This window comes from Pristiophorus japonicus, chromosome X, assembly GCF_044704955.1.
Source record: "Pristiophorus japonicus isolate sPriJap1 chromosome X, sPriJap1.hap1, whole genome shotgun sequence".
Taxonomy (NCBI): domain Eukaryota; kingdom Metazoa; phylum Chordata; class Chondrichthyes; family Pristiophoridae; genus Pristiophorus; species Pristiophorus japonicus.
Genome location: NC_092010.1, coordinates 24,329,365 through 24,813,854, shown reverse-complemented (window position 1 = coordinate 24,813,854; position 484,490 = coordinate 24,329,365). Strand labels below are relative to the sequence as shown.

The 484,490-nt window shown below is 48.0% G+C and overlaps 2 protein-coding genes across 6 annotated transcripts; one reads left to right on the top strand and one right to left on the bottom strand.

The window, feature by feature from the left end:
* Positions 1 to 15,523: 15,523 nt before the first annotated feature.
* Positions 15,524 to 280,198, bottom strand: LOC139240929 (integrin alpha-7-like). Of its 5 annotated transcripts, XM_070869467.1 has the most exons (27): positions 279,951 to 280,198; positions 140,638 to 140,765; positions 130,185 to 130,264; positions 124,814 to 125,069; positions 121,828 to 121,959; positions 121,025 to 121,144; positions 94,750 to 94,957; positions 92,667 to 92,860; positions 78,844 to 78,932; positions 77,127 to 77,254; positions 72,391 to 72,486; positions 65,274 to 65,335; positions 62,956 to 63,131; positions 61,595 to 61,744; positions 60,040 to 60,152; positions 57,720 to 57,903; positions 54,373 to 54,456; positions 51,543 to 51,622; positions 50,042 to 50,119; positions 48,062 to 48,164; positions 45,428 to 45,598; positions 44,448 to 44,561; positions 36,544 to 36,657; positions 35,468 to 35,566; positions 34,191 to 34,316; positions 30,851 to 30,978; positions 26,438 to 26,514 (listed from the first exon to the last, which is right to left on the bottom strand). In XM_070869467.1, the coding sequence occupies exons 1-26, from the start codon at positions 280,121 to 280,123 to the stop codon at positions 30,868 to 30,870; spliced, it is 3,369 nt and encodes a 1,122-aa protein (XP_070725568.1). In that variant the 5' UTR covers positions 280,124 to 280,198; the 3' UTR covers positions 26,438 to 26,514; positions 30,851 to 30,867. The 5 variants fall into 5 exon arrangements, with proteins under 5 accessions (XP_070725567.1, XP_070725571.1, XP_070725569.1 ...); XM_070869466.1 differs by lacking the exon at positions 30,851 to 30,978 and having other exon boundaries at positions 15,524 to 26,514; XM_070869470.1 differs by lacking the exons at positions 30,851 to 30,978; positions 45,428 to 45,598 and having other exon boundaries at positions 15,524 to 26,514.
* A 48,366-nt stretch (positions 280,199 to 328,564) lies between these two features.
* On the top strand, positions 328,565 to 450,557 carry bloc1s1 (biogenesis of lysosomal organelles complex-1, subunit 1). Its single transcript, XM_070869313.1, has 4 exons — positions 328,565 to 328,733; positions 350,775 to 350,847; positions 434,092 to 434,224; positions 449,353 to 450,557. Exons 1-4 carry the CDS (start codon positions 328,673 to 328,675, stop codon positions 449,458 to 449,460), a joined length of 375 nt encoding a protein of 124 aa, XP_070725414.1. The 5' UTR covers positions 328,565 to 328,672; the 3' UTR covers positions 449,461 to 450,557.
* Positions 450,558 to 484,490: the final 33,933 nt, after the last annotated feature.

Genomic DNA, 484,490 nt, shown 5'->3' with positions numbered 1-484,490 from the left:
TTTCCGTCTTCAGATCCTACATCGAGACCCTCCTAGGTGGCGTGCGCTGGCGACGTATTTCTTCCGCCAGCAGTACAGCCTCAATTATGACACGCAGCTCCTGTTTGTGTGCTTGGGGGGTGTCAGGACTGCCGTCCAAGAGCTGCCTGCCTTTTACCAGGAACTCATCAGGGTCTGGAACAAAGTCTCCACCAAGCGCAGCTCTCCACCGGCTGGAGTGGCGGCTGTCCGTCGGGAGCCGCTGCTCAGGAATCCGTACCTCCACGACCGAGGTTTCAGGTGGCAGTCGGATGAGAGGGCTGTGGCTGGCGAGGTGACCAGGGTCAGGGACCTGCTCGATAGCGGAGGAGCGGGCTGGATGGTGCCAGACGTGCTGGCACGGCGCCTATCCTGGGCCGACGTCCGCCGCACAGCCGATGCCATTGAGTCGCTAAAAACAGCTCTGGGCCCTGACTCCGTTAGGTGTGTCGAGGAGGCTCAAGCACGTGGGGAGATCCCGTCCGAACTGACCCCCGTCTAGACGGAATTCCTCATCAGCGCCAAACCCCGGAACCTCCCTCGGGAGCCGGCGCCTCACAACTTGAGCCGCCTCGGGGAAATCCCCTCCGTGCCTTTCAGTTCTGCGCGGAGGGGTTTCCTGTACGGGCTGCTCCTGCACACTCTCCACCTTGCGATCCTCGTCTGCCGTCCGGACACGCCATGGCGCACCATCTTGACGTCCGGAGGAGGCGGGGGTCCCCGATGGAGTGCACTCTACGCGGGAGTCCTCCCACTATTTATCGGGGACTTGGCCTGGAGGGTGGTGCACGGAGCAGTCCCGTGCAATAAATTTTTAAGCCGCTTCACGGGCTCCCAGGCCGCCTGCAATTTCTGCGGTCTGGAGGAGTCCGTGTTCCATGTTTTTATGGAGTGTGCGAGGTTGCAGCCCCTATTCCACTATTTAAAGGGGCTGCTCCTTAAATTCTGGCTGCACTTCAGTCCCACTCTCCTGATCTTTGGGCACCCTGTGCGGAGGGGAGCGGGTAGGTCCGAAGGCCTCCTCGTAGGACTGCTCCTGGGCACAGCCAAGGGGGCCATCAGCCGGTCCAGGCAGCGGGCGGTCGAGGGGGTCGTTCAGCCTGACTGCCTGCCTCTCTTCCGCGGTTACATCCGAGCCAGGGTGTCCCTGGAGATGGAGCACGCGGTGTCCACCGGTACGCTCGCGGCCTTCCGCGAGAGGTGGGCACCGGAGGGACTGGAGTGCATCATCACCCCCAGCAACCAAATTTTAATTTGATTTTATATGTTTTAAAGTAAATTTGTTTTATTGCCGGTTTTAGTGTCCCCCTCCCCTTTTATAGGGGGCACTTGTAAAATTTATGATTTTAGTGCCCAAAAAAAACCCACAAAAAAAACCACAAAAAAAGAACAAAAAAACCCCCCCAAAAAACAAAAAAGTGCATTGAGAAGTGTTTGGAGAGTCCCCCAGATCAGGGGGCACTTGATTTAATTTTGTTTTCTACAAAAGAGTTGTAGTCGCTCGCTCGGTGTTCTCCACATGCACAACAGTAATTAGTCATGGCCCAGACCTTCTGCTTTGCGATTACATCATTCCTTGTGCTTTCTATAGTAAGTAGTCAAATTCAAAGTCATACTATTATACTATGAGCATTTAAACTAAGAATTTCACTACAAACTAGTGTGATTATTCGAAGCACCACAACTATATATACATATATTTAAAAAAAAACATTGGCTCAGTGGGTTAATCCATTGCCTTGTGTAGCACTGAACTAGAAAGACCAAGAATACTGATTCTTGGTGTCTGCTGTGGCTCAGTGGGTAACACTCTCTTCTTTGGGTTAGAAGGTTGTGGGTTCAAATCCACTCCAGGAACTTGAGCACATAAATCCAGGCTGACACTCCAGTGCAGTGCTGAGGGAGCGCTGCAATCAATGTCTTTTGGATAAAACGTTAAACCGGGGCCCTGTCTGCCCTCTCGCGAGGGCGTAAAAGATCCCACGGCATTATTTTGAAGAAGAGCAGTGGAGTTCTTCCCAGTGTCCTGGCCAATATTTCATCATAGGCAGTCCCTCGGAATCGAGGAAGACTTGCTTCCACTCTGAAAGTGAGTTCTTAGGTAACTGAACCGTCCAATACAGGGATTACTGTCTCTGTTACAGGTGGGACAGATAGTCGTTGAGGGAAAGGGTGGGAGGGACAGGTTTGTCGCATGCTCCTTCCGCTGCCTGCGCTTGCTTTCTGCTTGCTCTCGGCGACGGGACTCGAGGTGCTCAGCGCCCTCCCGGATGCACTTCCTCCACTTAGGGCAGTCTTTGGCCAGGGACTAAAGTGTCGGTGGGGATGTTGCATTTTATCAAGGAGGCTTGAGGGTGTCCTTGAAACGTTTCCTCTGCCCACCTGGGGATCGCTTGCCGTGTAGGAGTTCCTAGTTTGCTTTGGGAGTCTTGTGTCAGGCATTCGAACAATGTGGCCTGCCTAGCGGAGCTGGTCGAGTGTGGTCAGTACTTCGATGCTGGGTGTTACATCTGTGGACTTGTATTTACTCTGTACAGCCACCAGAGGGCTCATCCCCTGGAGTCCCAAGGGATCCCATAATCCCTTGGGAGCACAGGTATTTAAGGAGGCTTCACAGGTTGGAGAGGCACTCTGGAGACCTGCAATAAAAGACTAAGGTCACACTTTACTTTGAGCTCACAGTGTTCCGTCTGACTCTTTCTCCATACACAACAACTGGCGACGAGATACAGATAGCGAACCCAAAGATGCAGAGAACAGTGGGCATCCTGGAGAAATTCTCGGAGGTAGATGATTGGGAAACTTTTGTGGAGCGACTTGACCAATACTTTGTGGCCAATGAGCTAGATGGGGAAGAGAGCGCTGCCAAACGAAGGGCGATCCTCCTCACCATCTGTGGGGCACCAACGTATGGCCTCATGAAGAATCTGCTCACTCCAGCGAAACCCACGGAGAAATCGTACGACGATTTGTGCACACTGGTCCGAGAGCATTTGAACCCGAAGGAAAACATTCTGATGGTGAGGTACCGGTTCTATATCTACAAAAGGTCTGAAGGCCAGGAAGTGGTGAGTTATGTCGTTGAGCTGAGATGCCTTGCAGGATATTGTGAAATTGAAGGACATTTGGAGCACATGCTCAGAGACTTTTTCGTACTTGGCATTGGCCACGAAACCATACTTCGCAAACTTTTGACTCCAATCTTGAGTAAGGCCAGAGCGATAGCCCAGGCGTTCATTGCCATCAGTGACAATACGAAGCAAATCTCTCAGTACACAAGTGCTGCTACAAGTACTGTGAACAAAGTGATGTTATTTTCGAATCGTAACGTACAGGGCAGGTCACACATACCTGCAGCTGCACGTCAGCAGATGACTCAGAGTCCACCATCAAGGGTGATGAATGCAAGGCCATTAACACCTTGTTGGCGCTGCGGGGGTGATCATTGTTTCCATTCATGCCGATTCAAAGAGTAGGTTTGCAAGGGCTGTGTAACAATGGGACACCTCCAATGAGTGTGCAGGCGAGCTGCAAAGCCTGTTAAACCTGCAAACCACCATGTTGCAGAGGAGGACAGATCCACGGAGGATCATGATGAACCAGAGCCTCAGATAGAGGAGGCAGAGGTAAATGGGGTGCACACATTCACCACGAATTGTCCCCTGATAATGCTGAATGTTGAACTAAATGGACTCCCGGTGTCAATGGAGCTGGACACGGGCGCAAGCCAGTTCATCATGGGCAAAAAGACTTTCGAAAGATTGTGGTGCAACAAGGCCTCAAGGCCAGTCTTAACTCCAGTTCTCACAAAACTAAGAACTTACACAAAAGAACTGATTCCTATAATCGGCAGTGCTACCGTAAAGGTCTCCTACGATGGAACGGTGCACAAGCTACCACTCTGGGTGGTACTGAGCGATGGTCCCACACTGCTCGGCAGGAGCTGGCTGGGAAAGATACGCTGGAACTGGGACGACGTCCGAGCGCTATTGCCCGCTGACGACACTTCGTGTGCCCAGGTCTTAAAGAAATTTCCTTCGCTGATCGAACCAGGCATCGGGAAATTCCAAGGAGCAAAAGTGCAGATCCACCTAATTCTGGGGGTGTGACCCATCCATCACAAGGCGAGAGCAGTACTGTACATGATGAGAGAAAGGGTAGAGATTGAGCTAGACCGGCTGCAAAGAGAGGGCACCATTTCACCGATCGAGTTCAGCGAGTGGGCCAGTCCTATGATCCCAGTCATCAAGGGAGATGGCACCGTCAGAATCTGTGGCGATTACAAAGTAACTATCAATCGTTTCTCCCAGCAGGACCAATACCCACTACCAAAGGCCGACAACCTCTTTGTAACGCTGGCGGGAGGAAAGACGTTCACGAAGCTGGATCTGACTTCAGCCTACATAACACAGGAACTGGAGGAATCATCGAAGGCCCTCACCTGCATCAACACGCACAAAGGTCTTTTTGTTTATAACAGATGCCCGTTTGGAATCTGATCAGCGGCGGCGATATTCCAGAGAAATATGGAAAGTTTACTGAAGTTGGTCCTGCACACGGTGGTCTTCCAGGACGACATCTTGATCACAGGTCGGAACACAGTCGAGCGCCTGCAGAACCTGGAGGAGGTTCTTAGTCGACTCAACCGCATGGGGCTCAGGTTAAAACGCTCAAAGTGTGTTTTCCTGGCGCCTGAAGTGGCGTTCTTGGGAAGGAGGATTGTGGCAGACGGCATCAGGCCCACCAACGCGAAGACGGAGGCAATCGAGAACGCACCGAGGTCACAGAACGTGACGGAGCTGCGGTCGTTTCTGGGACTCTTGAACTACTTTAGTAACTTCTTACCGGGTCTCAGCACACTGTTAGAACCACAGCGTGTCTTACTACGAAAAGGGGGCAAATGGGTTTGTGGCAAAAGCCAAGAAAATGCCTTTGTAAAAGCGAGAAAATTGTTATGCGAGAAAATTGTTTAGCTCAAACAAATTGCTTGTGTTGTATGATCCATGTAAGCGTTTGGTACTAGCATGTGATGCGTCGTCATATGGCGTCGGGTGTGTATTGCAACAAGCTAATGATTTCGGGAAACTGCAACCGGTTGCTTATGCATCCAGGAGTCTGTCTAAGGCTGAGAGAGCCTACAGCATGATTGAAAAAGAAGCGTTAGCGTGTGTCTATGAGGTAAAGCAAATGCATCAATATCTGTTTGGGCTAAAATTCGAATTGAAACTGACCATAAGCCACTTATATCCCTGTTTTCTGAGAGTAAAGGGATAAATACCAACGCATCGGCCTGCATCCAGAGATGGGCGCTCACATTGTCCGCATACAACTACGCCATCCGTCACAAGCCAGGCACAGAAAACTGCGCCGATGCTCTCAGTAGGTTGCCATTGCCCACCATGGGGGTGGAAATGGCGCAGCCCGCAGATCTAGCCATGGTTATGGAAGCATTTGAGAGTGAGCAATCACCCGTCACTGCCCGGCAGATCAAAACCTGGACAAGTCAGGACCCCTTATTATCTCTAGTCAAAAGCTGTGTGCTTCACGGGAGCTGGTCCAGTGTCCCAGTGGAAATGCAGGAAGAGATAAACCCGTTCCAACGGCGCAAAGATGAAATGTCTATACAGGCAGACTGCCTTCTGTGGGGCAATCGAGTAGTGGACCCCAAGAAGGGCAGAGACACCTTCATCAATGACCTCTACAGTACCCATCCAGGCATCGTAATGATGAAAGCGATAGCCAGATCCCACGTGTGGTGGCCCGGTATCGATGCGGACTTAGAGTCCTGTGATCACAGATGTAATACATGCTCACAGTTAAGCAATGTACCCAGGGAAGCGCCGCTAAGTTTATGGTCTTGGCTCTCCAAACCGTGGTCTAGGGTACACCTCGACTATGCAGGCCTGTTCTTGGGTAAAATGTTCCTTGTGGTTGTAGAGATGTACTCCAAGTGGATTGAATGTGAGATAATGTTGGCTAGCACGTCTGCTGCCACTACTGAAAGCCTGCGGGCCACGTTTGCCACTCACGGCTTACCCGATGTCCTGGTGAGCGACAATGGGCCATGTTTTACCAGTGCTGAGTTCAAAGAATTCATGACCTGTAACGGGATCAAATATGTCACATCTGCCCCGTTTAAACCAGCGTCCAATGGTCAGGCAGAGAGAGCAGTGCAAACCATCAAGCAAGGCTTGAAGAGGGTAACTGAAGGCTCACTGCAGACTCGTCTATCTCGAGTCCTGCTTAGCTATCGCACGAGACCCCACTCACTCACTGGGATCCCACCTGCTGAACTGCTTATGAAAAGAGCACTTAAGACAAGGCTCTCGTTAGTTCACCCTGATCTGCATGAACAGGTAGAGAGCAGGCGGCTTCAACAAAGTGCATACCATGATAGTGCAAATGTGTCACGTGAGATTGAAATCAATGATCCTGTATTTGTATTGAATTATGGACAAGGTCCCAAGTGGCTTCCCGGCACTGTCGTAGCTAAAGAGGGGAGTAGGGTGTTTCGGGTCAAACTTTCAAATGGACTCATTCACCGGAAACACTTGGACCAAATCAAACTCAGATTCACGGACTATCCTGAGCAACCCACCTTGGACCCTACCTTTTTTGATCCCCCAACATACACACCAGTGGCAACTGGCACCACGGTTGACCACAAGGCAGAAGCCATCATCCACAGCAGCCCAGCAGGGCCCAACACACCAGGCAGCCCAGCAAGGCCAGCTGCACAGCAGCCCAGCGAGGGCCCAACAAATGATTCAACAACACCAGCTTTCACATCGAGACGATCAACCAGGGCAAGAGGGGCCCCAGATCGACTCACATTGTAAATAGTTGCACTATTGACTTTGGGGGGGCGGAGGGGGGGGATGGAGCATTGTTATATATGTGGACTTGTATTTACTCTGTACAGCCACCAGAGGGCTCATCCCCTGGAGTCCCAAAGGATCCCATAATCCCTTGGGAGCACTGGTATTTAAGGAGGCTTCACAGGTTGGAGAGGCACTCTGGAGACCTGCAATAAAAGACTAAGGTCACACTTTACTTGGAGCTCACAGTGTTCAGTCTGACTCTTTCGCCATACACAACAATTTTGGCCTGATCGAGGACACTAATGTTGGTGCGTCTGTCCTCCCAGGGGATTTGCAGGATCTTGCGGCGACATCGTTGGTGGTATTTCTCCAGCGATTTAAGTACAAGCAAACATCACTAAAAACAGATGATCTGGTCATTATTGCATTGCTGTTTGTGGGAGCTTGCTGTATGCAAATTGGCTGCCGTGTTTCCTACATTACAACAGTGACTACACTTCAAAAAAAGTACTTCATTGGCTGTAATGTGCTTTGGGATGTCCTGAGGTTGTGAAAGGTGCTATACAAATGCATTTACTTTCCATTCCCTAGTCTGTGCTGATGCTACAATAGTGTTAGTGGGCAACAGCAGCCAGGGTTCCTGATGCTATTCAGTGGAAAGTCTTCGAGAAAATTAATGAAGGCTGAAAGATGATTGTTACTTAAAGATGCAGAGATGCCACCATTAAATGAAATATCAGGCTAGTTTTTGTGTGATGCAACTTAGTTCTTTAGTACTTGCAAATTATGGGTTGCTTGGCACTTGTCGAAGGTTAACTCCTGTCACACCCCACCATTGGCGATCCTGTATACTGCACCGAACTGGTCATACTGCAATGGGAATTCTGCATGAGAGAATCCTGACAGAGACATAAATGCAAGTGTTGGCCTTCGAACTATCCTTTCGACAATGAGTGGATTGGGAGGGTTGGGTCAAAAGGTTGGATTGACGAGCTGAATACCTGTTTTTCGAAGAAGCCCAAGAGATGAGCAATGTGCACACAGTAGTTTCTCCTTCAGTGACAGAGAGGCTTCCTCAGTTGCCCAGGAACTCAGACATGTGGCTACTCCAGACTGCCAGGGCCCGTGAGTTAGAAACCACAGATCACCAAGATTAGAGCAGATGGAAAGCAGCACAAAATCAACTATAAATTAATATTTTTTCACTGTTGAATCCAGTTTCAAGCAATGATTTGTTGTTACTCCGCAGACTGACCGAGTCCTCTTTCTATTGGCAATCATACCAAAATGGAGGAACATGGTGTGATCAGTCGCGACCAATAAAACTCTGCACAAATCTGAATCAGCTGAAGTCACGATCACTCTGGATCTAATACTATCTCACATCTCACCCACCATGTGTGTAGTCAATTATTCATGCTGTGTGCAAGTAACCTGGTCCTGTGTCAGCCAATAATGAGGCCTGTATGAATGTGCCAAGTCTCAGACTTGCTGTGGGACAGATATGACAAGGCAGGCTTGTGATCATGAAGGCTGTTTGCAAGCGTAGGAATCACTTGAAAGCTTTCATGTGAGGATCATTTAGATACACAGTTTCTCTGAAAGTCAAAATTGACGTAACAGGGCCCACAAAGTCTTATCAATGAAGGCAGAAATAGAACCTTCACGGTCACATACGTAACACATGCTGCCATTGAATACTCTGTACAACACTGATTCCTGTCCTGTTAAGAAACATGGAAGCGTGATCTGTGGAATGTAACTAGTGAGGGTAGATTGTAATGTTCGATGAATATCCTGCAGTTTATCTTTGGTAGGATGGGATGGGGAGGGCAGGGAAGAGAAATTTGTGGATGCTTCAACTGTGTTTATTTAACTCCTGCATGGGATGAAATAAATTAGGGAAATTCCATGACAGTATAACCAAAATCTTCACAGCCTGTTGGAAGGATGTGAAGATTGGACCAAATTGCTTATTTCTTCTTGTATATTTCCTTCTGCACCTGCACCAAATCATGCAATGGCACACTGTACCTTTGAATCTAATGCTGCAAATTCCGAACTGTGAACCCCATGGTAGATGCAAGGCAGAGATCTGTTTCATTCAGACAGCCAACAAGGACAGGAGGTGGAAGGAAGCTGGTGTGCAGTGGCAAGAGCTCTCTGGTCAATTATTGGGAGTCTTGTTATATCTTCTCTAAATATTGGGCAGGTGAAGACACACTGCAGTTCATAGTGGATACGAGGTCCACTTATGGGAGTCGTCGATGATGCTGAGCCCGAGTGGTATATTCATCGTAAAACTTAACAGTACGCATGATCTTCATAACACTGGCCTTGTCGAGAGGAATATTGTACAGGTTTCACTTTTTGACATTTTCTGGATGTTGTCAACCATGACCAGACCCAACAGAAAGACACTTTCTAACACAGATGATCTCTTAGTAATCTAGTGAAAACATTCCAACTCCCTTGTGGTCTACTGTATTCGGGCACTTCAATACTGGTGACTAAAGAACTTCGCCCTCTAGAGGATATGCTAGTCCATGGAGCAGTGAACACCACATCAGCTAAAGGGGACAAGCAAGTTTTGCCACAGTGGTGGGGTTTACATGAAAGAAACCAGTGAGTGAAGAAGCCAGTGAGTGAAGAATCCACCAGCATTCCAGTTGTTGTCTAATTTTCCTTAAGTGGTACTTAAATCGTGAGTCTTTACAAGGGGATAGTACAGTGGAGTTGATCTTTTAAACAGATGATCGTGTCAAAAACAGAGTGAAGCATTGTGAAAGCAGACACCAAACTAAACCTTCCCTCCCTCCTGCAGAGGTGGTACTGTATACATAGAGCATTACATTGCCACAGGCCCAGGGGCAGCACGGGGCCAGCCCACACTGCGATATGTGTGTGCGCACTAGGTCCGTGCAGCAGAGCAGGTCTCCAGTTGTCCTGGGTAATCCTTGCCACTGGACCAAGACCTAGCTCTGTCAAGCCCGTGTGGTGGCTGGTGTGCAACGGTCACCCCACGTTAAAAAAAGCCATGCACAGGCATCTTCCACCCTTCAGGATGTAGTTCGGGATCTGGAATTTTTGGTCCTTCATTGCAACACCGGTGAACTCATCCTTTTTTGGCGTGGAAGCAAGTCATCCTCGTTTCGAGGGACTGGCTGTGATGATGATGATAATGTAATTTAACTAATCTCCTATGCTGGGCAACAATATATTTGACTTCAATAAATGGTGTTTCTTTTTATATGGTAGATTCTTTGTTGTTTCCTTCTGCGGTGCCCATTACCTTCTCAGCGATCCCACTACTCTCTTTACTTTGCCAGTTTGTCACTGACTTCAGTGGGCAAGAAAGCAAGTGTGTCATTTATCATCGTGCAGACTAAAGCACCACTGTCACTTACATTGGCAACCAATGCAAATTATTCACTGACCTATCTTGTTTTAGCAGTCATATCAGTTGCAAAATATGATATAATCTCAGAATCACCCAATTTTGAAATTACACACCATCCAGTGCAGGGCCGGACTAAGGGCCGATAGTTATTTTGTTCATGTTCATTACATTATGTATATGATTCTGAGTATGAAAACATAGCCCAGTATATTCAACAAAATGAAAGCATATATTCTGTATCAAGTAGGTATATATTCTGGTTCTGGTAACATTGCAATACTAGATTTCTATACATATGCAAATTTCTCTCAATAACATATGAAATAAAACAGGCAAGTACATATTCTGTTCTGTATTTAGGTGCATTAGTGTATATAGGTACTTCTGTATATAGGTGCATCAGTGTATACAGGTACTTCTGTATATAGCTATAAACAAGTGAATCTATTTTTCTCATTTTTCCTCTCTTATTGTCTATTCTATTCAGCCTATTTGGGAGGCCTTATATTTTTTCTTCCTTACATTTATTTGGTGGGCCTATGTTCTTTGCTGGGCCTGGGGCTGCAGGCCCATCCGCCCCATGGTTAATCCGCCCCTGATCCAGCGTGTACATGAAGATCCCAGTGCCTAATTTATGCCCAGACCAGACAACAATTGTACATTCAGCCCCAAGGCCAAAACTCAATCAATCGCACGCACGCACACACTTTACCAATATGCTATAATTGGGATTACGGAGACATGGCTCCAGGGTGATCAAGGCTGGGAATTCAACATCCAGAGGTATTCAACATTCAGGAAGGATTGACAGAAAGGAAAAGGAGGTGGGGTAGCGTTGCTGGTTAGAGAAGAAATTAACGCAATAGTAAGGAAGGACATTAGCTTGGATGATGTGGAATCTGTATGGGTAGAGCTGCGGAATACCAAAGGGCAGAAAACGCTAGTGGGAGTTGTGTACAGACCACCAAACAGTAGTAGTGAGGTTGGGGACAGCATCAAACAAGAAATTAGGGATGCGTGCAATAAAGGTACAGCAATTATCATGGACGGCTTTAATCTACATATACGGTGTAGTGTTGAACTTCAAAAATTGTACATCCCTGTCTGGAGTAAAAATAAAACGGGGAAGGTGGCTCAACCGTGGCTTACAAGGGAAATTAGGGATAGTGTTAAATCCAAGGAAGGGGCATATAAATTGGCCAGAAAAAGCAGCAAACCTGAGGACTGGGAGAAATTTAGAATTCAGCAGAGGAGGACAAAGGGTTTAATTAGGAGGGAGAAAAAAGAGTATGAGAGGAAGCTTCCTGGGAACATAAAAACTGACTGCAAAAGCTTCTATAGATATGTGAAGAGAAAAAGATTAGTGAAGACAAACGTAGGTCCCTTGCAGTCAGAATCAGGTGAATTTATAATGGGGAACAAAGAAATGGCAGACCAATTGAACAAATACTTTGGTTCTGTCTTCACGAAGGAAGACACAAATAACGTTCTGGAAATACTAGGGGACCGAGAGTCTAGCGAGAAGGAGGAACTGAAGGAAATCCTTATTAGTCAGGAAATTGTGTTAGGAAAATTGATGGGATTGAAGGCCAATAAATCCCCAGGGCCTGATAGTCTGCATCCCAGAGTACTTAAGGAAGTGGCCCTAGAAATAGTGATGATCATTTTCCAACAGTCTATCAACTCTGGATCAGTTCCTATGGACTGGAGCGTAGCTAATGTAACACCACTTTTTAAAAAAGGAGGGAGAGAGAAAACAGGGAATTATAGACCGGTTAGCCTGACATCAGTAGTGGGGAAAATGTTGGAATCAATTATTAAAGATGAAATAGCAGTGCATTTGGAAAGCAGTGACAGGATCGGTCCAAGTCAGCATGGATTTATGAAAGGGAAATCATGCTTGACAAATCTTCTAGAATTTTTTGAGGATGTAACTAGTAGAGTGGACAAGAGAGAACCAGTGGTGTATTTGGACTTTCAAAAGGCTTTTGACAAGGTCCCGCACAAGAGATTGATGTGCAAAATTAAAGCACATGGTATTGGGGATAATGCATTGACGTGGATAGAGAACTGGTTGGCAGACAGGAAGCAGAGAGTCAGGATAAACGGGTCCTTTTCAGAATGGCAGGCAGTGACTAGTGGGGTGCCGCAGGGTTCAGTGCTGGGACCCCAGCTATTTACAATATACATCAATGATTTAGATAAAGGAATTGAGAGTAATATGTCCAAGTTTGCAGATGACATTAAGCTGGGTGGCAGTGTGAGCTGTGAGGAGGATGCTAAGAGGCTGCAGGGTGACTTGGACAGGTTAGGTGAGTGGGCAAATGCATGGCAGATGCAGTATAATGTGGATAAATGTGAGGTTATCCACTTTGGTGGCAAAAACATGAAGGCAGAATATTATCTGAATGGCGGAAGATGAGGAAAAGGGGAGGTGCAACGAGACCTGGGTGTCATGGTACATCAGTCATTGAAGGTTGGCATGTAGCTGCAGCAGGCAGTGAAGAAGGCAAATGGCATGTTGGCCTTTGTAGCTAGGGGATTTGAGTATAGCAGCAGAGAGGTCTTGCTGCAGCTGTACAGGGCCTTGGTGAGGCCTCACCTGGAATATGGGGTCCATTTTGGTCTCTTAATCTGAGGAAGAACGTTCTTGTTATTGAGGGAGTGCAGCAAAGGTTCACCAGACTGATTCCCGGGATGGCAGGACTGACATATGAGGAGAGACTGGATCAACTGGGCCTGTATTCACTGGAGTTTAGAAGAATGAGAGGGGATCTCATAGAAACATATAACATTCAGAAGGGACTGGACAGGTTAGATGCAGGAAGAATGTTCCTGATGTTGGGGAAGTCCAGAACCAGGGGTCACAGTCTAAGGATAAGGGGTGAGCCATTTAGGACCGAGATGAGGAGAAACTTCTTCACTCAGAGAGTTGTTAACCTGTGGAATTCTCTACCGCAGAGAGTTATTGATGCCAGTTCATTGGATATATTCAAGAGGGAGTTAGATATGGCCCTTACGGCTAAAGGGATCGAGGGATATGGAGAGAAAACAGGAAAGGGGTACTGAGGTGAATGATCAGCCATGATCATATTGAATGGTGGTGCAGGCTCGAAGGGCCGAATGGCCTACTTCTGCACCTATTTTCTATGTTTCTATCTCCTGCAGTGGTCTTTGTTCGTTGTTAAGTTCTACGATACATTTGAATAGCAGACTGATTACCCAGGGACTGTTATTCATTGGCGTCAAGAACTTCCAAGATCATTAGGGATAAGCTGTAGCAAAGGTCTACACATCGGATGGATGTGACATTCAGTAGAACCTCTGGCAACCTCTAGCAACCTCTAGCTGCCCGATTAGCAGCGCAACAGGTCTTTGGCAAAACACCCAGGTATGTCCAAAGACAAATACTGTGACAGTGGGGGACACACAGTCTTTGCAGTCTCCTGTTTTCTACCCCACACCCCAAGACATATCCAAGTTTGAAGGACGTTTGACTGAGTGAATCCTGCTCAAATTTGAACCCAAGAAGTTTTGGCCTCAAGTCCGGCACTGATCCATCCAATGTCCCACATAGTTGAGGGTATAGTATGAACAGCATAGCAAGAACAAATTTACACTGAAGAGAACGCAGTTTCAATGCAATTGCTGCCTCTCTTTTCTAATATTTGTACATTAATAGCTGGAATCAGTAGGTTGCATTTGGTTATATCAAACCTCAAACACATCTCTCCATTTATCTGGAAAAAGTTTTGAGAACTTATCGGACTTCAGATATCACACCTCAGAGGAAGAAAGTCAGTTGTTTTTACCTGGAGCTGAAAATGAGCAAGTAGATTCTGATTGACCTCAGGCTGTGTTGATTTATAGGAATTAGGCAATGTAGCTTTAAAGGAACACGCCTGCATAACAGAGCTCCGCCGTGGCAGTAGTGTACTACACTGAGCATTATATAGTAAGGCTCCTATCACAAAACAACAAATCATTGGGCTTGTGTGAGCAGCGCGAAGAGGGAGCTGCCAGTATTGCTTAAAGCAAACACACAGCCGGGGCCTGTGCTAAGCAGAGTACTCTCAGCCAGGGTAGTGGTCGTGGAGTTGTAATTAGTCGCAGTGCCACTGGGCTCGGGTACAAATAGCCAAGGCTCCCACTTCTGATTGCTACCCAGCGATGCTGCTAGAAAGTATAGGTGTAGATGATAGGACAGGATCAGGCTCTGCACCCCACTGTGCCTCCCCCCTCCCGCCCCAAATCAAATAGTCCCATTACATAGAATTATATAGAATGTTCAGCACAGAAACAGGCCATTCAGCCCAACAGGTCCGTGCCGGTGTTTATGCTCCACACGAGCCTCCTCCCACCCCCTCTTCATCTCACCCAATCAACATATACTTCTATTCCTTTCCCCCTCATGTCTTTATCCAGCTTCCAGCTTCCCCTTAAAGGGAGTCCATGGTAAAGGGGAGCGGACAGAGAAGTGGAGTTGAGGCCAAGATCAGATCAGCCATGATCGTATTAAATGGCAGAGTAGGCTCGGGGGCCCAAATGGCCTACTCCTGTTCCTATTTCTTATGTTCTTATGTTCTTATGTAAATGCATCGATGCTAGTCGCCTCAATTACTCCCTGTGGCAGCGAGTTCCACATTCTAACCATTCTTTGGATAAAGAAGTTTCTCCGGAATTCCCAATTGGGTTTATTATTGACTGTCTGTCATACAGAAAGGATCTCGAGATGTTGGTGATGTAACCAAGGGGAGCTCGCACTCAAACCTCGGGGTACAGTAGCATAGTGGTTATGTTACTGGACTAGTAATCCGACTAATGATTTGGAGACATGAATTTAAATCCCACCACGGCAGTTGGGGAATTTAAATTCAATAAAATATTCTGGCATAAAAAGCTAGTCGCGGTAATGGTGACCATGAACACAACCGGATTTTCATAAAAACCCATCTGGTTCACGAATATCCTTTATGGAAGAAAATTTGTCGTCCTTACCCGGTCTGGCCTAAATGTGACAGCAGACCACACAGCAATGTGGTTGACTCTGAAATGCCACTATTCAAGAAGGCGGCTCACCACCACCTTCTTGAGGGAAATTAGGGATGGCCAATAAATGCCAGCCTTGCCGACAATGCCCACATGTATGAATTTCAAAAAAACAGCACACCCAGCAAGAATCAGCCTCTTCAGGAGAGGAGGGGTGAAAACCAGAGAAACTAAAAAACAAAATACACTGAATGGCACAATAAATATTACGAGATACTGAACATTTCCAATTTTTTTTTATTATTTCCGAGAATTGTACATTAAATAAGTAAACGGTTTGACAAACATTCAAGAAAGAAATGAGACTTCTTAACAAAACGTACAAAGCAACCACACTCAAATATAGATTTATATACAACCACATCATTTTTTTTTATTTAACAAGGAGCACTTTGATTATCTGAGCTATATTATTATTTGATAGCTGTATTTGGATCTGGGTGCATCATCACTAGATGTCAAAACGTTCAGGTGAAAGGTCATGACTAGTGATCGACCAGTGCAAACACACAATCAGTATGTGCGTCATTATCTATCCCTCTGCTGCCTTGGTTTTGTAAGCCAGTGAATTTAGTTCAGGCCCCTCACTGTGGGAGGTGAGGTGAGATTGGAAAAGGCAATCCAGTCAATGGGCCAATCAATGATCATATATGTTTGGAGGTACATGGGTACTTTGATGAAATGTGCTGAGATTTCTTTAGCCCCTCCCTCGCCTCTCACCAATATTGTCTTGTGAATTGGTTATCAAGCGTGCTAGAAGTTAGTTCCTCATAGAGTGATCACCAATCCGAAGCACACCAGAACTAGGATTCAGGAGACACAGCACCATAATACGCTGGCGGCCATTTTTAAAAGACCAGGCCATTGAAAAAGTGAGAGAATCTGGGGAGTGGGAGGAGGAGGGATGGGAGGGGTGTTCTGGTGGTATTTAAGTCTCGGATTTGGCACACTTGGCAAGTCTCCAGGACAGATGACCAAGGAGCAGTGACGGTGGATGGGCGTGTGTACGGAGATGCCCATAGAACCGACCACTTCACCGAACTCAAGTTACCATGGATACAGAGTGCAAGGGTCTAATGAAGAAATCAGGTCAAAACTAGAAACTGGTCGTCACGAGACACAATAAGGTGTAATGAACACCAACAATTAGGGAAAGAATAGCTGTATTTAAACACATTAGATGCAAAGTGTACAAAAAAAGTAAAAGGAGTATTGGAAGCAGGTGAAGTAAGGCACAAAAATATAGGGCGGAACAGTTACAGACATTTGCTGTTAACCAATTGTGACATATTTTGTCAAGGGTATGCAATAACGGAGACCCAGTATGGAAATTCTATTTTTATGTAAGGTAATTTTTTTTTACACTTTACATCACCAATGTGACCTGCAGGACAAATGTTTTTCTATATTGACAGATGCAATACATAATCAGAGGAGAAACTACTGTCCTATTGAGTTTAGCATCAAACCCATTACATGCAAAGTTATTCCTAGGCGTTTCTGGTGGTTTATAAAGTGTAGCGCAATTTATACTTGGGGGTGGGGGGTTTTGTTAAGGCGGGGGAGGATTATTCCTTTAGATGAGGCATGAGGGGAATAATTTATGGCCAGTGATTTACTGTCAATGTAAACGAGTTTGTGACATCAGGAGCACAAAACTCTTATCTCCTCCTTTTGGCTTGTAACCATGAGTTACATGCTTTGATACCGTTCTGAGGGTTGGCTTCTAATTTAAGCACCTTTCTTTCGTCTCACTCTGTGGAGGTCAAGATTCATCGTGCTATCTCCAACTCCAACTCACTTTTACCCAGGACCTCAACGCTTACCTCAACACCTTACCTCTCTCAATCTTCCCTTCCTCTTACAATCTACAGGCTTTAAAAATCCAAGATTGGCCTCAATTAACCACTACTTCCCGATTCACCTCAGCTTCTCCCCAACTCCGTTCGGCCGTGCTGCTGGCCTGCACAATGAGGGGGTGACCCTTCGCCGGTGCTTCTCCAGTTGTTTTGTCTAAATTGGCACTCTTGGAACATCTATTCCCATTGGCTACTGTAATCACCCTGACTCAAAGGGACAGGTGCAGCAATGAATCTATAATTACACTTCAACAGAGCTGGGGGGGGGGTCGAAGGTCAGAGGGCAGCTGCAACTCCCTGGGCCCTCACAATTCCCACAAGCAGGTCTGGCATAGGCCTTCTCCCTGGGCTCCTGTATTCATCCATTTTCCAGGAGTGGACTAAGTAGCTGCTACACGGTGTGCTTTCTCCCATGTAATGGATGAGTACATAGCTCCGTGGATGAACCGTCTAAATAGAAAAGTCTTCAAAATGAACTCTTGATACAAAAAGACCCACCCACATCACCTAGGTCACAATCTGAGGTACTTCCCTCTCAGAGTACTTAATCTAAGAGGATCCACCTGCTCTTTTAGACAGTTTTCAAATTATTTGAAGAATCAGGGAAGCATTAAAGGGTACAGTCACTGATTATATACTGGCAGGGAGCTGTACTCAAAGGGAGCGTGGACTGGAGATAGGGCTAAAAACATAGCCCCGATTCTCTGACCGCACTCCCACCTGGCAGTGCGGGATTCGCAAATTTGACCTTAAATGCGAAAAATGATAAAAGGCACTACACCTTTCATAATTAATAGGCACGCATAAGATAAGGAAAGCTCACCAGCTAATCAGTCACAATTAATCGGTTAGGATCTGTAACTGTCAGCGCCAAGGCAGTAACAAGTGTAGCAAAGGCCGTCATGAGCAGCTATTCAAGAAGTGAGCCTTTGGTGCAGTGGTCGTGCTCCTGCTGCTGGGCCAGAAAGTGTAGGGTTCAAACCCCACTCCAGACTGTCCCAGCGAGTGGAGTTGGAGCGCTGGCTCGGAATTCTGGGTTGACATCCAGTGGGATACTCGCGTTTGTTAGGTGTGGGTGGTCGTGCCCGCCCCCCATTATATCGCTTGTGGCAGCCCATAAAACACCCCCACCATTTAGGACAGACCCTATCAGCAGCTATAGAGATGGTTACGGTTATGGAAGGAACATCAATGTGGCCAGGCAGACTGTGAATCCTTCCAATGTTTTACACTGTTCCCCAACAGGAACAGCAAGCAGACACTAAAAAATGAAGCAGCTTCCTGTATTCTGATAACTAACCAGTATCCAGGTGCAAAAATTGCTTCCGATTAAAACAATTTTGCTGATGAATTCTACAAATGTCTTTTAATGATTGATTGACAAATGTCCCATGAGGTGAGGATAGAGGGTGGTGAGAAACTGGAGCAGGGTATTTGAGCGTGGTGATACTAGTAACCACATTTTTCTAGGTACCCACCAGAATTTGGAGGCAGAACCGTCACTCGGTTGGACAGCATGAAACCGTGTCAAATGATTTGAAATATGACGTGCTCCGACTCTGATAATGCAACAAAAAGAAAAAAATGTTACTCCTGCAATCAGTTTTTAAAAAACGGCTGGCCGTTCAGCATGTGCTCAGCTGTGGCTCAGTGGGTAGCATCCTTGCCTCTGAGTCACACGGTTGTGGATTCACAGTCCCACCCCAGGATCTCCAGTGCAGTGCTGAGGGTAGTGCTGCACTGTTGGAGGTGCTGTCTTTCGGATGAGACGTTAAACCGAGGCCCCGTCTGCTCCCTCAGGTAGACGTAAAAGATCCCACGGCACTATTTTGAAGAAGAACAGGAGAGATCTACCCGGTGTCCTGGGCCAATATTTATCCCTCAATCAACATAAGAAAAACAGTTTGTTGTTTGTGGGAGCTTGCTGTGCGCAGATAAGACGCCCCCCTCCCCACCCTGACCAGCAGACATTGATGTTGATTTCATGTTCAGATGCTTTGTTCTTTCTCCCAACAGGTCATTCTTTGACAGACAAGCCATTCATAAAAATGACAAAAAGGTGGTGAGGGTGGGGGTGTTCTTTGATTTAGATTTAAGGCATTGCAAAATATCAATCATCTCCACAGTGTGCATTGCCTGTGCAAGTAGGGGGTGGGGAGGAGCGGATTGATCAGGTAATGAGTCACCCGTTTTTCCATTACACTAGCTCAGAACCCGAAGAAAGGTTCTGATGAAAGGTCACAGCCCATAAAGGTTAACTCAGGTGCTGCTGGACCTGCTGTGTGTTTCCAGCGTTTTCTGCTTTTATTATTTTTTGCAAAAGCAGATCCAGTCTTTATGGTGGGTTTGGAATTGGGGGCCGAATCACTGCCCAGAACTGTGGCCCTTCACAAAACGTTAGCGAGAGCCCTTGAGTCGAGTCAGAAGTATTCATTCAGCCATGTCCCTGTGGAGCAACACCTGTAACACTAAACAGCGGTGCACTTCCTCTGCTAAATGACTATAACTGTCTGAACATCGAAGCAGGACTCGGAGGACCTTGAACTAGTTACAGCACCCAGAAATCCGCCTCCCTGCACCTCTATTCTAGAGATAGACCTCTGTCTTCAGAATCTGCAGCCCCGGAAGTCAGTCCAAAGATTCAATTTTCCCTTGTATCTAAAACCAGACCAGGGCCAGGACAGGGAAAGTGGGTGTCGAGGGATGGGGATATCATGGCATGAGCGCTGTTGATTGAAAACTTTTAATAATAAATGCCTGCACATCATGAGTCGCAGATGTCAATGAAACAAAAACGGCTGTTGGTATAAACATAGATCTTTGGCATCCGTTTTCTTTTTTAGAAATGTCCCATTCAAAACCTGGACTGCCCAGTCCAAAACGAGACAGGTGGCAACCTCAGGTTGGCACAAGCCTGAGGGCCCAACCACCCGTCTTTGCCAGGGAACGATGCATGGTGTGGGTAGAGCTAAAGGCAAGACAAAAGAACATGGTTTACTTCTACAGTACTGTACAAAAGGGTGGTAACTTTGAGACGCAGATTAACGGGCAAGTGAAAAGGAGTGTTTCTACTGTCCAGTTTGGTATGGTCACGCTGATTGGTCCGCATTCGCAAATTGAGAAACACTGCGCACCAATCAGAAACAAGGACGACTTCAGTCTCTCTGATAATGCACACCTTGCAACTGATGCACAGGCATAATTTAACACTGTACAGTACCATACACTAAACTGTAATGAAGTCACTTCAGGTTACTTACAGTAATTGTTGCTGCACAAGACAGACTTTCCTTAAAAATTCAGTAGACAGTAATTCAGTGTCTCTACTCACGATACAGACCCATCTCGACAGGACCAGCAAGGTCAACTGGTTAAAATGATGCGAGGGGGCTCTCTGAGCTCAGAGGTGCCAACTGTGGTACCTCTGTACAGCTGGCTCCCATACAGTGTCCAGGAGCAGGAAGCCCCTCCCCCAGCCCCCAACCAATGCTGATGCAGTGCGGCCAATTCTAGCAATTCGACTGCCCTTCAAACTGAGATGAGCTATCTCAGTACAGGCCGGGATTCAACCTGGGATCGTCTGGGTCTTTATGAGATTAAAGGGGTGAAATTCGACTTGGGCGGAAGCGTTAATCGGGCGTGTCATACGGGACACCTGTTATACGCTCCGTTTGATAGTCAATTCTCTTGAAGGCGACGGAACTGATTATCAGACGGGGAGTACAAGGGGAGACCAATTTGATACATAGAATCATTGAAATTTACAGCACAGGAGACCATTTGGTCCATCGTGTCCGTGCCGGCCGGTCTGATGCTGCCCGTTTCGCGCCACCCACGCCGAATTTCTACCCCTAAGGTCTCCACATCTGGGCCCACTGGGGCACCCTTTAAAACTCTTTGAGCAGCTGCGGAACAGTTTGTGCTGCGGGGGACACAGCATCTCCCGCAGCCTGGGCCTCCCAACCGGCAACCGTGTGGCTGTGAAGCAGAGCCTTTCGAAGCTAGAAGGTGGACCGCCCAAAAACATCCTGAAATGGCGACGATTCCCCTTTAACGCTTGTTCCCCGAAATAATCGGCCAGGACATTTTTTGGCCAGTGGAGAGTTTGAAGTGGGGAAATCAGGGTATTAAAAAACGATTGCATTTCCACGGACATGACATTCTCAGCATAAGGAGGAGTAGGGAGGGAGGGGGGAGGGGGGGGAAGAGCACCCAAATTGAATTCTGAAGCATAACAATTGCTTTGCAGAAAAACTGACTAATTAAAAGCGAAAAGTCTGGTCCTGTTCGTTGGTCTGTTTCATGAATAAGTCTCCAAAACATCTTCAATGTGCCAAGGCATTCAAGTGCACAGATTAATTCAGAAAAATCAAACAAAACGCTGTGTCTCCCTAACAGGAGCCGTATTTGTATGTTTCTGATTACCACAGTGGAGCCTCTTTGAGTTTGATGCCCAGTTCAGACTGGATTGATTCTGTTTAAAGGAGCCCCAAATAAATGTTTTCAGGCTGCATTTGTACTCCACCAAGGCACAGTCAGTGGGAGGAAAGGGCTATCCACCTTACAGTTTACCTGGCAAGAAGCGGGTTTCAAATACAGCCCATTCAAAGGAATTTGAGAGCATGGATGGAGGTTTGGGGTCAATGCAATTTGTTGACACGTTCTTGACTTGAAGTCACTGCCCACAGTTCCTGGTTCGCTTTGTGATGTACTAGGGACTAGGAACTAAGGCTGGATGGATGGAAGCTTGGTGTCATTTGCCCATTTTCTGCATGGTTATTAATCCCTTCATTGCACTGAAGAAAAAGTATCAAATGAAAAGCGACACGACCAATGCCGCAACCATGAAACAGAAAGAGAAAATGCTGGACATTGCAACGGGTCTTAACGGAGAATGAGGGGATTTGGGGGAGAATGCTGATCCAGGGTCTCACCTGAAACCTTAACATGTGCCTTTCCTTTTACCCGCTGTGTATTTCCAGCATTTTCTGTTTTTAATCACGCTTGAGACAGCATTTGTCTCAATTGAGACCCACAGTGCATCCCAAAACACACATCACTTCGCGGAAAACATTCATTGTCCCGGAACGCGGACCTCGATTAAAGCAATCTCTTCTGTGGAGTGGCCATTACTTTTCAGTTTTAATTTCTGATAAAAATGACTTTCCTCTTAAAAAGAGGTTAACGGATCAGGATTCATTTGAAATGTTACAGATCTCGGCACACGAGTGTCTGTCAGTGCTCTGCCCAACACCTGGGTTGGTCCCATAGCTTCCTGTCTGTAGGTGCTTGCGACTTCCTGTGATCTGGCTGCACAACGGGCCTGGTACTGTCACCTAGGAGATGCCAACGTCACTGATGAAGTACTGAGAGTTGCCAGTTTGCTTGCTGCCGTGTTTTATGCGGTGAGGGCTGTCAGCCGGGCCTCTGTGAGTGGCCATTTTGTGTTTATATTGTCCCGAAGGGCTTCGACACAAACCGTTCAGGGTGCTGGTGCGTGCGATTCACCCGATTACACTGTGGGGCGGGAGTGGGTGCAAACACTGAAAGGACTGCGCGCGGGAGAGACTGCACATTGCTGGCCAGTGTGGGCAGGCCGAGAACGTGTTCTGTGCCAATAGGCCCAAAGCTAGAATCATTTGGTGGCCCACTGCACCCGGCATCAGCAGCCATTTCGGTTTGGCATCGATTGTGCCATCGTGTTTATATTACAGGGCTGCCAACAGGGCTGGAGTCGGCTCCAGTGGCAAAGCTGTAATATAAGGATTAGGGGGAGTTGAGGGGAACGTTTTTTTCACCCAGAGGGTGGAGGGACTCTGGAACTCACTGTCTGAAAGGCTGGTAGAGGCAGAAACCCTCACCACATTTAAAAAGTACTTGGATGTGCACCTGAAGTGCCTCGAGCTGGAAAGTGGGATTCGGCTGGATAGCTCTTTGTCGGCCGGCACGGACACGATGGGCCAACAGGGCCTCCTTCCGTGCTGTAAATTACGACTCTATGATTCTATAAAATGCAAAATTTATGCCAAATATTCTCCAGCAGTGATACAGTGAACAGGCATCTGAATTCAGAAATCTAGATCAGGACCTGGAATGAGTTGGTGGCAGCAGTTTTACAGCATTAAGCCCAAAAAGACTTGAACAAAGATTAATATCAATCACCTTTCCTAACATTTAGGTGTATCTACCAATTCTAATGATTTAAATGGTCCTTTAAGAGCAATTCTTTGCTTGACAACTCAGCTCAGTTATTTAAATCTGATGACATGCTCAGTAAATCCCTTTGTTTTTCTTTGGTGAAGTGCAGCTACTAACTCTAATAATGGATTCCATTATTTCAGTTAGCTCAATTGCAAAGCATAAGTAAGTACTTCACAGTACTAACAGAGGGTTCAGGCGCCACAATAGCAGACAATTAATAAATGTGGTCTGTTGCTCTATTATTGTTGCATTGTCTGGTTATAATCTTTGAGGCGTAGCCTGCATGCAGTAGTTGGCTGTGGTTTCCTGCCCACGACTCCTCACCGGATGCATTCCTGATCGGAGTAGGTCCTAAATAGAGGTGGGAAGCGTGAGAGAGAGAGAGAAAGGGAAAATAGAAATAGAGATAGGGAGAGGAAAGGATGAGAGAGAGAGAATCATTGAGGAAAGGTTGAGTAGGTTGGGCCTCTACTCATTGGAATTCAGAAGAATGAGAGGTGATCTTATCGAAACATATAAGATTATGAGGGGGCTTGACAAGGTGGATGCAGAGAGGATGTTTCCACTGATGGGGGAGACTAGAACTATGGGGCATGATCTTAGAATAAGGGGCCGCCCATTTAAAACTGAGATGAGGAGGAATTTCTTTTCTCAGAGGGTTGTAAATCTGTGGAATTCGCTGCATCAGAGAGCTGTGGAAGCTGGGACATTGAATAAATTTAAGACAGAGATCGACAGTTTCTTAACCGATAAGGGAATAAGGGGTTATGGGGAGCGGGCGGGGAAGTGGACCTGAGTCCATGATCGGATCAGTCATGATCGTATTAAATGTCGGAGCAGGCTCGAGGGGCCGTATGTATGGCTTACTCCTGCTCATATTTCTTATGTTCTTCTGTAGGTGTTCCACAAGGTAGCCCAGGTGATTATACTTATGGCGGGCAGATTCAAATGACAGAAATGTCGGACTCAAACAAATGACGACAAGGATATCAAGTATGGGTCTTAAAAGAAGTTCACCATCACTTTGTTTTAATTTATAAGGGATCATTTTGCAAGCCCCTACTCCAGTGTGAAGCCTCCCTTTAGTGTTAAAGCACTATCTGTGACCTCTGCTCCACTGAGTGAAGCTTCACACTGGAACCTCTCCTCACAAAATGACTCCATGGTCTGTGATTACTTGAGTTATGATGGGATGAGGATGTATTGGCTGCCAAAATGATAGCCCATCCATCCGTTGGCCTATCCCATGTTCAGGAAGTCAGTGTACAAACATTCAGTTGTGGCTACTCATTCAAATCTTAGAGCAGTTTACATGCAATGTTTCCTGTAAGCTGCGCTTTGTCCTGTGTGGCCTGTTTCTTTCAATGCGCAGTCCCTTTAAATCTCAGCGCAAGTGCGGTATTTACACTGTAAAAGCCCGTGAGCAGCCGGCATGGGATCTTTCCCATTACGGCCGCTCAGCTTAGAGGGAACATTGTTTACGGGGTAGGTTCACTGATCTCACTGTCCTAGCAGATAGCTGTGCCCAAAGGCAGCACGGGTTGGAGCTCACTGTTGTTGTCCTATCACTCACCCGCACTCCCTTCAAGCAAACTTCCCTGCTCGGGGAGCCGGATAGATTAATTTATCCTTTGATATAACTGGATTAGAAGGTTATGGTGCTCGGTGGAGATGAAGAGGAGAGGGAGGAGGCTCGTGCAGAGCATAAAGATCGCATGGCTCCGGTTGGGGTGGAGTGTAGAATGTTTCGGTGCAAGGGGTGTCACAGTTGTGTGAGGCGGACTGGTTGGGCCGGGTGCTCTTTGCCTTTCCGCCATTGTTCATAGGTTTATATGTAACCTTCAGGGCTGCTGACCGAGGGCCGTGCGACTCTTTGTCCGCCGACGCGGACACGATGGGCCAAAATGGCCTCCTTCTGCGCTGTAAATTTCTATGTTTCTATAAACACCGGCAGGGACCTGTTGGGCCAAATGGCCTGTTTCCGCGCTGTAAAATTCGATGTCAGTCACCTCATTGCTGTTTGTGGAAGCTTGCTGTGCTCAAATTGGCTGGCGCATTATATCTGCATTACAATAGCAACTACACTTCAAAAAGTAATTCATTTGGCTGCAAATTGTTTGGGAAAGTCCTGGGGATGTGAACAGCACCATATCAATGCAAGGCCACCACACCTCGCTTGACAGAGCGAGGTCTTGGTCCAGTGGCAAGGGTTAACCAGGACGACTGGAGACCAGCTCTGCTGCACGGACCTAGTGCGCACACATATCGCAGTGTGGGCTGGGCCCGTGCTGCCCCTGGGCCCTCGGCTCTTATGGGCCCCGTACCCTCATTTGCCGCACCTCCGCCACGAACTCTCGCCGCTCCTCCGCCACAAACATTCGCCGCACCTCCGCCACAATCTCTCGCCGCTCCTCAGAATAACCAGACCGCGGACTAATCAACAGTGGATCCATCAACTCAGAACATCTTTCAGCCAACCCGCTTTCATTCAAATACCCTCTGACTGAGCGCTAAGTGAGCAGTTAGGACATGCTGTTCTATAGGTTACGATCGGCAGTCGTAACTGAGCTGAATCAGGTGGAAAATGACCCTTCACAAAAGTCACATTGGACCTGGAACCCAAATTGCAAAAGATTACTTCATCAGGCTTCTGAGCCAAGGCATCACCACGGCAAAGTATTAGAAGCATTAGAAGGAGGAGTGTGGGAGGGGGGGAGGCGGTGTGGCTTATTACTTACATAAGCAACGAGTACAAATGACACCAAGTCTGCCAACCATTCAATAGCAAGCACGTTCATGATGCATGATCATGAGATCTCGGAAACATTGCAACACAAAGCGTCAGTTTTGGGTTCAGATTTAAATTTGGAGGCTCTCACTGTCTCAAAGTTCATTTTCAGTGCCGATGGTCGTTGCTGTAATCAGAAACATACGTGGAATCTTTTGGGGGTGGGTTCGGGTTGGATTTTTAGGCCGCATTATTAAAGTATATAAAAATAAATAAGGTTCATGAGTAGCCGTCACTGTCAATCCAGCGGGTCATCCATTCCTTCTGATATTGTGTCTTTTTTTCATCCATGTGTAGCTGTCGCTCCTCTTTTCCTATCCGCACGGCGTGGTATTGTGGGATGGTGTCATTGTAACGGGAACGCTTAAAGAATCCACACTGCAAAGGAGAGAAAGAAAAGGCCATTTATTTTTGCTTTCGAAAATGTGATGCGAAACAAATCACAGCCGTGGCACCAGGCCAAGGGCATCCTTCGTTTTTCTCAAGCAGTGCGTGACATCGGTGGCTTCAGAGCTGTGGCTCTCCCCTCCCCCACCGCCCCCTTACCCATTTCCTCCCTTAATTGCCGTAAAGTGCTGCCTCTTTCTCGGGTGCAATTCCACAGGCAGCGTCCAAGACTGCACCAAAAAGGCCATTCTCCATGTGCGAGCCCAAATATGGGGTGCCAGTCTGCTATTCGACTACAAGCAGCGTCACAGCAGAACCTAATCCTGTCCTCACCTGGACAATTTCCAGCTGATTTCTTTTGGCCCCTCTCCCTCCTCCCTGTCTCAGGGACAGTTGTAGTGCTCTATCATTGATCTCCACGGAGATCAACGATGTCAGCACGGATCAGCGGGAGGGGGCAGGTGGCTGAAACTGGGGTTCACCTTGCCCCAACCGTTCCGTGACCACATAATGGGGGGGGGGGCATTCGCTGACTTCTGGCCCACTCCATTTTCTGGGCTTTTGAAAATAGGCCAAGGTGCCTCTTTGTTTTTTGTGGCTTTGCGACACGCAACATCCCAGATAAATCACAAACGGACACGCCGATCACATCAGGCTACAAATCAGGCCCGGCAGTTCTTCTTGTGAGCAGCATCCTTGCTGGAAAATATGGTATGGGTATCGATTGAGGCACAGGAGACCATTGCCTAGGGACTGAGCGCATTGTCCATTCTACACCAGTTACTGCCACAATCAGAATGCATGACAAATAGGAACTGGCGCTGACACTGGGACCAATCAGGTCGTCTAAAGGGCAAAGCCCCACTTGGCACTGAGCTTGCATTATCCCTCAGCGGCCTAAGCTGACACCAGTCACAAATTCTCATTCTTCCCAAGAGACCTTGAATAGAACCCCAGTGTCTACGGTTCAGAGCAATGGCTGGGAATGAATCCTCAGCATAGCAAGGCCTAATGGATACTCAGAAACAGACAGAATCAGAGAGACTGTCAGGACGATGATTGCATCTCGTGCTCGGCTTAGAAATTCGACCGTGCCCATTTTTGGGGTGGGGGACGCAGGGTATGATCACTGCAGCCCAAATGGTAAGGCCTGAGGTGTCCCCGATATTCGGCCTCGGGCCTCAATACCAGGAAGTCGGCGAACTGCGGTGAGGTGCCGGCGATGCATAATTGATGATGGGCCACTGCGACGCTCGCACCGTCCCTCAGGTAACTCCATTGGTGAGTACAATCGGGGCGGGGTGTAAAACGAGTGTTGCACCCGGTCCCGATAGTTACCCGATCGACGGGTGAAGCTACAATTGCCTCCCAAGTGTCCGCAGTCTTGTCCACCATGGGGGCCATTAGTCAAGCCCAGTCCTGTCTGCACCCGATCTCCAGGCCCACATTTGCTAACAGGTGTCACTGGCTAGTGATCAAGAATGTGATTATTTCACACCCACCCACCACCAGCCTTCTGTACCTCCCACAATTTCTGCCCTAACTCAGCTCAGACTAGGGATCAAACTTGAGAACTACTGGTCTATTAGCTTGCTATTACACCAGGCATTGCTTTTAGCTACAAGGTCAATGGGGAGCTAAAACTTACTGCCTAAAAGTTGGTTCCATTATAGACACCAATAAAAAATACATCTTTCACCTCCACTGTTCCCCTCCTCTGTATGGCTGCTCAACTTCATCAACTAGGAGGACAGTTATGTGTCAGCTGTGGCTCAGTGGGTAGCCGCTCGCCTCTGAGTCAGATGGTTATGGGTTCAAGTCCCACTCCAGGGACTTGAGCCCATAATCGTGAAGTACTGAGGGAGTGCTGCACTGTCGGAGGTGTTGTCTTTCAGATAAAACATTAAACAGCCCTTTCTCGGGTGCAATTCCATAGGCAACGTCCAAGATCCCATGGCACTCTTTTGAAGAGAAGGGACGTTATTCCCGGTGTCCTGGCCAATAATTATCCCTCAACCAACATCACTAAAAACAGATGATCTGGTCATTATCATATTGCTGCTGTGCGCAAATTGGCTGCCGTGTTTCCTACGTTACAACAGTGACTGCAGTTAAGCGCTTTGGGACGTCCTGATATATAATCTATCTTTCTTTCTATCACAGACTCCTACCCCACCCCTGAATTATTGATGCAAATGCTGCTGCTAGTTAAGCTTGTCTGAGGTTGGGCAGATAATGCCATTCTTCCGCACAACCCCTTTTGATATCGTAATGGAGGATGCTCCACGTCCTGTTCACTAACTCTCCGAGCTGAAGGAAGTTGCACAGAGACGAAGGGTCTTGTGAGTAGAGCCAGCCTGTTCAAAGATGGTATTCAAAAGTAACCTCCTCCCTTCCCACTATCCAGGGCCCCAAACACTCCTTCCAGGTGAAACAGCGATTTACTTGTACTTCATGCAATTCAGTATACTGTATTCGCTGCTCACGATGTGGTCTCCTCTACATTGGCGAGACCGAGAGTAGATTGGGTGACCGCTTTGCGGAGCACCTCCATTCAGTCCGTAAGTATGACCCCCGAGCTTCCAGTTGTCTGTCACTTTAATTCCCTGCTCCATTCTCACTCTGACCTCTCCATCCTCGGCCTCCTGCACTGTTCCAACGAAGCTCAACGCAAGCTCGAGGAACAGCACCTCATCTTTCGTTTGGGCACTTTACAGCCTTCTGGTCTCAACATCAAGTTCAACAATTTCAGAGCATAACCGTTGCCAATCTTTGGCTCCCTCCCCCCGCCCCGCCCCCCTCAGAGCCTGTTTTTTTTCTCTCCTTGTCTCTAATGGCAGTTGGTCATTATCCCACCATTCACTCCCTATCTCGACGAATGTTTTTCTAACTCCTGGCATTACCATTTGAATTTGGCCCATCATCCCCTTTGTCTCTCTAATTTCTCCTGCCTACCACCCTATCACAGACCTTCCCTTTTGTTCTTTCTTCCCCTCCCCCTTTCAGTGTTGGTTAAGAATCTGTTCTTTCCGAACACTCTCCAGTTCTGGCGAAGGGTCATCGACCCGAAACGTTAACTCTGCTTCCTCTCCACAGATGCTGCCTGACCTGCTGAGTATTTCCAGCATTTTCTGTTTTTATTCCAGATTCCAGCATCCGCAGTATTTTGCTTTTCTACTAGGGAGACCCTTGGAAGAGAGCGAGGGAGGAGAAACAGAAACAGAGATAGTATTGAATGTTTCCTACGGTGGAAATGTTACTTTGTGGTGACCTTACTTCGTGCAACTTGAAACAATTCCCCGAGACCCCAGGCTAGCATCACCTCAGCTGACCCCAACTACTTTAAATAAGTAAAATACACACACAAGCATGTGGGGGGAACAAGTGGCTGATTCCTTGGGGATAAAACAACTCAAATAAAAGGTGTTCCATGCAGAGCATCTCGGGTATTCTTACCGTGTGCACACTGAAAACACATCCAAACTTCACAAGGGAAGAAAAACGTCACAGAAATCAACACAAGTGCATGCCTAACACACACTGCAAATCCATCCATTACTGCCATGTGATACACAAAGTGTGGGGTGGGTGGGGGCAGTGGTGTAAGGATTATCCCCTGAGCAAATCACGATGACTACTTTAAACATGTCAATTGATGCCATGTCACAGGGGATGAATGTGTATTCACTAACACTCACATTGGGCTAAAAGATTCAAACCGTCTTTGGCTATGACAATGAATTTACTATGAAGACAACACCCAGACTCGCCCCCCTCCCCAAAACTCATCAATATTATTGAGTCCAAAGACTTGTGGGCCTCCAGCGAGGGATCAGGAGGTTTTCAGAAGTCTACTGAGGTCTGCTGGCTCTGAGACTCAACACAATGTTGATCCAAGGAACCAGTTGGAGACTCGTTGGATTTGCACGGTGAACGTTTACACTTGATGAAGAAGTGAGCTGGGTTCTACTGGGTTTGGCCATCTCAGCCATGTCTCTCTGTTGGAACATGGGCTGGAACAGCTTGAATTGGGAACCAACTGTTTGAATGTGAGGCACATCCAGCTGTTCAGTGTGAATGACGCACTCCTCTTGTCAAGGGGAGATGTAAAATGATGTGTAGTTTAAGGGAAGGTAACTGGTTCTACGCCCCATCACGTGAACTATAGGTATGCTTAAATATTTGAGACTTATTTATAATCCTTACACACACCACCCCTTGGCATACAAGTGCTCAGTGCCCGTGCAAATACACACACTATACCCATTGGCACTACCACAGCAAGTCTTTCTCCTTGGACCAAGCACAGGCCTGTCACTACAATTACCGCTGCAGATGTCAGCATTATGCCTCGGTGGCCTGTTTCTCCTGGTCAGATGGCTGGGTTTGAAGATGGGCCCTGTGATATTCAGTTTCATACTGAGACTCTTTGTTCGTTCTCTTGAAGAAACCGCACTACAAGGAAGCAACGTTGGGCCAGTGTTATGACAGGTAAACCAAGCGGGCATGAGTGAGCCGGCATCCAAAGGGACATCAGAGGTGGTACAGGTGTCTGCAGGGTTTCAACCTCTCATTTCAGGCATGTGGCCAAGGGACAAGAAATCACAGCACACTTAGGCCCAGCTCGGTGCGATGTCAACGAGCAGGGGCATGATGGGTAGCATTTTCTGACTTCTAGAACATTTGTTAAATGTCTCCTGTTGGCATCCTTACTTCAATTTGACAGCAGATTCCCTGCATCCCATGAAAAATTTCTGAAACGGCAGGAATTCTGAACCCAGCAGGCACCCATAACCACCGTCTCAATCGTGCTGTTTGTTCTTTTCTTCATTCTGCGGCCGCTCATTTGACATTATACATTATTCATTTAACAGTACATCTCGAAAGCATCACATTCCTTCCTGTAGTTATTATTATAGATTTTAACCAATCTTTGGGGAAGATCTTATTGAAACGTATAAGATTCTGACAGGGTAGATGCAGAGAGGATGTTTCCCCTCGTGGGGGGAATATAGAACTAGGGAGCATAGTTTCAGAATAAGGGGTCGCCCATTTAAAACGGAGATAAGGAGGTATTTCTTCTCTGAGGGTTGTAAATCTGTGGAATTCTCTACCCCAGAGAGGTGTGGAGGCTGGGTCACTGAATATATTTAAGGTGGAGATAGACAGATTTTTGAGCAATAAGGGAGTAAAGGGTTATGGGGAGCGGGCGGGGAAGTGGAGCTCAGTCCAGGATCAGATCAGCCATGATCTTATTGAATAGCGGAGCAGGCTCGAGGGGCCGAATGGCCGACTCCTGCTCCTATTTCTTATATTCTTATTATTTCCTCTGTGTAGCAAAATCGTAATCCTGTTTGTAAAGAACATTTATGATGTAGTTGCACTGAGAAAATCTGCCCCCTCGTGATCAACGATAGGAATTACAATTGCATGCCAAATACATTTGAAACACAAGTCACACATTTGTATTTGATTGAACTGATTCCTATCATTCATATCTACCTGACTTCCAAAGCTAGCGAAAGGCCACAGCAGAGTAAAACCGTGACCAAGTCAGCACAGTATTCGCGGCTGAGGAGTGCAGTAGAGGTTTCACGGTAGGAATGGGGCAGCTGACACACACCAGGGTAAATTCACCAGTCTCGTGCCCCCAACTCAGGAAGGCCATGCAAGTTAAAGACAGGGCTACAATATCGTAGTCCCAAGTGCCCGCCCTACACTGCCTTCGAGCTCAGCCCACTGCTCGGAGCACAGGCCAACTTATACTTTGGTAGGCTACCAGGCTACTGTGACATTCAACTCTTCTTAGGACAAAATGGAAATATAATGAAGCTGCCCATGCCAACCTACAACAGGATTTAAATAACATCCAGGCTTGTGCTAACATATGACAGGTAACGTTCACACCACATAAGTGCCAGATAATGACCATCTCAAACAAGAGAAAGCCCAGCTATCACTCACTGACCACCACTGCTGGATCCCTCACCATCAACATGGCAGAGGTCACCATTGACCAGAAACGTAACTGGACCAGCCACAAGAGCAGGGCAAAGACTGGGTACTCTATGATGAGTGGCTCAGCTCCTGACCTCCCCTCACAGCACCTCCACCACCTTCGAGGCTCAAGTCAGGAGTGTGGTGGAATACTCTCCACTTGCCTGAATGGGTACGGCTGCAACAACACTCAAGAGGCTTGATTGTGGTGCTGGTGCTCAAGAGGAGCACCATCACCACACGGACTGCAGCGGTTCAAGGGGAAGGCTCACCACCCACCTTCGCAAGGCAACTGGGGATGGGCAATAAATGCTGGGACTTGCTAACGTGGCTCACAGCCCGACAACAAATAAAAAAATAAATCTTTCCTTTCACGCAGGAAGATCACTGGAAACAGATATATCTGTTGACATTGTGAAGTTGATTTTGATGAGGTTCAAAGATGCCAAAAAGTGGATTTACATGAAAGTATTGACAGCAACTGTCACACCCCAAGTGCCACACCTTGTATAAAACACCAACAAAACATAACTCAACAATCTAGTACTAATGCCTCCGACTAAAGTCAAGCTGACCAAAAACGTCCCAAGCAGGGTTAGACCAGTCGGCACCATAACTTCCACCCACAAAGACTGAAGCTTCCAGCAAGAGAGCAGCAGACATCACTTTCTGTTCAGGTCCCGGCTGCAGGTGCAACATAGGCCAAAGGTAGCATCAGACCAGTTAAATCCATCATAGAATGATAGAAATTTACAGCACAGAAGGACACCATTTCGGCCCATCGTGTCTGTGCTGGCCAACAAAGAGCTATCCAGCCTAATCCCACTTTCCAGGTCTCGGTCCATAGCCCTGCAGGTTACGGCACTTCAAGTGCACATCCAAGTACTTTTTAAATATGGTGAGGGTTTCTGCCTCTACCACCCTTTCAGGCTGCGAGTTCCAGACCCCCACCACCCTCTGGGTGAAGAAATTTCCCCTCAAATCCCCTCTAAACCTTCTACCAATCACTTTAAATCTATGCTTCTTGGTTGTTGACCCCTCTGCCAAGGGAAATAGATCCTTCCTATCCACTCTATCTAGGCCCCTCATAATTTTATACACCTCAATAAGGTCTCCCCTCAGCCTCCTCTGTTGCAAAGAAAACAACCTCAGCATCTTTCCTCATAGCTAAAATGCTCCAGTCCAGGCAACATCCTCGTAAATCTCCTCTGTACCCTCTCTAGTGCAATCACATTATTCCTGTAATGCGGTGACCAGAACTGCACGCAGTACTCCAGCTGTTGCCTAACCAGTGTTTTATACAGTTCAAGCATAACCTTCCCGTTCTTCTATTCTATGCCTCGGCTAATAAAGGCAAGTATTCCATATGCCTTCTTAACCACCTTATCTACCTTTCCTGCTACCTTCAGGGATCTGTGGACATGCACTCCAAGGTTATGATGTTTGGAATGAAAATGGAAAATTGTGCCAGACTCAAATGGGGCATCCTTTGCTTTTACTGGAATGTTACATCAGCATCTAGGAACTAATTGCCGAAAACATTTCTGCACGTGTTTGGAACCTCCAACCTCACAGGCCAAGAAACATGGAAGAATGAGGCTTCAGGTGTGAATTGGTAAACCAAAGTCACCTCATTGAAGAGTTAACTTTTGTGTCAGATCCATGCTTACCTTCCAAAGTAGGAACACAAGCAGAGCCAGCACTAGGATTCCTGCTAGGACAGCAATCAGTATGATCAACCAGGGTGCTCCACCATAACCCGCAATTGCCTTCTCTGGGTATATTGGCAAGGTGACCTGGAGAGGTGAAGGGTTGCAATGGTAATTCTAAAACATGCTCACAGAATCAGAAATCAGTTTTTTTTCCTCAAGGCTAAATAACATTTATTTTTGTGTGTGTTCAGTCCATAAAAAGATTTTCGGAAAAACTTCAAGACGACAAGGTCACAGGCCTTAAAATCACTGCAGACTTGCCATATGTCTTCCTCCACCTGACGATGGCGCTGTTGTAGGAGTGCAAAAGCGCGAGGGGAATCAAGGGATGGGGATCGGGCGGGAAAGTGGAGTTGAGGTTGCAGATCAGTCATGATCTTATTAAATGGCGGAGCAGGGCTCGAGAGGCTGAATGGCCAAGTCCTGCTCCTATTTCTTATGTGCTTCTTTCAAAGACAATTCGGTGCCTTTTTTTGGCAAGGGCCCTTTAGACATCTTCTGGGGGCGGGGGCAATGAAGGTGTGGGTCCATCTTTCACTATGCCCAAAACAAAACAGGAAGATTGGGCAGCAGCAAGGGGTGTAATCGTGGCTTGAGTTCTAAAGACCTTTACTGATGATATAAATTCATTGAAAACTTTAATAATTACTGTCTCTGTATCATAAATCATAGAAGCAAGTGAGAAAAAGAATGACATCTATTCTTAAATCTGGACTTTTCTTGTCTGGTTTACATTTTAAACCTTTCTAGGCAGCCTGGCTTAAACTTGGATGGGTAGTGGCCCTCATGAGGCAAGAGGGATGATTCCTGATGGTGGGCATTTCTAATCCTTATCAGCCTATTGATGGTGACCCTCGTGGCGGAGACAGCCAGCAGGAAGGAAGGGGAGTCCGCAGGTTGTGTCACCATGGCCAACCATGGCTGCCCAGCCCAGTGCTATCCTCAGAAAGCATCTACACGCATGCTGTTCTAACATGGGGTCATATCGCCTTGTAGTGTAGGTATGTTGATCCAGTCTCTAGTGAGGAGCATAGCCAGTCTGGGTGGGACTGTCAGGATCATGGATCATGGAAGGCAGCTCAAAATGGCAGCAGTAGACCAATACTTGCGTGTCCTCCGTGTGCCAGAAGTTGAAATAAAACCACGCATGTGCTCGACAATACCAACACTCAGCGCTGCGTTGAAATACTGGGTGAAGCCTACAGCAAAGGTTAGATTTGCAGTTACTTCTGTACCTGATCAGCCGCTTTCATCACCTTCAGGTTTCTGATGCTTGACTTCACACTGATGTCAGCACGAATGATCAGGGAAATGGCACTGAGTGAAGCATACTCCTGTAATTTCAATAACAGAGGTGAACACTTTTCATCACTTCCCCTCCCCAGGCCATTCATTTCTAACAGGGATCACCAAGCTAGGGAGCAGAAGACAGGACCAGAAGCTGCCATGCAGCTTTGACACCAACAGAGCTATGGAACGGTTTGGATGGGTTCAAGATGCAAGAAGAAACTGTTTTAGCACAAGTCGGCAGCCTTTCAAGTACCTCAACCAAGTGACCATTCTTTCACGTCTGAGCTGAGACAAGCGAGAGTCACCAGGTTATTCCACTGTGCCAGTCGTTACTCCCAAACCCAATCGTATTGTCTCCAACATCTACACACATGCAGGACGAGGTCACTAGATAGAGATCAGGTGTGGGACGTTTGGTCAATATTTTCATTTCTTGAGCCCCACAGACATGAAGAGCATTAGCAGCACCTTCCCCACCGCGTGAGCTGAGATCAGCAACTCTGCACAGACCAGGGGTGGTACATGGGGGCCTTCAGTGCTCCCTCTACCCGAGAACTCACTTTTGGAGTGGAAGCAAGTCTTCCTCGATTTCGAGGGACTGCTTATGATCACTCTACCCCAACAAGGTGCCTTAAATCCAACCTCAAAAGAACAATGCTTACCCCAACTATGTGACATTTCAGTTTCACACACCAGTAACCCTTCTGGTCTCTCAGTGAAATTGGCAATTTATTGTCAATTAGGGACAGGAGGAGGCCATTCAGCCCCTCAAACCATTCAATCAGATCATGGCTGATCTGTATCTTAATTTCATCTAGCCGCCTTGAATCCATAACCCTTAATAATAATTGGTTCTGAATTCTGACCAGTTTTAAGCCCTGGAGTTATGGCCCCAAGGAATTCGATTGAGGATGCCCCAACCTCATTTCATTGACAACCCTCAATGCCAGCAGAGCTGGAACTTTCATTCCACCAATCTGGGCTGGAATAATCTCGAAATACAATTGCTTGTAAAGCTTACCTCCAGAAAGGTGCTGTTCCACAGTCGTGCACTTATTTTCACTGTGGTTGAAGTGTCCAGGATTTGTAGAGGGCACTGGAAGACAATGCAGTTAGCCGTCCCCTGCTCACAGTCCTGTGGACAATATATAATATGCATCACTGGTTACTCTGATTGAACAACTGCGGGGTGCTTGGGATTGAACTGATGAGTGCTGGGTTAACCCGCTGACAACAGAATATCCTGCAGGCTTCTCTTCCACTGTGTAACATTTGCAGATCTGACACACAGGAAATGGAAAGAAGTTACGACCAGGGCCGATAGAAATCTACAACTCCGATATTTGGCCTGTAACTGGTGACAGTCCTCTGCAAACATCATGAAAATTCTTGATTTGCATAAATCCAGAAGGAAATGCATGAAAAAAAGGCATTTCAGACTATTGAAATTCATCCCTCCAGTACCCTAACTCTCCCATCGAAGCCCATCCCTCCAGTACCCTAACTCTCCCATCGAAGCCCATCCCTCCAGTACCCTAACTCTCCCATCGAAGCCCATCCCTCCAGTACCCGAACTCTCCCATCGAAGCCCATCCCTCCAGTACCCTAACTCTCCCATCGAAGCCCATCCCTCCAGTACCCTAACTCTCCCATCGAAGCCCATCCCTCCAGTACCCTAACCCTCCCATCGAAGCCCATCCCTCCAGTACCCTAACTCTCCCATCGAAGCCCATCCCTCCAGTACCCTAACTCTCCCATCGAAGCCCATCCCTCCAGTACCCTAACTCTCCCATTGAAGCCCATCCCTCCAGTACCCTAACTCTCCCATCGACGCCCATCCCTCCAGTACCCTAACCCTCCCATCGAAGCCCATCCCTCCAGTACCCTAACTCTCCCATCGAAGCCCACCCCTCCAGTATCCTAAATCAATTTTGGAACTCCAGCGACTGCTGTATTATAAGGGGGCAAAATTCGGTGTTGCCCTGTTTGGGGGCGGTAACCAAGGCGAGGCGGGATGTCCTGCGCCCGGTTGCGAAGTTGGGGTTACAGCTCCCGAGATGAAGTGGAGCGCAATGTCGGAAGCTATTTCCATGGACCTGTCAACAGTCTTAGGGGGAGAAATTCGCATTGTATGTGCCTCCCGTTAGCGCCCCCAGGGGGCGCCAATGATTTCATGCCCCGGGGGAGTGGGGGGCTCTGTCGGGTACATGGGTGGAATAGTTTTGTGAGTTTTTAGTTAACCCATTGTGACCCTGAAACAAACACTTATATTACAGCAATAAAATGACCCAAATGCCAGGAGTAGCTTTATTACTGTAATATAAGCTAGAAAACAAACACATAAAATACAATTTCAGTTGAAAAGTGTTATGTATGTAAACCTCACCAAAATGTAAGACTTGCCACTAGGGGGCACACCTGTGGGAGACCTAAGGGTCACCTGTGCACCCTGGGGCAAGCAGGTATAAAAGGTGACTCACCATGCTGCTTCCCCACTCTGGAGTCTGAATAAAGAGACCAAGTTTGAGCCTACGATACAGCCCTGTGGAGTTATTCTGAACATAACAAATCGGCGATGATTAACGGATCACGAACGTTCACGTGGTAATGGCTGCCATTGGTATTCTTGAGAGATTTGTTGAGGGTGATGATTGGGAAGCCTTCATTGAGCGCCTCGACCAGTACTTTGTGGCCAATGAGCTGGACAAGGCTGAGATAGCGATCAAGCGCAGGACGATTCTCCTCACCGTATGTGGGTCTTCGATATATGGCCTCCTCAAAAATCTGCTGGCATCGGTCAAACCAACGGACAGGACTTACACAGAGTTGTGCACGCTGGTTCGGGAACACCTCAAGCCAAAGGAGAGCATCCTGATGGCCAGGTATCGCTTTTACACGCACCACCGCTCCGAGGGCCAGAACGTGGCGAGCTTTGTCGCTGACCTAAGACGCCTTGCGGGACAGTGCAACTTTGCCGGATCCTTCGGGGGAAATGTTGCGGGACTTTTTCGTGCTTGGAATCAGTCACGAGGTCATCCTTCGCAAACTGCTGTCTGCCGAATCCCTAGATCTTTCATATCCACGAGCGACAACACAAAACAGATATCTTCACAGAATCGAAGCTCACCGGCAAGCACTGTGCATTAAATTACGCTTTCAGCAGGCAGGACCGACACGACCGCAGAGGCCAGACCGAGGGTGACTCAGAGTCCGCCGTGGGGCGTGAATGCGTATCCATTAACACCATGTTGGCGCTGCGGGGGCAGTCATAGAGCCCATCAATGTCGATTCAAGCCCTATGTGTGCAAGGGCTGTGGAACAATGGGGCACCTCCAGCGAATGTGCAAACACCTGTGACTCACCATGTGGCAGAGTCAGGAGAGGACGACCGATCCAGCAAGGATCACGCTGAACGAGCAGGAGAGGCAACTCAACCTGAGGATGAAGAGGAAGTATATGGGATACACACCTTCACCACCAAAAGCCTCCGATAATGTTAAAAGTTAAACTCAACGGCACTCCAGTCTCCATGGAACTAGACACGGGGGCGAGTCAATCAATAATGAGCCAGAAGGCATTCGAGAAGCTGTGGGGCGACAGAGCACAACGACCCAAGCTGATCCCGATTCAGGTAAAGCTGCGCACCTACACCAAGGAACTGATACCAGTTATTGGTAGTGTGGACATAAGAGTATCCCATGAGGGAGCAGTGCACGATTTACCACTGTGGATTGTTTCAGGTGATGGGTCAACGCTGCTTGGTAGAAGGTGGATGGGGAAGATTCGATGGAACTGGGAAGACTTCTGTGTACCTTCTCCGGCGAACGACGTCTCCCTTGCTCAAAGGCTGAGCAAGTCCCCACCTTCAGCTGAACCAGGCATCGAAGTGCAGATCCATTTGCAGATCCCCGAGGCACAGGCCACTCATCACGACCACGAGGAGGTGAAGATCAACCGAGCAGTGATACAGGCGAGGTACCCATCACTCGAAGCCGACGGCCTCTTCGCGACGATGGAAGAGGCTCAAGGTCGACCAAGCAAAATGGGATTCCGGCCAAAACGATCCGAAAGCGTCTTCCCGACGCCAGAGACAAAATCCCTGGGAGGAAGGTCGCGGCAGTCGGCATCACGGACACAGACGAGAGTACGTCCAGACCATGGAACGAAAGAGCATCCAGACCACGGGACGAGAGAGTGTCCAGACCACGGGACGAGAGAGCGTCCAGACCACAGGATGTCGCCGCAACGAAACCGAGGTATGTGTTGCCCAACAAGGAAGACGACTGGGCTTGGGGCAAAGGTAAAGGGGCGGCCGTTGAGAAGGCCGGGAACCCACCACATTCCAATAAGTTGTTTGCACAGTGTAACCCATGTGAGCGCTTTTTCGCAGCTAATGATGTAATAAGGGGATACCTTACAGCAAGCCAAAGTAGCGGGCGAGCCCCAACCGGTTGTATAGGTATCGAACAAAGTATTTGTAGCAAGTGATGTGTTATCACACGGGGTCAGGCATGTTGTACAGCAAGCCAAAGTAGCGGGCGAGCCCCAACCGGTTGTACATAGAAACATAGAAAGTAGGTGCAGGAGTAAGCCATTCGGCCCTTCGAGCCTGCACCACCATTCAATATGATCATGGCTGATCATGCAACTTCAGTACCCCATTCCTGCTTTCCCTCCATACCCCTTGATCTCTTTAGCCGTAAGGGCCACATCTAACTCCCTTTTGAATATATCTAACGGACTGGCCTCAACAACTTTCTGTGGTAGAGAACTCCACAGGTTCACAATTCTCTGAGTGAAGAAGTTTCTCCTCATCTCGGTCCTAAATGGCTTACCCCTTATCCTTAGAAGGTGACCCCTGGTCTGGACTTCCCCAACATCAGGAACATTCTTCCTGCATCTAACCTGTCCAATCCCGTCAGAATTTTATATGTTTCTATGAGATCCCCTCTCATTCTTCTAAATTCCAGTGAATATAAGCCTAGTTGATCCAGTCTTTCTTCATATGTCAGTCCTGCCATCCCAGGAATCAGTCTGGTGAACCTTTGCTGCACTCCCTCAATAGCAAGAATGTCCTTCCTCAGATTAGGAGACCAAAACTGAACACAATACTCCAGGTGTGGCCTCACCAAGGCCCTGTACAACTGCAGTAAGACCTCCCTGCTGCTATACTCAAATCCTCTAGCTATGAAGGCCAACATGCCATTTGCCTTCTTCACCGCCTGCTGTACCTGCATGCCAACCTTCAATGACTGATGTACAATGACACCCAGGTCTCGTTGCACCTCCCCTTTTACTAATCTGTCATCGTTCAGATAATAATCTGCCTTCCTGTTTTTGCAAACAAAGTGGATAACCTCACATTTATCCACATTATACTGCACCTGCCATGCATTTGCCCACTCACCTAACCTGTCCAAGTCACCCTGCAGCCTCTTAGCATCCTCCTCACAGCTCGCACTGCCACCCAACTTAGTGTCATCTGCAAACTTGGAGATATTACATTCAATTCCTTCATCTAAATCATTAATGTATATTGTAAAGAGCTGGGATCCCAGCACTGAGCCCTGCGGCACCCCACTAGTCACTGCCTGCCATTCTGAAAAGGACCCGTTTATTCCCACTCTTTATTTCCTGTCTGCCAACCAGTTCTCTATCCACATCAATACATTACCCCCAATACCATGTGCCTTAATTTTGCACACTAATCTCTTGTGTGGGACCTTGTGAAAAGCCTGTTGAAAGTCCAAATACACCACTTCCACTGGTTCTCCCTTATCCACTCCACTGGTTACATCCTCAAAAAATTCTAGAAGATTTGTCAAGCATGATTTCCCTTTCATAAATCCATGCTGACTTGAACCGATCTTGTCACTGCTTTCCAAATGCGCTGCTATTACATCTTTAATAATTGATTCCAACATTTTCCCCATTACCGATGTCAGGCTAACCGGTCTATAATTCCTTGTTTTCTCTCTCCCTCCTTTTTTAAAAAGTGGGGTTACATTAGCTATCCTCCAATCCATAGGAACTGAACCAGAGTCTATTGAATGTTGGAAAATGACTACCAATGCATCCACTATTTCTAAGGCCACTTCTTAAGTACTCTGGGATGCAGACTATCAGGCCCTGGGGATTTATCGGCCTTTAGTCCCTTCAATTTCCCTAACACCATTTCCTGACTAATAAGGGTTTGCCTCAGTTCCCCCTTCTCGCTAGACCCTCGGTCCCCTCGTATTTTCGGGAGGTTATTCATGTCTTCCTTAGTGAAGACATGTATCCAAAGAGTTAACCAAAGCAGTAGCCTGCGTTCACAGGACAAAAGAGATGTACCACAGAGTGTCCCAATGCTAACGGCGAGCCGCTAGACGGGATGTTGCCCCCTACCCTGCAACGTTGCAAAGAAAGGCAGGGTGGCTACACACAGTCGGTGGTCCCGGGCCCCCATACCATGGCCCAGGATTCACGGGGACCACAAGGCCTCCTGCCACTACTGAAAGTCTCAAGGCCATATCGGCCATCCTGGGCTTGCCAGACCTTAGGGTCAGCGACAATAGTCCGGAGCAGGCAGCCCAAATCACAAAGCCAAGCACCACACATGTCACGGTTGACACCCTACAGACCAGGTGATCCCGAGCGCGATGCAGTCACCAGACAGAATCACTCAGAACCGAGCCTTCCGTATGCTATCAGCAGAGAATGTACCATGATCGCACGGCCCCTCCACGCGACATCAGAATAAATGATGTAGACCATGATCATGGCCCCAGATGGGCTGCTAGCACTGTATTAGCCAAAGGGGGGGAATGGAATGTAAGTGATGAAAGTGGAGCGTTTGATTGTGAAACCATGTACTGGGCAAACGCATAAAGCATTTGGACTAGACCAAACTGCGAAGTACAGATAACCAGGAACTACTGTGAAAGGACCTGGCCCCCAGCAACCCACTAACACAATCGACCTCGCCGTCAACCACGAGGATGAACCCACCATGCCTGTCAGTCCGATCAGACCAGCCACGCGGCAGTGCAGCAATGATCCGACCGACTCACCCATGTCAGGACTTCAACCCAGGCGATCGACCCGGGAACACAGAGCGCCAGATCGCCTCAACTTGCCAATAACTTGTACATAAGACTTTGCGGGGCGGGGGGGGGGGGGGGGGGTGATGTTATATATGTATGTAAATCTCACCAATATGTAAGACTTGCCACCAGGGGGCGCACCTGTGGGAGATCGAAGGGTCACCTGTACATCCTGGGCAAGCAGGTATAAAAGGCAGTCTACCATGCTGCTTCCTCACTCCGGAGTTACATTAAAGAGACCAAGGTCACAACAGTTTGAGCTTACAATATACAGTCTTGTGGAGTTATTCTAAACATAACAAAAAGAAATATAAAACTGATCACCCTGTTGTTACTCTTACTACCCAGTCACTTTTTTTTTTACTGCCTTAGCTTTATTTTTTATACTTGGTCAAATCTATACCTCCTGTCCAACAATAACTACAACTTGCATTTATATAGCACCTTATTGTCGGAGGTGAGGGTGGAGACTGGGGAGAGGGATTTAAGAAGACAGTTAGCAGTGGAGAATAGAAGCCGGTGTTTGTCTTTACATTCCAGAATGATTCTGGAATAGTGAGCGATTTTGGTAGACGAGAGCAGGACCCGATAATGCTTTATATGGTCCAGCCAGATCTGGTGAATGGCTAAACCAGTTGTCCGCCACATCCATTCAAGTCTGCGTCCCTTAGACTTAAGGGAGCGAAGATCAGGGCTGTACCAGGGGAACGGCCAGGGTGAGAGAGAGTAATTGTTTGAATGGGGACTGGGGCATCAAAGGTGATGGTGAGGGTGTGATTGAGCAGATCGGTGGCTGCAGAAATGTCCTGGTGAATGGAGGGTCAAAGGATGGACAGTTGGGATTTTGAAAGTGTCGTTGAAAGTGAGTTGAGAGAGAGAGTTTTTTTTTCAGGGGCAGACACAGAAGGAAGTTGGGTTGGGAGAGGGAAGGGGGTTGTGGGTGATGCATGGTTGTCATGGTTGACACAGCTACAACACACACATGACCAGGACAGCGTCTGATGGATGTTCAGAATAGGAAGTGGTGGGGTCAATGAACTCACCAGAAACCCCCACAGCTGGAGAACAGCTGGACAAGTAAGATCCGTGTCAGAACTAGGCAATGGGTTGCGGTTAGCCCTGAACCTATGGAGGAAAATGGTTCACTCAACCGCACCTTTTTGTTCATTGCTGCCTAAATATACCAAGCCAAACCTGTTGAAAGGAAGAGCCTTGTAATGTATGCACCGGTGAAGATGCTCACAGGTTTGTAGAGCTGTTGAGCGGGCAGGTCGGAGGACCTCCTCGTGGGACTGCCAAGGTGGGCATTAACCAATCCAGGCAGCGGGTGCTCAAGGGGGTCGTTCAGCCCGACTGCCTGCCTCTCTTCCGCGGCTACGTTCGCGCCAGAGTGTCCCTGGAGATTGAGCACGCGGTGTCCACCGGGACGCTCGCAGCCTTCCGCGAGAGGTGGGCACCGGAGGGACTGGAGTGCATCATTTCAACAGGGGACAAAATTTTAATTTAATTTGATTTGACAAGGTTCCCTTTAATGTGTAATTGTTAATTTGTGGGTTTTGGTGCCCTTAAAAATAGGGGGCACTTGATTTAAAAGTTTTACCAAAATAGTTGTAGCACTGTTGAGGGGGAGTGACTTAGCCGGTCATGTGATGTTCACAAGGCTCAATAAAACCCCAGCCAGTTGGGTTCGGGGGATCCATTGGTAATGTGTAGTGTGATTGTTAAAGCTTTGTGAATAAACCAACTAGTTCTTAATAGCAATGTGTTGCTATAAATTTTTAAGCCAAGAACCCATGAAGCAAATACATTACAGGCGTGTTTAATAATTTGGGTCAGTTACCAGGGTCAGACTTTTCTTTCCTTCTGTCTGGTGAGCCACAGACTGTTGTTGGCCAGCATTGTCACTCTGTGCCCGCTCTGTGTTACGTTTTACTCGGTTATTATCACTAAGCGTCTGTCAGGGAAAAGAAAAAAAGATTAGAGCACACCCTTCCAAAACTATTTCTAAGATTCGGAAGTGTAAACTTTTATTAAAAACAAAACATTTAACTCCTCCACCCTACGAAAGAAGATACTGGTGCATTTTAACGCAAGGCAATAAAATGTTCTTCTCGGGAGGGGTGGATCGGGTGGTAGACTGGGCTGAGGTGCTGCCCTTTCATCGGCAAGTCCTGGGTCTGAGTCCAGCCCTCACTGACAGGGTGAAAATGTTTTCTCTCTGCTGGTTGGAATAGTCCAACACCAAATGAGTTTGGGCATCTTCAGTTGTTTTTAAATTCATTCACGGGATGTGGACGCAAGGCCGACATTTAGTGCCCATCCCTAATTGCCCTCAAGATTTTGGTTCTGACCCGCCTTCTTGAATACAATTGAGTGGCTTGCGAGGCCATTTCAGAGGGCAATTCAGAGGTGATCCAAAACTTGGCTGCCCGTGTTCTAACTCACACCTATCACCACCTATATTGGCTCTCTGTTAAACAACGCCTCGATTTCAAAATTCTCATCCTTGTTTATAAATCCCTCCATGGCCCTTGCCCCTCCCTATCTCTGTAATCTCCTCCAGTCCCACAAACCCCCGAGATGTCTGCGCTCCTCTAATTCTGCCCTCTTGAGTATCCCTGATTATAATCGCTCCACCATTGGTGGCTGTGCCTTCTGTTGCCCCAAGCTCTGGAACTCCCTCCCTAAATCCCTCTACCTCTCTCTCCTCCTTCAAAACGCTCCTTAAAACCTACCTCTTTGACCAGGCTTTTGGTCACCTGCGCCAATTACTCCTTATGCAGCTCGGTGTCAAATTTTTATGGTTACAAAGCTGCTTACCAGGTTAAGAGGGTTGACAGCTTGCTTAGGAGAGCACTCTATGCTCTCATTCCCTTCAAATTTGATTTTCGTTGGGTACAGCAGCCATTTGCCATTGCTGATCTCATAAGGCCATCGGATGTTCAGGAAAGCAGAGCTGAGGGTTTTCAGCACCTTGCCAGTGTTTAGCACCTGATGGATACAGAAGACGGATCATTAACTCTGGCTCTCCTCGGGCTGTGTTGAGTGATCTCCTCCTCAGGTTTTAACACAGTTGACAACAGGTGGAGCAAAGAACCCACTTTTTTTCAATCCCCTTTGTAGGCCGGACTTCAAAAAGGAAGATCAAAGTTGATAGGAACAAATATATCAATGTTCTCCTTATTATTTCCACCTCCGTAACATCGCCCGTCTCCGCCCTTGCCTCAGCTCATCCATTGCTCAAGCCCTCATCCATGCCTTTGTTGCCTATTCCAACGCACTTCTGGCTGGCCTCCCACATTCTACCCTATGTAAACTAGAGGTGATCCAAAACTCGGCTGTCCCGTGTCTTAACTCGCACCAAGTCCCGCTCACCCATCACCCCCTGTGCTCACTGCCCCGTGTCCTAACTCAGACCAAGTCCCACTCACCCATCACCCCCTGTGCTCACTGCCCCGTGTCTTAACTCGCACCAAGTCCCGCTCACCCATCACCCCCTGTGCTCACTGCCCCGTGTCCTAACTCAGACCAAGTCCCACTCACCCATCACCCCCTGTGCTCACTGCCCCATGTCTTAACTCACACCAAGTCCCACTCACCCATCATCCCTGTGCTCGCTGACCTACATTGGCTCCCGGTTAAGCAACGCCTCGATTTCAAAATTCTCATCCTTGTTTTCAAATCCCTCCATGGCCTCGCCCCTCCCTATCTCTGTAATCTGCCCCAGCCCCACAACCCCCCCGCCCCCCCCCCCGAGATGTCTGCACTCCTCCAATTCTGCCCTCCTGAGCATCCCTGATTATAATCGCTCCACCATCGGTGGCCGTGCCTTCTGTTGCTTGGACCCCAAGCTCTGGAACTCCCTCCCTAAACCTCTCTACCTCTCTACCTCTCTTTCCTCCTTCAAGATGCTCCTTAAAACCTACCTCTTTGACCAAGCCTTAATTTCTAGTTTTGCGGCTCGGTGTCAAATTTTTAGCGCATAACACTCCTGTGAAGCGCCTTGGGACGTTTCACTACGTTAAAGGCGCTATATAAATATAAGTTGTTGTTGATGTTATCTCTGTTTCTTTTTGCAAAGTTTTTGATAAACGGTCTCTACTTTTTCTTTTTGACTTTGCGTAAGATACAAGCAACAGTGCAGAACATTCGGGAACAGAAATGTGATCGTAATTCTTGCTTGCTACTAAAGACGTGGGGCTGGATTTTCTGGTCCCTTGCGCTCGGGGTTTCGCCGCGGAGCTGGGTGAAAGGCGGCGGTGAGATCTCCAGTGCCCCGCTGCGATCCTCGGTCGGGTTTTGCGGCGGCCGGGAAGAACTGCCCCGGGTGTACAACGTCTCCCGGTTGCGACACCGGCGCAGGTTAGGACCCTTGCCCGATCCGTCCGCCCGGAAGTGCGCCCGCAATGCCCCCTGGGAAACCAGAGCGGTCCAGCATAGCCGGCGGTGAGGGAGGGAAAGTACTCCCAAGGTCAGTGCGAGTGGTTGTTCTTTTAGTTTTATCAGTGATTTGTGTTGTGGTGGTGTGGGTAATGTGGGAATGTTTTTGTGGCTTTGTGTTAAGGTTCCCCCCACCCACCGCCCCTCCCCCGGCCTCTCTCAGAGCGCACTTTAGCTCGGGGAGTTTCCCATCCTTGCGCCATGAGAGGTGTACAACGCCTCCCTTAGCGCTGCGTCCCCTGAAGGAGGGCCCAGATGCCCAAACTTCCTTACCAAAGCACTAACTACTCCCGGCCGGTAACTTGCCCGCCCCGCCTCCGTTTTTGCCCCGAAAACAGAACAGCCTAAAATCCAGTCCATAGGTTTAAGAGTCATTCTCATGGAATCCTTGGTCTTCCTGGATGATGTGCGGAGGCAGTTGAAGCCAGCAGGGGCCAGTGACATTAGGGCAGTACTGAGTGAATGAGTCGGTTTGATGGGCGCAAGCAGTAAAGGAGTGGAACAGGGATCATATTCCCGTTGTAAAGGCAAAACTTATCAATGGAACCAATAAACCGAATAACCCTCAAAGTCCCTCCCAAGAATAATTGTGAATACAATCCCAATATATAATTCCAATGCACAAGGGGGTAAATTCACCAATTACACATTCAAAGGGGCCGTGAATTGGAGATAGAGCCACAATAGTTACCTCTCAGCTACACTCTTTGAGCACAACTCTTTGCTGGGGTAGTAAGATCAGTGAATTCACCCGCAAATCTCTTCTCATTCACTCCTATTTTCTAGAATTCCAATGACTGCAAACCACTTCCTGTTTTCTAGACTCCCAAAGGGCCAACCCATTTTCTATTTAATCCTTTTACAAAGAATCTCAGGTGAAATAAACCCATCCCGATGTGTCGAATCCCTACCCATTCCACTGAATTCCAATGTACCAAAAAACGCTTCCCATTCACTTTTGTTGTTTCAGGACTTCATTCCTCAATCAGTAACGATTGAAACTTTTGTACTTGCCGTTAGTTTGTAATCAACACTACTGCCCACATCCGCTTCTTCACTCATCGCGCTCTCTCCCACTATGTCACCTCCAAAAAAGACATGATAAGGTGTAACAGATCTGTGAAATGGAGAAAGAACTAGCATTAATCAGTATCCACTGATTATACAGCTCCTCTGGTAACCAACTGCAAATGAATAATCTTGTGGTCATGGGGACATAACAACATAAGAAATAGGAGCAGGAGTCGGCCATTTGACCCCTCGAGCCTGCTCCACCATTCAATACGATCGTGATCTGATCTGATCATGGACTCAGCTCCACTTCCCTGCCCGCTCCCCATAACCCTTTACTCGCTTATCGCTCAAAAATCTGTCGATCTCCACCTTAAATATATTCAATGACCCAGCCTCCACAGCTCTCTGGGGCAAAGAATTCCACAGATTTACAACCCTCTGAGAAGAAATTCCTCCTCATCTCTGTTAAATGGGCGGCCCCTTATTCTGAGACTATGCCCCCTAGTTTTAGTTTCCCCTATGAGTGGAAATATCCTCTCTGCATCCACCTTGTTGAGCCCCCTCATTATTTTATACGTTTCGATAAGATCACCTCTCATTCTTCTGAACTCCAATGAGTAGAGGCCCAACCTACTCAACCTATCGTCATAAGTCAACCCCCTCATCTCCTGAATCAACCGAGTGAACCTTCTCTGAACAGCCTCCAATGCAAGTATATCCTTCCTTAAGTAAGGTGACCAAAACTGCACGCAGTACTCTAGGTGTGGCCTCACCAATACCCTGTACAGTTGCAGCAAGATTTCTCTGTGTTTATACTCGATCCCCCTTGTAATAAAGGCCCAAAATTCCATCTGCCTTCCTGTGTTTCATGCACAAGGACCCCCCCCACCGGGTCCCTCTGTACTGCAGCACCATGAGCAGGGAAGTTCTCCCCAGGTTCCTGGCCAATATTTATCCCTTCAGCCTACACCACCAAAATCAGATTATCTGTTCGTTCATTCACCTGAGGTAGGGGAGGGGGTGAGGTGGGGAGGAAATTAGGGGAGGGAAGGGAGGGAGGGAGGAAGGAAGAAATTGGCTGCTGCATTTGTCTGTATAACAGTGATCACACTTCAAAAGTACTTCATCGGTTGTACATCATGTTCCTGAGGCCCTGAAAGACGTGCTATAAATGCAACTTCTTTCTTGTGTACTGTGGGAGCACGTTGACGGGGTGCTGGGTTGAGACTGCTCAAATTCATTGCATGTGGGTCATTTAGAGCCAGCAGTCAGAGGAGACTTTCACCCCATCACTCTCGGCTGGACTCATACCCAGGTCAAAGGTCAGTATCTAACCCACTGCACGGCCCTTTGAACTTTGACACTTGGGAGCCCAAACCTGCCGCGTCGCGCTGACGCGTAGCAACGTCCCCCCCCCCCCCCACCCCTTCAGTTAAAGGGGCGGGCCGCTGCAAGCTCTCTGCAGCCACTTCAGTGGCACCCACTGGACCACCAGGGAGGGCTTCGGCTGGGCCAGCGGCCTGGAATCCAAGAGGGGGGTGCCGGGCTGCCTGTTGGCGTTCCGGCCGAACCCGTGGCCACCATTGTCGGGCCGACTGCAGAGTCGGCCGACAATTAAAATAAAATGGCGACCGCAGCGGTGCGCCCTCCCCTTTAAGGGCAGACGCACCACCCAGCCACTGGCAGCTTCCCGCCGGGAAAAACTGTCAGGGGCACCGACCGGCGGCGCCTCCGCTCCCGTGAGGCAATTTCGACGGGGCAGGAACACGGGCTGGACGGAAACCCCTTCACGCCAACCCCGGCCCGGGGCAATTCTGCATGGGTTGGACCAATCGCCTGCCCCCGGTCGGAAAGGCCTTGCTGCCCCGTTACCGCCTCTTAGAGGGGTCAATGTCGGCCCCTCACTCTAACAGGTGACAACCTTGCAAGATAGGGAACTGAGTTCTATTAGGAATGTGTTATTTAGGAGGAAATGCTTACCCAGTGAGGGTGAGTGGCAGTACAATCATCACATGGGCACTGGCTGTGACTGGGTTCAAATCGGCCTGTTCACTGATGCTGTAAAAAGAAACAAAAATTAACATTTGCTGATTCTCATCATGATAATGATATAAATATTAGAAATAAGCAAAAATTAAAAGTAAATTCTCATGCCCCGAAACAGGGCAGGTGAGAGAGCAGCAGGTGGGGTCCTTGTACCAGTAGGTAACATGGTACTAAGTGCAACACCACCCTCAGCTGGCAGAAATACAGTACTGCCTCAATTATCAGCCTCTTGTTTATTAAAAAGGAATTGAAGGGTGGTCATACCATGGAAATCAGGGTGGCATGGCATATTACAGCACCAATATATCTTACTATGCAGTGTCGGGAGATGGGGAGGGGGTGGCGAAGGTTGCTTTAATTTAATTTCTTTACAGCAAAGATGTGATTGCACTGGAAAGGAGGAAGAGGAGTTTTGGACTGGAGCATTTTGGCTATGAGGAAAGATTGGAGATGCTGGGTCTGTTTTGTTTGGAACAGAGGAGGCTGAGAGGGACCTGATTGAGGTGTATAACATTATGAGGGGCCTGGATAGAGTGGATAGTAAGGACCTATTTCCCTTGGCAGAGAGGTCAACAACCAGGGGGCATAGATTTAAAGTAATTGGGGGGAGGTTTAGAGGGGATTTGAGGGGAAATGTCTTCACCCAGAGGGTGGGTGGGGGTCTGGAACTCACGGCCTGAAAGGGCGGTAGAGGCAGAAAACCCTCACCACATTTAAAAAGGTACTTGGATGTGCACCTGAAGTGCCGTAACCTGCAGGGCTACGGACCGAGAGCTGGAAAGTGGGATTAGGCTGGGTAGCCTCTTGGTCGGCCGGCACGGACACGGTGGGCCGAAATGGCCTCCTTCCGTGCTGTAAATTTCGATGATTGTATGAATTTCCACACTCTGCTCAGTTCTTGATCTTAGCTGCCTTGGGGAAATGCTGAGCGGGAGGAAGAAGCATACTCCGCAGGAGGGGAGAATCAGAGGCAATCTCGTTTGGAAGCCATCTCGTTTCGTGCATCTCCTGGGAAAGGTTGACGGTGGCTGAGCGAAGGCGGCAGGTTAACCATGGTCAGCACTCGAGGGATCGAAAAGCTGCAAATACACCACAGCTCAGTCAGTGACTGTAAGTAGAGAGGACAGGTGAACAGGTGAGCGTTATCCCAACAACGTGAATAAACCCCAAAAAGAGCACCGCCTGTTGCCAAAGGGAGCAATCTGTGACGGTTTGCAGCGACAAAAGTCAGTGAATTCAAACTTTCTTTACACACTTAAAAAGTTCATCTGTCTTTGCCGATTCTGTATATTTCCAGCATTTCCTATTTTTATTGCAGCCAGAGGAACTATACAGTCAGGTTAGAAATACAGGATATCGTTCCCTCACAATAAAAGGACAAAAAAGTCAGCTCCCTCGCAGGTCAGTCTGTTCTACTCCCTATCACCATACTCACGTTATTAGTTGGAGAGTAATTGGTAGAGTGGTGGTTTCAATGGTGATTCGAGAAGTGCTTAAGATCAGGTAAAAGGTGACCTGTGAAGCAAAGTATGTAGAGTCAGTACAACTGAGTGACATTGGACATCTACACCAAGCAACTCTGCAGTCTGAGCACAGCAATCGTCCAGTAAAAACTCCCTCTACACTGTCCCATCAAACACTCCCAGGGCAGGTACAGCACGGGGTTAGATACAGAGTAAAGCTCCCTCTACACTGTCCCATCACACACTCCCAGGGCAGGTACAGCACGGGGTTAGATACAGAGTAAAGCTCCCTCTACACTGTCCCATCAAACACTCCCAGGGCAGATACAGCACGGGTTAGATACAGAGTAAAGCTCCCTCTACACAGTCCCATCACACACTCCCAGGGCAGGTACAGCACGGGTTAGATACAGAGTAAAGCTCCCTCCACACCGTCCCATCAAACACTCCCAGGGCAGGTACAGCACGGGTTAGATACAGAGTAAAGCTCCCTCTACACTGTCCCATCAAACACTCCCAGGGCAGGTACAGCACGGGTTAGATACAGAGTAAAGCTCCCTCTACATTGTCCCATCAAACACTCCCAGGGCAGGTACAGCACGGGTTACATACAGAGTAAAGCTCCCTCCATACTATCACATCAAACACTCCCAGGGCAGGTACAGCACGGGGTTAGATACAGAGTAAAGCTCCCTCTACACCGTCCCATCACACACTCCCAGGGCAGGTACAGCACGGGTTAGATACACAGTAAAGTTCACTCTACACTGTCCCATCAAACACTCCCAGGGCAGGTACAGCACGGGGTTAGATACACAGTAAAGCTCCCTCTATACTGTCCCATCAAACACTCCCAGGGCAGGTACAGCACGGGTTAGATACAGAGTAAAGCTCCCTCTACACCATCCCATCAAACACTCCCAGGACAGGTACAGCACGGGTTAGATACAGAGTAAAGCTCCATCTACAACGTCCCATCAAACACTCCCAGGGCAGGTACAGCACGGGGTTAGATACAGAGTAAAGCTCCCTCTATACTATCACATCAAACACTCCCAGGGCAGGTACAGCACGGGGTTAGATACACAGTAAAGTTCCCTCTACACTGTCCCATCAAACACTCCCAGGGCAGGTACAGCACGGGTTAGATACAGAGTAAAGCTCCCTCTACACTGTCCCATCAAACACTCCCAGGGCAGGTACAGCACAGGTTAGATACAGAGTAAAGCTCCCTCTACACCGTCCCATCAAACACTCCCAGGGCAGGTACAGCATGGGGTTCGATACAGAGTAAAGCTCCCTCTGCACTATCCCATCAAACACTCCCAGAGCAGGTACAGCATGGGGTTAGATACAGAGTAAAGCTCCCTCTACACTGTCCCATCAAACACAAAATGGTGAGAATGTGGAACTCGCTACCAAAGGGAGCATAAGAACTTAAGAAATAGCAGCAGGAGTAGGCCATTCGGCCCCTTGAGCCTGCCCCGACATTCAATGAGATCATGGCTGATCTTCTACCTCAACTCCACTTTCCTGCACTATCCCCATATCCCTTGATTTCCTTAATATCGAAAAATCTGTCGATCTCGAGTGGTTGAAGCGAATAGTATCGATGCATATGGGGAAGATGGGAATAGAGGGTTATGCTGATAGATTTAGATGAGGAAAGACGGGAGGAGGCTCGAGTGGAGCATAAACGCCGGCATGGACTGGTTGGGCCGAATGGCCTGTTTCTGTGCCGTATATCTTTTGTAATCCTATGTAAAAAAGCAACTTTAGATCCAAAAAGTGATTGAAGGAAGAGGTCTGGAAACTGTGATTCACTAATCACTTGAACTAACAGAAAGCAGTTTACCTGTTAAATATACTCATGATAAACCATATTTTACTCAGGAGTGGTATGATAGACACCTGCTCAGTCGAACTCACTCTTGATACCTCAGTGTATCACACAAGTCTGCAACTTTCTGAGTAAAGATCACCACCTTATTATTCAAAGCTCTTTTAGCAATCTGAAGCTTTCATTTTAACCTCAATGGTTTTGGTAAACAAAGTGTGCTTTACAGTAAACCTTTCAATACCAGAAACTTGAGCACATAATCCAGGTCTGACACTCCAGTGCAGTGCTGAGGGAGTGCTGCACTGTCGGAAGTGCCGCCTTTCGCATGAGACGTTAAACCGAGGCCCCGTCTGCCCTCTCAGCTGGATGTAAAAGATCCCATGGCACTATTTTGAAGAAGAGCAGGGGAGTTATCCCCGGTGTCCTGGGCCAATATTTATCCCTCAACCAACATCACTAAAACAGATGATCTGGTCATTATCACTTTGCTGTTTGTGGGAGCTTGCTGTGTGCAAATTGACTGCCGTGTTTCCCACATTGCAACAGTGACTACACTCCAAAAGTACTTCATTGGCTGTTAAGCATTTTGGGATATCCTGAGGTCGTGCAAGGCGCTATATAAATGCAAGTTCTTTCATTCTATTACTACATTGAATGGTGAATTCGCCAAATCTGTGTTAGGGTTGTGGAATAATAATAAATATTAAAAGTGCATTTGGCTCCTCGTCTTCTCTCATGATGCCTCGAGTCAATAACTGGCTGCAGAATGCCAGGATCCGGTGGATTCAGAACGTGTGGAGCATAAACACCGGCACGGACCTCTTGGGCCGAATGGCCTGTTTCTGTGCCGAACATTGTGTGTAACGTGGATCTATTTCTTCTGCTCTGTGGGGGCGTGAAGGCCATGTCCGGAATGCTCCTTGATGCCTGCTGGGAGAAAACAACGGAATCCATCTGCATACCTCAGCGTTCCGTTTCATTGGATTTCCCAGTTCACATTCAGCCTGCGAACCATTGGTATTTGCCACGCAGACCAGATTCTTGTCCTGGAAGAGGAGACAGAAATGGGCCGTGAGATTTTCCTCGCTACCCGGAACTTATCTCTGTCGCATAGCGACTACACATAACAAGACTCTCAGTACATGGTTGTTGGAATCTCCTGCGGTATGTACTTTACTCAGTTGGAGTACTGTTCATGCCCATTCCTTCTCCCAGGCAAAGGGGGAGTCTGAGCCAAGATTAAAGGGGCTCGGTGATCAGGAAATAAGGTGTCAGACAAATCCTCTTGCATCCTTTTGGTGGGGGAAGAAGCAGAGGCACCTCTTTCCAATGTGATCCACATCTGTGCTTTAAACACATGAAAAGGGTCTGCCAAACACTTCAATGAGGATAATGTCTCTTTAATAAAAGGCAGGCTCTGCAATGATTTGGCTCAGTGTTAAGACATCTGAGGCCCATTATGGGTCCAGAACACCGGCAAAGGATGATACCAGAACTGAGAGGTTATAACGATGAGGAAAGGCTGAACCAGCCGGGGCTCTTTTCTCCACTGAAGGGAAGACCTGATAGGGGTCTTTAAGATTATGAAAGGGTTCGATCAGGTGTTTGTGGAGAAAATATTTCTACTTGTGGGGAGACCAAAACTAAGGGGTGGAAATTCGCTCGCGCCTCAGTTGGGACGTTAACCCGGGCGGGGCGGTAAATTTTGCGCCGGGAAATGGTCTGCATCTCCAGCCACAAAATTCAGTAGCTGGGCCCTGAGTGTGGGGCGGAGCGCTAAGGGAGGCGTTCCACACCTCTCTCAGGGCGCTCGGCCAGCTGAGCAACTGAAAGTCCCCAGCTAAACAGCCGGCCTCGGAGCGCCCGAAGAGAGGCTTCCGTGGGGACAGAAATCTGAAAAGAAATCACCACAAACATTCCCAATACTTTACTGACGCCACATCAACATTAAGAGCAAAAATAAAAAAAATAAAAACCAAGCACACTTACCTCTGGCCGACATTCCTTCCCTCACTGCGGCCGCTACAGGTCAGACCGCCCGCTTTCCAAGGCGGTCCCACTAGGGGGCGTTGCAGGGCGCTACAGATCGGGCGTGAACCAAATATTGAGCTGGTGTCGTAACCGGGGGGCGTTGCACACCGGCTCGCCTCTCCCGGGCTGTACCACTCCGGAGCGCTAACAAAATCTTCCCCACAGGGTCATCGATATAAAGTAGTCACTACTAAGTCCAATAAGAGAAACTTCTTTACCCAGAGAGTTGTGAGAGTGTGGAACTCACTACCACAGGGAGTGGTTGAGGTGAATAGCACAGATACATTTAAGGGGAGGCTAGATAAACACATGAGGGAGAAAGAAATAGAAGGATATGTTGATGGGGTGAGATGAAGAGGGGTGGGAGGGGGCTCGTGCGGAGCATAAACATCGGCACGGATATGTTGGGCCCAGTGGTCTGTTTCTGTGCTGTAGACTCGAAATGACTCATGTCAAAGGAGCTAAGAACCCAGATTCTCTTTTGCTAACTTGCTTTAAGTTTAAGGTGAGGGTTGTCTGCATTGGGCAAAGGGGCATTGATAGTGCTTTTATTTTTTCCATCTGGTCTCAGCACTTCCAGATATGGCACAAATACAGAATACAGCTCGCATTACTGAGAGGAACGCCTCTTACCGCTGGAATGGTTTGTTCTCCCTGTGTGGGACTGTGTTAGCTTCAGTCTGTGGGTCAGCCGTTTCTTTGTGACTTCTCTGAATGAGGCTGCCAATTTTGGGTGAACTGGTGCCAAATTATGGGCCGTTTGTGTGGTGAGCCTGTGCCCACGAGAAACTATGCTCCACTCTGAATCATCATTTCCCCGGGTCCTAAAACTGTGTAGCTCCTCCCCACCCTCAGTGTTTCCTTCCTCCTACAAGCTACAAGCTTGTTGTCACCCAGTCAGGTACTTCTTGGCTGATCTTCTGCTCTCTCTTCGTCCTCTTCAAACTCAGTGCTGCCCAAACCACGGGCCTTGGTTTCTCGCCTTGGTTTCTCACTTAGAAAAGAACACTTAGAATGATCCAAACATATTTTAGTTAAGACCCTTCCAGGGAGCAGAGGGGAGACTTTCATTTCTTGGGGTCGGGGATGGATTTGAACATTGATCCCAAGGATCGATGCACTAACTCTCAGTACCAGACAGTGCTCCAACCAGACGAGAAGCTTTCAAAATTTGCTGCAGGTTCCCAGAGACCATTGGAGTCTCAAATGCCAAGGACAAGATATAACAATTGCCCATCATGCCTGCTCTTGCAGGAAGCAGCCATTCATCAGATTCTTCCAATGCAAAGGCATCACAAGGAAGCCTATGATCAGCCATGATCTTATTGAATGGCGGAGCAGGCTCGCGGGGCCGCAGGGCCTACTCCTGCTCCTATTTCTTATGTTATGAGCCCAGTTTCTGGTCTCACTGGCCATCCGCACACACGCACTTTTCAGCAGGGGGCACTAGCGAGCTATCGAGACCGGCGCCACTGGCAGTTTTTTTCTTTCTTTCGCCCAGTGGTGCTGTGGCCATTTGCTGTTGACCTGGCCGAGACTCCTGCACTCAGCATAAACCAGGGATCGACTCGGTTCTGGGCTGCATGGCCCAGTTCCACACCGGTAAAAAGGACCATGCAGGCTTTGGGAGGGCGGAGGCTGTCCTCGGCACCTGCTCAGTTGAGCAGGTTAAAATTGCCGGGGGTACTCCAGGACGTGCAAGTAACCTGGACGATGTTAACTGCACATGTGGGTAGGGTTAAAATCAGCCCCCCCCTCCCCCCCACCCCTCTATTTGCAACTTAGTGTGCCCCTTCTGGCAGGAGGGAGTAATTACAACATACCAAGCTTACACAGACGGTTGCCATTATGGATTGAGAATGGAAAAAGTTGGCAGGAAGTGCGTGCATATTAATATCTTTAATATATGATTAGACAGCAAGTACACTTCTTAATAAGGTCAAAGTGTTTCATACCAAGTAATTCGCAACGTATTACTCAGCCAACGAGGATCTGTGTACATTTAACAATGGTTGTTAAATACCCACAAGTTTAGGTCACTCAGAGATCAATTGCTTTTTGGTCAGGGAACTTTCCAAATAATAAAGTGCTGGTCAGTTTCAGCTGCCGGCCAGTTTAAGACTGCTTTGCAACTGCGACAAAATGTGATGTCTGCAGAGTGACATCTGAAGAACTCCGACGGGCCAGTTTTGATCGAATACTCCAAATAACTGCTCAAAAAAAAAAGATTGTTTTTTTTTCCTGCTGAGAAAGCGTGAAACTTGGGGTTACTTTGTACCTGAGATGATCGGAAGGCAGAGTAGGGGAGTGTGTCTGGGAAGCTAGCGATCAGAACGGCCCCATGAGCGTCATCTCCGTTTTTATTTGGGTTCCTGCGGTCTGACGGAAGGTTGGTGACTGTGATCTCCAAAGCGATGTCCTTCTGGTCACTGAAGTAAAACAGTTGCCGTCCATTGTCACCTCTGCAATGATGAAGGAGCAGAATCATAACTACCCAGCAATGTCCAACCTTCCTTCAGATACTGTTACCTGCACAAATTACACTTTGGCTCGGTGCTGAATTTTTTTGCTTCATGGGTTCTTTGCTTAGGAATTCATAGCAACACTTTGCTATTAAGAACTAGTTGGTTTATTAGCAAAAGGTTTAACAATCACACGACACATTACCGTTTCATCCACCAGGCTCTCAACCACCTGCCCCATCGTGGATCCCCCGAACCCAACTGGCTGGGGTTTTATTGAGTCTTGTGAACATCACGTGACTGGCTAAGCCACTCACAACTCAACAGCTCTACGAACCGGTGAGCATACTCACACGTGTATACATTACAGATACCTTCTCTTTCAGAATATTAATATTTACGAGCATTCTGTTGGAGAGAGAGGAATAAATGTGACCCCATTTTGTCAGGGCTGGAAGAAGTGGATAAAGAAGATGGGCGACACCACAAAAAATATATAACTGACAGAGAAACTAAACCAGACAATTCATCTTCCCCTGTTTGCCTAACAAGAGAAATTCTCAGTAGGACGGAGCTGGGATGATGTGAAGTCTGCAAATACAAGACGGGAGAGTGAAAATGAATGTCTGCTATCAAAGAATGAAAAAAATATATAATTAAAAAATCCAATAGCAAATTCAGGAGAAACGTCTTTACCCCGAGAGTGATGAGAATGTGGACTTTGCTACCACAGGGAGTGGTTGAGGTGGGGTGGGGTAGGGACTAGCATGGCAGTAGGGGAGAGGGGCATCCTGGGGGCAGGTGAAAACAATGGGAGAAAGGTTTCAGATCTTGTTAGACAAAAGCGCTTGGATGGGGGTTTTTCTCGGGAGTGTGTCGGTGGTGGGGAGGGGGAGGGGGGTAAGGTACTGGTGTCCAGGATTGAGGGGGGGGGGGGGGGGGGTCGCAGGAGCTAGCAGAAGAGACTGTGAATAGAAGGGGTAGCTGGTGGGGAGGCAGTAGTTGACAGCAGGAAGGGGACAAGCAGCATTCAGCCACAGGCCCAATTTTACCAGCTCCGAGGTGGGTGGCAGTGTAGGCACCATAGTGCCAACAGGAGGGTTGAGTTGGCGACAGAGCTGGGAGGTAGTAAGCAACACCGCCATCCAGGAGGACGCAGAGCTAAGTGCGATAAATAGCCGAGCTTAACTGTGACAGAAAAGGGTGGCAGGCAGGGGTGTGATGGAATCAGCATGACTTGAATAAGGCACGACAGGAACGCGTTATGAGGAGTAAGTGTGATACTTGCCAAAAGTCCCGCTGTACATAAATGGGGTCAAAGTTCAGTTTCTACCACCGCCCATTGCCGCGCGCGGGAGGCGGCTCACGGGTGGCAAAGGCCTACCTTCGAAGGTAAGCGGCGTCCACACCTGCGCAGAAGCGCCAAGAGCCCACGCCGCGCCAGCTAGCGCCACCTGCGTGGTGATGTCATCCAGCGTGCAACGCCTCCTTGGTGCCTCTATCGCGATATTCACTTTGAACGTCGACCTACCCGGCCGGCGTTCTTGCAGCCTGGAAATAGTGGTGAGCAAACAGCGGGACTCGGGCGCAATCGCCCAGAGAGCAAGGTACGTTTTGCTCTTTATTTATTTCTTCATTTTTTTCATTCGTTGCAACAGTGGGGAACTTTGTGTGTGGGCCGGAGAAGTTTGAGGGTCTTTTTTCTTGTCTCCCCTTCCCGTTTTCCAGCTAGCGTGGTGGCAGCCTCCCGTGGGGGAAATCCAGTCGGCCTCCTGAGCTCCCGCCCGAGGGGTGAGTGTGCAACGCCACTTTTAGCGCTGCGCTCTCATCTTTGGGCGTAAAAGCTGAATTTGCCAGTTTGAGGCTGCACCTAACGCCCGGCGGCAAAAATCAGCACCCAGGCGGTAACACCGCCTCAAACACGGCGGGACCCAATTTCAACCCCAAAAACTTTAAGACATTGTTTCGAGATCTGCTGTGGCATTGCTCACAATGAGTTGGAAGAGTGAAACAGGGAGAGTGTGACAGGAAGTAAGTGTGACACCAGCAGGAGCTGTGTGCTGTACACAAGACCTTTACAATACTATAGAACACTATATAAAAGAACGTCTCCCACAAAAAAGGAATTGTACGTACAGTGGCAATGGCTTGAATACGCCATCATCAACCTTGGTGCCAAAACTAGATCTCATCTGTAGGTTGCTCTGACAAATCTTATCAGGTCCACAGCCCTCCCTGAGGAAATTCACCTGCAAGCAGACAACAGGAGACTTGTCAGTAAAGTACAATTTGACGAGAGACCATTAACATATTCGTCCAGCCTGGTAGCTGTGTCAGCCGTGGTTTCCTTGGTAGCTTTCTGGTATCAGAGTACGAAGATTGTGGGTTCAAGTCCCACTCCAGAGGCTTGAGCGCATAAATCCAGGCTGACACTCCCAGTGCAGCGCTGAGGGAGTGCTGCACTGTCGGAGGTGCTGTCTTTCGGATGAGACGTTAAACCGAGGCCCCGTCTGCTCTCTCAGGTGGACGTAAAAGATCCCATGGCACTATTTTGACAAAGAGCAGGGGAGTTATCCCCGGTGTCCTGGCCAATATTTATCTCTCAACCAACATAACAAAAAAACAGGTTATCTGATCATTATCACATTGCTGTAAGTGGGAGCTTGCTGTGTGCAAATTGTCTGCTGCGTTTCCTATATTACAACAGTGACTACACTCCAAAATTACTTCATTGTAAAGGGCTTTGGGATGTCCTGAGGTTGTGAAAGGCGCTATAGAAATGTAAGTCTTTCTTAGAGTGGTCAGTTGTCTGAAATATCCAAACCACAGCAAAAAAAGGAACAGAAAACAGCCATTCAGCTCATTGAACACCGTCATCGATTTTCCCCAAACTATTCAATCTGCCAAGGGAGGTGAACAAACACAGGGACAACAACTTGTGTTTATATAGCGCCTTTAAAGTAGTGAAACGTCCCAAGGTGCTTCACAGCAGTGTTATGAGACAAAAAAAACTGCCACCGAAACACATAAGGAGAAATTAGGGCAAGAAGAAACGTCTTGAAGAAAGAAAGAGAGGTAGAGAGCCGGAGAGGTTGAGGGAGGGAGTTCCAGAGCTTGGGGCAGCTGAAGGCACGGCCACCAATGGTTGGGTGATTATAATCAGGGATGCTCAGGAGGGCAGAATTAGAGGAGCGCAGATATCTCGGGGGGGGGTTGTGGGGCTGGAGGAGATTACAGAGATAGGGAGGGGCGAGGCCATGGAGGGATTTGAAAACAAGGATGAGAATTTTGAAATCGAGGCGTTGCTTAACCAGAAGCCAATGTAGGTCAGCGAGCACAGGGGTGGAGGGTGAGCGGGACTTGGTGCGAATTAGGACACGGGGCAGCCGAGTTTTGAATCACCTCTAGTTTACGTAGGGTAGAATGTAGGAGGCCAGCCAGGAGTGCGTTGGAATAGTCGAGTCGAGAGGTAACAAAAGCACGGATGAGGGTTTCAACAGCAGACGAGCTGAGGCAAGGGTGGAGACGGGCGATGTTACAGAGGTTGAAATAGACGGTCTTAGTGATGCTGTGGACAAACCTACAAATGAATCTAAGTTAACCTACTTCTGATTCATTTTGACTCTGAAATGACTTGAAATCTCCTTCCCGGCCTTGTGCATATTTGTGGAAAAGATCCAGGTACCCTTACCTCTTCTCTGAACATATTTGAAATTTCAGCATTTAAGACAGGCATCAGGTTAACCAGTTGTCGTTCGGCCTGCTTCTTCTTGCGCTTGACTTCCTTGATCATATAAGTTAACGTCACTGGAATGGGCCGCAGTTTGTCTCTGATGTTCTCCTGTCAAACAAAGGAATAGTAATCATCAGCTTTCATAAGAACATAATAACATAAGAAATAGGAGCAGGAGTAGGCCATTTGGCCCCTCGAGCCTGCTCCGCCATTTAATACGATCATAGCTGATCTGATCATGGACTCAGCTCCACATCCCTGCCCACTCTCCATCACCCTTTACTCCCTTATCGCTCAAAAATCTGTCTATCTCCACCTTAAATATATTCAATGACCCAGCCTCTACAGCTCTCTGGGGCAGAGAATTCCACAGATTTACAACCCTCAGAGAGAAGAAATTCCTCCTCATCTCCGTTCTAAATGGGCGACCTCTTATTCTGAAACTATGCCCCCTAGTTCTAGATTCCCCCACGAGGGGAACCATCCTCTCTGCATCCACCTTGTCGAGCACCCTCAGAATCTTGTACGTTTCAATAAGATAACCTCTCATTCTTCTAAACTCCAATGAGTAGAGGCCCAACCTGCTCAACCTTTCTTCATAAGACAATGCCTTCATCTCAGGAATTAACCTGGTGAACCTTCTCTGAACTGCCTCCAATGCAAGTATATCCTTCCTTAAATACGGAGACCAAAACGTCCGCTTCTAACTCCCTACCTTGTGCCTCACCAGCCTTCAGCCGGTACAGTAGGTGGCAGTCTATCACCAGGCCTCTACAAATTCGACACTTGAGGTGGTCATTGGACGTTGACTGCAAATTTAGTCTTCTCTCCTTCTCTGACAAAAGACTGAATGCACACTGTGCACTAATACACTAAGAAAGCCTTACCCTCCCCATCACCACCCGCCCCCCCCGCACTTTCTTGCTATATGAAGGGCCCAGATATAGTGAATAGGAAGGACCTATTTCCCTTAGCAGAGAGGTCAATAACCACCAGGGAGCATCGATTTAAATTGGTGGAAGATTTAGGAGGAGAATTGAGGAGAACATTTTACACCCAGAGTGTTGTGGGGGTCTGGAACTCACTGACTGAAAGGGTGGTGGCGGCAGAAACCCTCACTGCATTTAAAAAGTACTTGGATATGCTCTTAAAGTTCCGCAACCTACAGTTCTATGGACCTCGAGCTGGAAAGTGGGATTAGGCTGGGTTGCTCTTCCTTCGGCCGGCGCGGACACAATGGGCCAAAATGGCCACCTTCTATAAATTTCTATGATTCGCAAATTTCTGCAGCTCACACTACCTGGAGTTGTCAGCCTTACCCGTAGTTTCATTGTGGTGATGATACAGCTGGACTCAGTTTGCCGCCTCAGGACTACCTCACCCGTGTATTGGTTCTCGGGATCACTTGGCTTTCTTTTCAGAAAGGACATGCGGGGAGGTCTTCTTCTCTGCCCGTCAACCTCGACTGAGTCAGCCTCAATTGTAAAACCGAGAACTGTAAAGCACAAGGAGAAACCATTTTACAATATATCATCGTGACTCCCACAATGAACACAACTGGTCACATACTGTCCAATCAGGTATGGACTGCTTTCTTCAGAAGCACCCATTCATTAGCCTTTTTGAGATGATGGGTGATGCTGTGCTTTCCTCCTGGAGTTTTGTACACTCATTTAAGAAAACGCAATGATTATTTTGAAACCAAAACCACACAAAATGGAGTAACTATAGTTACGTTATTAAAAAAACTGCATTGAAAAGTTGTTCACCCGCAAAGAATAGGCCCCGATCAATTGTGGACCGTTCAGTGAGGCTATTTCTCATAAGAACATAAGAAATAGGAGCAGGAGTAGGCCATATGGCCCCTCGAGCCTGCTCCGCCCTTTAATACGATCATGGCTGATCTGATCTTGGCCTCAACTCCACTTCCCGGCCCGCTCCCCAGCACCCTCGACTCCCCCTCTCTCTGCTCTGCTCCAATGGAACCTGGCGAAAGAGGAGGGCGGGCCGGGGATAGGGCCGATTCAGCAACCCGCCCTCCCGTTCCCGCCGGGAGAGGAGCCCGGCAACGTCAACCCTTTAGGGCTGTCTCAAAAATTGATCCCTACCGCTGAAGCACCCTGCCAGCTTGGCTCATTCGATAGCGCCACGAGGCTGCTCCACTGGGTGAGGTGGATGGTAGCAATTCCGTGCCACCACGCATCCACGAGCAGGGAGGTCTCATTCCTCCCTCAAAGCGGCGCAGCCAAAAACTCAAGACGGTGCCCCCTTCGGTGGAATCTCACTGTGCGCAAAAATGGCTGCCGCATTTGCCTGCAGGCCTTTAGAGCATTTCGCTGCGTGTGCAGTGCTTGGAGACATTTGAGCGGCGTGATAAAGCGCAAGAGGAATGCAAAAAGGTCACCGGTTCGGAATTGCGTGTTGAAAGCACAGGCGGGAAACACTTTGAACTACTGCACGTCAGGAACCAGACGTGCAGTTACACATTGCACCATACGTGTGAGAAATGTCAATAAAAAGGTCTGCATCTTCACTTTCAATCAGTGTGAGACGTTAGTTATTTTCTAGTCACAGGTGTCAGGAGAACCCAGCAAGCCAATAACACAGTTGCTGTTCCCTCCTCAGTATGAGGAACATCCATGGCAATACACGATGCAGTTTCCAGCAGAGCAGCTCACCTCACCAGCTGTGCCCAGAATAGGTGACAATAGTCAGCCGCCGTGTCATACCCCCATAAAGCACTGCTCCTCAGTGAGATCCCATTCGCTGTATCGGGCCCGGCACTTGGGAGAGAAAGGTTTGAGGAGTCCCTTTCTGCCACTTCATCCAATCGGCTCCGTCGCCATTCCGATACCAGTCAGTGGGACCCATGGTGACACCACCAGAAATGCATGGTGGGCACGCATGCCCACTGCAAGTGCCAGCTTGGCTCAGTTGGCAGTCCTCTCAACTCAGAGTCAGAACGTTGCGAGCTCAAAGCCCCTCTACAGAACTTGAGCACGCAACCCAGGCTGGCATGCTGCTGGATGCCCCAGGAGTGCTGCACTGTTGGAGATGCCATCCTTCAAATGAGACAAAAAGCCAAGGTCTTGCCTGCCTGTTCCACTGGTTCAAGTGGATATTAAAGACATGATTCAAAAAAGGACAGTGAGTTTTTCCTCGCGTCCTGGCCAACAATTTTCCCTCACCAAAAATCGATTAACGGGTCATTCAACTTATTGCTGTTTGCGGGATCTTGCTGCGCGCAAAATGGCTGCCGCGTTTGCCGACATAATAACAGTTACAACACTTCAAAGCAATCTGTTCCACGAGAAGTATTTGGAGGCATTTTAGGAGAGGTGCTATATAGAGCTCTGTAAACGCAAGTTCTTTCGCGGTTACACTTGCTGTTGCGATCACATGCTCCTTTTATGTTGTGCACAGCAGAAATTCACAAAAGTAATTGACCTCAACAACTTGCAACAACATTTCTCTCAAAGACAACCGTTTGCCACGCAACACCAGCGGATTGCGGCAACTGCTCATTTTTCTGTCAATCCCATTTAGCGCAAGGACTTCCACACAAGTTAACGCATCATGAAACTCCCATTTCCCCCCTTTTTATGGACAATACGGGCCATTCTGTTGTTGAACTTACCAATCCTGGGGTTGTAGGATTCAGGCTTCGATCTATAAAGGAAGCAGGCCCTGACATCAATACTGTGGGATAGAAAAGACACCGTCAATTAGAACTTAAAACAACCACTGAAATATAACCATTAACACTGCGGAACCTGCCCTGCTCACAGTGCAAACAGGCAGCCTGTGGTTCAATGGCAGTAGAAATACCGAATCCAGCAGCAATTCAATGGGGCTTACTTTGAATGGTCAAGTGTGACGTGGTCAGTTGCATTGCTTCAGTTCCAATTTGTGCGACTCAGCATTGGATATTTGGAGCGGACGCCATAAATTAACAGATTTTAGAGAAAGGAAGTGTGGACGTACTTTGAAAGCTGTGCAGGCCTTTCAATGCACAAAGGGTCAAACTTGGTGGTACACGTTGCAGACATCCCTGCTTTTCAACTCACACTTTGAGTGCGTTCTGAACAAATCACTCTTTTGCACATTTGGCGGGGTGGTCGGCTGGGGGTGGTCGGCTGGGGGTAACTGCCCTAGTACAGAGTGAGGAAAGGTCCCAGTTGGCACATTCGTGATTTCCCAGCATTCACCGGCAGCACATGCGGTTACCCATCACCAACACGTGCTCGGAGAATTACCCCCAATCTCATTCCCTCGCACTCTGCTACACTCGAGCCGGGAGGTTGCTCTTTGAGCTGTGGGAGGATGAGCTGAGCGTCGCTTTCGTTCTCCCGCGCGTCAGCGGGGCGTGCTCGCTCACCTGCCACCGTAGTGTTGTCAGGAGCCGCGATGCAAGGCGCTCCGCGAGCGCCCGCACGTTGGGGCCGTCCGGTGCAGCAGCAGGGCTGACCAGCGTGAGCCACCGACGGCACGCAGCATCCATTCTGGGCCCCTGCAGCCGTGCACAGGAGCCAAGCGCGGCTGTGTACTCTGTAACTCTGCTGCGTGGTTCCAAGGCCAAAGTAATACAGGCCTGATGGTCAGGACCTGGAAGGGCTTATTGAGGGAGTCAAGACAAAGGGGGGGGGGGGGGGGAAATCAGTTACGGCAGGAATAGAGACCCCTGCCTCTCCCCCCCTCCCCTCCCCCCACCTCCCACACACCCCACTCCCACCCTCAAAAAGCAACAGGTATGGGTCGGAAATAGCTGAAAGGCTCAATGGTGTCTCCCAAACCCGCAGGACCTGGAATGGTATGAGGAAGAAGATGTCAGATGTTGATGAACTCTGCCAAAATAAGCCAAGATAGACACGACAAGCACCTGTGCAGTACTGGCATGAGCGAGCCTGGGCGATGAATGACTGATAATGATTGGGTTACCCCTGTATGTGGGAGTTACAATTGGAACCTGTGTGGGCAGCAACGACACTTCAAGCAGGTTCACCTGGCTTGCAAGTCCACTTACCAGGATGGTGCCTGTTCCATTTGCTGCCTGCTGCCCGCCCCCCGCTCCCCACCCGAAGCTGTGCAGCTGCAGGACCTTGCCAGCACTCTTTGTACGCACAACATCGCAACACTATTCTTCTACTTGCGGAACAAACTCATCATCACAGGCAGTCCCTCGGAATCGAGGAAGACTTGCTTCCACTCTAAAAGTGAGTTCTCAGGTGACTGAACAGTCCAATACGAGAAACACAGTCCCTGTCACAGGTGGGACAGACAGTGGTTGGAGGAAAGGGTGGGCGGGGAGTCTGGTTTGCCGCACGCTCCTTCCGCTGCCTGCGCTTGCTTTCTGCACGCTCTCGGCGACGAAGTGGCCTGTAACTAGTGGGAGCGGAGCTGGGGGGAGGGTCCCAAGCAGTGTGTAAGAATAAAAGTTGTTTATTAATGATCAAAACTGATTCTGTGTATGTATAAATGTTAAAAGTGCAGGTTGTATGGAAAGGCCTGTTTGTGTTGAAACAAAATGAAAGCCCACAGTTTGCCAGCGTGGGTTGAGTTTTGAAAGAAACAAAATGGAAGCCCCCAGAGCTGCCACATGGGTTGTGTGTATTGGAAAGCCATTTAAACTAATCAAGAGGCGGCTGAGCCAGGCCAGACAGCTACATGTGTGAGGAGAGCCAACAAGGAGCTGTCCTGGAACCAAGGTCCAATCCGGAAGCTTTCTGAGGACAATGGCTTTTGAGAGGTATAAAAAAACTCAGCCAAAGACTTTCCTCTCTCTCCTGAACCAGCCAGCCAAAGGGAAGTAACATATATCACTCTTTATTATAACCTCATTGTATCTGTTGTAACTAAGGTGCATGTGCATGTGTGTGTGTTTTTTTTAATAAACTGTTCCAATTGTTTTAGAAGAATTGTCTCACTGTCAAATTTAATGCCAGAGATTTAGAAATCTTACAAGTGTGAGCCCCTGATCCTGTACGAGGAGGTGGCCCTTGGTTATAAATGAGTAGAAGAGCATCGAAGGAGTGAGGGACAGCAAAGCCAGAGGCTTCATCCAATCTCACGACTAGCGTGATCATTCGCAAGTCACCTAATGTTATCTGAATCAATGGCTGTCACACAGGCTTACACTGAACCCGAGTAACATCACTCGGGCATGACGCAGCAACGTGTTTAACTGAAGGAACAGAGTGAAGACACAGCCAGTGCCCAGCTCACAGCAGCCTGTGGTCACAGCAACCTCCACCAAGCACCAGCACAGCCCCTTGGTGGGTGTAGTTCGACACGCTCAGGAGGGAAGTGCAAGGTGAGTCACAACACGCATGTGAGGAGGAGCAATTGGTGATATGGCCACTGAAGGTTAGGCCTCTGCTGGCTGGAGGTCCAACATGGTCACTGCCTGGGCTGCAGCATCTGGGGATTCATGCCTTACAGGGCCTTCTTACAAACATAGACTGCTATCCGAGCAGGGCCACCTACAAGAGTCACTTGTGTCTGTGCAGAATACATGGCAAAGGCCGGTGAGCAGTATGGAGGTTATTTGAGGCAGGGATTCACAGACCTCATTGCCATCTGTCTTTCACATGAGACGTTAAACCGAGGCCCCGTCTGCTCTCTCTGAGGTGACTGTAAAAGATCCCACAACACTATTTCGAAGAAGAGCAGCGGAGTTATCCCCGGTGTCCTGGTCAATCGACATAACAAAAAAAAAGATGATTTGGTCATCATCACGCTGCTGTTGTGAGAGCTTGCTTGTGCGCAAATTGGTTGCCGCATTTCCTGTATTATAACCGTGATTACACTTCAAAAAGTACTTCATTGGCTGTAAAGCACTTTGAGACGTCCGGTGGTCATGGAAGGTGCTATAGAAATGCAAGTCTTTCTTTCAAAGTTCGGCTCTGGGACAGATCTATGAGGGACTGGCCAACAGATGTGGCATGCCTGTAGCAGTCACGGATCAGCCGACTGGTTCTCAGGCCAATGACACATCTGAGCTATCAAGGAGCCCTGTGCAAGTGATGGTAGATGTGCCAGAAAGTGAGCAGGACCAGGAAGCCAGGACAGCACTGGGCATGACTGGCTCACACCATCACAATACACACCCCAAGAAGATCGAGGGACACTAGAATCACAGCAGTTTCTGGTGAAACCCTGCAGCCAGCACGCTACCTTCCTAAAGGGAATCACTGAGGTGAAGCAGTAGGCTAGATGTGAAATCCCATCCTCGTCGCCAATTGTTAAGTATGGAAGAACTCCACAAGACTGAGTACTGTGAGCTAAAGCTGATGTGACCTTAGTCTCTTTAATACAACTCCAGAGTGCCTAAGCAGCATGGCAGATAACCTTTTGTACTCCCTTGCACGAGGTGTGCAGGTGACCCTTGGGCCTCCAACAGTTGCGCCCTCTGGTGGCAAGTCTTACATAGTTACAATGTTTACATACATAACACAAACAGTCCACAAACAACTGCCATAAATCACACTAACAACATTCACACACCATAAAGTGGACTGAACTTGCAGCTATGAGGTTCCTGAGGCCTCCACAACGCTCCTTTTAAGACCCCGGCCTGCTGCTGGTGTTCTCACGCAGGTCGGGGCCATAAAAGGAGCGGCGTGGGGGCCCCGGGAGCAGCGTGGAGGCATACTACTTCTGGGAGCAGCGCGAGCTGGTGCAGGAGGGTGACGGCAGCGAAGAGTGACGTCCATCAAGGTCCAGGTCGGTGACTGGAGCGTGGGCAGATACAGCAGGAGCGGCGAGGACGGGGCAAAGGAGCGGCGAGAGAGTGCAGAGGGATGTGATCGGGGCCCAGGGGAGGCGTGAGTTCGGGGCCCAGGGGCAGCACAGGCCCAGCCCACACTGCGATATATGTGCGCGCACTAGGTCCGTGCAGCAGAGCAGGTCTCCAGCCGTCTTGGGTAAACCTTGCCACTGGACCGAGACCTAGCTCTGTCAAGCCCGTGTGGTGGCTGGTGTGCAACGGTCACCCCACGTTAAAAAAATCCACCCACAGGCATCTTCCACCCTTCACGATGTAGTACGGGACCTGGAATATTAGGTCCTTCATTGAAACACCTGTGAACTCATCCTTTTTTTGATGTGGAAGCAAGTCATGCTCGTTTCAAGGGACTGCCTATGATGATAATGAGGTTTGAATTCAGTTGCATTTGATTCCAAGATTGTGCTTTGGGTTGAATAACAGCCGGACCGCAGCAAAATATGGGAATAGACAGTGTTTAAGGAACTGCGCAGCACAGTGTAGCTTGGGAAAGCTCGTTTGCAGATGTGGACTGCAGCTTTAAGAGCTGGTGTCACAGTTGCAAAGCCATCTTGAAATACTGCCCAGTGCGGCAATCTTCCTTGCAGCACAGGTGGCTTGGCAGATGAATTCTCGTCACTTGTGCCCTCTAGCTCGGTCATCCTGTCCTTCTGCTTCAACAGTGAGACCTGTTTGCTGGGCACAGTTACGGTGAGGTCCGGAGGACGTCTGAAGTGCTGCACCAGGATTTCAATTGTAAGTTCATGAATCATTCTGGTTGTAGCAGGATCCTCATTTTAACAGCGCTCTGCCACTGGTAACGGTTGGCGTAGCGACGTCATGAGCCAGGGCTGCAGAAGATACCTTTGGCTTCCCACCTTCAAATAAGGGTGTTCCAGATGATTGTCTTAAAATGAGGGTCTCAGAAGAGCTTCCCAGAGATTCACTTGCATTATTCTGCGCTGGTGGTCGCCTACCAGTTGCACACTGAGGGCATGAAATCCCTCGCAGTTCACACAGGGCACCACAGTGGACACAGCAGCTCGAATGACAATGTGGGTGCAACCTGTGACCTCCCCAACCCGGAGTCTTGGAAAGCTTGCCGATCTGTAGAGCTGTGTTGCCCTCTCGTGCTGCCTTTGATGGCTGGCGGCGAAAGTGATGCCCTGCAAAAAATATGATCTCCTCGAGCCATCTCTGGGCAGCAAACTAGCTGGCATTGACAATGCCGCCAGAGATCGCCTGGAAGGACCCCATCAAATCTGAGGACTGCGTCGACTTGGACAGTGCCTTGCAGACATCTGGAGGTCCTCACTGAGGAGATGGCACAGCTCTCCTGCTTAGCCTCTGCCTCCTGTGGCACTGTTCTTCGGTCACTTCCAGGAGTGGTGCTTGATTATGGTCGACCCACTGTGTGGCACAGTCGAATTCGGTGCAGATAGGCCTTGTGCGCCACCTAGTGGCAGGCCTTTCTTGCTCCTGCACGTTCGCCTCAGTGCTGATGAACCAAACACACACTGTGCACAAAATGCTCTGGCCCAGCTTTGTAGCAGATCACCTGTCAGCGCAGCCAAGCAGCCAAAGATGCTAAAAGCACACCCATTGCGAGCGAAATGGGAGCCTTCGGAAATGGTGGCACTTGGGATTTAAAGACCTATTTTGCCAGCGATAATGACCTTAACCAGCCTAGCACATGTGTTCAGCGCTAAAGTGCCGACAAGCCACTTCCTTCAAACTGCAATCTTGGCAGTGTGTGAAAAATATGCATTAACTGCGTGCTTCTCTGTTATCACTGCTCCACAGTGCACGATTTGCGCAGGTTTTAATGGGACACCAACAGTAATTTCCAGACATCTAGACACTGGTACCGAGAAGAGGGCTGCTGTTTTCTCCCATGAGTATAAATTTGGTGCTGGGTCCTCGCGTGACGTGACTAATTTGTTTGTCTCCCTCCTTTCCTAAAGGCATTGACCTCTGCCAGAGCATGGTTCCATGGGTACTAGCCAGCCTCTGGGTACCCAACCCAAATTGCTATTCTTCATGTGCGAGACGATCGGCGAACTACTTTACTGTGGGTGGTGTCACAGCCACTATCCTAGGGATAGATTACCTGTGTGTGCTACGTGCGACGAAATCCTAAACCCAATCTTTATGGATAAGTCGACGATTTCATAACGGAAAGTGCAGAGAGGAAATGTTCTCACCCCCCCCCCTGCCTCATCTTGATCCAACAACCCCTTTCCTGCAGGGGTCACTGGATCTGACATGCACAGAAAACCTGGCTGGTTTTTACCTCGGCCCAGGGGCCGTGAGGCCAATTGCTGCGCCCCGTGAGTAGACCAAAGGTCAAAGTTGGAACTTTCCTGGTCCATGTGGCTCACCATTACAGGGCTGTGCAGTTACCCACTGGGATCTCTTCTTTACATAGAATTACATTGAATTTTACAGCACAGAAACAGGCCATTGGGCCCAACAGGTCTGTGCCGGTGTTTATGCTCCACACGAGCCTCCTCCCACCCCTCTTCATCTCACCCCATCAACATAACCTCCTATTCCTTTCTCCCTCATGTGTTTGTCCAGCTTTCCCTTAAATGCATCAATACTATTCGCCTCAACCCCTCCCTGTGGCAGAGAGTGCCACATTCTCACCACTCTGTAGGTATAGACTTTCTCCTGAATTCCCCATTGGATTTATTAGTGACGACCTTATATTGATAGCCTCTGGTTCTGATCTCCACCACAAATGGAAACATCATTTCTATATCTACCCTATCGAACCCCTTCATTATCTTAAAGACCTCTATCAGGTCACCCCTGTCTTCTCTTCGTTTTTTGTGATTCTTAAATGAAGAATCGGGAGATTTTGATCCAATTCCCTTTTAAGAAGGGCAGACTGCATGTCCCCTGTTGCAGCCTATGCAATGTCCCCTGCCGCCCTACTTCAGGGAAACATGCTTTTAGGTTCCATTGTCCTTTTTCGATTGATTCTTACCAGATCCCTGGGACATGGTCGCAGTTCTCTAATTCCAGGTCAATTTGCTGGGGTTTGATGTAAACCTGTTTTGTCACATTAATGACTGGACATGCTCTGAGGAAAAAGACAAAGATTTAGAAATGATGCAGGGATACGGACACTCTGGCTCAACCACAGTCTCAAACCTTTTTTTACTTTTGAGTCGGAATTTCTCGATCGGTTATTTTTGTGCCTAGTTTTTCCATCTCATCGGGGTAAGAATCCGCCACGGACTCGGATCCAGCGGGCGCCCGAAGCAAGAGGCCCGGGGATCAATGGAAATTGGTCCTCAAGCCTGATCTGAACAATCGGGGCGAGCTGCTGGGACTGATCACGGCTCCACAGGCAGCGGGCCCGGTAGTAGGCCTCAATGTCGGGCCTTGCTGCCTCGCCAGCAGCAGCCCTTGGGTAAGTCCCATGAGGGAAGTATTGGGATGCCTGTGGCGTTGGTGGTGGGCGGGGGGCGGGAAACACCCCTGCTCCTCAAGAAAGTGTTTTTAAAAAGAAAATGTAAAAGACTTAGGGGCTGAAATTCCCTTGATAACACCGCCCGTTACCGCCGGCGATGGGTGGAAAAGGCCTACCGTCGGTGGTGAGCGGCATCCACGCCTCTGTCGAAATTGAGTTGCTCGTTGGTGGAGACGCCAAGAGGTAACCCTGCGCCCTCTAACGCCGCCCGCGTGGTGACGTCACCCAGCGCACAACGCCCCCTTGGAGCCGCCGTCGCGATATTGCATTATTACGGTGGCCTCACCGGCAGGCGTTTGTTCAGCTGGCAAAAAGTGGTGTGAACATCGGGGATCTCAGGCGGAATCGCCCAGAGAGCAAGGCATGTATTTTTCTATATTTATTTCCACATTTATTTACTCGTTGTACCAGTGGGGAAGTGTGTGTGTGGGTCGTTTTAGTTTTTTTTGCTTCCCGTTTTTTCCCAGCTAGCATGCCGGCAGCTTCCCGTCGCGAAATTCGGTCGGCCTCCTGAGCTCCCGCCCCATTGGCGCCCGAGGACGTACGTGCAACGCCACTTTTAGCGCTGCTCTCTCATCTTTGGGCGGCAAAACTGAAATTGGCCGTTTGAGGCTGTGCCTGACGCCCGGCGTTAAAATCAGCACTCGGGCAGTGACACCGCCTCAAAAACGGCCATAACCAATTTCGACCCCTTACTTTTGGTTCACAGCCGCAGGGACCGTTGAAGAAGCCGGAGCTCATCGGTCACAAATTTTGTAAAGGGGTCCTTCAACAGGCGTTAGGCCCCTTATTAAAATAGTCAAGAGGCCAAAAGCCGGGCACGTCTGAAAAATGAGCCCCACGACTTTAGCAATGGGACCAACACCCGCAGTTTGTGCGCAGGCTGTCCCACTGCGAAAGTGGTACACCTTGCACCCGCTTTACACCTGAAAAACCGGCGTAACACAGACCAATTTCTACCGCTACAGTCTTTCTGTAGAAGCCAATAAGGCAGGCAGCTCATCGGCTCCCAGGCATCTGTCACATGCACTCAGTAACTGACTGTTTGGTTGGGTTTGAAATTGCGGTTGAAAATTATGCAGTTTGATTTACCCTATAAAGTTTTGTGTCAGCAAAGCATTGTTATCTCCTTTCACTCCCTCCCCCGATGCCCCAGCCATGTGAGGAATCGCAGGTGCCAAGCCACATGCTGTGACTCCACGCCATGCCACTTTGACGCATCAACACTCTTTGCTATTTAAGCTCTTTGTTGCTAATGAAGTATTTATAAAGTCGGCCGATGCTGTATGGCTGAACAACCACACGTCTCTCTTAAGTGACGAGGCATGATTCATTTGGACTTCAGGTTCAGATTCAAGTTGTCGAAAGGTTGGATCTTTCAAAGCTAAATCATGAATTAATAAAGCCATTAGGTGAATGGCAAGTCTCGACTAGACCATGACTAGTCTTCCAAGCATAGACTGTCAGGAAATCGAGTGCTTAGCCATTACTAGGCTGCAAGAGTGTCTGAAGAACTATGGCGTGAATGGACAAATCATCATAGAAGTTTACAACACGGAAGGAGGCCATTTCGGCCCATCGTGCCCGCGCCAACCAACAAGAGGCTATCCAGCCTAATCCCACTTTCCAGCTCGAGGTCCGTAACCCTGCAGGTTATGACAATTCAGGTACTTTTTAAATGTAGTGAGGGTTTCTGCCTCTACCACCCTTTCAGGCAGTGAGTTCCAGACCCCCACAACCCTCTGCGTGAAGACATTTCCCCTCAAATACCCTCTAAACCTTCTACCAATTACTTTAAATTTACTTTAAATTTATGCCCACTGGTTGTTGACCCCCCTGCTAAGGGAAGTAGGCCCTTTCTATCCACTATATCTATGGCCCCTCATAACCAAGGCCTCAGTGCTTTTTCTAAGGGTCTCATTATTTTGGGGTGAATTTTAACTCCCACAAATGCACTTTGGCAGAAAAAAATCAAAGAGCAAGTTATTATTTAAATGGAGAAAAATTGCAAGTGCCGCAGTACAGCAGGACCTGGGGGTCCTGGTGCATGAAACACAAAGGTTAGTATGCAGGTACAGCAAATGATCAGGAAGGCCAATGAAATGTTGGCCTTTATTGCAAAGGGGATGGAGTATAAAAGCAGGGAAGTCTTGCTACAGTTATACAGGGCATTGGTGAGGCCACACTTGGAATACTGCATACAGTTTGGGTTTCCATATTTAAGAAAGGATATACTTGCTTTGGAGGCAGTTCAGAGAAGGTTCACCAGGTTGATTCCGGAGATAAGGGGGTTGACTTATGAGGAAAGGTTGAGGAGGTTGGGTCGCTACTTATTGGAATTCAGAAGAATGAGAGGTGATCTTATCGAAACGTATAAGATTATGAGGGGGCTTGACAAGGTGGATGCAGAGAGGATGTTTCCACTGATAGGGGAGACTAGAACTAGGGGGCATGATCTTAGAATAAGGGGCCGCCCATTTAAAACAGATGAGGAGGAATTTCTTCTCTCAGAGGGTTGTAAATCTGTGGAATTCGCTGCCTCAGAGAGCTGTGGAAGCTGGGACATTGAATAAATTTAAGACAGAGATAGACAGATTTTTGAGCGATAAGGGAAGGGGTTATGGGGAGCGGACGGGGAAGTGGACCTGAGTCCATGATCAGATCAGTCATGATCATATTAAATGGCAGAGCAGGCTCGAGGGGCCTTATGGTCTACTCCTGCTCCTATTTCTTATGTTCTTATGTAAATGGGTGGATTGACGTTGGGTGAGATATATAAATGTTTAACGGAGGTGGGACAAGGGGCGGGCAGCTAAACCCGTTCCCAGGAGGCGGGTTGGCAATTTAAATACGATAATATTTAACTTCCCTCACAGGTTGAACCTTGGCCGGCCGGCTTTCCCAGGCCTCGGGAAACCCGGCAGCTGAAGGGAGACAAGGATAGCTTCAGTGAAAAGGCAAGTACCCTTACAGCACTGCTTGTGAGCTAAGAGGAGCAGGAGTGCTCCCCCCCACCCCCCGCCACCCCCAGCCCCCCAAGCTTACCTCCTTCCCTGGGATCGGACGCCCCCAACAGACCCCACCCCAACCAAACAACCCCCACTTCTCCTCCTGCCGCCGATTAGGATTCGGACCCTCCCTCAGGGCCGGGGATCAGATCCCCCACCGGGGCTGGAGATTGTCGTCCCCCCCCCCCACCCTCCACCGGCTACCCCCCCACACCCCCCACCCCCGCCGCCTGGAAAACCCGCCCCTGTCAACATCAGGGCTTTTGTCTCCAATTCTTTCTCCTTTCTGGTCTTTGTGGGCAATACTTTCAGCCAAGGCTGATCTCCTTCCAAGCTTTCACCAAAGACATTCTTAAGCCAATGACGAGATGCTGCATAAGAATGGCCTGATATCTACTTTGCTTTTTCTTCCCTTCCTTCTTTGGCTGGAGATCGGGAACTCAGCGAAGGATCAAGTCTGTTTCCCGTGCATTTGCAGCACCGCGTGTTGTTGTTCTAAAGACGACCCCCGATACCCCACTAGCCCGAAGCGAAAGATGCATCCAAATGGCCAACAGGTCCTTTTGAATATCCAAATCCTGACCCAATTTGTGCTACTTCAGACTTGATGCCCACAGCAGACCAGCATTGAACCAGCTCATATCAATTTATTTGGTGTACAAACGTACGAACAATGACGGGACAGGTAAAGGCCATTTGGTCCATCCAGCCTGTCGCACGCAATTGGGACACCTTGTGAATCTCAACATATACTGTCCACCCCACCCCAAACCATGTGATCTCCTGGGAGAGGCAAAAAAACAGATTAAAAAACTCAGGCCAATTTGAGAAAAAAAATCTGGGAAATTCCTCTCCGACCCATCTAGGCGATCAAAACTAGTCCAGATCATCACTCTGGCCATTAGTGGCAAAAGAGAGGCACCTCAGAACAAAGTGACCAACAGGGGTTATATCCCGTTACTTATAAAATCACACTTTGCTCATTTGAACAATCCAATAAACATTATTTCCCAAGAATTATTTATACCCCCCCTCCACTCTCTGGTCACCGGATTGGCTTGGACGAAGGTGGCACTCCAGCCCATTGGCTCGCCTCCTTCCAGAATCCCAACCCTACAGCCTCTCTATTACAGCATCCAGCTGTTTCTCAAATGAGTCCTGGCCTCCGCTGCTTTTCCCAACAATCCATTCCAGCTGTTGGGGACCCTGTGCGTAAAGGAATACTCCCTGAGGCCTCACCTGAACAGAACTGCAGAGTCTGAGAGCGAGCCAACCACCATATCTGGGTAAAAATTATCATCGATGTCTAGTCCTCCGGCTATGGAGTATCCGAATTTTGTCACTCCGACAGTTTCTCCTTCAATGATCTAAGAGCACGGAAACGCAGTTCAACAGTACGAAAGGATTGCTGTTCGATGAAAGGACTGAATTCTGAAACCCCTCAATTCACCCACATTCCCATTTTCTTCCAAGCAAGTGCAGCTCATCCTGGCTCAATTCACATAAAAGGTCCCTGAAACAGCTAACTCCAGAGCCAGCCTTACCTGGCTTTGGCTGATAGTGTTGATCACTCGATATTGAATCAGCCACCCGCGAGAAATGATAATCAGGAGAGGTGTATAACAGGCAGCGAATCCAATATCGCCCATTTTACACTTTTACCAAAGTAAAATTACCCCCATTCACTTCATTGAATGGAGACACCTATTGCCTCTTCCCCACAATATAGCTATTGACCAATCGGTCCCAGTGTTCCTCACGAGTGTTAACACTGGACCCCTGGCATCATGAGCCCAATGCCAAAGGCACCAATCAGTAGACATTACAGTTCCACTGTTGTACTATTATTCCCCCTTCCTCCCCGCTATCCATTTTGAAGTGAATTTTCTGCTCCTCAGAGAGAAGGATCTCCACTGGGGAAGGGACCACTTCCTCCCTCTTTGCACCGTGCACTCCATGGTCAAATATAGCACAGGCCAGGGTAAAGCACCACAGGAGCCACCAACCCCGACCTCAGAGAGCACTCTGTACCAGTAGAGTATTTCCATTTCCCATTGTAATGTATGGACCTGCGAGTATGCTCACAGATTGGTTGAGCTGTTGAGTTGGGAGTGGCTTAGCCAGTCACGTGATGTTCACAAGACTCAATAAAACCCCAGCCAGTTGGGTTCGGGGGATCCCCGATGAGGTATGCAGTTGTGAGCCTGGTGGATGAACTGGTAATGTGTCGTGTGATTGTTAAACCTTTGCGAATAAACCAACTAGTTCTTAATAGCAAAGTGTTGCTATGAATTCTTAAGCAAAGGACCCATGAAGCAAATAAAATACACCCACCCTTGTGGCCTCTGTGAGCAGGACTATGGGACAGATTTTTCTCTCTGGCACTTTCTGAGCCGATCATAGAAAGGAGAAGCAGGCAGAGGTTACTGCCCTCCCTTGTGCAGCCCACTCGACTACCGAAATGTCAGGTAGACTGTGTGACAGGTGTGCAATCCTCCCCAGCCCATTTACACCCAAGAGGAAAATCTGGCCCAGGTCTACGTTTAGTACCAAGTTACAGACAGCTTTGTGCCATGACGTCGTACTTGATTGAAACTGGTTTCGGACTACCACAAACCCATTTCGTTTGGTTCCTTACAGCGGGCAAAGAAAGCAGAATGTCATCCCCTTTATCTGGACTGAAGTCAAAGCAATAGCCCCAGAGGTGAATGGCGACTATTTTGACCTGCAGTGAACACCACCCTGGACCTGTGGAAATTCAAGTGATTCAGTAAATGATCCCATTTGGGATAATGGAATTGCCCCGGTCTCCAAAGATCTAAGTCACAAGCCTGCAAGATCAGTTGACTCAGCCAAGTTAGAAACAGTAACTAAAACCTTGTGTGTGATTCATAAAACCCTTCATAAACAGAGACTATAATTCTTTTAATTAACCGCACACATTCCCGATAGGTACCTGAGCTGGTATCACATTAAGCCCGAAGTTGTTTCCATGGTAGATGTAGACCTTCCCATGTCCATCGTAGGGGGCCCCAACAGCAATGTCTTACACAACAAGAGAAAATTGTTCTTTAATTCAGTGAGCTGAAGCAAGTACATAATATGCTGAGTAAAACACTTATAATGTTTCGGGCTGTGAGAATTAATCAGCAACATTTTGCATTTCTGAAAGTGATAGTTCATAACCAGGTTTCTCAAGCAGCTTCACTCTGCAACTTGGCAGCTCAGAAACGTTTTCTGCTGGTCGGTGTAATCTAGGACAAGGAGACACACCCTTAAAATCAGGCCGTTCAGGAGAGAAGTTTGGAAACACTTCTTCACGCAAACATAGAAACATAGAAAATAGGTGCAGGAGTAGGCCATTCTGCCCTTCGAGCCTGCACCACCATTCAATAAGATCATGGCTGATCATTCCCTCAGTTCCCCTTTCCTGCTTTCTCTCCATACCCCTTGATCCCCTTAGCCGTAAGGGCCATATCTAACTCCCTCTTGAATATATCCAATGAACTGGCATCAACAACTCTCTGCGGCAGGGAATTCCAGAGGTTAACAACTCTCTGAGTGAAGAAGTTTCTCCTCATCTCAGTCCTAAATGGCTTACCCCTTATCCTAAGACTATGTCCCCTGGTTCTGGACTTCCCCAACATCGGGAACATTCTTCCCGCATCTAACCTGTCCAGTCCCGTCAGATGTGGTGGAAGTGTGGAACTCTCTCCCACAAAATGGTGTAAATGCCAGCGCACTTAATAATTTTAAATCTGAGATTGATAGATTTTTGCTAGCCAAGGTGTAATATGGGATAAAAGAAAGACTTGCATTTCACGACCTCAAGACGTCCCAAAGCACTTTACAGCCAATGAAGTGCTTTTGAAGTGTAGTATGGTCGGAGACGTGGCAGCCAATCTGCACACAGCAAGCTCTCACAAACAGTGATGTGATAATGACCAGATAATCTGTTTTTTTTTAGTGATGCTGATTGAGGGATAAATATTGGCCCAGGATATGGAGCCAAGGCGAGTAAATGGAGTTACGTTACAGATCAGCTGTAATCTCATTGAATGGCAGAACAGTCTCGAGGGACTGAATGGGCCTCCTCCTGTTCCTATGGTAACAGGCTCGAGGGACTGAATGGGCCTCCTCCTGTTCCTATGGTAACAGGCTCGAGGGGCTGAATGGCCTCCTCCTGTTCCTATGGTAACAGGTCGAGGGACTGAATGGGCCTTCTCCTGTTCCTATGGTAACAGGCTCAAGGGGCTGAATGGTCTCCTCCTGTTCCTATGGTAACAGGCTCGAGGGGCTGAATGGCCTCCTCCTGTTCCTATGGTAACGGGCTCGAGGGGCTGAATGGCCTCCTCCTGTTCCTATGGTAACAGGCTCGAGGGACTGAATGGGCCTTCTCCTGTTCCTATGGTAACAGGCTCAAGGGGCTGAATGGTCTCCTCCTGTTCCTATGGTAACAGGCTCGAGGGGCTGAATGGCCTCCTCCTGTTCCTATGGTAACAGGCTCAAGGGGCTGAATGGTCTCCTCCTGTTCCTATGGTAACGGGCTCGAGGGGCTGAATGGCCTCCTCCTGTTCCTATGGTAACGGGCTCGAGGGGCTGAATGGCCAACTCCTGTTCCTATGTTTATTCATCATTTCAACACTGGAGATCTGAGGTTGGTGATATGTGCATTCCTTCACTCACAGCCTCTTGTGTTGGCGTCACATGATCTGCAGTTGCTTGTTTCCTGCACCTTTTATCATTCCCATTAAGGAATGCTGACTTGTGTTGCACTGCACACGATGGCAAGCAGGGGGCCTTCACAGTCGCTACTGCTTTTCCGAAAGGAGAAAGTGGTCCGCAGTTAACGATGGAGAACTGCAACAGCTGGTGGGCTCCCCCAGCCTTCGACCCCCGACCAGGAGGAAGCGCTGGAACAATTGAACGGCCAAAAAGGGAAGCAGTGGGAGGTGGGAAACGCCAGCCGCAGGTTGGCAATGAAATGTCAGTTCCTGCAGCACACATATTATCTGTCGTCACAACACATTGTGAATGCTTAAACTTATGCCTTGTCCTGAAGGCACTGTGGTCACTGTGAAGCTCACCTACCCCTGCTTACCTCTTCTGTTTCTGATTCCTGTGTCAGCCGTGGCTCAGTGGGCAGCACCCTTGCCTCTGAGTCAGAAGGTAGTGGGTTTAAGTCCCACTCCAGGAGCTGGACTGTTGGAGGTGCTGTCTTTCAGATGAAACGTTAAACCGAGGCCCCGTCTGCCCTCTCTGAGGTGACGGTAAAAGATCCCACGGCACTATTTCGAGGAAGAGCAGGGGAGGTCTCCCGGTGTCCTGGCCAATATTTATCCCTCAATCAACATAACAAAAAACAGATTATCTGGTCATTATCACATTACTGTCTGTGGGAGCTTGCTGTGCGCAAATTGGCTGCCGCGTTTCCCACATTACAACAGTGAATGCACTCCAAAAGTAATTCATTGGTTGTGAAAGGTGCTATATAAATCCGAGTCTTTCTTTCTTTCTCTAGGTGTACAAAAGCAACCAATTGAGGCACAGCACCCAGAGACCTTGCGTCACAGCTGCTCAGTGCCTCCCAGAGAATAGTGGGCCTCTGGAACAGGCCGCCGTCTCGTGAGCTCGGGGAGTCGGAGAGGCGGGAGTTCGGGCGGCAAATCGGCGAGAGGCCTATAAAGGCCAGTGAGACCAGGAGCTCGGGGAGTCGGAGAGGCGGGAGTTCGGGCGGCAGATCGGAGAGGCCGATAAAGGCCAGTGAGACCAGGAGCTCGGGGAGTCGGAGAGGCGGGAGTTCGGGCGGCAAATCGGCGAGAGGCCTATAAAGGTCAGCGAGACCAGGAGCTCGGTGAGTCGGAGAGGCGGGAGTTCGGGGGGCAAATCGGTGAGAGGCCTATAAAGGTCAGCGAGACCAGGAGCTCGGGGAGTCGGAGAGGCGGGAGTTCGGGGGGCAGATCGGCGAGAGGCCGATAAAGGCCAGGGAGACCAGGAGCTAGGGGAGTCGGAGAGGCGGGAGTTCGGGCAGCAAATCGCGCGAGGCCGATAAAGGCCAGCGAGACCAGGAGCTAGGGGAGTCGGAGAGGCGGGAGTTCGGGCGGCAGATCGGAGAGGCCGATAAAGGCCAGCGAGACCAGGAGCTAAGGGAGTCGGAGAGGCGGGAGTTCGGGCGGCAGATCGGAGAGGCCGATAAAGGCCAGCGAGACCAGGAGCTAGGGGAGTCGGAGAGGCGGGAGTTCGGGCAGCAAATCGAGCGAGGCCGATAAAGGCCAGCGAGACCAGGAGCTAGGGGAGTCGGAGAGGCGGGAGTTCGGGCGGCAGATCGGAGAGGCCGATAAAGGCCAGGGAGACCAGGAGCTAGGGGAGTCGGAGAGGCGGGAGTTCGGGGGGCAGATCGGAGAGGCCGATAAAGGCCAGCGAGACCAGGAGCTAGGGGAGTCGGAGAGGCGGGAGTTTGCGGCAGATCGGAGAGGCCGATAAAGGCCAGGGAGACCAGGAGCTCGGGGAGTCGAAGAGGCGGGAGTTCGGGCGGCAAATCGCGCGAGGCCGATAAAGGCCAGTGAGACCAGGAGCTAGGGGAGTCGGAGAGGCGGGAGTTCGGGCAGCAAATCGCGCGAGGCCGATAAAGGCCAGCGAGACCAGGAGCTAGGGGAGTCGGAGAGGCGGGAGTTCGGGCAGCAAATCGCGCGAGGCCGATAAAGGCCAGCGAGACCAGGAGCTACGGGAGTCGGAGAGGCGGGAGTTCGGGGGGCAGATCGGAGAGGCCGATAAAGGCCAGCGAGACCAGGAGCTAGGGGAGTCGGAGAGGCGGGAGTTCGGGCGGCAGATCGGTGAGGCCGATAAAGGCCAGCGAGACCAGGAGCTAGGGGAGTCGGAGAGGCGGGAGTTCGGGGGGCAGATCGGAGAGGCCGATAAAGGCCAGCGAGACCAGGAGCTAGGGGAGTCGGAGAGGCGGGAGTTCGGGCGGCAGATCGGTGAGGCCGATAAAGGCCAGGGAGACCAGGAGCTAGGGGAGTCGGAGAGGCGGGAGTTCGGGGGGCAGATCGGAGAGGCCGATAAAGGCCAGCGAGACCAGGAGCTCGGGGAGTCGGAGAGGCGGGAGTTCGGGCGGCAGATCGGAGAGGCCGATAAAGGCCAGGGAGACCAGGAGCTCGGGGAGTCTGAGAGGCGGGAGTTCGGGCGGCAGATCGGAGAGGCCGATAAAGGCCAGCGAGACCAGGAGCTAGGGGAGTCGAAGAGGCGGGAGTTCGGGCGGCAGATCGGAGAGGCCGATAAAGGCCAGGGAGACCAGGAGCTAGGGGAGTCGGAGAGGCGGGAGTTCGGGGGGCAGATCGGAAAGGCCGATAAAGGCCAGCGAGACCAGGAGCTAGGGGAGTCGGAGAGGCGGGAGTTCGGGGGGCAGATCGGAGAGGCCGATAAAGGCCAGCGAGACCAGGAGCTAGGGGAGTCGGAGAGGCGGGAGTTCGGGGGGCAGATCGGAGAGGCCGATAAAGGCCAGGGAGACCAGGAGCTCGGGGAGTCTGAGAGGCGGGAGTTCGGGGGGCAGATCGGAGAGGCCGATAAAGGCCAGGGAGACCAGGAGCTAGGGGAGTCGGAGAGGCGGGAGTTCGGGGGGCAGATCGGAGAGGCCGATAAAAGCCAGCGAGACCAGGAGCTAGGGGAGTCGGAGAGGCGGGAGTTCGGGGGGCAGATCAGAGACGCCGATAAAGGCCAGCGAGACCAGGAGCTAGGGGAGTCGGAGAGGCGGGAGTTCGGGGGGCAGATCGGAGAGGCCGATAAAGGCCAGGGAGACCAGGAGCTAGGGGAGTCGGAGAGGCGGGAGTTCGGGGGGCAGATCGGAGAGGCCGATAAAAGCCAGCGAGACCAGGAGCTAGGGGAGTCGGAGAGGCGGGAGTTCGGGGGGCAGATCGGAGAGGCCGATAAAGGCCAGCGAGACCAGGAGCTAGGGGAGTCGGAGAGGCGGGAGTTCGGGGGGCAGATCGGAGAGGCCGATAAAGGCCAGGGAGACCAGGAGCTCGGGGAGTCTGAGAGGCGGGAGTTCGGGGGGCAGATCGGAGAGGCCGATAAAGGCCAGCGAGACCAGGAGCTAGGGGAGTCGGAGAGGCGGGAGTTCGGGCGGCAGATCGGAGAGGCCGATAAAGGCCAGCGAGACCAGGAGCTAAGGGAGTCTGAGAGGCGGGAGTTCGGGGGGCAGATCGGAGAGGCCGATAAAGGCCAGCGAGACCAGGAGCTAGGGGAGTCGGAGAGGCGGGAGTTCGGGCGGCAGATCGGAGAGGCCGATAAAGGCCAGCGAGACCAGGAGCTAGGGGAGTCTGAGAGGCGGGAGCTCGGGCGGCAGATCGGAGAGGCCGATAAAGGCCAGCGAGACCAGGAGCTAGGGGAGTCTGAGAGGCGGGAGTTCGGGCGGCAGATCGGAGAGGCCGATAAAGGCCAGCGAGACCAGGAGCTAGGGGAGTCGGAGAGGCGGGAGTTCGGGCGGCAGATCGGAGAGGCCTATAAAGGCCAGTGAGACCAGGAGCTAGGGGAGTCTGAGAGGCGGGAGTTCGGGCGGCAGATCGGAGAGGCCGATAAAGGCCAGCGAGACCAGGAGCTAGGGGAGTCGGAGAGGCGGGAATTCGGGGGGCAGATCGGAGAGGCCGATAAAGGCCAGGGAGACCAGGAGCTAAGGGAGTCGGAGAGGCGGGAGTTCGGGCGGCAGATCGGAGAAGCCGATAAAGGCCAGCGAGACCAGGAGTTAGGGGAGTCGGAGAGGCGGGAGCTCGGGCGGCAGATCGGAGAGGCCGATAAAGGCCAGCGAGACCAGGAGCTAGGGGAGTCGGAGAGGCGGGAGTTCGGGCGGCAGATCGGAGAAGCCGATAAAGGCCAGCGAGACCAGGAGTTAGGGGAGTCGGAGAGGCGGGAGTTCGGGCGGCAGATCGGAGAGGCCGATAAAGGCCAGCGAGACCAGGAGCTAAGGGAGTCGGAGAGGCGGGAGTTCGGGCGGCAGATCGGAGAGGCCTATAAAGGCCAGCGAGACCAGGAGCTAGGGGAGTCGGAGAGGCGGGAGCTCGGGCGGCAGATCGGAGAGGCCGATAAAGGCCAGCGAGACCAGGAGCTAGGGGAGTCGGAGAGGCGGGAGTTCGGGCGGCAGATCGGAGAGGCCGATAAAGGCCAGCGAGACCAGGAGCTAGGGGAGTCTGAGAGGCGGGATTTCGGGCGGCAGTTCGGAGAGGCCGATAAAGGCCAGCGAGACCAGGAGCTCGGGGAGTCTGAGAGGCGGGATTTCGGGCGGCAGTTCGGAGAGGCCGATAAAGGCCAGCTGGTGCAGCTGCAGCGGGGAGAGAAGGCAAAAAAGAAATCGAAAGAAATCGAAAGGTGACGTCACAGCCAAGGGGGTAAGTGATTGGCTGGTGATTGGTAAGTAGTTTTTCTTTTTCTTTTATCAGTAAGTAACCTTTAGCACTGTTGCCAAATTAAGTGTATCTAAGGGTTAAGTCATGGCAGGAGAGCTTGGACACGTGTTATGCTCCTCCTGTACTATGTGGGAACTCAGGGACGCTTACGGTGTCCCTGACGACTACGTGTGCGGGAAGTGTATCCGCCTGCAGATCCTAACAGAGCGCATTGCAGCACTGGAGCTGCGGGTGGATTCACTCTGGAGTATCCACGATGCTGACAATGACGTGAATAGCACGTTTAGCGAGTTGGTCTTACCGCAGGAAAAGGGTACACAGCCAGATAGGGAATGGAAGACCAACAGGAAGAGCAGTGCAAGGAAGGTAGTGCAGGGGTCCCCTGCGGCCCATCCCCCTGCAAAACACCGCTTTGGGTACTGTTGGGGGGGATGACTCATCAGGGGAGAGCAGCAGCAGCCAAGTTCATGGTAACGTGGGTGGCTCTGCTGCACAGGAGGGCAGGAAAAAGAGCGGGAGAGCGATAGTGATAGGGGATGCAATTGTAAGGGGAATAGATAGGCGTTTCTGCAGCCGCAACCGAGACTCCAGGGTGGTATGTTGCCTCCCTGGTGCAAGGGTCAAGGATGTCTTGGAGCAGGTGCAGGACATTCTAAAAGGGGAGGGTGAACAGCCAGTTGTTGTGGTACATATAGGTACCAACGATATCGGTAAAAAATGGGATGAGGTCCTACGAGACGAATTTCGGGAGCTAGGAGTTAAATTAAAAAGTAGGACCTCAAAAGTAGTAATCTCAGGATTGCTACCAGTGCCACGTGCTAGTCAGAGTAGGAATCGCAGGATAGCTCAGATGAATACGTGGCTTGAGCAGTGGTGCAGAAGGGAGGGATTCAAATTCCTGGGGCATTGGAACCGGTTCTGGGGGAGGTGGGACCAGTACAAACCGGACGGTCTGCACCTAGGCAGGACCAGAACCAATGTCCTCGGGGGAGTGTTTGCTAGTGTTGTTGGGGAGGAGTTAAACTAATATGGCAGGGGGATGGGAACCTATGCAGGGAGACAGAGGGAAACAAAATGGAGACAGAAGCAAAAGATAGAAGGGAGAATAGTAAAAGTGGAGGGCAGAGAAACCCAAGGCAAAAAACAAAAAGGGCCACTTTACAGCAAAATTCTAAAGGGTTAAAAAGGAAAGCCTGAAGGCTCTGTGCCTCAATGCGAGGAGTATTCGGAATAAGGTGGACGAATTAACTGCGCAGATAACAGTTAACGGATACGATGTGATTGGCATCACGGAGACATGGCTCCAGGGTGACCAAGGCTGGGAACGCAACATCCAAGGTTATTCAACATTTAGGAAGGATAGACAGAAAGGAAAAGGAGGTGGGGTGGCGTTGCTGGTTCAAGAGGAAATTAATGCAATTGTAAGAAAGGACATTAGCTTGGATGATGTGGAATCAGTATGGGTGGAGCTACTGAATACCAAAGGGCAGAAAACGCTAGTGGGAGTTGTGTACAGGCCACCAAATAGTAGTAGTGAGGTTGGGGACAGCATCAAACAAGAAATAAGGGATGTGTGCAATAGAGGTACAGCAGTAATCATGGGCGACTTTAATCTACATATTGATTGGGCTAACCTAACTGGTAGCAATGCGGTGGAGGAGGATTTCCTGGAGTGTATTAGGGATGGTTTTCTCGACCAATATGTCGAGGAACCAACCAGAGAGCTGGCCATCCCAGACTGGGTGATGTGTAATGAGAAGGGACTAATTAGCAATTTTGTTGTGCGAGGCCCCTTCGAGAAGAGTGACCATAATATGGTAGAATTCTTTATTAAGATGGAGAGTGACAAAGTTAATTCAGAAACTAGGGTCTTGAACTTAAGGAAAGGTAACTTTGATGGTATGAGGCACGAATTAGCTAGAATAGACTGGCAAATGATACTTAAAGGATTGACGGTGGATAGACAATGGCAAACCTTTAAAGATCATATGGACGAACTTCAACAATTGTATATCCCTGTCTGGCGTAAAAATAAAACGGGGAAGGTGGCTCAACCGTGGCTAACAAAGGAAATTAAGGATAGTATTAAATCCAAGGAAGAGGCATACAAATTAGTCAGAAAAAGCAGCAAACCAGAGGACTGGGAGAAATTTAGAATTCAGCAGAGGAGGACAAAGGGTTTAATTAAGAGGGGGAAAATAGAGTGCGAGAGGAAGCTTGCCAGAAACATAAAAACTGACTGCAAAAGCTTCGATAAATATGTGAAGAGAAAAAGATTAGTGAAGACAAACTTAGGTCCCTTGCAGTCGGATTCGGGTGAATTTATAATGGGGAACAAAGAAATGGCAGACCAATTGAACAAGTACTTTGGTTCTGTCTTCACAAAGGAAGACACAAATAACCTTCCGGGGACCGAGGGTCTAGTAAGAAGGAGGAACTGAAGGAAATCCTTATTAGGCGGGAAATTGTGTTGGGGAAATTGACAGGATTGAAGGCCGATAAATCCCCAGGACCTGATAGTCTACATCCCAAAGTACTGAAGGAAGTGGCCCTAGAAATAGTGGATACATTGGTGATAATTTTCCAGCAGTCTATCGACTCTGGATCAGTTCCTATGGACTGGAGGGTTGCTAATGTAACACCACTTTTTTAAAAAGGAGGAAGAGAGAAAGCGGGTAATTATAGACTGGTTAGCCTGACATCAGTAGTGGGGAAAATGTTGGAATCAATCATTAAGGATGAAATAGCAGCGCATTTGGAAAGCAGTGATAGGATTGGTCCAAGTCAGCATGGATTTATGAAAGGGAAATCATGCTTGACAAATCTTCTGGAATTTTTTGAGGGTGTAACTAGTAGAGTGGACAAGGGAGAACCAGTGGATGTGATGTATTTGGACTTTCAAAAGGCTTTTGACAAGGTCCCACACAAGAGATTGGTGTGCAAAATCAAAGCACATGGTATTGGGGGTAATGTACTGATGTGGATAGAGAACTGGTTGGCAGACAGGAAGCAGAGAGTCAGGATAAATGGGTCCTTTTCAGAATGGCAGGCAGTGACTAGTGGGGTGCTGCAGGGCTCAGTGCTGGGACCCCAGCTCTTTACAATATATATTCATGATTTAGATGATGGAATTGAGTGTAATATCTCCAAGTTTGCAGATGACACGAAACTGGTTGGCGGTGTAAGCTGTGAGGAGGACGCTAAGAGGCTGCAGGGTGACTTGGACAGGTTAGGTGAGTGGGCAAATGCATGGCAGATGCAGTACAATGTGGATAAATGTGAGGTTATCCACTTTGGGGGCAAAAACACGAAGGCAGAATATTATCTGAATGGCGGCAGATTAGGAAAGGGGGAGGTGCAGCGAGACCTGGGTGTCATGATTCATCAGTCCTTGAAAGTTGGCATGCAGGTACAGCAGGCGGTGAAGGCGGCAAATGGTATGTTGGCCTTCATAGCTAGGGGATTTGAGTATAGGAGCAGGGAAGTCTTACTGCAGTTGTACAGGGCCTTGGTGAGGCCTCACCTGGAATATTGTGTTCAGTTTTGGTTTCTTAATCTGAGGAAGGACGTTCTTGCTCTTGAGGGAGTGCAGCGAAGGTTCACCAGACTGATTCCAGAGACGGCTGGACTGACATATGAGGAGAGACTGGATCAACTGGGCCTTTATACACTGGAGTTTAGAAGGATGAGAGGGGATCTCATAGAAACATATAAAATTCTGATGGGACTGGACAGGTTAGATGCGGGAAGAATGTTCCTGATGTTGGGGAAGTCCAGAATCAGGGGACATATTCTTAGGATAAGGAGTAGGCCATTTAGGACTGAGATGAGGAGAAACTTCTTCACTCAGAGAGTTGTTAACCTGTGGAATTCCCTGCCGCAGAGAGTTGTTGATGCCAGTTCATTGGATATATTCAAGAGGGAGTTAGATATGGCCCTTACGGCTAAAGGGATCAAGGGGTATGAAGAGAAAGCAGGAAAGGGGTACTGAAGGAATGATCAGCCATGATCTTATTGAATGATGGTGCAGGCTCGAAGGGCCGAATGGCCTATTCCTGCACCTATTTTCTGTGCTTCTATGTTACCCCTTGACGCCTTTTGTTTCTAGAAATCTATCTATCTCCCTCTTAAATATATTCCGTGACTTGGCCTCCACAGCCTTCTGTGGTAGAGAATTCCACAGGTTCACCGCCCTCTGATTGAAGAAATTTCTCCTCATCTCAGTCCTAAATTTCCTATCCCGTATCCTGAGACTGTGACCTCTTGTTCTAGCCTTCCCAGCCAAGCAAAACATCCTCCCGCATCCAGTCTGTCCAACCCCGTCAGAATTTTATACGTTTCAATGAGATCCCCTCTCAGTATATGTTGTGTATATGTTGTGATGCACAAGGCCTTGCAGTTGTGTGGGGCAGGCTGGATGGACCAGAGTATCTTTACCTGTCCGTCATTGTTTGTATGTCGCTATGGCCATTCATTCTGTCCCTACCAAGCATCAGCCCAGGGGCACCCACCTATGGACAGGCGAGGGTGAGTAATTAGTGAACATAAAGGGGAGCACACAGGGTGATGCACTGGAGGAGTTGGAGGTGCAAGGTGAGGAGGCAGTCATTGCTGGCCAGAAGGTCAGGCAACATCAGTCCTCGGGAGCTAGGGGAGCACGCCCCCAGATCTATCAAGGCCTCTTAAGCATGCTGGGGTAAGACGTCAACAGCCCTCGAGTACCTTGCTCAAGTGCCTACTGTACACTTGTGAGCCTGGAGAGTAAGTACCAACAGGCTATTCAGCTATGGAAGTTAGCACAGTTTAACCTGCTCCTTTGCTCATTTCCAGCGGTGGTCACTGGGTAGCGATCAGGGTTGGGAACTCGGTTGATTTTCTTTCCCTCCCCCCAAGCCAAGAGGCATGAAGGCTGATCGTAGCAATTCAACTGCTGCCTTGGCAGAGATCACTTAACTCAGCACTGAGCAGCAATCAAACCCGGGACATTCTGCTCCGTATAGTTCAGTATTACACCAGATGGCGCCCTTACTCCCTAAGTCACGAGTCATATGGACACTTTTGAAACACTGCTAGATATGGAAAATGCAGCACGATAAGCGGAATCATTTATTTTATCTGTAGATTTTTTTTTTAAGTTGCAAAATTACTGACTATAGAAAAACAGTGCAACTCCAATGATCTGGAACGATGCTTAATAATCTGGAGTGCTGTGCCAGTCATAACTTTCAAACTGGGAGAACATTTCAGCGCTATGGGGAAAGAGCGGGGGCGGGGTTGGGGGGCAGTGGGACTAGTTGGATAGCTCAATCAAAGAGCTGGCACAGGCATGATGGGCCAAATGGCCTCCTTCTGAGCTGTAAGAGTCTTTAATTCTCCCAGTCAGGAACGCAGTCCATTTGAAAAAGGGGAAGAACCATCAGTTTAGCAACAGAACGTCAGCTGTATATATTCAGGGTTATGAAATGTCAAAAGTAAATTTTACTTAGACACAAAAGTGGGCAGATTTACTCAGGCTGCGCTCTGTTGGAAGTGTGGTGGAGCAGAACCTCTGGATGCCAGATTGGTTCAGGGTAGGCCTTGTCCCAAAACCTGTGGTGGGGGGAGGGGGCGCGGAGGGGGCATCATCACCATTAACAGCATTCCTCGGGCATTTGCCCAGCAGAGGGGCAAGAAAATCAAAGAGCCTTGACACAAGAACATAAGAAATAGGAGCAGGAGGAGGCCCCTCGAGCCTGCTTCGCCATTCAATAAGATCATGGCTGATCTTTGCCCTCCACTCCACTTTCCCGCCCGATCCCCATATCCCATAGTGTCCAAAAATCTATCGATCCCAGTCTTGAATATACTCAACTATTAAACATGCTACACGAGGGGTATGGGCACTGTAGCCCAAAGATAAAAATGTTTCCATTCAAAAGCACCTCCATGGCACTGTTGCCACTTTGCAAATAGCAATCGACAGCTCTGACATTGATTGGCACGGAGAAACCGGCATTAAACCCCGCCCACCCACCCCATATTGGTATAGTAAGTATGCCCGCTTCACTCGGAATACTTTAAGTTGTCCGCAGTAAAGGCGGAACTGATGGGCATTTCTGGCGGGAATGTCATCCCACCAGCCCTGCCTCTATCAATGATGTCACTTTGGGAGGGGGCAGGAGCAAGCAGCACTCGCCCCTTCCCGTCAGAATCTTCGAACGTTGGCAGAAGGGGGCAGACACTCAGTGGAACTGGACCCTGCCCCATATTTCTGCCCCTCGACTTAAGTCTTTGGTTCTGGTTTCCCAGGCCCAGGAATTTGAGGGCCAATTTGTTTATATTTGTTTCCGAGTCTAACAATTGCTCCATGCTATACACCACCTGCAGGTGAGACAGCAGATAGGCAACCTGCTTCTAAGCCTATGGCAATATCACTATTAATGGTGCAAGAGGTGCCAAAGGTGGCTCTCCATCCATTTACCTATCGGAAAGCACCTGGTACTTTGGTAGCTCCCTATGGTGGTCTAGCTAGGACTGGAAGCTCAGTATGTGGAGAATCACGAGCTTATATCTTACTGCTTTATGACACAACACTGCCCATGTAGGGTCGCCAACTCTGGCTAGACGTATTCCTGGAGGTTTCATCACATGACCTCCCGGCTCCAACTGCCCCGCCCAGTCAAACAGCCTGTTTTCCTCCCCATCTCCAATATTTTTATAACTAATAAATGAAAGGGTTTAAAGAAAATGAGAGAAAAAACACAATTTCTTTTGAACGCACCAATGATTTTTCTCTTGGCTTGCTCATAGCAGCATCCAGGAGATTAACCTTTAATTCCTGGAGACTCCAGGGTAATCCTGGACGGTTGGCAACCCTAACTCAATAACTTCCTTCTTCTACAGGCGTGGTGTTTCTTAATTGCTACTTTTTGGGGACTTTCTGCCATTTTGAAACCTAGGTGGCTTCATGGCTTAGCCATTCAACTAGTTTTCTGAATTAAAAAAAAATATTTTCATAATTTAGACGGTGTAATGTATGCACCGGTGAGCATGCTCACAGGTTGGTTGAGCTGTTGAGTTGGGAGGGGCTTAGCCAGTCACGTGATGTTCACAAGACTCAATAAAACCCCAGCCAGTTGGGTTCGGGGGATCCACGATGAGGCAGGTGGTTGTGAGTCTGGTGGATGAACTGGTAATGTGTCGTGTGATTGTTAAACCTTTGCTAATAAACCAACTAGTTCTTAATAGCAATGTGTTGCTATGAATTCTTAAGCATAGAACCCATGAAGCAAATACATTACAGACGGTAAATAATTTGCTTCAAATTGTTACAAAAATGCCAAGGCCTTGTGTCCCCAGTGATACCAAACGACTTTGCACACAGACAACCCAGGTCAAGGCCTACCTCCAAACCCATCTTGATTGATGTCCCCAATGTTAGCCACAGCCAGTCCAAACAAGGAGTCTTTGGTCCCATTCAGCCGGACACTCTTCGTTCTGTTCCACTTGCCGGCCTGGTTAATGTAGACGTAGACGGCACCACCAATTTCTTCCTTTCGTTCAAAAAAGTAAGGCGCACCAACCACAAGGTCCATCCACCTGCACAACCAGGTCAACAGAATTGTAGTCATGTGGTGAAAGGTGTGTACAAGTCTGATCGATGGAAAATCCAAATGCAGCAACCGTCACTGAGGCTAGCTAAGCGTACGTCATCATATTAAGTCCTTGATTTATTGTTAATTGTTAAAGAATTACATCAAAATTACAACGTGGAACCAGTCCATGTCGGTGCTTATCCTCCACTCAATCAGTAGTTCTAATCCCGTGATCCCATCCTGTTCACATATCCTGTTATTTCCTTTTCCCTCAACCCCCTCTCTAACCTACCCTTAAATGTTGACATGGTCTCTGTTTCAATCACTAACTCGGGTCGTGCATTCTACAGCCTCACAACCCTCTGTGTAACACAGTTTCTCCTGCTCTCGGTCCTAAATTTCTTACATTTAATCTTCTATCTATGTCCCCTCATTCTCGACCCTCAATCACTGGACACAGCCTGTTTTTATCGACTTTGTCCCATCCTTTCACAATTTTAAACACCTCTATCAAACCATCCTCTTTGTTCTAATGAAACCAGCGCCAATTTTTCAAGTCTTTCTTTATACTGTGTTTCCTTTTCCCAGGCAGCATTTGAATGCGCGCGGCACGAAGTTCCTTTTCAAGGATTATTCGCTGCCACAGGGGGCATTTTTTTAAATCATCTTTTTAAAAATTCTATTCTTTACGTGGCACATAACATCCAGCTACTCTGAGGCACATGTGACTGCACTCACTGGTGTAATGTATGCACCAGTGAGCATGCTCACAGGTTTGTGAAGCTGTTGCTCACCCCCGGGAACAGAATTTGAATTTAATTTGGCAAAGTTCCCAGTTAATTTGTGGGTTCCAGTGCCCTTACAAAAAGGGGACACTTGATTTAAAGTTTAGTTTAAAATAGTTGTGGAGCTGTTGAACTGTGAGTGGCTTAGCCAGTCATGTGATGGTCACAAGACTCAATAAAACCCCGGTTAATTGAGTTCAGGTTCCCCACAATGAGGTGTGCAGTTGTGAGCCTGGTGGATGAACTGGTAGGGTTCAGTTTGATTGTTAAACCTTTGCTCATAAACCAGCTAGTTCTTCACAACAGATGTGTAGCTGTGAATTCTTAAGCAATGAACCCATGAAGCAAATACACTACAAGTGGGATGGATATTGCTTTAGTGCTGCTAATGGGCAACACTGGTGTCTGGCTGCCATTTTAACCCTGCCAGCGCCGTTCCCACCAAACGGGTGGAGTTAAAATCGGGGCTAAAGACATTGGAGATGTTCAAAATGCCAGACTTGGCGAATCAGCGTACTGGACGGATGAGATGTCTGACCTTCTGTCATCCTAGACTGCCCATATATTTGATCTGACTGTGGTAGAATCATCTCACACCCCATTTATGATAACAGCCCACAGCACAATATGTTGCCAACGCCTTTCAAGCTCCCACCCCAGGGTTTATAAGCGCTCTCCCAATTCATTTCATACTGGATTTAACGCCAAGGTCCTAAACAAACAAACAACTTGCATTTATACAGCGCCTTTAATGCAGCCAAACGTCCTGAGGCGCTTCACAGGAGTGTCATCAATAAAACAAATGTGACACCGAGCCACAGGAGGAGATGTCAGGACAGGTGACCAAAGGCTTGGTCAAAGGGGTAGGTTTTAAGGAGCATCTTAAAGGAGCGAGAGGTAGAGGGGCAGAGAGGTTTCGGGAAGGAGTTCCAGAGCTAAGGGCCCAGGCAGATGAAGGAACGGCCGTCAAAGGTGGGGCGATGAAAATCGAGGATGCACAAGCGGCCAGAATTGGAGGGGCGCAGAGTTCTCGAAGGCGTGTACAGCTAAAGCGTCGCTTAAGGCACCATTGAGTGGGAGGCAAAATGCTCAACGGATTTCATCTTACCCGTCGCTGTTGAGGTCAACGGTGGCAACAGCGTAGCCGTACGACGATCCCAGCTCCTCCCCCCACAGGATGTATTCTGGTGCCAGTCTGTTGACGCCTTCTTTCCTCAGGATCACCACCGCGCCCGTGTGGTTGGCTCGCGGTGCGCCAGAGACCACGCTCAGCTCGTTCCGCCGAGTCAGCCCTTTACCTGAATCTACAGAGAATCCTGAAAGGAGTACAGGCGGTTAAAACAACGCTGGTTTATGGAGCTGGTGGCACGGTTAGCGTGCAAGGAATTTTAGAAACAGAGAACATAAGGACTCATGCATTGGTGGGAGTGGGAGGGGGAGTACATTGTTTTAATAACCCTTGGTTAGGCATCCATCAGGACGTGTGTGTAAATCAAGTTGCGTTGAATGGTGCAGAACCTATCGGGCATGTAATTGGTTACCTGAGCCAGCACATTGAGGTTAGTACCACAGATATCAGAGTACAAAAGGACATTGGGCTAAAACATTGAGTTTAAAGCAGGTCATGGCTGTTGTACCCCAATCTTTGCCGTAAAGGAGGTTGTTCTTGAATTCCTGTATTGGTCATTTTCGGTCGACTTGGTTCCTACGGCAACCAGAACAGGCTTCGCCTTTCAACCCTTCCGCCCCCAAAACAAAATCTGTAATAGTGACTGTGCGTCACTGCTGGGGGATAGCGTGTGCTGTGTGGGGACTTAGATCTGCCGGAACACCAGTGTCTACAATCCAGGTTTCAGATCTCTTTAAATAAATTTGTTTTAAACAAATTCTGATTTAAAAAGTAACACTCAAACACAATTGGACGTCCGACACCAAGCCCAAATTACATTGTTGTGTCTGCCACTGCATTAAAACATTCTAACATGTCCTGTATGTTTACCAATGCGCTTTTAACAGTAGCCCTGTATTCAAAGGTATGGAATTCAGTCATCCACAGGCTGCAGTGTGGTACATGGTCAGCACCCCACCCTTGATCACAATGAGGCGCTGTCGGGACAAGGAGACCAACCGCGCAAACTCAATGTGGTCAACAACAAGTGTTTAAATGGCCTCATTTTCTTCTCATTCATGCGGTGCATAGGAGGGATGATCAGATCCCATGTTACTGTGCAAGAGTTTCACCCTGTCCTCATCAGGCTCTCATCAATCATAGAATCGTACAGCACAGAAGGAGGCCATTCGGCCCATCATGCCTGTGCCAGCTCTGTGAAAGAGCGATCCAACTAGTCCCACGCCCCAGCTCTTTCCCCTGCTCACTTACAGTGCTGCAGTTTACAGTAGAGTGGTAATCTGTCCTTGAGTTGGATAATGTGTTTGACCCAATTCTTTTTATGAGCAAGGAGGTGTGCATTATTAGCCAAAAGCACTTCACAAAATGTAAAACAAAATAGAAGGCTTAGTGGATAAGGTCTGTGTCGTTAGTCCTTGTGTAGTAGTGAGCCAATCCCCCTACCCTACTGGACTGTGTCTGATTTTAAATCCCCTCTCTCTGTATCAACCCTGCTTTACCATGTCTAATTTTAAATCCCCTCTCTCAGTATCAACCCTGCTTTACCATGTCTAATTTTAAATCCCCTCTCTCTGTATCTACCCTGCTTTACCATGTCTAATTTTAAATCCCCTCTCTCAGTATCAACCCTGCTTTACCATGTCTAATTTTAAATCCCCTCTCTCTGTATCTACCCTGCTTTACCATGTCTAATTTTAAATCCCCTCTCCCTGTATCTACCATGCTTTACCATGTCTAATTTTAAATCCCCTCTCTCTGTATCTACCCTGCTGGCCTGTGTCTGATTTTAAATCCCCTCTCTCTGTATCTACCCTGCTTTACCATGTCTAATTTTAAATCCCCTCTCCCTGTATCTACCATGCTTTACCATGTCTAATTTTAAATCCCCTCTCCCTGTATCTACCATGCTTTACCATGTCTAATTTTAAATCCCCTCTCTCTGTATCTACCCTGCTTTACCATGTCTAATTTTAAATCCCCTCTCCCTGTATCTACCATGCTTTACCATGTCTAATTTTAAATCCCCTCTCTCTGTATCTACCCTGCTGGCCTGTGTCTGATTTTAAGGTGCCGAAATTGCCCCTTTTTATGGCCCTGCTTGACCCTCCGAGGGCTATTTCGCCTTTTCGCCAAGGGGAGAGTGGCGTCAGCGCCTCTGGGGAAATTGCCCCACAGATTTGGGGGGCAATGTACAGGTAGCGCCGAGCCCCGCAATTAGCGTCCCGGGCCGGCGCGCAACAGCCGATGATGTCATCGCCGTGCGTGCCGACCCCTCAGCGCCCGGCGCCGACCTCTTTGCGCCTCACGGGGGGGCGAAGCTGGCGGATACCCACCGCCGGGGCGCCCCTTTATTTTGTCGGCCTACTCGTGTGTCGGCCCGACAATGGTGGCTCTCGCATCGACCGGGCCGCCATCACGCAACGCGGCACTTCCTTTTGGTTGCTGGGCCGCTGGCCCGGTCAAGGGCCCCCCCTGGTGGTATCTGCGTAGCGCCTGCCTCCTCAGTGCGGCGCTGGACGCATCGTGGCGCTGCCACCCCGGCAGCCACCCTCCAACGAGCCGGATCGCCGGAGACGGTGCTCCTCCTCTTTTCAAGGCGCATGGCCCAATTCCGTGTCGGGGGCGGGACTTCTAGGCCAGGCGCTAAAAGTCCCGCCCCCGGAAGGTTAGCGCCCCCAAGCGGGACGAGGGGCAATTTCGGCTCGTAAATCCCCTCTCTCTGTACCTACCCCACTGGGCTGTGTCTGATTTTAGTCCAGTAGGAGGGGCCTGGACTAAAGTCAGGAACTGGGAGATTTTACAACCACAGCGCTGTGGGCGGGGAGCAGAGCAAGAGCTGACAGCAGTGAACTGGAGCGAGGCCCATGTCTGTGGCGAGATTGTGGCCTGGAACCTGGGATTTGCGTATGAGAAGATCTCCCAGCTTTTAGTCCTACACAGCAACATAAGTATGTACAAGAAACCTAAGTACATACAACAAGATCCAGTAACAACAGTAGGGGGTTCTTAAAGACATGCATGTACAGCATGTTTTCACCACTTGGGACTTGTCCAGAAGGTGTATGCGTAAGAACCAGAGTAACATCTGCACACTATAACTAACATAAAAATCAGGCACGGTAAATGGTCTAATAATGCACACCACCATAATCAATCAAAGAATCATAGAATATACAGCACAGAAGGAGGCCATTCGGCCCATCAAGTCTGTGACAGTTCTTTCGATTTTTTGTGTGTGTGTGCCTCAAGGTGATGGATGTTTTGTGCTGGGAAAGTACGTCTTTTCCATTTTAGATACTCAACACCAGCGTCAACCGCTCAGATCTGGTGCAGCACAGATAGTGTCAGATTCAAGCTGTCTCTGCATTTAACAAATGACATTCTCCAAATTCACACGTTTCAAAGCTGTGCGTTCGCACAATTTCATTTGAGACTCTTCAACTATGGAGAAAAAGAGGCAAACCCCGGGTGCCTTAACAGCATCCCCTACTTCCATCCGCCCAACCCCTCCGCCAGCCACCTTTGTGCCATCTCATAATAAGATTAGGGGTATTTTTGTGCTCGAGGCTCACATCCACCAGAAACTGGGTTCAGATTGCCCAAACCCATTTAACACAGGACACTTAAAAGCCAGCGAACTGAGGAGACGTCCATCTCATCACTTTGGACTGGATTCCAACCCAAATCCCTGGGGGAAAGGATAACGTCGGCACCAGTTCCCTCAGTCAAACACATTTCCAAGTCGTTAGTGATATCTTCTGTTTGTCAAGAGCTCGAGATTGGCTCATGACCTGCGGAATACTAAGTGTGGACATTATACCTTCCTTAAATGGAGGAACGCAGTGCGTAAAAGGTGGTCTGGTAGAGCGAGTGCCCCAACATGCCATGCCACGAACATGCGTGCCAAATTTTCTCATGCCCTTGACTCACCCTGAGGGTCAACGCGTGGCCAAAGGGCTACGATTCCCCCACTGACAAATAAATGGAAGCAGAATCAAACTAGGCCTCGAGAAGTGACACAACCCCCAGTTAGCAGGGCTCAAGGGTAGGTGATGGTCCGATTCAGTAGGGCAGCTTTGGAAGGACAAAGATCATAGGCTAGATTTTCGGTTGTCTCACGCCTCAGTTAGTGCCCAGAGGGGGCGTTAATGGGAGCATAAGAGGTTACCGACCGGGAGTGCAGCGTTTAGCGCCCTGACCGAAAATCCATTCGAGGCTCACCGGGGGCACAAACCATTAGCGCCCGGCTGCTGACGATCACTCCGATCCTGACGTGTTCCTGGTGCAACGCTCACACTTGCGCCCCGGCCGGTAAATTCGTTGCGGCCGCCTCATTGAGCGCCCGCCAATAACAACGTCTGGGATAACAGTGGGTCCGGGCTTGCAGAGTCGTTAACTGGCGGCTACTTAAAGGGACGAGGAAGCACTTCCCTGGGAGGTCACAGTCAGTGCAACGTTTACACACAGCACGGTGCGTGAGCCTCCCAGTTTACAGCGGCAGACAGATACAACAGCCCAGCTTGAGAACAAGTGGTTTTGAAAACTTTAATGGGTGCATTACTATGCTGCGCCTTTAAGACTCGGCTTTTCCTGGGATCTGATTCGGAGTTCCGCGCATGCGCAGTGGGTCCGCAAAATGTACCGACCAAACTTTTGTTATCGCTGCCCCCCCCCCAACCCCCACTCCAGCTCTGGTGTGCAACGGCTGGTTTATCACCCCCTGTCAGCTCTTCGACCGATTCTGATGAATTTTTGGGCGGGAGGCGCAAACGTTTTCGAAGCGTTAAAATTACCGCCCCGCCTGGATTAACACCACAACAGAGGCCCGACCCAATTTCTCCATGTATCATATGTGGCACAGCAGTCAGCGATGATGTGCACCAATGACTGAAGGCAACAAAGGGAAACCCACTTGAAGCCTGTCACAGTTTACAGGAGATGTGGTTATTGCAGAGAGGTGGAAGGGGAGGAGACAACGGCCAATGGCTTAAACATTTAACCATCCTGTCTGGTGCCGACACGCAACATTTTCTTTGGCTGAACGAGAAGTATGTGGTACAGCACCAACGCCGGATCCTGGGAACCAGTCACGTGGGGGAAAAAAAACACTTCAAGCAATTGTGGACGTGAAATGACCATAAATACAATCATGAAACACCTTCAATTCTCAGCGTTTATAACTGCTTATGTGTGAAGATGTGTGCCAAGCAAAGTAACAGTTAACAAACTGCCCGTTAAATTGAGTTTTTGAAATGAGGAATGAACGGTAAGCGATATCCCTTGTTCAGTTTAGACAGGTTATACCAAAGCAAAATATCCACTTTTCTGGGAGAGGGATTTAACATAAAATCTCCATTCTTTTAAGTTGCATACAAATCCAAGAAAGATTGTAAAAAGTACAGATGACTCACATGCAACATCTGTCACCTCCCTCGCCCTCGTGGTTTTAGCCGATGCTGAAGCCCTTGAAAGCAGTTTGACCATCCTTCTCTCCAACGCTTGCTGGGCAAATGCACAAGCCCGCAGTGGTCCTGAGCCATACAGACTAGGAAGCTCCCAGGTTCAAATCCCCCGTCTGCCCATCTCAGCCAGGCTGGCAATTGAGGTGCCGCAATTAGTCTCAGCCCCCCTGCCTAGGGGAGTGGGGAGGGGAAACTGGTCAGGGTTCCCACTCCTGGTTGTCCATGAGTGAACCTGCCATGCGGGCAGGATCATGGTGGAATAGCATTCCAACACTTGCAACCACTTGAGTGATATCAGATTGTGCCTGTGAAACTGCATCCTAGGAGGTGGGGGCAGGGTGGGGGAGCAGGTCGGGATTTGAATGAATTATTTCCTTTTAAAATAGCCAAGAAAGAAAGATTTGCATTTATATAGCGCCTTTTATGACCGCCGGACATCTCAAAGCGCTTTACAGCCAATGAAGTACTTTTGGAGTGTAGTCACTGTTGTAATGTGGGAAACGCAGCAGCCAACTTGCGCACAGCAAGCTCCCACAAACAGCAATGTGATAATGACCAAGATAATCTGTTTGTTATGTTGATTGAGGGATAAATATTGGCCAGGACACCAGGGATAACTCCCCTGCTCTTCTTCAAAATAGTGCCATGGGATCTTTTACATCCACCTGAGCGGGCAGACGGAGCCTCGGTTTATCGTCTCAACCTAAAGACGGCACCTCCGACAGTGCAACACTCCCTCAGCACTGCACTGGGAGTGTCAGCCTGGATTTATGTGCTCAAGTCCCTGGAGTGGGACTTGAACGCACAACCTTCTGACTCAGAGGCGAGGGTGCTACCCACTGAGCCACGGCTGACACACTTAAAGGACAAGGGATCATATCTGTTCAATTTTAAGCACTTGGTCCTCAGTGCATCCCAGGTATTTTGGTGTACTGGAGCACAGAGTGAGAGACCCAGCCTCGCCAGTTAAGTCCCTTACCCGACCCCCAGCACCTCTTCGGCGTTTCCACCGTCAGCAAGGTGCAGGGGAAGAATAAAGCTCGGTCACATGCAGAGGGTGAGATGTCGAGTCGGGTTGGTGTGAAAATCAGCTGGAGCTTCCCCATAGGAAGCACTTCAGCAACCTCCCACGTCACCATTTGTGAAGGCCTTGGAGACACTTGAATTCAGGTAAGGTGCGTCAGGAGTCTGGAAAATGGCAAGATGCAACCCCCCCACCCTCCCCTCAATTTTCTCCCCTTCCTTAAGGTGCTGACCTACATTAGGGTCCAGTTTTATACATGGCAGATGCCCTCTGATGCCTCACTCAAGTGGCCACTCTTTATAGCTGAGGCTTAGATGGTGCATGCTGGCCGTGACCATGGAGAGACATTTTAGCTGATCCTCCACCAGGAGTAGCAAGAGGCTGATTTCACCCCTCCTACCTGGCCCAGGAATGCTGAAGTCAATTGGAGCTCTTTTGTCACCACCCGAGCAAGGTCTACTAACTCAGGACTGACCAGGGATTGGATCTGGGACCCTTCTGGTGTACACAGCTTAGAACAACTGTGGGGCCCAGGGATAAAAAAAACAAGTTGAGATGGACTTCATAATCCACTCTTCCCAGACCTGTCTGGCTGAGTCCTGAAGGAAACGCCAGCACAGGCATCATGGTCGGACTGCGCAGAGGTGTAAGAAGACTAAGGGAAGGAGGAGCTCTTACAGAGAATAGTCAGTTGCGGAGAAGGGAGTGATTCCAATTTGGTTAATGGGGACAGGCAAGCCTACACTCAAACCAATAGGAAATGCAGCATAGAGGCATCTGCAGGGTCCAAAATATGTTGTCTCACCAATGTTCATTGTGGTACCAGAAATTGGAACTCAACTCGGGCAAACCAGACCCGCTTGGTGCAAAATGGCACCCGCCCAGGAGTAAATAAATGGTTCCCAGTTTGTAGAAGGGAAATAAAAGAAACTTGCATCTTTCCTGTCCTCAGGATGCTCCAAAGTGCTTCACAACCAATGAGTTACTTTGGAAATGTAGTCACTGTTGCTTTTTTTAGGCAACCGCCACAGGCAATTTGCGCACCGCAAGATCCGACACATTTTAAATAAATGACGAGTTTATCAGTTTGGGTTGAGGGAGTAATGATTACCGAGACACCAGGCAGGATTCCCCTGCTCTTCTTCAAATACTGGCATGGAATATTTTACGTCCCTCCCTGAACAGGCAAGACTTGGGCCTCGGTTTGACGTCTCAACCAAAAGACGGCACCTCTGCCAACACATCACTCTCTCAGTGTTGCACCCAAGCGTCAGCAGAGACTGTGTGCTCAAATCCGGGACTGGGGCTTGAATCCGCAACCTTCTAGCGCCCAAGCAAGAGTACTGCCAACTGAGCCAAGCTGACACCCGAGAGCCTGTGCGTGGTGACCGGGAGCGAAGTTCCGGGGGCCGAAATTGCCGCTCTGAGAAAGGCCCAACGGGGGTGCTAAGGAGATTTCGCTTGGGCCAGGTCGCACCCCCCCTCCCCCCGGGATTGCCCCTGGGGCTCAGCGTGCGAAAAGGGCTTAATTGCGGCCCGGTACCAACATGGCAATGACGTCATCACCGTGTGCGCCGACCCCTTATCGCCCCACGCAGATCCCTTTGCGCCCCGTAGGGGAAATTGCCCCGCGGGATGCTAGGTTGGCGCGGGGCAATGCCAGCGACAGCTTCGTGGTGGCGAGTAGCTTCGCGGTGGCTGGGGTGCCTCGGCTGCCCTTAAAGGGGAGGTGGTAGTGCCACCACCGCCATCTTTTCTGTGTCGGCCGACGCTTCAGTCGGCCCGCCAATGGCAGCTGCTGGTGCGTTCGGGCCGCCGACATGCAGCCCGACACCCTCTCTTGGGTACCAGGCCCCTGGTCCGGCCGACACCTTCTCTGATGGCCCAATGGCCGCCACTAAAGTGGCTGCAGAGCTCGCAGCGGCCCTCCCGCTTAGAGTCGTGCCCCGCGACTGCCCCCTTACCGCCCCACACATGTTTTTTGCTCTAAGACCATTCCGCGCTAAATTTTTTTTAAATTCAAATGATGCGGCCAAAACCAGGCGCGTGATAATTTTGACCCCTCCATCTCCTCTGGCCACCATACTGAGATTCACATGGAACTCATTTGCTTCAGCTCAGTTTGGTTTCGTTTCCCTATATTCAAGGACATTTCCTCAACAACGTATCATTTGGACCCTGCGGGCACTCTCACTGCATTCTTTTATCAGTTTGGTTCAGTTTGGAGGTGGGTTCACTCAAGGCGAGTGCAGGTTACAGAGAAACGTACACCTTGTTAGAAATGCACAACACACTTAAGAAAATGGCTGACTGAACAAAGCTCAGAAACTCACTTTAGATTAAAAAAAATTGTTATATCAAAGACAAATATATGTGGCAGCAGCTGCACTGAAGTCAAAACTCAAGGCCCACCTCTCCAGAAAGGTGGATAGATTATTTATTAGTGTCAGTTAAATTAAACATCTTGCATCGTTCCAAAAATGTATAGATTTTTTTCCAAAACTGTGCATTAGTTGAATACAATGATGTAAAAATGGCAGCTTGAGCAAATTCAACTAGACAAATAAGCCTTTAATTTGGAGGATTTAATTGGCCCTGTGACCATGAATCTCTCAGAGCGCCACTGCTCGGCAGGATGGCAGAAGGGGAATGGTGAGGGAAACATTGGATTCACAGGGGCACAATCTCAGTCGATATTGCAGGTCAAATATCTGGTGAACTTTGGCATAAGAATTTTGCTGCCAATAAAGTTGAATTGTCCATATTGCTGGATCGTTATGTAGAAGCCCACTACCAGGTCAGAATACATTGAACATGGGTTGCCTCTTGTCTGATTTCTGTAGCCTCCCTACATTATTTATTTGACTTTAGCTTAAATTATATTCAAGGAAGAAGCACTATGCGGTCATAGAGGTGAGGGGGAGGTGGGAGGGGCGGTGGAGTTGGTCATGAGTTCCTGATCTCGGCCATTATGGCACAGAAAGGTGCCAAGCAAAGGCTTCCAGGAGCTTCCTGCTTTCCAGGAGTAAGGAAAGGAACAGGAAACTGGACCACAAGGGCATCCTGACATATCTCCTAGCAGCTGGATGTACAGAGCATTGGCAACGGTCGGGGACCAGGCTCCTGCACACACTCTAGTTGGAGACATGTGGGAAGACGGGAGCAAGTAAAGAAACACCTCATAAAATAATGAGCGACAAATTACATCTGATTGTAATCATTAAACTAATGACAATTTTGCTTTACGATTAATACAGGCCAGTTTCGGCAGTCACTTGCAGAACAAACCCACAGATAGGAGACTTGAATGCGTTTCTCTTTGAGCTACCGTAAAATACAAGTTAACCTTAAGGGTCATTAAATGGGGCCTAAAAGAGGCTTTCAGAAACAAATTCTCAACAAATTATCGCTACAACGTGGTCCAACATCAACGTGCATTTATATAGCGCCTTTAATGTAATAAATCCTCCCAAAGCACTTCACATGAGCGTTATCAAACAAAATTTGACACAGAGCCAGATAAGGAGTTATTAGGACAAGGTGACCAAATGCTTAGTGAAAGAGGTAGGTTTTAAGGAGCATCTTAAAGGAAGAGAGAGATAGAGAAGCAGAGAGGTTTAGGGAGGGAATTCCAGAGTTTAGGGCCTAGACAGCTAAAGGCAGGGCCGCCAATGGTGGAGCGATTAGAATCAGGGATGTGCAAGAATTGGAGGAGCGCAGAGATCTTGGGTGTAGGGCCGGAGGAGGTTACAGAGATAAGGAGGGACGAAGCCATGGAGGCGACTTGTCAGGTGCAGTCAAGTGTTTATCTTTTGCTATTTCATCACAAAACTACCTGAAAATGGCAGGCAGATTAGCAGCTTGTGTCCTGGATTGTAACACAGGGTATGGGCCTGTGTGCTAAGGGCCCGTTGCCATGGGAACAAACTGGCTTGGTTAGGCATGCAAAGCGTGCCCAAAGCTCCTAAAGCAAGCGCTCTACTCGGAACTCCTTCACGGCAAACGAGGGCAGAGAAAACGTTACAGGCACACCCTCAAAGCCTCCCTGATAAAATGCAACATTCCCACCGACACCTGGGAGTCCCTGGCCAAAGACCGCCCTAAGTGGAGGAAGAGCATCTGGGAGGGCACCAAGCACCTCGAGTCTCATCGCCGAGAGCGTGCAGAAATCAAACGCAGGCAGCGGAAAGAGCGTGCGGCAAACCTGTCCCACCCTCCCTTACCCTCAACGACTATCTGTCCCACCTGTGACAGGGACTGTGGCTCTCGTATTGGACTGTTCAGCCACTTAAGGACTCATTTTTAGAGTGGAAGCAAGTCTTCCTCGATTCCGAGGGACTGCCTATGATGATGTACCTCCCTGCCTGAAAGGTCAACAGCCGCCCCCTCGATGTGGCCTGTTCATTACCCATCATGCACAGGGCATGCGTAGCACTGATAATCAATGTACCTGCTCTCAGCAGGTGTGTCATAGCATCTGCGGTAGTGTTCAAAAAAATATTTGAGGCATCAGCCAGATAGCTGGCACACTTGTGCTGGTCCTGCAAAGAACCATCATGTCTGGCAGAGGTAGAGGAGACCACGGACTGGGCAAAGGTGGAGCGAAAGTGATAACACCCAGGCCATCACCAAACCAGTCACCGGCCGCCCTGCACGGCATGGGGGTGTCAACTGGCCTCTTGGATCTGATGTCAAAGGAGAGCCGCGGATGTGGGAGAGGTGGAGGGGGGTGGGGGTGGGGGTGGCGCTGAAGGTTCTCCTGGAGAACGTGGGGGTAGAAATTGCGACGTCCCCGGGCCTGTACGAAGTTTCTACGGACCCGGGAAGGCATCGGCACGCAATGCGCATGCGCTGAAAACCGGCTTTTCCAATCTATCAATCTGGAGCTTGACAGATCGTAGCCAGATTGGGAGCGAGGACATTTGTACGGGCAAGATTGCGATATTTACCCATATCTTGCCGAGCAAATGTCCTCAAAAATCTTGCGCCTGAAAAAGCAGGTGCATAGCCTACCTTTACAGGCGCAAGTGTTTTAAAACACACAAAAACATATTAAAATAAAGTTATGAAAATATTTTATTGTTTAAAAACCCTCCCCACTACGGTAAGTTTATTTTAAGGCATAATTAAAAAAACTTTTTTAAAAATCGGGAAAATATATTTTTTTTATAAGACATTAATAACTTTAATTTAAATGAATCTTAAATATGTAGTGTATATTTTCTATTTTTTATTCGTGTTTTGTGTGTTTTGGGGACTGTTTCTCATTCATAATAATGGGAACTCCAACTTACGGAGTTCTCATTATTATGAAAGAGAAAATACTTCCCTGTGATTGGGTGTCCAGGCACACGTGACTCCTGCGCACGTCCCTACGAGCACGCACTGCGACGCGCAGGCCTGTGGATCGTGAAATCGAGCGGGTGCAGCAGCTTCAGGTATATGCGTATTTTTTTCTCTAAATTCTAGTCGAATGCCCGCGGGAAGGAGAAAGCGGAATTTCTACGCCGTGGTCTCCTACACTAAGCATGCCAAGTGCAGGACCGTCACTGCCGAGGAAGTGGTGTACGCTCTGGAACCCCAGGGCCGCATTCCCGATATGGATTCTGCGGCTGAACGACTAACCCTAAGCCTTTCCACAAAGCACTCTTGGTGCTCAAAACAAACTCGCTGACGTGAGGACATTTCCTGAGGGGGATCCGCTGTCCATTAGTTCCATTTTTTGGGTGACAGCCAGATCACCGTATCCAGGAGACCGTTGTTACGAGGTGATGCAAGCATTGCCTGGCTTTAGTAGGGCGCACAGTGAACCTCAAACTCATGGTGCCAAAAATCCAGGCCTGGCTGGGTCCGTACGGAGTGCGCACCGACCCGGCGAGGCCTCACAAAAGCCGGTTCTCAGGGCGCGATGCGCACACGCCAAAAACCGGCTTTCCCGATCTGTCAAGATTTCTCCGTACAGATCCTCCGCATCCCCGGGACAAGGACATTGGCGCGGGAGAGATTGGGCTATTTGCCCAACTCTTGCCCAGCGAATGTCCTTCAAACTCTCACACCTGGTAAAAGCAGGTGCAGAGCTTACTGCAGAGGTTCCGGTGCCTGGACCGCTCTGGTGGCACCTTGCAGTACTCTCCTCAATGGGTCTCCATCATCGTCATGGTCTGCTGCATGCTGCACAACCTGGCCATCATGAGGGGACAGCCGCTGGAGATCGAGCCAGCAGTACCACCTCAGGAGGAGGAGGAGGAGGCGGAGCAGGAGGAGGAGGAGGATCCTCGTTGCCCCAGAGCTCGGGGGCTTCGACCTATCGCCACCCTGGAAGGGCCGGGTGCAGACTGGCCAGCACTCTCCTGGGAGGGTGCGTCCTCACATATATGGGGGTGCCTGACACCTCCCCTGCAATCTCCCCCCATGCATTATGTACTGGTGGTCTGTCAGGTCTCCCTACGTCAGGTAACAGTATTCTTCTTCTGTCCTCCACACCGTCCATCAGTGTCTCCAGCTCCATATCAGTGAACCTGTTGGCTCTCCTTGCACCTCTTACACCAGCCATCCTTCCAAACTACTGCTCATTAGAAACCCTTACCTGTAGGCTAAATTTCTCAGCGGTGATACCGCTCAAATTCAGACAGCCACACCGCTGAAAAATCAACTTTGGAAGAGTTCATTAGTGCTTGAACCCATGTGTTCACTTTTGGAGTTCAGTATGGGGTGGCTCAGCCACGAAAACATTTTGGCGCTAATAGCCCCAAAAAGGTCGGGGGAACACCAGCTTTCCAGCGGTACTGAATTTCGGGCCCAACAAATAAATTTGACACCGAGCCACCTAAGAAGAAATTACAGCAGATGATCAAAAGCTTGGTCCAAGAGGTAAGTTTTAAGGAGCGTCTTAAAAGAGGAACGAGAGGTAGAGAAGTGGAGAGGTTTAGGGAAGGAGTTCCAGAGCTTGGGGCCCAGGCAGCTGAAGGCACGGCCGCCGATGGTGGAGCGATTATAATCAGGGATGCTCAGGAGGGCAGAATTTGAGGAACACAGACATCTCAGGGGGTTGTGAGGCTGGAGGAGATTACAGAGATAGGGAGGGGCGAGGCCATGGACGGATTTGAAAACAAGGATGAGAATTTTGAAATCGAGGCGTTGCTGAACCGGGAGCCAATGTGGGTCAGCGAGCACAGGGGGTGATGGGTGAGCGGGACTCGGTGCGAGTTAGGACACGGGGCAAGTCACAAATGGGACATTCTTGCCCTGGAGATAGTGCTGAGAAGTGCCAGGAGGCTGATCCCTAGTGTTAGGCATCTATGTTATGAGGAAAGACTTGGGGAGGAAAACCAAGTGGTCGTGGGATGGCCCAGCAACTTTTGACGACCGGGCCTCATTAACCTCATTGCCCCAAACAGCAGGAAAGTCGGCAGTAGGTAGCTCAGAAGACACACACCACGCCCAATGTAAATGCGCGGATGGGAATGGGGGTTCTCCTCCTGGCCCCACAAAGGAAAGCTTAAAACCATCCTCTCAGCCTTCTTCCTGCAAGCTACAAGCCTCTAAAACTCAATCCTTGTGATCAACTAACTACTTTACTTGCAATTATCTCAACTGCTCTCCTGCACAGTTCAATCTTGGAGGTCTCCCTTACAATGGGACTTGGGCCAACACTTAGGTTTAAAGGGAGGAAAAAAAAATTCCCTCATGCCTGTGAGCCAGCAGGGATAGAAAAGGTTAGCCAAAGATTTTTTCCATGAAGATGGTGGCACTTTAAATGAACGTCCCCCAAGCTGCAGTTGAACACACTGGGCATGACCCACTCTCAGCATGTGCTGCACCTATTGATAGGAGGAGGATTCAGATGAGCAAAAATTTTAAAAAGTCACAGAACAAGGAGAAGGCAATAGATCAGGGTAGCGCTGGGGGAAATGAAAACCAGAGCGTGCCAGGAAGGGACAGAATGTATAAACATAAAGGTGAATCAGAAAGTGGGGTCAAAGCAGGTTAAAATGGTAAAAAAAAACAAATTTAAAAGCTCTTTATCTGAATACACGTAGCATTCATAACAAAATAGATGAGTTGATGGCACAAATAGATACAAATGGGTATGATCTGATAGCCATTACAGAGATGTGGTTGCAAGGTGACCAGGACTGGGAACTAAATATTCAGGGGTACTTGACATTTCGGAAGGACAGACAGAAAGGAAAAGGAGGTGGGGTAGCACTGTTAATCAAGGATGAGATCAGTGCGTTAGTGAGAAACGATATTGGCTCAGAGGATCAAGATGTTGAATCAGTTTGGGTGGAGATAAGGAATAATAAGAGGGAAAAGTCTCTGCTGGGTGTAGTCTATAGGCCTCCTAACAGTAGCTACACTGTTGGACGGAGTATAAATCAAGAAATAATGGAGGCTTGTAATAAAGGAACGGCAATAATCATGGGCGATTTTAACTTTTCATATTGATTGGACAAAGCAAATTGGCCAGGGTAGCCTTGAGGAAGAGTTCATAGAGTGTATGCAGGATAGGTTCCTTGAACAGTACATTGCGGAACCAACCAGGGAGCAGGCTATCTTAGATCTGGTCCTGTGTAATGAGACAGGATTAAGAAATTATTTCATAGTAAAGGATCCTCTAGGAATGAGTGACCATAACATGGTTGAATTTCAAATTCAGTTGGAGGATGAGAAAGTTGATTCTCAAACCAGGGTCCTAAGCTTAAATAAAGGAGACTACAAAGGTATGAAGGCAGAGTTGACTAAAGTGGACTGGGAAAATAGATTAAAGTGTGGGATGGTTGATGAGCAGTGGCAGACATTTAAGGAGATAATTCATAACTCGCAACAAAAATATATCCCAATGAAAAGGAAAGACTGTAAGAGAAGGGATAACCATCCGTGGCTAACTAAGGAAATAAGGGATGGTATCAAATTGAAAACAAAGTGGCCAAGGCTAGTGGGAGGCCAGAGGATTTGGGAAACTTTTAAAAGCCGAGGGAAGATAGTTTATGAAAGTAAACTAGCATGAAATATAAAAACAGATAGTAAGAGTTTCTACAGGTACATAAAAAGGAAAAGAGTGGCTAAAGTAAATGTTGGTCCCCTGGAGGGATGAGACTGGGGAATTAATAATGGGGAACATGGAAATGGCAGATGTTGAACAAATATTTTGTATCGGTCTTCACGGTAGAAGACACTAAAAACATCCCAATACTGGATAATCAAGGGGCTATAGGGAGGGAAGAACTTAATACAATCACTATCACTAATTAAGTAGTATTCGGTAAAATAATGGGACTAAAGGCAGACAAGTCCCCTGGACCCGATGGCTTACATCCTAGGGTCTTAAAAGAGGTGGCTGCAGAGATAGTGGATGCATTGGTTGTAATCTACCAAAATCCCCTGGATTCTAGGGCGGTTCCAGCGGATTGGAAAACCGCAAATGTAACGCCCCTGTTTAAAAAAGGAGGCAGACAAAAAGCAGGAAACTATAGACCAGTTAGCCTAACATCTGTCGTTGGAAAATGCTGGAGTCCATTATTAAGGAAGCAGTAGCAGGATATTTGGAAAAGCATAATTCAATCAAGCAGAGTCAGCATGTTTTATGAAAGGGAAATCATGTTTGACAAATTTGCTGGAGTTCTTTAAGGATGTAATGAGCAGGATGGATAAGGGGGAACCAGTGGATGTGGTGTATTCGGATTTCCAGAAGGCATTAGATAAGGTGCCACATAAAAGGTTACTGCACAAGATAAAAGTTCACGGGGTTGGGGTAATATATTAGCATGGATAGAGGATTGGCTAACTAACAGAAAACAGAGAGTCAGGATAAATGGGTCATTTTCAGGTTGGCCAACAGCGACTAGTAGCGTGCCATAGGGATCAGTGCTGGGGCCTCAACTATTTACAATTTATATTAATGACTTGGATGAAGAGACTGAGTATAATGTAACCAAGTTTGCTGATGATACAAAGATGGTTGGGAAAGCAAATTGTGAGGAGGACACAAAAAATCTGCAAAGGGATATAGACAGGCTAAGTGAGTGGGCAAAAATTTGGCAGATGGAGTAGAATGTGGGAAAATATGAGGTTATCCACTTTGGCAGAAAAAATAGAAAAGCAAATTATAATTTAAATGGAGAAAAATTGCAAAGTGCTGCACTACAGAGGGACCTGGAGGTCCTTGTGCATGAAACACAAAAAGTTAGTATGCAGGTACAGCAAGTGATCAGGAAGGCAAATGGAATGTTGGCCTTTCAGGGGGATAGAGTATAAAAGCAGAGAAGTCCTGCTACAACGGTACAGGGTATTGGTGAGGCCACACCTGGAGTACTGCGTACAGTTTTGGTCTCTGTATTTAAGGAAGGATACACTTGCATTGGAGAATGTTCAGAGAAGGTTCACCAGGTTGATTCTGGAGATGAGGAGGTTGACTTATGAAGATAGGTTGAGAAGGTTGGGCCTATACACATTGGAGTTCAGAAGAATGAGAGGTGATCTTATCGAAACATACAAGATAGGTTCATATAGGATAGTTGAGCCTATACACATTGGAGTTCAGAAGAATCTTATCGAAACATATAAGATTATGAGGGGCTTGACAAGATAGATGCAGAGAGGATATTTCCACTCATAGGGGAAACTAAAACTAGGGGGCATAGTCTCAGAATAAGGGGCCGCCCATTTAAAACTGAGATGAGGAGAAATTTCTTCTCTCAGAGGGTTGTAAATCTGTGGAATTCTCTGCCCCAGAGAGCTGTGGAGGATGGGTCATTGAATATATTTAAGGCGGAGATAGACAGATAAGGGAGTAAAGGGTTATGGGGAGTGGGCAGGCTCGAGGGGCCTCCTCAATCTTCTACTCCTGCTCCTATTTCTTATGTTCTATGTGCGCTCTCAATGCTTATTAGTCATGAATTGGTTATACGCTGTAAATGCTATAAATGTATCTGAAAGCAGCACTGGGGATCCTGTTTGCATCATGTGTAAATTTGGAACTGTTTGGTAACCTTTTAATCTAAAAATGTCAAAGGCAGCAGGAAGTTCCCCTTCCATTGCAAGATAGACACTTACGAGAGGCACTTACTCAGAACCAGCAACTTTCTGACCTGCACAGGCAAAATTTAGAGATCTGTCGAAGGTCAAGAATGTCTACCCGAGTATTTGAGGCATTAGAAAAAACAGAAAATGAGTTGGTTCGACATTTAACCCTTAGACTGATGGCAGCTCCAGGACTCGCTGTGACTCGCAGGCTGACAATTCTATTCAAAGATGTCAGCTCACACCAGAAAAGTTCCCCAATATTACAACAACACTACTTGGCTATCAAGCGTTTATCACCATCAGAAATATAGGAACAGGAGGAGGTCATTCAGGCCCTTGATCCTGCTCCGCCATTCAATCATATTATGGCTGATCTGCACCTCAAGTCCATTTAGCCGCCTTTGCTCCGTATCCTTTGATACCCTCACCCAACAAAAATCAATCCATTTCAGTCTTGAAAGCTCCAACTGACTGCCAGCATCCACAGCCTTTCAGGAGAGAGAATTCCAAGTTTCTACTATCCTTTGTGTGAAAAAGTGATTCCTGATTTAAAAAAAATTCATTCCTGGGATGTGTGCATCACTGGCAAGGCCGGCATTTATTGCCCATCCCTAATTGCCCTTGAGAAGGTGGTGGTGAGCTGCCTTCTTGAACCCTGCAGTCCGTGTGGTGAAGGTGCTCCCACAGTGCTGTTAGGAAGGGAGTTCCCGGATTGTGACCCAGCGACGATGAAGGAACGGCCGATATATTTCCAAGTCGGGATGGTGTGAGACTTGGAGGGGAGCGTGAAGGTGGTGGTGTTCCTGAATGTCCTGGCTCTAATTTTAAGATTACGTTCCTTTGTTCGTGAGAAGAAATCGTTTCTCCATATCTACCCTATCGAATCCTTTTGACATTTTAACCACCTCAATTAGATCACTCCTCAATCTACGCTCAAGGGAATACAAGTAATTTTTACGACCTGGCCTCATAATTTAATCCTCTCGGCCCCATTACTAAAATGTACACTTCTAAAAAACTTCACTTCTGCTCAGCCTCTTTTCTCTACCTTCTTCAGTCTCTTGTTTCCTTATTTTAACTTTGTTTTTGCTTATCTATGTTTAGAATGTAAACTTTCGGCAATCACAATGGCTCAGAGGTAAAGTCACCAGCCACGAAATCGGGAGCTTCAGCAGAAAAAAATGGCAGCCGCCTCGCTTCCGGCACAGAATGCAGCGGCCGCCATTTTGGGCAGGTTGGCAGCGCTGTTGTTGCCTGCGCTCGCCGCCCATATTTAAATGATGCAGATCGTGATGTCAATCGGCGTGCAGCGCCTGAATCGACGTACGATCTGTGATTTCCGATGTTGTCGCTCTTCATACCGTCTTCTCCAAACCACACACTGAGGAACGTGAGTGAGCACAGCAGTATGACATCAACACACACAACTTTCTGGTAAGTTTAGCTTTTTGCTTTTGTACTTTTTTTTACATTTTATTGGAGTAGTGGCTTGGTGCAATATATTTAAAAAGTTGTTAAAGTGTACTGCTGGATACTTGCAAGGCTTTGGCTCTTAAAGAAAGGCCTCTGAGAAGACCACTTGCTCCCAGTCCTGGGGGCTCTAGTTGCAGGCCCCCTTGGGCTGCAGCGTCACATGGAGTAGAGGCAGCAAAGGGGACAAGCTGCTCGCAGAGGGAGGAGGAAGGATGTAGCCCATACAGCCCCTTTCCGGCCGGGATATCTGGGATGGAATCATCGCCTGCGGTACCAGTGACCACAACCCCAATTCCCCTTTCAACATTAGTCCCACACCTTCCCTTCCCTCTGTCACTGGCCATCACAGCGTCCTCTTGGCCACAATGCTGAAATAAAAACCACCACAAAGCAAACTTCCCAATGCAACTTTATCCATATATGCATCCAAGATTACATCAAAAAAAATCAACCCTTTATGCATTCCCTTAGTGACTGTCTTGCATGTGCCTTTGCCTATCCTACTGATGTCACACAGTGCTACCCCATTGGCTGCAGCATGGCTGGTGGAAGGCTGTTGACTTTCAGTGGGGGACACTGCACATGGACTTGCAGGGCAACCTCAAGGAGCTGGTGGCTGGGAGTATGAAATCGAGTGGTGGCCACTCTGCTTCTTCTTCACTCGCCTCCCCCCTCTTCTTGGTCAACCACTGGCTGGGCAGGCTGGATTTCTTGGGTGTCGGAAATGAGGAAGGCACAAGGGTAGGGTTGTCATGAGGGGAGTGGGATAAAGCAAGAGATGCAAGCTTACACCGGGTGCAGCTTGTAAATCAGGAGAGATTGTGGGATGAATGGGAAGTGTGATGTGAGAAGGAGGATAATGCATGAGGATACCGGCATCTTGTATCCTTTCAACCCCGCCGCTGGCCAAGGGCTCAGCCATGCCCCTGCCAAGAATGGCCAGCACCGTCTCCTCCAAGGGGGTGAGGTGAAGCTAAGAATGGGAGGTGTGACTCGTGTTTGGTAGAGATTGTTGGTAGGTGAGTGATAGGTGGGGGGGTGGGGGGGGAGAGAGAGGGGGTCATACATTGAGCAGTGGTGCAGTTGGTAGAAGATGGGTTTTGAAGATGCATTCACTGACCTTGACCACTGGTCTGAGGTCATGAAGCTTCTTTGGACACTGGACCCAGGTCGTGGGGGCGACACTGCTGTCAATGATGGCCTCGGTGATCTGGTCCCACATCCTTCTTTCTGGAGGACCTCCTGGCCCCCGTGGGTAGAGGACCTTTCTTCCAGTGTTCACCTCTTGCACAAAGCTGGAGTGCTGCGTCCCAGACCCTGGGTGCCCTTTCCCTGGCCTGATGAGCCATTTGCGTTAGCACTGAAGCAATTTTAGCATTTTTTACGTGCAGAAGGCAGTTCAGTTTTAAGAGCTGCAGACTGCCTGAAGAGGAGCAGGTCAGCTTTAAGTAAATCCAGACTCGCTCCAGCGATGCAACCTTCGGCCCCCTGCTGAGCGCACAACCGGTCAGCAATGCATTCCCATCGTGTTAATTAGCAAGAAACACCAAATTGAGGTGCTGCCTGCGCTTTCTGAACGGGCTTGGGTATACCTCGCATCGCGGGGCCTGCGCCCATTTTTTTGCGCTATGGAATTTCACCCTCACCATCTCTGAGCCATGAAGACCAAGAAAGGCCTCTTGAGGTAATCCAGATAGCTTCGAGTTGCAAAAAGAAAATTGCCAATGAAATTCCCTTATTATATATTGATGGGCAACCGATAGGAATAGGACAAATGTACTACAAGCTGCTTTGGATATATACTTATCGATGGCTGTAGGTTTGTTCTGCAAGAGTCGGTTAAATAGGAGTTCTGATCCACTTTTCCAGTACATAGCATTTTCAAAAACAGGCTTAGCTCATTGTGTTAATCTGTTTGGTTTGGCAGGACTAAACCTTTCTGCTATTGCAAGCTGTTCTAGCCAGTGCAGAGAATACGGTGTAATACCTCTTGCTATTTAAGATCTTTGATAAATATCATTGGCAGGAGAGCACTGGAGTGCCAATTTGCTGGACCATGGGGTGGTAGGACACAAGTTCTAGCCTTTAGTTCCCCACATGGTGAGTTCTTACTCTCAGCCGTGCCATTGTAAGGGCTTGTTCATAGGAAGAGGGAAACGAGGGAGAGAAGAAGGTATACGACATTAATATAAAATATACAAGTGCTCAATCCACTAATTTTCCTACATTCAGAAGCCTTGATGGAAGTGCCTTGAAAAAGTGATTCATTTATAAACAATTTAAACAATAAAAGTGCATCAGCGATCAGATAACATTGTTTTGTTGAATGAACTTGGAGCTGCTCGAAGTGGGATGTGACAATTTTTTGCCTTCAGGTCCAATGATCTGAACCTCATCACGAGCTCCCACAAGGACAATATAGTTCCTTTAAGCAGCAAGCACAGATTTGCAACCTCTATCATTCCTCCTTGGAAACTTAACAGGATAAAGCCATACTATATAACTGATGAAGCAAATAGGATCATTCAACTTTAATCGGATGAAACGTACAGGATTAATTTGTTTCTTAAACGCAGTGGGGTTTTTTTTCTCTCCGAGAGATTGCCACAGTTACTCGAATGTGAAGCACTCTTCAAGATGCTGGTGTTGTGTTAAGTATGAAGTCAAAAACACTCACTGCTCATGTGCAGGCGCTAACCTCCCGATACCCCAACCCATGCCGAACACAAAATGGTTGGGTTTGCTGAAGCTAAAGTGGTGTGAAAGGGTGTGCGGGGAAAGGATGAAACATCACAGGTATCAAGGCCTCCCCAAGATTGATCATTAATTGACTGAAGCAGATGATTTTTTTGTCGCTGTTATGACAAGTATTTGCCCATTCAAGCAAGCTGGCAGCGGTGTGGAGAATGGAATATTTTGCTCTTTTATATCTGGCAGCAATGCAAACTGGTAGGCATTAACTGGTCAAAGTACTGGCATGGATCGATGGCAATATTAGTCATGCAATATGGTGATGGAACTGTATTGGCCAACGACAGGACTAGAGTTATTCTGATCAATCCAACCCTTTGCTTTGCAAACAAGTTATTTCAAAAGCAACATACTCAAAAGCAATCGCTCTGCACAGAATAGGAAATGGGGCTAGTTGGTTTTCTGGAGTTCATGGCCTGGACAAACCAGGGTCCCTTTGAGACAAGCTGCTATTGTCCCCCGTCTGTTGTTCTCCCTTTCTCTCCTGAAGGGGTCATGTTGGGGTGCGGTGCCCTACGTGACCTCTCCCAAGTGGCCGTTCATGTGTGAGCCTAGTCAGGGAGTAGTAGCAGGCTATTTGACCCTGCAGGGCATCCAGTCATAGTCACTAGCCAATGATCAGGAACAGCACTCCAGCTGGTTCTGTTTCCCCTCTCTAGATGGCCGAAGGGCCCTGAGGCCAATCACATCACTGCCCTGGCTTCAATGATCAACTAACTCAGCACAAGCAGGGGATCAAACCTGGGACTATCCTGGAATTCCATGACTCTTTGTGGACTGTGCCCCACAGTTGTCCCACACCCCAACATAGTGACGTATGCTAAGGATAGGAGTCGGTCAGTGCAACTGGTTTAAGCACGTGGAAGAACGGTGGAAACAAAGACTAGGAATGACATGACAAGTGTCCAGGCAACACAAAAATCCAGCAGAAACATGCAACAAGCACTAACATGCCAGAGACAGTGAATCACATGAACAGAGCACAGGGAGATTATGAATATCCACATGGACAGGGTGTACATTTGTGACTATTTCCAATTTAGACATGAAAAATTGGCCTCTTGAAATATAATCCTGGATATTTGAGAAACACACGCTGAACTGCCTCAGGAGTCTCTTATTTGGCTCTGTGATTTTTTTTTGTGCTCTTCAAAGTGAAAGATATTTGGGAAAGAAGTGGAACATTTTCCACCTTTGCATCACCGCACACCATCAGATCAGATATAGCTCAGGTTGTAGGGCAGAGCTCTCGCTACTCTGTCCAACAATGCACCTTAACTCCCACGTCAAAAGAGGCACGACTGGACCAATATGGAAGCTCTCGTCCTCAAACCAGCCATTTTGTGAAGATTTTAATCCCATATGTCTGCACTGGATTCAAACTTCGGTCTGAGGTGAAAGACCAGTGTTTTTACCTACCACATCCCTTTCCTACCCATCCTCAAGAATTCTTTTGTAAAAAAATACACAAATGAAATGCATTAAGAATATAGCCCATATTCGAGGTGGAGATCGACAGATTTTTGAGCGATAAGGGAGTAAAGGGTTATGGGGAGCGGGCAGGGAAGCTAAGCCCAAGATCAGATCAGCCATGGTCTTATTGAATGGCGGAGCAGGCTCGAGGGGCCAAATGGCCTACTCCTGCTCCTATGATGTTCTTATACTTAAGGGGTACAGTAGTGTAGTGGATATGGTACTGGACTAGCAATCTAGAATTCATGGGGTAGAAATCCATTGGCGCCTGGTTTCGGGCGCGAAGGTGGCAATGCACCCACAACACGTGCCTGAACCGAGAGGCCCAAAGCTGACCTCAGGCCTCATATAAATAATCTGGGAGAACAAGCAGCGCCTCCACAGATAGCTCGCTCTACTGCAGGAACGAAGTTCGGTCACCTGCCTCACTGACAGGTAAATGCCAGGGGCGGGGGTGGGGGCGATCAAAGCCGGCAGTGGCCCCTAAGGAGTGCTGTGGATTTGGGAGGAGCACTCCATGTGAAAATTAAAATACTTTTTCTTTTATACTTATCTTTTTGGCGGCATTCCCGATTTCCCAGAGGGGTCCTAAAACACTTATCAGACCTCTCATTAGCATATGCATGAAAAACAGCCCTCGGATGTCTTTCAGGCATCCTTGGGGCGAAGGACATTGGTTACCGAAATTGGCCCTCATTGTGCCTGATTTACTAGGCTTATATTCTCTTGGGTTTAGAAGAATGAGAGGTGATCTCATTGAAACATACAAAATTCTTACAGGGTAGATGCAGGGAGGATGTTTCCCCGGGCTGGAGAACTAAAGGGTCATAGTCTCAGGCTAAGGGGTCGGCCATTTAAGACTGAGATGAGAAGACATTTCTTCACCTAAAACTGGTGCAATGAGGTCCATTTTCTAGGCCCATAAGCTGAAATCCCACCACGACAAGTTATGAAACTGAATTCATAAATGTGGTAATTTGTGGGTCAGTGTTAGATCATTGGATTCCAGGATATCTTTGTGGAATTAAAATGATACATAGTGAATTGGGTTTCCACCTTATTCAGGCTTCAGAGGTGAAAGGAAGTTCTTCCAGCCTTACCACCTCAAGTTTGCAGCTGAAGATTTCTGAAGATGACCATTAATCCTTTTTAAGAAACATAAGAGCATACGAATTAGGAGCAGGAGTCGGTCATTCAGCCCCTCGAGTCTGCTCTGCCATTCAATGATCATGGCTGATCTTCGACCTCAACTCCACTTTCCTGCACTATCCGCATATCCCTTGTTTCCCTTAATATCCAAAAATCTATCGATCTCTGTCTTGAATATATTCAACGACTGAGCCTCCACAGCCCTCTGGGGCAGAGAATTCCAAAGATTCACCACCCTCTGATTGAAGGAGTTTCTCCTCATCTCAGTCCTAAATGGTCGACCCCTTATCCTGAGACTGTGACCCTTTAGTTCTACACTCTCCAGCCTGGGGAAAACATCCTCCCTGCATCTACCCTGTAAGAATTTTGTATGTTTCAATGAGATCACCTCTCATTCTTCTAAACTCTATAGAATATCGGCCCAGTCTACTCAATCTCTCCTCATAGGACAATCCCCCCATCCCAGGACTCAGTCTAGTGAACCTTCGTTGAACTCCCTCTATGGCAAGTATATCCTTCCTTAGGTAAGGAGACCAAAACTGTGCACAATACTCCAGGTGCGGTCTCACCAGGGCCCTGTATAATTGCAGTAAGACATCTTTACTCTTATACTCAAATCCTCTTGTCAACATACCATTTGCTTTCCTAATTGCTTATTGTACCTGCATGTTAACTTTCTGTGATTCGTGTACAAAGGCACCCAAATCCATTTTACACAAGCCATGACTACGGTGGAAACTCAATTTGTCGCATCTACTTAGGAATCTTACAAAAACATTTTCCAATATTTGGGATATATTTCAAGTGACCAACCTTGATATTCCTTAAAAACCCATTTCTTCCACCCACCCTTTCCATGTGGAGGACAGCAGAGTTTAGCACTGCGACCAGCTACTAAACTCTGGCACACTCACGTTAATTGAAACATTCTCGTGTCATTGCATGCAGAATAATCAGAAGCACTCCTTGCAAGCACAATGGCAAGCAGCCATACTCTCTGACAGCCAACTGTGTAATGGACTACCGGAATTGAGTGAAGCTGTTTTTGACTGGGCAGACTTCCAACTAATGCACAAACATTCCTTTGGTATCACCAGAGCTCAGATCGTAATAGCTTGCTTGAAGTCAATTCGGCAGTCTGTTACAGTATCACAGGCTGTGCACACAACTCACACACAACATCACTGCTTCCATATGGTCCCTTGAATAGCAATACGGTCACTTTTAACAAGACAGCTTCCTTGCAGACAATTTTCTGTGGCCTGTCAAGGAAGCTGCAACTTCAAAGTCTTTCCATTTTCCAAGCTGCTCGGAGCTGTGCCTACATATATCTATTTCCTAAATAAGACACATGAACAAATTTGACTTTGTTCAATGCGACTAAAATGGGCCTCTGATTTGAGAGACACTGTTTTCCTGTGTTCCTTAGAAACACTGGATAGCAGGAATCAGAACAGCAGTTTCGAAGAGCTCGGGATATTCGGATATGGTTGCTGTTCCAAACCTATTCTGCCGTTGTCACCTCTTGATCCACTTTGTACTCCATGTCACTCTGAAGCAAAACCAGTCTTGTTATGACAGAGAAGTTCGGTTTAACTGTCGTGGCGCACTATTGCTATTTTGACTGAGAGCAGCCATCTTCGGTTCGGATCAACATTAACCATAGGCCCAAATGATTGGCCATTATGGTACTCTCAGGAGCCTGACCAACAGGAAGCAGTGACATTCATGTGACCATCAAAGTGTGCAGAAATATGGCGACTCATAAATGAAACGCAACAACAAGATTTCTTTTTTTTTCCGGGTTTTTTTTTGCCCTCACAAAATGTTTGGACACAGATATAGACAGGAGAGGGAATGGCTGCACACTTTCCCTGCCACATGCGCAGTTACAAACCTAAGTAACTATGTTGGGCTACGTCGTGAGGATTTCGCGCTGGTTTCTCAGCAGGGTCCGGTGTCTTGTAAACCAGCTGATCAGGGTCTGAACTACTGGTAGTTGTCAGAAATATTAAACCTGTGCATTCAAGATGGATGGGGAGGGGAAGAAAGGGGGGAAAAGAAGAAGATGAGTTAGAATCAAGAAGATAGTGCACGACAGAGGGAGGTGACTGAACCAGCAGCTTAGGATGCCCCATCGTTAAATAATGGCGTCAATGACTTTCAAATCACAAGTCAGATTGTGCAATTCAGAACAATCAGGAACTCATTCGTTGCTCAAAATGGCTCCGCATTAGTTCCTGGTCCCAGGAAGTAGCCAAGTGGCATTGCTAAAGGAAGCAACCATGCTCCAAAAAGCTCCGCTGTGGAGTTGCCATGGTGGGCACTGTGCCACGCTTGGGTGGCAACTGTGCACCAGCAAGCAAGACAATGCCCTTTACTGGAAGGGTGAGATGGGGGAGGGGAACATAACCCACAGTGCAAGTGCAGGCCTTGTGTGTACACATGAGTAGCCTGGCAGTGACCCATCACATTGTGGCTTCCAGACTCCACAATGAACCTGCTCTTGTGAAGCACAGCAAAGCTTGTGCAGTGCGTCAAAATGGATATCAGGCAGCCGAAAATCGATTTTTATTTTGCTGGTGATTCTGGGTGGGGGGGGGGGGCAAAATATGGTGCCATTTAACCTAAATGGAATCCTCAGCCATCTTGGAATACCTCCAGTCACCTCTCCCCGTCTGCACTGCATAGGTATCCTACCTAAGTAACTATTGGCAGGTACAGGGACCAGCTCAGCTTCCTGCTTTCTTTCATCACCCGCTTCGTATGGTCCATCGTCATAGATGCCCAAGTGGACCAATGAATGACTGAACAGTTCTGTCCGAACATTACCTAGAAATATTGAGAGTTAAATGAAACAAAAAAAAAAGCAAACACAGAATACAAAGCTTACACCTGGATTAACCCGCAACACTGCACGTGAGCAACTGCACACTGCCCAGATTAGCGTTTGGATTAGGAGCAGAGCCTTAGCCACAGGTCAAGCGAGCCTTTGCCACCTAATCCATAGGTTTACAAACTAGACTCCCTGGACTCTGGTTCGGCCATAGGGAATCCTCAAAGTCATCAAGAATTCTGAATTTTTAAAATATCTGTTGACCAATTAGTCAGCAGTGGAGCTAGCAGGCACAGCAGGAGCACCGAGGTTGGGGTAAAGGAGCAGCGAGAGATTGTAGAGCGACGTGATCGGGACCCGGGAGAGGTGTGTGATCGGGGCCCAGAAGAGGTGAGGGCCCAGGGGAGGCATGGGCCTGCCCACACTGCGATATCTGTGCGCGCTAGGTCTGTGCAGCAGAGCAGGTCTCCAGTTAGTCTTGGGTAACCCTTGCCACTGGACCAAGACCTCACTCTGTCAAGCCCGTGTGGTGGCTGGTGTGCAACGGCCACCCCACGCTAAAAAAAATTCACACACAGGCATCTTCCACCCTTCAGGATGTAGTTCGGGATCTGGAATATTAGGTCCTTCATTGAAACACCTGTGAACCCATCCCTTTTTGGCGTGGAAGCAAGTCATCCTCGATATGAGGGACTGCCGATGATGATGATGAGTGGAACCAGGTTTGTCTGACTGGGGGTGGGCTTGAACTCGAGATTTGGTCGACTTGGCAGGAAGGGGATGGAGCTGGGAACCGGGGTAACGGCGACTGACCTGGTCCAAAGGTCGAGTCCCTGCAGGCCCGACCTGGAGGTCGAAGACAGGTGACAGGAGGCTCCTGGGATGTCTGTCAATAGTTTGAAGAGGGTCTTCAGCAATGCATCAACATTTGCAGGGGACCCCGGAAGCCTGAACCCTTCATCGATTGAAACCAACTGGCGATTCTTTGCTAGTTACATCAGCTTGTATTTTTTTTTAATAAGTCACACTTCACACAGTGGTTTTTTATCGACTTCCCTTTAAAATTCTGCCCCCACAACAAAAATGGTAACGTGTTACTTCAGAACAAAACGGGTCCGCTGTACAACATGAACAATTGTTCCCATTCAAATGTAGAACGTAAACAGCCCTTTTCCACGATTGAGGAACAAAGCTGAAGGCTTTGGGAATAAACAGTTAGAGTCCACGCGAGGTGTGTCGCCTCAGCGATGGAGTTAATGCCAACCTCCCAGGCACAACTCATGGGGAGCGGGAGTCATTCAGTTGGAACCCATAATGTCACTCACAGCTTGGTGCTTCTACGGAGCCCACTAGCATGGAAGGAAGGACTTGGAGGTCAGTCGGATAGCACAAGCTGTCGCCTGTTTCCGTGACAGGATAACGCCGGTCACTCGAGTGTGCTGGTGGGTGTCGAGCGCTCTTGAGCAGGCAGTGGGACCCCATGTGCGGGGCAGGGATAGGGAGAGCGCGAGCAGCCACACGGTCCTCACCGCATATAGCGTGCGCGCTGGTGCCAACGGCCTTTTGCCCGCCGTACGCGGCAAACGGTACGACCGTCGGAATGAGGCTGCCCAAACCCTCCCCGGCTTTCCGACTGCCTCGCAGAAGATGGAAGCGGCCTGAGGTCTCCGTCAGCTGCTCGCACCGTGTACCCACGGCGGGCACCCTCGGGCAGCTGCAGCCAGCTTTTAAAATCGCTCAGGACAGAACTGCCCGCAGGAGCGCTTAACGCGGCCGTCGTAATCGGGACCTGCGGTGATGAGGTGCAGCTGGTGCCATTCACCTGATCCGGGCGGATGCTCGGAATAAGCGCGGGGCACGGTACACGTACCAGTGCAAGCCTGCCTCGGCCCAACCAGTCGGACAACAGCGCTGACAGCAGTGGAACCCTGTCCTCCCAGCCTCAGAGCTGAACGAGACAGCATCATCATCACAGGCAGTCCCTCAGAATCGAGGAAGACTTGCTTCCACTTTAAAAGTGAGTTCTCAGACGACTGAACAGTCCAATACGGGAATTACAGTCCCTGTCGCAGGTGGGGCAGACAGTGGTTGGAGGAAGGGGTGGGTGGGACTGGTTTGCCGTACTCTCCTTCCGCTGCCTGCGCTTGTTTTCTGCATGCTGTCGGCGACGAGACTCGAGGTGCTCAGCGCCCTCCCGGATGCACTTCCTCCACTTCGGGCGGTCTTTGGCCAGGGACTCCCAGGTGTCAGTGGGGATGTTGCACTTTATCAGGGAGGCTTTGAGGATGGTCCTTGAAACGTTTCCTCTGCCCACCTTGGGCTCGCTTGCCGTGTAGGAGTTCCGAGTAGGGCGCTTGCTTTTGGGAGTCTCGTGTCAGGCATGCGAACAATGTGGCCTGCCCAGCGGAGCTGGTCGAGTGTGGTCAGTGCTTCGATGCTGGGGATGTTGGCCTGGTCGAGGACGCTAATGTTGGTGCGCCTGTCCTCCCAGGGGATTTGCAGGATCTTGCGGAGACATCGTTGGTGGTATTTCTCCAGCGACTTGAGGTGCCTGCTGTACATGATCCATGCCTCAGACTCATACAGGAGGGCGGGTATCACTACAGCCCTATAGACAATAAGCTTGGTGCCAGATTTGAGGCAGTGCTGTGCACAGAAGAGGAACTGGGATTCAGACTGTATCTATCTCTGCGAACATGAAGCTATCCTGTGATGATGCAACAGGAGTGGCTGACAGCGATGAGCACATTACTTAGCGATGTTATTATCTTGGTTGCCATAGCAAAGATGCCAGTTATTTTTTACTCTCCCCACGCCCACCCCTGCTACATAAAATTGGAAATAACTGACCTTTCCAGTTGTACGTGCCCGGGGCACCAAATAAAATGTAATGATCATCGGGGGTGAAGCCCGCCGCAATTCCCTGTTGGCAGTACCCAAAGCGCTGGTGACCCTGCGAGCGGCCTTCACAGAACTTCCAGTCCCCGCCATCCAGCTCGTCTTTGATCTTTAAGTCCTGGCTCAGCACGTAGCAGCGCCCAATCATGTCTCGGGTCTCTGCCGACTGATTCACGCGTTGCCTCACTTCATAGCGATGAGCGCAGGTCTACAACCAAAACAGAACACTTACATAGAACGTACCGGCACAGAAACAAGCCATTCGGCCCAACTGGTCCATCCTGGTGTTTATGTTCCACACAAACCTTCTCCCACCCTTTCCGTCATTGTTCGTAGGTTTATATGTAACCTTCAGGGCTGCTGACCGAGGGCCGTGCGGCTCTTTGTCGGCCGGCGCGGGCATGATGGGCCGAAATGGCCTCCTTCTGCGCTGTAAATTTCTATGTTTCTATGTTTTCATCTCACCCCATCAACATAACCCTCTATCCCTTTCTCCCTCATGTGTTTATCCAGCTTCGCCTTAAATGCATCGATACTATTCACCTCAACCCCTCCCTGTGGCAGCGAGTTCCACATTCTCACTGCTCTCTGGGTAAAGAGGTTTCTCCTGAATTCCCCATTGGATTTATTAGTGACGGTCTTATATTTATGGCCCCTAGTTCTGGTCACCACCGCCTCCCCCCCCCACAAGTGGAAACATCTCTACGTCTACCCCGTCGAACCCTTTCATAATGCTGAAGACCTCTATCAGGTCATCTCTCAGTTTCTCTTTTCTAGAGAAATATACCTCAGCCTGTTCAAACTTAGCTGATGGTTAAGATTGTTATAGTCATTGGAAAGACCATCTGGAAGCTCCCCTTGATGGCTCAGCAAGTTAGAAACATAGAAACATAGAAAATAGGTGCAGGAGTAGGCCATTCGGCCCTTCTAGCCTGCACCGCCATTCAATGAGTTCATGGCTGAACATGCAACTTCAGTACCCCATTCCTGCTTTCTCACCATACCCCTTGATCCCCCTAGTAGTAAGGACTTCATCTAACTCCTTTTTGAATATATTTAGTGAATTGGCCTCAACAACTTTCTGTGGTAGAGAATTCCACAGGTTCACCACTCTCTGGGTGAAGAAATTCCTCCTCATCTCGGTCCTAAATGGCTTACCCCTTATCCTTAGACTGTGTCCCCTGGTTCTGGACTTCCCCAACATTGGGAACATTCTTCCTGCATCTAACCTGTCTAACCCCGTCAGAATCTTATATGTTTCTATGAGGTCCCCTCTCATTCTTCTGAACTCCAGTGAATACAAGCCCAGTTGATCCAGTCTTTCTTGATATGTCAGTCCCGCCATCCCGGGAATCAGTCTAGTGAACCTTCGCTGCACTCCCTCAATAGCAAGAATGTCCTTCCTCAAGTTAGGAGACCAAAACTGTACACAATACTCCAGATGTGGCCTCACCAAGGCCCTGTACAATTGTAGCAACACCTCCCTGCCCCTGTACTCAAATCCCCTCGCTATGAAGGCCAACATGCCATTTGCTTTCTTAACCGCCTGCTGTACCTGCATGCCAACCTTCAATGACTGATGTACCATCCCAGGTTTGTTCCCCAGCCTGTGCTGAGTCAGTTGATCTCAGATGGGGGTGGCAGTAGAGGGGGACGGGTTGGCCTCAGCTCCCGCAGGTTAGCGGGACCTGGCCCAGGGCTCTGCTCCTCACTGCTAACCCGTGCCTCGTGCTGCAAATTTGTGGACGTCGGACGAGGACAGGATTAGGCTCAGCTGCAATGCCACCTGCAGTTGAACAGTTGAATAGCTTGCTCACACTCGCCATCGAGGCCCACACATGGAGAATGACCACTTGTGAGGTATCAGAAGGAGGCCAGCATCTGTGGAACTGTAACCCAGTTAAGGAAGCAATGCTTTCAGAAGAGAACATTTGGTAAGACAAAGAAAAAACCTTTATAAACCACATTTTTTTTAAATCGAGGGGAGCAGGGAATTGTGTTCATCAAGGTAAAGGATGTCAGTGTTGAGGGATATTTTTTCTGCTGTTGGTATCCAATATCAAATCAGCAACTCAACTTTGCCCTGACAATGGATCTTATCCTCAACTTCAGAATAGCATCTCCTACTGTCCATTCATGTCAACAGTCACCCTGCTTGAGTGGGGCAGCTAGTTCATCCTGTTTAGTGCCATATGTTACTAACTTATGGCCACTCGAAACTAAGCTGCAGGCCCAATTCACTTGGGATCCTTACAGCCAATGCAGCAAGGAGATATCTTCCGACTAATGGATTTAAAACCAGCAATACAGAAATTAAATAGTGTCCAAAGTCACTGCATCATCGAGTCTCGGGACTTTTCAACCTCCACTGCCATTTCCTGTCTTTGTTTTTGTACTTGAATGGCCTGACCCACCGCAACCCCCTTGATCCCAAAGTGTGGGATGGTTTCAACTGTGGCCAATTGCAGTTAATGATGCTGTGTAGCCAACCAATAAGGGGTGCCCTTGTGGCAAGGGAACGTGAGTATGTCAGCTGACTGTGCCCAGCTGAGTAAGGTTAAAAGTGGATCTCAACAAACAGCAACAAATTTAAATAATAGGCCGGAGTGGAATTTGAGCCCACAACCATCCAGTCATGGGATAAGCTTTATGCTGATTATGCGACTAGATTGCCACAAATAGTTGCGTGTGTTTTTAAAATGACATTTCCCCCATTTATTTTAACTTGACACAGTCTCATGATCAAGGCGCCTTTTCAAGTTCAAACAGTTTAAAAAGAAAATGATTAATTTGAAAATCTTTTGATTTTATTTCAGTTTGCTTATTTTGCTTAAACGGTGGGTGCTGATGACATTGTCAGGGGAAGTGGCCAGGGGTGGGGGTGACAGTGTGAGAGAGTTCAATTAATATAGGGAGAGACATGGCTTATCCATGAAGTGCCTCTGCTAACAGATCATGTTCGCTCACTTATGTTAGTCAGCTCCCTCAGGTTCAGTAACTTTTCGGGGTTGAATTTCCGTTTCTAACGCCACCCGTTACCGTTGGCGGCAAGCGTCGTCCACGCCTCCGGAGAAATTCAGGTGGGTCTTTGGTGGAGGCGCCAAGAGGTAACACTGCGCCCTCTAACGCCACCCGCGTGGTAACGACATCCAGCGTGCAACGCCCCCTTGTGGCCGCTCTCGCGATATTTGGTCTCCATGGCGGCCTTCTCAGCAGGCTTTCTCACAGCCTGAAAAAAGTGGTGTCAACATAACGGGCCTCGGGCGGAATGGCCCAGAGAGCAAGATGAGTTTTTTTCTTTATTTATTTTATTTCTGTATGTTTTCATTAGTTGTAGCAGTGGGAAAGTGTGTGCGTGAGTTGGAGAAGTTTTCGTTTTCTTCTCTTCCCGTTTTTTCAACCAACACGCCGGCAGCCTCCCATTAGGAAATTCAGTCAGCCTCCTGAGCTCCCTGATATGAGAGTGCAACGCCAATTTCAGCGCTGCTCTCTCATCTTGCTCTCTGGGCGATTCCGCCCGAGGTCCGTTATGTTGACACCACTTTTTTCAGGCTGTGAGAATGCCTGCTGAGAAGGCTGCCATGGAGACCAAATATCGCGAGAGCAGCCACAAGGGGGCGTTGCACGCTGGATGTCGTTACCACGCGGGTGGCGTTAGAGGACGCAGTGTTACCTCTTGGCGCCTCCACCAAAGACCCACCTGAGTTTCTCCGGAGATAATCAGGAAGGCGAATGGAATGTTGGCCTTCATTGCGAGAGGGATGGAGTACAAAAGCAGGGAGGTCCTGCTACAACTGTACAGGGTATTGGTGAGGCCGCACCTGGAGTACTGCATACAGTTTTGGTCACCTTACTTAAGGAAGGATATACTAGCTTTGGAGGGGGTACAGAGACGATTCACGAGGCTGATTCCGGAGATGAGGGGGTTACCTTATGATGATAGATTGAGCAGACTGGGTCTTTACTCGTTGGAGTTCAGAAGGATGAGGGGTGATCTTATAGAAACATTTAAAATCATGAAGGGGATAGACAGGATAGAGGCAGAGAGGTTGTTTCCACTGGTCGGGGAGACTAGAACTAGGGGGCACAGCCTCAAAATACGGGGGAGCCAATTTAAAACTGAGTTGAGAAGGAATTTCTTCTCCCAGAGGGTTGTGAATCTGTGGAATTCTCTGCCCAAGGAAGCAGTTGAGGCTGGCTCATTGAATATATTCAAATCAGAGATAGATAGATTTTTAACCAATAAGGGAATTAAGGGTTACGGGGAGCAGGCGGGTAAGTGGAGCTGAGTCCACGGCCAGATCAGCCATGATCTTTTTGGGTGGTGGAGCAGGCTCGAGGGGCTAGATGGCCTACTCCTGTTCCTAATTCTTATGTTCTTATGTTCTTTGGGCGTAAAAACTCAATTTGGCAGTTTGAAGCTGTGCTTAACGCCCAGCACTAAAATGAGCACTCAGGCGGTAATAACGCCTCAAACACGGCCATAACCAATTTCAATCTCTTATTCTTGTATTTTTTTTTTTTTTTAAAAGGGCTCCTGAGAGTCAAACAATTAAATAAAAAAAGGACCCTCTCATCCTTTCGATATTCTTCTCTACACTCCCCATGTCTCCTCAAGATGCTGGTTCATGTTGGGATACTGTTCCGCAGTTGGCGACAGACTCGCCATTTCCTCACCCAAGCAGCCACTCTTCACATGTGCGAGTAGGCTGTGACTTGACTGTCAACCAGGCCGGGAGCCATCGAAGCCAACCTTCCACATAGGGAACGTTCCAGTCAGAGTCACTGGAGGGACGATCAGGCATGGGAATCTTGACTGACCTTTCAACCCCTCCCTCCCACCAGGCTCGGAGGCTAATTCTAGATGGCCAACTGCTGCCACTGGGTGACCAGAGCGATTCCCCTGTCAAGTACAATTCCACCTGAACTCCTCACAGAAACACTCTGAGTTGAACATCGCCCTCATAACTGAGGTAAGTGTCAGCAAAAAGCTGAGCTATTAACTCGTGCAATTGAGTGGGGAACTTCCACTCCCACCTTTTTGTCCTTCCTAGTTGAGAACCTTTTACTTTCTCTCCTTTTTATACCTTTTTGAAAAATTCTGTAACCAGCCCTGCATCATCATTTATGATGTCACTCTTGAATAATCCCTTTCAGAAACCTTTAAGGATTAAATTGATTTTGAATTCAGTAATTTCATGAGCATGATCTGTGACCAGTTCACAGCTGTTCAAAGACATCGTTCAAGATCACTGCGCCGTCCATCGAATAATTTATTTTTATACAATCCCTCCAAACCTTTGGCTTTTCATCGTCAACTCACCACAACTTTCCCTCCAATTCCTTGGCTTTTGACCGTCACCCCCAGCCATTGGTTTTCTTTACTCTCCCTCTTCAGATCAACTGGAAAAGACAGAAGAATGTACAATGTCAGCCATTGTACCCTATTAATCTGGTTATACCAACTGATTGTCCAACATGGCTTCCCCGGTGAACACACTGCACCGCACCAAATAACGACGCTTTTGTCTTTGGAACAAAATGCCTTGTGTTTGTCGTGTACACCGAGTCACTCCCCACATCATGGCTGCAGACCCGTTCAATTCCCTTCTTCCCCTTCACTGGTTAAGTATTGAAGTCTGCGTTCTTTCATTGATTTCATTATTGACCAATCCGATTACACAAAACCGGTTGCGCCGGTAAAACAAATTCTACCCAGTCACATTGCAGCAAACAAATGTTTTCAGAGTTACAACCATCATGACAGTTCCCCACCCGCCCACTATAAAACCCCTAAAAATAACATTGTAACAGAATAATAAACCTTCGGAAACAAAATCAAGTCCGTCTTCAAACATTAACATTCGCTCCACCATCGGTGGCCGTGCCTTCAGCTGCCTGGGCCCCAAGCTCTGGAACTCCCTCCCTAAACCTCCCCGCCTCTCTACCTCTCTTCCCTCCTTCAAGACGCTCCTTAAAACCGACCTCTTTGACCAAGTCACCTGCGCTAATTTCTACTTTTGCGGCTCGGTGCAGTGGATGAACTGGTCATGTGTAGTGTGATTGTTAAACCTTTGTTAATAAACCAACTAGTTTTTAATAGCAATGTGTTGCTATGGATTCTTACGCAAAGAACCCATGAAGCAAATACAGTACAGGTGTCAAATTTTTTAATCTCATAATACTCCTGTGAAGCGCCTTGGGACGTTTCACTACGTTAAAGGCGCTATATAAATACAAGTTGTTGTTGTTATTGATAATGACCAGAACTGAATGCAAAGGCCGGGATATTCCTCAGGAGCAATTCCCACTCCACCGGTGTCACCTTCACCACTTAGACACGTCAATGGGCTTTCCACCACACTTCAGGAAGCAGTTGCGAGGAATTGCCTGCCCTCTATTTCCCATCATCCTGCTCCATTTCCTCCATTCTCTCGCCCAACTTCCGACCCAGAGTGCGCAACTGTCTTCTCAGCTCATGGCAGGTGGGATCTCGAATGGGTCATCCCACTCACAGGATTTATTTTGATCAAGAAACCCCTCCCATGCACCATCACCTAAGTGTGCGTCGCTGAGGTACACAGAAGGCATGCTTTGCAATGGATCTAACACTCGTGGGAGGGTTTCAAGATGATGAGAGGTTTTGATAGAGTAGATATAGGCTATTCCCTCGGGCGAGTGGGTCAATAACCAGAGGTCATAGAGTTAAAATCATTGGCAAAGGATCGAGAGGGGAGATGAGGAGAAATTGTTTTCACTTTGAGTAGTCGGGATCTGCAACGCTCGACCCGAGAAGGTGGTGGAAGCTGGTTCCATTAAAAGGGAGTTGGACAGGCGCTTGGGAATGAGGAACTTACAGGATTATGGACAAAGAGCGGGGGCGTGGGACCAAGCACGACTGCTCTTTCCGAGAGCCAGCACAGGCTCGACGGGCCGAATGGGCTCCTTCTGTGCTGTAAGTGCGGCACCCCCTGAGCTGCGTGAAAAACACCATCGGCGGCAGGCGAGGTATAAGTAGGAGAGCCAGCCATTGCAGGGAGCGGCGCGAGCTGGCCCAGGAGGGCAACCACCTCTAGAAGGGCGACTGGGCTGACGTCACTGGACTCTAGGAAGCCCATTGGAGCAGCGTCCGAGCCTAGCGAGGGGCTGTGATTCGGGCCCAGCGGGGGGCTGAGGGCCGGGCCCAGCGGGGGGGCTGAGGGTCGGGCCCAGCGGGGGGGCTGAGGGTCGGGCCTAGCGGGGGGGCTGAGGGTCGGGCCTAGCGGGGGGGCTGAGGGTCGGGCCTAGTGGGGGGGCTGAGGGTTGGGCCCAGTGGGGGGCTGAGGGCCGGATCCAGCGGGGGGCTGAGGATTGGGCCCAGCGGGGGGCTGAGGATCGGGCCCAGCGGGGGACTGAGATCCGAGCCCAGCGGGGGGCTGAGGATCGGGCCCAGCGGGGGACTGAGATCCGAGCCCAGCGGGGGGCTGAGGGCCGGATCCAGCGGGGGACTGAGGGCCGGGCCCAGCGGGGGGCTGAGGGCCGGGCCCAGCGGGGGGCTGAGGGCCGGGCCCAGCGGGGGGCTGAGGGCCGGGCCCAGCGGGGGGCTGAGGGCCGGGCCCAGCGGGGGGCTGAGGGCCGGGCCCAGCGGGGGACTGAGATCCGAGCCCGGGGGGGGCTGAGGGCGGGCCCAGCGGGGGACTGAGATCCGAGCCCGGGGGGGGGCTGAGGGCGGGCCCAGAGGGGGACTGAGATCCGAGCCCGGGGGGGGGCTGAGGGCGGGCCCAGCGGGGTGGGGGGGTGAGAGTCGGGCCTAGCGGGGGGCTGAGGGCCGGCGTTCGATGCCCAGCAAGGGGGCTGCGCAGCATTTAACAGCGGCGGGGCCGGGGCCCAGAGGAGGCGCAACAGAGCTGGTCTCCAGTCGTCCTGGTTAACCCTTGCCACTGGACCAAGGCCTAGCTCTGTCAAGCCCGTGTAGTGGCTGGTGTGCAACGGCCACCCCACGTTAAAAAAATCCACGCACAGGCATCTTCCACCCTTCAGGATGTAACAACTGTGAGCCCATCTTTTTTTGGTGTAAGGAGCATCATCCTCATCACGGGGGGCTGCTGAGTAGTTAGTGTCTATGATTCCATGATTCATCTTTCTCCTGTCCGAGCCCAAATGGAGGCAAAACTAGCTTCATTGCTATACCGAGTTTTCTGCACCTGAGCCCCAGTTTCTCTGGGCAGGCGAGGCAGATACAGAGTGAGACAAGCTCTCGCTGAACACGCCACAGCTGGTCGACACATGTCTCCACTCTCCCCACTGGGGTGTAGCAGCAGCTGTGGAAGGGGAAGCGAGGAAGAACAAGACAGAGAATAAGGGAAAAAGCATCTGAATGAAAGCACGGGAAATCTGCTCCCTGGGAAACTTTTAATTCGAAATAAAAGCAGCATTTCTCAATTGAACAGACATTGTGATTTGGGTAGGCTGCAGCTGGAGGGACAGAAGCAATTTCCTCTTAGTAATGCTGCATCTGTCGGATGAGGCCGTAAACCAAGATCCTCTCAGGTGGATGTAAAAGATCCCACTGCACGATTCGAAGAAGAGCAGGGGAGTTCTCCTCGTGTCCTGGCCTATCCCTCAACCAACTCCGCTAAAACAGATGATCTGGTCATTTATCACGTTACATAAGAACAGAAGAAATTGGAGCAGGAATAAGCCATACAGCCCCTCGTGCCTGCTTCGCCATTCAATAGGATCATGGCTGATCTGATCTTGGGCTCAGCTCCACTTCCCTGCCCGCTCCCCATAACCCTTCACTCCCTTAGAGCTCAAAAATCTGTCTATCTCCACCTTGAATATATTCAATGACCCAGCCTCCACAGCTCTCTGGGGCAGAGAATTCCACAGATTCATGACTCTCTAAGAGAAGAAATTCCTCCTCATCTCTGTTTTAAATGGATAATCCCGTATTCTGAGACTGTCATGTATGTAACCTCTATGTAACACCACTGCAATACTGTATATACATAAGCAATGCACACCTTGACCACAGGGGGTGAACTTGTGGGAGACACTCCTTACCTGGTCATCCAGGTATATAAAGGGAGGTCCCACGCAGGGTCATCACTTCTTGGTCCTGTGAATAAAGGTTCAGGTCATAGAATGACCTTGTCCATAGAATGTGCCTCGTGTGGGCTTTGTGCCATTGAGAAAGGACATTACATTGGCGACGAGAAACGGGAATCAACGACTCACGAGAATGGCCACCGGTAGCACAGAGGAATGGTACTGTGTTGGTGAGGACTGGGACGATTTCATTGAGAGGCTCTGGCAACGCTTTGTCACAAAAGCATGGCTGGGAGATGCAGCAGCCGACAAGCGAAGGGCCCATCTGTTGACCAGCTGCGGAGCTAAGACATACGTGCTCATGAAGGACCTACTAGCACCCGAAAAGCCGGCAGACAAAACCTTCGAAGAGCTCAGCAAACTAATCGGTGAGCACCCCAAACCAGCGAGCAGCACACACATGGCCCAACACAGATTCTATACCCACCGATGTCGTGAAGGACAGAGCATACCGGACTTCGTTGCGGACCTCCACCGTTTGGCCAGCCTCTAAGTTCACAGACGCCTGCAGGGGGGAGAAGTTAAGGGACTTCTTTATTGAGGGCATCGGTCATGCGGGGATTTTCCGAAAGTTAATTGAGACCAAGGACTTGACTTTGGAAGCGGCGGCATTGATGGCTCAGACTTTCATGGCGGGGGAGGAAGAAACCAAAATAATATACACGCGCAATTCTGCCTCCAACGCGATGGAGGATCAGGGAGTCAATATCATAAACGCGACTCAGAGCCCCGCAGGCAGGCAAGGGCAGTTCGACACATCCCAGGCAGCAATAGACCCCAGAGTAGGTTTTTAACAGAGACAATGGCAGGCTGAGCGGACATTTACGCCATCCCAGTGGACAATGCGGCCCGGGATGGGGCCATTGACACCCACTAACAGGGTACTCAAGAACAGCCAAAGGGACAATCAGCGAGGAATGCCGGGTCATAGCTCCTTTGTTCACAACAATGGGAATCTCAGCTCATGCTGGAGGTGTGGGGGCAAACACTCTGCCAGGACTTGCAGGTTTCAACAATTTGTCTGCAGAAATTGCAACCTCAGTGGCCATTTAGCTCGAATGTGCAGGAAGCCTGTAACCAGGCTAATTTATGAGGCGGATGGACCAGAAGAGGGGTCTTGAGGCAGGATGACTCTTGGAGCAAATCAATGGATGCTGAAGTTCAGCGGGTTCGTGTCGCCAGACCAGTGCACCACAAAGCCAGAGCGGTGCCGTATGTGATGCGGGAGAAAATTGAGAGCGAATTGGACCGTTTGCTGAGAGAGGGCATCATCTCGCCCATTGAATTCAGCAACTGGGCGAGCCCCATCGTTCCCGTCCTAAAAGCGGATGGTTCTGTCAGGATCTGTGGCGACTACAAGGCCACTATCAATCGGGTGTCCCAATACCCGCTCCTGAGAGCGGAGGATCTTTTCGCCACGCTGGCAGGCGGCAAGCCGTTTACCAAGTTGGACCTCACTTCAGCTTACATGACCCAAGAACTGGCCGACGAATCTAAACTACTGACCACCATCACAACGCACAAGGGACTGTTCGTTTATAACAGGTGCCCGTTTGGCATTCGATCAGCGGCCGCGATTTTTCAAAGGAACATGGAAAGCCTGCTCAAATCCATTCCTGGAACAATCGTATTTCAGGACGACATCCTCATCACGGGTCGTGACACCGAAGAACACCTCCACAACCTGGAGGAGGTGCTACGCCGACTGGACGAGGTAGGCCTGCGACTCAAGAAGTCTAAATGTGTGTTTTTGGCTCCTGAGGTTGAGTTCCTGAGCAGGAGGGTTGCTACAGATGGGATTCGGCCCACCGAATCCAAAACGAAGGCGATTCCATGAGCGCCCAGGCCTGGCAACACATCGGAGTTGCGTTTATTTCTGGGACTCTTGAATTATTTCGGGAACTTTCTGCCGAACTTAAGCACATTGTTGGAGACGCTTCACCTGCTCCTGCGTAAGAGTTGTGATTGGTTTTGGAGGGACTGTCAAGAAAGGGCTTTCAATCAGGCGCGGAACCTACTTTGTTCAACTAAGTTATTGACCCTGTACGACCCCTGTAAGAAATTGGTTCTGACATGTGATTCATCGTCCTATGGGGTTGGGTGCATGTTGCAGCAGAGTAATGCTGAGGGCCAACTACAACCTGTGGCTTATGCTTCCAGGTCGCTCTCTCAAGCAGAACGGGGATATGGGATGGTTGAGAAGGAGGCACTCGCATGTGTCTATGGTGTAAAAAAAATGCATCAGTACCTTTTTGGCAGGAGGTTCGAATTAGAAACGGACCACAAGCCATTAACATCCCTGTTGTCAGACAGCAAGGCTGTCAATGCCAACGCGTCAGCTCGCATACAGCGATGGGCTCTCATGCTGGCTGCTTATGACTACTCCATCCGGCACCGGCCTGGCACCGAAAATTGCGCTGATGTGCTCAGCAGGCTTCCACTGGCCACCACCGAGGGGGCAGCGGAACAAAGCGCTGAGATGGTCATGGCTGTCGATGCCTTTGACAGTGCAGGCTCCCCCATCACAGCCCGCCAGATCAAAATCTGGACAAACGGAGATCCTCTCCTATCTCTGATTAAGAAATGTGTCCTGACTGGGGATTGGGCGCCCGCACACGGAGCAGGCCCTGAGGAGGTCAGACCATTTCACAGGCGGATGGATGAGCTCTCCATCCAAGCTGACTGCCGACTATGGGGCAGCCGGGTAGTCATGCCCCAGAGGGGCAGGGAGGCATTCATCAGGGAACTCCACAGCGAGCATCCAGGCGTCGTGCCGATGAAGGCCATTGCCCGGTCACATGTTTGGTGGCCTGGAATTGATTCAGACCTGGAACACTGTGTTCACAGGTGCACGACGTGTGACCAGCTGGGTAATGCCCCCAGGGAGGCCCCGCTCAGCCCGTGGCCCTGGCCCACCAGGCCATGGTCACATATTCATGTAGACTACGTAGGCCCATTCATGGGAAAAATGATTCTCATTGTGGTTGATGCGTACTCGAAATGGATCGAGTGCATCATTTTGAATTCGTGCACGACATCCACCACTGTGGAGAGTCTACGTGCGGTCTTTGCAACCCACGGCTTGCCGGACATCCTTGTTAGCGATAATGGCCCATGTTTCATGAGCTACGAATTCCAGGAGTTCATGTCGGGCAATGGCATCAACCATGTCAGGACAGCGTCGTTCAAGCCGGCCTCCAATGGCCAGGCAGAACGTGCGGTCCAAATCATTAAACAAGGCATGCTCAGGATTCAAGGACCCTCCCTTCAATGCCGCCTATCGCGCCTCCTGCTGACCTATAGGTCCTGACTGCACTCGCTCACGGGGGTCCCGCCCGCTGAGCTACTTATGAAACGAACACTCAAAACTCGGTTGTCCCTCATTCACCCAGTCCTGACCGACATAGTTGAGGGCAAGCGCCAGTCCCAAAACGAGTACCATGACCGAAATTCAAGGGGGAGATGTATAGAAATAAATGACCCCGTATTTGTCCTCAATCACGCCGTGGGGCCCAAATAGCTTGAGGGTACTGTAATAGACAAAGAGGGGAACAGGGTCATCGTGGTTAAACTTAACAATGGGCAGATATGCCGTAAGCATCTGGACCAAGTAAAAAAAAGGTTCAGCATGGACACTGAGGAACCCGAGGAAGATCATGAGATGGTATTCACACCACCGCCAGTGAACGAGTAACAAGAACATTCAGCAGCATGCACAGTCCCTGCGGTCAGCCCGGACAGGCCGGAATCACCACAGGTGACAGACACTCACGCCAAGGCTCAACAACCAGAGCCCCAACTGCGGCGCTCCACGAGAGAGCGTAGACCACCTGAAAGACTTAACCTATGATCCCAATAAGACTTTAGGGGGGAGGTGATGTCATGTATGTAACCTCCATGTAACACCACTGCAATACTGTATATACTTAAGCAATGCACACCTTGACCACAGGGGGTGAACTTGTGGGAGACACTCCTTACCTGGTCATCCAGGTATATAAAGGGAGGTCCCACGCAGGGTCATCACTTCTTGGTCCTGTGAATAAAGGTTCAGGTCATCGAGTGACCTTGTCCATAGAATGTGCCTCGTGTGGGTTTTGTGCCATTTTGAGTAAGGACATTACAGAGAATATGCCCCCTAGTTCTAGATTCCCTCACGAGGGAAAACAGCCTCTCTGTATCTACCTTGTCGAGCCCCCTGAGAATCTTATATGTCACGATAAGATCACCTCTCATTCTTCTAAACTCCGATGAGCACAGGCCCAACCTGCTCAACCTTTCTTCATAAGACAACCCCTTCATCTCCGGAATCAACCGCGTGAAGCTTCTCTGAACATTTCTGTTTGTGGGAGCTTGCTGTGCACAAATTGGCTGCCATGTTTCCTACATTACAACAGCGACTACACTTCAAAAGTATTTCAGTGGCTGTAAAGCGCTTTGCGATGTCCAGAGGTCATGATAGGTGCTCTCGAAAGGCAAGACTATCTTTCTTTTGAAGCTGTGCCCAGCATCTCTTTTAAAACCTAAGCTTGGTGTCACCTAACCACCACTTATTCACTTCCTTCATCTTCTCTTCTATTCATTTCAACTGTGGAGGTGTCCTGTATTTGACCCTTCCCCCTGGGTTACTCAATTAGAAATAATCGCCATCCCTCTAGCTCTGTACAGACAGAAAGCTGAGACACCAGATAAAAGCAGACTCACTCGAGGGAAGCACAAATAAATAGCACTTTAAGGGGAAGTATATTTTAATTCTTTGAAATTCTCATCCTGGTTTTCAAATTCCTCCAGGGCCTCGCCCCTCCCTATCTCTGTAATCTCCTCCAGCCCCACAACGCCCCCCGAGATGCCTGCGCTCCTCTAATTCCGGCCTCTTAAGCATCCCTGATTATAATCGCTCAACCATTGGTGGCCGTGCCTTCAGCTGTCTGGGCCCCAAGCTCTGGAATTCCCTGCTGTCAGGTATTTGCTTCATGGGTTCTTTGCTTATGTTATTAAGAACTAGTTGGTTTATTAGCAGAGGTTTAACAATCCCACTACACATTACCAGTTCATTCACCAGGCTCACAACCACCTGCCTCATTGTGGATCCCCAAACCCAACTGGCTGGGATTTTATTGAGTCTTGTGAACATCACGTGACTGGCTAAGCTACTCACAACTCAACAGCTCTACAAACCTGTGAGCATACTCACCGGTGCATACATTACACCTGACTAAACCTCTCTACCTCTCTCTCCTCCTTTAAGACGCTCCTTAAAACCTACCTCTTTGCCCAAGCTTTTGTTCACCTGCCCTAATATCTCTTTATGTGGCCCGGTCTCAAATTTTGTTTGATGATGCTCCTGTGAAGTGCCTTGGGACACTTTACTATGGTAAAGGTGCTATATAAATGCACGTTTTTGTTGTTGTACATTGTAAAGAATTTCATAAAATCCCAACATGATGTCGGGAAATCTCTGTACACTTAAACGCAAGTTGTCTCTCGTTTCTCTGCTTTACCCTTCAAAGCCAGTTATTAAAGCTATCCAGGGAGCAGACTTGAGTCAGTGCCTTCAGATTGGAGCACTACGCGGAAAATCAGGCGAGACGGATTGCTGCCGGTAACACATCCCTCCTGATTTTCCATCCATTCTTTGTGTATGTGGGGGGGGGGAGGGGGGCGAGGGGGCATTGATATAAGAACATAAGAACATAAGAAATAGGAACAGGAATAGGCCATAAGGCCCCTCGAGCCTGCTCCGCCATTTAATAAAATCATGGCTGATCCAATCATGGACTCAGGTCCACTTCCCCGCCCGCTCCCCGTACCCCCTTATCGTTTAAGAAACTGTCTATTTCTGTCTTAAATTTATTCAATGACCCAGCTTCCACAGCTCTCTGAGGCAGCGAATTCCACAGATTTACAACCCTCTGAGAGAAGAAATTTCTTATCATCTCTGTTTTTAAATGGGCGGCCCCTTATTCTATCATGCCCTCTAGTTCTAGTCTTTTAAAAGACTAAAAGATATAAAAGTGGGGAGCTGAAAGAGAGTTGAATTTCCCGACTATCTTTTTAAAAATTTAATCACAGGACGTGGGCATCACTGGCAAGGCCGGCATTTATTGCCCATCTCTAATTGCCCTCGAGAAAGTGGTGGAGAGCCGCCATTTCAGAGGGCAGTTAAGGGTCAACTCCATTGCTGACTCTTGCTGCCAATTGCCGACTTAAAGTTCAGCATGTACCCCTTGTGACTTAACAAAAATTTTAAAGGAGCCCTAACAAATCAAATTAAAATTTTATTCCATGGGGTGATGATGCTCTCCAGTCCCACCACATATCGGCCAAGGTCTTTATCTAATTAACTGAATTTAAATTCCCCAGCTGCCGTGGTGGGATTTGAACTCGTGTCTACAGATCATTAATCCTAGTCCAGTAATATAACCACAATGCTACTGTACGCCTGGAATCTGATTGGTTCAATGTTTCTACCCTGAGTAACAACCTATCAGGAAGCTAAGACATGAGTGTACACTGACCCAATCAGAAAGCTCGAGCAGGAGGCGACGGACACAAATAAATGTACTAAATAATCTAAACGGTCTGAAGATAAATCGGTGATGTGTTCTAGAAAATGATTAAGCGTAAGAATGGGCAACGTGTACTTATACAAAATGGGCGGAAGCAACCAAGAAAAAGAGTCTGACCATCATTATCAATGTTGACTTGATCACACTCGTCGTCCTCAGTTATGATTGGGCAGGCAAAGAGTCCTCCAGTGCGGTTTGCGAGCTGATGTGATTGGGCACGGGCCTGAGGTGCTCCCACTAGAATCCTGCAAAGAAACAACAAAAAAGATTCTTAACGTGCCGCATGAACAAAGTGTAGGGCATAGCCAAGGATTAATGACGACCATAGCGAGGTCTATATGATTCTGCCACAGAGCAGCACCAGAATACAGATTAATGCTCAACTAAAGAAACATAGAAACATCGAAGATAGGTGCAGGAGTAGGCCATCCGGCCTTTCGAGCCTGCACCACCATTCAATAAGATCATGGCTAATCATTCCCTCAGTATCCCTTCCCTGCTTTCTCTCCATACCCCTTGATCCCTTTAGCTGCAAGGGCCATATCTAACTCCCTCTTGAATATATCCAATGCACTGGCATCAACAACTCGACATGCATAATGCTGCCATGAACAGGGCCGGACTAAGGGCCTGATGGGCCTGGGGCAAACTGAACCAAATGGGCCAATAGTTATGTTTGTTCATGTCCATTACATCATGTGTATAATTCTGATTCTGAGTATGGAAACATAGGCCAGTATATTCAACACTGAAAGTATATATTCTGTATCAAGTAGGTATATACTCTGGTTCTGGTAACATTGCAATACCAGATTCCGATACATATATGCAAATTTCTATCAATAACATGTGAAATAAAACAGGCAAGTACATATTCTGTTCTGTATATAGGTACATTAGTGTATATCGGTACTTCTGTATATATTTCTTCTGTATATCGGTACATTAGTGTATATAGGTCCTTCTGTATATAGGTACCTTAGTGTATATAGATACTTCTGTATATAGGTACATCAGTGTATATAGGTACTTCTATATATAGGTACAATAGTGTATATAGGGTAGTGTATATAGGTACTTCTGTCTATAGGCACATTAGTGTATATAGGTACTTCTGTCGATAGGTACATTAGTGTATATGGGTACTTCTGTATATAGGTATATCAGTGTATATAGGTACATTAGTGTATATAGGTACTTCAGTATATAGGGACTTCTGTATATAGTACTTCTGTATACAGGTACATTAGTGTATATAGGTACTTCAGTATATAGGTACATTAGTGTATATAGGTACTTCAGTATATAGGTACATTAGTGTATATAGGTACTTCAGTAAAAAGGTACACAAGTGTATATAGGGACTTCTGTATATAGGTACTTCTGTATACAGGTACATTAGTGTATATAGGTACTTCTGTATATAGGTATATCAGTGTATATAGGTACATTAGTGTATATAGGTACTTCAGTATATAGGGACTTCTGTATATAGGTACTTCTGTATACAGGTACATTAGTGTATATAGGTACTTCTGTATATAGGTACTTCTGTCGATAGGTACATTAGTGTATATGGGTGCTTCTGTATATAGGTATATCAGTGTATATAGGTACATTAGTGTATATAGGTACTTCAGTATATAGGGACTTCTGTATATAGGTACTTCTGTATACAGGTACATTAGTGTATATAGGTACTTCTGTATATAGGTACATTAGTGTATATAGGTACTTCAGTAAAAAGGTACACAAGTGTATATAGGGACTTCTGTATATAGGTACTTCTGTATACAGGTACATTAGTGTATATAGGTACTTCAGTATATAGGTACACAAGTGTATATAGATACTTCTGTATATAGGTACATTAATGTATATGGGTACTTCTGTATATGGGTATAAACAAGTGAATTTATGTTCCTCGGTCTTGTTTTTCCTCTCTTATTGTCTATTCTATTCAGTCTATTTGGGAGGCTTATATTTTTTCCCATATATTTATTTGGTGGGCCTGGGGCTGCAGGCCCATCCGCCCCGTGGTTAATCCCATGACCATGGACCAGTTGCAACTGGAATCTGGCACCCGACTCTTTCATGTACGTCTTCCAGTCTGCTTGGGGATCCCTTTCCAAGCCATCAGCCAATGTTGTACTGTAACAGGACACAGAGACCAAGGGCTGCAGAGGGGACTCAGCCACTGATTGCCCATCTATCCAGAGGGAAATCTCTCAGAGGCTCCTCTCATTCTCATCACCACCTCCCCAATCACAACCAGGCCCAGATCAGGACCTTGTCAGCCTTGGCTCAGTGGGTAGTACTCTTGCCTCTGAGTCAGAAGGTCGTGGGTTCAACTCCCACTCCAGGAACTTGAGCATATAAATCTAGGCTGACACTCCCAGTGCAGTGCTGAGGGAGCGCCGCACTGTCAGAAGTGCCGTCTTTCAGATGAGACGTTAAACCGAGGCCCCGTCTGCTCTCTCAGGTGGATGCAAAAGATCCCACTGCAATATTCTGAAGAAGAGCAGGGGAGTTCTCCCTGGTGTCCTGGTCAATATTTATCCCTCAACATCGCTTAATAAAAAGACCCACATAGTCTGGTCATTATCACATTGTTGTTTGTGGGAGCTTGCTGTGCTGTGCGCAAATTGCCTGCTGCGTTTCCCACATTACAACAGTGGCTACACTTCAAAAAGTACTTCATTGGCTGTAAAGTGCTTTGGGACGTCCGCTGGCCGTGAAAGGCGCTATATAAATGCCAGTGCTTCCTTTCTCATGAGCTTTACTATATTCTGCTCCATATTTTCTGGCGTGCACGGGGGATTGAGACAGGAAGAGTAGGGTATTAGCTCAGAACATCGTTAAAAAAAAAACACGGAGAGAGAGGTAGCGACGTGGAGAGGTTTAGGGAGGGAATTCCAGAGCTTGGGGCCCAGGCAGCCTGACGGCACGGCCACCAATAGTGGTGCCTTATAAAGCACCCTTCTCCTATCAAGACACTTATCCTGTCTCCACATCTTATCCCACACACCCTTGACATTTTATCTCCTTCTCCTTCCATTAGTGTAGAGGAGATTACTTGTGCCAGCCGTGGCTCAGTGGGTAGCACTCTCACCTCTGATTTCAGAAGGTTGAGGGTTCAAATCCCACACCAGAGACCTAAACACAAAATCTAAGCTGACACTCTAGTGCAGTGCTGAGGGAGTGCCACACTGTCGGAGATGCCATCTTTCAGATGAGACGTTAAACCGAGGCCCCGTCTCCCGTCTGCTCTCTCAGGTGGGTGTAAAAGATCCCACGGCACTATTTTGAAGAAGAGCAGGGGAGTTATCCCCGGTGTCCTGGGGTCAATATTTATCCCTCAACCAACATCACTAAAACAGATTATCTGGTCATTATCACATTGCTGTTTGTGGGAGCTTGCTGTGCACAAATTGGTTGCAGCGTTTCCCACATTATAACAGTGACTACACTCCCCCCCAAAAAAGTATTTAATTGGCTATAAAGCACTTTGGAAGTCCGGTGGTTGTGAAAGGCGCTATAGAAATGCAAGTCTTTTTTCCAATAATCTTGCCAAATGGATGACAGATCATGGCACAGTGCAAACAAACACAAGCTGTTCTGCATGACCAACAGCCTCCTCGTGTGTGCAGTCAATTCCCTGAGGCGTGATGCCAGTCACATTTTACCAACAGAAATGGAGGGAGCAGTGGGGGAGAGAGAGAGAGCAAGAAACAAAAATATCTGTTCTGTATCCATCAGGCAAACTCACAGATGGACAGGAATGAACGGCAGATCTGCGATGGACTGAATTGCTGTTTAATTTGAACACACACCACACTTATTTTATCCGGGTACTGAAATTCTCATTTGGCTCAAGTCTTATACAGGCACCGAGAGGTTCCAGCATATCATCGATTCATTTTTTTTTGCCTTCTCTGCTGAAGCCATTCAGCATCTCACCACAGTGGCCATTCTTCAGGCGTGAGCCTGGACTGGGAATGCCAACAAGTAATTTGAATGTGGCAGGTCACTCTAGCTGGGCCCACTCCTGTTGCCACCAGATGCCCAAAGACCATGCACAGTAGACACCTCAAGTCGCTGGAGAAATACCACCAACGATGTCTCCGCAAGATCCTGCAAATCCCCCGGGAGGACAGACGCACCAACGTTAGCGTCCTCGACTAGGCCAACATCCCCAGCATTGAAGCACTGACCACACTCAATCAACTCCGCTGGGCAGGCCACATTGTCCGCATGGCAGACACGAGACTCCCAAAGCAAGCGCTCTACTCGGAACTCCTTCACGGCAAACGAGCCAAAGGTGGGCAGAGGATAAAGTGCAACATCCCCACCGACACCTGGGAGTCCTTGGCCAAAGACCAGTCCGCACTAAGTGGAGGAAGTGCATCCGGGAGGGCGCTGAGCACCTCGAGTCTCATCGCCGAGAGCGTGCAGAAACCAAGCGCAGGCAGCGGAAAGAAACTAGTCCCACCCTCCCTTACCCTCAACGACTATCTATCCCACTTGTGACAGGGACTGTGGTTCTCGTATTGGACTGTTCAGTCACCTAAGGACTCATGTTAAGAGTGGAAGCAAGTCTTCCTCGATTCCGAGGGACTGCCTATGATGATGATGATGATGACACATGCACTTTCCGAGGTGGCGGGGGGTTGGGGCGTCACTGGATAGTGATGAAGAGCAGGTACCCTGGCTGAATTCCCCATCACCTCTGCCAGCCCATCATCGTGCCCTCACGAGCACCCTGCCTGAGATCAGCTGACTGAGCACAGACTGGGGATGAAGTCTGTGTTGTTCTTGGTCTGTATGGCTCAGTGGTGAGGCATTTATCCATCAGGGAAAGGGACCGATAAATTGGATCAGGATTAGACGGGTCGTGACTCCTTGATCAAACGTCATGAATGACAAGAGTGAGTGATTTAACAGTTTGGAATTCTATGCTTGGATCGGATCAGGTATGTGTTTATCTGCTGTTGACTGTACTGTAAACGCAGTTTAAGGACAAGTGTTTTGCTTCTTCTCTTTTGGCATTGCCCAGTCAGCTGTAGTACAGAGCCCCATTGTGCTGTTGGTATTTTAGGCAGTTTACTGTCCCTCGACTGTGTTAAAACTTTCTGCCTTATTTGGACAGCCTAGGGCCTTGAGCACAGTTGCTGCTATTTGAAGCACATTCCTGCAGAGTTCCTTTACCGTGACCAGGCCCTCACATTCATATCATCGTGGGCCGTGTTTTACTTTAGTGGGTGTTTGAATTGTCTTCATGTTCAATACGACAAATACAGCCCCGCTTTCCAAAGGCACAAAGCTAAACTGAACTGGTTTAACTTGACACAAAGCTGTTCCACCTGGAGTGCCCTCAGCCCCAGGTGTCGAAAAGCCCATTTTTCCCCTATCGCCATCTTTCCTGCAAAGCATTCTGGGTAGAATGATATCATGCTGGCCAACCTGTGCTCCATGGATGTCTTTCAGCTTTTTGGTGGCCCAAAAAAGTCATCGGAATCATTGATCATGATCCAAAATACTGGGCAACTTCAGCAAACAAAAATATAATGGCCCTGAAATTCCGATGTCCCGGGTCAGTAAGAAGTTCCCACGGACCCGGGAAGACATCAGCAAAGCCAGTTTCCAGTGCGCAATGCACATGCGCTGGAAACCGACATTTCCGATCTGTCAAGTTTTTGGTCTTGACAGATGACCGTATCTCGGGAGCGAGGACATTTGCAGGGTAAGATTTCCGATATTTACAAATATCTTGCCCTGCAAATGTCCTTTAAAATCCTGCGCCTGAAAAAGCAGGTGTATAGCCTGCTTTTACAGGCGCAAGTGGTTAAAAATACATATACAAATAAAAAATAAAGTTATAAAAGCACTTTTTATGTTTTAAACCCCCCCCACTACGGTAAGTTTATAAGTGTTGATAAAAAAAAAAAATTTTTAAGTCGTAAAACTTTTTTTTTATAACAACTTTAATTTAAATGCATGTTAATTGTGTACTTTATTTTCTATTTTTTATTGTTTTTTTAAGTGTTTGGAGTGGAAGTTCTCATTCATAGCAATAGGAGTTCAGTACTTACAGAACTCCTATTGCTATGAATGAGAAACTATACTGTACCTGATTGGCTGCTGTCACTGGATCGGCCTACGCACGTCCCCACGTGCATGTGTTGCGCGCGCAGTAATCTCTGGGCCTCAGGCTCGAAAGATCGGACAGTCGCAGCAGCAGCAGGTAAGTGCGTATCTTTTAGCTTTTTTTTTAGGTCGAACGGAATTTCAGGGCCATTAAAGAGCAGTCAACATGGATTTCAACCTTATTGAATTCTTTGACGAGTAACAGAAAGAGTAGACATGGGTATCGCAGTAGATGTAGTATATTTGGATTTTTAAAAGGTCTGAAATAGTGAGACAGATATTCTACTGGAGACGCCTGTGTAAACTCAAAGAACATTCTGTGGCAATCCCACCCAGAAACCCGGCTGAAATGTTTCAAAGTACGGAAGCCCATTTTTGTTCTGTGCCCTGCGGGCACACTTGAAGCTGTGATCCCCACTGGGACCACATCCCCTTTACATCAATCAGTGGCAGCACCCAATCTCACTGCCACCCCTGTCCGATTAGACACTGAAACACAACAGGATTTGGCGATCACTTGCTGGAGGATTTTGTATATGAGAAAACTATCGGAATGTTATTTTTTTTTTAATAAAAGATGTGGCTGACCCTAACCCTAACCCTGTTTTTTTTTTTTAAATCTGAATTTGAACAATTGTCAAATTATTTAAATGTAGTTATTTTTGAGCTGCAGACTTGCATCTTCTGGAGACTAAACAGGGCCCATCCAACTCCTTTTCTTTCAATCCCAAGCATTCTTTTTATGTCTGAGCAATATTTGAACTCAAGCCCCTGAGATGAAAGCAAGATATTCTCGCAGACTGTAGCTCAGGAAGGAAAATGTGTTTCAGTAAACTGGGAGACTAAAGCCTAAAATTAATGAGGCCACAGATCAGGACATACGACGTATCTTGCTGCTAACTGAGGCAGGAGAAGGGTTAAGTATCAGTTCAAGGTACTGGAACATAAAGAGCTCCGAATTTAGCAACCAGCAGCACCCTCAAGAGGTATCAGAAATAGTAACGTGTCCCCTGCTGCAACTCACTTGGTCCCAGTTACCTCTAATGTACTGTCTTAACCAAGGAGATTACCCACCTCGTCATAGTTACTGCGAACCACAGTAACTCAATGTGTCGCCGTTACATCCCCTGCGGTTCACTTATAACCCACCACTGTCTATTTGCAGAAAATAGGAAAGGAAGTAACCAGACTCAATCGGAGGCTACAGTGAAGGAGGAAAAAGGTTTCTCCAGCACTACTCATAATGGAGAGCGTGAGAGGAGAGAGAGAGAGGAGAGAGAGAGACAGATTGAGAGAGAGGAGAGAGAGAGGGAGAGAGGAGAGGGAGAGACAGACAGAGAGAGCGAGAGAGAGACAGACAGAGGAGAGAGAGGAGAGAGAAGAGGGAGAAACAGACAGAGAGCGAGGAGAGAGAGAGAGAGAGAGAGAGAGGAGAGGAAGAGACAGACAGATAGATAGGAGGGAGAGAGACAGACAGAGAGAGACATAGAGACAGAGGAGAGAGAGAGAGAGAGAGACATAGAGAGAGACATCGGGCCCAAGTTCCGAGCCATGCCTAGTACGGGCGCAGTCCCGACCTGGACGCCCGTTTTTCGCGCCACAAAGTGCGCCTAAAAAAAACCTCCAGATTCTCCACCTCCCTGCAGGTCCTCTGGCCCTTGGCGCAGCGCAGCAGGAGCTGTAGGGAGCGGAGCCAGCTCCCTGCGCTGAAAACAGTGCTGGGACCTCTGCACATGCGCGCTACAGTGGGCACGCAAGTGCAGTAGCTCCAGGCGCCCAAAACTGTGTGGGAGGGGCCCGAAGCACGCAGCCCCTAGCCCTGGCCGAATGGCCTCACTGGGGCTGCGTGAATAAGGCTCCTCCCACGGCCAGCTCCTGCTCCCCGCCCGACCAGACTCGACTCTTGCTTCCCGCCTCCGGACCGGACCCGACACCGACCTGACTCCCGCTTCCCCCCCCCCCCCCGCCCCCGGACCCGACCCGACCCCCCGGACTGGACACAACCCGACTCCCGCTCCCCCCCCCCCCCCCCGACTGGACCCGACCCGACTCCCGGTTCGCCCCCCCGCCCCCGCCTCCGGACCGGACCAGACACCGACCCCAACCCGACTCCCGCTCCCCCTCCCGCCCCTGGACTGGATCCGACCTGACCTCCCTCCCCCCGACCTGACCTCCCTCTCCCTCCCTCCCCCCGACCCGAACCGAACCGACCTCCCTCCCACCACCCCCCCCCCGACCCGACCCAATGCCACCTACCTGTAAATCTGGTGCTGGGGAGGGGCCCTGCCCGAAATCTCGGGCCCGGCCCATTCAGCCTCCCTCCCCCTTCTCCTTTCCCCGCCCCCCCAATCTCCTTCCCCCCATCTCCTTTCCCCCTCTCCCCCCCTTCTCCTCCATCCCTCCCCCTTCCCTCCCTCTGCTCCCCCCCTCTCTCCCTCTACCCTCCTCCTCCCCCTCCCCTCGCTGTCAGAAACACAGACACTGACAGACAGAGAATGAGAGACACACACAGACAGACAGACAGAGAGATAGAGACACTGACAGAGACACACTGGGGTTGGGGGGGGGCATCCCAGCACGCTGTTGGCGGGCTCCCGGTGCTGCAGTCGGTAAGTAGAAAATGTTTTATTTATTGATTTTTTAAAAAATTATTTCTTATTAATTTTTTTTGATTGATTTATTGGTTGATTTATTGATTTATTTATCATTTATTATTGATGATGGCTCTTTATTTGTAAAACTGAAGTGTTTAATGTTTGTAAACTTCCCTTTAAACCCCCCCCCCATTCCCTATGCCTGATTTGTAACCTACGCCTGATTTTCTAAAGTGTAGACAAGGTTTTTTCGAGCGTACAAAAATCTTCACTTACTCCATTCTAAGTTAGTTTGGAGTAAGTTTTCACTGACGAAACTTTGAAAACAGGCGTAAGTGGCTGGACACGACCCCTTTTGAAAAAGAAATTCTGTTCCAAAGTGAAACTGTTCTCGAACTGGAGCAAACTAAATGACGAGAATTCCGATTTTTAAGATACTCCGTTCTACACCAGTTGCTCCTAAAAATCAGGAGCAAATCATGTGGAAACTTGGGACCATAGAGAGAGGAGAGCGAGAGGGACAGAGAGAGAGCGAGAGAGAGAGAGAGAGAGGAGAGGGAGAGGGAGAGACAGAGACAGAGAGAGGAGAGAGAGACAGAGAGGAGAGAGAGGAGAGGGAGAGACAGACAGAGAGAGAGAGAACGAGAGCGAGAGGAGAGGGAGGAGGGAGAGGGGGAGAGAGAGAGACAGACAGAGAGAGAACCGCAGTCTGTGAACCGCAGCCTTGTTTGGTCCAGGTGCTTTCTGCAAATTTGTCCATTGTCTAGTTTGACAACAAACACCCTACTCCCTTCTTTAGCTATCACCGTGCCCGCGATCCACTTTGGACCATGTCCATAGTTTAGCACATACACAGGGTCATTCAGATCAATTTTCCGTGACACAGCGCCGCGACCATTGTTTACATTTTGTTGCTGCCGCCTGCTCTCTACCTGATCATGCAGGTTGGGATGAACCAGCGAGAGTCTGGTTTTAAGTGTCCTTTTCATAAGTAGCTCAGCCGGGGGCACTCCTGTGAGCGAGTGGGGTCTCGTGCAGTAGCTGAGCAGTACTCGGGACAGGCGGGTTTGGAGTGAGCCTTCTGTGACTCGTTTAAGGCTCTGTTTGATTGTTTGCACTGCCTGCTCTGCCTGCCCATTGGAGGCTGGTGTAAACGGGGCCGAGATGACATGTTTGATCCCATTGCGGGTCATGAATTCTTTAAATTCGGCACTGGTGAAACATGGCCTGTTGTCACTGACCATTATGTCAGGCAGGACGTGGGTGGCAAACATGGCCCTCAGGCTTTCAATGGTGGTGGTGCTTCCCGACATTATTTCACATTCAATCCATTTTGAAAAAGCATCCACCACCACCAGGAACATTTTACCGAGAAACGGGCCCGCATAGTCGACATGGATCCTCGACCATGGTCTGGAGGGCCAGGACCACAAACTTAGTGGTGCCTCTCTGGGCGCGTTGCTCAACTGAGCACACACGCTGCATTGCTGTACACAGGACTCTAAGTCAGAGTCGATACCGGGCCACCACACGTGGGATCTGGCTATTACTTTCATCATTACTATACCCGGGTGTGTGCTGTGGAGATCCGAGATGAACGTCTCCCTGCCCTTTTTTGGTAGCACTACGCAGTTACCCCACAACAGGCAGTCTGCCTGAATGGACAGCTCGTCCTTTCGCCGCTGGAACGGCTTGATTGACTCTTGCATTTCAACGGGGTTGTTGGCCTAGCTCCAATGCATAACAGTTTTTTTACTAGGGACAGCAGAGGATCTTGGCTGGTCCAAGTCCTAATCTGGCGGGCCGTGACAGGTGATTTATCATTTTCAAACGCTTCCATGACCATCAACAAGTCTGCGGGCTGCGCCACCATCAACAAGTTTGCAGGCTGTGCCATTTCCACCCCCGTGGTGGGCAATGGTAGCCGACTGAGAGCATCCGCACAGTTCTCGGTGCCTGGCCTGTGGCGGATGGTATAGTTATACGCTGATAGCGCGAGTGCCCACCTTTGTATGCGGGCTGAGGCATTAGTATTTATCCCCTTGTTTTCAGCGAACAGGGATGTGAGGGGCTTGTGATCGGTTTCCAACCCAAATTTGAGGCCAAACAGGTACTGATGCATTTTCTTTACCCCGAACAAACACGCTAATGCCTCTTTCTCAATCATGCTGTAGGCCCTCTCGGCCTTAGACAAGCTCCTGGAAGCATAGGCGACAGGTTGTAACTTTCCCGCAACATTAGCTTGTTGTGATACACACCCGACTCCGTACGACGACGCATCACATGCTAGGACAAGTCTTTTACACGGGTTATACAATACAAGCAGCTTGTTGGAGCATAAAATGTTTCTGGCTTTCTCAAAAGCAATTACTTGTTTGTTTTTCCCCAGACTCAGTTCTCACCTTTACGCAATAACACATTTAGGGGCTCTAAGAGGGTGCTTAACCCCGGTAGGAAGTTACCAAAATAGTTGAGGAGTCCCAGGAACGACCGCAGTTCCGTGACGTTCTGTGGCCTGGGCGCGTTCCTGATAGCCTCTGTCTTGGCGTCTGTGGGCCGAATGCCGTCCGCCGCGATCTTTCTCCCCAAAAAAGTCCACTTCTGTTGCCATGAAGACGCATTTCGACCTCTTCAGCCGCAGCCCTACGCGATCCAGTCACTGGAGGACCTCCTCCAGGTTTTGTAGGTGCTCGGCGGTGTCCCGACCCGTAACCAATATGTCGTCCTGAAAAACCACCGTGTGTGGTACCGACTTGAGTAGGCACTCCATGTTTCTCTGGAAGATCGCTGCAGCCGACCGAATTCCAAACGGGCATCTGTTGTAGATGAACAGTCCCTTGTGCATGTTGATGCAGGTGAGGCCCTTCGAAGACTCCTCCAACTCCTGCGTCATGTAGGCCGAAGTCAGGTCGAGCTTGGTGAACGTCTTGCCTCCTGCCAGCGTCGCAAATAGGTTGTCTGCCTTAGGTAGTGATATTTGGTCCTGTAGCGAGAAACGATTAATCACTTTATAATCACCGCAAATCCTGATCGTGCCATCACTTTTGAGTACTGGAACAATCGGGCTGGCCCACTCGCTGAATTTCACTGGGGAGATGATGCCCTCACGTTGCAGCCTGTCCAGCTTGATTTCCACTCTCTCCTTCATCATGTGAGGTACTGCTCGCGCCTTGTGGTGGATGGGTCGTGCCTCTGGGACCAAGTGGATTCGCACCTTCGCCCTGGAAAAGTTTCCAATGCCTGGCTCAAAAAGAGAAGGAAATTTGTTGAGAACCTGGGTACATGAGGCCTCATCGACATGTGATCGTGCTCGGATGTCATCCCAGTTCCAGCGGATTGTGCCCAGCCAGCTCCTTCCAAGCAGTGTGGGGCCATCGCCTGGGACAATCCAGAGTGGCAGTTCATGCACCGTGCCCTCGTAGGTGACCTTGACCATGGCGCTGCCCAGGACAGTGATAAACTCTTTGGTGTACGTTCTCAGTTTCGTGTGGATGGGGCTCAGGGCTGGTCTGAGTGCCTTGTTGCACCACAGTCTCTCAAACCTCTTTTTACTCATGATGGATTGGCTAGCGCCAGTGTCCAGTTCCATGGCTATGGGTAAGCCATTCAATTTTACATTTAGCATTATAGGTGGACATTTTGTCAAAAATGTGTGCACCCCGTGTACTTCAGCATCTGCCTCCTCTCTCTGAGGCTCGAAATTGCTTTGATCCACCATAGACCGGTCTTCCTCTGCCACGTGGTGGTTAGCAGGTTTTGCAGAGCTTGCAGCTCGTCTACAAGCTCGTTGGAGGTGTCCCATTGTTCCACAGCTCTTGCAAACATACCCTTTGAAGTGGTATGAATAGGCTGAATGGAAGCCTCCACAACGCCAACAAGATGTGAATTGCCTTGCATTCATCCTTTGTTGGGGACTCAGTCATCTGGGTCACCTGAGGCCTGCTGGCAGTTGCAGACTCGTGGTTTCTGCCCTGTACATTTCTGCTCGCAAACACAGTTCCAGTTAATTTATGAACGTTGCTGGCACTTGTGTGCTGAGAGATTTGTTTGGTGTTATCACTGGTGGACATAAACGCCTGTTCTATCGCAATGGCCTTACTGAGGGTCGGTGTCTCTACAGTCAAAAGTTTTCGTAGGATGGTCTCGTGGCCAATGCCCAGTACAAAAATGTCTCTGAGCTTCTGCTCCAGGTAGCCATCAAACTCACATTATCCTGCAAGTCACCTTAGCTCGGCAACGTAGCTCGCCACTTCCTGACCTTCAGATCGCTGGCACGTGTAGAACCGATACCTCGCCATCAGCACGCTCTCCCTCAGGTTAAGATGCTCCCGAACCAGTGTACACAGCTCCTCATATGACTTATCTGTGGGTTTCACCGGAGCCAGAAGATTCTTCATGAGGCTGTAGGTCAGTGCCCCGCAGACTGTGAGGAGGACCGCTCTCCTTTTTGCAGCGCTTCCTTCTCCGTCCAGCTCGTTGGCTACAAAGTACTGGTCTAGCCGTTCGACATCGGCTTCCCAGTCCTCACCCACCGAGAACTTCTCCAGGATGCCCACAGTTTGCTGCATCTTTGCATTGGATCGTATTCTCGTCGCCAGTTATTGTGTTCCTAACACAGATGAGACTGCACACAGGGAGGTTAAAGTAACAGTGACCTCAGTCTTTATTAAGACACTCCAGGGGGAGGAACAGGCCTTAGGGGATGGCTTATATACAGTGCTCCCAAGGGATGCTGGGATCCCTTGGAACTTCAGGGGATGCACTCCCTGGTGGAGGAACATGGGAGTGCATGCTTTACAGATACACAACAGAGGGGGAGAGAGGGAGAGAGAGAGGAGAGAGAGAGAGAGAGAGAGAGAGGAGAGAGAGAGAGACAGACAGACGGAGAGAGAGGAGAGACAGAGAGAGAGGGAGGAGCGAGGGAGAGACAGACAGAGAGAGGAGAGAGAGATAGAAAGAGAGAGAGAGGAGAGATTGAGAGAGCAAGACAGAGAGAGGAGAAAGAGGCAGAGAGAGAGGAGAGAGAGAGAGACAGACATAGAGAGAGGAGAGAGACAGACAGAAAGAGAGAGGGAAAGGGAGAGAGAGAGAGAGTGCGAGGAGAGAGAGAGACAGACATAGAGAGAGAGACAGAGAGAGAGACAGACAGAGAGAGGAGAGAGAGGCAGACATAGAGAGAAGAGAGAGAGAGACAGAGAGAGAGAGAGAGACAGAGAGAGAGGAGAGAGAGACAGACAGACAGAGGAGAGAGAGGCAGACATAGAGAGAGGAGAGAGACAGAGAGAGAGAGACAGAGAGAGAGAGAAGAGATAGAAAGAGAGAGGAGAGAGAGACAGAGAGAGGCAGACAGAGAGAGAGAGAGAGAGAGACAGAGAGAGAGAGACAGACAGAGAGAGGAGAGAGAGATAGAAAGAGAGAGAGGAGAGATTGAGAGAGAGAGAGAGAGAGAGACAGAGAGAGGAGAGAGAGGCAGACATACAGACAGAGAGAGGAGAGAGACAGAGAGAGACAGAGAGAGGAGAGCGAGGCAGACATAGAGAGAGGAGAGAGACAGAGAGAGGAGAGAGAGGCAGACATAGAGAGAGGAGAGAGACAGAGAGAGAGACAGAGAGACAGAGAGAGAGACAGAGCAAGGAGAGAGCGACAGACATAGAAAGAGAGACAGAGAGAGGAGAGAGAGACAGACAGAGAGAGGAGAGAGAGAGAGAGAGAGAGAGAGAGAGACAGACAGACAGAGAGAGAGAGACAGACATAGAGAGAGGAGAGAGAGAGAGACAGACTGACAGACAAAGAGAGAGAGAGAGAGCGAGAACCTCATGAAGGAGAAACCCTGGCCGATTTCCCTTCCCCCTCCCCTCCTCCCCTCCCTTTCTAGCTTGGGAGCACTGAGCCAATTGTATAGCCCTGATCAGCGAACTCAGTGTAGACTAGGGATTGAACGTGGGACTCTGCCTGATCTGTACAGCTCAGCAGCACAACATACTGAGCTATCAGGAGAGCTTTCCAATATGGATTTATGGAGAGTTTCAAATGTTCCCAAGTTATCCCACAGAACATTTGACCTGGGAATGGAGAAGGGAGCTGGGTCATTCAGGCTGACATTGTTTCACAGGGAGCTCTGTGCAATTTACAAGGTCAACATGGAGACAAGGTTTAAATTTAAGAGCTAAAGGCTAAAATATAGAAACCAGAGGAGACCTATCTGTTGTCAGGAGCCGTTTGGATATTTTGGAAGAGGGTATATCCTGGATTTTCCCTGTTGGAACTTGGAAGTATCTGATAGAAACCTTGGTCTATAGATGAAATGAACGACCTTGGATTCAGCATGTTAATGAATCTCCCCATGACATATTGTTTAACTCACACCTCTCCTCGACATCTTCAATGTTTAGTCATGTAAGGTGTTAAACCTGGTCTGCGTGCTGACAATATGCTTCTTAGAGAATGAGAAAAAAAATTGGGCAAAAAAAGGGTCACAGATCTATGAAGAACCCTCATTACCATGTGGAAATTCTTCCAAGGCATTTTGGCTCATTGCCTCATGACTTGCTAAGCTTCTGACTGGATTTCGCAGCTCGGGGAGAGAAAGATGCAAGGAGCGAGCTGAAATGTCTCAGAAGATTCTCCACTCAGCAGTGAAGACAAAAACAATGGAACGGACCAATATTGTAAGAACATTGATGAAGCTGTAAGAGAATTTCAATTCCATCAAAAAAACAAGTAGTATACAGCACTCTTGGAAAAAAAAAAGTCTTTTCAATTGCACTATCAGTTCCAGGTTGATTTATACTCCAATCCTTAGGGAATCTCCAGATTTGGTATGTCTCTCCCTAATCGCCGTCAAAATAGCTCCAAGTTTGATATCTGTGGTCACAGATATGGCTTAATCCACAGGGTGTGTCAATATACTGTGCACATCAATGGCTTCAGACCCATGTAAGGCTTCAACTTAATTTCTCCACAGAGAACTACCATCGGCATGAAGCCGAAGATGAGTCTGCAGCACCTTTAAACGCTTTGACGGCCTCCAGGCACTGAACCCTCAATGCACGGGAACGCACATATAAGGGATTATCAGGCCCTCGTCTGTTGTTCTCTAACTCAGTGAGGAACGCAGGTCTTTGGAATGCATGCTGAAGGTAAAATTAGCTTCAAAGTCAAGCTAATGCATGTGCATGCAAACACACTATAAAAGCGAGATAAACACATGCGGGAGAAACGTAATAGAAGGACTTGCTGATCAGGAGAGATGAAGTAGGGTGGGAGGAGACTCGTGTGGAACATAAACAGCGGCATGGACCCGTTGGGCCAAATGGCCGGTTTCTGTGCTGTAAATTCTACGTAATTCTCTGTAATATGTAATAATAGGCCCTTGTGCTGCGACAGAGTAGATAGAGAAGCTGGAAAGGAAAAGAAACAGTGGGCATCTCCTCACTGTTAACTGACTTTACAAATTGAGATGTAATTTTATCAGTTGGTGGAAAAAAAAATTAACGAGCAGCCTTATGACCGGCACGCAGCGAGATTTTGATTTGGCTGACAGCCACGTACCTCTGCTGGGAAAAATCTGCCGCAATTTGGAAGTTAGTATAATTTTCTGGAAAAGTGATTTATACACATGGCAGTGTTTAACTTGCTGCTGCGGGTGCGTGAGGTTGTTTAGTTAAACAAATAATAATCATCAGCCTCAGTTAAAAATCAACTGATATCCCGACTTTTGAAGCTGTCCACAGTCACTGCCTGCAAACTGGGTACAAATCTATCCCACTAAGCCTTAATGAACTGTAACTAACGACACCAATATATTTCATTCAAGCCCGATCATTTTCAAAGAAGCTTTGCTTTTCGCCACTTCTATTCCATTTGGCTTGATGATGCAGTTTCCGTTATGTTCGGCAAACACAGCAGCCAGTCTGTGCTCAGCAAAGTCCCACAAGACAACAAGGAGATAAGCACTCCCGTGAAACATCGGCTTGGATGCTCGGCTTGTTGCCGCCTCGGTTTTCGCGAAGCTCAGAGCTTTTTCGGGCGGATGGTCAGCTCCCAGCGCCCCGCCGGGGGGTGGCCGGGGCCGGGGAGTGGCCGGGGCCGGGGAGCGGAGCATTACCGCCTGGACGAGGCGAGCCGGTGTGCAACGCCCCTATTCGCGACACCGGTTGCATTTCTACCTCCCGCCCGACCCGGAGTGCGCTGTGCTGGGACTGCCTGTGAAATTGGGCACTCCGAGCTGTAGTGGCTGCAGTGAAGTAAACAATGTCGACCTTGGGTAAGTGTGATTGCTTTTTATTTTTTTTTTTTACGATTTAGTGGTGGCGTGAGGCATTTATTGGGAATGTTTTTGGTGTTTCCCCCCCTCCCAGGCCTCTCTTACAGCGCTCCCAGGCCGGCTGTTTAGATTTTCAGTTGCTTAGCCGGTCCAGCGCCCTAAGAGAGGTGTGTAACGCCTCCCTTAGCGCTCCGCCCCACACTCAGGGCCCAGCTGGTGAATTTTGCTGACTGAGGGGCAACCTTTGTCCAGGCGGTATTTTCCCTGCCGTCATTAACACCCGAAATCTTAAAAGCCGAAAATCTAGCCCGATGACTTCTGTGCTGCTGGAGATCCTGAGCATGAGGGAGAAGTCTTCTGTGACAGGAAGCCATCAAGGTTGAAGATGGAGATATTCTGCGGTTCACGTGAATACCATTGGGGATCGGCGAGTATTTATGCAGAACTGTCCCTCACATTGAATAGATGGAGTAGAATCCATGATAGCGCCCAATGAGTTGAAGGAGGACACTCGATAGGCTTCATGGTCTTTTCTTGTTCCATGCTTTATCTTCTAACACCATGGGATACATGTGTACAAATACTTTTGGGTGGAAATTCGTTACCGCCTATTTTGAGGCGTTAATCTAGGCGAAAAAGTTTGCACCTTCCCGCGAGAAAATTGTTGGAATCAGGAAAAGAGCTGACAGGGTCACTAAATCAGTCGTTACACACGTGACCTGGCGGGGTGGCGGGCGCTAACGAAAATGCTCGCGTTAACTTCTGGAATCCGTTGCGCATGCTCCGAAGTCTCATTTGAAATCCCGGGAAAAGCCGAGTCTTAACGGCGCGACACAGTAATGCACCCATTAAAGTTTTCAAACCCACTTGTTATCAAGCTGTACTGTTCTGTCTGTCTGTCTGCCGCTCTAAACTGGGAGGCTCACGCACCGTGCTGTGTGTAAACGTTGCACTGACTGTGGCCTCTGAGGGAAGCGCTTCCTCATCCCTTTAAGTGGCCGCCAGTTAACGACTCTGCAAACCTGGACCGTTTTTCCAGACGGTGTTCTTGGCGGGCACTCAATGAGGCGGCCGCACCGAATTTACCGACCGGGGCACAAGCGTGGGCGTTGCACCAGGAATGACGCCATGATCAGAGCGATCGTCAGCAGCCAGGCGCTAGCGTTTCGCGTCCTAGTTAGCCCTCAAATGAATTTTCCGGTGGGGCGCGAAAAGTTGCGCGCCCGGTCGGTAAGCTATTACGCTCGCTTTAACGCCCCTCCTGGCCACTAACTGAGACCGCTAAACAAGCGAATTTCCACCCCCTTTGTGTTTGCCCTCCAGTTATTTAATACCTCTGCTAAAATAACTGAGAGAATGTCAGCTGAATGGGCTAAGTATTTATACACTAATGTCTCACAGCATACTTTCAGGGCCTCTGTCCCTGACGGTTGTTGTTTTCTAACTTCACCCTCTTCCCTTGGGGAACGGTGTGAAGTAGCGGAAGGGTTCGGAGGCTGATTAACGGTCTGACGAGAACACTCCTTCCATGGCTGCAACTATCTTTATAACCACCTGATATTGGGGTTAGTCCGATGTAGCACAACCCACACGAGGAGAGGCGCGGGGGACACCCATAACCACCAGTATCTCGCTGGATGCCAACCTAGAATTCAGAGCTGGTACTCCGGGTTCCACTTGATGGGACTGTCTGGAGTGGGGATCAAACCCTGCACCTTCTGACTCACAGGGGGGAGTGCTACCGCTAAGCCAAAGGTAATTGTCATGTATGTACTTTTGGGATCACTAGCCGTCACTATTGGAGGCCATTGGGCTGCACGCACGTGTGTGCAGCCCAAGTATAAAAGGCCAGCCATTTTGTACATTAATCACTTTGGGCCTTAATAAAGCAGAGCCAAGGTCATACCTCTTGGAGTTAAACAGTACTCAGTCTAACAGTTATTGTATACACAACATTTGGTGACGAGACAACAATAACCTTTGTATAAAAAAATGAGCACAATTGGATTGTTGGAGCGATTTGTGGAAGGAGAAGATTGGGCAGACTTTGTGAGCCATTTGAACCAGTTCTTTGTGGCCAACAAAATGGAGGAGGTCGGGACGCAGATCGGCGCCAGGCGGTGTTCCTCACGGTTTGCGGTCCAAACATTTCTGGTCTGATAAAGAATCTACTCCTGCCTGTGAGTCCAACAGAGAAGACGTATGAAGAATTGTGTACACTGGTTCAGGACCACCTTAAGCCAGACGAAGGCATCATCATCTCGAGATACAGATTTTACACGCACGTTCGCTCAGAGGGCCAGAATGCGGCGGAATTCGTTGCCGACCTGAGACATCTAGCGGGACCGTGTAAGTTCGGGGCTGTGTTGGCAGACATGCTGCAGGACTTCTTTGTAATCAGCATCAACCACGAGGTGATCCTGCGTAAACTACTGGCGGTGGAGACATTGGACTTGAACAGGGCCATCACGATCGCTCAGTCATGCATGATGACGGATAGAAGTCTAAAGCAGATATCAGTGAAAAATCGAAACTCGGAAGTACTGTAAATATGATTGATTCGGCGTTCGGTAGAGTGGCACATGGCAGGGCCTACCCGACTGCTTACGTGAAACCTGTGGCTGCCCAAAGTCCGCCAGCGGGAATGTATCCGACTTCTCCGTGTTGGAGTTGTGGGGGAAATCACCGGCACCAGCAGTGCCGATTTAAGCAATATAGTTGCAAAGACTGTCTGAGAGTGGGGCATCTCCAGCGCAAGTGTCCGCAGATGAGCAAGCGAGCTGCGACACACCACGTGGAGGATGATGATCAGTCTAGCACAGATCCGGATACGCAATCCGAGATACCAGAGGAGGAAGTATATGGACTGTACTCGTTCCTAACTAAGAGCAAACCGATAATGATCAACGTGAAATTTAATGGGGTGCAGGTATCGATGGAACTGGACACGGGGATGAGTCAATCGATAATGAGCCAGAGGGCATTCGACAAGCTGTGTGATAATAAGACTGTGAAGCCCAGGCTGAGTCCAGTCAATGCCAAGTTGCGCACGTACACCAAAGAACTCATAGCGGTGATTAGCAGTGCCACAATTAAAGTGTCGTATGACGGTGCAGTGCACGAGTTACCGCTATGAATTGTCCCAGGCAAAGGCACAACGCTGTTCGGCAGGAACTGGCTTGAAAAAATCAGATGCGAATGGAACGACATCAAGGCGTTGTCGTCAGAAGAAGACACATGAGCCCAAGTACTGAGCAAGTTCCCCTCGCTGTTCGAACTAGGCATCAGCAACTTCACGGGAGCCAAGCTGCAGATCCACATGGACTCAGATGCAAGACCCATCCATCATAAAGCTCGGGCAGTTCCGTATATGATGAGGGAGAAGGTCGAAATCGAACTGGACAGACTCCAGCGTGAAGGGATCATATCACCGGTTGAATTTAATGAATGGGCCAGCCCCATTGTTCCCGTGTTGAAAAGTGATGGCAAAGTCAGAATCTGTGGAGACCAGGGTTTCAAAACAGAATCAGTACCCTTTACCGAAAGCCGATGACTTGTTTGCAACGCGAGCCGGGGGCAAGTCGTTCACCTAACTGGACTTGACGTCGGTCGACATGACACAGGAGCTGATCGAGATGTCGAAGAGACTTACGTGCATTAACACACATAAAGGACTGTTTATTTATCACAGGTGCTCTTTTGGAATTCGCTTGGCTGCAGCTATATTTCAGAGGAACATGGAGAGTCTACTAAAGTCCGTTCCCAGAACCGTCGTGTTCCAAGATAACATCCTGATCACAGGTCGTGACTCCGAGGAACATCTGAACAACCTGGAAGAGGTTCTACATCGTCTGGACAAAATGGGACTCAGACTGAAATGCTCGAAGTGCGTCTTCATGGCACCAGAGGTCGAATTCCTGCGGAGGAAAATTGCTGCTGACGGCATCAGGCCCACGGACGCGAAAACCAAGGCCATCAAGAATGCACCCAAGCCGCAGAATGTGACGGAGCTGCATTTGTTCCTGGGTCTACTCAACTACTTCGGTAACTTCCGACCTAAATTGAGCAACTTATTAGAACCACGGCACATGCTGCTAAGAAAAGGCGGCAACTGGGTGTGGAGTGCGTCTCAAGACAGAGCTTTTGAGAAAGCCGCTAATCTGCTTTGCTCTAACAAGCTGCTGGTACATTATGACCCATGTAAACGTTTAATATTGGCCTGTGATGCTTGGTCATATGGAATTGGTTGCGTACTCCAACAAGCTAATGAGTCGGGTAAACTTCAACCAGTCGCTTATGCTTCAAAAAGTTTGACTAAAGCGGAAAGAGCCTACAGCATGGTAGAGAAAGAAGCACTAGCCTGTGTGTATGGGGTTAAAAAGATGCATCAGTACCTGTTTGGTCTTCGGTTTGAACTGGAGACAGATCACAAGCCGCTCATTTCACTGTTTTCCGAAAACAAAGGTATCAATACCAATGCTTCATCCCGCATCCAGAGGTGGGTGCTGACATTATCCGCTTATGATTATGTCATTCGCCATCGACCTGGCACCGAGAATTGTGCCGATGCTTTGAGCCGTCTGCCGTTGCCCACACCGGAGGTGGAAACGCCACAACCGGCGGACCTATTGTTAGTTATGGATGCTTTTGAGAGTGAAGGAACCCCTGTCACGGCTCAACAAGTTAAGACCTGGACCAGCCAGGACCCGATTTTATGGTGGTGAAGAGCTGCATCCTCAAAGGTGCCATACCCAAGCAAATGTGCGAGGAGACCAAACCTTACATTCAGCACAAAGACGAATTGTCTATTCAGTTGGATTGTATACTGTGGGGCAATCGTGTTGTTATGCCCAAGAAAGGGAGAGAGAAATTTGTACGTGAGCTACATAGCACACATCCCAGCATTGTAATGATGAAAGCCATCGCCAGATCTCATGTATGGTGGCTGGGAATTGACTCTGAGCTGGAATCATGTGTGCATCAGTGCAACACTTGCATACAGCTCAGCAAAGCACCAGCGGAATCGCCGCTGAGTCTGTGGTCGTGGCCGTCCAAACCATGGTCCAGGATCCACATAGACTTTGCAGGTCCCTTCCTGGGAAAGATGATTTTAGTTGTGGTGGATGCATATTCGAAGTGGATAGAGTGAATAATGTCACCCAGTACATCCACAGCTACCATTGAGAATCTCCATGTCATGTTCGCGCCACATGGTCTGCCTGACATCATTGTTAGCGACAACGGATCGTGCTTCACCAGTCAGGAGTTTCAAGACTTCATGAAACTCAATGGTATCAAATATGTAAGGTCAGCGCCATTCAAACCTGCATCCAATGGGCAAGCAAAATGTGCTGTCCAAATCATAAAGCAGAGTATGAAGCGAGTAACCCAAGGGTCACTGCAGACCTGCCTGTCATGCATACTGCTTAGTTACAGGACAAGACCACACACACTTACTGGGGTCTTGCCTGCTGAACTAATGATGGGGAGGTCATAAGACCAAGCCATCTCTTGTACACCCTGACTTGAATAATCATGTTGAAAATAGAAGACAAATTCAGCAAGGGTATCATGATCGCGCAGCTGTCTCATGCGATATTTCTGTAAATGATCCTGTATATGTTCTGAATTATGGTCAGGGTCCCAAGTGGATCACTGGTACTGTCATGGCCAAGGACGGCAACAGAATATTTATTGTCAAGCTCAAAAATGGGCAAACATGCAGGAAACATATGGATCAGACAAAGCTGCGGCACACAGACGAACCGGAACAGTCGGAGGAAGAGACAATCGACGACCAACCAACCTACCCCCAGTCATCGGAGGACTCAGTGGTCATCAGCGAATCGGGACTTTCAATCACTAACATGTTCAATGAAAATGGACTTACAATCCCTGACATGGCCATTGCCACTCCCACCAGGTCAGCCACCCAGCCACCAGTCACAACAGTCTCTGAACACTCACCCAAGGCTGGAGTTGAACTGCGACGGTCAACCCGGGAGCGTAAAACACCGGACCGTCTCAATTTGTAAAAGACTGAGTTAATATCTCAGAGGGGAGTATTGTCATGTATGTGCTTTTGGGATCACTAGCCACTAGATGGCATCACTGTTGGAGGCCATTGGGCTGCACGCACGTGTGGGCACACAGTAATATAGGCTTAAATCATCAGCTGGCACCATCGAACTTTGTTGGGTTCGATTACCAGAATTCGGAATCAGTCAATTGAATTTGGAAAAGTGGTTTTGGGCTCCTCCAGTCGTATAGGTGGTCTTGAGAACCAGCACCTCACCGACCTTAGTTTTACCTGTCCACACAAACAAGTTTAGAAGGAAGTAGATAGAGAGAAACTATTTCTTCTGTTGGAAGAGTCCAGAACAAATAAGAACATAATCGGTGCAGAGGGACCGGGGGGGTCCTGAATCCCAAAAGGTTAGTTTGCAGGTGCAGCAGGTAATCAGGAAGGCAAATGGAATGTTGGCCTTCATTGCGAGAGAGCTGGAGTACAAAAGCAGGGAGGTCCTGCTGTAACTGTACAGGGTATTGGTGAGGCCACACCTGGAGTACTGCGTGCAGTTTTGGTCACCTTACTTAAGGAAGGATATACTAGCTTTGGAGGGGGTACAGAGACGATTCACTAGGCTGATTCCGGAGATGAGGGGGTTACCTTATGATGATAGATTGAGTAGACTGGGTCTTTACTCGTTGGAGTTCAGAAGGATGAGGGGTGATCTTATAGAAACATTTAAAATAATGAAAGGGATAGACAAGATAGAGACAGAGAGGTTTTTTCCACTGGTCGGGGAGACTAGAACTAGGGGGCACAGCCTCAAAATACGGGGGAGCCAATTTAAAACCGAGTTGAGAAGGAATTTCTTCTCCCAGAGGGTTGTGAATCTATGGAATTCTCTGCCCAAGGAAGCAGTTGAGACTAGCTCATTGAATGTATTCAAGTCACAGATAGATAGATTTTTAACCAATAAGGGAATTAAGGGTTATGGGGAGCGGGCGGGTAAGTGGAGCGGAATCCACGGCCAGATCAGCCATGATCTTGTTGAATGGCGGAGCAGGCTCGAGGGGCTAGATGGCCTACTCCTGTTCCTAATTCTTATGTTCTTATGTTGTTATGTAATAACATAAGAAATAGGAGCAGGAGTAGACCATACGGCCCCTCGAGCCTGCTCCGCCATTTAATACGATCATGGCTGATCCGATCATGGGCTCAGCTCCACTTACCCGCCCGCTCCCCATAACCCCTTATCGTTTAAGAAAGAACAAGGGGGCATAAGCTTAAGATTAGAGCCAGGCCGTTCAGGGGTGATGTCAATTAGCACTTCTTCACAAAAAGGGTAGTGGGAATCTTGAACTCTCTCTCTCAAAAAGCTGTCGAGGCTGGGGGTTAATTAAAAATGTCAAAACTGCGTTTGATGGATTTTTGTTCGGTAAGGATGTTAAGAGTTACGGAACCAAGGCAGGTAAATGAAGTTAAGATACAGATCAGCCATGATCTCATTGAATGTCGGGGCAGGCTCGAGGGGCTGAATGGCCTCCTCCTGTTTCTATGTTCCCAACACCATATTTTCTAAACTTTCATTTGCAGTGGGTGTGAACTAGATGATTCGTGGAACGGGGAGAGTCCGGCACATGGTAAAGGGCGGGGTGGCCAGAGCTCGGAAATTATCGGCCAGCAGGTTTGGAACTCACCGTAGAGAACGCCATCAGGTCACACTGGCATACGACCTCCAAAGTAGGCATTAGTTACACTGGCATAATTTCAGCACTCAAGATTCAGCTGGGTAATATTGTCCAACTATATCTGGATTGCAAATAAATTCTGAATCAACCTAACCTCCGTGCACTGGCTGTACATAAGAACATAAGAAATAGGAGCAGGAGTCGGCCATTTGGCCCCTCGAGCCTGCTCCACCATTCAATAAGATTGTGGCTGATCTGATCCTGGCCTCAACTCCACTTCCCTGCCCGCTCCCCATAACCCTTGATTCCCTTATCGCTCAAAAATCTGTATCTCCACCTTAAATATATTCAATGACCCAGCCTCCACAGCTCTCTAGGGCAGAGAAGTCCACAGATTTATGACCTTCAGAGAAGAAATTCCTCCTCATCTCCATTTTAAATGGGCGATCCCTTATTCTGAAACTATGCCCCCTAGTTCTCGATTCCCCCAGGAGGGGAAACATCCTCTCTGCATCTACCCTGTCAAGCCCCCTCAGAATCTTACACGTTTCGATAAGATCACCTCTCAGTCTTCTAAACTCCAATGAGTAGAGGCCCAACCTGCTCATAAGTCAACCCCTTCATCTCAGGAATCAACCTCGTGAACCTTCTCTGCACTGCCTCCAATGCAAGTAAATTCTTCCTTAAATAAGGAGACCAAAACTGTATGCAGTACTCCAGGTATGTTCTGCCATTCCCGTCTCTACCCAATGGAGCAAAAAGTCATTTGTTTGTTCAATACAGTGCCAAAGGGCCATGAGAGAAGGTCATGCAACTGGGAGGACGGAATGTGTCGCCTTTGATGCTTCATCCAGTGACTGAGTCTCATCGCCGAGAGCGTGCAGAAATCAAGCGCAGGCAGCGGAAAGAGTGTGCGGCAAACCAGTCCCACCCACCATTTTCCTCAACGACCATCTGTCCCACCTGTGACAGGGACTGTGGCTCTCGTATTGGACTGTTCAGCCACCTAAGGACTCACATCAGGAGTGGAAGCAAGTCTCCCTCGATTCCGAGGGACTGCCTATGATGATGATTCAGTGAACATCCATGCTGAGTAAATTATACACCACTACGGAGAAATAATGCAGGTAAGTGACATTCTCGGAAGTAGTGAGCTCAGGAAATAAATGGAGTGCTGTGGGTGTAATTGCGGAGCAGAAATGGATGCGTTAAATCAGGAACCTTGTGTGGCTGTTGTCTTGCAATTTACCACTCTTGAAGAAGTGCATGTTACGGCGAAACTTATTTCTTTACGCTTAATTTGACGGGAAAAATGTGCCATTTCAAAACAAACCCGTCTTACAGGTGGAGTTCAGGACTGGGCGACAGTGCAGCATGATAACGTCATGGTTTATTCGAGGTGGGTTTCGACGATCCAACTTACACGCGAGGGTAAATGGTACGGGCCCTTGCTCAACAGGAGCATCGATCAGACAACCAGTGCTCCTAATTTTGCGGCAATCCATTTTTAAAATGGGAACACCGCCAATCAGGTTCAGCGACCTGCCTCCCTCTCATCGTTGCACCCTTTATTTTAGTTGAAGTGCGATCACTTCTAGATCATTTCTGCGCCACCATTAGCTGTAGCAAAGGTCAGGCAAGGTGGGAGAGGGCCCATAATGAGAGTCGTGAACAAGTATCAGCTGAATCAGAACGTTGTGGAGTTCAAGTTCCAGTTCAGAGACTTGAGCACATAAATCTAGCCTTTTACATGTATTTTGGGGTTTGCTTGTGGGCCAGGAGGAGCTGAAGTGCTCTGCTGGGCCTCATAAGGAAGGCTTTGGCCTCGCTTACCCTGGGCTTCGCCCCTCATCCCTTACCTGATCACCTTTGCCCCCGACCCCCGACCCCTCACCCGTTCAGCTTTGCCCCCAGCCTCCAACCCCCCACCCCCACCCCCGCCCAAACACCCCTCACCTGACTGCGGGGACCAATCCCGCGGGTCCCTGGCCTGCAATTTTTCCACTCCCAGCCGCCGGCCAGGTACTGCATCTGGCCGGATTCGGGCGGGACTCCGACTAAATTTAAGGTAATGAGGCCCGACTGTTCCGATCGGCCAGTCCTCCTCGGCACTAGTCTCCCCGGGTGTGCCACCCACTTTAGGGCTCACACGCACCGTACCCGTCTCCCCTTTAAAATCAGGGCTGATGAGTGATAATAATAATGGACGTAGGTCTTGGTCAGCTCAGAGTACAGGCGCTGGCTGAGTCGGGTCAATTTATTTTGAAAGAGGATGGTGGAGTTAGCAAATTAGCGTGCAAATCCTTTTTCGGAAACGTAAGAACATAAGAAATAGGAGCAGGAGTAGGCCATTTGGCCCCTCGAACCTGCTCCGCCATTTAATACGATCACGGCTGATCTGATCATGGACTCAGCTCCACTTCCCTGCCCGCTCCCCATAACCCCTTATTCCCAGCTGAACTAGGGTGAAAAACAGAAAGTGTGAGCCAAAATGTCCTGAGATAATCCCACTTCGACAAGTGACAGACACAAAGAGAAACACACACACATCAATTACTGGGACAAACTATCCCAGCATGTTCAGAAAAGGGTACACTGTATGGCAACATATACAACAACAGCTTGCATTCATATAGCAGTTTTAACCTCGAAAAACGTCCCAAGGCACTCCACAGAAGCATACTCAGGCAAAAATCAACATCAAGCCAAAGAAGGAGATATTAGTAGGGGTGACTAAAAGCTTGGGCACAGAGGTGGGTTTTAAGCAGGGTCCCAAAGGAGACTCGGCGCGGACATGACAGGCTGAAATGGCCTCCTTACGTGCTATAAATTCCTAATGATTCGAAGAGAGGTGCTCCCAAATACATCTGCCAGTGAGAACGATTAGTGTTTGGACCAGGAGTTAATGATGTGACATTTTTGATTTGGTACAAATTTGGTATAAGTAGACCAGTACAGGTAAGAGTGCAGCAGCAATCCAGGGCTTTCAGGCTCGGTGCATTCTAATATGTGATAACTGAAGAGGTCAGTGATGAGGATAGGCCAACCCTGCAGAGAATTATCCTGAATCAGAGCTGAAAGTGGACAATCGGTGAGCTTGGTGCTGAGCGAGCACAGGACACGTCAGGAATCGGAGCAGAGGACACAACAACAACTTGCATTGATATAGCATCTTGAACATCCCGCAGTACTTCAACAGGAGCGTTAGGAAACAAACGTTGACACATTGCCAACCCGAGCCTCAAGAGATGCATTAGTCTAAACGGGAAAACTCATGAAGCTAAACACCAATGAAACAGGATTAGGAAGGGACAGCGCTTGGTGGCACTTATAATCTGGAAGTTAAAGATGCTTGGCCTCTATTGACAACTTAGTACTCACCAGAAAATACCACTCAGACTCGAATCAGCTGTCCTTTTCCAGTTTTTCATGTGATTAACTGAACTCATTGGAATTTCATGGTGAGCTGTCATTTTTGAAATGTTTCAAATACCGAACATTAATTTGTTTTACAGTGGGGAGCCAAACACATCACGCCACATTTTCCATGTGTAAACTAATTGGACTGCAGTGATCCATGGGGAGTAAAGGCACCCAGTCAATCGGCTGAGTGCAGGAACTGTGTCACGGTAAAGCTATTTTACCCTAGTGCCATTCACCTCGTGCAAAGAGCACAAGTGGAAGGATACGGATGGAAATGCAAAGATCTGTTAATGATAATAAGGGAGCTTCTGCTGTGCTCCAAAATGGTATCATCATCATCATAGGCAGTCCCCCAGAATCGAGGAAGACTTGCTTCCACTCCCAAAGTGAGTCCTTTGGTGGCTGAACAGTCCGATACGAGAGCCACAGACCCTGTTACAGGTGGGACAGACATTCGTCGGGGGAAGTGGGGGGTGGGGCTGGTTTGTCGCACGCTCCTTCCGCTGCCTGCGCTTGACCTTGTCACGCTCTTTGCGTTGAGACTCGAAGAGCTCAACGCCCTCCCGGATGCACTTTCTCCACCTCGGGCGGTCTTCGGCCAGGGACTCCCAGGTGTCAGTGGTGATGGCGCACTTTATCAGGGAGGCTTTGAGGGTGTCCCTGTAACGTTTCCGCTGCCCACCTTTGGCTCGTTTGCCGTGAAGGAGTTCTGCATAGAGCATTTGCTTAGGGAGTCTCGTGTCTGGCATGCGAACGATGTGGCCTGCCCAGCAAAGCTGATCGAGTGTGGTCAGTGCTTCAATACTGGGGATGTTGGCCTGGTCGAGGACACTGATGTTGGTGCGCCTGTCCTCCCAGGGGATTTGCAGGATCTTGCGGAGACATCGTTGGTGATATACCTCCAGCGAATTGAGGTGTCTTCTGTACATGGTCCATGTCTCTGAGCCATACAGGAGGGTGGGTATCACTACAGCCCTGTAGACCACAAGCTTGGTGGCAGATTTGAGGGCCTGGTCTTTGAACACTCTTTTCCTCAGACTGCACTGGCGCACTGGAGGCGATATTGAATCTCCGCATCAATGTCTGCCTTTGTTGATAAGAGGCTCCCGAGAAAATGGTAAGTGTATACAAAGAACATTTAAAGATAGATTTCATGATGGATGCACCACTATGACATGAGAATGGTGATTCCTCACTTCGAGTGGAGAGCTGTGATCACAACAAGTGAAAGTCAGAGAACCGGGGTGAGAATGTTTCAGCCCCATCTCTGGTTCATTTCCTGAGCACCGAACCGGAAGCTTACCGAGATCTCAAGGTCAAGGTGGACACTCTCAAAGGTATGGGGAGGTGGGACTTGTCCACGAGAAATATCAAGGCTGCAAGAGGGGAAATAATCAAGAGTAAGAGTAGAAAAAGTGTAACACCCCACTTAGGGAATTGCTAAGAATTGCTGAGAAGAGACAAGCACTGGCCCACAGGAACAAGGTACTCCTCTGGGCCAGTGGAAGAGCTATTCTTGGGCTGCTGATGAATGTCGCATAGCAACATTAAAGGTGGCCAGCGAGCAGGTCATCCTCTTGACTATGGGAGTGGACATCCCAGTAAAACCAATGGGGGCTGGTGAGAAAATAAATCCCATTATGGCGATTGCCAAAGTCAGAATCATAAGCTGCAAAGGCATAATCAATTTCCTGCACACACGTACCGATGAAAGTATCAAAACAAAATTGCTGTAATAATATTTAGCATTATTTCAGTGGTGCACAAAACACTTGGCACCATTTTAGGCTGCCATTTTGGAACTGGGTGGAAAACAACAGGAACCCCAAACTAACATGGTGGGTCATGCAACTCCATCGAATGTACAGCACAGAAACAAAAAATTCAGCCCAACTAGTCCGTGCCGGTGTTTATGCTCCACACGAGCCTCCTCCCACCCCATCAACATATCCTTCTATTCCTTTGTCCCTCACGTGTTCTATACGTTTCAATGAGATCCCCTCTCAATCTTCTAAGTTCTAGTGAATACAGGCCTAGTCGACCCACTCTCTCCTCATACGACAGTCCTGCCATCCCAGGAATCAGTCTGGTGAACCTTCGCTGCACTCCCTCAATAGCAAGTATATCCTTTCTTAGGTAAGGAGACCAAAACTGCACTGCCGATGATGATGATGATGATGGAGAGCCTCGCCTCGTGTTTCTTGCCTTCTCTCCCCCACCCCCCTCCACACAAACACACACACACACACACACACACAGGTATCCCTGGGGGTCGGGGGGCATTTCCCTCAGTCCAGGGGAAGGAAGGGCAGCACAGTGCTTCTGTGTCACTGGACTAGTAATCCTGCTGCCCAGGGGCAGCACGGGCCAGCCCACACCGTGCGATTATATGTGCGCGCTAGGTCCGTGCAGCAGAGCTGCTCTCCAGTCTGTAGGCACCTTTAGTAATGACTCCATGAGGCAGGGTATGGTACTTAAACTGTGCAGACCGACAGTCCTTTATTAGCAACTCCTGAGTGCTGACAACAAGCTGTGTGTTCCTTTTTATACTGGGTTACCTGCCTTGGGCAGGCAACTCCTGGGTCTCCAGCAACACCACCCTCTAGTGTACCGGTAAGGTGTGTGCAGTACAAGGGTACATTCAATGTTGCATGACAGTGTTACAGACATCACACAGTGAACAAGCATGCCCACACAACAATACTCCCCCCTGAGCATTTTTCATATCCTAGTTGTCATGACCAGGGGAGGTGATCAGTGGTGGGCTATGGGAGGTTGTGGTGTGGGTTGTGTGGTTGCCATGTGTGACCCCTGTGCTTGAGGTTGGCCTCGTACGTTTTCCCTCCCTCACACACAGACCAAGTGGGATCCCTCGGGGAGGTAGCCACGGCAGCAGTGGGTGTTGTGTATACACTGATGTGGGTAATTGTGGGGTGGTGGGCAGGGCCACAAGACTGGGTGGGCTCCTTGTCCACCAATGGGGATGAGGGTCAGGTCATCCCAGGGTTTGCCAGGGAAGGTGGAGGGTATTGGCCTCATGCTTCTGGTGTTGGCCCTGGTGGCCAGGGGTTGTAGGGCTGGTCTGGTGCAGGTTGCCATTCGTGGTGGCTGGGCTGCCCATTGACCACTGTCCCTGTAGTGGGTCTGCTCCCACTGCCTGTGTGTGTGTCCTGCAAGAACATAAGAATTAGGAACAGGAGTAGGCCATCTAGACCCTCGAGCCTGCTCCGCCATTCAAAAAGATCATGGCTGATCTGGCCGTGGACTCAGCTCCACTTACCCGCCTGCTCCCCATAACCCTTAATTCCCTGATTGGTTAAAAATCTATCTATCTGTGATTTGAATACATTCAATGAGCTAGCCTCAACTGCTTCCCTGGGCAGAGAATTCCACAGATTCACAACCCTCTGGGAGAAGAAATTCCTTCTCAACTCGGTTTTAAATTGGCTCCCCCGTATTTTGAGGCTGTGCCCCCTAGTTCTAGTCTCCCCGACCAGTGGAAACAACCTCTCTGCCTCTATCTTGTCTATCCCTTTCATTATTTTAAATGTTTCTATAAGATCACCCCTCATCCTTCTGAACTCCAACGAGTAAAGACCCAGTCTACTCAATCTATCATCATAAGGTAACCCCCTCATCTCCAGAATCAGCCTAGTGAATCGTCTCTGTACCCCCTCCAAAGCTAGTATATCCTTCCTTAAGTAAGGTGACCAAAACTGCACGCAGTACTCCAGGTGCGGCCTCACCAATACCCTGTACAGTTGCAGCAGGACCTCCCTGCTTTTGTACTCCATCCCTCTCGCCAACATTCCATTTGCCTTCCTGATTACCTGCTGCACCTGCAAACTAACTTTTTGGGATTCATGCACAAGGACCCCCAGGTCCCTCTGCACCGCAGCATGTTGTAATTTCTCCCCATTCAAATAATATTCCCTTTTACTGTTTTTTTTCCCCCAAGGTGGATGACCTCACATTTTCCGACATTGTATTCCATCTGCCAAGTCTCAGCTCATTCGCTTAACCTATCTAAATCTCTTTGCAGCCTCTCTGTGTCCTCGACACAACCCGCTTTCCTACTAATCCTTGTTATCTGCAAATTTTGTTGCACTACACTCTGTCCCCTCTTCCAGGTCATCTATGTATATTGTAAACAGTTGTGGTCCCAGCACCGATCCCTGTGGCACACCATTAACCACCGATTTCCAACCCGAAAAGGACCCATTTATCCCGACTCTCTGCTTTGTTAGCCAGCCAATTCTCGATCCATGCTAATACATTTCCTCTGACTCCGTGTACCTTTATCTTCTGCAGTAACCTTTTCTGTGCCACCTTATCGAATGCCTTTTGGAAATCTAAATACACCACATCCATCGGCACACCTCTATCCACCATGCTCGTTATATCCTCAAAGAATTCCAGTAAATTAGTTAAACATGATTTCCCTTTCATGAATCCATGTTGCGTCTGCTTGATTGCCCTATTCCTATCTCGATGTCCCGCTATTTCTTCCTTAATGATAGCTTCAAGCATTTTCCCCACTACAGATGTTAAACTAACCGGCCTATAGTTACCTGCCTTTTGTCTGCCCCCTTTTTTAAACAGAGGCGTTACATTAGCTGCTTTCCAATCCGCTGGTACCTTCCCAGAGTCCAGAGAATTTTGGTAGATTATAACGAATGCATCTGCTATAACTTCCGCCATCTCTTTTAATACCCTGGGATGCATTTCATCAGAACCAGGGGACTTGTCTACCTTGAGTCCCATTAGCCTGTCCAGCACTACCTCCCTAGTGATAGTGATTGTCTCAAGGTCCTCCTTGCCCACATTCCCGTAACCAGCAATTTTTGGCATGGTTTTTTTGTCTTCCACTGTGAAGACCGAAGCAAAATAATTGTTTAAGGTCTGAGCCATTTCCACAGTTCCCATTATTAAATCCCCCTTCTCATCTTCTCAGGCACCAACATTTACTTTAGTCACTCTCTTCCGTTTTATATATCGGTAAAAGCTTTTACTATCTGTTTTTATGTTTTGCGCAAGTTTACTTTCGTAATCTATCTTTCCTTTCTTTATTGCTTTCTTAGTCATACTTTGCTGTCGTTTAAAATTTTCCCAATCTTCCAGTTTCCCACTAACCTTGGCCACCTTATACGCAGTGGTTTTCAATTTGATACTCTCCTTTGTTTCCTTGGTTATCCATGGCTGGTTATCCTTTCTCTTACCGCCCTTCTTTTTCACTGGAATATTTTTTTTTGAGCACTATGAAAGAGCTCCTTAAAAGTCCTCCACTGTTCCTCAATTGTGCCACCATTTAGTCTGTGTTCCCAGTCTACTTTAGCCAACTCTGCCCTCATCCCATTGTAGTCCCCTTTGTTTAAGCATAGTACGCTCGTTTGAGACACTACTTCTTCACCCTCAATCTGTATTACAAATTCAACCATTCTGTGATCACTCATTCCGAGAGGATCTTTTACTGGGAGATCGTTTATTATTCCTGTCTCATCACACAGGACCAGATCTAAGATCCCTTGTAGGTTCTGTAACATACTGTTCTAAGAAACAATCCCGTATGCATTTTATGAATTCCTCCTCCAGGCTACCCCGTGCGATTTGATTTGACCAATCAATATGTAGGTTAAAATCCCCCATGATTACTGCCGTTCCTTTTTCACATGCCTCCATTATTCCCTTGATTATTGTCCGCCCCACCGTGAAGTTATTATTTGGGGGCCTATAAACTACGCCCACCAGTGACTTTTTCCCCTTACTATCTCTAATCTCCACCCACAATGATTCAACATTTTGTTCATTAGAGCCAATATCGTCTCTCACAACTGCCCTGATATCATCCTTTATTGACAGAGCTACCCAACCTCCTTTCCCTTCTTGTCTATCTTTCAGAATTGTCAGATACCCCTGTATGTTTAATTCCCAGTCTTGACCACCCTGCAACCACGTTTCTGTAATGGCCACCAAATCATACCCATTTGTAATGATTTGTGCCGTCAACTCATTTACTTTATTTCGAATGCTGCGTGCATTTAGGTAGAGTGTTTTAATACTAGTTTTTAAACCATGATTTTTAGTTTTGACCCCTCCTGCAGCCCCTTTATATTCATACATATTGTCCCTTCCTATCACCTTGTGGTTTACACTTACCCCAGTGCTACTCTGCTCTGTTGCCTCCTGCCTTTTGCATTCTTTCTTGGGGTCCTGTTCATCTGCACTCTCACCCACTCTAACTAGCTCAGAGCCCTCTCCTGGGTTCCGAATACTCCTCGCCTTGAGGCACCAAGCTTTCAGGCTTGCCTTTTTATTTCACTTTGACTCTTTAGAATTTAGTGGCCCTTTTTGTTTTTTGCCTTGGGTTTCTCTGCCCTCCACTTTTACTCATCTCCTTTCTGTCCTTTGCTTCTGTCTCCATTTTGTTTCCCTGTCTCCCTGCATTGGTTCCCATCCCCCTGCCATATTAGTTTAACTCCTCCCCAACAGCACTAGCAAACACTCCCCCGAGGACATTGGTTCCGGTCCTGCCCAGGTGCAGACCGTCCGGTTTGTACTGGTTTCACTTCCCCCAGAACCGGTTCCAATGCCCCAGGAATTTGAATCCCTCCCTGCTGCACCACTGCTCAAGCCACATATTCATCTGCGCTATCCTGCGATTCCTACTCTGACTGGCACGTGGCACTGGTAGCAATCCCGAGATTACTACTTTTGAGGTCCTACTTTTTAAATTTAGCTCCTAGCTCCTTAAATTCGTCTCGTAGGACCTCATCCCTTTTTTAATCTATATCGTTGGTACCAATGTGCACCACGACAACTGGCTGTTCACCCTCCCTTTTCAGAATGTCTTGCACCCGCTCCGAGACATCCTTGACCCTTGCACCAGGGAGGCAACATACCATCCTGGAGTCTCGGTTGCGGCCGCAGAAACGCCTATCTATTCCCCTTACCATTGAATCCCCTATCACTATCGCTCTCCCACTCTTTTTCCTGCCCTCCTGTGCAACAGAGCTAGCCATGGTGCCATGAACTTGGCTGCTGCTGCCCTCCCCTGATGAGTCATCCCCCTCAACAGTACTCAAAGCGGTGTATCTGTTTTGGAGGGGGATAACCGCAGGGGACCCCTGCACTACCTTCCTTGCACTGCTCTTCCTGCTGGTCTTCCATTCCCTATCTGGCTGTGGACCCTTCACCTGCGGTAAGACCAACTCGCTACACGTGCTACTCACATCATTCTCAGCATCGTGGATGCTCCAGAGTGAATCCACCCTCAGCTCCAATTCCGCAACACGGTCTGTCAGGAGCTGGAGGCAGATACACTTCCCGCACATGTAGCCGTCAGGGACACCGGAAGTGTCCCCGAGTTCCCACATGGTACAGGAGGAGCATAACATGTGACTGAGCTCTCCTGCCATGACTTAACCCTTAGATACACTTAATTTGGCAACAACACTGTTAACAGGTTACTTACTGATATAAAAAACTGCAAGGGGCATCACATTCGTTCCAAAGGTCCAGGCTACATGGTCAGGTAGCCTGCTGGACCTGAGGGTCTCCCACAGGTGGATTCCATTGGCATTAGCATGGCCCCTGTGGGACCCAATGTCCTTTGGCAGTGTCCTACCAGTATACATGACACCTTGCCTCTGATCACACATAGTCGAGCCTGCATTATACATTCCAGCACTTGCATCACTTTTGAGTGTCCTGGTTTCAGCAGACATGGTTACATTAGGCATTTCACAATCTCTATCATTATTGTTAAGCATAATAAACTTGTTCTTAACCTTAGTGACACCTGCATTCATCTCATTCGTCACATTAGTTAAAGCAGCATCACAATTAATGGTTACATTGCATACATTTTTATACTTGCACCTTTTAATTGCATCTTTAGCTTTAAAGTCCGTGTACTCAAATAGTTGGAACTTCCCCTTTAAATTTTTTTGGTTACCGGTCTCCTTTAAGGGAGCTTTCAAATCCGAATAGCCGCTCGATGTCACATGATGCTCCTCCATGTTGACTCGTGGCATGGAGGAGGCCATTTTGAATGCAGGTCTGCTGCTCGTGGTGCTGCAGCCATTTTGTGGTCTTGTTGCAGGCAGGCTGTGGTGCTCTTTTCTTCCACAGCACCACTTCGCCTGATGTGGACCCGGTTCATCCAATTCCTGCCCAGCAGCGTGGGACCATCGCCGGCTACAATCCACAGGGGAAGTTTGTGCAACATGCCGCCCTGGGAAACCTGGACGTCTACACTGCCAACGATTTGGATTTTTCCTTTGGTATAGGTGAGCAGCTTTGCCTGGACAGGGGACAGTTTTGGTCGAGTGGCAGGATTCCTCCAAATTTTTTCAAAGGTCATTGGCTCATCACAGACTGGCTCGCTCCAGTGTCGATCTCCATGGAGACTGGGACCCCATCGATGTCCACTTCCATCATCCACGGAGAACTACCGTTGGAGCAGGTAAAGATCCATATCTTCTCCCAGGGTTAGAGCAGCTTCATCTTCATCTGTGTCGGAGCCCCGGTGATTAGCCAACTCATCAGAGACACAGTGAGTACAGCCTTTTCTGCACATTCTCTGATGGTGTCCTTTCTCTTTGCAGCCTTTGCATGCATAGTCTTTGTAGCGGCACTGGTGGGCCCTGTGGTTTCCTCCACAGCGCCAGCACGGGGCCATCCGGTTTGCCCCATGTGGTGGACTCAGGGTTGCTGGACTCGGGGCAGCATTTCTGCCTTTAGAAGTGTCCATGCGGTGCACTGCGCTCGCCAGTTTAGAGTCCTGGGTCAGTATTCGCCTGGAGTCGCTGGCCGAAACCATGTAGGCCTGGCTCACTTGAATTGCTTTCTGCAGGGTGACCGTGATGTCAGCCGAGAGCAATTTGTGTAGGAGGCCTTCGTGGCCGAGTCCGATGACAAATATGTCCCTTAGTGCTTCATTAAGGTGGTCGCCAAACTCACACGGTGCAGCTAGTCTTCTTAAGTGTGCAGCATACTTGGCAATTTTTTGGCCCTCAGATCACCGGTAAGTGTAGAACTGGTGCCTGGCTGTGAGGATGCTTTCTTTCGGTTTTAGTTGTTCCTGTATGATTGTTACAAGTTCCTCATAGCTCTTGGTGGTTGTCTTCTCTGGGGCTAGTGAGACCCTGATGAGACCGTGGATGGTGGGCCCACAACTGCTAAGCAGGATGGCCCTGCGTTTATTCGGTAGTGTGGGCCGGTGTGTCCCCGTACAGGTCGTTGGCTATAAAGAAGTGTTCCAATCTTTCCACAAAAGCATCCCAATCTTCCCCCTCTGTAAATTGCTGAAAGTTGCTGAGGTTAGACATGTTGATTGTAGTGTATGTAGACACCTTTAGTAATGACTCTACGAGGCAGGGTATGGTACTTAAACTGTGCACAGTCGTCTTGGGTAATCCTTGCCACTGGACCAAGACCTAGCTCTGTCAAGCCCGTGTGGTGGCTGGTGTGCAACGGCCACCCCACGTGAAAAAGATCCACGTACAGGTATCTTCCACCCTTCAGGATGTAGTTCAGGATCTGGAATATTGGGTCCTTCATAGAAACACCTGTGAACTCATCCTTTTTTGGCATGGAAGCAAGTCATCCTCGATACGAGGGACCGTCTAAGAATCCCTCGTGTTTATCCAACTTCCCCTTGAATACATCGATACGATTCGCCTCAACTACTCCCTGTGGCAGTGAGTTCCACATTCTCACCACTCTCTGGGTAAAGAAGTCATCATCATCATAAGCAGTCCCGAGGAAGAATCGAGGAAGACTTGCTTCCATTCTTAAAATGAGTCCTTAGGTGGCTGAACAGTCCAATACGAGAGCCACAGTCCCTGTCACAGGTGGGACAGATAGTCGTTGCGGGAAAGGGAGGGTGGGACTGGTTTGCCGCACGCTCTTTCCGCTGCCTGCGCTTGATTTCTGCATGCTCTCGGCGACGAGACTCGAGGTGCTCAGCGCCCTCCCGGATGCACTTCCTCCGCTTAGGGCGGTCTTTGGTTAGTGGAATGCAGGGTAAAGAAGTAGTAAGATCTAGGTTCCTCATGGCCTGTTAAACAGTGGATATGGCAAATACCTGGGATTGCTCGTCTACCGAGCTGGGGGAATGAGGACAACAGAGAGAGAGAGAAGAATAGCGAGATGAAAAGAATGAAAAATAATGAATAGTTGCATTGTCGAACTACCTCACAAATCTGATTTCAATCAGTTGCTTCTAACGGGCAACGATGTTGATGCATAGGGGCACACATTATACTATTAATACAAATGTCTAAAAGATGCTGTCATCTTAAGACACGTTCTCCTTTCTCTCATCCCCCAACAGGATTGTATTCAGTTCAGGGCAGATTGTCAGAATGACAAACATAATGCAGCCCTGTCCCCCAGGCTGGAGGGTTTCTCCCAGTTGGTTTGTGTAACAGGCTGTATTAAATGTCTTGTTCGACGTGCCTGCTGATTTTGCCTTCTCAGTTGAAGCCAGCATGCGATTAGCATCTGTCCTTTATACCAAACCTGGTTTGAGCCTCACTCACTCCAGCTTCCAGCAGCTCCAGGGGGGAAAAGGTCACACACGCAAAACAAAATCCCATGATAAATACGAATGAGGAAGGTGACACAGCTCATCTCGAACAGAACTGCAAGGCCAGAGATCTTTCAGTCAGAATCGATAAGTCCCTGTTTACACAACTGGCCAAATGGCACTGTAGCTTGCAAATACCTGTGTGTCATCAGGTTCTGGGTTCAAGTAGCACTCTACTAAACGAGAAGGTATAGTCATTTACTACAGTTCTCCACCTCACCAAAACTGAACTCTAATTTTAAGGTTACGCCCCCTTGTTCTGGTCTCCCCCCACCAGAGGAAATAGTTTCTCTCGATCTACCCGATCAACTCCTTTAATCATCTTAAACACCTCAATTAGATCACCCCTTAATCTTCTATACCCGAGGGAATACAAGCCGCATCTATACAACCTGTCCTCATAATTTAACCCTTTTACTCTGGTGAATCTGCACTGCGCCCCCTCCAAGGCCAATATATCCTTCCTGAGAGGCAGTGCCCAGAACTGAACGCTGTATCCAGATGGGATCTAACCAGAGCTTTATATAACTGTACAACATGCATATACTGGGCCCACAAATTACACAACAGTTAACCTCTTTGCGAATACTGCATTGAAGACCTTCATCTTCCTCAAGTGGGAGTGACCTCAGTCAGTAGTTAAAATAAATCTTGATGGAGTCAGACACTTCGAATACTTCAGAGGATTAAACACTTCAACAACATACACTTAAAGGAAGCAGGCACCAGCCAAATATTGTCTGTCATACAATTCTTCAGATCTTTTAGACAGGCAGTACTCTTTACAAGAATACCTCATGCCATGGTTCATTAGACTTGGAAAGGCAGTGCCAGGTTCTCAGTTAGCTGGAGGGCCATGCCCATTTGCCATGACTGGGATCGGTGGAACCTATTCTGGTTGGCGGCATGGCAAGGGGAGGGGGAGGGGATAAGACAGGATTGATATTAAAGCTGAACAAAATTAAGAATCTAACTGCAACTGACCACTGTGTGTGTCAGCTGTGGCTCAGTGGGTAGCAACCTCGCCTGTGAGTCAGAAGGTTGTGGGATCAAACCCCACTCTAGGAGCTTGAGCACATAAATCTAGGCTGACACTCCCCAGTACAGTGCTGAGGGAGTGCTGCACTGTCGGAGGGGCCGTCTTTCAGATGAGACGTTAAACCGAGGCCCCGTCTGCTCTCTCAAGGGGACGTAAAAGATCCCATGGCACTATTTTGAAGAAGAGCAGGGGGAGTTCTCCCCGGTGTCCTGGCCAATATTTATCCCTCAATCAACATCACTAAAACAGATTACCTTGTCCTCGTCACATTACTGTTTGTAGGAGCTTGCTGTGCGCAAATTGGCTGCCGCGTTTCCCATGTTACGACAGTGACTACACTTCAAAAGTACTTAATTGGCTGTAAAGCGCTTTGGGACATCCGGTGGTCGCGAAAGGCGCTATAGAAATGCAAGTCTTTCTTTTCTTTTTCATCACCAATCCCTCCCCACAAATGCACAGCATCACACTTCTTTTCCACCATCCCCTATCTCCTGAAGGCAGGGAATCATTGTGGGGTACATTCCATGGATGCCAGCAGCCCTTCAGAATCGCATAGTGAATGCCAGCAAGCTATTCGACCGTGGCGGGCCCTCGCAGCCCAGACCCTGGAGTTCACTGACATACACTTCCACGCAGGGACCACTGGGCGGCAGTGAGGACTGGGAACCCGGGCTGATTTGTCTCCTCTCTCATCTCGCTGTGCTGAAGCCAATTGCAGCGGCCCAACCATCTGAACTCCCACTCAACAAATCCTTCACCACAGAGGGCAGATAATGCAGCCCGATTACAAAACTGGTGGGGACCTTCTACCAACTGAAGCAAGAGTATGACCACAGTTGGAGTACTGTGTGGGAGAGATGTTGATGCAAGAGAGAGAGGGTACATTGCAGATTCACGAGGATGCTGCTTGGTCTGAGGAAATATAAATGTGAAGACTTGGAAACAATTGGGGCTGTTTTCATCAGAACAGAGGAGATTACTAGGTGATTTTTTAAAAATTCATTCACGGGATGTGGGCGTCGCTGGCAAGGCCGGCATTTATTGCCCATCCCTAATTGCCCCTTGAGAAGGTGGTGGTGAGCCGCCTTCTTGAACCGCTGCAGTCCGTGTGGTGAAGGTGCTCCCACAGTGCTGTTAGGGAGGGACTTCCAGAATGTTGACCCAGCAACGATGAAGGAACGGCCAATGTATTTCCCAATCAGGATGGCGTGTGACTGGGAGGGGAACGTGGAGGTGGTGGTGTTCCCATGCGCCTGCTGCCCTCATCCTTCTCGGGGGTAGAGGTCGCGGGTGAAGGGATGGGACAGAGTGGATGGAAACAGACTGTTTCCAGTGGTTGAGGGGTCCAGAATGAGGTGATAATGTAAGAGATTTAGGACAGAGAGCAGGAGAAACGTTTTTCTTTTACACAGAGGGGTTGTGAGGCTGTGGTACGCACGACCCGAGTTAGTGATTGAAGCAGAGACCACAACAACATTTAAGAGTAGGTTAGAGAGGTAGCTGAAGGAAAAGCTGCATAAAGGGAGATGGGAAACAGGGCGGGTACGTGGGATTAGGACTACTGAATGAGTGGAGGGTAAACACCAACACGGACTGGTCAGGTTGAATGGCCTCTTTCCATGTTGTAATTTTTACGTCATTCAACCACCTGAAATGCTCTACTCTCCTGCTCAAAGGCAGCTGTGTTAGGCTAAGAAAAGAGTAAAGGTGGGCGGATCATAATCAACGAAAGGCACCTTCGATAAATAGCCGCGGCAACAGTAGAAAGCTCTGTGGGGTTTGAAAATGAGTGAAATGCTTATAATGGGAGCAGGTGAAGTTGAGAAAACGAACCACAAGTAACTAAGTAATAGAAAAACGCTGTAAATTGACACTGCCACTTAACAGAAATCGACTGGACTCAGTAAGTAATACTCCTGACCCCATGCTGCCACCTGGGTGATGGGAGATTCGGATTGGCAAGGAATGACATCAGATCCCTTTCAGTCATCTGCAGACCTTTGACCCTTGCCGGCTCAGTCACCTGACAGCCAGCCCCAGGACTCGGTGCAAACAGTTTGAATTTGTGGAACGTGTGTTAAGATAGCTGCGTTCCAGGAGGCACTGGGCAAAAAATACACGGTCCCGCTCGAGCCCTTTTTTTAGGTAAAGCCATGGCTGGAATACACAGCTGCTGCTTTTTTCTTGCCCAGCAGTCGGATTCTTTGTCATTTCAACAAAACAATTCTCCCCTCCTCAGCTGACTGGCTCTGGCTCGGATACAGTTCAAAGGGTGTTGGCCACCCTCCAGCAGCTGACCCGGGTGGCCAATATTGTGTGTGTGTCCATGCCAATAACCCGTCAACTGTGCCGGTCTGTACAGCTGAATCCAAGCACTTTCCTGAGGTTGGGGTAAGGATCGCCAGCTCTGGTTGGACGTATTCCTGGAGGTTTCATCACATGACCTCCCACGACCAGCCGCCCCGCCCAATCAAACAGCCTCCCCCTCCCATCTGCAATATCTAATATCTAAAAGTGCTCAAAGAAAATGGAAAAAAAAACACACACACGGTAACGTATTTGCGTCATGGGTTCTTTGCTATTAAGAACTAGTTGGTTTATTAGCAAAAGGATTAACAATCACACTACACATTATCAGTTATTTTCTGTGTTTCCATAGCAGGAATATGGTGTTGAGATAGAGGATCAGCCATGATTATATTAAATGGCGGTGCAGACTTGAAGGGCCGAATGGCCTACTCCTGCTCCTATTTTCTATCCACTCGGCTCACAACTGCATACCTCATCGTGGATCCCCCGAACCCAACTGGCTGGGGTTTTATTGAGTCTTGTGAACATCACGTGACTGGCTAAGCCACTCACAATGCAACAGCTGTACAACTATTTTAAAACTAAACTTAAAATCAAGTGCTCCCTTTTAGTAAGGGCACTAGAACCCATAGATGTACAAATCAACTGGGAACTTTGCCAATCAAATTAAAATTTGGTTGCCGGGGGTGATGATGCACTCCAGTCCCTCCGGCGCCCACCCCTCGCGGAAGGTCACGAGCGTACCGGTGGACACCGCGTGCTCCATCTCCAGGGACACCCGGGCTCGGATGTAAGCGCGGAAGAGAGGCAGGCAGTCGGGCTGAACGACCCCCTCGACCGCCTGCTGCCTTGACTGGCTGATGGCACCCTTGGCCATGCCCAGGAGCAGTCCTACAAGGAGGCCTTCCGACCTGCCCGCTCTCCTTCGCACAGTGTGCCCAAAGATCAGGAGTGTGGGACTAAAGTGCAATTTGAGGAGCAGCCCCTTTAAATAATGGAACAGGGGCTGCAACCTCGCACACTCCATAAAAACATGGAACACGGACTACTCGAGACCGCAGAAATTGCAGGCGGCCTAGGAGCCCGTGAACCGGCTTAAAAACTTATTGCACCGGATTGCTCCGTGCACCACCCTCCAGGCCAATAAATAAAGGGAGGACTCCCGCGTAGAGAGCACTCCATTGGGGACACCCGCCTCCTCCGGACGGCAAGATGGTGCGCCATCAACAGCTCTACAACTATTTTGGTGGGGGGAACAAAATAAACATTAAATCAAGTGCCCCCTGATCTGGGGGTCAACAGCTCTACAAACCTGTGAGCATACTCACAGGTGCATGCATTACACACACACACACACACACAAGTACCCAATGATATTTTTCCTGAGTTGCGTACAGCAGTGCCCAGGAGATCCATCTTTAATTCCTGGAAACTCCTGATAATCCGGGAGGTTCGGCAATCCTTGAATTTTCCAGCAGAGGTCACTGCACAGCGATCAAGACTGGGAACCCTGACTGAATTGTGTTCCCTCCCTCGCCCGGGGGGACCGACAGCGATTGTAACTCCTCTCCTGTTCTTAAAGTTGGGATCAGCTAACGCAGCAAGAGCCAAGTTGCTTCTTCCCAGTCTGAACTTTGACCTCTGAACGGTTTGGTTTCAACACTGGGCAGCCCACTAACTGAGCCATCTCGGGGAGCCCAGTAAGGTCCACTTTCAAAGCAACTCCAAGAATCAGTTTGGCAATCGGTGACTGCAGAACCGTACCAAATGCCTGGCCAGAATAGCTGAGATATGTAGAGATGTCTTGCCAAATTGATCAATGTTGGGGAGTGTTCAAGTCAATGCAAAAAGATTGAATGCAGATTGCTCAGTCAAAACCGGACATCCTATTAACTGATGTGCTGTATATACCTGCGTATGTACCAGAATCCCATGTTTGTGTTTAGGGTTAAAAGCCAGGAGATCTTCTCATATGCAAATCCCAGGTTCCAGGCCACAATCTCGCCACAGACATGGGCTTCGCTCCAGTTCACTGCTGTCAGCTCTTGCTCTGCTCCCCGCCCACAGCGCTGTGGTCGTAAAGTGGCAACTTTATCTCCAAGTTCCTGACTTCAGGTCCTTCCTACTGGACTAAAATCAGACACAGGCCAGCGGGGTAGGTACAGGGAGAGGGGATTTAAAATCAGACACAGCACGATAGGGGGGATAGATGTAGAGAACGCCTGGACTGGAGTGAGGAGGGTCAATTGCCATTTAAATGGAATTGGAGATGCAGAACAAGAGAGGACAAGAACAAGCTGGTGAAATGAGGAAGAACAGGGAGAAAATGTATTTGTGGTCAGCAGAGATTTTGGGGGAAGAAATTGACTAACTCTCAAGCCATCTTACATACAAAAATAAATACTGTGTAGAAATGCAAAATATTGCAGATGCTGGAAATCTGAAATCTAAACAGAAAATGCTGGAAATGCTCAGGTCAGGCAGCATCTGTGGGGAGAGAAACAGAGTTAACGTTTCAGGTCGGTGACCCTTCATCAGAACCGGAAAAAGTTCGAGATGTAACAGGTTTTAAGCAAGTGCAGGGGCTGGGAAAGGGGGAGGGGAGGAATGAACAATAGGGAAGGTCTGTGATAGTGTGGAAGGCAGGAGCGATTAAATGACATCCAGTTCCGATGAAGGGTCATCGACCTGAAACGTTAACTCTGTTTCTCTCTCCACAACAACAACTCGTATTTATATAGCACTGTTAACGTGGTGAAACATCCCAAGATACTTCACAGGAGTATTATGAAATAAAACAAATTGGCACCGAGCCGCATAAGTAGAAATTAGTGCAGGTGACCAAAAGCTTGGTCAAAGAGGTAGGTTTTAAGGAGCATCTTGAAGGAGGAAAGAGAGGTAGAGAGGCAAAAGAGGTTTAGGGAGGGAATTCCAGAGCTTGGAGCCTCGGCAACAGAAGGCACCAATGGTTGAGCGATTATAATCAGGGATGCTCAAGAGGGCAGAGTTAGAGGAATGCAGACATCTCTTGGGGGGGGGGGTTGTTGTGGGGCTGGAGGAGATTACAGCGATAGGGAGGGGTGAGACCATGGAGGGATTTGAAAATAAGGATGAGAATTTTGAAATCGAGGCGTTGCTTAACCAGGAGCCAACGTAGGTCAGCGAGCACAGGGGTGATGGGTGAGCGGGACTTGGTGCGAGTTAGGACATGGGCAGCCAAGTTTTGGATCACCTCTAGTGTACGTAGGGTAGAATGTGGGAGGCCAGCCAGGAGTGCGTCGGAATAGTCAAGTCTGGAGGTAACAAAGGCATGGATGAGGGCTTCAGCAGCAGATGAGCTGAGGCAAGGGCGGAGACGGGCGATGTTACGGAGGTGGAAATAGGCGGTCTTAGTTATGCTGTGGATATATGGTTGAAAGCTTACTTCAGGGTCAAATATGACACCCAGGTTGCGAACAGTCTGGTTCAGCCTCAGACAAAAGTTGGAGAGAGGGATGGAGTCAGTGGCTAGGGAATGGAGTTTGTGGCGGGGACCGAAAACAATGGCTTCGGTCTTCCCAATATTGAATACACAGATGCTGCCTGACCTGCTGAGCAATGTTCCCTTGAACTATTTTTTTTGCCTGTACGACCTCTTTAACGGGCTGTGTGGGCCACTCAAAATTCCACCCCTGTGTGGGTTTTCTGTTTAAAAGCTGGCTCACCAGCTGCACAGCCGAGGGGGGAACATTGCTGCTGAGTATTTCTAGCATTTTCCGTTCTTATACAGTATAAAATTCTGCTTTCAAACACAAAGAGGACAAATGGATCCAGACTGATTTCTAATTCTGGCTAGCCAACCCAATGTCTCACTAGGCGCATCCGTTTTATTTGTGTTCAATACAGTCTGCCTCCTGCTCCATGATCAATGAACAGTTTCCCATTTAATATTCCCCTTAATAGCTGTAATGTATTTGCTTCATGGGTTCTTTGCTTAAGAATCCATAGCAACACATTGCTATTAAGAACTAGTTAGTTTATCAGCAAAAGGTTTAACAATCACACTACACATTACCAGTTCATCCACTAGGCTCACACCACCTGTCCCATCGTGGATCCTCCGAACCCAACTGGCTGGGGTTTTATTGAGTCGTGTGAACATCACGTGACTGGCTAAGTCACTCCCAACTCAACAGCTCTACAACTATTTTGTTTGAAACGATAAATCAAGTGCCCCCCCTTATTAAAGGGGCACTAAAACCCGACAAATTTAATCAAATTAAACTTTTAACATTGAAGAATCAAATTAAAGTTTGGTTGCCAGGGGTGATGATGCACTCCAGTCCCTCCGGCGCCCACCTCTCGCGGAAGGCCACGAGCGTACCGGTGGACAACAAATTTCGCAGTAACCGAAGCCGAGGAGAGGAGTGAATCTGTGGCCCAGAAGAGGCGAGGGCCCAGGGGCAGCACGGGCCAGCCCACACTGTGAGATGTATGCACACGAGGTCCGTGCAGCAAAGCTGGTCTCCAGTTAGTCTTGGGTAACCCTTGCCACTGGACCAAGATCTAGCTCTGTCAAGCCCGTGTGGTGGCTGGTGTGAAACGGCCACCACAGGTTAAAAAAAATCCACGCACAGGCATCTTCCACCGTTCAGGATGTAGTTCGGGATCTGGAATATTAGGTCTTTCATTGAAACACCTGTGAATTCATCCCTTTTTGGCGTGGAAGCAAGTCATCCTCGCTTCGAAGGACTGCCTATGATGATGGACAACAAATCCACAAATTTGAGAGCATCCTCACAGGTACATACATTACAATGGGGAAGGTGTTTCATGTGGGGCCCATTGTGCACCGAGCCATCAGTCTCGTTTTCTCCTTCCCAAAGTGTACGCGGCACCAGCATTGCAGCAATATTGCAGGGTGACCACGACGGGATCGGAGCGAGGTACTCAAGATTCTCTGCTTCAAGCTGCCCACCATGCCCCCCTCACGGTATCTGCAACGGTGACTGACGGAGGCTGTAAATCTAAATTGCCTCAATTAATAAAATAAATACTGATGCGTTATATGAATGGAAATCAAGCTGACGGGGGTGGAGTAGAAGTGTAACGCTTCACTGCACTGTGCCGTAGATTGTACCGGTCCTGTGGCGATTTATGCCCAATTCCACAGACGGCAAGTTGCCAATTTCTACCCCCATGACGGACAACAGTATATTGCTTGTGTGGACATATATAGGGGTGGGATTGGACATGGTGGTGGGGGCAGGGGTGGAAAACAGTTATGATTGCACTTACCGACTATTGCACGGTCCACCCAAAATTCAGTTCGAGTGGAGCAGTTATAATGGGTGACTTTAATATGCACATAGATTGGGCTAACCAAACTGGAAGCAATACGGTGGAGGAGGATTTCCTGGAGTGCATAAGGGATGGTTTTCGAGACCAATATGTCGAGGAACCAACTAGGGGGGAGGCCATCTTAGACTGGGTATTGTGTAATGAGAGAGGATTAATTAGTAATCCCGTTGTGCAAGGCCCCTTGGGGAAGAGTGACCATAATATGGTGGAATTCTGCATTAGGATGGAGAATGAAACAGTTAATTCAGAGACCAAGGTCCAGAACTTAAAGAAGGGTAACTTTGAAGGTATGAGGCGTGAATTGGCTAGGATTGATTGGCGAATGATACTTAAGAGGTTGACTGTGGATGGGCAATGGCAAACATTTAGAGACTGCATGGATGAACTACAACAATTGTACATTCCTGTCTGTCGTAAAAATAAAAAAGGGAAGGTGGCTCAACCGTGGCTATCAAGGGAAATCAGGGATAGTATTAAAGCCAAGGAAGTGGCATACAAATTGGCCAGAAATAGCAGCGAACCTGGGGACTGGGAGAAATTTAGAACTCAGCAGAGGAGGACAAAGGGTTTGATTAGGGCAGGGAAAATGGAGTACGAGAAGAAACTTACAGGGAACATTAAGCCGGATTGCAAAAGTTTCTATAGATATGTAAAGAGAAAAAGGTTAGTAAAAACAAACGTAGGTCCCCTGCAGTCAGAATCAGGGGAAGTCATAACGGGGAACAAAGAAATGGCAGACCAATTAAACAAGTACTTTGGTTCGGTATTCACTAAGGAGGACATTAACAACCTTCCGGATATAAGAGGGGTCAGAGGGTCTAGTAAGGAGGAGGAACTGAGAGAAATCCTTATTAGTCGGGAAATTGTGTTGGGGAAATTAATGGGATTGAAGGCCGATAAATCCCCAGGGCCTGATGGACTGCATCCCAGAGTACTTAAGGAGGTGGCCTTGGAAATAGTGGATGCATTGACAGTCATTTTCCAACATTCCATTGACTCTGGATCAGTTCCTATCAAGTGGAGGGTAGCCAATGTAACCCCACTTTTTAAAAAAGGAGGGAGAGAGAAAACAGGGAATTATAGACCGGTCAGCCTGACATCGGTAGTGGGTAAGATGATGGAATCAATTATTAAAGATGTCATAGCAGCGCATTTGGAAAGAGGTGACATGATAGGTCCAAGTCAGCATGGATTTGTGAAAGGGAAATCATGCTTGACAAATCTTCTAGAATTTTTTGAGGATGTTTCCAGTAGAGTGGACAAGGGAGAACCAGTTGATGTGGTATATTTGGACTTTCAGAAGGCTTTCGACAAGGTCCCACACAAGAGATTAATGTGCAAAGTTAAAGCACATGGGATTGGAGGTAGTGTGCTGACATGGATTAAGAACTGGTTGTCAGACAGGAAGCAAAGAGTAGGAGTAAATGGGTACTTTTCAGAATGGCAGGTAGTGACTAGTGGGGTACCGCAAGGTTCTGTGCTGGGGCCCCAGCTGTTTACACTGTACATTAATGATTTAGACGAGGGGATTAAATGTAGTATCTCCAAATTTGCGGATGACACTAAGTTAGGTGGCAGTGTGAGCTGCAAGGAGGATGCTATGAGGCTGCAGAGTGACTTGGATAGGTTAGGTGAGTGGGCAAATGCATGGCAGATGAAGTATAATGTGGATAAATGTGAGGTTATCCACTTTGGTGGTAAAAACAGAGAGACAGACTATTATCTGAATGGTGACAGATTAGGAAAAGGGGAGGTGCAACGAGACCTGGGTGTCATGGTACATCAGTCATTGAAGGTTGGCATGCAGGTACAGCAGGCAGTTAAGAAAGCAAATGGCATGTTGGCCTTCATAGCGAGGGGATTTGAGTACAGGGGCAGGGAGGTGTTGCTACAGTTGTACAGGGCATTGATGAGGCCACACCTGGAGTATTGTGTACAGTTTTGGTCTCCTAACCTGAGGAAGGACATTCTTGCTATTGAGGGAGTGCAGCGAAGGTTCACCAGAATGATTCCCGGGATGGTGGGACTGACCTATCAAGAAAGACTGGATCAACTGGGCTTGTATTCACTGGAGTTCAGAAGAATGAGAGGGGACCTCATAGAAACGTTTAAAATTCTGATGGGTTTAGACAGGTTAGATGCAGGAAGAATGTTCCCAATGTTGGGGGAGTCCAGAACCAGGGGTCACAGTCTAAGGATAAGGGGTAAGCCATTTAGGACCGAGATGAGGAGGAACTTCTTCACCCAGAGAGTGATGAACCTGTGGAATTCTCTAGCACAGAAAGTAGTTGAGGCCAATTCACTAAATATATTCAAAAGGGAGTTAGATGAAGTCCTTACTACTAAGGGGATCAAGGGGTATGGTGAGAAAGCAGGAATGGGGTACTGAAGTTGCATGTTCAGCCATGAACTCATTGAATGGCAGTGCAGGCTAGAAGGGCCGAATGGCCTGCTCCTGCACCTATTTTCTATGTTTCTATGAATTCTGACTATGAGGCGGCAAACACCATACAGACTGTTTTGCATTCCCCTCCCACTTCCAATTTCACCCCCGAAGATTGTGTGCTTGGCTCAGCTGTGCGCTCCAAACTCATACCCTACTCTTCCTGTCTCAATCCTCCGTGCGCGCCAGAAAATATGGAGCAGAATTATAGTAAAGCTCATGAGAAAGCAAGAACTTGCATTTCTATAGCGCATTTTACAATCTCAGGATGTCCCAAAGCGCTTTACAGCCAATGAAGTACTTTTGGGGTGTAGTCACTATTGCAATGTGGGAAACGCAGCAGCCAATTTGCGCACAGCAAGCTCCCACACACAGCAACATGATAATAATCAGATAATCTGTTTTAGTGATGTTGATTGAGGGATAAATATTGGCCCCAGGACACCGGGGATAACTCCCCTGCTCTTCTTCGATATAGTGCCATGGAATCTGTTACGTCCACCTGAGGGAGCAGACAGGGCCTCGGTTTAACGTCTCATCCGAAAGGCGGCACCTCCGACAGTGCGGCACTGCACTGGAGTGTCAGCCTAGATTTAAGCACTCTTTAACCCACAACCTTCTGCCTCAGAGGCGAGAGTGCTGCCCACTGAGTCACAGCTGACAAGAGGGAAAAGGAAGGAAATAAAAAATAAGTATCATTTGAGAACATTTACATGGAGTGGGAGGTGGGAAAGGGAACGCTTCTGGCTGCTGCAAATTTAATCCTGACAAATTTGTGAAACCAAAACAGTTCGGCAGTTCGTGAGTAAGGAGGCAATTTGTGTGCGTGTCACTTGCTTTACAGGAACAGGGGTTCTTTTGAAATGAAGCAAAGCTTGGCAGGCCCCTCCCAGTTCAGTCAACACCGTTTTCAAATGAACCGTTCAAGAACGGACGATATACTTCCTCTCCAGATCAGCAGGTTTCTCTGATAAAAAGCTGAGCCTTACAGGACAGGAGGATTGCAGGGTCTGCACTTAGTCGGCTGATCACAGCTTGGGGAGCTCCAGCACTGCTACAACTGGCCTCAGGGCCCATGGCTTCGGACACAAACACGACCAATGTACCTGCTCCCGATCGCTAGCCGGTGACCCTTGCTGGAAGCACACCTATGCCAAGCAAGGACAGCACTGGGCTTGGCTGTGATGCCCCTCTGCACTCAAAATAGCCCAGAAATACTCACTCATGCACAAAGGCCATTTGGACAGGGTGCTGGAACACCAAGGGACAGTCCTCCGTGAGACAGCCATTGCATCCAGGAGAGGAGGGGAGGTAATTGGTGAGTAAAGAGCAGGGGGGGGGCGGGAAAATCTGACTAGTGTAGACAGGAGCTGAATGTGCACTTTGTTCCGCTTCCAGTCCCTAGTATACACACTGTGGGGGCGAAATTGTCCTTTTTTACAGCCCCATTAGCACCTCCGTGGGGTGCTAATGGGGCGCAATGAGGTCATCGCCTGGGGGAAGGGGTCAATAGCGCCTCCGAGGAAATTGCCCCAGATGTTTTTGGGGGGGCGGGGGGAGTGCGTTGTGTCATTAGCGCCACTTAAAGGGGAGGCCATCCTGCAGCCCGGCACTTCGTTATGAGGACGTCCCTGGTGGCCCAATGGCAGCGACCAAAGGGACTGCAGAGCACACAGTGGCCCTCCCCTTTAATTGAAGGTGGTGTGCTGTCTGCCATGTCAGCGCCATCTGCGTAGCGCTGGCGTTGCCAGCTTGGCACTGGGCTCTGGAGCACCCCTCCACGGACCCTCATCGGAGGTTCGGAAGGGCCGAATTCTACACCGGGCCCGGCCGATAAATGTTCGGGCCCCAGAAGGTTACCACCTCCAATTTCGCCCCGTGACTTTCTCTGCAGTTGTACTGTTGGGAAATCTCGGCAACACAAAATAGACCACTGATTTTCAAACTTTTAGAAACAAACATAGAAAAAAGGTGCAGGAGAAGGCCAATCCGTCCTTCGAGCCTGCACCACCATTCAATAAGATCATGGCTGATTATCACCCCAGTACCTCTTTCCTGCTTTCTCTCCATACCTCTTGATCCCTTTAGCCGTAAGGGCCATATCCAACTCCCTCTTGAATATATCCAATGATGTTATCATATGCCCAGGGACCCCCTGTAAATACTAACACACTCCCAGGGTCCCCTGTAAATACTGACACATTCCCAGGGACCCCGCTTTAAATACTGACACACTCCCAGGGACCCCGCTTTAAATACTGACACATGGGAACCCCCTGTAAATATTGATGCACTCCAGGGACCCCCTGTAAACACTGACATGCTCCCGAGGAGCCCCTGTAAATACTGACACACTCCCAGGGTCCCCTGTAAATACTGACACATTCCCAGGGACCCCGCTTTAAATACTGACACACTCCCAGGGACCCCCTGTAAATACTGACACATGGGAACCCCCTGTAAATATTGATGCACTCCAGGGACCCCCTGTAAATACTGACACGCTCCCGGGGACCCCCTGTAAATACTGTCACGCTCCCGGGGACCCCCTGTAAATACTGACACGCTCCCGGGGACCCCCCCCCCTGTAAATACTGACACGCTCCCGGGGACCCCCCCCCCCTGTAAATACTGACACACTCCCAGGGTCCCCTGTAAATACTGACACGCTCCCGGGGACCCCCTGTAAATACTGACACGCTCCCGGGGACCCCCTGTAAATACTGTCACGCTCCCGGGGACCCCCTGTAAATACTGTCACGCTCCCGGGGACCCCCTGTAAATACTGACACACTCCTGGGACCCCGTGTAAATACTGACACGCTCCCGGGGACCCCCTGTAAATACTGACACGCTCCCAGGGACCCCCTGTAAATACTGACGCACTCCCGAGGACCCCCTGTAAACACTGACACACTCCCGGGGACCCCCTGTAAATACTGACACACTCCCGGGGACCCCCTGTAAATACTGACACACTCCCGGGGACCCCCTGTAAATACTGACACACTCCCGGGGACCCCCTGTAAATACGCCCTCAAGCCTATTCCGCCATTCAATAAGATCATGGCTGATCTGTATCCTAACTCCATCTACTTGCCTTGGCTCCATATCCCTTAATACCCTTGTCTAGCAAAAAGCTATCTGTTATATATGTAAACCTATATATACACCTTATGTAGCCACCAGGGGGGTCATCCACTGGAGTCCCAAGGGATCCCACAATTCCTTGGGAGCACCTATACTTTAGGAGGCCTCACAGGCTGGAGAGGTACTCTGGAGACCTGCAATAAAAGACTATGGTCATACTTTACTTTGAGCTCACTGTATCCAGTCAGATGCTTTATTCATACATAACAACTGGCGACAAGATACAGATGAAGAACCCAACGATGCAGAGAACAGTGGGCATCCTGGAGAAATTTTCGGAGGGAAATGATTGGGAAACCTTTGTGGAGCGACTCGACCAATACTTCATAGCCAACGAGCTGGAAGGAGAAGCGAATGCTGCCAAACGAAGGGCGATCCTCCTCACCGTCTGTGGGGCACCAACGTATGGCCTCATGAAGAACCTGCTTGCTTCAGCGAAACCCACAGAGAAATCGTACGCCGATTTGTGCACACTGGTCCGAGAGCATCTGAACCCGAAGGAAAAAGTGTTCTGATGGCGAGGTACCGGTTCGACAGCTACAAAAGGTCTGAAGGTCAGGAAGTGGCGAGCTATGTCGCCGAGCTGAGACGCCTTTCAGGACATTGCGAATTTGAATAACATTTGGAGCACATGCTCAGAGACTTCATCGTACTTGGCATTGGCCATGAAGTGATCCTTCGCAAACCTTTGACTGTAAAGACCCCAACCTTGAGTAAAGCCATAGCGATAGCCCAGGCGTTCATTGCCACCATTGACAATACTAAGCAAATCTCTCAGCACGAGTGCTGCTACAAGTACTGTGAACAAAGTGATGTTTTCAAATCGCAACATGCAGGGTAGGCCCCACATGCCTGCAGCTGCATGTCCTCAGATGTCTGAGTCCACCATCAAGGGTGATGAATGCAAGGCCATTAACACCTTGTTGGCGCTGCGGCGGTGATCATCGTTTCCATTCATGCTGCTTCAAAGGATACGTTTGCAAGGGCTGTGGAACAATGGGACACCTCCAACGTATGTGCAGGCGAGCTGCAAACCCTGCTAATCCTGCAAACCATGTTGCAGAGGAGGACAGATCAACGGCAGATCGCGATGAACCAGAGCCTTAGACCGAAGAGGCAGAGGTATATGGGGTGCACACATTTACCACAAAGTGTCCCCTGATAATGCTGAATGTTGAATTAAATGGACTCCCGGTGTCAATGAAGCTGGACATGGGTGCGAGCCAGTCCATTATGAGCAAAAAGACTTGCGATAAATTGTGGTGCAACAAGGCCTCAAGGCCAGTCCTGAATCTCATTTGCACGAAACTGAGAACTTACACAAAGGAACTGATTCCCGTAATCGGCAGTGCTACTGTAAAGGTCTCCTACGATGGAGCGGTGCACAAGCTACCACTCAGGGTGGCACCGGGCGATGGTCCCACGCTGCTCGGCAGGAGCTGGCTGGGAAAGATACACTGGAACTGGGATGACGTCTGAACGCTCTCGCCCGCTGACGACACTTCGCGTGCCCGGGTCTTAAACAAATTCCCCTCGCTGATCGAACCAGGCATCGGGAAATTCCAAGGAGCAAAAGTGCAGATCCACCTAATTCCGGGGGCGCGACCCATCCATCACAAAGTGAGCGCAGTACCGTACATGATGAGAGAGAGGGTGGAGATCGAGCTGGACTGGCTGCAAAGAGAGGACATCATTTCGTCGATTGAATTCAACGAGTGGGCCAGTCCGATTGTTCCAGTCCTCAAGGAAGATGGCACCGTCAGAATCTGTGGTGATTACAAAGTAATTATCAATCGTTTCTCCCTGCAGGATCAATACCCACTACCAAAGGCCGATGACCTTTTTGCGACGCTGGCGGGAGGAAAGACATTCACAAAGCTGGACTTGACCTCGGCCTACATGACACAGCAGCTGGAGGAATCATCGAAGGGCCTCACCTGCATCAACATGCACAAAGGTCTCGTCACATTTACAACAGATGCCCCCTGGGATTCGATCAGCCGCGGCGATATTCCAGAGAAACGTGGAAAGCTTACTGAAGTCGGTCCTGCGATTGGTGGTCTTCTAGGATGAAATCTTGGTTACAGATCGGGACACAGTCGAGCATCTGCAGAACCTGGAGGAGGTTCTTCGTTGACTCAACCGTGTGGGGCTCAGGTTAAAACGCCCTGGCGCCTGAAGTGGAGTTCCTGGAGAGAAGAATCGCGGCGGACGGCATCAGGCCCACCTTTTCGAAGACGGAGGCAATCGAGAACACACCGAGGCCACAGAACGTGACGGAGTTGCAGTTGTTTCTCGGACTCCTGAACTACTTTGGTAATTTCTTACCGGGTCTCAGCACACTGTTAGAACCACTGCACGCCTTACTGAGTAAAGGAGACGAATGGGTATGGGGCAAAAGACAAGAAAATGCCTTTGTAAAAGCTAGAAAATTGTTATGCTCACACAAATTGCTTGTGTTGTATGATCCATGTAAGCGTTTGGTACAAGCATGTGATGCGTCGTCGTACGGTGTCAGGTGTGTATTGCAACAAGCTAATGAATCTGGGAAATTGCAACCGGTTGCTTATGCATCCAGAAGTCTGTCTAAGGCTGAGAGAGCCTACAGCATGATTGAAAAAGAAGCATTAGTGAGAGTTTATGGAGTAAAGAAACTGCATCAATATCTGTTTGGGCTCAAATTTGAATTGGAAACTGACCATAAGCCACGGATATCCCTCTTTTCTGAAAATAAAGGGATAAATACGAATGCATCGGCCCACATCCAGAGATGGGCGCTCATGTTGTCTGCGTACAACTACACCATCCGCCACAGGCCAGGCACAGAAAACTGTGCCGATGCTCTCAGTAGGCTGCCATTGTCCACCACAGGGGTGGAAATGGCACAGCCCACAAATTTAGTCATGGTAATGGAAGCATTCGAGAGTGGGCAATCACCCGTTACCGTCCGACAGATTAGAACCTGGATGAGCCAGGACCCCTTACTGTCCTTAGTAAAAAAAACTGTGTGCTTCACGGGAGTTGGTCTAGTGTCCCGTTAGAAATGCAGGAAGAAATAAAGCCGTACCAGCGGCGCAAAGATGAAATGTCTATACAGGCAGACTGCCTTCTGTGGGGTAATCGGGTAGTGGTGCCCAAAAAGGGTAGGGACACTTTCATTAGTGATCTCCACAGTACCCACCCAGGCATTGTAATGATGAAAGCGATAGCCAGATCCCACGTGTGGTGGCCCGGTATCGATGCGGACTTAGAGTCCTGTGTGCACAGATGTAATACATGCTCGCAGTTAAGCAATGTACCCAGGGAGGCGCCGCTAAATTTATGGTCTTGGCCCTCCAAACCATGGTTTAGGGACCATGTCGACAATGCAGGCCCGTTCTTGGGTAAAATGTTCCTAGTGGTTGTAGATGCGTACTCTAAATGGATTGAATGTGAGATAATGTCAGCAAGCACGTCCGCTGCCACCACTGAAAGCCTGCGGGCCATGTTTGCCATGCACGGCCTGCCTGATGTCCTTGTGAGTGACAATGGGCCGTGTTTCACCAGTGCCGAGTTCAAAGAGTTCATGACCCGCAATGGGATCAAACATGTCACATCTGCCCCGTTCAAACCAGCATCCAATGGTCAGGCAGAGAGAGCAGTGCAAACAATCAAGCAGAGCTTGAAGAGGGTAACTGAAGGCTCACTGCAGACTCGCCTATCCCAAATCCTGCTTAGTTACCGCACAAGACCCCACTCACTCACTGGCGTTCCACCTGCTGAACTGCAAATGAAAAAGGCACTTAAGACAAGACTCTCGTTAGTCCACCCTGATCTACACGAACAGGTAGAGAGCAGGCAGCTTCAACAAAGCACATATCATGATAGCGCTAATGTGTCACGCGAAATTGAGTTTAATGATCCTCTATTTGTGTTGAACTATGGACAAGGTCCCAAGTGGCTTCCCAGCACTGTCATAGCTAAAGAGGGGAGTAGGGTGTTTCGGGTCAAACTTTGAAATGGACTCATCTACAGGAAACACTTGGACCAAACCAAACTCAGATTCACGGACTATCCAGAGCAACCCACGTTAGACCCTATCTTTTTTGACCCCCACCACACACACCAGTGGCAACCGACACAGCGGTTGACCACGAAGCAGAACCCATCACCCGCAACAGCCCAGCAGGACTCACCACACCAGGCAGCCCAGCAAGGCCAGCTGCACAGCAGCCCAGCGAGGGCCCAACAAACAATTCACCAAAACCAGCATTTGCACCGAGACGATCAACCAGGGAAAGAAAGGCCCCAGATCGACTCACCTTGTAAATAGTTACACTGTTGACTTTGGGGGGGGGGGGGGGGGGGGAGGGAGTGTTGTTGTATATGTGGACTTGTATTTACTCTGTACAGCCACCAGAGGGCTCATCCCCTGGAGTCCGAAGGGACCCCACAATCCCTTGGGAGCACAGGTATTTAAGTAGGCCCCACAGGTTGGAGAGGCACTCTGGAGACCTGCAATAAAAGACTATGGTCACACTTTACTTTGAGCTCACAGTATCCAGTCAGACTCTTTGTCCATACACAACACTATCGATCACAGATTTAAAATTAGTAATTGAGCTAGCAATGCTTTCTGTGGGCAAGAGTTCCACTTCTACCACCCTTTGTGTGAAGAAATGTTTTCTAACTTCTCTCCTGAATGGCCTGGCTCTGATTTAAAGGTTATGTCCCCTTGTCCCAGACTCCCCCACCAACGGAAAATATAACGTTGGAAATATATCGGCCGTTCCTTCATCGTCGCTGGGTCAAAGTTCTGGAACTCCCTCCCTAACAGCACTGTGGGAGCACCTTCACCACACGGACTGCAGCGGTTCAAGGCAGAGGCTCACCACCACCTTCTCAAGGGGCAATTAGTGATGGGTAATAAATGCCGGCATTGCCTTTGACGGCCACATCCTGTGAATGAATGAATAAAAATAAAGTGTCTGTCTCTCTCTACCCTATCAATTTCTTTCAAAATCCGAGAAACCTCAATCCAATCACCCCTTAAGCTTTTGTATTCCAAGGAATACAAGCCTACTTAATGTAATTTCTCCTGATAATCTGAGCTTTGGAGCCCTGGTAATACTATGGTTGAGTTAGGAGGTTGGGTCTTTCTTCCTGGTCCTTATTGGCTATTTAGAAGAATGAGAGGTGATCTCATTGAAAAGTATAACATTCTTAGAGGGCATGACAGGGTGGATGCAGGGAGGATGTTTCCCCCGGGCTGGGAGGTCTAGAACCAGGGGTCACAGTCTCAGAATAAGGGCTCGGCCATTTAGGACTGAGATGAGGAGGAATTTCCAATCAGAGGGTGAACCTTTGGAATTCTTTACCCCTGAGAGCTGTGGAGACTCAGTCATAAGAAACAACAACATAAGAATTAGGAGGAGCAGGAGTCGGCTATTTGGCCCCTCGAGCCTGCTTCAGCATTCACTGAGATCATGGCTGATCTGATCTTGGTCGCAACTTCAATTCCCTGCCCTCTCCCCATAACCCTTCACTCCCCTATCGTTCAGAAATCTGTCTATCTCGTTGAGTATATTCAAGACAGAGATTGATAGATTCTTGGGCATTCAGGGAATCAAGGGATAATGGGGATAGTGCAGGAAAGTGGAGTTGAGGTAGGCGATTAGCCGTGATTTCATTGAGTGGCGGAGCAGGCTCGAGGGGCCGAATGGTCTACTCCTGCTCGTTCTTATCAGTGCCATTCTTAGTCTGGCCAACATAAAGTGTCCACTTGCAGAACCAGCATGGTCGGGCTGTTCCTGCCTCTCCTCCAACCCCACTGAATGAACCAAGAGTGTTGTGCTGCTGGAAGGGGTTGCCAACCCTCCAGGATTGCCCCGGAGTCACCAGGAAATGAAGCTTATGCTCAAGGACACTGCTGGGAGCGACTCCAGGAGAAAAATCATAGGGGCGTTCAAAAATTGTGCTTTTCATAAAAATATTTCTTTGAACACTTTTGTCTATTCATTCTAAAAATATTGGAGCGGGGCAAAAAAAAAGGCTCTTTGACGGACGGTCAAAAATCATCCAATCGGATAAATGAAGAGTCTGCTCGCTTTCCAATTGGGTGCCCCGCGGGGATGAACATTTTGGGCGGCCAATAGCGGGAGTGTGGGGGCGGGGCAGTTGGAGGGGAGGAGGTCATGTGACGAAACCTCCAACAATACGACCAACCAGAGTTTGGCAACCCGATGCTGGGAAGTCGTCTATCCAATAGGATAGCTGCCACCCAGCAAAATTCAACCCGGTGAGCGGAGGGTCAGATACTGGCCAAGGCCGAGGTGTGGTCTTGTGCCCCTCTAGCTATTTTGGGAGTGCCAACACAAATCGGTAAGGCTACCAGTACAGATAATATTCTGAGAGAGCAGAGTCTGGTCCAGTGGAGCCCAAGCTTGGGTCAGAAAGGGTTAATGATGTGTTGCAGCATTTCCACTGCATCGTATTGTGAATTATCACCGGCACAATATACTGTGTCCATAACAAAATCGGAGGCTATTCACTGATATAGAGCTATTTGAATGCTTGGGGAGTCAGATTACCCCAGACTTCCAGTCTGTGTGTGTAAATAGACTGTTGAGATAGAGATAGAGAGGAAGAGTGAGAGGACAAAAGAGCACGCGCGCGCGAGCGAGCGAGAGAGAGAAAAAATGAAAGACAAAAAGAGGAACGAAGAAAACGAGAGAGAGAGGAAGATAAAGAAAGATATATAGTGGGAGAGAGAAAGTAGAAAAAAAAGAGGGAGAGAAAAGAGGGAATGAAGGAAGAGGAAGGTTTAGATAGGTGGTGTATACTGTGGAGTCTAGGTCCATGGGGCTTCCAGCTCCATACTGTTTAACTATGTCTGCAACCTTTCCCTCTGAAAGAATTCATTGTATATGCGATGAAGCCAGCTGCTGTGACCACAGCTGTTGAGACTTCTCAAGACTGACAGGCGTGTCTGCAATAATCCCAGAACCATAACTGTGAGAGTGTGAATGAAAATCAGAAATTTCAAGACTGAAAACTCTGATGTCATTTGGAGCAAAAGAAAAACCCACACAAATATGGAGCGCTGACAAGTGATTAATTAGATGGGCCCATAACGGTCACCAAATCATTCACCTCGAGCACATATCGAAACAGCTAAAGTCGCTGAGCTGTCAAAGTCACTTCTTTCTAATACCGGCCATAATCAAGGCGATGATGTGTTCGCGGTGGAGGTCAATTTCATACCGTTGACCGCTGCTCGTCACCCCCAGGTACACGGAGCATATCAGCACCACGACAGAGGTCAGTGACACGAAACGGGCGGGGCAAACCACACGTCGCTGAAGCCAACCTCCCCCATGAACGTTTGAACACGTCTCCAGGAATTGAAAGAAGAACTTGCGATTATGTAGTACCTTACACAACCGTGGGCCGTCCCAAAGCACTTTACAGCCAAAGAAGTACTTTTTGAGCTGTTGTGATGTGGAAAACGCAATAGTCAAATTGCGCACAGCAAGCTCCCAGAAACAGCAATGTGATCATGACCAGATCATCTGTTTTTTTTTTAGTGATGTTGGTTGAGGGATAAATATTGACCAGGATATCGGGGAGAACCCCCCCTGCTCTTCTTCGAAATAGGGTCGTGGGATCTTTTACATCCAGCTGAGAGAGCAGACGGGGCCTCGATTTAACGCCTCATCCTAAAGACGGCACCTCCGACAGTGCAGCACTCCCTCAGTACTGGCACTGAGAGTGTCGGCTTGGATTGTGTATACAAGGCCCTGGAGTGGGACTTGAACCCACAACCTTCTGACTCAGAAGCGGGAGTGCTACCCACTGAGCCACAGCTGACACTGTGCTTCATTTCAGAGAGTATCATAGAACAGAAAAGATTGCTTTGCTCAGAGGCGCACAGAGTGGATGTGTGTCCCACATCATCCCACAGCACTCAAGACTGCTTCCAACTATGTCAGGCTAAGTGAGAACAGGAGATCGAAATACCAATGCTAAAGACAGCTGATTAAGACAATACAACTTTTTATTTTGGTCGATTGAGTTTGCAAAACAAAGAAACCCATGTTTCAGAATCACCAAACCCAACTACTGAGAAATCCACACAGGTTGAGTTTTTCTCTACCTGCTATGGCGCGCACACTCTCCCTATAAGGACACACCCCACCTGATCCCAGAGAACTTAAGCAGGAGTTGCAAGGTCTACAGGCCTTAAAGCATGTTCAGGGGTCCTGCTGAAATTGAACCAGCTAAAGCCATGCACTGAAACAGAGCTAAGCACGGCCTGTCCAGCTCGGACCACCGTAATCATCGGGGCATTGGATTGCAGAGTTATCTTCCAAGTGGGAAGAATCCCACCAGCCCCAGTGGCAGATCTGCTTCTTCAGGTTGCATAAACAAGTCAGACTGGCTGGTCGATAATCACAGCACCAAGCAGTACTGCAGACTGCCCCATTCCTAAGTACCAGATCAGTGAGACTGCCACAGAGACTGCGTTCCAATGTCACCCTGAAACCAATTTGACCCCAAAGGGACGCCTCTTCCTTCCAGCCAAGGACAGATATCAGTTCGGCAAAGGCAATACATCCCCAGCATTGAAGCACTGACCGCACTTGATCAGCTCCGCTGGGCAGGCCAGATTGTCCGCATGCCAGACACGAGACTCCCAAAGCAAGCGCTCTACTCGGAACTCCTTCACGGCAAACGAGCCAAAGGTGGGCAGAGGAAACGTTACAAGGACACCCTCAAAGCCTCCTTGATAAAGTGCAACATCCCCACTGACACCTGGGAGTCACTGGCCAAAGGCCAGTCTGCCCTAAGTGGAGGAAGTGCATCCGGGAGGGCGCTGAGCACCTCGAGTCTCATCGCCGAGAGCGTGCAGAAATCAAGCGCAGGCAGCGGAAGGAGCGTGTGGCAAACCAGTCCCACCCTCCCTTTCCCTCAATGACAATCTGTCCCACCTGTGACAGGGACTGTGATTCTCGTATTGGACTGTTCAGCCACCTAAGGACTCATTTTAAGAGTGGAAGCAAGTCTTCCTCGATTCCGAGGGACTGCCTATGATGATGATGATGAAAGGCAATACAAGAAACGTTCTGGTTAGAAGAGGGCAGTAGAGCTCGGAAGGCAGATGAACAACCTTCCGTGCTAAATGAAGATAGGTAAGAAAGACTTTATTTATATAGTGCCTTTCACGACCTCAGATCGTCCCAAAGCACTTTGCAGCCAATTAATTACTTTTGAAGTGTAGTCACTCTTGTCCTGAGGTGCCCCTCTGTATAACCAGGTCTCAAGAGATCACCATGCTGAGAGGATTATTGTGGTGGAGCCCACATCATCTGGGGCACAGCAGTAGACCAGCTTAGGTTCTGACACTTCTGGACCTATCACCGTATCACAGTCACACAAGACATGATACAGTGAACCTGAACAGATCAATCAGCACTTACAGGAACAATTTAATCATGCACATTGAATAGGCTGATTATAGATAACAAGGCAAATGGGGACATGGTTGATTTACTGCTGGATATGCTGAGAGAAAGAAGGCCCTCAAAGGGCTGAAAACCAGGCAGAGTTGTAAAGCTTACCTCTTCTGACCAGTCGGTTCCTCCCACCGTGTTGCTGTTGCCGGGCAACAGACAGCGTGGGGCTCCCCTCCTCCTGTGGTGAGGTTAAAAATAAGTCACGCTGCCGATGACATCATCAGGCCGAGTTTTGCATGTTCAGGAGGCCGCCCGCCTGCTTTTAGCGGGAGCCTCTTTTAGGGCCTGAATCGTTACTGGGGAATGGAGTTAGGTTGCTCGATACCGATATTTTAACCCCCCTCCCTGCCCAACCTTCTCTTACCCATCTGGCGGTGAGGGGGTTAAAATCGAGGCCTATGATTCGAAATGGGCAGAAAATCAGGCGGGTCAATTATGGGTGTGAACTCCTCCCTGCCCGATCTTCTACTATGTCCAGGCAATCCAGGAACAGGAGCAAGATAATCGGCCCCACAGTGTCATTGAATATACAGGAAGGAAGCAAGGAATGTTTCCAAAAATGAATGGCCGCAAAACTGACTGTTAGAGCCTAATTGGGTCGCTGAGAGAGAGGAGAAGAGAGCGAGAGGAGAAGAGAGAGAGAGAGAGAGAGAGAGAGAGAGAGAGAGAGAGAGAGAGTTAGAGAGAGTTAGAGAGAGGAAAAAAGAGAGAGAGAGAGGAGAAAAGAGAAAAGAGAGAGAGAGAGAGAGAGAGAAACACACACATTCTCAGGCCCCAGAAGTCGTGTTGTCAACTCTCCAGGATTGTACTGGAATCTCCAGGAATTAACAAAATCATCTCCAGGACACTGCTGCAAGCATGTGAGCGCAGGACAAAAATCATTGGAACATTGAAAAAGAAGTGATTTTTCTCCACTTTCTTTGAACACTTGTGTTTATTAGTTATAAAAATATTGGAGATGGGAAAAAGACTTTTTAACTGGGTGGGGCAGATGGAGGCGTGAGGTCATGTAACCTCCAGGAATACATCCAATCAGAGTTGGCAAACCTACCAAAAGAACCACTTGAATTTTCTGAGCCTCCGAGAAGGCCCGCAAAATGAGCGAAATTAGTAGACACTTCCCATGGTGACGAATTTGTCCTGGGGAAGGGGGTGCCCAGCTTCCATCGTGATGTTTTTTAAAACCAGTGCAAGAGATTGCGGAAACGCAATTTGTGCCGGATGTAATTTGCACTCGAAATTCCACATTTTTTTTGCACTGGTTATGCCAATTCCGGGCGAATTGTGCCAAAAAGACCGGCACAACCGAGCCGAAGCACCGGGCCAAGAATCTGCAAGCAAATCTGCTCCTGAACAAAAAGGCCTTCAACTCCACGCTTCCAACATAGGGTTAGTTCAAAGGGAATATTCAGAGTTTGATGCGCCATTTGACAGGGAGGGGGGCGGAGAAGAATTGTGCGTCAGTGTTGTCATGATGTCACAGGCAAGCGACACGATAATGTGATGCGATTGTTAATGTCGGTGCTCTTTGTGGTTGTAACCAGACGAGAGCGCGCGTTGGCTGGGTGAAGACGGCGTCATCGTATACGGGAAGGGCTTGTCAGTCTGCTTGAACAGAGCCTCCACGCGCAGGCAAGGTCAGCTACCGCTTAGCAATTAAAGGTATGGTTTTATGGCTCTCTGTGGTCAATTAGTTCTGAGGGAAGAGGAGTAAGCGATAAAGTGCTCTGAATAAATGTTTTTCTTGAAACGGAAGAGAATAATGATGAGGGCATGTTTTCCATTCGGTGGAAGGACTCACTTTGAACAGCTGTGTTGTCCACACCCTGTTATACCTCAGCCTTTCACCCCAGAAGACAACTTGCCCCATTTTACACCATCTCCCCAAAAAAACATACAAAATGCTATCTCTTTAGATTTATTTTCCCCTGTGAAATAATTCGCCCCGCCCCCCCGCCAAGTGGGAAGGGCTCAGTATGGCTAACTGCCCAGTGAGTAATTGTACCATGTGGTGTGCTCCTGAGCCAAGCCAATCAAGGAGGCCTCACATCCAATCCTTGGCCTGTGCTGAGTTGACTTCTCAGAGGCCGTGTTCCACCACTTCAATAGAGTTCAGCGTCGACAGTGCAGCGAAGGAAAGAAAGCAGAAGAAAATGGCGGAAGGCATCAGGACCCACCTCAGCTGCGATGCCTCCCTATAGATAAATAACTCACTAATATTCCTTGTTCCAGGCCTGCCCCTGAAGAACGATTAATTGGGGCAAGGTGTTGGAGGCCTTCTCGCATTCGGCGAACCGTACCTCATTGAATTCTCGAGAGGACGGGACAAAAGTGTCGGGGAAAGAAAGGGGAAGTTGATCCAACCCCAAATCTTTGCCATTGCTGCTCTGTAACCAGCTGTGCGCGATGTGCCTGAAAATAGCTGGTGTTACCAGCTCTCTACTGCAGCGTGGAGACCCCGGCCTGTGTGAGAACACCAGCGGCAGGTCGGGGCCATAAAAAGAGCGGAGGCCTGGGAGCAGGGTGGAGGCCCCGGGGGAGTAGCGCGAGCTGGTGCAGGAGGGCGACGGCAGTAAAGAGTGATGTCATCAAGGTCCAGGTCGGTGATTGGAGCGTGGGCAGATACAGCAGGAGCGGCGAGAGACTGTGGAGGGACGTGATCGGGGCCCGGGGAGGCGTGAGTTCGGGGCCAGGGACAGCATGGGCCCAGCCCACACTGCGATATGTGTGTGCGCACTAGGTCCGTGCAGCAGAGCTGGTCTCCAGTCGTCTTGGTTAATCCTTGCCACTGGACCAAGACCTAGCTCTGTCAGGCCTGTGTGGTGGCTGGTGTGCAGCGGTCACCCCACGTTAAAAAAAATCCACGCACAGGTATCTTCCACCCTTCAGGATGTAGTTCGGGACCTGGAATATTAGGTCCTTCATTGGAACACCTGTGAACTCATCCCTTCTTTTTGAGTGGAAGCAAGTCATCCTCGCTTCGAGGAACCGCCGATGATGATGATGATGACTGCCTTTTCCATTCCTCCACATGCACATCACATCAGCTCAGTGCCTTTGCATCACAATGGCGCCAAGAGCAAGAGCTCGCCCATAGCTAGAATCATGGGCTCCACACATTAATACACCAATGTACTGTTTCATTACATCGAATGTACAGCACAGAAACCGACCATTCAGCCCAACAGGTCCGTGCCGGTGTTTATGCTCCACACAAGCCTACTCCCACCCCTCTTCTTCTCACCCCATCAACATATCCCCCTATTCCTTTCTCCCGCGTGTGTTTATCTCAGCATCATAGGCGGTTCCTCGAACAAGGATGACTTGCTTCCACACCAAAAGGGATGAATTCATAGATGCTTTAATGAAGGACACGATATTCCAGTCCTGAACTCCAGGGGTGGAAGATGCCTGTGCACATTAGCCACCACACGGGCTTGACAGAGCTAGGCCTTTATCCAGTGGCAAGGATTAACCAAGGCGACTGGAGACCAGCTCTGCTGCACGGTCCTAGTGCGCCCACACATATCGCAGTGTGGGCTGGCCCGTGCTGCCCCTGGGCCCTCGCCTCTTCTGGGCCCCATACAGCACATTCATCCCAGCTCTTCATTTGACAAACACAAATCTAGTCCCAACCCCCTACTCTCTCATCGCCCTGTCTCTTTCTCTGCTTCAAACATTGGGGGGAAATTGCAGTCGGGGGGGTGGGGGGGGGCTTCCTTCGTGCAAACACCTCCGACCCGAAAAAAATCTACAAAAGTACCTGGTGGTCCTTGAGGAACGTAGGATCCTGGTCGGAGGCCGAGATTCGCTGCGCAGCGCACGGGGAGATGTCTTTCAGGTACGTACGCACGTGGGCCTGGACCACCAATCACGATGCAGTATCATTGATAAAAATGGGAACTCTGTACGGGCTCCCATTACTATCAGTGAGAATAACCCCCTAAAACACAGCATAATAAATAAATAAATAAAACACCTCATATTTAAAATTCATTGAAATTAAATGTAATTAAATGTTTAAAAAAATTCCCCCCAAAATATATATTTTTCTAAGTGTGTTTTAATAGTGCAAACAATAATTACCTTAATGTACAGGGTTTTTAAATATACAAATGAGCGTTTACATTTCATTTTTAAAACTCTTTCGCTGGTAAAAGTAAGCTATGGGCCTGCTTTCACCAGGTGTAAGAGTTTGAAGGACATTCACTGGCGCAGGGGAGATTGGGCTATTTGCCCAACTCATGCCCAATGTCCTTCTCCCGGGGATGCGTGGGATCTGTACGGAGAAATCTTGACAGATTGGAAAAGCTGGTTTTCGGTGTACGCGCATCGCGCCCCGAGAACCGGCTTTTGCGAGGCCTTGCCGGATCGGTGCGCACTCCGTACCGACCTGTTGAGGCCGGAATTCTCGGCCCACTGATTTCCCTTCAAAGATGCAATGCTCCCTGCCGTAAAAACACCCTGTGGCAAAGCATTCCATAAAACAACCACCCTCAGTGATCAGAAATATCTCCCGTACCATCCAGCAGGGCCAAACACATGGGGATGCTGCACTCCATCTGTAGACTTGCGCTTAAAGACATTTCTTCCATTTTTAATATCTTACCCATCCAACACGCATAACTTCTTAATCACTGGAACCCATTTGTCATGTCCATTTTCAGCCGGTTGCTGAGTATTTCCGTCAGGCCAGACTGAGCCCAGAGGCACGAGTCACATGTCGTATTTCTAAAGACCGTCTTATTATCATCGAACCAGTTTACCACATCTCCTTCCAATCCATGTGTCCTAATTTTCAGCAATCATCTGCGAGGGACTCTTCAATAGCCATGAGTATATTGTTTTTTTAAACACTTCAGTGAGCTAATTTAATGAAAATGTGTAATGGTGTGAGCTCACAATGACAATCTTACTTGACTAGCAGCTTCTGGAGCTTCAAATATATGCTTCATTAAAATCTCTTATTCTAGTTGAAAAGGTACAAGTACTTTCTATGTTTGGCAGTGTCTTGCAACTTTTAGCAAGTAGTTATCGGGAGTAAAGACTTGGATGAATTACACTGGATACCTCATTATCATCATAGGCAGCCCCTCGAATCGAGGATGACTTGTTTCCACGCCAAAAAGTTCACAGATGTTCCAATGAAGGACCTAATATTCCAGGTCCCGAACTACATCCTGAAGAGTGGAAGATGCCTGTGCGTGGATTTTTTTTTTTTTTTTTTTTTTTAAAAACGTGGGGTGACCGTTGCACACCAGCCACCACACGGGCTTGACAGAGCGAGGTCTTGGTCCAGTGGCAAGGGTTAACCAGGACGACTGGAGACCAGCTCTGCTGCACAGACCTAGTGCGCGCACATATCGCAGTGTGGGCTGGATACCACTCGGGAAGTGGCAGACTTTTACCACTGATTGCTGAACTAGGGTTGCCAAGGCGCACAAACGACTGTTAACCCTGTACTGAACGTTTGTATACAAGGGGCTCAATTCCAAGGTCAAGATGCTGTTTCAGAAACCTATTGACAGGAAGAAGTGGTGTGCGCTGCTGGAAGCCTGCGCAGACTGTGGATTGATAGAAATGCAGCCACACCAACTCCTGACGTAACAAGGAGCATTTCACATACTGCTCTGGGTGCAAATCTATAGAATGGGCTGGCTGCAATGCTCAGATATGGTCCATAGCAGACCATGGTGCAGAGTGCACCATTGACCGAACCAGTAATTGTGGTTTTGGACTAAAGTGCGCGCAGAGCAACGGTTGGGTTTAATCAGCAGCCTAGCAGATTTGACAATGTCCCACTGCGGGGCAGACACATATTTGTAATTTACCAAGACATGTAAAGTCGACAAGTTTGAACACTCGAATCTGGCTCAGTCGAAAATCTGCGATACTGTTTTGTTACAGTTTTAATAAATAGTGAGACTGAGTACTGTGTGTAATGAGCAAGTGTGACCTTAGCTTCTTTGTTAAGATTGCTGAGTGCAGGTACCTCGTGGGTGGCCTGCTTATATACTGTGCTCCCAAGGGATGCTGGGATCCCTTGGGACTCCAACAGGTAGGCCCTCTGGTGATCAGGTGTGATGCAGGTTACAAAGGGTTAAATACATAACAAGTTTATTGCACTGACATACCATCTGTAAAGTCCTTACTCTACAGTATGAAACCACACGAGGCACATTCTGGGGACAAGGTCACTGTGACCTTAACTCTTTATTCACAGGACTCCAAAGACGATGACCCTGCGTGGGACCTCCCTTTTTATACCTGTGTGATCAGGTAAGGAGTGTCTCCCACAAGTTCACCCCTTGTGGTCAAGGTGTGCATCTAGGTTGAGTGTATACAGTGGTGTTACATTGTGGTTACATACATGACACCATCTATGCTCAAAAGTGATGCCCAGATCATTGTGGCACATCAGGGCAAAGTTGCACAACATATATATTCAAAATTACAGCCAGCACAATCGGACGACAGCATTACTGCAAAGCTTGCAGAGTACTTACTCTTTCCAGGAGCTTTTCTTTAAGAATTAAACAGAATATGGGAATCGAAACCAAACATGCACCAAGAATGAACACCTTTTTCAAACGAGCAGGAAAGGCTCCCTTCTAGCCTCCCCTTAAATGCATCAATGCGATCATCTTTGGATATGGTCTCCAATTAGAAATTGCCTGCTGCCTTTTCTTGGTTACAGAGGGAGTCATCCCATCCAAACCTATTTATAAAAACTGGGACTTTTTTGGTTGATTTATTTGAATATTTCATTTGACGAAGGTATCAGAAACTGAATGTTCAAGATAGGTTACTGAGCCTCAGCGTGAGGGAACTGAATTAACAGCAGTGAAAACACAGTCATTAGCCCAGGCTACCTCACGAGGTGGCCTTTCAACTATGTGTCTTATCTCTGCTCCCTTGCACTTGTCCAGCTAATCGGCTCCTCCCAAGCACAAGATGTTAAAGTTGATCAGAATTTTTTTTAAACAGTTTTAATGTGATAATTCAGTAAAATGCTCGCGCAGTGAGACAACAGTCAACCGACAAAAACAGCTGGACTCAACGGTCACCACACAAACGACTTCAAGAATGGCCTCTCAATGGTCGGTTTGAGAATTTGAATTCGGTTCTTGCAAAAAATTCTGGAAATAAAAAGCTAGTCTGAGCAAAAAGTGACCGTGAAGCTGTTGGATTGTCAGTGAAAACCCATCGGGCTCACTAATGTCCTTTAGGGAAGGAAATCTGCCGTCCTTACCCGGTCTGGCCTATACGTGACTCCAGACCCACGCCAACGTGGTTGATTCTTAGCTACCCTCTGATGTGGCCCAGCAAGCCAGTCAAAGGCAACTAGGGATGGGCAATAAATGCCGGCTTTGCCAGCAACCCCCACAACCGGAGAATTAATGCATAATTATTTGAAAGTTGGACACTGGCTACTGAAGTCATGTTATTTCCCATGTAATTTAGATAAGGTTGTTAGGTCTTTCAGTTCAGTCTCTGCTGTCACATTCCTCTCTGACCCAGCATCCCTGCAGGCTGGAAGAATATCTGCTTCATTCAATCGCAGGCAATGAATGAATAGATCGACTATACAATGGTCGGCATCAACCAAATACCTGTACAAACCTGTGCCTTGGATATCAAGATTTCACCCTTTGCCTTGGCTATTAATGTCACCCGATAGCTAGCTATCTTTTAGTAACACATTACAGGATAAGGTCTCTCTGTTACTAATGTCTGTGTTATTGAAATATGACTCTTCCATTTATTTCTTCAAAAGGACTTTAACCTCTTTATAAAAAAAAAGGTTCAAAATTCAGCCCGTGGGGAAAGGGGGGGTGCGGGCGCTTGTGTACAGAAATCCTAAACAAGTTCTTTATAGATGGGTTTATCATTTTGTCACACACATTTCACAGCTGATACTAAAATTGGCTGTGTGGTTGATAATGAAGAGGAAAGCTGCGGACTGCAGGAAGATATCAATGAACCGGTCAGGTGGGCGGAACAGTGGCAAATGGAATTCAATCCGGAGAAGTGTGAGGTAATGCATTTGGGGAGGGCTAACAAGGCAAGGGAATACACTGAGAAGGGAATAAAGGGACCTTGGGGTGCAGGTCCACAGATCCCTGAAGGTAGTAGGCCAGGTAGATAAGGTGGTTAAGACGGCATATGGAATAGTTGCCTTTATTAGCCGAGGCATAGAATATAAGAGCAGGGGGGTTATGCTTGAACTGTATAAAACACTGGTTAGGCCACAGCTGGAGCACTGCGTGTAGTTCTGGTCACCGCATTACAGGAAAGATGTGATTGCACTGGAGAGGGTACAGGAGGAGATTTACGAGGATGTTACCTGGTCTGGAAAATTTTCGCTGAGGAAAGATTGAATAGGCTGGGTTTGTTTTCCTTGGAACAAAGGAGGCTGAGAGGAGACCTTATTGAGGTGTATAAAATTGAGGGGTCTAAATAGAGTGGATAGGAAGGACCTATTTCCCTTGGCATAGGGGTCAACAACCAGAGGACATCAATTTAAAGTAATTGGTAGGAGGTTTAGAGGGGATTTGAGGGGATATTTCTTCACGCAGAGGGTGGTGGGGGTCTGGAACTCACGGCCTGAAAGGGTGGTAGAGGCAGAAACCCTCACCACATTTAAAAAGTACTTGGATGTGCACTTGAAGTGCTGTAACCTACAGGGTTACGTACCTAGAGCTGGAAAGTGGGATTAGGCTGGGTAGCCTCTTGGTCGGTCGGCGCGGACACGATGGGCCGAAATGGCCTCCTTCCATGCTGTAAGTTTCTATGATTCTATGATTTCACAGTGGAAGTCTTGCCCCAGTGTTGGACTGGTTTAGCAAAAAGAGGCAGGAAGATGGAAGTTGATAAACGCGAAGCAACGTGGATTTAATGTGGTTGAGGTAGAGGGAAATTGCTGCCGGTGGAACATTAAAACTGTACAGTGACTCCTGCTGTAAAGTGTGCATGTGTGGCCTTTGGGCGAGGATAGGATCTGGCTCGCTATGATGCAGTTGACAGTCAGGAGGTGCGGTAGCATAATGGCTATGTTATTAGACTATTAATACTGAGGCCTGGACCAATAATTCAATGAATGAGAGTTCAAATCCCACCATGGCAGTTTGAGAATTTGAATTCAGTTTAAAAAAAAAAATCTGGAAATAAAAAGCCGGTATCAGTAAAAGTGACCATGAAACTGTCGGATTGCTGTAAAAACCCCAATTGCTGCACTAACGTCCTTTAGCACATTTTCTTTCCGTCTTTCGGACGAGACGTTAAACCGAGGCCCCGTCTGCCCCCTCAGGTGGATGTAAAAGATCCCACGGCACTATTTCGAAGAAGAGCAGGGGAGTTATCCCCGGTGTCCTGGGGCAAATATTTATCCCTCAATCAACATCACTAAAACAGATTTTCTGGTCATTATCATTTGTGGGAGCTTGCTGTGCGCAAATTGGCTGCTGCGTTTCCCACATTACAACAGTGACTACGCTCCAAAAGTACTTCATTGGCGGTAAAGCGCTTTGAGATGTCCGGTGGTCGTGAAAGGCGCTATATAAATCCAAGTCTTTCTTTGGGAAGAAAACTTGCCGTCCTTACCTGATCCGGCTTATACATGACTCCAGTCCCACACTGACCTGGTTGGATCTTAACTGCCCTCTGAAGTGGCTGAGCAAGCCACTCAGTTGCATCAAAAGTGGTTGATGCCAGCGGTTCAAGAAGAAAGCCCACCACCTTCTCAGGGCAACTCGGGATGGGCAATAGTTGGCAGCACCGCCCACATCCAGAGAATGGATAACAAAATAAAGCCTGCCCACATTTGCACACGTGCAGGTACCAGTGGGTGGCCAATCTCCTGTGGGACTGCTACTTCCCCAAGCACGAGTCAGCATCTCCAGGAAAGGAGGGAAGGAAGGAAGGAAAATTCACACAGTATCGACTGTACGTGAAACAGGATTCTTCCTCTCCTCACACCTGGTCACATCACACATCCCCACAGAGTAAAAGACTTGCATTTATATAGCGCCTTTTATGACCACCGGATGTCTCAAAGCGCTTTACAGCCAATGAAGTACTTTTGGAATGTAGTCACTGTTGTAATGTAGGAAACGCGGCAGCCAATTTGCGCACAGCAAGCTCCCACACACAGCAATGTGATAATGACCAGATAATCTGTTTTTGTTATAGAAACATAGAAAATAGGTGCAGGAGTAGGCCATTCGGCCCTTCGAGCCAGCCACCATTCAATATGATCATGGTTGGTCATGCAACTTCAGTACCCCATTCCTGCTTTCTCTCCATACCCCTTGATCCCTTTAGTCGTAAGGGCCACATCTAACTCCCTCTTGAATATATCTAACGATTGGTTAGAGGCTTAAATATTGGCCAGGACACCAGGGATAATTCCCCTGCTCTCTTCGAAATAGTGCCATGGGATCTTTTACGTCCACCTGAGAGAGCCGACGGGGCCTCGGTTTTACGTCTCATCCAAAAGACGGCACTTCTGACAGTGCGCCGCTCCCTCAGCACTGCCCCTCCGACAGTGCAGCACTCCCTCTCCGACAGTGCAGCACTCCCTCAGCACTGCACTGGAGTGAGTGTCAGCCGAGATTTTTGTGCTCAAGTCCCTTGAGTGGGACTTTGAACCCACAACCTTCTGACTGGAGAGTTCGAGCATAGTGCCAAGCAGCACTATGCAAGTGGTGTTACACTCAATGCCAGAGCAAGTCCTGCAGACTTGCAGCCAAGTGTTGGCAAGCTTTTGTAGACGTTAACGATTGTAAGGTAGCAAGGTAGCAGGTTAATGATTACCTCGAGTACATCATATTGGGTTATTTGAGGCTCCAGCGTGTGCTATGGCTGAACGACCACAAACTATTTGGCTCTGACTCAGTCTTTGAGGAGAAAATGCTCTGATGTGGTCACTTTGATCATACGGAGGTTTTTTTAAACTTCTTCCAAGAGCGGGGAGTTAATTTTACACGAAGGATCTCCCTCCAAAATGGTGCCATTGTACCAAAAGCAGGATTATATCCATTTTCAAAAAACTTTGGATAAAGATTAAAATCAAAGCTGCCACTTCAAAGGGTAAATGATACCCTGTGCACCTCACCGGTCATTTGATAGGCATTTGATTTACAAGGTGCATCAAGTCAATAGGCTGCCACACAGACTAGGAAGCTGATGTCAGCCAGCGTGATAGAGCCACTACAATTGGACTCAGTGCCCCCAGGCCAGGAATGAGGAGAGGGGTGAAACAGACACAATTTCCACTCCCGAGCCTGATGGGATGGCACAGGTATGGATGTCAAGTGAATACAGGATCTGCCTCTGCTCTGATGTCCACCATGATCAAACATCAACAGCAAACTAGCAAAACATCCCAAGGCGCTTCACAGGAGGGCTATCAGACAAAATTTGACACCGAGCCACATCAGGAGACATTTGGACAGGTGACGAAAAGCTCAGTCAAAGAGGTAGCTTGTAAGGAGAGAGGCAGAGGGGTTTAGGGAGGTAATTCCAGAGCTGAGGGCCTAGGCAGCTGAAGGCATGGTCTCCAATGGTGGAGTAATTAAAATCGGGGAGACAAGAGAGGCCAGAATTAGAGGAGCGCAGATATCTGAGGGGGATGTACATAACATAAGAAATAGGAGAAGTAGGCCAATTGGCCCTTCGAGCCTGCTCCACCATTCAATAAGATCGTGGCTGATCTACCTTAACTCCACCTTCCCGCCCGATCCCCATATCCCTTAATTCCCAAAAGTTATCGACCTCTGTCTTGAATATACTCAAAGACTAAGCCTCCACAGCCCTCTGGGGTACAAAATTCCAAAGATTCACCACCCTCTGAGTGAAGGAATTTCTCCTCATCTCAGTCCTAAATGGCCGAGCCCTTATTCGGAGACTGTGACCCTGTGTTCTAGATTCCCCAGCCAGGGGAAACATTTTCTCAGCGTTAACCCTGTCAAGCCCCTTAAGACTGTGGGGCTGGAGGAGGTTAGAGAGATAAGGAGGGGCGAGGCCATGGAAGGATTTGAATTTTAAAATCGAGGCGTTGTTGGACTGGGCAATCTCTAGACTCACACAAGAATGGCCCTTGTGTGACAGTCACTCGTGGAACCTTACCTCAGGAGCAGGCAGGCGAAGCAGAGGGCAGAAAGCTGAGTGGCGGGTGTGGGCGGGGTTTAACATGAGAACTACAGACTGGGGCGACTCAAGGAGCAGAACAACAATATCTGGCCTTGTGCTGAAACAGGCCAACGCATTGACATTGCGTCCATCACTTCAAGAGGTACTGCTGCCAGAAATGGCGGAACAATGATGGAAAATGTAGCTGGGGAGTCCTCTCGACTTGCCCTCGACAGTTAACATCTGTATAGTTGCACGGTGCACCGGTTCCCACGCTTACTCTGGCTGGAACAGAACATCAGACCTAATCCTGGATTTCAGGGCCATGAGTACAAGAATAAAACTGCAGCCTAGAACACGAGTGCCAGGAAAGAATGGAGACTCTTTCACAAGGAAAGACGAGTAAACCATGAGTACCATAACTGGGGACGAGTTACAACAATGTACTGCACTTCTGAAGAAACTCTGGGAAATCATCATAGCTGCTGTGTTGCACTAGTTATTTTCCAGTATATTGCACAGGGCCAATTGGACGGTGGGGAGGGATTTCTCTGCAATGCCATTCTTCGACACTGTACCATGATGGCCCTGGTTAGACCACACCTGGAGTACTGTGGGGAAGTAGAGGCCCAGTCGTCTCTGAAGGAGGGGGAAAGGCCAGCCGCCGTCGTGGAAGAGGAGGAGGCCCAAACACCATCGTGGAGGAGAGGCACAGCCGTTGCCGCTGGAGGGGATCCGGTCGCCGCTGGGGAGAGGTCTGGAGGCCGCCGGGGGCCCCCGAACGACTGGCCGGATGCTCACCCAGCTCACCGGGTGCCATCGAGGGTCAGGGATCGGGTGGAGCAGCCATGGAACAATACCAAAAGGAAGTAACTTACTATTAACTTTCATTTTAAACAACTTGGGAAACTTTTAAATAACTTGGGAAAACTTAAAACTTTGGGAGAAACCTTTAAGCAACGTGGAGGAACTTTCAAGCATTATTTTCTTTAAAAAATTTTTTACTAAAGAATTGAATACTGTACCCCAATCTAACTAGAAAATAGTTTGGTGTGTTTTATTAGCATCATTTTCAGTCATTTAACACCGGGTTACTCACGACGACGCCCAGCGAGCAGGTGAGCCTCCGATCAGGACATCACCCCGCCTCCCCCATCCTGCGGCGGGCCTACATCCCTCCAGCGGCGATCAGGCCTCTCCTCGTCGACAGCTGGACCTCTCTTTCCCCACCGGTGACTGGGCCTCTTCTACTGGTGAGCATCACGGCTATGACTCTTCCACCCTCCCACTCCTTGCTGACCTCCCACTCGGAACTCCAGCGGACAACTGACCTTCCTAATGCCTGTCCCCAACCAAGCCTCGGGCCACGTACCATCAAGGGCGCCAAGCTTGCGACCAACATCTCACCGTAGGCAATTAGACCCATACAGCAGTGCCTGGTCTCCAGTCGTCTTGGACCCCTTTGCCACTGGACCAAGACCTTGTTCAGCTAAGTGTGCAACGGCCACCCCACGTTAAAAGAACTCACGCACAGCATCTTCCACTCCGTTAACATGAAGTTCTGGATCTGGAACGTCAGGACCCTCATGGACAATTCCAACAGCAACAGGCCGGAACGCCGCACCGCCATAGTTGCCTGGGAACTTAGATGCTTTGACATCGATATCACCGCCCTAAGCGAGACCCGGTGGGCAGGGGGAAGGCCAGCTCAAGGAACAAGGTGGAGGTTGCACCTTTTTCTGGAAAGGAAAACCAGAGGAAGAACGCCGCCTTCACGGAGTCGGCTTCGCCATCAAAAACGAGCTGGTCGACCGCCTCAAAGACTTCCCCTGCGGGGTTAATGAACGCTTCATGACCCTTCGACTCACCCTATCCCAGAACCAATGTGCCACAGTCATCAGTGCGTACGCCCCAACACTCGATGCAACGGATGAGAGCAAAGAGGGATTTTACTTCAACCTCGAAAAATCCCTGTCCCATGTCCCCGTGGGCGACAAACTGATCCTCCTAGGTAACTTCAACGCCAGGGTCAACAAAGGCACAGACCTCTGGGGAGGCGTGATTGGCAGAGAGGGGGTAGGGAAAGCCAACTCCAGCGGTACCCTACTCCCGACAAAATGTCTAGGACATGAACTTGTAATCACCAATACCCTGTTGCGCCAGAGGGACAAATACAAGGCATCGTGGCAACACCGTCGCTCCAAACATTGGCACCTGCTCGACTATGTCATCGTCCGAGCCAGGGATTGCAAGGATGTGCGCATCACCCGTGCCATGACAGGAGCTGACGACTGCTGGACGGACCACCGCCTAATCCGATCCATCATTGACATTAACATAGTCCCAAAGCAGAGGGGACAGCAGAAGCAGTGCCACAAAAAAGTAAATGCCGGGGCACTTAAAGACCCAGCTAAGAGAGCCCTATACAGCCAGCGCCTCACAGCTAACCTGGCGTGCCTTGATGACCCCGAGACGCAGAATGCCCACAGCGCTTGGTCTGCCCTCCAGGCCTCTATAACCAGTGCCTGCAAAGAGACGCTCGGTCACTCAACCAGGAAACACCAGGACTGGTTTGATGAGAATGATCAGGAGATCCAAGAACGAATAGATTGCAAGCGCAAAACATTTCTGAGCCTTAAGCAACAACCCAACTCGGGAGTAGCAAGGCAACATTACAGGCGGCTCAAGGCTGAGGTCCAACAAAAAACCCGGGACTTGAAGAACAGGTGGTGGATGGAGAAAGCACAGGAGATACAACAACTGGCCGACAGCCATGATGTGCGAGGATTCTTCATCGCAGTCAAGGCCACCTACGGTCCAAACTCTGAAAGCCCCACCCCACTGCTGGCCAAGAACGGGGAAACACTCATCAAGGACACCGAGGCTGTCTGGGCCCGATGGAAGGAGCACTTTGAAGATCTCCTCAATCGAGACTCTGCCTTTGACTCGAGTGTTCTTGACTCCATCCCGCAGCATGTGACCCGCCACCACCTCAGTGAAACCCCAACGTTGCATGAGGTAGGCAAAGCCATAAGACAGCTCAAGAACAACAAGGCTAAGGGAGCGGTTGGAATCCCTGCTGAGGCGCTAAAGTATAGTGGAGAGGTGTTGTTGGCGCAGATACATGACCTCATCTCTCTCATCTGGAGGGAGGAGGGCATGCCCGGAGATCTCAGAGATGCAGTGATCGTGACCATCTTTAAAAAAAAAGGGGACAAGTCTGACTGCGGCAACTACAGAGGAATCTCCCTGCTATCAGCCACTGGGAAAGTTGTCGCTAGAATCCTCCTCAACCGTCTTCTCCCTGTGGCCGAGGAGCTCCTCCCAGAATCACAGTGCGGATTTCGTCCCCTACGGGGCACAACGGACATGATCTTTGCAGCACGACAGCTGCAGGAAAAATGCAGGGAGCAGCGCCAGCCCTTATACATGACCTTCTTCGACCTTACAAAGGCCTTTGACACTGTCAACCGCGAGGGACTATGGAGTGTCCTCCTCCATTTCGGATGCCCCCAAATGCTTGTCAACATCCTTAGCCTGCTCCACGACGACATGCAGGCCGTGATCCTTACCAATGGATCCATCACAAACCCAATCCACGTCCAGACCGGGGTCAAACAGGGCTGCGTCATTGCTCCAACCTTCTTCTCAATCTTCCTTGCCGCCATGCTCCACCTCACACTCAACAAGCTCCCCGCTGGAATGGAACTAAACTACAGAACCAATGGGAAGCTGCTTTACCTTTGTCGCCTCCAGGCCAGGCCCAAGACCACCCCAACCTCGGTCGTCGAGCTACCGTACACAGACGACGCCTTGTCTGCGCACATTCAGAGGCTGAACTCCAAAATATAGTCGACGTATTCACCGAGGCGTCCGAAAGCATGGGCCTTATGCTAAACATCCGTAAGACAAAGGTCCTCCACCAGCGGGTCCTCACTGGACAGCACTGCCCCCCCCCCAGTCATCGAGATCCACGGCACGGCCCTGGACAACATGGACTATTTCCCATATCTTGGGAGCCTCTTATCAACAAGAGCAGGCATTGGTGAGGAGATTCAACACCGCCTCCAGTGCGCCAGTGCAACCTTCGGCCGCCGGAGGAAGAGTGTTTGAAGACCAGGCCCTCAAATCCACCACCAAGCTCATGGTCGACAGGTCTACAGGGCTGTAGTAATACCCGCCCTCCTGTATGACTCAGAGGCATGGACATGTACAGTAGACACCTCAAGTCACTGGAGAAATACCATCAACGATGCCTTCGCAAGATCCTACAAATCCCCTGGGAGGACAGATGCACCAACATTAGCGTCCTCGACCAGGCCAACATCCCCAGCATCGAAGCACTGACCACACTTGATCAGCTCCGCTGGGCAGGCCACATTGTCCGCATGCCAGACACGAGACTCCCAAAGCAAACGCCCTACTCGGAACTCCTTCACGACAAATGAGCCAAAAGTGGGCAGAGGAAACGTTACAAGGACACCCTCAAAGCCTCCCTGATAAAGTGCGGCATCTCCCCGACACCTGGGAGTCCCTGGCCAAAGACCTCCCCTGAGTGGAGGAAGTGCATCTAGGAGGGCGCTGAGCACCTCGAGTCTCATCGCCGAGAGCATGCAGAAATCAAGCACAGGCAGCGGAAAGAGCGTGCGGCAAACCAGTCCCACCCTCCCTTACACTCAACAACTGTCTGTCCCACCTGTGACAGGGACTGTGGCTCTCATATTGGACTGATCAGCCACCCAAGGACTCATTCTAAGAGTGGAAGTAGGTCTTCCTCGATTCCGAGGGACTGCCTATGATGATGATGATGATGGCCAAGTGTCAGCATCTCAAAAGGATTACCAACTACTCACAGGCTATTGTCTGGGAATTTCCTGAAGAACGATTACTCTTGCTTGGATTTGGTGGGTGAAATTCTTGCCTGAAGCTAGCAAGGGGAGTGGAGTTGAAGTTTAGGGTAGCATTCAGCACTAGAGGTTGGTAGGCAGCGCAGCGTGATCTTACAGGGGTTGGCTGTTGCCATCCCTGATGGGATTGCTATTTAAGACATGTTAAGGAGCATCTCAAGCAAGGCAGAGATTCCCTGTTATTGTACACTGTACTGTATTTGCTTTATGGGTTCTTAGCTTAAGAATTCATAGCAACACATTGCTGTTAAGAACTAGTTGGTTTATGAGCAAAATGTTTAACAATCACACAACACATTACCAGTTCATCCACCAGGCTCACAACCACCTGCCTCATCGTAGATCCCCCGAACCCAACTGGCTGGGGTTTTATTGAGTCTTGTGAACATCACGTGACTGGCTAAGTCACTCCCAGCTCAACAGCTCTACAACTATTTTGTTGTATCTGTAAAACAATAAAATGTTAAATCAAGTGCCCCCTGGTTCTAAAATGGCGGGGGGGGGCACTAAAACCGACAAACTTAAACAAATTAAACTTTAGACAGTTAACTCGTTCAAATTAAAATTTGGTTGCCGGTGGGGTGATGATGCACTCCAGTCCCTCCGACGCCCACCTCTCACGGAAGGCCGCGAGCGTACCGGTGGACACCGCGTGCTCCATCTCCAGGGACACTCTGGCTCGGATGTAACCGCGGAAGAGAGGCAGGCAGGCAGTCGGGCTGAACGACCTCCTCGACCGCCCGCTGCCTGGCCCCCTTGGCCATGCCCAGGAGCAGTCCTACGAGGAGGCCTTCCGACCTGCCCGCTCCCCTCCGCACAGTGTGCCCAAAGATCAGGAATGTGGGACTGAAGTGCAACCAAAATTTGAGGAGCAGCCCCTTCAAATATTGGAAGAGGGGCTGCAACCTCACACATTCAAAATAAACGTGTAACACGGACTCCTCCAGACCGCAGAAATTCCAGGCGTCAACAGGTCTACACCTCTTTTGTTGTATAACAAATTAAACATTTAAATCAAGTGCCCCCTGATTAGAAGGGCGGGGACACACCAAACATTTTTCAAGTGCCCTTTTTTTTTAGGGCAGTAAAAGCATACAAATTAAATCAAGTGCCCCCTGATTAAAGGGGGGGGACACACCAAATATTTTCAAACAAGTGCCCCCTTGATTTTTTTTGTAATGTAGGAAACACCGCAGCCAATTTGCGCACAGCAACTTCCACACACAGCAATGTGATAATGACCAGATCTGTTTTGGTGATGTTGGTTGAGGGATAAATATTAGTCAGGAAACTGTAGAGTATTCCCTGCTTTTCTTTGAATAGTGCTATGGCATCTTTTGCGTCCACCTGAGAGGGCAGGCGGGTTTGAACTGGAGAGCACAAGTTTAAAATAACCAATCCTCAAGTTAAACATGAGATTAGAACAGTTCTCGCACACCTCCCCCCCCCCCCACATGACAAAAGTTGTGAACACATGGAGGTCTGAGGCCCCCGCTGTAAAGCTGCGGCTTCAATTAGTGAGCTCCTGAAATAGTCAGTCAGTAAGAAGTATAACTTCTAGCAAGAATAACGTGCTGAGATCTGCTGCCGGAACCTATTGGTGACACTGAGTGAGCAATACCCTTCAGGAGTTGCTCCATGCGTTTGGTCACTTGTGGTCGAATTTCTTATGCATTCCTGCAGCCTGTACTAGGCACAGATAGGCCAGGGAGGAATGTGGTCAAAAGAGATGGATTCAGACAGATGATGGCTTTGAAAAATGACATCACTCTCCAACAATGGTCAGGCTTCAAGCGGGGTTTCAGAAATATAGCGTACCCACATTTCTACTCCCCAAATCTTTTCTTACAGCACTCCGAGGCCGGCTGTATAGCTCAGGATGTTTGCATGCTCAGCCAGCCTAACGCCCTAAGGGAGGTGTACAACGCCTCACACTCTAGGCCCAGCCGACGAATTTTGCTGACTGAGGCGCAAACTGTTCCCGGGCACAAACCTTACCGCCCCGCCGCCATTACCGCCCCGAAATGAGCAGAAGCCAAAATGCAGCCCTTCATCTTTAAACTATTATTTCATTGGGGGGGGGGAAAAAAAAAAGTCTCACTTCTTTACCAACACAAAAAGCAATTGCATAACCTGCTTCAAACCACATCACTACATTAGTTGCCATTGCCACAACAATTGTCTGTGGTTCCTTTTCACTCTTCCTCCGTCCCAGCACCAAAGAGATTTGCCGATTCCGTTTCCCACATTCCCCTCGCCCCACCATCTCCTCCTGAAGGCCTGGACTCATTGCGAGTTACAGTTTTGCTGCCCAGACTGTGGCACTCGCGCAAATGCCCATCCTTTGTCTGTGATCGTCCCGTCAGTGACAGTCGGTTTTTCAAACATGACCGGGGAGGGGGGGGGGGGGGGGCGGGGGGGGCGGGGGGGCGTGGGGCAGCACAACTGAGCTTGATCCTGTTCCCACTCGTGGTCCACACCAATTTCTACCAGAGGTCACTGGATAGCAATCAGGAGTGGAAACCCCTGGCTGACTTTTCCCTTACTTTTTTGACGGGGGCTCGGGCCAATTGATCGCAGCATCCCATTAACACCCATCAGCTAATTCAACAAAAGATCAGAGATCAAACTTGGAACTTCTTCGTCTGTGTGGCCCGGTTCAAAAGGAGACAATGAACTTACCAACTGAGCTATCAGCGTAGCACTAAATTCCTTTTGATGAGTGACAAACAGCCCTTTATCCTTCTCGCTCAGAATACAACATTCTAAAGATTATTTGAGAATCATGCCTTTCAAATCACAGCATTCGTTTCCCAGCTTGCACATTACTGCATCAAGGAATCTCATCTGCCTTTTCACTGTCAAACAATGTGCCGACACACCAACAAGCAACTTTTCGGGGCATCCGAAACGGAGGAGGACGCTCTATCGACCTTCGTGGTTGACAGTGTCAAAGGCCTTTGTAAGGTCGAAGAAGGCCATGTATAAGGGCTGGTGCTGCTCCCTACATTTTTCTTGCAGCTGTCGCGCTGCAAAGATCATGTCCATTGTGCCCCATAAGGGACGAAATCCGCACTGTGACTCCGGGAGGAGCTCCTCAGCCCAAGGGAGAAGACAGTTGAGGAGGACTCTCGCGACAACTTTCCCAGTGGCTGATAGCAGGGAGATTCCTCTGTAGTTGCCGTAGTCGGACTTGTCCCCTTTATTAAAGATGGTCACAATCACTGCATCTCTGAGATCTCTCGGCATGCTCTCCTCCCTTCAGAGAGAGAGAGAGAGAGAGAGAGAGAGATGAGGTCATGTATCCGCGCCAACAGCACCTCTCCGCCATACTTTAGTGTCCTCAACTAGGCCAACATCCCCAGCATCGAAGCACTTACCACACTTGATCAACTCCGCTGGGCAGGCCACATTGTTCTCATACCACACACGAGATTCCCAAAGCAGGCGCCCTACTCGGAACTCCTTCACGGCAAACGAGCCAAAGGTGGGCAGAGGAAACGTTACAAGGACACCCTCAAAGCCTCCCTGATAAACTCCCCACTGACACCTGGGAGTCCCTGGCCAAAGACTGCCCTAAGTGGAGGAAGTGTATCCGGGAGGGCGCTGAGCACCTAGAGTCTCATTGCCGAGAGCATGCAGAAACCAAGCGCAGGCAGCGGAAGGAGTGTGCGGCAAACCTGTCCCACCCGCCCTTTCCCTCAACGACTGTCTGTCCCACCTGTGGCAGGGTCTATGGTTCTCGTATATTGGACTGTTCAGCCACCTAAGGACTCATTCTGAGAGTGGAAGCAAGCCTTGCTTGATTCCGAGGGACTGCCTATGATGACACCAGCAGTACACACTGGCCAGAAAATGGAGTCTTGTCTCATTTGCTGTATAAAAACCAGGTGGTAACATTATCACAGAGGTCCAACGTGGTCACTAGTGCACAAACTAATGTTTAGCTTCAGGATACCCTTTTCACACAGATATTACAATGTGGAAACGCATTATTGAAAACAGTAACCAGCATCTAAAATAATAACCCCAGTGTCACACCAACAAGAAGGAGCCACTACAAATTTTACAGTCTTAAATCTGAAGTCAAGCATGGATTCCTCTCCTCTGCCCACCCACACCCCCAGGCTCAAATTGATGACATTCTGTTATATTTATACGTTGCTCAACGGCACAAGGCTATACACACAAGCACCAAGGTCGCCTTACTATGGAGGTCACCACTGTATACACAATGAGAAGTAAAACATCAAGAACAAAGCTCATCTCATCTAGACGAGAAAGGCTGTCCCCATCACCCCTTTTTGTTCTGTTCAAGACTTAACCTCTGACACCTGCCTTCGTTATCTGACTCAGCAAACATCTAAGCCCTCGATAGATTCTTGCATATCTATCCTGTTTAATAAGGTAAAGGAGAAGTCCATTTGGGCTTGAAAGATCTGCAACCCAAAAGTCAGCAGTCCCAGAGGGGTATAAATCTCCCCGTGGAGTACCCTCCTCCAGCCCTACACCTACCGAGATCTCTCCACTCCTCCAGTTCTGGCCTCCTGCGCAACTCCGATTGTCATCACTCCACCCTTGGCGGCTGTACGTTCAGCTGCCCCAAGCTCTGGAATTCCCTCCCTAAACCTCTCCTTCTCGCTCCTCCCCCCTTTAAAACGCTCCTTAAAACCTACCTCTTTGGCCAAGCATTTGGTCACCTGTCCCAATTTCTCCTTATGGGGCTTGGTGTCAAATTTTGTTTGCTAACGCTCCAGTGAAGCGCCTTGGGACATTTTATTACATTAAAGGCGCTATATAAATGCAAGTAAGTTGTGGTTGGGAGTTGATTTTTGCATGGTCGAGCATAAATGTTCACTGTTGCAGCCACCCACAGCCCCAAGATATTCACTCTCATTTCCCATCAGTTTGTTCCTCCCAGTACCACCCCATAGCAAAATGTTATCTGACCCTGGGCATGCATGTTGTGTTCGATAGTGTATTGGCGAGTGGAACAGCTAGCCTAAATCCCTGTGCGGAAATTAGAATGCCGAGCCATGCTCCAGGTCTGAACATGAAACAAGAGGGGTCTTGCTTTGGTCTGTAGAGATTGTCTGTTTAACGCACGATCGCCTCGGTGCCCATTCCCCACCATTTTATCCCACACTTTCCTGTGTGATGCACGAGGATACCTCGGCTACGTGGAGTATCTGATCAATTTTGACACAAGGAGAAAGAAAGGTCATGGCAATGCAGGTTATTTTAAAAAAACGGCTGCAGAATCTTCCGACCAGATTTTTTTTTTTTTAAAAAGCATCCTCAGTAGTTAAAGGGAGTGCTCGCGTGAAAAGAACAATTTGCTGACTGGGATTGGTTCAAAAGAGAAAATGATAGGCCTGCTTTAAGACAGAATGTGACGGCACTTGACATGCACCAGCCTGCAACCATAGCGACCCCAGAGTCCCAGTTGTGGCTGGACTCCTCACATTCCTATCATCGGCTCCAGCTGCTGCTTTCTGAGATTTCCTGTCAGTTAAGCCCGAGATAAGGTAGCTTCCTTCACAGCTGTTGGGTAGCACAGCTGATTGAGGCTGTGCAGCTTGTTCTCTCCGTAAACAGATTGGCTTTGCGCTGGAAAAACGATCAAGACTGGTTCCCAAAAGTTCAGCCCCGTCTTGGAAACATAGAAAATAGGTGCAGGAGCAGGCCATTTGGCCCTTCGAGCATGCACCACCACTATGGCCCCAAGTTTTGCCATGATTTGCTCCTGATTTTTTTTTAGGAGCAACTGGTGTAGAACGGAGTATCTTAGAAATCGGAATTCTCGCCATTTAGTTTGCTCCAGTTCCAGTCAGTTAGAACAGTTTCACTTTGGAACAGAATTTTTTTTTTCCAAAAGGGGTCGTGTCCGGCCACTTACGCCTTTTTCAAAGTTTCGGCAGTGAAAACTTACTCCAAACTAACTTAGAATGGAGTAAGTGAAGATTTTTGTACGCTCGAAAAAACCTTGTCTACACTTTAGAAAATCAGGCGTAGGTTACAAACATTAAACATTTCAGTTTTACAAATAAAGAGCCATCATCAATAATAAATGATAAAAACATCAATAAATCAACCAATAAATCAATCAAAAAAAATTAAGAAATATTTTTTTTTTTAAATCAATAAATAAAACATTTTCTACTTACCGACTGCAGCACCGAGAGCCCTCCAACAGCGTGCTGGGATGCTCACCCCCCCCCACACCCCAGTGTGTCTCTGTCTGAGAGTGTGTGTGTGTGTCTCTCGTTCTCTGTCTGTCAGTGTGTGTTTCTGACAGCGAAGGGCAGGGGGGGGGGGGGGGGGGGAAGGAGAAGTCGGGGGGGGGGGGAGAAAGGAGAAGTCGGGGGGAGAGAAAGGAGATGGGGGGGAGAGATAAAGGAGATGGGGGGGGAGATAAAGGAGATGGGGGGGGAGATAAAGGAGATGGGGGGGGAGATAAAGGAGATGGGGGGGGAGATAAAGGAGATGGGGGGGGAGATAAAGGAGATGGGGGGGGAGATAAAGGAGATGGGGGGGGAGATAAAGGAGATGGGGGGGGAGATAAAGGAGATGGGGGGGGAGATAAAGGAGATGGGGGGGGAGATAAAGGAGATGGGGGGGGAGAAAGGAGATGGGGGGGAGAAAGGAGATGGGGGGGGAGAAAGGAGATGGGGGGGGAGAAAGGAGATGGGGGGGGAGAAAGGAGATGGGGGGGGAGAAAGGAGATGGGGGGGGGAGAAAGGAGATGGGGGGGGGAGAAAGGAGATGGGGGGGGGAGAAAGGAGATGGGGGGGGGGAGAAAGGAGATGGGGGGGGGGGAGAAAGGAGATGGGGGGGGGGAGAAAGGAGATGGGGGGGGGGAGAAAGGAGATGGGGGGGGGGGAGAAAGGAGATGGGGGGGGGAGAAAGGAGATGGGGGGGGGAGAAAGGAGATGGGGGGGGGAGAAAGGAGATGGGGGGGGGAGAAAGGAGATGGGGGGGGGAGAAAGGAGATGGGGGGGGGAGAAAGGAGATGGGGGGGGGAGAAAGGAGATGGGGGGGGAGAAAGGAGATGGGGGGGGGAGAAAGGAGATGGGGGGGGGAGAAAGGAGATGGGGGGGGGGAGAAAGGAGATGGGGGGGGGGAGAAAGGAGATGGGGGGGGGAGAAAGGAGATGGGGGGGGGAGAAAGGAGATGGGGGGGGGAGAAAGGAGATGGGGGGGGGAGAAAGGAGATGGGGGGAGGGGGCAAAGGAGAAGGGAGGAGGGGGCAAAGGAGAAGGGAGATGGGGGGAGGGGGCGAAGGAGAAGGGGGAGGGAGGCTGAACGGGCCGCGCCTGGTCGGGCCCGAGACTACGGGCAGGGCCCGTCCCCAGCACCAGATTTACAGGTAGGTGGCGTTGGGTCGGGTCGGGGGGAGCGCGGGTCGGGGGGGTGGTGGGAGGGAGGTCGGTTCGGTTCGGGTCGGGGGGAGGGAGGGAGGGAGAGGGAGGTCAGGTCTGGGGGAGGGAGGTCAGGTCCGGTCCAGTCCGGGGGCGGGAGGGGGAGTCGGGTCGGTGTCGGTGTCGGGTCCGGTCTGGAGGCGGGGGGGGGAAGCGAGAGTCGGGTCGGGTCTCGTCCGGGGGGTCGGGTCGGGTCCGGGGACGGTGGGGGGGGGGGGGGAAAAGCAGGAGCCGGGTCCGGTCCAGGGGCAGGCGGGCCGGGGTGGGGGGGGGAGCGGGAGTCGGGTCGGTGTCGGGTCCGGAAGGCGGGGGGCGGGGGGGGGGGGGAAGCGAGAGTCGGGTCGGGTCTAGTCCGGGGGGTCGGGTCGGGTCCGGGGACGGTGGGGGGGGGAGAAAGCAGGAGCCGGGTCCGGTCCAGGGGCGGGCGGGCCAGGGTGGGGGGGGAGCGGGAGTCGGGTCGGTGTTGGGTCCGGTCCGGGGGCGGGGGGCGGGAAGCGGGAGTCGAGTCGGGTCGGGTGGAAGCAGGAGCTGGCCATGGGAGGAGCCTTATTCACGCAGCCCCAGTGAGGCCATTCGGCCAGGGCTAGGGGCTGCGTGATTCAGGCCCCTCCCACACAGTTTCAGGCACCTGGAGCTACTGAACATGCGTGCCCACTGTAGCGCGCATGTGCAGAGGTCCCGGCACTGTTTTCAGCGCAGGGACCTAGCTCCGCCCTCTACAGCTCCTGCTGCGCTGCGCCGAGGGCCAGAGGACCTGCAGGGAGCTGGAGAATCTAAGTTTTTTTAGGCGCACTTTGTGGCGCGAAAAACGGGCGTCCAGGTCGGGACTGCGCCGTTCTAGGCGCGGCTCGAAACTTGGGACCAATATGTTCATGGCTGATCATGCAACTTCAGTACCCCACTCCTCCCTTCTCTCCATACTCCCTGATCCCTTCAGCCGTAAGGGCCACATCTAACTCCCTTTTGAATATGTCCAACGAACTGGCCTCAACAACTTTCTGTGGTAGAGAATTCCACAGCTTAACAACTCTGAGTGAAGAAGTTTCTCCTCATCTCAGTCCTAAATGGCTTACCCCTTATCCTTAAACTGTGACCCCTGGTTCTGGACTTCCCCAACATCAGGAACATTCTTCCTGCATCTAACCTGTCCAATCCTGTCAGAATTTTACATGCTTCTATGAGATCCCCTCTCATTCTTCTAAATTTTAGTGAATATAAGCCCACTCGATCCAATCTTTCTTCACGTCAGTCCTGCCATCCCGGGAATCAGTCTGGTGAACCTTCGCTGCACTCCCTCAATAGCAACAATGTCCTTCCTCAGATTAGGAGACCAAAACTGCACACAATATTCAAGGTGTGGTTTCACCAAGGCCCTGTACAACTGCAGCAAGACCTGCTCCAATACTCAAATCCTCTCGCTCTGAAGGCCAACTTTTGCTTTCTTCACTGCCTGCTGTACCTGCATGCCAACTTGATGTACCATGACACACAGGTCTCCTTGCACCTCCCCTTTTACTAATCTGTCACCATTCAGATAATAATATGCCTTTGTGTTTTTGCCACCAAAGTGGATAACCTCACACTTACCTCCCACAACTGAGGAAACTTGGAGGATAATCAAGAGAGAGGTTGAAAAGACTACCTCCCCCTTCATCTCAATTTTCTCTCCTGAAGGTGCTGGGGTATGGTTCCAGAGACACCAGAAACAGTTAAAGAAAGACTTGCACCTTTCATGACCACCAGATATCCCAAAGCATTTACAGCCAATGAAGTACTTTTGGAGTGTAGTCACTGTTGTGTTATGGGAATCGGGCAGCCAATTTGCGCACAGCAAGTTCCCATAAACAGCAATGTGATAATGACCAGATAACCTGTTTTTTTTGTTACGTTGACGGAGGGATAAATATTGGCCAGGACACCGGGGATAACTCCCCTGCTCTTGTTCAAAATAGTGCCGTGGGATCTTTTACATCTACCTGAGTTAGCAGACATCGGTTTAACGTTTCATCCAAAAGATAGCACCTCCAACAGTGCAGCATTCCCTCAGCACTGCAATGGAGTGTCAGCCCAGATTTATATGCTTAAATCCCTGGAGTGGGACTTGAACCCACAACCTTCTGACCCAGAGGCGAGAGTGCTACTCACTGAGCCACAGCTGACACCCTTTGGTGATTCATTGTTTGCAAGCTTACACCAAGTGTTAATAAGCCAACACACCTTGGAGGTTTCTCAGCTGAGCCAGATTGTGTCCTTGCACATAATAAGAACATAAGAAATAGGAACAGGAGTAGGCCATACGGCCCCTCGAGCCTGCTCCGCCATTCAATATCATGGCTGATCTGATCATGGACTCAGCTCCACTTCCCCGCCTGCTCCCCATATCCCCTTATCACTCAAGAAACTGTCTATTTCTGTCTTAAATTTATTCAATGTCCCAGCTTCCACAGCTCTCTGAGGCAGTGAATTCCACAGATTTACAACCCTGAGAGAAGAAATTTCTCCTCATCTCAGTTTTAAATGGGCAGCCCCTTATTCTAAGATCATGCCCTCTAGTTCTAGTCTCCCCCATCAGTGGAAACATCCTCTCTGCATCCACCTTGTCAAGCCCCCTCATAATCTTATACATGTCGATAAGATCACCTCTCATTCTTCTGAATTCCAATGAGTAGAGGCCCAACCTACTCAACCTTTCCTCATAAGTCAACCCCCTCATCTCCGGAATCAACCTCGTGAACCTTCTCTGAACTGCCTCCAAAGCAAGTATATCCCTTCGTAAATATGGAAACCAAAACTGCACGCAGTATTCCAGGTGTGGCCTCACCAATACCCTGTATAGCTGTAGCAAGACTGCCCTGCTTTTATACTCCATCCCTGATGTTCATGCAAACGCATTCCAACAAGGGTCACTGGATAACCATTAGCAGTAGGAACATGGCCAATCCACTCCCCCGCCACCCCTGCCCCCTTCTCCTAGCCCAGGGGTACTGGGGCTAAATGCAAAGCCCAAAATGCTGCCCAGCTGAGATCAGCTAGACTTTGCATCATAGAATGATTCAGCACAGGAGGCCGCCATTCGGCCCATCGTGCCTGCTCTTTGGTCGAGCTATCCAATGAATCCCATTACCCCCTGCATTTTCCCCATCGCCCTGTAATAATTTAATTAATAAGCTTATTTAAATGAATAATGATAAGTAGTTATCCAATTCCCTTTTGAAAGGTACTATTAAATCTGCTTGCACCGCCCTTTCGGGCAGTGCATTCCAGGTCATCACAACTCGCTGCGTAAAAAAATATTTCCTCATGTCGCCTTTGGTTCTTTTGTCAATCACCTTAAATCTGTGTCCTCTGGTCACACTCACCCTGTTGTGAAGAGGTATGGAGCCAAGATCTGGCCAGATATTTTTCCCCTTTCCCTCTGTACGTGAGCTCTGGGTTCTACACCTCGACCCTTTATAGAATCTGAAATGGGTAACCCAATTTCCAGTGCTGAGATCAGATAGCTGGTCTTCATCCTTTGGAAAAACCTCCACACCGGACCAAGAGGCACAGGAGAAATAGACACACTGACGTTCAGTTGCACTGAAAGAGTGGCAAAGAAAGTGAAAATGGAACATAAGAACATAAAAATTAGGAGCAAGAGTAGGCCATTCGGCCCCTCGAGCCTGCTCCGCCATTCAATAAGATCATGGCTGATCATCTCCCTCAACTCCACTTTCCTGCACAATCCCCATATCCCTTGATTCCCCTAGAGTCCAATAATCTATGGATCTCCGTCTTGAATATACTCAACGACTGAGCCTCCACAGCCCTCTGGGGCAGAGAATTCCAGCGATTCACCACCCTCTGCGTGAAGAAGTTTCTCCTCATCTCAGTCCTAAATGGCCGACCCCTTAATCTGAAATTGTGACCCCAGCCAGGGGGAAACATCCTCCCTGCATCTACCCTGTCAAGCCCTGTAAAATTGTGATGGAGAATTAGAACTGGGACCAGTGAGGGACCAGGATGGGGAAACAATGAGATCACACACTATCCTGAGCTACTCTGAGATCTTGGCCCAAGGAAGAAATTCTCCGGCAGCTGAATAGATCATTGCGTGACATCAATTTGGATGGTCACAACCCAGTTCCGAGTACCATCTGCACCCGACTGCTCAGATCCCTGACAGGAACTTCGCCATCGTTCCTTATGTAACACGCGTTTCGATATTTAGAAAAGCTGCAATGATTTATGCAGGCTTCACATTTTGCAATACGAGCAAGTGCGTGTGTCAGAAGCTGCAGTGTGAAACAATCACCGGTGCACACTGCAGCAAGCAGAACCACACTAAGTCGCAGGAATGGATTTGCTTTCAGCTAGTGGAACTGAGGACTTAATTGATTGAATGGGTGATTGATTCTGCACCAAACGACAGCGGATGTTTGGTGCATAACGCGCCCAGAACAGCTTCTCATTCAGTTTTCAAATCATTATACACGCGTCACACAGACACTGGGTAACGCCATTAGCAGTAACCCTGCGTAGTAACGGAACTGTTCTTTGCTGCCAGAATTAGAGGGGGAAGCCGGAAGAGGTAACAGGGCCCTTCATTCTGTTGTCAATAAGTACACATGGCAGGATTCCATTTAATGAGAACATAAGAAATAGGAGGAGTAATAGGAGCCACCTGGCCCCTCGAGCCTGCTCCGCTATTTAATACGATCATGGCTGATCTGATCTTGGGCTCCACTCCACTTCCCTGCCCACTCCCCATAACCTTTTACTCCCTTATCGTTCAAATATCTGTCCATCTCCGCCTTAAATATATTCAACGACCCAGCCTCCACAGCTCTCTGGGGCAGAGAATTCCACAGATTCACAACCCTCAAAGAAATTCCTCCTCATCTCAGTTTTAAATGGACGACCTCTTATTCTGAAACTATGCCCCCGAGTTCTCGATTCCCCCACGAGGGGAAACATCCTCTCCGCATCTACCTTGACAAGCCCCCTCAGAATCTTATACGTTTCAATAAGATCACCTCTCATTCTTCTAAACTCCAATGAGCATAGGCCCAACCTGCTCAACCTTTCTTCACAAGACAACCCCTTCATCTCCGGAATCAACCTAGTGAATCTTCTCTGAACAGCCGCCAATGCAAGTATATCCTTCCTTAAATACGGAGACCAAAACTGTACGCAGTACTCCAGGTGTGGTCTCACCAACACCCTGTACAGTTGTAGCAGGACTTCCCTTCTTTTATACTCCATTTTATATTAAGACAGGATACATTAGCCTACTGGTTATGGTACTGGACTAACCAACCGGAGGTCGAGGCCGGCAGGAGTGCTGTGGTGCCTGGGGGTGGGGGGGGGGGGGTTTGGGGTGGGGGGGGAGCGAGCACTCCTGACTCCACATGAATGTTGACCTTTACAGTGCGGCCAGTTCCTAGACCAAAACCTGAACAGAGCAAGCGCCCAGGATATCGCACGCTCGGGGCAGCCGCATTTCTCTGAGGTCGTAAAACAGGCATTAGGCCTCATTAGCACATGCAAGAGGCCCAACATCGGTGGTAGGTGACTGCCTCCGATGCCTGAAAATATTCAGAGGCCAACATGGCGTCCTTTGGGCGCAGAATATTGCCTTGTAAAATTGGGCATTTCTGCCCTCGCTTTCCGTCCGGTGGAAAATCCCAGAGGTGCTGGGGGAAAGCGGGCAGCAGTCATAACAGCACCTGAAGAACTCCGTGTCACATTCTGCTGGAATTTATCATCATCATCATCATTGGCACTCCCTCGGAATCGAGGAAGACTTGCTTCCACTCTTAAAATGAGTGGCTGAACAGTCCAATACGAGAGCCACAGTCCCTGTCTCAGGTGGGACAGATAGTCGTTGAGGGAAGGGGTGGGTGGGACAGGTTTGCCACATGTTCCTTCCGCTGCCTGCGCTTGATTTCTGCATGCTCTCGGCGACGAGACTCGAGGAGCTCAGCACCCTCCTGGATGCACTTCCTCCACTTGCCGGTCTTTGGCCAGGGTCTCCCAGGTGACGGTGGGGATGTTGCACTTTATTAAGGAGGCTTTGAGGGTGTCCTTGTAACTGTTATATATGTAAACTTGTATTTACACTGCACAGCCACCAGAGGGCTCATCCCCTGGAGTCCCAAAGAATCCCATAATCCCTTGGGAGCACAGGTATCTAAGGAGGTTTCACAGGTTGAAGCAGCACTCTGGAGACCTGCAATAAAAGACTAAGGTCACACTTTACTTTGAGCTCACAGTGTTCTTTCTCCATACACTAGAACTGGCGATGAGGTACAGATAGCGAACCCAAAAGATGCAGAGAACAGTGGGCATCCTGGAGAAATTCTCAGAGGGAGATTGATTCGGAAACCTTCGTGGAGCGACTCGAACAATACTTCGTGGCCAACGAGCTGGATGGGGAAGAGAGCGCTGCCAAACGAAGGGCGATCCTCCTCACCATCTGTGGGGCACCAACGTATGGCCTCAGAAGAATCTGCTCACTCCAGCGAAACCCACGGAGAAATTGTACGACGATTTGTGCACACTGGTCCGAGAGCATTTGAACCCGAAGGAAAGCGTTCTGATGGCGAGGTACCGGTTCTTCACCTACAAAAGGTCTGAAGGCCAGGAAGTGGCGAGTTATGTCGCCGAGCTGAGACGCCTTGCAGGACATTGCGCATTTGAAGGATATTTACAGCACATGCTCAAAGACTTTTTCGTACTTGGCATTGGCTACGAAACCATACTTCGCAAACTTTTGACTGTTGAGACCCCAACTTTGAGTACGGCCACAGCAATAGCCCAGGCGTTCATTGCCACCAGTGACAATACTAAGCAAATCTCTCAGCACACAAGTGCTGCTACAAGTAGGGGGAACAAAGTGGTGTTTTTGATTCGTAAAGTACAGGGCAGGAGACACATACCCGCAGATGTCTTAGAATCCACCATCAAGGGTGATGAATGCAAGGCCATTAACACCTTGTTGGCGCTGCGGGGGTGATCATCGTTTCCATTCATGCCGATTCAAAGAGTACGTTTGCAAGGGCTGTGGAACAATGGGACACCTCCAACGAGTGTGCAGACGAGCTGCAAAGCCTGTTAAACCTGCAAACCACCATGTTGCAGAGAAGGACAGATCCACGAAGGATCACGACAAACCGGAGCCTCAGATCGAGGAGGCAGAGGGACATGGGGTGCACACATTCACCACGAATTGTCCCCCAATAATGTTGAATGTTGAACTAAATGGACTCACGGTGTCAATGGAGCTGGACACGGGTGCGAGCCAATCCATCATGGGCAAAAAGACTTTCGAAAGATTATGGTGCAACAAGGCCTTAAGGCCAGTCTTAACTCCAGTTTGCACGAATTAAGAACTTACACAAAAGAACTGATTCCTGTAATCGGCAGTGCTACCGTAAAGGTCTCCTACGATGGAGCGGTGCACAAGCTACCATTCTGAGTGGTACCGGGCGATGGTCCCACGCTGCTCGGCAGGAGCTGGCTGGGAAAGATCCACTGGAACTGGGACGACGTCCGAGCGTTATCGCCCGCTGACGACACTTCGTGTGCCCAGGTCTTAGACAAATTTCCTTCGCTGTTCAAACCAGCCATCAGGAAATTCCAAGGAGCAAAAGTGCAGATCCACCTAATTCCGGGGGCGCGACCCATCCATCACAAGGAGAGAGCAATACCGTACATGGTGAGAGAAAGGGTAGAGATCGAGCTAGACCGGCTGCAAAGAGAGGGCATCATTTCACCGATCGAGTTCAACGAGTGGGCCAGTCCTATCGTCCCAGTCCTCAAGGGAGACGGCACCATCAGAATCTGTGGCGATTACAAAGTAACTATCAATCGTTTCTCCCTGCAGGACCAATACCCACTACCAAAGGCCGGCGACCTCTTAGCAACACTGGCGGAGGAAAGACATTCATGAAGCTGGATCTGACTTCAGCCCACATGACGCAGGAACTGGAGGAATCATCGAAGGCCCTCACCTGCATCAACACGCACAAATGTCTTTTTGTTTATAACAGATGCCCGTTTGGAATCCGATCGGCGGCGGTGATATTCCAGAGATACATGGAAAGCTTACTGAAGTCGGTCCCGCACACCATGGTCTTCCAGGACGACATCTTGGTCACAGGTCGGAACACAGTCGAGCACCTGCAGAACCTGGAGGAGGTTCTTAGTCGACTCGTGGGGCTCAGGTTAAAACACTCGAAGTGCGTTTTCCTGGCACCTGAAGTGGAGTTCCTGGGAAGGAGGAATGCGGCGGACAGCATCAGGCCCACCGACACAAAGACGGAGGCAATCGAGAACGCACCAAGGCCACAGAATGTGATGGAGCTGCAGTCATTTTTGGGACTCCTGAACTACTTTGGTAACTTCTTACCGGGTCACAGCACACTGTTAGAACCACTGCATGTCTTACTACAAAAAGGGGACGAATGGGTTTGGGGCAAAAGCCAAGAAAATGCCTTTATAAAAGCGAGAAAATTGTTATGCTCAAACAAATTGCTTGTGTTGTATGATCTATGTAAGTGTTTGGTACTAGCATGTGATGCGTCGTCATATGGCGTCGGGTGTGTATTGCAACAAGCTAATGATTTCGGGAAACTGCAACCGGTTGCTTATGCATCCAGGAGTGTGTCTAAGGCTGAAAGAGCCTACAGCATGATTGAGAAAAAAGCGTAAGCGTGTGTCTATGGGGTAAAGAAAATGCATCAATATTTATTTGGGCTAAAATTCGAATTGGAAACTGACCATAAGCCACTTATATCCCTTTTCGCCGAGAGTAAAGGGATAAATACCAACGCATCAGCCTGCATCCAGAGATGGGCGCTCACGTTGTCCGCATACAACTACGCCATCCGCCACAGAAAACTGCGCCGATGCTCTCAGTAGGCTGCCATTGCCCACCACGGGGGTGGAAATGGCGCAGTCTGCAGATCTAGCCATGGTTATGGAAGCATTTGAGAGTGAGCAATCACCCGTCACTGCCCGGCAGATCAAAACCTGGACAAGTCAGGACCCCTTGTTATCTCCAGTCAAAAGCTGTGTGCTTCACGGGAGCTGGTCCAGTGTCCCAGTGGAAATGCAGGGAGATATAAAGCCGTTCCAGCGGCACAAAGATGAAATGTCTATACAGGGCGACTGCCTTCTGTGGGGCAATCGAGCAGTGGTCCCAAAGAAGGGCAGAGACACCTTCATCCATGACCTCCACAGTACCCACCCAGGCATTGTAATGATGAAAGTGATAGCCAGATCCCACGTGTGGCGGCCCGGTATCGATGCTGACTTAGAGTCCTGCGTTCACAGATGTAATACATGCTCACAGTTAAGCAATGTACCCAGGGAGGCGCCGCTAAGTTTATGGTCTTGGCCCTCCAAACCGTGGTCCAGGTACATGTCGACTGTGCAGGCCCATTCTTGGGTAAAATGTTCCTTGTGGTTGTAGACGCGCACTCCAAGTGGATGGAATGTGAGATAATGTCGGCTAGCACGTCCGCTGCTACTACTGAAAGCCTGCGGGCCATGTTTGCCACACATGGCCTACCCGATGTCCTGGTGAGTGACCAACAGGCCATGTTTTACCAGTGCGGAGTTCAAAGAATTCATGACCCGTAACGGGATCAAACGTGTCACATCTGCCCCGTTTAAACCAGCGTCCAATGGTCAGGCAGAGAGAGCAGTGCAAACCATCAAGCAAGGCTTGAAGAGGGTAACTGAAGGCTCACTGCAGACTCGCCTATCCCGAGTCCTGATTAGCTCCCGCACGAGACCCCGCTCACTGACTGTATCCCACCTGCTGAACTGCTCATGTAAAAAGGGCACTTAAGACAAGGCTATCGATAGTTCACTCTGATCTACATGAACAGGTAGAGAGCAGGCGGCTTCAACAAAGTATATACCATGATAGCGCAAATTTGCCACGTGAGATTGAAATCAATGATCCTGTATTTGTATTAAATTATGGACAAGGTCCCAAGTGGCCTCTCGGCACTGTGTCGTGGCCAAAGAGGGGAGCAGGGTGTTTTGGGTCAAACTTTCAAATGGACTCATTGACCGGAAACACTTGGACCAAATCAAACTCAGATTCACGGACTACCCTGAGCAACCCACCTTGGACCCTACCTTTTTTGATCCCCCAACATACACACCAGTGGCAACCGGCACCACGGTTGACCACAAGGCAGAACCCATCATCCACAGCAGCCCAGCAGGACCCAACAAAAGGATTCAACAACACCAGCTTTCACACCGAGACGATCAACCGAGGCAAGAAGGGCCCCAGATCGACTCACATTGTAAATAGTTACACTATTGACTTTGGGGGGGGGGGGGGGGAATGTTGTTATATATGTGGACTTGTATTTACTCTGTACATAGGGCTCATTCTCCGGAGTCCCAAGGGATCCCATAATCCCTTGGGAGCAGGTATTTAAGGAGGCCTCACAGGTTGGAGAGGCACTCTGAGACCTGCAATAAAAGACTAAGGTCACACTTTACTTTGAGCTCACAGTGTTCAATCTGACTCTTTCTCCATACACTACAGTAACATTTCCTCTGCCCACCTTTGGCTTGTTTGCCATGAAGCGCTTGCTTTGGGAGTCTCGTGTCTGGCATGCGAACAGTGTGGCCTGCCCAGCGGAGCTGATCAAGTGTGGTCAGTGCTTCAATGCTGGGGATGTTGGCCTGGTCGAGGACGCTAATGTTGGCGTGTCTGTCCTCCCAGGGGATTTGTAGGATCTTACGGCAGAGTTAGCACCTTCAGGAGAGAAGGGGCGAAAAATTGGGAGAAACTTACAGACAAACATTTTTTTTCCCTCCAAGAGCAGTTCAATAAATCCTCCCTCATAACAAAAGATTTTCACACGAGTATTGATGTTACTATGAGACCACATAAATACACACACACACACACACACACACACATATATATATATATACAGACACAGCTATTTGTGCCCAAAGAATTCAATTACAATCTCATTTAAAAGACGTGAACATCACAGGTCAACACACGCTGATGGATCCGCACTAAATACGAGTGCAAAACACTGCCCGAGCTAGCAATCACCCAATAATTGGCGCCTGCATGTCAGGGTCATACGGGAGATGTCAAAAATAGCAGTGTTTTCTCTCTCCTTTTAATGCCTTATTAATAGAAATGCTGCTGACTGCTCTTTCAAATTGCATGGATTGGTGACAGGAATCAGTTTACATCACCAGTCAGCTCATCTCCACAGTCGGCACTACCTTTAAGTCAAGTCTTTCAAAAATTCACCACCCCACCGCCCCCATCCCTTGATGTGCAAGGAAGTGGTTAGTGACACACGCAAACACCCGACCTCCAATTAGACAGCGATAAGTGAACCTCGTTCCATCTGAGCTTAACATGTCAGACGGACATTGCTGCTCCAGTCCCTCACCCAAATGGTTGCTCTTCATGTCTAAGCCTAAATAGTGAGCATAAACTGCACCTGTTGCTTAGAACACTGCCTGGAAATCACTCCGCGATCAGAGAAAATTACGACACAGGAGGCCGCCATTCGGCCCATTGTGTCTGTGCCAGTCGAAAAAGAGCTACCCAGTCTAATCCCACCTTCCAGCACTGGGTCCGTAGCCCTGCAGGTTACGGCACTTTAAGTGCACATCCAAGTACCTTGTAAATGTGGTGAGGGTTTCTGCCTCTATTACCCTTTCAGGCAGTGAGTTCCAGACCCCACCACCCTCTGGGTGAGAAAATGTTTCATCATCTCCGCTCTAATCCTTCTACCAATTACTTTAAATCTATGCCCCATGGTTGTTGACCCCTCTGCCAAGGGAAATAGGTCCTTCCTATCCACTCTATCTTGGCCCCTCATAATTTTATACACCTCAATAAATCTCCCCTCAACCTCCTCTGTTCCAAGAAAAACAAACCCAGCCTGTCCAATCTTTCCTCATAGCTAAAGTTTTCCAGTCCTGGCAACATCCTCATAAATCTCCTCTGTACCCTCTCCAGTGCAATCACATCTTTCCTGTAATGTGGTGACCAGAACTGCACGCAGTACTCCAGCTGTGATGTAACTAGTGTTTTATACAGTTCGAGCATAACCTCCCCGCTCTTGTATTTTATGCCTCGGCTATTAAAGGAAAGCATTCCGTCTGTCCATTATTATTCAAGGTGTAACTTGTTTTCCCCTTCACTTTATTTCTCCTCCTCCAGTGCTGAAGGTGCTAGTCATGCAAGGGGAGAGGTGTGGTCCTCCCTCCAGTACCTCACCCGAGACCATTCTTCATGTTCAATCCTGAACAAGAAGTGTTGACAGGCTAGTCAGCTAACTTCCCATTGAGGGCGTCACAGTCTAGCCTTGATCCTGGCCTTACCCGAAATCCACACGCGTGTACTTTCCAGCAGAGGTCAATGGAAACCGATCCAGAGCAGAAATCTTGGCTGACTTTCTTCCTTTCTCTACCTCAGAGGCACTGAAGCCACCTGAAGCATACCTACTGCCACCCCTTGTTTAGATCAACAAAGTCAGCACTGACAAGATCTTCCCGGTCTGTACTGCCCAGTTGAGTTAAAATAGGATCAGGATCAGCTGTGAAACCAGTCATGGGCAGAGGAAATGTTACAAGGACACCCTCAAAGCCTCCCTGAAAACGTGCAACACCCCCACTGGCACCTGGGAGTCCCTGGCCAAAGTGGAGGAAGTGCATCCGGGAGGGCTCTGAGCACCTCGAGTCTCATCGCCGAGAGCGTGCAGAAATCAAGCGCAGGCCGCGGAAGGAGCGTGCAGCAAACCAATCCCACCCACCCCTTCCCTCAATGACTATCTGTACCACCTGTGACAGGGACTGCGGTTCTCGTATTGGACTGTTCAGCCACCAAAGGACTCATTTTAAGAGTGGAAGCAAGTCTTCCTCGATTCCGAGGGATTGCCTATGATGATGATGAGTTGAACAGGCTGCAGAAAGCTACCACCTGGGCTCACACATGAAGAATGACCTACAAAGGAAGGTCACCAGATAGATGCTGTCCCTTTCCACCATTTTATTTTCCTGCTCTCCTTCAACACGCTCCCTTTTCGTGAACATACTCTTTCCCAGTACCTCAATACTGTGGAACCTCTGCCACTGCTTCTTGATTTAATTTCTCTCCCACACTTTTCAGCCTCAGTTGCAACCATGAGCCATGGACTCTCATGTTGGCTTCTCAATACATTAAAAGAAACAAGACACTACCCTCATAGGAGGACAAAATGAAAATTAAAAACTTGGGGGAGAAATTCGGTCGGGCCTCTGTTGCGGCGTTAACCCAGGCGGAGCGGTATTTTTAGCGGCTTGAAAAGGTTTGCGCCTCCCGGTCGAAGAGCTGACAGGGGGCGATAAATCAGCCGTTGCACACCAGAGCTGGGGAGGGGGGGCGTCATAACGAACGTTTGGTCGGTACATTTTGCGGACCCATTGCGCATACACGGAACACCGTGTCAGATCCCGGGAAAAGCCGAGTCTTAAAGACGCAGCATAGTAATGCACCCATTAAAGTTTTCAAAACCACTTGTTCTCAAGCTGGGCTGTTGTATCTGTCTGCCGCTGTAAACTGGGAGTCTCACGCACCGTGCTGTGTGTAAACGTTGCACTGACTGTGACCTCCCAGGGAAGTGCTTCCTCGTCCCTTTAAGTAGCCGCCAGTTAACGACTCTGCAAGCCTGGACCCACTGGTTTTCCAGACGGTGTTATTGGCGGGCGCTCAATGAGGTGCACGCACCGAATTTACCAACCGGGGCGCAAGTGTGGGCGTTGCACCAGGAACACGTCAGGATCAGAGCGATCGTCAGCAGCCGGGTGCTAATGGTTTGTGCCCCTGGTGAGCCTCTAATGAATTTTCCGTCGGGCGCTTAAAGCTGTGCGTCCGGTCGCTAAACTCTAACGCCCATAGTAACGCCCCCTCTGGGCACCAACTGAGGCGTTAGACAACCAAAAATGCAGCCCCAAGTGTAGGAGAAGCCAAACCAGGGTGATCACACCATACCCTATAGAATGCCAAGGGCAGAAAATTGGTCATAGGTTGTACACCACCACTAAAACAGGGAACGATTCTATCTCTGTAACCTCCTCCAGCCCTACAACCCTCCGCGATCTCTGCACTCCTCGAATTCTGGCCTCTTGTGTATCCCTGATTCCCTTCGGCCCACCATCGGTGGCCGTGCCTTCAGCCGTCTAGGCCCTAAGCTCTGGAATTCTCTCCGTAAACCTCTCCGCCTCTCTCTCCTCTAAGTCGCTCCTTAAAACCTACCTCGCTGACCAAGCTTTTGGTCACCTGTCCCAATATCTCCTTATGTGGCTCGGTGTCAAATTTTGTCTGATAACGCTCCTGTGAAGCGCCTTGGGACGTTTTGCTACGTTAAAGGCGCTATATAAATGCAAGTTGTTGATGTGGATGGGAGGGAAAATACAGAGAGAAGTTTGATTTTCTAACAACCCAGTGCTGATTAAATTCTTACAGCAATCAAATCACAAATTTGATTTGGAGATTTTGAACAGCTTCCACGATATCAAACCGTGACACCGTTTTGATGGTTCATGAATGAAAATCACACTTCTGAATATACATTGCACAAAACAGAACAGGTAATTGGAAGTGATAACAATGTAAATAATCCCTCGTCTCAGGGTTTAAGTGAACAAATGGTTGAAGCTTCGCTCTGTTTACCAAGTCCACCTGAATTTCTCAGTGAGATTTTCTCAGAATGACTCCCCATTATTTGCTATATTATGATGGGGGTTTAAAGCGTTAAATGTTTCCTGCCTGTAATATATTCCAAAGAAATTCCATAGTCATTGAAAAGAAAATGCCACTATCTGCAGAGCTCAGTCCTCAGGGACTGCAAAGGTTAGAGATCCCAACTCTTCCACCACAAAGCAATTTGTCGAACAGCTGCTCCCAGGATTTCAATGACCACATGAATCATTTATAAGCATGTACTTCCACATATTCCTCACAGGCATGGTCAACAGAACCAATATAACCAGCAGAACCCCTCTTTAAAAAGTAAAATTGCCAGCACGATTCCTCGGACGATGAGTACGGTACTGGTGTGATTATGTTGCTCAACCAGCAATCACACCGTGACACTTTGGGAATTTGAATTCAGTTCAAGAAAAAGCTGGAAATAAAAAGATGGTATCAATGAAAGTTACTCTGAAGCTGTCGGATTGTCGTCAAAACCCAACTGGTTCACCAGCGTCCTCAAGAACATAAGAAATAGGAGCAGGAGTCGGCCATTTGGCCCCTCGAGTCTGCTCCGCCATTTAATAAGATCATGGCTGATCTGATCTTGGCCTCAACTCCACTTCCCTGCCCGCTCCCCATAACATAGAAACATAGAAAATAGGTGCAGGAGTAGGCCATTCAGCCCTTCGAGCCTGCACCGCCATTCAATGTCATGGCTGATCATGCAACTTCAGTACCCCATTCCTGCTTTCTCTCCATACCCCTTGATCCCTTTAACCGTTAAGGGCCACATCTAACTCCCTTTTGAATATATCCAACGAACTGGCCTCAACAACTTTCTGTGGCAGAGAATTCACAATTCTCTGAGTGAAGAAGTTTCTCCTCATCTCGGTCCGAAATGGCTTACCCCTTATCCTAAGACTGTGACCCCTGGTTCTGGACTTCCCCAACTCTTGACTCGAGGGAAGGAAACCTGTCGTCCTGACCCGGTCTGGGCCTATTACAACAGTGACGACGCTTCAAAAATACTTCAATGGCTGTGAAGTGCTTTGGGACGAGAAAGGCGCAATATAAATGCAAGTTCGTTCTTTCTGTCTATGTGACTCCAGTCCCACATCAACATGGTGATCTCTTAACTGCTCACCGAAGTGGCCGAGCAAGCCATTCAGCCGTATCAATACGGGCAACTGGGGATGGGCAATAAACATCGGTCTTGTCAGCGATGCCCATATCCAGAGAATGATGAAGCGGGCAGGGAAGTGGAGTTGAGTCCATGATCAGATCAGCCATGATCTTATTAAATGGCGGAGCGGGCTCGAGGGGCCAAATGGCCAACTCCTGCTCCTGCTCCTATTTCTTATCTTGTTATGTATGAATATATCTGAAAAAAGGAAAAGTATTACCAGCAGGATCCACTTTATAGAGCATCACCACCAATAGGATCCACCCCTGGCCCTCCCCACCCTAACAGAGCATCACCACCAATAGGATCCACCCCTGGCCCTCCCCACCCTAACAGAGCATCACCACCAATAGGATCCACCCCTGGCCCTCCCCACCCTAACAGAGCATCACCACCAATAGGATCCACCCCTGGCCCTCCCCACCCTAACAGAGCATCACCACCAATAGGATCCACCCCTGGCCCTCCCCACCCTAACAGAGCAGCACCACCAATAGGATCCACCCCTGGCCCTCCCCACCCTAACAGAGCAGCACCACCAATAGGATCCACCCCTGGCCCTCCCCACCCTAACAGAGCAGCACCACCAATAGGATCCACCCCTGGCCCTCCCCACCCTAACAGAGCATCACCACCAATAGGATCCACCCCTGGCCCTCCCCACCCTAACAGAGCAGCATCACCAACTGTCTCAGTCATCACAAATCGAGTTACTTGGGTTCTTTTCTTTTGCAAGTGTGATCGCCCCACTGTTCACAAGTGTCACAAACGCAAAGGAGGTTTGAGTTTGGTTCGCAACATGGACTGGAAACCAGCTGTCTTTTTTCCCCTCCCGAAAAGAAATAGGAAAAGGGCTTGCATTTCTATAGCGCCTTTCACAACCTCAGCATGTCCCAAAGAGCTTTACAGCCAATGAAGTACTTTTTGAAGTGCAGTCACTGTTGCAATGTAAATGCAGCAGCCAATTTGCATACAACAAGCTCCCACAAACAGCAATGGGATAAATAGCCAGAACATTTTTTTTTAGTGATGTCGGTTGAGGGATAAATATTGGCCAGGACACCGGGGATAACTCCCCGGCAATGTTCCCATTAAGCTGCGCTGGAGGTCTGGAGCACCCGCGCAGGCCACTCACCGGCTTTTCAATGAAAAAAAAACGCGCATGCGCAGATATTTGAATGGACCGTACATCCAAAAGAAAATTAGAGGTAACATTGCTCCCTGGCTCGGTTTCAAAATAGTGCCGTGGGATATTTTACGTCCACCTGAGGGGGCAGACTGGGCCTCAGTTTAACATCTCTTCCGAAAGATGGCACCTCCGTCAGCAAGATTAACTATCACAAGTTCGCTACCTCTTCCCCCCCACCAATGAGATCAGCTATCGAAACACATATCTGAGCTGGAAACCTGGCACCTTCCCAGTCTGTATGGCTTGAGCAATATGTATGCATCGTCCATATTGCGGTCACTCTCAGTCCCAGAATCACAAATGGCCAAAAGAAAATGGGGAATTGAATTGAGTCGCACCATCTGAATGACATCCCCAACTCTCCCCTCACGTGCATGCATGAGCCGGCACCACACCAGCATAAACAATCTTAGAACAATCTTTCACAGGCAAAGGAAAACATCTGTGGAGTCCACACCGTCACCAGTGAGATATTCTGTTTATTCTTGGGGAGAGATCAGTTCTTGGGTTCTTAGTCAGTCTGTAGAAGGCACTGCCAAGTATCGAATGATAATTCACATGTGTTCATTACTGCTTGGATTTTTCACTGCTGCTATCATTGACTTCACTGAATCAATAGTGTTCTGGGGTGGGGAATGTAGAATAGTGCTTTGCAATTCACTGCAGAAGACGGCTCCATCACATCAACAGCAATGGTGCGAAAAGCTATTCAGTGAACTGGATCAATCAACTGCAATGTCTTAACAAATGTCATACTGCTATTGCGCTTATATAACAATGCACTTTTTTTCCCAATAACAGTTAGATACCAAACAGTGTCAGCTGTGGCTCAGTGGGTAGCACACTTGCCTCTGAGTCAGAAGGTTGAGAGTCCCGCTCCAGGGACTTGAGCACATAAATCTAGGCTGACACTCCCAGTGCAGTGCTGAGGGAGTGCTGCACTGTCGGAGGTGCCGTTAAACCGAGGCCCCGTCTGCTCTCTCAAGTGGATGTAAAAGATCACAGGGCACTATTTTGAAGAAGAGCAGGGGAGTTATCCCTGGTGTCCTGGCCCTCAATTTTTCCCTCAATCAACATCACAAAAACAGATTATGGAGGTCATTATCACATCGCTGTTTGTGGGAGCTTGCTGTGCGCAATTTGGCTGCTGCATTTTCCACATTACAACAGTGACTACACTTCAAAATTACTTCATTGGCTGTAAAGCACTTTGAGACATCCGGTGGTCATGAAAGGCGCTATATAAATCCAAGTCTTTCTTTCTTTATTTGCTCCAACTACCTAGGGTAGACAGACAGAAACTATTTCCGCTGGCTGAGGACTGTAGGACTAGGGGACATAGTCTAAAAATTAGAGTCAGACCTTGCAGGAGTGAAATTAGGTCGCACTTCTACACACAAAGGGTGATAGAAGTTTGGAACTCTCTCCCGCAAACGGCAATCGATGCTAGGTCAATTGCTAATTTTAAATTGGAGATTGACAGATTTCTGTTAACCAAAGGTATAAAGGGATATGGGGCCAAGGATATGGAGTTAGGTCGCAGATCAGCCCCGATCTCATTGAATGGTGGAACAAGCTCCAGGGGCTAAATGACCTCCTCCTGTTCCCATGTCCCTATGCCAGGAAGAACAAGGAAGGTTAAATATTCCAGAAGGAGAGCGCACCTCAGACCTTAGTGAGTCAGTGACTCTTTCCAGATCCTCGGGCATCTTGAAGGGCAAACCATTGAAGAGCACAAACTAACAGCACCACATATTGCTGTGGTAATGTACGATCTGATGGGAGACTTGACACACTCGGAGTGTCTGCATTTCAATTGAGGCCAACAGAAATTCTTCTAAACTCCGCAAGACCTCCAGGGCAGTTACCCATGTTCTGCAGAGATTAACCGACATCTTTTTTCTTTTGAAAAATACGTTAAGGATTTTAGAAAATGAACGAGAGTTATTTTTTTTTAAATTCTTATGTGGACGAGGGTAGTAATTCAAAAAATGAATGGATCAGTGGGCCCAAGTTTCGGGCCATGCCTAGAACGGCACAGCCCCAACCTGGACGCCTGTTTTTCGCGCCACAAAGTGCGCCTAAAAAAACCTCACCTATTCTCCGGCTCCCTGCTGGTCCTCTGGAGCCGGGCGCAGCGCAGCACGAGCTGTAGGGGGCGGAGCTAGGTCCCTGCGCTGAAAACAGTGCCGGGACCTCTGCACATGCGCGCTACAGTGGGCACACAAGTGCAGTAGCTCCAGGTGCCCAAAACTGTGTGGGAGGGGCCCGAAGCCCCTAGCCCTGGCCGGATGGCCTCACTGGGGCTGCGTGTATAAGGCTGCCTCCCACGCCCAGCTCCTGCTTCCTCCCGACCCGACTCGACTCCCGCTTCCCCCTCCCTCCCCCAGACCCGACCCGACTCCCGCTTCCCACCGACCCCCCGGACTGGACCCGACCCACGCTCCTCCCGACCTGACCTCCCTCCCTCGCCCACCCCGCCCCCCCCGACCCAAACCGAACCGACCTCCCTCCCATCACCCAACCGACCCGACCCAACACCACCTACCTGTAAATCTGGTGCTGGGGCCGGGCCCTGCCCAAAGTCTTGGGCCCAGTCGGGCCTGTTCAGCCTCCATCCCCCTTTTCCTTTCCCCCCCACCCTCCGAGAATTTGAATTTCTAAGATACTCCGTTCTACACCAGTTGCTCCAAAAAATCAGGAGCAACTGAGGCCGAAATTTGGGCCCAGTATTTCCATACTTCAAAAATCTTAGGGCTCAATTTTCCCCAGTGAGTTGTACCGTTTTTTTGGCCTCAATTTAAAAATCCAAGTTTCCCCAAAGAGTGTGCGCCATCGTAACTCAGTTACTCACCATTTTTTTAGGTTTGGTTTTTTTTTGCGTCATAGGGAGCGTAACCTGATGTCTGTGCCAGTTTTTCACGATTATGCAAGTTTGGCCAACTTACATTTCTCCTAGGACGGTGTATGTGACCACTCCCAAAAAACCTTCTGAAAAACCAGCGCACGTTTAAAAATCGACACAGAAAGACACCATTGTTTTTAGCCAAAGTTTTGGAGGGAGTCAAGAATACATAAATATGCATCATCAAGCTTAACTTTTTCACACTTAAAATGCAAAAAATGGAAGTTTCATGGAATTCTTTAAAGTTTTGATTTTTTATTTAAAATTGCCACGCCACCACCGAAAGTCTCCAAACCGGGCTCGAGGGTCAGAGCGCCGAAAAGCAGAATTGCTCCCTCGCCCAATCACAGGGGCTCGGCTTGAAAAGTTCAGGGGGAGTGGGGGGTGTGGAAGGCGAAATGAAGGCACGAGAAGCCTTACACTATATGCATCAAATGAAGCCCCTGGGACGGAGGGGGGTGGGGTTCCCGATCACTGTGCACGCTCAGACCTGGGTGTGGTCCATACTCGGGCGGCGAGCTTGCGGAGAGAGAGAAAAGAACCTGTCCTGCCTTTATGCTGTTTTGAGCTTCTTGCAAAAGTACAATTTAATCAAGGGGGCAATACTGACAATGCCATACCTTGTGCAAGCTTTCTACATGGTGGTGCTGCGGAGGAGACAATTCAATCGACATCATCACATGAGGAACCTCAGAGTCCTTAGGGTGCGGGGCAGGAGGCCTTACCCACGTCGCGTATATCGAGACAGGCGTTCGTACCTGCACCTGAGTGATGCCGACTGTGTCAGAAGGCTGCGTTTCCGCAAAGAAGTTGTAACCGAGATCTAAGAGTTAGTAAAAGCAGACCTGCATCCTAGAAACGTCAGGAGGACTGCTTTCTCAGTTGAAGTGAAGGTTACAGCTACACTTTCATTCTATGCATCTGGATCATTCCAGGCCATAACTGAGGATGTGCGCGCCATTTCTCAACATGCAGCACATATCTACATTCGGCAGGTGACTGCTGCACTATATGCCCGAAGGAATGACTTCATAAAGTTCCCCATGACCACCCAGGCAATGCGTGAAAGGGCTGTGGGCTTCTCCAGGATTGCTGGCTTCCCACAGGTATAGAGCTGCATTGATTGTACCCACATCGCCTTGTGAGCACCTTTGGAGGATTCCGAGATGTACAGGAATAGAAAAAGCTTCCACTCCGTGAATGTGCAGCTCATGTGTGATGACATGTATCATATCATATGTCAGTCGATGCAAGATACCCTGGGAGCACCCATGATGTGTTCATCCTACGAGAGCGCTATATCTGCCATGTTTCAGCAGCAGCCAGAAGGGCAGAGCTGGCTGCTGGGAGACAAAGGGTACGGCCTCGCCACCTGACTCATGACGCCCCTACACGTAACTCGGATGGAAGCTGATCGGGAATACAATCTGTCGCACATTGCGACGCGCAGCATCATTGAGGGGACCATTGGCATCTTGAAACAGCGTTTCCGGTGCCTGGACCATTCCGGAGACTACTTGCTGTACTCCCCTGAGATTGGTCAGTCACTTCACTGTTGTGTGCTGCATGCCGCATAACTTAGCCATCATGAGGCAGCAGCAGCTGGTAGTAGAAGACCCACCTGAGGTGAGAGTGGCTGATGATGAGGAGGAAGATTCAGATGACGAGGAGGAGGACAAGGACAAGGAAGCCATGCAAGCGCCTGAGGCCGGAGCATGACGGCGGAGGAGTGCGGGCCGTCGTGCCCCTTTAATGATTGCTGGAGCCTTGCGCCAGCAGCTCATCCGTGAACGCTTTGCTGATGCCTGAAGGCTCAGTGACAACTATTCCAAATGGACCATATTTACTGCTTGGACCTGTTGCATAATGTTGTGGAAATGGAATAATGGATCTGATTCTGGTTTACTTCAAAAAGTTGTGTTAATAATGGAAATGATTCAGTTATAATGTAAAATATATTTTATTCAAAAGTTTAACATTTGTTTGTACTTAACTTTAATAAAAATATTCTTGTATCAAACTTTAATGTTTTCAGTTAAGATCACTTACAAACTTTATCACTTACAAACTGTTAAACTTATAAATTTACATAACTTACAAAAAACTTTTAATTTGAGAACAGTTACAATAGCAACAACAATACTTCTTCTTAGGCGATCCCTCAAATCGAGGATGACTTGCTTCCACTTCAAAAAGGGATGAGTTCGATGAGTTCACAGGTCGATGAGTCCAATGAAGGACCTGACATTCCAGTTCCCGAACGACATGTTGAAGGGTGGAAGATGCCGGTGCGTGGCTTGACAGAGCTGGGTCTTGGTCCAGTGGCAAGGATTAACCAAGACGGCTGGAGACCAGCTCGACTGCACGGACCTAGTGCGCGCACATATCGCAGTGTGGGCTGGGCCCGTGCTGCCCCTGAGCCCTCGCCTCTTCTGGGCCCCGATCACGTCGCTCTGCAATCACTCGCTCCTTTACCTTGGCCTTGCAGCTCCTGCTGTACCTGCCCACGCTCTAATCACCGACCTCGGTTATGGTGATGTCTAATCCAGTCACCCTCTTCACAGCCGGCGCCCTCCTGCACCAGCTCGTGCTGCTCCCTGGAGTGGTTATGCTGCCACGCTGCTCACAGGCCGCCACTCGCCGCTCCTTTTAAGGCTCTGACCTGCCACAGATGTTCCCTCGCAGGGCGGGGCCACCACGCTGCTAGCTACTAACCCCTTGTCCTGACCCTAAACATGAACCTCGAAATGTAACACCTGACCCGAATCCCAAGACTCCACCCACGAAACCTAAATTGTTCAGTGTCAACAATAATAACAGCAGCAGCAAAGAAAGGCTGCACCCATCTCTCCTCCACCTTATTCTAAGACCGCCCACTGCACTTGGTCTTGGTGACTCCACCATTCCTTCCTGCCCGCAGGCGTTGGTGCAGCATTTCTCGGGTTGGTACCAAGCTTATTCTTACGAACATCTTGGGTAATGCGCACTTCTTGATGGGGCGGGGGGGGCGAGGGGAGTGGGAGCAGGCGGTAATGTGGAAGGCCGGACTTGGGCCTCTTCAGAGGCTGGTCTGGGGATCGGAGTGGGAGTGGCAGTTGATTCTGTCAGTGGGCACGGGGTCTGGGTGTGTTCCATTATTCCAGCAGCTAACTCCGACATTCCCTCCCTCATGTGTCAACTACCTGCAACATTCCCTCCCTCATGTTCGTCGACAGTGTCTCAGCTACCTGTGACATGCCCTCCCTCATGTTGACCAACAGTGTCTCAACTACCTGCAACATTCCGTCTCATGTGCACTGACATTGTATCAGCTACCTGAGACATTCCCTCCCTCATGTGCCCGGACAGTGTTCCTATTTCTCGAGAGAGTGTTGTTGCTTCTCCGACACCTCATCACTCACCCCACTGATGGTGTCCAGGAGTGATCGCGTAAGGTCACTGGTTTCCGCACTCATTGTCATCATCTGAACCACATGTTAGATCCTGCACTACAGGAGAGTGCGGTCGAGCTCTCCTTCCCCTCCTCACCCTGGCTGCATTCCACTGGGACCCGCAGCTTCGGAAGGTAAAACCCTGGGTGTGCCTCGCTGCACCCCACCACTGGGACCCGCAGCCTGGGACGGTGGGTCCCTGGGTGTGCCTTGCTGCACCCCACTGCAATCCCCAGCCTCGGACTGTGGGAAACCATGGAATGTCCCAACAACATTCGAACCACTCAGGAAAGGGGCTGGGACATCAATAGGCAGCACCTGCACCTCCTCCAGTGGGAGTACAACATCGGGGGCTTCATCCATCACCTCTCCCTCCCCCCCCCTATGCTCTTGGTCTGGAAGATGTTCTCCTCCTCAGGCTCGTCCACGTCTGAATCTTCTTCTGCATCGTCAGAGTTGGCCTCAAGTTCTGCAAAATATAACAGAACAGACAAATGGTTAGCAGCAGAGGAGGGGGCCGGATGGGTGACATGAGTAGGCTCACACAGCACAGGCAGGAGGCTGATTTGAAGGACCACAATGAATGATAGCACATTGCATCAACCGAAGCGTAGCTGACGGAGACATCCCCATGAACCAAAGCATGGCTAGCCCGCGCAGTACTTAACATTTAGCAAAGCCAGACTGTGGAATTTGCAGGCCTTACCCTCTCCCTCGAGTGTGGGCCCAGCTTGTGCAGTGGTGGTTGCTTTTCTTCAGGCAGGACCCATCAAAGCAGCGACCTCTCTTCCAAGGGTGTCAGTGGGTGCAGATTTGCCGGGCCTCCTCCTGTTCGAGTTCTTTCCCTTTTGTTGTGTGCCACCTTCCTCTGCAAAGATGAAAATATAACTTTTTAAGAGAGGGTGTCTTTCTGCTGGGTGGGACATACAGATGGTCACATTTACAATTGCAATTCCAGTGAATAAATGAAAATATTACTTACACTAACTACTTGACCAAGGTCCTGCCACTTTTTACACTGGCCTCCAGACCTCGGGGTGGTCACCATTGCAGTCATCTTCTGCAACTTGGTTCCAGCGTTTCTTCTTTTCTTTTGGTGAAACTTTGATGTGACGTGCTGGTATCCAGCTCGTGCCATCTGGCCTCAATTACAGTAACCAGTGCCTCCACTTCATCCTGTAAGAAATTCTTGGTCCTTGAGCAGCGTTGCATCTTGTATTGCAGCTCCGATTTTTCCAATCAGAATTAAAGTTCTCACACACAACTGGCTCTTTAAAAATGACCAAATGCAGATCGGGAGCTGTACTGGGCATGCGCGCCTATAGCAATCACGTCAAAAACATCCTTTTGTTTTTCCGCGCATGCGCAGAAGGGGGGGGCGGGGGGCATTGCTTTTTCAGCGCAGACACCCCCCCCAAAGCTACAGGACAGGCTGCGCGGCACCAATTTCAAAAAATAGAACGGGGAAACTTGCTAGTTATTTTTTTGGAGCAGTCGGGGCCAAAAAAACGGGGCGTAACTCTGGCAATACGCAAAAAAATGGCATTGGGGAAAATGGAGTCCTTTATGTTATTTATAGGTTTGCAACTCAGATTGCCTCACGTGACAACTTAATCTCAGCCCTGCTATCGAGTAAAAGTGAATGGAGTCCAGGCAATTCCCTAAACAGTGATGATTTGTAGGGGGTGGAGATGTGGCAACCTCTGGTATTTGGCTCACGTGTCCATTCAATGATGAGCCCACACAGTGAGTCGCTGTGACTGGCTATCTGATTGTGGGGAAGATCATAGGCAAAAGCCCAATACTTGCTCATCTGGCATCCATGCATGCACACTTTCCAACAGGGGCCACTGGATAGCAATCAGGAGCAGTGGCGGCCAACATTACCCCTCCCTAGCCCACGGGTCAATGAAGCCGCTCTAATCGCTACCCCAGCTGTGATCAGCTAATTCAGCACAGATGGAGAATCCAACAAGGGATGTTCCTGCTCTATATGGGTCATAACACTGGATACTGCATTTAACCATTAAAGTTATTAAGGAGCTGGGACTAATCTTCAGAAAAGAATGACCTTGCATTTATATGGTTCCTTTCATGGCCTCAGGATGTCCCAAAGCGCTTTACAGCCAGTTAGGTACTCTTGAAGTGCAGTCACTGTTGTAATGCAGGAAAGGTGGCAGCCAATTTGCGCACAGCAAGCTCCCACAAACGCCAATGGGTTAATGACCACATAGTCTGTTTTAGTGATGTTGGTTGAGGGATAAATATTGGCCAGGACACTTAAGGGGAAGCTCGCTCTTGAATAAAAGAGTGAATTCAAAAGAATTTTACACCCATCCACTCAGTAGTATTCACTTATCAGAGTTAACTGCATTTGGAATCTGTCAGCAGGCTAAGGATCTGCACTTGCTGACTTTCAAACATAGGCGAGCTTTTGCAGCACAATCCAAGCAGCAGGTCTTCCTCTACTGAGCTCATAAATTACAATGCTCTGAATAGTTTCAATCTCATTGTTTATACAGCTTCTAAACTCAGCAATGACTATCTTCGCCTTTAATCTGACAAAATGTCCTTGTATAGTGTGTTTTACAGGCAGAAAGAGTTACTGTTAAATCATTTGTGTATGTGGTTTGGTATTTCTTCCGCACTGTGATTCAGCACTGCAGCATCACCATTGCCCATGCCAGGTACCCCTGCTGAGCTGTGCTCTGGTTCAACCAAGGTTTCATATAGTTTAAAGACATCCACTTAGTGAATCCTCTGAGCTCGTGGATCTTTCGCCTGATTAGATTGGCAAGGCCCGAGTGACTGAGTAGGTAGATTCATCACCCAGTATGGCACTAAACCACACAGCCTAGAAGGCCTCAAATTCAACCTCTGGTCTCCATGCTGAGTTTGGTGATCTCAGCCAGGGTGATGGAGAGGAGTTGCCAAAGGTGCAAAGTACGCCATGACAATGGGCTTGCTCACCCCGGACCTCAGTGGGGAAGGGCAAGGGCGGGGGGAGAAATCAACCAGGGTGCTTCCTCCCTGTCAAGTAATTCCTTCTGGAAAGAGCATGTGTGGATTTTGATGATAAAATTATCTAATTGGTGACAGATTAGTAAAAGGGGAGGCGCAACGAGACCTGGGTGTCATGGTACATCAGTCATTGAAAGTTGGCATTCAGGTGCAGCAAGCGGTGAAGGAGGCAAATGGCATGTTGGCCTTCATAGCGAGAGGATTTGAGTATAGGAGCAGGGAGGTCTTACTGCAGTTGTACAGTGCCTTGGTGAGGCCACACCTGGAGTATTGTGTACAGTTTTGGTCTCCTAATCTGAGGAAGGACATTCTTGCTATTGAGGGAGTGCAGCGAAGGTTCACCAGACTGATTCCCGGGATGGCAGGACTGACATATGAAGAAAGACTGGATCGACTAGGCTTATATTCACTGGAATTTAGAAGAATGAGAGGGAATCTCATAGAAGCATATAAAATTCTGACGGGATTGTACAGGTTAGATGCAGGAAGAATGTTCCCGATGTTGGGGAAGTCCAGAACCAGGGGTCACAGTCTAAGGACAAGGGGTAAGCCATTTAGGACTGAGATGAGGAGAAACTTTTTCACCCAGAGAATTGTGAACCTGTGGAATTCTCTACCACAGAAAGTTGTTGAGGCCAGTTCGTTAGACATATTCAAAAGGGAGTTAGATGTGGTCCTTATGGCTAAAGGGATCAAAGGGTATGGAGAGAAAGCAGGAATGGGGTACAGAAGTTGCATGATCAGCCATGATCATATTGAATGGCGGTGCAGGCTCGAAGGGGTGAATGGCCTACTCCTGCACCTATTTTCGATGTTTCTATGTTTCTGAAAGGATCAGGCCTGGATGTGGTGACCTTCCATGGTCAAAAAGCCGGCCCATGTTCCAGTCCAGAGATGACCGATGGTGATATTAGCAGCCAAATATGGAACGTGTTCACATTCCTCTGGCTGTTATTTGAACACAGGCGTTGCTTCTGCTAAAATCATGGACAGGGGAACATCACGTGAACACATTTAATGTTAGTCCGCTAATATCACCAGCGGTCATTTCTCGGCCTCACTGTCAAGGCTCACACCATTGAAGAATGGTCATTTCGGCCAAGTGCACCCTTGAAACTGTACCTCAGCAAGAGTCAGCACAATGAGAGGACACTAAAGACACTAACGCGGAACTATTAACAGTCAGATACTCCCTTAATAAACATCAATTTCTCAGAAAAAGTTCTGTCTATTTTTGTGCAAATCCTGCTGCTTTCCTTTTTAAGTGAACTATTCCACTTGAGGATATCAAACGCACAATACTCGATATAGGGAGAAAACGGAGGGTGGGGGCAGCCTCACAGATTTGACATGGTACTGTGAAGATAGTTGAAGATATGTTCTGCGTTTTTAAATCTAAAAATAATCTATGTCCTGTCGCTTTAAATCCAAGGGCCTAGCAATTGGGGTAATTAGCGGGGCACAAACGACTTTTTAACCTGGGCGTGGCGCCGCTAACGACTCCCGCTAAGTTGGGCGGGAGTTTAGCGGTGGCGGTAACCTTTAGCGCCCCGCTCTGCTGGTGCCAGTGATGTACACGTCATCACCGTGCGCAGCACCCCGTTAGCGCCCGGGACCCTAACTTGGGTATCGCCCCCTGAAGCTGCGCCGAGCGAAGCCAGCGACAGATTCAGGGGGCATGAACCGGGGGCCGGCCACTTGTGGGGCGATACTTAAAGGGGAGGTGGCGGCCGTTGAAAAAAAAAAAATCTGCCGACTTTCTTCTGCGCCCCATTGATACTTCGATCGTGGGGTCCGTGCCGCGATTGGTCAGCCCAGCCCTCTGTCCAGGGAGGCCCGTTTCTTCACGAGAGTTTGCAACTCGGGCCCTTCCCTTTAACGAAGGGCAGAGCCCCTCGTACGCGGCCCAGTGCGTAGCGCTGTGCCCCGCTCCCGACCCGTCCGCCCCACAAAGGAAGTGGAGCGCATGATTTTGCCCTCCACTTCCTTTCGGGGGCGGTAACCCGGATGTAGCCAAAGGGGCAGGACTTCTGCGTCTGGCGCAAAATGTCCCACCTCCCGGATGGTACCGCCCCCAAACAGGGTGCAACGGAACTTCATCCCCAAGATGTCTGCAGGCAATTTCCACCCCAATGTAATCCATCAGTGAGGCTTCTCTTTGATCTGGGGATTGAGACTAGTCAATAGTTTGAAGTAGGAATTGCATTTGAGGCCAGATTTGGAGTATGGTTGATCACTGGTTGTACATAGGTAAATACTTGGGGGGCAGTTGCACCAACAAACATGCGCCTCTGCTATTTGATTCCAAAAAGTGCATCGCGAGCTATGTGATGCTTCTTTATTCTTTACATTGTAAAATAAATACTTCCACTATTCTAGCCTGTAAAATCTCTGATCTGTATTATGATACTCTGCATACTAACATGATTAAAATCGTAGGAGGAATCTACATAATTTCCAGCACACAGTTTTCTGCAGTTGTGGTCATTATTAACCCCAGGTCGTATAACCTCTGCTGTGAAACCGCTGAAAGGGATAACTGTTATACAAACACACGTCTAATTTAGGACAATTCTGCATAATTTTCGGGATACAGTTTACACCCCAGGTCATATAACCACTGCAAGTGCAGATCCAAAAGACCTTAATGGACAAGGTCTGCTTTCAGGAACTGCTATGAAACCATTGAAAGGGATATCTGTGCTGCATGCACACACACACACTTAACTCAGCATTTTGAATTTATCATAGTTTCAATAAAAGGACCATTTAATATAAAAATGTCATTTAGATTGGAACCAAGCCAATATTCTACAAGAAACCTCCAAACACAGTGGCTTTTTTCCTCCATTACCCAGTATGCTTATGATGCAACCGTTCATCAGGGTACCCTCGTTAGAAACATGAGAAAGCATGGAAGAAAAGATAAGATAAGATTATTTGGCCCAGCAATTCGCAAGTCATTTAATCTCCTACCACAGACCATGTTTCAATTTATTCCATCGTGGACTTTGTTCAACCCATTTAGTCTCCTGAGGAAGGGTCTACAAGGTTTCTGCGAGAGCCCTCAAAAGATAAAAGCAAGCAAAATAGACCTAACCCTCCATCCTATACTATACTATACAGCCTTGACTAGTTACCTCCATTGGTGTGATATTTCCATGGTCCCAGCAGTTGATAAACCATCATGTTCCACACAACATTTGATCATCTCTATTCATTAATGGGATGTGGGCATTGCTGGCAAGGCTGGCATTTATTGCCCATCCCCTAATTGCCCTTGAGAAGGTGGTGGTGAGCCGCCTTCTTGAACCGCTGCAGTCCGTGTGGTGAAGGTGCTCCCTCAATGCTGTTAGGGAGTTCCCGGATTTTGACCCAGCGATATATTTCCAAGTCGAATGGCGATATATTTCCAAGTCAGGATGATGTGTGACTTGGAGGGGAACGTGGAGGTGGTGGTGTTCCCATGTGCCTGCTACCCTCGTCCTTCTAGGTGGTAGAGGTCGTGTGTTTGGGAGGCGCTGCTAAAGAGGCCTTGGTGAGTTGCTGCAGTGCATCCTACAGGTAGAATACACTGCAGCCACGGTTCGACCTGCACATCCAGCTCTTTTTTTTTTTTAAGGTGTTAACCAAGAAAGCATCAACTGCTTTAATTTGAGGTTTACTCCACAATCACTACATGCAAGGGAAAGAATACTACTGGACATAAGTGCAAAATAACAGGCCACCACTCCCCACCCAGCCGCTATGTGGAGTGGACTTGCAACAAAAGCAGTGGTCACTCTCAATTAACTCTGAAAAAGCTCAGACTGGGTAAATATCTGGTGAGGAGCAGGACAGAAGGGTACAGGAATAAGTCCAGACAGAAGTAACGACACTCTACATGGACCAGTTTTTACCGATTTCCACCAACTCCTGGATTTATTTTTTGGAGGTGATTAGTAAAAACTAATTTCCTCCCCAATTTGAGGGGAACACCCCCCCCCCCCCCCAAAATTCTCATTCTTTTCTTCCCAAAATCATAGATGCGTGTAAATCATAGCCATGATATCAGCACAAACGTGTGCTGTATGGGTCATGCTGAGGTCATTTATATGATATGTGCGCAATTGTAGACCTGATTGTCAGGAAACGAAATAACGGAGCAATTAGGATTTTTTTTTATTTTTATGGGGGCCTGGGTCTCCTTTAGGCACTGCTGTCAAGACCACAATCTTTACACTACAGCAAGTATTAGTGCTCCATTCCTGACCAGTACTGACACGGTTACCACACTGATAGTCTTCAGGGGATCAAGGTCATCGATCAAAGGCCGACTCAACTCACACACCAAGGCATTGTTTACTAAAAGCAAGATTTCAAATGCTCCCCTGTGCATAATCGCAAACAAATATCCCACCATCACAATCCCACCATAATGTCGTGGCCAATATTTATCCCTCAGCCAACATTACCAAGACGGAATATCTGGTCATTATCACATTGCTGTGTGTGGGAGCTTGCTGTGTGCAAATTGGCTGCCACATTTCCTACATTACAACAGTGACTACACTTCAAAAGTACTTCATTGGCTGTGAAGACCTTTGGGACATCCTGAGATCGCACAGCTGCTATAGAAAAGCAAGTTCTTTCTTTTATCATCTGGCTGGAGCCAGAAGGGACATATGTTCTTCAACTGTACTTTTAATTGAAATAAACTATATAGGGGGCTGGAGATGCCCATAAACGATGTCAAATAATTATCGGCTGCCATATTGTTTGACTGTAACTTTTCTTTTAAGTTGCTTGCTTGTTTTCTTGCGTTCGGTTGATGTTCAAAATAAAAACTGATTGCCTCCAAATTTGCCCAAGTTTTTTGGGATCCAATGCTTCCCACTTTCTTTGCACTAAAAGTAAAACCTAAAAAAAAACACGGGTTTTTAATTTGGCAATAAACGGACTTTTGTGTTTCTTATACATGGAAAATGATTGCTTCTGGGACCATAGAAATATCATCTGTGGAACGCACTTGTCAAGTTTGAATGGAGGTGTAATGGTAGTCTTTCTTGATTAACTTTGGGGATCAGGAAGTATTGGTGCTTGATTTTCCCTCAGATGATTAAATAATTAGCGTACAGTCTATTATAGAGTGGATGGAAGGTAGTTCAGAGAAGGATCGGGCTTAATGGGTCAAACAGCCAAAAATCGTTTAACATTTTCTCATGCTTTTGTGGCACATGGTGACCCAGGAAAGGGAGAAAGGAGGAAATACTTAAAAAGATATTTTGAGCAAAAAGGTAGACTGACTAGGCAGCTTTCCAGCCCACCCCCTGTAGTGCTAATCTACCAAACTGGTGGTGATGGGAATGAGGTTGATACCCAAGACTCAGTAACAAAAACAGAAAATGCTGGAAACACTCAGCAGGTCAGAGAGCATTTGTGGAGAGAGGAACAGAGTTAACGTTTCAGGTCCATGACCTTTCATCAGAACAAGACTCAGTTCTTGGTCGAGTTTCGCCAGTTGTCACCCAAGGCATTAGGTGCCTTGTTTGCCAAAGTGGTCAATGTCTGCCTTAGCTGAGGGGGAAAAGCAAGCGCTGTTCACACCATTCTGCACCTCTCCTGTCATTTAGGATAAAGACCTCTTTTAGCTCGATAGAAGGCCACATCCAAGAATGTCCTGTTCTCTCAGCTCGAAGAGATTCTTTGGAGATTGCAATGTCCTTACACTCTACTATAAATTCACACGAGGCACATTCTGCAGACAAGGTCACTCTGTGACCCGAACCTTTATTCACAGGACCAAGTGATGACCCTGCGTGGGACCTCCCTTTATATACCTGGATGACCAGGTGAGGAGTGTCTCCCACAAGTTCACCCCCTATGGTCAAGGTGTGCATTGCTTAGGTGTATACAGTATGCAGTGTTGTTACATGAAGGTTATATACATGACAGGATCTTACTGGGGATTGGGGCAGAGCAGATGGGGAGGATTAACTGATGAAAGCAAAATTAAAACCAGTAGAATTTACTTAAAAAAAAACTATCAGGATTAAATTAGTACAAGAACACACTGAAACCAGTAAGTGGTGCACCACATGGAAGGAGCAAAGAGAGAGATGATGTTTCCCTGCCCCCTTTCACCAATGTTTTTCCCATCTCTCCTGCCAGCACTGATTCATTTGACTTGGCTGGGGAGGCAAAACGGGCGGTATCTCATCTGTCGCCCATTATACGCCCCGCCCGATATTCAGTTTTATTGAAGTTAATGGAACTAGATATTGGAACGGATGTGTTGCGGGCGGCGGATGCGATACTGCCCGTTTTGCGTTGTCGCCCAAGTCGAATTTCACCACCCCCCCCTCAGTGTGGTAACAGTTCCACAGGTGTCAGCCAATAACGCCAGTGAAGTTGAGTGAAATAAAGGGGGAGCCTATCACTTCACTGCTACCACCAGCCAGATCAGTAAGGGAGGGAGAAATCAAGGGAATGGGTAAATATAAAGAAAAGCAAATCGGATCCGAATGAATGCAAGAACTCGGAACGTACAGCTTTGATTGTGGATGGATTTGCTCGGAATACCCATGATGCATTGCAACTCCCCTGTGGCTGCATCCTAGTGACAAACACTAGCCCACTGGCCTCATACATATTTATACCAGGACGTGCAACAATGATGGCCACCACAGGAACAGCTCCAGGTTTACAAATGAGTCATCTGTCAAAAAAAAGATAATTAACCAAATACAAGGAAGCTGACCAGCAATATCTGTAGGTGGCCACATCACACTGGTGTCAGTTAATTGGTAGATGTCAGACTGATCAGATACAGCTGTGTTGAGAGAACAAATGCGAAATGAAGCACGATACCCACATTCAAATTTTTATAAATCTACGGGACAAGGGAGGGGGGTGGAGGCGAGGAATAGGAAATCATTAGTGTCTTGGATTAACAATTTGCATTTATATAGCACTTTTAACATGGTAAAACATCCCAAGGTACTTCACAAGGGCGTTATCAGACAAAAATTGACACTGAGCCACGTAAGGAGATATTAGGATAGGAGGTAGGCTTTAAGGAGCATCTTACAGGAGGAGAGAGGGGTGGAGAGGTGACGAGGTTTGGGAAAAGAAAGACTTACATTTATATAGCACCTTTCACAATCTCAGGATGTCCCAAAAAACTTTACAGCCAATGAAGTACTTTTGAAGTGTTGACACTGTTGTAATCAAGGAAACGCAGCAGCCAATTTGCATACAGTAAGGTCCCACAAATAGTAATGAGATAATTAGCAGGTAATCTTTTTTTAGTAATGTTGATTGAGGGATAAATATTGGCCAGGACACCGGGGGTAACTCCCCTGCTCTTCTTCAAAATAGTGCTATGGGATCTTTTACATCCATCTGAGAGCGCAGACTCGGTTTAACATCTCACCTGAAAGACGGCACCTCCGACAGTGCCGCACTCCCTTCGGACTGTCAGCCTAGATTTACATGCTCAAGTCTCTAAACCACAAACTTCTTCGGGCCTAGACAGCTGAAGGCACGGCCACCAATAGTGGAGTGAAGGAAGTGGAGTATGTGTAAGGGGCCAAAATTGGAGGAACGCAGAGTTCTCAGAGGGCTAGAGGAGATTACAGGGATAGGAAGGGGTGAGTTGCAAACTGCTCAAACAGACGGTACCAAACTAAGAGGGGCAGTTCAATCTGAAGAAGCAGCTGCTAAACCATAAGATAAGTTTGACAAAATACACAAGGAGGCAGAATAATGCCAGATGAAATTTAATACAGACAAGTGTAAAATACTGCACATAGGAAGGAAAGGACGGGCGACATACATATTGCATGAATGGTATTGAAATAGCTGAGGATGAAGTTGAGAGAGATCTAGGGGCGTTAGCAGACGTGACACTTAACACATCCAATCACTGTACAGCAGTAATCAACACAATGCTCACACTTCCACAGATGTTTTTACACTCTCTAAATACATGAGTGACTCAAACACTTGCGTGTCTCACTGGGTTTTGTGAAAGAGGGAAAGATCTATAAACTAATAAAATTATGTTGCAATGTTCAACTATTAGTGAATTGAGGTGGCACAGAGGTAGTGTGGTGCCACAGAACATAAGAATTAGGAGCAGGAGTGGGCCATTTGGCCCCTCGAGCCTGCTCTGCCATTCAATAAGATCATGGCTGATCTGATCCTAGCCTCAACTCCACTTCCCCAGAGTGGTGAGATGCAGGTTCAATTCCCCTAGAATCATTCACTCATAGGCAGTCCCTCGAAACGAGGATGACTTGCTTCCACGCCAAAAAGGGATGAGTTCACAGGTGTTTCAATGAAGGACCTAATATTCCAGATCCCGAACTATATCCTGAAGGGTGGAAGATGCCTATGCGTGGATTTTTTTTAAACCTGTGGTGGCCATTTCACACCAGCCACCATGCAGGCTTGACAGAGCTAGGTCTTGGTCCAGTGGCAAGGGTTATCCAAGATGACTGGAGGCCTGCTCTGCTGCACGAACCTAGTGCGCACACATATTGCGGTGTGGGCTGGCCCGTGCTGCCCCTGGCCCCCTCGAATACTGACCTGATGTCAGCTGTACTGCTGTAGGGAGGCGTCTCTTTAAGTGGTGGGGGAAGGGGAAAGAATCTAAAGTGGAATTTTGGCCTCACCACACTCGTTCATCTGCTGGCAGCTGACATTTGCAGTGGCCAAGCAGTAGACTGTCCAGCTGCAGTCTCAAAGCACAGAAGATGTGCGGTCGACCCATCAAACCCCACTCATTTTGGTCTCGGAATTTCACTGATCCTATTTTAATGCATCACGCTCTTAAAAATGAAATGTAGCTCGCGGTGTTTGATTGCTTTGGGATCAGTCTTGCTCGGTTTGATCGGAGCTCAGTGCCAAAGTTCGCCTGAACGTGGATCGTAGGACAGCTGTGTGAGGGGCCTGTTGGGGAGGTTGCAGAAGAAAATGAGGGAACTACAAAGGGAATACACACCTTCAAAAAGATTATTGCCACAGCCTACCCCAAAATGACACAGCAGTATCACTTTAACATTGTAACTGGTCAATCATTCTGTTGCTGCTTGTGGGACCTTGCTGATACAGAATGGGTGCCACATTTGCAACAATCAGTGCACTTAAAAAGCAACTCATTGTATGAAAGCTTTGGGACTTTGACACACGGCCTTATATAAATGCAAATGTTATTATTTAACCCTTCATTAAAACTTCGATACAGACTTTAACAAACAGAATGTACAATATGTGAATAGTGCGATTGACAGTATTCAGGGTCAAGCACTGTAAGACATCGTAAACATGAAATGCTGGGACATGTTATGCATGGGTTGGGATGGTGTAGGTGTTATGTCGGTTTTGGGTATTTTATTTTATTGGGAATAAATAGGAAGTGATTAAACACTGGAATCTCCTCCTTAAATTAGAGTTATTCCTCACACAAATGTGGTCTCCAAGCTTATCTATTCCCCAGAAGACATTCATAGGCTCCTCCACTGGGTGAATACTGATCCATATAGAGCCAGAAGGTTTCATTTGCGGTCTTTGGAGCTGGGCAGAAGGCAAAGGGGCTACAATTGGCCTTAATGCCCAGGGATCCTACTGGTGATTGCTGTACAACAATCCCAGCTAGCAAGGGCATGTGTGTAGACAGCAACTTGCATTTATATAGCGCCTTTAACATAGCAAAACGTCCCAAGGCGCTTCACAGGAGCGATTATCAGACAAAATTTGACACCAAGCCACTTAAGGAGATATTAGGACAGGTGACCAAGCTTGGTCAAAGTTGTTGATTTTTGGTAGTGTCTTAAAAGGAGAAGAGCGAGGCAGAGAGACGGAGAGGTTTAGGGAGGGAATTCCAGAGTTTAAGGCCCAGGCAGCTGAAGGCACGGAGACAGAAACATAGAAACTTACAGCGCAGGAGGCCATTTTGGCCCATTGTGTACATGCCGGCCGACAAAGAGCCACACGGCTCTCGGTCAGCAGCCCTGAAGGTTACATATAAACCTACAAACAATGAACAATGGCGGAAAGGCAAAGAGCACCCAGCCCAACCAGTCCACCTCACACAACTGTGACACCCCTTATACTGAAACCTTCTACACCGCCACCCCAACCGGTGCCATGTGATCTCCTGGGAGGGGCAAAAACCAGGCCAATTTAGGGAGAAAAATAAATCTGGGAAAATTCCTCTCTGACCCATCCAGACGATTGAAATTAGTCCAGATCATCACTCTGGCTGTATTCGATTCCCTGAAGTACTTACCATTATATCTGCGCCTGCCAACAAAAGGTTATCCCGTCTAATCCCACTTACCAGCTCTAGGTCCGTAACCCTGCAGGTTACGGCACTTTAAGTGCCCATCCAACCATCTCTTAAAAGTGGTGAGGGTTTCTGCATCCACCACTCTTCCAGGCTGCGAGTTCTAGATCCCCACAACCCTCTGCGAAAAGAATGCCCCTCCCCGCCCCCTCAAAACCTTCCACCAACCACCTTAAAACTATTAGGTGAAGATAAGTTTGGTTTCAGCTGCAAAGCATCCCACAATCAAGTGGCCTGCCAACTTTCACTGCTTAGGCTCACGCATGTTAGGGGCATTACTATTGGGTATTAGTGCCCCAGGGCATGAGAGAACAAACAAACAAACAACTAGGGTTTATGATAGCTGGAAAGTGCAAGTGTGTGGAAGGCAGGTGAGAGTGAGGATAGGCTCGGCTGTGGAATCCTTCAGAAACTTTATGAAAGGAAGGCAAAAACCTGCGAGGGAGGGGGAGGGGGTAGTTATCTTTTCCAGAGATATGCCCAAGCATGGTCACCCGCTCAGCATCGGCACAGAAAGCAAGTCAGCCTAACAGCAATGCGCAAACTCCTCTCCCGTTCTACTCAATTGCTGAAGGGGCAAGCCAGAACTGGGCTCCAGACGTTACTTATTCCTTTTCCGTCAGTGTAATGGAGCTGATCTATCACACTCTGAGTTATGAAGTACTGGGTGATCATGTAGCTTACGCTAAGACTTCTGCAACACCAGTCTAGTTTGCAACCAATCAGGCTAATCCCTCAATGAGGTGTTTCAAGATACATCAGTTTATATGTTGAAAGTGTTAAAGACCCAGGTCGTTTTGTGGAGAAGGGAAGTGAACCAACTCTGAAAACCATTCCTATTATATAACAAAGTGACAACATAAACATGGCAGTGGAAATTGGAGGTTTTTGCAAACTATCAAATCGTTTTTTCAGCTTGTCCAAAAAAATTACAATATTCGTCGTACAACCTTTCATAGCATGAAAGCTTGTGGAGGGGGTCCAATTTTTCCCCCCATCTCTCCTGAAGACACTCTTACAAAAACATACGGGATCCTGGGCTTGGTAAACAGAGGCAGAGTACAAAAGCAAGGAAGTTATTCTAAACCTTGATAAATTACTGGTAGACCTCAGCTGGAGTAGTGCGTCAAATTCTGGGAACCACACTTTAGGAAGGATGTCAAGGCCTTGAAGAGGGTGCAGAGGAGATTTACTAGAATGGTACCAGGGCCGACAAATACAGAAAACTCGCCTCCCGTCAGGGTGCACAGGATTTAAACAAAGCTCAGAGAGGGAAAGCATCGTGTGTTGACCTAATTTAACTCATTTCCATGGGAATGGTAGTATAGTGGTTATGTTACTGGACTCATAATCCAGAGGCCTGCAATAATGATCCGGAGACATAAGTTCAAATCCCACCATGGCAGCTGGGGAATTTAAATTTTTTTTAAAAACTACTGATTGTCATAAAAACCCATCTAGTTCACAAATGTCCTTTGGGAAGGAAATCTGCTGTCCTTACCCGGTCTGACCTATATGTGACTCTAGACCAACAGCAATGTGGTTGACCCATAACAGCCCTCTGAAATGGCCTAGCAAGCCACTCAGTTCTATTGAAACCGCTACGCACGACGGACTGCAGCAGTTCAAGGCGGCGGCTCACCACCACCTTCTTGAGGATGATTAGGGATGGGGAATAAATGCTGGCCTTGCCAGCGACGCCCACATCCCATGAATTAATTTTTTTTCAATATGTGGCGAGACGAGGGAAGCTGGGATTGTTCTCCTTAGAGCAGAGAAGGTTAAAGGGAGAGTTAATAGAAGTGCTCAAAATCATGAATGGTTTTGATAGAGTAAATAAGTAGAAACTGTTTTCACTGGCTGAAGGGTCAGTAACCAAATGATACAAATTTAAGATCATTGGCAAAAGAACCAGGAGGGAGATGAGGAGAATTTTTCTTTTATTTTTTATAAACACAGCAAGTTGTTATGATCTGGAACGCATTGCCTGAAAGGGCAGTGCAAGCAGATCCATTAGAAACTTTGAAAAGGGAATGGGATATATATTTGAAAAGGAAACATTTCCTATAGGGAAAGAGAAGGGGAGTGGGACAAATTGGATCGCTCTGTCAAAGAGTCGGCACAGTCACAATGGGCTGAATGGCCTCCTTCTGTGCAGTATGATTCTATGATTGTTGTTGGGGAACAGTTCCATGGGTGTCGCCTGCCCTCCAATACCCCAACCAACCGGTAATACGTCACGTAGACAAAGAGTGTTGGCACGCTTTTTGACGATTGTGAGCGCCACAGCCAAATCGTCATCTGATGCCCACTTATCAGCAAGGGTTACTGGATAGTAACCAGGAGCAAGAACCACGGCTGCTCTTTTGAATCCCAGCTTACAGGAAGAACAGCCACTTGGGTAAAGTACCAAATGACTGCCAATGCCACAGAAACATAGAAACATTGAAAAATAGGTGCAAGAGTAGGTCATTCAGCCCTTCGAGCCTGCACCACCATTCAATAAGATCATGGCTGATCATTCAACCTCAGTACCCCTTTTCCGCTTTCTCTCCATACCCCTTGATCCCTTAAGCCGTAAGGGCCATATCTAACTCCCTCTTGAATATATCCAATGAACTGGCAACAACAACTCTCTGCGGTCGGGAATTCCACAGGTTAACAACTCTCTGAGTGAAGAAGTTTCTCCTCCTCTCAGTCCTAAATGGCTTATCCCTTATCCTTAGATTATGTTCCCTGGTTCTGGACTTCCCCAACATCGGGAACATTCTTCCTGCATCTAACCTGTCCAGTCCCGACAGAATTTTATATGTTTCTGAGAGTCCCTCTCATCCTTCTAAACTCCAGTGAATACAGGCCCAGTCGATCCAGTCTCTCCTCATATGTCAGTCTTGCCATCCCGGGAATCAGTCTGGTGAACCTTCGCTGCACTCCCTCAATTGCAAGAACGTCCTTCCTCAGATTAGGAGACCAAAACTGAACACAATATTCCAGGTGAGGCCTCACTAAGGCCCTGTCCAACTGTAGTAAGACCTCCCCGGTCCTATACTCAAAACCCCTAGCTATGAATGCCAACATACCATTTGCCTTCTTCACCGCCTGCTGTACCTGCATGCCAACTTTCAATGACTGATGTACCATGACACCCAGGTCTCGTTGCACCTCCCCTTTTCCTACTCTGCCGCCATTCAGATAATATTCTGCCTTTGTGTTTTTGCCACCAAAGTGGATAACCTCACATTTATCCACATTATACTGCATCTGCTACGCATTTGCCCACTCACCTAACCTGTCCAAGTCACCCTGCAGCCTTTCAGCATCCTCCTCACAGCTCACACCGCTCAGCTTAGTGTTATCTGCAAACTTGGAGATATTACACTCAATTCCCTCATCCAAATCATTAATGTATATTGTAACTAGCTGGGGTCCCAGCACTGAGCCCTGCGGCACCCCACTAGTCACTGCCTGCCATTCTGAAAAGGACCCGTTTATCCCGACTGACTGCTTCCTGTCTGCCAACCAGTTCCCTATCCACGTCAGTACACTACCTCCAATACCATGTGCTTTAATTTTGCACACCAATCTCTTGTGTGGGACCTTGTCAAAATCCTTTTGAAAGTCCAAATACACCACATCCACTGGTTCTCCCTTGTCCACTCTACTAGTTACATCCTCAAAAAATTCAAGATCTGTCAAGCAGAATTTCCCTTTCATAAATCCATGCTGACTTGGACCAATCCCATCACTGCTTTCCAAATGTGCTGCTATTTCATCTTTAATAATTGATTCCAACATTTTCCCCACTACTGATGTCAGGCTAACCGGTCTATAATTACCCGTTTTCTCTCTCCCTGCTTTCTTAAAAAGTGGTGTTACATTAGCTACCCTCCAGTCCATAGGAACTGATCCAGAGTCGATAGACTGTTGGAAAATGATCACCAATGCAGCCACTATTTCTAGGGCTACTTCCTTAAGTACTCTGGGATGCAGACCATCAGGCCCTGGGAATTTATCGGCCTTCAATCCCATCAATTTCCCGCCTAATAAAGATTTCCTTCAGTTCCTCCTTCTCACTAGACCCTCGGTCCCCTAGTATTTCCAGGTGGTTATTTGTGTCTTCCTTCGTGAAGACAGAACCAAAGTATTTGTTTAACTGGTCCACCATTTCTTTGTTCCCCATTATAAATTCACCTGAATCTGACTGCAAGGGACCTACGTTTGTTTTCACTAATTTTTTCTCTTCACATATCTATAGAAGCTTTTGCAGTCAGTTTTTATATTCCCAGCAAGCTTCCTCTCATACTCTATTTCCCCCCTCCTAATTAAACCCTTTGTCCTCCTCTGCTGTATTATAAAATTCTCCCAGTCCTCAGGTTTGCTGCTTTTTCTGGCCAATTTATATGCCTCTTCCTTGGATTTAACACTATCCTTAATTTCCCTTGTTAGCCACGGTTGAGCCACCTTTCCAGTTTTATTTTTACTCCAGGCAGGGATGTACAATTGTTGAAGCTCATCCATGTGATCTTTAAATGTTTGCCATTGCCAATCTACCGTCAACCCTTTAAGTATCATTCGCCAGTCTATTCTAGCCAATTTACGTCTCATACCATCGAAGTTACCTTTCCTTAAGTTCAGGACCCTAGTCTCTGAATTAACTGTGTCACTCTCCATCTTAATAAGGAATTCTACCATATTATGGTCACTCTTCCCCAAGGGGCCTCGCACAACAAGATTGCTAATTAGTCCTTTCTCATTACACATCACCCAGTCTAGGATGGCCAGCCCTCTAGTTGGTTCCTCGACATATTGGTCAAGAAAACCATCCCTAATACACTCCATGAAATCCTCCTCCACCGCATTGCTACCATTTTGGTTAGCCCAATCAATATGTAGATTAAAGTCGCCCATGATACCTGCTGTACCTTTATCGCAAGCATCCCTAATTTCTTTTTTGATGCTGTCCCCAACCTCACTACTTCTGTTTGGTGGTCTGTACACAACTCCCGCTAGCGTTTTCTGCCCTTTGGTATTCCGTAGCTCCACCCATACCGATTCCACATCATCCAAGCTAATGTCCTTCCTTACTAATGCATTAATTTCCTCTTTAACCAGCAATGCCACCCCACCTCCTTTTCCTTTCGGTCTATCCTTTCTCAATGTTGAATACCACTGGATGTTGAGTTCCCAGCCTTGGTCACCCTGGAGCCATGTCTCCGTGATGCCAATTATATCATACCCGTTAACTGCTATCTGCGCAGTTAATTCGTCCACCTTATTCCGAATACTCCTCGCATTGAGGCACAGAGCCTTCAGGCTTGTCTTTTTAACACACTTTGCCCCTTTAGAATGTTGCTGTAATGTGGCCCTTTTTGCTTTAGGTTTCTCTGCCCTCCACTTTTACTTTTCTTTTTTCTATCTTTTGCTTCTGCCCCCATTCTACTTCCCTCTCTGCATAGGTTCCCATCCCCCTGCCATATTAGTTTAACCCCTCCCCAACAGCACTAGCAAACACTCCCCCTAGGACATTGGTTCCGGTCCTGCCCAGGTGCACTGTCCGGTTTGTACTGGTCCCACCTCTCCCATACAACTATACACAAGCTTAAATCTAATTTTAAAGGAAAGTATGAGAGGTAAGACTACGGGTGGGATGCAGAATGTTCCAAGAATCATATTATTTTACAGATTATGACAAGATTTGCATCTCCCCTGCCATGTCCAATGGTTCTGTTTAGTCCATTTGTTTATCGACAGAGGTTTCGGACAGATATGAGGCCCCGATTTTAACTCCAGGTAGATTCCCCGCTCAGGCTTGAGTTAAAATTACAGTGGGGTCTCAATTATGTCATCGGGCCGCAACATGCTTTGGTAAAGAAGGACCATGTTGGCAACTTGTCCTTGCTGCCTGCTCAGGAGAGCAGGGTAAAATAGCAGATGTTGCAATCAAGGCGGCTTTCGGATGGGTAAGAGTGTGCAATCAAGGAGCCCCAGTAAAATTGAAGTCAATGGGAATCGGGGGAAAACTCTCCACTGGCTGGAATCATACCCAACACAAAGTAAGATGGTTGTGCTTGTCGGAGGACAATCATCACAGCCCCAGGACATCGCTGCAGGTCAATGACCTTCCCTCCATCATAAGGTCAGAAGTGGGGATGCTCGCTGATGATTGCACAGTGTTCAGTTCCATTCACAATTCCTCATAATGAAACAGTCCATGCCCACATGCAGCAAGACCTGGATGACATTCAGGCTTGTAAGTGGCAAGTAACATTCACGTCACACAAGTGCCAGGCAATGACTATCTCCAACAAGCGAGAGTCGAACCACCTCCCCTTGATATTCAATGGCATTACTATCGCCGAATCCCCCATCAACATCCTGGGGGTCACCATTGACCAGAAACTTGACTGGACCAGCCACATAAATACTGTGGCAACAAGAGCAGGTCAGAGGCTGGGTATTCTGCAGCGAGTGTCTCACCTCCTGACTCCCCAAAGCCTTTCCACCATCTACAAGGCATAAGTCAGGATTCTGATGGAATACTCTCCACTTGCCTGGATGAGTGCAGCTCCAACAACACTCCAGACGCTCAACACCATCCAGGACAAAGCAGCCACTTGATTGGCACCCCATCCACCATCTTCAACATTCACTCCCTCCACCACCGGCGCTGCAGTGTGTACCATCTACAAAACGAACTGCAGCAACTCGCCAAGGCTTCTTCGGCAGCACCTCCCAAACCCGACCTCTACCACCTAGAAGGACAAGGGCAGCAGGTGCATGGGAACACCATCATCTGCAAGTTTCCCTCCAAATTACACACCAATCTGACTTGGAAATATATTGCTGTTTCTTCATTGTCACTGGGTTAAAATCCTGAAAATCCCTCCCTAACAGCACTGTGGGAGTACCTTCACCACACGGACTGCAGCGGTTCAAGAAGGTGGCTCACCACCACTTTCCCAACAGCAATTAGGGATGGGCAATAAATGCCAGCCTTGCCAGTGATGCCCACATCCCATGAACTAATACATTTTAAAAAGAGCCAGGGCAATTTTAACTGCCCATCCACCAGGTTTTTGCTGAGTGAATAGGGTTAAAATTGCCCCCAAATCGATATTTAGATAAAAATTATTCATGAGGAGAGCAGTGCTGCCTTGTGGAATCAAATCCACTGGAAATGCAATTGGATTAAGGTGGCACAACTCATTAACTGACATTATAAGAACATAAGAAATAGGAGCATGAGTAGGCCATCCGGCCCTCGAGTCTGCTCCGCCATTCAATATGATCATGGCTGATCTGATCATGGACTCAGGTCTACTTCCCCGCCCGCTCCCCATAACCCCTTATTCCCTTATCGGTTAAGAAACTGTCTGAATAAATTTAAGACAGAGATAAACAATGACCCAGCTTCCACAGCTCTCTGATGCAGCAAATTCCACAGATTTACAACCCTCAGAGAAGAAATTCCTCATCTCAGTTTTAAATGGGCAGCCCTTTATTCTAAGATTATGCCCCCTAGTTCTAGTCTCCCCTATCAGTGGAAACATACTCTCTGCATCCACCTTGTCAAGCCCCCTCATAATCTTATACGTTTTGATAAGATTACCTCTCATTCTTCTGAATTCCAATGAGTAGAGGCCCAACCTACTCAACCTTTACTCATAAGTCAACCCCCTCATCTCCGGAATCAACCAAGTGAACCTTCTCTGAACTGCCTCCAATGCAAGTATATCCTTCCTTAAATACGGAGACCAAACCTGTACGCAGTACTCTAGGTGTGGCCTCACTAATACCCTGTACAGTTGTAGCAGGACTTCTCTGCTTTTACACTCCAACCCCCTTGCAATAAAGGCCAAGATTCCATTGGCCTTCGTGATCACTTGCTGTACCTGCATATTAACCTTTTGTGTTTCATGCACCAGGACTCCCAGGTCCCGCTGTACTGCAGCACTTTGCAATCTTTCTCCATTTAACTAATAACTTGCTCTTCGGTTTTTTCTGTAAGATTGTTATGAAGAATTTCATCTGCTTGTGTTTAATTCAAAACTCTAAATTTCAATGCATGATCCAGTTCCCCCTCAAACATAATGCATGGGCTTTTAGCTCCACATATAGAAAGAGCAAATTGCGTGGGTCTATGAGAAATTAGTTTGGGATCCAAGACTTTCATTCACTTAATGAAAATCACACACTCCAGGGACCTGTAACCTGCACTGTGTCTTTAAGAATTCAGGGCACGCTCTAATCATCTGAAATTGGAAATTGCTATTGACGGGCATGCTCTGACACACAACTAAATGACTAGCTCAGCAGCTTCTGAGACAGATGTAATTTTTTTGTTTTTAATTTTAAATGAATTATCTTTGTGCTCATAATGTATTCACTGAGTCAATAGTTCAGAAGCCATTCCCCAGTTTCAGGGCTGGATTTTTGCTGCATGACAATGAAGTGTCACCATCCATACCAATTTGTAAATGTATTTAGTTTTGCTCAGGACTCATCTGTCTTGTTTTCCATTCACAGGCTCTTGTTTTCTCGTAGCCTTGTTGAGCTGGTAAGATTGCCAAGCAATACATGGACTGCTCAATTACTGCAACGTGAAAGCTTTTTACTGCTGAGCCAGCAGAAATTGCTCATTGTCGGGTGAGATAATCGAGGTAGCTTTTTTCCCAAATCTAGGCTGGTACTCCAGTGTATTACTGAGGGAGTGCTGCACTGTCGGAGGAGCCGTCTTTTGGATGAGATTTTAAACTGAGGCGGCTAAGGCAGGGGGCAAGGGAATCAGCAGAGGCAGCTGAATCTTAGTGACGAAGAAGTCCATGAGCTCTTTGCATGAGCTGGAGGGTTGATGGGACAGTGGTGCCTGAAATTTGACTGATTATATTCTGGAATGTGGCTGGTCAAAGGCAAAGTGGTCTCTAGTTCCACCATTTGATTGGTTGATGAGCATTACAATATATGGCCATAAGGACACATTTTAATTGGATAGATTGACAAGTAAGTCGATAGATTATTTACAATGTTTTGACATTTATATCAGCAAGGAAGTCATCATCATTAAATAGCTTTATACTGGTTAGGGCCCAGCTGGAGTACTTTGTCCAATTCTGGGCACCGCACTTTAGGAAGGATATCAAGGCCTTGGAGAGGGTGCAGAGGAAATTTACTAGAATGGTACCAGGCATGAGGGACTTCAGTTATTTGGAGAGACTGGAGAAGCTGGGGTTGTTCCCCTTCGAGCCGAGAAAGTTAAGGGCAGATTTACTAGTGGTGTTCAAAATTATGAGGGGGGTTTTGATGAGAGTAACTAAGGAGAAACAATTTCGATTGGCAGGAGGGTTGGTAACCAGAGGACACAGATTTATCATTGACGAAAGAGCCAGAGGGGAAAATGAGGAAAAAAAATTACGTGGCGAGTTGTCATGATCGTGAACACGCTGCCTGAAAGGGCGGTGGAAGCACGTGCAATAGTAGCTTTCAAAAGGGAATTGGATAAATACTTGAAAAGGAAAATTTGCAGGGCTATGAGGAAAGAGCAGGGAATTGGATAGCTCTTTCAGAGAATTGGCACGGACACAATTAGTTGAATGGCCTCCTTCTGTGTTGTATGATGCTACTGATGGAGCAACCCCCTCATTAAAGAAACACTGTCAAGTGTCTGGAGAATGAATTGGCATCGGAGCTTTGTTTCTTTTAAATCACAAGATGTCCATCAGCTGCTGTGAAGAGTACTATTATATCACCAGATTCTAAGTTTCCATTAACATTCAGAGAGTGTTGGCAATCGGAATGGCTCAAATGACAAAGAAAAATTCATTGGCATCCTGTGGCATCAGTTGCTATTTTCTGTGCTGTGGACTCGATGTAATTCTCGGCAATCCTGTGATGGTGTCTCATCCAGTCGCCCAACGGATTTCAAATCCAGACAATGGATTCAACTGCCAGCCGGAACTGGGATACATTGGTGACCAAACGTACAGCGCCATATGGCGTCTCTTTTCTTCACTTGCATGCAAAGACAAACAGCCTGGCATGGCAATGTCATCCCCAAGTGTCCACATGGTTCTGTCAGCTGCTATAAACTGTCAGATTTCCCCCCCGCCCCCCTGGCTGCGGGGCATTTACATGATGTTTAGTCATTCCTCGTCAGGTCAAAAAGGAGCCATCAGTGTTGACAAAGAGTCTTCAACTTTTTACAGTCCGGGGCCACTCCGGGCAAATTGATTTCTTTGAGAAAGGTGGGAGTACGCACATCAATGTTGTAAGCAGCTAAGAGTTACAATGAATTTTTGAAAAATTGACTGGTTATTGAACGTGTCATCCTACAAACTAGGCTTTTCATAGCCCTGGATCTGACAGTGTATTTGCCGCAATCTGTTCCTTAACTAATTCCCTGTCGAGTAAGGTGTCTCTCAACAGGACCCCCGGGACAGTCACATTATCTGGGCACAGATGTTTGAAGTAGCCCTTCTAACACTGTCTTATAAAGAAAGAGAATTAAAGACTGGCTGCTCTTTCTCACTGCATCCCAAGGGAATGGCTATTGGGAAGGATCCAGGGAACTGAATAATCAATCCAGCTGATCCGTATGGAAAGTCCCAGAATACACCGAGATAAATTGCTCCTCTAAACGTGGCCTTTGGTTGGGTCGCAAGCCAGCCAAGAAAATAATCATTGCATTCTGAAAAAGATGTTTAAAAGGGGGAACGTGAAGTGTGTGGAGGCAGAGGGATCGGAGTTAAACTCTGCCTCATGTCTACAGTATTGCACATAGCAACATCACAAACAAAACTGCATTCATTGACTACATTTACAAAACAGAAAAAGGTCATCAGACAGCCAAAAAGGGATGTGGAAACAAAGGGAATGAGATAGTTTGAAAAAGGAAAATAGCAGAATTGGAGCCTCAGGGCGAGGATAGGATAAGAGCAAGACAAGCGTCAGGGGTTCCCTTGCTGAGGACTAAAACCCACAAGTATGTGGGAGTCAGGCAAGGGCGGGGTTTGGGTTGGGCTGTGACAGCCCCATGGCCAAACATCCTGGCAACAGTCGCTGTCTCGGCTTATCCAGGAAGAGCAGCAGTTTGAGCGAGGTACTGGAGGGCTGCTGACACATTTGGAGCTGTACTTCAGCCAAAGCTCCACCCTCAGGAGACAAAGTGGAGGAAGGTTTAAAAAAAAACAACAAACACGGGAAAGCTACGGAAAGGAAAATATATAAACCTAAAAAGGAAATAAGCGTAACAGGGGAAAGAGAAAATAAGGAAACGTTCTTTTAAATATTTATAGCTGGATGAATGACTCAGAATGCACACCCTACATTCTCAAAGGATATATAATTGGACGCCGTGCAGTCGAACTGACCCTGGGATATTTTTACAGTGTTTCTAACGGGAGTTAATAAAGTGAGTGACACGTGTTCTTGGAGTCAGTCAAAAATAAATAAGGCAACCTTCAAATAACTCCGCTCGGTCATCCGCTATGGGAATGTTTGCAGTATTACCAAAAAAGGGCAGCCGGCCCCCAGTAATTTACCAGATTTAATGGTACTAAGGGGTCTATAGTTGAAGGGGCTATTTGCCCGTGTAATCGTAACAGCGCCCTCTGCACGTTAACCCGTTCACAGCTTTGCTTGAAACCACATTGCGGTGTGTTTGGGAGGGTACCAGCGCCTCTCTCCATGGGCTCCCCTCGCTAATGATTACCTCCCCTTCCAGTTATGCATTAACACTCAAGCGAGGAAAGTGCTTGGGAGCAGATGAGTGCTCTTAAATCTGGGTGCGTGCCAATTATTTGTGAATATTTATTTTACCTTATTGCATTTTGCTACTCTGCTTCAACACCCTTGTGCTGAGGTTCGACAACGTGTGTCAAACGCAGTATCCTCGACTAACAAACGTTTCGTGCACAAAAAGATTAACCTCCCCTTTCAATTCATGCTGCAAAAGTATTTTAAAAACTATCCCTAAACCTCAAAAAGGATCTTCAGCAGCTTATATTTTTCCACAAACATTAATTCCATCCAGCAGTACTCATTACATATACAGTAGCAATTAAGGATTTTTCCAAAACTTTCAACTTCACGCTCGTTTTCAAACTTATGTGGAGAGCCCCTGCTCATAGATACGCACCCATGGACCCTATACATGGACATATTCCTGGAGGCCCCCTGCTCATAGATACACGCCCATGGACCCTATACATGGGCATATTCCCTGAGACCCCCTGCACATAGATACACTCCTATGGGTCCCGTTATATAGATATATTCTTGGGGGCCCCCTGTCCTAACTTCCTAAAGACAGTTAGCTACACATAGGAAAACAGTACTTTTTAAAATGGTATATATACACAGCAACAGAAATGATAAGTCAGTCAATAAATACAGAAATCTAATGTACTTTATATTGCTTGTTTCTGATAAACATCTTAATTGAGAAATCTTGTGACTGACTATTATCAACTGAACTCACTGCTCACAAAACAACATCCTTTTAATGTGTCACCTCATTAGAATGCAGATTAACCATGATCTCACTGAAGGGCAGAACAGGTTTGAGGGGCTGAATGGCCTACTCCTGTTCCTATGAAAACCACCCCTGGTTGCTTCCTATAAGCCTGCAGACTTGATGATTCCAATGCTCTCCTATCTTCCACCCACCATCCAAATCTTTGCTGGCCATATCCAAACCCACACCAAGTCCCATTCACCCATCACCTCTGTGCTTGCTGACCTATATTGGCTCCCAATCCATCAACTTTTAAAATTCTCCTCCTCGCATTCAAATCCCTCCATGGCCTTTCCACTCTATCGTTGTAACCTCCTCCAACTCTACAACCATCAAAGATCTCTGCGTTCCTCCAAATCTGGCCTCTTTTGCATACCCCACTCCTTTCACTCCACCATTGGCGGCTGTGCATTCAGTGGTCTAGGTCCTAAGCTCTGGAATTCTCTCCCAAACTTCTGTGCCTCTCTCTCCTTTAAACCTCTATTTAAAACCCACCTCTTGAACTCAGCTTTTAGTCACACCTCCTAATATCTCCTTCTTTGGCTCGGTGTTCATTTTTGATCTGATTGCGCTCCTGTAAATGCCTTGGGCTGTTTTCCTACGTTATTCCTCTCCATCACCAAGACCGCCTCTGTAACATCGCCCGTCTCTGCCCCTGCCTCAGCTCACCTACTGCTCAAACACTCATCCATGCCTTTGTTACCTCCAGACTTAACTATTCCAATGCTCTCCTGGCTGGCCTCCCAACTTGCACTCTCCGTAAACATGAGTTCATCCAAAACTTGGCTGCCCCGTGTCCTAACTTGCACCAAGTCCCGCTTCACCCATCACCCCCTGTGCTCGCTGACCTACATTGGGTACAGGTCTGACAATCCCTCTATTTTAAAATTCTCATCCTTGCTTTCAAATCCTTCCATGGCCTCGCCCCTCCCTATCTCTGTCATCTCCTTCAGCCCCCACCCCCCCACAAGATCTCTGCGCTCCTCCAATTCTGGTCTTTTGCCCCTCCCCAATCTTCTTTCCTCTACCATTGGTAGATGTGCTTTCAGCCATCTAGGCTCTAAACTCTGGAATTCCCTCCCTAAACCTCTCCGCCTCTCTCTTCTCCTTTAAGACACTCCTTAAAACCTACCTCTTTGACCAAACTTTTGATCACCTGCCCTAATAACATTTTGAGGGGCCTGGATATAGTGGATACCAAAGGCCGATTTCCCTTGGTGGAGGGGTCAATTACAAGGGGGCATAGGTTTAGGGTGATTGGTGGAAGGTTCAGAGGGGATTTGAGGGGAAGCTACTTCACGCAGAGGGTTGTGGGGGTCTGGAACTCGCTACCTGGAAGGGAGGTGAAGGCATAAGAGGTGTTTGGATGGGCACTTAAAGTGCCCTAACCTGCAGGGTTGCGGATCAAGAGCTGGTAAGAGGGATTAGACTGGATAACCTCTTGTTGGCTGGCGCAGACAGGATGGTAAGTACTTTAGGGAATCTAAAACAGCCAGAGTGATCTCCTGGACTAATTTTGATTGCCTGGATGGGTCGGAGAGGAATTTTCCCAGATTTTTTTTTTCCCCCCCAATTGGCCTGGGTTTTTAATCTGCTTTTTTGTTATCTCCCAGGAGATCACATGGCTCCGGGTGGAGTGTAAAATGTTGCGATACATGGGGTATCATAGTTGTGTGGGGCGGACTGGTTGGGTCGGATGCTCTTTACCTGTCTGCCATTGTTCATTGGTTTATATGTAACCTTCAGGGCTGCTGACCGAGGGCCGTGTGGCTCTTTGTTGGCCGGCGTGGACACGATGGGCCGAAATGGCCTCCTTCTGCACTGTAAATTTCTATAGAAACATAGAAAATAGGTGCAGGAATAGGCCATTCGGCCCTTCGAGCCTGCACCGCTATTCAATATGATCATGGCTGATCATGCAACTTCAGTACCCCATTCCTGCTTTCTCTCCATACCCCTTGATCCCTTTAGCTGTACGGGCCACATCTAACTCCCTCTTGAATATATCTAACGAACTGGCCTCTCATATCTCCTTATGTGGCTCGGTGTCAATTCTTGTCTGATTACGTTCCTGTGAAGCACCTCGGGACGTTTTACTACGTTAAAAGGCGCTATATAAATGCAAGTTGTTATTACAATAAAAGTCCAACTGCTAAGATTTCAGGTTTTTTTTAAACTTTGAATGGTCAACTTGGGTTATAACAGCTAAGTTATGCATTGTGTATCTGGTTATTTGCATGACGATCAATATGAACTTCTTGCATGCCTGCCTCCCAGCTCAATCATCCTGAAATTAGACCAACCGCATTTCTGGCTTTGTCAATTAGTTGTGGAATTGGTTGGCTGCAGCAGATTTTGTCAAACACTCAAATAATTCATGAGCTGTTCCCACCAAGACAGCCCGATTTGAAAGCATGAAAGCGACTGGGGCGGGATGGTTCGAAGGCTGCCAAACGCAGCTCTTGCAGGTTGAAGTCAATGGGCGAGACAGCAGCCCAGCCCTCACTGCACCGACCTTTTAACTTTCACAAAACAATTCTTTGTTCGCTTAAACCAGTCCGAAGGGTCCCACACATTTATACATTAAGTGCAATGAATAAATCGCCTTCTGAATACTGTGTTGCCCGAGCCAAACCTCCAAGTTGCACTACAGTCACTGACATGTTGGAACCTCTCTTGCACCTTGCAACACGTCAGTAGTCGTCTGCTTGCCGTTTCATGTACAAGAACACTACCGTTAGTTAATATGATACTGCACACGTACAAAAAAAAGTGGACGTGCTGTAAGGATGGCGAGAAATAATTCGGTGTTGGGTTTCTGCTTTCAATATTTCAGCAAAAAACTTACAACGTGCCCCACAAAGGGTTAAGGATACAAGATTTGAATTGACGTGCCCAGAAGTACAGGCATTGCCTTTTTTGGATACTCCCAAAGAGATACATTTTTTTTAAACAACTAAAAAGTTGACATTAAAGACAAATGAGTTGTTCAGAAATATTCCATTCCGCTAAGCTGGTGAACGTCACGTCTGCGCAAGTGTCTCTCGTAAACATTATCTTCCACTGCTTTCTCCCCACCCCAGTAATGCAATTCAAAATAGTTGATCAATCTGCACTTTCCCGAACATTACCGCGGGGACACGGCCCGGGTAAGAGACGCGACACAAGTCCATTTCCAACTCACCAGGTCTGTACGTCCGGGCTGATCTGTTTGTGCAAAGCCACCGAAAACCCAAACAAGCTCCCTCTCTCGCCTTCCTTTGCGATCGTGTTGGTTGTCTCCAGATTAAACGCCGAGCCCCGGGCTGCCAAGAGCAGGCAACACACGCACAGGAGAGGTGTCATTTCTGCAGTCATGTCTCTGGTGCAGCAGGAGCGGTTTCCCAGCCTGGCAGAGAGGCACTGACTGGCTGAGAGTGTGTGCGACCTCGTGTTTACAGGAGGCGAAATGCGCCGCTGCCACTTTACTGAACACTGCAAGTGTTAGTCAAACACTCCCTCCCTCCCTCAAACACACACACCGTCTCTCACTGAAGTCCGACAGGCTTCCAGTAACCCTTTCACACCTCACCAGATTATTTTAGATTTGAAAGTCCACGAACAAACATGCTTAACAAATTAACACCGAGTACAGTATTACATAAGGTAATTCTAACAAACTGATCCCTATTTATAGCACACTGAATTCTGGAAAATGGAAATGTCTTAAGCTGCTGTTATTTTTGGATATAGTGTACAGTTTATGCAATGGTAAAGTCTGAATTACTTATATTTATGACTGAAAAACATTTAAATATTTTCCTACATTCAGTGATTTAAGTGATGAAATATCAGAGGGAACAGGACTGCACTAGAATCTAGCCCACCTACTGCTGACACCATGACAAAGTGAGTAGCTCTAGTTCAAAAAATGTATATTTAAGTTCGCTATCATGGAGTTAGTTTAAATGTCTAGGCCTGTGACCCGTCACCTCTGCAAGTATAATGTGCTTCCTTTCAAAGGAAAGCGAACAATTGTGATCTAACCAATACCACTCGGCAATCCATATCATCGCTCGCATTCAATCCCTGGTCAGTACTTAGTTAGCTGATCTAAGCTGTGGCAGCAGTTGAAAACTCCAACTGTCTTCACCCTCCCTGGATTTATTGGGATTAAAAGCAACCAAGGTTGCTGCCCCTGAACGCAAGCCAATGACCTCTGCTCCAAAGTGCATGTGTGTGGACATGATTGGGCTCAGCTGTTCTGCTGCCCTCACCATCGAGAGGTTGACGAATCACCACTTAGGTAAAGCAGTGGAAGGCGATCCACACCTGCGAGACTGGAGCCAAAGAGCATTAAGGGGAAGAGGGAAGAGGATGAGGAGGAGGAGGAGGAGGAGGAAAGGGGGGAGGAAGGGAAGGGAAAGAGGAGGGGGAGGGGGGAAGAGGAGAGAGGAGGGGGAAGAGGAGGAAGGGAAGAGGGGGAAGAGGAGGAAGGGAAGAGGGGGAAGAGGAGGGGGGGAAGAGGAGGGAGGGAAGAGGGGGAAGAGGAGGGAGGGAAGAGGGGGAAGAGGAGAGGGGGAAGAGGAGGGAGGGAAGGGGAGGAGGGAAGAGGAGAGGAGGGAGGGAAGAGGAGAGGAGAGGAGGGAGGGAAGAGGAGAGGAGGGAGGGAGGGAAGAGGAGAGGAGGGAGGGAGGGAAGAGGAGAGGAGGGAAGAGGAGAGGAAGGAGGGAGGGAAAGGAGGAGAGGGGTGGGAGAGAACAGGGGTGGTAGAGAACAGGGGTGGTGAGTGAAGATTCCAGCCAATGATTTTTAACATTTATTTATAGACAACATTTTGTATAGGGGTAAGTTCCAGAATTAGCCTGAAAATATTCCTCACTTATTCACTCATAAAAAAAGAACTTGCATTTGCCTTTCACGACCTCAGGACATCCCAAAGCACTTTACAGCCAATTAAGTACTTTTTTGTTGTAATGTGGGAAACGCAGCAGCGAATTTGCGCACAGCAAACTCCCACAAACAGCAATGTGATAATGACCAGATAATCTGCTTTAGCTGTTGAGGGATAAATATTGGCCAGGACACCAGGAAGAACACCTCTGCTCTTCTTCGAAGTAGGTGCCATAGGATGTGAGAGAGCAGACGGGGCCTCGGTTTAACGTCTCATCCGAAAGGCGACACCTCTGACAATGCAGCACTCCCTCAGTACTGCACTTATGTCAGCCATGATTTTAAGCTCAAGTCTCTGGAGTGGGAGTGGGGGTGGGGGTTGAAACCATGACCTTCTGACTCAGAGGTGAGAGTGCTACCCAATGAGTCACAGTGGACAGTTATAGAAGGTCCCTTTTTTAACAAAGTCCAATTTCCAGGACTTCTCAACAGAAACTTGCACAAGATCTAATTTAGCTCCTAAGCTGTAAAGCAGCTGCAGAGATAGAGGCCGAATTAATTGCTTTGAATCAGAAATATCTTTGGCAGTGCCAGATATTGTGGCAGTTACTGCTGGTCAGGACTTTCCAAGTGATTGATGCATGCTGACACCTGCACTCGCGGGTTAACAATTGTGATAGAAGATCCCTTGATGGCCCAGTGCAAAAAAAGCACCTCTCAACAGTATGAAGTCATACAGGCAAGTAGGTGCCAGGTTCAGTTCTTGGTCTATGGGGCCCACAACTGGACACCACAATTAGCTTCAGCATCCTGAAGATAGGAAGAGGGAAACTCAGCCAGAGTTCCCACTCCTGATGGTTATGCAGTTGAGAATTGCTAATCAGTTCGCTGATGATTGCACAGTGTTCAGTTCCATTTGCAACTCCTCAGATAATGGAGCAGTCCGTGCCCACATGCAGCAAGGCCTGGATGATATTCAGGCTTGGGCTGATAAGTGGCAAGTAACATTTGCGCCACACAAGTACCAGGCAATGACTATCTCCAACAAGTGAGAGTCTAACCACCGCCCCTTGACATTCAACAGGCATTACCATCGCCGAATCCTCCACCATCAACATCCTGGGGGTCGCCATTGACCAGAAACTTAACTGGACCAGCCACAAAAACACTGTGGCAACAGGAGCAGGTCAGAGGCTGGGTATTCTGCGGCGAGTGCCTCACCTCCTGACTCCCCAGAGCCCTTCCACCATCTACAAGGCACAAGTCAGGAGTGTGATGGAATACTCTCCACTTGCCCGGATGAGTGCAGCTCCAACAACACACAAGAAGCTCGACACCATCCAGGACAAAGCAGCCCACTTGATCGGCACCCCATCCACCACCTTCAACATTCACTCCCTCCACCACCAGCGCACCGTGGCTGCAGTGTGTACCATCTACAAGATGCACTGCAGCAACTCACCAAGGCTTCTTTGGCAGCAGCTTCCAAACCCGACTTCTACCCAGAAAGACTAGGGCAGCAGGCGCATGGGAACACCATCACCTCCACGTTCCCCTCCAAGTTACATACCATCCTGAATTGGAAATACCTGTATATCGCCGTTCCTTCATTGTTGCTGGGTCAAAATTTTGAAACTCCCTCCCTAACAGCACTGTGGGAGCATCTTCACCACATGGACTGCAGCGGTTCAAGAAGGCGGCTCACCACCACCTTCTCAAGGGCAATTAGGGATGGGCAATAAATGCTGGCCTTGCCAGCGACACCCACACCCCAGGAACGAATAAAATAAAAATTAGGATAGCCTACCAACTTCAAGTCAGGTACTTTGTACAAAACACAGATTAACTGAGGTAGGCAACTCTGAAGTACAGTGTTTAACCTACTACATCATGTTGTCCTGATCTCTCTGCCACACATAGTTGTGCCTGTTAAATACCCTGTTCAGTATTCATATTGCTTTATTCCCTGCTGTTGTTTCAGCATTAATCCTCTGACCTCTAACCTTTCAAGGACAAGAGTTGAAAGTTCCAACAAGTTAGCAATGAAAGAAGAAATGTGTGCGGCAAAGTCATGTGTGATTCAGATATCTGTGTGCAACTGGTGTAGACTCAATACACCTTAGGCATTTCAGGAAATTCACACATTGACACGTTTCCGTTAAGTTCTTTAAAGCGGTTCATGACGGCGAAGAGACAACAAGCTGCCATGTTTACAGAATTCCTCAGTGAGTTGCTGATCAGAGGCCCAAAACAGAGAGGGCGTCAAATCTCTGTCACGAATCACACAAAGCATCAGTGTTATGTACCACATCCGTCAACATTTATTGTCCTAGTCAGTTGCGGCAATGGTTGACAGAAATGCATCACCCCAGGCAGTGTTAAGAGTAAGGCGACATTGTCTTGACCTCCCCACCTGTGTGAAGTGTGTAGGTCACCCATGTCTCACTTTCTTCCATTAGGCATAATTGATTAGTCAGGAAGATGTTCGAATTCACTCAGTCCATGATACTTGTAATGTTTTCATTGAAGAAACCCTTAATTTACTGGTAATGGTGTGATCTCATACATTTCTCAGTGCTACATATAAAATCCCACAAACAGCAACGTGATGAATAGCCAATTATTCCGTTTTGGTGATATTGATTGAGGCAGAAAATTGCTTGGACACCACTAAATCTCCCTGCTCTGCTGGTATGCAGCTTGAACCCACAACCTTCTAATTCACCTTCAGATTCAGAGGAAAGAATACTACCAATTGAAACAAGCTTACAAGCTAGAGAACGTGGAACATTGTGATTTCTTTAAGGTTGGGCGGGGGGGGGGGGGGGGGGGGAAGTCCTCAGTTTAATATTGTAAAGAAAGATTTTTGTGCCATATTGTATTAGAGAGATGTTGAACTGTGGAATGATCCTTCTCCAGTCACACTGCCTTGTATGCAAATTTCTTCCATTCAAATTCTGCCAATTGCATTTTGTTCTTATACACAACTTTCTCTCAGTTGATTGGTTGGTATGCAAGTTTATTGCAGCTCAGTGTAAATCTCTTCCAGCTTATATGACTAAAATCAATTAATAAATTGCATATGAAAATTTTTCAGAAAGGAGAAGAGGAACGCAATCAAATTAGAAACATAGAAACATAGAAAATAGGTGCAGGAGTAGGCCATTCGGCCCTTCGAGCCTGCACCACCATTCAATAAGATCTTGGTTGATCATTCAATCTAAGTACCCCTTTCCTGCTTTCTCTCCATACCACTTGATCCCTTTGGCCATATGGGCCATATCTAAATCCCTTTTGAATATATCTAACGAGCTGGCCTCAACAACTTTCTGCGGTAGAGAATTCCCCAGGTTAACCACTCTCTGAGTGAAGAAGTTTCTCCTCATCTCGGTCCTAAATGGCTTACCCTTTATTCTTAGACTGTGACCCCTGGTTCTGGAACTCCCCAGCAACAGGAACATTCTTCCTGCCTCTAACCTGTCCAATCCCGTCAGAATTTTATATGTTTCTATGAGATCCCCTCTCATTCTTCTGAACTCCAGTGGGTACAAGCCCAGTTGATCCAGTCTCTCCTCATTTGTCAGTCCTGCCATCCCAGGAATCAGTCTGGTGAACCTTCGCTGTACTCCCTCAATAGCAAGAACGTCCTTCTTCAGCTTAGGAGACCAAAACTGAATACCAATATTCTAGGTGTGGCCTCACCAAGGCTCTGTACAACTACAGTAAGACCTCCCTGCTCCTATACTCAAAATACTCTAGCTATGAAGGCCAACATGCCATTTGCCTTCTTCACTGCCTGCTGTACCTGCATGCCAACCTTCAATGACTGATATACCATGACACCCAGGTCTCATTGCACCTCCCCTTTTCCTAATCTGTCACCATTCAGATAATATTCTGTCTTCCTGTTTTTGCCACCAAAGTGGATAACCTCACATTTATCCACATTATACTGCATCTGCCATGCATTTGCCCACTCACCTAACCTGTCCAAGTCACCCTGCAGCGTCTTAGCATCCTCCTCACAGCTCACACTGCCACCCAGCTTAGTGTCATCTGCAAACTTGGAGATATTACATTCAATTCCTTCATTTAAATCATTGATGTATATTGTAAATAGCTGAAGTCCCAGCACTGAACCCTGCAGCACCCCACTAGTCACTGCCTGCCATTCTGAAAAGGATCCGTTTATTCCGACTCTCTGCTTCCTGTCTGCCAACCAGTTTTCTATCCACGTCAATACATTACCCCCAATACCATGTGCTTTAATTTTGCACACTAATCTCTTGTGTGGGACCTTGTCAAAAGCCTTTTGAAAGTCCAAATACATCACATCCACTGGTTCTCCCTTGTCCACTCTACTAGTTACATCCTCAAAAAATTCTAGATTTGTCAAGCATGATTTCCCTTTCATAAATCCATGCTGACTTGGACCGATCCTGTCACTGCTTTCCAAATGCACTGCTATTTCATCTTTAATAATTGATTCCAACATTTTCCCCACTACTGATGTCAGGCTAACCGGTCTATAATTCCCTGTTTTCTCTCTCCCTTCTTTTTTAAAAAGTGTGTTACATTAGCTACCCTCCAGTCCATAGGAACTGATCCAGAGTCAATAGAATGTTGGAAAATGACCACCAATGCATCCACTATTTCTAGGCCCACTTCCTTAAGTACTCTGGGATGCAGCCTATCAAGCCCCGGGGATTTATCGGCCTTCAATCCCATCAATTTCCCTAACACAATTTCCTGACTAATAAGGATTTCCTTCAGTTCCTCCTTCTCGCTAGACCCTCGAACCCCTAGTATTTCCGGAAGGTTATTTGTGTCTTCCTTTGTGAAGACAGAACCAAAGTATTTGTTCAATTGGTCTACCATTTCTTTGTTCCCCATTATAAATTCACCTGAATCTGACTGCAAGGGACCTACATTGGTCTTCACTAATCTTTTACTCTTCACATATCTATAGAAGCTTTTGCAGTCAGTTTTTATGTTCCCTGCAAGCTTACTCTCGTACTCTATTTTCCCCCTCCTAATTAGACCCTTTGTCCTCCTCTGCTGAATTCTAAATTTCTCCCAGTCCTCAGGTTTGCTGCTTTTTCTGGCCAATTTATATGCCTCTTCCTTGGATTTAACACTGTCCCTAATTTCCCTTGTTAGCCACGGTTGAGCTACCTTCCCCTTTTTATTTTTACTCCAGACATGGATGCACAATTGTTGAAGTTCATCCATGTGATCTATAAATGTCTGCCATTGCCTATCCACTGTCAACCCTTTAAGTATCATTTGCCAGTCTATCCTAGCCAATTCATGTCTCATACCGTCGAAGTTACCTTTCCTTAAGTTCAGGACCCTAGTCTCTGAATTAACATTGTCACTCTCCATCTTAATAAAGAATTCTACCATATTATGGTCACTCTTCCACAGGAGGCCTCGCACAACAAGATTGCTAATTAGTCCTCTCTCATTACACAACACCCAGTCTAGGATGGCCAGCTCTCTAGTTGGTTCCTCGACATATTGGTCTAGAAAGCCATCCCAAATACACTCCAGGAAATCCTCCTCCACCGCATTGCTACCAGCTTGGTTAGCCCAATCTATATGTAGATTGTTCAAAAACATTTTTCAAAAAAATACCTTTGGCCATCATTTTCCCCCTCAGCAGCCTACCTGCCCCCAGCCTCCCCCCCTCACCACCCCCAGGCTTAAAATAAAGTTTCAACCATAATAAAAATAAAGAAAACCCCAGATATTTCACAATAACATGATTAAGCTTCAAGTATCTAAAACTGCTTTTTGTACAAGTGGCTTCATTAATGCTTGTACTTGTAGGCCTCAGCCTCTCCCAAATGTTTGGACTTGGATGCGATATTTTTCACGAAAGCTGTGATTCTGTTGGCTGAAGAAAGACCCCATAGTGTGAGCGTGTGCACTGTACTCAATATTACAGGATGTATCAGTAGTAGTTTGGATGTTTCCCTTCTGCCTCTAACCGTATGTATCCATTTGCTTGTTTTTACAAATGAATTGAAAGTTCAAGGACAAATAACAATGGACTTTTTTAACACCAGAGAGAGGCCACTGGGAACAAGCATTTTTTTTAATGTTATGGGAAAAGGGAGAAGAGAGGTAATTAGGTGATGAGAGAGGAGGTAGGGCTGATAAGGAGTGTGTGTCGGAGTAATGGTGTGTGGGAAGAATGAGGGGGAAAAAAGAAAGAACTTGCATTTATATAGTGCCTTTCACAACCTCAGGACGTCTCAAAGCACTTTACAGCCAATGAAGCACTTTTTGAAGTATAGTCGCTGTTGTAATGTGGGAAACGCGGCAGGCAATTTTGCATATAGCAAGCTCCCGCAAACAGCAATGTGATAATGATCAGATAATCTGTTTTAGGTGTTGATTGAGGGATAAATATTAGCCAGGACACTGGGGATGACTTGTTATGTTCAGAATAAATCTACAGGACTGTATTGCATGCTCAAATGTTGTGACCTTGGTCTCTTTATCCAGACTCCAGAGTGGAGAAGCAGCATGGTGAGTCACCTTTTATACCTGCTTGCCCCAAGGTGCACAGGTGACCCTTAGATCTCCCACAGGTGTGTCCCCTAGTGGCAAGTCTTACACATTGGTGAGGTTTACATACATACATAACATCACTCCCCCCCCCGCCCCCACAAAGTCTTATTTACAAGTTGAGGCGATCTGGCGCTCTGTGTTCCCGGGTCGATCGCCTGGGTTGAAGTCCTGACATGGGTGAGTCGGTCGGATCATTGCTGCACTGCCGCGTGGCTGGTCTGATCGGACTGACAGGCATGGTGGGTTCATCCTCGTGGTTGACGGCGAGGTCGATTGTGTTAGTGGGTTGCTGGGGGCCAGGTCCTTTCACAGTGGTTCCTGGTTATCTGTAGTTCGCAGTTTGGTCTAGTCCAAATGCTTTATGCGTTTGCCCAGTACATGGTTTCACAATCAAACGCTCCACTTTCATCACTTACATTCCATTCCCCCCCTTTGGCTAATACAGTGCTAGCAGCCCATCTGGGGCCATGATCGTGGTCTACATCATTTATTCTGATGTCGCGTGGAGGGGCCGTGCGATCATGGTACATTCTCTGCTGATAGCATTCGGAAGGCTCAGTTCTGAGCGATTCTGTCTGGTGACTGCATCGCGCTCGGGATCGCCTGGTCTGTAGGGTGTCAACCGTGACATGTGTGGTGCTTGGCTTTGTGATTTGGGCTGCCCGCTCCGGACTATTGTCACTGACCCTAAGGTCTGGCAAGCCCAGGATGGCCGATATGGCCTTGAGACTTTCAGTAGTGGCAGGAGGCCTTGTGGTCCCCGTGAATCCTGGGCCATGGTATGGGGGCCCGGGACCACCGACTGTGTGTAGCCACCCTGCCTTTCTTTGCAACGTTGCAGGGTTGCCCCATAGGGGGCAATCTGATGGGATGCGCCTTTCGTCTTTGCGACGGATAAGCTGCAACATCCCGTCTAGCGGTTCACCGTTGGCAGGCAGTATCGTGGGATCCTGGCTGGTCCAGGTCCTAAACTGGGGGGCCGTTACGGTTGACCCCTCACTTTTTAGCACTTCCGCGACAACTAGTAGGTCTGCAGGCTGCACCGTTTCCACCCTGGTGGTGGGCGACAGTAGCCAACTGAGGGCATTAGTGCCGTTCTCAGTGCCTGGCCCATGACGGATCATGTTACAGTGCACAGACAGTGTTAGAGATTCTCGAAACAACGCATCAATAATGGTGCCTCTGCTCTCCCAAACTTGTGGGATGGGCAGCTTGTCTGACTCGAGCAAATATTGGGACACTCTTTGGTACGTCTCTTTTGTCCCATGAACTCAAGCTACTGCCTTGGTTAACTTATTGGATACATGTACAACCGGTTGGGGCTCGCCCGCTACTTTGACTTGCTGCAGAACATGCCCGGCCCCATGTGATAACACATCGCTTGCTACAAGTACTTTGTTAGATACATATACAACTGGTTGGGGTTCGCCCGCTACTTTGGCTTGTTGTAAGGTACCCCCGACCCCATGTGATAGTACATCATTGGCCGCGAAAGAACGCTCACATGGGTTACATAGTGCAACAACTTATTGGAATGTGGTGGGTTCCTGGCCTTCTCAGCGACCGCTCCTTTATCTTTGCCCCAAACCCAGTCGTCTTCCTTGCTGGGCAACACATACCTCTGTTTTGTTGTCGTGACATCCTGTGGTCTGGACGCTCTCTCGTCCCGTGGTCTGGACGCTCTCTTATCCCGTGGTCTGGATGCACTTTCGTCCTGTGGTCTGGTCGCACTCTCGTCCGTGTCCGTGATGCCGACCGCCGCGATCTTTCTCCTCAGGGATTTTGCCTCTGGCGTCGGGACAACACATTCGGATCGTTTTGGCCGGAGTCCCACTCTGCATGGTCGACCTGGAGCCTCTTCCATCGTCGACTTTGGGTGGTGGGTACCTCGCCTGTATCACTGCTCGGTTGAGCTTTACCTCCTCGTGGTCGTGATGAGTGGCGTGTGCCTCGGGGATCTGCAAATGGATCTGCACTTTGATGCCTGGTTCAGCTGAAGGTGGGGGCTTGCTCATCCTTTGAGCAAGGGAGGCGTCGTTCACCGGAGAAGGTACGCAGAGGTCTTCCCAGTTCCATTGAATCTTCCCCATCCACCTTCTACCAAGCAGCGTTGGCCCATCACCTGAAACAATCCACAGTGGTAAATTGTGCACTGCTCCCTCATGGGATATCTTATGTCTGCACTACCAATAACTAGTATCAGTTCCTTGGTGTAGGTGCGCAGCTTTGCCTGAATCGGGATCAGCTTGGGTTGTTGTGCTCTGTCGCCCCACAGCCTCTCGAATGCCTTCTGGCTCATAACTGATTGACTCGCCCCCGTGTCTAGTTCCATGGAGACTGGAGTGCTGTTGAGTTTAACTTTTAACTTTATTGGAGGGCTTTTGGTGGTGAAGTTGTGTATCCCATATACTTCCTCTTCATCTTCAGGTTGAGTTGCCTCTCCTGCTCGTTCACCATGATCCTCGCTGGATCAGTCGTCCTCTCCTGACTCTGCCACATGGTGAGTCACAGGTCGTTTGCACATTCGCTGGAGGTGCCCCATTGTTCCACAGCCCTTGCACACATAGGGCTTGAATCGACATTGATGGGCTCTATGACTGCCCCCGCAACGCCAACATGGTGTTAATGGATACGCATTCACGCCCCATGGCGGACTCTGAGTCACTCTAGGCCTAGGTCTGGCCTCTGTGGTCGTATGGGCCCTGCCCTGTACAGTTCTGCCTGCTGAAAACATTATTTCATGCACAGTACTTGCCGGTGAGCTTCGATTCTGTGAAGATATCTCTTTCGTGTTATCGCTCGTGGATATGAAGGCTTGGGCTATCGAGATGGCCTTGCTCAAATCTAGGGATTCGGCAGACAGCAGTTTGCGAAGAATGACCTTGTGGCTGATTCCAAGCACGAAAAAGTCCCGCAACATTTCCCCCAAGGATCCTGCAAATTCGCACTGTCCCGCAAGGCGTCTTAGGTCAGCGACAAAGCTCGCCACATTCTGGCCCTCGGAGCGGTGGTGCGTGTAAAAACGATACCTGGTCATTAAGATGCTCTCCTTCGGCTTGAGGTGTTCCCGAACCAGCGTGCACAGCTCTGTGTAAGCCCTGTCCGTTGGTTTGACCGGTGCCAGCAGATTTTTGAGGAGCCCATCTATCGAAGACCCACATACGGTGAGGAGAATCGTCCTGCGCTTGATCGCCGTCTCAGCCATGTCCAGCTCATTGGCCACAAAGTACTGGTCGAGGCGCTCAACGAAGGCTTCCCAATCATCACCCTCAACAAATCTCTCAAGAATACCAACGGCAGCCATTATCGCGTGAAAGTTCGTGATCCGTTACTCGTCGCCAATTTGTTATGTTCAGAATAAATCCACAGGGCTGTATCGTAAGCTCAAACTGTTGTGACCTTGGTCTCTTTATTCAGACTCCAGAGTGGAGAAGAACATGGTGAATCAGCTGCTTCTCCACTCCTGCTTGCCCCAGGGTGCACAGGTGACCCTTAGGTCTCCCACAGGTGTGCCCCCTAGTGGCAAGTCTTATATATTGGTGAGGTTTACATACATACATAACCTGCTCTTCTAAGTTGTGCACGAGCGTGTCCCCATGACTGTCTATCTCGCGAGACACAATCTTGTGTGTCTGCGGCCTAGATCCTCTGCGGAGGTACCGCGCAGGCTGCTGACAAGCTTTTCCATTTGAAATATCGCACATGCGCATAAATTTTACGGGACCGCGCATTGAAATAAACAGGCTGCGCCACAACAAAGACAATTTAGAGGGAACATTGGTGCCGTGGGATCTTTTACATCCATCTGAGAAAGGATCAGAGGAGAGAGTTGGGTAGAACTGACAAGAGAAGTTGTAGGGGTAGAGATAAGCCAACTGCAAGTACAATGTAAACACTTCATAAAAACTAATAGCATGATTGCCCAGTGGTAGGAAACAGACTGGAAATTTGGGAACTCGGGAGGGAAGAGGGGAGAGAGTGTGAGGGGGAGGAAGAAAGAGACACTTCTCGCTCCCAATATTTTTCTTTTATCTCCTGCTCCCAATATTTGTTAACTTTTTTTGAAGTCTCACTGCTGGTGTTTGGGTTTATTACAACCCACTCCTCAGTACAGTATTTAAAAAATATTTTGTTGCTTCTCTTCCCGCTGTTTTTGTACTCCTATTTCTGGTTGGTATGATATTTTTAGTTCCGTTGCCAGTCTTCGTCTTTGGTGCCTCGTAACTTATGCACATTCGCCAAAATAAACACAAACTTCAACCCCGGACAGAAATGGACACTCAGACAAGTACAAAATTCAGAATGACTGAGGACTTGGACAAGTACAATCTGATTTGGATTTATGAAGTGTAAGTCATGTCTGACTGATCTAGTTGCATTTTTTTGAGGTGATCACAGGGTCCATGGATGTTGTCTATATGGACTTCCAGAAGGCATTGGATAAGGTTCTTCACAAGAGATTATTAGCAAAAATGAAAGCGCACGAGACTGCGGCTAACCTTGTGACATGGGTTGGTAATTGGTTGGGAGGTAGGAGACAGAAAGTAGGGATAAAGGGTTCAGCCTGATTAGCGGGATGTGACCAGTGGTGTTCCCCAGGAATCTGTACTGGGGCCAAAGCTTTTCACCATGCATAGAAATGACTTGGATGAAAGAATAGAGAGTTGTATATCCAAGTTTGCAGATGACACTAAGTTAGGTGGCACAGTAAGTTGTGTAGATGGGAGCAGGATGTTACAAATGGACATAGACAGACGAAATGAGGGGGCAAAACTATGACAGATGGAATTCAATGTGAGGTCATCCATTTTGGATCTGAGAAATTCAAATCGGAATTTTTTCTTCACGGCGAGAGACTAGAAGCTATGGAGGAGCAAAGGGATTTGGGTGTCCAGATGCACAAATCACTAAAAGCTTGTGTGCAGGTGCAAACAGTGATCAGAAGAAGGCTAATGGAACGTTGGCCTATATCTCAAGGGGGCTGGACTATAAAGGGGAGGAAGTGATACTTCAATTGTACAGAGCTTTGGTCAGACTCCATCTTGTGTCCTGTGTTCCGTTTTGGGCACTGCACCTCACAAAATATACTGTGACCTGACAGGGAGTAAGGTAACCCATGTACATTCCAATGCGTATAACCCATTCAATATTTCATTCTTACACATTAAGCATCTGCTTTATCACTTCCAATGATAGCATAAGCTTAGAAATATTCAATTTCCTTGTGCTGATGCTGTTGAAAGGTGCATGGCATACCTTTAGGTTCAGAGTAACTGCATTGATATTGTTACGTCCATAATAAAGCAATGTAACTGAGTATTGTAGACGTGAGTAAGTGTGATCTTAGTTCCTTTATTCTAACTCCAGAGTGCTGGTACAGCATGGGAGGCCTGCTTATATACAGTACTCCCAAGGGATGCTGGGATCCCTTGGGACTCCAACAGGTATGCCCTCTGGTGGCGGTAGGATACTGGTTACATAGGGTTGCATACATATCAGATATCACTTCAGAAGCATTAATATGGTGCTTGTACTGCTGAATATTGGGATAAGAATAACTATTTATTTCTATAACCCATGGCCACTTTAAGTTCACACTGCTACTTTGCACTTCCTCCTGAAAGAACACTGGGACAATTTTGGTCATGAACTTCTCTATGGTTGCTACCAGTTCTGTTAATTGATTATCTGTAAGGTGTACTTTTGTGGGATCATCTGGTTCTGCCAGGTTTTGCATTACCAAGGGGGTTCGACAACTTACTACTACAATATATATGTAGCTCCTCTGCTGAGCAAAGAAATGGCAACATTCCAACTCCACTGATGGTCTGTGCTGAGTCAGCCGATTTCACGCAGAACAGCAGTAGGGATGCTACAATAAGAGCCGGGGGGGCTGGCGGGGGAGAAAAAAAATCAGCCAGGGTTCGTGCTCTTAATCGTTAGCCAGTCACCCGTGCAGGACAGGTAACACGCGAGGACATTGGGCCAGGACAGGTAACACGCGAGGACATTGGGCCAGGACAGGTAACACGCGAGGACATTGGGTCAGGACAGGTAACGTGCGAGGACATTGGGCCAGGGGACAGGTAACGTGCGAGGACATTGGGTCAGGACAGGTAACGTGCGAGGACATTGGGCCAGGACAGGTAACACGCGAGGACATTGGGCCAGGACAGGTAACGTGCGAGGACATTGGGCCAGGGGACAGGTAACGTGCGAGGACATTGGGTCAGGACAGGTAACGTGCGAGGACATTGGGTCATGACAGGTAACGTGCGAGGACATTGGGTCAGGACAGGTAACACGCAAGGACATTGGGTCAGGACAGGTAACACGCGAGGACATTGGGCCAGGACAGGATTGGACTGAGCTGCAATACCTTCCACATTTGAATATCTTTCCACATGTGCTCCTGTGAAGAATGGCATGTGCTAAGGACTGCTGCACTGTGGAACCATACCCAGGCATAGGGTCAGCACCTTTAGTGGGGAGGAGCCAAAAAAAAGGAGAAAATTGGAAGATGAACAACATTGCCAAAATTACTTCATGATCTCATCAGCACCGTGTGCTGAAATCTTGTCTTCATCTATTATTCCATCAATTATAAATGCATTATAGAAATGGTGCTTGGTTACTGAAAGAGTAACTGAAGCATTACTGTAATTTAGACTTGTATTATCCAATGAATTGTCTTTTACCATTACAAAGATAGATCATATACCTGGCAGGGTCATCTTCATTTCTTTCAGATTATGTGCATTATCCACACACTGTAGGAGAATAGCCTTGCTGGAGAGAAATCATGTACCCAGAACATGACTTTGCAGACTGCCAATGTCACCATGAACTCCTACTCCTGTGGCATATAATGCCCCGGTACCAGAGTTATTTCACCAATTAACTTTGTCCTGAAACTGAACTAAAACTAACCACTAATGCCCCTCAAAAACGATACTCTTCAGGGCCTGCAGGACAAGATGGGCAGATGTGGAGGATCCATATCATTCAAAGAATGAAGACTTTACGAGGTAGGTAATCCATCTTTCATGATGCTTCCTCCATACATCCAAGGTTGTACAAATTTATGAGGGAGTGCCCCTGCGTAGGAGCCATAATACTAACTATTCGGGCCAATCTTCTGAAGGGGTTGACTTATTAAGAACGGTTGAGCAGGTTGGACCTATACTCAATGGAGTTTAGAAGAATGAGAGGTGATCTTATGGAAACATACAAGATTCTGAGAGGGGCTCGACAAGGTAGATGCGGAGAGGATGTTTCCCCTCGTGGGGAATCTAGAACTAGGGGGCAGCATTTCAGAATAAGGGGCCGCCCATTTAGAACTGAGATGAGGAGGAATTTCTTCTCAGAGGGTTGTAAATCTGTGGAATTCTCTGCCCCAGAGAGCTGTGGAGACTGGGTCATTGAATATATTTAAGGTGGAGATAGACAGATTTTTTGAACGATAAGGGAGTCAAGGGTTATGGGGAGTGGGCAGGGAAGTGGAGCTGAGTCCATGATCAGATCAGCCATGATCTTATTGAATGGCGGAGCAGGCTCGAGGGGCCAAATGGCCTACTCCTGCTCCTATTTCTTATGTTCTTATGTGCCTAGAAGCATTGGAATGTACAGGACCCGAAAGGACAATTGCAACCTATCTGGCCGGTCCCAGTGTTGTGTGCAGCAGTTAAACAGTATATTGAGTAAATGTTTGAGGATTGTTCCATGTGGAGGTATTCTGTCTGCTACTAGTTGAAACCTGATCGAGATACCCAGGAAGTGGCTGAGGAGTGCCCATAACTTGGCCCCTGGGCTTTTTCTTTGCAAGATGGTTGCAGTGAAGGATACACTCAACCATCCACTGCTCTATCTACTGTTGCAGCACTGGTTTGACTTAAGTCCTTGCACCATAGGAAATGTATAACTGCCTGAAACTGCCGACATAGCTCTGTGCAAGACATGTAAAAAATTAGGGCTCTACAAGAATCTAATATTGGAAACAACATTCCAGTTCTTACTTGTGTGGCAGCAGATAATGGCAAGAATTCCTTGACCCCGATTAAAATGGGAATCGACTTTAGGTAAAAATTTTGGGTCAGTCCAAAGGAATGCAATGTCAGAATGCCAATCATACTATGGCTGATCTAAAATAAGGGCTTGTAATTCACAAAACTGAAACCAACACATGACAACTGTGCAGATTTCCATGCAATAAACCCAAAACTTGCGTGTCTGAAGACGTTTGCTTGGAGGTTGTGTTCACTACTTTACAACTGATGCTCCTGCTATTGAGCACCAACTTGTGCCCCCCTGCTGGATAGTGGGTGTTTAGCGGTCGGGTGAGGGCCGTATCAGGCTCAGCAGTCAAGTCTCCAAAGTTGAATAACTTGCTGACGCTCAGTTGAGATTTACGTGAAGAATGGCCACCTTTGTGAAGTACAAGAAAGAAAGACTCGCATTTATGTAGCGCCTTTCACGACCACTGGACATCTCAAAGCGTTTTACAGCCAATGAAGTACTGTTGGAGTGTAGTCACTGTTGTAATGTGGCAGCCAATTTGCGCACAGCAAGCTCCCACAAACAGCAATGTGATAATGACCAGATAATCTGTTTTTGTTATGTGGATTGAGGGGTAAACATTGGCCAGAACACTGGGGATAACTCCCCCTGCTCTTCTTCGAAATAGTGCCGTGGGATCTTTTACATCCACCTGAGAGGGCAGACGGGGCCTCGGTTTAACATCTCATCCAAAAGATGGCACCTCTGACAGTGCAGTGCTCTCTCAGCACTGCACTGGAGCGTCAGCCTAGATTTATTTCTTGAACCCACAACCTTCTGACTCAGAGGCGAGTGTGCTAGCCAATGAGCCGCAGCAAGAGAGCTGCTGATGCTCTCTGGTGGTGGAGCTGTACCCCAGCAACAGTCACCGCCTTTGAAGAGAAAGGGGCCAAAAAATCATAAATTGACTCACATCCAGGTACATCCCTGTACTTTTGTTAATTCCCTTCCAGCTCCTCTCCTGATGGCACAGGGGCCGAAACTCAGGCCCGCCAGAAAGCTGGCGTACTCACCGTTTTTGAAGTGCTTTTACCGCTGTCTTGGAAGAGGTTGACTCTCGATCGATATTCAGGTTTTTGTCTTTTTTTTGAGCCGCCCAGAAGTCGGTCATAATGGGGGCGGAAGTGCGGCGGTAAGTGCTGGTGAGGTGTGGAAGTGGGGCCGAGACGGATTCTCCGCCCCTGTCACTCAGCAGCGGAGCGGTGATGATGTAATTGTGCGTCTGCATCATCGTCTCTCCCCTCCGTTAAAGGGGAGAGAATCGGCGATTCTTTAGGCTCGGCCACTGGGCCACCAGGGAGGGTTTCGGCCGGGCCAGCGGCCTGGCACCCAAGAGTGGGTGCCACGCTGCCTGTTGGCGGACCGGCCGAACCCGGGGGAGCACAATAGTCCGGCCGACATGGAAGTCGGCCGGCAAAAATATAAAATGGCGGTGGCAGCGGCTTTGGGCCCTTGCCTTTAATGGTTGGCGCGCTGCCATGGCTCACAGAGGGACTGCAAGGTGCACTGACAGAGAAAGCTGTCTGGGGCACCACTCGGCGGACATTCGATTTTTAGCCCTGAAGACCGACGGAGGTGAGGGATCGCAGCGGAATGTACACTGATGACGCACTTACGGCCGCTCGGCAGCAATGGGGTGGGAGTGGGGACCGCCAGAAAACCCCCTCCTGCTGAATTTGGCTGGTGGCAGCTATTCGACCAGAAATCGCATTCCGGCGGTAAAGGCCTTATCGAGACTCTGAATTTCGGCGCCACAGACTCCTGCTGGAGTATGTTTCCAAGCCTCTTAGAGGAGTTCTGATATCTTATTCGAACAACTATTCATGTGTGATTCCAGCCAGTGACTGACAGCAGAGTATTCAATTATAGGCGCATCATACCAAGGCTATTACGGTCCTCATGCTACATCTCCATATGCATTGCCTACTGGCAGGATTCACTGGGTGATCAGGAGCAGGAACTCAGACTGAAATTCCTGTCTCCAGCCAAGGATGCTGAGGCCAACTATAGTTGTCCTACTGTCCACCATTAAAATAGATCAGCTAACTCAGTGCAGATGGCAAATTAAACTGGGACCGCCTTTTGGTGGCTCAGACACATGCTGGTCTTACCAACTGAGCTATCAGTGGAGTTACCGATCTGCTCCATCTCTGAAAGTGCTGCTCTCTCCTGGTATCCACCAACTTTTTACAACAAAGGCCAGCCCACACTGCGATATGTGTGCGCACTAGGTCCGTGCAGCAGAGCAGGTCTCCAGTCGTCTTGGTTAACCCTTGCCACTGGACCAAGACCTAGCTCTGTCAAGCCCGTGTGGTGGCTGGTGTGCAACGGCCACCACACATTAAAAAAATCCCGCACAAGCATCTTCCACCCTGGAGCTCAGGACTGGAACAGCGGGTCCTTCATTGAAACATCTATGAACTCATCCCTTTTGGTGTGGAAGCAAGTCATTCCTCGTTCGAGGGACCGCCTATGATGATGATGATGACAACAAAATGGATAACTGTCCTCAGTATGATAAAATGAATGCGGTTACTAAGTCGATAAGTAACTGTTATTTTTGATGATTGCAAACCTAGCATTGCACCGCGCCTGCCTCCCGCGCCCCCCCCGCCGCCCCCGTCCCACCTCCAATATGGAGAATCCTGAAAATGTTGATCTTTTCCTCAAATGGTTCAGTGATTTTGGTTCCTGGGATACAAGGCAGACACCCTCAACAAACCTGACTCTCAAGATGAGGTAGTACGTCCATCATCTCTCTCAGGTATGTTCTAGGAATCTGACTGGGTCATTGGTGATCAGGATCACCATATTTGTCACTGTGCCGTCAGGTGTGGCTTCCACCTCGGAGCTGCTCACCATACTTGCAGAGCCAATTGGCAGTGCCATTGAGCCATCTTTCACTCTGCCCCATAACAGATTATAATATCTGTGAGAATAAGCTAAGCTCTGTTTCAGCTGCTTGACCTCTGCAATTGTCATGGCCATGTCTGTTGAATTATTGAGCTGGGCTGTCTAAGCTGACTCGGGTGCGTTGTGTCAACAGGTGGATAAAGGCAACATTGCCTGCAGCTGCACCAAGTCTGTCAGTGAGTGTAATATCAGGTTCATTTCTGTAGTTACAGCCTGTGAAGAACATGGAATGTTTCCTGATTTACATTTGGACCATCACTGCTGCTATGATTTGGATGTGGGATCATTTTAAGTTATCCGTATCAACTGATTAGACTCTAGTGCATAGGAACAGAATCAGGAAACCAGCCATCAGCTACCATTAGTATTGGAAGGGAGTCCCTTTGTTTTTATGAGCTCACTAAAGGAGCTATGATGTCTCCTAAGATTACTATCCCCATTTGGTGACACCATTAGGAAAAGGGGAGGTGCAATGAGACCTGGGAGTCATGGTACATCAGTCATTGAAAGTTGGCATTCATGTACAGCAGGCGATGAAGAAGGCAAATGGTATGTTGGCCTTCATATCGAGAGGATTTGAGTATAGGAGCAGGGAGGTCTTACTGCCGTTGTACAAGGCCTTGCTGAGGTCACACCTTGACTATTGTGTACAGTTTTGGTCTCCTAATCTGAGGAAGGACATTCTTGCTGTTGAGGGAGTGCAGCGAAGGTTCACCAGACTGATTCCCGGGATGGCAGGACTGACATATGAGGAGAGACTGGATCGACTGGGCCTGGAGTTTAGAAGAATGAGAGGGGATCTCATAGAAACATATAAAATTCTGACGGGATTGGACAGGTTAGATGTAGGAAGAATGTTCCCGATGTTGGGGAAGTCCAGAACCAGGGGTCACAGTCGAAGGATAAGGGGTATTTAGGACCGAGATGAGGAAAAACTTCTTCACTCAGAGAATTGTGAACCTGTGGAATTCTCTACCACAGAAAGTTGTTGAGGCCAGTTCGTTAGATATATTCAAAAGGGGGTTAGATGTGGCCCTTACAGCTAAAGGGAGCAAGGGGTATGGAGAGAAAGCAGGAATGGGGTACTGAAGTTGCATGATCAGCCATGATCATATTGACTGGTGGTGCAGGCTCGAAGGGGTGAATGGCCTACTCCTGCACCTATTTTCTATGTTTCTATCATGTTATCTTGCAGATGTGTTGGGTTGGTTTGAATTACAAATTGAAGGAATCAAGCCTACCAGTAAAACTTCCCTCAACGCCAACCTAACTCTTAATATCAGAAATCAAACTGGCATATAAATACAGTTCTAGGAAATTCCTGCTGTTGGAACACAGTTTACATTTGCAACAGACGCCATCTCTCGTCCATATTCCGGTTATTATGCAGGCTCGATCAGGTTGCCACGAGGTCTCTTTTATGACAAAAGCAAACCAAAGTTTGTTAAACTTAAATACCCTAGACCCTCTATCATCTTGGCTGCTCTACACTTAATATATTGCCCTGCAGACTCGCAGACTCTCTCCTCCACTAACATTATTCAATGGAAAAGATGAGCTGCTACATGTGGGTATGAATTTTGGAGTGAAATCTCGAGAGGTCAAATTTTCCCAAAAATTCTTGCTTCAGACACCACCGTACCAACTTTACGTTGGAGCAATGGACCCAGGGATCCTGTTTCTGATATGAGTAAATTCCTTTGTGCTTGTCTCAATCTGGCCAATTTTTCCTCAAGAAGTGGCATTGACAAGCTCACAGCAGGGTCATCTTATTATGTTGCTAATGGCCATCCACACTGTTCCATCATGCTGATATGCTGGAGGGGCGTACATTTCATCTCAGACTCTATTTTATAATAAAAGAGAGATGTTTTTCTTGGAGGGTTTGACACAAAGTTGCTTGCACAGCTTGCCAGTACCTGCTCAAGAGTTGTGTTATCCATTTTGCAACTCCCTCCTAAATATTTATTATTCTGTAGAAGGTTTAAAGTTGGACTGGGTTTTAGGCTGTTCTGTTTTCGGGGCGAAAACGGTGGCGGGGCGGGAAAGTTAGCGGCTGGGAATAGTTTGTGCTTTAGTATGCAAGTTTGGGCATCTGGGCCCTGCGTCAGGGGGCACAGCGCCAAGGGGGACGGTGTACACCTCTCGTGGCGCAAGGATGGGAAATTCACCAACTTAAGAGCCGAGCTGTGTGCGCTCCGAGAGAGGCCGGGGGAGGGGGAACCTAAAAATAAACTGCAAAACATTCCGAAAACATTGCCCACATCACTGCAACACAAGTTGCAGAAAAATGAAAATCAAAAAGCACTCGCACTGACCTTGGGAGTACTTCACCTTCCTTTGCGCCGCCGGCTATGCTGGACCGCTCTGGTTTCCCAGGCGGTCATTGTGGGCGCACTTCTGGTCAGACGGATCGGGCAAGAATCAAAACTCGTGCCGGTGTCGCAACCAGAGGCATTGTACACCCGGCGCAGCTCTTCCCCCGCCGCAAAACCCGACCCGAGGATCGCGACAGGGCGCTGGAGATGGGGGGCGGGGGGCACATCCATGTGCAGTTTCAAAGCAATTACATTTCCAGTATGGTTTTACCAGTCTGAGCAAAGTCACCTAGGGTGGAGCATTTGCTTTTCTCTTTGACTTCAGTGTACTTAAAATTGAGAGCTTAGGGAAGCCAAAAATCCAATCCCATCTCCACAGAAGCCTTCCTGGGCCAGTCAGCCCTCCACACACTACTAATCATAACTACAGGCATTATCTGTCCCTTATTGGATTATTGGTTGCCTGGAGGACTAGCCTTTGCTCCGGGAAGCACACACTGTTCTTGGAAGCGCACTGGTTTCTCTGCCTAGGCAAGAGTTCCTCCAGTTGGATGCTCCAAAATACATTCTACTTCTCTTGATTCAAAGTGACTTCATTCAAATGATTTGATAAATCATTCTTCAGCACCTATTCCTACATTGCTTAATTCAAATTATGGATAATTCTCTTTGTTTTTTGTGTAACAAAGAATCAACTTTGTATTATCAGTACTGGACTTTACATCAAACTGGTAACTGAAAAATGTTATATATATCTATCTGAATGCAAACGCTTTGAACGAGCATGACACACTCATCTGATTATAGCACTGTGCATGCCAGGGGTTTTAAAACTGGAGATCTGCAACTTCATACTGTAAAATCTGGATTTCTGTCAGTGTACCGCAATCCCAACAGATCAGCGTTCTAAGCACGAGGTTTTTTTTGTCAGTACTGTTAAGACCGTTTCCTTTTGGGTTACTGGTAATGTTCCTGAAGATCCTTGGGTTGTTCGGCCGATCACCCGCTGTAACTCCAGCAGGATGCTGACAGATCCTGCCAGAAAACAGCAGGCACCCGGTTGTGCCAGGTTACCGCGATCTTCCAGCCTGCCTTGCAAGGGGCAGAACCTCTTCCTGCAAATGTTGTCGGGGTGGGGGCCAGAGACAGAGTGGCCGAAATTACCTTTGCCTGAAGCGGGTCGCACCTTCTGCTCCTAATGTGTTTTTTCCGCTGCGTGAGATGAAGTCGCCTCTTTCGCGAAGAGGGGGTGCCAGGCTGCCTATTGGCAGGCCCGGCCGAACCCGGGGGCATATTTGGCCGGCCGATCTGGAAGTTGGCCAGCAAAAAAAAACATGGCGGCCCCAGCAGTGCGGCCTCCCCTTGAAGGGCCGCCGCGATGCCATGGCTCACACACAGAATATAAGGTGCACTGCCAGAAAAAGCTGTCGGGGGCACCACGCGGCGGATTTAGGATTTTTCGCACATTTCGCGATGGTGTGATGGAGGTGCGGGAGATCGGCGGTGCGCCCTTTGATGACACGCTTCAGACGGTCGGCAGCAGCGGGGCGGAAGTGGGGACTGCCAAAAAGATCCCCGAGGTGAATCTCGCTCGGGGCGGCCATTGGACCGCAAATCGGCGGCCGCTCGACTCCGTCGCCTGGCCGCCGCTTTCTGGCGATAAGTGATCTTTTTGGGAGCTGAATTTCGACCCGACAGGCTCTCTGTGCTCGGAGTTCTCACTTGCTTGGCTCAGTGGGAGCCAGTATAGTGCTGGAAGCTGGTACACAAAATGAGACGGGACACACCGGCCTCCAGATGGGGGAGGAGCAGGCCCAACCAGGGGTGGAGGAATTCAGCCCAGTGAAGTGGCTTCGACTTGCGAAGGGACAAATTTTCTTTAAAAAAAAAATAATCTGATGGTTGCCCCCCCCCTTACTCAGGGGGCCAAAGAGGACATGGTTGCAGCTGTGAGGGGGCGGTGGGGGAAGGAACTGGGCAACCCTCCCCCAATGATGGGCAGGTGCTGAATTTTCCATCTGCATGGAGCAGGCGGCCACCAGAGATGTGTCCATGTTGATACTTGCGCCTGTCTAACTCAACAGTATGCCTTCTCAAACCTCAAACTCCATTGGGGACAGTGCTGGAGGGCAATGGTGAACACAATCCCAGATTAACCACCAGGATCACACCTCAAGCATTTTTGGGGCAAACCTCTTTTCGGACAAGGGGCCTCAGAGTGTGTGTCAATATTTGTACAGGAAAGTATGAAAACCGCTGCTGTACATTATACAGAGACTTGTTATCTTCTTGAATACGTCATGTAGCCAAGACTAATTCTTGCAAGGGTTCCATTTCAACGTATTTGGCTTTATTTGATCTTGTTTGCCAATGTTTTTTTTATCAAATTAGCAATAACTATAAATGCACGCTCACCTCTATACCTCTGAGGATAGATTGAAACTGCATTCTTTTCCCCCAATTGAGTTTCCATGAAGTTCAATTTTGAGCATTAAATTCTCATCACAATCTATTCCTCTCTTCCCCCCACCGCCCTTCCTGCAAAAGCAGGGGAGGTTATTGTGACCATTTGAGGTTTTGTCGTTGTATCATTCGAAGCTCCCATGGAAGTTTTGACGTGAAATCGTTTCCTGTGGTGGATAAAATGAAGGGATTACATTTGCAGTACAAACAATGCAGTTATTGTGGAGATGCCTCAGTTCCTTTGGCAGACACGAGTCTAATTTCGAGAGATGGTTTGTCTATATTGCATGTACAGCAGCATTCCCAGGGAACTTTAGTTTGCAACTTTTTTTGGCATTGCACATGTCCAGTAAACCTATTTCCTGCCCAACTCTTCCTTCCTGCACTCCATTCCCTTTCAGCCTTCTCTCACGCTGTCTTCTCATCTGCAGCAATAGCCGATTGTATTAAACCTTCCCTGCTCTGCCTGCTCCCATTTGTTCAAGTGTGCTTCACTCCGCCAGTGGTTCAGATGGTAAACGCTGCTTGAAACTCAACCACAGACTAGGAGGCTCCAGGTTCCATTTCACATCTGTGCAGTTAGCTCATTTCAGCCAGGACATCGGCGGGGGCCTTGCGGCAAATTGCCACAGCATATCTGGGCGAGTGAGAGGAGAAATGCTCCTGGTTGATATCCAGTGATCTGTGCCAGCACATGCATGGGTGTGGACTTGGTGTCAACCCTTCCCCAGTTGAATAGTCTGCCAACATTCACTGGCCGGACTCAGATTAAAAATGGTAATTTGGGCAAGATACTGGCAGTAGGACTTGACACTTTACAGAGGGTGGGTGGAAGAGCTTCTCATACTTTGGTCCTTCATCACTTTCAATTGCTTGTGTGTTAGTTAACTGTCATGAGCACAGAGATAACAGATAACAGCCTGTCCCCACCGCACAGCACTGCCCACCCCCCCAGTCATCAAGATCCACGGCGCGCCCTGGAAACCGTGGACCACTTCCCATATCTCGGGAACCTCCTATCAACAAGAGCAGGCATCGACAACAAGATCCAACACTGCCTCCAGTGCACCAGTGCAGCCTTTGGCCAACTGAGGAAAAAGTGTTTGAAGACCAGGTCCTCAAAACTGCCACCAAGCTCTTGGTCTACAGGGCTGTAGTAATACCCACCCTCCTGTATGGCTCAGAGACATGGACCATGTACAGCAGACACCTCAAGTTGCTGGAGAAATATCACCAACCTTGCCTCCGCAAGATTTTACAAATCCCCTGGGAGGATAGGTGCACCAACATCAGTTTCCTCATCCAGGCCAACATCCCCAGCATTGAAGCACTGGCCACACTCGATCAGCTCCGCTGGGCAGGCCACATAGTTCGCATGCCAGACACGAGACTCCCAAAGCAAGTGCTCTACTCAGAGCTCCTTCACGGCAAACGAGCCAAAGGTGGGCAGAGGAAACGCTACAAGGACACCCTCAAAGCCTCCCTGATAAAGTGCGACATCCCCACTGACACCTGGGAGTCCCTGGCCAAAGACCGCCCTAAGTGGAGGAAGTGCATCCGGGAGGGCACTGAGCACTTTGAGTCTCAACGCCGAGAGCATGCAGAAATCAAGCGCAGGCAGCGGAAAGAGCGTGCGGCCAACCAGTCCCACCCACCCTTTCCCTCAATGACGATCTGTCCCACCTGTGACAGAGTCTGTGGTTCTCGTATTGGACTGTTCAGCCACCAAAGAACTCACTTCAGGAGTGGAAGCAAGTCTTCCTCGGTTCCGAGGGACTGCCTATGATGATGATGAGCACAGAGATAACAGATAAGAGAGCGGATTAGGCGGTGGTCAATCCAGTAGTCATCAGATCCTGTCATGATGCGGGTAAAGTGGACGTAATTGCATTCCCTCGCTCGGACAATGATGTAGTCTAACAGATGCCAGTGCCTGGAGAGAGGGTGGTGCCATGAGGTCTTGTACTTGTCTCTCTGACTCCCGAAACAAGCGCTTTACTCCGAGCTCCGACACGGCAAGCGAGTCCCTGGAAGGCAGAGAAAATGCTTCAAGGATACCCTCAAATCTTCCTTGAAAAAGTGCAACATCCCCACCGACACCTGGAAATCCCTGGCCCAAGACCGCTCAAAGTGGAGGAGAAGCATCCGAGAAGGCGCCGCACACTTTGAGTCTCTTCGCCGGGAGCACGCGGAAGCCAAGTACAAACAGCGGAAGGAGCGCACGACAAATCCAGCACCCCACCCACCCGTCCCTCCAACCACCGTCTGCCCCACCTGTGACAGAGACTGTAGATCCCGTATTGGTCTCATCGGTCACCTTATAACTCATATTAGTGTGGAAGCAAGTCATCCTCGTCTCAAGGGGACTGCGTAAGAAGAAGAAGAAGATGAGCACAGACTTCACACTGTTGCCCTTGATTTGTTTAAGCAGTAGGCCAAGCTCTAATTTTAAAGAGTATGTTCACTCATTCTTGATTCCCCCACCGGAAGAAATAGTTTCTTTGTATCTACCCTATCAATCCTTTTAACATTTTAAACACCTCGATCAGATCACCCCTCAATCCATTAAACTCAAGAGAATACAACGCAAGTTCATGCAATCTGTCCTCATAATTTAACCCTCTAAGCCCCAGTATCATTCTGGTGAATCTGTGCTGCACCCACTCCAAGGTAAATATATTCTTACTGAGGTGCGCACATAAACAGTTTGACTGTTAAATGTTGACATTAAAATGTGACCAAAAATCATGACAACAGCAAGTTGAACAGGAAGTGTGTGAATACAAAAGATTTTTAATATTTAGATTTTAAATACTCCCCATGGCGATGAGGGAATTAAAATTTAATGGGCACCCAAAACTAACGAGACCCACATCCTATATCTACCATAAGGCACAAGTAAAAATATAAAATATTTTATTTGGCAAATGCAAAAAGATATTATTCAAAAAAATGGTAGAGTTTCAAATCTTGTTTATCTTTTACGGCAATGTAATGCTACCGTTTCCACTCGTAGGGCTGATAAAGAAAGACAGACTTGCATTTCTATAGTGCCTTTCACGTCCTCAGGATGTCCCAAAGCACTTTACAGCCAATTAAGTACTTTTGACGTGTAGTCACTGCTGTAATGTAGGAAATGCGGCAGTAAGGAATCGACAGACAGGAAGGAAAAGGAGGTGGGGTAGCGTTACTGGTTAAAGAGGAGATTAATGCAATAGTAAGGAAGGACATTAGCGTGGATGATGTGGAATCTATATGGATAGAGCTGCGAAACACCAACGGGCAGAAAACATGAGTGGGAGTTGTGTACAGACCACCAAACAGTAGTGGGAGGTTGGGGATGGCATCAAACAGGAAATTAGGGACGCATGCAATAAGGGTACAGCAGTTATCATGGGTGACTTTAATCTGCATATTGATTGGGCTAACCAAACTGGTAGCAATACTATGCAGGAGGATTTCCTGGAGTGTATAAGGGATGGTTTTCTAGACTAATTATGTCGAGGAACCAACTAGAGAGCAAGCCATCCTAGACTGGGTCTTGTGTAACGAGAGAGGATTAATTAGCAATCTGGTCGTGCGAGGCCCCTTGGGGAAGAGTGACCATAATATGGTAGAATTCTTCATTAAGATGGAGAGTGACACAGTTAATTCAGAGACTAGGGTCCTGAACTTACAGAAAGGAAACTTCGATGGTATGAGACGTGAATTGGCTAGGATAGACTGGAGAATGACACTTAAAGGGTTGATGGTGGATAGGCAATGGCAGACTTTATATATCACATGGATGAACTACAACAATTATACATCCCTGTGTGGCGTAAGAATAAAAAAGGGAAGGTGGCTCAACCGTGGCTAACAAGGGAAATTAGGGAAAGTGTTAAATCCAAGGAAGAGGCATATAAATTGGCCAGAAAAAGCAGCAAACCTGAGGACTGGGAGAAATTTAGAATTCAGCAGAGGAAGACTAAGGGTTTAATTAGGAGGGGCAAAATAGAGTATGAGAGTAAGCTTGCAGGGAACATAAAAACTGACTGCAAAAGCTTCTATAGATATGTGAAGAGAAAAAGATTAGTGAAGACTAATGTAGGTCCCTTGCAGTCAGAATCAGGGGAATTCATAATGGGGAGCAAGGAAATGGCAGACCAATTGAACAAATACTTTTGTTCTATCTTCATTAAGGAAGACACGAATAACTTCCCGAAAATACTAGGGGACCGAGGGTCTAGCGAGAAAGGGGAACTGAAGGAAATCCTTATTCGTCAGTATTATGTATGAATAAAGAGTCTGACCAGATACTGTGAGCTCAAAGTAAAGTGTGACCGTAGTCTTTTATTACAGGTCTCCAGCGTGCCTCTCCAGCCTGTGAGGCTTCCTTTAGCACAGGTGCTCCCAAGGGATTGTGGGATCCCTTGGGACTCCAGGGGATGAGCCCTCTGGTGGTTAAACAAGGAATTTACAGGTTTATATATATAACAACACTCCCTCCCCTCCAAAGTCAATAATGTAACTATTTACAAGGTGAGTCAATCTGTGGACTTTCTTTCCCTGGTTGATCGTCTCGGTGTAACTGCTGGTTTTGGTGAGTCGTTTGTTGGGCCCTCACTGGACTGCTGTGATGCTGGCCTTGCTGGGCTGCCTGGTGTGGTGAGTCCTGCTGGGCTGCTGAGTTCTGCTTCATGGTTAACCGCTGTGTCGGTTGCCACTGGTGTGTGTGTTGGGAGGTCAAAAAAGATAGGGTCTAATGTGGGTTGCTCTGGATAGTCCGTGAATCTGAGTTTGGTTTGGTCTAAGTGTTTCCTGTAGATGAGTCCATTTGAAAGTTTGACCCGAAACACCCTACTCCTCTCTTTGGCCATGACAGTGCTGGGAAGCCACTTGGGACCTTGTCCATAGTTCAACACAAATACAGGATCATTAATCTCAATTTTGCGTGACACATTAGCGCTATCATGATATGTACTTTGTTGAAGCCGCCTGCTCTTTTTCTGTTCGTGTAGATCAGGGTGGACTAACGAGAGCCTTGTCTTAAGTGCCCTTTTCATGAGCAGTTCAGCAGGTGGAATCCCAGTGAGTGAGTGGGGTCTTGTGCGGTAACTAAGCAGGACTCGGGATAGGCGAGTCTGCAGAGAGCCTTCAGTTACCCTCTTCAAGCTCTGCTTGATTGTTTGCACTGCTCTCTCTGCCTGACCATTGGATGCTGGTTTGAACGGGGCAGATGTAACATGTTTGATCCCATTGTGGGTCATGAACTCTTTGAACTCGGCACTGGTGAAACACGGCCCGTTGTCACTCACAAGGACATCAGGCAGGCCGTGCGTGGCAAACATGGCCCGCAGGCTTTCAGTGGTGACAGCACACGTGCTTGCCGACATTATCTCACATTCAATCCATTTAGAGTACGCATCTACAACCACTCGGAACATTTTACCCAAGAACGGGCCTGCATTGTCGACATGGGCACTAGTCCACGGTTTGGAGGGCCAAGACCATAAACTAAGTAGCGCTTCCCTGGGTGCATTGCTTAACTGCGAGCATGTGTTACATTTGTGCACGCTGGACTCTAAGTCTGCATCAATACCGGGCCACCACACGTGGGATCTGGCTATCGCTTTCATCATTACAATGCCTGGGTGGGTGCTGTGGAGATCACTAATGAAAGTGTCCCTGCCCTTTTTTGGTACCACTCCCCGCTTACCCCACAGAAGGCAGTCTGCCTGTATCGACATTTCATCTTTGCGCCGCTGGTACGGCTTTATTTCTTCCTGCATTTCTAATGGGACACTGGACCAGCTCCCCTGAAGCACAGTTTTTTTATTAAGGACAGTAAGGGGTCCTGGCTCATCCAGGTTCTAATCTGTCGGGCGGTAACGGGTGATTGCCCACTCTCGAATGCTTCCATTACCAAGACTAAATCTGCGGGCTGTGCCATTTCCACCCCCATGGTGGGCAATGGCAGCCTGCTGAGAGCATCGGCACAGTTCTCTGTGCCTGGCCTGTGGCGGATGGCGTAGTTGTATGCGGACAACGTGAGCGCCCATCTTTGGATGCGGGCCGATGCATTCGTATTTATCCCTTTACTTTCAGAAAAGAGGGATATCAGTGGCTTATGGTCAGTTTCCAATTCAAATTTGAGCCCAAACAAATATTGATGCATTTTCTTTACCCCATAAATACGCGCGAACGCTTCTTTTTCAGTCATGCTGTAGGCTCTCTCAGCCTTGGACAGACTTCTGGATGCATAAGCAACCGGTTGCAATTTCCCAGATTCATTAGCTTGTTGCAATACACACCTGACACCGTATGACGACGCATCACCTGCTAGTACCCAACACTTACATGGATCATACAACACAAGCAATTTGTTTGAGCATAACAATTTTCTAGCTTTTACAAAGGCATTTTCTTGTCTTTTACCCCATACCCATTCGTCTCCTTTACGCAGTAAGACATGCAGTGGTTCTAACAGTGTGCTGAGACCCGGTAAGAAATTACCAAAGTAGTTCAGGAGTCCGAGAAACAACTGCAACTCCGTCACGTTCTGTGGCCTCGGTGCGTTCTCGATTGCCTCCGTCTTCGAAAAGGTGGGCCTGATGCCGTCCGCCGCGATTCTTCTCCCCAGAACTCCACTTCAGGCGCCAGGAAAACGCACTTTGAGCGTTTTAACCTGAGCCCCACACGATTGAGCCAACTAAGAACCTCCTCCAGGTTCTGCAGATGTTCGACTGTGTCCCGACCTGTAACCAAGATGTCGTCCTGGAAGACCACGGTGCACGGGACCAACTTCAGTAAGCTTTCCATGTTTCTCTGGAATATCGTCGTGGCTGATCGAATCCCAAACGGGCATCTGTTGTAAATGAAGAGACCTTTGTGTGTGTTGATGCAGGTGAGGCCCTTCGATGATTCCTCCAGCTCCTGTGTCATGTCGGCCGAGGTCAAGTCCAGCTTCGTGAATGTCTTTCCTCCCGCCAGCGTCGCAAAAATGTCGTCTGCCTTTGGTAGCGGGTATTGATCCTGCATTGAGAAACGATTGATAGTTACTTTGGAATCACCACAGATTCTGACGATGCCGTCTCCCTTGAGGACTGGAACAATCGGACTGGCCCACTCGTTGAACTCGATCGGTGAAATGATGCCCTCTCGTTGCAGCCGATCCAGCTCGATCTCCATCCTCTCTCTCATCATGTATGGTACTGCTCTCGCGTTGTGATCGATGGGTTGCGCCTCCGGAATTAGGTGGATCTACACTTTTGCTCCTTGGAACTTCCCGATGCCTGGTTCGAACAGCAAGGGGAACTTGTTTAAGACCTGGGCACATGAGGTGTTGTCAGCAGACGAGAGCCCTCGGACATCGTCCCAGTTCCAGCGTATCTTCCCCAGCCAGCTCCTGCCGAGCAGCGTGGGGCCATCACCCGGTACCACCCAGAGTGGTAACTTGTGCACCGTTCCATCGTAGGAGACCTTTACAGTAACACTGCCGATTACGGGAATCAGTTCCTTTGTGTAAGTACTCAGTTTAGTGCGAATGGATGTCAGGCCTGGCCTTGAGGCCTTGCTGCACCACAATTTATCGAAAGTCGTTTTGCTCATAATGGACTGGCTCACGCCTGTGTCGAGCTCCACTGACACCAGGAGTTCATTTAATTCAACCTTCATCATTATCGGGGGACACTTTGTGGTAAATGTGTGCACCCCATATACCTCTGCCTCCTCGGTCTGAGGCTCTGGTTCGTCGTGATCCGCTGTGGATCTGTCCTCCTCTGCAACATGGTCGTTTGCAGGATTAGCAGGGTTTGCAGCTCGCCTGCACATATGTTGGAGATGTCCCATTGTTCCACAGCCCTTGCAAACGTAACCTTTGAAGCGGCATGAATGGAAACGATGATCACCCCCGCAGCGCCAACAAGGTGTTAATGGCCTAGCATTCATCACCCTTGATGGTGGACTTGGAGACATCTGCAGACGTGCAGCTGCAGCCATGTGAGGCCTGCCCTGTACATTACGATTCGAAAACAACATTACTTTGTTCACAGTACTGTAGCAGCACTCGTGCTGAGAGATTTGCTTGGTATTGTCACTGGTGGCTATGAACGCCTGGGCTATCGCTATGACTTTACTCAAGGTTGGGGTCTCTACAGTCAAAAGTTTGCGAAGTATTACCTCATGGCCAATGCCAAGTACAAAGAAGTCCCTGAGCATGTGCTCCAAATGTCCTTCAAATTCGCAATGTCCTGCAAGGCGTCTTAGCTCGGCGACATAGCTCACCACTTCCTGGCCTTCAGACCACTTGTACATGTAGAACCGGTACCTCACCATCAGAACGCTTTCCTTTGGGTTAAGATGCTCCCGGACCAGTGTGCACAAATCATCATACGATTTCTCTGTGGGTTTCGCTGGAGCAAGCAGATTTTTCATGAGGACATACGTTGGTGCCCCGCAAACGGTGAGGAGAATTGCCCTTGGTTTGGCAGCGTTCGCTTCTCCTTCCATATTGTTGGCTGCGAAGTATTGGTCGAGTCGCTCCACGAAGATTTCCCACTCATCTCCCTCCGAAAATTTCTCCAGGATGCCCACTGTTCTCTGCATCGTTACAGTGGGGTTTGTCATCTGTATCTCGTCGCCAGTTATTATGTATGAATAAAGAGTCTGACCAGATACTGTGAGCTCCAAAAAAAGTGTGACCTTAGTCTTTTATTACAGGTCTCCAGAGTGCCTCTCCACCCTGTGAGGCCTCCTTAAGTACAGGTGCTCCCAAGGGATTGTGGGATCCCTTGGGACTCCAGGGAATGAGCCCTCTGGTGGCTAAACAAGGTATTTACAGGTTTACACATATAACAGTCAGGAAATGGTTTTAGGGAAATTGAAGGGTCTGAAGGCCGATAAATCCCCAGGGCCTGATAGTCTGCATCCCAAAATACTTAAGGAAGTGGCCCTAGAAATAGTGGATGCATTGATAGTCATTTGCCAACATTCAATAGACTCTGGTTCAGTTCCTATGGATTGGAGGGTAGCTAATGTAACCGTACTCTTTAAAAAAGGAGGGAGAGAGAAAACGGGTAATTATAGACCGGTTAGCCTGACATCGGTAGTGGGGAAAATGTTGGAATCAATTATTAAAGATGTAATAGCAGCACATTTGGAAAGCAGTGACAGGATCGGTCCAAGTCAGCATGGATTTATGAAAGGGAAATCATGCTTGACAAATCTTTGAGTTTTTTGAGGATGTAACTAGTAGAGTGGATAAGGGAGAATCAGTGGATGTGGTGTATTTGGACTTTCAAAAGGCTTTTGACAAGGTCCCACACAAGAGATTAGTGTGCAAAATTAAGACACATGGTATTGGGGATAATGTATTGACATGGATAGAGAACTGGTTGGCAGACAGGAAGCAAAGAGTCGGAATAAATGGATCCTTTTCAGAATGGCAGGCAGTGACTAGTGGGGTGCCGCAGGGTTCAGTGCTGGGACCCCAGCTATTTACAATATACATCAATGATTTAGATGAAGGAATTGAATGGAATATCTCCAAGTTTGCAGATGACACCAAGCTGGGTGGCTGTGCGAGCTGCGTCGAGGATGCTAAGAGGCTGCAGGGGGACTTGGACAGGTTAGGTGAATGGGCAAATGCATGGCAGATGCAGTGTAATGTGGATAAATGTGAGGTTATCCACTTTGGTGGTAAAAACAGGAAGGCAGATTATCTGAATGGTGACAGATTAGTAAAAGGGAGGTGCAACGAGACCTGGGTGTCATGGTATGTCAGTCATTCAAGGTAGGCATGCAGGTACAGCAGGCAGTAAAGAAGGCAAATGGCATGCTGGCCTTCATAGCGAGGGGATTTGAGTATAAGAGCAGGGAGGTCTTACTGCAGTTGTACAGGGCCTTGGTGAGACCACACCTTGAGTATTGTGTGCAGTTTTGGTCTCCTAATCTGAGGAAAGACATTCTTGCTATTGAGGGAGTGCAGCGAAGGTTCACCAGACTGATTCCCAGGATGGCAGGACTGAGATATGAAGAAAGATTGGATCGACTCGGCTTATATTCACTGGAATTTAGAAAAATGAGAGGAGATCTCACAGAAACATATAAAATTCTGACGGGATTGGATAGGTTAGATGCAGTAAGAGTGTTCCCGTTGTTGGGGAAGTATAGAACCAGGGGTCACAGTCTAAGCATAAGGGGTAAGCCATTTAGGAGCGAGATGAGGAGAAACTTCTTCACTCAAAGAATTGTGAACCTGTGGAATTCTCTACCACAGAAAGTTGGTTGAGGCCAGTTCATTAGATATATTCAAAAGGAAGTTTAGTTGTGGCCCTTACGGCTAAAGGGATCAAGGGGTATGAAGAGAAAGCAGGAATGGGGTATTGAAGTTGCATGATCAGCCATGATCATATTGAATGGTGGTGCAGGCTCGAAGGGCCGAATGGCCTACTGCTGCACCTATTTTCTATGTTTCTAAATTTGCGCACAGCAAGCTCCCATAAACAGCATTGTGATGATGACCAGATAATCTGTTTTTTTTTTTAAAGTGATGTTGGTTGAGGGATAAAAATTGGCCGGGACACCAGAGAGAACTACCCTGCTCTTTTACATCCATCTGACAGTAGATGGAGCCTAAGTTTGATGTTTCATCCGAAAAGCGGCACCTCCGACAGTGCAGCACTCCCACAGCACTGCACTGGGAGTGTCAGCCTAGATTTATGTGCTCAAGTCCCTGGAGTGAGACTATGAAACCATAACCTTCTGACTCAGAGGTGAGAGTGCTACCCACTGAGCCACAGCTGACAAATGGAATTTGTGTATTGTAGGGAAGGGGGAACTAATGAGCAAGAGGACCCAAAATAGTGTAACAAAATAGCAGATGACTCACAGGTCGTCCCATGTACAGCACTACTTCCAAAGGATAGACATTTTAACTTCCAGGTTGGGTAACTGGAGGCAAAACCCCCGACTCAGTCTACAATTTGATGGAGAGGATCGGAGGTTCCTTTTGGATGGATGACCGAGAGCTAGCCAAATAGCATCCTTCATCATGATCTATTTTGTTACTTGATTAAAAACACTCCAGGGTGGAAATTCGGCTTGAGACTAATTAGGGCGGTAATGATGGCGGGGCGGTAAATGTTGCGCCGGGAAATGGCTTGCGTCTGCAGTCCACACCTCTCTTAGGGCGCTGGGCCGGCTGAGCAACTGAAAATCCCCAGCTAAACAGCCGGCCTCGGAGCGCCCGAAGAGAGGCTTCCCTGAAAAAGAAAATCGTCACCGAAAACACATAAAACATTCCCAGTACCTTGCTCACTCCACATAAACATAAATCGCAAAAATAAAAAATATAAAAACAGACTTACCTGATGTACTCATTCCTTCCCTCTCAGCCGCTGAGAGCGTACTATGGGGCGCTACAGGGTCAGCGCCAAACAAAAATCCTTGTGATGTCAAAACCGGAGGCATTGTACACCGGCTTGAGCACTGGTCAGCACCGCTGGCACCGCACTGAATGTGCCAAGCGGCACGAATGCCATCTCCCCCATTCCGACCATTTCTAGCGGCGCTAAGCAGCCGAATTTATACCCCTCATACTTTAGTAAAAACTCTCCCCCAAAGTTCTTTTCACTCCTACCTTAATTATCGTCCCCCTTCTCCTGAAGGCACCATCTCTTGTTGGAGTCGGATTTCACAGGTGCCACTGCCCTCCAGTGCCTCACCCAAGTGACCATTTTTCAAATGGGAGCCTAAACAGTGAGTGTTGACGGACTATTTCTCCCAGGTGTGGCAGCATAGATCAGTGACCTGCCCTCCTCCAACATCCACATCCATACATCTCTGGTGCCAGTCACCCGATGGTATCAGGAGTGGAAACATTGGCTGATTTTTTTTCCCTCCCGTGTCCCAAAGATGCAGAGGCCAATTATTGTTCTTCTGCCACTGTCCCAGCCAGAATCACCCAGCTGAGCAGAGATTGAGAATTGAATTTAGAACCTTTTTTTGTCTCTATGGCTCAGTGCCACACAATGATTTTACCTATTGAGCCATCAGGGAAATAATACTGTGGTAATAAAAGTCACTGGATTTTACAACAGGAACTTTGTTACTGTGCAAAAATAGGAAACTGGGGAAACGGAAAATGACAGAAAAAGCAAGATTAAAACGTAATGGTTCTATTGTTTATTGGCACACTTAATGTGGCTTTTGTTAACAGTGCCAGCAGTTTCAGAATTTTCTTTCGGATTTCAGCTCAGCTTGTTAAAATTAGCACAGAAGAAATTAAGATTGTGAGTTCCACCTCTAAATATTATTGTATCAGTTACTATAAAAACGGCTTTTTAATATTTCAGCATTAAAATATTTTGTTCACAAATACTTTGTTGGATACTTGATTTGTAAAGTAGGTAAAATGGGCTTTTTTTCTAAATTGAAAAAAAAATGCTGCAAATTCTATGTAGTTCTACGTAAAATCGAATGTATTTTTTGGCTGCTAGAATCCACAGAGACTAATTCACATCAGTGGTGAATGTACTGTGCTAACAGGGGACAATCTAAAATACAATTTGCATGCAAACGATACCACAGTTGTCACTGGATTTCTGGAAAGGGAACATTTGCACTCCATGGTCTAATTTTCCAGCACATTTTAGAATAAGGCCAATAGCTTACTTTTACTGGAGCTGTAGCCAATGCAATTTAGTATATCACAATACCAGAACAGCCTACTGTTAACAATGCCTCCAGTGTGCCAGCGCAGCCTTCGGTCGCCTGAGGAAGAGAGTGTTTGAAGACCAGGACCTCAAATCCGGCAGCAAGCTTATGGTCTACAGGGCAGTAGTGATACCCGCCCTCCTATATGGCTCAGAGACGTGGACTATACATAGTAGACACCTCAAAACGCTGGAGACGTACCACCAGCGCTGTCTCCGCAAAATCCTGCAAATTCATTGGCAGGATAGACGCACCGTCAGTGTTCTCGCTCAGGCCAACATCCCCAGCATTGAAGCACTGACCGCGATCGATCAGCTCCGTTGGGCGGGCCGCATCGTGCGCATGCCCGACACGAGACTCCCAAAGCAAGCGCTCTTCTCAGAGCCTCAACACGGCAAGCAAGCCCCAGGTGGGCAGAGGAAACGTTTCAAGGACACCCTCAAAGCCTCCTTGAGAAAATGCAACATCCCCACCGACTCCTGGGAATCCCTGGTCCACGACCACCCAAAGTGGAGGAAGCGCATCCGGGAGGGCGCTGAGCACCTTGAGTCTCATCGCCGAGAGCAAGCAAAAACCAAGTGTAGACAGCGGAAGGAGCGTGTGTCAACCCAGGCTCCCCAACCACCCTTTCCTTCAACCACTGTCTGCCCCATCTGTGACAGAGATTGTAGGTTTCGTATTGGACTCCTCAGTCATCTGAGAACTCACTTTTAGAGTGGAAGCAAGTCTTCCTCGACTCCGAGGGACTGCCTATGATGATGAATCACTTGCCATAAACATAACAAGGTTCTTGCTGGGAATCTTTGTGCTCGGTGTCCGACAAAGGTTCTCTACCAACCTGCTCCCGCCTCACAGTACTGCCCCCCCGATCATCAAGATCTATGACAAGACCTTGGACAGCGAGGATACCTTGGGAGCCTCCTGTCAGCGAGGGCAGTTATCGATGACGAAACCCAACACCGCCTCCAGTGCGCCAGTGCAGCCTTCGGTCGCCTGAGGAAGAGAGTGTTCGAAGACCAGGATCTCAAACCCAGCACCAAGCTCCTGGTCTACAGAGCAGTAGTGATTCCTTCCCTCCTTTATGCTTCAGAGACATGGACTATATACAGCAGACACCTCAAAGCACTGGAGAAGTACCACCAATGTTGCCTCCGCAAAATTCCGCAAATCCATTGGCAGGATAGGCGCACCAACGTCAGTGTTCTCGCTCAGGCCAACATCCCCAGAATTGACCACGCTCAATCAGCTCTAATGGACGGGCCATGTAGTCCGCATGCCTGATTCGAGACTCCCGAAACAAGCACTCTACTCCGAGCTCAGTCACGGCAAGCGAGCCCCAGGAGGGCAGAGAAAACGCTTCAAGGACACCCTCAAAGCCTCCCTGAAAAAATGCAACATCCTCACCGACTCTTGGAAATCCCTGGCCCATGACCAGCCAAAGTGGAGGAGAAGCATTCGGGAAGGCGCCGAACACCTCGAGTCTCTTCGCCGGGAGCACTTGGTAGTCAAGTACAAACAGCGGAAGGAGCGCACGACAAACCAAGCACCCCACCCACCCGTCCCTCCAACCACCACCTGCCCCACCTATGACAGAGACTGTAGATCCCGCATTGGACTCATCAGCCACCTTAGAACTCATGTTAGTGTGGAAGCACCAACTCAGTGACTCCGAGGGACTGCCTATGATGATGAATCACTTGCCATAAACGTAATATTTGATGTATGCATGCCCAGCAGTTCACCTACCGGTGATTTGAGAAGAGTAGTATGTTACGGTTTGGATTCTCTTTCTACACGCCACAGAAAAAAGGCAGGTTCCCATAAGCAGACCGAGTTTCTTCTGGACCAAAACCTGTGCCCTTTTATATCCCGTGAATGAGATAGAACGCCACAGGACGAACAAATACCCTTTAGTTACAGTACAAAGCACCAGGGCCTATGCAGGATGTCTACTGTGAAAGGAGGCAAAAACACACCGGGAATAGTAGGTTCCCTTTCAAGCTAAAACTAACAGATAGATTTGCAACTTAGATCATTACAAATCCAAAATATTGAACACGGAACTAAAATTGAGTAGCTGTGCCAAATGAGGCCTTTCATTTCATCGATGTCAATCTGGAGACAATAGCCAACTTCTCCGCAAGTATATCCTCCAATGGCTCAACTGCTAAAAATAATGGAGCAGATTGTCCTCTCCCATTCCACCTGATTTTGGTGGATTTGGGGGATGGGGGGGGGGTTGCGGCGAAGGGAAATTTGTAGAGCGGCCATTCTTCCGGTTCCTGTCACCCAATGCTCTACTGGAAGTGACATTGTCATACAGTACCTGTGCCCAAATATGGGCGGGCATATTGTCATGAAACACCAATGACCGTAATACATTATAGAACGTATTTTCCCTCAATTGATCCATAGCAACACTGGGTACGAAAAATACCATGTGTTCCTGGTGTCCAGTGTTGCTATGGAGCTCCGGAAGGGAGGGAGGGGCGGGAGAAGGGGCTTCAATTTTAAAGGGTCACTTTGTCTCACAGATATCAATTGCTCGGTGTTCAATTGCTCCAGGCTGAAGTCGGAGATTTGAAAAAATAAATTTAATTTATTTTCTACTTCTACTGTCACTGACAGCCACACTACCCTGTGGCATTTCCCAGTGTTCTCATTAATTGGCATATATTTCAAGTTGCTGATGCTAACAAATCTTGGTACTCTGATTTAGGAATTATCCACCAATGAGGAAACGGCGCCGAAGAAAGCTCTTTCAAAACCTCCAGGTCCACAAACTTCCAACAGGACAAACCAGCAAATAAATGCAAGCACAAAAAGGAGTGGGGTCAGGAGCCATATATGTCATTTGGAAATCCCTATCCTACTGCACTCAAATGCTCTGAAAGAACTAGACTCAATGCTAGTCCAGATTCCCATAATCGGGTCAGACAGCACTGTATTATAAATAAGGTCCTCCACCAGCCTGTCCTCGCCACACAGCACTGTCCCCCAATCATCAAGATCCACGGCGCGGCCCTGGACAACGTGGACTATCTCCCTTATCTCGGGAACCTCCCATCAACAAGAGCAGGCATTGACGACAAGATCCAACACCGCCTCCAGTGCGCCAGTGCAGCCTTCGGCCATCTGAGGAAAAGAGTGTTTGACGACCAGTCCCTCAAAACCGTCACCAAGCTCATGGCTGTAGTAATACCCGCCCTCCTGTATGGCTCAGAAACATGGACCATGTACAATAGACACCTCAAGTCGCTGGAGAAATACCACCAACGATGGCTCCGCAAGATCCTACAAATCCCCTGGGAGGACAGACGCACCAACGTTAGCGTCCTCGACCAGGCCAACATCCCCAGCATTGAAGCACTGACCACACTCGATCAGCTCTGCTGGGCAGGCCACATTGTCCGCATGCCAGACACGAGACTCCCAAAGCAAGCGCTCTACTTGGAACTCCTTCATGGCAAATGAGCCAAAGGTGGGCAGCGGAAACGTTACAAGGACACCCTCAAAGCCTCCCTGATGAAGTGCAACATCCCCACTGACACCTGGGAGTCCCTGGCCAAAGGCCGCCCTAAGTGGAGGACGTGCATCCGGGAGGGCGCTGAACACCTCGAGTCTCGTCGCCGAGAGCATGCAGAAACCAAGCGCAGGCAGCGGAAGGAGCGTGTGGCAAACCAGTCCCACCCACTCCTTCCCTCAACGACTATTTGTCCCACCTGTGACAGAGACTGTGGCTCTCGTATTGGACTGTACAGCCACCTAAGAACTCATGTTAAGAGTGGAAGCAAGTCTTCCTCGATTCCGAGGGACTGCCTATGATGATGATGATAAATACATTTTGATCCTCCTCCCTAAATGCCCAAATTGGCAAGCACAGTTTAAGTGGTGCAGACCAGGAAGGTCGAGGTTCAATTCCCATTCTGAGTTATCTGACTGCAACCATGAAGGCATTCCGAGTGCTACAATCAGCCTCGCCAGCTATAGGCTAGGAACAGCAAAAATAGTTTGCGTTTCCACTCCTAATGGCTGTTCAGTGAGTCCTGCTGGAAGGTGCATGTGTGGGGATTGGTTGAGGAGTGAATAGGGCTGGACTGTGATGTCTCTCATGTTGGAATAGTCTGCCAGCAACACTCACTATCTGGCTCCCACATGAAGAATGCCCATTTGGGGGAGGGGAGTATCGAACTGTATGCCAGCTTGAGTAACTGCTTTCAGGAAAGTCGGGGGAAGACCCTCAGCATAAAACACAGATTTTCGACTCAGTGGGTCTATATAGTACACAATGTGGTACTGAGCCATACAGCGAGGAAACTGTTCAGCTAGATGATCTCAACCTCTGTGACCTCAGCATGGGGAAGAAACTTATACAGTGATTTTTGCAGAAAGGTCCCCATGCTGATCTTTGTTGAGGGTAGTGTTTGTCTTGGTTTTGACGTCCTTCACAATCAAATAGCCTCTGAATACTCACTGTCGGGCTCACACTTGAAAAGAGAAGGCTGAGGGGTGACCTAATAGAAGTCTTCAGAATTATAAAAAGTTTTGATACAGTTGACACAGAGGGGCCAAAATTGCCACTTTTTTTTTTTAAGAGCCGTTACCGCCTCAAAGAGGCCGTAACGGAGCGGAAAGGAGTTACCGCTCAGTTGGGGTGGGGTGGCTGACAATCGGGACATTGCCCTCGTCCATTTTTCTGGCGGAGAAGGTGACTGCCCGCCCGTGTTACCGCCCCATTGGCCACACGCCGACTCCTTACTGCCCAGTGGCGACCCCATTGCACCCCGCGAGGGAAATTGCCCCACAGGAGTGGAGCCGCCGCCGGTCAGTGCCCCCGACAGCTTTTCCCGGTGGGAAGTTGCCAGTGGCTGGGCGGCATGTCTGCCTTTAAAGGGGAGGGTGCACTGCCGCGGCCGCCATTTTATTTTAATTGTCGGCCGACTTTGAAGTCGGCCTGACAATGGTGGCCATGGGTTCGGCCGGGCCGCCAACAGGAAGCCCGGCGCCCCCTCTTGGGTGCTGGACCGCAGGCCCAGCCGAAGCCCTCCCTGGTGGCCCAGTGGATGCCACTAAAGTGACTGCAGATCTCGCAGCGACCCTCCCCTTTAACTGAAGGGGAGGGACATTGCCACGCGTCAGCGCGACCCCGCAGGTCTGCACGCGCTGACGTCATCAGTGTCGCGCTCAGCGCGGCGCTGATGACACCGCCCGCCTTCCGCCCTGCCTCCGACCCACTTCCGCCCCGTTGCTGCCTGAAATACTGCCCCGACGGAATCGCTCAAAAAAAAAAGGGCAAAATCGCACTAATCACCGCCCCATCGATTGGGGCGGTCAATCAACAATTAAATCGGTAATTAATTTGGGGCGGAGGGCAATTTTGGCCCAAGAGTGTTTCCACTTGTGAGGAAGAGCATAACTAGAGGCCATCGATATAAGATAATCACAAAAAACATCAAATAGGGAATTCAAAAGAAACTTCTTTACCCAGAGAGCGGTGAGAATATGGAACCTGCTGCCACAGGGAGTGGTTGAGGGGAATAGCATAGATGGATTTAAGGGGAGGCTAGACAAGCAGATGAGGGAGAAGGGAATAGAGGGTTATGCTGATGGTTAGATGAGGAAAGACGAGAGGGGGCTCGAGTGGAGGATAGACGCTGGCATGGACTGGTTGGGCCGAATGGCCTGTTTCTGTGCCGTATATCCGATGTAATTCTATGTAAGAGGGCTACTGGTGCCCAAGAAACCATAGTCCCGCACGAGTCGTGGTGTTCAGAAGCGATGGGGACACAATTTGGGTTTTGTGGTGGGGGGGCGGGGGGCGGCGGGAGAAAGGAAGCAATTTAGTCGGAAGCTGAAGTGGGAAGGGTGTTCACATTTCTCGAAAAGATTTTTTACATTCCCAACAATTGACAATAGATTTTAAATTGTAAGCATCAATTGGCTACAACTCTTTTTAAATACTGGCAATTAAGGCAACAACCAATAAACCTGTAAATTAACAAAGAAACATTTAAAGGAATCTTAATAAATCAACTTAAAATTTGGTTGACAGGGGTGATGATGCACTCCAGTCCCTCCGGTCCCACCAGTCACGGAAGGCCTTGAGCATACTGGTGGACACCATGTGCTCCATCTCTAGGGACACCCTGGCGCGAACATAGCCGCGGAAGAGAGGCAGGCAGTCGGGCTGAATGACCCCTAGACTGCCCGTTGCCTGGACCGGTTAATGGCCCCCTTGGCCGTGCCCAGGAGCAGTCCTACAAGGAGGCCCTCAGACCTGCCCGCTCCCCTCCGCACAGGGTGCCCAAAGATCAGGAGTGTGGGACTGAAGTGCAGCCAGAAATCGAGGAGCAGCCCCTTCAAATAATGGAAGAGGGGCTGCAAACTCTCACACCCTACATAAACATGGAACACGGGCTCCTCCACGCCGCAGAAAATGCAGGTGACCTAGGAGTCCGTGAACCGACTTAAAAACTTATTGCACGGGACATCCCTTGATACCATGACTGAACAAAAATCTATTGATTTCAGTCTTGAAAATTTCAATTGACCCAGCATCCACAGCCTTTTGGCAGGAGCCATTTCTTCTCAGCCAAAGTTCGAGCACACACAAAACTTTTTGTTTTATCTGCAAACTTGCAGATGGTTCTCTTAATGCTTTCATCCAAATTATTAAAAAGATTGCAAAGAGCAATGGTCCCAATTCAAATCTGTCCTCCAATCCCACATGACTATATCTCATTAAGTAGCCTATTGTGTGGCACCTTAAGAACATAAGAAATAGGAGCAGGAGTCGGCCATTTGGCCCCTCGAGCCTGCTCCGCCATTCAATAAGATCATGGCTGATCTGATCATGGACTCAGCTCCACTTCCCTGCCCGCTCCCCATAACCCTTGACTCCCTTATTGCTCAAAAATCTGTCTATCTCCGCCTTAAATATATTCAATGACCCAGCCTCCACAGCTCTCTGGGGTAGAGAATTCCATAGATTTACAACCCTCAGAAGAAATTCCTCCTCTTCACCGTTTTAAATGGGTGGCCTCTTATTCTGAGACTATGCCCCCTAGTTTTAGTTTCCCCTATCAGTGGAAATATCCTCTCTGCATCCACCTTGTCGAGCCCCCTCATTATCTTATATGTTTCGATAAGATTACCTCTCATTCTTCTGAATTCCAATGTGTATAGGCACAACCTACTCAACCTATCTTCATAAGTCAGCCCCCTCATCTCCAGAATCAACCTCATGAACCTTCTCTGAACAACCTCCAATGCAAGTATATCCTTCCTTAAATACAGAGACCAAAACTGTACGCAGTACTCCAGGTGTGGCCTCACCAATACCCTGTACAGTTGTAGTAGGACTTCTCTGCTTTTATACTCAATCCCCCTTGCAATAAAAGCCAACATTGCATTTGCCTTCCTGATTACTTGCTGTATCCGCATACTAACTTTTTGTGTTTCATGCACAAGGACCCCCAGGTCCCTCTGTACTGAAGCACTTTGCAATTTTTCTCCATTCAAATTATAATTTGCTTTTCTATTATTTCTGCCAAAGTGGATAACCCCACATTATATTCCATCTGCCAAATTTTTGCCCACTCACTTAGCCTGTCTATATCCGTTTGCAGATTTCTTGTGTCCTCCTCACACTTTGCTTTCCCACCCATCTTTGTATCATCAACAAACTTGGCTACATTACACTCGGTCCCTTCATCCAAGTCATTAATATAGATTGTAAATAGTTGAGGCCCCAGCATCGATCCCTGCGGCACCCCCCTAGTTACTGTTTGCCAACCGGAAAATGACCCATTTATCCCGACTCTGTTTTCTGTCAGTTAGCCAATCCTCTATCCATGCTAATGCATTACCCCCAACCCTGTGAACTTTTATCTTGCGCAGTACCCTTTTATGTGGCACCTTATTGAATGCCTTCTGGAAATCCAAATACACCACATCCACTGGTTCCCCCTTATCCACCCTGCTCGTTACATCCTCAAAGAACTCCAGCAAATTTGTCGGACATGATTTCCCTTTCATAAAACCATGCTGACTCTGCTTGATTGAATTATGCTTTTCCAAATGTCCTGCTACTGCTTCCTTAATAATGGACTCCAGCATTTTCCCAATGACTAACTAGTCTATAGTTTCCTGCTTTTTGTCTGCCCCCTTTTTTAAATAGGGGCGTTACATTTGCGGTTTTCCAATCCGCTGGGACTTCCCCAGAATCCAAGGAATTTTGGTAGATTACAACCAATGCATCCACTATCTCTGCAGCCACTTCTTTTAAGACCCTAGGATGCAAGCCATCAGGTCCAGGGGACTTGTCCACCTTTAGTCCCATTATTTTACCGAATACTACTTCTTTAGTGATAGTGATTGTATTAAGTTCCTCCCTCACTGTAATCACTATTGGGATGTTTTTAGTGTCTTCTACCGTGAAGTCCGATACAAAATATTTGTTCAAAGTCTCTGCCAGTTCCCTGTTCCTCATTATTAATTCCCCAGTCTCATCCTCTAAGGGACCAACATTTACTTTAGCTACTCTTTTCCTTTTTATGTACCTGTAGAAACTCATACTATCTGTTTTTATATTTCATGCTAGTTTGCTCTCATAATCCATCTTCCCTCTATTTTTTTTTAGTCGTTCTTTGCTGGATTTTAAAAGTTTCACAATCCTCTGGCCTCCCACTAGTCTTGACCACTTTGTATGCCCTTGTTTTCAATTTGACACCATCCCTTATTTCCTTAGTTAGCCACGGATGGTTATCTCTTCTCTTACAGTCTTTCCTTCTCATTGGAATATATTTTTGTTGAGAGTTGTGAAATATCTCCTTAAATGTCTGCCACTGCTCATCAACCTTCCCATACTTGAATCTATTCTCCCAGTCCACTTTAGCCAACTCTGCCTTCATACCTTTGTCGTCTCCTTTATTTAAGCTTAGGACACTGGTTTGAGATCCAACATTCTCACCCTGCAACTGAATTTGAAATTCAACTATGCTATGGTCACTCATTCCTAGAGAATCCTTTACAAGGAGATCATTTATTAATCCTGTCTCATTACACAGTACCAGATCTAAGATAGCCTGCTCCCTGGTTGGTTCCGTAACGTACTGTTCAAGGAAACTATCCCGGATACACTCTATGAACTCTTCCTCAAGGCTACCCTGGCCAATTTGTTTTTTCCAATCAATATGAAAGGTTAAAATCGCCCATGATTATTGCTGTTCCTTTTTTACAAGCCCTCATTATTTCTTGATTCATACACCGTCCAACAGTGTAGCTACTGTTAGGGGGGGCCTATAGACTACGCCCACCAGCGACTTTTCCCCTTATTATTCCTTATCTCCACCCAAACTGACCTCGGCAAGAACTTTTTTGAAAATCCAAGTCTAAACTATTAACTGGGTTTACCTTCATCCACTTAGTAACCTCCTCAAAAAAAAATCAACCAGGTTGGCAAGACATGACATTCTTTTCCAGAAGCTAAGTGGAAAGACTCCAATAACTCCTTCTCTGACCATATGGTCATGCAGTGTATCTCTAATGATCCCTTCTGGCATCTTGCCTATAATCACAGTCAAGCTAATGGGCCTGGGATTTCCTGGTTCTGACGTGATGCCCTTATTTAATATTGGTGCCACATGGGCCTCTCTCCAATCCAAGGGAAGTGGCCCTGATGCCAGGCGAGCTGTTAAATATACAATCCAGGGCCTCATTGAGCACGGCTCTCATTTCTTTGAGCGTCCTGGGTAAATAACACCAGGGCCAGCAGCCCAATCGGTTTTAAGATCTCTTATCCCTTCCAGGATGATATCAGAATCCACTTTAACATGGCTCGAGTCAACTGTAGGTTGGATTGTTTTCAGCTGGGGCAACAGTAGCAGCAATACAATTGGCCTCCGTGACACTAGGCTGGAGAGGGTGATGGCTGAAGGAAAGTAAGCCAAGGCGCCCATTCCTGATTGCCAGTGATGCCTGTTAAAGTGTGTGCGCGTATGTGTGTGGAACGTAGAATAAGATTGGGCATGGCTGAAATAGCCCGGGCATAGTCTGCTGACATTCAAATGTCTAGACTAACACATTTCCAACAATCATTGGAGTGAATGCAAAGGGACAGCAAAAATTCATGGGGTCACACCCCAGTAAAGGTAAATACCGACAGAAAGACTTGCATTTTTAATAGCGCCTTTCACGACCACCGGATGTCCCAAAGTACTTTACAGCCAATGAAATAGTAATGGAGTGTACTTACTGTTGTAATGTAGGAAACACGGCAGCAAATTTGCACACAGCAAGGTCCGACAAAGAGCAATGTAATAATGACCAGACCACCTGTTTTAGTGATGTTGATTCAGGGATAAATATTGGCCAACACACCGGGGATAACTCCCCTGCCCTATTTCGAAATAGTACCGTGGGCTCTTTTACGTTCACTTCAGAGGGCAGACAGGGACTCGGTTTAAAATCTCATCCGAAAGACGGCATCTCCGACAGTGCTGCGCTCCCTCAGTGCTGCGCCCCCGTCAGTGTAGCGTTCCCTCAGTACTGACCCCCGACAGTACAGCTCAGTACTGCCCCTCCGACAGTGCGGCGCTCCCTCAGTACTGCGCCTCCGACAATGCAGTACTGCCACTCTCTCAGCACCACCCCTTCGACAGTACAGTACTCCCTCAGTGGGGAGCTTGTTGCCCTTAAATCCAACACTAAGCTCATGATCTATAGGGCTGTAGTAATACTCGCCCTCCTGTATAGCTGAGAGACATGGACCACGTACAGCAGACACCTCAAGTCGCTGGAGAAATACCACCAACGATGTCTCTGCAAGATCCTACAAATCCCCTGGGAGGACAGGCGCACCAACATCAGCGTCCTCGGCCAGGCGAACATCCCCAGCATTGAAGCATTGACCACACTTGATCAACTCCGCTGGGCAGGCCACATTGTTCGCATGCCAGACACGAGACTCCCAAAGCAAGCACTGTACTCGGAACTCCTTCACGGCAAAAGAGCCAAAAGTGGGCAGAGGAAACGTTTCAAGGACACCCACAAAGCCTCCCTGATAAAGTGTGGCATCCCCACCGACACCTGGGAGTCCCTGGCCAAAGACTGCGCTACGTGGAGGAAGTGCATCCTGTTATGTTCAGAATAACTCCACAAGACTGTGTGCTGTAAGCTCAAACTGTTGTGACCTTGGTCTCTTTAATGTAACTCCAGAGGAAGCAGCATGGTAGACTGCCTTTTATACCTGCTTGCCCAGGGTGTACAGGTGACCCTTGGGTCTCCCACAGGTGCGCCCCCTGGTGGCAAGTCTTATACACTAGTAAAGTTTACATACATAACACATCCGGGAGGGCGCTAAGCACCTCGAGTCGCATCGCTGAGAGCATGCAGAAATCAAGCGCAGGCAGCGGAAAGAGCGTGCAGCAAACCAATCCCACCCTCCCTTTCCCTCAACGACTATCTGTCCCACCTGTGACAGGGACTGTGGTTCTCGTATTGGACTGTTCAGCCACCCAAGGACTCATTTTAAGAGTGGAAGCAAGTCTTCCTTGATTCCGAGGGACTGCCTATGATGATGATGACTCCCTCAGTACAGCACTCCCTCAGTACTGCCCCTCCGACTGTGCGGCGCTCCGTCAGTACTGCCCCTCCGACTGTGCGGCGCTCCCTCAGTACTGCCCCTCCGACAGTGCTGCATGCCCTCAGTACTGCACTGGGAGAATTAGCCTGGATTGTGTGCTGAAGGCTCTGGAGTAAGGGGGCATAATCAGAGCTGCATATGTTTAAATGCACTTGCACTGTGGAATGCCCTGTAATCACTGGCAGTGCTGCAGTGGGTTGACAGCTCTGGTTCATGGAGCAGCCAATGGGGCCTCGCGAAACTGTTCACGTGAACACAGCTTGCGGACGAGGTTGGCAGCGTTTCTCGCGGGAGCCGGGGCGAATTCCCGGTTTGGGGGGGGTTTTCCGCGCGGCGCTCCTCGCTTCCAGCAACTCCGGCTGCGTCATGTTATCCCGTTTACTGAAAGATCATCAGGCCAAGCAAAACGAACGCAAAGAACTGCAAGGTGGGTCCGGACATTGCTCTTTCGCCGTCAGGCCGAGCCTCCCCCTTCACCCTCGCTGCCGGATTTAGGCTTGCTGTGCACGGCCCGAGATCCAGGCCCCGATCTCTATGGAGACGGGCCTATCCTCCCGCCGATTGGTCCACACAAGTGGAAGGTCTGCCCATATATGGAGCGCAGCATGAAACCCGTGTTTCTGATTGGCGGAATCAGCTGTCAATACTACGCCAAGATGAGGTTTTAATTTCTTTTAACACAGACCAACAGAAATGCTGTTGTATTGTGTGTAGGTGAAAAGAGATTACATTTATCTCTATCTGAAATAAAGTAAATGACATTTAACTGCCATAATGTATGTATAATGCACCACACATGCTGCAGCTCCCATTGATCAAACTTTGTTGCACACCGCCTGAGCAATGTGACCAGATTACATCCTTGTCTTGGTGAGCCAGCACTTGCTGATGGTAAGACTGAAGGAATCCTGTCCGCTCCAGCCAGAAACTCACCACCCTGATTCCATCCCCTTCCCCAGCTGTTTTGTTTTGTCCTGCTTGATCCTGAGGTGAGCTTTAAACTCTGCATATTGCCCGTTCCCGAGAATGCCTGTTTCCCCCTTTTAGAAGTTTCATCATCATCATAAGCAGTCCCTCGGAATCGAGGAAGACTTGCTTCCACTCTAAACATGAGTCCTTAGGTGGCTGAACAGTCCAATACGAGAACCACAGTTCCTGTCACAGGTGGGACAGAGAGTGGTTGCGGGAAAGGGTGGGTGGGACTGGTTTGCCGCACGCTCCTTCCGCTGCCTGCGCTTGGTTTCTGCATGCTCTCGGCGATGAGACTCGAGGTGCTCAGCGCCCTCCCAGATGCACTTCCTCCATTTAGGGCGGTCTTTGGCCAGGGACTCCCAGGTGTCTGTGGGGATGTCTCACTTTATCAGGGAGGCTTTGAGAGTGTCCTTGTAATGTTTCTTCTGCCCACCTTTGGCTCGTTTGCCATGAAGGACTTCCGAGTAGAGCGCTTGCTTTGGGAGTCTCGTGTCTGGCATGCGGACAATGTGGCCTGCCCAGCGGAGTTGGTTGAATGTGGTCAGTGCTTCAATGCTGGGGATGTTGGCCTGGTCGAGGACGCTAATGTTGGTGTGTCTGTCCTCCCAGGGGATTTGTAGGATCTTGTGGTAGAAGTTTACAGCACAGAAGGAGGCAATTAACCCATTGTGCCTTTGCTCGAGAAGTCCAAAACTTCTCTCCCTCTGCCTTGTATCTTCATCGGCTTCAAATGTTTAAAGGATGCAATGGTCTCTACCTCAACTACTTCCTGTAACAAAGCATTCTATGCTCCAATAATTCTCTGGAAAGAAATTTCCTCTCTCCTCATTCTCTTAGTGACAGTTTTAAGTTGATGAGCCCTCAAACAGAAAAAATGGGCTTTCCCTATTCACATTAAAACCCCCTGAAATTTCCTCTTCACTTTCTCGGCTTCAGTACCTAAAGTCTTTCCTCATCCCTAGTAACATCCTGTAGGCTTTAATGTCCTATCTATAACGGAGTGCATAAAACTGGAGACTTAGGGGCCAAAATTGCCCCTTTGCGCAGGGCCAGTTAGTGCTGTTGGCCAGCGCAACTGAAGCGCTAATACGTTAGCACGCGGGTGTGGCGGCCACATCGACCCGCGTGGATTTGGCCTCGGGGCTCCGCTGGCAAATAGTGGTTTGCACCGCGATTAGCGTGCCGGCGCGCCGACCCTTTGCAACCTGTGGGAGTGAGGTCTGCGAGGGTTGATGCCACCAACAGCTTCTCGGTGTGAGAAACTGCTGGCTGTGGCAACCCGGCCGCCATTAAAGGGGAGGCGGTGTCGCAGTGGTCGCCATCTTGTTTGTGTCGACTGACTTTTCAATCAGCCCGAGAATGTCGGCCGGGCCACATGGATGCTGGTCTGCTGGCTGCCCGTTGGGCAGCACTGAATGTTATTGCTCAGATCGCAGCATCCCTCCCCTTTAAGAGAAGGGTAGGGATGTTGCGACGCGGCCCGCATGCGCCGTGCAAACACTGGGGGAACGCCGAGTTTGTGCAAAAAGAAAGGTTGCGCTCTGAGCCCAAATCTGGGGCTGGCGCATCCCGCACCAGCGCCAAAAAATCTCCCATCAGCGAAATGGCCCAAACCCATCGCGGGGCAATTTTGGCTCCTACATCTGTGGCCAAACTATTGGTTTGTAGAAATTCACCAATTCCTCTTTTCTCTTGTACTCTATTCCCCTATTTCTGAAACCCAAAATGCTCTTGGCCTTTTCTTTGGCTTCATCAATCCGCACTCACACTTGTCAAGAGTTACTAATTTGCACCCCTCGATGTATCTATTCAGCCACACCTTTCAGCATCTTTCTATTGAGTGTGCACTCCCTTTCTTTGTTTGGCCAGCCAAGATTATCTCATGTTTTAGCCTGTCTGCCTACTCTGCTAACCCATCTATATCTGCCTGAAGTCTTTTACAGTCCTCCTTGTTCTTTGCCAAACCCCTTACTTTTGTTTCAGTAACAAATGTTGATATTGTGCTCTTTAAGCCCAAGTACAAAATGCACCTATTAATGATCTTTGGAGTGCACCATTTGTAACCTATCTCCACTTGGAGCAACATCCATTAACCCTAACCCTTTGTTTCCTGTTCGTCAACCAATTCCCTATCCAATACTCACTCTCTCGGCTTACACACAGTGCTGACATGCCCTTTAGGATGTACTGTGCCGAGATCTCTGCGCCGCTCAAATTCTGGCCTCTCGCGTATCCCTGATTTTCATCGCTCCACCATTGGCAGCCATGCCTTCAGCTGCCTGGGCCTCAAGCTTTGGAATTCCCTCCCTAAACTTCTCCACCTCTCTCTCCTTTCTTAAGACATTCCTTGAAATCTACCTCGTGGCTCGGTGTCAAATTTTGTTTGATGATGCACCTGTGAAGCGCTTTGGGACGTTTTACTATGTTAAAGGTGCTATATAAATGCAAGTTCTTGTTGGTACAGTGACGCACATTGCATTTTTGCGACAACTTTCGGCTTGTTTTTGTAAAATAAAATACAGAATGTAACGAGAATATTTCACTTTCTGCAACTAAGTTACTTTTTGTGCCGCGATGACTTGGAGTTGGAAAGATTTTAGCTACATTCTTTGTGGAGAAAGACAGCATTGTCAGGGTCACGAGAAAGACAAAAAAACGATTCATTCCCTTTAGTTTAGTGAGACCAGCCCAAGATACTACCCTATCTTTCTCTTTCAAAAGCTGATTGATCGGCTGTGCACTTTCAACCTTTTCTGTTTGGTTTCAGACATGCAGTGTCCATGGTTTACTCTACCTGCAAAGATTTGCAGGTTCAAAGACCGATCCTTACTTTGAATCATGCGACGCTCTGGGGCTGATTTTTATCTACCTTATACCCCGTGTGCGCCAATTTCGTGGGTGTTCAAGAGAGGTAAAGGGGCGCAGCCCTGTAATGCTGGGCTACCACCCTGTTTGAATTTGATACACATTTGCTGGCATCCCCAGCCTGGGCGGAAAGCTCCTGTCTGAAAAGGGGGAGCTTTTAAATTGGGCGTTAATGACGTTAGAGTGATGTAATAACACCTCACAGGCTGGATTTTCGGGTCCTCTGCGCTCCGTTTTTCACCCCAGACCGGCAGCAATGGCGGCGGTGAGGTGTTCTGGCCGGGCGGTCAGCCTCCAGCGCCCCACAGCAATCCTTGGGTCTGGTTTTGTAGCGGCGCGGAGCAGGACAGCCCGGAAGAGCTGCGCCGGTGTGCAATGCCCCTGGTTAAACCTCTGCCCAACCACCCCGAAGTGCGCCTCGCACTGACGGCCTGGGAAATCAGGGCAGTCCAACCATCCCGTCGGCGAAGAGATAAGTAATGGACTCCTAAGGTAAGTGTGATTGTTTTTTCTTTAAATTTTTTTTGCGATTTGTGTTGTGGCGTGGGCAATGTTTTATGAATGTTTTTGTGGGTTTTTATAGTTCTCCCCCCCCCCCCGCCCCCAGGCATCTTTGGGAGCGCACCCGGCCCGGCTCTTTAGCTCGGGAGTTTCTCACCCTAACGTCCTGAGAGAGGTGTGCAACGCCTCCCTTAGTGCTGCACCCCACACTCAGGGCCCAGCTGCCCAAACTTACCTACTGAGGCGCAAACTGTTTCCGGGCGCTAATTTTCCCGCCCCGTCACCATTATTGTCCCAAAAACCTTAAAGCCAAAAATTTAGCCCCACATGTCAGTTTTTGGGCCTAAAGTTGGAAGCACACCTGAGCAATCGAATGCCCATGGGACTTGAGCATTAGTCAGTTTGGAGGACCCGTAAAGAGGTAACCAGAATCTTCCCAGGAAAATTGGGTCCTCGATATTAATGTTTAACCTACGAGAGCATTGGAAGAGCAGAGAAACCAGACTTGAGTAAATTTGCAAAAGTGACGCCGCAGTCAACGGAGGTGGAGGAGCCCACGACTGGCAAGTGACGTCATGCGAGCACGGAGGCAGAGCTCTGAGGGTGAGTAAATGGTAAGTCGTATTTTTTTTTAACAAAAAGCAGTCTACCTAATTTTAATTCTGGCTAGCAATAACCAAATAAATAAAAAGACCAGAGATGGCAGGGCAGGCTATGTGTCGGGACTGTAGTATGTGGGAGTTTTTGGACAGCGAAACTGTCCTGAATTCCTACATCTGCAGGAAATGTCTCTGCCTTCAGTCACTTTGGCTCAGAGTCATTGAGCTGGTGTGCGAGTTCGAGACACTCCGAAACATAAGGGAGGGGGGTGAATTTCGGGATAATTTTATCCAGAACACAGTCACACACCAGAGGAAAGCACAGGTTTCAGAAGGGGAGGTGTGACTGTCAGGGAGCCGGGTTGAGAAGGAGGTCCCGCAGACACTGGTCCTGTCAACAGGTAGGATGTACTCCATTGGCAATCAATTGACAGCCATGACTGTATACGGTGATTGGAGCGTGGGCAGATACAGCAGGAGCGGCGAGAGATTGTAGAGCGACGTGATCGGGGCCCAGAAGAGGCGTGGGCCCAGGGGCAGCACGAGCCAGCCCACACCGCGATATGTGTGCGCACTAGTTCCGTGCAGCAGAGCTGGTCTCCAGTCGTCTTGGTTAACCCTTGCCACTGGACCAAGACCTAGCTCTGTCAAGCCCGTGTGGTGGCTGGTGTGCAACGGCCACCCCACTTTAAAAAAATCCACGCACAGGCATCTTCCACCCTTCAGGATGTAGTTCGGCACCTGGAATATTAGGTCCTTCATTGAAACACCTGTAAACTCATCCCTTTTTTGGTGTGGAAGCAAGTCATCCTCGTTTCGAGGGACCGCTTATGACTCAGACGGCTGTCCAGGACGGGGGCGGATGGGAAGAGCAGAATAGAAGTGTGGTAGCAATTGGGGATTCTATAATTCGTGTAATGGATAGAATCCTCTGCAGCCACAAACGCAAGTCCACAAGGGTGTGTTGCCTACCCGGTAATGGATATCTCGAGGCGGCTGGAGAGGAATTTGGAAAGGGAGGGGAAATAGCAAGTTGTCGTGGTCCATGATGGAACAGGGAGGAGGTCCTGCTGAGGGAGTATCAGGAGTTCGGAGCTGAATTAAAAAGCAGGATCTCAAGGGTAATAATCTCTAGATCATTGCTTGAACCATGTGCAAATTGGTATGGAGACATACTTTGTAATCAAAAACACCATTTCTAAATTTGCTGATGACACCAACTTGGGGAGGTGGGGGTGGGAGAGGAGGTGGGAGGGGGCGAGGGGAGATGGTGGTGATGGGGGGGCGAGGGGAGATGGGGGTGGTGGGGGGGGCGAGGGGAAATGGGGGGAGGGCGAGGGGAAATGGGGGGAGGGCGAGGGGAAATGGGGGTGGTGGGGGGGGCGAGGGGAAATGGGGGTGGTGGGGGGGGGGCGAGGGGAAATGGGGGTGGTGGGGGGGGCGAGGGGAAATGGGGGTGGTGGGGGGGAGCGAGGGGAAATGGGGGTGGTGGGGGGGAGCGAGGGGAAATGGGGGTGGTGGGGGGGGGGCGAGGGGAGATTGGGGTGGTGGGGGGGGCGAGGGGAGATGGGGGTGGTGGGGGGGCGAGAGGCGGGGGGCGGGGAGGGGGGTTCGTGTCGGGGGGGCGAGAGGTGGGGTGGGGGGGGGAAGAGGTAGGGTGGTGGGGTAGGGAGGGGAGGTGGTGGGGGCGAGGGGAGGGGGGTTAGTGTAGGGGGTGGGGTAGGGGGGTGGGAGCGGGAGCATAGTCATGTACTGAGAAGTACTGCAACAAATTACAGGAAGATATTCATAAACTTGCAGAATGGGTATATAATTTGCAAATAGTTTCAACACAGATATTTTATTTTGGTGAGAAAAATAAGTAGGCCACATACTAGTTGGAAAATAAGAATCTAAATAGGGTAGAGGAGCAAAGGGAGGATAAATACACAAATAACTAAAAGTAGTGATGTTGGTTAATAAGGCCATTTAAAAAAAGAAAGCAAACCAAACACTCGTGTTTATTTTTAGAGGGATAGAATTGAAAAGTAGAGAAGTTATGCTAAACTTGTATAAAACCTTGGTTAGACCGGAGTACTGTGTACAGTTCTGGTCGGCATATAAAAAGGATATAGAGGCACTGGAGAGGGTGCAAGCTAGATTTACAAGGATGATATCAGAAATGCGAGGGTACACCCATCAGGAAAGGATAAACAGGCTGGGTCTTTTTTTTTCGCTTGAAAAGAGAGGTCTTTAAAATCATAAGTTTTGACAGAATAGACAGAGTGTTTCCATTTGTGAGGAAGACCCAAATTGGAGGCCATCAATATAAGATAGTCACCAAGAAATCCAATAGGGAATTCAGAAGAAACTTCTTCACCCAGAGAGTGGTGAGAATGTGGAACTTGATACCACAGGGAGTGGTTGAAGTGAATATTATTTAAGAGGAGGCTAGACAAGTATATGAGGGAGAAGGGAATAGAGGGTTATGCTGATAGATTTAGATGAGGAAAGACTGGAGGAGGCTCGAGTGGAGCATAAACGCCGGCATGGACTGGTTGGGCCGAATGGCCTGTTTCTGTGCCGTAAATCCGATGTAATTCTATGTAATCTTTCTTTTTGAAAAGTTGGCAATTGTTGTATTGTGGCAAATTTTTTAATTAGTTACATCCTGAAGGCTGTCTATTTTTCCCGGGAAATAATGGTACAAAAGGCTAATTGTTCACCCCGCAACCCTCTATCCCAGATGACTTTGGATAAGGTCACATTTGTGGTTCATGGGGAGTTTGGCCTTTGTTGTGGCAGGGGTCCTTTGCACTCGGTATGAAGAAAAAATATCTGGAGAAGGCATGGGTCGTGATGTTCGCTGTCTTGATTATGCAGTGTTGGGCAAATTGTTTTCCACTCCAGGAGGCAGAGGAATCATTTCTGGTTAATAGCACTTGCAAGTGATTCAGTTATATATTTCCGTGCAATGTTTGCAAACAAGTTAAGAAGGTTCACCAAACAATTCTTTGTAAAGACAGTGCTCTTTAAAACCAGTTGAAATTAATGGAGCAATTTTCAAGAACAGCAGTGGGGGTGATATTTTTTAAAGCAGCATTTCCAGCCCACTTCCGTTATCCAGTATTTGTCATGGAGGCTTGACAAGTTGTAGCAAAAGTTTCAGTCATTTGTTCTGTGACCATTATTCATGAATTACATCATCATCATCGGCAGTCACTCGAAATTGGGGAAGACTTGCTTCTACTCTAAAACTGAGTTCTCAGGTGACTGTACAGTCCAATACGGGAATGACAGTCTCTGTCACAGGTGGGACAGATAGTCGTTGAGGGAAAGGTTGGGTGGGACAGGTTTGCCGCACGCTCCTTCCGCTGCCTGCGCTTGGTTTCTGCATGCTCTCGGCGACGAGACTCGAGGTGCTCAGCGCCCTCCCAGATGCTCATCCTCCACTTAGGGCAGTCTTGGGCCAGGGATTTCCAGGTGTCGGTGGGGATGTTCCACTTTATCAGGGAGGCTTTGAGGGTGTCCTTGAAGCATTTCCTCTGCCCATCTGGGGCTCGCTTGCCGTGTAGGAGTTCCGAGTAGAGCACTTGCTTAGGGAGTCTCGGGTCGAGCATGCAGACGATGTGGCCCTCCCAACGGAGCTGGTCGAGTGTGGTCAGTGCTTCGATGCTGGGGATGTTTTATAAAGTAATACAGACGAACTGTATGCATATGGGAATTATCTTCTAACTTTCAAATTGCCACCATAATATTCAATATGTTTCATAGTGATTGGTGACTGAAGTGTCAATGGTATTTGCTGCACACTTTCCCCTTTATTAGTTGTAGACAATTTAGGCATTAATTACAATTGATGATCCTATTTACAGCAACATCAACTTACACCTCCATAATGCTTCCCATGCACTGGAAGATGTCTCAAATCGCTTTACATTGCAAAGCAAAAATTGAATGGCATGCAGGATGGACAAAGGGACAACCTGAGAGGATTGGAACAGCACAAAGGCACAATTAAACAGGAGTTTGAGGAGGGTTTTGAAAGCAGGAGGGAGGTGGCAAGGCACAGTGAGGGATTTCCAGCAGGCAGGAACAGCCAGCATTGGTGGACCATGGAACAAGGAGTGACCTGGTATCAGAGGAGTATGCAAAGGCTTGTGCTGGCGAAGATTGCTAATGCATGTTTTAAAAGGAAAAACACAAGGGCAAGGGTCTTGGCTAATTCACAGGGAGTCAGTGGAACATTGAAAGGACATGGCTGATAGGAATGTGCAGGTGAGGTGGTTTTGGGAGAAGCAGCTCCGGGTTAAGCAGGGAGCTAAAGCCAGAGGGAGGTACATAACTTGTTCGGAGCCAAAGAGAATTGCTTTGGTTTTTCCAATGGTAAACTAGAGGAAAATTTGGCGCATCCAGATCTTAATGTCAGTAGGTAATTGGAGAGTATAACGACAACCTTTCAATCGAAGAGACTCCAGGGTAGATCTAGTTGTCGTTGCACTACATATGGAGACTGCTTTGGTGATTCCAGTGATATTACCAAAGGATAGAATGATTCAGGGGAGGAGACCAACGATAAAGCCCTGGGGGTATATTGGAATTGATTATGTACCAAAGGAGGGGAAGCCATTGGAAGTGATCCAGTGTTTTTGTTGCACTGGAAGGGCAGAGATACTGAAGGAGGATGGCAAATGGCAGAGATGTTGAATCAATATTTTGTATCGGTCTTCACAGTAGAAAACACTAAAAACATCCCAACAGTGGATAATCAAGGGGCTATAGGGAGGGAGGAACTTAATACAATCACCATCACTAAAGAAGTAGTACTCCGTAAAATAATGGGACTAAAGGCGGACAAGTCCCCTGGACCTGATGACTTGCATCCTAGGGTCCTAAAAGAAGTGGCTGCAGAGATAGTGGATGCATTGGTTGCAATCTATCAAAATTCCCTGGATTTTAGGGAGGTCCCAGCGGATTGGAAAACCGCAAATGTAACACCCCTATTTAAAAAAGGAGGCAGACAGAAAGCAGGAAACTATAGACTGTTTAGCCTAGCATATGTCATTGGAAAATGCTGGAGTCCATTATTAAGGAAGCAGTAGCAGGACATTTGGAAAAGCATAATTCAATCAAGCAGAGTCAGCATGGTTTTATGAAGGTGAAATCATGTTTGACAAATTTGCTGGAGTTCTTTGAGGATGTAACGAGCAGGGTGGATAAGGGGGAACCAGTGGATATGGTGTATTTGGATTTCCAGAAGGCATTCGATAAGGTGTCACATAAACGGTTACTGCACAAGATAAAAGTTCACGGGGCTGGGGGTAATATATTAGCATGGATAGAGGATTGGCTAACTAACAGAAAACAGAGAGTCGGGATAAATGGGTCATTTTCCGGTTGGCAAACAGTAACTAGTGGGGTGCCGCAGGGATCGGTGCTGGGGCCTCAACTATTTACAATCTATATTAATGACTTGGATGAAGGGATCGAGTATAATATAACCAAGTTTGCTGATGATACAAAGATGGGCGGGAAAGCAAATTGTGAGGGGGACACAAGAAATCTGCAAAGGGATATAGACAGGCTAAGTGAGTGGGCAAAAATTTGGCAGATGGAGTATAATGTAGAAAAATATGAGGTTATCCACTTTGGCAGAAAAAATAGAAAAGCAAATTATAATTTTAGTGGAGAAAAATTGCAAAGTGCTTCAGTACAGAGGGACCTGGGGGTCCTTATGCATGGAACACAAAAAGTTAGTATGCAGGTACAGCAAATAATGAGGAAGGCAAATGGAATGTTGGCCTTTATTGCAAGGGGGATAGAGTATAAAAGCAGAGAAGTCCTGCTACAACTGTACAGGGTATTGGTGAGGCCACGCCTGGAGTACTGCATGCAGTTTTAGTTTCCATATTTAAGGAAGGATATACTTGCATTGGAGGCAGTTCAGAGAAAGTTCACTAGGTTGATTCTGGAGATGAGGGGGTTGACTTATGAGGAAAGGTTGAGTCGGTTGGGACTATACTCATTGGAGTTCAGAAGAATGAGAGGTGATCTTATCGAAACATATAAGAGTATGAAAGGGCTTGACAAGGTGGATGCAGAGAGGATATTTCCACTGATGGGGGAGACTAGAACTAGTAGACATAGTCTCAGAATAAGAGGCCGTCCTTTTAAAACTGAGATGAGGAGGAATTTCTTCTCTGAGGGTCATAAATCTGCGGAATCCTCTGTTGTGGTGTTAACCCAGGTGGAGCGGTACTTTTAGCGCCTTGAAAAGGTTTGTGCCTCCCGCCCAGAAATTCGTCAGAATCGGTCGAAGAGCTGACGAGCGCTAAATCAGCCGTTGCACACCAGAGCTGGGGGACGCTAACGAAAATGCCGGCGCTCAATTTAACCGAGTCATTGCGCATGCGCCGAACTCCAATTCCGATCCCGGGAAAAGCTGAGTGTTAAAGGTGCAGCATAGCAATGCACCCCTTAAAGTTTTCAAAGCCACTTGTTCTCAAGCTGTGCTGTTATGTCTGTCTGCCGCTGCAAACTGGGAGGCTCACGCACTGTGCTGTGTGTAAACGTTGCACTGACTGTGGCCTCCGAGGGAAGCACTTCCTCATCCCTTTAAAGAGCCACCAGTTAACAACTCTGCAAACCTGACCCGACTGTTTTTTCAGACGTTGTTCTTGGCGTCCGCTAAATGATGCGGCCACACTTAATTTTCCGACTGGGGCGCGAGCGTAGACATTGCACCAGGAACACATCAGGATCGGAGCGATCGTCAGCAGCCGGGCGCTAACGGTTTGTGCCCCCGGTGAGCTTCTCATGAATTTTCGGTCGGGGCGCTAAACACTGCGCTCCCGGTCGGTAACCTCTTATGCTCCCATTAACGCTCCCTCTGGGCGCTAACTCAGGCATCAGGCAACCGAATATGCAGCCCCATGAGTCATGGCACAGATATATGGAGGTGTTAATCTCATCGTATATGGCAGTTAGAGGAGAGAAAGAAATTGCATTTATATATATATCTCATAAGCTTTGGCTATGCTTTGGTCAACAAATTACTTTTGAAGTGTAGTCTATTCTTTTTGTAAGCAAATGTGGCAGCCAATTTGCACACAACAAGGTCCCACAAACAGCAGAGGGATAAATGGCCAGTTAATTTTGATGGTGTTGGTTGAGGGAAGAATGTTGGCCAGGATAACCCAAAGTTAATAAGCTATCTTGATTAAGAATAATGAGAGTTGAACACAACTGAAAATTCTAATTATTGTTCTGGTTGGTAAAGATTGAGGGTTGTTGTAGGAATTTCAAAAATCAAATTCTCTTCCCTACCCTTATCACTGTTCCCCACTTAAGATTGCAGGCAGGTAACCTGTTTGCTTAATTGGATAAGTACTTGAAGGGAAAAATGTTACAGAGCTGTGGAAAAAGAGCAGGAGAGTAAGATTAATTAAACAGCTCTGCCAAAGAGCTGGCACAGGCAAGATGGGCCGATTGGCCTCCCTGTGCTGTATCATTCTATGATTCTCTTAACTGGCTACTAAGAGGTGCATGGAACTGACCTGGGCTGGTTTTCTTTCTGTTTTCCCTCTGCCTCATATGGGCTCAATTTTCCCCAAAGCATTTTTTTGGTGTACTTGAAGAGTTACGCCCGATTTATTTTTTTGGGGGGCCTAAGTACACAAAAAAAAAATATTCTAAGTTTCCCCGTTGGATTTCTTCATTTCTGTGTGTGTGTGTGTCTCTCTCTCTCTTTCTCTCTCTCTCTCCTGTGTGCGTTTGTGTATAAGAGAGAACTGGGTTGGAGATAACAGAAACATAGAAAATAGGTGCAGGAGTTGGCCATTCAGCCCTTCTAGCCTGCACCGCCATTCAATGAGTTCATGGCTGAACATACAACTTCAGTACCCCATTCCTGCTTTCTCGCCATACCCCTTGATCCCCCGAGTAGTAAGGACTTCATCTAACTCCCTTTTGAATATATTTTAGTGAATTGACCTCAACAACTTTCTGTGGTAGAGAATTCCACAGGTTCACCACTCTCTGGGTGAAGAAGTTTCTCCTCATCTTGGTCCTAAATGGCTTACCCCTTATCCTTAACTGTGACCCCTGGTTCTGGACTTCCCCAACATTGGGAACATTCTTCCTGCATCTAACCTGTCTAAACCCGTCAGAATTTTAAATGTTTCTATGAGATAAGTTGCTGCTGTGCGTTTTTCAATTCTTTTAGTGCGTCCGGGCATCTGCTGCGCCAATTTCCATACCTGCGCCGATTTCCTTAACTCTCCGTGTGGTTTTTCTGCAGAGGCCACATATTTGACTGAAAAAAAAACTGACCTAAAAAAGTCGTAACTAACTTGAGTTACGCTGGTGCAAATTGATCGGGAAAACTGTGGTTTTTCAACTTCGGCCAAAAAGAGCCGCCTGCTCCAGAAAAACGGTGCATATCACTGGGGAAAATTGAGCCCATAATGTGGGAGCAGCTGACCTCCAACCTGCACCCCTCTTCCCCTCCCCGCCCCCAAAGGTACAGTCAAAATGAGGAAATGTGTGAGTGTTTTGAAAGCTGCAGAGGACATTTCAGAAAACCATTTCTGCTGATGCCATAATGCTACTAGAAAGTGATGGCAGAATCCTGCATACAGAGGGAAAGTTTAGGCAGGCTGTATCGCTTTACTTACACTAAATAATGTGGATCTACTTACAAAAATCGATCAAGTATACAGTGAGTAAATGTTAGCTAGTTGCACATATCTGACACTATGTGGCATGTGTATTGGTGTCATTGGTTCCGTGTATCCTCTAACTGGGATACATGCAGAACTGATGGAGAGCTGAACAAGCTGTATCAGTACTGGGAAAACTGGTATTTATTTTTCTCGCACTGGGTATAATTGCCATGCCTCTTGTACAACTGGCATAAGCTTCTTGTACAAATAGTGTACAGTTCCTGTGTGAATTGTGTTGGGTTCAGCTTCTGTGAGCTGTGTAGAGAGTACTGCATTCTGGTAGCAGCTTGCACCCTTAGGGTGTCTCTTTATTTTTTTAAATCCGATTATAGACGTACAGTAGTTCTGTAGTTCCAGAACTTATTTCAAATTCATTAAAGTAGAATAACTTCTAATGCAGAGTTTGCAGTTCTGAGCTTTGAAGTTTAAGATCTGAATTTTTGGCCAACTGCCTAAATGGAGTATACTTGGCAAAAACATTTCGAGTCTCATCGCTTAGATCTAAGATCCTGAAACTAGGCCATTTAGGCTCCATGTCTAATTTTCATACTTCCACTTTGATTTTAATACTGGAGTTCTGGTGTATTAGGAATATCTTTCCCTGGTTGTTATTAGTATATGGTTTGTAAATGTGATTGCAGTACACAGTAAACGTGCCAGTGATATCTGGGGCATCATGAAATCATTTTAATAGAAATTACAGTGCAAAAGGAGGCCACTCAGCCAATTGCATCTGTGCCAGTGCTAGCACTTATACCGGAGCTATCTGTTCCAATCCCTTTTCTCTCTACCCTTTCATATTCTCCCTTTTCAAAGGCTTATCCAATGCCCTCATTTAAATTGTGTTCTGATCCTTGCCTCGGTAGCAACTTGCAGTAAAGCATTCTTTGTTCCAATAACTGCGTGAACAAATTTGTTCCAACTTCCAGCTTTGTTCTCCTAGCAATTCCGATGAAATCTCTGGGGTCAGCTGCATTTTAAATGTTTTCCACAGGCTCCTGGCAGGATTCCAGCCTGCACTGGGGACCTCACCATGTGGGTGGGGGTGAGAAATGACCACCGCTGCAGTAGATGACCGCATGCAGATACCCTTGAAGATGAAAAAAAAATTGTTCCTGGCTCTGAATAAGTGGCAACATCTACCAATACAGAACTGCCAATCCGTTGTGCCTAAATTGATTTGCGGTCCTGTCTTGGTCTTTCAATTCTTTAAAGCGAGCGTTGCACCTCTCCGAGCAACACTGAGCACCTCAGCATTGAATGCTGGCGTTTAGTGTTCCGGAGGAAAATAATAATGAAAATGTGATGCATGACAGAAAATTGTGTACTTCTTTGACTTTAAACCAACAGCGTGTCGGCCGGTTGGATTAACAAAGTGCAACTGTGCAAAAGGTGTTCATGCATTGGTTTACAGGCACCAAAAATATCAAGTATAGTTCGTCCCCCAGTGACTTAGTAGGTAAATGAACTGAGAGGTTTTGGCTTTGATTCCTGATCTGAGTGAGTTAGTTGTCATATGGAGAGCTCCAGTCGCGTGCCCTTGGTCTAGAAAGGGGGGTTCCCACTTCCAATTACGACCCAGTAACTCCTGCTGCAAAGTGTGTGTTTGGCTCAATTGTGATGCCCTCGGTAGTCTCGCTCATGAAATGTAACCAGTTGCACAAGCCACCTCGGGGATGCTGGTGCAATTGCACGCCAGCAAAGGGGATGAGGGAGTTGACTTATGAGGAAAGGTTGAGGAGGTTGAGCCTCTACTCATTGGAATTCAGAAGAATGAGAGGTGATCTTATCGAAACGTATAAGATTATGAGGGGGCTTGACAAGGTGGATGCAGAGAGGATGTTTCCACTGATGGGGGAGACTAGAACTAGGGGGCACGGTCTTAGAATAAGGGGCCGCCCATTTAAAACTGAGATGAGGAGAAATTTCTTCTCTCAGAGGGTTGTAAATCTGTGGAATTCGCTGCCTCAGAGAGCTGTGGAAGCTGGGACATTGAATAAATTTAAGACAGAAATAGAGAGTTTCTTAAACGATAAGGGGTTTTGGGGAGTGGGCAGGGAAGTGGAGCTGAGTCCATGATCAGATCAACTATGATCTTATTAAATGGCGGAGCAGGCTCGAGGGGCCGTATGGCCTACTCCTGCTATTTCTTATGTTCTTATGTAATGCTCTCGAGAAATTATCGCAAGTAAAAAAATATATATATATATATCCACATCCTAGCTCTCGGACATTTGGTTATGTGACACTTCACTTTGTGCCCTGTGGAGCAAAACATTGCCTGCATGATGTTCAGTGCTTTCCCAGTTTGCTTAAAAAGCTATTAGTTCTAACAAAAGTCACAATAAGTCAACCCAAAGTTATTCAGCTGCGATTTGCCCGTCGTTTCCAAGATGATTTGACAGCAGTAATGTTTCTCACTGGATTGATCGGGCCAATACGTCAAGGGTCTTCTCCTCCTTGTCCCATCGTGTTTATTCCTTGAAAAATACAATAATGTAGCCATTGTTTACGCCATCAGAGCAGCCTCTGTGCAGTAGTAAAGATAAAACTATTTTACGGTCTCATTTAGCCCTTTTCTAATTGCCCTGGAGACCCAAGTTATTCTCTCAGCGGAGAGGTTGAGGCCTGGCCAGCATCTTTTCCCACAGTCAGAGTAAGGAAAAATAATTTCCCAAAACAGTTGTCCTTCATTGTCGATCCAGCGTCTCAAGGGCCAGAAAGGTTCTTTTAACAAAAATCTTTCACAATTTTTTAAGCAGTCACATTGCATCACACTCCATTTGATCTAACAAAGCCTCTGCAACCCAACGACCAAAACCAGTTCAGCACCAGACTTATTTAGTGTATTGTACCAGCGCACTACAGGAAATGTTGCACTTAAGGCTATAAGAACGTAAGAAAAGGAGCAGGAGCAGGAGTAGGCCATTTGGCCCCTCGAGCCTGTTCCGCCATTTAATAAGATCATGGCTGATCTGATCATGGACTCAGCTCCACTTCCCTGCCCGTTCCCCATAACCCTTTATTCCCTTATCGCTCAAAAATCTGTCTATCTCTGCCTTAAATATATTCAATGACCCAGCCTCCACAGCTCTCGGGCAGAGAATTCCACAGATTTACAACCCTCAGAGAAGAAATTCCTCCTCATCTCAGTTTTAAATGGGCGACCCCTTATTCTGAGACTATGCCCCCTAGTTTTAGTTTCCCCTATTAATGGAAACATCCTCTCTGCATCCACCTTGTCGAGCCCTGTAATTGCCAGATTTATCCTCCTCTCCTCATTTGAACAGGGATGTAAACATTTGAATTCTCCAGTCCTATGACTCATCTCCCATATCTAAGCAGGATTGGAAGATTGTGGCCAGAGCCTCTACAATTTCCATCTTGCTTTCCTCAGCACCCTAGGGTGCATCCCATCCGGACCGATTACTTTTCTATTTTGAGCATTGCCAACCTTTTAAGTACCTTCTCTTTAACTATTTTTATCCTATCCAATTTCTCTACTACCTCCTTCTTTACTGTGACATTGGCAGCATAGTCTTCTTTAGTGAAGACAGATGCAAAGCAAGAACATAAGAAATAGGAGCCGGAGAAGGCCATACGGTCTTTTGAGCCTGGTTCGCCATGGCTGATCTTCGCCTGATCCCCATATGTCTTCATAGTGTACAAATAATAAGAGCAAAGTTGCAAAGTCAAAAATACAAATACTGGCACTTGGGGGCGATTTTAACCCTACACGCTCAGCAGAAACCTGGCGGGTGGGCAGTTACAATCGCCCTGGCTCTCGCCTGTATGAAAGTTGACCGATTTTAACCTGCTCTCCTGAGCAGGCAGCAAGGACACACACCCGGAGCCACCGGGGTCCTTCTTTACATGTGCATGTTGCGGCCCGATGACATCATTGCGACCCGACTGTAATTTTAACTCGAGCCTGAGCGGGCAATCCACCTGGAGTTCAAATTGGGGCCGATCGGTCAGTACCTGCAAAGTGAAAATGTCAGGGTCACATTTCGGATGCAGATCCTTTGTCAGAATTGGTTTGCCAGATGCTGTTGATTTCCAGTGTTTTCTGCCTCAATATTTTGTTTGTGATTCATTTAATATATTATGGGCTAAAAATTCATTATAGCCTGGTTTGAGGCGGTGACACCGCCTGGTCGCTAACTTTAGCGCCAGGCGATGTTTATCGCCTTCAACCGCAATATTGATTTTAGTGCCCCAAGAATGGAGTGGAGCGGTAAAGGAAGCGTTCCACAATTCTCTTAGGGCGCTAGCATGGGAGCACTAATGAAGTTCTGGCATTGTAATACCGGCATCCTAACGCCTAAAGGGGAGGTTAGCTGGATGCAAGGGAGCTAATTTGAACATCAGGAAGAGTGTTAAGACAGCAAAGAAAGTGAAATCAGTGGAAATAAAATGCAATCACATCGCAGATTCTTAACTGATAATGACCCAACTGCTCATCCCTTTAATTAGCGCCCCGGGAGCTTCTCTGACAGCCGTGAATGCCTGCTTTTTATGCCGCGATTAGCGCCAGGCGGTAAGGCAGGCGAACCCACTGAAGTTTGTGTTCGGGGCACTAATGGGGCGTTGCACACTCATTGACGTCACCAAGTGGTGTGGTGCGAGAGGGCGCAGCGCAAACTCTTTATGCTGCTGCTACACCTGCACTCAAGTTCCCGGGAGGCACTTACAGCGCAGCGCGCGGCCAGTAAGCGATTTGCGGCCCGTTAGCGCTCCTCTCTGGCGCTAACGGCTAGCGCTATTCAATTGAATTTCTCGCCCTATGTCTTGTTACTTCCAGCACCAATGACAGACCTGTGACCCATCAGTACTTCACCATAGTGTTATAAAGCTTAAAATCTTCAACCTGAAATGACAGAATCCATAGTATTAAATGGCGGAGCAGGCTCGAGGGGCCATATGGCCTACTCCTGCTCCTATTTCTTATAACTGCTTTTATATTGTGCGTGTGCTGTGCTATTGCAGTTGGCACCTGACACGCAGGTCTTGTATGACTCTCTTGCTCTCCTCTCACTCCTTTCCTCTTATTTTGAAGTCTTCATATGTTCTTCAGAATTACAGACGATGTTAAAACCACCAAGTTAATAGTAAGTTAGCACGGTAACCCCGGGTCTTGCTGTATGAATGACAATGTAGAGGTAGCAGCCTTATGTAAATTTTTACTCTTCAGAAGCAAGAAAGTAAGACTTGGGTAAACGGTGATAGATGTATGTTAACACAAATTATTTATTTCCCTTCTTCTGGGTCTCGCAACCTCGTTCATAAGCTGCTCTCGATCCTACTGCTAAGAAGTTGTGCTAAGCCAGTTAATAGTGACTCATTTTAATTACTTTTTTCTCCTGCGTTTTTTTTTCCTCTCTTTGTGGATGGGCTCTTGCCTTCCACTCAGCACTTAGGCTTTTTATGTCTCCTTTCCTGTGGCAAGACCAAGATCAGGAATGCGCCATGTGGGGAATTGCAGACATCAACCCACTCTGTGATGCAATACATTGGTGCAGTATATCGCCCTTCTTTTCTTCTCTTCTCTTCTTAGGCAGTCCCCCGGAGTCGAGGATGACTTGCTTCCACACTTAAATAGGTTCTAAGGTGACTGATGCAAGATCTACAGTCTCTGTCACAGGTAGCGCAGAGGGTGGTTGGAGGGACGGGTGGGTGAGGCGCTTGATTTGTCGTGCGCTTCTTCCGCTGTTTGGACTTGGTTTCCGGCGAAGAGATTCGAGGTGCTCGGCGCCTTCTCGGAAGCTTCTCCTTTACTTTGAGCGGTCTTGGGCCAGGGATTCCCAAGAGTCGGTGGGGATGTTACTTTTTTTCAAGGAGGCTCTGAGGGTGTTCTTGAAGCGTTTTCTCTGCCCCTCTGGGGCTCGCTTGCCGTGACGGAGCTCGGAGTAGAGTGCCTGTTTCGGGAGTCCAGTATCAGACCCTACTATCGCCATGTCAACCTTACCAAAAAAAAATGGAAAAACAAGGCATCTTTCAAAGTTGAATCAAACACCGCTGTGCTGGAACGTTCGAGATCGCTTAGTGGGGAAATGCGCCACCTGATGTTGTACTGACCTTCAGAAACCAGAAAGGCCTCCGGTTCAATCCTTGGGTTGTGCAGAGTGAGCAGATCTCAGTTGGGGGAGTGGGTGACGAGCTGCTCCATTCAGTGTTCCAACGTTAGGGAAGGGGGAAAAATCATCCAGGGTTTCTGTTTCTGGTCATTCTATAGTGACCCCCACTTGATGGTCTCTTCATGTGAACACAGGATAGGGCTCAGCTGTGATCACCCTCACGGTTGAACAGGTTGTCAATGCTTGCTATTGAGGCTTGTGCATAAAGAATGCTGTTAGGATAAGGTACGAGAGAGCTGTGCTTATGGAACAATTTCACAGCTCGGGAGGGAGGAGATTTGGGGAAGATTTTTTTTTAAAGAGAAAGACATTTAGATCTCTGCAGCAATTGCAGCATCTCGATACAGCATTAGCAGTAGAATATTGCGATTCCTCCATTCGGAAATTATTTTAGCACATTGACTTGTATTATTAAAAAGTAATGAAAATGGCCAAGTGTTCCTGCCACCAATCTTTTGATGCAAGTGGGCAGCAAACATTTGGTGTCAAGGACAGAGAGCAGGGAATGGTAGGCGTGTATTCCAGACAGCTTGCAGTTGGCTTCCAATGCATCCCAGGCTGTTGAGCGAAGTAAAAGAGGAAATAGCAGAGGCCTTGACCATCATTTTCCAGTCCTCTTTGGATCTGGGCATGGTGCCGGAGGATTGGAAGACTGCTAATGTAGTACCCTTGTTTAAGAAGGGAGAAAGGGATAGGCCGAGTAATTACAGGCCTGTCAGCCTAACCTCAGTGGTGGAAAAATTATTGGAAAAATTCCTGAAAGACAGGATAAATCTGCATTTGGAAAGGCAAGGATTAATTAGGGACACAGTCAGCACGGATTTGTTAAGGGAAGATTGTGTCTGACTAACCTGATTGAATTTTTTGAGGAGGTAACCAAGAGGGTCGATGAGGATGGTGTGTACGATGTAATGTATATGGACTTTAGCAAAGCTTTTGATAAGGTCCTACAAGGTAGATTGGTGATGAAGGTTAAAGCCCATGGGATCCAGGGCAAAGTGGCAAGTTGGATCCAACATTGGCTTAGAGGTAGGAAGCAAAGGGTAATGATTGATGGATGTTTTTGTGACTGGAAGGATGTTTCCAGTGGGGTTCCGTAGGGCTCAGTATTTTGTAGTATATATCCACGATGTAGATTTGAATATAGGTAGTATGATTAACAAGTTTGCAGATGTCTCTAAAATTGGCTGCGTGGTTGATAATGAAGAGGAAAGTCATGGGCTGCAGGAGGATATCAATCTACTGGTCAGGTGGGCAGAGCAGTGGCAAATGGAATTTAATTCAGCGAAGTGTGAGGTGATTTGGGAAGGCTAATAAGGAAAGGGTATACACATTAAGCGGTAGGCCACTTAGAAGTGTAGATGAACAATGGGATCTTGGAGTGCTTATCCACAGATCCCTGAAAGTAGCAGGCAAGGTGGTTAAGAAGGCACACGGAATGCTTGCCTTTATTGGCTGAGGCATAGAATATAAGAGCTGGGAGGTTATGCTTAAATTGTATAATACTTTGGTTAGGCCACAACTGGAGTATTGCGTGCAGTTCTGGTCGCTGTATTGTAGGAAGGACATGATTGCACTATAGAGGGTGCAGAGGAGATTTACGAGAATGCTGCCTGGAATGGAGAATCTCAGTTATGAGGACAGATTGGATCGGCTGGGTTTGTTCTCATTGGGCCAGAGGAGGTTGAGAGGAGACCTCATTGAGATGTACAAAATATTGAGGGGCCTGGACATAGTGGATAGTAAGGGTCTATTTCCATTGGTGGAGGGGTCTATTACGAGGAGGCATAGTTTTAAGATGGTTGGTGGAAGGTTTTGAGGGGCGGGGGGGGGGCTTCTTTACGCAGAGGGTTGTGGGTATCTGGAACTCGCTGCCTGGAAGAGTGGTGGATGCAGAAACCCTCACCACTTTTAAGAGATGGTTGGATGGGCACTTAAAGTGCAGTAACCTGCAGGGTTACGGTCCTAGAGCTGGTAATTGGGATTAGACTGGATTACTTTTTGTTGGACGGAGCAGATATAATGGTAAGTACTGCAGGGAAGAGAATACGGCCAGAGTGATCTCCTGGACTAGTTTCGATCGCCTGGATGGGTCGGAGAGGAATTTTCCTGGATTATATCTCCCTAAATTGGCCTGGGTTTTTATCTGGTTTTTGCCTCTCCCAGGAGATCGCATGGCTCCGGTTGGTGTGGAGTGTAGAATGTTTTAGTCTAAGTGGTGTCGCCCAGTCGTGGTGAGGCAGATTGGTTGGGTTGGGTGCTCTTTGCCTTTCCGTCATTATTCATAGGTTTATATTAGGGCTGCTGACCAAGGGCCGTGTGGCTCTTTGTTGGCCGGCGCGGACACGATGGGCCGGAATGGCCTCCTCCTGCGCTGTAAATTTCTATGTTTCTATGTTGTGGGAACGGTAGCTCCACTGTTCTATCTGTCATTGTACAATCACTTGACGACAGTACAGAGGTTAATTGAAGCAGTTGGATACTGTTTGGGTCTTCAAGCCCATTCCTACACGAGGATGAATGATGTGGGATATTTCGAGTGTGCATTTTGATAGCAGCACCGGATATTTAGAATTCCAGATTTTATGGTCATGTCTATGTGGTGGTTTTTTTCTCCCTCCTTCAGAGGACAAGGATAGGGTAGGGTGGCCATGCAGTCCTTTACCAACCTTGTTTCTTAATTTCCTTTCAGAAAAAAGGAGGAGGGAAGCTGTTACAGCTGCTACACATCTCACTGAAGCGCTGGTGGATCATCTTAATGTTGGGTGGGTATCCGCCTTTATCAGTGATCTAAAAAATACAGTGAAACATTTATCTTTGTCTACAGTGCTTCAGAACTTCTGAAGAGGCAGGAGGAAATGATTGTCGAAATGATTGATTGAAATTTCTGTACTTATTTTGCAATATTTATGCAAGCTGTTTCTCCCTCCTTCAATATGGCACTGTTGCAGGATTGACTAATTATTTTTTCTGAGCCTCGTTATTCGCCATCACCCACGGTAATTACAATAGTCTGATTGCCTCAGGACAGGATTATGTCCTGTTGTAGGTACTGTTTGGATGGCTCCATTAGTCTGCGCTCCCTGAGTGGTAAATATTGAGTTGAAGCCTTCTCACTTGTGCACTCATCCTTATTGTTTGTAAAAAGCCAAAGGCAATCTGTAAAATATGTACCAATAAAATCTACCAGCTTTGGGGCCATGCCTGACCTAGAAAATAGGCATTAAGAGTGGTACTGTGAATATTCCCGTTATCATCAGTATACCTGCTTAGCAAGGTGAAATCTGGTTATTATTGAGTGACCCTCTACTGGGTGTGTATTAGAGACATTTTCAACTGCTGTCTGCCCCGGTTACAAAGCATCTGGCAGTTGAAAATGGCGGGGAAACAGCGGCTGCTCCTTGGGCGTCCGAGGCCTGCCTGATGTGATTTTCATGCAGGCCTGTAAAATGGGTGTTCAGCGCTCCTGCCCGAAATTGATTCAAATTGGGGTCCTTCGCTGGTTGTCGGGCCCCGTTTGCAATTTTCAAGTACAAACGGGTGGAGCTTGTGCCGTGCACGTTCCGGTCCATTTGTATCGGGCGGTGAACGGACTAACCGGCTGTCCTTAAAGGGTCCACTGGAGGCTGCTCCAAAAATTGCCTGGATCATTTTTTGGGGGGAGGGGGGGATTTTTGTGGGGCCAGGAGGAGCAGGAATGTTGCTGCTGGCCTGACGGAAATACTGCCGCCAGCTGCTGGGTAACTCGCACCACCCCACCCCTGCCCCACTTCTATTTCCCATGCAGCCAGCAGATTTCCTCACCAGCCCCACCCCACCCCTGGTAGGGCGAGCTGTCCACTGGAGCCCATTGAACACTGGGAAGCTCGCTGTCCTTATTCTAATGAGTTCCGAACCTGAAAATGGTACAGGTACAGGCACACCCAGGCCGCCCACGCCTCTCGTACTTGAAAAAATCTTGCCGCCTTGACACTGGGCAAGTCATTTGAAACAAGAATGTATTTCTTTCATAACCAATTGTGAAGCCACTTGTTTTGGTACTTCAGCTATTAATGATGCTGGGATCATGACAAAAGTTCCTAAATGTGTTAATCTGACCCTTTCTAAACAGCCTGCTCAGTTTTTGTGCCATTTCAGTTACACCTATGACTCCAGATGAAATCTTGGAGAATCCAGTGAGTCTGAAGATAAAGGAGTAGATACTCGGTCACGCCTATGTTGCGGCGTTAATCCAGGCAGAGCGGTAATTTTAGCGGCTTGAAAAAGTTTGTGCCTCTCGCCGAGAAATTTGTCGAAGAAATTTGTAAAAGGGGCGCTAAACCAGCCGTTGCACACCAGAGCTGGGGGAGCGATAACGAAAGTTTGATCATTAAATTATGCGGACCCATTGCGCCTGCGCCCAACTCCGAGTCAGATCCCGGGAAAAGCCGAGTCTTAAAGGCGCAGCATAGTAATGCACCCGTTAAAGTTTTCAAAACCACTTGTTATCAAGCTGTGCTGTTGTGTCTGTCTGCCGATGTAAACTGGGAGGCTCACGCACCGTGCTGTGTGTAAACATTGCACTGACTGTGACCTCCCAGGGAAGTGCTTCCTCATCCCTTTAAGTAGCCACCAGTTAACGACGCTGCAAGCCTGGACCCACTGTTATCCCAGACGTTGTTATTGGCGGGCGCTCAATGAGGCGGCCGCACTGAATTTACCGACGCGAGTGTGGGCGTTGCACCAGGAACACGTCAGGATTGGAGCGATCGTCCGCAGCCGGATGCTAATGGTTTGCGCCCCCGATAAACCTCGAATGAATTTTCCGTCGTGGCGCTAAAAGTTGTGCAACCAGTTGTTAAGCTCTAACGCTCGCATGAACGCCCACTCTGGGCACTAACTGAGGCGTTAGGCAACTGAAAATCCAGTCCAAAGAGTGTATATTGCCTTAGATGAATCTTCCATTTCATTTTCTTTCAGTTTCTAAATAAACCAGCGTGCTTTTACATACAGAGAATGAAGCATGGTATCGAGAGGGAAAAGTAGGGAACAGTAAAAACTGATGAGGGTATAATTTTCATTGATACAATAATGGGAATGATATTTATCGAGACAATTGGATGGCATGTCATTCAAAAGTACCAGCTGTGCAAATAGGGAGTAGTCAAGCCAGAGAATGGGTTAAATGTTATAATTGCTTCTTGTGAAATTAGCCGAGTGAGTGGGAGGGGGTGCTCTATTACTGTTAATGTTCTCAGTGTTTCATATTTCAACAGTGAGAAATGAAATCGCTCTTGCAGTAATCGAGTAGCAGTGACCTTCAAGATTGTGCCTTGCTGCATAAGGTTATTGTTTTATTCCTAATGTAAAATCCGCTGCAGTGGTATCTGTTTAACCTAAGCATGACCTATCACTCACTAGCACTATAGCAGCTGAATGAAGCAGGTGTGGGGGGGGGGGGTTTGCGGGGGTGCTGAAATGCTTCAGGCACACATTTGATACAGAATACACGGACTGCGAGCTCCTGTTCCTGGTATCACAGCTGTGCTTGTGATTAACAATGCCCTGCTTCCCCTCTTCCCTCTGTGTGCTGCCGTCTCTCTTCCCCCCCCCCCCCCCCACCCCCACACTCCCCTACCTCATGTTTGTCTAATGTCTGTAACCATGTCCACCTAATTTGGTCAATCATATGATGAGAAAGATCGCCTGTCAGTAGAAGACCAAGGAATGAATTGCAAGGCCAGGTCTGGGGAGGCAAGGTGTTCCTGATTTGAAGAAATGTACAAACCAAAGCTGAGCATTTATGGGGCATGTGTGACAGTGGCAGCCTCAATGTCTGTCTGCTGTGGGATTATGCAATCATCATGTGGGCCAGTCGAGGTGCTGTGATCATCATAGGCAATCCCTCGAACGAGGATGACTTGCTTCCACATGGGTTCACAGATGTTTCAATGAAGGACCCAATGTTCCAGCCCTGAACTCCAATTGAGGGGGTGGAAGATGCCTGTGCGTGGATTTTTTTAACCATTGCACACCAGCCACCACACGGGCTTGACAGAGCTAGGTCTTGGTCCAGTGGCAAGGGTTGAACCAGGACGACTGGAGACCTGCTCTGCTGCACGGACCGAGTGCGCACACATATTGCAGTGTGGGCTGGCCCGTGCTGCCCCTGGGCCCTCGGCTCTTGTGTGTCCCGTACCCATATTCACCGCACCTCCGCCACGATCTCTCACCTCTCCTCCGCCACAGAAACACTCGCCGCGCCTCCGCCACGATCTCCCGCCGCCCCTCCGCACTGCTGACAACAGGCAATGAGTGTCAATAGTTAAATCACAGTGAGCCTGCTACCATTGAGCTTGTCAACGCAGGTGCTGAGGGGGAGGATCCACTTGTTGTAATAGGGAATACACAATAGCTGTTGGTTCTGTTGCACATTCAGGTTTACGGTATTGACTCTCTCTTCAGTCCTTCAAGCTCAGTTTGGGTCGTCTTGTGGCAATCAAAAGAATAAAACCAGCATTTGGCGTCAGTTAATGCTAGGATGGAGAGGTCCCAACAGTTTATGAATTCCAGGGTAGTCAATCCCCAGTTAAAATACCTGCTGAACAATTTCAATTTTGATGATGATTCAGGCTGATTTCGTATGTGCACAAAATATCAGGTGCCAATTCATCGTGTATGAACCCACGGAGTTAGTTGACCGGTGAATGGGAATGGTGGCAGATGATGAGTGGGCACGAACCCTGGCGGACTTTTCAATGAAAAAAAATCTCCCTAACTTGGGGACACAGAGCCCTATTGTGGTGCTCTTACTTGCTGAGATCAGCTCACGCAGTAGAGATCAAGGAGTTAACATTTTGGACGACATGGCTCAGCACAGCGTTATGCGCACATTCCCCGTTATGATCTCCCCCAGACTGTACCATGTGATGATTGCATAATTCCACAAGACATCTGCAGTAATTGTTTGTTGTAAGGTTAGTGAACGGGAGAGGGGGAGCAGCGGGGTTGGGGAGAGGCTGAACGGGGAGAGGTGGAGCAGGGGGACGATGGGGAGAGGGTGAGCGGAGGGGGGATGGGGAGAGGGTGGGAGGGGGAGCAGAGAGAGGATGGGGAGAGGGTGGGTGGGGGGAGCAGGGAGAAGATGGGGAGAGGGTGAGCGGGGGGATGGGGAGCGAGGGGGGGGCGGATAGGGAGCGGGGGAGAAGAGGAGAAGGAGAGCCGGGAGGGGGAAGGGAATGGGGAGAGTGGGAGCGGGGGGGATAGGGAGGGGCGATGGGGGAGTGAGGGTGGGGACACTGATAGACGCATGTTAATATATAGAATAGAGTTTTGAGTTATCTTTTCTTGCCTTGACTCTTCCAAGAAGAACATTGTTGCACTGTTTTCAGTTGCTGCACACGTGGTAAAATTGCATGCAGGAAATTCTACAGCCGTGGCACTTCTTCAGAGCCAAAAAAGTTACAGCTGGGTAGTGTTACAATAGGGAAAATTCACTCAATGTTGGTGTGCAATTTGCCAAATATTTTTTTAAGGAGGTGTTTGTTTACTAGGGGGTCAAATTCCAAGGACTTTTAACGGAACCATAGCTGAGACCAAGGGAAGCAATGTTAATTGAGTTTGAAAAGTTACAGCAGAACATATTCAGAGGAATGCCAAAATCTTGTTGCAGTGTATATTTCTTTTTGTGCAGCAATAAAGGATTGTGGCAAGCTGGAATCAGTTGTCTACATGTCACTTCAAACCTTAACGTATATCTTTTCTTGACCTTTAACTAAACGCGATGATAGATTTATGTGCAGGAAGTCTGTGAAAGGTATGTGGCTTGAATATAAAGCTGCAGTGTTGTGGGTTTTTTCGATAAAAATTTAAAAAAAATAAAGTTTCCTGGAATGCCTCTTGCAAACTTAAAAAGTACTGCTGCAACTCTTCCAGCATTCAAATACGATATAAGTGTGTTAAAAAGACAAGCCTGAAGGCTCTGTGCCTCCATGCGAGGAGTATTCGGAATTAGGTGGACGAATTAACTGCGCAGATAGCAGTTAACAGGTATGTTGTAATTGGCATCACGGAGACATGGCTCCAGGGTGACCAAGGCTGGGAACTCAACATCCAGGGGTATTCAACATTCAGGAAGGATAGACAGAGAGGAAAAGGAGGTGGGGTGACGTGGCTGGTTAAAGAGGAAATTAATGCAATAGTAAGGAAGGACATTAGCCTGGATGATGTGGAATCGGTATGGGTGGAGCTGCGGAATACCAAAGGGCAGAAAAGGCGAGTGGGAGTTGTGTACAGACCACCAAACAGTACTAGTGATGTTGGGGACAGCATCAGACAAGAAATAAGGGATGTGTGCAATAAAAGTACAGCAGTTATCATGGGCGACTTTAATCTACATATTGATTGGACTAACCAAACTAGTAGCAATGCGGTGGAGGAGGATTTCCTGGAGTGTATTAGAGATGGTTTTCGAGACCAATATGTCGAGGAGCCAACTAGAGAGCTGGCCATCCTAGACTGGGTGATGTGTAATGAGAAGGGACTAATCAGCAATCTTGTTGTGCGAGGCCCCTTGGGGAAGAGTGACCATAATATGGTAGAATTCTTTATTAAGATGGAGAGTGACAATGTTAATTCAGAGACTAGGGTCCTGAACTTAAGGAAAGGTAACTTCGATGGTATGAGACGTGAATTGGCTAGACTAGACTGGCAAAGAATACTTCAAGGGTTGATGGTGGATAAGCAACGGCAAACATTTAAAGATCACATGGATGAACTTCAGCAATTGAACATCCCTGTCTGGAGTAAAAATAAAACAGGGAAGGTGGCTCAACCGTGGCTAACAAGGGAAATTAAGGATAGTGTTAAAACCAAGGAAGAGGAATATAAATTGGCTAGAAAAAGCAACAAACCTGAGAACTGGGAGAAATTTAGAATTCAACAAAGGAGGACTAAGGGTTTAATTAAGAGGGGGGAAATAGAGTACAAGAGGAAGCTTGCAGGGAACATAAAAACTGACTGCAAAAGCTTCTATAAATATGTGAAGAGAAAAAGGATTCGTGAAGACAAACTTAGGTCCCTTGCAGAGGATTCAGGTGAATTTATAATGGGGAACAAAGAAATGGCAGACCAATTGAACAAATACTTTGGTTCTGTCTTCACGAAGGAAGACACAAATAACCTTCCAGATGTACTAGAGGACAGTAGGTCTAGTGAGAAGAAGGAACGGAAGGATATCCTTATTAGGCGGGAAATTGTGTTCGGGAAATTGATGGGATTGAAGGCCGATAAATTCCCGGGCCCTGATAGTCTGCATCCCAGAGTACTTAAGGATGTGGCCCTAGAAATAGTGGATGCATTGGTGATCATTTTCCAACAGTCTATCAACTCTGGATAAGTTCCTATGGACTGGTGGGTAGCTAATATAACACCACTTTTTAAAAAAGGAGGGAGAGAGAAAACGGGTAATTATAGACTGGTTAGCCTGACATAAGGAGTGGGGGAAATGTTGAAATCAATCATTAAGGATGAATTAGCAGCGCATTTGGAAAGCAGTGACAGGATCGGTCCAAGTCAGCATGGATTTATGAAAGGGAAATCATGCTTGACGAATCTTCTGGAATTTTTTGAGGATGTAACGAGCAGAGTGGACAAGGGAGAACCAGTGGATGTGGTGTATTTGGACTTTCAAAAGGCTTTTGACAAGGTCCTGCACAAGAGATTGGTGTGCAAAATCAAAGCACATGGTATTGGGGGTAATATACTGACGTGGATAGAGAACTGGTTGGCAGACAGGAAGCAGAGAGTCGGGATAAACGGGTCCTTTTCAGAATGGCAGGCAATGACTAGTGGAGTGCTGCAGGGCTCAGGGCTGGGACCCCAGCTCTTTACAATATACATTAACGATTTAGATGAAGGAATTGAGTGTAATATCTCCAAGTTTGCAGATGACACTAAACTGGGTGACGGTGTGAGCTGTGAGGAGGACGCTAAGAGGCTGCAGGGTGACTTGGACAGGTTAGGTGAGTGGGCAAATGCATGGCAGATGCAGTACAATGTGGATAAATGTGAGGTTATCCATTTTGGGGCAAAAACACGAAGGCAGAATATTATCTGAATGGCGGCAGATTAGGAAAAGGGGATGTGCAATGAGACCTGGGTGTCATGGTTCATCAGTCATTGAAAGTTGGCATGCAGGTACAGCATGCGGTGAAGAAGGCAAATGGTATGTTGGCCTTCATAGCTAGGGGATTTGAGTAAAGGAGCAGGGAGGTCTTACTGCAGTTGTACAGGGCCTTAGTGAGGCCTCACCTGGAATATTGTGTTCGGTTTTGGTCTCCTAATCTGAGGAAGGATGTTCTTGCTATTGAGGGAGTGCAGCGAAGGTTCACCAGACTGATTCCCAGGACTGACATACGAGGAGAGACTGGATCGACTGGGCCTGTATTCACTGGAGTTTAGAAGAATGAGAGGAGATCTCATAGAAACATATATAAAATTCTGACGGGACTGGACAGGTTAGATGCGGGAAGAATGTTCCTGATGTTGGGGAAGTCCAGAACCAGGGGACATAGTCTTGGGATAAGGGGTCAGCCATTTAGGACTGAGATGAGGAGAAACTTCTTCACTGAGAGAGTTGTTAACCTGTGGAATTCCCTGCCGCAGATAGTTGTTGATGCCAGTTCATTGGATATATTCAAGAGGGAGTTAGATATGGCCCTTACGGCTAAAGGGATCAAGGGGTATGGAGAGAAAGCAGGAAAGGGATACTGAGGGAATGATCAGCCATGATCTTATTGAATGGCCCACTCCTGCACCTATTTTCTATGGGCCCAAGTTTCGAGCCGCGCCTAGAACGGCGCAGTCCCGACCTGGACGCCCGTTTTTCGCGCCACAAAGTGCGCCTAAAAAAACCCTCCGTATTCTCCACCTCTCTGCAGGTCCTCTGGCCCTCGGCGCAGCGCAGCAGGAGCTGCAGGGGGCGGAGCCAGGTCCCTGCGCTGAAAACAGTGCCGGGACCTCTGCACATGCGCGCAACAGTGGGCACGCAAGTGCAGTAGCTCCAGGCGCACGAAACTGTGTGGGAGGGGCCCGAAGCACGCAGCCCCTAGCCCTGGCCGAATGGCCTCACTGGGGCTGCGTGAATAAGGCTCCTCCCACGGCCAGCTCCTGCTTCCTCCCGACCCAACTCGACTCCCGCTTCTCGCCCCCGCCCCGGACCGGACCCGACACCCGCTCCCCCCGCCCGCCTCCGGACTGGATCCAACCTGACCGACCTCCCTCCTTCCCCCCGACCCGAACCGAACCGACCTCCCTCCCACCACCCCTCCCCCGACCCGACCCAACGCCACCTACCTGTAAATCTGGTGCTGGGGACGGGCCCTGCCTGAAGTCTCGGGCCCGGCCTGTTCAGCCTCCCTCCCTGTTCTCCTCCCCCCCCCCCCCCCCAAAATCTCCTTCCGCCCCCCCCCCCCAAATCTCCTTCCGCCCCCCCCCCCAATCTCCTTCCCCCCCCCAATCTCCTTCCCCCCCCAATCTCCTTCCCCCCCCAATCTCCTTCCCCCCCCCAATCTCCTTCCCCCCCCAATCTCCTTCCACCCCAATCTCCTTCCCCCCCCAATCTCCTTCCCCCCCCCAATCTCCATCCCCCCCCAATCTCCCCCCCCCCCAATCTCCTCCCACCCCCCAATCTCCTTTCCCCCCCAATCTCCTCCCCCCCTTTATCCCCTTCTCCCCCATCCCTTCCGCTTCTCCCCCGCATCCCTGCCCCTTCTCCCCCGCATCCCTGCCCCTTCTCCCCCGCATCCCTGCCCCTTCTCCCCCGCATCCCTGCCCCTTCTCCCCCGCATCCCTCCCCCTTCTCCCCCGCATCCCTCCCCCTTCTCCCCCGCATCCCTCCCCCTTCTCCCCCGCATCCCTCCCCCTTCTCCCCCGCATCCCTCCCCCTTCTCCCCCGCATCCCTCCCCCTTCTCCCCCGCATCCCTCCCCCTTCTCCCCCGCATCCCTCCCCCTTCTCCCCCGCATCCCTCCCCCTTCTCCCCCGCATCCCTCCCCCTTCTCCCCCGCATCCCTCCCCCTTCTCCCCCGCATCCCTCCCCCTTCTCCCCCGCATCCCTCCCCCTTCTCCCCCGCATCCCTCCCCCTTCTCCCCCGCATCCCTCCCCCTTCTCCCCCGCATCCCTCCCCCTTCTCCCCCGCATCCCTCCCCCTTCTCCCCCGCATCCCTCCCCCTTCTCCCCCGCATCCCTCCCCCTTCTCCCCCGCATCCCTCCCCCTTCTCCCCCGCATCCCTCCCCCTTCTCCCCCGCATCCCTCCCCCTTCTCCCCCGCATCCCTCCCCCTTCTCCCCCGCATCCCTCCCCCTTCTCCCCGCATCCCTCCCCCTTCTCCCCCGCATCCCTCCCCCTTCTCCCCCGCATCCCTCCCCCTTCTCCCCCGCATCCCTCCCCTTTCTCCCCCGCATCCCTCCCCCTTCTCCCCCGCATCCCTCCCCCTTCTCCCCCGCATCCCTCCCCCTTCTCCCCCGCATCCCTCCCCCTTCTCCCCCGCATCCCTCCCCCTTCTCCCCCGCATCCCTCCCCCTTCTCCCCCGCATCCCTCCCCCTTCTCCCCCGCATCCCTCCCCCTTCTCCCCCGCATCCCTCCCCCTTCTCCCCCGCATCCCTCCCCCTTCTCCCCCGCATCCCTCCCCCTTCTCCCCCGCATCCCTCCCCTTCTCCCCCGCATCCCTCCCCCTTCTCCCCCGCATCCCTCCCCCTTCTCCCCCGCATCCCTCCCCCTTCTCCCCCGCATCCCTCCCCCTTCTCCCCCGCATCCCAACCCTTCTCCCCCGCATCCCTCCCCCTTCTCCCCCGCATCCCTCCCCCTTCTCCCCCGCATCCCTCCCCCTTCTCCCCCGCATCCCTCCCCCTTCTCCCCCGCATCCCTCCCCCTTCTCCCCCCGCATCCCTCCCCCTTCTCCCCCGCATCCCTCCCCCTTCTCCCCCGCATCCCTCCCCCTTCTCCCCCGCATCCCTCCCCCTTCTCCCCCGCATCCCTCCCCCTTCTCCCCCGCATCCCTCCCCCTTCTCCCCCGCATCCCTCCCCCTTCTCCCCCGCATCCCTCCCCCTTCTCCCCCGCATCCCTCCCCCTTCTCCCCCGCATCCCTCCCCCTTCTCCCCCGCATCCCTCCCCCTTCTCCCCCGCATCCCTCCCCCTTCTCCCCCGCATCCCTCCCCCTTCTCCCCCGCATCCCTCCCCCTTCTCCCCCGCATCCCTCCCCCTTCTCCCCCGCATCCCTCCCCCTTCTCCCCCGCATCCCTCCCCCTTCTCCCCCGCATCCCTCCCCCTTCTCCCCCGCATCCCTCCCCCTTCTCCCCCGCATCCCTCCCCCTTCTCCCCCGCATCCCTCCCCCTTCTCCCCCGCATCCCTCCCCCTTCTCCCCCGCATCCCTCCCCCTTCTCCCCCGCATCCCTCCCCCTTCTCCCCCGCATCCCTCCCCCTTCTCCCCCGCATCCCTCCCCCTTCTCCCCCGCATCCCTCCCCCTTCTCCCCCGCATCCCTCCCCCTTCTCCCCCGCATCCCTCCCCCTTCTCCCCCGCATCCCTCCCCCTTCTCCCCCGCATCCCTCCCCCTTCTCCCCCGCATCCCTCCCCCTTCTCCCCCGCATCCCTCCCCCTTCTCCCCCGCATCCCTCCCCCGCATCCCTCCCCCGCATCCCTCCCCCGCATCCCTCCCCCGCATCCCTCCCCCGCATCCCTCCCCCGCATCCCTCCCCCGCATCCCTCCCCCGCATCCCTCCCCCGCATCCCTCCCCCGCATCCCTCCCCCGCATCCCTCCCCCGCATCCCTCCCCCGCATCCCTCCCCCGCATCCCTCCCCCGCATCCCTCCCCCGCATCCCTCCCCCGCATCCCTCCCCCGCATCCCTCCCCCGCATCCCTCCCCCGCATCCCTCCCCCGCATCCCTCCCCCGCATCCCTCCCCCGCATCCCTCCCCCGCATCTCTCCCCCGCATCCCTCCCCCGCATCTCTCCCCCGCATCTCTCCCCCGCATCCCTCCCCCGCATCTCTCCCCCGCATCCCTCCCCCGCATCTCTCCCCCGCATCCCTCCCCCGCATCTCTCCCCCGCATCCCTCCCCCGCATCCCTCCCCCGCATCCCTCCCCCGCATCTCTCCCCCGCATCTCTCCCCCGCATCTCTCCCCCGCATCTCTCCCCCGCATCTCTCCCCCGCATCTCTCCCCCGCATCTCTCCCCCGCATCTCTCCCCCGCATCTCTCCCCCGCATCTCTCCCCCGCATCTCTCCCCCGCATCTCTCCCCCGCATCTCTCCCCCGCATCTCTCCCCCGCATCTCTCCCCCGCATCTCTCCCCCGCATCTCTCCCCCGCATCTCTCCCCCGCATCTCTCCCCCGCATCTCTCCCCCGCATCTCTCCCCCGCATCTCTCGCCCGCATCTCTCCCCCGCATCTCTCCCCCGCATCTCTCCCCCGCATCTCTCCCCCGCATCTCTCCCCCGCATCTCTCCCCCGCATCTCTCCCCCGCATCCCTCCCCCGCATCCCTCCCCCTTCTCTCTCCCCCGCATCCCTCCCCCTTCTCCCCCGCATCCCTCCCCCTTCTCCCCCGCATCCCTCCCCCTTCTCCCCCGCCCCTTGCTGTCAGAAGCACAGACACTGACAGACAGAGAATGAGAGACACACAGACAGACAGAGAGATAGAGACACTGACAGAGACACATTGAGGGGGAATCCCAGTCGGTGCTGCAGTCGGTAAGTAGAAAATGTTTTATTTATTGATTTAAAAAAAAATATTTCTTATTAATCTTTTTTGATTGATTTATTGGTTGATTTATTGATGTATTTATCATTTATTATTGATGATGGCTCTTTATTTGTAAAACTGAAGTGTTTAATGTTTGTAAACTTCCCTTTAAACACCCCCCCTCCCCTTCCATTCCCTACGCCTGATTTGTAACCGACGCCTGATTTTCTAAAGTGTCGACAAGGTTTTTTCGAGCGTACAAAAATCTGCACTTACTCCATTCTAAGTTAGTTTGGAGTAAGTTTTCACTCATGAAATTTTGAAATCAGGCGTAAGTGGCCGGACACGCCCCCTTTTGAAAAAAAAATTCTGTTCCAAAGTAAAACTGTTCTAACTGACTAGAACTGGAGCAAACTAAATGTGGAGAATTCCGATTTCTAAGATACTCCGTTCTACACCAGTTGCTCCTAAAAATCAGGAGCAAATCATGTGGAAACTTGGGGCCTTTGTTTCTAATTATTTGTGCCATCTACTGAATACCTGAACCAGGGCAACACTACCCATGGGGTGTGCCTTTTATTTTCTTGACAAAATTAGTTCTTAATTGGCTCATCCCATATCATGAATACCATCAATTAATTTCTCTCTCTGTTTAGAAGCGCATGCTCCCTCTCCACCCAGAGCTCATAATATTTTTTTTTATCGACTGCATTGCGACAGTGGTGCAAAGGCAGCTCATGGACTTTTACAAAGGCAAGGGATCCAAAGCAGACTGCAGCAGCTACAGGGGTCATAGGCAGTCCCTCGGAGTCGAGGAAGACTTGCTTCCACTCTCAGTGAGTTCTCAAGTGACCGTACAGTCCAATACGGGAATTACAGTCTCTGTCACAGGTCAGACAGTCGTTGGAAGAAAGGATGGGCGGGGAGTCTGGTTTGCCACACACTCCTTCCGCTGTCTGTGCTTGGTTTCTGCATGCTCTCGGCAACGAGACTCGAGGTGCTTTGCGCCCTTCCTCCACTTAGGGTGGTATTTCGCCAGGGATTCCCAGATGTCGGTGGGGATGTTGCACTTTTATCAGGGAGGCTTTGAGGGTGTCCTTGAAACGTTTCCTCTGCCCACCCGGGGATTGCTTGCCGTGTTGGAGTTCCAAATAGAGCGCTTGCTTTGGGAGTTTCATGTCTAGTATGCGGATGATGTGGCCCGCCCAGCGGAGCTGGTCGAGTGTGGTCAGTGCTTCGACGTTGGGGATGTTGGCCTGATCGAGAACACTGATGATGGTCCGCCTCTCCGCCCAGGGGATTTGCAGGATCTTGCGGAGACATCGTTGGTGGTATTTCTCCAGCGATTTGAGGTGTCTACTGTATATGGTCCACGTCTCTGAGCCATATAGGAGGGCGGGTATCACTACAGCCTTGTAGACCATAAGCTTGGTGCCAAATTTGAAGTCCTGGTCTTCGAACATTCTCTTCCTCAGGCGACCAAAGGCTGCGCTGGTGCACTGGAGGCGGTGTTGGACCTCGTCATCAATGTCTGCCCTTGCTGATAGTAAGTTACCGAGGTATGGAAAGTGGTCCACGTTGTCCAAGGCTGCGCCGTGGATTTTGATGACCGGGGGTGGGGTGGGGTGCAGTGCTGGTGGGGTCAGGTTGGTGGCGGACCTTTGTCTTACGAATGTTTATAGTGTAAGGCACATACTTTCGTACGCCTCGGTGAAGGTGTTGACGATGGCTTGGAGTTCAGCGTAGACGCAAGCATCGCCCGCGTACTGTAGTTCGATGACCGAGGATGGGACAGTCTTGGATCTAGCCTGGAGGCGACGAAGGTTGAACAGGTTCCCACTGGTTCTATCGTTAAGTTCCACTCCAGCGGGAAACTTGTTGAGCGTGAGATGGAGCATTGCAGCGAGGAAGATCGAAGAGAGGGTTGGCGCGATGACGCAGCCCTGTTTGACCCCGATTCGGACGTGGATTGGGTCTGTAATGGACCCGTTGGTCAGGATCACGGCTTGCATATCGTCGTGGAGCAAGCGGAGGATGGTGACAAACTTTTGGGGGCAGCCAAAATGGAGGAGGATGCTCCATCGTCCCTCGCGGTTAACAGTGTTGAAGGCCTTTGTACGGTCAAAGAAGGCCATGTACAAGGGTTGGTGCTGTTCCCTGCATTTCTCTTGCAGTTGTCGTGCTGTGAAGATCATGTCCATTGTACCCCGTCGTGGACGGAATCCGCATTGTGACTCTGGGAGGAGCTCTTCAGCCACAGGGAGAAACATAGAAACATAGAAATTAGGAGCAGTAGTAGGCCATTCGGCCCTTCGAGTCTGCACCGCCATTCAATAAGATCATGGCTGATAGTCTATCTCAACACCATATTCCTGCTTTTTCCCCATACCCCTTGATGCCCTTTGTTTCTAGAAATCTATCTATCTCCCTCTTAAATATATTTAGTGACTTGGCTGCCACAGCCTTCTGTGGTAGAGAATTCCACAGGTTTACCAACCTTGTGAGTGAAAAAATTTCTCCTCATCTTGGTCCTTGTTCTTGACTTCCCAGCCAGGGGAAACATCCTCCCTGCATCCAGTCTATTCAATCCAGTCAGAATTTTATAAGTTTCAATGAGATCCCCTCTCTTTTTTCTAAACTCTCGTGAATACAGGCCAAGTCGACCCAATCTCTCATACGACAGTCCTGCCATCCCAGGAATCAGTCTGGTGAACCTTCGCTGCACTCCCTCTATGGCAAGTATATCCTTTCTTAGGTAAGGAGACCAAAACTGCACACAATACTCCAGGTGTGGTCTCACCAAGGCCCTATATAACAAGACATCCTTGCTCCTGTACTCAAATCCTCTTGCAATGAAGGCCAACATACCATTTGCCTTCCTAGCTGCTTGCTGCACTGCATGTTTGCTTTCAATGACTTGGGTACAAGGACACCCGGGTCCCTCTGTAAATCGACACTTCCCAAGCCATCGCCATTTAAATAATACTTTGTCCTTATGTTTTTCTTACTTAAGTGGATAACTTCACATTTATCCACATTATACTGCATCTGCCATATGTTTGCCCACTCGCTCAACCTATCTAAATCGCCTTGCAGCATGTTTGCATCCTCCTCACAACTCACAATCCCACCTAGTTTTGTGTCATCAGCAAACTTGGAAATATTACATTTGGTTCCCTCATCCAAATCATTTTTATATATTGTGAATAACTGGGGCCCAAGCACTGATCCCTGTGGTACCCCACTAGTCACTGCCCGCCACTCCGATAAAGACCCGTTTATTCCTACTCTCTGTTTCCTGTCAATTAACCAATTTTCAATCCATGCCAATACATTACCCCCAATCCTATGTGCTTTATTTTTGCACACTAACCTCTTGTGTGGGACTTTATCAAAGGCCTTCTGAAAATCCAAATACATGACATCCACTGCTTCTCCCTTATCTATTTTATCAGTTACAACCTCAAAAAACTCCAGTAGGTTTGTTACACATGATTTTCCTTTCATAAATCCGTGTTGACTTTGTTTAATCCTGTTGATATTATCCAAGCGTGCCGGTATCACATCCTTTATAATAGACTAGCAGTTTCCCTGCTACTGATGTCAGGCTAACCAGTCTATAGTTCCCCGTTTTCTCTCTCCCTCCTTTTTTAAATATTGGGGTTATATTTGCCACCCTCCAATCTGCAGGAACTGTTCCATAATCTATAGAATTTTGGAAGATGACAGCCAATAATGCATCTACTATTTCCATGGTTACCTCTTTTAGTACTCTGGGATGTAGATCATCAGGCCCTGGGGATTTATCTGCCTTCAGTCCCATTAGTTTCTCCAGCACTATTTTCTTACTAATAATCATTTCCTTTAATTCCTCTTGCTCACTCGACCCTCGGCTCCCGAGCATTTCTGGGACATTATTTGTGTCCTCTTCCGTGAAGACAGAACCAAAGTATTTATTTAATTGTTCTGCTATTTCCTTGTTCCATATTACAAATTCTACCATTTCTGACTGTAAAGGACCTACATTTGTCTTCACTGATCTTTTTCTTTTTACGTACTTGGAGAAACTTTTGCATTCGTTTTTTATGTTGCTTGCAAGTTTACTCTCATACTCTATTTTTCCCCTCTTAATCAATCTCTTGGTCCTTTTTTGCTGAATTCTAAACTGCTCCCAATCCTCAGGCTTGCTACTTTTTCTGGCAACTTTGTATAACACCTCTTTGGATCTAATACTATCCTTAATTTATTTTGTTAGCCATGGTTGGGCCACTTTTCCTTTTGTGTTTTTGCGCCAGAAAGGAATGTATAACTTGCAATTCATGCATTCGTTCCTTAAATGTTTACCATTGCCTATCCATCGTCATGCCTTTTAATGAATCTTCCCAATCTATCATAGCCAATTCATTCCTCATAACTTCGTAGTTTCCTTTGTTTAGATTTAGGACCCTAGTTTCAGATTGGACTATTTCACTTTCCATCTTAAAGAATTCAATCATGTTATGGTCAATCTTCCCGAAAGGACCGCGCACAAGACTGTTAATTACACAATACCCAATCTAGGATAGCCTGTTCCCTAGTAGGCTCCTCAACATACTGGTCTAAAAAACCATCTCATACACACTCCAGGAATTCATCTGCCACAGTATTATTACTAATTTGGTTTGGCCAGTCTATATGTAGATTAAAGTCACCTACGATTACTGTAGTACCCTTGTTACATGCATCTCTAATTTCCTGTTTGATGCTGTCCCCTACACTACCACTACTGTTTGGAGGCCTATAGACAACTCCCACCAATGTTTTCTGCCCCTTGGTGCTCCTTAGCTCCACCCAGACTGATTCTACATCTTGATTTTCTGAGCCAATACCCTTTCTCACTATTGCTCTGATTTCATCCTTTACTAACAATGCCACACCAGCCCCTCTTCCTTTTTGCCGTCCTTCCTAAATATTGAATATCCTTGGATATTCAGTTCCCAACCCTGGTCACCCTGCAACCATGTCTCCGTAATTGCAACTATATCGTATCCGTTTACATCTATTTGCGCTGTTAATTCGTCTACCTTATTACAGATGCTTCGTGCATTCAGATACAATGCTTTTAAATTGGTCTTTTTAACATTATTAGACATCTTAGCATTATTTTGTACTATAGCCCTATTTGTTCGTGCACTCTTTTGTTTGTATGCTCTGTCCCTACCTGACATTATCCTTACCACAATCACTTTCCTGCATTGCTTCCTTTTCTTTTCTCTTTAACATTCTAGATTGCTCTCTAATGCGACCGTCCTCTCCCCCCCCCACCCTTATTTAGTTTAAAGCCCTGTCTACCTCACTAGTTAGCCGGTTCGCTAGAACTCTGGTCCCAGCATAGTTCAGGTGTTGTCCGTCCCCACGTATTGGTGCCAGTGCCCCATGAATTGAAACCCACTTCTCCCGCACCAACCTCTGAGCCACGCATTCATCTCCCTGATTCTCTTGACCCTATGCCAATTTGATCGTGGCTCAGGTAATGATGCAGAGATTATTACCTTTGTGGTTCTGCTTTTTAATTTAGTCCCCAGCTGTTCAAACTCTCAGCAGAATCTCTTTCTTAGTCCTACCTATGTCATTAGTACCTACGTATACCAAGATAACTGGATCCTCCCCCCTCCCACTCCAAGTTCTTCTCCAGCCTGGAGGAGATGTCCTTTACCCTGGCACTGGGTAGGCAACACAGCCTTCAGGACCCACGCTCTCGGCTGCAGAGAACCCCATTTATCCCCCTAACTATACTGTCCCCTACTACAACCGCCTGTCTCTTTACTCCCCCCACTTGAATGGTTTTCTGCACCATGGTGCCTTGGTCAGTCTGCTCATCCACCCCGCTGTCTGCACACTTGCCCTCAAGGGTTGCAAGAACCTCAAATCTATTGGATAAGTGCAGAGACTGAGACTCCTGCAATACTACCTCCTGGATCCCCTTACCTGCTTCACTCGCAGTCACATCCTCCTGTCCCTGACCACGTGTCAATTCTAAAGTATTTAATCTAGAGGGTGTGGCTGCCTCCTGGAGCATAAGGTCCAGGTAACTTTCTCCCTCCCTGATGTCTCGCAATGTCTGCAGCTCGGACTCCAGCTCCTCAACTCGGAGCTGAAGTTTGTCGAGCTGCAGACACTTACCGAAGATGTCGTCGCCCTGGACCAAAACATCCAGAAGCTCCCACATATTGCAGCAGCAACACATCTCCTGTTTTCCCATTATATTATTCAATTAATTAGTTTAGTGTTAATCAAAGTATTTATCTTTATATAGTTTATTAAATTAGTTAAACAAATAAAGGTTAGTTTTTCGAATTTAGTTATGTTATATGCTATTTGTTAATTTAAAAGAGAAACTTAGCCCACAATCACTACCAATCACTTACCTGCCTTACCTGTGATGTCACACTGCAGAGTTCTCCTCACCCGGAGCCGTGCAATCTCCTGGGAGAAGCAAAAAAACAGATAAAAATCCAGGCCAATTGGGGAAAAAAATCTGGGAAAATTCCTCTCCGACTCAACCAGGCGATGGAAACTAGTCCAGGAGATCACACTGGCCGTATGCTGTGGTCTGCTCTGGCTTTTATCCCCACTCTCGGGCCTCGGTCTGCTCCCGCTCAGGTACGCCGCCACTCGGCGAAAAAAGTTCGGAAAAACAAGGCAAAGCAACAACTCCCGCCCCCTCTTCACCGAACTCTCCCACTTACCAAACTCTTGTTTTCTCACTCGGAGATGCACCGAGGACAGTTGAGGATTCGAGCGGTGACTTTTCCAGTGGCCGACAACAGGGAGATTCCTCTGTAGTTGCCACAGTCGGACTTGTCCCCATTTTTTAAAGATGGTCACGATTACGACATCTCTGAGATCTCCAGGCATGCTCTCCTCCTTCCAGATGAGAGAGATGCATTCACACCGATAGTGCCTCTCCACCATACTTAAGTGCCTCAACGGGGATTCCATCTGCTCCCGATGCCTTGTTCTTGAGCTGACCGATAGCCTTTTCTACCTCGTGCAGGGCTGGGATTTTGTTGAGATAGTGGCGGGTAGCATGCTGCCGGATGGAGTCGAGGACACGCGTGTCAAAGGCAGAGTCTTGATTGAGGAGATCTTCGAAGTGCTCCTTCCAGTGGGCCCTGACTGCCTCGGTGTGATTGATGAGTGTCTCCCCGTTCTTGGCCAGCAGTGGGGTGGGACCTTGGGTGCTTGGGCCATAGGTGGCCTTGACTGCGGTGAAGAATCCTCGCACATCATGGCTGTCGGCCAACTGCTGAATCGCCTGTGCTTTCTCTATCCACCATCTATTCTTTAGTAGCAGGTTTTTTGTTGCACTTCGGCATTCAGCCGTCTGTAGAGCTGCTTTGCTGATTCCGAGTTGGGTTGTTGCCTTAGGTTCAGAAATGCCCTGCGCTTGTGGTTTATTAGTTCCTGGACCTCCTGGTCATTCTCATCAAACCAGTCCTGGTGTTTCCTGGTTGAGTGACCGAGCGTCTCTTCGCATGCACTGGTTATGGTGGCCTGGTGGGCAGACCAAGCGATGTGGGCACTCTGCATCTTGGGGTCATCAAGGATTGCCAGGTTGGCAGTGAGGCGCTGGCTGTATAGGGCTCTCTTAGCTGGATCTTTGAGTGCCCCGGCATTGACTTTTCTGCGGCATTGCTTCTGTTGCCGTCGTTGCTTTGGGGCTATGTTAATGTTGATGACTGAATGGATTAGGCGATGGTCCGTCCAGCAGTTGTCCGCTCCTGTCATGGCGCGGGTGATGTGTACGTCCTTGCGATCCCTCGCTCGAACGATGACGAAGTCGAGCAAGTGCCAGTGCTTGGAGCGAGGGTGTTGCCACGATGCCTTGTACTTGTCCCTCTGGCAGAACAAGGTGTTGGTGATGAGAGGTTCATGCTCTAGACATTTTGTCAGGAGTAGGGTACCGCTGGAGTTGACTTTCCCTACCTGCTCTTTGCCATCACGCCTCCCCAGAGGGCTGTGTCCTTGCCAACCCCGGCGTTGAAGTCTCCGAGGAGGATCAGTTTGTCGCCCGTGGGGACGCAGGACAGGGATTTTTCGAGGTTGGAGTAAAATCCCTCTTTGGTCTCATCTGTTGCGTCGAGTGTTGGGGCGTACGCACTGATGACTGTGGCACACTGGTTCCGGGCTAGGGTGAGTCGGAGAGTCATGATGTGTTCATTAACCCGCAGGGGGGGTCTCTGAGGCGGTCGACCAGCTCGTTCTTGATGGCGAAACCGACTCCATGGAGGCGGCGTTCTTCCTCTGGTTTCCCTTTCCAGAAGAAGGTGTAACCTCCACCTTGTGCTTTGAGCTGGCCTTCCCCCTGCTCGCCGGGTCTCGTTTAGGGCGGCGATATCGACATCGAAGCATCTGAATTCCCGGGCAACGATGGTGGTGCGGCGTTCCGGTCTGTTGCTGTTGGAGTTGTCCATGAGGGTCCTGATGTTCCAGGTCCCGAACTTCATTTTGAAGGGTGGAAGATGCCTGTGCGTGAGTTCTTTTAACGTGGGGTGGTCATTGCACATCGGCTACCACACGGGCTTAGCTGAGCGAGGTCTTGGCCCAGTAGCAAGGGGGTCCAAGATGACTGTGGACCAGGCACTGCTGTATGGTGCCAGGCACTCCACCGATAACGTTCAGGCCTCCGTCCCTCTGGCGACATTCGGGCCTTCCTCCCACCGGCGACGTCCTGGCCTCTCCGCCGCGTTCCCGCCCCCGGCCGCTGGCCGCACTCAACAGCGGAGTCTCTGTCGAGCATGTGATGTGCACAATGGCTGTGACCTCTCTGACCTCTCCTCCTGCCACGAAGTGGATCTCTGACCATCCCAAGGGTGCTGCTGAGCACCGAGCTTACGGTTTGCACCCCGTCGTAGGCAACTAGCTACAGGGGTATCGACCTACTGTCAACAGTGGCTAAAATATTCGCTTGGATGATACTTGCTCGAATCAAGACCCCTCTGAGAGACAAACGCCACAAACAACAGGCTGGCTTCACAGAGAAATAGGTTTACCATCGAACAACTAGTCGCACTATGGCAGGCGCAAATACAATGAGCCGATATATGTTGCCGACATCGATTTGGATAAATAGCTTTTGATTCCCTGAATAGAGAGTGCCTACGGCTCTTGTTACAGTCCCCAGGTATCCCTACCAAAATTCTATCGTTAATCAGAGCACTTTGTGCCCACACAAGATCTGTATTGATGGAATGCTTTCTGATCCTTTCAAGTTGTATACCAGCGTACGTCAGGGCAGTGTTCTTGTCCCAACCTTATTCGTGCCGTGTGTTGAGCACATCATGAAATCAGCAGAACAAAAACGGCCGTGGAACCAGCCTGGACAATGACTGTGTGAACAGAGCTGGACTTTGCCGATGACGTAACGGCCTTACCCTGAAACTGTCGACACCCTCACCAAAGCCCAGGAATTCTTGACCAAGAGGCAGCTAGCTTTGGTCTTCAGATCAACTGGTTCAAGCCAAAAGTGCAATCGCTCGGATGCAATATCATTCCAGATACCTTCATAATAGATGACGATCCATCCCAGACAATGTAATCAGTGACATAATTCACTTGGGTAGCATGACTTCTTCCAATGGGGATTGTCTTCCTAACTGCTGTAGGTGCACTGTAGTTGCGAACTCCAGCATGAACTCTCTATCCCATATGGGGAGATTGAACATAAATCACAATCTCAAAATGCAGCTCTACAATGTGTTGATAATATCCATATTTAAATATGGCTCAGAAACATACGTATGCAGCAAATGAATGAATAGTCGGATTGATAGATTCAATTAATCTAAAATGAGACTATATGCAATGCTAATCTGGTTGGTTCATTGTTACCACCACGCTGAGTCTGACCCTGCCAGATCATTCACCACCAAACCACCACCAACTTCGAAGAGGCCGTGCGGCAGACCTCAAGATGGGATGAAAACATAAAAGTGCTCCTCAATAGAATAGGCCTTACCGCCAATGTGTGGTACAAGTGAGAGCCCTGAATTGTAACGGTTGGAAGAAGCTGGTTGCAGCAACGTCCTCTTATGCATAAGCCCCAAATGACGGCAACTGCATTGATAGTACTGCTGCATGTCATTTGAAATTTGGTTAACGATGTCAAGATTGCACCAATTCATTTTGAGTCGATACTTGTGATTCCCACAGTATGGCAACAATTCAGACCTCAAAATGTGCAATTGTGAGTTTTGTGGAGCAAATCGCATTTCAGTGGCTACTGCCTTGAACGTTTTGTTAACATCATTATTTTCTTGATCTGTCTTGACTTCTGATTGCAGACATTCCAATTGGGAGCAACAACCAGCATTATTATGACAAGGCAGTGATTGCATCGAGGGCTTGAGATGACACCTGAGACTCTGAGAGGAGTGTTTGGGCAGGTTTTGTCATTTGAACCCTAAGATTAGTTTACACCTTTTTAGAATGACTGAGAGATGTCCATTACTGATCATGCTCTATGTACATGGTAGTGAATCATTTTGTTCAGTTATTTTTCTTACTGTTGCTGTTCCTTGTTACTGTTGCAATTAGCCGATTCTAGGTGACCTGTGTCTGAAAAGAATATTGGATTAGATTTGTAAAACATCAAGTACAATGCAATTACGGTCAAAAGTAATTTATTTAAATCACATCATATCTCAAATGAATTTCCTCCTGCCGTGGTGTAATAGGGGACAAACCTAGTAAGGTGATATATTGCTTAAGCGCATAATAATGTCCCACTATGCGATTTTTCTCTGGTTTACAGTGTCTGTATTTATCTGTAGCTAGGACTGTTGCTGGAACTCTGCATTTAGGAGCTATATTTTAAGACTTTCTAGTCTGGGGATGTCACAGCCAAGATAAGAACACAAGAACATAAGAAATAGGAGCAGGAGCAGGAGTAGGCCATTTGGCCCCTTGAGCCTGCTCCGTCATTCAATAAGATCATGGCCGATCTGATCTTGGCCTCAACTCCACTTCCCTGTCCTCTTCCCATAACCCTTGACTCCCTTGATTTAGAAGTGTCTGCCATGCATTTGAAAACTTGGTGAATTGTGTTTCTAAATTTGCAAGTTCAGATCGTGCCTCCCTTGGGTGGCAGCCTGTTTTTAAACTCTTGGGTTTTTGGTATGGGCTGGATTACTGAGGTTTGCTCATAAGATCAAGTTGGCTTTGGCCTCGATATTTGAGTAGCTCATTGGCCCCAAACCTCTGAAGAACTACATATATTTTAGTACTTGAATTACAATTGTCTGTTATTTTCTATAAGTAGCCAAGTTGTGTCTCATCTATTTAGAATTATTTACTCGTCTGATTTTCTTCAAAGACATCTGCGCTCAAAAGATAAATGATTCTAAGCAGACATGTGTATATAGGCTCGGAGACATAAAATAGTCTGAATTATAGCACATACAAAGCATTTTCCATAATTTTAGGGAGGTTTCATAGGAAGGTAATCGAAAACTGAGAGGGAACAGAAGGATTTGATTGCTAGGCTGCGAGCACCTACAGATGGGAACCGAGTCCTGGTCTCAGAAATCATGGGCTGCATGAGTGTGCAAACACATTGTGTGCCTGATAATACGCAAGTGGTCCTGCTTTTCACAAAAACAAGAATGGAAGTCGCGATCGAGCACCCCCAAATAAAAGGCGGCCACAAACTGTGCGCAGGAATAGACACTTGGAGAGCAGGGAGAATTGCATTGTTTGTGTTACCTAGTTGTACAGATCTTTGCACCTTGTTTGACGGAGGCAGCATGTTTCAATGTCTGCCTCAAAGTGTCCAGTAGCAGAATCCCTCCGAGTGAAACAGCTGCTGTGCCAGGACTGGAACGTTCTACTTGCCAACCAGTCGGAGGCAAGTTTAAAATCCAGTATTGGTGAGTGGAAAAACAAAGGCACTGGCCAGCATCCAATTTCCTTCAGCTATGTATTCCATCATCTCCAATCCTTATATTGTTTCATTCTGCACTTTCTTGTTGCGTTTGATCCTCTGTAACATTTTGCAGGTCTTTGCTACCCCCACTGACTGGCTTCTCCTCTATAATTAAGGGGAGGCTTTATTCCTTTTGTCGATTAATTTTCCACGGTTGAAGTTGCTACACGCACACGCACACACACACCCCACCTCCCCCCCCACACACACACGCCCCGCACACACGCCCCACCCCCCCCCCCCCCGCACACACGCCCCACCCCCCCCCCGGCACACACGCCCCACCCCCCCTCCCCGCGCACACGCCCCACCACCCCCCCACACACACACACCCCTCCTAACTCATGGCACAGCTCTATAAACAACAGGTATCCACCAGTACTTAACTCAAACGGCTAGCCTTCTTCATATGTTAGTCCTGATAGAGGAAGTGCTGGGGGGGGATAACTTCTCCCTCCCTCGCCTGGTTTCTGCCAGGCTGGTGGCAGTTGAAATGGAGCGTGGAACTCGCCCATTGGCTTCTTGCCCCAATCAGGCCAACTGTAACTATACATTGCAGGCGTCCTCCCGCTGACTTCCAGGCCATTTTGATCAGGAAGTCGGTCAATGGCATGTTAATGAGGCCCAGCCCTTGAAATCATCTGGGCCTCCCCGCTGATTCTCCAGACAGTCACTCGACTGCGCTCCCTCCCAGGACTTAAAATTGATCTCTCTCTATCTGCAGGCTGTTGAACTATGGAGGGCATCGCAGCTGAGCACAATCTTTGGATTGAATATGTTGATGGTGGATGAAGTAGGGTGGAAGGTGGCTTCTGTGGAGCATAAACACCAGCATGGACCAGTTAGTCAGAGTTAGACAGTAGGCACCTCAAGTCGTTGAAGAAATACCACCAACGATGTCTCCGCAAGATCCTACAAATCCCCTGGGAGGACAGACACACCAACATTAGCGTCCTCGACCAGGCCAACTTCCCCAGCATCGAAGCACTGACCGCAATTGATCAGCTGCGCTGGGCAGGCCACATCGTTCGCATGCCAGACACGAGACTCCCAAAACAAGCGCTCTACTCGGAACTCCTACACAGCAAGCGAGCCAAAGATGGGCAGAGGAAACGTTACAAGGACACCCTTAAAGCCTCCCTGAAAAAGTGCAACATCCCTGGCCAAAGACCGTCCTAATTGGAGGAAGTGCATCCGGGAGGGCGCTGAGCACCTCGAGTCTCATCGCCGAGAGCATGCAGAAATCAAGTGCAGGCAGCGGAAGGAGCGTGCGGCAAACCTGACCCACCCTCCCTTACCCTCGACCACTGTCTGTCCCACCTGTGACAGGGAGTGTGCTTCTCGCATTGGACTGTTCAGCCACCAAAGGACTCATTTTAAGAGTGGAAGCAAGTCTTCCTCGATTCCGATGGACTGCCTATGATGATGATGATGATGATGGACCAGTTAGGCCGGATGGCCTGTTTCTGTGCTGTAAATTTATGTAATTCTATGTAATCTCACCCAGTATCCACCCACATTCGCTTCTCAGAAGCGGGAGCTCTTGAGCAATTTTCCACTTGCATGAGCCCCCCCCCCCCCCCCCCCCCCCCCCCCCCCCGCTTACTTCAGTGACTCTGAAGCCAATTTGGAGCCCAGCTCCAATCCAACATGAAGTCCGCTTACTCAGTATGGACTGGGAATCACACCTGCAATCTTCCATCCTATGTGAGCCACACGTGCAATGCCTTTGCACCATCCGGAAAGCTCCATGTTTTTAATATCATGGGAAGAAAATGAAATGCAAGAACAAAATCTTATCAACCCAACCCTGTGCTACTGACTCTGCATGCAGACATGCAGACTTGCTGCATAAAGCATCTGTTTTTGTGCTGATAGAACATGGAGCGGTCTGCCCATTCCCAATTGATTTTTCGTCGCGGTTTTAACATGGGACCGGGGAGATGAAACAGCACTTTTGAAAAACTCTTTTCTAGCTTGCTACGCTAACCAGATTCCAGCCCGAATACAGTGCCTTCTGAACTGGCATCATGAAGTAGGAGCTGCCAGTTCTCAAAATCCTGATGTAGGTGGGAAAGAAAAAGCTGGTCTTGATGGTGCTGTTTTGCAGAATACAAAAGAGAGCCTGTTCAAATTAATTTGCAAGATTAAGGTCAAAATCAAAGTTGTATGATATTTAGAACAAGCTACACTTTTAGTTTTTAAAATAGACTAAACAAAAGCCCCTTTTAATAACCAAGCTGTTGGAGAGTAAAGCATGCTCTATGATACTGCATAAACTGTTGTAATATAGTTGAATCCAAATAAATGCACAAATGGTTTGCCAAGAAATTTAAATGTTTGGATCAAGCTTTTATGGGATGCATATGAAAAAAATTACCATTTTATAAGATGCTGTACCCCTGCCCTGCCTCCTCCTCATAAGTTTGAAATGGTGAAATGCAAGGGCTCGTCACGATTAAAATATCACATACTTCACCTTAAAAGTAATGCGACTTATTACAGACAAGTGCATGGGAGGTATTGTGGTGGTGAGCCCATTCATTTTGTTATATTTATTCAGTCTGCTCTGTAATTAATTGAATACTGGCTGCTCACTCGTACAGTTTTGACTAGAAATCCCTCCATGCATTGCATTTATCTCGTGAGCAAAGTCTCATATGCGTTATGATTTTCCCCACGGGAGAAATGCGACATGTGGAGGAATTTGTCACCACCTCAGTTTAAGTAGCGAGTGACTAGAACCAGAAAAATATGATTTCCAGCAATAGACTGTGCCACTGGCTCTGGCCAGCAGCTGCTACAAGAAATGTCTGCATTCACGCTGATCAAAAAATGAACCATCTGCCACAGCTCCCAGTTGTTTCAGAACATGGGGGCCCAGGAGATAAAACTCTGCTTTTTAGAATGATTGTGCCAACTAGATTCGCCCCTTAATTGCACCCTTGATTGACTCACCCATTCAGCCGCTCTATATGGTGAGGTTTTGCAATTCTTTCCTGGACTGTGAGCTAAAGAATGCTCAATCGACAGGAGGCAGGAGTGGGTCTGGGGATAAAGAAGAATTTGGTCTGGAGCCTTGGTCTTACCGCACGAGCTGTCTCCTGTCAATCGACACTGAGCAACATCGATGTTGCCTCGTCCGTCTCGGGTGAAAGTGGAGCAGTCATGGAGTGGGGGAGGAAGTCTTGTTTTCAAACTTTTCACAATCTGTTGTCAACTAAAATTTAGATTAAATGTTTCGTACAATATGTTTATTATTTTGCAGTCTTCACTGAAAAGCAAGGTTGATATTTTGTGGTATCTCCACAGAAAATCGAAAGTTGCTCGTTTTGCAGCAAACCCTTAGCCAGTGTATAGTGTATACTTTTTAAAGCATTTGATTATCATGTCATTGAGGGGTGGCGGGGAGGAGGCGGGAGGGAATTCAGATATATTGTCCAAATATCCTTTAAATACCTATATCCAGAAAGTGCACAGTTAGATGGTAAATTAAAGCTTTTTCCAAGGGGGCTAAGAATTGCCCTTTCATCGTTTGTTGAGATGTCATTTGCATTAGTTGTTCCTTTACTTCCCAGTGGTTCTCCAATGCCAATGGCATAGATAGTCTTTTCAACTGCTTCAGTTCCACATATAGCCTGACATTGACTATGAAGGGTTGATCATAAGCTATTCTCTGCATATTATAAATAGCCACTTATCATAGTTTGATAAGGAATGAACGTCCATTTGTTGGCTGCGTACTGTTGTGAATAAGCTGCTCACTTCACAATGTTTCAATTCTGTGTTTAAGCCTATGGGAGGCCAACCTCCTGGGGAAGCTGTCACGAGCTACTTTATTCAGCAGCACGTAAGTCTGCTAAATGCTGCGGAATAGTGGCATTACAGCTGCACCAAGACTGGAGATGCCCACACACTGCTCACCCAATCTGCCAACCAAAGAAACTTCTGTAGAGACAAAAGCCCTTGATGTGTAAAAAGGGAAAAGATTGAAGCAGAACTATAAAAGTGCCGTCTTATCCTTTGTAAAATGTTGGATGCTTTGTATCCTTTTTGAAGAGTTGGCACAAAGTACATCAACAGAAGAACATAATAGGAGCAGGAGTAGGCCTCCACTCCATTTTCCCGCCCGATCCCCGTATATCTTGATTCCCCTCGAGTCCAAAAATCTTATCGATCTCTGCGTTGAATATACTCAACGACTCAGCATCCACAGCCCTCTGGGGTAGAGAAATCCAAAGATTCAGAACCTTCCGAGTAAAGAAATTCCTCCTCATCTCAGTCCCAAATGGCCGACCCCTTATTCTGAGACTGACCCCTGGTTCTGGACTCTCCAGCCCGGGGAAATATCCTCCCAGCAATCTACCCTGTCAATCCCTCTCAGAATCTTCCATGTTTCAATGAGATCACCTCTCATTCTTCTAAACTCCAGAGAATATAGGCCCATTTTACTTAATCATAGGACTAAGAATCTGAGGGATATTCCAGAAGGAAAGGATTTATGTTTGGACACTATTTATTAGAACATTTTGTCCATTATAAATACTGGTCATGGATGCTTGGGTGGGAGAGGGGGCGCTAACATCGGGAATTTTCCAGCGCTCTGCAAACCCTGCGATTTGAAGAGGGCAAGGCTGCGACCGGTAAGTCGGCCATTTTAAAAATGTTTCATCGCCGCACCTCCCCTTGGCGGGGACATCGCACGCCGCAGCCTGATGGGGCGCTACTGAATTTTTGCTCCGGGGCAAAAACGGGTCGCTGCGCACGGTGATGATGTTGCCATCGCCGGCGCAGCGGCAGGTGCTACCGGTTAGCGCCGCCGCTAGCTCCCGCGAAACTTCGTGGGAGTCGGTCGCGGTGCCGCGCCCCGGGCGAGAAGTTGTTTGCGCCCGCAGGAGGTGCAAATGACCCGAATTTTTACCCCTGCAGTGTTAAATTCTGTAAAGCTCAATCTCTTGTTACAACTGAAAAATGATAACATTGAGTATTTTGTGGCTGAAGCAGACTATTTTGTTCAAGCTCGTTATACAGATCTCTCACCGTGGAATAAATAACTACAGGAGAAAAGGCTTGAAATATATATTTACACCTGAAAAGATACAACGGGTTAGCATTTCAAGTAGAGATCCTTCACCAGAATTTCGTATGCAGCATTCTGTTTGTGATCTGTATTTACTTTTATCTACCTTTTTTGAGGTACCCTGTACCATTTTTTTTTTAAGTTTAAAAATTGAATGTTGCTACCCGATCTTTTTTGAGATTGAAGTGGAGTCGATTCACTCTTGGCTTTGGGTGAGAGTTTCCTTATGGACTTGTTTTATTTCAAAACATCAGCGAAATAGCTGAGACGTGAAAATCTATAGAACCCTTTTGTACTTCCTTGATAAGTCTGGGTTCCACACATTTTCTTTTCATATCTCATATGTGTGGTACAAGAGAGATGGTTGATGCTTCTGAAAACTGTGTGGAAGTCAAGGCAAGGACATTGCTGTGTTTGCAGCTAATGCTGCATGATAATTAACAGCTTTTCATGTATTTTTTAAAGGATGCATCTATTTGTACTAACCGAAATGCAGCCATTTCTCTGATTGGCTTTCCAGACCTATTGCTGATTGGTGGATAAGCCACACCCTGAAGTTCCTCTGGAATGTGTACCTGGAACCGTCCAGCCCACGTTCTGAGTGACTTTCCAATTTGTAATTCGATCCATTTTGACGTCAGAAGCCACAGAGGATAGATCTCCTCAAAAGCCACCAAGTTCCAACCGAAGTCCATTACCCCAGTGTAAGTGCTCCCCTCCGTCAGCTGAAGACCCTTACTCCAGCAATCCCTCCGCCAGCTGAAAACCCTTACCCAAGCGCAAGACCTTATACCCGACCCCCCCCCCCCCCCCGGCCATAGATAGGGCATTACAAACAGGTTTATTGGGTATGAAGTGAATAGTGACAGTGTCGTGACTTCTGGATTTCATCCACCCCAACGATGTCCCTTGCAACACGCTCACCGAGCTTCCACGCACCAGGGGATAGGAAGAACTTGATCCGTCTTCTGAGTTCCCTCTCTCCCCTCCGATCACCGCCCCCCCCCCCCCAAGCTCTCTCTCTCTCTCTCTCTCTCTCTCTCTCTCTCTCTCTCTCTCTTTCCCCCCCCCCCCCCCCCCCCTCAAGCTCGCTCTCTCTCTCTCCGCCCCCCTCCCCCGGCAAGCTCGCTCTCTCTCCCCACCTCCCGCTCGCTCTCACTGTGGCCCGCTTGGGGCCTGGCGGATGCGTTCGGCTGCTCAGTGGAGGCAACGTGGTGTCGGATGCATGTGTAGAAAAGCGTCAGTAGGAATTGCGCTTGGCGGGGGGGGTCGCGGAGTCGGTGATATTTGTCCTAACGCTCGCCTCTGTGCATGCATTGGAACCGCATGCGCAGAAGGGAGACTTAGTACAAATAGTTACTGCGCTTTTTAAACTACCAGTTACTCACAGGAAAGTGGTTTTAATCAGATTGTTATCTTGCATAAGTTGAGTAAATTCTCTACATACAGGAGATAAACAACAACTTGCATTTATATAGCACTTTTAACATCCCAAGGCACTTTGCAGGAGATAAAATTTGGCACCGAGCCACATGAGATATTGGGACAGGTGACCAAAAGCTTGATCAGAGTGGTAGGTTTTAAGGAGCGTCTTAAAGGAGGAGCGAGAGAGAGAGGTAGAGAGCTTTTAGGGAGGGAATTCCAGAGCTTGGGGCTAAATACGCTATTGTGAGCCACCCAGGTAACATGTAAAACAGCCTGTCCATCACATTTTTTATGGTTCCTTGATGAGCAATGTGCTCTTTCCCACGGAGAACTGGGCCATATGAACCAGGAATATCCGAGCTGATTTGATTTGTGCTGCCACTAGAGATGCTACTTTTGCCCTCTGTGCCCCTTTGCTAGGGAGGGGAAAATCAGCCAGGTTTCCTCTCCCACATTTCAATTCAATGTCTCCTGCTGCAAAGTGCATGTTCATCAATGTTGGGTGAGGATAGAATTAAGCTTAGCTTTGCTTTCTCTCTCTTTCACCCCCTTCCTTCCCCCATCCTACCCCTTCCCATGGTCCGAAATGTCATGAACTCCTTTCTCTTTGGAGAAGCTCATGGACTTGCTGTGTGGTTTCCACCTCTTCTCTCACAATCTCTTCTGTCCCTGGAGAACAGCGGCAGCATTTAAGTCTCAAAATGGGATGAGATTCTGAGATTTTAAAACTGAGTGTCACCATGAGAACCTTTTTATTTCCAAGCTATTAAAAGTAAAGCGATATTTTTATCTCTCAATATTTTTGCCAAATTTATTTTTGCAAGTATTTTTAAACAGTAAATACTGTCAATCTTGTTGGGGGAGGAAAGATGCTGAGCCCAATAGCACATAGGAGCTGAATTCTCACCAGTTGAGAGAGAGTGTGTGTGCATGCATGCAATTATGTGGGTTTAGTCTGACTCTCGACTCCCTCTCTCTCTGGCCAGTATTCCCTCCAAAGCATTTCCACCCAACAGGTTGTCAGCACTCTCTTTGAATAAGAATAGAGCTGTCTTGGTGCCTCGGTTGGTAAGTGCTGTAACTGAACCACAAGCCTCGGATTTTGAAGCTCCCGCACCCCACAATAACGGATAGTGTGTGGGTTGAAACCCCAGCACCATTTTAACAAGTGCAGGTTGGGTAGCCAGCAAGGCTTTCACAACCTCAGGACGTCCCAAAGCACTTTACAGCCAATGAAGTACTTTTGGAGTGTAATCACTGTTGTAATGTGGGAAACGCAGCAGCCAATTTGCACACAACAAACTCCCACAAACAGCAGTGTGATCATGACTAGATCATCTGTTTTAGTGATGTTAATTGAGGGATAAATATTGGCCAGGACACTGGGGATAACTCCCCCGCTCTTCTTCAAAATAGTGCCATGGGATCTTTTACGTCCACCTGAGAGAGCAGGCGGGGCCTCGGTTTAACGTCTCATCTGAAAGACGGCCCTCCGACGGTGCGGCACACCCTCAGCACTGCACTGGAGTGTCAGCCTAGATTTATGTGCTCAAGTCTCTGGAGTGGGACTTGAGCCCACAGTTTTCTGACTCGGATGACTTAATTCAGACCCAGGCGACGCTTTCTCAGTGAGCGGCCACGGCCAGCTTCACCAGGAGCAGCAGGTCCCAGAAGAGGGTAAGAAAGGTCATTTGATTTTATTTTTTAAAACATTTCCTCGTGGGGCCCACAAGGAAATCTAAGCCCCCGGACCTCCCACCCCCAGCGAGTGCCTCTCTCTTTTTCTCTTTCTCTTTCTCTTTCTTTCTTTTTCTCTCTTTCTCTCTCTCTCTTTCTTTCTCTCTCTCTTTTTCTCTCCTCTCTCTCTCTCTCTCTCTCTCTCTCTCTCTTTCTCTCTCTCTCCCTCTCCTCCCCCCCCCCCGCCCCCATCGCACTCACTACTTACCAGACTGCTGGACATCGTCCCTGCATGTACGTAGCCACACCTTGCCGTGCTCACGCAACCGCTGCCTTCTGGCCTGACGTCATTGATGGCAGGTTCAGGTGGGAGTCGGGCCGAGTGTATTTAAATGAGGGCCCGCGAGCCGGGGCGAGTTTAACACCGCCCCACCATCGACCTGCTCGCTCCCTAGTTAAAATTCGGAGCGTCCCACATGCAATAACTGAGCTGTGTTAGGTGGTCTCAACCAGGGCAGGAGCAGGGCTGCTGCAATTTCTTCAGCAACCCTTGTTGGAAAGCTTGCATGTGTGTGGGTGTCAGGATTGTGCTTGTTCTTGGCGATGACTCACACGGTTGAGTAGCCTGCGTGCACCAGCTATCTGATCTCACACATGCAGAATGACCATTTAGGTGAAGTACCCAACGTACATGGAACTGGACCCCACTAGAAATCAGTACCTTCACCAGAGATTGTAGGGGAAAAAAATTGTTTTAAATCCGTGGGACTGAGTCAGCTGCCTGGATCATTTATGCACTTGGACTTCAGAGTTTCAAAATTTGGCTGGTTATCACTTGCAATTATACTCTAGCTGATGTACAGTGCGAGTGGTGTGAGATGACCTCTTCAACTGGCACCAAACTGATGATCTGAGAAATTGGGAGCATTCTGCGCATATTTGGTGTGGCACGACTTTATTAATACCCTGTGACTCATAGTAAAGTCACAAAACTTGTACCACCGAGGCACATAGTTTTTAAAAATTTTCTCTTTCTATAAAATGTCCCTTTTACACTCTCTCGTATGTTGAAAGATTATCTCGGTGGGAAGTATTTGGCTCCCAACCATCTGCCTTTCACAGAAAATTATTTTTTCCATCTGTTCCCTGACCGAAATCATGTGTATGTTTTTTGGAAAACTGCAAGGCCCATTCGGTGCTACAAACAGCCGCTTGCCTTTTTAAGTTCCCACGTCTGGCTTGGTTTTCCCTCGTGCTTATGACTGGTGTTTGTTTTTGGTATTCCAGTTCAGAGCCGTTTTTTTTATTGCTGGTCCCACCCTTGGACTGATTCAGACCAGCTCTCGTCATTTTTTCCAGTTTTCCCACTAAAGAAATCTTGCAATTGTGCTTTAGTGGAGTGAGGTTTACAGTGTCTTGAGCTGCCTACAGTGGCCAGCAGCTGTGGGAGGCTGAGACGCTGAGATTTGGCAATCGAGAAATTCTCCAGCAGCGTGCCAACAGTTTTTAACCTTTTCCTTCAAAGTCTTAACATCTTGTATATTTGGGGGGAAAAAAAGTCAAAATGTTGAAAGTGAAACTTTGAATGACCCACTTGTTAAATACCGACAGGCTTGATTAATCCGCTGTTCTCTGGGCCAGCCTCCACCCTCCATCAATTTCAGCTCATTCAAAACTCTGCTGCCTGGATCCAGTCCGGACCAAATCCCACTTGCCCATCATGCTCGTCCTTGCTGATCTGCATTGGTTCCTAGTCTCCTCGCGCTTCCAATTTAAAATTCTCCTCTTTGTGTGTTAAATCCCTTCTTGGCCTCGGCCCTCTTATTTCTGTAATCTCCTCCAGCCCTACGCCCCTTCCCCCAAACTCTCTTCCTTTTGACTCTGGCCCCTTGTGCTTCCTCCTCCCTTCGCTCCACTATTGGCAGCTGTTCCTTCAGCTGCTTCAGCCCCACTTTCTGGAATGCCCTTCCAAAACCCCTCTGCCGCGCCATCTCCTTGGAAGATTTTAAAAGGCGCTATATAAATACAGGGTACAAGTCATTGTTGGGAATGCAATGCATCATAAAACTTACATTTCGATTTGCTACTGCAGTAGTCAAATGCCTTGTGTAGTCTTAAACCATACAGATCAGAAGATCCTGAGTTAATCCCCAGTCTGGCTGAGTTAGCTCATCTCAAGCAGTGCAGCAGTTGGGGCAATCATCATCATCATGGGCAGTCCCTCGAAGCGAGGATGACTTGCTTCCACTCCAAAAAGGATGAGTTCACCGGTGTTTCAATGAAGGACCTAATATTCCAGATCCCGAACTATATCCTGAAGGGTGGAAGATGCCTGTACGTGGATTTTTTTAACGTGTGGTGGCCGTTGCACACCAGCCACCACACCGGCTTGACAGAGCTCGGTCTTTGTCCACTGGCAAGGAGTGATTACCCAAGACGACTGGAAACCAGCTCTGGTGCACGGACCTAGCATGCACACACATATCGCAGTGTGGGCTGGCCCCTGCTGCCCTCGGGCCCTCGCCTCCTCTCAGCCCCAAACTCACGCCTCTCCTGGGCCCCGGTCACCTCCATCTACAAACCCTCGCCGCTCCTTCGCCTCTCCTGCTTGTGCCTGCCCGCACTGCAATCAGCGACCTGGCTTCGCAGCCGTCGCCCTCCTGCAGCAGCATGCGCTGCTCCCTGCAGTGGCATGCCGCTGCACGCTGCTCCCTCCAATGGCTCCAGTCTGTTGATGGTCTTGCAGGCCGGGAACGCACCAATTTGAGCATTGGAGTTGGGGCACTACAGCTGGCTTCAATGCCACTGGGCCAAGAAGTGGAAAATCAGGGATCTTATTCTATGTGTTGTTCAAGGACCTCTGCCCGAAGGTGCGCATATGTGGAAATCCAGTGAGGGGGTGATCAGTCTCTGCTATGATGCCCCCACTGTGGAATAGCTGAACAATACTCATCATCTGGGCTTGCACATTCCAAATGGCCACTGGGCTGAGGCCCTGCTAGTTTGTAAGTGTCTCTGAAACTATAGAGTGAGAGGAAAGGAGGCAAGAGAATGGGACGGGATGCATGGCTTGTAACATACTCGGACTGGTAGGATAGCAACTGTTGCCACAGTCGATCCAATATTTATAGCTGTTAATATAAAGCAGTGCATGCAGGATGGCAGGACTGTGATATATGAGGGGATACTGGATCGACTGGGCCTGTATTCACTGGAATTTAGAAGAATGAGAGGGGATCTCATTGAAACATATAAAATTCTGACGGGACTGGACAGGTTAGATGCAGGAAGAATGTTCCCGATGTTGGGGAAGTCCAGAACCAGGGGTCACAGTCTAAGGATAAGAGGTAAGCCATTTAGGACCGAGATGAGGAGAAACTTCTTCACTCAGAGTTGTTAACCTGTGGAATTCCCTACCGCAGAGAGTTGTTGATGAAAGTTCAGTGGATATATTCAAGAGGGAGTTTGATATGGCCCTTACGGCTAAAGGGATCAAGGGGTATGGAGAGAAAACGGGAAAGGGGTACTGAGGTGAATGATCAGCCATGATCTTATTGAATGGTGGTGCAGGCTCGAAGGGCCGAATGGCCTACTCCTGCACCTATTTTCTATGTTTCTATATTACTCCTAACTAATTAGAATTAATAGCTGTGATCATAGTATAAATGATCTACATATAAATACTAGAATGTGTCTTGTTTGCCCAGTGACCCATGTGACCAACTTGGCTTGAACAATCAGCTGGGGCAGCGGCAATGTATTAGCTACTGCTTTTGTTTTCCAAGTCTCTCCAGCATTCCGATCTAAACTATATGTTTTATGCAGAGTGGAAAAACCTTGTTTGCACCCCCAAATTCACAGTTGATAAAAGCACTTTGAAGGTGTGCCTTTTGCACTGGATTTTACAGGATCATAATGCAGCAAAGGTGTGTACAATCTGCATCAGTTTTGTTTCCTGTCAGACATTGCTGTCAAAAGAATGATAATTGTCATTTCCCAATAACCATGATAGATCAATAATACCGTCATAGGTCCTGAAAATGTGTATATTTTTGAATTCCCTCTCAATGTAAGATCACAGTGACTAGGCTTCATTATGAGCTCAAGATTTGCCCTTGTGATTTATGACATAATCCAAGCCCTTATTTCAATTCCTGTCAGGTGTCTCACTGCCCATTATCTATTAACCTCTGTGTATCCATATATGCACATACTGCCATTTATTTTTCAGCAATATCCTCTCTTCCCATCGTCTGGTGACTAGAAAGCTCAAATGGGAGAGAGAAATGTGGGAACTTTTGCTGCTAGACTGTGTCGTGCTCTTGGGGATTGAGATGACTGTATAAACAGCTTAATCTTCACTCTTGTGTATATTTCCAACATTTTCTGTGTTTATACAAGATCTGCCACATCTGAAAGAAAAAGGATAAACTCGTAGTTCCCATGCAGATGTTCAGTCGTGACGAAGGGTCTTTACCTGGAACGGGAGCCTGTCTTTTCTCTTGGCAGCTGCTGGATGGGCCTGTTGTGTATTTCCACCATGTCTCTTTTTACTCAACTCCAACATTTGCAGCTTTCATTACTTCTCTTCACTGTAATAGTTTGCTCTATCCTACTCGCCCCTCGAGTATGTTACAAGCCTTGTTAAAACCTGTCAGATGTCTGTTTTATTCTCTCTGATAAGATTCTGAGGGGGCTTGAGGGGATAAATGCAGAGAGGATGTTTCCCCTCATGAGGAAATCTCGAACTAGGGGTCGTAGTTTCAGAATAAGGGGTTGCCCATTGAAGACGGAAATGAGGAGGAAATTCTTCTCTCATAGGTTTATGAATCTTTGCAATTCTCTACCCAAGAGAGCTGTGGAGGCTGGGTCATTGAATATATTTAAGGTTAGAGATAGACAGAATTTTGAACTATAGGGGAGTCAAGTGTTATGGGGAGCGGGCAGGGAAGTGGAGTTGAGGTCGATGATCAGCCATGATCTTATTGAATGCCGGAGCAGGCTCGAGGGGCCAAATGGCCTACTCCTGTTCCTAATTCTTATGTTCTTATATGGATACATAGAATTACATTGAGTCTACAGCACAAAAACAGGCCCTTCAGCCCAACAGGTCCGTGCCGATGTTTATGCTCCACACGAGCCTCCTCCCACCCCTCTACATTTCTCCCGATCAACATAACCTTCTATTCCTTTCTCCCTCATGTGTTTAGCATTATGGTATATGAACTGTTTCCCATAATGCTATAATACCGTTCGACACAGACCACCAGATAATGGACCTGCAGAATAAAACTCATGAACTTGGCCAGTGTGATTAAGACTGAACTGGGGTTTCGGAGTTTGTGTAACCTGGTGCATCTCCCTGTCCAACAAGAAATCTAAACCTATATTGGAGGAAAGAACATTCAGCAGAGCGAACATTTCACTTGTACAGCACTATTTTAAACTTGGCTACAGGGTAGATGGGCTGGGGGTCAATTTGGTTGAGCTGTATTGTGCTTGCTTTAATCATTTCAAAATGGATTCAGCCTACCCTGACTGTACTCTTGGACACCAGGTATCCCACATCTGGTGCTGGTCTTTTCCCTGCCTCTGACTAACTGAAGTTGGAACTGGGAAAAACGACGTTGAGGGTGGCGTAGATTATTAAACTCTGGGAATGTCGTTGTAATGTCTCAAAGATCCCATGCCCAGTCACTAATGAACTGCAGGATAATACAGCCCATCTACCCTGTAGCCAAGTTTAAAATAGTGCTGTACAAGTGAAATGTTCGCTCTGCTGAATGTTCTTTCCTCCGATTATAGGTTTAGATTTCTTGTTGGACAGGGAGATGCACCAGGTTACACAAACTCTGAAACCCCAGTTCAGTCTTAATCACACTGACCAAGTTCATGAATTTGATTCTGCAGGTCCATTATCTTGTGGTCTGTGTCAAACGGTATTATAGCATTATGGTATACAGTTCATATGCATTGTGTATCATATGCATTGTAGCTGTCGGCCTCTGCAAACATACAAAATTAACCATTTATTTACTGAATAGAACTAAAGAAACATGTTTTTAAAAATTGCACTGAAGTTGAACTCTATACTTTGAATTTTGTTTTTGCAGTCTCTTTTGTGCTCTTCTCTCCTACAGAGATTAATTATCTTGGGAGACGGTGAAAATTCTGAAGTTATGTGGCTCGGGTTGTTCTTTTTGTCTGGTATTCATAAACCATGATGGTCCTGATGACCCTTTTTTGGTTCTATCAAAATCGCAACAGATTTTTTGTTAATTTTCTACCCCTCTTGCTCGCTCGCTCACTTGCTCACTCGCTCACTCACTCGCTCACCCCTTCCCTCTCCAACATTTACACAAGGTGCTCCAGCTTGCCCTGCTACCACCTTCATTTGCACCATTAATAACTGTCTTTGGTTACTGTACTAAATAGTATTCTTCAGTGGTATGGGAAAGAACACTGCCCCAGAGTCCCAAATCATCAACTGAGAATGCTAGATGGTTGGGCTTAATTTCTAGAGAAATGCAGTTGTGGTCTTGAAAGGATCTGCAAAATTATCTCACAAAATGGTGGACAAATCTTTCTCGTCATTCCAACTCGCCTGAGTGAGGACCAGTTGGTGGAAAAAAAATGCCAGTTAATATTCCAATAAGCTAAAATTTAATAGTGAACATTTGGATCCAAGATTAACCTGCACCACAGTGAGGGAGCACTATAATGGCAGAGGAACCGTGCTTTGAACTGGACATTAAACCATTCCGCTATCCTCGTGGAAGACAAATAGCAAGGGTTAGCCTAGCACTGGAGCTGATCTTTAGAAAAAGCTTCCCAATCAACAGGGACATAGCAAACGCATGGTGTCCTCATATTGATCGATCCTTTTTTTCAATTTTAAAATAAGATGCAAGAAGCAAATCCCCTTCCACTGTACCCTCAATGCTCGGCTGAGTGAGTAACTGCACCACCTGGTGTATTGAGCCGTGTAGACCAAGATGTGCAAGGTTTAATGCCCTGGCTCTCTCCTGAGTCAGCTAATCTCAGGGTGGGTGGGGGGGGGGGGCACTACAGGAGGGCTCAGTGTACCAGGGCTTATAAAATATAGCCAGGGTTCTTGCTGTCTAGTGACTACTGCTGGAAAGTGTGCAGCAGCATGGGTGGATGATAGTTAAGGACAGGATCAGGCTTAGCTGTGAGGCTATGGCAATGTTCTTTTCACACTCGTTGCTGACTCAACACATGAACATAACATAAGAACATAAGAATTAGGAACAGGAGTAGGCCATCAAGCCCCTCGAGCCTGCTCCGCCATTCAACAAGATCATGGCTGATCTGGCCGTGGACTCAGCTCCACTTACCCGCCCGCTCCCCGTAACCCTTAATTCCCTTATTGGTTAAAAATCTATCTGTCTGTGATTTGAATACATTCAATGAGCTAGCCTCAACTGCTTCCTTGGGCAGAGAATTCCACAGATTCACAACCCTCTGGGAGAAGAAATTCCTTCTCAACTCGGTTTTAAATTGGCTCCCCCGTATTTTGAGGCTGTGCCCCCTAGTTCTAGTCTCCCCGACCAGTGGAAACAACCTCTCTGCCTCTATCTTGTCTATCTCTTTCATTATTTTAAATGTTTCTATAAGATCACCCCTCATCCTTCTGAACTCCAACGAGTAAAGACCCAGTCTACTCAATCTATCATCATAAGGTAACCCCCTCATCTCCGGAATCAGCCTAGTGAATCGTCTCTGTACCCCCTCCAAAGCTAGTATATCCTTCCTTAAGTAAGGTGACCAAAACTGCATGCAGTACTCCAGGTGCGGCCTCACCAATACCCTGTACAGTTGCAGAAGGACTTTCCTGCTTTTGTACTCCATCCCTCTCGCAATGAAGGCCAAGATTCCATTCGCCTTCCTGATTACCTGCTGCACCTGCAAACTAACTTTTTGGGATTCATGCACAAAGACCCCCAGTTCCCTCTGCACCGCAGCATGTTGTAATTTCTCCCCATTCAAATAATATTCCCTTTTACTTTTTTTCCCCCAAGGTTGATGACCTCACATTTTCTGACATTGTATTCCATCTGCCAAACCTTAGCCCATTCGCTTAACCTATCTAAATCTCTTTGCAGCCTCTCTGTGTCCTCTACACAACCCGCTTTCCCACTAATCTTTGTGTCATCTGCAAATTTTGTTACACTACACTCTGTCCCCTCTTCCAGATCATCTATGTATATTGTAAACAGTTGTGGTCCCAGCACCGATCCCTGTGGCACACCACTAACCACCGACTTCCAACCCGAAAAGGACCCATTTATCCCGACTCTCTGCTTTCTGTTAGCCAGCCAATTCTCGATCCATGCTAATACATTTCCTCTGACTCCGCGTACCTTTATCTTCTGCAGTAACCTTTTGTGTGGCACCTTATCGAATGCCTTTTGGAATTCCAAATACACCACATCCATCGGTACACCTCTATCCACCATGCTCGTTATATCCTCAAAGAATTCCAGTAAATTAGTTAAACATGATTTCCCCTTCATGAATCCATGTTGCATCTGTTTGATTGCACTATTCCTATCTAGATGTCTCGCTATTTCTTCTTTAATGATAGCTTCAAGCATTTTCCCCATTACAGATGTTAAACTAACCGGCCTATAGTTACCTGCCTTTTGTCTGCCCCCTTTTTTAAACAGGCGTTACATTAGCCCCCAGAGTCCAGAGAATTTTGGTAGATTATAACGCATGCATCTGCTATAACTTCCGCCATCTCTTTTAATACCCTGGGATGCATTTCATCAGGACCAGGGGACTTGTCGACCTTGAGTCCCATTAGCCTGTCCAGCACTACCCCCCTAGTGATGGTGATTATTTCAAGGTCCTCCCTTCCCACATTTCCGTGACCAGCAATTTTTGCCATGGTTTTTGTGTCTTCCACTATGAAGACCGAAGCAAAATAATTGTTTAAGGTCTCAGCCATTTCCACAGTTCCCATTATTAAATCCTCCTTCTCATCTTCTAAGTGACCAACATTTACTTTAGTCACTCTTTTCCGTTTTATATATCGGTAAAAGCTTTTACCATCTGTTTTTATGTTTTGCGCAAGTTTACTTTCGTAATCTATCTTTCCTTTCTTTATTGCTTTCTTAGTCATTCTTTGCTGTCGTTTAAAATTTTCCCAATCTTCTAGTTTCCCACGAACCTTGGCCACCTTATACGCATTGGTTTTCAATTTGATACGCTCCTTTATTTCCTTGGTTATCCACGGCTGGCTATCCCTTCTCTTACCGCCCTTCTTTTTCACTGGAATATATTTTTGTTGAGCACTATGAAAGAGCTCCTTAAAAGTCCTCCACTGTTCCTCAATTGTACCACCGTTTAGTCTGTGTTTCCAGTCTACTTTAGCCAACTCTGCCCTCATCCCACTGTAGTCCCCTTTGTTTAAGCATAGTACGCTCGTTTGAGACACTACTTCCTCGCCCTCAATCTGTATTACAAATTCAACCATACTGTGATCACTCATTCCGAGAGGATCTTTTACTGGGAGATCGTTTATTATTCCTGTCTCATTACACAGACCAGATCTAAGATAGCTTGCTCCCTTGTAGGTTCTGTAACATACTGTTCTAAGAAACAATTCCGTATGCATTCTATGAATTCCTCCTCAAGGCTACCCCGTGCGATTTGATTTGACCAATCGATATGTTGGTTAAAATCCCCCATGATTACTGCCGTTCCTTTTTCACATGCCTCCATTATTCCCTTGATTATTGTCCGCCCCACCGTGAAGTTATTATTTGAGGGCCTATAAACTATGCCCACCAGTGACTTTTTCCCCTTACTATCTCTAATCTCCACCCACAATGATTCAACATTTTGTTCATTAGAGCCAATATCGTCTCACAACTGCCCTGATATCATCCTTTATTAACAGAGCTACCCCACCTCCTTTCCCTTCTTGTCTATCTTTCCGAATTGTCAGATACCCCTGTATGTTTAATTCCCGTCGTGGCCACCCTGCAACCATGTTTCTGTAGGCCACCAAATCATACCCATTTGTAATGATTTGTGCCGTCAACTCATTTACTTTATTTCGAATGCTATGTGCGTTTAGGTAGAGTGTTTTAATACTAGTTTTTAAACCATGATTTTCAGTTTTGACCCCTCCTGCAGCCCCTTTATATTCATACATATTGTCCCTTCCTATCACCTTGTGGTTTACACTTACCCCAGTGCTACTTTGCTCTGTTGCCTCCTGCCTTTTGCATTCTTTCTTGGGGTCCTGTTCATCTGCGCTCTCACCCACTCTAACTAGCTCAGCCCTCTCCTGGGTTCTGAATACTCCTTGCATTGAGGCACCGAGCTTTCATGCTTGCCTTTTTATTACACTTTGACCCTTTAGAATTTTGCTGTACAGTGGCCCTTTTTGTTTTTTGCATTGGGTTTCTCTGCCCTCCACTTTTACTCATCTCCTTTCTGTCTTTTGCTTCTGTCTCCCTTTTGTTTTCCTCTGTCTCCCTGCATGAAGAATAGGCGTTTGTGTGTGTGTCATGTATTGCTTCACGGGTTCTTTGCTTGAGAATTCATAGCAACACATTGCTGTTAAGAACTAGTTGGTTTATTCGCAAAGGTTTAACAATCACACGACACATTACCAGTTCATCTACTAGGCTCACAACTGCATACTCATTGTGGATCCCCCGAACCCAACTGGCTGGGGTTTTATTGAGTCTTGTGAACCTCACGTGGCTGCCTCAGCCACTCCCAACTCAACAGCTCTACAAACCTGTGAGCTTATTCAGGTGCATACATTAAGGCGTGAGATACAGGAGAGCTGTCAGCAACTGTATAATTGTAACCCAGCAACAGTACTTGACGTGGAATTTAAGAAGTGGTGCTCAGCCTCCTCCCTCCAGCACCTCACCGCTTTTATATCTTTAGCCCTGTCTCTGCAATATTTGACACTGCCCGACAACAACAACTTGCATTTATATCGCGCCTTTAATGTACCTGGGTGTTGACTGGTGAAATGTCCCTGCGCAATGGTGGGGAATTTTAGTATGTAAATATTAATACATTACAATACAGTACATGACTACAGCTAATAGCCGAGAAATCTTTTTTTGCTGCACTCTAGCTTGTAAGTATTCAGCTGAACAAACTTTGTTAATCCCAAGACCATATCTTAAAATAAAATGGCAAAAGATCACTGTTGGTTCTGAGGTGCAGATGCTAAGCATGTTTCACAAGGGGCTTCTGTGACTCTCATGTGATTTATGTTCCAGTTTTGGACTGTTGCTCCATAAAAACAAATCAAGCAAATCTTCTCTCCACGAAGTATCATGCCAAGCAAAATAATAAATTAATAAAGCCTAAAATATCTTGAATACTTTGTTTTCACGTCTTTGAATTTGAAACAGGGGTAATCTTTTAAACTTCACTCGTTGTGACTTGACTTTTTTTTGTGGGAAGTAAGTTGCGTGCTGGAAATCGGAAGGTCATTCTCTGATAGCCTGCATCCACCCAGTCCATTCATGTTGGTTTATATTGGCATTCGTCTGAGATGGGTAATGAGAGTGGAATGTGGACTACCAATAATAAGACGACAAGCAGCACCATACACAATGCTTTAAAAGAAGCGTTTCTCCCAGGGACTGGGTGTGCCATTTCGGTCTTATTTAGACGTCGTTCTACTGAATCATGTTTTGCATGTATTTCAGGCCCTCCTTCCTCCTTTAGATGTAAGATTGCTCTAGAAGTATCCTATTTGAACATCCATAAGGATTACCAATTGATCAAATCAATTTTCAAGGCGCAATATTGAATGATTTCCCACAGCATGCTCCATAGTGGAGACTATTCACAGAAGGTAGTAAAATGATATAATTGAGCATATGTCATATCACAGTATTGGAAGTGGTTCCGTGATACATTTCACGCATCTGAAAAGTCAGATTTTTTATACAGCAGTACGAGGAAATTCAAAAATTCCAAATTTGTTTCAACATGGATATTACGCAAGATGACTTAATTTTAAAATTGCATTCTGTCTTATCTTGTCAACCCTTATACCGCAGCATGTAAATGGAAAGCAACACCATTAATGTAGGATTTTTTCTCTCCATTTTTCGTCACTCATCTTCTGAAGGCAGTACCTTCCTGAGGTGCAGTTCCACAAGCGCCGATTGTGAATTTACCTGTGCCATCAGATGAGCTAATTAATGTGACCACCTCCAGCCCTTCAACCCTCTAAGATATCTGCGCTCCTCCAATTCTGATCTCTTGAGCATCCCTGATTTTCATCGCTCCACCATTAGCAGCTCTGCCTTCAGCTGCCAAGACCCTAAACTCTGGAATTCCCTCCCTAAACCTCTCCGCCTCTCCACTTCTCTTTCCTCCTTTAAGACAGTCCTTAAAACCTACCTCTGACCAAGCTTTTGGTCACCTCCCGTAATATCTCCTTATGTGGCTTGGTGTCACATTTTGTTTGATCGCACCGTGGGACGTTTTACTGCGTTAAAGGTGCTATATAAATGCAAGTTGTTGTTGTTGTGTTACTGCAGTGATGATTCCCATTGTATGACCTGATTCATAGATGGACTTTGGAATGGCATGAAGGTTACCATTTACAGCCAACTCCACCTGCAGGGTTGCGGGTTCACGAATTAGTGTTTGTAGGATGGAGACAGGACGCATTGACCTAACAATATAAGCAGGCTGAAGCTGTGCAACACATCGAGTAATCTCAATGTACTCTTCTCTGGTTGGTTGGACAGCTATATATTCTTCGCGCTGAGTGCTTGTTGCAGATGTGAGAAAGGCAAAACAAACTTGCCGTGTCTCCTTTGGGACTGCAGTCTGGGAGACCACAATAACCATGACTAGCCTCCCAGTCCCAGAGGACCCAATGTCAGTGCTCGTTAGGCAAAGTGCTGCAGTACAGCGGGATCTGGGGGTACTTGTGCATGAAACACAAAAGGTTAGTATGCAGGTACAGCAAGTGATCAGGAAGGCCAATGGTATCTTGGCCTTTATTGCAAAGGGGATGGAGTATAAAAGCAGGGAAGTCTTGCTACAGCTATACAGGGTATTGGTGAGGCCACACCTGGAATACTGCATGCAGTTTTGGTTTCTGTATTTACGAAAGGATATACTTGCTTTGGAGGCAGTTCAGAGAAGGTTCACCAGGTTGATTCTGGAGATGATGAGGTTGACTTATGAGGAAAGGTTGAGTAGGTTGGGCCTCTACTCATTGGAATTCAGAAGAATGAGAGGTGATCTTAGCGAAACGTATAAGATTATGAGGGGGCTTGACAAGGTGGATGCAGAGAGGTTGTTTCCACAGTTGGGGGAGACTAGAACTAGAGGGCATGATCTTAGAATAAGGGGCCGCCCATTTAAAACTGAGATGAGGAGAAATTTCTTTGAGGGTTGTAAATCTGTGGAATTCACTGCCTCAGAGAACTGTGGAGGCTGGGACATTGAATAAATTTAAGACAGAGATAGACAGATTCTTAAACGATAGGGGTTATGGGGAGCGGGCAGGGAAGTGGACCTGAGTCCATGATCGGATCAGCCATGATCGTATTAAATGGCAGAGCAGGCTCGAGGGGTCGTATGGCCTGCTCCTGTTCCATATCTTATGTTCTTCTAGTCACTGTACAGAGAGAGGACCCCTGCAGTATGCAAACCAGCATTTCTGTATTTTCCCCAGCTCGGGAAAATGTGTCGTTGGTTGAAAGTCGCAATGCACAAATTTACAAGTAGCTCTCTGAAATTTCACTTCTGCCTGCTGGACCTTGCCCAGTAATTGTTCGTGATACAGCAATACTTTCTATGAATTTTTTCAGAAGTGTCCAATTAAAGAAGTTTTATTCTGTGACTGAACATTTTTCTTCCTTTTTAAAAAAAAAACAAGCTTTTTGTTTTAATTTATGTAATAATGGATTCCACCTGTAATAATAGCTTGAATGATGTGTATATTTTTTAAGAATCTGCCCTGTGTTTTTCACCCTGTGTATGGAATCTTTGAACTCCTACTATAATTACTTGCACCATGCATCTGTAATGAACTAACATCTGGTACTTATTGTAAGCCATTCAGTTGCATCTTGATAAATACAAAACTAGTTTGCTCTGCTTTTAGACTTTTATCCAAGCACATTGCATAGACAAAAATTAGCAATTTGCAATACCAGTACAGTTCCTTATTTAAACATTTGGTTTACTGAATCGATTTGTAAAAGTGTGTTGACTGGCTACTGTGATGAATGATGAAAGCTACAATGATTGCGAGGGGTGGGGTGACATTTTTGCAGAAAGTTCTCCGATGCTGTAAATAACATTTGAACCGTCAACCTGATGCTGTATTTTTAATGTATCTAATGCCCCCTTTATATTACAGAGCCGCCTCAAGTAGAAGCAATTCAGCCATGTAGAGGCCATGTTAGCCATGATGGCTCAGTTGGTAGTACCCAAGCGCCTCTGAGTTGGAAGGTTGTGGGTTCACAAAAATCTAGGCTGACACTTCAGTGCAGTACTGAGGGAGTGCTGCGCTGTCGGAGGTGCCGTCTTTCGGATGAGACGTTAAACCGAGGCCCTGTCTGCTCTCTCAGGTGGACGTAAAAATCCCATGGCACTATTTCAAAGAAGAGCAGGGGAGCTATCCCCGGTGTCCTGGGGCCAATATTTATCCCTCAATCAACATCACTAAAACAGATTATCTGGTCATTATCACATTGCTGTTCTGGGAGCTGCTTGTGTGCAAATTGGCTGCCGCATTTCCTACGTTTCAAGGATTATGCTGGATAGCCTCTTGTTGGCCAACATGGACACGATGGGCTGAAATGGCCTCCTTCCGTGCTGTAAACTTCTACACTTTTCTCTGTTTCAATGGTGACAACAGTTCAAAATGTACTTAATTGGCTGTAAAGTGCTTTGGGGCATCCTGAGGTTGTGAAATGTGTCATATAAATGCAAGTCTTTTCTCTGCTTTTTTCTGGTGTTATGGAATGCACTGCCTGCATTTTATCGGCTGATTTCACAGAACTAGTGCTTCCCACCAGACCTTCCCAGTGGCTGGAGAAGGCCCATGCAGCCCAGCGAAGGGAAAAGCTCATCGGCTGGCTTGTGTGCGTGAGCTGAGCGTTGCTATTAAGAACTAGTTGGTTGATTAGCAAAGGTTTAACAATCACACGACACATTACCAGTTCATCCACCAGGCTCACAACCACCTGCCTTCATCGTGGATCCCCCAAACCCAACTGGCTGGGGTTTTATTGAGTCTTCTGAACATCATGTGACTGGCTAAGCCACTCACAACTCAACAGCTCGACAAACGTGTGAGCATACTCACCGGTGCATACGTTACAAGCGGCAATTCTGTTTAATGCTGGTGTTGCTGCTGCCTTCAGAGGCACCAGTAAAACCTGCCTTGTTTTATTCTTGGCATCTCTGGAGACAGCCACGTTGCCTGTTTTACCTCGCAGCACTGCTGTTGAAGTCAGTGTTACTACTCATGCCAAGGCTGGAAAGGAAAAAAATCAGAGCAATCAATTCCGGCTCCGACATCCAATATTGGATTAGGTGAATCACAATAAATAAAGAAACACTCCTCTGTGTTTTATAACTAGCGTACTTTTTAAATTTGTGATGCACGATTACGAAATGTGATAATGACGTAGTGGCAGAACTAATTGAAGCACAAACAGCCTTTGGATGATTGAATATATGGGATACTGGATAAACAAGCTTACTATTAGTGCAACAAATGCAGTGACCATGGGCTCAATTTTCCCCAGTGATTTGCGCCGTTTTTTTGACCTAAATTTAAAAATCCAAGTTTCTCCAAAGATTGTGCGCCAGCGTACCTCAGTTACGATTTTTTTAGGTTAGTTTTTTGTTTTGTGTCATAGGGGGCATAACCCGGTGTCTGCACTAGTTTTTCACATTTATGCAAGTTTGGCCAACTTGCATATCTCCTAGGACGGCATATGTGACCACTCCCAACAAACCTTCTGGACACTTGAGAAAAACCAGCGCACATCAAAAATTCGGTGCAGAAAGACGCCATTGTTTTTATGCGAAGTTTTGGAGGGAGTCAAGAACACATTAAATATGCATCATGAAGCTTAATTTTTTCAAACTTAAAATGGAAGTTGAATGCAATTCTTTCATTTTGGATTTTTTTCAAAGTGCCACGCCACCACCGAATGCCTCCAAACAGGGCTCGAGGATCGGAGTGTTGGCTGGCAGAATTGCTCCCTCACCCGGACACGGGCTCGGGGCTCGGCTTCAAAATAAGCCCGGGGGGCAGGGATGGAAGCTAAACTGAAGGGATGAGAATCATTCCACTATGCAGCAGCGTCATATGAAGCTCGGGCGGGGGGAGGGGTTTCCTGATCTGAGCAAGCCTTTTGCACTTGCCCAATCCAGAGTGTGGTCCATACTAAGGCGTCGACCTTGGGGAGAGAGACAACAAAGAAGCTTGTCCTGTTTTGAGTTTCTTGCAAAGGTACAATTTAATCATGGGGGCAATATTGACAATGCTATACCTTGTGCAAGCCTTCTGCATGATGGTGCTGCGGAGGAGACAATTGATTCGACGTCATCGCATGAGGAACCTCCGAGCACGTAGGATGATGGGCAGTAGACCTTGCCCACATCGGGTATATCATACCTGCACCTGAGCAATGCAGACTGTGTGAGAAGGCTGCGTTTCCGCAAAGAAGTTGTAACCGAGATCAGTGAGTTAGTGAAAGCAAACCTGCAACCTAGAAGTGTCAGGAGGACTGCTTTGTCAGTTGAAGTGAAGGTTACAGCTGCACTTTCATTCTATGCATCCGGATCATTGCAGGCCACAACTGGGGGTGTGTGCCATTTCTCAACATGCAACATATATCTGCATTCGGCAGGTGACTGCTGCATTATATGCCCGGAGGAATGACTACATAAAGTTCCCCATGACCGCCCAGACAATGCGTGAAAGGGCTGTGGGCTTCTCCAGGATTGCTGGCTTCCCAAAGGCACATCATCATCATCATCATAGGCAGTCCCTCGGGCTCGAGGAAGACTTGCCTCCACTCTTAAAATGAGTTCTTAGGTGGCTGAACAGTCCAATACGAGAGCCACAGTCCCTGACACAGGTGGGACAGATAGTCGTTGAGGATAAGGGAGGGTGGGGCAGGTTTGCCGCACGCTCTTTCCGCTACCTGAGCTTGATTTTTTCATGCTCTCAGCGATGAGACATAGAAACATAGAAACATAAAAAATAGGTGCAGGAGTAGGCCATTCAGCCCTTCTAGCCTGCACCGCCATTCAATGAGTTCATGGCTGAACATGCAACTTCAGTACCCCATTCCTGCTTTCTCGCCATACCCCTTGATCCCCCTAGTAGTAAGGACTTCATCTAACTCCCTTTTGAATATATTTAGTGAATTGGCCTCAACTACTTTCTGTGGTAGAGAATTCCACAGGTTCACCACTCTCTGGGTGAAGAAGTTTCTCCTCATCTTGGTCCTAAATGGCTTACCCCTTATCCTTAGACTGTGACCCCTGGTTCTGGACTTCCCCAACATTGGGAACATTCTTCCTGCATCTAACCTGTCTAAACCTGTCAGAATTTTAAACGTTTCTATGAGGTCCCCTCTCATTCTTCTGAACTCCAGTGAATACAAGCCCAGTTGATCCAGTCTTTCTTGATAGGTCAGTCCCACCATCCCGGGAATCAGTCTGGTGAATCTTCGCTGCACTCCCTCAATAGCAAGAATGTCCTTCCTCAAGTTAGGAGACCAAAACTGTACACAATACTCCAGGTGTGGCCTCACCAAGGCCCTGTACAACTGTAGCAACACCTCCCTGCCCCTGTACTCAAATCCCCTCGCTATGAAGGCCAACATGCCATTTGCTTTCTTAACCGCCTTGAGATGCTCATCACCCTCCCGGATGCACTTCCTTCACTTAGGGCAGTCTTTGGCCAGGGACTCCCAGGTTTCGGTGGGGATTTTGCACTTTATCAGGGAGGCTTTTGAGGGTGTCCTCTGCCCACCTTTGGCTCGTTTGCCATGAAAGAGTTCCGATTAGAGCGCTTGCTTTGGGAGTCTCGTGTCTGGCATGCGGACAATGTGGCCTGCCCAGCGGAGCTGATCAAGTGTGGTCAGTGCTTCAATGCTGGGGATGCCGGCCTGGTCGAGGACACCAGCGTTCAAAGGTACAGGGCTTCATTGATTGCAACCACATCGCCTTGCGAGCACCTTTGGAGGATTCGGAGATGTACAGGAACAGAAAAGGCTTCCACTCCATTAATGTGCATCTCGTGTGTGACGACATGCATCGCATCATGTCAGTTGATGCAAGATACCCTGGGAGCACCCATGATGTGTTCATCCTATGCGAGAGCGCTATATCTGCCATGTTTCAGCAGCAGCCAGAAGGGCAGAGCTGGCTACTGGGAGACAAAAGGTACGGCCTCACCACCTGACTCATGACACCCCTACACGTAACCCGGATGGAAGCTGACCGGGAATACAACATGTCGCACGCAGAGAAGGCCATTGGCATCTTGAAACAGCGTTTCTGATGTCTGGACCATTCTGAAGGCTACTTGCAATACTCCCCTGAGATTGTTGGTCAGTTCACTGTTGTGTGCTGCATGCTGCATAACTTAGCCACCATGAGGCAGCAGCAGCTGGTAGTAGAAGACCCACCTGAGGTGAGAGTGGCTGATGATGAGGAAGATGCAGATGACAAGGAGGAGGAGGACGAGGAAGCCATGCAACTACCTGAACCCGGAACATGACGGTGGAGGAGGGCGAACCGTCGTGCCCCTTTAACGATTGCTCGAGCCTTGCGCTAGCAGCTCATCCGTGAACGCTTTGCTGCCTGAAGGCTCAGCGGCAACTATTCCAAATGGACCATGTTTACTGTTTGGACCTGTTCCATAATGTTGTGTTCATGGAACAAATAATGGAAGTGATTCAGTTATAATTGAAAATATATTTTATCCAAAAGTTTAACAAACACTTGTTTGTACTTAACTTTAATAAAAATGTTCTTGTATCAAACTTTAAAGTTTTCAGTTAAGATCACTTAAAAACTTTCAGATCACTTACAAACTTTTAAACTTGTAAATTTACATAACTTACAAAAAACTTTCAATTTGAAAGTTAGAACAGTTAGAACAACAATAATAATAACAACAGCAGCAAAGAAAGGCTGCACCCATCTCTCCTCCACCTTATTCTAAGACCGCCTGCTGCACTTGGTCTTGGTAACTCCACCATCCCTGCCCGCAGGCGGTGGTGCAGCGTTTCTCGGGTTGGTACCAAGCTTATTTTTTCGAACATCTCTAGTAATGCGCACTTCTTGATTGGCGGGGGCTGGGGGCGCGGAACAGGCGGTAATGTGGAGGGCCCGGCTTGGGCCTCTTCAGAGGCTAATCTGAGGATTGGAATGGGAGTGGGCGCAGGGTCTGGGCGTGTTCCCTTATTACAGCAGCTAACTCTGACATTCCCTCCCTCATGTGTCAACTACCTGCAACATTCCCTCCCTCATGTTCACTGACAGCGCATCAGCTGCCTGCGACATTCCCTCCCTCATGTGCACCGACATTGTTTCTGCTGACTGAGATATTCCCTCCCTTATGTTCCCGACCAGTGTTCCCATTTCTCGTGAGAGTGTTACTTTTCCCGACAGTCGCGATACTTCATCACACACCTCACTGATGGTGTCCAGGTGTGATCGTGTATGGTCAATGCTCTCCGCACTCGCTCTCCGCACTCATTACCATCATCTGCACCACATCTGTTAGACCCTCCACCTCAGGAGAGCACTGTTGAGCTCTCTTTCCCCTCCTCACCCTGGGTGTCGCTCGTTGCATCCCACTGGGACCCTCAGCCTCGGACTGTGGGAAACCATGGAATGTCCCACAAACATTCGTACCACTCAGGAAAGGGGCTGGCACCTCAATGGGCGGCACCTGCACCTCCTCCAGAGTGAGTACAACAGTGGGGGCTTCATCCATCACCTCCCCCTCCCCCTCACCCCCATGCTCTTGGTCTGGAAGGTGGGATTGGAAGATGTTCTCCTCCTCAGGCTCGTCCGTGTCTGAATCTTCTTCTGCATCAGCTTCAGCCTCGTCAGAGTTGGCCTCAAGTTCTGCAAAATATAACAGAACAGACAAATGGTTAGCAGCAGAGGAGGGGGCCGGATGGGTGACATGAGTAGGCTCACACAGCACAGGCAGGAGGCTGATTTGAAGGACCACAATGAATGATAGCACATTGCATCAACCGAAGCGTAGCTGACGGAGACATCCCCATGAACCGAAGCATGGCTAGCCCGCGCAGTACTTAACATTTAGCAAAGCCAGACTGTGGAATTTGCAGGCCTTACCCTCTCCCTCGAGTGTGGGCCCAGCTTGTGCAGTGGTGGTTGCTTTTCTTCAGGCAGGACCCATCAAAGCAGCGACCTCTCTTCCAAGGGTGTCAGTGGGTGCAGATTTGCCGGGCCTCCTCCTGTTCGAGTTCTTTCCCTTTTATTATGTGCCACCTTCCTCTGCAAAGATGAAAATATAACTTTTTAGAGAGGGTGTCTTTCTGCTGGGTGGGACATACAGATGGTCACATTTACAATTGCAATTCCAGTGAATAAATGAAAATATTACTTACACTAACTACTTGACCAAGGTCCTGCCACTTTTTACACTGGCCTCCAGACCTCAGGGTGGTCACCATTGCAGTCATCTTCTGCAACTTGGTTCCAGCGTTTCTTCTTTTCTTTTGGTGAAACTTTGATGTGATCTCTGCTGGTATCCAGCTCGTGCCATCTGGCCTCAATTAAAGTAACCAGTGCCTCCACTTCATCCTGTAAGAAATTCTTGGTCCTTGAGCAGCGTTGCATCTTGTATTGCAGCTCCGATTTTTCCAATCAGAATTAAAGTTCTCGCACACAACTGGCTCTTTAAAAATGACCAAATGCAGATCGGGAGCTGTACTGGGCATGCGCGCCTATAGCAATCACGTCAAAAATGGCCTTTTTTTTCGCGGATGCGCAGAAGGGGGGCGGGGAGTGGGGCACATTGTTTTTTACGGCGCAGACATTAGGCTCCACCCCCCCGAAGCTGAAGGACAGGCTGCGTGGCACCAATTTCAAAAAATAAAAGGGGGAAACTTGCTAGTTTTTCTTTGGAGTAGTCGGGGCCAAAAAAACGGGCGTAACTCTGGCAGTACGCCAAAAAAACGGCATTGGGGAAAATTGAGCCCCAACATTTTAGTCCTTATTCTCGTGAATAAACAGGAATCTGTATGGAAAGTGAGTGAGGTGCAGTGAGTTAGAATATTGTCCTGTAGCACTGGCACCTACGTTGAGCTGTGCCTTAGAAGGACAGTAAGAATGTTTCCTTGTTCTGCACCTTCTAAAGGTTCGAAGTGAAATAAATGTGGTGAGTCAGCCCAGCTCCCACTGGGTACTGACCCATAGCACAGAACTACACAGAGGTTAATACTTCAAATTGACTCAAAGAAGATGCATGATTTCTCTGATGGCTCAGTGAGTGTATCGAGTGAGTTACTGAACCTTCCAGACCAGGAAGGTCCCTGATTAAATCTCTGGCACTAATTAGCAAATCTAATTGGGAGTGGAGGTAGGGGTTTGACTGGATTAGGCAGGGCAAAGTCGGCCTGGGCTTCCGCTCCTGATTCCTATCCAAAGAACCGTGCTGGAAGTACACGTGTGAAAATGCTGGGCTGAGTACATGATCAGGATCCCCCCCTACAGACAAGTAGCCCGCCAACTCTCTCTGTCGCGGTTCACACATGAATAACAGCCACTTGGATGAGACACTGGAGGGCGATTGGCACCTGTAGATCACTGCCCAAGCTCGGCATCTACTTCAGTCGAGGAGAAAAAATTGTTGAGGAAAATTGGTCAGAAACAAAATGAAGCGACATGAATGGTGTGGAAAATAGAAATGGCACACTGGTGTTGGAGGGAGTTCTTTCCTGAGAAAGGGACTGAGTAGAGCTTTACCTTGCATCTAAACCACGATAGGACTTTCCACTCCTCGGGACTGATGTCCTTCACCTTGAAATGCTTTTCTTTTTAAATGGTGATTTACGTGTCTGGTGTTGTAAGGGTTAAAGGAACAGCAGTCTCCATTCAAACTTTCCTGCGTAGAACTGAATTTTGGATATCTGTTGTCGCCAACTAAAAGAATCCTGTTTCTTAAGGCAACCGAAACTACACTTGGATAGAGTCAACTGTTTTATCTGCCTGTCCAGATGTAGACTCAAACCTTTGTTCTGATTTTTGTTTCAGGAAGGAAGTTTAAAAATAGATGTATCTTGTAATTGCTTGGCGATTCAATGATGAGTAACATTGCTGGAGTACTTTGAATGGCCAACAATGGCCATAACTATGAGTAACATTGCTCATTAGGGGAGAATGTAAAATTGTTAACATATTTTCACATAAGTGAATTTTTGCCTTTTGTGCTCAACTTGAATATCTGCGTAGGGTGGGGCAGAGGAAAGGGAAGGTTTGGGATTATAGCTCTGAGTTCTGATGTTTGTTTTGCTGCTGGTGAATTTCATCAAAAACCTGAAGAATCTCAGTAATGCAGTATTTCATGTTCACGAGACACAGGTATACAGCAAGGAAAAATGTACTTTTATTTCAAAGAATACAAGTACCTGACTTCAATTTTGAGAAATTTCAGGATAACCTGCTCAAAGCTGGGCTGTTGGTCCAAATCCACATTTGGGTTTCACTGAGAGAGTTTGTCTACTTCCTTGCATGGCTGCAATGCTCGGGGTTCAACAGTAATGGTATCCCTGAGCTGGACCATCCTGCCCTCCCAAGGATAATGAGGTTGTGTGGAGTACAGAAGGAGGGAAAGAGTCAAAAATGTATTCAAGAAAATTCAAGTCAAATCTGTTTCAGTCAGTTTATCTCTTATTTCATGTGCAGTTATGCCAGTTGCTGACAAGAAATGCTTAAGACTATCCAATTGTGTACATGCATGTGTTTGTGCGTACATTTTATAGATGGAAATGGCTTGAAGCAGAATAATAGGTTTGGCCTGCTCGACAGCCAAGTGCAGAAATGGTATTGTTAAGAATCTTGGAATGGAAACATTCTGTGATTGCTTTTGGACAGAGTCCTTTGTTCAATTTTGTTTGAACCTAATTTTCTGCAGTCCGAGCAAGAGGGCTCACGTCTCTCAGTAGTTGTTATGCTCAAGTGACCAAAAATATTAGATTTAAGAGGGTGGAAATTTGGTCGCACCTCTGTTGCGGCGTTAATCCTGACAGGACGGTAGATTTTGCGCCGGGAAATAGTTTGCGTCTCTAGCCGCAAAATTCGCCAACTGGGCCCTGAGTGTGGGACGGAGCGCTAAGGGAGGCGTTCCACACCTCTTTTAGGGCGCTAGGACAGCTGAGCAACTGAAAGTCCCGAGCTAAACAGCCGGCCTCGGAGCGCTCCTGAGTGAAGCTTCCCTAGGGAAGAAAAATCTGGAAAAAAAACACCAAAAACATTCCCAATACCTTAGTTATGCCACATCCACATAAATCGCAAAAATAAAAACCAATCACGCTTACCCGAGGCCGACATTCCTTCCCTCACTGCGGCCGCTACAGCTCGGAACGCCCGCTTTCCCAGGCGGTCCCACTAGGGGGCACTGCGGGACGCTACGGATTGCGCACGAATCAAATTTCGAGCCGGTGTCGTAACCAGGGGACGTTACACACCGGCTCGCCTCTCCCGGGCGGTACTGCTCTGCGCCCCCGCAAGCACTGCACCGAATGTCCCGCCGGGGTGCTGGAAGCTGACCGCACGCCCGGAAATGCTCTCCGCCGCCATTACCGCCCTTCCGGAGTGCAAACAGAAGCGGCAATGGATCGAGAACCCAGCCCAAGAAGTTTTCAAATAAAACGCACTGCACTTTTAAATTCTTTATTTCTATTCTTCACTTCTTACCCCTCTGGTCTCGAGTACATCCCCGAGTTTCATCACTTCACCATTGGTTGCCGTGCCTTCAGCTGTCTCGGCCCTAAGTGCTAGAATTCCCTCGCTAAACCTCTCTTTCCTCCTTTTAAGATGCTCCTTAAAACCTACCTCTTTGACTAAGCTTTTGGTCACCAGTCCTGATATCTCCTTATGTGATATAAAATTTTGTTTGATAACGCTCCTGTGAAGCACCTCGGGACGTTATACTACACTAAAGGCGCTATATAAATGCAAGTTATATATCCAATTATATTTCTCCTGATCTCCCCCTCCGGTTCTTTTGCCAATTATCTTAAATCTGTGTCCTCTGGTTACTGGCCCTCCCGCCTCTGGAAACAGTTTCTCCTTATTTGCACCATCAAAACCTCTCATGATTTTGAACACCTCTATTAAAGCTCCAGAAGTATTTTCCCCCTTTCTTTCCTTTCTCCTGGATATCGACCTCGTGCTGTGACATGTGGTTTTCTTCCTGATATGGTAATCCATTTAATGTATGTTGCACTATACTACACATTGTTATATAGATTGATGACAAAAATAAAACTTGGTCACAATTGGTCTGAAAACAGACTAGGCCTGTCCTTCAAGGACGGCCACCACCACGAGAGCTTTTAAAATGTGAGTATGTTTACATAAACCTTTCGAGGGTGGAGACAAAAAATTACATGTGACACACCACGAAGTAAAGAATGAACATTCACACCCTGAGGGATACCAACATCTTTCATGTGTGTATGTATTATACAGGCAACTCTTGATTATCCGTACACTGATCCAACGGGAAACCGTTGTAATGGGATTTAAAATTCTGTTGCTAACTAGTGAAAAGACAGCTCCAAATAATTGGGAAAAATCGCCTTCGAAACACTGTGCTTATTTGTATTTGCTCATTCTCTCTCTCTCTCACACACACTCTCACACTCGCACAGTCTCTCTCACACACTCTCACACTCGCACAGTCTCTCTCTCACACTCTCTCTCACACTCGCACATTCTCTCTCTCACACACTCTCTCACACTCGCACATTCTCTCTCTCACACACTCTCTCACACTCGCACATTCTCTCCCACACTCGCACATTCTCTCTCGCACATTCTCTCTCACATTCGCACATTCTCTCACACACTCTCTCACACTCGCACATTCTCTCACACACTCTCTCACACTCGCACATTCTCTCTCTCACACACTCTCACACTCGCACATTCTCTCTCACACTCGCACATTCTCTCTCTCACACACTCTCTCACACTCGCACATTCTCTCTCACACACACTCTCACTTGCACATTCTCTCTCTCACATACACTCTCTCACACTCGCACATTCTCTCTCTCACACACTCTCACACTCGCACATTCTCTCTCGCACATTCTCTCTCACACTCGCACATTCTCTCACACACTCTCACTCGTACATTCTCTCTCACACTCGCACATTCTCTGTCTCACACACTCTCTCTCACACTCGCACATTCTCTCTCACACACACTCTCACACTCGCACATTCTCTCTCACACACTCTCTCTCACACTCGCACATTCTCTCTCGCACACTCTCTCACACTCGCACATTCTCTCTCACACTCGCACATTCTCTCTCACACACTCTCTCACACTCGCACATTCTCTCTCACACTCGCACATTCTCTCTCACACTCGCACATTCTCTCTCACACTCGCACATTCTCTCTCTCACACTCGCACATTCTCTCTCTCTCACACTCGCACATTCTCTCTCTCTCACATTCGCACATTCTCTCTCTCACACTCTCTCTCACACTCGCACATTCTCTCTCTCTCACACTCGCACATTCTCTCTCTCTCACACTCGCACATTCTCTCTCTCACACTCGCACATTCTCTCTCTCACACTCGCACATTCTCTCTCTCACACTCGCACATTCTCTCTCTCACACTCGCACATTCTCTCTCTCTCACACTCGCACATTCTCTCTCTCTCACACTCTCTCTCACACTCGCACATTCTCTCTCACACTCGCACATTCTCTCTCACACTCGCACATTCTCTCTCTCTCACACTCGCACATTCTCTCTCTCTCACACTCGCACATTCTCTCTCTCACACTCGCACATTCTCTCTCTCTCACACTCGCACATTCTCTCTCTCTCACACTCGCACATTCTCTCTCTCTCACACTCGCACATTCTCTCTCTCTCACACTCGCACATTCTCTCTCTCTCACTCGCACATTCTCTCTCACACACACTCTCTCTCACACTCGCACATTCTCTCTCTCTCACACTCGCACATTCTCTCTCACACTCGCACATTCTCTCTCTCTCACACTCGCACATTCTCTCTCTCTCACACTCGCACATTCTCTCTCTCACACTCGCACATTCTCTCTCTCTCACACTCGCACATTCTCTCTCTCTCACACTCGCACATTCTCCCTCTCTCACACTCGCACATTCTCTCTCTCTCACACTCGCACATTCTCTCTCTCTCACACTCGCACATTCTCTCTCTCTCACACTCGCACATTCTCTCTCACACACACTCTCTCTCACACTCGCACATTCTCTCTCTCACAGTAAGAATCACCCAACTCTGCCCTTGCTTTGCTGGCGTGTATGCGTGTGTGTGTGTGTGTGTGTGTGCACTGCTGCAGCCGCTGTCTCTCGCGGCCGCTGCTGACGTTGGGAACGTGGGCAGAGCTGGCACCGGGTTCCAGGCACAGAACCTGTACATGCGTGCTGGTAATGTCCATCTTTTGTTACTGTTTGTAGCTGATTGTATTGGTTCATTAAAGTTTTAACTTAGAAATGTAAACTCTCCCTAACGATTGTTTTTATTCAAAATGTAGACTCGCCCTAACGGAAAAATCGTTTACCCGGAATAGCCCAATCCCCGAGGGACCCAGATAATCGAGAGTTGCCTGTATACATATTCCTCCGGCTGCTAAAGTGAGCAAGGAAGTAGTTGTGACTATAAAATGAGGAAACCTGTTGAAAGTTGCCCACAAAGTACGCTCTAGTTTGAGATAAAGTGGGATGAGAGAAATAAAGCAGGTGCAACAGTTTGTGGAGGTGACCCATCTTTATCTACACAACATTGTGATTAGAGTGTGTGAATGTCTTGAATTTCTTTTCTCAGACACTCTGATTTTTTCATTGTTTTGAGGATTTCTTGCTATCATTGCAAGGTCAGTGCTGCTCAGAATGGCGAGCAGTCTTGACAGGGATGATAGAGAAGGCAAACAATAGAGTGCAGAGTCAATGAGAACATATATTTGGAATCTTTTAAATTCAGCAGCCTCAGTATTTTTTTTTCCTCAGTTTATAAATAACAAAATATTGTCTTAAACTCCTCCTCCTAATATCTAGAATATTTCAGTAGTTGAGTCATTCACATCTGATATTTGATCCTTTGGGAAGTTATTTTTTTATTCTGTGAGACCATGGGGGAGGGATACTGGGCATAGAGGGTAAATGTTAAATTTGGCAATCCTGATCTGGAGGCCAATCCTTTTGTCGTCTTTTTTTTAAACTGAGATACAAGAGTATATATTCCAAACATACTCAATGAAGAACGCCATTCAAGGTCCTCTCCTAAAGTATATTCCTTTATTAAAAACCACACAGGTGAGGGATAGCACGTTGAAAGAATGCAATTCTCCGCGTGTCAATTTTTGTATAATTACTCTTCTGTGAAGCAGCTTGGGAAGGTCCCTACGTCCAAGGCGCTATACAAATGCAAGTTGTTGTAATGAGTTGCTGATCGCACTTCTGTTGCCACGGGGAATGTGCCAAGCAAAAGCCAGATGCTTTAGCACGGGAAGGTGGTTGGGGAAGACATGAGAAGCAGGAGATTTTCAAAGTTCTCGTGACCATCTTGGTGACAAATTGTAGAGCAGCATTGGTGAATGCTTGGCGATGGGAATCCCCAAGCAAGTATCTCATTTGCATAACAATCATGCTAATTGATGAGTAAACTGCAACTCCTCAATTTAAAAAGGAAAAAGTACTAAAAATCAAATCAGTAAAGGATTTGTTTTATTACTTTACCTTTCCTAACTATAATCTGGAATTGTCCTTAATAAAACCAATGTCCAATTTAAATTTGATTATGTCTTGTGTCCATAATGACGAGCAATGAGTGATAGCGACAGCCTCGTCAAAATTGCTCTGAGCAGTAAATCAGCTTCTCGCTCTTGCAGTGGGCTAAAAGGCGTTTTCAAAGAAAGAGCGCAAGAGGGCCAAGCTTTCTAATACTTGTACATTTTAAAGTTATAGTGACATCTACAGTTTAGAACCTTGGTTCGGCCACACTTGGAGTACTGTGAACAATTCTGGGCTCCATATTATAAAAAGGATACAGAGGCACTGGAGGTGGTGCAAAAAAGATTTACTAGAATGATACAAGAGCTGAGAGGTTATACATATCAGGAAATATTGAATAGTCTTTTTTTCTCTAGAAAAGAGAAGGCTGAGGGGGTGACCTGATGGAAGTTTTTAAGATTTTGAAAGGGTTCGATAGGGTAGACTTAGATAAGATGTTTCCACTTGCAGGCAAAACCAGAGCTAGGGGCCATAAATATCAGATAGTCATTAATAAATCCAATGAGGAATTCAAAAGGAACTTCTTTACCCAGAGAGTGGTGAGAATGTGGAACTCGCTCCCACAGGGAGTGGTTGAGGCGAATAGTATCGATGCATTTAAGGGGCAGCTGGATAAACACATGAGGGAGAAAGGAATAGAAGGATATGTTGATGGGGTGAGATGAAGAGGGGTGGGAGGAGGCTCGTGTGGAGCATAAACACCGGCACGGACCTGTTGGGCCGATTGGCCTGTTTCTGTGCTGTAAATACTCTAATACTTTGTAACCTTTGCTGGTCTAGTGTGTTCTTACCACCATGATTGCTTTTGAGAAGCTTCTCAAAAAAAAAACGCTACTTTCTCAATTGAGCTTTCATCCCTGCTTCCAATGAGTGTTTTGAGGTCAGGTGCAACAGTAGTCCACTTTTGTTGCCCTTGCAATGTGTCTGAAATCCAACCCCATCATAGTATTATCACTGTTCGAGTGTTCATCTTTATTTTTCTTCCTATATTCCTCAAGATCTTCAATGTCTGCATGTAAATCATAAGCATCGTTATACAGATCTCATTGATCATTTTTATGATTTTGCTGCAAGTTGGGAACAAAATCAATCTCGCCCTTTCACCATTATGCTCATGGGTTCTATGTTTCACTCCGCAGCCTCTAACACTTGCAGATTATAGAAACGTAGAAATTTACAGCTCGGAAGGAGGCCATTTCGGCCCATCGTGTCTGTGCCGGCTGGTCAAAACAATGTCCAAACAGCAATTTCCAAAGAAAGATTATGTATGTAATAATGATTGTAAAAAGTTGTTCACTGCCATCCCAATCTATTCTTTTTCCCTCCTCGCCCCAGAATTAAACCTTGGACTGCTATGTGTCTAATGCAGGAAATCGAGTGAGTTTTGAGGGAAGCTGTACTCCTCAAGATAGAAGGCAACGCTGAGGAATGTTTTTTTCCCCCCACTTGGCACTCAACAATCCAAGCCTTTGAATGGTCTGGGGTGGTTGAAAATGTATAGATTTATGCATTATGGTGCATTTTAACTTGAGTTCGATACTTTTGCTTAAACCATACAGGATATTTTTGTTGAAACCTCTTTCATGGATATGACGTTACATCACATTTTAATTGCTGGAAGTATTCACTTCAAAGGCTTCCTTGATGACTCGGTTGTTAAGGAAGTGAGTTACTGTGCCGTACATACCGGAAGGTCCCAGGTTCCCCAGCTCTATGCTGGGTTAGCTCATACCTCAGTGCCACTTGATCGAGATATGTCAAGATGGCAGGTGCTCAGCTCAACCAGTGCCTTCAAGAAAGTAGTTAGTCACTTGAAGGGAGTGTTCCAAGTACAAGTATTCTAAACCCGTACCACACTAAATTACTTTACATTACAACAGTGACTACACTCCGAAAGTACTTCATTGGCTGTAAAGCATTTTGAGACGTTCAGTGGTCATGAAAGGCGCTATATAAATCCAAGTCTTTCTTTCTTGCATAGACTAATCGAGCTACAATGAAACCCAACCACAAAGAATTAATAAACCCATCATTTAAAAACTACACAAATTAATTTTTAGGATCTGTATATTATTAAGTCTTGTGTCGAGCATGTACTTCCTGTTTTCACTTCTTGTGTGACGATTTTGTCACACCTGGGTATTACATTTAGACTGTAAGCTTTGTCTAGCTTGCCATTCAGTTCTCCCACCATCATTCGGAGCTCCTCCAGACTCCCGGGTGCATTCCTCGAGGTGGCACTGCAGCTCATTGCATTTTTTTGTCTTCACTTTTTTTTTCCCTACCTCCAGCTGTCAGATGAGTTTTACTTATTTCTTTTTTTCCTTTTCTTTTCCTCATCCCGCAAACTATCTTTATATATCATTTACTTTTATTTGCCACCATATGCCACTCGCCATCTTCCACCCTTGAGCCGGCTTATTAAAATAAAAAGAAAGACTTGCATTTATATAGCGCCTTTCACGACCCCCGGACTTCTCAAAGCGCTTTACAGCCAATGAAGTACTTTTGAAGTGCAGTCACTGTTGTAATGTGGGAAACACAGCAGCCAATTTGCGTACAGCAAGCTCCCACAAAAAGCAATATGATAATGACCAGATAAACTGTTTTTGTTATGTTGATTGAGGGATAAATATCGGCCAGGACACCGGGAATAACTCCCCTGCTCTTCTTTGAAATAGTGTCCGTGGGACCTTTTACGTCCACCTGAGAGAGCAGACGGGGTCTCGGTTTAACGTCACCTCCAACAGCACAGCGCTGCACTGCACTGGAGTGTCAACCTAGATTTATGTGCTCAAGTCTCTGGAGTGGGACTTGAACCCACAACCTTCTGACTCCGAGGCGAGAGTGCTGCCCACTGAGCCACGGCTGACACAAATAACATAGAACTACAGGTGCTTGGCCTCCCTGTGAAGGATTGGGATCGAGCCTGCGGCCTCCTATTTACCAACCTCCCGCCACTTGGGAATCCTGCGGCCGATTCCAGCAATCGCTGGGCTGGGATCTGCAACACCCCCTCGGATGGATGTAAATGATCCCATGGCACTAGAAGAGCAAGGAAGTTTCCCCGTGTGTTTGGCCAACATTTATCGCTCAAGTAACATCACTAAAACAGATTATCTGGTCATTTCTCACATTACTGTTTGTGGGACCTTGCTGTGAGCAATTTGGTTACTGTGTTTGCCTACATGCCACCCTGACCACACTGCAGAAGTACTTCATTGGCTGGGAATCGTTTTGGGACATCCTAGGACATGAAAGGGGCTATATACTCAAATTCTTTGGGCCCGAACTTGGTCAAAGCCAAGTGCCGCCCATTGGCGGGTAAGTGGAGCTGAGTCCATGGCCAGATCAGCCATGATCTTGTTGAATGGCGGAGCAGGCTCGAGGGGCTAGATGGCCTACTCCTGTTCCTAATTCTTATGTTCTTATGTAGAACTGCCGAGAGACCGGGTGATACTTTGCCAGGGAGATTCCTCTAAAAGATCTGCCAGTACCGCCTGGTGGCAAAAAAACGACTTACGCCGTGAATCTGGGCGGCAGCAGGCAGGAGCTCCCAATCTCAGTGGCAAATGCAATCCTCGTCAAGGTGTCGCAGAGGATTGAGTCGGGCCCAGGGAGTGGGGGGGAACAGCTAAAAATTAAAATAAAAAAAAAACAATGGAAGACCTTCAGGGGACCCCATCCCCACATTAAATCACTGAAAAACAAATAAATAAAAGAACTTCACTAACTTTTTTTGCAGGTCTTCATACTTACCATCGGGGTTAGACCTGCCTCCACGCAGTGGTCCTTCCCCCTGCTGCCGCCGACTCCCGCCCGGAGGAATCTGCCGGCTCGGCGGGCGGGAGGACACTTGCGCACTAGCGGCCGTCAACGGGCAGTTCCCAGCGGCCCTCCCCTCCCGCCGGCGGGAGGCCTAGTGGAAACTGGCACCGAGGGGAGAGCGCTGAAAAAAAACTCGGCGGCGGCACTGGGCGGTAAAGCCACCAATTTCAGGCTCGCTCTTTCTTGTAACCGCCTCTTTACTGGCGCTATCTGCCTAATCTTGGTGTTACTGGCTTCCTTGCCATTTCCAGTCTATTCCCTGGTTTGCCAGCGCTGAGCTGAGAGAATGCCAATTTAGTTTTCAAAGCGCTCATTTGCACTTGCAATGTATGTCCCAGCATTGTGATCACACTTGAATGCTTTCAAAGCTAAACTGTTGTTTTCCTGGCTCAGCGCTGGGAAGCTGGTGAAGATCAGTCGACTGCCGAGGGATGAGGGGGTGGCAGTTGCCGTGGCTGGGAAAAGCTTTGGGAGTGACAGCAGTGCGGGGTGACCAGGAAACAGAGGGCAAGCGGGTGGTGGGATTAGGGGAAAGTCAGGGATGATGAGAGTTGGAGGAAGGACTCGGATTGCGAGAGGAAAGCTGGGATGGATATGGGGAAGTCTCAAAGCCTCGGGCAAAAACTGAAAGGAGTGAAGGTGGTGCTCTCACCGACTACTCTCTCGACTTGAGCTCATCCAAAACTCTGCTGTCCATATCCTAACTCGCACCTAATCCTGCTCACCCATCACCCCTGTGCTTGCTGACCTACATTGGCCCCCAGCCCGGCAAGGCCTTGATTTTAGAGTTCTCATCCTTGTGTTCAAATCCCTCCATGGTCTCGCCCCTCCCCCTCTAACCTCCTCCAGCCCCACAACTCTCCAAGATCTCTGCGCTCCTCCAATTCTAGCCTCTTGTGCAGCCCATATTCTCCTTCGCGCCAATATTGGCGGCCGTGCCTTCGGCTGCCTGGGCTCGAAGCTCTGGGATTTCCTCACTAAACCTCTCCGCCTCTCGACCTCTCACTCTCCTCCTTGAAGGTACACCTACCTCTTTGACCAAGCTTTTGGTCACCTGTCCTAATTCTCTCATCTCTACGTGGCTCTGTGTCAAATTTTGTCTGACTTCGCTCCTGTGAAAGCGCCTTGGGTCGTTTTACTACGTTAAAGGTGCTATATTAAATACAAGTTGTTGTTGGATGTTTCCCCTTTCAACAACAAAGCTCCCACCTGTCAAAAGGAACTATGTTTGTGAGAGTTAATTTTGAGTTACCCTGCAAGAACTGGGATTATAATGTTGTTTATTATAACCACCATGTATACAAAAGTGCCTTTAAAGGTTTAATGTTCTCTCTCCATTCCGTCAGTTGCTATGGGTTAAATTGCTGAAAAACAGGGTTACTCACCATTGTCGCTGACCTTATGGCTTGAATTGTGTGAATGGTACAACAAAAGGAATCCCATGTGGAAAAATAGCAAACATCTGCAGGAAAAGAATTCCAATCTCGGCCTTTTATCTCTTTTTTTTTTTAAAGTGCTTTCTATTCTCTGTGATTTTTCTTTAATATAATTTTTTCTTCCATGAGAGCTGCTTACTATCACCCTGTCCCTGTACAGCAGTCTACTCTGTGAAAACTTGCTTTTCGTCTCCAATTTTTGTTCTGCTTTCTCTCCCCTTCCTTTCACAAAGGTATTAACACTTCCATGGGCTCGAAAGCCCTCCAGCATTTTATTTACATGGCCAGGCTGGATGTAACGGGGCAGTGATGTCCCGAAAATGGTGGGGTATGACGTACCACCCCATTGGCACCATCGCTGTGGCCTCTACAATCCTACCCCTGGGCGGCCAGAGTGTCTGCCTAAGTTGGGCGCTCGGCCCTTTTAATATGCAAATCAGGGTCTTATAATGTTCATAGAGCAGTACTGGGTGGAGTGTGGGCACCGCAGGCTCTGCCCTGTGCCAGTTGGCGGTCCAACCGACGAGGAGCCCACAGCTAAGTTTTTTTTTTTTACTGCATTTTTGTGGGGCTGGGAGGATCAGGAGTGCTCCACAAAACCCAGCCAGGGCTGTTGTCTCACCGGGTTCCTCTTGCCCCACAGTCTACCTTCTTCCGACCGGGATGCTGGCCGTGTTGCCCAATATTGCGGTGACCCAGAGTTAGCGGGCTGCCCCAGGGCACTCGTTTTCTACCTGTAGGCCGCCAGCCAGATACCATTGAGGCGCAGCCATCAAAATGGATCGGGCCTTGTGCCCGGACTGTCGGGTGGCTGCCCAAAGTCCGCACTGAGGAAAGTCTGCCCCCCCCGAGTACCCATAGCCCCATTCAATCCTGAAAGGGTATCAAAGAGCCTGATACTGACCTCCAGTGACATTCACACGCATTGCCCCATAACATCACCATCCGGAAACACAGCGTTAGTTTCCACATGTGCGCTGACGACACCCAGCTCTACCCCACCACCACTTCTCTCGACCCCTCCTCGGTTTCTAAATTGTCAGACTGCTTGTCCGACATGCAGTTCTGGATGAGCAGAACTTTTCTCCAATTGAATATTGGGAAGACCGAAGCCATTGTTTTCGGTCCCCACCACAAACTCCGTTCCCTAGACACTGACTCAATCCCTCTCCCCAGCTTCTGCCTGAGGCTGAACCACACTGTTCCCAACCTTGGTGTCATATTTGACCCTGAAATGAGCTTTCGACTGCAGATCTGCAGCATAACTAAGACCGCCTGTCTCAGCCCTTGCCTCAGCTCATCCGCTGCTGAAGCCATCATCAATGCCATTGTTACTTCTAGACTTGACTATTCCAACACACTCCTGGCTGGCCTCCCACAATCTACCCTATGTAAACTACAGGTGATCTAAAACTCGGCTGCCCATGTCCTAACTCGCACCAAGTCCTGCTCACCCACCACCCCTGTGCTCGCTGACTTACATTGACTCCCGGTTAAGCACCACCTCGATTTCAAAATTCTCATAGTTGTTTTCAAATCCCTCCATGGCCTCGCCCCTCCCTATCTCTGTAATCTCCTCCAGCCCCACAAACCCCCGAGATGTCTGCGCTTCTCTAATTCTGCCCTCTTGAGCATCCCTGATTGTAATCGCTCAACCATCGGTGGCCGTGCCTTCTGTTGCTTGGACCCCAAGCTCTGGAACTCCCTCCCTAAACCTCTTCACCTCCCTACCTCTCTTTCCTCCTTCAAGATGCTCCTTAAAACCTACCTCTTTGACCAAGCTTTTGGTCACCTGCACTAATTTCTCCTTTTGTGGCTCGGTGTCACAATACTGCTGTGAAGCAGCTTTGGAGGTTTCATTACGGTAAAGGTGCTATATAAATACAGGTTGTTGTTGATGGTCATGGGATAGCAGTCGTGTGCAGGGTACCCTGGTTGTTTCTTCCTAGCCTAGGGGTGCTCAACTCAACTGTAGTGCTCTTATTGCTGCCCTTGCACCTTCTAGTCGACATAACCTCGGTTGACTTATTCTGCAAACCTTTGCAGGAACCTGTGCCCACTTTCTTTTTCAGTCAATCCTGCTTCATTATCAACTGATGGCAGCTGAGTTGAACTAAATTTCACTTCCCTTCTCTTTCCTTCCTCTTTCTCTCTCCCTCCCCAACGATCAACACACAAATGTGAAATATCCTACTCTCATCTAAGCATGTGACAGAGCTAATAAACGCAAGTGACCTGCAGAGTAATCACTGCGGTGAATTTGTTCGTCGAGACAGTGTCTCAAAATATGTCCTGCTGTATTCGTTATAATGCCCTATTTTTCTTCGACTTTTTGTAAGTAAATCAGATAATTTGCAGCAAGATTTGAACCATTAATTCCATCAAGTAGTCTTGATGGTTTAAGAAACTGCAAGAGTGGTGCTCAAGGAGTCACCTGAACAGCAGGAGGGACCAAAGATTGAATTACCCGAAGCCTGCTGCAAGCTAATTGTTCCTTGATGATGCATAGTTGATGCTATGTTTGAGATTTTTCTTTGTCAGGTAGTGGGCATGCTGAGCGCACTGACAGTGATGTGGCATAGCTGAAAGCGTAGCAAATGATAATGATAGACCTGAAGGTATTTAAAGTTGCCAGTATTCTGTTTCCCTTTCTCATCAGCAGCAGCAGACAAATAATTGATACACGGGACCTGATGCATAAATCCCACCGTTGTTCAGGTTTTTAAAGACCTTCAAGTATGTGTATATGTTGAGTATGGGTGTGAGCCATCTGGTCATTGGCAATAAAGGTTTACATTATTGTAACCTGCACATTTTTCCTGTGTTCAATGATATACTAACTCTGTAAATATGAGAAGGATTGAATGGCACAGGGCTTTTTAACACATAGCTCTGGGATCTGGGTTTCCATTAGAGTCTTGGAAATAATAGTATCCTTTTGCTGCTGCGTGAAATGAGGTTGGCGAGTCTTAGCCCTGTCCCCAGCCCACAGCAGAAAACTGCATGCCGATTGACACTAAATTAGCAATCTTCCTCAGACCTTGAGGATGGTCACTGGGATATCAGGATGTAGTCGGAAGTGTCCTGTCTGAGGTTGGTCAGCTGGAACATGGTTTGGGCAGTTGGTAGAGGGAGCATTTACTGTGCGTTTGGCTCTGCTGTACCTGAACTGAGTGTGCTCAATGCTGACACCCAGTATAAAGAAATGGGAAAAAGAATCCATCATCGGATGATTTCAAAACACACAGCAATGAATTAGTAACTATTCTATATATTTTTGAGACTTCTAAAGAAAAAAGAACTTGCACTTATACAGCGCCTTTCACAACCACCGGACGTCTCAAAGCGCTTTACAGCCAGTAGTACTGTTTGAAGTGTAGTCACTGTTGTAATGTGGGAAACGCGGCAGTGCACTGCAAGCTCCCACAAACAGCAATGTATCGATAGGATCATCTGTTTTTGTGATATTGATTTGGGGATAAATATTAGCCAGGACCTCGGGGAAAACTCTCCTGCTCTTCTTCGAATAGTGTCATGGGATATTTTGTGTCCACCTTAGAGGACAAACGGGGCCTCGGTTTAACATCTCATCCGAAAGTCGGATACTTTTATTGTACTTCATAAAACCTAGATTCTAAACTTGTAATCTGCTCCTTTCAACTTGGCTGGTGTCCTATACTCTGGGCCTTGGTGCTTGGTACAGAAACGAATCTCACAGAGATTCTTTGGCAGATGTGTGACTGAAGCCATGCAGATTTTGAAAGGACATGGAGTGTTAGAAGAGTCCAGTTGAATTACTGTAACAAGAAAGAATAATTGGCATCCAAATTAATTGTGTTCTTCACAGTTTGCATTGCTCCTAAAAAGCGTGATTCTGCCAGAACACACAGCCTTTTTGTTTTGTGTTGCAAATTAGCTGAATTATCTGTTGTGAACCGTTGTTGGCAATCTTGGTTCTTGTGTGACAAACATCTGGTTTGGTCATTACAGCAAATTTGGTTAAAACGTTCATGGGAATAGAGTATGTCAGAGTGTCCCAGGCGCCATCAAGTAGTACAGACAATATTGTACATAATTTCACAAATTTGGACTGGGGAGAAAGTCAGGGCTATGTTTTTTCATTTCATTTTTGTTCCACTTTTCTCCCCTTTGAAGGCACTGACTGTTGCTGGGGTACAATGACCTGGATGCAGGCAGCACCCTGCTGCCTCCACCGAAGGAGTCTTTCTATGTGTAGGCTTCCCGAGTGTCGGTCGGCTGTTCAACCGTGGGGGTCATCACAGCTGCGCCCAACACTGTTCTCACCTGGCATTCGCACAAGTGCACTTTCTAGCAGGATAGCAGTCGGAGGCGGGAACCCTAGCTGGTTCTCTCTTCCCTTTCTGTGCCCCTCCCTCCCCCAGCACTCCCGACTGCCACCCCGCCTGAGATCAGCTAACTCAGTACAGACAAGGGGATCAAACCTGTGATCTTCTGGTTTGTGTGGCTTAGTGCTTCACTGGGTAGTAATTTTTACCCACATTGTGTCAGTGTGGAATGCCATTCCATTCATTTCAGTGGCTGCTACCTCATTGCATAGCATGTGTGCGTTATCTCTCTCTCTCTCTCTCTCTCTCTCTCTCTCTCTCTCACACACACACACACACACACACACACACACACACACACACACACACACTTAATTCCAATAGTCCTCTGACCCTCGGGCCTTGTAGCTGTTCTCTGTTCCCAGAGATTGGATATTTTGTGCCCCAATGACCAGAACTGGATGCAATATTGAAGTTGCGACGTGACCAGTGCACCATACAGTTTCAGCATGACTGCCTCAGCCTTTGACTACAGATTTGGCAAGGTCGCTCAGCATTCTGTTTACTTTGGTAACTGGTGCTCTGCAGTGACGTGACATGGGCTGTGTTTACTATTTTTCCTGGCTCTCTCTCGGCCTCTTCCCTTGCTCCACATCATGGGAAGGTGTCAGCTGTGGCTCAGTGGGCAGCACACTCGCCTTTGAGTCAGAAGGTTGTGGGTTCAAGTCCCACTCCAGGGACTTGAGCACAATAATTTAGGCTGACACTTCAGTGCCGTGCTGAGGGAGTGCTGCACTGTCGGAGATGCCGTCTTTCAGATGAGATGTTAAACCGAGGCCCCGTCTTCCCCCTCAAGTGGACATAAAAGATCCCAAGGCGCTATTTCGAAGAAGAGCAGGGGCGTTATCCCCGGTGTCCTGGCCAATATTTATCCCTCAATCAACATAATAAAAAAAACAGGTTATCTGGTCATTTTTTATCACATTGCTGTTTGTGAGAGCTTGCTGTGCGCAAATTGGCTGCTGCGTTTCCCACATTACAACAGTGACTACACTCAAAGTACTTCATTGGCTGTAAAGCGCTTTGAGATGTCTGGTGGTAGTGAAAGGCGCTATATAAATCCATCTTTTTCTTTTAAGGATATTGCGGCTTTAGGAGGGTACATCGCAGGTTCACTAGGATTAAATGCAAGAGATTTAGGACCGAGAGCAAGAGAGACTTCTTCACACAGAAAGTTGTGAGGCTGTGGAATTCAATTCCACGGGTAGTGGCTGAGGCAGAAATGATTTCAGCATTCATGATGAGATTAGATTGTTGGGATGTGGGAATAGGCTGGGTAACCGTGATTAGGGTTCTTCCCTCGTGTGGAGAGTGAACACCAATATGGGCCGAATGGCCTGTTTCCATATTGTAACTACTATGTAGTTCAACACCATTCATTTGGTAAGTATGTCTGCCATTTTTCTTCCAGTATGTAAGACCTTGCATTTATCTGCATTGAAGTTCATTTGCCATAATTTTGCCCACTTGCAAATATTGTCTGGGTCCTTCTGTAACTGCTTAGCTACTTAATGGAACTCTCCTGCTTACCCTGCCTCTTTGATATCAGCAAATTAGGCCACCTCGCATTGCGTTTCTGAATTCAAGTCATTTTCTAGATCAGAAACAGTGGTGGGGAGGGTTGGCGCGCAGGTCTCAGCACCAATCCCGGAGGCATTACGTTAAGTACATCTCCTCAGCCTGATCCTTGCTGCCCTTCTACTTGTTGCTGTTTCTCCTGCTTCGGCCAATTCCTCATCCATCTCCCTGTTTTACGTCAGCTATCCATTGCCTCGGGCTTGTGTGGAGCCTTTCACCTGGAACTTTATTAAATTGTTTCTGGAAGTCTTGGGTCGGCGATGTATGATTTTTGACATCCATTTAGGATGTCACTTCCTCAAAAAGGTCAAGGACATTAGTCAGGTACAATCTATTTGGGTTAACCATGTTTCTGAGACTACAATGTAGTTCCCAATTTTCACAACAGCCTAAAATTCAGTCATTGTTGCAAATGGTGGCCGTCAGTCTTTGGTGGTGAGGGATTTCCGTCCACCCCATGCCTGTCTCCCTAACCCTGGCTGATTTCCTTGGCTCAGGTTATTATTGTGACTTGAGCAGGTGCCAGGGCCATCTATGCTGCCTCTGGGTCACAAGCTTCAGGTGGGATGGGGAGGGGCAATTGCTGAAGCTCCTACCACACCATAGCATTGACGAATAAAGATTTTTTTTATTTCAATTTAAAAAAAATTCTCCTCTGACTTAGTGCCATTGATTTATTTATTGCTTTAGTAAAAGCTTACCTGTAAAACTTAACTCCGCCCCATAACAAGACGAGGTGCCAGGAACATGCATGCGCACTCTTCATGCCCAGTTTTGCTACGGTGCAAATGACTGGCAATACATTGGCATGGTGTATTTCTATCATTTGGGTGGATTTATTGGGGTCAAGTTTCGGCCTGAGTTGCTCCTAATATTTTGGAGCAACTGGTTTAGAATGGAGTATCTGAGAAATTGCAATTTTCGGCATTTAGTTTGCTCCAGTTCTAGTCAGTTCGAACAGTTTCACTTTGGAACAGATTTTTTTTCCCAAAAGGGGGCGTGTCTGGCCACTTACGCCTGTTTTGAAAGTTTAGGCAGTGAAAACTTACTCCAAACTAACTTAGAATGGAGTAAGTGTAGATTTTTGTACAGAGGGGTGGGGGGGGGGGAGAGGAGAGGGAGGGAAGGGGGAGAGGGAGGGAAGGGGGAGAGGGAGGGAAGGGGGAGAGGGAGGGAAGGGGGAGAGGGAGGGAAGGGGGAGAGGGAGGGAAGGGGGAGAGGGAGGGAAGGGGGAGAGGAGAGGGGGGGGGGGAGAGGAGAGTTGGGGGGGGGGGGGAAAGAGAGGAGCGGGAGCTGTCGGGGGGGAGTGGCAGGCAGCGGAGCGGGAGCTGGGGGGGAAGAGAGCCAGAGGGGAGCGTGAGCTGAACAGGCGGGGAGCCGGAGCTGGAGCCACAGCCAGAGCAGGAGCTGGAGGAGGGAGGTGCAGTCCGATCTTCGCCGCCCCAGTGAGGCCATTCGGCCAGGGCTAGGGGCGGCGTGCTTCAGGTCCCTCCCACACAGTTTCAGGCGCCTGGAGCTACTGCACATGCGCGCACACTGTAGCGTGCACATGCAGAGGTCCCAGCACTGTTTTCAGCGCAGGGACCTGGCTCCGCTCCCCCCCCCACAGCTTGTGCTGCGCCGCTCCTGAGGGAGTGGAGAATACCGAGGTAAGTTTCCGGCGCGGAAATCAGGCGTGGCGCGCGGGACTGCGCCGTTCTCGGCGCTGCCCGAAACTTGACCCCATTGTGTGGTCAATGTTGCTTCTGGAGCAATAGTTCCAGAAGTGGCGTCCAGTGATGAGGAATTAGCAAAATGGCTGACCACTCGATTTGGCTCCCCTGTCTGGCCCAGTTATGCCGGTTTATCAGCATAACCTCAGGAAATTCAACCCAATTATGTTTAATCCTGTCCTTTTCAGATCTCTTGTGATCTTTTTGCAATTAAATTTCTTCTTTTCTTTTTGGTTTGTTCTGTTTATACCCTTCTCCCAGGGCCAGTAAGTTTAAATCCTTCCTCACTGCTGCATTTACCCTCTCTGCAAGAACATTGATAGCAATCCAATTGAGATGAAGGCCATCCCATCTAATCAGCTTCCCCTTGCTTCAGAATGTATCCCCATATCTTGGGCATCTAAAATCCTCTTTCCTACACCATCTGACTGGCCACACATTGATATATCTAATCTGTGTCTGCCGAACTGGTCCAGTGCATAGCACCAGGATAATCCTGATAACTACAAGGTCTTGCATCTCAATCAAAAGCCAAATTCCTTAAACTCCCTCAGTAAGACCTCCATCCTACTTTTTCCTGTATCATTGATTCCTGCATAAACCTCTGCTTCTGATGGTTTTCTATCCCTTTACAGAATCTCTCCCACCCACTCTTTCTTTCCTCCCTCACTCTTTTATTTCCTCCCACTTCTCCCTCCTGCACGCTCCCCCCGCCACCAGCCAAAGCAAATGAGATGACATGAAAGGCACTCGTAGAGGAAACTAAAACTAAAGATGGCATTGTTTCAGAAACTATATGAGGGGGTTGACTTATGAGGAAAGGTTGAGGAGGTTGGGTCTCTACTCATTGGAATTCAGAAGAATGAGAGGTGATCTTATCGAAACGTATAAGATTGAGGGAGCTTGACAAGTTGGATGCAGAGAAGATGTTTCCACTGATAGGGGAGACTAGAACTAGGGGGCATGATCTTAGAATAAGGGACCACCCATTTAAAACTGAGATGAGCAGGAATTTCTTCTCTGAGGGTTGTAAATCTGTGGAATTCGCTGCCTCAGAGAGCTGTGGAAGCTGGGACATTGAATACATTCAAGACAGAAATAGACAGTTTCTTGAGCGATAAGAGGATAAGGGGTTATGGGGAGCAGACGGGGAAGTGGAGCTGAGTCCATGATCAGATCAGCCATGATCTTATTGAATGGCAAAGTGGGCTCGAAGGACCAAATGACCTACTCCTGCTCCTATTTCTTATGTTCTTATAGTCCTGGGAGCGGAACTTGCAGTCTTTCTGCTGAGGATTTTACTAAGTGTTGCGTGACTTGAACTCTTGGCTTTCCCTCAAGTTCTTCCTCCAATCTTGTTTCAACCAACTTAACCTTGACCTTTCTACTGAGAATGAACCTTTTTACCTCTTTGGATTTTTGCAAAGTATTAATGTGAGCCCAAGAATGACTGTTTTTCTGTCTGTTTGAAATGACTGACCTTAGTAAGAAAACAGCACAACCACGTCAGCCACTGCAATAATCTGCTGACTGAAGAGATCAAAATACAGCTGCTCTCCTCCAAAGCCGAGTATTGTCTGTGATTGACCACTGTTGCAAAACACAAAACTGGCAACCAAGTAATTCTGGGCTCTTTCATAAAAGGAACAATTTATAGTGCCGTTAACACAATTGCTCAGTGTTGTGACTGACTTCCAAAGCAAGCATCTCCCTGCCATCAACAAAGAGGTCATTTCATTATCAGCAATGGTGACTCTTGTTTGAAGATGTCATGGAACAATTGATTCCACTTCTTCCCACAATTCTCTTTCCAAGACTTGGCGGTATTAATGGAACTTAATGTTGGAGAGTTGCTATCATGCTGTAATATCCTTTACACATGTACAAAGCAAGATACCATGGAAAGTTCCGGAAGGCAGTTCAGAAAGATATTCTATTTCCTGAACTCTGTATGGAGCATCTTGTATTTTGTCCTCAATCAGTACTGGAATTTACCTCTTCCCCCAACATGCCCATTTCCCCATCGCACACTGGGATGTAGTTTTGCAGGATCAATTACCCTCTGATACCTCCCTCAGGGGAGGGCATTCTTTGTGTGGGCCGGCAAGGTGAGAGTCAGTTGATGCTGGACAATGGGCACATCGCCATCTCAATCCTGTCGTGAATGTCCGTGTGTGTGCGCTTTTGAGACAAACCCGTTACTTGGTCCTACTTTAGTTTAGTCATTTTCCAGTCTTTCCTCACAACTAAGACTGTAGGCCCCAAGTTTCCACATGATTTGCTCCTGATTTTTAGGAGCAACTGGTGTAGAACGGAGTATCTTAGAAATCGGAATTCTCGTAGTTTAGTTTGCTCCAGTTCTAGTCAGTTAGAACAGTTTCACTTTGGAACAGAATTTTTTTTTCAGAAGGGGGCGTGTCCGGCCACTTACGCCTGTTTTCAAAGTTTCGTCAGTGAAAACTTACTCCAAACTAACTTAGAATGGAGTAAGTGAAGATTTTTGTACGCTCGAAAAAACCTTGTCTACACTTTAGAAAATCAGGCGTAGGTTACAAATCAGGCGTAGGGAATGTGGGGCGGGGGGGTTTAAAGGGAAGTTTACAAACATTAAACACTTCAGTTTTACAAATAAAGAGCCATCATCAATAATAAATGATAAAAACATCAATAAATCAACCAATAAATCAATCAAAAAAAATTAATAAGAAATAATTTTTTTTTAAATCAATAAATAAAACATTTTCTACTTACCGACTGCAGCACCGGGAGCCCTCCAACAGCGTGCTGGGACGGCCCCCCAGTGTGTCTCTGTCAGTGTCTCTATCTCTCTGTCTGTCTGTGTGTGTCTCATTCTCTGTCTGTCAGTGTCTGTGTTTCTGACAGTGAGGGGAGGGGGAGGAGGGGGGTAGAGGGAGAGAGGGTGGGAGCAGGGGGAGGGAAGGGGGAGATTGGGGGGGAAAGGAGATTTTGGGGGGGGGGGTGGAAAGAGATTGGGGGGGGGGGGGGAAAGGAGAAGGGGGAGGGAGTCTGAACGGGCAGGGCCCGTCCCCAGCACCAGATTTACAGGTAGGTGGCGTTGGGTCGGGGGGGTGGTGGGAGGGAGGTCGGTTCGGTTCGGGTCGGGGGGAGGAAGGTCAGGTCGGATCCAGTCCGGGGGGAGCGCGGGTCGGTGTTGGGTCTGGTCCGGTCTGGGGGCGGCGGGACGGTGGGGGGGGGGGAGCTGGAGTCGGGTCGGTGTCAGGTCCGGTCCGGTCCGGAGGCGGGGTGGGGGAAGCGCGGGCCGGTGTCGGGTCCGGTCCTGGGGGGTCGGGTCGGGTCTGGTCCGTTCCGGTGGGGGCGGGGGGGAAGCGGGAGTTGGGTCGGTGTCGGGTCTGGTCCGGAGGCGGGGGCGGGGGCGGGGGAGCGGGAGTCGGGTCGGGTCCAGTCCGGGGGGTCGGTGTCGGGTCCGGTCCGGGGGCGGGGGGCGGGAAGCGGGAGTCGAGTCGGGTTGGGAGGAAGCAGGAGCTGGCCATGGGAGGAGCCTTATTCACGCAGCCCCAGTGAGGCCATTCGTCCAGGGCTAGGGGTGCGTGCTTCGGGCCCCTCCCATACAGTTTTGGGCACCTGGAGCTACTGAACATGCGTGCCCACTGTAGCGCGCATGTGCAGAGGTCCCGGCACTGTTTTCAGCGCAGGGACCTGGCTCCGCCCCCTACAGCTCCTGCTGCGCTGCGCCGAGGGCCAGAGGACCTGCAGGGAGGTGGAGAATACGGAGGTTTTTTTTAGGCGCTTTGTGGCGCGAAAAACGGGCGTCCAGGTCGGGACTGCGCCGTTCTAGGCGCGGCTCGAAACTTGGGCCCGTTGACACTAGAAATCAGCCTTGTGGCTCTACTCTGCATTGCCTCGGCACCTGAATGTCTCCCTCGTGTCCCCCTTGGTGACCAGAACTGAACTTGTACTCGAGGGGCGGTCTGACTCGAGCATTTTGCCTTTTGATCACAACATTCTCTGACTTGTACTCTACTGTTCTGGCAATTTTATTCAGCATTCTATTGGCTTTATTGATTGCTTCTCTGCACTGATTGGACATGTTGCATGTTAAGTCTATTAAGACTTGTCGGTCTGTTTCAACTTCATCCTCCTTGTCTATTTCAGCACCATTCATGAAGCTCCTTGGTGCAGCCCCTTTTTCCATCCTAACTGCTGTACATCGCACTTGTCCACATTAAATTGAATCTACAATTGTTCCACCCACTTGCACATTTTGTCCGACTCATTTTGTAGCTGCCTCCTCCAATTCCACTGCCCCTTTTAATTTGGTATCATCAGCAAAGTTGCATTGAATTTCTGAATCCAAGTCATTGATAAGAAGTAGAAACGGTCGTGGTCCCAAAAGCAATAGCTGGGCACCCCACTCAGTGCCTTCGCCCACCCTGACATACCTCCTCCAACAAATAACTGATGTTTTATATCTTCAGCCAGTTTCTTATTCACTCGCAAGATTTACCCTGGATTCGCACAGCTTTGAACTTCACTAATAAGCTTTTGTATGGAACCTAGTCTTAATGCCTTTTAAAAATCTCGGCACAAACAACATGCGGAGTTGGTAAGGCAAGATCATCGCCTTCTGAATCCCTGTTGACCACAAGCTTTCTCCCGATCAGTTCCACTATTTTACATGGAATTGAAGTATGACTAATGGGTCATTCTTGTGTGTGTCTTTTTGTCACTTTTAAAAAAGATATGGGTGCAACGTTGGCCTGGTACCTCCCCAGTTGACTCTGTCATAATGATTGTCTGTGCCTCTCAAATCCTCTCAATACTTGGACAAATACCATTTATCCCTGGGCTTTGGAGCCTTTTTGGATATTGCAGATTGGTTGTTCTCTGAATTATGTGCTGTGATGCTCAAATATTTTTGGGCTGTTTATCATTCAGCAAAGTTGTTGGCAAATTTTTAAAACTGGCCATGTGGTTGAGTATTTAGAGATTTATGATGCAAGTGAAGCCAAGCTTTTTGCTTACGTATAAACTATCGAATCTGGTGGAGGTCGGAGAGCCTCTGACAGTCGTAATTAAAATGTAGAACGTTGTCACATCAGTTCATATGCCTTCCAGCTTCCCCATTGCTGCCTAAGTTCACTGAAGTCAAGTTCACAAGCTGACATTGTTGAGAAGTGGCTGCCTCTGGCACTGAACTAATCACGTCCCTTGGTGCAACCTCCTGCTGATTTGAGTCACGGTAGATGCCACTGCTGCAGGCTTTCTAAGATAGTAACCCTGGAAAATAAGTGACACGGTTCTTAAATTTTCACCGCATTAGAAGTATTTTTCATTTTAATATTTTACCTTGGAAAGCAGAAATCCAAGTTCTGAAGATAAAATCGAGGGAGGGAGGGATCCAAAGAAATAAAAGAGTAACTTAAACATGGCAGCAGACCCACAAAGTGCTTATTTACAGAATTTGCAAGAAAATTAAGTGCAGAATATTTGTCGGCCCGCATGCATGCTCCCACACACACACACACACACACACACACACACACACACACACGTCAATTGGGGAATTGATAACATCGAGTGTGTGAGCACGAGAATTCTAAATACTGGTACAAATAATCTGCTTGGAATCAGAACTCTACTTTTCCCTCCTAATTTCGCGCTGCCTCTCCTGACAGGACTGACTCATGCTGGGGCACAGTTCCTCACGCAAGAGCCTTGGCAGTGAGTGCTGGCAGGCTGTTTGACTATGGGGGACATCACGGCCAAAAGGTATGACCAGTATAATTGTACACATACTGCGGTTTAAGCCTGTTAATTGGAATGACGTTTTGTCAGCTGTTTCTTATTGCGCATCGCTGTTAGTGCTGATTTGTTGCTTGTATTTTAGTGTGGAGGTGGATTGTTGCTTGATTTGAATTGTTATTAGCCATTTAATCCTCAAATGGATTTTTCAACCCTCTCCAAATCCAGCACCACCTTATGCCCCCTGCACACTAGATAACCGCTTCATTCACTTCACTTAGCAGGTACACCTTATATCCCTCCTGAGATCTCTGCGCTCCTCCAATTCTGGCCTCTTCAGCATCCCTGATTTTCATCGCTCCACCATTGGTGGCCGTGCTGTCTGTTGCCTCGGCCCCAAGCTCTGGAATTCCCTGCTAAACCTCTCTGCGCCTCTCTCCTCCTTTAAGACGCTCCTTAAAATCAGGAATCAGTGCTGGGACCCCAACTATTTACAATCTGTATTAACGACTTGGATGAAGGGACTGAGTGTAACGTAGCCAAGATTGCTGAAGATACAAAGATGGGAGGAAAAGCAATGTGTGAGGAGGACACAAAAAACCTGCAAAAGACATAGACAGGCTAAGTGAATGGGAAAAAAATTGGCAGATGGAGTATATTGTTGGAAAGTGTGAGGTTATGCACTTTGGCAGAACAAATCAAATTATTTAAATGGAGAAAGATTGCGAAGTGCTGCAGTACAGCGGGACCTGGGGGGTTACTTGTGCATGAAACACAAAAGGATAGTATGCAGGTACAGCAAGTGATCAGGAAGGCCAATGGAATCTTGGCCTTTATTGTAACGGGGATGGAGTATAAAAGCAGGGAAGTCTTGCTACAGTTACACAGAGTATTGGTGAGGCCACACCTGGAATACTGCATACAGTTTTGGTTTCCATATTAAGAAAGGATGTACTTGCTTTGGAGGCAGTTCAGAGAAGGTTCATTAAGTTGATTCCAGAGATGAGGGAGTTGACTTATGAGGAAAGGTTGAGTCGGTTGGGCCTCTACTCATTGGAGTTCAGAAGAATGAGAGGTGATCTTATCGAAACGTATAAGATTATGAGAGGGCTTGACAAGGTGGATGCAGAGAGGATGTTTCCACTGATGGGGGAGACTAGAAGTAAGGGGCAAAATCTTAGAATAAGGGGCAGCCCATTGAAAACTGAGATGAGGAGGAATTTCTTCTCTGAGGGTTGAAAATCTGTGGAATTTGCTGCCTCAGAGAGCTGTGGAAGTGGGACAATGAATAAATTTAAGACAGAAATAGACAGTTTCTTGAGCGATATGGGTTTATGGGGAGCAGGCAGGGAAGTGGAGCTGATTCCATGATCAGATCAGCCATGATCGTATTAAATGGTGGAGCAGGCTCGAGGGGCCGTATGGCCTACTCCTGCTCCTATTTCTTATGTTCTTAAAACCTACCTCTCTGACCAAGCTTTTGGTCACCTGTCCTCATATCTCCTTATGTGGCTCGGTGTCAAATTTAGGTTTGATAACGCACCTGTTCAGCGCCTTGGGATGTTTTACTATGTTAAAGGCGCTATATGAATGCATATTGTTGTTACGTACACGGTGGGTGGATTCTACAGCACCAGCAGCAACACACAAACAGCAGTCACGGCTTCGGCAGTTGGATCTTCACCTCAATACCTGTACAGCCCAACAATGTGAAAACTGCAATGCTCAGCCTGTATAGACGGGTTGTGAGCTTAGCCAGGCAAGATGATGTCTTGTGCCAGCAGCGGCAGCTGTTTGCAGCTGCTGCCAGAGGTACTCGTGCTTCTGGAGGAGCAGGCACATACCACCTCCTGAAGAGGTTCTTTGCTTCTCACGCAGCAGAAGTGCCCCCCCTTTTATATTTACAGTGTTCGCTCCAATCTTGGCAGTGGCGGCGACTCTGTAAAGGGAGGTTGAGTTTGCCCATCTTGGGACACCGAAATCAGGCGGAGTTTATTTACAATTGGGGTTTCTGCTGTTAAATACTGATGGTAATATATATTTAAACCCAGTGCCAGATCTCGATCGCTCCACTGAAAGTACCTTATGTAAAAGAATGTTCTGATTGGGTGCACTTGGTTGTAACGCAAGGGGAAAAGGAATAGTGACCCATGAGTGAGAATTCAATTTGGTTTGGGATGAGGTCCCATTATTTGGAGCAGATTTTCTTTTACTATTTGTTCTGGGATGTGGGTGACACTGGGGGAAGGTTGCATTTATTGCCCTTCCCTAGTTGCCCTGAGAAAGTGGCGGTGAGCCTTCTCCTTGAACCGCTGCAGTCCTTTTATGATGGTGCCCCCGTGATTGTGTTAGGTAAGGAATTCCAGGACGCTGGCCCAACGATGATGACGGAAAAGCGAACTATGTCCATGCCAGGCCGCTGTGTGACTTGGAGGAGATCATAGAGGGGATGGTATTCCCACAACATTGCTGCCCTTGTCAGTCTTGATGGTAGATTGCACAGGGGAGGGAAGTGCTGCCTAAGAATGCAATGATTGCATGAGCACATACATTTAAAAAAGAGCAGTGCAAGTACGCTGTACTTTATTTAAGCAAAATCATCGGGCTGGATTTTACCAACCTCAGCGAGTCCGTGGCAGACAACGTCGCTGCTGGCTCCAGCCCGCTGTCCAAAATGGTTATCCCCTGATTGAGCTTGTTAAGTCCGCCCAGCGTGTTTGCCGGCCAATTGAAGGAAGAGGGTCTGATGACATCATTTGATGTCGCATCATCAGACGGTTTCCTTAAAGGGATCATGCGCAAATTAATTTTGACATTTGTGCTGTCAGTGTTCTACAGCATTGAGGTGCTGCAAACACTGACGAGCACTGCACAGAGGGGCAGGGCTGCACCCAGGCTCTCCCACGAGGGAGTCATAGCACGCAGGGAGGTCCTCTTACCTTCCAATGGGCAGAAGAGACCTCCCCAGGAGACCAACGCAGCCCGGTTACACATTGCATAGGAGGGCACAAGCAGGTATCGTCAGGAGGACCAGGCTGCAGTGGTGCAAACCTTTCAATGATCTCAGTAGATCACAAAACGTTACTGCAAAACCATTCAACCGCATCCTGCTGTGCCACTCATCACATCCCCATCACTCTGCCTTCCCTACCCTACCTCTGCATACCCTTACTCACACCAACTTAGCTTGCACCTCCACCCATCCCTCTCTATCTACATTATCACTTCCCCATCTCGCTAGCCAGCCCTCACACTCGCCCTCATCCTAGTCCAATCATACCAGCTAACAAAACACAAGAGTAGGCACTTGGGTGTTTTATGCAATGTTCATGTAAAGTTTTCTGTTAATGTGGTGTCAAACATTGAAACCTTTATTTTGAACATTTTGCGTTCTTGGACAGATCTGTGTGCATCTTTGGAAGTGGCTTTTGAGTTGTAGTGAATGGTGAGACACAATGCTGATGAGTGTGAAAGGAATGGCTTGGGCATTGCAGGGATGCTTTATGGTGTTAGTGTGGGGTGGTGCCAACCTGGCGTATCATGTGGCAGCCAGTGTGTACAGAGTCCAGTGAAGTAAATCTGGCCACGGTGAGGCCATCCCTGGCTTCCCGGGCAGCAATGTGCTGATGCCCACTGTTCTGTGCAGCATTAATTGATTGCGGAGAAGGTTGGTGCTGTTGGTGATGCTGGTGTTTGGGCTGATTGTGGTGGGATCCTGAGGACCAACGTGAGATAGTTTCAAGGGCACCAATGCTGATGTAATAAGATGGCAGGTGAACTTGAGATGACAGAAGCGATCTGTCAATGGTGAGAGATGTTCCAATGAGGTGACACTGGATAGAGAGTTAGCTCCAAACCCCAACCGGCATGTCTTCCAAATGTATTAAGCAACAGCTTCTGAGCTTGGAAAGTGAACAGCTGTGAGATGGGAGCTTTTATAGCACATTTGCAGCTGTCAAGTAATGAGATGATTCAATGGCCATTCAACTCCCACCCTGCTTACCTGACGTGACCCTCGAACAGTGTGGATCCCATGGGTGACCTGGTAAACTCTGAAGGTGAGCTGAAAATAGTTGTTAATCCTCTATTAACAAGGTCATAATGACCTGAATTGCCTCTCCCACCACTGCATGTCGGGTCTGCTCACTGCTGATAGACCTGACATTTGGGAAAGGTGCTTGATAGCGGGGTCCCAGCCCGCCACCGATCGTGCCCGCTGACCGCCCCCCCCCCCCCTTCAAAATTCCCCCCCATAGATTCAGAATGTTCAGTAAGATAAACACTTATGAACAATTTTATCCCAATTGTAATTAAGAGCGTATTTTGCCATTTACTTGGCTGCATAAGTAACCAACCATTTAACACCTCTGCAAACAAGCTGATTGATATGTTGCTGTCTCCCTTTCAGAGTGGCACAGGCTTATGTGAATCAGCGGAAACTGGATAATGAAGTCAAAACTCTGCAGATCCAGGCTGCCCAGTTTGCCAAACAGACACAGCAGTGGCTTGGTATGGTCGACAACTTTAACCAGGCGCTAAAGGTAAATTGTAACAGTGGAATGACCTGATGTACAATGAAATATCCCAAAACCTGTTCTTCACCTTGATTGTGTTTTTAAGCATACTTTTAAAACTAATGCTCTTCGTCTTTGTCACATGAGTTACACGTGATGATTTGGGACAAAAAAAGGCCCTGTCCCCCTCGGCTCAATTTTTCTCCACCTTCTCTTCTCTTTATCTTCCCCACCCCCCCCCCCCCCCATCTCCCCCTGTCAAAAAAAAGGACAACGATCCTTTTATAAGCTGATTTTCAATCAAATTCAATTCAAAATAGCTAGGGCGATTAATTTTTTCCAAACAGGAAATATTTAGATTTAATCCCATCAGAGTTCAATCCAGAGAGTGGGCCTTTTGAGCAGAATCTTAAATGAAACTTCTACAAATGGAGCAACGGGGGCTGTGAAAGAAAGAACTTGCATTGATATAAGGCCTTACCATGTTATTGGAATGTCCCAAAGCACTTCACAGCCAGTGAATTTCTTCTGAAATGCTGTCACTGTTGTTATGTAGGTAAAAGTGGCAGCCAATTTGCACACAGCAAGATCCCATAAACAGCAATGAAATGCATGACCAGTTAATCTGTTTTGATGGTGTTGCCTGAGCAATAAATGTTGGCCAGGACACCAGGAGTACTCCCTATTTTTCTTTGAGTAGTGCTGTGGGATCTATTCTCCAACTGTGCAAGTAGCTGGGACCTTGGTTTAATGCCTTATCCAAAAGATGGCACCTCCGACAGTGTAGTACTGCACTGGAGTGTCAGCCTAGATTATGTGCTCAAGTCCTGGAGGGCGGAGAGGGTGGGGGTGCTTGAACCCACAACCTGCTGATTTGGGCGAGAGTGCTACTCACTGAGCTGAGCTAATACTTTGATCCACAACCAAGTGTCTCTGCTAAAATAAAAACAGAAAATGCTGGAAAGCTCAGTTGGTTAGGCAGCATCTGTGGAGAGAGAAACAGAGTTAACGTTTTCGGGTCGATGACCCTTCATCAGAACTGGCGAATGTTCGAAATGAACAGATTCTTAAGGAAGTGCAAGGGGCCCTGAAAGAGGGAGGGGAGGAAAGAACAAAAGGGAAGGTCTGTAATTGGGTGGAAGACAGGAGAAATTTGAGAGACAAAATGGATGATGGACTGACTTGAGATGGTAATAGCAGAAGTTAGAAAAAGATTAGTCTAGATTGGGTGTGAATGGCGGAATAACCCTCGTACAAGATTGCACAAGATTGCTAGTGCACTGCATGGAAGCTTTGGTGTATATCATCAATGTGTGACCCTGTAAACACGATGTGAACACAGTGTGCCGTGGCTGAACCTGTTGTGCAAGATATGCTTTTAGTCATTTTCATTGGGTGGGGGGGTGGGGGGGGAGTTGGCTTAATTTACACATTTGGCTTCTAATTGGGTGGGAACAGGGAATTAAGTGTATCTGATTTCTGGCATAATGCCAAACCTGCTTTGACTATAGTCACTCAGGAAATGTTAAACCTTGAAATAATGAGCTACTATATCTTTTCAACAGCTGTCAGAGAGACTATTGCTGATTCAGTCTGGAACAACATAATCATTTAATTAGCCCAGGTTAATGAGTATCTCCACTGAAGTCCCAGGTCAGGGAGTTGAATTTCCATCAGTCGAGATATACAACTTGTAATGCCTTGTCTGTGGCAAACAGAATATTCTACTGAGTGGCAGATTCACTGCTCTTTAACTTCCTTGCCCCCCAGTAATGGTTTTATTGGATGGTTGTAACATCTGCCAGGTAAATCTATTTTCTTGATGCTACCCACGCTGCTGGTAATGGGTAGAATGCTGCCCCTTCCCCACTTCAGGTGGACTTTTTGTGGAATGACACTATCACAGCACAGTCTAGTATTTCAAATGAAAAGGCTCCTCTTGCTTGCATGTGGGTTGGGGAGGAAGAAGGGTTTTTTTTAATATACAGGTACAACGTCTCAAATCCAGCAACCTCGGGACCGAGGCCGTGTTGGTTTTCGGATTTTTCCAGACTTTGGACAAGAAAATCAACAAAATCAGTAGTCTACCGAGACAGACAAAGTACTAATGGAGGCGTGGGTTGGGACAGGTCGAGGGTCATTCAGTAAGGCTCGGACTGATCGCACGCCATTTAAAACATAGCGGCGAAGCCGATAACTAGTCTGGCCCGCCGGTTTTTGGACAATAATTCCAGATTTTATTTTACTGAATATCAAATGGGATTTTCTCAAAAATGTCTGGCTTTCGGACAGTTGGATTTGAGACGTTGTACCTGTATATACAAGTCCATCTGTCGATGCATTTCAACAAGATGTACATAAGAACATAAGAAATAGAAACAGGAGTAGGCCATACGGCCCCTCGAGCCTGCTCCGCCATTTAATAAGATCATGGCTGCTCTGATCATAGACTCAGCTCCACCTCCCTGCCCGCTCCCCATAACCCCTTATCCCCTTATCGCTCAAGAAACTGTCTATTTCTGTTTTAAATTTATTCAATGTCCCAGCTTCCACAGCTCTCTGAGGCAACGAATTCCACAGATTTACAACCCTCTGAGAAGAAATTCCTCCTCATCTGTGTTTTAAATGGGTGGCCCCTTATTTTAAGATTATACCCCCTAGTTCTAGTCTCCCCTATCAGTGGAAATATCCTCTCTGCACCCACCTTGTCAAGCCCCCTCATAATCTTATACATCACTCTGTTGTGCGTTCTGGCCATTTCCGAAGTCATTCATGACATGTTGCTGCATATGTTCTCCTCACAAATGTTCCACTGCAGTGGACAGCACAAGCATGCTGTTTGCCTCAGATCAAGAGCCCACACCTGTGGGTGTTAAGGCGATCGATCCCTTAAGCGGCCTGGCTAACGATAGATGCTATAATTATTTTCAGTTCCCCAGCTGCTGTTCAAGCAACTGGATAAACAGCCTTCACCTTCAGTGTCGGGTCTTTGAAGCTGCTCATTCCTTGCTCGATAATCGCATTTCAGGAGGGCTGCTTTTTTGTGGACAAGATAACTCGATATATCATTGAGGTGTTGATATTTACTTTGGAATCTTTATTATTCCAACCCACTGTCCTAACTCGAGTGATCAAATATTTATAAGATTCCACTCTGCCAATCATCGTGATTTAATAAGTGAGATTGTTCAGGATGATGTGGCTTCAGTAACCCATTGCCTGCCAGAACACTGCAAATCTGCAAGCAAAAAGCCAGTGTTGACATCCCTGAGGAAGATATTTTTAATGTGAATGACATTTCTTGCAGATCGTAAACCGTTATTTGTAAGTCATTTATCCAGGAAAACAACACTTTAAAAAGGACATATCAAAATGATAAATTAAGTTACAATTTTTTGGAAAAAACTGGGATGTGATGACGTTGATTGTTTGATCACTCGGGAGTATTTCTACACCACATTTAGGTAAAAAAAAAGACTCCTGACACTATGAATTCCAAAAAGTGCTGTAGTTCTTATGTTTTATCACTTAGGAACATACAGTATCACATTTTTGCAGCTATTTTGTGAATTTCTTTTTCCCTCCAAACTGGAACGACTCAGATTAGTAACAGAGAAGAAAGGCACTTTGAATTTTCAGCTTTACTGTATAGTCTTCATTGTAAGGTTAAAAACCTTTTTAGTTGAAACTTTCCCCAATTGCTCAGTTGGCAAATGTGCTGCATGGTGTAGTCATGAGCAGTACAGGCAAGGAAGCTCAAGGATGTTGGGATGTATCCCCCCACCCCGCTACCCTATGATTAAACAGTCCATTGACACCAACGGTCCAGGCTCACTCACAAAGAATAGCCACTTGTTTGATGTATTCCAGGTAGGGGTGTCAACTCTGATTGAATGTCTTCTTAGAGGTTTCATCACATTACCTCCGGCCTCCAACCAGCCCGCCCCCACACATTACCATTGCCGAATCCCCTACCATCAACATCCTGGGGGACACCATTGACCAGAAACTTAACTGGACCAGCCACATAAATACTGTGGCAACAAGAGCAGGTCAGAGGCTGGGTGTTCTGTGGCGAGTGCCTCACCTCCTGACTCCCCAAAGCCTTTCCGCCATCTACAAGGCACAAGTCAGGTGTGTGATGGGATACTCGCCACTTGCCGGGATTGCTACCAGTGCCACGTGATAGTCAGAGTAGGAATCGCAGGATAGCGCAGGTGAATACATGGCTTGAGCAGTGGTGCAGCAGGGAGGGATTCAAATTCCTGGGGCATTGGAACCGGTTCTGGGGGAGGTGGGACCAGTACAAACCGGACGGTCTGCACCTGGGCAGGACCGGAACCAATGTCCTAGGGGGAGTGTTTGCTAGTGCTGTTGGGGAGGATTTAACTAATATGGCAGGGGGATGGGAACCAATGCAGGGAGACAGAGGGAAACAAAAAGGAGGCAAAAGCAAAAGACAGAAAGGAGATGAGGAAAAGTGGAGGGCAGAGAGACCCAAGGCAAAGAACAAAAAGGGCCACTGTACAGCAAAATTCTAAAAGGACAAAGGGTGTTAAAAAAACAAGCCTGAAGGCTTTGTGTCTTAATGCAAGGAGTATCCGCAATAAGGTGGATGAATTAACTGTGCAAATAGATGTTAACAAATATGATGTGATTGGGATTACGGAGACGTGGCTCCAGGATGATCAGGGCTGGGAACTCAACATCCAGGGGTATTCAACATTCAGGAAAGATAGAATAAAAGGAAAAGGAGGTGGGGTAGCATTGCTGGTTAAGGAGCAAATTAAGGCAATAGTTCTGAAGGACATTAGCTTGGATGATGTGGAATCTATATGGGTAGAGCTGCAGAATACCAAAGGGCAAAAAACGTGAGTGGGAGTTGTGTACAGACCTCCAAACAGTAGTAGTGATGTTGGGGAGGGCATCAAACATGAAATTAGGGGTGCGTGCAATAAAGGTGCAGCAGTTATAATGGGTGACTTTAATATGCACATAGATTGGGTTAACCAAACTGGAAGCAATACGGTGGAGGAGGATTTCCTGGAGTGCATAAGGGATGGTTTTTTAGACCAATATGTCGAGGAACCAACTAGGGGGGAGGCCATCTTAGACTGGGTGTTGTGTAATGAGAGTGGATTAATTAGCAATCTCGTTGTGCGAGGCCCCTTGGGGAAGAGTGACCATAATATGGTGGAATTCTGCATTAGGATGGAGAATGAAACAGTTAATTCAGAGACCATGGTCCAGAACTTAAAGAAGGGTAACTTTGAAGGTATGAGGCGTGAATTGGCTAGGATAGATTGGCGAATGATACTGAAGGGGTTGACTGTGGATGGGCAATGGCAAACATTTAGAGACCGCATGGATGAACTACAACAATTGTACATTCCTGTCTGATGTAAAAATAAAAAAGGGAAGGTGGCTCAACCGTGGCTATCAAGGGAAATCAGGGATAGCATTAAAGCCAAGGAAGTGGCATACAAATTGGCCAGAAATAGCAGCGAACCCGGGGACTGGGAGAAATTTAGAACTCAGCAGAGGAGGACAAAGGGTTTGATTAGGGCAGGGAAAATGGAGTACGAGAAGAAGCTTGCAGGGAACATTAAGACGGATTGCAAAAGTTTCTATAGATATGTAAAGAGAAAAAGGTTAGTAAAGACAAACGTAGGTCCCCTGCAGTCAGAATCAGGGGAAGTCATAACGGGGAACAAAGAAATGGCGGACCAATTGAACAAGTACTTTGGTTCGGTATTTACTGAGGAGGACACAAACAACCTTCCGGATATAAAAGGGGTCGGAGGGTCTAGTAAGGAGGAGGAACTGAGGGAAATCCTTATTAGTCGGGAAATTGTGTTGGGAAAATTGATGGGATTGAAGGCCGATAAATCCCCAGGGCCTGATGAACTGCATCCCAGAATACTTAAGGAGGTGGCCTTGGAAATAGTGGATGCATTGACAGTCATTTTCCAACATTCCATTGACTCTGGATCAGTTCCTATGGAGTGGAGGGTAGCCAATGTAACCCCACTTTTTAAAAAAGGAGGGAGAGAGAAAACAGGGAATTACAGACCGGTCAGCCTGACATCGGTAGTGGGTAAAATGATGGAATCAATTATTAAGGATGTCATAGCAGTGCATTTGGAAAGAGGTAATATGATAGGTCCAAGTCAGCATGGATTTGTGAAAGGGAAATCATGCTTGACAAATCTTCTGGAATTTTTTGAGGATGTTTCCAGTAGAGTGGACAAGGGAGAACCAGTTGATGTGGTATATTTGGACTTTCAGAAGGCTTTCGACAAGGTCCCACACAAGAGATTAATGTGCAAAGTTAAAGCACATGGGATTGGGGGTAGTGTGCTGACATGGATTGAGAACTGGTTGTCAGACAGGAAGCAAAGAGTAGGAGTAAATGGGGACTTTTCAGAATGGCAGGCAGTGACTAGTGGGGTACCGCAAGGTTCTGTGCTGGGGCCCCAGCTGTTTACACTGTACATTAATGATTTAGACGAGGGGATTAAATGTAGTATCTCCAAATTTGCAGATGACACTAAGTTGGGTGGCAGTGTGAGCTGCGAGGAAGATGCTATGAGGCTGCAGAGCGACTTGGATAGGTTAGGTGAGTGGGCAAATGCATGGCAGATGAAGTATAATGTGGATAAATGTGAGGTTATCCACTTTGGTGGTAAAAACAGAGAGACAGACTATTATCTGAATGGTGACAGATTAGGAAAAGGGGAGGTGCAAAGAGACCTGGGTGTCATGGTACATCAGTCATTGAAGGTTGGCATGCAGGTACAGCAGGCGGTTAAGAAAGCAAATGGCATGTTGGCCTTCATAGCGAGGGGATTTGAGTACAGGGGCAGGGAGGTGTTGCTACAATTGTACAGGGCCTTGGTGAGGCCACACCTGGAGTATTGTGTACAGTTTTGGTCTCCTAACTTGAGGAAGGACATTCTTGCTATTGAGGGAGTGCAGCGAAGGTTCACCAGACTGATTCCCGGGATGGCGGGACTGACCTATCAAGAAAGACTGGATCAACTGGGCTTGTATTCACTGGAGTTCAGAAGAATGAGAGGGGACCTCATAGAAACGTTTAAAATTCTGACGGGGTTAGACAGGTTAGATGCAGGAAGAATGTTCCCAATGTTGTGGAAGTCCAGAACCAGGGGACACAGTCTAAGGATAAGGGGGAAGCCATTTAGGACCGAGATGAGGAGGAATTTCTTCACCCAGAGAATGGTGAACCTGTGGAATTCTCTACCACAGAAAGTTGTTAAGGCCAATTCACTAAATATATTCAAAAAGGAGTTAGATGAAGTCCTTGCTACTAGGGGAATCAAGGGGTATGGTGAGAAAGTAGGAATGGGGTACTGAAGTTGAATGTTCAGCCATGAACTCATTGAATGGTGGTGCAGGCTAGAAGGGCCGAATGGCCTACTCCTGCACCTATTTTCTATGTTTCTATGAGTGCAGCTCCAACAACACTCAAGAAGCACAACACCATCCAGAACAAAGCAACCTGCTTGATTGGCACCCCATCCACCACCTTCAACATTCACACCTTCCACCACCGGCGCACCGTGGCTGCAGTGTGTACCATCTACAAGATGCACTGCAGCAACTCGCCAAGTCTTCTTCAGCAGCACCTCCAAAATGCGCGATTCTACCACCTAGAAGGACAAGGGCAGCAGGCTCACCTCCACGTTCCCCTCCAAGTCACACACCATCCTGACTTGGAAATATATCGGCTGTTCCTTCATCGTCGCTGGGTCAAAATCCTGGAACTCCCTCCCGAACAGCACAGTGGGAGTACCAGCGGTTGATTCCGGAGATGAGGGGGTTGACTTATGAGGAAAGGTTGAGGAGGTTGGGCCCCTACTCATTGGAATTCAGAAGAATGAGAGGTGATCTTATCGAAACTTATAAGATTATGAGGGGGCTTGACAAGGTGGATGCAGAGAGGATGTTTCCACTGATGTAGGAGACTAGAACTAGAGGGCATAATCTTAGAATAAGGGGCCATCCATTTAAAACTGAGATGAGGCGGAATGAGTGGGATTCACTGCCTCGGAGAGCTGTGAAAGCTGGATCATTGAATATATTTAAGACAGAAATAGACAGTTTCTTAACCGATAAGGGGGTTATGGGGAGCGGGTGGGGAAGTGGAGCTGAGTCCATGATCAGATCAGCCATGATCGTATTAAATGGTTGAGCAGGCTCAAGAGGCCGTATGGCCTACTCCAGTTCCTACTTCTTATGTTCTTATGTTAAGGCAGTTCACCACCACTTTCTCGAGGTCAATTAGGGATGGGCAATAAATGCTGGCCTTGCTCGCGATGCCCACATCCTGGAACGAATAAAAATAAAAATAAAATGCTCCTGCCATAGGTTGACCAACACGTCCATCCTCACAGCGCCCCATCTCCCCATGCCAATGGGAAAGCGAAAAGACTCTTCCTTACCCAATTGGATGATTCTTAACTGTCAAACAGCCTTTTTCACATCTCCAATATTTTTATAACTAATTAACAGAAGTATTCAATGAAAATGCACACTTTATTTTAAAGCCCCCGATGATTTTTCTCCCGGAGTCACTCCCAGCAGTGTCCTGGAGATTAAGCTTCAATTCTTGGAGACCCCAGGCCAATCCTGGAGGGTTGGGGACCCGCACTCCAGGGGGTAGCCGGGTACTCTTGAACTGTACCCCAGCATGGGTCTGTCAGTGCTTCAGGGGAGAAGGACAGAAAACTAGATGGAGAACACATGATAAACCGCTTCAGTTAGCAGCACTGAATTAATGCAGCTCTGAGCACCATCTGCTGGCTTGTGGAGAGAAATAAAATCAATGATGCAGTGACCCTGGCACATCCAGTTTTGACTGTAGCCATCTTGTGTTACTAGTTTAAAAGAGGCACCGCTTTCATGGAGAAGTGTTTTTGTTCAGGGGGGCAGGAGCACCAGGTGCCTTTCTTGTCGCAATGTAATGTGTAAGTGATGCAATCGTGTGTTTTTGGCTTGTTCTATATGATTTACACTGTGTTTTATGAAACATTATGCTCCACAGATTTGTAGTTATCCTTACATCCTTAATTCTGTTCATCCAGCTGTTTTTCAAAAAGTCTCGTGCCCCATGGAATTTGAATAACAAAGTGCCTAAAACCAGAGCCTTTTCCCCTTTGTGAAGCTGTAATTACATCCTTCCACAAGCAATCTACAGCTATGACCTATTGCCAAAAGAAAGACTTGCATTTATATAGCGCCTTTCACGACCACCGGACGTCTCAAAGCGCTTTACAGCCAATTAAGTACTTTTGGAGTGTAGTCACTGTTGTAATGTAGGAAATATCAAGTTTTGTTATTGTGGCTATCTTTAGAGTGGAACCTGAAGGCTTGGGTGTCAGAGTGAAAAAAAAATAAAGAACTTGCATTTATATAGTACCTATCATGTCCTAAAGCACTTAACCGCCAATGAATTACTTTTGTAGTGCAGTCAGTGGTGTTAAGTATGTTAACACGGCAGCCAAATTTGCGCACATTGAGGTCCCACAAAGGGCAGAGAGATAAATGAACAGTTAATCTACTTTTGCTGGTGTTGATTGCATAAATGTTGACCAGGAGACTGGGCGAACTCCCTGCTCTTCATTCCATTGGCGCCCTGGGATCTTTTTAAAGACTGATCCTGTTTCAGTTTAACGCCTCACCCAAACGATGGCACCTCTGACAAGTGGGGCTTGAACCCTCTGCGTTCTGGCTTCAAAGGATCGATTTTAACTGGGGGTGGGTGGGTGGGGTTGCGGAGCAGGAAGGAAACCTCCCCCCCCCCCCCCCCCCATGGGCAGTTCAGCGTGAGACCCGGGACATTTCAACTCCTGGGACTCATTTCTATAATCCAGGACAGTCTGAGCCCGAAACTGATGGGAGTGACGTCGGGGCTGGTTGGGTGGAAGTAAAAATTGGGTCGGGTGCCCGAGGATGCCGGGACCAGAGTGAACCGTTAACAAAATTAACGCTAGGTGGGGGGTTTTGAAGTTGCTGCCGGCACTGGGAGGGAGAGGCCTGGCCAGGGCTGGGGAGTCCCAAAGATGCCTTGCGGGATCTGGAGGGGGAAAACATTCCTGCACCGCCTGATTCCCACAAGGTCTCCACAGAAAATAGATTTTTTTTGTTAAACTTAACTTTGACCTCTTCTGGCCACTCTCTTCTCTGCTGTCGGGCTTGGCCTTGTGCGGACCTCCCTAATCCAGAAGTCAAAATGGCGTTGCAGCACCGATGATGCCATTGGGCCTCGATTTTCCGATGTAAAGTAGGTCCCTGCCTGTCGGGCGTCCGTCTCGTGCCTGAATTAAGGTAAGTAAAGATGGTGGGGGGCGGGAATACGGCTTGACAACTCTGCACCCCCCCACCCCCTTAACATCCTCCCCACACAGTTCCTGCCAGGCAGAGTGGGTTAAAATCTACCCCCAAGGCGAGAGATTACCACTGAGCCAAGCTGACACGCGTGGGTCCATGATCCTGATTGAATCAAGCTCCGCAGATGAGAAAGAGGTCTCTTGCTCCTGATAGATGCTCAGGCTTTTGAATCTGTTTTCTTTCCTCTTTCTGCTGAAGGCACTGGGATGCAATTCCAAAGGGGCAGATAGCCCTCTCATATCTCGTACAACTGCCATTCTTCCTGCGTGAGCCTAGATAGCAAGTGCAAGTAGGCTATTTAACCGTATGGGGCATCACAATGGAGCTCAATTTTGTCCACATATGCAAAATTAGGGTGCCCTAAAATTTAGATGGTTAAAGGGTGATCTGATGGAAGTTTTCAAAATATTAAGGGGAACAGAGGGTAGATCAAGAGAAACGATTTCTGCTGGTTGGGGATGGGGGGGGGGTGTCTAGGGCTAGATGGCACAGTCTAAAAATTTGAGCCAGACCTTTCAGGAGTGAAATTAGGAAACACTTCTACACACAAAGGTTTGCAACACTCTTTCCCAAACAACAATTGATGCTAGATCAACTGTCAATTTTAAATTGGAGATTGATAGCTTTTTGTTAACCAAAGGTATTAAGGTATATGGAGTTAGGTCGCAGATTAGCCATGATCGAATTGAACGGCGGAACAGGCGCGAGGGGCTGAATGGGCCTCCTCCTGTTCCTATGGTAAAGGCTCGAGGGGCTGAATGGCCTCCTCCTGTTCCTAGCACAAAACCTTGTCCTTAGAATTGCACCAATTGGCATAATAACAGCAAAAGAAGAATATAAAATACCATGTCCATTGACAACCCAGTCGGGATTTTGATCCACTTGGTGAGCTGTGATTTTTTTTTTAATCCTTTTACATACTTTATTAACGGCTTCTTAATCTAACAGCTGCATTGTGCAGCCATGTGACAGACAGATAAATAGCACAGAACCTGATACCTGACACACCCGAGCCAATAAAGTTTTTTTCTGCACAAGATATTCTTTCAAACACAACCATCCACAGTATACTGAGGGAATAATCAGCCATGATCTTATTGAATGGTGGTGCAGGCTCAAAGGGCCGAATGGCCTACTCCACCTATTTTCTATGTTTCTATAAATGGGATACAAGGAGCCAGATCACCAATTTCCTGTTATTGGCAGCTTCAACTGTAGTCTTATTAAGGTTTTAGATTGATTCACCGTTCCATCTTGTCTTTAATATTCTGTACCTCCTCTCTGGCCTTTAGCCAGTGAACATTCAAAGAGATGTGGTCGAACAGCATATTGAGCAGCAAAGCACAGTGCAAGAGGCTGATGGGATACAGATGCAATCCTCACTCTGCTTAATTGCCCAATCCAGCCACATTATCTGCTGAATCTAATCCAGACATTTCCACGTAAGAGTGGCAGAAAATCAGGCGGCGAGCCATCACTCTTGCATAGCTCAAAAAGACGCCCGGGAGCAGCCCACCGACCCATCCGTTTTCTCTGCCCCAGGTGGTGGGCAGTGGAAACAACATAATTCAAAAAGAAAAATACTAATTCTCACCTGTGCTCCTCAAATTCTGGCCTCTTGAGCATCCCTGATTATAATTGCTCAACCATTAGTAGCCTTCAGCTACCTGTGCCCTAAGCTCTGGAACACTCTCCCTAAACCTCTCTGCCTCTCTCTCCTTTAATATGCTCCTTAAAACCTAGCTCTTTGATCAAGCTTTTGGTCATCTGCCGTAATTTCTTCTTATGTGGCTCAGTGTCAAATTTATTTGTAACACTCCTGTGAAGCGCCTTGGGACATTTTACTATGTTAAAGGCGCTATATAAATGCATGTTGTTGCACCTTAAACCATTTACAGTTGCCGTATTGTATGCAGTTCTGGGCTCCACACCATAGGATGGACGATGAGGCAATAGAGAGGGTACAGTCCAGATTCACTAGGATGCTGCCTGGTGTGACTAAATACAAATACAAAGGAAGACTTAAAAAAAAATTGGGCATTACTCGCTAGAACAGAGGAGATTACAGAGTGATTTGACAGAGATGTTTAAAATTATGAAGGGATGAGACAGGGCAGATAGAAACAGACTGGCCCTGATATGTACCGGGGCACGGTTTCGATGGGGGAGGAGGAGTTATGGTCAGGAAACCCAGAAATGCGGGTTTCCCCAAACGGCGTGGAGTTTTAACTCCAGGGCGAGTTTTGAGTTTCTTTTCCCCAGGTTCCCCGCCAGAAAGCCTGTCTAAAGGGGAAGGCGACAACACAAGGCCGCAGCCCAGGAGCAGATAGGTTTAGTGATGGAGGGGGAGGGGGGGGAAAGTTGTGTGTGTCGGGTGGGTCTGTGATCATGGGGGGGGGAGTAGAGCGTGGTTGGGGTGGTCGGAGATCACGGAGTTCGATGACCGCGGGATGGGAGCGGTTGTGGGGGTTTCAATCATAGGCAGTCCCTCGAAGCGAGGATGACTTGCTTCCACGCCAAAAAGGGATGAGTTCACAGGTGTTTCAATGAAGGACCTAATATTCCAGATCCTGAACTACATCCTGAAGGATGGAAGATGCCTGTGCGTGGATTTTTTTAACGTGGGGTGGCCGTTGCACACCAGCCACCTTTAGTTGGGGGGGGGTTTACAGGGTTAGCTCATTGGGCCTGGAGGAAATGCGCTCTCCTGGCTAACAAACAGTGCTGGAAAGGCACTTACCTTATGGATCCAGACCTCCTTCCTTTTCTTTCCTTGAGACGTTTCACTACGTTAAAGGCACTATATAAATGCAAATTGTTGTTGTTTACCTGCTGGGTTTCCTGAGGCCAGAAAAACCTGGCCGACAGCAGTTAAAAATAGAAACCTTGTTAAACACGAGGCACGCAGCCTCCTTAAAAGGTTTGAACAACCTAGCCGCCTCCTGAGCGATGTTTGGTCGGAAGTGGATTGGTTTGAGGCAGGTTGGGGTCGTGGTTGAGATTTTTGACACTTTTTTTTTCTTCCCACCCGACTTGACCCAACCCCACCCATTTTGGGGGTTAAAATGACCCCCACTGTTTCCAGTGGTTGAGGGGTCGCCAAGAACGAGGGGACTTCGATACAAGATTAAATGTAAGTGATTTAGGACCGAGAGCAGCAGAAGGTGTTTAACACAGAGGGTTGTGAGGCTGTGGAATTCACTACCCGAGTTAGTGATTGAAGCCGAGATCATGTCAACATTTAAGAATAGGTTCGAGAGGTGGTTGAAGATAAATGGAATAAAGGGATATGGGATCAGGGCAGGCACACGAGATTAGGACCACTGATCGAGTGGAGGATAAACACCGACACGGACTGGTTAGATCGAAGTTATTTCCTTTTTCCAATTTTTACGTGGTAAGCTCTCCAATGGCCTCGTGAGTAGAGACACTACTTGCTGTAATGTTAAGTCAGACAGACTGAAATGTCCCAGGTTTGATTCCCAGGCATTCGTTGGGGTTGCTACAATCAGCCTCAGTACCCCAGGCTAGGGAGCAGACAATCTGCCAGAATTCCTGCTCTTGATTGGTATCAAGTAACCCTGCTGGAAAGTTCGAGTGTGAGCACAGGATTGGGCTTGGCTATGATTCCCTCCTATTGTCAAATATCTAGCCTGTTCTGGCTCACACAGCAAGAGTGGCCACCTGAGTGAAGTGTCAGCTGTGGCTCAGTAGTAGCATGCTTGCCTCTGAGTCAGAAGGTTGAGAGTTCAAGTCTCGCTCCAGGGATTTGAGCTCATAGAATGGTTACAGCACAGAAGGGAGGCCATTCGGCCCGTCGAGCCCGTGCCGGCTCTCTGCAAGAGCACCTCAGCTAGTCCCACTCCCCCGCCCTTTCCCCATAGCCCTGCAATTTTTTTTCTTTCAAGTAATTATACAACTCTCTTTTAAAAGCAGTGATTGAGTCTGCCTCCACCACACTCTCAGGCAGTGCATTCCAGATCCTAACCACTTGCTGCGTAAAAGAGTTTTTCCTCATGTCGCTTTTGATTCTTTTGCCAATCACCTTAAAAAGATTTTATTGAAGGGGGCTGAATGGCCTCCTCCTGGTCCTACGATTGATTCCTTTCGCACAAAACCCCACAGTCAACGGCAATCAACGTCAAGAAACTGGCAAGTTCGAATCAAGCAGACACAGTTCTAGGGGCTGAATTTATGGGATTTACCCAATTAGTTAATCTAGGCTGACACTCCAGTGCAGTACTGAGGGAGTGTTGCACTGTCGGAGGTACCGTCTTTAAGATGAGACATTAAACCGAGGCCCCGTCTGCCCCCTCGGGTGGATGTAAAAGATCCCAAGGTACTATTTCGAAGAAGAGCAGGGGAGTTATCCCCGGTGCCCTGGCCAATATTTATCCCTCAACCAAAACAAGTATGTCAGCTGTTTGTTGGAACTTGCTGTGCGCAAATTGCCTGCTGTATTTGCCAACATAACAAAAGTAATTCATTGACTGTGAAAGGGGCTGTATAATAAACGCAAGTTCTTCCCTTTCTTGCTGGCATCTGTGGAAGATGGGCAAAAACTGGCTCAACAAATATTTATTTTTCGAGAACCATCGATGACCGCTGATTGACGTTCCATCGAGATAAAACTGAAGTGGGTTCTATAAGGATAAAGAAACCCGGACTTGAGCAGCAAATAGGTAGCAGCAAGTGGATTTTAATTTTTATCTGATCATGCTGAATATTTGTTTTCACTCCAGGAAATTGGTGATGTGGAGAACTGGGCGCGAAGTATTGAGATGGACATGAGGACCATCGCCTCTGCCCTAGAGTACGTCTATAAAGGACAGCTACAACCTGCAACATGATGCATCAAATGAGGATCAGAGAAATGGGCATTTTGTGAGGAAGCAGCTGAAGCGCCTTCACAGTTTAAAGCTGACATTCTAAACACAAGCTATGTAAAGCTGGGTTTCCAACAGGAAGATTGCAGTAAGGATGGAATGCCCTTCCTGATTCTTACTAAGATGAGGACTATGATCTATTGTCCACCCACTGTGATGACTGTTAACTACAATATTCTTAGAATGAATGCAGATATCTGAGACTTCATACATTTGCTTTTGTTTTTGCAGGGTGTGACCGTCCAGAAAGGGTAATGTGCAAATGTTAAGATCTTGAATAAAATACACGCATGTCTATTTCATGTTTTACTGCTAAAGTCATCGGAATCTGTCTCTGGTTGCTAGCAGCAAACTTTGTTTTAAAAGAACACACCAGAGAGCATTTGTGGGAGAAATGTGCAGTGAAATACTGCCCTGTTGAAAGCCAAACTATTACATTTTGATTAGTTCCCTCACACGCCCAATCCTCTGTGCCAAACAATTTGCAACATGTGATGCTATCCTGTGTAATACAGCGCTTGTATTTATTTTGCAAAGTAGAGGACATTGTTGCTTTTCCTTCCTACAGTTTATTGTCCGTGGGATGATGTCAGTTGCCAGTCTGTAGCTATTGCTTTTCCTTCTTGCAGTGCACTGTCACTCAGGTGGCCTTCCTTGCCACACTTTGCACTGTAGCTGCTGTTTCTCCTTCCTGCAGTGCATTCTTGCTGGATGACCTCCTTTACCAGCTTGTTCTTTGTATCTGTTGCTTCTGCTTGCAGTGCATTGTCAGGCAGACAACTTCATTTTGCCAGCCTCTGCTCTGGTGGCTGTTTCTTCCTGTTCTTGCTAGGGTAGACCTCATGCTTGTGTTCTGGCACTGCATTCTGACATTCCACAGAATCGCAATCCTGAAAAAGCCACAAGCTTTTGTTGTTTAAATGAGCCAAAATGCTGTGTAGCAGTATCACACTGTCCCACCCAGAAGCAAAAGCTTCTATCAGCATGCTAATGTTGTTTATAAATGAGCTATTAAAAATGAACTTATCTGTGTGCACTTTTAATAAAGTAAGATAAATAAACCTTTGATTCAAATGAATGAACTTATTTGCTGATTGTGTTGCACTATATTTTCATCCCCCCCCTCCCCCCAACAACTCTGGTGTGCATGCAGTGTGGCTGGGAATTATCATGTGATCACATAATGCAGTGAGATGTCCTTTTACCTTTTGGGACTGGGCTAAGTCTAGTCCAGTATGAAAGTCGTCTCTCTCTGCTAGCTGCAAGGATCCTTTGTGAAATGATTTTGGGCAATCTCAACCCAGTTCCTTCCAAGCATAAGCCCGCAATGTCGATCATCATCGGCAGTCCCTGGGAGTCGAGGATGACTTGCTTCCACACTAAAAATGAGTACTTAGGTGACTGATGAACTCATTTTAAACGGTGGAAGATGCCTGTGCGTGAATTAATTTAACGTGGCATGGCCGTTGCACACCAGCCACCACAAGGGCTTGACGGAGCAAGGTCTTGGTTCAGTGGCAAGGGTTACCCAAGACGACTGTGCACAGTTTAAGTACCATACCCTGCCTCGTAGAGTCATTACTAAAGGTGCCTACATACACTACAATCTTCTGGTTCTCTCGTCATTCCTATAATGCAAATGGATGGCAAGAGTATCCCGATGAGCCAGGACTTAAGTGCTGTACCCTAAATTAAACGTTTTGATTTCATAGGCCAATTTTCCCTGCTAATATTTGTGGTGTCTTAACTTTAATGGGAGGCACTTGATTGTATCCATGTGGGCCGGGCGTGGCTGGCTCTGTGTTTATACGGGCCGATGTAAAATAGAACCTACTCTCAAGTTTTTGTCAAGAGGCAGAAGTGTAGAAACTACACTTACAGAAGGCAGGACATTCAGCCCATCATGTCCGTGCTGGTGCTGGCTCTCCAGTTAGTCTGCTCTTAATCCCATTCCCCTTCCCTTTCCTATATCCTTTTAATATTTTTTCAAATACTTATTCAGTCCCATTTTAAATGATGTTTCCAGGTCTCCAGTCGTCTTGGTTAATCCTTGCCACTGGATAAAGGCCTAGCTCTGTCAAGCCTGTGTGGTGGCTGATATGCAACGGTCACCACACATTAAAAAAAATCCACGCACAGGCATCTTCCACCCCCTCAATTGGAGTTCAGGACTGGAACATCGGGTCCTTCATCGAAACGCCTGTGAACTCATGTGGAAGCAAGTCATCCTCGTTCGAGGGACCGCCTGTGATGAAGAAATGATGTTGGAAGTCTCTGCCTCAGCAGCAACTTTTGGTATGCGTTTCACGTTTTAATCTTCTGTGCGGGGAAAAAAAATCCTTCTCGCTTCCCCCTTCATTGCTCTTGCGATAATCCTCCACCTGTTGGCGATTTGGCAATCAATGGAAACAATCTTTCATTTAATCTCTCGAAAGATTTCATCAGTTTCAAAATTTCTGTTAAATTCCATTTGGAGTCTGGTGGCTATTGCTAGTAGCCTCTAAGTAAAATTAACAGAATCCTAAGTATTTAACTTTCAGGCTGAAGTAGAGACAAACTAGCTAGCTAGCTCTCGAGCAGTTTGCTAAATAGCCAGTTAAGAGTGGAAGCAAGTCTTCCTCGATTCCGAGTGACTGCCTATGATAATGATGATATAGCCAGTTAATTAAAACTAGTTAAAATCGGTTCTTTGAACAGCTGACCAATGGTGACTCATCTGAGCCACAAGCAGTTTAAAAACCGAGGGCTGGGTGCTGGTAGCTCGGAGTGAGAAAACAAGAGGTTGGTAAGTGGGAGAGTTCGGTGAAGAGGGGGCGGGAGTTGTTGCTTTGCCTTGTTTTTCCAAACTTTTTTCGCCGAGTGGCGGCGTACCTGAGCGGGAGCAGACCGAGGCCCGAGAATGGGGATAAAAGCCAGAGCAGACCACAGCATACGGCCAGTGTGATCTCCTGGACTAGTTTCCATCGCCTGGTTGAGTCGGAGAGGAATTTTCCCAGATTTTTTCCCCAATTGGCCTGGGTTTATATCTTTTTTTTTAAACCTCTCCCAGGAGATTGCACGGCTCTGGGTGAGGAGAATTCTGCTGAGTGACATCACAGGTAAGGCAGGTAAGTGATTGGTAGTGATTGTGGGCTAAGTTTCTCTTTTAAATTAACATATAGCATATAACTAAATACTAAAAACTAACCTTTATTTGTTTAACTAATTTAATAAACTATATCGGTTAAATACTTGATTAACACTAAACTAATTAATTGAATAATATAATGGGAAAACAGGACATGTATTGCTGCTGCAATATGTGGGAGCTTCTGGATGTTTTGGTCCAGGGCGACGACATCTTCGGTAAGTGTCTGCGGCTCAACAAACATCGGCTCCGAGTTGAGGAGCTGGAGTCCGAGCTGCAGACATTGCGAGACATCAGGGAGGGAGAAAGTTACCTGGACCTTATGCTCCAGGAGGCAGCCATACCCTCTAGATTAAATACTTTAGAATTGACACATGGTCAGGGACAGGAGGGGGTGTGAAACATAGAAACATAGGTGCAGGAGTAGGCCATTCGGCTCTTCGAGCCTGCACCGCCATTCAATGAGTTCATGGCTGAACATGCAACTTCAGTACCCCATTCCTGCTTTCTCGCCATATCCCTTGATCCCCCTAGTAGTAAGGACTACATCGAACTCCTTTTTGAATATATTTAGTGAATTGACCAAAACAAATTCCTGTGGTAGAGAATTCCACAGGTTCACCACTCTGGGTGAAGAAGTTTCTCCTCATCTCGGTCCTAAATGGCTTACCCCTTATCCTTAGACTGTGACCCCTGGTTCTGGACTTCCCCAACATTGGGAACATTCTTTCTGCATATAACCTGTCGAAACCCGTCAGAATTTTAAACGTTTCTATGAGATCCCCTCTCATTCTTCTGAACTCCAGTGAATACAAGCCCAGTTGATCCAGTCTTTCTTGATATGTCAGTCCCGCCATCCCGGGAATCAGTCTGGTGAACCTTCGCTGCACTCCCTCAATAGCAAGAACGTCCTTCCTCAAGTTAGGAGACCAAAACTGTACACAATACTCCAGGTGTGGCCTCACCAAGGCCCTGTACAACTGTAGCAACACCTCCCTGCCCCTGTACTCAAATCCCCTCGCTATGAAGGCCATCATGCCATTTGCTTTCTTAACTGCCTGCTGTACCTGCATGCCAACCTTCAATGACTGTCGTACCATGACACCCAGGTCTCGTTGCACCTCCCCTCTTCCTAATCTGTCACCATTCAGATAATAGTCTGTCTCTCTGTTTTTACCACCAAAGTGGATAACCTCACATTTATCCACATTATACTTCATCTGCCATGCATTTGCCCACTCACCTAACCTATCCAAGTCACTCTGCAGCCTCATAGCATCCTCCTCGCAGCTCACACTGCCACCCAACTTAGTGTCATCCGCAAATTTGGAGATACTACATTTAGTCTAAATCGTCTAAATCATTAATGTACAATGTAAACAGCTGGGGCCCCAGCACAGAACCTTGCGGCACCCCACTAGTCACTGCCTGCCATTCTGAAAAATCCCCATTTACTCCTACTCTTTGCTTCCTGTCTGCCAACCAGTTTTCAATCCACGTTAGCACACTACCCCCAATCCCATGTGCTTTAACTTTGCACACTAATCTCTTGTGTGGAACTTTGTCGAAAGCCTTCTGAAAGTCCAAATACACCACATCAACTGGTTCTCCCATGTCCACTCCACTGGAAACATCCTCAAAAAATTCCAGAAGATTTGTCAAGCATGATTTCCCTTTCACAAATCCATGCTGACTTGGACTTATCATGTCACCTCTTTCCAAATGCGCTGCTATAACATCCTTAATAATTGATTCCATCAATTTCCCCACCACTGATGTCAGGCTGACCGGTCTATAATTCCCTGTTTTCTCTCTCCCTCCTTTTTTAAAAAGTGCGGTTACATTGGCTACCCTCCACTCCATAGGAACTAATCCAGAGTCGATGGAATGTTGGAAAACAACTGTCAATGCATCCGCTATTTCCTGGAGTACAGAAGGGATGGTTTTCTAGACCAATATGTCGAGGAACCAATTAGAGGGGAGGCCATCTTAGACTGGGTGTTGTGTAATGAGAGAGGATTAATTAGCAATCTCGTTGTGCGAGGCCCCTTGGGGAAGAGTGACCATAATATGGTGGAATTCTACATCTTCCACCTCCTTAAGTATTCTGGGATGCAGACCATCAGGCCCTGGGGATTTATCGGCCTTCAATCCCATCAATTTCCCCAACACAATTTCCCGACGAATAAGGATTTCTCTCAGTTCCTCCTTCTTACTAGACCCTCTGACCCCTTTTATATCCGGAAGGTTGTTTGTGTCCTCCTTAGTGAAAACCGAACCAAAGTACTTATTCAATTGGTCTGCCATTTCTTTGTTCTCAGTTATGACTTCCCCTGATTCTGACTGCAGGGGCCCTACGTTTGTCTTTACTAACCTTTTTCTCTTTACATATCTATAGAAGCTTTTGCAGTCCATTTTAATGTTCCCTGCAAGCTTCCTCTCGTACTCTATTTTCCCTGCCCTAATCAAACCCTTTGTCCTCCTTTGCTGAGTTCTAAATTTCTCCCAGTCCCCGGGTTCGCTGCTATTTCTGGCCAATTTGTATGCCACTTCCTTGGCTTTAATACTATCCCTGATTTCCCTTGATAGCCACGGTTGACCCACCTTCCCTTTTTTATTTTTACGCCAGACAGGGATGTACAATTGTTGTAGTTCATCCATGCGATCTCTAAATGTCTGCCATTGCCCATCCATTGTCAACCCCTTAAGTATCATTCGCCAATCTATCCTAGTCAATTCACACCTCATACCTTCAAAGTTACGCTCCGTTAAGTTCTGGACCATGGTCTCTGAATTTACTGTTTCATTCTCCATCCTAATGTAGAATTCCACCATATTATGGTCACTCTTCCCCAAGTGGCCTCGCACAACGAGATTACTAATTAATCTTCTCTCATTACACAACACCCAGTCTAAGATGGCCTCTCCCCTAGTTGGTTCCTCGACATATTGGTCGAGAAAACCATCCCTTATGCACTCAGGAAATCCTCCTCCACCGTATTGTTTCCAGTTTGGCTAGCCCAATCTATATGCATATTAAAGTCACCCATTATAACTGCTGCACCTTTATTGCATGCACCCCTAATTTCCTGTTTAATGCCCTCCCCAACATCACTACTACTATTTGGAGGTCTGTACACAACTCCCACTAGCGTTTTCTGCCCCTTGGTATTCCGTAGCTCCACCCATACCGATTCCACATCATCCAAGCTAATGTCTTTCCTTACAATTGCATGAATTTCCTCTTTAACCAGCAACGCCACCCCGCCTCCTTTTCCTTTCTGTCTATCCTTCCGAAATGTTGAATACCCTTGGATGTTGAGTTCCCAGCCTTGATCACCCTGGAGCCATGTCTCCATGATGCCAACCACATTGTATCCATTAACTGCTATCTGCACAGTTAATTCGTCCACCTTATTCTGAATACTCCTTGCATTGAGGCACAGAGCCTTCAGGCTTGCCTTTTTAACCCACTTAGATCCTTTAGAATTTTGCTGCAAAGTGGCCCTTTTTGTTTTTTGCCTTGGGTTTCTCTGCCCTCCACTTTTACTCATCTCCTTTCTGTCTTTTGCTTTTGTCTCCCTCTGTCTCCCTGCATTGGTTCCCATCCCCCTGCCATATTAGTTTAACTCCTCCCCAACAGCACTAGCAAACACTCCTCCTAGGACATTGGTTTCAGTCCTGCCTAGGTGCAGACCGTCCGATTTGTACTGGTCCCACCTCCCCTAGAACCGGTTCCAATGCCCCAGGAATTTGAATCCCTCTCTGCTGCACCACTGCTCAAGCCACGTATTATCTGAGCTATCCTGCGATTCCTACTCTGACTGGCACGTGGCACTGGTAGCAATCCCGAGATTACTACTTTTGAGGTCCTACTTTTTAATTTAGCTCCAAGCTCCTTAAATTCGTCTCGTAGGACCTCATCCCGTTTTTTACCTATATCGTTGGTACCAATGTGCACCACGACAACTGGCTGTTCGCCCTCCCTTTTCAGAATGTCCTGCACCCGCTCCGAGACATCCTTGACCCTTGCACCAGGGAGGCAACATACCATCCTGGAGTCTCGGTTGCGGCCTCAGAAACCCCTATCTATTCCCCTTACAATTGAATCCCCTATCACTATCGCTCTCCCAATCTTTTTCCTGCCCTCCTGCGCAGCAGAGCCAGCCACGGTGCCATGAACTTGGCTGCTGCTGCTCCCCCCTGATGAGTCATTCCTCCTCAACAGTACTCAAAATGGTGTATCTGTTTTGCAGGGGGATGACCGCAGTGGATCCCGACACTACCTTCCTTGCACTGCTCTTCCTGTTGGTCTTCCATTCCCTATCTGACTGTGGACCCTTTACCTGCGGTGACTGTGAGTGAAGCAGGTAAGGGGATCCAGGAGGTAGTAATGCAGGAGTCTCAGTCCCTGCACTTGTCCAATAGATTTGAGGTTCTTGCAACCCTTGAGGACAAGTGTGCAGACTGCGGGGTGGATGAGCAGACTGACCAAGGCAACGTGGTGCAGAAAACCATTCAAATGGGGGGAGTAAAAGGGCAGGTGGCTGTTGTAGGGGATAGTATAGTTCGGAGGATAGATAGGGTTCTCTGCAGCCGAGAGCATGGGTCCCAAAGGCTCTGTTGCCTACCCGATGCCAGGGTAAAGGACATCTCCGGGCTGGAGAAGAATTTGAAGTGGGAGGGGAGGATCCAGTTGTTGTGGTACACGTAGGTACCAATGACATTGGTAGGACTAAGAAAGAGGTTCTGCTGAGAGAGTTTGAACAGCTCGGGACTAAATTGAAAAGCAGAACCACAAAGGTAATAATCTCTGCATTATTACCTGAGCCACGAGCAATTTAACAACCTTTAGAAACTTTTTAAACTGGGGAAACTTTTCTAACCTATTACTGATTTACATCTTAGACTTTTTAACAACTCTTAGAAACTTTTGAAATAAATTGGGAATCTTTATCAACTTTTAACTTTTAAAATACCTTTGGAAGTCACCTTCCTAATGCCCCCCCCCCCCCCCCCAACCTAGCCTCGGGCCATCTACCATCAATGGTGCTACTCGGCACCGAGCTTGCGGCCAACACTTTGCCGTAGGCAATTAGGCTTATAGAGCTGTGCCTGGTCTCCAGTTGTCTTGGACCTCCTTGCCACTGGACCAAGACCTTGCTCAGCTAAGCCCGTGTGGTTGCCGGTGTACAGCGACCACCCCACGTTAAAAGAACTCACGCACTGGCATCTTCCACTTCGTCAGTATGAAGTTCGGGACCTGGAACGTCAGGACCCTCATGGACAATCCCAACAGCAACAGGCCGGAATGCCACACCACCATAGTTGTCCGGGAACTCAGACGTTTGACATTGACATCGCCGCCCTAAGCGAGACCCGGTGGACAGGGGAAGGTCAGTTGAAGGAACCTTCTGGAAAAGGAAACCAGAGGCAGAACGCCGCCTTCATGGAGTCGGCTTTGCCGTCAAGAATGAGCTGGTCGACCGCCTCAAAGACTCCCCCTGTGGTGTTAACGAACGCCTCATGACTCTTCGTATTACTCTATCTCGGAACCAATGCGCCACAGTCATCAGTGCGTACGCCCCTACTCTCGGTGCAACGGATGAGGCTTAGGGTCAATAGAATCGGATATGAATGCGTGGCTCAGAGGTTGGTGTGGGAGAAGTGGGTTTCGATTCGTGGGGCACTGGCACCAATACTCGGGAAAGAGAGAGCTGTTCCATGGGGACGGACTACACCTGAACTATGCTGGGACCAGAGTTCTAGCGAACCGAGTAACTAGCGAGGTAGACAGGGCTTTAAACTAAATAAGGGGGGTGGAGGGCGAGGAGGACGGTCGCAGTGGAGAGCAATCTAGAATGCTAAAGAGAAAAGAAAAGGAAGCAATGCAGGAAAGTGATTATGGTAAGGATAACCAGATTATGTCAGGAAGGGACAGAGCATACAAACAAAAGAGTGCACTAGCAAATAGGGTCCAGAAAAAATAGCGATAAGACAAATAGGGCTATAGTACAAAATAATGTTGAGATGTCTAATGTTAAAAAGAAAAATTTAAAAGCATTGTATCTGAATGCACGAAGCATCCGTAATAAGGTAGACAAATTAACAGTGCAAATAGATGTAAACGGATACGATATAGTTGCAATTACGGAGACATGGTTGCAGGATGACCAGGATTGGGAACTGAATATCCAAGAATATTTGATATTTAGGAAGGACAGGCAAAAAGGAAAAGGGGGTGGTGTGGTGTTGTTAGTAAAGGATGAAATCAGCAATAGTGAGAAAGGGTATTGGCTCAGAAAATCAAGATGTAGAATTAGTCTGGGGCAGAAAGGGGCAGAAAACTACTGTCTATAGTCCTCCAAACAGTAGTGGTAGTGTAGGGGACAGCATCAAACAGGAAATTAGAGATGCATGTAATAAGGGTACTACAATAATCGTAGGTGACTTTAATCTACATATAGACTGGCCAAACCAAATTAGTAATAATACTGTGGCAGATGAATTCCTGGAGTGTGTATGAGATGGTTTTTTAGACCAGTATGTTGAGGAGCCTACTAGGGAACAGGCTATCCTAGATTGGCTATTGTGTAAAAAACAGTCTTGTGCGCGGTCCTTTAGGGAAGAGTGACCATAACATGATTGAATTCTTTATTAAGATGAAAAGTGAAGTAGTCCAATCCGAAACTAGGGTACTAAATCTAAACAAAGGAAACTACGAAGGTATGAGGAATGAATTGGCTATGATAGATTGGGAAGATTCATTAAAAGGCATGACGGTGGATAGGCAATGGTTAACATTTAAGGAACGAATGTATGAATTGCAACAGTTATACATTCCTTTCTGGCGTAAAAACACAAAAGGAAAAGTGGCCCAACCATGGCTAACCAAAGAAATTAAGGATAGTATTAGATCCAAAGAGGAGTTATACAAAGTTGCCAGAAAAAGTAGCAAGCCTGAGGATTGGGAGCAGTTTAGAATTCAGCAAAAAAGGACCAAGAGATTGATTAAGAGGGGAAAAATAGAGTATGAGAGTAAACTTGCAAGCAACATAAAAAACGAATGCAAAAGTTTCTACAAGTACGTAAAAAGAAAAAGATTAGTGAAGACAAATGTAGGTCCTTTACAGTCAGAAATGGTAGAATTTGTAATATGGAACAAGGAAATGGCAGAACAATTAAATAAATACTTCAGTTCTGTCTTCATGGAAGAGGACACAAATAATGTCCCAGAAATGCTCGGGAACCAAGGGTCTAATGAGCAAGAGGAATTAAAGGAAATGATTATTAGTAAGAAAATAGTGCTGGAGAAACTAATGGGACTGAAGGCAGATAAATCCCCAGGGCCTGATGATCTGCATCCCAGAATACTAAAAGAGGTAGCCATGGAAATAGTAGATGCATTGGTTGTCATCTTCCAAAATTCTATAGATTATGGAACAGTTCCTGCAGATTGGAGGGTGGCAAATGTAACCCCAATATTTAAAAAAGGAGGGAGAGAGAAAACGGGGAATTACAGACTGGTTAGCCTGACATCAGTAGTAGGGAAAATGCTAGAGTATTATAAAGGATGTGATAACGGCACCCTTAGATAATGTCAATGGGATTAAACAAAGTCAACACGGATTTATGAAAGGAAAATCATGTGTAACAAACCTACTGGAGTTTTTTGAGGCTGTAACTGATAGAATAGATAAGGGAGAACTAGTGAATGTAGTGTATTTGGATTTTCAGAAGGCCTTTGATAAAGTCCCACATAAGAGGTTAGTGTGCAAAATTAAAGCACATAGGATTGGGGGTAATGTATTGGCATGGATTGAAAATTGGTTAACTGACAGGAAACAGAGAGTGGGAATAAACGGGTTTTTTTCGGGGTGGCGGGCAGTGACTAGTGGTGTACCACAGGGATCAGTGCTGGGGCCCCAGCTATTCACAATATATATATATAAATGATTTGGATGAGGGAACCAATTGTAATATTTCCAAGTTTGCTGACGACACAAATCTAGGTGGGATTGTGAGTTGTGAGGATGCAGCAAAGACGCTGCAAGGTGATTTAGATAGGTTGAGTCAGTGGGCAAACACATGGCAGATGCAGTATAACGTGGATAAATGTGAAGTTATCCACTTTGGTGGGAAAAACATAAGGACAAAGTATTATTTAAATGGTGATAACTTGGGAAGTGTCAATGTACAGAGGGACCTGGGTGTCCTTGTACACCAGTCATTGAAAGCAAACATCCAGGTGCAGCAAGCAGTTAGGAAGGCAACTGGTATGTTAGCCTTCATTGCAAGAGGATTTGAGTAGAGGAGCAAGGATGTCTTGTTATACAGGGCCTTGGTGAAACCGCACCTGGAGTATTGTGTGCAGTTTTGGTCTCCTTACCTACGAAAGGATATATTTGCCATAGAGGGAGTGCAGCGAAGGTTCACCAGACTGATTCCTGGGCTGGCAGGGCTGTTGTATGAGGAGAGACTGGGTCGACCAGGCCTGTATTCACTAGAGTTGAGAAGAATGAGGGGGGATCTCATTGAAACGTATAAAATTCTGACTGGGTTGGATAGACTGGATGCGGGGAGGATGTTTCCCCGGGCTGGGAAGTCTAGAACAAGGGGTCACAGTCTCAGGATACGGGGTAGGTAATTTAGGACCGAGATGAGGAGAAATTTCTTCACTCAGAGGGTGGTGAACCTGTGGAATTCTCTACCACAGAAGGCTTTGGAGGCCAAGTAACTGAATATATTTAAGAGGGAGATAGATAGATTTCTAGACACAAAAGGCATCAAGGGTCATGAGGAGAAAGTGGGAATATGGTGTTGAGATAGAGGATCAGCCATGATCATATTGAATGGCCTGTTCCTATTTTCTATGTTTCTATTCCCCCCCCCACCTTAGCTTTTTCTGTTTCATAAAAAAAAAGCTCCAATTTTTGAGATTTTTAATAATTAGAACCTCTTATTTGTGGTATATTCCTAAATCTTTGCTGTACTTGTCCCATGGCTCCTATATCCTTCCTATAATGGGGTGCCTAGAAGTACATGCAGTATTCCAATTATGCTGCACCAACATTTTGTACAAATTTATCAGTTTATTACTTTTGTGTAGAATGGCAGTATATACGAAATCCAGAATCCAATTTTCCACTTTATGGCCTTTTCTACCTGCGCTCCTTTAAAAGATCTTGGGGGAGAAATTCCCCCGGGGCCCGATTGGGGGCGGTAAGTCCCGCCACAGCCGCAAAGTTACGGTTACCGCTCCTCATGAAGTGGAGCGCAATCTCGTGCGCGCCACTTCCTCTTGGGGGCGGGACCCGGGACGATGCTGGGGCGTGATCGGCGGCGCCCCTCCCCTTTGCTTAAAGGGGCGGGGCGCTGCGCACTCTGCACGGCCTCTGATGGCCTCCACTAGGTCACCGGGGCAGCGTGTGACCGGGCCGCAGCCCGGCACCCAAAGCGGAGCGCCGGGCTGCACGATGGTGGCCCGAGCTACACGAGGGGCGAAGCAGTCAGGCCAACGGTGAGTCGGCAAAACAGCCAAGATGGTGGAGTTCGGCCCGTTTCGCAACCCACGAGGCAAAATCCGCCACGGGGTGGAAAGGGGTCGCCGCGCACGGTGATGATGTCATCACTGGTAGTGGGGCAGTCCGCAGCGCTACTGTCGGGACGCTAACTCCTGCGCAATTTTGTGGGAGCTGGTCGTGCCCCCCCCCGGGTGAAAAGTGTCAGCGACCCCCCCCACGGGCCTCGCAAAAAGGGGCAATTTAGTCCCCTTGTATTTGCACCCCGAGATCTCTCTGTTAATTGTCTTGTTGTTCAGGGAAATTTTCCTTTCGCTGTTTTTCCCTGAAATGTAATACTTCCTCGATCTCTGCAGTTGACCTCCTATCCTCTCTCTGCAAACGTGTTTCTTCTCTCCTGTAATCTACATTCTTCCTCACAGTTTGTCATGCACATCAATTTGGTTTGATCAGCAATCTTTTGATTTCATTCCTCTTGAGCTTATGTCCAAATCATTTATATAAATGGAACACAAAAGCGGTCGCAGCACACATCCTTGGCACACACTTGTACCTACATCCTGCTAATCAATAAAACATCCATTTATCCCTACTCTCTACTCTCTGCTCTCTGTCTTTTAGCCATATCTCTGTACATGTGGCTAAATGTCCTTTAATGCTTTGTGCCTTCATTTTGAAGTCTCTTGTATAGTACCTTATCAAATGCCTTCTGAAAGGCCCCATAGTCAACTCCCATCATATTCCCTTTATACACTCCAGTAATTTACTCCAATCATTCAATAAGTCAACCATGACTTGCAATTTACAAATCCTTAGCAATTTACCCACAACTGACATAAGACTAACTAGTCTATAATTTTCTGGCTTATCCCTTTACTCTTTCTTGAACAGGGGTGTAACATCTGCTATCCTCCAGTCTCTTGGCATAATTCCAATGTTGGTTGCATGTTTTTGCTATCTGCTCCCAATATTATGGTATGCATTTCGTGTAAATTTGGTGACTTATCTACTTTCAGTCTGATTAACTTAACTTTTTTGATAGCTTTTGAATATTTCCAGCACTGGCTCTTCCATATTCTCCCTAAGTACCCCCACAGTGCCATTTTAATCTTCCTCGTAACAAGTATTTTGGCTCATTTTTAAGCATTTCTGCCACTCCCTGACTCTCAGATATAGTATGACGAGATGGCCCCTTTCATCTCTTAAGTGGTTCTTTCCCTTCTTTAACTATCCTGTTACTTGTGTGTCTGTAAAATCCCTTGTTACTTCCCATTATATTGACTGTCTGTCTTTGTTCATACTCGCTTGGTCTTCCTATTCTCCTATTTTGATTGCTAGCAATACTTTTTATATATTTTTCATTTCTTTCTGTATTATACCCTCTGTACCTTTTGTAACCCCTTTGTTTATGGAACTCCAGTCTTTAACAGACCCCCATTACTCCTAGTCAGAATGTATTTCATTTGTACCTTATCCAAACACACTAGCACAGCAAGATCCCACACACAGAAAATGGGTTGAATGGCTAGTTAAGATGCCTAGTTTGAGAGTTGGCCATGACATGAGAAGGTGCTCTTCTTCAAAGAATTCCTGATGGAATCTTTTCCATCCATCCCAAACCAGTAGGCAGGACCTTAAAACATTTTGTCTGAAAGACAGCACTGCCAACAAAGCAGCACTCCCTTGGTATTGCAGGGACATGACTAGACTATGTGCTGAAGTCTTGGCGGGAAGTTTGTACCCCAGAGATAAGAGTGTTATCAACTTAGCCAAGCTGATAATTGCTGCAGTATCACAGTAAATGTAGGACAATCTCTTACATATATGAAACCTGGATAATTAGTGTTGAGGGAGAAACAGCTACTTACATTGGTGGTTGGATATAATGTTGATGGAAATTTAAAGAGGAAACCTTTTTGTTTGCTGTTCCATCGCAATATATTTTGTCCAGATGCAGATTAGAACCAGCACAACCTTCTCTACTTTGGTCCAAATGAGCACGGAAACCACACTTAAGATTTATTTTTAAGGGTATAACTCCATGGATGGTTTAGTGAGTAAAAGCACTGCTTGGTTGTGGTACTGAACTATAAGAGACCAAGAAGGGCCCAGGTTGAATCCTTGGTTTGTGCTGAGTTAGCTAATCTCAACATGGGAGGCAGTAGGAACATTACAATTGGCCTTAATGCACTTGAGCTACAGAGGGGAACTATCATCACTTTGGATCACTATCCACTGACTCCTGGTGCAAAGTGGATGTTAGAGGTCAAGATTGGGCTCTGCTGTGATGCCTCCTATGGTCAGATAGACTGTTGACACTCGGCTGCCACGTGAAGGATAGTGTAATGTATTTGCTTCTTGGGTTCTTTGCTTAAGAATTCATAGCAACACATTGCTATTAAGAACTAGTTGGTTTATTAGCCAAGGTTTAACAATCACACTACACATTACCAGTTCATCCACCAGGCTCACAACCACCTGCCTCATCGTGGATTCCCCCGAACCCAACGGGCTGGGGCTTTATTGAGTCTTGTGAACATCACATGATCGGCTAAGCCACTCCCAACTCAACAGCTCTACAACTATTTTAAGTCGAACTTGAAATCAAGTGCCCCCTTATTAAAGGGGCACTAGAACCGACAAATTAACAAATAAAACATTTTGAATGTTAAACAGTCAAATTAAAATTTGGTTGCCGGCGGTGATGTTGCACTCCAGTCCCTCCCAGTGTCCACCTTTCACGGCAGGCTGCGAGCGTACCCATGGACATCGCGTGCTCCCTCTCCAGGGACACCCTGGTGTGAACGCAGCAACAGCTCTACAACTATTTTGTTGCATGCATAAATCTGTAAATCAATAAATCATTAAATCAAGTGTCGCCTAATTAAAGGGGGGGGGGGACTAAAACTGACAATTAAACAAATTTGACTTTAAACATTAAATGGTCAAATTAAAATTTGGTTGCCGGGGGTAACGATGCACTCCAGTCCCTCCGGTGCCCACCTCTCGCGGAAGGCCGCGAGCGTACCGGTGGACACCGCGTGCTCCATCTCCAGGGACACCCTGGCTCGGATGTAACCACGGAAGAGAGGCAGGCAGTCAGGCTGAACGACCCCCTCGACCGCCTGCTGCCTGGACCGGTTGATGGCTCCTCGTGGCCATGCCCAGGAGGAGACCCTCCAACCTGCCTGCTCCCCTCCGCACAGGGTAGCAACAGCTCTAAAACCATGAGCACGCTTACAGGTGCATACATTGCAGATGGCAACTTGGAAGGGGTACTGGAAAGCTGATGAATAGAAGGTTATGGGTCCAAACTTCCCACCAGCACTTCAGCACATAGGCTAGTCATGTCCCTGCAATACCGAGGGAGTGCTGTCTTTCAGACGAAATAAGAAGTTAAGGTCCTGCCTACTGGGTTGGGACCCTGCAAGAAGGCAGTACCTTCAGGACAGGTAGAGGGCAAATCTATCTACCCTTCCTCCCTCCCACATATGAACCATTAGACATAATAATTGTGAATGTGTATTTCTCTACCCGTGACCAGTCTTGTACTCTTATTAGTAAAGGAAATTACTTTATGTAGGGAGTGGCGAGTGCCTTTAAACGGCACCTTCATCCTACTTCAGTATAGAAACATAGAAAATAGGTGCAGGAGTAGGCCATTCGGCCCTTCTAGCCTGCACCACCATTCAATGAGTTCATGGCTGAACATGAAACTTCAGTACCCCATTCCTGCTTTCTCGCCATACCCCTTGATCCCCCTAGTAGTAAGGACCTCATCTAACTCCTTTTTGAATATATTTAGTGAATTGGCCTCAACTACTTTCTGTGGTAGAGAATTCCACAGGTTCACCACTCTCTGGGTGAAGAAGTTCCTCCGCATCTCGGTCCTAAATGGCTTACCCCTTATCCTTAGACTGTGACCTCTGGTTCTGGACTTCCCCAACATTGGGAACATTCTTCCTGCATCTAACCTGTCTAACCCCGTCAGAATTTTAAATGTTTCTATGAGGTCCCCTCTCATTCTTCTGAACTCCAGTGAATACAAGCCCAGTTGATCCAGTCTTTCTTGATAGGTCAGTCCCGCCATCCCGGGAATCAGTCTGGTGAACCTTCGCTGCACTCCCTCAATAGCAAGAATGTCCTTCCTCAGGTTAGGAGACCAAAACTGTACACAATCTCACAGAACCTGACGGTAGGGGGGGGACCTTCCTTTTAATTCCCTCTTGGAACCCTGACATTCAGGGCCAGGAAGTCTCCCAAATGCCACTTGCCTGACGGTCTGTAGCTCCATTGAATCAGCGGAGATTAACATCCCTGTGGGGTGGTGCTTTAAAGGAAGCGTTTGCTATTAGGTAGGGGAGCTTTGTTTCAGAACAAAATACTTGGCAGTGGTATCAATGAAAAGGCGGATACAAAAACGACCCTATTCACCTCCCTGCGCGCACACACACACACACACACACACATCAAGTTCCTCTTTCACATTGAAAATGCTGAATGATCTACCAGTGTTGCCTTTATTGAACAATAATCCTGCAGCTTTCTCCTTCTGATGGTCAGTTCGGCACAGATTGCTTCCGTTCCAAATCAGCCAGCACGTACATACGTATATATTTGTGTGTAGGATGAGAAAAATAGCAAAGTAAGCCAGCTGGCAAATTGAACAGGGTGTGCAGTTCCTCACCAGCTGGAGTTCTGGCTTTCTGGCTTTATTTGGATCTCCTGCACATGTAATTATCAGTGTTTTAATGAATGAGTTTTCACGATATCTGGAGGGTTTTAGTTACAGCATTGAAGTTATTGTTTTTCTCTTAACTCATTCAGCTTCACATTGTCAAATGTTGGGCCCAAGCGTACCTCCTCCCTCTCCCCATTGTTGGTGAAAGCCTGCACTGTGCGCTATTGAGCCATACCGACCAAAAGATCAAAGGTTTGATTTTTTGGGGTTAGTGCTGAATTAGCTCATTTCAACTGTGACCGTGGCTGAGGCTTCCAATCCATTGCGCTATCCAATCCCCCAAGCTGTTCTAACCTGTTGCCATAATTATACTGCTTTCTTCCCGTCAGGAGTGCCTGAGGCCATCAAATATGTCCTGGGGATTCTGTATTTTGGTTGCCTATAATTTTTGCATTTCACTGAATTAAATATGAAATTTAAGGTGCACACACATGAGAATACGAATTTTAGGGGGATTTGGAAGTAGGCTGGGCGGGTTTCTGAGAACCGAGAAGCTCAGCAGCACCACCGACTGGCAGTTAATGTCTATTGCAGCTATTCTGAGATCTTCTTCACTGTGTATATTCCATTTTGAAATTGTGAACATTGGATGCGAGAAAGAGATCGGACATTGTACCTGTGGAATTGTATTTTTTTTTAAACAGCAGCATTAGTTAAAATAATAAATTGTGGAGGACGTGAAAGAACTACCAGGATTTCTGCTCCTGGTCATGATCTAGTGACCCTCCTGAGAAATGTATGTGTGAGATGTTGGGGGCAGATTGGATCTGGTTCAGCAATTATACCTCCAGTGGTCCAATATCTTGCCAACACTCACTGGGTGTGAGCTTCAGGATATTTCTTATCCTTCACTTTGACACAGACACATGGACTCACGAGAGAGAGACGTCTGATAATCTTTATAACTACACTAATACAAACCAAGCACATCACCGTGCTCATGAGCTTGACGTCACTACTGCTCACAAGTAATGAACTGATCGGGCCTAGTGAATTGTGCCCTCTGACTGCTGCTGCTAGTCTCATCAAAATACTTAATTCTTTAGTGTGCTGTTGGACTGCTTTCTTGCTCTTTATCGTTTTGCTTTAAACGTCAGATTACACACACACACTCAGTTGGAGTAATGGCAGGATCAGGTCTTTATTTATCCTTCATACTACACAAAAACCAGTATTAAAGTTATTGAGACACACACTTCACAAACCCAGTGTATGCTCTCTGAGAAACACACTCCAAATCTAGTGTCTCTGCTCAAACAATCTTCTCTCGCAACTCTTTATACAAAATCAGGTCTTGAATGGCTGAATGACTACTCTATAGTCCATACATACTCGAGTCTCATCGCCGACAGCATGAAGAAATCAGGCGCAGGCAGCAGAAAGAGCGTGCGGCAAACCAGTCCCACCCTCCCTTTCCCTCAATGATTATCTGTCCCACGTGTGACAGAGACTGTGGTTCTCGTATTGGACTGTTCAGCCACCTGAGGACTCATAATAAGAGTGGAAGCAAGTCTTCCTCATTTCTGAGGGACTGTCTATGATGATAATGATGGTGGTGGTCCATCAAAGCAAGCCTTCCTCGATTCCGAGGGACTGCCGATGATGATGGAGTCCATACATACAATGGTCCATCAACATTGCATTCAAATAATCAACAGACAGACAATGTAGACTAAACGACCAGTTACCCATTGTCCTGAAATCAGGTCTTATTGCCGCAATTGACTCTTGCCATAGAAACATAGAAAATAGGTGCAGGAGTAGGCCATTCAATAAGATCATGGCTGATCATCACCTCAGTACCCGTTTCCTGCTTTCTCTCTATACCCCTTGATCCCTTTAGCCATAAGGGCCACATCTAACTCCCTCTTGAATATATCCAATGAACTGGCATCAACAACTCTCTACGGTAGGGAATTCCACAGGTTAACAACTCTCTGAGTGAAGAAGTTTCTCCTCATCTCAGTCCTAAATGGCTTACCCCTTATCCTTAGACTGTGTCCCCTGGTTCTGGACTTCCCCAACATCGGGAACTTTCGTCCTGCATCTAACCTGTCCAGTCCCGTCAGAATTTTATATGTTTCTATGAGATTCCCTCGAAACTCCAGTGAATAAAGGCCCAGTCGATCCAGTCTCTCCTCATATGTCAGTCCGGCCATCCCGGGAATCAGTCTGGTGAACCTTCGCTGCACTCCCTCAATAGCAAGAACTTCCTTCCTCAGCTTAGGAGACCAAAACTGAACACAATATTCCAGGTGAGGCCTCACCAAGGCCCTGTACAACTGCAGTAAGACCTCCCTGCTCTTATACTCAAAACCCCTAGCTATGAAGGCCAACATACCATTTGCCTTCTTCACCGCCTGCTGTACCTGCATGCCAACTTTCAATGACTGATGTACCATGACACCCAGGTCTCGTTGCACCTCCCCTTTTCCTAATCTGCCGTTCAGATAATATTCTGCCTTCATGTTTTTGCCCCAAAAGTGGATAACCTCACATTTATCCACATTATATTGCATCTGCCATGCATTTGCCCACTCACCTAACCTGTTCAAGTCACCCTGCAGCCTCTTAGCGTCCTCCTCGCAGCTCACAACGCCACCCAGTTTAGTGTCACCTGCAAACTTGGAGATATTACACTCAATTCCTTCATCTAAATCATTAATGTATATTGTAAATAGCTGGGGTCCCAGCCCTACGGCACCCCACTAGTCACTGCCTGCATTCTGAAAAGGACCCATTTATCCCAGCACTCTGCTTCCTGTCTGCCAACCAGTTCTCTATCCACATCAGTGCATGACCCCCAATACCATGTGCTTTAATTTTGCACACCAATCTTTTGTGTGAGACCTTATCAAAAGCCTTTTGAAATTCCAAATACACCACATCCACTGGTTCTCCCTTGTCCACTCTACTAGTTACATCGTCAAAAAATTCCAGAAGATCTGTCGAGCATGATTTCCCTTTCATAAATCCATGCTGACTTGGACCGATCCTATCACTGCTTTCCAAATGCGCTGCTATTTCATCTTTAATAATTGATTCCAACATTTTCCCCACTACTGATGTCAGGCTAACCGGTCTATAATTACCCGTTTTCTCTCTCCCTCCCTTTTTAAAAAGTGGTGTTGCATTAGTTACCCTCCAGTCCATAGGAACTGATCCAGAATTGATAGACTGTTTAAAAAATGACCACCAATGCATCCACTATTTCTAGGGCCACTTCCTTAAGTACTCTGGGATACAGACTATCAGGCCCCGGGGATTTATCAGCTTTCAATCCCAACAATTTCCCTAACACAATTTCCCGCCTAATAAGGATATCCTTCAGTTCCTCCTTCTCACTAGACCCTCGGTCCCCTAGTACTTCCGGAAGGTTATTGTGTCTTCCTTCGTGAAGACAGAACCAAAGTATTTGTTCAACTGGTCTGCCATTTCTTTGTTCCCCATTATAAATTCACCTGAATCTGACTGCAAGGGACCTACGTTTGTCTTCACTAATTTTTTTCTCTTCACATATCTATAGAAGCTTTTACAGTCAGTTTTTATGTTCCCGGCAAGTTTCCTCTCATACTCTATTTTCCCCCTCCTCATTAAACCCTTTGTCCTCCTCTGCTGAATTCTAAATTTCTCCCAGACCTCAGGTTTGCTGCTTTTTCTGGCCAATTTATATGCCTTTTTCTTGGATTTAACACTATCCTTAATTTCCCTTGTTAGCCACGGTTGAGCCACCTTCCACGTTTTATTTTTACTCCAGACAGGGATGTACAATTGTTGAAATTCATCCATGTGATCTTTAAATGTTGCCATTGCCTATCCACCATCAACCCTCTAAGTATCATTTGCCAGTCTATTCTAGCCAATTCATGTCTCATACAATCGGAGTTACCTTTCCTTAAGCTCAGGACCATAGTCTCTGAATTAACTGTGTCACTCTCCATCTTAATAAGGAATTCTACCATATTATGGTCACTCTTCCCCAAGGGGCCTCGCACAACAAGATTGCTAATTAGTCATTTCTCATTACACATCACCCAGTCTAGGATGGCCAGCCCTCCAGTTGGTTCCTCAACATATTGGTCCAGAAAACCATCCCAAATACACTCCAGGAAATCCTCCTCCATCGTATTGCTACCAGTTTGGTTCGCCCAATCTATATGTGGATTAAAGTCGCCCATGATAACTGCTGTACCTTTATTGCACGCATCCCTAATTTCTTGTTTGATGCTGTCCCCAACCTCACTACTACTGTTTGGTGGTCTGTACACAACTCCCACTAGCGTTTTCTGCCCTTTGGTATTCCGCAGCTCCACCCATATACATTCCACATCATCCAAACTAATGTCCTTCCTTACTATTGCATTCATTTCCTCTTTAACCGGCAACGCTACCCCACCTCCTTTTCCTCTCTGTCTATCCTTCCTGAATGTTGAATACCCCTGGATGTTGAGTTCCCAGCCCTGATCATCCTGGAGCCATGTCTCCGTGATGCCAATGATATCATATTCATTAATTGCTGCCTGTGCAGTTAATTCGTCCACCTTATTATGAATACTCCTCGCATTGAGGCACAGAGCCTTCAGGCTTGTATTTTTAACACACTTTACCCTTTTAGAATTTTGCTGCAATGTGGCCCTTTTTGATTTTTGCCTTGGGTTTCTCTGCCCTACAATTTTACTTTTCTTCTTTCTATCTTTTGCTTCTGCCCCTATTTTACTTCCCTCTGTCTCCCTGCATAGGTTCCCATCCCCCTGCCATATTAGTTTAACCCCTCCCCAACAGCACTAGCAAACACTTCCCCGAGGACATTGGTTCTGGTCCTGCCCAGGTGCAGACCGTCTGGTTTGTACTGGTCCCACCTCCCCCATGAATTACTGTAAACACGCAGGTGACCAGGTTAACACATGTGAATGGCTGAATGACTCTCTACATCGTCTAGCATCTTGTTTTGCGGAGACATCCTCTGCTTTGGTCCAAACTTCAATACACTCCACGTTCATCAGAAAGCTGCTTGAACTTTTAACCCAGCATGTGTCATCTCAGACTGCGCTGAAAGCGAGGTATTCGGGTAATGCGGGCCTTCGCTCCCACAGCTGCAGTAAGCATCACGTTGGCTTCCACAGCTGCAGTTAGTGCAGAATTACGCAGGGTAATATGTAAGCGTGTTAGTGGTTACGCAGACCACTTCCCCCACCCCCTCCCCCCACACATTAATGATATCTGTTTATTGTTCTCCGGACATTTCACCTACATGATCAGCGAAGGTTGGCCGTCAGAATTTTTGCGTCTGTATTTCTCTAGCTATTTTATTACATTGAGGCCTGTTCTTCATTCACACACTCCACACCTCTTACCAGACAATTGGGCCTGTCCAGCAATTAACTTTCCACTTAAAATACCATCCTTCACCTAGCTTCTTAGTCTTGCATTTTTGTATGTCCAGAGTACGATTTAATTCAATTTAACCCTTTACCACTATCATAGCTAACCTCTAAGCCTACATGCTGCTGACTATTCCACTTAGCCTACTGATCCTTGCACTGGGGAGCAGTTATTGCATGTGAGTTCTTATCCCAACCTTTCTGACAGTCCGTTTAACAGCAATGGCGTCTTTAGCAGAGGGCCAGATGGACAAGTTACTTTCCGACTTTGGCCAGGAGTTGAAAACAAAGTACTTGCTGGCTTTTTGGCAATGCGACAGTTGTGCCAGACCATTTGTAGATCTACTGCAACCATTTATCCTGTGGAGGAAGGTATACAGTGGTGTTCCCCAGGACTTGTCTTGATAGACACTAATGACTTGGACTTGGGTGCACAGGGCACAATTTCAAAATTTATAGAGGACACAAAATTTGGAAGTTTCGTGAACAGTGAGGAGGATAGTGATAGACTTCGAGAAAACATAGACAGGCTGGTGAAATGGGTGGACACATGGCAGATGAAATTTAACGCAGAAAAGTGTGAAGTGATACATTTTGGTAAGAAGAACGAGGAGAACCAATATAAACTAAAGGGGACAATCCTAAAGTGGGTGCTTGAACAGAGAGACCTGGGGGTATGTGTACATAAATCATTGAATGTCGCAGGGCAGGTTGAGAAAGTGGTTAAAAAATCTTACGGGATCCTGGGCTTCATAAATAGAGGCATAGAGTACAAAAGCAAGGAAGTTATGGTGAACCTTTATAAAACACTGGTTCGGCCTCAACTGGAGGATTGTGTCCAATTCTGGGCACCGCACTTTAGGAAGGATGTGAAGGCCTTAGAGAGGGTGCAGAAAAGATTTACGAGAATGGTTCCAGGGATGAGGGACTTCAGTTACGTGGGATAGACTGGAGAAGCTGGGGTTGTTCTCCTTAGAGCAGAGAAGGTTGAGAGGAGATTTGATCGAGGTGTTCAAAATCATGAGGGTTCTGGACAGAGTAGATAGAGAGAGACTGTTCCCATTGGGGGAAGGGTCGGGAACCAGAGGACACAGATTTAAGGCGATTGGCAGAAGAACCAAAGGCGACATGAGGAAAAGCTTTTTTACGCAGCGAGTGGTTAGGATCTGGAATGCACGGCCTGAGAGGGTGGTGGAGGCAGACTCAATCGTGGCTTTCAAAAGGGAGTTGGATAAGTACCTGAAGGGCTACGGGAAAAGGGTGGGACAGTGGGACTAGCTGAAGTGCTCTTGCAGAGAGCCGGTATGGGCTCGACGGGCTGAATGGCCTCATTCTTTGCGGTAACCATTCGATGATTCTATAACTAAGAGCCTGATAATGAAGAAGAGGGGTGTGCCACTGGAGTAGATTTATATGTGGGAGCGTTGTACTGATGGTGGGCTACCTTCCCAAAGAATATACTGTTTAATACTTGATTTTTGCTGTTCTTGGCATCTTGTGACATTTCTGTTGGTCTTCTGGGACCAGACCCCTATTGCCAGGCAAAGCGGGGCAGGCAGCTGAGCAGCTCTGAGGAATTCATGTTCTATAGCTGGCTGTTGCTAGGCGTGTGAGATCAGCCTTGGTTACTTCATCGTCTCTTTATCCTTCTCTTCACCCCCCCCCCCCCCCCCCGCCCACACACCAATCACCATACACCCCGTGGAGATGCCTGCACTTGCCCCTTTCCCAGACCACCCGGTTACGGCTGAGGTGAGCTGACGACGGAGGGTTTGCAAAGCCTGCATCATGCCACGCCTGGGCACAGCATGCTGGCGCTGTGCTGCCGGCTCCCTTGCTGTTTTGTAGCCTGTTTCCACATCGCGCGATTCTGATCTTTTCCACAATCGTTCCTTCATTCCACGAAACCATACCTGAAATACCTCCTTCTGCATCGAGAGGCTCAGTGTCAAATTATGCCTGATCATAGAAATCATAGAAATTTGCAGCACAGAAGGAGGCCATTTCAGCCCATCGTGTCCGCTCCAGCCAACCAAGAGCTATCCAGCCTAATCCCACTTTCCAGCTCGAGGTCCGTAACCCTGCAGGTTATGGTACTTCAAGTGCACATCCAAGTACTTTTTAAATGTGGTGAGGGTTTCTGCCTCTATCACCCTTTCAGGCAGTGAGTTCCAGACCCCGCCACCCTCTGGGTGAAAACATTTCCCCTCAAATCCCCTCTAAACCTCCTACCAATTACCCCTGGTTGTTGCCCCCTCTTCTAAGGGAAACAGGTCCTTCCTATCCACTCTATCTAGGCCCCTCATCATTTTATACACCTCAATAAGGTCTCCCCTCAGCCTCCTCTGTTCCAAGGAAAACAACCCCAGCCTTATCCAATCTGTCCTCATAGCTAAGATTCTCCAGTCCTGGCAACATCCTCGTAAATCTCCTCTGTACCCTCTGATAGCGCTCCTGTGAAGTGTCTTGGGACGTTTTACTATGTTCGAGGCGCTATATAAAGGCAAGTTGTTGTTGCTGTTCTCACCTGATAATCAGCACTTGTGCACTTCAAGCAGAAGTCATTGGATTGCGATCAGAAGCAGGAACTCTGACTGATTCCCCTCCCTAGTCAGAAATACAAGCTGTACCAGTGCCACCCCAGCTGACCTCAACTAACTCTGCAGAGAGCAGCCATCAAACCTGGGGACCTTCCTGGTTGCTATGTGCATCCGATGACTGTTCCTTGTCTGTGTGGAGGACAAGTAAACTGCTCCGATGCCTCTGCCAGCATTGTTCTTCAAGCGGCTCACAAGTGGCTTTGGTGGTGGCGGGGAGGTGGGGGGGGCGGTTCCACCAATTTCCTCAGCCTGTGAGGAAATAGCCTGTCTCACTTGAGCTGATGACTCATCTGAATTCAGGAACTCGCTGTGGAAGGAACTTTGTGCAGATGTGATTTTTCAAATGCGCGTTTTATTTTTAGAATCAAGTCTTTCTGGTTAAAGTGCAAACTTATCAATTGAGCTGGCATCTTCAGGAAAGGAGAGTGCAAGTGGAGAGTGATATGGTCCTGACTATACAGCATAAATGCACACGAGGCCCATGCTTGAGAGTAGGTCAGTCTGTGACCTGTCCTTTATTCCATAGCACTCAAGTGATGGAAGTGGGTGGAGCTTGCCCTTTTATATCTGAAGGTCCAGGTTAGGAGTGTCTCCCACAAGTTCACCACCTAGTGGTCATTGTTCTCACAGTGTACAACTTAGGTCAGATTGTACATGGGTTACAATGCTGGTTGAATACATGACAGAGAGAAAATGAGGGCGGAAATATGAGTGAGTGGCTGCTCTGTGGGACAGCGAAGAGCTGCAATGGGTCTGCATTGGCGTAAGGCGTAACAGGAAAGTGGGTCAGGAAACTGTGACACAGTCAGAGGTGGAGGGATAAATACACTGATGTTGCGAACAAGCAGGTGAGGTTCTTCGTTTTCAGCTCCCGGCCAAAGCTGGCAAAGTAACTTGCGCCTGGGCTAGTTGGTAACTGAAAGTTTCCAGCCCTGTCCGGTCCCATTTTAAAGTGCAATTCCGATTAATTGCGAGTATTACGGGGCTGGGGGCAGGGATAAGAAATCAAAGTGCTGTGGCCATCACTGGCAGCATTTCAACATTCTTTTACTTTTTTTTGTTCTCCTTGAAACTTCACATTTGCCAAAACACCAAGCTGCTTTTTAGCAGGTGGAGCTTGTGTAAGCAGCTCATTGCCTCAGTCCTGTGCTATTGGTGCTCACATATCTTTCAGAAAACCAATTGTATTTTCTGAAGTATAGGGCCACTCGGACACAACCATCATTATTTTTCATTTAATTTACTCTTTGAAAATATCATACTAGCCAGCCTGAAGTCGTGTTTCCGTTTATAGCAGTGTGGTTGTTTGGAGGTAGTTCTACAATTAACATATTTGCTACGCACTTGAATTTTCCACATTGAATTAAACACAGCCAGGGGTCACAGTTGAAGGATAAGGGGTAAGCCATTTAGGACTGAGATGAGGAGAAACTTCTTCACTCAGAGAGTTGTTAACCTGTGGAATTCTCTACCGCAGAGAATTGTTGATGCCAGTTCATTGGGTATATTCAAGAGGGAGTTAGATGTGGCCCTTACGACTAAAGGGATCAAGATGGTATGGAGAGAAAGCAGGAAAGGGGTACTGAGGTGAATGATAGGGCTAGATTTTCCACTTTGTCATGTATGTAACCACAATGTAACACCACTGTATTACTGTATACACTCAACCTAGATGCACACCTTGATCACAAGGGGTGAACTTGTGGGAGACACTCCTTACCTGATCACACAGGTATAAAAAGGGAGGTCCCACGCAGGGTCATCGTCTTTGGAGTCCTGTGAATAAAGAGTTAAGGTCACAGAGTGACCTTGTCCCCAGAATGTGCCTCGTGTGGTTTCATGCTGTAGAGTAAGGACTTTACATTGGCGACGAGAAACGGGAATTCACGACCCACGAGAATGGCCACCGGTAGCGCAGAGGAACGGTACTGTGTTGGAGAAGACTGGGACAATTTTAGCGAGAGGCTTCAGCAAAGCTTTGTTACGAAAGAATGGCTGGGAGATGCAGCGGCCAACAAGCGAAGGGCTCATCTCTTGACCAGCTGCGGACCAAAGACTTACGCGCTCATGAAGGACTTACTAGCACCCGAAAAGCCAGCGGACAAAACCTTTGAAGAACTTACCAAATTGATCGGGGAGCACCTCAAACCGGCGAGTAGCATACATATGGCCCGACACAGATTCTATACCCACTGACGTCGTGAAGGACAGAGCATACCTGACTTCGTAGCAGACCTCCGATGTTTGGCCAGCCTCTGTTAGTGTCATGTTTGTAACCTCACATAACTGTAACCTTTATGTAACAACACTGTACACTGTATACACCTGAGAAATGCACACCTTGACCACAGGGGGTGAACTTGTGGGAGACACTCCTCACCTTGTCATCCAGGTATCTAAAGGGAGGTCCCATGCAGGGTCATGACTTCTTGGTCCTGTGAATAAAGGTGCAGGTCACAGAGTGACCTTATCTCCAGTATGTGCCTCGTGTTGATTTGCTGTAGTGTGTAAGGACACAACATTTGGCGATGAGAAACGGGAATCAACGACTCAAGAGAATGGCCACCGGTAGCACGGAGGAACGGTACTGTGTTGAGGAGGACTGGGACGATTTCGTTGAGAGGCACCAGCAGAGTTTTGTCACGAAGGACTGGCTGGGAGCGGCAGTGGCTGACAAGCGAAGAGCGCATCTACTGACCAGCTATGGACCTAAGACGTACGCACTGATGAAAGACCTGCTCGCACCCGAGAAACTGGCGGACAAGACCTTTGAGGAGCTCAGCAAACTGATCGGTGAGCACCTCAAACCGGCGAGCAGTATACACATGGCCCGACACCGATTCTATACACACCGACATCAGGAAGGGCAGAGCATACCGGACTTCGTTGCGGACCTTCGGCGCTTGGCAAGCCTCTGTAAGTTCACAGACGCCAGCAGGGGGGAGATGTTACGGGATTTCTTCATTGAGGGTATTGGTCATGCCGGGATTTTTAGGAAGCTAACTGAGACCAAGGATTTGAATTTGGAGCAGCGGCGTTGATGGCTCAAACCTTCAAAGCAGGGGAGGAGGAAACCAAGATCATATACGCGTGCAACTCTGCTTCCAACGTGGCGATGGAGCAGGGAGTTAACATTGTAAACGCGACTCAGAACCCCGCAGGCAGGCAAGGGCAATTCGACACCACCCAGGCAGCAACAGACTCTAGGGTGGGCCCACAACAGAGACGATGGCAGGTTGAACGGACATTTGCACACAAGGGACAATATGTCCTGGGATGGGACCATTGACACCCACAAACAGAGTGCTCAAGAGTAATCAAAGAGACAATCAGAGAGGAATGCCTGGTAACAGCCCTTTTGTTCACAACAATCTCAGCTCATGCTGGAGGTGCAGGGGCAGACATGCTGCGAAGACCTGTAGGTTTCAACAATTTATCTGTAGAAATTGTAACTTGAGTGGACATTTAGCCAGGATGTGCAGGAAGCCCGCAGCGAGGCTGGTTTACGAAGTGGATGAACCACAAGAGGGGTCTGCAAGGCAGGGTTATGCCTGGGACACAGCAATGGATGCTGAAGTTCAGCGGGTCCAGGTGGCAAACATCCACAGCTCATACACAAAAATGCCACCGATGATGATGAGAGTACTGTTAAATGGCATCCCGGTACGCATGGAGCTGGACACAGGAGCCAGCCAGTCACTTATGAGTGTCCAACAATTCGAGAAACTATGGCCACTCAGAGCTAGCAGACCCAAACTAGAACGCATTGACACGCAATTACGGACGTACACCAAAGAGATCATCCCAGTGCTAGGCAGTGCAATGTTGGTGGTCACACATAATGGATCAGAGAACCGGCTGCCACTCTGGAGTGTCCCGGGGAATGGTCCCGCGCTTTTGGGGAGGAGCTGGCTAGCCGAGATGAACTGGAAATGGGGGGATGTGCATGCCATTTCATCTGTGGAGCGGAGTTCATGCTCACAGGTCCTACTAAAGTTCGAGTCATTATTTCAACCTGGTGTCGGGACTTTCAAAGGCACCAAAGTAAGGATACGCATCACCCGAATGCCACACCAGTGCACCACAAAGCCAGAGCTGTGCCGTATGTGATGCGGGAGAAAATTGAGAGTGAGTTGGACAGGTTGCTAAGAGAGGGCATAATTTTGCCCATTGAATTCAGCGACTGGGCAAGCCCCATCGTCCCTGTCCTAAAAACGGATGGCTCGGTCAGGATCTGTGGCAACTACAAGGCCACCATCAACCGAGTGTCCCTTCAGGACCAATACCCGCTTCCGAGAGCGGAGGATCTTTTTGCCACGCTGGCAGGCGGCAAGCTGTTCACTAAGTTGGACCTCACTTCGGCCTACATGACCCAGGAACTGGCCGAAGAATCCAAGCTACTGACCACCATCACCACGCACAAGGGGCTGTTTGTTTACAACAGGTGTCCGTTTGGCATTCGTTCAGCAGCCGCTATCTTTCAGAGGAACATGGAAAGCCTGCTCAAATCCATCCCTGGAACAATCGTATTTCAGGCCGACATCCTTATCACGGGTCGAGACACCGAGGAACACCTCCACAACCTGGAGGAGGTGCTACGCCGACTGGACCGGGTAGGCCTGCGACTAAAGAAGTCCAAGTGTGTGTTTTTGGCCCCAGAGGTCGAGATTTTAGGCAGGAGGGTTGCCGCAGACGGGATCCGGCCTACCGAATCCAAAACGAGGCGATCCGTCGCGCGCCCAGGCCCGGCAACACATCAGAGTTCCGTTCATTTCTGGGACTATTGAACTATTTCAGGAACTTTCTACCGAACTTAAGTACATTGCTGGAGCCACTACACGTGTTCCTGCGTAAGGGTTGAGATTGGTTTTGGGGGAACTGTCAGGAACGGGCTTTCAATCGGGCGCGGAACCTGCTTTGTTCTAATAAGCTGTTGTCCCTGTACAACCCCTGTTGATGCATCATCCTGTGGGGTTGGGTGCGTGTTGCAGCAGAGTAATGATGAGGGCCAACTCCAACCTGTGGCTTATGCCTCCAGGTCGCTCTCCCAACCAGAAAGGGGATATGGGATGGTTGAAAAGGAAGCACTCGCATGTGTCTACGGGGTGAAAAAGATGCACCAGTACCTTTTTGGCAGAAGGTTCGAGTTAGAAACGGACTACAAGCTATTAACATCCCTGTTGTCAGACAGCAAGGCCATCAATGCCAACGCATCAGCTCGCATACAGCGATGGGCTCTCATGCTGGCTGCGTATGACTACACCATACAGCACCGGCCAGGCACCGAAAATTGCACTGACGCGCTCAGCAGGCTTCCACTGGCCACCACTGAGGGGGCAGCGGAGCAAAACGCCGAGATGGTCATGGCTGTCGATGCCTTTGACAGCGCAGGCTCCCCCATCACAGCCCACCAGATCAAAACCTGGACAAACAGAGATCCCCTCCTATCTCTGATTAAGAAATGTGTCCTGACTGGGGATTGGGTGCCCGTACACGGAGCATGCCCTGAAGAGGTCAGACCGTTTCACAGACGGATGGATAAACTCTCCATCCAAGCCGACTGCCTACTATGGGGCAGCTGGGTAGTCATGCCCCAGAGGGATAGGGAAGCATTCATCAGGGAACTCCACAGCGAGCACCCAGGCATCGTGCTCATGAAGGCCATTGCCCGGTCACATGTATGGTGGCCGGGAATTGATGCAGACCTGGAACACTGTGTTCGCAGGTGCACGACGTGTGCCCTGCTGGGCAATGCCCCCAGGGAGGCTCCACTCAGCCCGTGGCCCTGGCCCACCAAGCCATGGTCACGTATTCACGTAGACTATGTGGGCCCGTTCATGGGAAAAATGTTCCTCATTGTTGTTGATGCGTACTCGAAATGGATCGAGTGCATCATTTGAATTCATGCATGACATCCACCACTGTGGAGAGTCTACGTGCGGTCTTTGCGACCCACGGCTTGCCGGACATCCTAGTCAGCGACAACGGCCCGTGTTTCACTAGCTATGAATTCCGGGAGTTTCTGTCGGGTAGTGGCATCAAACATGTCAGAACAGCACTGTTCAAGCCGGCTTCCAATGGCCAGGCGGAACGTGCGGTCCAAATCATAAAACAAGGCATGCTCCGGATTCAAGGACCCTCCCTTCAATACCGCCTCCTGCTGGCCTACAGGTCCCGACCACACTCGCTCACGGGAGTCCCGCCAGCGGAACTACTCATGAAACGTACACTAAAAACTTGGCTGTCCCTCATTCATCCAGTCTTGTCAGACATTGTTGAGGACAAGCGCCAGTCCCAAAATGAGTGCCATGACCGTAATTCAAAGGGGAAATTCATAGAAATCGATGACCCTGTATTTGTTCTTAATCACGCTGTGGGGCCCAAGTGGCTCGAGGGTACTGTAATTGGTAAAGAGGGGAATAGGGTCATAGTGGTCAGACTTAACAATGGACAGATATGCCGCAAGCATCTGGACCAAGTAAAAAAAAGGTTCAGCATGGACACTGAGGAACCTGAGGAAAATCATGAGATGCTGTCCACACCACTGCCAGTGAACGAGCAACAAGAACATTCAGCAGCATGCACAGTCCCAGCGGTCAGCCCGGACAGGCCGGAATCACCACAGAGGACAGAGACGCATGCCAAGGCTCAACAACCAGAGCCCCAACTGCGGCGCTCCACGAGAGAGCATCGACCGCCTGAAAGACTCAATCTTTGACCCAAAGACGTTGGGGGGAGGTGATGTCATGTTTGTAACCTCACATAACTGTAACCTTTATGTAACAACACTGTACACTGTATACACCTGAGAAATGCACACCTTGACCACAGGGGGGTGAACTTGTGGGAGACACTCCTCACCTGGTCATCCAGATATATAAAGGGAGGTCCCACGCAGGGTCATGACTTCTTGGTCCTGTGAATAAAGGTACAGGTCACAGAGTGACCTTGTCTCCAGTATGTGCCTCGTGTTGATTTGCTGTAGTGTGTAAGGACACAACAGTAAGTTCACAGATGCCTGCAAAGGGGAGATGCTAAGGAACTTCTTTATCGAGGGCATCGGTCATGCGGGAATTTTCCGCAAATTAATTGAGACCAAGGGTTTGACCTTGGAAGCGGCGGCATTGATGGCTCAAACTTTCATGGTGGGGAGGAAGAGACGAAAATAACATACACGCGCAATTCTGCCTTTAACGCGGCGAGGGATCAGGGAGTCAACATCATCAATGCGACTCAGAGCACCGCAGGCAGGCAGGGGCAGTCCGACACTCCCCAGGCAGTAATAGACCCCAGAGTAGGACTTCAACAGAGACAATGGCAGGCTGAATGGACATTCACGCCATCACAGTGGACAATGCGGCCTGGGATGGGGCCATTGACACCCACTAATAGGGTACTTAAGAGCAGTCAAAGGGACAGTCAGTGCGGAATGGAAACTTTAACTCATGCTGGAGGTGTGGGGGAAAACACTCAGCTAGATCTTGCAGATTTCAACAGTTTGTCTGCAGGAACTGCAATCTCAGTGGCCACTTAGCTCGAATGTGCAGGAAGCCTGCAACCAGACTAATATATGAGGCAGGTGGACCAGAAGAGGGTTCTGTGAGGCAGGATGACTTTTGGGGCAAATCGATGGACGCCGAGGTTCAGCGGGTCCATGTGGCGAATATTCACAGTTCATACACCAAAACGCCACCAATGATGATGAGGGTTTTATTAAATGGTATCCCAGTACGCATGGAGCTGGACACTGGGGCCAGCCAGTCACTCATGGAAGTTCAGCAATTTGAGAAGCTATGGCCACTTAAAGCCAGTAGACCCAAATTAGCACATATCGAGACACAATTACGGACTTACACTAAAGAAATCATTCCGGTGCTAGGCAGTGCAATGTTGGCTGTCAAACACAATGGGTTAGTGAATCGGCTGCCACTCTGGATTGTCCCAGGCAACGGTCCCGTACTGTTGGGGAGGAGCTGGTTAGCCGAGATGAACTAGAAATGGGGGGATGTTCACACAATGTCATCTGTGGAGCGAAGTTCGTGCTCACAAGTCTTACAACAATTCGATTCACTATTCCAACCTGGCATCGGGACTTTCAAAGGCACTAAAGTAGTGATACACATCACCCCGGACGCCAGGCCAGTGCAGCACAAAGCCAGAGCGGTGCCGTATGTGATGCGGGAAAAGATCGAGAGCGAATTGCACCAGCTGTTGAGAGAGGGCATCATCTCGCCTGTTGAATTCAGCGACTGGGCGAGCCCCATCATTCCCGTCCTAAAAGCGGATGGCTCTGTCAGGATCTGTGGCGACTACAAGGCCACCATCAATCGGGTGTCCCTCCAAGATCAATACCCGCTCCCGAGAGCGGAGGACCTCTTCGCCACGCTGGCAGGCGGCAAGCTGTTCACCAAGTTGGACCTCACTTCAGCCTATATGACCCAGGAACTGGCCGACGAATCTAAACTACTGACCCCCATCACCACGCACAAGGGACTGTTCGTTTATAACAGGTGCCCATTTGGCATTCGATCAGCGGCCGCAATTTTTCAACGAAACATGGAAAGCCTACTTAACTCCATTCCTGGAATGATCGTATTCCAGGCGACATCCTCATCACGGGTCGAGACACTGAGGAACACCTCCACAACCTGGAGGAGGTGCTACGCTGAATGGACCGGGTAGGCCTGCGACTCAAGAAGTCTAAATGCATATCTTAGCTCCTGAGGTTGAGTTTCTGGGCAGGAGGGTTGCTGTAGATGGGATTCGGCTCACCGAATCCAAAATAGAGGTGATTTGACGAGCACCCAGGCCCTGCAACACATCGGAGTTGCGTTCATTCCTGGGACTGTTGAACTATTTCGGGAACTTTCTGCCGAACTTGAGCATGTTATTGGAGCCGCTACACGTGCTCCTGCGTAAGGGTTGCGATTGGTTTTGGGGGGACTCTCAGGAGCGGGCTTTTGATCGGGCGCGAAACCTACTTTGTTCAAACAAGTTGTTGACCCTGTACGACCTCTGTAAACGTTTAGTTCTGAGGATGTGATACATCGTCCTATGGGGTTGGGTGCGTGTTGCAGCAGGGCAATGCTGAGGGCCAACTACAACCTGTGGCTTATGCCTCCAGGTTGCTCTCTCAAGCAGAACGGGGATATGGGATGGTCGAGAAAGAAGTGCTTGCATGTGCTTATGGTGTAAAAAAAATGCATCTGTACCTCTTTGGTCGGAAGTTTGAATTAGAGACGGACCACAAGCCATTAACATCCCTGTTGTCAGACAGCAAGGCCATCAATGCCAACGCGTCAGCTCGCATACAGCGATAGGCTCTCACGCTGGCTGCTTATGACTACTCCATCCGGCACCGGCCCGGCACTGAAAATTGCGCTCATGCGCTCAGCAGGCTTCCACTGGCCACCACTGAGGGGGCAGCAGAGTAAAGCGCTGAGGTGGTCATGGCTGTCGATGCCTTTGACAGTGCAGGCTCCCCCATCACTGCCCGCCAGATCAAAATCTGGACAAACAGAGATCCCCTCCTATCCCTGATTAAGAAATGTGTCCTGACTGGGGATTGGGCGCCCGCACACGGAGCATGCCCTGAGGAGGTCAGACCGTTCCACAGGCAGATGG

Bases quoted from the DNA above. Each gene is read 5' to 3' on its own strand.
- LOC139240929 (XM_070869466.1), bottom strand. From the start codon at position 280,123: ATGACTGCAGAAATGACACCTCTCCTGTGCGTGTGTTGCCTGCTCTTG. The intron at 78,933-92,666 runs GTAGGCCTTGAC...TTGTTGTGTAAG, and splicing joins CAATCAAGATGGGTTTGGAG to ACATTGCTGTTGGGGCCCCC. The intron at 57,904-60,039 runs GTACGTACAATT...TCATCATTGCAG, and splicing joins GTATTCAAGCCATTGCCACT to AGGTGACAATGGACGGCAAC.
- bloc1s1 (XM_070869313.1), top strand. From the start codon at position 328,673: ATGTTATCCCGTTTACTGAAAGATCATCAGGCCAAGCAAAACGAACGC. The intron at 350,848-434,091 runs GTGGGTATCCGC...TCTCCCTTTCAG, and splicing joins GTGGATCATCTTAATGTTGG to AGTGGCACAGGCTTATGTGA. The intron at 434,225-449,352 runs GTAAATTGTAAC...TTTTCACTCCAG, and splicing joins ACTTTAACCAGGCGCTAAAG to GAAATTGGTGATGTGGAGAA.